At 47.8% G+C, this 571493-nt stretch overlaps 9 protein-coding genes and 3 long non-coding RNA genes across 43 annotated transcripts; 6 read left to right on the top strand and 6 right to left on the bottom strand.

Moving 5' to 3' along the window:
• Positions 1–6050: 6050 nt before the first annotated feature.
• On the bottom strand, positions 6051–338119 carry CSMD2 (CUB and Sushi multiple domains 2). 10 transcript variants are annotated; one of them, XM_040534772.1, is made up of 74 exons: positions 338002–338119; positions 336827–336944; positions 301922–302128; positions 299156–299414; positions 273039–273255; positions 256995–257107; positions 225284–225478; positions 218658–218865; positions 175198–175310; positions 168469–168546; positions 160740–160827; positions 159427–159551; positions 156637–156758; positions 150056–150159; positions 145487–145599; positions 136984–137166; positions 125461–125787; positions 123271–123465; positions 120491–120629; positions 119574–119761; positions 118958–119146; positions 118668–118784; positions 112700–112915; positions 110140–110328; positions 106002–106171; positions 103945–104101; positions 103365–103556; positions 101885–102011; positions 96070–96272; positions 93493–93684; positions 90874–91012; positions 90153–90340; positions 83423–83617; positions 82323–82439; positions 79929–80042; positions 79653–79748; positions 77056–77259; positions 76305–76429; positions 73034–73130; positions 71694–71798; positions 67913–68031; positions 67749–67818; positions 64917–65033; positions 63735–63944; positions 61942–62130; positions 58403–58580; positions 57773–57918; positions 53921–54001; positions 52876–52989; positions 50907–51095; positions 50238–50384; positions 49071–49259; positions 43700–43885; positions 43204–43398; positions 41566–41739; positions 41023–41196; positions 37533–37706; positions 36519–36707; positions 33572–33745; positions 30969–31151; positions 24078–24254; positions 23104–23283; positions 21704–21877; positions 20587–20760; positions 17345–17418; positions 15883–15994; positions 13588–13767; positions 12887–12952; positions 12134–12295; positions 11451–11563; positions 10625–10712; positions 9277–9415; positions 8535–8710; positions 6051–8142 (listed from the first exon to the last, which is right to left on the bottom strand). In XM_040534772.1, the coding sequence occupies exons 4-73, from the start codon at positions 299310–299312 to the stop codon at positions 8551–8553; spliced, it is 10794 nt and encodes a 3597-aa protein (XP_040390706.1). In that variant the 5' UTR covers positions 299313–299414; positions 301922–302128; positions 336827–336944; positions 338002–338119; the 3' UTR covers positions 6051–8142; positions 8535–8550. The 10 variants fall into 10 exon arrangements, with proteins under 10 accessions (XP_040390706.1, XP_040390709.1, XP_040390708.1 ...); XM_040534775.1 differs by lacking the exon at positions 338002–338119 and adding an exon at positions 337021–337375; XM_040534774.1 differs by lacking the exon at positions 301922–302128.
• C23H1orf94 (chromosome 23 C1orf94 homolog) lies at positions 303150–311705 on the top strand. Its single transcript, XM_040534783.1, has 6 exons — positions 303150–303461; positions 307286–307761; positions 308552–308721; positions 309791–309862; positions 310508–310689; positions 311325–311705. The coding sequence occupies exons 1-6, from the start codon at positions 303229–303231 to the stop codon at positions 311398–311400; spliced, it is 1209 nt and encodes a 402-aa protein (XP_040390717.1). The 5' UTR covers positions 303150–303228; the 3' UTR covers positions 311401–311705.
• LOC121058791 lies at positions 317531–319795 on the bottom strand. The gene is made up of 3 exons (XR_005814352.1): positions 319253–319795; positions 318049–318165; positions 317531–317719 (listed from the first exon to the last, which is right to left on the bottom strand). It is a non-coding gene; the product is annotated as an uncharacterized LOC121058791 (long non-coding RNA).
• LOC121058789 lies at positions 337635–371036 on the top strand. Of its 8 annotated transcripts, none has more exons than XR_005814349.1 (7): positions 337635–337929; positions 338353–338491; positions 341542–345099; positions 357609–357773; positions 366380–366527; positions 367121–367190; positions 369493–371036. It is a non-coding gene; the product is annotated as an uncharacterized LOC121058789 (long non-coding RNA). The 8 variants fall into 8 exon arrangements; XR_005814348.1 differs by lacking the exons at positions 337635–337929; positions 338353–338491 and adding exons at positions 338520–338716; positions 363460–363988 and having other exon boundaries at positions 343093–345099; XR_005814345.1 differs by lacking the exon at positions 337635–337929 and having other exon boundaries at positions 338147–338491.
• A 58667-nt stretch (positions 371037–429703) lies between these two features.
• LOC121058889 lies at positions 429704–435578 on the top strand. 2 transcript variants are annotated; one of them, XR_005814386.1, is made up of 4 exons: positions 429704–429840; positions 431562–431682; positions 433661–433748; positions 434769–435578. It is a non-coding gene; the product is annotated as an uncharacterized LOC121058889 (long non-coding RNA). The 2 variants fall into 2 exon arrangements; XR_005814385.1 differs by lacking the exon at positions 429704–429840 and adding an exon at positions 431085–431480.
• A 74572-nt stretch (positions 435579–510150) lies between these two features.
• Positions 510151–513094, top strand: LOC121059000 (gap junction beta-5 protein-like). Of its 3 annotated transcripts, none has more exons than XM_040535255.1 (3): positions 510154–510372; positions 510496–510635; positions 511441–513093. In XM_040535255.1, the coding sequence occupies exon 3, from the start codon at positions 511465–511467 to the stop codon at positions 512494–512496; it is 1032 nt and encodes a 343-aa protein (XP_040391189.1). In that variant the 5' UTR covers positions 510154–510372; positions 510496–510635; positions 511441–511464; the 3' UTR covers positions 512497–513093. The 3 variants fall into 3 exon arrangements, with proteins under 3 accessions (XP_040391191.1, XP_040391189.1, XP_040391190.1); XM_040535256.1 differs by having other exon boundaries at positions 510569–510635; XM_040535257.1 differs by lacking the exon at positions 510496–510635 and having other exon boundaries at positions 510151–510372; positions 511441–513094.
• A 2013-nt stretch (positions 513095–515107) lies between these two features.
• On the top strand, positions 515108–522082 carry GJB3 (gap junction protein beta 3). 5 transcript variants are annotated; one of them, XM_040535198.1, is made up of 5 exons: positions 515154–515261; positions 516948–517201; positions 518384–518547; positions 519982–520774; positions 521241–522082. In XM_040535198.1, the coding sequence occupies exons 4-5, from the start codon at positions 520017–520019 to the stop codon at positions 521254–521256; spliced, it is 774 nt and encodes a 257-aa protein (XP_040391132.1). In that variant the 5' UTR covers positions 515154–515261; positions 516948–517201; positions 518384–518547; positions 519982–520016; the 3' UTR covers positions 521257–522082. The 5 variants fall into 5 exon arrangements, with proteins under 5 accessions (XP_040391130.1, XP_040391128.1, XP_040391132.1 ...); XM_040535196.1 differs by having other exon boundaries at positions 515108–515261; positions 519967–522082; XM_040535194.1 differs by having other exon boundaries at positions 515116–515261; positions 519982–522082.
• Positions 522083–524044: 1962 nt separating this feature from the next.
• GJA4 (gap junction protein alpha 4) lies at positions 524045–527341 on the top strand. Of its 3 annotated transcripts, none has more exons than XM_040535178.1 (2): positions 524045–524176; positions 525273–527341. In XM_040535178.1, exon 2 carries the CDS (start codon positions 525294–525296, stop codon positions 526320–526322), a length of 1029 nt encoding a protein of 342 aa, XP_040391112.1. In that variant the 5' UTR covers positions 524045–524176; positions 525273–525293; the 3' UTR covers positions 526323–527341. The 3 variants fall into 3 exon arrangements, with proteins under 3 accessions (XP_040391112.1, XP_040391111.1, XP_040391113.1); XM_040535177.1 differs by having other exon boundaries at positions 524066–524168; XM_040535179.1 differs by having other exon boundaries at positions 524171–524550.
• Positions 527342–533157: 5816 nt separating this feature from the next.
• On the bottom strand, positions 533158–534433 carry SMIM12 (small integral membrane protein 12). The gene is given in 2 exon segments (XM_040535175.1): positions 533158–533953; positions 533955–534433. Coding segments are annotated over 2 exon segments (282 nt in total). The 5' UTR covers positions 534195–534433; the 3' UTR covers positions 533158–533911.
• Positions 534434–536649: 2216 nt separating this feature from the next.
• DLGAP3 (DLG associated protein 3) lies at positions 536650–564002 on the bottom strand. Of its 6 annotated transcripts, none has more exons than XM_040535070.1 (12): positions 563987–564002; positions 546635–547226; positions 543001–544081; positions 541950–542155; positions 541138–541252; positions 540769–541003; positions 539928–540268; positions 539594–539679; positions 538421–538845; positions 538092–538183; positions 537832–537975; positions 536650–537439 (listed from the first exon to the last, which is right to left on the bottom strand). In XM_040535070.1, exons 3-12 carry the CDS (start codon positions 544021–544023, stop codon positions 537221–537223), a joined length of 2886 nt encoding a protein of 961 aa, XP_040391004.1. In that variant the 5' UTR covers positions 544024–544081; positions 546635–547226; positions 563987–564002; the 3' UTR covers positions 536650–537220. The 6 variants fall into 6 exon arrangements, with proteins under 6 accessions (XP_040391004.1, XP_040391003.1, XP_040391002.1 ...); XM_040535069.1 differs by lacking the exon at positions 563987–564002 and adding an exon at positions 561723–561903 and having other exon boundaries at positions 546635–546714; XM_040535068.1 differs by lacking the exon at positions 563987–564002 and adding an exon at positions 557442–557763 and having other exon boundaries at positions 546635–546714.
• Positions 564003–564858: 856 nt separating this feature from the next.
• LOC121059054 (platelet-activating factor receptor-like) lies at positions 564859–566507 on the bottom strand. Its single transcript, XM_040535419.1, is given in 6 exon segments — positions 564859–564922; positions 564924–565324; positions 565327–565355; positions 565358–565600; positions 565603–565869; positions 566501–566507. Coding segments are annotated over 6 exon segments (1011 nt in total).
• A 1426-nt stretch (positions 566508–567933) lies between these two features.
• On the bottom strand, positions 567934–569097 carry TMEM35B (transmembrane protein 35B). Of its 2 annotated transcripts, none has more exons than XM_040535229.1 (3): positions 568945–569097; positions 568400–568580; positions 567934–568326 (listed from the first exon to the last, which is right to left on the bottom strand). In XM_040535229.1, the coding sequence occupies exons 1-3, from the start codon at positions 569050–569052 to the stop codon at positions 568196–568198; spliced, it is 420 nt and encodes a 139-aa protein (XP_040391163.1). In that variant the 5' UTR covers positions 569053–569097; the 3' UTR covers positions 567934–568195. The 2 variants fall into 2 exon arrangements, with proteins under 2 accessions (XP_040391163.1, XP_040391164.1); XM_040535230.1 differs by having other exon boundaries at positions 568400–568577; positions 568945–569091.
• Positions 569098–571493: the final 2396 nt, after the last annotated feature.

The following is a 571493-nucleotide window of genomic DNA, read 5'->3' on the forward strand; positions in this document are numbered from 1 at the left end:
GGGATAGCATCACTCTTCTCTCAGCTATGTAAGCCCTGACTGCAGCCTCTGAAGTTGAGACCGTTGTTGCATACGTGCTATGGTCAGGTCACCGCAGGACTGTGGTCATTTGGTCATTTTCTCATTTGCTTTCTGAGAATACTGAAGTTTTTCCCAGGCTGCGGGTTTCAAAGCTGCACACATGATCCGCCCCCACAGAAATTTGCAGGGGGTTTTACAGCAATTCAGTAAGGACATAAAAGCAGCACCCGACGAACAGCACAGAGCACTTTGTTAATGCAGAGCCACTAATGAAATTTAGCAGAGCACCAGACCTGATCATGACAAATATATTTGTCAACTCCTTTCAATAAGGAAGGAATTAAGCGAAATTGCAACCTGCTGCTAGATATTCTCTTCAAAGAGAAGGGGAGGGAAATCAGCTGTAAATTATTCCCTGTGAATTACCACTTACCTCTCCCGATGCCTGACGGGCAGGCCACGGGTGCTGTTGGGCAGGGCTGTGCCCAGGCTGGGCACAACAAGGTGCAGCTGCCCTAGGAGAAGCGGCAGCAGCGGATCACCAGCTCCACCAACCCAGAACAGTGGTGCTCACGCACTTTTTGCTGGGGTTCTGACACTCAGAACTGCTTTCACCTGGCCTGGTTGCCCACACAGTCCATCGAAATCACCTCCTCCATCCTCCGGTGTGCCCAAAATGCATGAGACAGCCCAGCTGCACCTGCATGTTTCTGACATCACCTCTCTGCAACAGTTCCTGCTGTTTGTTGGTTTTACTTTTTATGGAATAGGTTTAAGTTTCTCGTTTGTTGGAGACAGAGAGAGCAAGGCTGCAAAGAGCAATGTACGAAGTGGGAGCCTTATAATGGAATTTAAAAATTGATGAGGAAAACTGGAACAATCTAAACTAATGTTAACTGAGTAATTAGGCAACATCAGGGCTGCAGATTCTCTCACGCATAAGTGGCCATTAGGCAGCTACTACCCACACAACCTTTTTCCTCTCTCCTGGTCCTACAAGGACAGATCAAGCCTGGAGCCCAAGCATCCACGAGCCGTGTACAGGGTCAGAGTGAGGGCTTTGCACAGGGAGAAACCTCAGCTGCAGGGTCCCACAGAAATCCCCTTGATTTAAAGCTTTCCCTGGGCTTTACATTGCATTAGGGACACCCGGCAGTGTAAATGTGTTTCTCTGATGGTCGTGTGAGGATCTGAACTACACAAGGGGCCTGGCAGTGATGCTCCTAGGTACTTGCTGTGGGCAAATCCCACTTTGGACCCCCAAACTACCCAGCTTGTTGACGTAAGGGGTTTATCAGGTAAACCAGGGATTTCCCTTTCTCCCCCAGGTGGGTCCATGATATTTTATCCTTCCCATCTGAGAAACTGCAGGACAGGGCAACAGGCAGAGCCCCAGGGCCAGCACAACCCATGGCTCCCCCTGCACGCACGCACGGCCCTGCTCCCAGTGAATGCCTCCAGGGCGGCCGCAGCCCTGGCAGCTAGCACACGGAGCCATGCCCCGCTCCCCGCTGCCTTTCCTCCGTGGTTAATTATTCCAGCATTCATTATTCACCTCACTTGGTTTCTTCGTTTCTCCTCCAGTGACAAATGAATTTCCAGGTGCTCTGTCGAGTGCTGTAGAGCAGAACCAGCGCAGCCGCCGTGTGGCCGTAATTCGCTTGGACAGCTGCACGGCCACGGCTGCTGCCTCCTTCCTCCCTGCCACGTCCCCCTGCTGCAGCCGGGGTGCGAGGAGGAAGAACCTGCCCTGCCCAGCCGCCTGCCCTCCTCATCCTCACGTGCAATTGTATCACATTTGCACCCCAAAACACAGACCCCAGACACCGCGTGGCTTTAAGCACAACAGGGTTGGGCAGCACCAGCTTGGCAAAGTCCCACTGAGCAGGGTCTATGCAATCTGGGAGCCAGCAGCATGTGGGGGTAAAACAAAAAACATCCTGAGCTCCCTGAGTGGGGCCCAGCTAGACTAGACGAGGCAGGGTGGCTGCTTCATCTAATTCGAACAATTAATGGGGTGTTTTCTTTCGCCAGCCTAAGTTCTGTTGAAAAGCAAAGGGAACTGCAACCGTGGGTGGACTACTGTATGTATGGGGCACCCCCATGAGTTAATCAGTCATTTTAAAAATGCTGATATAAATTGCTGTTAATTAGCTCTGTAAATGCTTACTCTGCTGGCTAAATTAGAACCTGCTGGAAGGGGTCAGATGTGCCAGCACAGCTTAATGTTATTTATTGATTTCTAAGGGGACTCTGTGGATGTTTGGGGAGCCCTGAGAGACAGGTGAGCTCCACAGGCCTCACCCATTTTGTGATTTGGTTTTCCTCGCTTATTCCCTTTCTGTTGCTTCCTTCGTGCGTGGCTGATTTGGCACAGTTGGGCATCATGGCAGCATCCTCAGACCTGAAGACACAGTGTTGGCTGACCCAGTGAGGCAGGTTTTCTCCTCTCCAGCTTCCGTTTCCCTCTGCATGAGCTGGGTTTTGATTTGCAAACCCTGCTCCCAGAACCATCTCCTACTACACCTTCATGCCATGCCTGTTGCTACAGGACCCAGGGCAGCCCACAGCCCTTGTTCATACACTGACAGTGTCTGCCGGTGCCCGAGGGGAACATACTTTAAAGACACTAAAATCCCTTTGCAGAAGACTCCAGCACCAAAAGCAGGCAATGGCATGAAACTGAAGCACTACCACCTCTACCTTAAGAGCATCTAGCCCCCAAGAGCTCCCAGCTGGGCCTGCAGAGGGGGCCGGGTGGCCTTGCCCTGTGACACGGCCTGGCTGCAGGACCCCAGCCAAAATGGCGCCCTCATGAACCAAAAGGATGACCAGAGAGCTCCCAAAGGTGCTGACAATCCTTCCTCCGTCAGTGTCCTCCTAAATCAAACAGGAACAGTGCTGTTGCCCCAGAATTCAAAGTAAAAAAATGTCTGAGGTTCATCATGCCATGGCTAGGCTGTCCCCAGCTCCAGCACTGGCCAACAAGCGGCACAACGTGCTGCCTGCTCAAACCTCCCGCTGCCTTCCTGCCGACCTCATTTCAGGTAAACCAGCCGAGGCCAGCTGAGATAAGAATGAAACAAGAAAGATGAAGCATCTGGCTTAGAAATCAGACAAATAAATGGCAACAGGAAAGCCACAGAGAGCAGCAAACTCGCATCAGTGAAGCCAGCGTGGGCAGAGCAGAAGCAGGCAGCAGGACATCAAAGAGCGTGTAACACCCTTTTTATAAAACGAATTTTGTCAATCAGCGCTGAGACACAAGCTAATTGCAGTCAGTCACTGGCGAGGGGGAGAGAGGAGGCGTTCAGCAGAGAACACAGCCTAATTAAAGCAAATTGGGGCATCCTGGAGCAGACCCACTGGAGCCGACAGGCAGCCTGCAGAAGCTGGGGGCTCCGCAGACCCCGCTGTCCCACCACCCAGCAGGGCTCTGCTCACAGCCCTGTTTCTTCCTGCCTGCAGCGCTGAGTAGGCCTGATAAAAACCTGCTGGAAAAGCAAAATAATCAATTCAGCACACAGCCAGAGATTAACCCCGAGCTCTGGGATGGGGCAGTGACAAGTCGTTATTTCCAGCACCACGCTGAGGCTGCGACCTGGCCCTACAGCAGTGGCTGGGGAGGAACCACCACCCGCACGGATGGAGAGGAAAAGCAGGGATGTCTCACATTAGTGGTGCTGTAATTCGAAGAGAAGCTCTTTAACATGGTCCCAGGGACTGATGGAGTCCACCATTTTGGCAGGGGCATGGAGGTCTTTCTTCCAGGCTGCTCACTGCTGCAATTAAATGATTAATTTGTTGTCTGGCTCTACCTTTCTCTAGGGCTCAAAGAGATTAAAGTTCTGCCCCGTTCAGTTTCTAAGCTCCAAAATACTTCATTTGGTGTCTCAGCCAGAAGAAAGGGACAAGGGACTGGAAGGGGACAAGGGACTGGAAGGGGACAGGGGCCTGGGGGTTGTCACCCCAAGATTGCCCTCCAATGCTACAGCAGGAAAAGCATACCACTGGAGCAAGAACCCCTGAGATAAGGCTTAATATGGGTCAGAGCAAAAACATGTTGACAAACTCTGCTAGGGAAACCAGAAATGAAAACACGCCTATTTATCACTGAAAAATTCATCAACTTCAGACACACTCCGAAAGCACAACAGCAGACATGCAACAACATATTCAGTGTCCCTCTCCAACTAGAAAATTCTCTGCCAAATTAATTTCCAACTTGAAGCAATGCGAATTCAGCACCAGGCCTGGATCATGAGACATTAACAGCAGTTAGTCTCACTTTGGGGAGCTGTGCTCCCGCCTTCAGTAGTGAAGCTGAGATATAAATCACAGTTTCAAGGGTTTTGTTTGTTTCCTCGAGGATCTCAAGTACCTGTTTTCAAAGGGGCTCTGCTGATCTGCCGTGGCAGAGGACCCGTGAGCTCCCCAAGCCCTCCCAGCAGACCGAGCATCAGCTCCCTGCTGGGGGGCAAGGGAGGGGGGGGATGAGACCACAGCTGGAAAAACTTCACATCTGATTAGTGTAGAGCAAGTGAGAAGAGAGGAGGGCACCAAAAGGGCTGGCAGACAGATGTCGGTTTGGTTCAGCTCCTTACGGATAAGCCTGCTGCCGGCTGCGCAGCGCAGACCGTGTCCATATTGGAGCTGTCTGCCCGGGGCACGGGGAGGTGTGCCGCAGTGGTGATGGGGAAAGGGGCAAGGTCTGGCCTGAGTCCTCCGCCTTTTACTCCTGCTGTGCATTGGTGAGAGCAGGAATGTGCTTCTGAGCAGCTGTGGCACGAGGCCAGGATGTGAAGGTCAGGAGCCTCCCCCAGCCTCCAGCCCCGGGGGCACGGGCGCGTCCCTGCTGTCCTCATGCATGGGCACGTGTGTGCGTGCAGGTCAGCATCCAGAGGATCCTAGAAGAAAACTTTGGCAGCTCATGAAAAAGGCACCAGAAGAATGTAAGAAAAGCAATGCAAAAATTTATATTTTATTTTAATTCAAAAATTTAAAATAGCTTTCAAATTCAGTAAAGTATGCCTGGACACAATGAAAAGCCTCATATACAGAGACAGATAAATTAAATTGTATATATTGCAGACAAGCCAAGTGTATGTATAGATTACATATTTACACTTTTATGTAAACCATATTTATACATTTTATTACATTTACAAAAAAAAGCTGATCTTCCACTACTGTTTACTACAATAATGAAAAAACATTTACATTGTGTCTTTACTGTACAAACTTTTGCTTCATAAAAATATATCTCTGTACAAAAGAGGGATTTTTTTCTTTAATTTTTCTTTCTTTTTTTTCTTTTTTTTTCCCTTTTCTTTTTTAAACATAATGCAAGTCCTCTGGGCGCAAGAATGAAGAATGTCACGTATCAGGTCCCAGCCAGCTTGCAAAAAAATGGGACAAGACCCCCCTCCACTGCCTTTGTTGCTTGGGCAACAGTAGAAAATGGTACATAATAGGCTGAAAGCAGCAAGTCTCGTTTAAGTACAGCTCCCATTCTCCCTACCTTGCTGTTAAAACACCTCGGGCTTGTTTTACACACCTTGACACAAGCTTCTCCTTGCTATTACTTTGATTGAGTGGGATTTGGAAAGGTCTGAAAAGCAAATGTGGGACCTGTTGTTGTGTGCGTACATCGCTCCCTTCCTGCCGACAGCCTGAGCTGCTCGGTGTGTGCCAGGGGCTGGGCACTGCTGGCAGCCGGGAGAGGTTCTTTTGCAGCTCAGCAGCAGGAGCCCGGTGAGATCCAAGCTCTGCTGCTGCTGTTGGGGGATGCTGCAAGGTGCTGGAGTTGTGGGTACTGAGAGGGGAGCTGGGATGTTGCAATCAATGGCACCGGAGCACAGGGACTACACAAAAGGCCGCTGCCTTCAGGATTTGTTTGGTTTTAGGATCTGTTTGGTTTCAGGATCTAAGATTCTACCATTTGCCATGCAAGGGAGCCTGGTCTGTTCGCTGTGGTACGGCGACTAGGCAAAGGCAGGGAAGAATAGGCTGTAGGTTTGGCCAAGGGCATGTATAACATTAAAAATTAGGCTAGAAGGGGCCTTTGAAGTCAAATATGGGCCAGAAGAGCAGGTGTGAAGTCAGGAACCAGCTCTCTGTGCACATAGAAGCAGGAAGCTGGGGAATATCCAGATCTCGGTTACATCAGTGTGACTGAGAGGCAGCTCCTGACTTCACTGCAGCAGCTCGACTGAAGCAGACAAACTGCAGGGGATGTGTGCCCTGGCTCCAGGTCCCGAGTGCCACCTACTTGGGGTCCCCTCCTCTCACTTCCCCTTCAGCTTGCCCTGGGGTCCATGTCTTGCAAGCTGGAGGTGCTCAGGGAGGGGCAGGCGCCCTGCCAGCCTGTCCTGGCTACCTGAAGGAACGTAGTCCCACAGCCATGGAGGGCTGCAACTGCCTCCACCTGCATATTTCGTGAGCTGGCAGCATGGCTTGCTGCAGGACTCGCTCTGTCAAGGTCCAGCACTGGCCCTGAGCTACGTGTGCACCCACCTCTGTGCGGCAGTGCCTGACTTTCTTCCACGTTCCATCAGGGCTCTGGCTCGTACATGTGCTTCCACCCACCTCTGAGGAATAAATCAGAGTGCCTCTGCAATGCTTTGGGGAGCAAAGATGGCATTTTTTGGCAGGCTGGCTGGTGAGCAAATAGGCTGTAGAACGCTGCTTACTCTAAGAGTGCTGAATAAGAGACAGAAGTAAAAAAAAAAAAAAAAATATAGATTTATACATATACACACGCACACATGTGCACACACAGTAAACGAATAAACAAAGAAAAAAACTACCCTATGGTTTTCATTAGACAAAACCTCAGCTGACATTAGGTAGGGGAGAGCCAGTGTTTAAATGCAAGCATGGATGTAGACACCACCCCTTTTTTGTTTTAATTATTCTCCCAGCAAGTTTTCTGTAAGAAAAAGATGCTTCATTGACTTACTGCTCTAAGTCAACTGTATTTCAGAGAGGTGCTTGACGTAGTTTGGTAAAATGGCACTGTTGCCGCCTTTGACTCTTGTCTGGTGTAAGAAACAGTGACTCAAACCAAACAGACTAAACCCCTAAATCAACAAGAGCAGCTCTCCTCTTTATTAGAGGAGGAAAGCGTCATCACAAAAGCATCGTTCGTTTATAAGGGAAGAAAAATGTCAAGCCGCCTTATCTGTTCTCACGAAAGCCAAGCCAACCTTTCTGCTCCTGGGAAATAAAGGGAAGAGCTTTGGATAGAAATTAAAACTCTTATTGCATTGCCATTTGGAGGATCAATATGGAAAGGGCAAAGGCTTCTGAATGCTACTGGTGTGCGTGGGAGCACCGTTACTTGTTATAGTTATTTTTAAAGAGGTTTTTGTCCCTTCGTGTCCGTCAGCAATTTTCTTATTAGGGTGTTTGGGAATGGCTAAAATCTGCAGTCACCAGGAGAAGGCCAGAGGTGGAGGGAAGTTTCCTTATCAGCCCTGAAAGCAGCCTCAGGTTCAAAGAGACAATGTCGATGATGAAAACGGGGCCAGAAGAAACCCAACAAGAACGTACAAAGGAAAATTAAATACAGGAGAGAAAAGTTTGAAAAGGTCCCATTTGAAAACGTCTGCTTAGACAAACCGACAAATAACCCATACAACCAAATAAAGACAAATCAAGTATTCACCTTCTCCCCTACCGGTATTTCCCAGGAACCCCAAGCAGCACCTCATGCAGTGCAACCTGCATTCGTCCTTCCTGTCCACGCTCCTCCCAAAAGTGGAGGGAAGCCCACATACCCCTCTGCTCCCTGCAGCGTATCGATCCCACCACCTCACTTCCCAGGTCCTCCACTTCCCCAGGCCTTGACATTGGGCTGGAACCCACCGGGAGCGCAGGAGAGAGGAGCTGTGCTGGAGCAGACCTTTGGTTGGCTCCGTTATCCATGGCAGGATGCAGAGGGAGGACGAGGATGACAGAGGACAACCCAGTAGTCTCTCGGGAGTTAACACAAAGTCCAACAAGGTGTAGCAGCTTCTCCACAGCCTCAACATGGTTGGGAGGAGGGAGATGGGAGGGAATGGATGGAGGCTAGTGAGGTGAAACACAATCATCCGCTAGATACCAACCCGGAGGAGTCTGGACAATGGGAAAGGAAGAGCGAGAGAGAAGGAAACAGTTGGTTCTTACAAGCAGCAATGAAAGCCTGTATAGCTTTGCTATCTCAAACTAAGAACTTGCCAGTCTAGAAGTGCCCTTGAGGGCTGCTTGATGCTTTTAGAATCATAGGATTTTCTTTATAACAGCAAGTTATTCCTCTGTCCCTGTGCAGTAAAACTTTTAACCCCCTTGGTTTACCCTTGTCTGTACCGTTTGTACCACTGTACAAAATGCCCTGTCTGGAACCACACAGGGAACCACTCAGCAGCACACCAGTATTTTATTCATGACCAGTTCAGCCTAGCTGGGTTGAGGTGGGACAGAAAAGTGCTGGCACTGTCCCCCCTCATACTCCCTTTCTGCCCACTCACCGCATGGGGACGAGTGCTATACAGCTGTGCACACAGTGCTGACTGTGAACTCCGTCTCGTTGGCCATGATGTCTGTGGGCTGCAGGTTTCGGTCATACATAGGGTTTTCAAATGTTGCTCGGACGTTGGTGTTTTCATGGCCTGCATAGCCATTGAATGGGACTTTTGGTCTTCTCCTACAGAAAGCCAGAGAGAAAATCCAGAGAGATCACGGCTACTCCTGCTGTAGGCAGCACAACAGCACTGGCAAAGTCAGTGGAAAAGAAAGAGCTGGTTTTGAACAGGGTAAACACCTGGGGGAAAGGCAGCAGGGATCTATAACAAATCTTATTATAGACCTGTGGTAAAGGAAGCTCTCTGGGCTTTGCTATAGTCCTAAGCATGCTCCGTCTGCAGAGCAGCGAGTCCACACAATGCTTTGAAGTGCAACAACATTTCTACAGCAATGCACTGATCAGGAGAAATACGTGATTTATAACATATGCAAAGCCGAAGTATGAAATTTACTTTGCCTTATCCTACTTAATGTTGCCACAAATCTTATTGATGATCATAATAGCGCTCAGCACTCTCCTCTCCTAACACCCTTGTCCTTCCATGCATGCTTGCTCCATTACTTTTTTTACTTTCTACATTAAATGAGAAACCAGGTCTAGGGGGAGTGCTTCTAAGTCAAGCTCACAAATATTTCTGTCAGCCCCCTTATTTTGTTTCACTTACTGGCATCTTTCCTGAAACCTACCTGTGTTTGTACAGATAAAGCACGAACCCTGCAATAATCAGGGCTATGAAAGGCACAAGAATGGCAGCTGCCACAGAACTGCTGTTTGATGCAAAATGGTGTCCTATTGATTCTGGATCATTTTCCATCATGCTGATGTCTGAAACACAGCAAAAGTAACCAAATTTCAAAACACCGCTGCAGGAAATGGGGTTTGCTTGACTTACAGTCTACGTCTTCAAGGACAAAACAAGAGTTACAAGTGTTGCTGTAAAAGGTAACCAAAAGCTTCTGACTTTCATGAAGAAAGGTTTGGAGATCTAGCCTAGTTCAGGCATTATCATTTATTGAGGAGTGCAATTAAAGATAGATGTAAACAGATTAACCTTACTGAAACGCTCTTGCTTGGATACGTAAAGCCAGGCTTTAAGAGAGACTTCCAAAGGCCACAATAATGAGCATCTAATTCCCCATAAAGGTGATAAGACTCCAGGGTTAGATTCCAAAAATGCTAAGAGGCCTAAGAGCTTAAGCCACATTTTAAGAGAGATTTAGAGGCTTAGACCTTGGGTAGTCTAAGCTCTCAAGTGCCTCTGTGACTTCTGAAAGTGCGATGGAGATGCTTTTTGTGGCAGCAACGGGCCCTGGGCTCTTAGGTCAGACATCTGGCAAGATGGGGAAAAAATGTGCTCAGGTGCTCTTTTGTTCCTCTAAACTCTTTCTGTCTTTGAACAGAAACATGTTTATTTAAATGCCTCATTTTAGTTCACACATTAAAAATGTTCTTGTTGTGTTGTTTGTCTCCCCCAGATCTTGCATTATCCAAGTTGAGGAAGGGGGTTTAGTCCCCCTTGCCAGAATATCCAACATTTAAGGTATTCGGTGTTTGAACACCAGCTAGAGCAGAGTTGCTGCATCCACTGTGCAGGGAGGAACCAGAGGTGAGAACGGAGCAGCTTGCAGGGTGGAAATGCTTTCAGGGAACCGCGATCCCCTCCTTCCTGTGCAGCGTGGATGGCTTTGCCTCAAAAATGAAAAACCAGCTTCTGCTTCAGATGTAACTACCTCCATCCCCCTTGGCTACAGAGACCTGAGGGCACCCGACTTCTCTACCCCAGTGGCTGGTTTGGGTTTTGTCAGCTCTCTTGTAAACGATGGATGGTGGGGAGAAGTACAGGGGAGACAAGCTGGGCCTTCACTAGAAAGGGCTACATGAAACCTGACAGGTCAAAAACAACTGGGGGATCTGGCCCAGCAGGGTTGAAAGCTACTACCAGGGGCAGTAGGATTGTTTCCTGCTTGAAAATCTCCACTACCGCCAATATCGAGCCTTTGACAATTAAAGGAAGAAGTGTTAGAGGAAGGTTACCCAGTCTCTGAAGACCAAACTGCCCGAACCCTTTGCCACGCACAAAGCCCTGGTACACAAACGTGCCACTTGATGACTCTGATGAGACCTGCAATGACATGAGATCAGAGGTTAACAGATTTCTTCAACACTTCCCTGGGTTTTTAGCACCCATCTTGTCAGTCTTTTTCAACTTCACACACAGCATTAATTTAATTCAATTCCCCAGAAAAAAAGTGGCATTTTAAAAGAAGTTTAACTGCCCAACAACTTGTTAAGACTCTCACATCTCAAGGGGAGGGTGGTGGTGGAAATCTTGTTTGCAATAAACTACAGACCATGCTGCTGATTCAACAGGGATAGCAATGGCCCTGACCTACGACTGGCCATGGGTCAATCAGATGCACATTTCTTCTAAGCTCCAGTGGCTCTCTTATGGGCATGGGAAGCTACCTGACACAGAAACTGGGGTGAGAAGTTGACTCCATAAGGGAAGATTAGCTCTTCTAACTTGATGTTATAGAGATATAAGATGTTAACATGGAATTAATCATGTTGGTTTCTCCTCTAGTGTTATCTGGAAGACTTACAGATAACCAGAGGGCAGTAAGAAAACATACAGCTGCAAGGGAGTGTGGAAGAGCTGACTGCTCATGTAACATTATCTCATGTGCTGGAAGAATGCCCTATGTGCCCTTCAAGCAAGCAGGGCACTGGAGGATAACAGCCTCATATTGCTACCAGCTAGGGGAGTTATTTCACCAGCTGCAGTGAGAGGAAAGCTGGGGTTATGATAGCAGTGGGATGAATCGTGTGGACTTTGTATACGATGTGTCCGTGCACTTACATGTCCATCTAGAGCCCATTTATCATTTTTGAACTTGTTTAAAAAGATCTCCACTGGCCCCATTATCTGATAAACCTGGAGAAGCAGGTGCACATCTTCTTTCTTGTAAATGCCTGGAACACAAGTGACTTTGAATCATGAGATTGTAACAATTCAAATTTGAAGTAATTCACTTTCTACCTGTCAGAGTAGAGAAATCATCTCAGAGTGGGCAACAACTCCTCTTGTAAATCTATCAGTGGGATACACCAGGAAACACACCACAAAACCACAATCCCACATCTGCCCCCCAGGATATTAAAGACATTCTGCACATAGGAAGAGACTCAGCTGTTAATGTTTAGCTTATATTACCAGGTCAGTAACAGTGCTCCTTCGAGGGCAGGTACAAGGGGCACTTGTGCCATTTAATTGTTTGTATTACACTACAAGTCCACCACTCCAGCCCTATGGGAATGGAAAATGGACTAGGTTGTGCTGCCTTTTAGTTCAAGTCACAGCAAACCCAGGTACAGGACTTGTTCATCTTGGTCCAGGCAAAGAGTGGAGACTTCAAACCTGGGTGGTTCTGTCCAGCTCTATCACAAAATCCACACTGTTCAGGTAACAGAGCACACTGCCCCTTTCCCTGAGACAACACCATGAGTACAAGTTCCTACAAATGGCCACATCGGCTCCCTTACCAGACACCTGGAGCTCCACGCCGCTGTGGTCTATTAAAGTGGCATTGACTTTACTGGTGACAGGGTCAAAGCTGGTGACAGACAGCATCGCAGGCTGCTTCTTCCCCATGTATTCATAGGAGCCTTTCCAAAGGGAATTTCTTGCAAACACATCAGCAGGCACTAGAAACCACAGCAAACGGGGACACAAACACAGGAGCATTGCATTGCTGCTTATTTCCATTTTTCAGAAATCAAAATAAAGTGAATTTCTTTCTTTCCTCGAATTCAAAAATATGTATTTAAATATCTCAAATCCCACCCACTCTCTGTATTATCATCACTGAGTACAAAGCCAAAGAGAGGAGAACAAACAAGCTGATGACTTTAATTTTGTTGTTTTGACAAAAAAAGCCATGGAAGTTTTAAAAACAAACAAAACCCAAAAATGGATTCTTAGGAAAAGCTAACACACACACAAAAAAAATCCCAACATCCACCAAAGTTTTAAAAAAGCTCTGATGTAAAATATCCTAGAGGGCTTGAATCTCCAGGGAGTGCAGTGGATGTTGGTGCTCAACTCCCTCAAGGCTCCTGTCCGTTCTCCAGCCAAGCATGAAGGAACAGGATGGGGCGTGTGGGCTGCTTTCACCAGCCCGGCTGTTTTAGATGTTTTTTTTGGCTGCTCTGGGGACAGGGCAGGAAGGGATGGACCTCGCCCTTTGTCATAGGGCAGTGCTTTGCTTCCCACAAAGAGACAGCCCCGTCACGTACCTGACACCTTGGCAAGTGGCGGGTCCCGCACGGTGCCAACTGGCCTTCCGCTGGGGCGGATGTCAGCTGGAAGAGAGGGACAAACCCCAAACCAATGAATATTGGTGCATCCGACACTGTTGAGACACTTTTTTTCTGTTGTGGCAGTACTCATAAAGGACAGCCCTCACCTGACGTTGCTTGCACACGTAATGGGGCTAACCATCCTACAGGGGCTTTGCATGGGTTTCTGCCCATCTGCTGCAGACTGAAACAGCACAAGGCTTTCATCTACTGTCCTTGCCATCATTTATTTCTTTGCTTTCTGCTCCAAACCAGTGTACTGAGATAGCAACCATGCTCCTCAAGAGCCACGCAGCTGTATTTCAAGACTACATGTTCCTGACCTAAGACTTTAGCTTTGGGGCAAATAAAAGGTTGGTAAGGTACAGACCAAGGTTCATCTTGTGCAGATATTTCTAGGTCCAAACCACCTGGCAGAAAATCCCCCCCATCTTTTCCCTGCCTCTCTCCTGGGAGCTGGGCAAGACCCTGTGACAGCTGTGGTATCTGCAACCAGCTCAGCCACGCAAACCCACGACTCCCTCTAAAGAGCCAATGTAGCTCCAAGAGCAAAGCTGTTTTCTCTTGGGCTGCAGTGCTCCCCTCTGCAGAGATGGAAGGAAAAGCCAAGCTGGCATCATGCTGCTCAGAGCTTTTACCAAGGCAAATGGGTGGTTTTCCCGTCCAGCTGCCATCTGCTTTGCAGGTTCGATGCTCAGATCCTCCAGTGAGATAGTACCCGTTCTGACAGGAATAGATCAAGGTGTAGCCCAGGGATGGCAAATCCAGAGCCCCGACGTTGGCGTGGGAGGGGGTTTCTGGCTGCTTACAGTGGTGAGCTGAAAAGCACAAAACCAGAGGTGAGATTCCCCACCCAGAAAGGCAGAAGAGTGTCACCAGTGAGGTCAGCAGGGACACAACTCTCTTTGAAGAGCATTTTTCAGCAAAAGCTTTCTCTGATCACTGAGGGAGACAATGCCATGCCTGGATTTTTCCCAGCCAGATGAATTAATGAGACCATTTCCTGTGCTTCGCTGGCCAGGTTGCTCTTCCTGGCTGAAGCTCTCAGGGGATCCTTCACTCAGTTCCAGCTTCCATGAACTAAAAAAAAAAATCAGGCACCATTATCCCTCATCTTTTAAGGAAAAAAAAAGTCAAAACCAAATGATGCTAAAGACCTTGTGCCTGACACATGGAAGAAAAGAAAGCTCAGTTCACCCTCCTAGAGCTGAGCATGAGTTTGAGCTTCTTGGGGTTGGATGGGCACTGCTGCCTCCGAGCAGGGATGAAAGCATTTTTAATGCCTTCCCTTGTAGCTGCACTCAGAAAGGCTGGGAAAAGAAACTGAGCAGCCTCCTTCCTTCTTTCTTTTAGCTTACACCCCAGCAATGTGTCCCAGGAACATCTGCAGGCCAATACGTGCCTTCACAGGACATCAGGGCCCAGTAAGTCAAGCCAATGACTCTAGCGAGTGCATTCCAGATCTGTTTTTACATAACCTTTCTTCACAGGACCAGTGTCCTACTAATAATTTGCATCTACCTGTTCATAGGATCACACAGCAAGTCCTCAGAAGCGTGCAATAGCCATAAATTCCTATAATTGCTCAATAACTTCCAGGAGATGGCCTACAGAAACCTAAGCTGAGCTTGTCCAACTGCCTGCCACCAGAGAGAGCATGTGCGTGTGCCGCTCTATCAGGCCTTGTAGTAAACGTGTCACCACTTTCCTTGAGAAGTTACAGCACAAAGCTAATCCATCACAGCGCCAGGAAGCTCGCTCTCACCCACGCTGTAAATTTCCCCGTTCTGTCGTTCTCAAACCGCTCATGAATGAAAACAAATCCTCAGCAGCCTTCATGAGGTATTATCTTCATCCTCGTCTTAAAGAAGATGGAAAATAAAATTCGGAAAGGCTGAGAGACCAACCTGAACTCGCACAGCCATAAAGCCGCATCCAAGACCCCGGCTCCGAGCCCGCAGCCCTGCTCAGAGCCAGCAGCCCAGCACCACATGAGCAGTGACTGCATCAACTCCACGCTCCCGTGCTGAGAATGGAGAATGTTGTTCACAGAACCTAACAGCAACAACTCAGCAGCCCTTGCTGACGCAAGTCAAAAATAACTTCTATTTCAACACATCTAGCACCAGGAGCAAAATCCCACTTACAGTCACAGCTGCTGCCATCTTCCTGCCATCTTCCAATTCAGCAGAGGGAAGCCTGTGAATGTGGGGTCACGTTCCCCTCACCAAGGTGAGTAGTGGGGAAAGGCAGCTTCCAACAAAACTGCCCCCTCTCCCCTGATGCTACTTGTAGGAGTTTTTAAAAGGCAAGCACCCAGCTGGGTTACCTGCCTGGGCTGCTCGCAGTATGCGTCCCTGCAGGGTTTGTTAACTGAAAAATATCTCGCCAATAAACCATCTCACAAGAGAGAGGGAGAAGATTTGTAGTACTTATGATACAGAGGCCATGATGGATATTACAGCTTAAATACATTAACTCAAATTCCTTCTGGTGTAGCAGGGAAAAGGTGATGGACAGCTTAAAACAAAGAGCAACACATTATTAAAGACAAAGAGAAACACTGCTTTGCTGGAGAACCCTTCTGGCTAAATGTTAACCATGTCCCTGGAGTGCGAGCTCACATCTCGGCCCTCAAATGTGGTTTCAGAAGCACAACACAAAGCCTCACCTCAAACTACATCTCTGAGGAAGGAACAAGTTAAAAAAAAATCTTATCTAAAACCAGAAGTGGCTGCTGGTATAATCGTGTCAGCAGAGAAGTGATCATGCGAGCTCCCCTTTTCTTCAAGGACGTGTGTTTTCAGAGCCTTCCCCAAAAGATACCAGCTCTTCAGCACCAGCCATTTGCATGGTGAAACACACCACCAACAGAAGATAACAGCACGGTCAAAGGCACCAGATTCCCTTTGGCAAAACATCCCAACACTTACGGATGCAGTCCGGCTGCACGCCGCTCCATGTCAGGTTGGGGAGGCAGGTCCGGGTGGTTGAGCCCTGCAGCAGGTACCCCTTCTGGCACTTGAAGAAAATTACGCTTCCCACCTGTTTCAATAGCAGACAAAACACTGAACTTGCCACTGCTATGTACTTATAATACAAAAGCACTAATATAATTTTTCATCTTCTGTACGCTGAAAAGGTGATTTGCCTGCTTTCTGCACTCACCCCCCTGCCGGAGTCTAGTGCCAAGACGTCCCTCAGAGCCCCTGGAAACCTGCAGCCTTTAGCTGTGCTGAGAGTTACTTCGTTCAGTGATAAGGAAAGCTGCTACATCTTTTAAAAACACCCAGAGCTAGCATTGTATTTAGAAATGGCTAAAACTTCTGCCGAAAGGGACATTCAAAATAACTAGTATCGACAAACATTCCACAGCTACAGTGTAAGTGCCAAATTGGACTGTGAACAGCAAGAAGGATCACAAAAACTGAAAACTGACTCCTCAACGTTCCTGAGGTATGCCTACTTTTTGCAGATTATTGACTTTTGTATTTGGTTTCAAGGTGGCTAAGATCACCCCCTGCTTCAGACAGGTGGCAGTGTGACGCAGTTTGGCTGTGAGCCCCAATACTTCAACCGGATTTGCTTTCAGACCAGGATACGCTGGCATACGATCGCCACGAAGGGCTTTGAACATCTCTCCTGTCCCCCCCCCGGAAGGCCATACTATGCCGGCCGCTTTCTTGCTGGCTGTGGTTGTGTTTTATCACACAATTGCTCCTGCATTCTCGGTGGGCTGCTGAGGTCTCCAGGGCACCGCATCTGAAGGTGCAATTTCCCCAAATTTCCCTTCTCCCTCACCACCTCACCCCCAACGAGGCAACTCTGCTACGGCGTGCAGCTCACAGACCAGCAACCCTCACAAAAATCAGACTTAGGGTGTCTCAGGATTAATTAAATACTAGAATTAATTCATTAAAACCCAGGATTAAGATAACTAATTAGCAGCAGAACTGGCAGATCCATTCTGGCAGGGGTGGCTGCATGGAATTAAATATCCCGGCCCCGGCCCTGGCTCTGTTGCAGCCGGCAATGGGCGCCCATGGGGCCGGCAGCGGAGGCCGGAGGTGGAACGCCCCAGGGAATTGCTCTGCTGTTTTCTCTCCTTTCTGCTGATTTCACAGTGCATGGATTACGAAAACCACCTACAGGATTTAGTCTGAAAATGAATGGAAATTTCGCCTCCGATGTGAATACTAATTATGCTAATAACTATTAATTAGCACTGTAATTAATATTATAAATAATGCATTGCTAGTTAATCCCCTACAAATGCACTGAGGTGTAACGGAGCACGCCGTGACGTCCTGCCCACAGACGATTCATTAATCCACGTGAGGACTCGGACTGACCACAGCCAGTACCACCGAGGGGACCCCGCTGCTGTGACTGTACCTGGTAGCCCTGGGAGTTGTTCTGCATCCCAAAGAGAGGCACGCCAGGGTCCGCACATGTTGTGAGGCTCGGGTCTTAAAAGAAAAGAACAGGGATTGTTTTAAAGGAGCTCTTGTGAAAGCCATGCCGGAGCTTTGCCTTCCCCTGCTCTCCACGTAGCGCAACCGTCCTGTGCCTTTGCAACGTGAGCAAAATATTTTGCTACAGAAGGAATACATGGCAACAGGGAAAAATACATGGATATTTTTGTTCCTTAAATCCCTGACGGTTGCAACGCAACCTAACCAGAGGCACTCTATCACCCAGGAGAAAATGTAAGAACATAAATCTTGTCTCAGAGACGTTTCCCTTCCCTTCCCCTGTTCTATACTCCACGAGCAAAGCAGCTGGCTCCCAGCGCCGTGCCCTCCTTTCCTGCTGGCCATCCCCTGCTCCGAGGGAGCGATGTCCCTGTCCTCCCCTGTGCCCGGGGTCAGTGCGTTCGTCTCTCTGGGCAGGGCTCAGCCGGCCCTCTCACGCTCACCTCAGCACCTTGCTAGTTTGTGGTGATAGATGGGGGCTGGAAATTTTAATGCATCTCAGATACATAATCTCTCTTTATGCCTCGTTTGGTCTCGATCTATCAGAAGATGAATACACACAATTCAGTAGGAATACTTGCTCCTACTCTTTTAGCATTTATCTCTCCTTTTTTTTCCAGTGTGTCGACAGTAGCAGGACATCAATGGAATCGAGGCAGAGATTTATTACGTTATTATCAGCATCCCAAACGGAGCAAAGGAAACTGAAGTTTTGGGGTGAAAGGCAGCTGGGCAGCCTCAGGTTCCCTGCTCCTTGGGATCACAAGACTGAGCTACGCTGCAATGCCCACCTGCAGGGATGCTCCAGTACCCCGGTGAGGGGATAACTCTGTTAGCAGAGACCTGGAACATTGTGGAATCTCATTCAGATGAGATTCTGGTCTGGATTCCCAGCCTTTTTCTTCAACACACACACTTGATATTGCTATGAGAAGGAGCTTAATTCTTCCCCCACTTCCCTGCCCTGCCCAACCCCTCTCTATACTTAGTCAAAAAACTCCAATTAACAGGATTGGGCAAGGCAAGAAATAAACTCTCTAAGAAAAGTCTCCACAACCCAACACAGTGGGAGCAGAAGTGGCCTGTCGCTTCTTGCTGCAACAATAGCGAAATGGAGCACGACTTCGGTACCTAACAGCCTGGTTATTTATTTTTATGCCTTTATTCCTTATGATCTAACTAATCAGCCTCTTCACACCGAAGCATTACACACACCTGGTGTTCTCCCTGGGTCCTTGAAGCTGTGGCAAGTCACAAAACAAGGGGTACAAAATGTGGCCGATCTGGGGCTGCAGCACACAAGCTAATTCATTTTCCATCATCCAAATTTGCTGAGATTTTGCCATTCATCACTGACACACTTTTCATAGAAGCCCCCAGATAGGTCACATTAAAATAAATAAAGAGCTCCATCAGCTGGATGAGGTGGAAGGTGATGGATGGCACAGGGTGATGGAGGGCAGAGCCTCGGTCTCCTGGCTGCATCTGGGGGTCTGGCAGCGCTGACCATCTAACGTGTCTCAAAACTGGATGAGATCTGGCTAAACAGAGCACTTTGGGTTTGGCTGCCTGTGTTGGAAGCTGACGTTTCAGGTCAGGGATTTGTAGACACGTCTTTCCCTTCCCATGGTCTGTTTTACAGAGACAAATTCAAGGTACATTTCACCAGCAGCATGGAGAGCTGTTTGCTGTGCTCGAACACCACAGTTTCACACAAGGCTCGGGAGGGCTGGGTGCCACACATGTACAGCAGGATCCCTGATAAGGGATTGCAAGGAAGTGATGAAGCATCAGAGAGAAACCTGACACTATCATCTAAAGCCAAAATTTACAACAGTAGGCATGTGCTCCCAACTGCCTGTATGCGAGAGGCTCCTGGTGACATCAGCAGGAAACCAGAAGACTTTGACATTCAGGTCACAAATATTTTTACATAAACGTAACTTGCGATACATTTAACATGTAGTTAACAAGCCAGGATGATTGAGAACAGTGGAGAACAGGCTGAGCTCTGTTTCTGCCCCAGCTGGGGGCAGACAACGTGGTGATGATGCTGTTCTGGCAGACAGCTAAGGCACACAGCACAGAGCCTGTGCAGCTCAGCACCACGGGAGCCCCGGAACTCAAGACTGGAGCCAGAGTTTTAAATTGATGGAGAATGCTGTGACTAATTATGATTATACACATCCCTTAGGTCTCCAAGGGTTCTGGAAGCCCTAGAAAATAGTCACATGAAGACTGTGTGGGGATTTCAACCTGAATCCCAGCAATACAGCTAGGCAAAGCAATCTGTAGGATTTTGTTCTCTGTATACATCACCTTCACACTACAGGAGTTGCTATTCTGCCATTCTGGATATAATTCAGACACAGCAGAGAACATAAGAGCTCTCACGTGCACAGTTTGGGAAGAACTGGGTTTTCCTGCAGTTTCTGTGAACAGGACAGCCATGCTCAATGGCAACCCATGGCTGATCTTTGCGGCTGTGTTGCATTTCAGCCACATTACCAATAACGATACAGTGAGTTTCCACAGAGAGATGTGTTGGGCTGCAGGCCCCTAAGGAAGCCCGGAAGCAGCACGGAGACCACAGAGCGCAGGACTGCAAAGCCAACAGCCTGGATGTTGGCAGGGGGACGGCAGCATTAGCACAGTGCAGGGGACGAGTGCAGGCACAGCGCTGCGCTGATGCGCCGCCACCGTCCCCAGCTCCACAGGTAACTTGGGCAGCACCAGATTTTGGGGTCTTTGTGTGCTGCTTCCCTCCGCAGGCTCTCCCACAGCCCTCACATCCCACAGCCCTCACACCCCACAGCCCAAGTCGCCAACTTTAATCTGGAAGCTGTGCAGAGGAACTCCCTCCTTCCTCCCTCCTGCCTGCCACCACCAACAGTAGGGGCAGGAAGGATGGGGACAGGCACTGAGTCTAAGCCGCAGACTTCAAGACAAGGAGGTGGGTTGTTGATCACCAGCTAGTACGGTCAGAACAAAACAAAAGCATCATCTCTATACAACAGGAAAACGCTCTCATTTTCAGGGAAACAAAATGCTAATTTCTGCAAACCCAGAAAGGGAAAGAAAAAAACCCCACACTTTTCTACAAAGAAAACTGCAAAACGACAACTCTGCTTGTAGCTGCAAGACAGAGGAGTCTCCCCTTACCTATGCAGCTGGGCTGGGTCCCGCTCCACGTCCCATCAGACTGGCAGAACCTCCGGGCTGATCCCACCAGCACCAGGGGGGCCAAGCAGGAGAAGGAGACGGATGAGCGGTACGTGAAGCCTCTGTCCTCCCGCCTGCCTTGAGCGGGTATCCCAGGATCACCGCAGAACACAGCTGCAGCAGGCAGAGACCAGAAGATTGCAGTGAGCCTCCTCAGGAGCAGGCAATGTTAATAAGCTAAAGATGGGTCTATTGATGGCCCGGACCTTACTACTCACTGCCATCAAACTCAGTGATTGACTAGGGAATTACTAGTGGCAGGAGGCGTTGCTGGCTACTTCCCTTGTAATTTTCTTTTTTTTGCCAACTGCTGTTAATTAACTTCCACCTTCTCCCCATCTTTTCTTTTCTTTTTTTTTTTTTTTCCCTAGCAGCATGCTTAGCTTTAAAATGCATCTCTAATTGCATGATGTCAAATTGCTGTACGGTTCCATGTCACACAGAAAGCCCGCTAATTATACAAGATCCTGGGAAAGGTGCAAGGAACACAGTGAGGGCTTTGTATGATTTAATATGAAAATGGCTATTGTGCAGCTGCCAGCCATTCAGCCAAGAAAAGAAACTCAAATCTGCCTTTATCATTATGAGACACTTAACTAATTTTTTGCATTAGCTATTTTATCAAGCACAGAGGTTTCTGACCAGCCAAAGCTCTGCCTTCACAAAACATTGCTAACTTCTGCTACAACACCGCAGTGCCCTTTGCCAAGGGTTGGCAATGTTTCAGGAGCCCTGGCTTCAGAAGACTCAGTCTCTAAGGAGACACGCAGACAAGCAACTGGAGTTTTAAAGATGTCTCATGGACAGGAACATGCGAGGGGTTCAAACCCATTGCAGACCTGACCTCACACCTACATTAAAAGGGGCAAAGTGTCCAGATATCTAACTTCATGCATGCTGAAAATGGCCCCTCTGTGACATTGCCAGGCTGGACAAAGTTGACACTAAAATCAGTTGCATGGAGACCAGAGATGTTGGAGAAAGGGCATCAAACGCCTGGGTTTTAAGCCCAGCCCTCCTCCCAGCTCACACACGAAGACGCAAACGCTGTACTCACGGAAGCACTGGGGAATTTCCCCGCTCCACGTCCCGTTCCCCTCGCAGGTGAGCACAGCGGGCAGGGAGAGCTGGTACCCTTCCAGGCAGGTGTAGCTCACGCTGGAGCCCCAGCTGAAATCTGAGCCCACGACTTTGCCATTGGGGATGGCTTGCGGGGATTTACAGATGATAGCTGAATGAAAAACAAAGGCATAATGGGTTCTCTCGACTTCTCGGCATAGTTATTTTCATTAACAAGCAAATTCATGTAGGATCAATGTTATATGCTGCTCTCAAAGAGCATCTCCTGGGACTGGCCTAGTAGGGGGGGGTGTACAAACTTTTCCAGCTGTGTATGCAGTTCTAAACCCTAGGATTTTACTTTGAAGTTTGGAGTTAGCCAAATCCCAAATCTTGAAGTCAGATTTCTGAGTCCGTGTTCACTTCCAAGTGAAGGTAAGAATCCAGCCTAACTTAGTGTGAAAACTCATCTAAGACGACTCCCTGAAAGATTCATGGATTTTGGAAAACCTGGCTGAATCTCAGATTAGCAGCTGAATCAATAACCAGCCTGTATTTCATTCACTCTAGGGTGTTTTAATATGACATTTTTGCAGTGCTTTGCTTTTCAGCTCAGGGGAGCACTGGGAAAGATGCTAAGCTCATGCAAATCAACCTGGCCTCCCAATGAGACTCTGGCCACATTCCGTATTATTCCTGCAACATTAGCTCAGTGGTGAGAATGAAAGAGGAGTGTAAGAATTGCTCTTTACAGCCTCTGAAGGAACTAGAGTATATTTGGAAGTTTCTATGTGGTCTGCATTTCTATCAGAATCACGACAGGTAAATTTTCCAGATTGCAAAGGAAGTATACAGCTGCCGCTACAAGCCTTATCTACACTTGGTGGTGGAGTAAAACACTGGCAGAAGAGATCCAGCCTGTCCTGCAACTGTTCTATTATTTCCCTTTCCTATCTCTGAACTAGAGAGGCAATCTCAGAATGGAGAAATAATGAAAGGAGTTGGAAGAAACATTTTTCAGACTTCAAGATGATGGGAAGAGTGTGTGCCCGCAAAACAGAATGCTTCATTCAAGTTTGATCTGAGTTTTTGTGACGAGTAAGTCACTTAGCTCTCCGTGCTTCACTTTTCTTCTTCTACCCTAGGGATAATACCAATTCGCTCCCCCCCCCAAGCACGATGTGATGACTGATAGACCTAAAGACAGCAAGGTGTTCATGCTATGTTGAGTAATTTGGATAAGTGCTATAAACACAGTGGACAGACTGAACGATAGGACCAAGAAACCCCTAGGTGGGCTCTGGGCACTATGCAGTAGTTAGTGCCTAATACCTTGTGTCCCAAGTTACACCAACTTTGTGGCCCATAAAACTTACATCGTCCTATATTTACTCTTACCCTTGCAGGCAGGTTTGGTGCCATTCCAGGTTCGGTCTTTTGTGCATGTTAGAGAGGATGCCCTGTCTGACTCCATCATGTAGCCAGGCGTGCACTGGAACACCACTGTTTTATTGTAGGTAAAATCACCGCCCAGCCTAATGCCGTTGGCTGGGACACCGGGGTCACCACAATTGATCACTGCCAAAGGAAAAGAAAGAAGCACTTGTGGCTCACCGTCCCTCGTCTCACGCTTCTGGAGCTGCGATCACTAGAAACCCGGCAGTCCTGAACACTCTTCAGAGCAGGATGTAGCCCACTAGTCACAGAGAAGGGAGCTTTTGTAGCACAGAGGAGTTGGAGAGCTCTGCTAGCTAGCTGGAGCAGGCTGGGCTGTAACATGTGGGGGAAACTTTGCTTCTACTCGGTGGAGCAAGCAGTGATGTTAATGGCACATTAAGGCCTTGCAAGAATAAATATTAGCACATGTTAAACATCAAATAAAATCCGGGTCAGATCTGGGCTAGCTCCTCAGCCTAGTTACGGTCTCTTATGCAAAACCACATCTGCCAACATCTGTGCTCCTGATGGAGGCAGGAGAGAGGCACAGAGAGACCCAGCGCCTTCAACCAAGGGTCTCTGGGCACAGGCTCTGCCCACGCACGTGGTGGCTCCCGGCAGCAGGACCGCTCACGTTCCGGAAAGCCCCCGAGAGCCCCTCCAGAACACTTGACATCTACTCATGGAAGTTATTACAGAGCTCCCTTCACCCAGCTGGAAAAAGACAAACCCAGAGCAAGAGTTTTCCATTAGGCAGTCACAGAGCTTGCAGCCGGAGTGACTGGTGCTGGCAGCAGGCAGTTTAGCTGAATTTCTCAGCACAGAGCACTTGTGTGAGCATCCACAGCGAGCCTTCAACACGCTGACAATCTGCCCGCAGGGCCTGGCCAGCATAATTCAGAGCTCATCGTGCAGGAACCCGTCCCAGCACCCACCTGTACACTCTGGAGTGGTCCCGGTCCATGTCCCGTTCACAGTGCAGTGCCTGCTCAGCACCCCTGTGGAATAGTAGCCTTCCCGGCACTGGTAGATAACGGAGCTGGAGAAGATCAAGCCGTCATTAAATATAACCTTCGCGTTGCTGGGGGTCCCTGGGTTTCCACAGGATATAACTAGAAAGCAAAACGGCCAGGTGAAAAAAGCAATCCCTGCAAATAAAAAACAAGGCTTTTATCCTGCAGTTGACTGTTTGACATAAAAGGAAGATTAGCTGCAAAGCCACCGGATCAAATCGGACGGTGCAGACTATTCTGTGGGCAGCCAGCCACGTCAGTCTGACAGCACCACCACCACCGGGTACCCTCCGAGCAATGGGTCCTGCAGCATCCCTGCCTGGGGAGTGGGAAAACAGCGTCCCTGCAGGCAGTCGGTCCCAAAGCACCAGCACCTCTCTCCTGCCAGGTGGATCCCGCAGTTCAGAACCGCAGCCCGGCCTCTTGGCTGCTCCGCCAGGCTGAAAGAAGAAATGTTTTTGGTGTCTGCTTGTTGCGGAGGCCTTCTTCTAGCTCTCAGTCCACACCTGGTCCTCCAGCTTTGCCAAGCAGTGGTGCCCTGCCTGGGGTGCCTCCGTCCCCCAGCGGTCCAGGAGCCTGGATCTGAGCGTGCCACTTTGCTTCCTGCACCCTTGGGAAGCCGACAGCTTTGCAGACTTCAAAGGAGTGAAAGCAGCGAGGGACCCTGCTGCCCTCCCCCTGCAGTACCGCCACTGCCTGGTTATCTCCAGGTAGGCCTTCAGAGGAGGGAGAACGTTGTGGGAAGGCAATTACAGGTTTGTCAGCGCCCCAATTTTTTGTCTAATGCACCACAGCAGTAAAGGGGCGTTGGAGTGAGTGGTGATGCATGAAGCCCTGTCAGGACAAAATAAGCACCTGCAATAATTGCACCCAGCCCTCATTTACTCTGAAATTACAAGACATAAAAGAAAATCACAGGAATCAAGGAAAGGCTTAAGCTGCCTGGATCTTTGTCAAGGAAATCCATTGCTCCTTCCCCTCCCCAGCAACGTGCCATGGTCTCTGCAAGAGCACCAGTCTGGGCACACACGAGGTGAGCCCCCCCCCAGCAGGTGCACCCACCATGCCACTGCCAGCCCTTCTCCACTGGGAAACGCAACTTTGGGCCACAGCAGGAAAGCAGCGAGCACAAGCCACCAAGGCAAGGAGAGAAGTCTCCCTCTTCCTTGTCGCTAGGTTTGCTGACAGCCTGTTAACATATGAGCTTGTTGGAGGCATATCTGTTTGACAGGAGGAAACTAATAACCATTCTGGACTGTGCACACAGGAACTCTGCATGGCACTAACGCCATCCGAGGTGCTCTCTCGTTACGGATTTCTCATGCAGCCTGTGTCTCCGTGTCTCATTTCCAAGAGATGCTGGGATAAAAGTCAGATTCTATCAACCCAGAAAAAGCTTGAAATTACTATTTCACTGCTGGTCCATACATCAGCTGTTCTCTCCTGTCCAGCCTCCTCTACATACGCCTGTGGCCAAACGTGCACGGATGACCCCAAAATATTACTTTTGTGACTAAAAGGAGACTTATGGAAATTGATTAATCTCAGTGTACATCAGCTGCAGCCTCTGTGGTGCAGATATAAAAGAAGCCGTAAATGTAAGGATGAAAAGCCTTAAACTTAAAATCATAAATTATATATATGTAGGATCCAATCACTCAAGTGAGCAGTAAGTGGGTAAATAATTCCCTGTGGCTTCAGTGGGAGATGAAAAATGAATGAGACCCCAAAAGAAAACTGTTTTTGCACTGTTTTTAACAGAGTATAAATCGTAAATACCCTGGAAGTCCCATAGTCATATCCACTCACGTCTCCTGAAGAATCTCAAACCCAATTATCTTTAAGTCAAAATTCAAGAGAATAAGCTGAAAATCAGCTGCAATGGGGATTTCTTGCAGTTGCTGCTTCTTTACCAGGGAAATATTCCAGGAAATGACACTAACTTGAAATGACTGATATGACAAGGAAGGTTTGACTTTCAGCTGCTGCGAGGAGCACAGGAGGTACCGGCAGCCACTCATCTCACCCGAGTCTCAGTTTCTGCCACGCTCCAGAAGATGCAGCAGATGAGCCCAGGAGCCCTGACCCTCCGTGCCAAGACCCGAGCAGCACACATCTCCCTGCAGAAGCCCTGTGAGCCCTGGCTCCCAGTCGGCTCCCACCACACAGAGCATCCGTACCGAGAAAAACCTCTGCTGGGCTGCAGAGCACCATGGGGTGCACGCACAACACCAACCACGTGCACTGCTGAAAGGTCCCCATGCTGCTATGGAAACATTTCAGACATCTCTGGGACTTGTGGATTATTACAGAACTCCCCATCTCGGGGTTTCTGGGTTTGTTTCTTTATCAAAAGTAAATTTTGTTCCTGTAGTTATTTCTGTGAAGTTCTTTTTAGCAAACACCACTGAAAGGCTTGCTAAAAGCCATCAGTATCTCTGCCAAAGACAAGGAGAGTGCCCTGCACCACAAGGACGATGAGAACAGAGCATCACAATCAGCAAAAGCTGTCTGGTGAGTGCTCTAAAAACAAATGCTTTGAGCTGGTGGTGAGATTTGTCTGTGAAGTCAGCCGGGAGCCAGAAGGCAGCCAGAGAAACAACCCCCAGAGAGCCACCAGCCATGGAATGGAGTCAGTCCCAGCATGCTGGCAGAGGGATGAGCCTGGCTGGGCACCCTGGCAAAGCGTGTGGCACAGAGGTCCCAACTTCTGCCACTGCCAGGGATCAGAAACTCTTCCCTGTGGCAGGAAAAAGAATGGGGATCAGTTCCAGGATAACTCCATCCCCACCAAGTACATGCACACCTCTAACGCCCACCTGCAGACACAACTTTCCAAACAGCTTCAGGCGAAGCAGCATGGCAGGCTCCAAGCTCCTCTGAAAGTGTGACAGGAGATGGCACAGCAGGAACCAAACACCTGGAAATGTGTTCCCAAACCCTCCTGAAAACCCAGCTACTTGCCCTAGTCTAGGAGCTGTACACTATTTTCAACATTTCATTGCTTCCTTTGGTCTGCAGAACATGAAGTCAGGGGCATGCTGCCTCACCCCCCTTTGCTGCTCACTAACTTACCTGTGCAGATATCTGTCCTGGTTTCAGTTAGGACAGAGTTAATTTTCCTCCTAGTAGCTGGCAGGGTGCTATGTTTTGGATTAGGATGAGAAAAGCGCTGATAACATGCTGATGTTTTAATTGTTGTAGAGCAGTGCTTACACCAAGCCAAGGACTTTTCAGCTTCTCGCTCTGTCCTGAAGGAGCTGTCCCTCTGTCCCAGGAGCTGGGAGGGGACAGACCCAGGACAGCTGACCCAAACTGGCCAAAGGGGTATTCCATACCATCTGACGTCATGCTGAACAATATATAGGGGTGGCTAGCCGGGGTGGGGGGGGGGGGCGGCTGCTCGGGGATAGGCTGGGCATCGGTCAACGGGTGGTGAGCAATTGCATTGTGCATCACTTATTTCGTACACATTATTATTATTAATACTATTATTATTATTATTATTGTTGTTGTTGTTGTTATTATTTTTCCTGTCTTAATAAACTGTCTTTATCTCAACTCACAGACTTCACTTTCCCGTTTCTCTCCCCCATCCCGGAGAGGGAGGGGGGAGGGTGAGGAATGGCTATGTGGTGTTTGGCTGCCAGCCAGGCTAAACCACAACAGTATCGAACACCAGCAGCTACTAACTGGTGTGATTTCGAAGCAAGCCAACTGGCTGGGGCGAGCACAAGAGCAGGTTGCATGGGCTGTCGCTGTCGCACTCTCCCCCGGTTCCTCCTCCCAGAAGAAAAATTTTGGCTTCTGGGGATGCTTGCTCTGTGCTCATGCTGGGGCAGGGGGGACTTTTGTGTCTGCCTTGACTTCTGCTTACAGCTCGAGCTGCTTCCTGGGAGCTGGATGCTGCTGGGGGGCAGCTTCTCCCGTGCACTACAAAGTGGTTCTGCTATAAGAAACACTGCAAAGTCCAGAGGTGCTCCAGAGCTCAGCAATGACTAGTTTGTTTAATCCCAGTCCACACACCCTTTTTTCTGAAAAGCTTATTTGAATTGCTCCCTTGCCTTCCTTTGGGTCTTGCCTTGTCTTTTTAGTGCCTTCACCAGTGCCAAGAGAAAGGCACTCTCCTGCAAGGAACAGCGAGCCCTGCTCCTCTAACCTGCAGCGAGGAAAAGCTGAGGGCTGATAACTTCTCCCAGAGCACAAGTGCACATCTGACTGTGCTCAAGGTGGCATGTGAATACAGTGTCCTTTGTGCGTCCCCCACTGCCCTAATCTTTATAACCGTCGCTCCTTCTTTTGGACTTTGCTGCCACTTGACCGACCGGCTGAAACACTCCCCTAATGATGTCTGACACATCAGGCAAAACCTCCTGCTGGAATAAGACACAGCCGAGAGCCCTTGGAGTCTCACGGCCTTTGCTTCAGGGCTGGTAATTTCCATGCTGTTTAATTTAACCAGTAACCCACATTCCACCTAACTATGCAGAGAGAGAAAGAAAAAAGCAGCCTAAACCCAAATCCCAGCTCTGCCACCTCGCATGTCCTCGCTGGTCAGAAGGGGATGAGACAAATCTCAGTTCCTTCCCCCTGCATTATCACATTAAATAAACACGTTTCTGTCTACTGAAACTGCCAGAGCAGCCAGGGCCCCATCTCATTTTGGATGCAGTTTTAATTCATCTGGTGAAACAATAAACATTATAAAAGCAAATTTCTGCTCAGCTTCTGAGTGGAGGAGGGAGCACACAGCAGAGTATGACTGGTGAACCCCCTCCTGCACCGCTCCTCAGTGAGCACAAATGGGGCATCAGGAAGGAGAAAGAAGGAAAAACACATCTAAAATGTCATTTACATCTTAAAAACTTGCTGGAAATTAGTGTTAAAAGAGGTATGCCATTTTTAGAAAGGTAGGGAAGCTGCTTTTACTGGGGACAACAAAGCTGGAGCAATGTAAAACAGACTGAAAGCAGGAGTCCCAGGAGGAGCCTCTCCAATTAATTTAATTTCAAATAATTTGTACATTTTGGAGAAGTCAGTTGTGGTTTCTTCCTGCCTCCCTGTTCCTTTGGTTTTTATGGAAATATTCCAGCTGGTAAAAGGTAGCAGGACTGAAAGCTGGTGAGTTTGAAGGTCATCCTTTGTGAAGCCCAGCACTCTCACACACTTACATCCCCTCCATATGGCTGTACTGGTCCTGACGCAGGAAGCCACTGCCAGTCCAACAATCAGCTCCTTGACTTCAAAGACAAGCACAGGCTTTGTAATTGAACCTATTACGGCAGCTTGCTCTCTCTGAAATGGAAATAACAGCTCCTCTCCTCTTCCTTCTGCTTACACGGTAGGATTTGCATGGTGTCTGCGCGCTTGTGCGTTCATCTGCAGTGGGCCCACATCTCCTGCTGAACGGACCGAGACCTTCTGCGCTCATTTTGCAGTTTATCTGGAGAGCAATTTGCATTGAATTCCCTGGCCAGGTGAGCGCTGGTGACCTGTGAAGCCCCATCAGGCTTGATTTTGCTCAATTTGGTGGCTGAGAGCTGCGAACAAGTGGCTGAGTCACAGCTAATGCCCCGCAGAGGTGCCGAGTGGCTGCGCTGCCACGCTGGAGCTTTTCCACGTCAGCAGAGATGCCTGCTCCTTCCAAGCACCTGCCTGGGCACTCAGCCCTCATTTTCATTTGCTCAAAATTAATCTCTCCCCTCCGTCTCCTATAGCTACCTGTTCCATAAACTTGAATATAACACTCAAAAGTGCAGTCATAAGAACACCTTGTAGCGCTTGCAACTTGCCGTGCATACAAATGACAGAGACATAGCTTACTACTCATCACTGTAAATTACTTTCCTATATTGGCCAGTCAGCACTTAACATTAAATGACTACATTATAGGCCTAATGTTATTATTATTCATAAAGTATGAAAAAATCTGCCAGGGATCCTTATTTTGGTGCCTCTAGAACCCGATGGGTTATTTATCCTGAGATTAATGAACAGAGCCTTTCTACTGAAAAAAAAAAAAAAACAGAATGAAAAAAAAAAAAACAAGACCTGAGTGTATTAATAACACGATTCAATGTCTTTTCAATCAAGAGCTCCATCAATTTGGAATAAATTTCCAATCCATTTACAAACTGTCTCTGAGCTTTTGGCTTTCAAATCAGCTGGAGAGAAGCACTTGCCCAGGTCTCCTTGCATTTGGTATCCTGCCTCATTTTGGCTTTTGTTCTTTCCCCAATTGATTTTTAAACACTTTTATAAAACAGTAGCAGTAAGCAGCACAGCTCAGAGAATCTGGCTGGGGGTTTATTACATTGGATTATGGGGTCTCACTTGATTCCTTCAAATAGGAAAATAAGGGGTTTGGGTTTTTTTAAATACAAAATATGCTTACTGGATTATAATTTGCATTTTGCATTTCTGCTTAATGTAAATGACTCTAGCATGTGCCAGTGCCAGCTTTAACAGCGGTTTGAGTCTATTCACATTACTCATTCTGACGCATTTCTTTGATAAAGCAACAATTAATCAGTGGTACCAGACCTGCAGATCTGCAGCCAAAATGGACCATCTAGTTGGACGTGGGATGCAGAACAAGAAATTCACCCTGTGATTCTTGCAGTGAGCGACGCTCTCAGGAGGATGACAAAGTGAGGACCAGTGCCCAAAGGCTCTACCTGCTCTATACCTCAGTCCTGATGTTGGCAAGAACCTGAATGGCCTTGTAACCAAAACCGAGGGGCTGGGCTGGACAGGCAACCGACCCTGAGGCAGTACTGGTGTGGCACAGGAGGTGTGGGGTTGCAGAAGTACCTTCACATTCGGGCTGTGTGCCGCTCCAGGAGCCGTTGGCTTGGCAGGTCCTCTCAGATGAACCCCGGAGCGTGTACCCGGGCTCGCAGCTGAAGCGGACCATGCTGTCTACATCAAACTCATCTCCCAGCCCAATGCCGTGAGACGGGATCCCCGGGTCACCACACACGCCCTGGCTGCCTCCTGTTAAGAAGAGAGCACAATGCCATCAGGGTAAGTGAGCCTTGGGGCTTGGCCCTTCTCCCCCCTGCACAGCACACGTTCAGAGGACGAGCACAGAGATTTGGATCGTGTGGCTGACGCAGTTTAACTCTCTGGCTGGCTTCCAGCAGAGAGGGAAGGTTCCACAAGAAATGTCCCCCAACTTTGGGAGCACATTGTTTTTAAGCTGGTTGCAAAATATGGCCCTAGCTCCTGAATCTCAAGATGGAGTCCTCACCAGCTGCAGCTGCTTTTCGTGGCAGCTGTTCCAGCAGACAGCATCTTGGTTGCCAGCATCAGTCATGTGGATGGTTTCCCTCCAAGCAGAAATTACAACATGCTCCAAGCCACCTCAGCAAGCCCTACTGTATTTGCAGAACAAGAAGCTGTTGGGTTTGGAGTACGGAGGCGATAGGGATCCAGCTGAGAACCAGCCGCTTGTACAAGTTGTGAACACTTTGTGCTGCTGGCTCTAAGTTAGGGGGACAGGAGGAAGGGAGCAGCTGCAGCAGATGCCTCGTGGGGGTTCGCTGAAGCAGGCTGGAGAAATGCCCACCTCTTAACCGCCTGATGCAGGCTCACACCATGTATGCCTGTTCTTGGCTTCCTCTGCTAATGATCTGTGTAAACACATCCACCCCCAAGCCAGGAAAGACTACTCCACTCCTGCAGCTAGCAATGAAGCTCCCAGTTCCCGAGCCTTCTGTGCTTTGCTGCAGGTACAACCTTTGCAGTGTTACGTGCAATGTAAAATATAATGAACATATTCATCACCTGGGAAAAACAGTTGCTTTTAAAAAGAAGGGGGAGAACGCTGCAGGCTCAACAGTTTCTTTCATACCAACTTACATCAAAATCTTTCGTTTCATTGCGCAGGAGTTGCCATCAGACAGTAGGGATCTTTGGTGCACAACAGAGACAATCTGAGCTCCCAGCCTCCACCCTGGGTTGGGAAAGGGGCCTTGAAAAACCTCCCCTGAGCAAAAGGCAGAGAAGACATGAGTCTCTGCCCCTCCTGCTCCAGCTTCCAGCAAGGACTTGCACTGGGGAGACACTGAGGAACAAGGCTCTGGGGTAGAGTTTTGTGTTCTTGTTACAGTAAAATAGAGGAACATGACTAAAGGCTTCATTCTTCACTGCTTTGGTAATTGCACCACCTGAGTTTGGGGTAAAAGAGGGCTCCTTCCCCAGGCTGTTGGGTGGAGATCCTGGTTCTGAGGTGCTGGGCATTCACTGGGCCCTGGGTCAGAGAGGACCCGTCAGGCACAGTCAGCACTGGTCTGAAGCTGCCTCCACGAAGTTGTTCAGAAAAATCACACACAACAGACGTCAGCAGGAACTAGTCAGAGTAATGCTGAACATCCCAAAAATCCACCCAAAAAGATGACAGGAGTGACAGTGAAAAATGCACGGGGAAAAGGGACGAATTAGAGCAGAAAACCCTTCCAAGCAGCTACAGATCAGGAACTCTGCTCTGCAGATATGGCTTCTGAGTATGAGGATGACTCTGCCTCATTGCTTTTTCCCTTCCAAAGCAGAGGTTAAATTTGGTCAAGTGCAGCTGCTAAATCTAAGTGGTACAATTAAAAATTAACACTTGTCCCAACTGCTTTGCTCCAGCTAAGTTCTTATTTTGTCAGTATCTGTGCTCTCCAAGGAATGAGTGACAGGATGGCACGGAGAGGGCTTTGTACAGCATCCTGCCAATTATTCAGCATCTCTCCTTCCAGTGGAGGCCATCAGCTGAGATCCCAATGCCCTGATTTCAGGAAGGCTTGGCAAGCATATCTCTTTGTATCCCACACGACTTTGACCTGTCTCACCAGGGACATTTTTACTTATTGGGATGTTTGCAATGCAAGACCCTTTCTCACTGGCAAGGGAGCAAGGAGGGAGTTCTGAGGCCAAACTGCTCCCAGCTGAGGTACTGAGACCTGGGACAGCTACAGTGCCATAACAGCAGGTGTCAGGCCCTGGAAAGGGGCCACACATGCTCTTTTACTGGAACGCACGTGCAGAAGGGTCAGATGCTGGAGTTAGGATGCAGGGACCTGATTTTTCCTAAGACACGTTCACCCTGTACAGACTCGGCATGGAGAAAACCGTAACCAGCAGGCTGCAGCACACCTCCTGCCACAAACATTTGCTGCAGTGATTTATTCCTCCTCTTGCAAGCTTCGTGGTTTACTCTCTGCCAGTGCTTATCATCCAAGTTGCAGGAGACTGGATAGCTGAGACAGTGATTTTCAGTATTCCACGATCCAAAATCTCTGTAGCACACACATTTCTCCAGCTCAACAAAGCCCATCAGGCTGCCTCCTTGCAGGGCAAAGAGCAGTAGTGCTCTTTACCCTGCGAGGGACAGGACTGTGCCATCTCCTCCTGCCCCGAGTGCAGCTCACCTGAGCAGTGTGGCAGGGAGCCGCTCCAGCGCCCGTCAAGCTGGCACATGCGAGTGGAGTTGCCGATCAGAGTCCGCTTCCCGAGGCAGCTGTACCGGACCACGGAGCCAACGGTGTACTTGTCACCTGAGATCTGAGCGTGCGGCGGGGAGCCTGGGTGCCCGCAAGAGACCACTGCGAGAGACAGATGGGACAGCTTCAGCCACGGGGGAACTGCCTGTGGGACATGTTCAGAGGCGGACAGAGCAGGTACACAGCAAAGCCCTTCATGTTCGAGGTTGCTACCTGGGATCTTGGCAGCTCAGAGCCCACACATCTGCCCCAGAGTGGCCTGAGCCCACCAAATGGCTGTGCCCAGCCCCAGTGATGGGCTCACAGCAGGGTGCAGGTATGGCACAGCAGACCTTGTACTGCGTCCTTGTGGGGGACACGCTGCTCCTGCAAGAACTGCCACGGGTTTGTGCATAAATGCCTACTCCTAACACTGACAGGCATTTCGCAGGTTCCTTGGGGACCCATCCCTTCTTAAACATGAGGATCTCCATGCACACCCTCATCCCCATCCACACCTGGCAGAGCCACGTCCTGTTGACACAGAGCTGTAATCGATTACTCGATGCTATGTCACATCTGAGGAAATTATCCTGGCGGATACAGAGCACTGCTCGCTCAGCCATTACTAGTAAAAAAAAATAACAAACACAAACACACAAAAAACCAACCCCCGCCACTAACAATAATTAATAGGTTTACTTTAGCTTGGCAATCAAAGTGGAGACAGTGAGGGTGTTGACAAATATACCAACAGATCTAGGGACTACTAGACAGGCTTGGATGAGGATCCTCAGTGTAAAGATCATGCATCGTTTGGTTTCGGAAGGAAAGCATCCGTAACGGATATGTTCTCTCCCTCCGCTAGAGTCTAAAAATACAAATACTGGCATTAGGTAGAAAACATGATGTATGCTTCAATAAAAAGGAGAGCACACTTATGTTTGGGCATGTGGGCGTTGAAATATATTGGTGCAGAGCTGTGACTAAAACCAAGGACGCTTTGCAAAGAAATGGGTTTGATAGCTAATACTTAAACTCACACTGTAACTAACAATTTAATAACAGATACTCCAGCAGACTCAGCTAAGCTTAAAACCTGTGGCAGTTTTGAGGTTTTTAAAGGATTTATATACACAGCAGGAAGACTGTTTCTTCTGATGCATTAGGCTCTGCTCCCATGTACTTTCCTTACCAGGCTTGCTCTCCCACCCCTTGAAGGAGATCAGCTCTGTTTTACTTCCTCTTCAAAAACAGGTGAGACACAATTCTCAGCCCAAGCCTGTCAAGCTTCTTGGCTTATGTTTTAGAAAGTCCCTTGTAATTCTACATACCCAGCTATAAACACCTTTAAGGGGTATGGGTTTCAGCACTGAGCACATCCTAACGTTGACACAAAGAAAACAAAGACATGCAAGAATCTCTTACATTATTATTCTTATTTGTTTTAAACTATTGAGCCCACAAATCAGAGGATCATTTGTGAAACTGACTGGAATTTCCAAAGTTTTGAGAATGCCCACAAATCCTCCAAGTTAATGGATGTTCATCATTTTAAGAAAGGAGATCCCTTTTACTGAGCTGAACAGCTGTGGACTGGAGAAGCCCAAAATATCAAGCTCCCAGCTTTTAGAGGAAACTACTGCCTTGGAGTCCCTGCAGCTGTGTTAACACGTGGTTATCACTTGTCAATTCCCACAGCCCGTGCAGGGTGCTGTAAACGCAAGAAGGTGGCATGCTGCTAACAAATGCAAAGAAAAACGTACCGAAAACTACTTTTTATGACTAAAAAAAAACAGTTGTGGCTTTGGAACAGCTCAGCTGATTTTTGTACTTAAGGAGATCCATTTTCTGACTGCTTTACTGATTTGTTATGCCAGGTGACAGGAGATCCCAATTGCTTTAGTCTCCAAGAAGGAAATACTAACACAAAACCCAGGTCTCAGTCCTGGTGGCTTTTTTTTTTTTTTTTTTTAAATGTCCAGGGAAGACTCCTGAGATGCTGTGTCAAGACTCGGACTTGTGGGTGTCATCTCTGCACTGCTCTTTGGGCCAAGCCCCTGGCTGCTAATGCCAAGGGCATGACAGAGCCTCCTGCATGGAGCCAGCATGCTGTGCTGAGGGCAACACCACTGACATCTTTCATAAAATGCCTGAAGAGCTCCTAAACTAGGTATTACTACTACAGCACATGACCAGCAAGAGCATGTTGTGTCTTTCTACATAAGGTCTTCTATACTATTGGAAATATCCCTTAAGCCAAATCATTGCTCTGAACTTCCCAATTCTTTCTGCAAACCGCAATGTCAGAAAGGGCAAGGATACTCTAAGGAAGGGAGAAAAAATATAGAATGAGTCAAGAAGCAAATCCTCTTTACCACCTGCTTTGCAGCAGAATAAAGGCTGCGTGTATTTTACCACCACACCATCATTTCCCTCCTCTGAAGCCACGGGGATGAGTGGGTGTATGGAAACTCAGCCATGCCTGGCTGCTGCTAAATATGCTCTGTCCTTGGTCAGGCTAATTGATGCTGCTTCCTGTGAAAGCCTGTGGTGCAGAAGCCAGGCTTCTCTTCTCTACCTGCACTATTTCTGCTGGAGCCCCACAGAACCAGTAAAACTCGGAGGAAGTTGCCTTCCCCTGCAGAGGGAAACGATCCTTGTCTAATATGATTTCTCTCCTCTGATCACTTATTTTCCTTCTGTGGGCAGGATCCAGAGCCCAGTGAAACATACGGAAAGGTTCCCATGGATTACAAAGGACTTTGGGTCCAGACTTTTGACATAACCATTCAGCTTAAGCAACAAGAGAACTACACGGGAGGAAAACCCATGGTGGATTTGTGGAGTAGAACTTAATGCCCTGACCAAGCAGGTATTATTCTGGAGAACTTACAAAGACACTGTGGGAGGGCACGGTCCCAAGTGCCATCCCCCTGACAGGTCAGTACATGGGTACCCAATAAGTAATATCCATGGCTGCACTGATATGAGACAGTTGTTCCAAAGCTGAATCTGTGAGGACCACTTGGCTGCACTTGACGGATGCTGTTTTCCAGGTGCCCGGGGTCAGTACAGTTTATAACTGCAAACAAACAACAAAAAAATGAAAAACAAAAGGTGTAACAAAGAACAAAGGATTCTTCAAAAATGAGCAGGAAAAGGGGAAGAAACTGCAAATCACATATTCCACAGTTAGTGGTTTTTTTTTTTTTTTTTTTTTTTTTTTTTTAAGATTCTTTGGGGGCAGAGATAGAAAAAGTCTTTAGTAAAAGTAAGAAGAGAGGAGAGGCAATCCTGCAGGCTCCTGCCCTACCACACGAAGCTCAGCAGCAGAGCCTTCCTCTCTGGTCCCAAATCAGGGCTTGCATCAGCCAACTGGGAAGGGCTGATTTCTTGACCAACACAGCAACAGTATCGAGAGAGATACTGGATTAATGGAATACAGATGAAGGGAGTGCAGGGAGGGGAGGGAATTTGGTAAGTCAACTTGAGTGCTAATACCAGTGGAAGTAGGGCAGCCTGTAAGGAAAAGGGCTCTGCAGCAAAGACCAAAGTGTTTGCTTTGAGTAAACCGGTCTAGGGTTACCAGGAGGACCTCTACTAAGGGTCTGGCTTGATATTTTCTTTTGTATTCCCCACTTATAGCAAATAATTCAATGTCTTGGAGGATGTAGAGGCTGAGCAGGGCCCATTAAGAGCCTTAAGTTAAGCCCAAGGGAAAATCAGGTTTGTTACATGTAAACCGGCCCTCGCAGTTCAAGCATCACTTGCACATTCCTGAGGAGCGAGGATGTTTTACGGATGAATTTATGCCAGTGTCAGGCTGGATTTCAGGACCCAGAGTAACGAGGGAGGTGCACAGAGGATGAAGCCCGAACAGCCTAGGGGATGGCAGCAGATGACTTACCGCGGCAGGCGGGCAGGCTGCTGCTCCACTGCCCGTTGGCAAGGCACTGGGACTGCGATGCCCCTTCCAGGCGGTACCCAGTGTTGCACACAAACTTGGCCACATCGTTCAGATTGAACTGACTCCCTTGGGTCAAGCCATTGGCAGGGTTGCCAGGGTGGCCGCAGGTGATGGCTACAATCAGAAATTGGAGATGTTACTTCTCTGCCTGGAAGAAAGTGGATTATCCAGTGGGGGGGGGGAAAATAAAAAACAAACAAGAAGGGCAACCATGGAAAAAAACCCACATCAACTCTGAAACCCACACTGACTTCAAAGATCTGTGGCCTGCTCTGCTGAAATACTGAATCAAGTTGAGGACATGGTACCTTTGTTCATTTTACTGGCATAAGAAATTCTCTGAACCCCTCCCTAAGCAGCTGAGTGCCAGCATCTCACTGACTTATACTGTAAATCCCTAGAGCTCCTCTTCAAAAATCCTGGCTACTGCTATTAATCTATTGCCTTACATTACCCTGGGCATTGCACACGCAGCCATGAAACCTGACGTTTTCCTCCCCCTCCCTGGTGTAAGTCAGATGTATGCTTACTGCAGTATAAAGCTACACCTGGAGGGATAGTAAAAAGAGAGAAAAAACTGAGAAAAATCAGGTTTCTAGCATGTGGCCTAAAAAGCTCATATCTTCCTTCTCAAGTCTGAACAACTTCAGGGGGAAAACCTTTGTAACTAAATCCCTGTAATGAGGATTTTTGCATAGTTCTTTTTCCTGTGGCTGATGTCAGCTCAGGCCAGCGAGGAGGTGCAGAGCTAAAGGACCCTGCTCAGAGTCACTCCAAGTTCTCAGGGCAGCCGCAGGTAGGGAAGGTGCAGGGACTGGAGCAGCAGGAGCTGAGCAGCATTGAGCACTGGCAATGCTGAAGTTTAAAGTGCTTTTGCCTGGGCCACCCTGCTGGCTCCTTGTCAGAAGTGGGTCTGGAAGGGGGGACACAACCCTTGCTGCGAGTGAAGCCTGGAGACCTTTGCTTTGAGCACAGCAAAAGAAATGTCAGGATGCTCCATAAAAAGCTTTTTGGCTGCTTAAGGAATGCAACATCTTCTGACAGATGAAGACAAACCAATATTGATTATTGTCATGCTGAAACAGGGTAATGGTCCATCAGTAAAAGTCCAGCAGTTTAGCTGTACGGCTGCCAAAACTGGAAGCCGGAGGGGAAGATGAAATTCCCACAAAAGATCCATAACACATTTGACTGCCAGGGCTGGACTATACCACAGGGACAGGAATTTATTCCTTATGCAAGCTGGTGACAGGTACAGGTTTAAAAAAATATGAAGCAAGACAGCATTTTGGTGCTACAGGAAGCAGATGTCAGGTTCTCCGAGGTACTTCTGAATACAATTATGCAGGTTTTGAAATAGATGATGGAATCTTTCCCAGAAAAAAAGACTCCCTCCAGTTGGCATGGATCAAAAAGACCAGTTCACATAGAGCAAGCAACTGTAGCAGGTTTAAAGAGAAAATATCAGGACAGTAGGAAATTATAATGCGGTAACACACAGTATCCTGAGCTTATTCAGAAGCAATAAAGCCACAATCCATCTAATTTCAGAGCTCAAGAGTGGTCTGCTTTAATAACATTAAATTTATGTTATCCATAAGGCCTAATGTAGTGTAATAACTTCAAGGCCAGCTTCTTCATGAGATACCTTTATAGGTCTCTGCACAAAAGCTTGGTAGGCTTTTAGGTGCCAGAATCAGAAGCCAGCACAAAGCAGTGCTGAGCAAAGGCACTGCATACAAACGAGCTGAGTAGTGGAAAGATGGCTCAGTAGTCAGAAGACAGATACAGATGGGCTTTGTTCTAAAGGGTTTGGTCCATCCTGAAAGGAACAAGATGATCCAAGAAAATGGATGTTTAGAAAATCTTGTATTTCCATGAATCTGCCTGACAGCAGGAAGACCTCCATCAATATGATTTCCTGGTCCAAGGTTACTGTGTATGTACTTGGCAGGTAAAAGTGAATTAAAACTTTTTCAGCTGAGCATCCTCAGACACTGGAGTAATTCACACCTGCCTACAGAACCAGGGACAGCCTTCCCAATAATTCTTTTCCTAAAAGCCTTATGCAGAATCCTAGACATGAATGCCTCCAATTTTAGGAGCCCCTGCTAACCTTTACAGCTCGAGTCTGTTTCTTATTTTTAGGCTGGAATCTGCATATTCATTGATTTGGGGGTCATTCCTTACTTCGTATCTTGCTGTTACTATTGTGCCTCAGCAAATAAAACCCTAACCCAGACATGAGAGGTTGGAAGTAAACACCTGGAGAATCATGATATGAAATGCATGGAATGCACTGTCCACTGATAAGATGCTTAAACTTATTAACACCTTAGTTAGAGCTCTAGAGACTTACTTAATTAGCTTATTTACTGGAAAGATAAATGAGCAGGTTGTGCAAGGTGACTCATGAATGTGGATCAGAGGAAGAGAGAGAGGCTGACTTTCCTCTGGCACAGAGCATGGGTCTCAAAGAAGGGGATAATAGCGGTGTGCTTGGCGGGGATGATGTCTGCCTTTAACCTCCCCACACCCTAATAAACTCTCCCCAGAAACCACACCTTCAACTGGGCTCACCCATTAGAAATTCAGCACACAAAAAATAGCAAAAAAGATGGAATTTACAAAGCAGAGGCAAGAAGCAAAGCAGCCAAAACTGCAGAGTTGCCACTCCTGCCATGCTTCAGCTCTCTCTTACACAAACCCCAGGGATGCTTGTGCACTACACACACTCACTCTGGGCACGCAACCTTGTGCAGCCCAGCTGTGAAATGCTGCAAGAGAAGCAGAAAAATGAGCACAGGAACCTGAAAACCCACAAGTTGCTCCTCTACAAAACAAGGGTGGTTGCCTACAGGTCTTCCCACTCCAGATTTGTTCCCAGCACGAGAATTGGAACCCGTTTCATCTTTGGACTATCCTGAGAAATAACAGGCTCACTTCCAAGCAACGACACTTTTGGAAACCTAACTGCATTTCTCCAGCTTCTCCAGTGCCATTTTTGTAACTGCCTTTTGAGTATGTATTACCAGTGCCAGAGATTGCTGCTCAGTTATAGAGAGACCCAGTACGAACCCAGAGCTGCCAGCAACATGCCAGGCTGAATGGGAAGGGCCAGCTTTGCACAGAGCAGGGGCAGTCAGAGCGAACTCAGCTGATGCTGCCAACCTGATAGCACTCATTTAAATGAGGAATATTTCAGAGAAAGGAGCTACGAATAAAACTGAACTCTCCTCCCATCCACCCTTCTGTAGCAACAATCTAGGGGGCAAGCATTTCTTAGCTGGGTGAAAACCTGGGCTGGCTGGTCCCCCCAGTCTGGTTTTTCATTGCTTACAGTACTTTTTGTAAACTGAACAACGGCCTTTGCGCGTGCTCTTGTCCTCTGCCCATAACCAGGGCTAAATAAATCTGACCACATACTTACGCACACAGACAGGAGTCTTCCCAGACCAGCGGTGGTCCTGCTGGCAGATCCGCACAGACATCCCGATCAGGCGGAAGCCAGGGTTGCACTGATAAACCACGCTGCCGCGGTAGTTGTAGTTCTCCCCATTGATCTGCCCATTGACAATGGGACTGGGAACTCCGCAGTGCCCAGCTGCAGGAGGGAGACAATGAGAATCACTGAGGGCTCATGCCTGCCCCCTCCTGAAGTCATCACACACTGACCTGACTGTCTGGCTGGATACGAGTTTGAGTCTCTGCTGTAATAAATAAAACCAGAGCAGCAGCAAAAACAACATATCATTTTTAAAGCTCTCCTCTCCAATCTCAAAACATCTCACATCTACTGAGCAGTACGGAATCCAAGTCTGCTTCCTTTCTCTATTTACTGAAAACCCCAATGTTTCAGCAGCACTGAGTCCTCACTTGGGTTCCTTCTTTAATCAGCATCCAAAACTCCCGTTCCCTCCTGAAATACCATCAGGACTCTTTCACCACCACATCACGGATGCTCCACACGTACCCAGACATTTCACTTCAGCTCCACTCCAAAGTCCGTTGGCCATGCACTCCCGCACGCGGGACCCTACCAGGGTGTAGCCGGTATTGCACGAGAAGATGGCCGTGGCACCGTAGCTGGTCAGCGTGCCGATCTTGTTGCCGTTAGGAGGAGTTGGCAGATCTCCACAAGAGATAACTGAAAGAGATCCCAAATTACAGTAAGAGAGAATGGACAGGGAGATAGTTGGTTTTGTTGTCGTCTTTTGTTGTGTTTTTTTTTTTTTTTTTTTTTATAGAAATGCAGACACTTATCACCACAAGTCATTATTAAAGCCAAAATGAGTAGAAAAGATTATTAAATAGTGCAGAACATTATTAAACATGCAGAACAACAATTCAGTCATGTTACATGAGCTGACAAATATAAGCACTGCTAAAAATTATGCTTCAGGACACGAGTGAAGTCGTAAAGATAAGACTGGCTAGGAAGAAATTAGAGAAGCTTTTCACACAGGAAGTTTTTAATACGGGGATATTTCTATTATTAACCCATTGCCAGATACAGCTGTCAGGCAATGACTTTCAGAAAACCCACAAAATGGCACAAAATTAATGGGTGCTTTCAAACTAGAACGTGACACTCAGAGACCTCTGTGCTTTTTCTGGCACAGTGACTTCCAGGACAGGGCTGAAGTCTACAGATCAAAGCCACAGAAGACACCCAGTGGAAAGCCCAGGGATCCAACTCCCACAGGTACAGCTGGAGCTTGGCCAGGAGCCATTGCACATGCAGCTCCAGCCACAAAGTTCAGCTCTTTATTTTATCTACCTTAAAGATCTGCAAACCCTCTGGGAGCTTTCACACTCAGCAAGAAAACAGACTCATGCTGGGTTCTTCTGACCTTAGTGCATTGCCAAGTTCCTGTCATTTGAATTTATGTGGCAATAACGCTGAAGAAATAAAATGGGGTCAGGCTCACGCTCCTGGATCTGGCTGAAAAGCTAGCAGGGGTAAAACTACATCTGTCACTGAAGCTGGCAGTTGCATCTCTAGAAACAAAGAGAGCCAGCAGGGAAGGGAAAGCTGCCGTTCTGAAGGAGAAATTTTTCTGCCTCTATCCGCACTCTTGAGAGAAAAATCTCCACCTTTGACAAAAAAAAGATCCAAGGCACGGCAGTCATGTCAGAACGACTGAGAGCCGCTTGTTTGCCAAGGGTGCTTTTGATTTACAGGTGACACTGTTACCCTCGTAAACTTGGCATTTGCATTACATTGTAAGAGGTTAGGTCTTAAATCAGAATTTTTTATTTTCTTTCTTAAAAGCAAACTTCAGAGCATCTGGCACCAGTGACAGCGAAGCTGCTGGGACCTGACAGCAACAGATGAGCTAATGTGCTCGAGTTCTTGCGAAGTGTTTAGGTTAAGCCAAGAATCAGATCAACAGATGACCTCTCCCTGCCTCCAAACTCTCTTCTACCAGAGCAGTTCTGCAGCCATGCTCTCAGACACTGCCACGAGCAGCCAGGGTTGCGGCGTGCTTGCACGTACACAGCAGAGCTTGCACACCTGCCGAATGGCAAACAGAAAGCACGTTCCCTGCGCGACATCCCATGCATCTGGCTTGTCCCTAGCACACTTCCTGAGCTTCACTGCTCTTACTTTTACAGGTCGGCATCGGTTCGCCTATGCTCCACTTCCCATTGGCTTGGCACCTGATGACCCGCTGGCCTGTGTAGTAGTAGCCCGGGTCACAGATGAGCATGAGCTGGGCGTTGTAGTGGTACTGGATCTCGTAGGTCAGCCGCCACCGACCGTGCTCAACTGCGATGCTGTTGATGTCGGGACAGGTGACAGCTAAAAGCAGACAAATGTGGTGAGTCAGGGGAGAGAAAAGAGACAAAGCACTAAGAGGTGTCTAACTCTAGGGTACTTTGGGGCATTTCAGCGAGCGTGTTGGCTTTTTAACAAGGGGCCCAGTATTAGCATCTCCATTTTACAGGTGGGAAAACGAGGCACCACGAGAGGGGGCACCAGACAGAGGTTGCACAGGATTAGAAACCTGATGTCCTAAATATTGTACCTATGAGGCAGGAAAATACTACTGAAAGGACTTCCCAAATTCCCTGTGGCACAGCCCCGGGCTGCCACCACTCACCCACGCACTGCGGGGGCTGGTTGCTGTTACTCCACTGTCCTGCCTGCAGGCACTCGGTGCTGGACTCCTCCCCGGGCTGAAGCTGGAAGCCCTGGTTGCAGTGGTACATGGCTTTCGTACCCACCGTGTACTCCTTGCCAAAGACGACACCGTTCTTTGGTGCTCTGGGAACGCCGCAGGAAAGAGCTGGGAAGAAGGAAGGGAAAAAAAAAGCTGAGAAATCAGTCAGCTTCCAATATGATCATGGATTTGTGATAAGTGAGCTGAAACCCCAGCTACAAAGCTTGCCTATTTGCAAAAACTCCAGCACCCTGTTGAACCCCAGAAGCTGCAATGAATGCCCGCTTTCACAGAGGATCAGATTTTCACCTCCTTTGCATCACTGCGGTAACAGCAAAGCCAACACTGAATACCGATATCTGCTGGAAGAGACGCTGGCTCATATTTTCTCTATCATCTGTAACACAAACTGCATCAACACAGTATTCAGAAGTTTTCACACAGAGATAAAGGATTAGATAGCAATAATGTTTTGTATTTACATCCCACAGCAGTGACAACCTGAATCCCTTTTCCAACAGCACTTCTGGATTACAGAAGGCAGCAAATTCTATAATTATGCAGTGCCAGAAGGAGGGCTAAATTTAGCACTATGACTGAGAAGGTAAGGGGGAAATTCAGGGGGAAAACTCAAACAGGCACAATGCCAAACGGCTGCTCAAGACAGCAGCACTTAGAGAAGCTCTGCACCAGTCCTGCTGAGATCCTCGCTCTGTGGCCAAACAGGGCAGAAAGGGGCCAGCCAGGCCACAGAAATGCAAGCAACAGCCAGATACGGGCAGACCAGAATCACATTCATTTATACTTCAAGAGTTTCACGAGACACTGCGAGCCCCGCTGCCTTCTTCCCTACTGCTAGGAAAACCAGCACTGGGAGTCCGTCACTTGAACCTGTGCTCTTTTTATCAGCATTTGGAAGAGCTGGGAAGCCAAATCCAGACTCGCCTCCAAAACCAACACGCAGGTTCCCATCCCTCTCTTTGAGGCTTGGCGCTGGGGGAAGCCCATCTCGCTTGGGCTGGAGACCACAACCAACTCATCTGGACAGGCACAGAATGGCAAAGGCTGGGACATGTAAAGCTGTCCCTGCAAGAAAATCCCCCCATGGGGCTGCCAACAGCCTCTGCATGGCACAGAGATGAGCAGAGCCTGCTAGCAACCACTGATTTGGAAGCCAACAGCTAACCCAAACAATTGTCAATGCAGACAATTAAAAATGCTCGAAAAAAACGTTTCTTCCTGGAGAAGCCTGAGCTGCTCTCACCCAGCTAATACATGAACTAGAAGCTGAGCCTATGTCTCCTGAGCCACATGCTGATACCTGAACACACATTCACCTTCCTGTTATTCCCTCTGTACACAAACAAGGGTTAGAAAATCAGGAAAGTCACGTTCTGGTAATATGGACCCCCACTGAACACTGAAAGGAGAGACCAAAATTATTGAGTACAGCATCAGCACAACCACTGGAGCTTTCCACCACTCATGGTCCAAGGCACTTTTATCCCATTACTACTACATGAGTGGGCCAGAGCCCCAGCCTGGAGCACAATTACGCAGCACCTTGCAGATGCTGGTGTTGCTAATAGGTGTGAGTAATTCAGCAGGCTGGTATTAGCACGATCAGGCATATCCCTGGTTGAAATGATAATCACATGTATGTCACTTCATCGAGCTAAGGAGCTTGGCGAATCTCTCTACAAGGCTGGGTGTCTAGACAAGCAGCCACGCTGAATACCAATTTCGTTCTAAGGCAAAAGGAGACCTGGAAAGTCCTACCCTTTCACTTCCATCCTGCAGTTCTCTTACTATTACTTTTTGATGCTGCTTCCAGAGAGGCTGGTTAGAGAGCTGGCCCCTTCCCTTGTCACTGACCCCAGCAAAGCCTAATCCTTTCTCTACTCAACTCTCTTCTGCTCCTGGGAGCTGGAGAGAGGGGTCATGATGAGGAAGCTTCCACTGGCATCAAGAGTTTGGTTCAGAGGTCAGCAGAGAGCATGTGAAGTCAGCAAGACCCTGGTAATGACAGCAAGAAACATCTTACTCCTTTTCACCCGATCCCGAGGACAGGCCCAGTCTTCCCAGGCAGGACAGATAGAGCGAGGGGGCACAAGGCCTGAAAAGTCTTCGCCTCCAGCCTGACACCTCACCAAAATCGATCACCTGTGTTTGCTGCCAGGAGGCAGAGGCACAGACTGACACGGAGGGACACCAGGAGCAAATAGAGCCTGGGCCCAGCCTTGCTCCAGGCCAGTGAAGCTGAGCTGCCACTTGCCTTCGTTTCTCTTCATGATGCAGGGATTGCTACCGTAGGCTAGTCCTACCTCCTGCCTCTGAAGTGGTCTGCTTGATTAGTTAAGAGTTTTACCATTGCATAAGCCTTGCCCTGATACAAAAGATAGTTAGCAATAATACAGAGCTCGTGGGCCAGAGGCAGTTGACTCAAAAGTTCATTAGGCCACCAGAAATAACAACAAAGAAGTAACCTTCTCCTCCTCCTGCAGATGGTCAGGCTACAACGCGAAGATGTATTGGTCAGGATGAGCTCATTAGGCTGCAAACTCTGCTGCACTGAGCGGGCTGCGTGCTGCACCTGATGGCAGGATCCTGCCTTTCCTTGCAGTCGGGCATCCATGAGCAGAATGCAGCATGAGTAACTTCCTATTTACAGAGTCAGGCTTGATTTTTGGGGTGGCAATAACCTTGCTCCATTTCCGAAGCTCAAATTGTGGACAATGCACTCCACTGAAAACACAGATTAAAGAGTAGCTGTTCCTGGGGAAAAGCAAAAACAACGTTTGGCCAGGAGAGACCCACTGAGATCGTGACCTGGGGAGAGAGGAGCGCTTCTGGGGGTTCAGGGGTATGAAAGCTCAGTCTCCAGGAAGAAAATGTGCTAGGAAAAGGGACGGAGACTATGAAAGCAAATCTGCAGCTGGGATTCCAAAAACAAAGCAGCTTAAAAATAGGCAGCAGAGACAGAAAAGGCATATTAGATCATCTTGTGTTCTCCCCCATTGTGCCAACACAAGATTGTTCCCTGCAGAATATTCTCTGCTGCTTCCATAAATGTCAGCTAGGACAGAGCACGTAGTAAAGATTATTCAGAGGGGATCGGGAAGGGGAAGAGGATTATGTGCTGGCAGAGGGGAGCTATGGGAAATGTCATTTGTTAACTAGGCCATGTGTTTATGGGGACCCCAGTTCCTCTCCTCCTGACGCAGCTGACTGTGTGAGCAATTTATGCTGTGTTGTGGATCCAGTTCCCAAATCTCTGCCATGCAGTCCTAGCCACCAGAAAGGAGAAATTGAGTACAGCCCAAAACAAAAGGTTGCCAGTTGGCTTCGAGAACAGTGCGAAAAAAAGAGATGTGCTGGATTTTATGCTGCTGACCTGGGCAAGGAGAGCCGAGCCAGCCCTGGCTATCAGCTGCTTGAGGCCAGGGGGGGGAGCTGCTCTGCCATGAATCCTCCTACGGCTCGGGCTCGCTGCTGCTCCCCGCCTCCTGTGTCCATCTCCAGGCACTTGGTGACCATGGGCCAATATTGAGATGCCTGACACGAACATGGGCAAACAGAGCGAGGAGGTGACGTTCCCCAAGGGGTTATGGAAAGGAACCCGTGGGGCTGGGCCCGGGGCGAGCGATCCCACAGGCGCCCCCAGTTCCAGGCCAGGTGGGGGGCAATGGACAGGCCTGCTCTGACTCCTTCCCTGCTGGCCGAGGTACCGGTGCTCAGGGACTCATTTCTGCTTTAAATTCCTGCTGTTGGGTGCTATCTCAGCCACGTAAAACCCTCCCCACACATCCTCTCTGTCCACCCCATCCCAGCCTCTGTGCTTGAAATCAGCTCCCCACACACCACAGCACCCCATGGCAGTAAAGGGCTGAACCTGAGGCTCGGGTGGCATCCCCAGCACACCGAGGCAGCAAACACTTAGCAGTGTTGGTACAGATTTTTGATTACATGATTTGCCTTAAAAAAAGACCCAGTGTATATCGGAGAGATTCCTGTCGCTGGGTGAGGGCTTCGCGAGGCGCAGTTGCCATGACAGCCCCTGGCGCGTGCCGGGCCTGCTGCGCAGTTCATCTGCTGGTGTCAGCAGCCCCAGCCTGCCTCACTGCTGAGGTTAAATCATTATCTGAGCTTGTGCCCATTTTCCCAGCCCCCCCTTGCCAATGGCATCGCACTTTGGGTGACAGGGGCTTGCTTTACTGTTTTTTGCTCGCCTTTAAATAAATACAACCTTGAGAGGGCTCCGAATGGATTTAAGCACCCACATCACAGAGGACGCCTTCAGAGGCAGGACTGCACGCAGCCCATGCATCATCAAGAGGCACTAAGTGATTCAGGAGGACAGAGGGGAATTTTCAAGGCTCTTTGGTACCCTCCCCACTAAATAATCCTGCTTTTCCTTAAGGTTTGGACCGGGTGACGATGCAGACAGCACAACGAGATTTTGCCTCTCCTGTCTCCATTCTCTGGCCAGTTTCCGGGGAAGTCAATGTAATATTAATCCCCAGTGTTCAGTTCCCTTGGAACATGGATGAATGTTCAAAGACACTGAAAGGCTTCATCTGAATAAAGATGGGCATTTTATCAACACAAAGAAGCAGGGATGATTGGTGGATTGAGGAAAAGGTGCAATCAGAAAGTGCGCATAGAGAGACAAAATGGTGTGAAAGCAACCCCCCGGTGCACGCTGCCCTGGCCTCCCCTCCTCTCCCACACCTGCAAGGAGCCACGTCTTAAGTGTGATAGGTCATAACGATTACGGTTGATTAGGAGGTGATGTGGAAAGAACAACTATATGCCTAAATTTTATATGAAGCCGACAGAATCTGGGCACCATCTGAATCCCAAGAGATCTCATCCCACACAGAACTAAGAGTGGATTTCCAGAAATAATAAAGGAAATTCCAGTCACCAAATCCCAGTGGAACCCACAAACCTGCCAGCCTTTCCAGATTCTTCTAGACAAGAGCTTCTTTTGACCTTAGCAGAGGTTGTGGCTTTCCTGAGAATTCAAATGATTCTAAAATGGTAGCCTTTGCACAGACTGACTTTCTCTCACCTGCCCCAGGCTAGACAATGACCCTCTGCTCCTCAACAGTTAACTCCCTCCACTCCTTGCCCATCTGTTCCCAAGGACTTGGATATAAGAGGACCACCCCTCACTGCCTACCTGCAGCTCAAAGCCTGATCTCAAAGGGAATTAGGGAATTACAATAGCTTTTCATTTTTACTGCATTTTACTTGGTCCTCCCCAGAACCCCTGTATCTGTGTATGGATGCTACTGTCTGCTCTCACCTTGGCACAGAGGGATTGCTTCGTTCCAGTGGAAGTAGCCTTGGGGGTGCTGGGAGCAGGTGGTGGTGCTGTGGCCAACGAGGCGATAGCCTGTGTCACATCCGAAGCGAACTGTGCTGCCAGGGTGCAGACCCGTCTGGCTGAGAATCAGCCCGTGGGCTGGCGGCTGCGGGAGGCTACAGTACGGAGCTGGAGAGGAGGGCAGAGGAAAAATAAATAAATCACTGGACGGGCTCTATCAAGACAAATCCCCTTCCCCTTCTCAGGGATTACACAGTGCTTACCATAACCTAAGGCTGCACAAGGAACAGAACTTGTGATAGATAAATACAAAGTCAAAGTGGAAACGAGTGTAGAGCTACTATCCAAGTTTCACTCAGCTCTAGAAATAAAGACTAATTTCTGATAATTAAATATTACTTAATTCATTTACTGAGCAAAGTCATTACTTATTTATGACATGCTGGCAAGTTCTCAACCCAGTTTTATAACTTTCATTAATTAAGGCTTGCTAAGTTCCAAAAAATAGTAATTCATTTTAAGGAATTCTCAGCAAGCATTCAGTATCTGGCAGTGGTTTTGTGCTGAACGAGCAACCAGGACTCCCTGGTCCTGTTCCTCTGAGAGCAGTGGCAGTAGGCCTGACCGGGACACGATGTGTTTTAAACAGTTTGCTGCAAATGCTGTAACGCAGTGACACGTCAGTCGTGTCTCAGGCACCAGGAAGCTCCTAACACAAGTTTTTATGTTTTGTGATGGTAACCTTCAAACATCTCAAAATGGCCTCATCATTCCAGAGACACAACGGTTTTTCAACACAGGAACGTTCGCTGTGAATTGCATGGGATGGTTTCATGCATCCAGGGCCAAGTTGTCTATGGTCATATATTCTGGTTCTGAATCGTAGCAGTGATGGAGAAAGTCCAGCCAGAGCTGTGAGGTTTTTTTTTGCTGGAAATAAAGCCGCTTTCCCAAGTCTCACCAGTCCCTGCTGAGGCCTCAGAACAGGGCCAGCATTTTGTGCCCTCCCAGGCACAAGGCACCTCCCTTGGCACCTTCTGCCACCACAGATGGCCTCTGCCCCTCTGCAGCAATTTCGTGGAGATCCTTAGCTGAAGAGATGACCACGTTTTTGGCAGTGGCACGTAGTCTCTGCTGGGTACTTACCGAAGTAGCGGATTTTGAAGCCTTTTCTGTTGTAGGCATGATCGGAGGACCAACGGAGATAGACTTTGTTCCCACTGCTGGTAACAGTCAGAGGAGCAGAGTAGTTCCCACTCAGTGACAAGAGCAGCGGACTCTGGCCAGAGGGACCTGTAAGGAAAGAGGAAGGGAATGAATAGAAGTCAGGGCTGACACACGGAAATTGTCACTCACACCCTCATGTGCTAGGATGTGTTTCTGCAAGAAGAAACAGGTGCTTTTTGGAATCGGAGTGTGAGGGCTTCCGCTTCACCATGAGTCCAGGAATGACAGCTCATGCTCAGTGCTTGTTTTGTGAACATGAGCCCCAAAGAATACACCTGGCTCCCGGAAAAGCAACAGCAAATAAAAACCTGTTGACTGCAGTAAGACCAGGCTTCTGCTCCAGGTACTATGCCTTTAGCTCCAGTAAACGCAGGAGCTTCAGCAGAGAAAAAATACTTTACAGACATCTGAAATTCAAATCATTGATATTTTCTTATTCAGAGAATCAATGAGCTTAGGAGGAGCTTTCTTTAAGTCCAGTGGAAGATTACAGGTGGTGGTGGGAAATTCTCCTCACAGTGCCCTGGAAACAGAGATTAACAACTAACACCTCTGCTGCCAAGCAAGTCAAACTAGCGAATCTCTTACCATCAAAGATTTCAAACTCGTCATATTGCTTCTCACTGAGGAAGTACTCGATGGTGAGGGAGATGTTATATCCAGGCTCTACCTTGACCACCCAAGAACAGGTCTGAAAGTGGGGGTAACTTCCCAGGAAGCTCTGGCTGAGGATCACACCGGTGGAGTCTGTCATAACCTCGTTCATCGGGCAAGGCACTGCAGGGAGCGTGAAGGAGAGACCACAGAAAACAAATCTTTGTTTCTTGTGAAGTAAGGAAGGGAACACAAGTTACTATGGCTGAGAAGGTCTATCTTCATGAGCCACGTCGAGATAGAGCACAGGTCCCACCCACATCCTTTCACTGAACACCAAGATCCTTGTGGTTTACAGAGTCCCCAGAGGCTCTGACTGAAGCATGCCCTGCAAATTTGAGCAATTATCAAATTTAAAGGAAGGGGCAAAAAGCAACTACACAAACAAAAGCCTTCAACTGTCTTTGCATCATTTCACGTCTTTCAAAATGAATGGCACTGCAACCAAATAACTATCCTCAAGTTACAAAACGCTCCCTTGGCAGCTCCTGGAAACTTTATTACCTGGGGCAGAGCAAGGCGTGGGACTAGAGGCTTATCCCAGGTCACCCATGGAGTTGTCAGCTAGGACATAACAACTCCAACTCCTTTCTCTAATCACTAAAGCCCATTCAGTGGAATTCTGGAAATATTCAATCCAGCTGAAAACCCAATATAAAAAGGCCAGCAACAATACCCCAGGAGAGGAGGCTAACACACAACGTGAGCAGAAAGCATAAAAAGAAAGGGATCTTTATTTATCCATAATTGTCTCTAAAACTCGGTGCAAACGCTGTACTTGTATTAACAGAAAATAGTCAGAACTATCCAGAAAGAAGGGAGTATTCTTTCCAAATCCTTAATCCCATCAGTGATTTGTTGACCTCTGTAAATTGGTGGCCAGATGTAATTTAAGCAGTCCCTTTACCCCCAGGCTAACAACCATCAGTAAATAATTGAATGACCTCTGTTTCTCTCCTTCAGTTCATGCTATTTCACAGAGAATAAAGCTACAGAAAAATATCCCATTATATGGTAAAAATGTTCAGATAGGAGGGAATGAAGTAGATGAAATAATCACGGTTGGAGCGAACAAAAGTACCAGCAGGAATCCAAAGGATAAATAAGGTAACATGGCAGCACAGAAACATCTCTGGGAGCCCTCCTGAGCAGCAGCAAGGTGTACAATGCAGTGTGTGCTCGGGGCATTCATTTTTCTCCCATGTAATACATTCTGTGGCTCTAATAGAGAAGCTGTTCCTCGCGGGATCACCTCGCTGGAGGAGCGCACTTAGCTGCAGCCCGCTCTTCCTTGCTTTGGCTGTTCGTGTGTCTCTGGCAAGCTGTCAGCGCAGAATCCTCCTCCCCCTCCCACGGTAAGGACGTTTGGGTGGCTGTTTAACGACTTCGCAGTGTGTCAGCCCTCTGCTCAGCAAGATTTCACTCAGTCATCCTTCAGCAAGTATGAGCTTAAAGCACCTCCTGATTTCATGCCTTGGGGCGTAATTTGGGAGCACCCAACAAGAGGCAGAGCCCCCCCACATGCAGAGAGCCTGCAAATCCCCCATGAGCTGTCAGAGAGAGGAAGTCTCCCTGTTATTTATCACGGAGCTGTTGCAGTAAGCCACCCAGTGAATTTCTCACTGCTATTTGCTCGTTGCTGAGCCTAGCCAAGGTGCACGGTCCTGTGCTGCAGGGCAGGTAGGGAGAGGAGCCTTTCCCTGCACAGGGGTGCCTCGCTATCCTCCTCACCAGGCCCTGCTAGGTGGTTTTATAATAGTGGGACCCCAGAGGTCTGAAGATGTGGTATGTGCAAGGAAACCTCCCCCAGCTGCCATCCAGCTTGCTGCCTCCCATAGCAAACCTCTGCATTTTGCAGCGGGGAAGAAAGCTGTGGCTGCCCTGCTGGGACCCCAGGTTTTACCTTCACAGGTGGGTGGGGGTCCTTCAAACTGAAGATGCGTGCCTAGCTTGCAGGTCAGGATTTCATTTCCAATCAACGTAAAGCCAGGCAGACATCTGTACCTCACGATGTCACCTGCAGACAGAAAACATCTTGACCGAGCAGAAGGATCAATTCATTAAGGCCTGAGGAGAGGGCAGTACGGCGAGCAGGGACCTCTTGACCCAGCCTCTGCCATCAAGGCCACCTCAAGGCTATGTGGCTCAGTCTATGTATGTTCCACTTTGGATTTCTGGATGTTTTTAGAGAAACTCACAGACGTGCAGGTCAGGCCATCCCACCCGCACACCCTGCCCACTCGGGTGCTGCCAGCTCCTCCTGCCACACTGCCCCCAGCCCCGCAGCTGCGCTTGCTATGCGCCGACACAGACTGGGCAGAAACAGAAGGCAGGGAAAGGCACGCTGTGGCCTTGTTTGTGATAAACCACTGTCACGTCGCTAAGACTGTTTTGATTTGTGCTAGCTATTCAGGTGAAGACTTTCCTTAGAGCTGGCAGTGAGAAAAGCTGCTTTTAAAAAATCACGGCTACTTCACTGGTTGCAGACGTAACGTGGATGTAACCGTGAAAAGCAGCAAAACACAAAAGACAGTCGATATGGGTGAAAGGGTCTCAGAAAAAGAGTAGTGGCCTCTAAACTTCTACACAAGGCATTGCTTGAAACACCTGAAATGCATGAAGGCCAAAAACTACTATTGTGGCAAAGATCTCTGAGCATTTCCAAGCAAGCTCTGGGCTTTCACAAAAGACAAACCACTTCTGCACTGACCAAGAGGAAAAGTCTAGGGACAACGAGGTCAATTTGACTCCGTGGGGAGTCAGCTACTGAACAGGGTCATGCACACCTCCCCACGCCACACAATTACATGGCTGAAGAGGTTGCCTGGAGCCCCAGATTTGGGGTGCCACCCCCTGGACATGACGTGTGTCTGTGTGTCTTCCCCCAGGTATTCCCAGTGGCTGGGGAGAGGCAGGGATGGAGGGCTAAGGGGACCACGAGAGGCTACCTATGTTAAACTCTTCATTCTCAGTGATGACTTCTGCGTTGGGAACGATGGTTGGAGGCTGACATCTGAAGAGCTGGTAGGCTGAAAGACAGCAAAGGCAGAGCAGTAAATGTTAAGCTGGGGACGACTGTCTCGGTGCCAAGCACACCAGACATCAGAGCAAATCCTCTCTCAACAAGCAGAAGGCATTGGCAAAAATGTAACCAGCCCTTTCCCCCTCCAAACCCTACAGAGATGGCTCCAGTTGTTTGTGCCCCAGAGCAGCTTTCTCTATTTTTTTTTTTTACATCTAATAAGAAACAGATTTTCATCATTCTGGGGATATACAGTGCCCAGACACTGATAGTCTCTCTCAATGAGCACTGAATGATGAGTGACGGGTGCTGCCATGAAGCAACGGCACTGTCTTTTGGGATACTAAGAGAGAAGATCTTTGTGACCCTCAGCGGAATTAGGTCAATCATAGAAGAGTGCTGGACTGCTCCAGCATCAAATAAATTGCAATAATTATTCAGAGAATTTCATCTTCACCACCTGTCCTTGAACACAGAATGAAATACCCAATAATTTATTTTTAACCTGGAATTATTCATTAATTTCTTCTGCAAATAATTCCAGGAGTGCAAATGTTTTCAGCTGCAAATTCTGTATGTAGCTCAAAGTTCACAAAGTGACCTGGGCATAAAGCAAAGCAGCTCAGACACTGCACTCTCACCCAGTTAGGTGTTTCTTCAGGAGTACCGTGGGGCTAAATGGGAACAAGGATTCTAGTCAAGGAGCAGAAAATTTCCTATGACTCACGCACCTGCCCAAATACATTGCAAATACCAAATTTTCCATCAAAAATTAAAGATGAGCAAACACTGAGCAAAACAAATGTACTGCTTACGAGTATATGGGCGCATAAGGCTTGAGAACTGTGCTGCTTATGAAAATAAACACACGAGAGCTGTGAGCATGGTTAAATTGAAAAAAATGGTACTGGGATCTAAATGAATATTAATGAAAGACATTTTCTGCTATTTGCTCAGCACTTCTCTGAATCTTTGCTCCCCCCGCACCTGACCCTGGACAAGCATAACTTCCTCTGAAATTTATATCAGCCCTTTAATTTAAGATACTGGAGCTCAAGCTGCCACTGAATATTAATTCTTACTAACTCCACTATGTTGAACTCTTCACACAACAGCAAAGCTGGCAGCAACCTTAATGAGGCTTATGATAATGCTTAAACACACATGTAAAGAAGTACACTCCCATCCTCTCACCCCAATTTCCCTGCCCCCTAAGGTGGGGAAGAAGAGTATTTCCCCAAAAGCTGCATGGAAAAGTGACATTTGGAGGGTGTGGGAAAGGGCCAGGGGGAATGTAGCTGTTTTTGGGTTACTGCAAGGGACGGGGGCACACAGGCTGCATCCCAAGTGTGCGAAGGGGAGGAAAAACCACACTGCTACAGTGAGCTGAACTCTAGCAGGGGGAGCAAAGAGAAGGGCCAGCTCTGTTGTCATCAGCTTCTCTGTGGTGCAAAAATTAGTTCTCTGAATATTAACTTTAGTTTAAAAAAAAAAAAAAGGTGGGGTGGGGGAGGCCCAGATTGGGCAATAGGCCAAAATTTTCAAAACTGCCTGAAGAGGAGGAGATAGGGCAGTGGGGGAGAACCCTTCTGTTCCACAGCAAAGAGCCATCCCAGGAGGGGACGCAGTGGTTGGCAATCTTTTAAACAGATGTTTGACAGCGGGGGAAAGGGGAACCAGTAATAAAAATTTAGATTAAATGCTATTTAAAAAGTGCTTGACAGCATCTATTGAAACAGAAAGATAACCCAGTATTTACAGCATTAATCTCCTCTCCTTAATGGACCATATTTCAATAAAGAGGTGTGATTAAGACGGCTTCAGCATATGGGTGATACAGCACCAGTGAAGCTCCTTTCAACAACACCTCCATTTGTTCTAACCAGGACAAAACAAGAGCCCTGTCCTTGAAACCACTCTGGGACCCCCTGAGTTACTGTGCCATAAAACCCCTTCCCATCGCAGTCACACATCACTTCGAGCTGGCACCTGAACTAACCCGTTTAATAATGGGTGCAACAGCATCATTTTTCAAGGGATGCTACTGAATCTTCAAGCTCTCTGAATCATTGCTTTGTTTCCCTTCCTCCACCCTAAGAAAACATTTCTTTGCAGGCATTTAAAAGGGCAGCAGTTCTCTGACAGGGTGCTGCTGATCTCCACCGCATGGGGAAGGACAATTTAAAGCTGAAAGAGGATGTCTATGGCCTAGATCTGCCCATATGCAGATGCAGAAATGAAAATATACACTGCTATGGATCCCAAGGAAATTCCATTTCCTGCAGTTACACCCCAAAGAGCAAAGCCAAGGATGTAACTGACCACGCTGCCCGATCCCTGCGAACCCTTCTCCCAGGTCTCCGGGGTACAAGGCACCACACACAGGACGAAAGCCGAGAGAAGAATCTCACTGCAACAATCGCCACCAGTTAAATCTGTGGGGTTAGGCTTTATCCTGAAGTCCCGTGCATAAAGGGACCAATAAACCCTTAAGTGCTGCTTTAGTAAAAGGCCAAGCAGTTGTTGGAGTGCCCATCTGGTTAACGGGCTGGAAACGAGTGCTGGCTGTGCTGATCCCTACCAGCACAACCTCCAGGCCTCCCCTGCCTGGCGTGCCCACGAATGGCTTCAGATCCCAGATCAACCAACAGCTAAAAAAGCCTCACTACGAAGGGCTATCAAGGCTAGAGAACAGCGACATATGCTGATGGGCTCTAACCACAGCAATGACAGTATCTAATTCATATTACAGAAGGAAGCATTCACTGAACTGCAGCAGTGTTTACGTACTGCTCATTCCTGAGCCAAACTGCCTAACCCATATTTTTTTGCATAACTGTTATATACGCACCATTGTCTAGTAATATAAATCTTACAGTGTTTTGCAGCAGCAAAGCAATTCCCTCCGAAGCCTAGCAAGCATTCTTTAAATTCAGCCTATCTGTATAATACTCGCCTTTTGGAACTGAGCATAAGCTAAAACATTCTGCACAGATTCATCGTGTAATTCATGTTAGACTTTGTTGAAGTTGCTGCAAGAAAATTACCAAAGCACAAGGAGGTCTCCATTTGCACTTTCCAAAATCCCAGTACTGCTGTAGCAACTTGTCAGCTAATCCAATTTAAAATTGGGCTCTCGTTTAGTGGTGGAAAGCAAATGCTCTCATTTTGATGTTATACCCAACATCTCCCTGGTGTGAGCTGCACTCACACCAAAGAATCCCCAAATAATTCATGGATTTACAAGAATCATTTTCCTCCCCAGAGAATTAAAGTCACTTCTCAGCTGGAACACAGTTGTCATTTAAAATGGGACAGCAGGATGATCTAATTGGTTTAGCATGGCATTGGAAAGACAATACCGTATCCAGCGAAAATTGCAGAGAAGACTTTTAAGTAAGCAAAGTGGAGCTATCCCATAATGGGATCTGCCACGGAGAGGACAGTATTTACAGCATCACCTTGAGAGAGGCACAGGATTGGCATGGCTGTTAGTTTGCAGGCACTTGATCTGTGCTTGAATTATCGCAACGTTACGGATGGATTTCCACGTCTGCCCAGACTGTGGGACCACTTGCCAGCACTTGACTGCCTAAGAGACTTTCAAACTCAAACCTGTGAAAACCGCACCCCATTGCAGAAGACTTCAGGTAAAAGCATATTTTTTCCATATACTCTCTTCCTTAGAACAAGACCTCCCCACAACAAACCACAACTGATCCATGCCCCTCCATATCCCACAGGCAGGTATAATGCACGCTCAGGAATCAATACAGACCATAGAAATAAATGGCAAAAATCCCTCCATTGGCTGCATCGCTGTGGAATTTCATCAGGACCTGGTTGGAAGAGCTTTGGGCTGACTTCTTAGCAGAGCTGCCAGTGAACACACCAAGCTGTGGGGCTGTTTGCTGTGGACCATCCCTAAAATCGTAGGTCAGAAACACAAGAAAAAGCATTATTATGCACCTTTCATCCTAGGCAACAACCAACCTCCCACGCTGCACTTTCTGTTCTTCCCTCCTCATCCTCCTTTTTCTACATCTGTATTACTTTCTGCCTCAGCAGCTCCCTGGAGAGCTGACCTGGGTCCCCAGCCCCTCTCCCCACTCCTTTATGACAAGGACGATCTCCTCTGGCAGCACAGTGCTGGCCCAGCAGACATCTCCAAACACAAACTTTATTTTTAACCTCAGAACTTGAAGAATTAGGGCCAGTTTTCAAAAGAAGTTTTGCTCTGTTTGCACAGCGGACACTGAGATATTTTGAAAGTCAGCTATTGATCTAGTGCTACAAGCTCAAGAATCCCCACACTGCAGCAAGGGATGCTCTGTGTATCTGCCATTTCTTGCAGAAATGGAGCCTTGGTAGCAGCCCTGGTCAGTCCTCACGCCTCTGCTGTACTCACCAAATCGTGATGAAATCATTGTAGGGCTCTGTTTGCAGCAGAGTGAAGTTGAGATGGATCCCATAGCCCACAGGCACTGTAAGGAGCCAAGTGCAGTCCTGGGAATTGGGGTACTGGTTGGGGAAGCCAGGAGAGTAAACCGTACCGTTCTGGGTGGTGATGTTGCCCCCGCAAGGCACTGCAGGTAATCAGACAAACACAAACCTAATGAACAAATACCCCAAAACAGTAACTCACAAAGATCTCCTCCTTCCCATTTTCCTTTCCCCCCGCCTTTTTTTTTTTTTCTTTTGGGAGGAGGGATAAAAAGATAGCTCTTCTGAATACAGGTGGATCCAGCCACAGAACCTCAGCCGACCTTGCCATGAATAATTCGTATCTGTCACAACTACATCTAACCTTTTCAACTTAGTTCCATTAGAATAAATTTGTTAAGTGCTCCTGAGCTGAAAGGAGACTGTCAGGGTGTTTCGTACAGATGTGATAGCCAGGTGCACAAACAAACTCCATCTTATACCCTAGTAAAAGTCTTTGGGCTCCACCAGCTGTTTGCACCCATGCATGGAAGATACAGCTCCTGACCAGATCCCACCAGTGGGCAAATCTATTCACTCGCTCATGCAGCATGGCCTGGACCAGAACCACGTAGCAGCTGGCTGCTCACAGATCGCATCTAAGCAGGGGGAAAATGACGATTTATTTGTAAAACAGAAGCATCCAATTCATTAATCAGGACGACAGTTCTGTTGCACTAGGTATCTTCCAGGTCTAAACAAACTTGCAAACTAAAGAGACATAACTAGGAACAGCCTGGGCAGTGAAAAAGAGAGACGTAAAGCTGACATCCCGCTGGCGGTAGTGCAGGAGGGCCACAGCAAGTCCCTGGGTGAAGAAATCCCACGAACAAGCACTGGCCTCTGGACCTCCCCGGCGCAGTTGTGTAGGTGAACGATAACGTCTGCAGCGCATTGCTGACAGCCTGCAACAACCAAAGGCATGTGCACAGGGGTAAGTGCAGTGCCATCTGCCTCAGCCAGCTCCATTTTAGAAGCCACACTGCTGTGTTAACCCAGTCCTTGGCTTAGGTTAATGCATTCTTCCTCCCAGTACAACTTATAATTTGGGCTCAGTGTTACAGTAATATACAGCACCACACGCTCCTTTTCATACAGGAGTAGCCCCACAGACTTCCACCACCCTGGACACGACTCGATGTGCCAGATGTGAAGTTAGAGCCAGGCTCCAAATATTTACTGCCTAGTTCTGCTCTGCCTACTCATGTGGTCTGTCAAGCTGAGAAAAGCATGCGTATTTATATAAATCCACACGCTCATTTTCCTAAACAAACACCCAAGGAACCTTGGGGGCCGAGTTGCTTTCCACCCTGCACAGCAGGCAGCCTGCTGATCACTGGAAAAACTCCCTGGGGTGCTGCTGGAAACCTCAGCCTGTGTGCATTTATTTTAGAATTACAACTTCTCTTTTAATTGAAAGGGCTTTCAGCTGTGACCTGTGTGGGGAAGGTGAGATGGTTAGCCTAAGGCAGCGAGTCATTGCTGCTTGCTGCTATGCAAAAATGGACCGCCCAGCTTGGCTGCACCTCTGGAAGCAGCCAGAAAGTTCTGCATTGACTTCAACAGCACTTAACAGCCCAGCGGATGGGCACACAGAGAAAAAAAGCAAATGGCCCAAAGTGTGCCTAACCCCTCACCCCTTTGTTCTGTCAGGAGTGCTGCAGAACAAGGAAGCTACTTAAACACAGTAGTAAAAAATAAGGACTGGATGGTTGTAGCTGGCAGAGCTGATGGCAGAGGTAAATAAGGGCATAATAATCCTGCTACCGCCCACCCGCAAGCCCTACCAGCAGCACGCCAGGTACTCAGCCAGCAGGCTGAGCACCGAACAATTTCTCAACTCATGCACATCTCTGTTGCGTTGCTGCAGCCACTGAAGAGCAGCTGAGAATCCGGTTCTTTATGCTTTGCGTTGTCTGGAGTTCAAGGACTTAGGACTTGAAAGCAGCACGGTATCAGCCCTCCCCCTCTTTCCCCAGCACACAGTTCTTGCAGACCAAGTGCTGTAGGGAGGCCGGGATAAAGGTCAGTGCTCCTGGGAAGTGCAGTGGAAATCTTCAATAAGCAACCTTGAATTTCTTAAGGGTTCACATGAAACCTTTCTAAAGTAAACCACACAACACTCAGCCCACTGGTCCAAAGGATAAAAAGACTGAAACAACCCTTTTGGGGTTTGAAAAGAGAATCTGGACATTGGAGCTTCGATGCCTACAACATCGATTGGCTCCCTTTGGACAGCAGGGTCCTCCCAGCACACCCGGTCTTCAGGAAACAGTGTGCTCAAGACTACTGAAAACTGTTGGGTTGTTTTCCAAATATCATCACCACACTAAGGAGACAAGACAGGGGCACAGTCTTCCCACACTAGGAGTCCCCAAAGCTGCACGGGTCTTTTACCAGGGACCCAGCGTGGCAGCGAGTGCTAAGGGCGCTGCAGCCCAGCAGGAGAGGCTGTGCCCACAGACAGCAGGGCTGATCAAAGCCTCTCCTCTACCTGATTATTCAGGCACGCTGGCTCATCATAAAAATGTTGACTTTGATAGTTGTTTGAGTTGGCAAAAGGCAAGAACCTTAGTGAGGACAATAAAACACTGTTCTAACCATGCTCAATGTCAGCAGGAAACTGTGGGCTGGTTAACGAGGGGAAGTAAAAGGTAGAAAGAAAAACAGAAAGAGTCATTTCTACAAGCCGTACAAGCTATGCACAAGAACGGAGGAGCTCTCTGGGAAACATCTGTGAGGAGCTCACCACAGGACCTGCCGTACAATTTCCATGTTCCCCAAAGAAGTCTGCACATGTGGGAATGTGAAAACCAATGAAGCCTTGAATTTTTGTCTGGTCCTGAACTCCTAAGCAAACTTTGGCAACTTATTTGACTTTCCTGATTCAGTGTTTCTATCTCCAGAAAGACAATATTGACCTCTTGCATGAGGAAACTGCATCAGCTAGAGAATTAGGGCCTGCAAGGCTCTCTAGACCTCTAGTAAGCTCTGTGCATCAGCTGATCAAAAATACTAAACTAATGGAAATGGAACACTTGAAGAAATAAAGACAACAACAAATATTACTGCAATGACCCTGGGCTGCTTCCTTCTGGAAGCACAGCTCCCAGATACCAGCAGCAAGGCTGACAGCTGCAGACAGTCTTCGCCCATAACATGAGATTCAAACACACCACCTCAAAAGATGCACCTTGGTTTTGAACTGTTCAAAATGTTCACTTTGACTAGGCTGAAATATGTTGAGCATCAACTTACTGAGAACATGCTTCAACAACCCAGGGGTCGAAGCTTTATTCAAAGTGCTCGTTCCCAGCGTGTCTCCAACGATGTTTTTGTTTCCAGAGAAATTTTCAGCCCAGTCACAGAACAACGATTCAAAAGGAGGCCAAAACAAAATGCTGAGGCCTTTTCTTTCCCCAGAATGCCAGCCGAGGTGCTCTCAGGGTGAACCCAAAGCCATACCTTCACACCTGGGCAATGGGTGATCCCAGTTCCTGTTGGTGCCGTGCTGACATGTCAGGACAGGGTGCCCGATCAGCTGGTACCCAGGCAGACACTCAAAAGAGATGGACTGGCCAACGTTGTAACCAGCTCCTCTTACAACGCCGTTGGCAAAAGGTTCAGGGTCAGGGCATTCCTGCAGCTCGTAGGCTGAAAAAAAATAATAAAGTGGAATGTTTCATACTTATATTTTCTCATAAAAGCGTGAACAGTACACTCATCATGCTGCTTGGCTACTTCCCCCTTGTACAATGACTTAATTGAAGGAGATAAAACTTTAATGAACCATATACGCATCTGCATGGAGGATGAGGGACAATCCTGCTGCTGCCTCGTGCTAGCCTCGGACGTGAGTCTTGGGGCCCACCCTGGTCCTCCGGGGTCTCGGAGTCTGCATGCACAGGGTTACCCTGCACTTCACTTCTAATTGGGAAATCTGCCTTGTTTTTCAACAAAATGTGGACGATCCCGATGATGAATGCGAGTCAAACTGTTAGCATGTTCCACCTGGCATTACAAATTACTGGTCAGCCTTGCTGGAGCTCATTTGCATAGCAATTTCCATGAGATTACCCAGAGTGCCTCACCGAGCACATTCCTTCCAAAATTGTGCAGCAGCGCATGAATTATATGGTGCATGAACAGGACAGCCAAGGCAAAATTAATGTTTTCAATTAAGTATGAGTAGCGGCTTTTATTGCTATTTCTGGGGAGTCAGCCCTTTGTCAGTCCTTGGCTACAGCACATGGCTGGAGACACCCGCTCCATCTTCCCCACTCCTCAGCTCTCTCTCCCAGACAGAAGCTGGATCGTTTGGCTCCCCGCTGCTGCAGAGCAAAGCCTGCCCTGCTTATCTTCAGTATGGAGCACCCCATCTGCCCTTGGTATCCTTTGCCCATATTCCCAGGTGGACAAAGAGGACCGAAGGATTTTGCAGAGAGCCCGTTCAAGGTAGGGCTGTGGATCAAGCAGGATCACGTCCTCTTTCAGCAGGGGAAAGATCCAAAGGCAACCCCAATCCGGCACCTTCAAAGAGCAGCAAATCCAGTAAGAGGGGCACTTGCAGGGCCTTGCTCTGCTGGCTGCAGAGACTGCGGCAGCTGCAGCTTGGAGGACATCATGTTAAAACTGGGGAGCTGTCTGAGGACACATGCTGGGCAAGAACTTAAGCCCATCTCCATTTCCCCATCGTTTCCAAAAACTGTACTGAGCGCATCTTTTGATTTTAGTCATTTATTTCTCTACTTTCACTGCAGGTTTCCATGCCAGAGCCACTGTTCTATTATTTAGCTATTTACTCATTTGCTCATTTCCCTCCAGCAGCCTGCCTCAGCACAAAGTTAGGCTGCAGCTGAGGATGGGAAGGATGCGTTTGGGTGTGCCCAAACCGGACTTCAGCTGAGACTGAAAAGCAGCTGCAAAATTCCAGAGCAAACTCAGCTGCTGAGGACTCCTCTCGTTGCACATGACAGTCGACAGAGCCAAGATCTAAGTGAATCTAGCTGGAATTAATTCAAAGGCATTTCACTGTCACAAAGCACTCTAGGAACATTTGTTATTTGCCGTAGGCATAAGTCAGGGCGAATAGATCCCAGTTACAAGGATTAAGCATGGTCTTCTTGTAACACCTTTCCACTCATTTGGATTAAGTCCTTGTGGAATGAATTCAACAGAATACCCTCTCTCCCCCGCCCTCAGCATTAGCACCTGGGGACAGGATTGTCCCAGCGCTGCACGTTCACTGGCCTCCCTACCTTGGTATTCCAGCTTGAAGCCTGGCTTGTTCTGCGAGTGGTCGCTGTGGAAATACACAGTGGTTTCATGAGACGTGGACAGGAGGGAGCCTGGGATTTCGGTGCCACTGAACCGCCCTATGACGTTACTGGTGTCGTATGGCCCATTGCGGATTTCAACAAAGTCGTGGTTTGGCTCGGTGGAGAAGTTTAGGAACTGGATGTGAGCACCTGGGGAGGAAGAATGAACAGTTCACCTCTAAAGCTATCCACAAGCCTTAACACATCAGCACTGCTCACCCAGTGATGCCCAATACAGCCTAGTCAATCAGAAGGAGTGCATTTACTGTGTCAAAGGTAGAGGGTGCCTTGTCCTGCTAGTTTCAGACAAGATCAGGCTATTAATGCTGTGGATTCAGGCTGCTGGAGATCCCGTGCTCTCCTCTCCCTCTGCCTGACACCAGAGAAATTATGCAGGCAAACACAGAGCTACACGGATCCCCTTCTTGCCATGCTGCATCCAGCCAGCACAGCTGGCAGGCGGCTGAGCTGGGGTTTCCTTTCCTCAGCAGCACACAGCAGCCATGCAGCTACACCTGGAGGAGGAAAGTTAATTCAAGAAGTCCAGAGTCAGCATTTCTTCCAGGCATGCAATACTTCCAGCCCCTGGCAATTAGGCACCCTGCTGGGGCTGGCCTGGAGAGCAGCTGAGCTGGAGGTGTGCAAATCTCTCCTACTAATGGTTGGGGAGATCCTAATTTCTAACGTGACGATGGCTGCATGCAATCTACCTCATATAGGATACAGTCTGACAAGAGCTTTGGTCACCTTTCACATTTATAAAGGGAGGAACAGCTGGTGATATTTTTAGGCTGTTACAAACATAAGTAGTTCAAGATGGGGAGGTACACAAGGACAACATGGGAGGGTGTTACGGCTAATTCAGAGGTATACGTACAAATCTGTATCAAGCTGTTACACTCCACGGTGACCTGTGACCACCTTTTGAAAAAGTGTCAATCGTTTCACAGCACCATACAAATGCACCTTTAACGGAAAGTGGGATCAGGATGTCAAACACCAATTTCTGTAACTTATCTTGGCAAGCAGAGCATCCAGCACTTGCCAAGCACTACTGAACAGGGTTGGTATCTTCCTCTTGTCTCTTTTATGATAGCACCAAACCCAATCCCACTAACTCACCAAACCCCACTGGCAGCAATATCTTCCATGTGCAGTCCAGATTGCTGGGGTAGTTTCCTGGGAACCCTGGGCTCAGGAGCACTCCTTCCATCTCTTCAGCTGTTCCTCCACATTGGGCTGTAAAATCAACAGTGTTAATGGTCAGGACCACTTGCAGGTCTCTCTGTATGGCCATGGCCAGCCAGCGATATAGGAAATAAAGACATAAAAAAACCTAAGTAGTGAAAAAAGGACAGCCTGCTAAGGAGCTAGCATAGATTTTCCAGGCACTGAATGGCTGCATTACTAATGCATGCGCCTTTCTCCTGTCCTCAAGATAAAAGCCTCGACCCAGAGATACAGCGTTGGCGATTGCAGTGGGAAAGACAGATTTAAGCTGCAAGAGGAGAGATGGATGGTCTGCTCCCTCCGTAGACACCATAACAGTGCACATCATGCACACTGCGCTTGTTTGAATTTTTAACCACCACAAAAATTGCTGTGAAGAACCAGAGTCATCTTATTTTCACTCCAGTTACCTCTGCTTTCTCTGGTTAACTGACCTACCTCGACTGCTATACTTGTCAATCTCCAGGCAATTACTGATAAATACAGAACAGCGTGTTTGCACACTGACTGAAGTAAATTCCCTACCAAGAAGCAGTCCACAGATGACAGCACAAAATACGTTTACAAAAAGCATCACATGAAATTTAAGCATAGATAGCATCTTCTCAGGCTTATCTGGATGACCTCTACCTTGTTACGGTAACACCATCCAACAGAATACACCCAGGTGCTCTCCTAACACGTTCTGACAGCGGAGGTATGGATTCCCTTTGTCCAGTATCACATTATGTGTGCACTTGCTACTAACGAGGCTTTTCCCAGAAGTTCTTTCTTCTTCCTCTTAATGGCTCTTTAGTAGTACTGCTTCTGAATTATTTAGGAGTCAAGCATCTGGATGAAGTGGACAGAAAGAAAACCAGCACAATGCCAGGGAAGCAAGAAGTCCTCTGAGCAGGGGAATGATGAAGCCTGGGTTCCTGGGTGGCTGGTTGGCAGCCACTGGGGGTCTTGGCAGTGTTCAGACAAATTGGTGAATAATTAGCCCAGGACAACAAGCTTCACCACTGCTGGCACGGGGTGCTGCTGCATCCCCACAGCTCCCACAAAGATGCCGGATGCTCACGATCATCCGCACTTGGCTGCAGAGACATGGTTATGCATCTCCAAAGCTGGATGACCTTTTTCAGTCAAGTGTGATGCAGGCTAAGAGATAGGAACAGACAGGTGGACAGGCGTTTGTCCAGCTGCACTTAGTCGTGACTGGCCAAGAGCAGACAACCCGAATTAAATTGCACCCATGTTTACACGCTGCGACAGTGCCGAGCAGATGCAGCCCGGCCAGGCAAAATCCTACCGATCTAAACGACTGATGCTGACCAAAAGCAGAAAAAAGAAAACTCGAAACTGGCAGCTGCTCAGATAGTCATTGACCCTCGGTGCAATATCGGGATCTTCCTCCTCCCTGCTGGAGTCCCCTAACCTGGCGCTGAGCTGAAGGGCTTCTGGTTTCTTTTAGAGCAGCTCCCATGGGCACGAGTCCTTTAGCTCAGACATTCTGCTCTAACTGTCTCTGTACTTATTGCTGGCCTGCAGATCATCAGACGAGGAGCTGTTAGCTCTTATAATTACTTTAAAGCAAAATGATGTAAGCTAGAACAGCAGGAGCCTGAAATAACTGTTAACTAAAGCTATTAAATGCATAAACGTCTCTCTCAAAGCTGCAAAATGTGCAATATGAATATTAAACATCTAGATTTGCTAAAAGCAAAATACTGCTTGAAAATAATCCAAAAACTCCAACAAGTTCCCTTCACCTCTGCTGTCTCTTCTTCTGGGGCTTGCTTCTGCCACCGAGGAAATCAACTGCCCAGCCCTATTCTCCTGAGGCCTGAGATGCTCAGCAGGCTCAGCCCTTCTCCTCAGAGGCTGTCACAGGCAAATGGCTGTCTTGACAAGTGACCTGGCTCTTACTGGTCACACAGGACCTGTTAGACACCAAAGCAAGGACAGCGAGACACCAGGAGGTGCAGTTTGGAGATATTGGGAAGAGAACAATAAAAGATGCAGTTTCAATGATATCAAGATGCATTTAAAAACAAACAAACAAAACAAACAAATCAACAACAAACCAGTCTGCAGATCTTTGCTTAAGATGGGAAAAAAACCCTCAACCCATAGAGACTACCCGCTTCCAGTATAAAGAAGTCTCAGGTTTTCCCTTTAGAATGAGTTTTTGTTGAGGAAACCATTTTTTATATTTTAAATTTAATACTGTATCTACATTTTAAACAAAATAAAGCAATCTGGTTGGCCCACAGGGATGACTGCTGAAATTTCCCCTTGCAGCAAATGAAGCCTTCTCCATGCTCTGTCTCGCCTACAGAACAAACCTGCATTTCTCTGACTCAGACCTTCACAGAGCTCCTGTTCTCCTGCACCTCCAGCAGCCCTCTGCCAAAGGCTCCATCTGAAATAAAACTTAGTGTACTGTGCTCCTGGCTGCTGGGCTGCCCTACCACCATCAAGATGAAATCACCAGCATGCTCTGGTTTATACAGCCACTTTTAAAGCCCCTTTATACGATATGTATGGGAAAACAGGCTGAGAACTGGGGCACACCAGGAATGGGGAAGGTGAAGAAAGCTCCCAGAGGTCGTGCTGTAAGAGTACAACTGGCTCTGTCTGGGCAATGAACTTTTCCCCATTTCATCAGCAGCCAATTTACACAGTTTTTTAGAAAGATGCTATAAATATCAGCCAGATAAGAGCGAGCAAGAGTCCTACCGATGCAAAGTGGAGGGGGGTAATTCCAGCGCCGCACAGTGCCCGGCATGCACGAAATGTGAGAGTGTCCCTGACGGAGAGAAAAAGACAAAGTCTGAGGGTCTCTCTCTTTCCCAAACGTTTGTTGTCATCCTTTTTGTCGGAAAAAAAGCAGTCCTCAGTACCTGGAGGGCGTAGCCTGGTTCGCATTGGAAGGAGACGACGTCGTTCACTAAATAGCGCTCCCCGATCTTGAGGCCGTTCCCGGGAACTGGGGGCTCTGGGCAGCTGGACAGACCGACGGCTGGAAGGGAAGAGTGTGGGTAAGAGTAGTGAGTGCTGCAGGTAGTGGGGCTGGCTACAGCCTGAAGGCAGAAGGAATGAAGTGCACACCTTCACTTCATGCCAGCCCCCTGATTACCACCAACCTCCACCACGGACATGGGGTGGGAAAGTCCCGGGGTCCTTGGGTTCCCCACCAAGACAGCCCAATGTATCCCACGGTATTCCCCTGGGCTATGGGGTATGTCCAGGATCCCTAGTTCACATCCAGCGCCTCCATTTTATCTGGAACATGCTGTTCTTAACAAAGGTATCACTCATCATTATGTGATTCATGACCCCAAATGTTTTTGACTGAACCGTAATGGCTCGACCGAAGAGCTGCACCACGAATCAAACCTCCTGCCACCAGCCCTCCCCATCAGTCTGTGCGCATGTTATGTTCCATATTCCTTTACTGACCAGGCAGCATCTCATAGAAGACTGGAGAGGATGCAAGAGGGAATTATCTACCCGTGCTGTCCCTTGCTGGCTGAACTCTGTTTTGAGCCATGCTTGCAATATAAAGGACAAACTGTGTCTGTTGCATGCAATTTGTGCCTTCCTGGGCAGAAGCTGCCCAGTTTCATTCTCCTACCCCCTCCTCTCCCTGTGTTCATCTGCAGAATGAATTCATTGTGTGATACAAGCAGCAGCATGTGAGGCCAGACTTTGACAGAGCCTGTACAACAGCCCACAAAAATTTCACTCAATCCTGTTTCCATCTGAGCTACAATTACAACTGGGAAGCCCAATTAACAACTGCTGCAAGCCCAATTAGCAGTCCCAGCAGCCACGTGCCAGGTGATACGCTCTCCTTTCCGTGCGTGCCACCCCCTCGTCCTTCTGCAACACCAAAAGTAGATAAAAGGAAGGCAGGTGCCTGCAGTCACCTCCTCACCACCGCGGCTCCGCTGCCTGCCAGCGCCTCCCTCGCTCTCTGCTAGCAGCTGCCACTACCAGATAACCTCCTGCATCTCTGCAAGGGCTCGTGCTCTGCTTAGACTCAGTCTGGAGGCTGAGCCGAAAGCAGATGAAGAAACCAGAGAGGAGATGGTGACTCTGCTTCAGAAATCCAAGTCATGCTTTCCAACACGAAAATGTGCAGCCCCTCCCTGCACATGGCTGAAATGCCTGACCTTCAGAAAGACAGAAAGCAGCTTGAAATAACTTCCCATTCAGATCAGTGGCCACTGAATTTCACTCAGTCCTAAATTCTTCTTGCTCTGCTTTGACTCGCAAGCATGGAGAGATAAGAGCTTTGCTTGAGGAGTACAGTAAGGGAGAAAATAAACTCTGGTGTTTCTACCCATCTCTCAAAACTCTTTTGCGGCATCTAACTGAACAAAGGGACCAGACCAGAAATTCCATGGGGACCAGAGCCATGAAATTCCAGCCGTATGAGCAAAGCAAAAATGGTATTATTTCCACCTGCCCTGAAAATCAACACATATTAATTTTCTCAGCAAAGAAACCAAACAAACCTGGCAATCCCAAGCCTCAGGAAAACCTGAACTCGATTGTTGCACCTGGGTAATACAATCCTCAAAGAACTTATTGACTGAAACAGTAGTGGGGAAGAAAGGGATGCAGCAAGAGGATTTCTGTAGCACACACTTCCCAAGCTCCCAGGGAGCATTCTGGATCACACTCTCCCTCCCAAACCCTCTTGGTTGCTGTAATTTTGCTCGAGCCATTAATATGCAAGGTTTCCATCTGCAAACACGCCAAAACCTGGAAAGCTCAGTACTAGTTGGCCCTCTAAAAGCACACACAGTCCCTGCAGTCAAGCAGCTATGCCATTTCTGGGGATGTTTTACAAAACGAAATGCACTTTCAAATCTATTTGCTGCTTTGGAAAAAATAAACAGAACATTTGTTGGCTTCGGAGACGTGCACAAGATTTGTGATCAGAAGCAATTGGGAGAGCCCGTGTCCAGCAAGAAACAATTACGTTTGCATTGCCCTAAGGAAGATTGCAGGAACACAGACAGCAGTTCCAGCACATCGCTCCTCAGCTCAGCATCACTGCTACCAACGCAGGAACAGAGCCAGACCACCAGCACGTGTTAACCAGTCCTCTGAGAGTTGCATGCAGACCCAACTAGCTCCTGGCCCCGTCACACCCATATCTTTAGTACCCTGCGAGTGCATGAGCCTGCCTGCTTTCCTGACTGCTAGCTAAACATTCGATTTCGATGCGCTGAATAGAGCTGAGAGCTGCCATTCTGCACCTGCTTGCCTGCATGCTGTCTGTGCTGCTGCTGGACTACATGTAAATAATTCAGCCAGCCAAGAGATAACAGCTACCATCACTGTGAACCATTGTGACTTGGCTACATAACACCTTTCTTGAATGGACATCTGCTCCAACAGGAGGGATCAAACCACAGAACTGGGGGAAAACGAATTTTTAGCATCTAAATCCAAAGCTGGTAGACCTTTCCAAGGAGACTTTCTTCTCTGCCATGTCTTCCAATTTCAATCAGGTTTGTTCTCCTACCAACGAGGATTATTTTTTTAATATTGTTTCCATATATCAATGATGATCTCAGGTCAGGATCTGCAAGAACGCAGCCTTGTCTTAGACCTGCTGGAAGCAAAGTGCTGCCGTTCTGTTGGGATGTTGGCATAATCCCTTACAAATGAACCCACTGAACTGTCCAATGCAGAGAAGTCAGGACAATGCAGATGCAGGTTAAGAAGGGTAATTCCATACAGCAATGGGTATCATCAAAAGGCAACGTCTCCAACAATAATTGCTGCAGCTCGGAATGATGCCCTGGTAGCAGAGGCAGCTGACATTGTCCTCAGCTGTATGAACAGGAGCAGAGCCTGCAGATGGAGGGGGGTGATTACCCGCCTCTACATAGCACCCATTAGACAGCACCTCAAACATCGTACCAGTTTTGCTCCCTACAATGTAAGAAAAAGATCAATAAAGTGGAGCAAGCTCAGCAGGAGGAGGACCACGATGGCCAGGGGCTGCAGCGCTTATCCTGTGATGAAAGGCTGCCCGGGGTGTTTGTGCAGCCTCCATCCTTGGAGTTTCTCCAAAACAGACTGCATAAAGATGCAAGTAATCTAGTTTTATCTCATAGCTGACCCTGCTCTCAGCAGGAAGTTAGATGAGATTACCTCCCGAGGTCTCTTGAAGCCTGAATTATCCTATGAAGATCTGTCTAGCCCTGTATGCTGCCTCCAGCAATGACCAATATCGAATGCCTAGGAAGGACTGCAAAGAACAGGCAGTTCCTCCCAGTCTCTGGCAAGCATCATTTTAGACACTTCGCGAGCTAAGATTACAGCACTGTGTTGAGCAGGCCAACTCCCCATGAATTTTTAATACTTTGGCTTCCACAGCTCCTGCTGTACTACAAGACAGAAACCAAACAGCGCTGCCAAGTGCATCAGCAGCAAGGTGCGGGTCACTCTGTGACCCTGCACCTCCTCTGCTGCAGCTCTTCTCCATTTACACTCCCTGCCTCTTTGCGACTCGAAGACAGGGAACCACATATGCGTGGGCCCTAAAGCTCACTGCCCCTTCCCTGCGATACGCAGCTTCCACTTCTACAAGGCAACAGCTCTGTAACCATTTCCCCATTGCCCAGAGGAACTGAGAGATCAAGGCTGCATTGCTCTTACTTTTGTATTCCAGGTGAAAGCCAGCAGCAGAGACGCTGATATCCGAATAGAAATGCAGATAGAGCTGGTTTGAAGTGCTGTTCAGCAACGCAGGCACTGTAGTTCCTGGGAAAACAAGAGGTGCACAAAGATACTGAAGAGGATTCTTTTTTCCTCCTCCATATCCTTGGAGATTTGCTGCAGAAGAGGCTGAGAACAGAAAGTCCTTTAACTTAACAAGCTCTGCTGGTTTTGATCAGGTTCTAATGAGGCCAATTGAGAAATACCCAAGGCCTCTCTGCAATGGCCTTTTCAAAGTATAATGATGAATTTCATCATGTGAAGTTTTGCCATTCACAGACCAGACCTACTAAAAGCACCGAGAAGGGAACTGGTGAACAGAAACTGTGTGGGTGGAGCTCAGGTCCCCTGCTAGGTCCAGATTCCTTCTCCTGCCTTGTTTCCTAGAAGCTGTTGCAGCAGCGGTCAAAGCAATTCTATCCAAAACCCAACGCTGGGAGCAGTCTGCCGGTCTTTATGCATGATTGTCCTTACCATCCTCAAAGCACTTTTGAACCCATGTTCTTTCAACAAGAAAGAATTGGGGCCATCGTTCTGCAAGTGGCTCTGCTATCTGAAAGCTTCACAATGCTTTTGGGCTGCTTGTTACTCTCCGCTCTGCCAGAAGCTCCATTCCCCTTTGCTGGGCAGGAGAACGGTTGTTTTGTAGCCCTGATTCCATTTTGGTGCAATTCAACCAGGTCAGGTTAACCTGTCTGTGCAGTGTTCTGAGCTGAGAAAAGGCTCCCCCGCAGTACAATGTTTTCCAGCAAGGGTGAAAACAGTAAAGAAAAGCTTAGAGCAGGTTTTTGTAACAGAGAGCTAGAACCCTGAGAGCTACACACACTAGCATTCACCTCACTGCTGCTGCAAGAGCTTGAAAATGCTGGTGATTTCCACCATGTGTACACCAATGGAAAGGTTGACAAACCTCTCCAAGGTCACCAGCTTGCAAATCAAGCCTCATCCAGGGCTCTTATAGGCTGGTATCTAGCCTCATCTCTCTTTCCTTTAAGCAGCTGATTTCATAACTGCAGTATCCCACCCCCCCAAAAAAAAAAAACACAAACTAAGCCTTGTTTCTAAGGTTCTCTATCAATGTTTTCTGCTGGCAGACAATGGTCAAATTACCAGTCCAACAGAGCATATGATTCCCTTTAAGCACATGCTTAAATCTATTCTGAGTTTTCGAAGCTCTTAAGCATATGCTTAACTTTATGTATGTGCTGAAGTCCAGTTGGTGTTAACAGGAATGAAGTTTGCACTGATGGCTTTCACTGAACACGATGCTGAACACGTACCAGAGAAGCTTCCCAGCATGGTGGCTGTGTTATCTCCTCCATCAAACACTTCCAGGGAATCCCAGTTCTGCTCAGTGACAAAACTGATCACCTGTATCTGAAGTGATAACAGAAAGAGATGGAAAAAAATCTGCAAGTTCTAGATGAAAGTTTCAAACACTCAAACAAATTTTCTATGCCAACAACCTAAAAAAAAAAGAGGCCTTTAAAGACAAGACAGGAGCATAACTGGCTTGTACAACTTGGCCCCAAACAAAAGGCTTCATTTCCTGGCATGTGGCAGTGGCCACTGCTGCTTGGCACTGCTGCTGGTGGGTTTGGGGAGAAAGCTGCAGCTTTGGTAATTCTGGCAGGTAGATGTCTTTTTAGTTCCAGCCTTCACACATCTGCTTATTAGAGAGCCTCAACACTTCGAGGTCTCTTTGGATGAAGATTTCCTACCAAGCCTAATGCTTCTGATGTGCAGTGGTCCCGTTGAATTCAACAGAATTACTCCCTGAAGCACAGAGCTCAGCAGGACACACTTGCTGGACTGAACACTTTGAAAGGGACTTCAATACACTGCGGATCTGGGCTGCAAGCTCACACGTGTACACACACCCTCCCCTCTTCCCTCTGGAAATTCAGTGAAACCCACCCTTATTTCCTTATGTTCTTATGCTGTATTTATACATCTACTTCAAACATCTAGCTTGCTTTTGTCCCGCCAAACATAAAACACACATACACACTCACAAAAAAAATAATAATAAAAAAAATCAAACCCCATTATTTCTGCCATTTTAACTTTTTTCCTCCTTTATTTGTTCTGAATAATAAAGCAGGCTATAAAGTTCCTGCAAAGTTTTTTTTCCCCAAAAAAGGAAAAGTTCATCTAGCAGAAATTGTAGTGACCCCTGCAGAGCCATTACTGATCACACTGACCACATCAATATCTTTCAGCCTCCATAATTACACCCCTATTGTGATTTACATTATTGAAAGAGGACGTGGATTGGGAATGTGTGTTTTGTTTGCTCTTACATTTTTTAAATTATTTATCCCCCCCATGTACCCAACTTAACGGAATAAACATTTTTAAGGACCTAATTCTAGTCTGACATGTGGATTCACAAGGGATCTGCATCTATTTACTGCCATGTATATAAATTAATTCACTCAGGAAGGTTTGCTAGAGGAATGAATAATTCATGGTAGAAGTGCTAGCTCGTACACTGATTACATAAAAATCTTGCTAGTGACTCGCTGCTACTAAGAAAGCTTTAATTTCACCTCCTCCTCTGATTTACAGCTGTTTAACCTTTAATTGTTGTACAAAATGAGGGTAAACTGATGCTTAAATTAGTATTTAATAACTCGGAGCATGTTGCACACAGCAGCGGGTGACCAGGGATGCTGCGTGCAGGGCGAGCTGATCGCGGCAGGCCAGGGCTCGTGGCTGTGCCTGGCTGGGCTGAGGACACATGGTGGGTCTGGCTCCCAGCAGCTCTTGTCATGCCTCTGTCCCCACTAAAGACTTGCACTGGAAGTGCCAGATGGGGTTTGCTGCCAAGGGAGAATGTCCCCTCGTGTCCTGCCTGCTTCCCACAGTCCAGTCCTCCACCAAAACCTCTCCACTCTAGAACTGGAACGTGAACTTCAGCCTTTGATGTTAAAGCTCACCCATAGGACACCCTTTTTGTTGTTCTCTACTTGCTCTCTGTGTTACGCTCCGAAATATCTCTTTCTCTTGCAAGAGATCACATGTAGCAGGGGTGGGAGAGCCTTTAAAACACTTCTTTGACATTACATTCTGCACTTTTACATGTGAGAACTGCATCTGCACAAGCAAAGATGTGAGAAACATGTACTTAGGAATAAAGACATGCTTTTAGCAGCCTGCTGTAATACCTGCTTTCCTCTAAGCTCAGTAGACATATGCAAAAACAGCTCCACAGGCTGAGAAACTAGCAGCAAGGGTTTGAATTCAGAACACAGAGGTGCAAAATACAGACATCTATTTACTTCACTTTAAAAATTAAGTGAATTATCACCTCCTGATCCCAGGAGTCCTGAGCAACTTGCAAACTGCCTCAACTGCTCAGATGCTGGGCTGAGCTAAAAGGATCCTCCTGCCATCTGGGGGTTTGGAGAATGGCTGAAATTTCAGATGAGCAGGAACAAACTGACAACGAGCTCTGAGGCTTTTGAAAACACTGTGCTAAATGGCTTCAAAAACACAGAAAAGAAGACTTCTGGACTGGATGCAGTGCAAGCCCAGCGAAGGGCACGAGGTATTCCAGGCTGGTGCTGTTTTGCTGGGTGCCCGTGCAGCTCCCAGGGCCCCAGCACCGCTCCCACCAGCTCAGCCACCCTATGCCCAGGTTCAGATCTGAGTTACGATGATGACACCAGTAAGAAGCCCCCCATGGGGGAGCAGAACTGTAAGCCAGCAACACGAAGCTGACGTTTCAATAAAACTGTTCAGAGAAACCCAACTGCCGTGTGCCAACAGCTGCGAGCGCTGCAGAGAGGGAGGAACCCACCTACACACCTATTAGCCAAACACACAATGGAGAAATAAAAGCACTTAATGAACAAAGCCCTTGCAGACAAAGTGGTGTTAAGAAGAAAGAAACCCTCTGTTAATGAGGCGTGTGGAAGAATGGATCTATTAAAGAATCCATCTCCTCTGCGTCAACTGGTGTCAGAGTAGTGCATGGTGCAGGGCGAGGCATGCACGTGCTGAATGGGAGCGTTATCTAAGGTTTGGTTGCTGATGCTGGGCTTAATTCTCCACATCCTCTAGCTGGCAGGACTATTTCTGCAGAGAAATGATAAGGACCACAAAAAGCCTGGAGAAAGCGCATTTACCTGGAGACAATGAGCAGCAAAGCTGTAATTGTATAATCATACTGCTGCAACTCTGCTGGCATAACAAATCCACACAGGCACTCCGAGCAAGCAACTCTTCCTTGGTATAGCTTACAGTGCTTTCAACATCGCATAATTAAGCAGTATAAAGATATATGCCCAAAATATCACAATTATTTTGTTACACCAGAACAGCCACATGGCCCTGGTTATTTCCCATAGAGAGTGCCTCTAGGAGGCAAAAATCCATTGAAATATTATGCACTTATGGCAGCTGTAGTGTAAACGAATGGCTGATTCCAGAGAATTACACATTCAACCCATCTCAACTCCATAACGTGCAGCCTCTTTAAGTGCACAAGATGCTGTGTTTTCTCCTCTCTCTATCATGCTGCAGCGACAGCTGCTAACACCGTACCTGTATTCCTGCTCCTTCGGGGACTGTTATCTTCCAGACACAGTTGAGGCTATTCAGGTATGGCTCAGGAAAGCCAGGGGAGAGGATGGTGCCTTTGCGTTCAGTCAAATTTCCACCACATGGCACTGGAATAAGCAAAGAAACACTTGAACATGAAAGGCCTTGGCTTTATACTGGAACATTCTCCTTAAAATATCTGTCTGTTGACAAAAAAGCAAGCAGAACTGTCTCATGATTTAAAGATATGATTTGCAGGGATAATCTCTTTTCAATAACTCTCTCAAATAGCTTCTATCACGGGCAGCAAGCAGGCCATAACTGTGGGGAGCACTGAGCACATCAGCCCAAGGGACTCATTCTTTAGGCCTGCTCTCCTCCAAAGAAGGTGAAAGCAGTTTTCAGGCAGATCTTGTTTATATTAGCTGCTGTCCCCGATGCCAAAACCAAGTATCGGACCAAGAGGCTCCTTCCCTAACATTTGGGGTTCGCTGCCCTTATTCACAAACAGGTCTGGCTTTTGGATGTATGAGGTAAAAAATGTTTCTTGGGTTTTGTTTTAACCATCCCAAAGTCTCCTTCTCTGGAGATACTCAAGGCCTGTCTGGACGCCTAGCTGGGCAACCTGCTTTGACAGTGGGGTTGGACCCGATGATCTCTTGAGGTCCCTTCTAACCCCTACAATTCTGTGATTCTGTGATAGGACAAATTTTTGAGCACAAATTGCTGAACTGTATTGTCATTTGTCACCTACCCACACAGGTGGGCACAGAAACGTTCCACTGAGCCAGCGCGCCGGGCATGGTGAGGCACTCGATGCTGCGGGCGCCCTGCAGCGCGTAGCCAGCACTGCACTCGAAGCGCACCACGGCCCCCACCGCAAAGTCGCTGCCCAGCCGCCGGCCGTAGCGTGGCTCCGGGACTGAGCTGCACTGGGTGGCACTGGTCCGAGGAACCGCTTGCGGGAGAAACCAGCAGATGAGTGTGCAGTTGTAAAGCAAAGCAAAAAAAAAAAAAAAAAAAGACAAAACAGAAGAAAAAATTGTTAAAGCATACCTTTGGGAAACTTAAGTGCCCGGATTATAAGCACTCATGAGTACAGGAGGAAAACACAGGCTTCAGGCACTCTGGCCGTAAGCTCTGTGAGGACAGGGTCAGCTTTTGGTTCTGCACTTGCACAGCACGAGCTGTGCCAGGGCATGGCGAAGTCCACAGACAGGATGAGGGTGGGCAGGCTCCACAGCCAGGCAGGACGCCGGTACTGAATGAAGTTACTTTTCTCTCATCATGTTCCAATAAAAATAACACATGAACCTGATTACACTAAACCCCAGAGAGTGGCTGAGTCCAAACATGACCGGTGAGAAGAAAAAGAAATAGCAATTCTCTCAAACTTTTATCAATTCAAGTGTTACTTGAAATAAAAGCAGCTAGGACTTTACAGAACCATGCGTGTTTCTAAAGAGGAAACTGTATGCCTTCAAAAAGCTTACCACCATATCAGAAAGGTCATTTCTACATAGGGAAACCGAGGCATTCAGCAATGACTTTCTGAAAATTGGCTTGCCTATAATGCTAGAGTCTCAGCAGAAAACATTCTAAGGTTTCTCAGCTCGCTTGACCTCTTTACTACAAAGGATGGCAATTTTAAACAATCTTCTTCCTGACAGGAAGGGGAAGAGAAAGAAAAGGGGAATTTAAGTTGGGAAGCTGCATCACCAACTGTTGAAATTGCCTGCATTCCTGTTCAGTCCTGGAAACAACAGTTAAGGAAAGAAACAGAGTCTGACAGGTAAGTGAGAGGAAATACAAGTCAAAGAACTGTCTATTGCTGAGGAAGAAATTAATTCATATTTTTCTCTGAGTTGCTTTACAATTTATTAGTGTTTAATGCCTGAGTTGCTGGGATAGGGGAAAAGGTAGAGATGATGAGCACATTAGCTATATTGTTTGTTTGATTATCATTTGATTCAGAGAGATGAATGTCAAATCATGCTATGTTTTTATTTAACCCATGGTGCCTTTGACTCCTCCAGAAGCCACACACGCGATGGCTCTCCTACTAGTACGTGGACTGCCTAGGAAAGGGGACAGTGAGGTGCTGAGCTGTGAAATGTGTCAGTGGCCTTGGGAGGGGAACGGAGAGGTAGAAAGGATCCACTCATGACAATGCACTACTTTGGCCACATCCAAGATAGCCAGAATATTTATGGATCTGTGCCACTGCATGTGCTTGGCCTCTCTCCAAACCACCAAAACAATCTCAAATGTGTGCTTGACCCTTCAGCTCCACTCTCCAGTTGAGGCTGCTTTCAACATGCTGCTTCAGGCTTCCGATGCCTTCACCTCAGGGGAACCCGCAATACATCTGTATGGCTGGGTGGGGGAGGCTTTGGGAGAGACAGAACTCATTTGTATAAAAATGACAGGAAATGCCATTAGATCGTGGCAAGGTGAGTCAAAAATAGTCATGCCTCTTCCATTTACTACTGCAGCAATCACTGAAGAGTGTGTAGGAAGGAGGAGGTAATCTTTTCTGATTTCATAAAAATCCTTGTTTTGGTGAAATCTTTAACAATTACTATTAGAATTAGTTGTTTTACAATAATTAGGCAGAATTTTAAAGAGAACGAATCTCTGTATGCTATAAAATCCCAGACATGCCTTACTTCACCCTCAGAGAAGGTACAGGTTACCCCTGCTGCCTTTCCTCACTTTACAGTACAGTACATGTAAAAGTTTGGCTGAACCACAACTACACAAAGCATGTGGGTGAGAAAAACCCTTCTGTTTTCCCACTAGTCTGTACATCACTTTCTGTTTACTACTTTAAAATCTCTAAGTGGGACTCGCCCAATGCAATGCAAGCTGTTACTGGAAAGATCAAGGGGCCAAAGTATGACAGCAGGAGACCTAAGCCTATGACATGCAGAGAGGAAGGATTTTGCAGAGCTGCTAGACAAGTGTTCAGCTGCTTACACTGAGAAATGTGCTAAAATGCCAGTGGGAAAACCTGCTTGGGCACAAATCCCAAGAATTCACTGCGTACTCAGGGCATGACTCAATGAGATACTTCTGATACTAATCCTGGGATGTGTGAGGGCTGACGGCTGAGTGAAAGTGGAAGGTCTGAACATTTAGTACCTATGGGAACCAAAGAAACCTGCAAGTCCCTTGCTATCAAAATAATAATCTTAATCTCCTTTGGTATTTCCTGTTCAGATAGAAAGAGTGCAATGACCCACAGATGTTGAAAGCATTTAATGCTGTCCACAACACTTCAAGATGTACATTTGACTATTATCTCCTAACACCAGTCGAAAGACACCTCCAGAACACAACTATACTCACCTTGGTAGACAAAATGAAAACCTTTGGCTGTAGATTGACCCTTGGAACTAAATTTGATGAGAATCTGGTTGGTGGTAGCTAATGGTAGTGATTCACCTAGGTGAGGAGAAAGAAGAAAAACAGAGGAGAGAGAATACAGCATTAGCTATGCAAGTGGCTTGCTGAAGCCTCTCTAGGGCTTGCACACAAAACTGTTTTGCACCGAGCAAGGTGTTAAATGGCAGAGTGTGGTTTTTACCTTACTTTTTCCAGCAGCAACAGGGACAGGTCCCTTACCTGTATGAGATCCTGAGAGGGAGCTGAGGAGCCGGGAATGCTGGTTGGGGCCATCGTGAACTTCAATGACATCGTTGAGCGCCGTCTGGAAGAAGGCAAACTGCCCGAAGACCACTGCGAAGAGAAGGAGGGCCTGTCGGGGCGGGCAGCGCGGTGAGCAGTGCTGCAGCCCGTGCACTGCCAAGGCCTGGCACTGAGACATTTCAGCTTCTTTTATTTCAGGAGCTTGGCAAGGATAAAAAGGGCCTGACTGACAGCCCTGGAAGATGGGAGCCCTTTATTTATCCACAAAGTCGGCATAACAGAAGCAGCAACCAGCCTCCCCCATGTTCGCTTGCCAGTAGGCTTTAACACTGATTCATAGGCCAAAAGGAATTGTTTTATGAATCATCCTGTTTGCCTGCCTACATAACGCAAGGTATGTAATTTCACTAACAGATAATTATTATTTATTATTTGTATTAAACCTCTGTCATGAACTGGGCTCTTGTTGGGTTAGGTATTGTTCAAAACCTGAACAAAATAACAGTCCCTCTTCTGAAGAATCTAATTTCTAGATTGAGCCTCTCTGGTCAGGGAGGACCATTGCTAGGGATAGAGCACACCCACAATTTTATACACAGTCAGTCCTAGGCCTGTCTACAGAGACTGCTAATAAGTAAGCCATTCAGTGCTCCGGGTCTCACTGCATACATTGCAAATGCACTTTAGGAGCAAGCAGAATTTATAAAAAGGGAGAAAAAATAATGAGGGGATTAGAGGTGTGCTTTTTTTTTTTTTTTTTAATAAACTAGCGCAAAAATTCTTCAGTTATTTATTTTTCAGAATACAATAACTGCTTTTATTCCCCTTCCAAATCTGCCTTTCCCCCCGTCTCCTCTCCTAGCTTCACATTTTTAAGTTGTAAGTGCCCAGTTGCAGATTCGCAAGCTGAGAGATCTCTTGCTGTGAAATTCATCATCCACCAAGCTACAACATTTGTTTCCTGCACATTCAGGTTTCCAGCACAGCTTTGATGCTGGACACACTGAAAAAGTGACGATAGCACACCCTGACGCCTGCTGTCCACAGAATCAGAGAAGTGAAAGAGAAGGGAAATGCATAACATTTGCTACTAATGGTTTTCTGGTTGTTTTTAATGAAGCTATTGAAAGGTAGCGGGTGGAGAAGAGAAACTAATTTAGCTGTCATCCTACCGTAGGCAGAAGTCACACTTGCAGATCAAGCCTGTCTTGCCCACTAGGTATTTTGTTTCTTAAGACAATATCAAGAACAGCTAGAGTAAACCAGGTTAAAAAGTGTAAGAGAACAATGTTCTGTTTCATCAGTTAAATCCAGGAACTTGGACATAACCTAGATCCATACAGCCTGAAGGGCAATTTGAGCGAAAGGAGCTTTTAACTGAAGCCTGAACACAGTATCCTTATTTTGCACCTTGCAATAATCTTAGCAAAGGAAATCATAAACAACTGAAAAGGGCATAGGGACTGACTAGAGCTAGATTGATATAATGCACTGCGAAGCTGTACCAAATAACAGAATTTAGAGCCTGACCGGGCTGTCAGTGCAAGTGGTCTTAAGGAGCATTAAATTCCCTTCAAATAAGAAATATGTTAACCAATACTAATACCCATCCAGCTATCTGACTCAAAAGTTCCTAGAATGTCCATCGTTCTTTTATCCAACCTCTGACCAAAATGAAGTGGCATTGGAGTCTATAAAAGAACGATGGTTCACTGAAATGGGCCTGGCTTTAATGCACATTGAGGTCGCAATTCAGTAGACAGACTGCACGAGCAAATAGTTGCAGAGTATCAACTCATTCGAGCATGTTACCGAAACACAGATTTGGAGCTGTCAGAACTGCATCTACCAGCAGGCTCTCCCTCAGCTAAAAGGTGGTTTCCTGTGATCTGTAATTGCACTGTATTCATTTAAAAGTGTATCATGCACAGGTCTTGGTGAAATTACAGGACAAAATAACTTCGACAGAAAAAAACTTTACTTAGTTAATGTGTGTTTATAGCAAATACATTTTGTACTCTCTGTGGTCTTCTGAGTCTGCTGCTAGCATTAAGCAGCATAAATTATTTTTTTGCTGATTTTTCGACTCTGCACAACTGGATACAGTGCAGGAACTGGGAGGGGAATAATAAGACTATATTTTTTTTGTTAGTTTTGTGCTTTTCCTCATTTTCGATAATTTTGAAATTCAGAAAAATCTTTACTGACCACAACAAAGTATAAGTAGCATGCAACAGTGCCACTAAGTATTTTCCAATCTCCCTTATATTTATTTACATACGCACTTATTCTACTGCTTCATCTAAACAAACTCAAACAAGAGACAGTAAAACGGATTTTCAGGTGTCTGAAAATCTGACAAAAATATACCGTAGTCCTTTGGCACAACGATGAAGTACAAGCAGACTTGTCCACTGGTGTAATTCTGGGGGTAATTTGGAGAAAGGACTACGCCGTCTGAGCCTGTGTACTGACCACCACAGGGTGCTGCAAGAGAAAGTCGAGAAGAGATCACTGAGTGTACCCTTACCAAAGCCTGCCTTGAACCATCAGCCTTTTTTCCCACTGCTTTCAAATCCATCTCTGCCCACGTTTTGTAATTCCGTGCAGTGTCAGCTGCCCTGACCTATGATCGATTCCGTGCTTCAGGCATTACAGCTCTTGCTGCAAGTTCTTATTAAGAAAAATAAGGCTTATCCTAACCTGAGTTCATTCCTGCTTCACATTTAATTATTAAGACCATGCTGAGGCTAAGGGATGCCATGTGTGGTGTTGTAGCTAATGGGTGATTTGCACTGCTCTCCATCGGCTCTTGACGCTCAGGGCTTGACAGAACCGAGTCCTGCTCCTTTTGCCCTCTCTCAGCAGCAGGAGCCCGGCTGCAGTGGGAACAGCGCTCCCCCCGCCAGGGCCTTTCGAGCCAGAGATCTCATTCCTCCAGTCATCCCAGACTGACAGCTCTCTCTTCCGTCAATTCTTATGCTAAGAAGGCCTGGCTGCAAACCCGTCATTTAAACCATTTTCTCATTAAGCCAGAAAATGAAACAAAACAACAAAACCCCAACACAGAACCCCTAAGACAAAATTGTCTTTTCTCAGTAAATTATGACCCTGCTCGCGAAAGCACATGCTCAAGGGCTTTGATTAGCAGGGATTAAGTGGGACAGATGTTTAAGTTGTTGAATCCTGCCCTGCACTAGAGAAACAGGTTTTGCTACACACATAGCTGCTCTGTTCAGTTTTTTCTCTTTTTAAAACGAAGGTTCAAGAATCATCATATAAGTCAGCTTTTCCTGACCCTAGGGTGTTAAAAAATGGAAGGATTATGAAACACCGAGAAAAACCATCTCTGTCCCCTTGCAAGCAGTTCTATACAAAAGTAACAACAAGCTTTGCAACTGGATAAACTGCTGAAGTATTTCGTGCTAGGCAGATCATCCTCTCCTCGCCTTTTTCGCCATGGGCCTTACCTGTACAGGTAGGTCGAGGTCTGTTCCACGTGGGTTTTCCATCTTCTCCCATTATGCACATCAGCGTGGAGACCCCTTCAATATCATACCCGCCGTCACAGTAGTAGGTAATGGTGGATCCCAGTTTCAGGTCTGTTCCCACCCGTGTACCGTTCTTAATTGAGCCAGGATCAAAGCAGGACTCCCTGGGATTTTCTGTAAGATAAAATTGCCAAGATCTTTACTGGTCTGATAGAGCGATTTTCAAATTGTGGACAACAGCACATTTTTTGTGCTTTTCTTGTCTGGGAATCTCACTTAAGCGTATTACAAAGACTAGCACTGTTTGCAGGGTTTAGATTTCAAGCATTTTCTCATGCTGATGAATCTGGGAATTACACGGGTCAAATTCTGGTCCAGACCATTTGCTGATGCTCAGCTCCAGCACAAGCACAAGCAAGAAGGAAACCTTCAGTTCATACAAATTAACTGGTACCCAAAATCCAACCAACAAGGCAACTATCTACACTCGCTCTCCCTCTTCAACAGGAGGCAGGCTGCAAGGAACTTTGCAAATTAGGGCATATAAACACAGACTGAACATACAACATATTTCAGATGTGCTACATCTGCTCACATTATCTCCTTGGCACCTATCATACCAGTATCTAAGAGCTGTCTGCTCTCACCATGAAAATACATAGTGCCGCGTGTTAGCTGGTTGGCTCTCCAGATGTGCAGCGTGGCTGCAATTATTGGAAAATGATTACAAGCAGTTAGACAAAATGAAGACATTTTTCTCTCTGTTCACTATGCCCTGCAGAGTTAAAAACCCCATTTACATACGAAAATTCCAGTAAAGACTAAGAGCCGTCAGGACTTGGATATTTCTTTCCTTCTTCTGAAGGCTTTTTTCTTTTTTGCCTTTTTTTTTTTTTTTTTCCTGCATGAAATATAATTAGAGGCTTTGATTAATCCTGCTCTTTTGTCATTTGGAAATTGCTCATTAAAGATGAGGGCTTTTCTGAGAGCAGTGGGTCTGTGAACAATTATAATGTGTTTAAGCATTAAATCATGGGCTTTTCAGTATTTGGGGAGGGGTTGGAGGGGAGAAGGAGAAAACAGTCAAGCCCCCAGATCTTGCTTTTGTTTTCCCCTCTCCCCCCGCCTCGTTCCCAGTGAAAAAGAGGATTACCTTTATGGTTTTCTTTACACAATGGCTGTCCAACTAGCTAGTGATCCAGGTAAACAGGGCACAACAGGCTGTTTTTCCCTAGAACACCAGTTCCCAGTTCTGGGAGCCACATCCTGGTGAACCCTCAACGCTCCTCAGAGACCATCACACACCTGTATCATCAGACCTTAAATCATGACCAAGTGGCTCTGTGAAGCCACCTCACAAGCTGCCTGTGGCCTGGTTGTGGTCAGTGAGTGACCTGTAGGCAATGCCTCCGCTCTCAAAGGGACAGAGCCTAAGGGGCAGTGCTGGGGGGATGCTGGGACTCCCGGGCTCTCTTCCATGCTTGTGTATGGCTCCATGAAGTTTGGACAAGTCGCTCTTCCTTTGCTGTCCAACCAGAAAATAGGATGTTCCACTTTATCTGAGCCTGGGAAGATACACACATGTGCCTAGAAGCGTGATTCACACCATGCTCAAAAGAGAGCTTTGATACTGAGGACATTGCAGAGAAGAGTTGGGTTCTAAGACAAAAGAATTCAGTCTATGTTTTTATCCCATTATTGGCTGTGTGTGATTTGACGGAAGGTCCTGCTGAGACACCAGCTAGACACAAAACAGAAATCTTGATTGTGATGAGTAATATATGAGGACCAAAGAGCTTGTTTTAGTCACAGCACTGGAAAGCAAAGTCCTTAGTGTGCGGGTCAGCTGGATGAACACATTCTCTCCTCATTCTTCCTCATGCTCGTGACACATCAGCAGCAGTTGGAGAAGCGAGCAGGCAGCCCTTACCATTACTGCAAGTCCTAGGAATATTCTGGCACAGACTGGTCACCACAACCCACAGAGGTGAACAAATCGCTTTGGGCATCAGTCAGCCAGGGCACTGAAGATGAGTGGTGCAGTTGCAGAGCTCAGAGTTCACTTCAGCACACAAGCCATTTACAGAATCAATGCTTCATCTACATGTCCAAAATATTTCTTCATTCTGCAAGCCTTTACTTCTCAGAATTGTTAATGTTTTAGACCCTTTCATACAAAAGCTGCACCCAACGGCTTTCTTATGGCCACTTTCTGCCTCTCTTGTTATTTTGCACAGCCTCACTGCCTTTCTTCTAACGAGCTGATGCAGCTTCAACCTGCCAATCAGCCTCCCACCCAGCTGTCAGATGTCTCAGCCATGTGCTTGATCTCAGTCTCTGCTCTTGCTTTGAAAAATCGTGATGTTCAGCGCTCAAGTCACTCTGCTGGCTGCTGAAAAGGGGGTGGTGGCTGATTGTTGAGAGATGACCCCGCTGCTTTTGTTGTGTTTTCCTCATTCTTGACTGTTTCTGTTCCCTTGAGGGTCTGTGCCTTCAGGGACACCACTCACCTTGGATGACGATGCATCCTGACACCAGTCCTACACAATTCTCCAGCTGAACACTCCTCTGCTGATGAACTGCGCCAATGATCCTCAGCTGTAGGCTACAAAGGGAGGCAGGAGCTCAAACTTAAGGAAGTATTTGGTTGCATGGTGACAGCAAGAAACTCATAGAGGGATGTAGAAAAGCCACAGCTTCCACAGCCTTTGATTTATTGGGCTACAAAGTGCTTTCTCATTTAGAATTAAAGTTTTATGTTCAGTCACACCCTTCAGAAATCAAGGACTTCACCCTGATGTCCCAATTAACATAGAGTCAGGCTGCCAAATGTTTAGGAAAGAGTCGAGACAAAAATGCCATGAGAACTGGCTCATTAGTCCACAGAAAGAAGAAGTTTTCTGTGATTCCCCTCTCCTTTCCCAAGGAAAGCTCAAAGCCTGCAGGAGCTCCTAGACGAGGAGGTCAGGCTTTTATCCGCGTGTTCAAGAACAGCTCCATCAGAGAGCGCTGGTCTGCCCAGCACACCACAAGCTCCTTCTCTGTGAACATGTGCAAGCCTTTAATAAGCGTTAAGCCTTACAGCAACACCCAGAGAAATTGCCTAAAAGAGATTTTCACAGCAGTCATCATATACGGATGAAAGGACAGATTATGTGAGGATCTCCCACGTCAGGTGCAGCCTTGGCACCCCAAGCGGCGAGGCTGCTGCCACGCCAGGCACCAGGAGCACAGTCAGAACTCACCCCAGGAAACTGGACCGGCTTTCCCAAAGAACAGATCTGTGTTTTCAAATGCAAGTTGTTTCAGGGTCAAGCATCATTTCCTATTTCTGACCTTTTTAACAGCAAGCAGTACTAGATGATTTTAAACAGCTTGCCTTGCAACAGATTTTGCAGAATAGCGTTTCTGTGGGGAATTTCCACCTTAACTAACCCATAAGTAATGCTGAGTATACGTTTATATGCTCAGGATGGGCAAAATAGTTCTGGCAAAATAATAATGGGTTTGAAATAAGTTTTTTTTTTCCCCTTTTTTTCCCCACTCCTTTGGATGGGTGAGAAGTAATCGGTTTTGCTTCATTTGCTTTCAATTTCACGCCTCTTCACTTTTGGCCTCCAACAGAAACAGGAAGCACTAAGAAAGCATGAGAAAATCTACTGCCTTGGAGCATCCGACCTGGAAACTCCTTCCCGCTTTCTGCCCTAAGCATGAGGAGCCAAACCTGAATATGCAACTTGGGTCACATTCGGTACCAAAGCACCAGGATGTGTCGCTTGGATGGAGGCAGGGACTTAATGGAGTTTGACCCGCTTTTATGTCCATGACTGCAGATCCACAACACACACAGAATATCTTGGGGGGATAATCTGGGAAAGCTCTCCAAATGACCAGCCTGCCTTTTACATCACTCATAAAGTGTGGTCTTGGTTTAAAAATATCATTATGAATACGTAAAATGCCTCTCAAAATCTGTGGTTTGCAAGATAATGCAATGTGAACTGATTATTAGAATTCAGTTGATTTCCCAATGCGAAAAGATAATCCCTACCATACAGATTCATCCACAGTCAAATTTGAAAGGGTATCTAGGAGCATTTTCTGGCAACAGCAGCTTAATGGGAGACCCTCACACAAAGGGGTCTTGAAAATCAACTGGAGACAGTTAAATCTTAAGCAATAACTGGAACAAGAGACGCATTGTAGGTAGATCAGAAGCAATCTATTTCCTGTATTTATGCTCTTGTGTTGTAACTGTCTTTCCTATTTTGTAACAAAGAACTTATCATCCTTTTGCTTTGGTAGACCAAGAGTTGCTGGGCTCTAGTGAATCTGCTATGAACAAAGCACACTGCTTTCAAAAAACCAGCATTAACTAGTGTTGCAGACAAGCACTTTGTTAAGGACTGTGATCACTTCCCCAGACCTACAACAGGGTGCCTGAGGAAAGCATTTCTTCCTTTTCAGAAGCCAGCCTCAAGCCAAAATCTACTCGCTATTGCTAAGTCACCCCAAAGGATAAATTTCTCCCCAGCTGAAATCCCCCAAACTATTTAAGTTTCACCTTACCCTTTGAACCAATCCAAAGCTTTATGCAGACAGTAAACAATTTAAATGTAATAATTTAAGAGTGCATGGGGGAAGTGCATTTTTTTTTGCTAATAACCTTAGTTTGATTTTTCATTCTGTTGCCCAGCTGACAGCGCATCACAGGTACAAAGCAATGATATGTGCTCATCTATCAAAAATCTTGCTGGTGTAGTACATCAGTGTAGCTAAACTGGGAAATTGCCTAGCTGAAGATCTGCCCTCAAACACCTTCCTATGGCATTGCTGCAGTCCCACTTCACTCTCACCGTCATGCTCCATGCAAAAATCAGCATACTAAAAGACAAATTCATTCTTTTCTCACTGTTTTCTCCATTCCTACTGGCCCCAGAGGACAACTTTCTCTTGAAGAGCCGTTGCCCCTGAAACAATTTCAAATGAAGTGCTGAAGCTGTTTGAAATTCACCCAACACACCATAGCTCCAGGCTAGCGATACAGTCCCAGTCCCAGAGAAGATGCAGGATTTCAAGGAGGGACTGACAGATGGCTGGTTTGGTTTTTTTCCACCCAAACACCACCAAAAGGGGACTACAAAGCCCCTGGAATTAGCAGCATTTCACATACAACTGGCACAGGTGATACAGGGTATTTAGGGAGGTAAGGGCAGAAGCCTACTTGGGCTGCAACACTGACCGAACACAACGAGGAGGCTGAGAGGGACAGCGTCTTTCAACTGTACTTGGGATTCCCCGCTGGCAAGGAGCCGAGCTTGGCATTTGATTTTCCTTCACCCGTGCTCCCCCCAGCCTTGCTTTTCTTCTTCCTTCAATTCCCCGAAGTTCTATTTTCTGCTGCTTCTCAGACTTGAATCCTGGGCTCCTTTTAAAGTGCGGGGAAATTAATGAGCAAACTTAAAGACTCATTCTTTTCTCCCAGCAGTTTGGCTTTGTGGGAAGTATGTAGGCGCGATTAACACTGTAGGAGTATTTAGGAGAAAAACGCATCACACAACAACCCTAATTTAATGAGATTTCATTTGTTAACTACTTTATGGCTACCCAAAAGGAAAAGGGAAAAGAAGAAAAAACCCGAGACTTAATCTTCAGTAAAATTAATTCTAATGAGGGCAGAAAACTTTTAATCTCTTGAATCTTAAGCAGTACCAGTTGTCTTCATCTTATTATTTCATAATTTCACTGCAGGGAAATTAATCTGTTTGGTATACATAATAGGAATTGCCATTTCACTATCACTTAATATCTGGTCAGGTAAATTCAACAGCAGAAGCTACAGACTAAATATAGGGTACTGGAAAAGAGAATTGCCCAAGCACACGGAGAAAGCAGCAGCCCATCAGCCCTCTAGCACAAGCCATTACTGCTCCCGCAGCACACAGTTGGGCCAACAAGAGCCAACAGCCTGTTTCACAGTGTACACCATGGATGCAAAGCCATGTTTTATAGTGGCACACATCCAGGACATCTGAAGCTATCAATACTTTTTTTCCCATACTGCAAGCTAGTATATATAGGCCAGAGTAGGCTTGAAGAATCATTTCTTTGTAGACCTGTTTTTGCAGTTCTTAATCCTTTTCTGTGTTGCATAATCATGGCTCATCAGACCCAGCTTTTCAGAGCATATTTTTCACTAGAGTTTGTAACAACTCCATTCTTCTATCTATTCCGTGCACAAACAAGAAACATGCTCTGCCAAAGCCTTCCTTTTGCTCCCTGTCTCCCAGAGCAGCAGTGCCAGGTCTGTCACCTCTCAGCTTGCTCCATCAACAGAGAGGCAAAAGCATCCAGGGAAAATTCTAACCACTGCCCATGTCTCTCACCGTTAGAGCTGAAGCCACAAAAAAGTGATCCCTAGCCACATGACAGGCCTTTTATGCTGCTCTTATCTACCTTATGTCACTGTCTCTTCTGCCAGCCTGCAGAATCCCCTCTCTGCATCTCCTACTTTTGTCCACTGTGCATCTTCAGCAGCTTTGGTGATAGCAGGAGAGGCAGCAGGGTTACTGTCTGAAGAGAGCTTCCCATAGCTTCTAGAGCTTCTCCCACCTGGTTCAACTAGGTGGTCTAACCTGACAATAAATGCAGGCAAAATCCCAAATACTTTGAGTTAGCTGGGCCAGGCGCACCCCCGGGCAGCTCTTACCTGTGTAGTCAATGACAAATCCAGTGTTGCTGACAGATGCATCGCTTCGGAAAGCAAGGAAGAGGCTGTTACTGCTGCTCTCTATCCTCTCGGGTAGCTGGGAGCCATAAAAGCTTCCAATCAGGGGGCTGAGTGAATCGGGTCCATCATAAATATGAAGGAAATCATAGCCAGGCTCCAAACTGAAGCTGCAAAAACAGAGGAAGAGTGCTTGAAGCACGAGCATGCTACAGCAGCCCCTCGGAGAACAAGAGAGGCTGTGGTATTGATGGGCTGCACAACCACACAGCCGAGAGACTGTTTCTGCCCCCAAGGCAGCTCCTCTGCTAAGCACAGGACATTTTTATCTCCGTTCCTTATGTAAGGAATCGAGGACCAGTGATGCAGTCCAGAGCATGTAATCTTACGTCCTGTGAAGTCACGGGGGTTTCCTATCTTCTTCTAGTTACATGGACACGTTCTTTAAAAGCCATGCACATATCAAGGAGGAGCTGCAGTTGAAATATGTGCACATTCTCCCAGATTAAGGTAACATTTGAGAACAGACTACTGAGGACTATGGGCCCAGTCCTAGCAGGTTCGGTTTGGTTTCTCCAGGTAGATCATGACCCACAGGTGGGTCATGAACCCCCTGGCTCACCCAGGCAGTGCCCCACAGCTGGGACTCCCCATCCCCACATGCAGCCAGAGAAGGGGACCCAAACAGCTCTCAGGTACGTACATATTGAATACCAAGGCGATGACATAGTCAGGAGAGACGGTCAGCTTCCAGTCACACTCCTTCCCTGGCGGGTAGGGCTCTGGGTACTGCGGGGACAAGATCACTCCTGCTGGTCCTGTCAAGATACCTCCACAGGGAGCTGAAGGCAATCAAGCAAAGGGATGAGGCTTTGTCTTAGAGAAACTTTAAAAATAGCAGGAAGGAAGGGAAAAAAAGAGAAAGGTGGATAGATAAGGGGACAGAGAGGCAGTTCGCAAGTTTGTCAAATGTTAAAAGATACGTATTGGAAGAGCTTGTAGAGGCCCTAACAGAAATGAGGGTTCTGTTCTTCCAGACAGGGCACACAGAAAAGGACAACTAGGGATGCTATTACAATCCTCATGAGATATATGAGTAACCAGAAGGAGAGAGAGATGCTTTTGTTGCATTTATTTAGGCAACTCCTCGTCAAAGTCTGGACTGTTGCTAAGAAAGTGAAAACTTGTTGTCTGGTACTAATGATTTGTTCGCGTTTATTACAGTCGCCAACACGTTAAATGCCAAGCTGATTGAAAAATCAATTATTACTTATTTGAGGCTGAAACTGCCTGCATCTGTGTCCACTGTGGCGAATACTCATGATTGATTTATTACTGTCAGCCTTTCTGCAGTCTCTTCATGAGAGTCAATGCTCTAAAATTCCCCCTGTTGCTCAGATCAATCCTCCCAGATTTGGGATGGGGTAAGAGAAGGGAGCAGAGTCTGCATTGAACACAGGTGTTTGACACTAACCAGACTAAAACAATGCAAACACCAAGTGGGAAATGAACGAGTGTGGGACAGAACTAAGAGAACAAATGTTGGAAGGCTCTTCCATGGAGGAGTGAGAGTGTGCATCCTGTGGGCATTTTTAAAGCCCTCCTTGCAAATACACAAGAACCTCGAGGTAACATGCTGGGCTGTACTAGAAAGCTCACATCAGAGAGTAAACTAGAGATCCTTCTTCAAGGCCCAGAAGCAACTACTTCAGTCAAGGCCAGTTGCAGGGTACTGCAGGCACCAGGAACTTCCCTCTTGAATCACAGCATGGACCAGTGAAGATTTTACCTGAAGGTCATGCACAAATAACTTGGAAGAACAACAAGCGCATATTCTGTGTCCATTAGCCTTCAGGGAGCATTCTTCTTCCATACTAATGTCAGGGGAAAATTTTGAAGAAACTGAATACTCATTTTTGAAAAGCCTAAGGGAGATGACTGTTCAACACTCTGATTTCTTTGAAAATCCCACCCATAATCTCCAAAGGATTTGAACTAGAAGCTGGTTTCAAGTCAGCTATATGGAGTTGGGTCATGATCCTGATTTCAAATGCCCCAAAATCTCTGGTGGTTATTTCGACAGACATTTCAGTTAAGCCCACATTGTTTAGGGACTGCAGAAGTTGTACAAAAAAATTGTGAAAATATATCTGAAATGCTAAGTACAGCCATCTAATCCAAGCCTTTAGTTAAATCCCATTTTCCCAGTCAGCTCTAACTATGTGGCCTGTCTCTATACCAGTTACTATAAAACTAATATTATCTGGCTACTGATTATTTCTCCCAATCCTTTGCCACTGAAGGGAGGGAAGAAGCGAGACATCGCTTTCAGCTTTCCGCAGCCTATCGAAGAGATTACGTCTCCTAAAACAAGACTGCCAGGCCTCTGTTCCAAAAGGACCCAGCACGGTATCTCCAAGTCAAATTGCCTGCAGTAAGGATGACCCATGAGAATCCATCCCACACCTAGATTAAGGCACTAGCTATGCAGCTCTGAAAAGGACTGCGAGCCCAGCTTCTGGTGTGAAAGAAAGCTCAACAGGAGAATGACAAGATGGGCATGACATGCAACGATATGACTTAGATATAGCTCCGGGAAAACTAAAAGGACTGTCTCCATCAGGCTGAAGGGGTGCCACACTCGATCATTAGGCCAGTCACTCAGAAAACACCAAGTCATCCTGCAGGGGAATAAATCCTATGCATGCTGCAGAAACTTCCTAGCTGGCGTTAAATCAGATGTTAGAAACACAATTAACTAATTTTCATTGCTTGGGAAAAAAACATTGCACAAAAAGGGATGAAAGTTACAGGATAAATAACTGGTGGCTAGCATTTAAATGGACAGCAAATTTGATGTTTATTGCTCCTGTGTTTTTAGCGTGAATATTTTTGTGTTCTTGACATATGAAAAAGCACTTATGAGTTCCTTTTATTACTTTATGAGCTCAAGGAGAATGTCAGATAGTTCTTTCTTGTGAGAGAATTTGTTGTCTTCTCATGCAGAAATTATTAACCCATGACCCCAATCCTCTCTACCAACCTGAGTTTTAAAGAAGTCTTTAATTTTGACTTGTCGGGTTAAATAATACCACTTACATTGCAGGATGTCCTATGAGCTTCCAGCATGAACTAGATTCTTATTGTCCCAGACACTCCAGGGACAAACCCAAAAAGTAGTTCTGTGAGATGGCTGAGACATACGTACCCTGCTGCAAACCTCTTCAAACCAGGTGGGACTCATCCCCTTCGGATATAGAAGTTTTGCAATGAAACTGGACAGGGAAGCCAGTTCAATGGAAGGATGGATGCTTATTCATACCTGTGCAGGAGGGAGGGTCTGGCTGCCAGAAAAATCTGTTCTCAATCTGCACACAAGTGATTTTGGCCTCCCCTTGCAGAGCGTATCCTGGATTACACTGGAAGACGATGGAGTCGCCTGCCTCTTTGCTGTCACCACTCCGGCTCCCATTCTGAGGAATCCCTGGGTCATTACAGGAAGTGGCAGTGGAAACTGAAGAGCATTAAAAATACATATATTTAACACAGGCTTTCAGAATTTCCTCTCAGCTTATACCTTTCTTGCTTTGTCAAAAAATGAAGCATCTTATTTTCAGCCACTTTCAACATACTACATTTCATCCTAAAACTTCAAAGTTCCTTCCCTATTTGCCATAAACTTACCTGAAACACATCTGCTAGTTCTTTGAATACATAATAGCAAAATATTTTGCAGATGACTGATTACCAAGAACTTTATGAAGTTTCCATCCTCCCCACACTGGTCTCTCCAGCAAAGACCTTTCCTTTTTAAAGACATTGATTTCCAGAATGGATCAGATAGCCACAGCAGGGAAAGACTATTGCATTTGCTATAAACTATGGAGGAGATCTATGGCACACTGCCGTTTGGTTCCTGGCTGTTCCAAGTCCCAAGCTACCACCCCATCAAGAAAGCTCCATTTCCTCCTATTTCCATCTTGACTTATTTGCAGAGGACAGTAAGAGAGGAAAGGAGATAAACCGGAGATTCACGCTGCAGATGCCAAGCACTGGCTGTACTTAGGCTCTGTCCTTAAGCAATGACTTCATTCTGCATCCTTCCTCCTTTGGTATCTCTTAAAGTTGCCACATGCACAAAAACTGGCTTTTACTTTGCACTGAGCATCTGCCAGGCCAGCTGGTAAAGGCTCTGGGGAGCAGCAAGTTCAAGTGCACTACACAGAGTGCAAGTTTGATGTATAATTGTGCACAGGCATGTTTACTTAATAAGTCCAGGCATCCACTGATCTTACATGGCATTTTTATAGAATTCTTTGTCAGACACATGCTGCAAAATACACTAATATGCTAGCACTTTTCAATTCCCCTGAGTGGGAGGAGAATTTAGCCTTTAGGCCTGGGAAGCGTCAAGCCTGACCTTTCAGAAATACACATGTTGCCCTCCCAGCCTCACTGCCATGTCCCTTGGAGGTATTGAACGGCCCCCGTTGGTCTCCCAGCCTCTCTCCCCAAGCGCCTTCTCAGCGGGGGGCAGGCAGCACAGCTTCTCTGCTGGCTGAGCTCACGGCCTGTCAACACTACAGTTATTTAACAGCAGGGAAAGTCCTGGAGTAACAGAAGTTTTGCAAGCTTATATAGATCATTAAAGTTCACAAGATCCAAAACTGTATACTTCTGAGCTTAGGGCTGACTACTTAGCCACACCTTGTGAACAAAGGCTTTGAACAGAAGCATTCAATAAAGACCAGCTCTGTATCAGGCAGCCAAGCAGAGCTTATTCCCTGCTACGTTGATATGAGTCCATTACACCTAGCCAGTTTATAGCAAGCCCTTCTTAAAAGAGCCAGAGGAAATCCCTCTCTCTCTTTCTGTGCAACTGAAGATAAGGCAAGTTAGCAGCCCATCCTGGTCTTCGCTGGCAGGCTGCGACACAAGCCTGGCAAAGAGAGAGGAAGGCAGAGCTGTGCTCAGTAGCAAAGTTCTCCATCTGTCATGGTTATCCCAGAAGGTCTTGTGCCAGTGCAAACTCTTCCCAAAGAGCTGGCCTGCTCTCCAGGCCATGCAATGCACCCAGAAGAGAAATCTATAGGCAAAAACCTGGGAGACAGAGAATGGGCTCTGCTGCTTTGATATGTCTGAGTCACAGAAAAGTGGTATCATTGCTCACCCAGCAGTTCCCTGAGCTATTTCCTACCATCTCCAAAATGGGCATCTGCCTGGTTGGTTACTGGACACGTCAGTGAAGGCCTGCATCCTGGAAACCTCTGTGAGAACACTGAGATGTATCACCCTAATATAACTGCAATAAATGTGCTTGCAAGGCCAGGTCTTTGGTAATGACCACCAGGACTTAGGCAATGACAGACTGCAGGTGCATTACACGTAGTGCTGCTGCTTACCATGACATCCCTACAGCAGCTAGAGCTTTTGGGGATCTGCATCTAAGGGGATCCAATTTGAGGGATTTTAAATAGACTTGGTTTTCAGAGACCACTGACCAACTGCTCTCAGAAAGCCTGGGGAATGCTGCCTGTATGTTGGTGTCTCTAAGGGACCGGGTGGGAACATGGTGGAAAATATCTGTAATTCCTATTGAGTATTCCACAAAGAACTGCTTTACATCTTGCTGCCAAGTTCACCACTGTGAAGGTGACTGTGGCAGAGGGGAGCAGAGAATTTAACTGCATTGCAAGGACAAAATATGTGAGTTTTCTCTATTTGCAGAGACTCAAATGCAGCAAAACACAAATGGCTGGAAGACTGCACAGTTCCTGCTGTTGAGTCCAATACAATGTCATGAGCTTACCGCCAGTAGTACTTCATAGATGGACCCTTGAAATCACTTATCAGTAAAGCCAGGTTTGGACAACGCTGAGGAAAGAACGTTACCGCCTACCTGAAAACTGAATAGCGAAGCCCTGCTTGCTCGTGAAGAAATCCGTGTTGAACTGAAGGATGACAGAATTGAAAGTACTGTGGACATCGCTGGGTAAGCTGGACCCACTCATCTCCTTTAGGAGGATTCCGTTCTCCACCGGACCGTCCCAGATCCTCAGCACATCATGGAACTCCTCAGTGTGGAAAACCATGAAATGGAGCCTGTGCAGCAGAAAGAACTGGAGGTCACACCACAAACTAAGCTCTGCCTTCTTCCATGGGAGGGTTACAAAGGTGCTTGCTACCAACCCAAGGTACCTCATCCCACTGTGCGTGTTCTCTCCTGTTATCTGCCACTAACCTCAGACACAGTATTTTAGCCCTCTACCAAACATACTCAGTCTATAAAAAACAAGATCTCCTAGTGGGATACCTCCCTAGTAAAACACTCACATCCATAAACGGAGAACAACTGGGTCATGGATACTAATGCTTTCTGAAATTTGTGTCCTTTGTGCTGTTCCCTAAGCAAAAAAAAGTACTAATCTCTCCTAAAAATCTCGAGTAGCAAAGGTCCAAAAGCCAACCACGGCAGCAGAGAAATCCCCAGCTGGAAGATTACTGTTGGTTTTGCACTGAAGGTGCTCAGCCATTACAGTGAGTAGCTGTCACACAGACAAAAGGCTCAGTCAAGGACACGCCAGCAACCTGCAGCCAGGAGGCACAGAAGCTGTGAAGAGGAGGACGGGCTTTGTCCTTGGTTTTACGGGGCTCTATTACAGATAAACACGGAAGTATTGAGAAACTTATTCTAAAAGGAAAATTAGCAGTAAATGTGCTAAGGTCCCTTCAGACAACTGATGTATATTCATGCAATTCACACTTTGTCCCTATGTTGCACACAGCAATCACCTTGGCTGTCCCTTTGCTTTTTTGTGTATCCTACAAGGAACAGCTTTTTGTCAAGGGCCAGCATCTACTGATAAAATGCATCGATTTTTGTTACTTGCTTTCAGATCAAAGAATTTGCTCCTGGCACCAAGCTAATCTTGTATATCAGGGGAAAAAATGGAAAGGAAAACAACCAGCACCACTCTTATTTAAAATAGCATCATGCTGGAAAAGAAACTCTCACCAGGGTATTAGGTGCCTCAGAGGTTAATAGAAAAAGGGCAGAAAGGAGTGTGTGTTGGGGGGAGATGGTAAGCAGGCAAGTGCAAATTCTGAACGCTGGATTGAAGCATGTGAGAAGAGCAAAGTGGCTGACACCGGAAAGGATTTTTACACGTTTTACAAAGTTTTGGATGTTGAAAAACTCTATTCAGATCAGCTAACAGAATAACTTCGGTAAGAAATAAAGGAAAAGAGTCAGCATGAGCCAGCTCTCCAAAACACACAAAAGGAAGGGAAGGGAGAGAAAACAGAAACTAAGAAGCTGGTGGCTGGCGGTGAAATTACACTCTGCTCTCCATGAGGTGTTTATTACAATGCTCTGAATGCAGATTGTGTTTCCTTACCGTGTGTACTTTATAGTTTTGTCTGCCCTGGAGAGAGGGCTGCAAAGTCTTCAGCATTTGCATCAAATGCTCCTTGGTACACAACCGCCTGCAGCAAGTGCTACTCGGAGCTCTGCTTCTTCCTGCTTTTAAACTCAACCAGGGCTCTGCCTGCTTGACACTTCCACAGAAAATTCCCCAGAGAAAACGCAAGATGCTGCCAGGAGTCATCCTGGTGAGGAAACTCACTGCAGAGCCTGCACCAGTGATGGACCTGGCTGGGTGGGAGGAGGACAGAAGTGACCTGGTGGCACCCGGGACGGGACAAACTTGGTCCCAGCACAACCCCCAGTGGGATACTCCTCGCTTCCCACCCCAGGCTGGGGCAATGCCATGCTGCACTTCTCTCCAAAACAACCTCTGCTGTGGAAGGATGTAAAGCAGCTGCCACACAAATCCAGACTTCGCGAGGAGCCTTTGGATCTTCCAAGACGAGAAGTACCACCTAAGCATGAGATACCATCATTATTATTGTTACCCCCAAGGGAGTTACCAACTAAAGGCTGCTGCGATACATCAGGGCTCAGTCCTTTTCACTCCTGCACTTAATGTGTCAGCCGACAAGAAGCCATTCAGTCGTCTCTGTTTCTCATTGCCACATTAGCACTGGGGGAAATACCACCCGACACACTGCAATCAGGCTAACATGGGTAACTCCAGGCATGCCACTCCAAAACAGGGGCAGAGATCTACAAACTGTACTGAGAAAAGCTGCAAAAATAAAACAATCAGGTACTGGGCTTAAAACCCTGGCAGCCCTCAGAAGAGAACAAGAAAGCATTTGCTTGGCTGCTTTCCCATTTATCCAGGGCAAACAAATAAATAAGGTAGAACCATGAAAAGAAAAAAAAAAAAAGGAAAAAAAGCCAAACACTGCAATGCACTCAGCAACAAAATGATATCCATGGAATCCGACAGAAACCGAAAGAGCTGAATCATAAATCTAGCTAGCAGAGACCTTGCATTTAAAAAACAAATAAAAAAAACTCAAGGAAAATAAGAATGGATCATAGCACAGCTGCTCTCCACAGGTGCCTTGGCCTGATGGTTTGCTCTCAGGCTAGCCAGTGCTAGTTAGCCAGAATTGCCAGGAAAAACTCATTGCTGAAGATCTCAGAAACAGGGAGATGGCGGCAGAGACTGACCCAGGATGGGGGACACCTGGGAGCTCACCAACACCTCGCTGTGGGACCGAGGCTAACTGCTGCCTCCAGCAGCTCCCTTCCTTCATTTACTTCTAGTAAGCAACTTGCTCGCAGGCTTTATCAACGAGGAGAATGCCTTAGGAATATAACCAGATGACATAAGTTGCTCAACACCAGCTGGTTGAGGAGTCTGTTGGGACAGCTGATTTTATTAAGAAAACTGGTGATCTCTGGAGCAAATCAATCTATTCAAAAAGCACATCTGTAACCAAACAGCACAGTTTTTCTATCAGCCTGACTCCATTCCCAGCAGGGCTTAATTTAAGACAAGACAGAACAACTGACTTAGCAGACAATGGAGACACTCTGACAATCCCAATTACATGCAAGAAAATGCAGCAAAAAGCAAATTAGGAATATATATGCATATATATATAAGCTGCCCTCTATCATATAGAGAGAGATAGAGAGGGCAACTTCTCCCATCTTAGCAAGGCGGAGGAGAGGCCAGCTCTGCACTGATGATCTGCATGACCTGTACAAAACCACTCTGCCCCAGCCCTCCAGAAGTCACCCCACAAGCTGTCTGAGCAGCCTGGGGGTCCCTCCTGCTGCCACCTCCTGCCCAAGCCCCTTCCTCCCAGCTTGACTCCGTGCAAGCTGCTGAGCTCCCATCCGGAGAGGGCTGCAGCAGAAGGCAGCCTGACAGCACTGCGCTCTGATGTCCCCACCGTGCGGTAATGCCAAAGCTGCAGGTCCTTGATGCTACCAGCAGTCTGCAGGGCTCCCCACCGCCACCCTCTAGCCAGGAGAGGGTTCCCAAACGTAAAAGCTGCTAAATGTTACGCGCCTAGAAATATCCGTAGAGGAAAACTGCAACAGCCAGATGTTTTCACTCGTATTTCTTGATGAGACTGTGAAAAACGGAGCCTGTCCATACAGCACCATTCGTTAGGCTGGGGCTGGCAGCATCAATAAACCCTCTCGTGACACTGAGATCACCGCCACGCAACAGAACGCCACTGCCGCTCCTAACTGTATATTCACTGCTCTCAGCTCTGCAAGCAGGACTTGAAGGCAATGCCATTCATTTTCCAGCACACCCTCCTGCTTCTCCATCCTATTTCTCTCCCTAGTCTTGCAGGCAAGTCACTTCAGTTGCAATTTTGTGCGCGTGTGCATGCTTGTGTTTGCACATGCACGTGATTAATCCTCTCTCAAAGTACAACCCTTTAAGTTTCATGGCAATAATGGACAGACTGATTTTTCTGCCTCTCTCTCCTTCCTTTCCTTCCCCTCCTTCTGTGCAGATACAGCTTTATTCAAAAAGCTTTGGTGATTAATTTTAATGTAAGTTATAAATGAGGGCTTTATACAATTGCATCATGCGTGAAGAGGATTATTTTTCCAATGGATTACCATAAAAATGAACTTGCTGAAAATGTGCTCTCTCAACTACCCAGAGATCATCTGTTCTGTTTGAGCTGCCAAATAAAGGAAGAGAAGAAGAGAGCTTTCATCTCTAATGACAAAGGAAGGGTCACAAGGTGTATTACCATACTATTGCCTGGCATCGTTTCATTTCAGTCATGGCCCCCTCCAAGCCTCTGGCTGATCCTGCAAACATGAGCCTACAGTTCTGCTCATTTGTGTACTCTCAGAGAAGTGGCTAGGATTATGCATGTGAGTAAAGTGTGGGTAAAGTTCATTTGCTGAAGCAGTCTTTGGATGAGGCAATCTCCTACACTTTGGGGGAGGAACAGAGGACAGGGTTTTATGCCTACTTTGTCCTACAGAAATCTTCAGGATCTCCTAGAGAAGAATGAAAAAAAGAGGAGAATTCAACTGGAAGTCGCTTGTGCAGGAATTAAGCTGCACTGGCTATGCTCTTTCTTCTACGTCCATATCAGAAACCATCCATTATTGAACCGTACTGATAAGCAGACCTAAGGGAGCGAATTTCTGCTTTACAGAAAAATGAAAATATTGGACCAAGCCTATCCCCCACATAAATCCATCGACTAAAAGCACCGTAGAGCTCAACATGATTAACTGTCTCCAGTGAAGAGAAGATGGGTGCTGATGCAGCAAGGAATCTATGGTGGAGATGAATGAGTGCAGGACCAGAACAGCAACAGGGCTCAGGCCAGCACAGAAATAGGGCTCATGCACCAGGTAACAAGCATTAGAAAGGATGATGGGGAGATCCTGGGAGAAGAGGATTTTTGTTGAATAAACCTTAAAATCTACCCTTCTTCCCCCCAAGACCCATCAATTAGCAAAAACTTTACTTGCCAGTACAGTTGTTTTCTGTTGAAGATGGCTTTGGCTGGCCTGAAATACAAAGGTACATGCAGAGCAGTGCAGGAATGGCTTGGCAGGGCTCAGGGCACATTGCAGCGTGGGAACAGTGGCAAGCGGCAGGGATCACAGATGAAGCATCATGGAGTAGAAAACTGCTTGGATTCTGCTGGTGACTGCACTAACTTTACGAGCCAAATGTTCTCAGTACCATGCCTACCTAACTGCCAAACTCACATAACTTATAAACAAATTACCTTTCAAATTGCCATTTTCCAACAGGAAAGTAAAACCAGAACAACAGAAGTCAGAGGAGTGGGAAGAAAAAACAGTCTTGGGTCTCTGTACAGACCAGATGTTTAGAAACAATCTTGAGCTTTTCCTTCGGGAGAATAACTGCATTTTATCTTCTAAAATTCCCTTTTTAATATTATTTTTAATTCTAGATTTATTTTTATTACTAAAACCTACACAAAACAATAAAATTAGAAGATGAAAGCTAGGTGTTGTGGTCTCATTCTTCCAGCCGTTCACTTGCATCTGGGGACCCCCATGCCTGACAGTTCGCTCATTCTCACAAACAACTTGACAGAGCTCATCTGCTTTGGTGTTAATTCACTCTGGCAGCATGAATGAGAGATGAACCAAATCCATAATTGCCTTCCACTATCCTTTGTGGTACCTGAAGAATTTGGAAACCCAATGACAAGACATTACTAAACCTCTCTGACCTCAGGTCATGAAAGCACTGAGTAAACCATCACCACTCTGAAGAAGAAATGCAGAAACAAACAAAAACTGTAAAAACCAGGAGTGAAGACCTTCAACTCACCCTATTGTGCAGCCAGCTTCTGCCTCTATTGTCCAAATGCAATTCAGATTATGATCGTAGGGTGTGGGGTATCCAGGAGACAGTATCCGTCCTGACGACTCTCCTTTGATAGTACCCCCACACTCAGCTGAAAAACATATGGGTTGGTGAGAAGATTCATGACATATTATGGCTGGCTCTTGGCAACAATGCAACTGTCATCCTATCGATACAACAGAGAATTTCTTCCCATCTGAAGAGATTCTTAGAGCTTACTAGCCAAAGATAAGGAGAGTCTTTTAATTCAGCTAAAACAGTGAGTCAGCAGAATAACTGCACTTCTCTGCATGTTCCTAAAATCTGACATGTTGTCAAAGCTTCCCTCCACCTTTTTGGCTTCATAGTGAATAAAGACAGAGCCTGGCAGCATCCTGGCTTTCCCTGATTCATGCTTGGGGTGAAAGAGCTCAATTCTTCTCCTTGCATCTGCAAGAAGTCTTAACGATTCATGAATGTGATACAGGGAACAAGCCAATATATGTATGTCTGCTACATGAACCTCAGTGAGAGGATTTTTGAATATGTTTTCATAATATGTCCATTAAAATTCTGTAAGTTTCCACATGTTCACGCAGACTATGACTAGTATATGCAGACATGACTAGTCAACGTGTATATTCAGCTAATAGGGTAAAGGTTAGGAAGACGGATAAATCACAGAAATCTGTCTTTTCACCTCAACAAGCAAGGCTAAAATTCATCAGACTTGTGGCATAAAGGTTCTAACTTCTGGGAGAATTCAGAATGCCAATGTCTGAGCACACCACTTACGACAAAGAAAGCAGCTTGCTGGTTGCTGAGATCAGAGACGTAAGTCTCTAAGAACTTGAACATGCCCTGGGAAACACTAGCTAGGCATGTCGCTGTCATGTAACAAACCAACAGCATTTCATTTAGATATACAAAATTTAATAAAAGAATTTTCCATGCAAAAAGATAATCTGCTGGAGAGTTATAGGTAAAGGGGAACTCAGGACTTAACGAAGAGAAGACTAAGGGAATTAAAATGTCTGAGAAACTGGGATCAGATGTCATGTAGCTCTCAAATAAACATGACTTTGAACTGTCAAATGCCAGGACGCACGTTGAAGTCTGCCATTATCAGAAAGTGCCACTCTATTTAACATATACAAGTGAAAGGACATGGACTGAGAAAGCAGTAGTCTCCTTGCAGTGAAGCACAAAACCTTGTCAAATCTGTGCTCAGAGCACAGTGTTTCATGTTAAAACTGCTTGTAGAAGTTTTGCAGCTATCAGAGCTCTCAATCTGAAGATGCCTTACACAGGATCCTTATCAATATCTTTTTTGATGTAGATGGCTGCAATCAATACCAGAGATAACGTCACGTGTATTAGCTAAAGAGAAAGAAAGGGCACTCAGTGCAATGCCCACGAGCAAAGCACTTGTTAGAGGAGTTGTTAAAAGCAAGAGTTGTCTCACCTACACAGGTTGGCAGGGGCTGATCCCAAGCTCTCCGCTCTCCAGTCAGACAGACCAGCACCCTGCTGCCTCGCAGTGTATAGCCAGGGTCGCAATTAAAGGATACAGAGCTGCCAGCGAAGTGTCCTTCATCATGGACCTTGTAGCCAAACTGTGGGATGCCAGGGTCCTCGCATTTGATGAGTTCAAAACCTGGAGCAGGAGAAACAGCATCAGCTTTCCTCATGTATTTAACAGCCAGAAGCCATTAGCACAAGATTATATTAACTGTTTTCCTCTTAAGGAAAATGCTCTGTTGGAGAAAAGAAACACCATATGGAGAATTGTATTTTTTGATTGAGATTGGAAAGAGATCCCAGGGATCTGATATCTCAGCTGCAAGTAGAAGTTTCTGTATCACCACTGCCTCATTCACAACAGAACAGGCTTGCTGGCATAATTCATCTCCCCCACTCTGCTTCCTCTTTAGACCCCAAGATCTTTACAGAAAGGACCGTTTGCTCTACTCATGCAACTGTAACAAAAATACACAACTACACCTCAGATTCCCATCTCACAGGCATATGGGCCCAAGACTTACTAGAAAACTGCAGCTCAAAGCCTTTACTCGTGTTCTCGTTGTTGGTGATGAACTCAAGCCACATGCTGCTGGAAGTGCTGTTTATGCTGGTGCCAAGCATTTCAGAGCGACTAAAGGAACCCAGCAGGCGAGCAGAGCTATTGCTGCCATCATAGACCTGGGAGGAACAAGAAACACATACTGGAAAACATCCTTTATTTGCTACTTGAGGGGTCAATTCCTCCATGACTGAGAATAGGGACAGCTCATTTGGAGCCAGTGAAATTATTCCCATTAAGAGTCTGGCTCGATGAGAGTTGATGATGCTGTTTGTTTGAGGAGCAGGATTCATGCCCTGGAGGATACGCATCCCTCCCCTTACACCTGAGCTTATACCGCACTCAGGGCCATGTATTCTGAACTAAACTCTCTTTCCAAAGCTGCAACACAGCTACTGGGAAAAACACTTTGTTCCTAGAGTGACTCATGGATCTGTCTTGACCCCACTATTATTTAAAAAAAAATAGATTTTTTTCTTTTGGATAGGATGATTCTCTTATGAGGATAAAGGGCAACTTCTCACTAATAGAGATTGACAGTAACTTTCCTCAGGAGTAGAAGAGAAGTTGATGACAAACCTGTTAAGAGAAAATAATTTCTTTCACAAGTATATTCTTTGCATTAGCAGGAAATCTCTCTCTTTCTAGTCATCCTGTGAGTTGAAAATATGTGGATTACACCTATCTCACAGTGCAGAAGTATGGCACTTAAAGAAGGACGGAGGCATTCTCCGAGAAGATGGTTTAGCACAGCAGCACACATCTTGTAATATTAATGCTTCCTACAAAACTGTTTCTTTGTGATTAATAGAAACTCAGCCTGGATTTGTCTCCTTCCATATAGAGTCCTGAAACTTGTAAATGCAGATTAATCTGAGTACGGGAATGCTGAAGAGCTTGAATTTAAATGAACCCGCTTTGCAGGGGATTCAGGCTTGGTTCCTAGAAACACAAAAATAATGCTATAAACCTCCCACTCCCTCATGTGTCAACAGTTCCCACTGTACAACTGTGCAGATTAAAAACTGAAGTCTAGCTACAAGGGGAAGATCTCCGGCATTCCAGTAAATCTATTAAATTATTTACCCAAATTAATGCGTATTTCCACACAGTTGGTGTACTTTCTGTAGCTCTGTGTGGTATTTGAAGATGATGGGTTAAAGCCTGTCTTTGCCTATCTACTCACTCTCAGAGGCCAAGTATTTCTCTCTAAAAATAAAAGTAGCCTCTCTCAGTCCATATGGGCTCTTTCCACTACTTTTGCTGTTTAAGACAGATGCTTGGTAACCTAAACAATAAGGCACAATATGTGTAACAAAGACTGAAGCCTTCCCTGCATCTTAGGGAAGACGACAGCAGAAGGTATACCAATACAGCAAAGATATCCACATTTTTACAGCATACAGAATTTGTTTATACACTCATCAGCAGAGTGAAGCCTCAAACAATCACCTAGGCTGAAGAGCACAGGATGTTCACTACTGCCTTAGTGCTGCTGCCAGGGACTGACATGAGCACGTGAAGTTCAGAGGTGCTCATTCCCTGAAATTATAGAATATGTTTTAAACGCAGCCAACTAATGCCCAACAGTGACACATGCTGATCAGACAGTTTCCCTGGGCTAGAATATATCGTTTCACAGCTATATCAGCTTTCTACCTTGTTCTAGCACTAGAGGGAATACCCACAGATAATATCCTAGCTCAGCTGCCTAGCCTTAGGAACAGTCTGATCCAGGAAGTCTTGCTGCTGTCTTCAAAGCAGCCATGTCAGGCACTTAGTGACACAGCAGTGACTCCTGGCTACGAAAGCCATATGAAGGACTTTTGGGGGGATGTCAGTCCAATTCCTAGTATGAGACCCTTCCAGAGATTACCACTGCACTGCTGGCACTGCCTGGGTGGCATTTTCCAGAGATTAGTCACAGCTAGCTCTGTTAAAATTTTAGGACATCACCTCCCTTTCAGATCTTGCTCTCATCACAGCACTACCCTTCACTGGTAGAGACAAAAGAATTACCTTGAGGACATCTCCTGCTTCCAGTTCAAAAGTCCTGGCTTTCAGCTGGATCCCCTTTCCTGGCTGCGTCTGGATGGAGTAGATGCACTCGTGGTTGTTGTTATAGTTTATTGGATAGTTGGGGGACAACAGAACACCTTGGGTTCCAGTTACAGATGAGCCACATTCAGCTATATAAAGACACAAAACCACATTTTAATAACCACAGATGCTCACTCCTTTCTATACCCATCTGCTAACATATCCATGAACTCTATTTCCAAGTGTAGTTAGTGAAAAAAACAAAGAAACAAACCCCAGCACTTACTAGCACCTCTATCATGCTTAAGCCTCAGGTGTTTTACAACAGATTAACATCCTCTCCTTGTACAGATAGGGAAACTGCGTCACAGAAAGTCAAAATCCATGGAAAGCCACCACCTGCTCAAAAGCATGTGTGTTTGTGATCCTTTCTGATCCATGAACCAGAAGGAAATTAAAATAATATTATTAGACTGAAAAAGTCTTTTGCCATGCTGTTTAGACAAATACCTTTACAACTTTTACATTAACATGGGAAATAAAAATTGTAATGGCATTCTTTTAACAGTCAGCACAGCACACAGCTGGCTGCTGGTACCTGTATGTTTCAAGTGTAGATCTCTGTGCAGAAAGAAATGCTCAGTGAAACTCTAAAATAATTACAAACGATAAAGCTATGTGTGAATTTGAAAATCTTCCCCAAAACAATTTCCTGAAAACTAAAAGGGCAAAATTTGACATTTCCTTTTGTTTGTTGTTAATTCTGCCCTTGGCTCTTCAGTTCATCATCTGACAATATTTTAAAGGACCTCTTGCCCCTTGCTCCCTGCTTTTGTTTTTCTTCCCAGCTTTGCAGCTAACAATTACATCCATTCCCACTAGAAAAAGAGAGAAAACTGGAAATCCTTTTGCCCCTCTGTTTCAGAAACTAGCTCTAATTTACATGTTTGTTTCCTCCCAACATGTCACTCAAAATCCCACAATGGGCTTGGGTTTTTCTGTGGCATAGAAAGAATTGACCTTTCTTGTTCAAAATACTAGGGATTGGGGGACGGAGAAGGAGATGCTGCTGCAGGAATCCCTGTCAACCTCTTGCTCAGGGAACTGGAAGGGTAGGGGTAGTATATGTTACTGCAATTGTTTCTCTCATTTCTGAGGGGGAGTTTATGTTCCGTTACAGGTTATAAACTGCTATAGTTCTGAAAGAGGAAAAAAAAAAAGACTCCCTTCTCTCTGTTATTCACTACGATCTGTCCCTCGCCTGTCCCTATTCTATTACATTCCTCTAGTAAGGCTTCTCTGCTTTTCTGCTCTGGGTAGTGTGAACAACATTTGTTTTTGAGTCATTTGAAGTTGGAAGATTTGTAAGTCACAAAACTAGGCAGAGTGATCTTCCTTAGAGAAGGAGGAGAATGACAGCTTTGGAGATTCAATCGATCTCGAATCTCATGAGATCTGGGTTTAAGGCTTCCAGGAAATAGAAAGAACCAACATTCGCCTATTTTATGTACTTCAGTTGCAAGCTTTTAAAGACACTATCTCTTTCTCCTACGAACATGCCACAGTGAGTATAACAGGAATGCTTGTAGCGAGGACATGCAGTCCTCACTACATGATATAGCGAACAGATATTCAAGTGCATCTGATTGCAAGCAGCAGTAGTACTGTGATAGCACTGAGCTTTCCCAGAGCTCACGGGACAATATGAAAATTAGCTCTTACCTGCTGGTATCTAAGGGAGGAAGCAAAAGTTTGCAACACTCAGATACAGCTTGAGGGCCTACTTGCAAAATGGCATCCCAACGATGTGTGCCCTCCTTCGAGGACACCTCTTGCCAGCAGTGACTGTCTTGTCTGAGCATCTGAGCCCTGCTAGAGCCACCGCAGCCCGTTTGCTACATAGACATACAATCCCCTAGCATATACAAATATATCCTGCAACCACTCTACGTTTAGGATTTTTTGTTACTCCGTGATTAGCTCCCACATGAGCAAACCATGAGTCGTCATTTTCTTGGCCTATTTACCCTGAAAGATTTTCAGCTGTAAAACATTGGCTTGCTTCTCCTTTGAGTCCCAGTGTTTTGTATGCACAACTGGGCAGATTTGTTCCAACTTGCCCTGAAAACAGCTTTTCTGATTAGCTAGCTCTGCCTCATCTCCACGGGTCCTTCGCAGCATACAAAGCTGCTGGATCTCAGGGAAACCATCATGGTGCATGTGCAGCTTTCCGCACCGACTCTGCTACCTCTGCTGGTCCTCCCGATAAAAGATGAAGGCAAAATAAGGAGGCAGCAGCAGACGTGGGGAGAGGAGGTACTTCTGAGGCGACTTTCTCCTTCCCCTCTTGGCCTCTACGGAAAGGATGACTTTCCCTTTAGCGCAGATTACCCGGGATTATGCTGGGGACATCAGCACTTGGCACCTGGTCTGAAGCAGCAGTCAGCGGGGAGGCATTCCTGCCCTGGAGAGACGGGCTGGCCAAGGGACAGGATCACCCTTGCTGCTATACAGATCCATCTAGAACAGGAACTGAATATAAAGTGTCTCGGCTCTCTGGCAAAAACACATCTGTGATCTGAGGGGCTACGTCCCCAGTTTCCATCTGTATCCTTTTTAACAGGGCAAGCACACAGGCTTGAATGTGCACTGCGGGCATCATGGAAAAAGCTGTCACCCTGCTACCAGAGTTCTGTGCACATCACCAGACGGGAAATTCGATCCGTTATTATAAAACCCACATGCTAATTCAAAGCCATCTACAGTAGGGAACTGGGAAAATGGAAGCCATTGTGTCCATTTAGGGATGTCTGAGGATCAGATTTAAGCTATGTTATGATTCTTTTTGATTTCTATTCCCTTGATGAACTTTCTCTGCAACCTGATTATTATTCATGCCCTGAAGAGGCTGCTTGTCACAGCAGGATGATGCAACCCTGAGACCTAGGCATTAAACAGTGCTGGGAAATGCATTCAGCATGGCAGGAGTCAACAGCAAAGCTCAACAGACTGAGAAAGTAGCCTGGCTCTTGCTGGGATGCCTTCTTTGTGAAGGTTGCACATAAAGAAAATCTACCTAGCGGGCTCTGCCAGAGTGAAAACAGGTAAGAGATCTGGTCTATCTGGTCTGAATGAATCCTTCTGTGGGTGACCCAGGCAGCAGCAGAGTACTGAATATTTTCCCCCTTACTAAACATACAACAAAACCAGAAATACGTTAATCTTCCTTTTGCAAAGGCCTGAGGCAGTGGTGATTCTTCTTCCTTTCTGCTTTCTCACTGTGGCACACTGCTGCTTCTGCTCTTTTTTGTGAGCCGCTGTGCTTGGAGGGGTCTCTGCGGGCTGGGCAGGGGGCTGCCCTGCAGACCTCACCAGACAAGGCTGTCTGGAGCCCATCTGCATTAGGGATGACAGCCAGAAACTTGCTCAGTGTTGCAGATGACTTCTTCCTCTCCTGTATCTCTAGATTTATTTATTAGTATAAATAATTGCCAGAGCAATTGCAAAAAAGGTACAATGGTTAGGAGGAAGAGAAATGCAAGGTGTATCGTGCTGGAAACCTCTGCAGAATAAGGAAAAAGAAAGAGCTACAGGGAGTTTTCCAGGGACATCCGCACTAATGTGAAATTTGCATTCCTTAAGATCACCTACACAGAAGCAGCTTTCATCTCTGGACTATTAAGTTTTATAGCACATGGATTTGAAGGGAGGATGGCCCTAAAACCAGGCTGTTTTACAGAACCTATCCCCAAAAGGATGACGTATCTCCCATAGTTTGTGACTCATTCACTTGTATGACCACCCGGGCTCGACCACAGCGCTGTGAATGGGCTGCAGAGACAGGGGGCTTCTGCTGACATGGGACCCCAACTGCAGGGCTCTCCTCGTGCTCCAATGTGGGATAGGACTGCAGCCCCTCTGCCCATCCCTGCCCTCCCCACACTGAGCCAGGGGGGCTGAATTTGTGCCAGCTCCCCATCTCCTCACCACCCGGCCTGTAAACTGAAGGATGCTGCCCCCGAGGCATCCCCCTGGCGTGTGCCGCACATCCCTGCCTGACTAAACGATCCAGCACAGCGAAACCAACCAAGCAAAATGAAAGCACATGACCACCTACCAACACACCTTGGCAGAGGCGAACTCCACACACGCCGCCGCCCCCCGAGGCAGGTGATGCGCGACGCGCCCTCCAGCCGGTACCCGGGGAAGCAGGAGAAGGTGAGGACGTCGCCCACGCCGAACTGCAGGCCCTTCCTGATGCTGTAGGCCGGGACCTCTGGCTCATCGCAGGGCTCCAAGTCGTATTCTGCAGGGGGACAAAGACGCGTATGGCATGGCAGGGTGACACCTCACAGCCCTTTCTCCCCAGCCGTGAACTTAAGGACGAGGGGGGAGCTTTGAGTTTCAAGCCAGCTGCAGTGCAGGTCTGAAAAAGAAGCATCCATGTGAGATGTACGACCTCTTTGACCACAAAGACCAGCTTGAGTCTCATTCTCCATACACAACCCTTGGGATTTCCAGGATATTGATTTAAACCAGCTCAAAATACAACAGGCCTTGTTTTCTGTCACTGTTGTCAGCCAAACAAGAAAGTGACACCAGTGGTGGCCAAACACGATGGAAATTTGTCATCCTCTCCCTGGTTTAGTAAAATGAAGATGAATTGATCCGGATGGGATTTCTGGTTGCCTCTCCATTACTAATCCTGAAAATGAATGAACACAGCATCCTGCTTGGGGAATGCAAGAGAACATTTAAGCTGCTACTAAACGAAAGGTCATGGAGCGTTATGGAAAAGAGCCAAATGTATGTCTTTGGTCACAAACCATTTTAAATGAAACCTTTTTTGAGAGCTATTTTTTGAACAAATAACAGAAGTGCAGAATACGAAGTATGTGCTTATATATATAAAGGAAGCTAAAAATATAACAGACTCCCATTTTCATTTTCCAAGAAAGGAAAGAAGTCCCAAAATACATTGAAAATAGCAGCTATAATTAGATAATTTGAGGCAATTTGTTTTAGACAAAAAGGTATTTTTCCCCATCAAAATGGAAGTTAATTGGAAATTTTCTGTCTAGTTTCCACAGAGCATCATCTCTGAATCGCTGACTTCAGAGGCCAGACAAAGGTATTGGAAACCAGATCTGAGTGCAGCAGGTTTTATTTGCATCTATGGCAACAGCTCTGTCCCTCAAAGACAAATCAGACTGAGCTCCACAATAAAAATGGTCATTTCTCTTCCTTACCAGCAGGCCGAAATTGCAGCAGTTGCCCTCAGGACTAAAATGTATCCTGAGATATAGAAAAGAACAGTAACAATATGATAAGCTTTTGTCCGTTACCTGATTGTTTTACAGAATGGCTTGTCAGGGCACTCAGGCAGCAAAGATTACATTTTCTGAAACGTGTGCACAGGCAAACACTTCAGCAGTCATTTGTAGGACTTCGGGGTAAAGGACACAGTTCAACACCTCACAGCCTTCAACCAGAGATCACCCAAGCAAGGCATTTGCAAGCGTGATGATCTGTTTTGCATAAGCAACCGTGCCTTTATTTGATTCTCTCTCCTCATGCACACACTGCTCTTCATTGACAACTTCTGAGAATCCAGACTTTCGTTTGAAGAAACCAGTATTTTGTACAAACAAACAGTTGAAACCTGCTGTCATCAGACTGAGCTTTGGAGACCTTGCCTCCATTCTCACCTCTAGACCTGTGCTTCTCTCTCTCCCGTGTCTCCATCCCAAGCCTCTGACTTATTGGAAATGCTCATGGCAAAAGCTCTCTCTCTCAGGTGCTGGTGCACAGCCAGATCTTCATTGGCACAGCTGGGGCAAAAAGGGCTTCTGCCATCAACAAAAACCTGTATCGCTTGATGCCCTGCTATTTGCACCAGGAAGTCTGCTTTAATTTGCTATTAGGAGGTCAGTTAGAGAAGGCCCAGCAAGAAAATACTTTTTCCAGCTTCCCAGCAATGCCAGTGGGCTCGTGGAAACCTGGCCTGGGTTACACGTGGCACATGTTACATCTAGGACAGGCTGAAGCCACGTGCAGAGGCTGGGTCACTGGGTGAGCATCCAACAGGAACACAGAACCAAAGAAAAAAACATAAAACAGGACCAGACGTACAATGGAAGTGATCGGTTCTGCTTTGCTCCTTATCCAAGAAGTCCAGATTGCCCAAAGCTGCCTTCCAAAATTTCCCATCTGTCCCAGCTTCCCAGGTTGGAAATGGAAATGCTCTATCTGCTCTATTTTCCTCTGACATACAGAGAAGGCAGGAATCTGGAGCAAAGAGGGATGGCCTCTTGGAGATACCCCAAGGAAAGGAGAACTGAAGCTCTGTCCATAAACAGAGAAATAAAGAACACTGGGTGAGGAGGGAGAGGATAACACCTTTGTAACGGTATATAATTTCAGTGGGTCCAATCCAGCCATCTACTGGGGCTCAAGGCAGGCAAAATTGCTGCATCTGGAGATATGGGGCCTGGAAAGAGAGTATCTCCTGTGACAACACAGTGCTTTAATGCTGGCACAATTTACCGGTGTAACAAGAGGAGCAACCTTCAATGACCTGAATCACTTGCACTGCATCAACAGGGACATATTCCCAAGATTTGCATTAAAGTTGGAAGAAAAGGGAAAGCATCAAGTCTGTCTGCCTCTGTTCTTACCTGAGAAGGTGATGTTGAAACCCTCGTAGGACATGGAGAAGTCTGAGATGAAGCGAATTTGGGCAGAGAAGTTTCCAAAGAGCCCTGCATTTAGTGGGGCGGGCAGCCGAGAGCCTGTGAGCTGCTTCAGCGGCTGGGCAAAGCTGGTGTTCTCAGTGATCAGGAGGTAGTCATGGCCATTCTCCAGGTGAAAGGTATGAAAGGTGAAGAACACACCTGCAGGGGAGGAAAAACAGAGATGGATTCAGCCAGCAGCTCTCCTCTGGCACCCTGTGGTCCCAAAGCACCTCTCCTCTCCCTGAGATATCACCATCCTTTTTTTTCCCTTTTATTTTTTTCTCCTATTTCCCAGTAATAGCAGCCCAACTGAGAAGAAAAAACACACTGAAAAGCTTGGGCACATTTATGTGAGGAATGAAACATTAAAAAAGTAAAACAAGGCTACGGTACAGGGCCTGGAACAGAATAAGGCCGTTAAAGTCTTCGATTCCCGTGCCTTTGTAACACAGGAACAGAGACAACAGAGGCTCACCCGAGGGAGGGATCAGCAGCAGAAAGGACTGAGCCTGGCAGCTCAGGGAAGTATTTTATTTTAAAAGTGTTGACCTTTAGATGGGTAGCAAGAAGAGCAGAAAGCTGTAGTTGTGAGGACTTATAAACAAAACCAAGTACATTCTGGAAGGAATTCCTACCGAGAAAAATGGGACTTAAGCCAAGTGCGAAGGTCAGAGCGGCTTCTCCAGAAGACAAAGCATGCCAGCACTATTACTGCGGGGACTTCTACACAAAAGGATGGGACCCAGTGCTACGCCCTGGAGGCTGGAGGACAACAGGACACGGACAGACCCACGTTTCCTCAGCCATGTGGCTGGTAAACATTTCACATGCATCTCCCAAGGAGGGCTACGCCTTGTGACCACGCTCCCTTCTGGGCAGGTGGGTGCCCGCGCACTGCTCCTGAGCCCCCGCTGCCCTCCCCGAGGCACTGAAGATTTTGGCATAGCATGCAGAGCCCAGGTTCTTGCCAGCTGCAGCAAATCTCAGAGGCAAAGAAAACCCCATCCACATCATTCTGACAAAAATAAAGACCACAATAGATTAAGCCAGGAAAAGAAGCAGACAAACACGGGGAAACTATTTGGCTCTTTCTCTACATTCAATTTCAACAATTTGAAACGTTTTGTCAAGCAGGCTGTGACCTTGCTGCATTTGTAAATTAACAAGCAAGGAGTAACAGATTACTTAAACCATCCTTCGCACTTACAGGAATGAGATAGTAAGTACCTCAAGACTTTGTAAAAGCCTCCAGCAAGGCAGTTATCATGCAGGAATTCAAACGCAATTAGAAACACTTACTTTCTCTGGAAAATAGTTCCATCTTTGAAAAACAAAAAATAGCAGAAACAGCTTTCACAGGGAAAAGTGAGGCAGAACCCTTTATGGGAAACCCTGTCACATTACCTCCACACCAAGTCAGCAAGCTAAAGCAACGCCTAGCACTCCATAAAGCCTCTTTGCATTTATACAGCTTCTTTAATCCAAGGAGTTTAGCAGACTTCCTGAGCACCGAGGGGCAGGCTCCAGAGCCCCGGCTCATGCTGAATTGGGCTTTACACTCCTCATAACCCCATGAACTCAACAGGGCTGTTTGCAGAGGAAGACTCCTCCATGTGAGCACAAGTGCTGTAATCTGGTCTTCATTAGTCACAGTCAGATTGCTGCCTCCTCGCACACATCAGGAGCGCCCAGTGGCATGACCAAGTTATTTCATTTAAGCCAATGATTAACAGCACAGAGACTGCCAGCCTGGTGAGACCCAAGGGCTGTCTTGCTCTGCATCCCATCTCTGCCAAACTACAGCATCAGCTGCTTCAAAAGCATGGGAAATCTGTAAATAAGGAACAGAGGAATAATCTCCTCCTTGCTCCCCACTCCCCATCAATTTCTGGAGATCAGGATGAGACCAACTGCTTGAAGCTCCGCAGTGTGATATTTAATATCCATCCCAACCAAAAAAAGTATTTTTGTCAGCATCAAATTGTAACTCTGAATATTCCATTTATCCCCATGTCTATCCAATTTCTTTTTGAAGGTTTACTGTCACATACAAGCAGTTTCCTTCCAAGGAATGAAGGACACAAAGGTTGGAAAGCAACACAAAGCCCTTCCCATAGAAATTATTGTTCTGGGAAGGTGCAGGGCTCACAGGACTTCTCAACTGCATCACATCTCAATGGTAACACATGCTGGTCTTTCCCTCTCCATCCCTGCACAGCAGCTCCTTGCACCTTGCTACCCTGCAGTGCCCCAGGCAGAAGCATGTGTGCAACTGCCTAGTGATGACTAAAAGGGGCCTCGGCTTTGACAATTCCTTTTTCATCCCCAGGTAAGTGTTACCTGGGACCTGGCAGAAAATGTTTAATTCAACTGTTCCCCTCTGTGGAACTCCATGAAAGTAGGAAACTTCGAACGGTTTCCAAGTGTTTATTATTCTTACCAGCAGTGTACTTGATTGAAAATAGGTATGACCTGTTTTGGCACAAAAACTCGGTGAGATGCAGTGAATACAAAATGCTTTAAGTTTTTCTTGTTTATCAACTGACAGTAGATTTATACCCTTGCCTTTACAAAACCCAATCTAGGGAACAGAAATAATATCACTCCACCAAAATCAACACACCACCAGAGAAACACAAGCATAACTCAGTCCCCAGAACGGGGAGGACAGCTCCTGACTCCAGGTCTTTTCAGATAACAAATCCAATCTCACAGCACAAGGCCCTTCCAGCAGCAGAGCCAGTTAAGGGCTGTGTAACTGTAGCCATAAGTGCTAATTACAAACTCATTTTAAAGGATTTGCGACTCTGATTAAACCTTTGCTCTGGTCTGAAATTTACTGTGGCACAAAATGTCTCTGTAAAGGCAGTTTTTTTCATTCTCTGTTAAAGAAACAACAAAACAAATTATAGGGAAAAGAAATCACTTTGAAGTCCTCAAATTAAAAATAATAGTCTCTATTTAAGCATTTAAATACCTTTAAAATTAAGCTGCTTTTAAACTTGAATTATACAGCTCATGAGTCCATAAAATAAATCAGTGTCTGCAGTCACATAAAAACAACTATTATAACAATGAACTTGTTTCCATTAGGGGACTTGTGTGCTGCCCATGTGCAAGAAGTTCATAAAGATCTGGGAGTGAGTAGCTCAAGATCGGCTTTTATGATGCAGATCATTTCACTGCTTGGTCATCAGCTTGGCAAGGATGGTCCAAGCCAAAAGCCCTGATTTTTTTTTTTTTCAGCTGGGAGAACTGAAAGACTTTCCAGGCCTGAGACAAGTGCTGAAAGTCCAAGCAGCAAAGCATTAGAAGAAGTGGGGGCAGGAGGCTTAAAACTAGAACAAGAAAAATGAAGTACAATGGCAAACACCTAAGTGATGCAAATATCCCCCTGCCTACTAAAGCTGCTCATAGCAGAATTGTTAAAAATTCTGGGATTAAAAAGTACCAGATTTACCCAGTGATCTCCAAGAATAGGGAACTAAAAGGACAAAGCACACTCTATAAAGATTCTGCACTGCAAGTGCACTGTGGATGAAGCTAGACAAGAACGGGGTTCAGCTACGCTTCTTCTAAGCCTTCTGTTCTTCAAGGACTAAGTTCATTTCATTTCAGTGGCTATTGCTCTAACTTGGGATCGCTCTGTTTGACTGCACTTTACTGAAGGAATGAGCAGAGACATTGCAAGAATGCTGAAAAGGACCGGGAGAAGCAATGCATTACACAGCAGCTGAAAGCAGCAATCACTGGGAAAACATATCATTAAGGAAAACAGAAAACTGTTGCAAGAGGAAGAATGCGTACGTACATGCATGTGTATGCACACTCTGACCAAAACAGCCCAGCATCTAAATACAGTTCAACGTGTTTCACAAAACATCAGAGGAAAGGACATCTTTCTTTGTTGTGTCTATCTTCCACTGCACTGGTAGATAAACAACCTGCCTGAACTACAGGGACAAGGAAGGAGAGGTTTTCCTCACACAAAATTTGGCTACACACCAGCTTATTTTAAGTGTACAACTTCCTCCATATATCCTCTCCTCTCACCTTAACCTTTAAATGGATTTGAAGATTTCCTGCATCCAAGCAGCTGCCTTCATGAAGCTTGCCTGGCCCAGAAAGCCCAAAAATGCAAGAGGAGTGTTTCTGCTTGGGGGCAAGCACTGCTCCCGACAGCCACAGCCCTGTGCCCTGCTGAAGGGCATGCCTGCACGGAGTGGGATTCCACCATCTCCTGCAGCTTATTTCTAACCAGCTCCTGAACGACAACACTAAAGGAAGGATACCAGCAGCGAACACAGAGAGGTGTGAAAATTTCAAATGAAACACAATGATACGAACATGCTCCGCTCACTGGTATAGAAGAGTCTCTTACTTTAGACAGTTCACTTTTCTCAGAAACTTATCCTGGATACCTATCAATTTTCACTACAACTAGCCAGACTTACAGAGTAACTCATGGCTTGATTTTCTAATACTCATTACCGCCACTGGGGCTAAAGTTTCAGAAAAAACTCATACATAGCTAAAACTGGGATGAGCTTCTCAGAGAGCTCCACGTGTAGCTTCTCAGAGCCAAACGTGGTCCAGTTCTGGACAGTCAGGTCCAGGGCTGAATTCTCTGACTTACCCAGAACTGTGCCACACCAAACTGCTCTAAATGATGTGCAGTTTTGTGTACTACTGAGCAGGGGACAAAGAGCCCCTAGACTTACAGAGGCATACCATCGCTGTTTGAAAATGCATCGCTCTTCAAGCTTTGCTTAGCTTGGTCAGAAGATTTTCTTTTGATATTGGCAAAAAAAGTGCATGGGCCATCAGAGTTACACTTTCTCATCTAAAACAGTGACAGTTTGCTGCATTGTGCTTAGCTTAGCAACAGGATAATGCAGTGCCTCATTGGAGAGCTGAATCCAAGGCAGAGTGGATTAATGAAGAGTGGATTGCTGCTACTCAACAGAATACTTTTCACAGCATGCGATGGTTCCCTTAATGCACTGTGCTGTTCATTGACAAGTTTATTTGCTGTAATACAAATGGTATTGCAAAATTGGCTCATGATAGCTCCCGTCGTGCTGATATCCAGTACAAGACAGTTACATAACTATGCATATAGTTACATAAAGGGTTTATACCCTTTGTGCTTACCCCAAGCAGATACGGACTGGGTGAACAGAAAAATCCCCCCCATCCTTCTCCATAAAACTTGTTCTCTAATCATCAATGATACATTACCCTGAGATTTTCCTCCAAGACAAAACATTGGCTTGTGCTGCACAGGAGGCTGGACTAAATATACCTGTGCACTGCCTTTAGGCTGACAGTACTCCTAGCTAGGGGGGAAATGAGAGCTGCAGAACTAGGGCAGACCTGGAAACTGACAGCCTGAATTCTGTCCTATGTTTGGGCATGATTTACTACATGCTTCCGCTTCTTCATCTGTAAAACGTTATACAGATAACGACCGGGCACAATGAACAACACTATGGGCGAAAGCACTACCGAGTACCAAATAATACTGCAGCAGTGGCAGCTCTCCCTTCCTCTGTGTGGCATTACTGGCACCCAGATACTAGCTACCTTTTCAGAGGGTATTGCCACAAAGCTGTCTAAAACTGAAGACAGCTCCTGGCACAGGCTCTCTGATCTGGGGTTTGGTATAGGCCCACCTTTCCCTCTAAAAGTCCTCTCTGTTTTAAGGGGAATAAGAGACGTGATCACAAAAACCTTTGTCTTGTCCAGAGACAATATTTGAGTGGTGGCAGGAATGACAGCTGGCCAGACTACACGGGTACCCATCATCACTGCCTTGGAGACAAACACATGGAGCACTGGCCTCCCACTGACCACCCTCCTGCAGTGCCAAGTTCATCTCTAAAACCACTGAAAGCTAAAGATTTCTCACCTTTTCCATGTGAAGTTTCTATTGTCCATGTGCAGTTCAAGTTATTTGGATAAAAATCAGGAAAGCCTGGGGATAAGATGGTACCACTGGAACCACGAATGTAACCTCCACATAGAGCTGAAAAAAAAAACACACACAAAACAACCCATCAAAACCAGTCGAAACAAAGCCCAACCCATCAAAATAAAACAAAACACATACATCAAATGTCATTGTGAACTTCCTAATTGCTGCTCTGCTTTTGTAGCAGATCTGCAAATTAAGTGTTTGCCATCTTCTGCACTCCTTACCCTCACAGCTTGGCAGTGGCCTGCTCCACTGGAAGTTTGGCTCACACTCCAGGGCTTCGTTGTCGCTCAGAGTGTAGCCTGAATCACAGCTGAACGTCACCAGTGCTCCCACGTAGAAATCATTCCCATGGCGCTGTCCATTTACAGGGATCCCTGGATCCAAGCAGTGGTCTGACTGGAGCTTCACAGCTGTGACAAACAAACCCATTCCCATCAGACCACTCAGTGGCTGCAGACCCTGCTGCAAGGTGCAGTTATTAGTCTGGGGGAAAGTTTACTCCTCATATAAGCTCATTTGAAGTCCTATTGATTATCCCCAAGGAAAGAGGATGAAATGGGCAGAGAAACTCAACTTCGTTTCTTTCCAAAATATATTGTGTTCCTTCTAATAATATTCTGTAGATGCTAAAATAAAAATAGAAAAAAAAAAACACCTCTAAACAATCAAGATGGTCAAAAAAGCAGAAAGTGCTACTTGACTTGTAATAGCTTCACATTCTCAAATCACTAATAGTGCTAACTGCCTGGTGAAGGGGAGAAGCAAGTCCAACGGGTCTTTGATTGAGTCCATTGTGTGGCTGGAGAGGGTGTAATTACATGAAGAAGTTGCACTTACTTTCATATCGGATCTGAAAGCCTATATCAGAGTGGCTTTTGTCAGTGGTGAAGAGGAGGTAGAGGTAGTTGCTGGTGCTGATGAGGAACTGGGGCACCTGAGTCCCATCATAGACACCTATCAATGGGGAAGAATAGGACCGGCCATCTCGCACCTCCAGGGTGTCGTAATTCACCTCAGTCTTAAACCTGAAAGGGATGCAAAAATATGTCTGTGAAAAAAAACAGCACTGCTAATTTTTCTTTATTGTAATCCTGAATGTCCTCTAATGACTAGAAGGCAGCACGGGCTATGGGATAACATATGGGTGCATTACTACTGCTTGATCTTTGGCTGGCTGAGCATGTTACTAACAACTTATCATTCCCCTCCTGTGCATTTCAGTTTCTTTCTAATCTTTCCCCTGCTTTATCTACTGATTCGGTACAGTTTTTGCAGCAACAAGCATCACATGCTATGTGAACAATTACTTCTCAGACATATGGATGAGGGTTCAAGAAAGTGTAACCTCCTCAGAAAGTGAAATCTGGGGCAAGTCAAGAGACTCAGCACTCCTGAGTCAGGGCCAGATCCTCACCGCTGCCTCTTGCTGGCTGACTGAGCACACATGGGAGCTCAGCCTCTGAATATGTGTTCAACATGCATCTAAAACAGCACTGCAAATTAGCAGGAATTAGTCAAAACAAGAAGGGAAAATCACCATTTTCTACTTTTTCTTCTTGGCCGTTAATGAAAACTCCACATGTTGTCAAAAGTTAATAAAAAAACAGAAAGAGAGAACCTCACTGCCAAACTTAATGCCGAGCGGTTCATCCCCTTTCCCTCTGGGGACAACTACAACCCAGCTCTGCAAGAACCACCAAAACCACCCGCTAAATCTGCAGACAGGAAACTTCTGAGAAATCCGTGGTGAGCACCTGTCAAATGTGATCTTGATGGGGTAGCCCGGCTGGGCCTCTATCACCCAGGCGCAGCTCAGGGAGTCCTTGTAGAAGCCAGGCCAGCCAGGGGACAGGATCGTTCCGCTGGGGGATGTCAGGTGGCCCCCACACGGAGCTGGGGGAAAGCAAATGACAAAAATTCAGGTAAGAAGCTGCGGCATGACCAGATATACCTGTCCCTTCCAGGCAGCACTGTCCTGACGTACAATAGCTTTCATGCATTATTGTTTCTTATGTGTTAAAAATAATCAGAAGCAGATGAAATATCGCTAGATTGGAAGAAACTGCCTGTTTAGTTTAAATTTAACATGTAGCAGTCTGCTACTATATCTCTGGGAAAGTCAGCAGCCTGACCTTGTACAGCGGCTCTAAGCGGACAGGGTATAATAATAATAATTAGATATAAAACCAGAGAAAACTGCAAGGTCAGTTTGGATTTCAGTAGCTGCAGGTGCCAGAAAATCTTTCATATCTGAGGTAATTGAGTCATGTTTTTTCTACCATAAGGGACATCACAAGACTGTGGCATTTATTCCACGTTGCGGTCCCTTGCGCCATCAGCAGAAGCTGAAGGCAGAGTATTATCTTTTCTGGAAAAAGGACACCGGTTCTGAGGGACCAGAGATACAAAATCTTATCGTCCTAAATTGCAATGCATTGTCCTCTAAAAAAATCAGACAGGACAGAAAAGTGTGTGTGTTCCTGGGACTTTGTGGGCACCTCGCAGGCTTCATCCCCCAGGCATTCCTTCACAGCCGGCTGAGCTATCACTGCCGGAGGCGCTCATCTCCCCGCAGCAGCAGGACCCCATTACTATCACCACTCCAGGGAACTTCCATGGGGCAGACCAAGCCTGTCGGCCCCAAAAACTTACTTCCAGGTGAGCCCTCGCAGACCAGGGCAGCCCAGCTTCCCCAGAGCAGCTGCTGAAGCCTATCCTCAGGGGCAGCCATGGTGCAAGCCCTGCACAGGCTATGAAGTGCCATACTTGATATGATCTTAAATACCTACCTAAGTCTGGGCCTAAAATCTTCACTGCTGATCTGAAGGACGCCAAATAAAAGTCAATTGATCTCCAGTGGATCTTAACCAATTATTTTTGAATAAGATGCTCCTTTCTGCCCCAAAGCTATGTAATTTCCTGTCATGACTTCTATCCATCTTTCAGTTCTTCTTTTAGGTCTTTTTCTTTTCCACTAATTTTTTCAAGCAATGAACAGTATTTTAGATCCATATACTTCCTCTTACTTTAATAAGGCTAATCAAAACGTACACTGAATCCAGTGCACACTGAAGCGTGAGTCAAAGAGATCACCACTGTGAAAAAAAACCAAGTTAATGGCATAAGGCTATCTAAGGTTAAAGCTTTCAAATACAAAAGTTGAATAAAAGTATATTATTTAATGTATGTTTCCCTCTTACACTTGGAGATACATAAACTTAAATGCTCACACTTGTGAAAGGAACAGAAACCCTCAATCAAACCTACAGACATTTTATTGTCAGCTGCTTGCAAAAGAACAACTAGACAAGAAAATAAAAAGTCCAGCTTCTTTCTACTTAAAAGTTATTGAACACAATTGATGCCTCTTATTTCAATTTCAAAGACAATGGACTAGATTGTGTGCTTTCTGCTGCTCATCCATTTGAACAAAGCATGACCAATTACTGAAATTATTTCTCAGTATTACTTCTTTTATTCAAAGTGTTGTAAATACCAGTGCAGAGCATCACTTTTCTGAGAACAGAGGGTAGAGGAAGACTTTTCACCTCTAATGAGCTCTATTTTTTCCTTTCTTTTCTATAGCAGAAGCTTTAAAGGACTACGAAAAAGCTTTGAAATCTGCATTAATGTCTTTCATTCAACCATTTCAATTCATTTCCCCCATTTCTGTACTGGCTAGCACAGTTGTTGTGGCACGGAGATGTAGACAACATTTCTGGTTCTTGGTTGCTGGAATCAGAAGGGATTGATGTACCACACTGACAAAGACACGCTGAAGGTGTGTGTGTGTGCATGTGAATGTTTGCAGCAATGAGTTCTCTTTTCACAGTGAATATCTGTACCTTTTGCTGCTTTCATTATATAAATATTATATAACGTATTTTACATGCACCAAAAATCAGGACAGAAGACATATCTCCACCTATCTTCCATGCTCTGTTCTTTAATTCCTTTCATGACAGGAGTAGCAGGGAAGCTTTTAGCCATCAGTAAATCAAAGCCTTCTATTTATTGCCGTTATTAGAAAAATGCTTGTTTAACATGAGCTCTGTAAATAATTCTCATTGTTCCTTTTACAAAAAAAAAAAGAATTATAAATAAACTGAGTTCAGTGCTCAGTGTTTGTTGGACTAGCACTTCCTCCTCAGCAAACTCTTCTGTGCAGACAGTACCTTCCAGAGCTATACAAAATCCTGCCCATAACTGAGAAGCTGAGGGTTAGAACAAAAGCCCAATAGTCCTTCAGGTCTTAAAAACAAATGCCTCTCCCTGCATGATGGCAGAGGACTCCAGCAAAGCCATCATTGTATACCCTTGCTATGGAATTACACTTCAAATCTAACCAAGCACCCTTTCACATCAACAGAAATCTACCTCTTGGGCGATATTGAAACTAGAAGATTTGGATTATATGACTGGGACCTTGATAGGCAGAACTACTGACCCTTTTCCCCAAAGGCTGCAAATGTTAGGGGATGATTCTCTGTCCTGGGTGCACAAGCAGACTAGTAGGAAGGACACCAAAATTTACCTTCGCATCTGAGCACTGCATTGTTCCAGACCACGTTTCCCTCCTTCAAGATGCAGGTGATGGTTTCTGAGCCATGGGTCCTAATGAAGCCCTCATCACAAAGGAACGACACAGAGCTGCCAAGCTGGAGGCTGTCACCAAATCGCTTTCCGTTCACAGGCACGCCAGGGTCAGGGCACTCGTTATGCCTAAATGCTAAAAGGGAACGAGAAGAGGACAATAAATGATTTGTTTCCCTTAACTCTAATATAATAATCAGGCAGACCACAAGGTTAGGAATTAAACTACATTTTCACATCCTTTCTATGATGGCAATTAACACACGATCTTGCCCCCGGTCAGCCTACCCTTCTCACAGGGAAGACAAACCAACTCGAACTTGAATCTGACCCACTATCATCCCAGCAAGGCCACTGAGTTCCACACAGACAAGTCAGCCCATGGCAGAAATCACGTTACAACCTCTTGTCTAAGCTGCTAACCAAACCAATTTTAGCAGTCGTTCACATATGGAAAAACACAAATAGAAAATAGAGTCAGATTAAAAAGAACAACTCTAAAAACACCACGGTTCATGCATCTAGATAGAAGGACATAAGCTAACCATTAATGAGAAAAGCATGTTCTGTGATTGACTGCCATATAGTCCCCAACCTTACTTATCATCATTACTAGGATAAAACGAAGGACACAAAGCAATTACCTTTCTAGGTGTTCCAAAGTTAAATATGGAATTGAACAGATACATAGCTCTCCTTAAAGGACTGCCCTTTCCATGCAGTTAAAAACTAGGCCAGCCAACCAATCAGAAAATAAGTCTACAGACTTAATTTCCCATTAAGTGCATAATTAAGTACTACATCTTCATATGCTACAAGGTGGTCTTCCGAGATGAACAGCATATAAAAGATTAAAGCCTCCAGTTTAATTATACCCACATGCTTTTAGGTTCCTTAACGCACTTGACCAAACTCAGAAGAGTTCTGGATTTCCTACAAAGCATCCTTACTGGTACAATAACTTGTTACTAGACACTGCTAAAGGGGAAAACACAGGCTGAATCTGTTCCTTGTGCTCTTGGATCTTGTAGCAATGTGTTGTCTCCTGCCTCAAACCTAAACGAAATGAACGGCAAGGTGTCGGATAAAGAGTCAGGAGCTCCCTTTTGGCAGTTCAAACAGAACAGATTAACTCGTACACTTAAGAGTCATTTACAACAGTAAAATATAATAATAATTTAGCTTTAAAATGGCTTCGTACGAGGCCACAACTCCCAGGATAGGCATGAAGCATTCAGAAATGCCTACTGCACCACTGGCTTTCTGTATGAGCTATCTCCTAACTCAACAGCATCAAGGACTCAATCTTAGGTATGTGATACTGCCACACACGATACATCATCTGATGAGCTTGCCGTAGTGTGGCAAATGATTTCTTAAGAACTCCGATTTTTATTTTTTTTTAAATAGAGGATTTGCAATCATAGCTAGAAGGGCTATTAATTTAGCTGTGCCACTAAAGGCTATTGTAACAAAGTCATTTATCAGTTCTGCTGAATAGGTTTAATAATGCTCTTTAGAAAATTACAGGACAATACGAGGATAAAATTACCGTAGCATTCATTTGAGATTTGAAGACTGGACTTACGTGAAGCCAAATATATCCATGGAAGTTTCAATGCTTTGCATTATAAGACTTTGCAACATGTTTCCTTTGGTGTTTGAAGTCCTACATACCTACAGGAGTCAGCAAATGATGGTAGTATTGACTGATGAACACAGCTATCTGAGATCTAGCAGCTGCATCAGGCTGTCCACAAAGCATCGTCTCACCTCAGCGAGCAGAATGCAGACACAAAGAGGGAAGTTGAAGCCCACAGCAAGCTGGGGACTGATGGGTGGAACAAAACCCCTGGATGCTCCATGGACAGATAATCCAGGGCCAAACTGTTTCTTGCACCGCTGGGTAACGCTAAACTACATGGCCAGAAAGAACATCTGCATGCAACTCCACGCTTGAAAGCCAATCCTCTATTACCCAACTGCAAATCAGATGTATCCCATTTCCAATCCCCCAGTTTTCAGACTCACTCTGGATTTGCAATGACTTCAGTAAGATCACTCTTGCCAACAGGTACCCAACAAGAATTTGGAGCTTAAAATGAAAACAAGAAGGAAGGATTGATCTTACTAGTGAAGGTTATGTTGAAGCCTCTCTTCTCCATGGAGTGGTCAGTCTGGAACTCCAGCCTGGCTACGTGACCGCTGCTGGTCAGAGAGGAAGGGATCTGGTTTCCTGAGAAGGTCCCCAGCACCGGCGACTCAGCAGTCCCACCATCCTTCACGGCTAGGAAATCAAACTGAGGCTCCACATCAAAATCATTGAAAGCCAAGTGAATTCGGCTCTCTGGTTTAGCTATAATTAACCAAACACAGTGCAAGCTGCTTCCATATTCTTCAGGGTAATTTGGTGACAGCACAATCCCGGACGGGGTGGTGAAGTTGAAAAAGCAGGAAACTGCAATGAGAAATCACCATCAATCATGCAGCACAGTGCTCCTACAAGCTGCTGTCATGTTTCCCCCCCCCTCCTTGTCCCTTGAGCTGGGTGATTCCTGCAAATCCCCAAGTGCTTGGCTTCTCAGAAAAAATTAAAGAAAGGAAGGGCTCAGTGCTCCATTCACTGCTGGATGTCAGTGATTTATTTGCATGGGGAAGAAGTTGCTTCAAAGTGGTCTCCAGTCCCTACTTTTGGCTGACTTGCAATTCTCCAGTCTAGCACAATGCTGCCCCTCACGTTTGTACAGGCTTTGTGCCATGCACGATGGAATATGGCTTTCTTTTTCTGCAGGAAGAAAATGTCACTCAGCCAGGTGGGGATTCAGTATATCGCAGGTGAATTCTCCTGCATATCCCCATGAGAAATCCTGCAAGAGAATCCAATATGTAACTGCAGCCAGTACAAAATAAAAAAGTTAGCTTTAGAAGGAACAATGTCTTCCATTACAGCCACAACTCAGCACAACCTACAGGACCTGAGGATCTGAATTGAATCAGCTGTTAGCCCATGCTGAGCTCCAGGCTCCTCTGCTACCTGTACCCAAACATTTTAGTGTACTGCATGAACTGCAGATACACTTTTGAGTGCAGTACAGATTTCTCTGAGTTGCTTGAAAGCCTCTGCTTTATAGATATTATCTGAATACACCTTTCAGTTTGCTAAATGCAATTTTCATCCATGCTCCCCAACAGATGCAGCTGCACCCAGGCAGCCTCAGTGCACTCTGAATTCCTCGCCTTCAGACTATTCCCATCCTGGATTAAATATTTATACAATCTGGCAATAAACTGACAACTCCTTTCAGAAGTTTTACCTTTGTCCATCTCCGTGGGCAGCTGTTTCCACCTGTGCCAAAAGGAGCACTGAAAAATGAAGGCTGCTGTTTTGGTGGCAACTTTGCTGCATGGCACGAGGAAGAGCCCCAGACCCTTCCTGGTCCTCCCCAAGTGCCAGGAGCTTGGAAACCTCAAAGCAAGCACTGGCTAGCTGCAACCTACCATTCAGGTGTAGGGGCAGCTCCTCCCCTTCCCATTGCAAATAAATCACTGACTTCTGCTGGGCCAGCACGGCACCAAAACGAGGGATCAAACTGGACTGCCATTCCCATGGAAATAATTAAAAGCAGTCTTAAAATGAAGTTGTGGGGAAGAGTGCATATGAAACAAATTTTAGCTTTCAAGAGTTTTCAATATATACTGTATTTCAGCTGACAAGGTCCATTAATTTGGGAAAGCAAGGCTGCATTTTAAGTGGTACCTATTCAATGTTTTTGATACTTTATGTATGTATGCTTTACTCATCATCTTCCCCACCACACACCCTTGGGGTAAAATCTATTACTTAGAACATAGATCTCACTAATTCCTGGCAAAAGGACATCACACAGAGAATAAAACTGGTTTTAGTTTGGCATTTATACAATTATTTGGTTCAATGCTCACCCTCCCTCCATTATTTCCCCTCCATCTTCCTTCAACGCTTAATGGCTTCAGATCAAATAGGATGGACGTTACCATGACGTTATCAAGGCTAAGAGCTACACAATCCATTTCCTGCTCTCAGCAACAAAGAGAACAGATTAAAGAGAAAAACTGCAAAATATCCTCAGGATTTAGGTTCTTTACTAGTTGCTGAAATATCAAGGGATGCTGTCAAATATTTCTGTCAGCGTAAACTCGGTATAACCTGCCTACGAATCCTTATTGAAAATAAATGCATTCACACACAGAGAAACATCTTAGCAGTAGGAACTCCGCACAGGTGCTACATATCTCCTATAGTTTTTCAGATCCAAAGAGGTAAATTAGCATTCACACAAGACCTACAGCATTACATAGCCAGCAACAGAGAGGTACGGTTGCTGGCGCAGCTATTATGGCCCAGTGCTGGTGGCTCACTTCAGGAAATAACAACAACAAAGAACTTGCTGACAAAAGAGAGAAAAGCAGAGTGAGGGGAGAATATGAAATTAACCTTTGTTAGATAATTTAAAATGACAGATTAAATAACAGCCCAAACCCCCCAAAGTCTGCACTGCAGGGAACTATAACTTTGATTTTCCATGAAACAAAATAAAAGCGTAGGAGACAGCCAAGTCATGGGCTGCAGGATGGAGGCCACAGCTGTGGCAGGACACCAGCATACGAGCTCCCCATGGGGGGCACTCAGCTTTGCCTCCCCGAGGGTCACCATCCTGCTGGCAGGTCAGGGGCACGTCCACCCCGGGAAGCGACAACTGATGCACCAGGTTCGCTATCATGTCTGCAATATGAAGATTTTCTAGATTTATCTTTTTAAGCAAAACAGGTTTTTCTTCAGTTTGAGAGTTGTTTTTTTTGGCTGGGGCTGCTCTGGACAGAGCTGGCGCTGTGATCCCACTCCAAGCTCCCTGCCTTATCAGAAGCGCTTTGCCGGACGCTCAGATTGAAGCAGCAGCTGTTTAACAACACGTCAAGGACAGTGAAATGTGCTATCAGAACAAAGATGATAGTACCCAGGAAAGGTGGAAGACAGCTGAGCATTACCTGTCTCATGCTGTTTTGCGCATCCGAGACAGGCAGGAGCAAAGTGCCCCCAAGGAGCAAGCAGTCATCTCAACCAGCAGACAGACAGAGGGCAGCCCTGATGCCTGCAGCCCGTCCGTCAGGACCGCTGAATTAGGAATATCTGTGACTCCGAGGCCTTGAGCTAAGAGAGTTAAATTAATATTTATTATGGTTACACTTATGCTTTATGAGAGGACATTTCATTATGTGCATAGCAGAGGTTCAAATTTGTACTGACCTTTATCAATTATTACTGATGAAGTAATGCAAAAGCAATTAGAAAAATGCCTTTATTAGATACAGCAGAATAAGTCACAGCAAAACCTAGTAGAAACAGTAGAGTACCTGAGAAAGCCAATGAGACCCACGTCATTAACAGACGAGTAAAAGATGTTTATTCATCACAAACATTATCAATATTCTGCCTTCATTTAGGGTAGGAAGACAGGGGAGGAACAGCTCCTTGTTTCTTGTCTTAGAAAGCCAAGTGGGACACATGGCTGTGGCGAGAGGACGCTGCCCCATGCTCCCTGTGCGCAATGCTCATGGCTGAGCCGAACACAGAAGCTATCCGACAATTTATTCTCCAGCACAGCTGCTTGTTTCTGTGCTTTCAGCCTGGAGCAATTTCTGCATTTGTCTGGTCAGTGTAAGCACAGCTTGCTTCTCTTTGCCTTCCAAAGATCCTGCCTCCTCAGATCATCTCGCTTCTGCTTCGAGGCACACCCGATGGCCCCAGACACCTCATTCTCTGCTCATCCTGCACATGAGAATCCAGGGTGGATCCTAGGGAGAGCGCACACCTGCGGCAGGTGGAAACAGGAAAGGCACCAGATTCAGGAGCTGAAAACAAATTAGGGAATCACTGTATTAAGTTCAGTCTCCATGGAAACAACAAAAAATCGCGACTTCTCTCTCAGCTTTTGGATATCATTCCCACAGTCTCTGACCACTTGGGATGGAGCTTGGAGATGGTAACATACTTTCTGCCTTATTTTCCATTTTTAAGTAAATTCCTCCTCTAGGCATAGCTTGGTGATGGACTGGAAAAACAGGACCTCAGCAGGAGCCTGGTTAATAACTGACGCCTCACTCTGGGAACCATATGTCCCAAATAGCTAACAGAGCTGGAAGCTCAGGGCACTGGCTCCAGCTGCGAAGCAAAGTACTTTACATTTCGTATTTTCCTCTTTCTGTATCTGCTCTTTCAGTAAACATATCTGCATCACAATGCGTTTTCCTTCTTAAACCCTGAGGCACCAGCAGGGCAAGTGGGAGGTGAGAGAATAGTCTGGAGCAAACATTAACTGGGAGAACATTTTTGCATTACAGAGCAACAAACTCTTCAGCTCACTCTGATGGAGTAGCTGTCACTGCCAGCGTGCAGCTGACCGGGGGCGGGAGAGCAGGTATGTTAAAGAAAAGGAAAGAAAGTGGGTGGGGTTTCATAAATTTGAGGAAAATATCATCCGTGAACTTAACATAGGCTGAATAGAAGCCTCTGTGAATGTGGAAGCGAGCTACAATACCAAAGCAGGTTTCATTCCTACCCACTCAAAACAGGAGCAGTGACTGGGTTACCAGGAATAACGTAAGCTTCTTAAAACTTACTGGAAGATGCTGATCCCACTACAGCAGTGTTGGGCTGCTTGTCTGCCAGCGTTTCTGCAGCCATCTGTTATTCAGGAGGTGCTCCAAGGCTTCTGCATGATGACGAGATCTTTCTTGTATGCCCCTGATTATTTTAGAGGAACTCTCCCCCGCACTGCAGTTCAGATCTACTGTCTCTGTTGGGAATCAGTGGTGGTGTCCACAAGAAGATGAAGCTGAATTGGGACTTTTTGGCAAAACCCTCGAAGCAGTCTAGCACTAGGAGTGTTGGTAGCAGTCCTGTTACGCACCTTTTTCTTTTTGCTCCTTCACAGTTTAGCAGAGGATCCTTCCTCTGCTGCAGCACTAGAAGCTGCCAGACAACTGTTGCTACACATTTGTCTTCTGCAGGCTGGAAGCTGCTTGTGCAGCAGGCCAGGACTTGAGTCTCTCTCTCTCCAGAAGTCCCACTTCTCTGCACATCTGGTGCTGAAGGCTGACTGCTGTAAAACAACAAGTGCGAGGCTCCCACAAGCACGCGACTGCAAGAGGGGTGACAGTAGCTGCAATTAGGTGCAGCAGAGGGTGTGCAGGCAGGTTCAGCCACATGTGAAGCACTGGCTGTGGGAAGCAGTAGAAAGAGCCTCAAAGATAAACTTGCACACATCACCTCTGCCTGCAAATCAGAAATGTCCCACTGCAGCTTGATCAAACACCGATATTAACATAAAGCAAGTCAGGCATAAGGAAACTTCTCTGCAGACCAAATTAAAGACAGTAACATAATCCACGCCCCATTCCTGTTTTCTGGGTATAGAAAAAAAGGAAAGAGATAGAAACAGCCTCCTTGTCTGATAAAATCAGCAAGCAGCACTTCAGATTCGGCCTCACATGAAGAGTCAACGCATCGTGCTGAGCCACGGCAGCCAGGAATATGGACAGATGCCTTGGCACAGGACAGTTCATTTACACCAGCATGAAACCCTATCAGAGTAACAATTCAACTGATTCAAGCAGTAAAATAACAAGCATGGAGACAGCCCAGTAACGTGCAACCTCCTCATCAGCGCTGAGAGCGCAGCCGGGGGCACCGCTGGTGCCTGCGTGCTCAGTGCTGGGGCCTGACGCTTCTGCCAGGGGCCTGACGCCGGCGCTCACCACGCGCGGGCTCTCTGCAGCCGGAGCGTCCCTGCTGCAGCTGTGAGAGCTGCCCGTGTCTGCTGGAACACCTCCGTCCCAATGTGGCAACCCCACCTCGTACCTTCTGGTCTTTCTGCATCTTTCTCACTAAAGTAGAATGACTGCACAAGTACCTGGGCAGAACTCAGTGACCAAGTGAGGAGAAAGCAGGCTCCAGGCTGACCCAGGTGGACCTCAGTTTCCTTCAGTATCGACACAAGGGAAACAGAGCAACCGAACTGAGCAGTGTCGTGCTGGAAGACATGCAGCTTGTCTGGCACAACTTGCAAGGCAGAAAAATAGCAGCCCCCAGGTTAAAGTCACAGAAAAGGAAAACAAAAAGAAAATTCTCATATAGGCTACACCAAAAACATGGCTGGGGAGTATGGGGGCCAATCAGTATGTAATTCACTGTGATTAAGTGCATTCCTGCCCAGCACAGCACTTAAACATGTATGTCTCCTTAAGCAAACATTTACATCTCAACGCTCTGATAAACTGGAACTGCAGTGCAGAACTAGGACTTCAAGGGAAAATGCCCTGCTTAATTTTGAGAACGGAATGGTCTTACATGGCTGCAAACGTGAAACAAGGTTCTTAACAAAAGCTACAAATCCCACATGTATACAGAGATCATGGTAATCCTGCCTTCATTTAATTTGCTTCACCTACTGCTGGATAAAGAAAGGGTCTCAGTGGCTCAGGGGAACAGGCTGGAGATAAGGAGTATTTCACCACTGATTTGCTGCTTTGAACTCAACTCGGGTCAACGGTGAGCAGAAGGCGTTGCCAGGTCCTGAAGGACACATCTCTTGCACAAACGCACAAGCCACCTCAGCCCTGGAAGTGGCCTCAGCAGACTACAAGCCCTTTCCTGGGCAGGCTTCCAGCTGCGTAAGCCCAGAACGTGACCGGCTGCTTTGCTGAAGTGAGGGTGAACGTGTTTTGGTAGGGGAAGGTTGCCTACCCATTCCATATTCCAGTTTGCTTGGCAGAGATGATTAGAGCATCCCTCTGCCATAATTTCAGGAACTTTCTATCTTCATAAAAAGCATCAACTGAAAAAACAAACCAACAAAAAAAACCAACCAACAACAAAAACCACAAAACAGCTTGTAATTATAAATTAATACAGTTCCTGTATTTCTTTAAATTCCACTGGAAACATCTGCATCTACAAGAATATAGGAAAAGGAAATGGGAATAATGACCGACTAACGATTTAATTTTGAACTAAATGAAAAACTTGTCAAGAGATACAGAATTACATGGTTCTGTTCAGCACATTGCTGGGAAAACATCTACTGCATTTGCACTGCTGGCTACAAATCCCGAATGTTAGTACCAGACAGGGTGCACAACAGGCTAGCTACTCAGCTCAAAAGTAAGATCTGCAGTCTTTGCAAAGAGGAGCTAAGATTATTCAGCAGGTATAGCATGCAAATATGGGATTAACAAAAGAAGTAATTACTAGTAAGGAGGAGATAGATTTTATACTGCTGTTAAAGAAAATCAGATGTTCAGAAAGACTGGAAAAATGCAGAAAACCCCATTTTCTCTGAAGACGACTGTGTTAGTGCTGTACATCTGTGTGCAAGGACAGGGGATCCTGAGCTCTGCCAAACTGCTAGTGCAGGGAACTTGGAGACAACTCTCAACAACGAAGGATCGTGTTGGTGCTCAGTGGGGACAGGGTGAATGCAAGGCCCTCAACAAGGCACCGCAGACCTCCAGCACCAGCAGGCATGCTGATAGCGGGGTCACTGCAAGCCACAGCAACTGTGAGCAGCTCGGTGAGGAGAAAAGGGCTGTGGCTGAGGTTTCCAAGTGAACAAGAAGGGAAAGAAGCATAACATCTGCTCCAAAGCCAGAGGAGAAAACACACAAATTAATGTAATTTCAATTGGAAGTGCTTTGGGACATGCCTTCTGCCTCTGTACAACGGAGCACTATGCATGACTACTGCTTTAAGCGGGGCTGTAATACAAATAAAGTTAATGATCACGTAAACCCCTCCATAAACTAGTGGAGTACCCTGTAATGACAGTCAGAACAATGGACCAAGTCTCTGGAGGATTCCAAAATACCCTGAGACAGCACAACTCAGATTATGGCCCCTCCATTTGAACATACACACACACACACGCAAGCACATGCCCTTATTTATCGCCAGCCTTTGTGGAGTTCCAGTCAATCAATGCCAAACAAATACCCCTCAGTTCAGCACAGAAACCTCCACCCCCAGGTTTCCACAATGCGCTGTGATCAGAATCTAGGCACTGTTTTATTTCTCTAAGTGTTGTTTAACTCTAAACCACTTGACGGGTCCAGAAAACAAGTCTGGGATCAATCAGTTAAACTCGTATCAGGAAGTTAAGTTGTTTTCAGAAATTACTCTCCCAGAGCAACTGACAGAGGATAGTTAGGAGAAGGCAAAAACTTTGCCTTTATTCACTGAGATGGTTACAAAGGACATATATCCTATAGCAGTTTATGCCATAAATACCTATCACGAGACAACAGTATTGTTTGGCGCAAGGAACCATTCAGCTAAAGGTGCAGGGCTGAAACCTTGGGAGTTGTAGGTCCCAGACCCGTGGGAAGAGGGCTGCAGGGATGGGGAGGTGCTGGAGAGGGACAGCTGGGAACCTCGTTCCTTGACTTACTGAGCAGCTGCAGAAGCCCCCTGAGAACACTGTCCTCCTGCAGTGGGGATGTCAGCCCTTCCTTTCCTTAGCAAGGAAACAGGTTTTGGCCATATAAAGTGTTTCGTTACAGGGCTTTCCACTGCTGTATTTCACATAAAATTCAGATAATGTGTTTTTCCCTGCTATATATGAGTATGTTTAAACAGTAATTCCAACCATATGCTTGGAAGTTATAGCACTACTGAAATGCCCTGCTCCCCGACTACGTCTGTCCGGACATTTATCATCACTTTCACTGCAATATCTGAACAACTCACCAGCTCCCCGTGATAGCTGTAATTATGGGCTGGTTCCCCATTTGTAAACTTAATAATCTCCTCAGCCACAGGTAACTGTAGACTTCAGCTCGAATATTATACCTCTTACAAGTTCCTCCCATCAGAGCACAAACTTTATCTAAGTAGCACAATGGTTTCCCTTAGGTAGCATTTATCCACCTCACACCTCTTAAGCCCATTTTGCTGTCCTTTGAGACTTCAAGGAAACCAAATGTGGCTCTGAAAGAAAGCAATGGCTTGGGTTATATCGGGTTATGAGAGCTGCCTTAGCCTCTGACAGGTATCACAGTCCTGTAACTTTGAAAATGCAAAGTCAGGGAAGGATAGTAACTACAAACATGATTTGAGCACTACAAGGTGTGGCAGAAAAGACAGAAAGAGGTCTTCAGTATGCACTCATCACAGATACCCAGACAACCACACAGCGTGGAAGCAGACACCAAGTTCAGAGCATACACACAGACAGATGACTGTGCCACAGTTACCCATCCAGTTACAGTACTAGAGGTTCTCAGGCTCAAGAGCAATTGTTTTAAGTATCTCAGATCATCAGCAATAACCTAAACAAATAGAGCAAGGCCGAGGATACCTTGCTTAGGAAGGCTTTAGCTGAGAACACGCATCAAGAAGTCTTGCAAAGTTTCTCCAGTGACCTACGTGCTCACCCTGAACAATTGCTGGGATGCAATGACAACAAGGAGGATGAAGATGGTAGCTCTGTTATCATGAAGGCACAGTCACAAATTAAGAATCCATTGCAATAAGCAAATGCATGACTTAAATAGTTTGTGTTGCTTTGTCATCGAAGCCCCAGGAAATGAGTTCTCCACAATAAATTCTGTCTGCTCATAAATCATTTGCTTAAGACAGCAGGATGCACCGTAGCACACTGTTTAATCTCCTTCTGCATTTGTCATGCATTTGCAGCCAGTATCAGAAGCACCAAATTGTTTGCATATTCCCACTAGCAGCACATAAATCAGGTTACCTTATTTTCCCACCTGATACCCAACACATTTAATGGTCTCCCAGCATTTACAGAGAGTTGTCACTAATCCCACTACACATTTCATGCCAGGTTATACATTTTGTCACGTCACCTCTTCTGATTCACGCACACTAATATGATGCTGTCTAGAATAATCAAACCTGAAGGCAGGGGAGTGAAGGTGTAAGAAGGTTATGAAATACTTTTTGCACTATCTACCCGCTGACTTGCTGGCTCATAAGTATCCAAAACTGGAGGATCTCAGAAAACAGCATACAATGACATTATTTTAACTAAAAAATTCATGCCCATGCTACACATTGCATGGACTGCTGATTGTTGGAAGACTGGAGCTTGATTTGATGGTCCTGTTCACTATCTACCTACAAAAAAAAATAGTCTAACTTTGCTGGGAAGCCTCTGCTCTACTACTGTGAAAAAATCACCTGATAACAGCCACGAACAACAGGTTTAGTCTCCCTGCAAACTGTCAGCAAGAACCTCAACCAAACCATCAGCTGTTTTTATGAATTCATCTTCTGGGAAATGAGAAAAAACTTCTGAAGCTAAGCACAGAAATGGTCTAATGCTTCCCACTTCAGAGATAACCAGGGAAACTACATTTTCCTCATTAGCATCTTTAGCTGATTTGCTTATAGAGAAAACCAAGTAGGTAGAAAGTCATTGCAACTGGAAAAGGCAAAACTCAGAGATAATTGCTTCTTTTCTCCACATATACATACACAAATGCTCAGAGATTAAATCTCAGTTCGAAAAGAAAGGCACTTACTTGAAAATGGATTTCCACCTTCTCCCATAAAACGCCAGTATGGGGATGCTAAAGCCCCTGCTTCCCCTGCAACTCCTGGAGAGCCCAGATTCAACTCTAAAGCCACAGGGTTTGACCCACCGACCGCACCCCCCATCAGCTGCATAACGCCTTTGGCGCGGATCAAGTTCTGCCATGCCATAAATGACCATTTTATACTGGAGTATCTAACAGCAGTGTATGTATTTATCTGTATAGTGAATACACAGTTACCATTTGTTAACTCTCTATCCTTTTTCCTCTTATTTGTCCTCTGTCACTCAACTGTTGTTTTTTTTGTAGGTTCAGTCTCACTCCACTAGAGCACAGTATTTGTTCAAAGACACAGAATTTAGCATAGCTAACTAAGTAGAGATGGAACAGAAAGAAGAGTTTGTTTGTCACCAGTTGCAGAAAATATAGACACTTGTGTGAGTTTTAGTAATGCTCAAATACAACACTTTCTGAATGAAGGTTCAATCAATATAATAACACAGACTGCCCACTGCATCTTCAAAGGGCAGTGAGACCATTAAAAACCCAATGGGAACTGAGCGCATAACTCCCCATTTATATCCATTTAGAAAATCCCCATTTTAGAAAATTTTATCTTCAGTCACCACTTAGAGCAGAATATCCTATTCCTGCTGAGAACTCATACAACAAATTAAAAACTGAGGCCCAGCAGCAGGGAGCCTGAATACTGTCAGGTAATGAAAGAAAATGAAACAGCTGAAAACAGAATCAAATTCAATAGATTTAAATTTTGTTGTTGTTGTTGATGCCCCATCTTGGATACAAAAAATCCTACTTGCTCTGCAGCATTCACGTGAACCCAAAAGCCAGGAGGGCAGATGGGCAGAGCAGAGGGCACGCGGTGCCAGCACGGGGCCACATCTGGATTTGGATGCTGTCCCCCTCGCACTTCCCCTCCTGCTGAGAGCCAAACCAAACGCTCCCCACGGCTTCAGCTATCTGAGCAGAGCACACAGCCATACTATGTGACCACCTCAGCACACAGGGAAAATATTTTAGAGCCATCTCCTCACTGACTTACAAACACAGACTGGTTTCTGAGCAGACCACTGGCTACTCTTTTGGCAGGTAATTGTTTTCTGTCCCTTCAACTCAAAGGCAGGCTGGCACTCAAACTTCAAACTGTCCCCATGGCGGAACGTGGATCCTTCTCTTCTGCCGTAGGCCGGGATCCCAGGATCACCACAGCTCCCTTGGTCGATCTCTGAAAGAAAGTAAAACAAATATTGCTGGGGGCAGGCTCTGACATGGAGCTGGCGCAGTGCTGTCAACCCGCAGCTCTGGCAGAGCCATCACAGCCCCAGGAGAGCGCCTGTGCCCCTGCAGCACGCGGGGCAGCAGCGGTGCCAAGCACATCAGGACCCGACATAACACGAATTTCAGTGCTCTGACTCTGGAAGGCCTTCCCTCCTAACAGCCTCTCCTAGCTGCTCCCTCATCCTTAAAGTAATCATAGCCTAATGAAAAAGAGGGATATCCAAGGAGATCCAGTTCTGCATTTGCTTCAGGGATGTGGTTTAAAACAGACACACCATCATGTCACTTAGCGTGAGCAAACCTTCGATTCCTCCAGCCATGAGGATATGGGCACAGTGTGTTTGCTGGATTGCTGTGTTTGCTCTCTCCCTCCCTTACTACCCTGTTTTCATTTCCACGTGTGGTCCTGAAGGCGACAGCTGACACCTTCTTGCACGAAAACACGCAGTTAATCTCTTGCTGTGCATGTATTTTGACTTCAAGTAAATCGCAGACACAATTTTCTGTTATCTGCTGCTCCATACAATTTCATTTCAAAAGGGTCCCCTGCACTGTATCACTACTAGCTACAAAACTTCATTCCTTTACAGCCTTCTTAGTGCTCCCACAGTATTCATCTGCTTCACATTCATCTCGTCTTCCAGCCTTCTCTAGTTTTTTATCCCCATCATCTGTGATCAGTTTTGCTGTCTTTTCTCCCCGATTTCAATTTCTTACACCAAATTGGAAACTTCTTTTGTGACATTTTCTTTACAGAAGAAAATCGTATAATCCGAGATTTGCATTACTCCATCTAATATTCCAATTTGGTTTGAATAACAAGCACCACCTCATTATTATGCTGACTTCAGGCAACTTAGATACAGGTGTATTATGAATAGAAGTCATGAAAAGGCACCTAGCTTCTGCTACTGCTCTATGCATCTTGAACTAAAAAGTCACTGCCAGGTAATGAAGCATTCCCAAAATAATTTAACATAAATTAATATTAATAGAAAAGTTTTCATGAAATAGGTTTCTTTTTTTTGCCTGTCAGTGAAAACAGTTTGCCAGGATTTATGCCTCTTCCTGCAGGCTTTGAAAATCCATACGTTGAAGATTTGTACTTGCGTATGAGGGACAAAAACAAAACAGTTCATATCGCAAAGTAGAACTGAACTTACATTGCTCTACAAAAAAGAGACGGCGTGAATCACAGAAAGAAAACTGAGCTTCAAGACTCAAGAAACAGTAACAAGATCAAAGGGTGGAATGCATATTTTAAACTCGCATCATTGTGACCTGACAGAGACACAGGGAGCTGATAATTTTTCCTGCTAGAAGCCAACAGCCCTTAAAAAATTATTTTTTGTCATGTCATTCTTTCTCGCACATTGAAACACGATACTAGCAAGTCTTACTCATGGCAAGCTGTCCTGCAGGGTGCCTTTCGTCCAGTTGCTGCCTGTTCTGAAGCCTGCGACAGTGGGGGCTCCGAGTTGCAGGGAAGGGGTCTCTCTGCTATGTATCTGGGAAAAGCCTTTCAAGTTACGTGTCCTGACACCACTCTGGTTGCTGCTATTTGGTCAGAGTGCGATGGACGCTAACAAACATCACTCCAGCCATCTCTTAAAACAATGCTCTAAGCGTTAAGGGCCAGGGTGAGCAATCAGCTTTAAGTCTTCTTTGTACCCTGCACTGTGGGAACAGAAGTGCCAGCATTTCTTGGGCTACTGGGACAAACGCACCTCCATGTGCAGAGACTTCCACTGAGAAGCAACAAAGCTCTTTAAAAACAGCCATGAGATCCCTGGCTGCCTACGCCAGGCTCCAGAGAGGGAGAGCCCTGTCCTCCTAACGCCCCAAAGGGGCATTTGGCCATTAGGGTCCCCCCAGGGCTAAGATTTCACTGCAGACCCAAACACCTTCACTGTGCACATATCTGCAGCTCTGGAAGAACAGCGGCCAAGGGAACTCCACCGACAGATGTGCCAAGCAGCTCCAGCTACCGCAGAAGGCAGCACGAGCTACGAGTGTTCAGCATATTCTTTGCCTTTGTAAAATCAGGACATGCTCGGGCTACCAGGCACTCAGAAAAAACGCAGCCAAGCAATGAAAACAAATAACTCTCTTTTGACCCTCTGCTGAAAAAGAATAAAGGTAACACAGATGCTCTCGAGGTACTGATTGAATGCTCTCCTCCCTCCTAGGGCTCCCCCCACTTTCGAGCTTGTGCAGTCCTTTTCTGTCACGCCGCGTGAACCCAAGTGGAACATCTCTAGAGTGTGAAATCACAGGCTTAAGAATGGGAGAGAAACGAGGAATTAGAGCTCACGTTTTCCACCATGCACGTGATCTAATTGTTAGCAGCATTCAAACAAAGCTAACACATCTTATTACATTAGAGAAGTCATAAAATGGAATTTCTGTCCTGAGAAAATCCTCTGGTTCCTACACGTCTTTTGATGCATATTAAAATTCATGAGATATTTAGCAGAGCAGAAATTCCAAAAATGAGTGATTCAGAAATATCAAAACATGTTACTTCAATAAGATTGAAACATTTCACCTGAAGAATGTTTAAGTAAAATCACTTCCACATTAGAATAATAATAGTCAAAACTAAACAAGAACATCAAAATCAAGTGTTTTGACATTATTTAAATGAAACAAGTTGAAATGAATCTTTCAAAACTTCTCCATCAAATATTATATCACGCAGGTAAGTTTTTGACAAAACAGTATTTTCTAACAGAAAACGTTTCGCCAGAAATTTGTCACCAGCTATTTGTGCTGTTTGTCTCCTGGTGGTGGGTGGGGAAATCGGGTCCCTGTGCTCAGCGCGGAGGAGGCAGCCCCCGCTTCCGGAGCGCTGAGGAAGAGCAAGTCCCTCGGATTGCGTGGGCACAGACCTGCTTTGGGGAGAGCAAACGCTCACCGTCTCTGTTCCTTTACAGAGCTGCACAGAACCACTGCTGGCACCCAAAATTTAGGCTGCTGTTTTCCTGGGGCTACACGCCACTTCTGCTCCTTCCTGACTCAGCTCTACAAGAAACTGAGGATTTCAGAGCTGCAAGCAAACGAGCAAAATCCCACTCTCCGGAAAATATATCCATAACACGTGGGATTTGTGAGCACTTACAAGCCATACCTGAAGAAATCACACAAATATTAGCTCTAGTCAGAAAGACCCTTAAGAATACACTTAGCCTTACACACACAATTTCACACATATATTATCTTCGCTTAAACTAATGAAAGTTAATAGTGTTAGGTATGTATCCTTAATGAGCCACGACAAGGGAGTTCCTATTGTCTAGTTTTTCTAGTCGATTCCAGCAATGAGGAAACGAGATGAAGAAGAGGGAGGGATAAAGCAAGAAGAAAGCCCCTTTTTTTGGCAAGTCCCTCCCATCTAAGCCACTGTTGAAGGACGAATACAGGAACTGAATCTACCAGGCTCGTTAAAGCCCTGGGGCACGATGTCAAATCTCTCCCGCTCATGTTTAGATGAGATGTGCGTACAAGTAAGGTGCCCCGGAGAACAGTTCAGGTCAACACACCATAAGCTAAAAGCCTTCACGTCTGTTGGCTCAGCAGTATTGCAGCAGGAGTGTTTGATGACATGAGTCAGTACATTTCACGGAAAGGCAGAGCGGGAAACAAACACTGCATTTACTGACAGACTTCAACACCAAGACTATTGGGGGGGGATGTCAGGCAACGTAGAACCTAAGAAAAAGACACATGATCAATGAAAAACACCTGCAGACACTACTAAGCAGGAAGGAAGGAAGGAAAGAAGGCGGCCTTGGTGCTCATGAGCACAGGGGCAGCGTATCTGCCCAGGGCCTCTGCAGCTCCTGCCACTGGGATAGCTGAACGTCTACGTGTGGTCATGTTAGAGACCTGATGGCTCAAATAGCAATGGGATGAGCAAAGGAGGCATTGCCATAGGGCTGGCAGAGGAACACTCACATTTTTTTCACAGAGCAGCAAAGTTTTCTTGCAGAACAGCAGAAAGAAGAGGAGTGGGTTGGTTACCTGGGCTTCTCGGTGCGACCCGAGGGCATTTCAGCAGGAAGGGACCGTGCTGCAAGCCAGGGAGCACAGCCCGAGCTTCAAAGCTGACTGAACAGAGGCAGCAGAACCAGTCTCAGATACGTGCATTTTCCCCTAAGTCTCCCAGGATTAGGCAAATGGAGAGGTTATCGTTTGCTCTTGATCTGACACACATACATGTGTATGAACACCTTTATGTGCAGCTTTATCTGCTGGCATCCATACAGAGTTCTGTATTTACGTATAATGCACACAGGGAAACAAACGTGGAAACGCAGCGAGTTCATCTGGCCGAACGCCCCGGGCGGTACCGATCTGATTAAAACCAGGAAGGTCGGCAGCGGAAATCTTCAGACTTCAGCTTGGCAGAGCTTTTAAGCCTCTTAGCAGCATGGGGCTAAGTTTGAGCTCCAAAGCTAAGCTCTCCAGAGCCAAACACTTAGTCAGCATCTCAACACTAAATATTGTTTAATCATCCCCTGCCTGCAGCACGCTGGTTGTTCAGAACATAGACCTTAGTCAGCTCTACCCAGACTAACCCAATTCCAACAGAAATCCAAACACTATCAGTGTCTTTTTGTGTCTGAAAATGTGGTCTTAATTTGAACTTATTGTTACTGTATATTAAAACTATATATAAAGTTAAATATAAGATTAAAATCTGTTTCTGTTCTGCTTTTTCATGGTTTATTACTTCTCTTACCACAGAACTTTATATTATTGATTTTATTTTATGCTATCGCTTGTAATAACCTCAAGCTCATCAGTGACAAACACTTTTTTCCTTACATCTCCCCTGTGAGGAAAACCAAATATTTTCAGTCCATTGGGGAATATAACTGCAGAAGGATTACAGCTGAGATTTTCAAAAGTACCTAATCAATATAGGAGTCTGAATCCTGTTAAATGAACCCTAAATTTCTCAAGAACCTTTGAAAACATTATCGGAAGTAATTATTTATGGACAACCACTGTGAGGGGTTGACCTGGGGACTTTCAGAGAACCATTACGATGGCTGCAGAAACAGCAGCCTGCCCTAAGGGAAGGTATTCTCAGAAGAAGTTGTCTCAGATTAAAGAAAAGGGAGAAGACCCAGGGCCCCAGGAGGCTGTAAGCCTTCTCACAAGTCAAGCACTAAATTGCAGCATCAATCAGCTCGCTATAGTCGTGAAAAAGAAAAGACTTTTCCAGCGAAGCGGAGCTTAGTCCAGATTTCTTCTGACAAGCACTGGAAGTCCAAAAGCATTGCTCGCTATTATGAGGGAATGTCTGTTTAAAAGGATAAACGTGGCTGCAGTTGAGACATAGAAGATTTAGAAGTAATCTTCATGAACATTAATGAGCCAGATCCTCAGCTGGTAAAGACTGACACAGCTTAATTGAAAATCAATGCTGTCACACCAATTTGTACCAGCTGAACACTTGTTCCAAAAACATCCAGTCTTGCAGTGCAGACATGGAAAAACCCAAACCCACAAACCGTATGCTTTGTATCCTCTTCCTGGTGCAAATACGTTCTCTCTTCACCCACAATTGCAGCCAAACGACTAGGTTGGTTCCCCCTTCCCAGGAACTCTACACTAAAAATTTGATGGCATATTGTCCTCCTGAGCACATTCCTTCCAACAGGTCCTTAAATCTGTGCGTCAATAAGTCTCATAGGCATAACCACTTCAGCACTAGCAACAAGCTTTATGATTGCATTACACTTAAAAGGTACACTAAAACTTACATGTTTTAGGATGTATAGCTATTTAAACGTACTCTATAAACAATACTCTGTTCTTCTATTAAGCAGATTTTTGGTCTTGACTTTATATAGCTCCATTAGCTGTAATTTTCCTCTTGCAGTTAGGAAGAAGTGTGGCAATAAAACTGATACTGAAACTTGTTAGTAAGTTAGGTATAATTTCATAATGTATTTGGTAAGTACTAATTGCCTCTTACTTAAACAACTCTTGCTTTGCAAGTCAAAGGATTTGCAAAAACAAAAGATTTTTATGGACCAGTCTGATTTGAATTCAACATAACCTCAGGATAGGGCCAACACGGGCCTTAGGCACAGAACTGTACTTCTTTATTCATGCACAAACCCATCTTCCAAGGTCAAAAAGCTGCTGTACAAGAACTGCGAAGATGCTCAGAAGAGAAAAGAGGCTGCTCTCTGCCTGTTGCTCAGATGTGTTGGTCAAAGGACTGACATTCACCAGGGACAGGTCCCTCTCCTTTAGGGCTCGCTGGGGCACAACAGGTCCAGAACATGCCTTTTTCTCCTCTAGAAGGTTCTGGACATACACCACTACAGCAAAACCAGGCAGCAGCTGTGCAGATAAAGCTGATGAGTAGGGAAGGGAGAAGCACATTTGCCATTGGAAGCTCCATAAAACAGGATTCCAAAGCATGAACGACAACAGCGATCCCCAAAGCAACTGCTGAGGTCACAGGGACTAAGCGGGGCTCAGCCTTGCTAGAGATGAAGCTCCCACAACATCAAAGCAACTCAGAAGAGGAAAAAGTCAACTTCCTTATAGATCCAAAGCTCATAACAGCATGAGCTGAGTCTGTATATCATGTGTTTTGCAACTTTATGTGCTGTGCTATAGGATAAATACAAGATTTATCAAGAAAATAGAAGAATAACGTCCACAATGCCCTTTGGATGAGATTAACCAACCAGACAGGATCTCGTAGCAGAGCTGGAGAGTGTTTTCACCCATCCACAGCTGGCAGGCAGGGGTGCAACAGTCTGCCATGCCAGGCAGCCAACAATCAACCACTGACAAATGTGGCAGGAGACAGACCTCACAGCTACTGCAAAAAGCATGTTTTCAGGCTTGTACAGTGACTAAGACTGAAATAGTACCATTAAGATACTCCCAGGACAATCAGCCTGGATTTCCCTTTTCTTCTTCCATTTCCATTTCTTTTTATCTATGTCTCTAATGACTTTCCTGCTGACCTGGCCTTGCAATGCTCTAACTACTCTAGCATTGTGACCCAATCCCCCTTCAAGGTACTGTTCAGCTTGCCTGGACATGCTGGCATTTGGCCCAACTAGGTTTTCTAGTAGGTCAAGTCCCTTCAGGCTCCTAACTGTTGTTACTTTAGCGTCAATCAGCAGCACTGCCATGGTCAGGTCCTGGCCAGAACACAATATAGCACTTCCCTGAAACACAGTAAGTTCCAGGGAAACATTTTAAATATGAATGAACTCTAATGTGCATTTAGGGCCCTTGATAGAAACAGGTTTGATTTAAACATTAATGCTGATGTCAGTGGGAGTTGCTGTTCCTCAGACCTTCCACAATCAGCCCCCATGTCTAGATGAAGATTTGTGTGCCTAGTTTTAGGCATCAGAGCTGAAAGAGTAAGCTATTCCTTCTATCAGCAGGTTTTAGACAAAACTCAAAATGCTTTGAAAAGAGATTGAAGTTGACAACAAAAGCAAAATGACGACGGTGTGAGTGGAAGTGCTCCAGTGTGCCTGTGCTGGAGGTTGCATCCTGGAAACAAGCTCCCCCCTGCAGGTGTGTGGCTATCCGACAGCGGAAGGGGAGCACATTCTTCAGCCCAGTGCCTGCAGAGGAAGCTAGCAACCCGATGTGCTCACACTGAAAGACCACACAAGATAGGGATTTCTGGAAAACCTAGAAACATCTCAAAACAGGGATCTAAAAAACTCTTCAGCTAGAATCACCAATCCCTTACATGAGTTAGAAGTAAGGAATACTTTCCCATCACTTTCTCTAACTTTGCAAATACATATGACAGCAGTGAGGATAGAAGTTAATGGCAGAGTTCAGCATCCCCATCCTAATGCATTTCAAGAGTTTCTTTTGAAAAATCCCAAAATGAATTCTTATTGTATTTGTAATACTACAGATTAGTCAAAGTTTGAAGTAGTTCATACCACTGATCTACTGGAATGAACCTTTGATTACTTGATCTCATTTTCTTGCACAGTCTGTTGCAGATGCCATCACTTAACTGAAACTCACCAACTCTTTTTCCAACAAAGCAGATGAAACATTAGCTATCCAGTCTGCTTTCACAGAAAAGAAATCACAAAAGCTGTTCTTATTGAAGCAAAGCTTCAATTTTAAGGAAAAGTTTGCAGAGCTTCAGTATTTTGAGAAGCTCCTTTCTCACAAGCAACTAGGCCCATCTCATCTCATCTCTGATCTTTTTAAAAAGAGGTAAATTCTGAGAGAGACACTCGGATTACCTTCATACGTTGCTTTGAATCCCAGCAAGTTACTGACACTGTCCGTCTGGAAGAGGAGCCACATCTGGTGCTGTGTGCTGACAATGAGATCAGGGACTGTGGTGCCTGTCAAGCTGGAAAAATAAATAAAAACATGTAAATAGTTTGTATACCTCCAGAAACTTAGTATTCCACCAAAATACAGGCCACTTATACCTCTGTAAGAGTAAAAGCAGACAGAACAATGCCACCATGATTAAGACCAACCCCAAAACAAAACATTGTCCAGAATCCTGACAGATTTTTCAGGACAGATGAACCTCTCAGTGTACTCCCGATTACTACCTATAACAATGAGTCTTATCACAGTTGAGGGCCTGGAAGTTATTATCACCACTGCTATAAATAATTACAGTTTAGTACCATCGTTACAATATATTTATCCAGCATCAATACTAGTTATTTCCTTTCTCCCTGAAGCAAAACATAAGCAAACAAAGTCCCAGAAACCATACTGGTCACTGTATCCTCCTAACTTCTTTTACAGATATTTTCTGGTATTACAAAATTTACTTTCAACATGCTCTCTATGCTTATTTCGTAACAGAGAAGTTTCACAGGGACCTCAAAAAAAAAAAGGCAGCAAAAAAATCAACACCTTGAAGACAAGGCATGAACCTCAAACCTGCGGAATGTCCTAGGAGCCCTTGAAAAACACCAACTAATCCAGGCAGTATGGGATGCTCAGGGCATTGCCTACCCTGCAAGACTACTCCTAGGAAAGCTGAGGAGATTAAGAAAAATGTCACCAATCTATCTGTACTAATGAGGCATATGTGGCTCATTCAGCCTTTGGGATTAATCACCTCGCTGTGGTTCAGCACAGCTTCAGAGTTTTATCCCCACCCACACAGGCACCAGTGCAGGCACTTAGAGGCACAAATGCCCGCTCCGAGCACAGCTCCCTCCCTTCCCTCTGCTTCTGCAAACAGAGCACTGGTGCGTGGGAAGGGCTCATAACTAGAGGTGTACAAGTGTTATGTTGTCTGTCTCAGTGGCAGTGTTTAATGCTATTATACTATTTCTGATACGGTATCATCTGTGATAAATGGATAAATTACCCCAAGCTTAACTACTGCAAGTGGAGAGGTGGTTTTTTTTTTTTTTTTTTTCTTTTTTTCTGTAGTGTTTACTTAAGTTTAAACACATGGATATGTATAGACATGGCTTCTGCCTGGCATCATGCTCAAGTACAACAGCAGCACCTGAAAGACTTCCTGATAAAACTGAACCCCAAGCTCTCAAGGAAGATTTACTGCAAACCAGTACTGCAAGGGAACAATCCCGGCAGCTGTGTGTTGATAGCATCCTGTGAATAAACGTAACTTGCAACCTCCAGGCATAATTATTACAATTCCCACTTTCCTGGGTAATCGGAGACAGGATGGCTGATCTGCCAATTACAGTTTGTTTAGAGTGAAGCAAAACGACTGCTTAAAGGGTTGTGCTACTTATTCTATTTGCTTAACACTCTTAAAGCTGGCTACCTGCTGAGTGCCAGATTCTTTCAAATAGCCTTACAGGTATCGTCATAACCGGGACCAATCATGCCATACTAATAAATCTCCTCCCAATCCCCAAAATTGTCTTACCAGTCACACGTGCACTAGGGACTACTCTAACACCCGAAACTGGTCACCATTCAGGCTTTGGCCATGGGATCTGGAGCGTGTTTTCCCCTGAAATTGAATCCATGTCTCCCAAGCCCATCAAAACTCTCCTAGTTCTGCCCTCACCTTTGCTTGGTTATTCCTTTGACCTGCATCAGAAATTTTACTGATCCTACAATGTCGGTAGATTAGGAAGTAATCTTTTCTTAATAACTATTTTGCATCCAGAGAGTTTGATGGGGACTGGAAAAAATTCAGAAGTGTTATTGTTGGTTCTTCTCAAGTTATTTAAGCAGCAGACAAGAACAAGAATCATACCAAGAGAAAAACCTTCAGAAAAGGTGTTTCAAAGGTTTTTGCATGCTTTCACATTCTACTTTAACAAGCTGAATGATTGATCTGGATGCTTGTTACTTTAGGGAATAAAATCCTCCCTGCAAGTCAGAAAGCTCAGCCTAACAATCTGTTATGTTCTCTGAGATGTGTTTTACAGGGATGAGAGTGAGACTGGAAACAAATGGTCCTTTATATCTCAGTTTGGGATAACGTCTGGTGCTATGAAAGTTGATTCAAATTTATTTCTTGATTTCAAAGTCTGCAGGACTGAGTTCTTCTTGAATAGCCAAGAATAAATGAAGAGTAGTAAGAAAATTGGAACTCTTATCTTTAACAGGATTAGATTTCTGCATGCTGATTCCTCCAAAAAAGCTACAGCTTGTATCCAGTGGATACACCTAGTGCGTGAATTTAGCTGACCTTGGGTTAAGAGAATAGCAAATGCTAAAAGAAATCATCCATGGACTTTCAACCACATTCATTACTAATGGAATATTTCTGTGGTCCTCACACCTCTTTCACATTTCGTTAGTTTCCAACTTATCCTCCCAGATTAAAAAGAAAAATGAACAAATTGTGTCAGGATTAGCTTCAGCAATTTAATGGAAAGAGATCTCCTGCAGTTGGAAGAAGATACCACACACCTTGTGCAGGCAGTCATAGATATTCCGTATTTGTATTAGCAAGGTGTTGAGTCCCTAATACAGAGTGAGAAAACGTGGAATGATTAAAACAAAATCTATGAAATCTTCATAGGCCTCAGGCAAACAAAAAAGGAAGGGAGTGAGAAATCATTTCGGCAAGTTATTACAAACTATTCCCTTGGCTGTAATTTGCACATTTGGACCAATCAGCTGTGAAATGTTCTGTGACACTTTAATTACAAACACTTTCACAATAATCAGACCTTACATTTATATATATTGCAGGTTAGAGTTTCTGACTTAAGTATCACTGCTGTTCGTGTCCTGAGAAGCATAGTAAGATGAAACTCAGCAACAGAGATTTTGCAAAGACAAGCAAAAAAAGATAAGTGAAAATGGAGTGGGAGGCCAATTCGTGTGTTAAAACAAGTGAAAGGGAGAAATTAAAAGACACAGTATGAAACATGCTTTATCAATTGGAAAGAGTAAAACAGCTTTGCTAGAGTAGCTATTGGAGAGTTTTGTGTTACACTTAATTTTTTTTATTTTTTTTTTTAAATCAGAGAGAAAATCAGGGAGTCTTTCAAGTTAACACACTAAAGCTGGTTGCCGGTAGCCCTAGTTTCTTCCAACTGCCCCATTTACCACTTCTAATGCTCCTTCTGAAAGTCCCGGTGGTTTTTCCCTGCTTCCCTGCCCTTGCAAGTGCCCTCAAGACATTTAAGACTTCAACAAACACCACTGGCTTACAGCTGTACTCAACAGAGGCACACACTGATATGACAAGTGGTTGGCCCTGACCACAGACAAGGGGCATGAGCATAAAGCCACGCAATATTTCGCTTTGATGCTTCAGAAGAGGTATAGCAGTCATTGTTTCTTCAGTAAAGTGGATTTGAATGATACACAATTATCACAATTAGAGTTGAGCACACTGCGTATGTAAAAACTAAAATTCAGAGAGACGTGAAAGTCCGAGGGGGAATCTCTCTGCAGTATACACACTTCCACCCTATCAGATCCGTGAGGTCCTGACGCAGAGCAGAGGCTTTCCTCAGAGCAGCCAAGTGCTCTCACCAACCTCAACACTCTGCCTAAACAGCAGGTACCAGAAATTGATGCTGACACACTGCAAACATAGGGGTCAGGGAAAACCCTTGCCTTCAATCTATAAACCCACAAGCTGATTGGTATTAGTCTGACACGTTCCTTCCAACTGAAACCCAAACCCTCACCAGTTATTAAGCACTGAGCAAGCAGGATGGCAAATGTTGCCACAGAGCCTATTTCACTTTATTTCTCCATGTTACCCTTACTATAACAAAGAATTTGGTCTTCAAATCTAAAAAAATACACTGAAGATGTATCAATTTTTTATTCTAAAAACTGGCAACATCAGAAATTTCTTCTCATCCTTCAGTATGGCTGCAGTGGCCCTTTACTGGTCAATTTTCCCTTTGTAATTACATAAAATTGGGAAAACAACAACAACAAAATACACATGTAGATAGGAAACACAAAGATGTGAAGGCCTGGAAGGAAAGTAGGACCATCTACAATGTCTCATCTACTGAGGAAACCTCCACAAAACACCACATCTGCAAACTAAAGGATGTAAATTGAGGGTTTGCATATACACTATATCCAAATTTTAATCCTGTTCACTCAGCTCCCTGGACAGCCTCAGCCTCTAAGGGATCCTGACAAAGGCAAGTCAAGAAACAGAAACAAAGAAGTAAAAAGCCCTTCTGTCAGCTGAAGCCTAAGAGAACATGATGAGGGAAGAAAACACCGAGAACAGTCAGCTCCACCAAAAATGAGAAACTGCTTACAAAACAGAACCAGCAAGCAGACTGGGACTCCATCGAAGCAATAAATAAATCTCATCAGGCAGAACTTAGACGCGGATTTCTCACGGTGACAAAGGACATGCTACTTACACGTAAAGCACAGATTTCTGGTCTCCAACTTGTCCTCCATCACCAACTGTCAGAGTGTCATATCCTCTTTCTAGTTCAAATTCTTCAAAGGTGAGTTTGATAACCTGGCAAAGATGGAGCATGTTAATACGAATCAACTGCCAAGGCAGCCAGCAGAGCCTCCTGTCTTGTTCATTTACCTGCTTGCCTATTGAGGAGCAATTTGTACAAGCATTAGTATCTTCAGGACAGCACCAAAAGCGACCACCCTCCCTTTTTACAGCACTGTGACACTTCTTTTCAGATGATACTTACTGAAGTTACCTCTTACCTCTGCTTAACCTATTGATTTTTGAGATGACTTTATTGATAAAGATACGTGTGGTGGGATTTCAGCATGCTTTTTTCATCAGGTATTTCTACCATTTCTTTTACAAGCCTGAGATTATGGTGATACATTTGAACGTGCATATAAGCAGCACATTTGTTATGGTGTAATAAACACTTTCTTTTTGGTCTGCGTCGGTCAGAAAATTCCCCTGGTTCTCAGAAGCTTCTCACAGACCCAGAAAGATTTTATGGAGTGCCCAGGATCATGTCCAGGCAGCTTCTGAGTATCTCCGTGGTGGGAGTACCCACAATCTCCCCCTGGGCAGGCCGCTCCATCCTGTGTTTTTCTCCTGCTCCATCCCACCCTTCCACCCCCACTACGAGGCACTGACGGGGTTTACGTAGCCTTCACGCACCGTTTAGGAGCAGAGGTCCCACTGAAGTCAAGAGCTTTGTGTTCCAAGTCTCTTAGCTGCTTGTGAAATCTTTTATTTGCAAATAACTGAAAATCACATTTTGACTCAGGAGACCAAGGCCCTTAATCCAGCCTTGGACAGGGTAAACAAACAGAAAAGGAAGAGAGCTGAATTTACAGAATTGCTTTACATTCACAGTACCAACCGAAAGTAATGGGAGCTTTGTCTCAAAGCTTTTCAACTGCCCAGATCCAGGAAAGCGCATAAACACGTGAATGCATTCATCCCTTTGTACACGTGCCTGTAAATATATTAAATTACCTAACTCTCAACAGCTTATGTTACCAAATTTGGTTTAACAGTACTTTTTGCTATTTCACACATGAAATAGAAGTTACCAAAATTAACAAGGACACACAACATGTACCGAGCACCACAGACACCTGATGCAACTCTACACCTCTTGATTCGGGGTAAGAGACAGGAATTTCAGCTGCCATCAACCAGTTCAGCTGTTCCACCAAGAGACGCATCAGCGGCACAGCCAGCACCGGTGTGGGGTGATTCTCCCCAGGAAACTGCGACACACTGAGGTCAGAGACTCATGAGTGCACCCCGCCAGACTGATGGAGTCGGTCATTGTCACAAACTGAGTTCACGTTCAGGCACCAGCCGATGAAGCTGAGTTTCAAGTGGGATGGATCATACATTTAGACCCCAGTATTACTCATACTAACACCAGAATTAGCCTGTTAATTTGCTGTAATGCTAATAATAATAACAACACTCAGTTAAATAGACTGTAATAGCAAATCATTTAGCAATGGATATTAAAGAAAAGCTAAAATCTTTGTTTGGTAATTTCTTGCAGCATCTCCTGCAAACACTTGAGCACACGTGCAATCACAGGGGGATAAAAATCCCACCATGGACCAAAAGCAACAACTAACTGCAATCTGTTAAACATGAGGATGCCTCTGCAGTCTCTCCAAGGCCTGCATGTACTCTCTAGGAAGATGACAACCTTCTTCTGTCAAAAGCTACTCAATTTAAACCACAAAGTGGTCAGTCACGTGTTGAATGGCTTCAAAGTTCTTTAAAAATAATGGGTGCACATACAGCTCGGACTGAACTGTCACATGCTACCATGCTCTACATACAAATGCAATTATTTTTTAAGTGCATTAAAATAAAAAAAAGCAAGTTCAGTATTTTACTCATGACATTGTGAAAATAGGGCATTACCCAAAAGTACGAGGATCTTGAAACAGTAGCTGGTGAGATACTTCACAGAAGTTTGGAACCATTAATTTTAGTCAGTAGTACCAAAATATTAACCTGTGCAGATTATTATTAAACCATGTAATGATGGAATAATGTAATTAATACAAAGAACACACTGCTGTAAAACAGCACACGTCATTAGTTAAACCACTCGTTCAAGTAAACTGCATTCTAAGGAGTCTGACCCTAATTAAATAACTAATTACAGTCTAGTATATTGAAGACTGTAACCTTGTGGCACAGGAACAGGATGCTGAATACAATATTTATTCATCCATTTTCCTATTTTTCTATTTGGGCTATAGGCTGAAAATTATTTAATGATTCATTAAACAACAAGAGACCTACGAGCACATACAAATACACGAATGACACAAAACCTCAATTTTAAGCTATTGAAGTGACAGGAAGCAATTAGCAAAGTTGAGAAAATAGGCTTCAATATGACACCTCATTCTAAGGCTTCACACACTGCAAAGCGATTTGAAGTGCAGTCACATTCATAGGAAAAAAACACCCGTTCTCACCACGGAGAACGGCACCTCTTGCAGTTATATTCAGATGCTTTACAAGCAAACATTACTCATCTCCCTCCCGTTCTCCCCCGTCTCAAGCATCTATCTTCAGAGGGGATGAATCATCCCCCGGAGGGGCCCATCTCTCTCCACTGATGACACGGGAAGCTTGGACAGAGCTGTGTTTGGCTAGCTAGACTCCAGGTGAGAATAACCGCAGGAGAAATATCAACCAGTGACATCTGGTATGTCAAGAAGGTTCAGAAATAGTTTTGATGCAAATGCACCAATTACCATATGCATTTCTCAGTTCCCAAGTGACTTATTTTTCCAGCGTGGTTGAAATTAATTCCCGTGGCACCAGGGACCAGCAAAAAAAAGAAATCTATAAGCTCTCAATACTCCCCCAAATAGCTTTAATATGTCATCCTCTGTATAGGAAATAATTCCGAGTTGTCAACTGAAGAGCACTATGCCCTTAATACTGCTTATGTAGGTTTCTGAGCAAACTTCGAGGGGATTATGTACCTCAGTGAATCTGGCTCACAGTTCTTTTCCAAATATAGAACAGATGACTTGCAAATGAGTTCTAAATTCAGCTCAGTGGTTTTCCCATCGCTCATATTAAAAGCTTCATATAACAGGACCTGATCCAAAGATCACTCGAGTCAATGAAAAGATTACCACTGACTTCAGCAGGCTTCAGCCCAGGCCCATAATGCTTTAATCTTCAAAGTATTTTACAGGCATTTTAATTAATTAATCTTCAATTCCTCCCTCACCCATGCTGGGGAATGTGCAATGATGATATCATCCCCTTTGCACAAAAGCAACATGAGTCAGGGAGGTGAATTCTCTAATTTAGCAACATGTTTCTAACACGGGCCTTCATTTAAGGATTTTACATGCCCGGGTATGTTCCGGAGGCAGCGCTCGTTGACTTGCGGGTAGGAATAGCAGAGACTGATCTGGCATTAAAACTCAGATACCAGCAACTCCCAGTGTTGTACTGGAGCACGCACTTGTTGCAACACTGTGAGCGGCTGCGGTAGCACACACAGCCAACACTAGGGGCTGCTTTTTGGACAACAGGAACTGTCTGTGCCCATGAATCCACTTGCCATTTTGTACATTCATTACTCAGATGCTCTCCTGTCTGCACAGCTTTGGTTCCCGGAGCCTTAATGAATAGTAGAATATATTATATAGAAAATAGTAGAAAACTCTTAGGGCAATGGGTTCATTTTAATTGTTTCCCATCTTCCCGAGGGGTGCCAGAAGGAAGCCTGCACCTTGCCTCGGCTCCCACGACCATGCAGAGCCCTCCCTGCCATTCAGACAGAGGAAAGGTACTGGGCTGCAGTTTTGAACTACAGCTCAAAGTAATGCAGGCAGGCAACACACAGTGCAAAGAAATAAGCAAGCACAGCAGTGGCTTTCCCAAAACAATTAGTGCATTTCTCTCAGTCCTCTGTGCTTCAAAGAGATGCAGAGTTTTCCCCTACCTGTAAATTACACTTCCAGGATGAAACATTCAAAAAAGAGAAACTCTCCCAGAAACCCTTCATAAACTGATGTTGCTAATTAACTGTTTATCACTTCAAAGAAAAAGAAAATGGCAGCCTTTTTACAGACAGTGAGTATGAACTGCTGATTTGACCAGCCTATCTTTCTTACTTCAGTTGTGCTACAGCTCTACAGTATATGATGCTGCAGCCCATGTAGCATAACTACTATTTTGCTATTAAACCTCTGTTCTACACAAAGTATTGAAATTAATGGATTTTGCCAATTTCAATTCACTTCATAATTTATGAAAGCTAAGGATCAGGACTTGCAGATTTTGTTTTCTAATCAACCGTTTATGATAAAGGTTTAAAAGCTGAGGAGGAACCTAACCAGAGGAAGAAGAGAAAATTTCTCTAAGTAGGAATCCAGAAGACCAATTTTTTGAAAAATGAGAGAGTCTGCCCTGGAAGCTTACAAAAGCTTATCCTATCACACTGCTGAAGAAGCAGAAAAAGTTTGTTTCCTACCATCTAGGCTAGGCACAAGGCTAGCAGAAAGGCCAGAAAATAAACAGATATGAACATGAAAGTCCAATTATTCAACTCTAAAGCAACATGAAAAAGAGTCAATAATATAGTGGCCATGGCACATAAGCATCCAGATGTTTGATTGCCATCTCCTCCTTTCTAAACTGTAGTGGGATAAGTGTCAGCCTGCGTAAAGCCCAGGGCACATCCAAGGCCAGCTCATTACAGTTTCTTCTTAAAAACAGAGAACTATTTTATTTGCAAAACTGGGATTTTGCTGGTCTTTGAAAGACAAAGATGTACAAAAAGAAAGATATACATAATACATACCAGTGCCTAAGAAGCTGATGTATCCAACAGCCTGTCCATGTGCAGGCAGTGTACACCCGAGGGTCTGCAGGCCCCCAGCTGAGAAGCCCAGCTGACACTTGAGCAGTAATGGCTGTTGTTACATGTGGCGTGTTCTCTGCTCGCACATTACCCTGATGAAGGAGAACCTCCTGAGTCTGATTAACCAGTAAATCACTCCTAATAAATCAGCACTGAAAAAAATATCCTGATTCCACACTCCAGTTTCCCAGAATTTGGGTCATTACCAGGCTCCCATGCAGCCAAACCAAAATATCCGCTGGATGAAATGACCAGCTAATGACAGCCCTTTAAATACAAACCCATTCTGAAATTGGAATGTAGGAATACTCCTCATTAAAATCATAATCCACCAGTGATCTGTACTTACTAAAGGCTTGAATTGATGTCAATGGGGAGAGAGAAACAGAACTCAACAGGGCTCTTCAGCCAGCCCCAGCTTGAGCTGCCCCGCTGCAGCAGGTGCTCCAGAGGGAGGCGAAGCATGGGAGATAAGAGCACAAGATGCCATCTCATCAGAGGTAGCAAGCAGACTGCAACTGTGGATGGTTGCCAGAATTTCTACAGACTGGAACAATTTCTTGTGAAAGATGAGATGCTGGGATACTAACATGTTTGTGAAATGACTTCCTTGGACGAGCAGCAGAAGGCAGAGCGCCAAAATGCAAGGCTGTCTGGTGGCAAGGACCAAGAAATAATTGACTGGATAAGCATATGAGCTCAGTGCCTTGGAATGCAAGGTTTTCTCCCAAACTAATGAAGATTATATTAGTAGGAACCCAGGCACTGAAAAGAATGAAACCTGTCTTCAGCAGAAGCACTGAATGGTACCTCAGGGTATTTTGAGCTACAACATAGCAACGAAGTCATTTTTGTTCTTATGTTCCCATACAGGTCTGAAGAGGAACAGGCTGAGTTTGTAGGGCAGCGCTAAGAGGTAAGAGGCACTAAGGAGTGTTCTCCCTGTGACAGGAAAACGGGAAAGACTTCATCTTACAAAGACCAAGGCAGTTAGGACTTGTACTGATCAGTGACAAAGGATTTGAACCCTGCCAAACTGCACATGCAGACCAACGGAGACAAAAAATCATCCCCAACTTCCAGCGTTCTGAACATCAGTAAACACAAAAAGGACTTGTTTATAACGGAACGGAATGGAATGGAAAGGAAAACAGCATTGCAGAGAAATTCTCCCTCCCTCACTTGCTCTTGACCCTTTGTTGGGCTGAAATCCCTGTTGGTTAGGCGCCAGCTATCAGCCAAAAGGAAGTGAAAAATCAGAATTCCTGGCACAGCATTTCTGCCCCAACTGAGCACTGGCTTAGCAAGATGCTTTGCTACGCTGTTTGGCATTTCACCGCCATTCATGCCAAGGTATCAAAGAGGTTTCGATTAAAAATAATTACATTCACTTTTAATTACATCCTTTAATAAAATGAATTTTCAGCAGAGACAGAATGTGACAGGACACGGTCTTTAAAGACAGTCGAGAAATGTGTGAGAAGTCTCTGGGGAGAGAGAAGGGTGTGACTTCAGAAACAGAAACCTGAAGGGCTAAATATCAGAGACTAGTCCTGTGAAGGACCATAGCTACACACTATTTCAACTAAGACAATAAAATAGTGACATGAGAACGTATCTCTGAGACCTACCTTGGCTGGATTGAGTGCCGTGATGACCCACACGCAGTAAGCATTGTTATCGTATTGGACAGGGTAGTTGGGAGAAGTTATCACACCGCTGGGACCACGAAGGTACATATCACACATCCTTGCTGTGAAAAAGAAAATAAGACAGATGTGGGAATGAGGTCTGTTAGCTCTGGGATGAATACGGAGTTCTTTGTTTGGAGATGAGAGAGAAATAGTGATGCATACTGTATGAAGGCAGGGGAGAATTAAAAATTGCTGCCCTGTGTTGTTTTCACTAGCCAAAACACTCATCTTCCATGTAACATCAGAGACAAAGGATTTATCTGTGATGATTGGATGAGTGGGGTGTTTCCAGAGGCTATCAAACAGATGGACCGCCAGACCAACCAACAACCCATTTTCTAGCTCTCACACTGATTTAGTATTTGCTTACTGTGTTGAAGTACTCAAAGAAATACTTTCATGTCCAGGACATTGAAAGCAGCTACACGGAAGATGCCAGGTAAGACACAGATCCTTTTTAATGTCCCAGGAAGGTCATATTTCCTTTCTTCGTTGCAGATCTAAAAAAATACTGCACATCAAGTATTTATTAGGTGACGGCTGACTTCGTTCTGCTACGACTGTGGACTCAAAGAACGAAGATGGCAGCTCAACTTCACATCTTAAAAACATCTTAGGTACAGTAGAAGCTGAAAAGCACTTAAGGGGGAAATTTTTGCTTGGAGTATTCCTTTGATGTGATATTTAATCAGAAAATGTAAAGAACAGCATTCTTGTTTTGTAACTGCCTCTGCTGTTGTGATGGGTCCTCAAAATTAATCTATCTGAAATTTCAAAGGAGTCCTATTTGCAAATGTGGTTTCTGCAGGGCTTTTTTTGCCCCTGAACAGCAGTCAAGCATGGAAAATGGTCTCACGGCCAAACTGACCGTACAGCAGGGCTGCATTCCTGCTGCCCTGTGTGACCCCATTCCTGGGGCCTGCTACATGTACCCAGTCCCACCTGACAGTAAAAGTTAAGGCCTGCTATTCCCATCTTAAAAGTGGGCAACGGGGCCACAAAGGGACTAAGGGACTCTTCCTTGGACTCAGAGGGAGTCTGCTGCAGATAGGGAAGCTAAAATTCCCTCTGAACACAGTGACAAGATGTTTCATTACCAGGTGTTAGAAACTGCTCCAGTCCAGTGGCTTTAGAGCTGGCTGGTCAGGCACCCTGCAAGTTGAAAGAAACTCACCACACGATAACAAAATGGAAACAGAAAATGTGGTTTAAAACTGAGATAAAAAGCAAATGGAAAACTTTGAAAAGAAAAAAAATGGAAGTTAGTGGTAGAAATCTTTTTTAAGTTGATTCACAGAATTGCAATAATGCAGGCAAATCCTTTCTTATCTCTTGCAAGAGGACACCATAAATTTCCTTTATAGTGTCACATATTTATGCCAAATATCCTCTTACACTGATTCAATTTATTCTAGGCTTGTTCCAAGAATTAGATGGGATTCCAAAGCCTTGAAAACCTCTGCAGATGAAATTAAAGAGGAAAAGAACTGAAAAAAAATACCAATTTATGACTTTAAGAGCTTTAGAGGGATTTAATTAAAAATATTACAAGTTGTTCATTATTAGCATTACAAATAGCACAATTATGCATGCCACTTTTTATAGAGAGAGAGGATAGAGAGAAAGAAAACAAAATGGCCAAGGGCAAAATGGACATTAGTTTTCATTTTTACGCTGAAAGAAAACTCCATTTGCTGATATCTCATGGCTGGGCCACAAGATAATCAGGCTGCTGCTAGCTTCCAAACTTTCACCTCGTCCCCCCTCTCCTCCTTATCCCTTAAAAAGAAATATCTGGAGTGGAGAACAAAAAGGGACAAAGCATTGCTGAGAGGTGTGGACATAGTACACAGGTATGAAGGACACATATAATCCATCAGCTGCAGAGATAGTAGCTTATGAAGCTCCACAGTTAATAGTTTTATTAGTTTTATTGTGTACAGGAACAGGTGTTTGTCTTAAAACCTGAATTTCTGCTATCAAAAAGTTGCATGAGAATCAAGTGAAGGTTTCTTTCTCAGGCATGAGCTGAAAAGATTGAAAATTTGAAGCCGTGTTACTCTGCTTACCCAGAAAACAAGAACCCCCATTAGAAAAGAATAAAGATCCTATTGACTTTTGAGCACGAACGAGCAAGACCAAACTCCCATTTCCAAGAAAACAAACAAACCCAGTGCAGCACAGAAGAAATAGCAGCAACGAGCTGAATTTTTCCAACAGGCTGAGAGCACTGCGAGGTTGCTCTTCTAACTGCACCTGTTGCCTGAGTGAGGGTGCTGAAAACAGATCTGCATCATGGGCCACACAGCAGGCTGAGGGTAAGACCCAGCTGAGATCAAGAGAACCAACTTAATACAGCTTATAAACATCCAACACTCAGCAAGAGGCTTGAACCTGTTCTAGGACTGCATAACAATGTATTTGACTTTTAAAGAGAAGGAAAGACCGAACCAAAAAGAAGCGAAAGAACAAAGGGGCTGTAGCAAGGTGCCTCTGAGAGGAACCAGAGATGGTCTTCCACAGGGCAGGTGGGAGTTGCAAGCCTGGAAATATCCACTTTGAGTGCTCTGCTCCTTGGAACAGCATTTATCAAAAGACAAAGGCAACAGGCAGCAACCAAGTGCAGACAAACTTGAGGACGGAATGAGTGATGCATGAATGGGACATAAAGGAGATGGATTTTCTCATTAGTTCTACCAACTCGATAAAAAATGTTCCTCTTCTCACCTCTGCACACTGGTCTGTGGTCACTCCATGCAACAATCATGTCGCTCACTCTCTTACACGTGATGCTTTTGGACCCTTGTAAATCATAGCCCTCGTTACAGGTGAACTGGATGCTGGAGCCCAACCTAGCAGACAGAACAGAAAATGAAGTTAGCAACTGAGAAGCTTCTGCAGCAACATGTTTGTCACTTGCTTTTTTATTATCCCAGTGATTCTCCAAATTGTGAACAGACGGAGTTCACTGGCCCTCTAGGCAACAGCAGAAATGAATGAGGGGCAGGCTTTGCCTCATTCATTTGCTTATGCTGGGCACTGTTTGCCTGAGGTGGTGACAGTCCCCGAACAGATTCGAGTCTTTCAATGCAACTTCAGGGGGAATTTTTTTCAGTTCGGGAGCACAGACTCTGTCCCAAGAGATGACATACTCAGCATTCTTCTAAAGAAAAAAAAAAACTTTATCTACTACTGAAAGATTTCTTCTATATTCTATCACTTTGGACTCAGATCCTTTGCTGGTTAAAGCCAGTCCTATCTTATTCACTGAAGTGACACAATGCCGGTTTACAGCAGCTGAGAATTTATCCTATGGCATTCAGGGACTCTGTTGGGAATTGCCTTTCCTCCACCCTCACTCCCCCTCCTCCAATACATTTTCTGGACTTCAGGAGAATTGGATAGACTCAGGTTAAATTGAAAGACATTTTTAGTGAACAAAACAGCTATCGACAGCAAAATAAGATTAAATATTGATTCCCCATTGCTAACAGCAGGCTGATTCATTCCTACACTCTTTAAATGAACGCTAGCAAGTACAAGGGAATAACAGCATTGTTTTAAACTCTATAAGAAAACAATTATCCAGCACCACATTTACTTATTGACAAGGAACTGTACCAGTGCTTTGGGAAGACACCTGAAATTCACTGGGGGCAGGGGCATGCTGTGACTTAAGCTAACGTTAGAAGCGATGCTGTTGCTGTTTAAGACAGCTCTTTCTGCACTTCACTCCAAATGGGACTGACAACAAACACGGATTATACAAGCCTGGCCAGATGCCCATTTTGTGAAAGGAGAAATATTCCCAAAGAACTCATTACAGATCATCATCCAGGACACGGTCTCTCACACACACGTGCACTTCTATACACACTTGTTCTTCTACATCACTAGGCTCAGCAAGCTTTCAGACAGAGCACATTTAGATGTGTGCAGATGGTCTCTAAAAACAGACTACATAACGTCAAGGAGCACACATGATGGTTATAAACAATAGCTTTGCAGCATGCAGAAACACAAACATAAAAGGTTCTTACCTAAAATCGTTGCCTATTCTTTTGCCTCTCTCTGGAATCCCAGGGTCTGGACACATATTATGTCCCTGGGACACACCAACCTGAGTTACTACAAAGCAAAAACAGCACATACAGAGACAGAATAGCAAAAGAAACATTCTTTCATCAACTGTCTTGGTGGATGTGGAGAGAAAAATGGCAATTGGTAGCTTGAAAACCTGAATGTATTCCATTTTGCTCGGAAAAAACAGCTTTGGAAACAAGTATAACTGGAATCATTTCAGCTCAGTTTAGACACCAAAGTGGTTTCTAGGAAGTGCCAGCTAGGAACACAGTTTTCCCCCTGTTCTGCTATAGAAGCACCTCTAAAGAGAGATTTTTCATTCTGCAAAATTGCACCAATTAAACAGCCCATTTCCGAAGCCTGTGATTAAAACGGCCACCTGTGACACGACAAGGTGACTGTCTACCACCCTCCAAACCCATCTGAGCGCTGCCAGAGAAAGAAACAACTCGATGAGAAGGTAGGTGTATGATACCAGGGAAAAAAGCAAGCACAGAACAAAAGAGAGAGAGGAGAGGGAAATGTAAGTCTAGCATTTTAAAGCAAGTAATTTAGTTTGAATATGAAAAACTTTATGGAGCAACCTTAACGTAACTACCAACAAATAGGAAACCTCTCAAGTGGTGATCAGCACTGAATAAACATCTGCAAACCTGATTCTCTATCTCCCCACGTCCACCTTCCCCCTCCAGCCTGTCACACAGCACAAAGAAGCACTACCTAGGAATGGATTTAGCCAGGGTGGCTCCTGAAAGCATGAAATGAGATCTAGCAATATGCGGATTTCAGTTTGGAATTCCAGCAACTACAGAAACGCATAATAATATGGGACAAAGGGGTAACTTTGTCGCAGAGATGTAGAAGTTGATGTGATTCAGCTTTCTCGTATCATTGAGGGAAGGACTCAAGGAAAATGCAACACGTCTTGTCAGCAAGGCTGAAGCAGTGGAGCATGAATCCTAAGCGAGCACGTTCCCATTCTACCTCCGCCTACCACCAGGTCAAAGGAGAAACCTCAGCTACACCGCAGAAGGTACTGCGTTAGCACAGTGCCCAAGCCCACTGCCAAATGGGATGATGGTGGGGTGATAAAAGCACAGTTCTCACGCCGGACATGTCAGCTCCACAATGAGAGGTCTGCACAGCACTGAGCACGGGGGAAGACACAGAGGGTGGTGCATGTAAATATTTACATGGGGAGAAAAGCACGTGGAGCGTCTGCACAAACACAGGCTGCACAGCATGGACACACAGAAAGGCAAGACCATCGAATGTAGTAGTTATTCTCAGAGTAATTACACCTCGTGTAAGTCAGGCACTACAGCTGGAAGATCGAACCCTGTTTCTAAAGGGATGGAAGGATCACTCTGCTCCTGCTGGTACGGGGCTTTTGTCTGAGCATCTCCACCCAAGTGCTGGCTGCCTGCACTGAAAACATTTCAGCCCGTAACCTGCTGCTCTGCTCGAGGTGCTTCCCCTGTCCCAGCCCTTCCTGCCTGCGCTGCTGCCACCTTCCTTCCCCGCACCAAGTCCCACGTGCTCGGGACCAGGGACACGGGGCAGGGGCTGCCCAGCCCGGCTCCGGCACGGCCGCTGCACGCTGCCCGGTGTCCTGGCCTGCTGCTTGCTGCTCTGTGGGCTCCTCTGTGAATTTGAGGGCAAAAGAGGAAAAGAGACGTAGCTTTATGGGAAACCAGTCCCCTGATAGACTGTTTTCTCTTTTGCATATTCATAACCTCACGTTAAGCTCCATCACGTGGACAAGCAGACACGCTAGCGAGACAGAAGCATTACAGCAGCACACGGCAGCTATCTTTTGATGGCTGCGTTTTGCAGCTACAAAGCTTTGCTGCCACCTTTCACGGATTCTGACGATTCTGAATGTACACGAGTCAGAAGGAAGGGAGCCCTCCTCAGAGCAGGGATCCTTCTCTGCTCTTTTACCAATGCCCCGATAACCAAAGCAACCGTGGCAAAACCCTGCTCCATGAGGAGGTATCTCCAGCAGCCATCAGGGCTGCAGGATAATTCAGTGGGTTTGTTTCACTGAAACACATTATTTCAGTTTGATCTACTCTCCCTTCTTCCCTGCTAAATTTCATGCTTAGATACATGAGAAAATTGAACAGTTTTTAATTTGCTGTTAACTTTTTGCTAACTTGGCCAGTCTGCCTTAGGTCCTGGAGATCTCACGTGTGTTTACAAACTATACAAGTGGCTGTAAAGACCCAGCCACTGTCACAACATTGCAGGAGCTACAGGCGTATGTTGCAATGTTAGCCAAAATTCTGGCACAGAAAAGTTGGTCCAGCTCTGAGCTCTGTCTTAGCACCCGTTTGGGGCTATTGCCTGTAGTTTTGATCAAGCTGTTGAGTGTAATCTATGGAGCTAAATACTCCTCTGCTATGTACCTCCCAAGGCGTGGGACGTGCCTTAACAGTTCTGCTCTAATGATACACGAAGCAAATGGGAATTTAGAGAATGAAAACGCACAGAGGCTTCAGCAGTGAGCAGTGAATAGCCTCAGTCAGAGCAAGGAAATAAGGTCAGAATAAAACAGCCCCCGGTATTCTAGCACAACATTTTTGGTTGTTTCACTGCAGAACCGCTGCATAGAAACAACAGCAACAAGAAGACTCTCCCTGAAGTCGTGGGAGGGATATGGTCTCTTCAGAGACAGCAGTGGTCCTTCTGCAGATGAAATCACCACCTCCCCATGGCCCTTCTGCTAGGGCTCGAAATGATGCTTTGCTTCTGAGAAACCAAAGGTCAGCTGAGCAAAGAGCAAGGTGACACTGTCTTCCTTTGGCTTCCTTAAATCTCCACCTACCTACGCAAATATCCTGACTGCACATACAGGTACCTCCAAGGAAAGTAAAATTAACATTTAAGATAGAATATACAAACTAGGGTTGTATGTCACAAGTCTACAGGGTATGTAGGAGAAATACTAAGATTTCTCACTGTACTTCTATACCTTCTCCAAAGTAAAAATACACTAAACAAGGAGATATGCCTCTAATGTACATATTTACAAACACAGCTTCTACGTATGTCTGCATTGAAACACTCGCATGCCCTTCCCTGCTGAGCAGATTACCAGATTGCCTTTCCACATCAAATTCTTTCTCCCACAGTCAAAACACTATCCAGACATCATTTACACCCGTGTTGGTTACTCTGAGCTGGTGTCACATCCATTTATTACATCTCATATCAGACGAGAGCGAACCTAGAAGACTGATTCAAAGCTTTGAGAAGAGGCAAGGCTACAGATGACCAGCGGAACCCACAGGCACCAGAGAGCAGGTTGTCAATTATCAATCATACTTCTGAAGACTAAAATACTTCTTTCATTAGTATCTATATAACACATGTAAATAAACCAGTGAGCAGATTAGATACAAACAGAGCAAGGAGAGGTATCTTCGTATCATGATAGTGTGGACATTTTATTTTGTCAACTTTAAGAGTGAAAGAAAAGGAGAGGATGGATTAGATGGCCACTTACAGAAACTTCTGTTCTATCTTTTGCTTTAAACATACACACATGAACACAACTAAACCAAAGTTCATAAACCATATTTGTTATGCTGAGAACTTGTTGTCAGTACTGTGTTCATCTTCCTAAAGGTTTGACTGATTTATGCCAGGGCTGTAGCACTCCAAATGAATTCTTCAAGGTTACAAGGAAAACAATAGATCTTAAAAACTGTGATGAAGTGTTCCAGTTCTACATTACAAGCTCAAGGATTCTTTCTCCCAAACCATGGAACTTGTTTTCCTCCCCCTTCACTCTCCTATTTATTTTTTTTTTTCCAACAACTTCCTTCTCATCATGCATTCAGTAACAGCCAGTTATGATTGCTTTGTTTGCAACGGTAATTTACTCCATCTGTTAAAAGAACTAGGAACCTTCTTTAGCTCTCTGTATTTCTCCATGTTAATATAGTTCACTGATAGACTCCCAAGGGACAATTTTTATTGAATTTAGGAGTGTTAAATATGAGTTACAAGATAAAATGTAGTGCCTTTTTCTTTTTCCTAACAAAACCTTTATATTTCTCAGTATGAAAAATACAGTGACAAAAGTGAGCTCTTCTCCTGGCATGAGGGGGACAAAGGAGGACTTTAGCAGCTATCAGTTGTTTTAAAACGGTTAAGTTAATCTTCATGATCACTCTAAGGCTTACAGTTACTCCATACAACCTTCCGGTCAAATTTCAAAGACTGTTTGCAGCATGCCCTACTTCAACGCAACCTGGCTTGTTTGGAAGCTGTGCTGCCTACAGCCAGAAGCCCACAGCCTGCTCCTCTTTGCTCCATGCTCACTTTGTACCGTGGCAGTGCAACAGGGACCCACATGCAAACATTCATTCCTTGACACGTGCTGCAGAAAGCAGGCTTACTGCAATGCTCAATCCAGCAGCTTCCACACACTTGGCTGAGACTAAAATTGATCAACACCTCCAAAATGACTTTGCATTTGCAAATTTAAAATAGATTCTGACAAATGTGAAGATACACAGAGCTTGCACTACTTCATTTAATCCCTTTCAGTAATGTCCAGCAGTGTTTTCAGGTGTGCCTCATACAAATGTCAGAAAAACAACTCTGATGCTGTTTTATAAAAGCAAAGTACCATGTTTTTCACGCAGTGTGAGCATGGAATATACACATTTACATATTGCATGCAATATACTGACTTTCTCGCTGCTTTAGGATAACTGCAAATGCAGAAAGTGTCTTGGTTAATATCAGAAAAAAGTAATCCCCTAAATGCAATCTCAAATTTTAAAATGTGTTTCTTATAGCTTATTCTGCAGAGCTGTATTACTTTTCCTCTAAAACTGATTAAAGCAAGATGCCCAATTAATTTTAGGGATGGTGAACAGTATGAAGCACTTGATTTAAATTTCAAATAAACACGTTTGACTGCAACTGAACAAAATTAGCACGTCCCCCACCCAATTCCATGTTTTTTATATATTCTTTTTCTGAAAGAGTACAAACAGCTGCAATATGAATACATTTTGTCTCCATTCAGACATGTGAAACAGAGTTTAATCTGGCGAGGTAGGATCTGGCAGGTAACCACAGCATCCATCCAGCAAAACTGAAATCCTCTGAAAGACCTATCGGGTATTAAGCATGTAGCTGCAAGCTGCCTTATGTGACAACAGATTCTTCAAGGGAGAATTTTAGGAGAGATGCAAAGACCACTAGAAACCATTGCTGGCAGGAAAGGATTTGAAAACAAAGCATGGTATAGCTCTAGCTTTTACCAAGAGACACAGCCATTTCTAAATTTCTGATATTTGAGCCAGATGAAATGATGATAGCAATACGAGCAAACTTCAGAGGCCTTTAATCAGCCTATCCCACCTGTATAACCACTACTGAGGCATAGCTCACAAGCTCATGAAAGTTTCAGAGAAGAGAGGGCACGGCTAGCCAAGCAAATCAAAAAAGCAGGGGGGAAAAAAAAGATAACACTTCAGGCTCCATTTTCTGAAAATAAACCATTTTCTGGAGCCATCTTCTACAGAATCAGCATTCCTGAGGTTGAAAATTTACTGTAACAGAAGTGTGACAGCAGAAGGCTGTGCAGGATAGAGGTTAATCAGGGTTTACAATCCAGACATTGCTGAGAGCAGCGTACGTGGACAAATCTAAAGACACAAGGGTTGCACCAAACACCCTGCTGGTAACAGGAATTTGGGCCACAGTACTATCACTATATAGCGATATACACCTTAAGAGATTTCAGGCTAAGGTGCCCTCCTATCTCTCTTTTGCCTTATCAAATACAACATGAGGAGCACTGCAGAGGGTGCTGAACTGGCAGCTTTGAAGGCTGCAGTCTGCTCTCCACTGGGTGAGGACAGAGTGGGCAGTGGCACCGAGAGCTTCCTACAACTTCATCCTCAGAAGTGGGGCACGACTGCGACAGAGCGGGGTACGCTAAAAAGGAAAATTCAGTTGCAGTCTGTTACTCACCCCTCAGCACCCTCCCCAGGACCCCTGAAGGACTAGTGCTGACAATGGTCCTGACACACAAACCAGAAGCAGAGCAGACTGCTGCTACCTGGCCACAGAGAAAACAAACCATTCGGCTTCACGATGGGTGATTCTATACACTAATTTATTTAGAGTGCTGTTCTGGGTCCTTTGGTTCGGTGACTGTAACATTCAATAACAACTGATTAAACTGCTACTGGGAAGCATCCTAGGGTTTGCAAGAAGGCAAAATGGGAATCCTATGTATTCTTGACACAGAAGACTTATATACTGTAAACTAACGAGTCCAAAACAGGCTAAAACTCATCACTTGGTTACGACTCCCTTCCCCACAAACCCCAATATCCGAGATCATACAAACCCCACACCAAACACATCCTCACATCTTCTGGAGCTCCAGTGCCCACACAATCAAAGGCTGAGGTATTTTCCAACATAATTTCACCCTCAGTGAAGTCAACTGTTTATCATACCTCAAAAGGTTAAATTCTTCTTGGCAAGAATATTTCATAGGACCGAGAGCATCCTGGATACAGGGCTTTCCTTAAAAGTGAATTTGTTTTCTTCAAACACGCCCCAGCATTTTCTACTCTGGAGATGTTGGACAATTTACATCCTGCTATTTAGCTTGTTGGACCTTTCTCTTTGAATAACTGGAGACTACAAGCACTCGTGTGAACCTAAACGTGAGCCATTTTCATTTCAGACAGACAGTGAGTGATGTTTTAAATTCAGTTCATCCATTTTTCTTAACTGAATTTTGCATCTGAAGTTCAGGCGAGTGAAATGTCCAAACAGTACCTCTTTGATGGGTGCAATGGACTATGCAGAAAATGAACAATTATATGCTCCCCCCGAAAAACTATTTAAGAAATACTGCATTTTGCTCCTATTTAAATCTCTATAAAACATTACATGGAGTTAATTCAGATCCTTTCTGTTCAATCTTGAGTGCCCTTTAGAGTCCAGTCACCTGCCCAGAGACACGTGTGTAAAGAAACTCCGAGTCTCGCTCGGAAGGAACCTAATGCAAAGATGAATGACCTAACGGATTCACTTACTGCAGGAGGAAAACACACCAGTGACAAAGCGACGTTCTGAGCACACCTCTAACAGATATCAAACACTAGATATACTGAATGCAAGAAACTAATACAGGGACCACAGAAGTCAGTAGTATAAGCTTTCGCACACTGAAGTGGCATGATTTTTCTGCAGGAACGAATAATTACATAAAATGCAAAGAGAAAAACAGAGAGACTGCTACTGATTCTGTACATTTTCTAACACTTGTTTTTTGTGGTTCCTTAGCCCTTCTCCTAAATTTACGATAACATTAATTCAGTTTTCAACATTTTTTACATTTTGACACTTTCCAAACTAAAAGAAGACAAATAATGAACCCCAGTCTGTCACCAAACAGGATGCATACAGTATATATTAAATGCGCACACACCAATCCCCTGCGTTCCCACTTTAAGGGGTTAGTATATGCTTGTGAATAGAGCACTGGAAGGAAGTGATGCAGTAATGCAAAGGGAAGAGAGGGTAAGGCATTAAAACTTTCAAGAGTGACAAAGTTTTAGAGATTATTGGAAAGTCAAATGAAATGTTCAAGGAGATCATTATACAAAAGAGAGCATACGGAGGAGCCAGAAAACTTACACACTGATGTCTTCTGGTTATTGTCCTTGCTTGGCATTAGCTTCACCCCTCTGGACTTCAACTCCATTTGCTTTTTGACTAGAGACAGATTTAAAACAAAGCAAGAATACAAGGACAGTATTTAGCTAAGCATTAGTGGTTCTTTAAAATGAGAATACAGCAACAGTTGTACACTACCCAAACTCCAGGATATCATGCATCATAGCCAACTTTTCCCAACCCCTCAAAGCCATGAGGTTCCTCCATTCATTTACCTTTGTTAGATCTGGACCAGTGTCCTCACAGAACTGACCCAGTCCAGCTGACCCTGAACTTGAATATAAAATTGGGCAAGCAAGCCCCAACCCTCTGGAACCATGCCATTTTGCTTAATGTACTAAAAATGGGAAATGGGCGAGAGGGAAGATCTAAGAGACTTTAGGGATCTCAAGAGCAAAATGTTAAGTTCCACTTGGTTTTGCTGATGCAGTTACTACATTATAACACAGTGCACAGTAAGGCCATTCTCTACTTCTGTGGGAATACAGCTCTCAAAAGGGACACCCCATAACCTGAAAATTGTACATGAGAACTACAGAAGTATTAGATTCATAAAAAGGCAGTAAAATATCAAACAAAAAGGACCATATTAAAGCCGTATTACTGGCAAGGAGTAGTACAGATTTACAGACCCACTGTTAATAGCCTTAAGCATATCGATTACAAAATCTTCATGACTACTCCATCATAGGTCCTGACCTTCCTGCTTTAAACCTCATCTAGATGAGAAAACACACAAGGGTAGCAGCAAGATTTCAATCCATCCACTGCCAAGAGTCCCACCCTTCTAGGCAATAGGAAGCTTCCCAACATAACCGAGCAACTATTTGTTCCTATCCTCCAGTCTTGGCTGTTACCGAGGCTCTCTACACCAGAGGGTTTTGCACAAAACCCACGCCATCAAAACCCTCTGGATACCTGTAGAGAGGCACCATAGCTCCCTGCAACGTAAATACAGATATTTTTGACTAAGATGCAGCAGAATTTTTACTGGCATATTTGAAGTTAATGCAGCGAAAGAATAACTTCCCATCAGAAAGCATGATGCCCGTATCAGTTTATCCTTTTTCTGATGAGCCAGTTATCATCTGTGCAGAAAGGCAGTCCATCTCTCACTTCAAACTGTTCTTTTCTTGTTCTTTATCTCATCCTACTTTGATCTCTAAATTAGCACATTTTGAAGACAAAGTTGTCAAGAAAAATTACCAATATAACTAACGAGTTTTTTTTTTTTAATCATACTTTTTTTTTTGGCTTTAAAAAAATGTTAATAACATCTGTTTGCAGGAGCTTCAGATGCGGAGATGTCAAGCATTATTCCTTGAAGCTTACCTAAGGTAGCGCTTTACTCTGCTAGCTTGGAGCTTTTTGTTCATTATTTGGCTACAGCTTTTTGCCTTCTCTTTAAATAAAGCATAACTTCAAACTGAGGTCTGAATTAGCTTTAAAAATATTCATGAAGAAAAGCTTATGTTGTCTAGTATTAGTATCTTTAATCTGTTGGAGGTTTATTGCTTTTTTTTTTTTTAAATAAAGAGGGAAAAATAATTAACAGTATGCCAATTTCAAAGCAAATCTAAGACATGCCTGTTTCATTTTGACTGTAATCCATCTGCAAACGCTCCAAGAAAAAAGCAGCATGTCTCAGAACGTCCCAAACAGCAACATATCCCTCCAGGTCACGTTACGACAATTCTGGGACCTTTGTACTCTGAGCTCAAGGTTCTTAACATAACTCACTGTATCAAGGGCCTAAAAAAGAGAATATGAGGCTACGAAATCTAAAATTTCTGGGGAAATCTGGATCCTGCCTCAACTGGAACAGTGACAGCTTTAAAGCACAAATGAGAAATGAAAAGGCCCCAGGATTACAGGACTAACACACGCCTGCTGTGCAGGACAAACCCAGGCAGCACCATTCTGGCTCGGGGCAGCACCCAGGTGCACCCTGCGGCAAAACCGGGGTGGGAATTCCTCATGGGGTGCTGCCCGTGAGCACCCCCAGGGCCCCACTCAGCCCGGCTGCTCTCCCCAGGGACGCCGAGCTCCTGGCCCCGCGGTGCTGAGCCGAGGGCTGGAGCTGTCCGGCCTCTGCAGCACGGTGCTCCCACTGCCATGGGGATAACACACTGCCTTGCCCTCCGTAACGCCGCAGGTAACGAGGCTCTGTACCAAGCGAGTACACAGGGAAGCTCGCAGTCCTGGCCAGCATTCCCTCCCAGTCAATAAAACGCTGTCAGGCCCAAGTATCTACGGCTAAATTTGAGCTATTACAGGACGTAGCATGGCTCGTGACTTCGCAGTATCTAATTCATTGCTCTGTAAAATGCTTCGGAGCACCATCAGTAAGTGAGGAGCTTTATGAAAGTAATTCTCGTTTTTACTCTCTGCACCTTCCCATTGGAAGTTACTTCATGCAATTACCAGTAACTGTGTCTCCTGGTCACACCAGCAGAAGCACTGCTCTGTTGATTTCCACATGGTAATGCAAGCTTGGAGCCCTAAAGATCAAGCAAAGCTTTTCCATCACCAGCCCACTGGTTTTCAATCCCTGCGCCCACAGCCTTGATGCTGACACCGTAGCCACGATGCGTCTCGGCACATCTCGCCGGGCACGCTGGCCACTGAGCTACAGCAACCACATGGATTTCAGAGCTGCCCAACATCCCCAGCTCCAGCAGAAGGCAATCGGGAGGAAAGTTCACAACCCCAACACATCTGGGCCTTGCACACGACTGCACATTTTTAAAAGGACCCACTTAGTGACAAAAGGTTCAACCACATCCATGACCTGCCTTTAGAATCGGGCCCACAGAAGAAAACCCACTCCAGATTTGTGACTCTAATGGAAAACTTGGTTTAAAAGCACCCAACGGTAATGAAAACAAGCAGCAGAAAGCAGACTGTCACTACCAGGGATCAATCCTAAAATATGGAGGCCGAACTACATTACCCATGAAGCACGGACTGTGTTTACCCTCATTGCATTCCGTCTCTTTCAATGGTAATTGGTAAAGAGCTCACTGTATACTCCCTCTCCTTAATCCTTCATTTTGTTACATGGAGATGTAATGAAGAAGTCAAAGTTTACAAATGACTCAATTTAGATTAGAGCAAGTCAGAATACAATATATTGCTTTCTTTTTTTAAAAAAAAAATAAGAACAATTCCCCTAGCTATGCCCTCAAAAATCCAATATATGAAAATCTATATCGTTTATAAATTTGAATGTAGAACAGTACTACAAAGGATTGTGTCAGGCTAATTGGATGAACAGAAGTTACTTTGTTTTCCAGAGGGTTTTGCTGCTCACACGTACCTGATAGCTCTAATGGAATACTCAGTGTCCTGTCAAATTTGAAAGATGCCATTACAAAGCTTTTCCAGCAAGCAAGCAGTCTGGGATGTTTTTTTCTAAACTGTTTCATGTTGCTCTAAATAAGAATTTAAGGAGACATTTATTTATTTTTAATTTAAAAACAAAACCCACCACATTTCAGCAAAAATCTATTCCATGAAACTCTGTTTCCCTCGCTGGGGGGTTGCCATGATATATTGGCTTGCTTGAATCAGATTTCTACTTTATTTTCTTCCTGCTGGGGTGCTCTAGTATCATCTGTGATATTACTGCAGGCTGCTTACAGGGATTCTCACTTGAGCTGGACGTAAAGAGAAACCACCTTCCCTCACCTGCAACCATTTTCAGACACCCATGTGGCTGTATGCGCACCTAGCGAAATGACACCCTTATTTCATTTATGCCTGCCATTAGCTTGTATAAGAAACAGCTCTTTAGGAATCAGAGCCTGTAACAAGCACCAGAATTTTCCTCTTTTTGCCTTTTTCTCAGGATTGCTCAGGAGACTTAACAGGTTGCAGAGCATACGCTCTATCCCCTTTGCAGCCCACAGGCGCGATCCAAGATGAGGATTGGTAGATCTGCCAAAAATTAAGGATATATAGATATACACATATTTTTTAAAGCCTTTTAGGTGGTGCAATATGTGCAAAATAGTTCATCAGACCATTATTAAAGATGACAAGCCTGCCAGTATTCTGCATTGTGATACGGGCTGAAACTCACCCACATTTATCTTTCTACCTGAGAGTGCAGGACAGAAGGGGAAGGGAATGGGGAGGGTTAGATCAATAAAAGATGCAATTATGTGTTGGTAACAATCAGCTAAAAAGCAATTCAGGATCCTGTTTAAGTAATAAAACACGTGCTGGAGAGATGGACTACACCAGGCAGATCATTATTTAGATCTGTTTAGCATAATTTTAAATTCAACAGCTTTTTCATTACCTCATTTACAGTACCTCATCGCTACACTGATGACTGACAATACCTGGCTTCTAACCCCTACTGTCGCCTGTCCTGAGCAAGGTACATGGAGCTTATTTTCTTATCACCTGCAGGTACACAGCACGTATTCGGGAATGAAGACAGAGGGAGCAGGAGGACGAAAGAAAAAAGATCAATGCACCGATTCATCTGTGGCCCCTTTCATTTGCTTTCACGGGGTGTGGAACATGGTATTTGCAAGAATGCAAGATTCACCTTACATAAAAGCAACAGGGAAGGGAAAAATATTTCCACTCTCCCTGCAAAGGAATGAATTTAACTGTATTCAACATAAAGAGAACCTGTATATGGGCTGTTTATATCTAACCTTGATTTTACATTCATAAAGAGATGACAAACGAGGGCGTGGATTAGGAAGAGCTGAAATGGAACATACGAAGAACGCATTCTGCTAAAACTAAGTATCAATGTTAAAGAAGTTGGAAGGGAAATGACTTTCTTATAGATTATCAACAAAGCCAGATACTGTCTCGGAGGATACAGGATGTTAATAAATGGGGAACACATCTTTGGAAAACAGACAACGAATTAGATTCATCCTAACCCTCCCTTCCTTCCTGCTCTTGGACAATCCTGAGGTTCACTTACATCTCTACTGCTAAGAAACACATTTTAGTTGCTCTACTTTATATGGCATTACATGTCCTATTTTGTAGCTACTTATTTATTTATCTCCATTAAAATATTTATGTTCAAACAAGGTTGTGTTCCTCTGAAAGGGTTATGCTGAGTTTTCTGAAGTTTCATTGGCATCTTTAGTGTTCTGTAGACACAAATTCCGTTGACTGCAAAAAATCCTGCCTTTATCCCCAGGTTGTTTTGTTGTTGTTGTTTGTTGGTGCTTTTTTTTTCTTTAAAGCATTGAAATCTTTCTTAACAGATGGAAAGACCCTGACAAACTTCATAAAAACCAGCAAGTTACTGAAGAAAGGATTTCAGATTCCCTTTGCCACCTAGTTAGAGGTCCTCCTTAAAAATGTGCTGTTGAAATGGCGTTCAAGTTAATCTTTTAAATACTCAATACACAAAAGCACAGTTCATTATATCTAACAAAAGTTTCCAAGGAGCGTGCTAGATTAGAACCCCCTGACATTTATCTAATCAGAGGAAATTATAACATTAATCTTTATTTTTCTATTTAAGAAAAAAGGATGATTCACACAGGTGTTTTAATAGAAAGCAGCAATCATGACTGCAAAGGAAAATGCTGTATCAAGAGTCATCAGCTGCACGCAGTCATTTGTGTTATACAGACAAAAAAAACAAAAAGTGTTTTTAATTATAATTTAAAATAAAGAAATTTATACATTAAAGGAATATACGGAAAGTTAGGCAAAAACAGCGATTCATAAAAGCAAAGCCCATGCTGAGGCCGTGACAACATTGCTAAGACAAAACAAGGAACAAACAGAACCGGTTTATAGATCTATGAAAGGAAAATCATCTCCCTTCCACATTGTTCCTGTCAGTCTAGGGCTATGGCACTTTTTCCTCATCCATGTCCTGTTCCCTCCTTTTGAGGAAAGCTGTTGAACTACATGGACAAAGCTCTGGAGGGTGGACAAGGAGCTGGGTAGGTGTTCCTGCTCCTTCCCTGCTTCATTGCCCTGATTCCTGACCCCGCCTTTGGAGTTAGTTGCCTCAAGCAATGCTGCACCACTGCACCCACAACAACCTCCAAAATCCTTGGGGAGAAGGGTGTAAGCAGCCCTAAACAAGCTCCTCAAAGCCACCCGTTCTGGTGACCATTTGGTCGCACACAGGATGCGCTGAACTGCAGTGTCCCATGGTTGTTGGCAAGCCTCAGATGAGGAGCTTGTCTCTGCTCACTTTGTGTCCCAGAGCATTTCCTCTCACTCAACAGCATTCTTAGACCCCAATCCTGAACTTTTTCTTCTGGAGACAACCAGTAAATACAGGATAGTTTAGATCTCATTCAAAACAGACCCACCGACATCTCACTTAAGCACAGAGTAAAACGCAGACAGTCACTGTGGGACTCTGCGCTGCTTTTTGCCTCGTGGCACCCTGTCTGTGCTGCCATAACACACATGGCACCTCCTGCGAAACCGCAGGTAAAGGAACATCTGCTTCCTCTAACAAAGCATACATCGCAAATGAATCTTCCAGTAGCTCTCAAGTGTTTGTACCTCCAATACATTGCCAAGAGCAGCTCTCCATGCGACAACACCTGGATACCCAGCTAGAAAATTAAGGTTAACAACAGAATAATCATGCAGAAAGTTAATTGTGGATTCCTAGGGGAAAAAAAAGTTTGACTAAACGTGCACGCTGAATCAGCAAACAGGGCAGTAAGCATTTACCTTGATACTGGGCACTGAACCCCTTCTGCCTGTGGTTGCCATCTGATGTGAAGTGAAGCCGCAGCCAATTTTTACTGCTGATAACCGGGGCCGGCAGATTCATTCCAGTAAACCTGCAAGAAACCAACCAGTAACAGCCAAATGTTATTTGGACTGTGAATTGCACCAAACCCACCTGTCCTTCCACAGTCAATCCTCCTCCTACATGAATATCAGAGATCCTGAACGTGTTCCATGTGCTCAAAGCAAGCACCCCATACAAAAGAAAAATCAGATGAGAACACTCAATTTTCATTCATCCCCAAAGCCCAGTGGCGTGTGCGAGTCCTCCCAGCTGCAGCGAGCACCCGGGGGAGGGAGCTGAGGAAGATGCAGCCCTTCCCCAGACCCGGCTAACAGGGGAGTGGGGACGGGAAGCCCTTAAGCCCTTTCGGGAGGCATCTATAGCAGCACCCGCTGCAGCTGGACACTCCTGCACCACGAGGAAGAGCGGAAGGAACAGAACCCCACTGAACTAGAGGAGCTCTGCACGTTCCTCCAGAGTAGCACTGCTTTCATAACTGTCACCTTTTGTTATCTTATTGATATCCCACTGAAATCACAAAATCATCTCGGGGGCATACCACACCTAAAGCAAGCAAGGTGAGCTCGGCTCTCAAGCTCATTCAGTTCCTGTCTTCATGTCTGGGTAACTCTTCTTTAAAATAATAAAGTTTATTTTAACTGAGGGAGATAAAGCATTGCAAGAACAATTTTCTTTTACTGGGAACAGGTAGCAAGAAGCAATGATTTATGATCTATCCCAACCTGGAGAAGATTATAACCATCAAACATGAGGTGGAAAGCTCCACAGCCCTTTATCAGTCCTTCAACAACTTTCTTCTTCGTACCACTTTATACCTCTTTAAAAAAAATACTGTTTGCTTTATTAAACTTTAGGCCATAATTCCTGGTTGAGTTGTCACATGCCAAGCCTTAGTACAGAACGATGTTTACCTAAGTCACAGCACCCTTGAATTGAGCTACATAATGTTAACATTAACCATGGTAAGGTGAACAACACTACCATGGCAAAAGCTATTATGGAATCCTATTATTGTTAGCTAAAGCCCATTTGATTTTTTTAATCACAGACTGTCACTTATTTAAAAAAATATTAGCACTTCAATATCTGTGCTTTTTTTAGATGAAGGTAAAAGTATACCGTATATCTATTAGATTCAGAAGGATACTTGCATCTTTAATATAACTACCCAATTTCAAGAGTAGAACTGAAGCCTAGAAAATATTTTAAAAGTCCTTCACTCACCTAACACCTCCAGAGGTACTCTAAATTTTTTCTAAGGCAAACAGCAGGGAACCAGGCTGATACTTGGCAGCTTATTTATTAATGGCAGATGAACTGCAGCATAATCCTGCTCCGCTCGCTAATGAAGCGGCGGAGATGATTACGCTGCATAACTAATGCACCTCTGCCACCTACAGTACAGACTAAACCACGTATTATCTTGGAGAGTTAAGCTGAATTCTGCATAATTATGAAGCATGACTGAAAACATTCTTTACGCTATAAAATTGTTTAAGATTGTTGCTGAACATTTCTCTATTGATATTTTTGTGCCAATTCTGTCGACCCTTCTAAAATACCAGGTCTTCCAAAAATGATATTTATATGGCATTTTTCCATCCTTGCTTAACTCAAAGTTAGCTGAAACCATTTTAATTTGATACTTTTTCAAATAACTAAGTTCCAACAAACACGTTTTGGGCTGAGATCAAACATGGGATGTCTAAAACCAATTCTGAGAAAGTTACCACGGCTGGTTGTTATGACAACATCTTTAAACTTAATACTCTTACCCCCAAAGACTATTTTATTATTTGGAATCAATAGTCAAACTTCTCATAAAGAATCTTTAGGTATGCAGAGCCAAATTTTGCTTTCATAACTGTGCAGAGCGGAGTAATTCGACTGCCTGATGTAAGAACCAGAGAAGAATGAAGTTAACCTGCCTGAATGCTGCAGAATTTCACCCTCCTCTTCCCCCACCCATTTTTAACACGTATCCTTTTGAGAAGTGGATTCTGCAGCCTGCTGACTGTGGTTTACTTGCACATACACTTACTTTTACATACATCAATTGTCTGCTATTAACTTCCAAGAATCCTGCATACATAAAGTGAAATGCTAGAATTCAACCAGCTGAGTGAATAAACACATTGAAAACCAGTTCGAAAAATTAATATACAGTACTACTTGCTACCTTTGCAATACCATAAAAAAACAGTTTATGAAGGCAAAAGCAGAAGTATAGAAAAATAACCAGTCATAACCACAAGCGTTTTGCACTGCTGTAAAGTATTATAGAAGATTTAGGGTGAGGGACAATGACTCCCTGAATTTCCTGCGTGGAAGTTCATCAGCACCATATGTCATTTGCTTAAGACGTTGACAGCTTTTTGAAAGAACTAAATCAGCCCAGAAATCACTATCGGGTCCTCATTTCCATACACACCAGTGCTCAAACTCTCAGCACACAAAAAGACTGTATTCTCCAGGGCTCTAGCTGAACAGACTCCCTCTTCTCACTTTTATCTCCCTATTCCTTTTATTTCTGAAGTTAAGCAGCTCATTGTTAACGTCAGGTTGCACGATTTGGAGCTATTTTAGATCCCAAATGCTGCTGGCCATTGGCATCCAACTGGGATTTTGCACTGAAGCAGCACTGGAGCACCAGCTGAGACACACCAACAGTGATGGCAAGGAGGAACAAAGCAGCTGCTGCCTTTTTACACAGGTCTCAGGCTAAGAACAGAGCCCCAGCAAGGCTGTTTTGGCTGGGTACCCCATGGAAGTGTCCAGGATGGACGCATGGTACAGCACCATGCACCACAGGAAAAGCACCAACAGTGTTTTTTTTTTTTTTTTTGGCGGGGGGGAACCCTCCAAAAGAACAAAGCAAACAAACCACTGCGGTGGGCTGAACTGTGACTGCAGACGGCCACCCACCCAACATCAAATCCCCACCTCAGACACAGGTTGCTTCACCTGAGCAGCTCCATCTGGCACTCGGGGCTATGGAGGAGAAAAAAACACAGTGCTGCAGGAAGGAACATGCTGGAAGGTGCAAGCTGTAATCCCAGAGCTGCAGCTTCTCCTGCTTCACGTTATCCAGGCAGCAGGCAAGCCACCGTCACGCAGCCAGACCAAAAGCATCCCCATCTCCCACCTTTTCCTCAGCTGCTGCTGCTACTGAGTCTGCAGGTGCACAATGGCAGAAAGAAGGGCTCATTCCCAATGAAATCATGCTGCCCAGCACCAGACTGGATAGGTCAGGGATGAAATGTTGTGATGGGTAAGAAACCAAATGGCTACAGCTACGCTTTTAATAGAAAACATCGTGCTCACCTGCAGTTAACTACTACCTTTTCACTATAAGGCTCCCACAGGTTTGAAATAATCGCTAGGAAGAATTAATGGTTAATTGATAATGGAATATTTAATTACAGATAAACACAGTTGATCTGAAGCAGCTGCATGGTCCTTGAATGCAAATGCCCTGGCTGCTGTTGCTGAATCTCATATGAAATGGGAAGGATGCTCAGCAGGCAAGAGTCAACAGCAATCACTAAAAGCAGAGAAAACACCCCAAGTGTCCTGCATGAGCCACCACCAACTTTTCTGTGCATAGGGGTAATGCCAGTCAGCACCCATTAGCACTGCTAAACCAGCAGGCAAAGTGACAGCAACACAAAACAAAAAGGCACACGGTAAAGGCTAAAACAATCTCTTGGCGAGGATGCTGATTGCACTGTGACACAGAGCACATGATGTTTATACCTCCAACTTTTCAAGGTCACGTTATTTTTGTTTTATAAACCCAGCGCTGCCTTGTTGTCTTCAATAAGGAGGAAATACATCACAGAGAGTTTAAAATGCCCAGAGCTAATTAAAAGCTGAAACTTCTTTCCGCATTCCCCAACACACTTTTGTGCTACATTAAGCAGCTGAAGTTTCAACACCTACCATTAGCCCAATAAATGATTGGATTTCTAATAGAGGGGCTTTTATTCACATGACTCATTGGACTATTTTTGACCTCTGCTACTTCACTTTTCCGTATTCCAGGGTTTTGTGTCTGTTTTTTAAAAGTCTATTAGTAATTTGCAAAAACTTTTCAAGCCTCTCCATGTCCATTTCCTCTTCCTCCTCCCCTTCACTGCTGCCATTGTCAGGAGATATGAATCACTGGATTAAATATGCAGCTTCCTGAATATGACAACATGTTAACTGGAAATCTGGGCTCTGGGATGACTAACTAGCAATGTAAGAATTGGTGGTGGCTTGTTTTTTAAAGTAAAATCAATAACCATTACTCACTGATGGGAATTCAGTACCCATTCTATATTAAATATCGTCTCAATTCAGGAGTCACTTGGAGAAAGAAATGAACTGAGCTTGCCCCCAGAAGCAGCCTCCAGAGCCGTGCCTGAGCCTGCAAATACAAACAGCTCTCTGGAGGCAACCAGAGGCAAAGGAGGTTGGACAATGAACAAGCTCATTTCAGCCCTGGCTTCAGTCTCGTCCCCCACTGACCATGTTTTTGGACACTGGCTTGTGCTCTACCTATAGAAGGCCCCTGAAATCACAATTTGCCATTTGAACCACATGAATACTTCGCATGAGAAAGAATCTGTTAAGATATGCCTAAGATACCGTAAGATACTGAATAAAGCTGATCAAATTTGAAGGGTCCTCAACACCAATGTCAAGCAACCAGTGCAGAGAAACCAGTGCTCAGAAAGCACAGGAACTCCTGTAATTGCTTGAAGAGCATTTACCAGCCCCAGGAAAAACTCAATGGCAGTGAGGATTTAGAAATAATGTGTTTCTTCATAGCTAAGCCTGATTTTTTCTTCCCTCCCGCAGTTTAAGCTCATCCTATGCACAGCGCATAGAGAACAGATTTTAGCTTTTTATGTCACAGTCCTTTGTGATACAGGCAATGAAAGGCACGTTCCCAGCACACAGGGGGAGCTTTGAGGACAGCAGGCTCTGGGCTCCCCACAGGAGCTGATCTCACCAGGTAAATACCCAGAAGAGGGAGAACAGAGAGCTTCTGACCTGCTCCTGTGCAGACAGGAGGCTTTGAACACGAACAACCATTTTAATCTTAGCTCTTCTCTGAATAAGCAGGGAAAAAAGCTGCCCTAGGAGCACTTGGGTCATTCTGTGGTTGAACGAGGTCGGTGGAACAGTTTATTTACGCACATTTGTGATCAGGCTGCAAGTCCCAGCTGTTTGTTCCATCAGCATGGCAGAGGAGGACTACGGTAGGAGGGGCCCGGCAGAAGACAAGAGTTCATGTTGTGATCAAAGGTTTTAAATGAACTAGAGAGAAATATGGGCATGCCAAGCACTGCTCTCAGGTTCCAAGCAGATTAATCTGCTGCAGATACGTGCACGGTACACTACATGAAGCTTTCCTTCTGCTGTACCAGGTACTAGATCTGCTTAAATTTCAGACCATACTAAATTCTGGGGGGAAAAAGAACAAACAAAAAGCCAACACAGATACTCAGCAATAACTTCCAACATACTCCATAACCTTTTTTTTTTTTTCCCCCCCCAGCAGGTATTTGTGACTTCATTATTCCTTTTCAAAAGGAAACCCCTGCAGCATTTGCAGATTTTCCAAATTTCACTCTTCCCTTGTACTTTGTTGAGACAGCTCCTAATCCTCACCTTGTCCCTGGGCCCCCACCCTGCACGCTGGCTGCAAGTTTAGATGGCCTGTCAAAAAAGCACCTCTCAAGCACCAGGTTCTGAGACTTTTACCAATTTTATCCCAAAGGGCTTCCAACATTTTTAACGTAAGCTCTAAGGCATTTTATTCTTAAGTGAAATTGAAACCGCCAAGTTAAACGCAGCTCCTGCGATTCTCCTTTATTGCATAATGCAGGAAGGTTAACGGTATCAAAGCTCTTCTTTTGAGCAAAAGTAGTGAAGTGTGATTTTCTCAACTATTTTCTTATTTTCTTCTTTCACTCTTGTATTTCACATTGGAATCCAGCATTAAATATTTATACCACTCAGTCATCACTCAGTCATCCATTCCTCCCTTGGCACAATTAGTATTATTGTACATGGATGGCAATGATTAATCTGCATTCACGCACCATTATCTATTTACAATCCCAATTCCAGCTTTAATTTGGTTCCACATGGAGAGAAAGAAAGAAAAAGAAAAATCAATAAAATGTCAGAAAGTGAGTTAGAGCACTAGAATAGTAGGAGGAGATATTTGCAGGCAGAAGATCCAATTTGAACTACCCTGAAATTTTATAAGTATGAATTTGACCACAGTACTTCCTACAGAACCCAAACAGAGCGAGCAGTTCATTGTACAGATGCTATACAAACTGACTGTAAGAAAGCCTGAAGTCAAAGGTCACAACTGGAGTTAGGAACTCTACTTGAAATCCCATTACATCGAGTGCATTATTTGGAGAGAATGAATTTAAGCATGAACTTGAAGGCACACACAAGCCCTGGTGCTATTCAGAATCAGGATGTAGCCAGACACCATCTGAAATAAGCCCAAACAGATAAAAGACAAGGAAACAACTTTAGTGGCAGTAGTAGTACTGCCTTATGTTTTAGCAGGGACCAAGCTGAGCCTGAGAGGGGTGCTCGCATTTCCAAGGTCACACCAACATTATCACAGGATTGGGAGTTCAGCTCTGAGGTTTTAAGATTCAGAAAAAAAGCTTTTCTGACTGACGGGACATGGAATACCTGGCACCTCTGACACCTTCGTGGGACTTTGACTCAGCAACGGCCACGTCAGACACGAGCAATACACGACTGGGGAAGGCTCGGAGTCATTCTGCTGGTCTCCATGTCTCTCCTCTCCCAACCCCAAACCTCTGCATCTCAGAGGTACCTGGAATTAATCGTTCCAGCCGTTCAGGATCCCATCCAAGCGTTGCTGAGACACACCGTGTGTGCTCGGGGCACAGAGCTGGCACCAGCTGAGCCCCGGCCCCCAGTGCTGCTTGGCAGCCCCGCAGCGCGGCCTAGTCGCAGCCGGCAGCTTCCTCATAGCCACAGCCCCTGGGGCTCCATCGCACAGCAGCACTGGGACTCTGGGGATTGATTCTTCCTTTCAGTACGACTAGGGGACATATTGCTGAAGACATTCATAGCTGTGCATTATTATTCACTTCACCCGTATTTTTAACTTTTCATCCAAACCTCTGCTCATATTATCATGAGAGGTGAAGTACCATCAATTTTGAGCATCTTATTTAGCATGCCTGCTCTCTTAAAGTATACTTAAGCACCTCTACACCTCGTTTTTTGGTGGCAAGAGACATCTCAGCACAATGGACTTTTACAAGGAAAATGAATAATTAGATCAAGTTATTGTTCCTCACTAAATGCTCTAGGGGATGGAAAGAATACACCTGCATCTTAATGAAAGAAGCCTCCCGATTCGGATTCCACCTGATTCTTAGTTCCTGGATGCAGCTCTAGGGCTAAATTCCCCTCCTGATTTAACTGGGTCACAGCACTTTTGACCTCAAATACTCTGCCACCTGCCTGTTTTCTCTCAGCAGAGCTGCACAGATCTTTTAACAACAGAATTCAGATTCAGCTCCAAGAGCAACAAATTTCTCCCACAGCCTTCCAGTTGTGATATCTGCCTCTACCACCTCCAAAACCAGTAATGGAAATGAAATCTGATTAGTTTATCACTCAGCTTGCTTACTCTTTTTCCTCCCACCCCCACTCCATCTAAAGATGAAAGCATTTCCGTGCAGCAGCAAACCATCAGTCATTGACATCAACCTTAATTAATGCCTGCTCCCAGATAAATTTGCTGGCTAAAAGCAAATCAATACTTTTTTTTGCAGGAGCCTTTACACTGAAGTTTTCTTAATTCTTCATTTTTTTAAGTGACATTCCTCAGCTCATCTTTAAAAGAGCGTAAACCAAAACCTTGGCTGATACAAGTCAACGTGGCTCCATTGGAGACAACAGAGCCAAACTAATTTACACTGTGCAGGGGATCTGACAATCTAATTTCTCTGCTGTTTTCCTTAACCTATGAAATGCTTCAAAATTATTTCAGTCTCATTAGTCTGAATTCTCTTGGATCTCCATGCTAGATTAATTATGGTCACTTAATGAAAGAATCCATTAGTCCACATACATTTCTGAAGCTGTCACAATGGAGCAATTCAACAGATAAGATGGTCTCTGAGGAATTCTTATTAAGCAAACCAGTATTTATGCACACACCTCCCTACTACACATAATTGGTTTCTTACATTTACACAGAGAATTACATACATATATGTACACGTGCATGCATATATAAGCATGCATTAAATATAAAAAAGTAAACGGCTTATCTTGTAGGTAAATACTTAGTTTTCAAGGCATTAACAGAGTTTAGATTTGCATTTTTGGAATAAAATCCACTTCAACCCGAAGGCATAATTTGACATGTCACTTACGACAGCAATGAGCAAAACGCAGATGGTGCATAAAGGTAATTGTAAAGTAGTCAAGCTGGCCATGAACAGAGAGAGAGTCTGTCTTCATCGTAATGCAGATAAAGCCACATTCCTGCTTCAACTGCAAAGCACTGCCGAGTGGGACAGAGTCTGGACGTGGGCTTTTTGCCGTGCACCAACAACTGGGGAGCCGCAACCCAGGGCATGAAAAGCTCCCACTCTGTTGATACGGATCCTTCGGGGTAGGTCACTACCAAAAGCTATTAGAAAGGCTCTTCTTCCCACAGGGGACACGTTTCGGGGACTGAACAGCGCTGCTAACAGGGGGAGCTTGCAGACTTCTTGCAAAAGGAAAAAGAAGGGCCCATTTCCCCCCACTCAAGTAAAAGGGACCTCAATGCAGCCACCCTCACTACAAACTGATTCAGTAGAATGGAAGTCAACTGACAGAACAAATGTGTTTGTTTATGGCTCAGGAAAGCAAGACTGGAAGAGCACAAACCCATCAACTATGATGGCAGGTACCGGAATAGGAGACCATATTGCTGAAACGGATGCATTTTATTACGTGAAAGTACTTACCATAATACTTCTACTACAGAAACAGCATTTGGCTCCAGTCATACCAAAAGAAAGGTAACAAACATGATTATATTTATTCTATTCAGGAGAAAACAAACACTAACTCAACATAACAGAAGAACAGCTAATGCAATTGAAGCTTACTAATGCCGCATTGCAAATCCCCCAAAGAAATCTGCTACAGCTTTATTACAATTTCCTATAAACCCTTTCTGCCTTATTATCAGTGCTACAGAGATTGTTTTTCTCAGTGCAGTCAGAGTTAGATGTGTTGATAGCAAGAGACACTATTTATTACTTGATAAATAGCAACCGTTTCCATCACTGCAAGCACAGATATACTCACGTCTTTGTCAGTCTAACAATGCACTTAAGTTCCATTAAATTTGGACTCTTTATTGACAGATTAGGCTGGAAAGACATGGGGCATGTTTGCACAACAGTCAGCCCACAAAATTCTGAGGACTGAGCCCAAGAAGTTGAAAGATTATTCAAATTTCAGCCTCTTTGGTTTTCCAGCACACCAGCTGCAGAAATTGCTTCCTTTGGGAACTGGTGCACAATCGGGTCAAGTCACCTTTGCTTTTAAATTCATAAAACTCTGAACTGATACTGCCTTCCACTGCCTAACATTACGACGTCGCATTAAAAATTGAAGATGCCAAGCTTCAGATACAACTGGAGTCTAGGCTGGAGCTCAACCGCATTTGGACCAGACAAAAAATTGAGTTTGTTTCTTGTTTTTGTAGTTTCTACAAAGGCTCTTCTGCAACATAACAAAGAGTCCCGGAAACCAGGAGAAAACAAGACTTGCAAACTGAAGCTTCGGTAACTGACAGCTCTATGAAGACATGCTAGAATTACAGCAGTCATGGCTGTAGAAATTACAACAAAATGCAAAGCAGCCTCAGGATGAAGACAGTAATCAGAAATAGCAAGTTGTCTGAGCAAAGACTATTTTCTGGCTCCACATTTACCACAGTAGGATTTGAATGTGACTGGAGTTTCTACACAGGACTGCAACTTAATGCTGATAATAAATAATGGCACACAACCGTGCCAACTGCAGAAAATACATCTTTACAGGCACAGCACTTCCATTTCCCTTTTAAAGATGAAGGGAACTGATGGGTTGTGTAACAAGGTGAGATGGTAAAGCCTCCAGAGAAAGGTGTAAGCCAGGTCTAATGGCTCCTGCCTCCGGGCAAAAGTCTGAACTAATCAAGTGATGAACAGCTCCTGCAGCTGCTCAGGACCCCAGTCGCCCCTGGGGTACCGGCCCAATGGGCGCTGATTGATGGCAGCAGCACCAAAGCTTTGGGAACAGCGTGTCCTGTTCCCTTTTCCCCTCCTCCTCAAATCACAAGGGGCTGAAAGTTTCATTTATTTTTATTTTCATCATTTTGAAGTGTACATGAACTCGGAACGATGGCAACGTGCCTTGTGGCCAGAAGTCACAGCCTACGTAGGTTGTTTATAGGGTGCTTTTATAGGGTACTCAACTCTTACAGCCCCGTGCACTTGTGGCCCTTGCTTAGCCCCTGGAGGAGTGCTGCTCTGTTCCAGAAAGCATATAGAAAACTGGAACAGGGATCCATCATTACTGTACATCTGGGTGCTTACATAAAAGGGACTACATTTCCAGTCCTTTTAGCAGACAACAGTTTTGAACTATCACGGTCAAGACTGTTTTACTTTGTAACTTCCAACCGCAGTAGGGTGACAGTGAGACTACAATTTCTGTTGAAAAGGGCTTAGTGGAACCATCTGCTTATTTACTCTAGATATTAATTTAGCATGAAGTCCAAAACTGAAGAAAAGCTGCATAATGGCTTCAAGCCAAATCCACAGAAGCCACTTGGTCCTTAAATTCCAACCTCAAAGCTGCTCTAAATACTTCAAGCAAGAGCCTTCGTGCATCCTCCCTGTAGAGAGTACCAAGTGCAGAAGCATGGTGGGACAGGGCAGTGCTCTCAGCAAGTTCCAGCATTCAGCATCACCACCGAGTGCCAGCAACTGGCGACCTACTGGTAAACCATGGAATCTTGCTCAAAATCTAACCCCGGGATCTATTTTGCAATAATACCTAGACCTGCAATATAATTTGACTTTATAAAACATTTTAAGGTACCATTTCCATCAGCTTCAGCAGTTTTTTGACCAGACTGCAGATCTGTATTGCAAGCATTATGCTTTACAGTCCAGAGACAAAAACGAAATTTTATCCCTGCTCACGCACTATGGCACTGCAGAGCTGTCTGAGAACAAGCTGGAGTCTGTTCCGCCACGTAAATCAGCCGTGTCTCCGTGTGAAACAGCAGACCAAAACCCATCCCTCATTTACACTCGGCACCACAGGATTGCACACCAAGGCCAGGAAGTATGGATAGCATCCTCAGCCTCCTTCAAAGTGGCGTGCAATACATTTTTCTCTTGAACATCGCTGTTTGACAGTGATTCAACATGGCTGGTAAGCAGCCTCTTCCATTGCTTAAAAATTACCATGACAGGTATGGAATAGTTTCTTGTCGTACCCTACAGCTAACCACCAAGAGAAAGTAGTTTCCCTTCCTCCTTGGTAGAGCCATGCATGTTTATATAGTGACTGTGTCTGCCTTCATCATCTTTTACATTCATCTCCATGGCAATTTTCTTTTCTAGGCATTGTTAGCAGCCTTTCTGGGAATTTGTTTCCAATCTTATATTTATTCAGAACTGGCATTGCCCCTGCATGCAACAGCTGCTGGAAAATTATATATATCCCATTAACAAACAATACAACTGTGCTGAAAAATACGACCACAAAGCTTGAAGAGGTTTTCTGAAAAGTAAAATTTTATTTATTTTAAATGTAAACCCTCCAGTTCCTGGATACAAACTGATTCTAGATAGAAAAGGAAAAGGTTATGCCTGTTTTGTTTTTTTTTTTCAGAAAGGTACTTTGGTGGATGGACAAGGTAAAATCCAGGACACCTGCAAAGCTGCTGCACCACTTTCTCATATTGGTGCATTGCTCCTATCAAACCCTTCCATATGTGCTCAACTTTTGTTCAGAATGAGCAGAACCCTTCCCATTAAGCGTTGCTTCCACTCCCTCTTTCCTGAGCGTGCTCTCATGCCAGGACTAATGGGCAAGAGAGGAAGAAACCTTGGGACTCACCACCACCAGTTACACCACAGGACTTCCCATGCAGGCAGTGCCAGGCTCATTCACAGGGATTGAGGTTTGCTGTTATCCTTTAAACTGAAACCAAAAACCCCACTGCTTTATAGATCCATACAAGCAAACACGACTTTGGGATCCTGACAGCCATTTCCATCCGTCGGGAACCTGAGCCTTCCAGAATAGCAATTCTGAATTACAAAAGTCACTTCTGTGCTACCAGCTGCCAAACCTAAGCTTTAAAAATATTTAACTTGGTATTGGACCCTTGCATCAAACTCCGCTCAGTAAAAATACCTTCTACCAGATATCAAAAGAAGATATCTAGATAGACCAGACATCTAGAAGGCACAATCCAGATATCAAAAGAACAATGCCCTTGACATTAGGCACTACAAAGAGGTCAAATGAAAGCAGGTCCATGAACAGCAACAGTATTTCAGAGCTCAATCTTATCTTCGCCTCAATGTGCATGGCAGGCACGTTACAAGATGGTGTTGTTCTGGCATCTCAGTTAACAGATGTACAAGAGCAACTTTGCTCTACAGGATGGAATAAAGATGCACTTGCTTTGCTTCATGCTTAAGGCAGGATGAGAACATCCAGAGATGACTGTGTTGTGTGTGATGATTGTGTTATTTTCCTTCTTAAGTCTGGAAGGAATAAAAATATTCCATACTGCAGCCAACTTAAAAATCACTGGAGCTGGAAAAGAAGCGAGAATCTTCATCTTCCTCCCACTGAACCCACGACACCTTCCCCTGGCTGCCAGCACAGGCACTGGGCTGTGCAATTCCCTTGTTTCCTACTCCCAAATTGGGAAAACTATAGGATCAGGGAAAGGCACAGAGCTGGCAGAGCAAACACCTGGTCTGCTCCCCAGCCTCCTAAGTAAACCATGCAACTGTCTTCAAATCAAGGGCTTATCTGTTTAGTATCTAACAGGAACAGAAATGACTCCTGATCTTAGCCAACCATGGCAGCCTAAGCCATCACTGAACAGTGAGTTACCTACTTCAGGGTCCTATCTGCTCTGCGTTTCATACTCATCAGCAGGGTCCCTGGGACCTGAGAGAAGATGCTCTCATAGTTAGGCAAGACTCTGGGACTTACAGGGCCAGGACTCAGCTTTTCAGCCACAAGCACCCTGCAAAAATAGGGCAAATCCATTTAATTTATAAATTTAATGGAAAAATCCTTCCATAGCAGCATATCACTGCCAGACAAAGAACACAAAGTGCCCTCTCTACACAGCAAGAACACGCCACAGTTACAGCCAGAGCCACAGTTAACAGCAGCAACAACACACAAGTTCAACTACGGCCACAGGTAACCTCATCGGAACAGCATCGGTGTAACCCACGTGCTCTAGAAGGCACAATCCAATTAATAACCCTTTTCTCTCACGGAAACCTCTTTTGCACCTTCCTGCTAAAAGTGAAACTGCCTCTTGGTCTCTAGCATGAACCACTGTAATATTTTATGCCTGCAAGAAGGTTGCAGGGGCAGAGGGAGAAAAAGAATTGAATTACCCTCCAAGGTCATTCAAGCAGACTCTCAGTAAATGAGGTCTCCCTGAAGATTCATAAAACTAAAATATACACGTCTTGTATATTAAAGCTTAAAAAAAAAAAGAGATCAAATATTATTAAAGGTCTGAGTGAGAGCTATAAAAGGCACGGAAAAACAGTGTTGAGCCAAACACAGGATCAAATTCAAAAGGAGCAGAACGGAGGAGAAAAAGATACAGATAGGGATTGTTTCCAACGGCGAACATGTTTACCTCATTAATTTCTGATACTCCCATCCTCCGATCAAGGTGTTTGGAATAGGGCAAAAGTTAAACAAAAACTAGGCACAGTTCCCAGAACAGCAGCCTGGGAGCACTGTATCTTGCGCAGACAGCCCATCAGTAAATCCCTCAGCATTTCGCACAGAAGAGGTCACTGTATAATTATCGACAGCACCAACGGGGGAAGCGGGCAAGGTGACACAGGAGGCTGATGGCCGAGAGCCCAGCTCCCCCAGGCTGGTGCTCTTGTCTCACGTGCAGTCTGCTTAAAAGCCTGGATGTGCTGGGGATAAGACCTTATTCTGGAAGTCACATATACACGCCAGTTTATTTGTTCTCATACCCTTCCTGTATTTTACACAACAGGCAGAACATTCCTGTCCCACGTTTGTTCCAGGCCCAGAGCTGTAACTACCCACAGACCAGAGCCGGAGAACAGACCAAGTCAATGCGCTAATGCTGGGCGTTTCAGGAGCTCCTCACAGAAGTCACCAATGCCACCAACTGCATTAACCACTCTGTCCCCTCCATCAGAGCCCAGCACCCCCCTGGTCCAGGCACGAAGGGCTCTCAGCGGCTGCCCTCCAGATTCCTGGCCCCGTTTGCAGGGCAGCCAGCCCCTTCCAGGCCTCCCCCCTTCCCTTCGGAAGGGCAGCGCTGCTGTGGCTCAAGTAGGGCTAGTAAAAAGGCAGGCAACAAAAAAGATTTCTGTGGGATCACCGAGAGGAGGTTTTATGAGGGAGAGAAGATTCAGTAATGATGATGTTGAAGAAGCAGTACAGAGTGGCCCCCCGTGGTAATTTCTACAGTGACTACAGAAGTATAATATATAGGATTATTGCAAGGAAATCTCTCATAATGAAGCAGATTCTTAACTTGGTTTGACATTGTCATTTTACACTACGCTATTTAACGTGAGACCAGCAAAGTAATAAATACTTATTTTGCCAGGATATCAAAGCCCTGTGAGAGGTGCAATATACTAGTTACAGCAATGAATTGTTAAGCTAGATTCTCATTTTTGCACTGAATACTTCATTGTCCTCATTGCCTCTTTAGAGAGAAAAAGAGTTACCTGCTTAAACCACACGGGAAGGTTTGATATTGCATTCTCTGATAAGTTAATGTTTGAGCTTTACTGTATCTAGTGGCAGACACAAGGAAGCTTCTTCAGCAACATCCAGTCATTGAAGCTATGGAAAAAATAAGACTTGTTTTTCCCCTTTGCTCACCCAAACAGTTTCTTTCCCAGGTCATCATTAATGGCTTCAGCTTTTCCTGTCAAAGGAAAGGTTTTGAAGAGGTCCTTGCAAGGTCACGTATATTTACTTAGCAAGCAATTGAATAATTGGAGCAGAAGAGCATAAACCACCCTTAATGGTGAATTATTTAAAAAAATCCATTTTCAAGAGGCTAGTGTAACAAAATAGTTTGCTGTTGAGAGAATTCCAAGCATTCGATCCAAGTAAATAAATGATTGTTTCTGAGGATCAAGCGGTACATTCTCATCAGCAAAGTGCGGACTCCTGTGTCTGCCTTAGAGAGCCAGCACATCTGACAGCAGAGCAGCAACTCCACTTCAGAGATTCCCTCAGTGAAAGCTTTCAGAAAAGGAAAACACTCATTTAAACTTCTGCCTGCCTGTTTTCTCCCATCTCCTCCATACATTTGCAGTCAGGTTATAACAGGGCTATCAGCAATGCCCGCTGCCTCCTCCGACAAGAGCCCACAGCTCACTGGCTGTGCTCAAAGTCATGAGAAAGGTTTAAAGAAAAAAGCTGTTGATGGACTTGGGTACCATTTTATCATGCAAACCATAGCATTGTAAAAATAATCGCAGCCCTTGAAAATTTGATGTCTGCAGTATTTGATTTGTTGAATCAGCTGTATTTAAGAAAACAATGCAAAAATTACAAAAATCTCCACAATGTGAACAATTCCTATTACAATCTAGATAGTCCATAAGGATGGAGCCCATGGCTACAGGCAGTTAATGACTGCAGGGACACAACCTGTTATGTCCCCAAAGAACTTACATCTCCCAGAGAAAAAGCAAGAAAAGTAGAAGGGAATTACCCAAGGTCACAGAAGTGGACTACAGCAAGCTGTGTAGCAGGAGTAAGCCTATAAATTTTAGAAGTCATTTAACGTACAGAATATACGCTACAGCTACACAACAGTCGAGCAAAAAGCAGGGCACTTGTATAAAATACTTTGCTCAGACAAAAGTTTGGAGGAGGGAGAAGGATCGGTTAATTTGGGCTGTTTCCTGCTGTCTGCTTAATATCAATGGAGGTAGCTTGTGTCTGTTCTAGAGTTGGACAGCGAGAGTAACAGAGATTTAATTGGCATGAAGCCCACGACAGCCTCTGCCAGAACAGCTGCTGCCTGTCTGGGAGAAAAGCCATTCTTCTTGCCAGTGTCCTCCAGTACCAGCACACCAAAGACAAACAGTTACGTGGTGCGTTTCTTACCTTATAGGCTATCTGAGGACTTAAGGTTAGTAAAACACACGTATGTGTGCACATGGAGGTTAAAGAAGTTCGCTCTACACTTCAACACCTTTAGCATCAACTCTCCCAAGCGACCCCGGCATGGAAAGGGCAGCGGCGCCAAGCAGTGTGCTACTGGAGAGGCTCAGCCTTCACTGGGCAGAGCACAGCTGGAGAGGGAGGTGGGCATTGACTGGGGCTTGGTTACTGTGCTTTGGGTGACCTGCTTCTGCTCCAGCTTTGTTTTGTTTTAAATACATACGGTATTACTTCATGTAGCCCCGGATATCTGTAGGTGGAAGTACTAGAAAGAAGGCAGTTGTTATAAACAAAGGAAATATTGTTAGAGTTTGGGGGTCGAGGAATCATTACCAGAGAACTGGAAACACACACACTATTTTTGTAATTGTACATAAGATGCGCATAGTAAGAGCAACCTCCTCTACCTGTTGGTATACATCAAACTTCATTATGATAACTCTATTGAAGTGCAGGTGAGTCATTTAATATTTGCTGCGCCACTGTTAAATTACCAACGAGTACAACCGGGAATGGATTTTTACAGCCACGAGATTAAATTATACACCCTCACTTCACTCCCAGAGAGGACACTCTCTGATAAAAGGAAAAGTCTCCAGTAACAATGAATAACAGGTGCATTAAAATAAAAATCAGCTAACAGGGGGAGGCACATTGTCTGTTCTGTTGACAAACGTTACCAAAATACACAATTCAAACCACAGTAGGCATGAGAGGGAGGTGATCTCACTATCAAGGAAAAACAGGCAGCATGTTCAATTCAAACAAACGCTATCAAGAAATATTCCTGAGATCAGTACTCCCTGAACCTTTGTTATCTTACCCAACAGCATCTTATCTAGGGATTCGCAGCACTTCAGCATTTACATACAGCATTTAAAATAATTCCTCTAGAATAAACTGCTTATCATTTCCATGATGTCCCTTCTCCTCACTTACAAGATGGCTTTGCAGTTTGTCCTTTATTTTTCCCCACATGTAACGCATCTGAGCTGTACTCCATGCAAAGAGAAGCCGTGTCCCGGGTTAGATGAGCAAGAAGCTCACGACAAAGTACGAGCGGAGCGAGGCCCCCGGCTGACAAACCAGAAGCACAGGCAGCCCCAACATCAGGACAAAGTAAATGATCAGCCTCACATCTAAGCACAGCGCCTCACTAAATGATTTTGTTGGCAACCCAGAGAGACAACAAGGAACAGCCACAAACATTTATGATCCCAGTAACCTGTGGAGATGATGTCCTTGGCCGTGCCATCAAGACAATGAGCAGAGTAAAATGATCTTCCCACGAAGAAAAAGCTTCATAATACTTTCATCTGGGTATCAGCCAAAAATTCTTCCTCAGGGGACATGAATTCTAGTGGTGCAGGAGATGTTTAATTCCCATCGAAGCCAGCAATGCACAGCCTGTTTGATACCAGCCAGTCCATCAGATGAGGGATCTGAAACCAGCCCCGAGATCGTCCTCTGCCAGAGCAGGCAGAGGGCAGAGAAGCAGGAGAGTCCCTGCTACCCAGGCACCATAGGGTGGCCAAAACCCCAAAAATGCCCCTGCACTGCTTTTAGCCCAAAGCCCAGTTCTCTAGGCAGTATCATGCAGTTACTCTTTAATAGCATTTTTTTTTTATGGCATGGAAGAAGGAACTTAATATTGCAATTACTTCATTTAATACCATGTAATGGCTCAACAAGCTTGTCAGCTACCTGCAAAAGAGAAAAGGCAAAGTATGGTATAATTGCACTAAAGTGGAAAACATGAGTAACTACTCATATTAAAAAGAATCAGAAATAAAAAGGCAACATTGTGTGAATTAGAGAGAAAATAAAGCCTTTATGACATGCAGCTGAAGATCTGGCATGGTTTAGCAGCATCTTGAAAACCAGTTCAGCACAAGAGACCATTCTCCTCCCAGTGACCTTAGCTTGCCACAGTCAGGACAATAATGGGGAAACAAGAAAGGAGGAGAAAATATTGAAAGCATGCACTCTTCATAGGCATGCAAAGTGGATAAATCGCGCTTCTGTACAGAGTTAGTAGGTCAAGGACAAGGCACCTCCAGAGAGATGGTTTTCCTGCGACTGAGTAAGAGAGGTGGTACATGGCAGCGTCGGTGTCTGCTCTAAAACCAGCACTTGGCTTTTCAGTGGTCTGGCAGCCCAAGCTCCCAAAGCAGCGGTTAAACAGCCCCTCTGCAAGGTGCAACCAGACTTCACAGACCTCACAATTTTATGGCAGGAAGGAGGAGACAGGAAAAAAAGCCACCCTTGGTAATAACTTCCCTGATGACCCTCAGTAACATTAAAGGCAAGCATGCCAGCACACAGTTTGAGGTATTGCTAAGGGTAACTACTCCTTACTCCAGACTGGAAAGGCCCAGAATCAAATCTCCCAGGCTCTGGACTTGAGTCGTGATGACAATGGCTGGCTGCGCTGTCAGACCGGAGTGACAGCACTTTACCTTCACAGAAGGCAGCAGCAGCAGAAATGGCAAGGACGTGTCTTACTCCCATTTTCTTAGCTGGTTTCTGCCCAGGAAGAAAAGCAGCAGTGTTTGCCACCTCAAAAATAGCTTATGAAGAAGCATTTCACTAAAAGGACCCGTGTGTACACCTCTGCTAAAGAGAGAGCCATTCTGATTAAAATTAAGTCTTTGACCTTAGCTTTATGCAACTGAGATTACTTCTATCTCTACTAAAGGCAAAACATTCACCAAAATATCATCAGATTACTGATGATTACAACACACATTACTTCTATTTACCCTGTGGTTTTAAAGATAACATTTACCATGTTGGGTCCTTTTTTTTTTTTTTTTTTTTGCAATCACAAATCTGACTAAGAAAGACTACAAGAGAAGAAGCTTTCAAAAGTATCTTTAGATTCACACTGTATAATTATGAGAAGCGACAAAGATGACAGTGCTGAACCTTTTCCTTTCTTCTGCTCTTCTATAAATGGTAAGCTTACAGACATTACACAACTTTGCATCTCTCTACATCATACTTTACATAGATCCTATACGCCTTAGCGTGTCTGATCTTTTCAACTGAACTCTCAAATGTCAACATTCGTTTACCTTATAATTAACATCATCATGAGCGGTGACATTTTTCTCATCTTCCTGCTTTTTTTGTGTGTCTTGATAGGTTCTGTCAAGGGGCTGTTTTTACTTTCACTTTTTAAAAGAAATAGTAAAAAAATGTTTTTTTCAAATTAACAGCTAACATACATTGAAAAGATTGGTGCTGATGAGGCAGTAACTTCGAGCAGTGCCGACCTTTGCAGCTTTCTGGCAATGAATGGAAAGCCAGGGCTTCACATTTTTCAGTATACGATCCATGTAGTGTCTTCTGGATTTGTTAGTTTCCTGCATTACCTTTTACATTACTCCTTCCAGCATGAAATTTTCACTTACCAAGGCAAATTGGAACCAATTTCACACCTTCATCAACACTCATTAACTAATAGGCAGAAAGGTAAGGTCTTGGATGAGTGAGCCAGTCATCTAAGCTGGTGAGGTGTTCTTTCTGTTTTGTTTTTAATGAAGTGTCAGATACTAGAGAAACATTATTATGTATTATATATAAGCTTTATAGATTCTGCTTCTCACTAGCAATCTAAACAGGTCCACAACAAAGATTTTCTTCTGTCTGGACTGACGGCAAAATCTTTTCTCTATAATTAGGTGTCTGCAGTCTCAGGATGCATTTCCAACGACTGCACTGACTAGATAACGACACTAAGCAGGTATTTTAGAACAGCCACAGGACTTGATCAGATTCAGTTAAGAAAATGGACAAAACGCACTAACAATTTCAGGATACCCTTATGTATACCCAAATGATAAAACAAATAGCCCTATCCCAACCATTTTGCAGCCCGCCGACTGACCTAAACTCCACCACTCCACAAGGAGACAACACGCTGAATACTCAGCATCGGCACGAAGGGGCTCATTCCCTCATCTCCCATGAATTCTTCAGGAAACCTAAGCACAGGCAGGTAAGGACAGCAACGCTCGCCCCCCCCCCTTGCAGATGCTGCCGATTATTAGGCAAAGCACCTTTCACCGGAGACTGACTTCGCAGCCCAACGAAAGTGAGAGGCAGCTTGGAGCAGGTGGTTTACCTTTTAGGTAAACACTGTCTAATGAAAGACTGGAAGCATATTATGGCACAGAATATCTTGCCTATTCTGCAGTTGAATTTCCCTTAGCAAAACACCCAGCAAACTCGATGTACCTTAGTGCATTATCAGGACGAGAAAGTCATTTTTAAGTTATAGCTCCCTATAAACTCCTATCAGATAACTCTTTTTCCACTTTATTGAGATGTTCCTGACTCGTGTATGACAGCAGTGGCAAGAGGGTAGCAACAACCTCGCAGCCATTCCCAGCTGTAGCCACCTCCCAATGCGCTAAGACGAGTGTAAAACACTCTCCTCAGCGAGGACGGCGCGTGGAAGAGCAGATGCCTCATGGCAGGGTGTCAAGCTGACTGCTGCCTCTGACGGATAAACCTCTTGCAGGGGACAGGACCAAGGAATGTGAAATCGGGATGAGCACGAGCCTTCTCTGCTGGCTTTCGAAGGCACCACTCCAGCGTGAGGACAGCACATGTGCCCAAAAGGCTTCTGGCTCCACTGATGAACCACAACTCCAGTCCTGGTAGGCTCTAAGTTATTGAGCTCCTGTAGGTTTATAAATGCATGCTGTGTACGCCCAACTTGTGGCTAAGGAAAGGGTTTCCCCACTAGTCCCCGAAGAGAAGATTAAGGCAGTCACAGCCACAGGAAAGGCTTTGCCCAAACCCAGATGCAAGCGCATCAGAAGGTGGGCATCACTGGGCACTGCTGCCCTCAGATGATTTGTGCTCAACGATCACTGTTCTACCTGAGAAGCCTCCAGCACAGAGGAATTTACCGCAATAAAGCTGCTCTGTTACGGTGCCATACGGCCTGCCAAACCCCAGCACACCTCTCGGCACCGGGGAGGAGCGGGACAGCACCGGCTGGGGCCCCGCACCGGCACCAACGAGGTCGTTCCCGCGCTCCAGCCCCAGGATTCACTTAAACAGAGCCGGCCTGTTTTGATGAATTATGTAGGTAATTCAGGGACATAAGCAAACATTCTGCTGAGTTCAGATTAATGGCCTCAATTCAAAGTGAATTTTATAAATGACCTAAACCAAGTGGGACGCACGCTGTCTCGTGTGCATTTTAACACAATGCAGTCCTTAAGGCAATTTCACCGAATATTGTCAATTCCACATTTAAATGAAATTCCTGGGGAAGATCTGGAAAGAACACAGATAAATGAGGCTAAATAAACTAAATCAGGGAAAGAGCAAAAGACTTTTATTTGTAGCTCCTGAACTCTGGGAATTGGGGAATCTGGAAAGTCTCTTAGGCTGAATTATTGAGATAATAAAGCACCTGCTGAAGAGACCTCTAAATGCTATAATGAAATTATTTCATTGCCCCAGAATAATCACAAATGCAGGTTCTCTTTTGAGAGGAAAAAAAAGAAAACGGAAGGGAAAGCAGGATAGATAAATGGAATGCAAATCACCCTCTCTGCTCAGAGTAAGCAAAAAAAGCCATGACATGAAAGGAGGAAGCCTTATGGTCCTACAGAGTCTGTTCCTGTTATTTACTACTGCGGGGTCACTTGAAAAGGAGTGAGAGTAAACAGAAGGCGAACTGAGAAGCACAAAAGCACCACCACGTTCAAGTATTTTGTCTAGGCTTCATTTTTATCAACATCTAGACTGGAACCAGGGTTTTGCCACAAGCTTCTATGTAAACTATGACAGGTGATCCGACCCCAATCCTGACATAATTAAATGATGTCACAATTAAGCCATCTGACCCTCACTCTGACATAATTAAGCAACATAGCAATTACAGAAGCCCTATTAGTTGCAACAGAATCATATAATAAAAAAGTCATCTGTAATACAGGACCGACTCCCTACTTCCAGTCTTTTGTTCCCCCATCTTTACCTTTCAAAAAGACAAGTTCTACAGAAGTCGGGGCTGTTTCATAATTTAACACTTCTGCGATCCACTACATATGAATATTTAACGCTGCTGGGAACTTCAAGAAGTCATGTTGTACTTACAATGAATGGTCAAAATTTCAATTTGTTTTATTTATGCTCTTGTTCTTAGCCACAAAAACTCTGAGAGGAGCAGAAAAGCTAGTCATTTCCCAGGAACAACTGGTTTAACCTTTTGAAAACAAGCAGACAAAACATAGGAAATTTCTTTCTTAACGTTCCCACACAAACCTGCAGAACCTCGCTACATTTTCATTTACTAAAATGTAATTAATGAAGGCTTTTAAACCCTCAGAACCTTTCAAATTAATGAAAAGTCCACCCAAATAAATTAGACATGTAGTCCAAGAGCTGCAGATTTAAATTACAGTAGTTATCCTGACAGGAACCAAGAAACAGCTGTCACATACAATTATTTTTAGGGCTGCTACTAAACCATTTTCACATTATGAGCTGCCACCTCTCAGCAGCTAACAGCAGCTTCACATTTTATCATGACAAAAAATTAGAGGCACTCGGTTATCTCCTTGGGTATTACACACGCTCGTAGCGCACCGGGCGTTAAACGGAGATAAACCCCGCCGCCAGGGGAGGAAGGAGCCGCGTTGCATCACCACGGCTATGACATCACCCCAACCGCCCGGCCAATCGGGCTGCAGGGAGCACACCGGGCCCCAGGTGATTGGTTACGGGATCTCATAGGTCACAATCGCACTGTGAAGTCATCGCCGCCGCCAAGGGCAGCGGAGCTGAGGGCCCCGCAGCGCCATGGCCCCGCTGGCCGGCGCGCCCCGAGGGCCACAACGCGACCACCTCCTCTTCTACGTCTCCATCAAGAAGAAGGCCAAAGCCGGCCAGGAGCCTGCCGCTGGCGCACAGCTTTCACAGCAACGCTCCAAAACCTGGAAAGCCGTGGCCAGGGAGGAGAAAGAGGAGGCTGAAGACATGGTGGAGCAGCAAGAGGCAGCGCGCCTGAGCAAGGGGAGAGCGTCGGACCCTCTAAGAGGGGTGAGGAAGAGAAGGCGAAGGAAGCCAAGGAGCAGAGGTCGCTTCAGCGCAACAAAGCAGCCGCTCCCTGCTTTCTTTCTGTTCATGGCGCAGCATCGTCCAGAGCTTCGGAAATCGAATCCACACTGGACAGCAGCAGAAACTGCCATGAAGTTAGGGAAAATATGGCATGAGCAGCCAGAAAGAGAGAAAGAGATGTACAAACAGCAGGCTGCAAGGCTGAGGGGGCAAAAACAAGCGAGAAAAGCATAAAGGTGGGGTGTGAGCCAGGAAAGGAGCTCACGGCAGAAAAAATGAGCAGGAAGCGAAGACTGATGGCTTGCTTAGCTGATAAGGCTGTGACCCTCTGCAATTTCACCTCGTCACTGGTGCAGCTGTAGCTCCTTGCAAAGTTTTGTGCAGTTCATCACAAGGCTTAGTAAAAATAACTGCAAACACTAGATTACCCTGATTTTTTAGACGGGGCAATAATTCAGAATTAATATAGTTGGTTCCATACTTACAGCAGTGGAAGGGTTTGTGCACCCTAGGGATGGATGCTTCCTGCTTACCCACAAAGAAACTAGCAGTGAGTCTTCCCTCTCTCCTCTCCCCTCCAAACCCCAGGTTAAAACAGGCTCCTTCCATGTGGGAGGGATTCTGTCCCTCGAGCTCAGCAGGTCCTGGAGCCCGAGAGATCGTGCATGAATACTGCTGCCCCAGGGCAAACACAAGACACGCGGCTGATGCCAGGGCTCTCTGGCTGGCCACCTGCTTGGCCTGTCCACAGCACGCACAGTGCATGCCCTTGGAGGTGACGGGGTGGGTAGGACGGAGCACACGGCTCCAGTTTTCAACCTTCAACCCTCTGAACAGCAGTATCATTTGGAAGGGATGGCAGCTACCACTCTGAAGACAGAAATAATCAGTAATAACCTCTGCAGGTCAGGGAGCAGAGGAAAGCCTTGGGAAGGAGCACAAATTCAGACTCAAAACCAGGACAGGTACCAGCCCCCAGTGAAGGGCTGGAGGACAGGGAGGTTTCTACTTTGACCCCAGCCTCCCCCTGGGTTCCTAACGGAACAGACACAGCTTATTTTCACAGCAGGGCCAGCGCCCATGTCTCTTCTTTAAGCAACCCAGCCCCAACTTCTTTCCTTTGGCTCAAGCAAAGGGGTGCCTAAACTCGATCCAGAAGTCTACATCAGTTATAGAAAGGCTGACAGCCCATGCTATTTATCAACTAAAGCAAGATAACCTCTTGCCCAAGCAGTGCTTGCTGACTATCTGGCTCATAAGGACATCTTTGCAAAGCCTGCACTTTGGAGAGGAGGTCAATTGCTTTCCAGACTCTCTGAAGTCTTTGCTTGGTGCGTCTCAACCCCAGTGCTCTGCCAGCTTGTCTGGTCCATGAGTACAGCCTCTCTGTCCCTCTGCTCCCTGCTTATGTACTTTTCTTTTTTTAAAGGAAAAAAAAACAGCAGGATAGAGGACCAGGGAAAGCATTCATTCTTAAGTGCTGTCTGGGTATATGAGGCTGCTGTTATTTTTTCCCCCACATGCCCCCTGCCCCTAGCAGCCAGTTTTTTCTGAAGTTAAAACTCCAGGCTGGAATTTGTTAAGGTTTAACCAGTCTCCTCTCAACTCATGAAGATTCACATCCAGTTCCTTCACCTAACATGCTGCACACATACATAAGGAAACAGTGAAATTGTCAAAACACTTCCACGCTGCCCATGCTGGAGCACAGCCTCAGCATAATGCATGAGTGCTGTAGTCAAATGTTGTTTTCTTTCCTTCTATGTGCACCAAGGGAAATACTTCATCTCAGAAAATCACGAAAACTGGGCTCCGAAGATGTGTTTGTCACTTATTCCTCACACCAAATTTTCATGTTAGCACCATCTCCTACAGTACCTGGAAATGAAGTCAGCGGTCAGCAGCTCTCACTGCTGAGAAACTTAAAAACCCAGGACACGACCCCGGTGTGCTATCACTGCAAATGCTGACATACCCAGTAAAAAAATAATACTGTGCTGCGACTTGATAGCAGGGACAAGAAATATCACTTTAATGGCTCTCATGACTGCATGGCCGCTAACAGTTTAACAGGGTCCATCAATTAAAATCTATTCCCAGCTGCACTGGTGATGGCTACACCAGACTGTACAGCTATTTTTGTCACATTACAAATATGAAGTGGTTAAAAAAGATGCATCAGAAAGGCCTAAGATATCACCCATCCAATTATACTTTTAAGGGAATCTTCGTCTTCCATTTCTCAACTTGCATACTTCTTAAACAACTGGCATTCAGGCAAGATCACGCCCTGTGAAGTTGGTGCACAAGTTCCGCTCAATTTAGCTCATCACAATCTGCTTGTGAGCGATGTCTTCAAATACCTGCAGCACTGCCTCAAAACACACACTTCTTTGTAAACACACGCTCCAGTAAACTCCCAGCGTGGCTATTTCTACCAGCTTCTGCAGCTGAAATGCAGTCCGAGAGGCCAAAGGACACCTCTGCCTGGCAGCCCAGAATATGCGATGAAATTCCAGTTAGCTGCGGTGGGAGAGCTGCTGCTGAGAAGGAACAGGAGGGCCTGGAAAACAATGCACCTGGAGCTGGTCAAGTTTTTCCACCATTATCTGTTTTCACCCTATTGGCATATAGACTATAGATGCAAATAGACGTTAGAGCTAAGCATTACCAATGAAAAATAACACTTCTGGAGATGCCTTGCAAGGTAGCTACAGTCTTTGAAGAGCCCATGGATAACTGATGGAGAAAGGTGGGTAATGATTACTATGGCTGACATACGTATGGTATGTAGCTTGGAGTCTGGGTTAGGATCCTCCTCTGTCTTTCTACATCACAGCTAAAGCATGCACCAAAGCTCCCAGCTGAAGCCTATGGTTTCTTTCGGTACCAGAACGATACAGGCTCACTGCAAGCCTTTGCACGAAAGCTGCTGCGCTTACTTTTCATGTAGTCAAAACTAATGATAATGACATTATAATGGATCTAGTAATATCATTTTTAGAGAGCTTAATGCTGCCTGTGTTGTCACTGCTAAGGGACAGATGAGTAAAGAATACTTTGTAAATTCTGCGGGAGAAGATTAGCTGGACTACTTTCCCTTCAAGCCAGCTAAATGGATTCATCCAGATAGCTGGCAGAGAGACAGGCTTTGCTTTCCCTGCTGTCTTGATGCAGAGGTTTCTAATGGGCAGAGTTTTGGAGTAGAAAAGAATAGCCAGAAGTATTCTATCTTTATCCAAAGCCTTCAGAAACCCGCTTTCCTGTGCTCTGACCGGGGGGCACAACAGCTGTCACCACAGCCATAGTGGCACTCATACATGTTGGATCTCAGATACGTTGTGCACCTGGGTCAGACTTCAAAGCCTGGATAAACAAACCAACCCTCAAGCTAAAATTTTACACATTTCCCCACCTTTCTGAAAAGAAAAAAAAATGAAAAAAAGCCTGAGCACAGAAACATACACATCAGTAAGCTGACCTGAATGCTACTCTCAGGCTTCTACTGGCATTGAGAGAAGCGTATCGCTGCACATATTGCCTCTTCTGCTTGTTAAATGGGAACAACAGCACTTCATCCTGCCTCCTTCATTTAGCCTCCACTCTCCTTACAGTAGCAATTTCTTCCCATGTGTGTAGAAGACAGTCCAAGAGCTCTCCTATTACAGCAGCAGTACTAGAAACACTAGAATATTTCTGAATAGCAGATATATTTAACAGATGTTCTCTGCAGTAACGCTTCTAAGCTGTTGCTTCATCTTGTGCCTATGTAACACAGGCATGAGAAGTCCCGTTCAGAGAAGCCGACACACTGGGTGCCCCACCAGATTAGGACAAAAACCAAAACAAAGCCCACAAACAAAACACTGCCATTCTTTCTGGATGTTGCAGCAAGGAGTTGAGCCTTTCTACAGGACTTGCTTGGGTTTGAGTAAGCAGATGCACCACTGAAACTCAGGCATCTCTTGGCATATTAAAAGTTATTATTAGCCCTACTGGCATTTCAGAGAGCTAAAGGAAATATTAAAAGGGGAGCATAAAATTAAAAGGTTATAGCAAAAATCTACACCAACTACAGCACAGTTAAGTAAGCCACCGTTGGCATCTCTGTCCCCAGAGGGCTCTAAGTGATGGTCACGCAAGCCTCCGCAGCTGCAACCAGACAAGCCTGGCAGAGACCTCCCCCAAACTCAGCTTAGGCAGCAGCTGATTCCTTCTTCATGACTCAGGCTGGTATTTACACTGTACAGCCTTGTAGGAAGGGCCCTGCCATTAGTTAATTGAGATGTTACAACTTAAACGCTTACAAAAAGCGGAAACTGGAAGCGTTCTTTGCTCATTAACTGGCTGGCAAAGAACCTTTTTGTTTTAAAGAATCAATAACTTGCTTTTATTCACAGCTTGATTTTAATGTGACCAAAAAGATACCAAGTTGCTCAGAAGCTAAAAAGCTACCAGCGCTATCTGTGGTGAAGAGTGCAACAGCTTGCTTCTTTTAAGTCCATCTTGCAACAAAGCACAGACTGCGCGTTACAGAGCGCGTACCCATCTGTACGGATCTGAGAGAGGCAGTACATCCTGCCACCCTTGTTAACTCTGATTTATATCACAAATCACTGCAACAACAAACTCGTCGTCTGCGTGCCTGTACAACATTTAGCACAGGGCAGCCCTACTTCGAGGATGCTATACGCTAGGACAGCTTCATTAAGTGCTCCTCCATTTCCCTTTCTGTCCAAGGAGGTAGTGTGTTTAGCACAGATAATGCCCACTGCCCTTGCAGTTCTTGGTGAGAGGGCATCTTCATTCCAAATTTGAGTGAAGATAATGAAACAGGTCTTCAAAGGCGTGCCACTCCCACTGAACTGCAAACCCATCTGTTTCTTTTATTTTGTAATAGCTACCAACAAAAAACAGGTGTTATGTTATTAGAAGTGCAATTAGAACAGCAGTTTGACAGACCCAATTTTGTCTTTCCCCAAATTTATCATTTAGGTAGATAAAAGAAATATCTACTTGTGCTCTTGCCAACCTCACATGACAGGTATGTTCCATCAGGCAGACAGATAGCTGAGACTTGCAATTCCCTAGGGGGCGATACTATGCATAAAATGCCACAGAATATGAACAATAGGCATAAAATATTAATTTCTTTTCCACAGAAAAAAAAAATTTCATCAGACTACCGTTCAGGAGACCACAACTACCGGTTAAGATAATGTTAAATATACTTAAATCACTGCTTGACTCGCCGAAGTATGTTTTCCATCACATATTGCAAAAAAAAGTTTTATGCTTCCAAGAACAGCAAGTGACAAAAGAGGATTCACAGAAGTTTAAATAAATAAATAAATAGGTATCTGCTTGTGAATCTACAGGACATTGGAGAAATTACTCAACACCAACCGGAAATTAAGTGTCAGCTGCAGAGCCCCAGCGGCCACTCATGAAGCAGGACTTGGCTGAGACAGGGATGGTAAAGGCGGTAAAGGCATCTCCTGACTGCCCATTACTGTGCAGTAATTTATTTCCATGGTCTGCCATGTTGGCTAGATCATGCAGCTGAAGATATTAATTCCTCTTCTGGGTACCTGCACGTGGAAAACCACTGCTATTAGAGGACACTATTACATGTGCATGAGGAGAACAAAACCCGCTTTGTTTTACCAAGGCTTATTTTTTAAAAGCAGTAAAAACTCCTACAATGACCTCGTTCCTCTAGAAATCAATGAAGAGCTCGTGCTCGACTAAACCCTGGTGCTGAACACAACACAGCCTCGCATCAAACCAAACATACTAATCCTCCCTCGCTGCGTGCCAGGAGCTGTATCAGCTCGCAAGGGCTTGGCATGGGTCGAGCATCAGCACCTCGGGCTGAGCCACAGGTTGGTCGCAGGAGCGCAGGCGAGTCTCCTTCCAGCGAGTGTTACTCGGCATGCTTTCTGGGGAAGATTAAGAGGTACGTAACACCTGAGCACACATTAAAGTTGCCAAGACAGCAGAATGAGAACCGTGCAAGGGCAAAACCTCCCTCTTAAGAAGTCTGTGTGGATGACCTTAGCATAACCTGACAGCTTCCAACTGCAGAAACTGTTGACTACTTGAAAGCACTGCCAGAATGTCAAAAGCAGGTTGTACTTTTTAAGTTTCATTTTCTTTTAAACCTGCCTTCTGTGTGCTTTGCTGCTACAACAGTTTCTCCTCCCCTTCCAGGTTCAATCTGCATTTCTTCTGCTCAGCCTGACTGATGCGAATTGTGTCACCAGAGCTCCACGCTTGCCTATCATTACATATTTCCAAGTGTTTGATCAGATAAAAAACCCTGAAATAGATTCAGTCTGAAATTAAACAGACTGTAACAGCACTCAGAGAAAGGCAGATCTTACGAGCCTGCCTTTTTAAGAGGAGCTGAGCATCTCCCTCGCACAAGTTCAGTGCCAGACCTGAGCCAAGGCATCTGAAGGGCTGCCGCATCGAGGGGCCTTACAAGGGAACCTTGCAGCTTTACTGTTCAAAGCAACAGTGCACGTTACCAGTTTATTAGCATTGCTGCTTACAAGTCATTTCAAAGCTTGGTGTAGTGATTATAGCTACACAGAAGTCAAATTCACCAGGAAGTGATCAGAATTATCCATAGCTTGGAGGAACTTTCTACCCTTCCGATCAATAAAGCGCCATTAACAACCTATTCCGAGCTCCGCAGTGCTCCTAGCATTAGAGGCTTGGCACAGCCATGGTAGAGCCTGTTAAAGATCTTCTCACTCAACTGTATGAAACCTTATTTCCATATGAGTTTACTGGGCATAGCCTTACAAACTGCTAACTGCAGACCCCAGAGCCTGCACACCCAAGGAAGGTTTGACGCTCTGCCAGGGGCAGGGGCAGGTCCCAGATGTGTTAGGACTACCACACACTCAGCAGTATTTTCCAGTACTATTACTGATACCTATAAACACCTTAAGATAAGGTAAGGTCCCACCAAAAATATTCAAGGAGAGCAATAAACCTTAAATTTGTAATTACAACCATAAATGACCAGTTTACATTTCTGTTAAGGAAACATCAGACAGCCTACAGTCACCCAAGACTTTACAACCCCAAACCAGTTGCACATAGTCTTAACAGAATGTTCTTAGGGAAAATAAAACCAAAAAACAACAACAAAAAACCAATTCCAAATCTTCTGAGCAGCAAACACATTGAACTCGGGGGATGCAAGCAAGCATCGGGGTCTCTACCAAAGCCAGCTTGCAGTCCTGCACAGACTAAGGAAGATGGTTCCTGATAATTTGGCAGAAAAAGCAAAATAGTTACTTTTTTGGCAACTTACTAGAATCAGAACTTGCACAAGAAGAGGAAAAGCGCCAAAAGCAAAGTGAGCATTGGCATCACAACACATACAGAATATATTATTTTGTCCCTTTGGACTTAATTAGTTCAAATTTACAAAGAATGACACCCATAAAGATGTTAAACATTAACAAAACTTCTGTTAACTTGCATCAAAATTACATCTAATTGCAAGCTGTTTTATACACGTTCCAGGGTTGCGAAGTTTAATGAGTATTTTATTCTTTCCTCAAGACCTCTACTATATGAATTCCGTGCTAGAAAACCCTAGTTCCTTAAAAGGTTTAAGACAAAAATTAAAAATGAAATCTACGATATTGTCCTCTAATGAAGACGTCCTCCTACTTTTGAGGGTTTTTTTGTTTGTTTTTTGTTGTTTTTTTTTTTTTTTTTTTCCTGTGGAGCAATGGGGACAGATATTGAGCAGCAATACACAGACCCTACTGCTTAAATATTTCCTGTTTTAAAACTCATTTTACTTTTAGAGAGAAAACAATAATATAGAAGCTTATGAGCTTTTTCCTTTTTAAACTGAAGATGGGGCTCAAATCAGAGAGTGCATTACCTGGGTTTAAAAGACCGAAAGATTTTTTTACGAGGAGCTTTGCTCTACCTGCAACAACCACGCGCACCACGCAAAGCAGACAGAGCTGCCCAAGCTTTTCAGGCCAGATGTTCTTACAATCAGGAACCGCTTCCCACACCAAGTACAGCCCAGCAACCATGAAAAGGAACCAGTCAGCCCTTTAAAATACCTGTGTTTGCGCTGGGACGAGGCACATGAAATAAAACACCGGAACTTTGAGCTCTCCCATCCCAGCAGCACACTTTGAGCACAGGGTACCGCTCCAGGATCGATGGTGTTAACTTATGCTGTTACGTTACAAAGTGAACCACCTTATTTCAAAACTCCTTCATGCCAGCTTCCAGCCCGAAGCACTTTTATTTTTTCCCTTTTAAGAACAGCTGACTTATCAAAAGCAGGTTTTTCTAACAGAAAACCACAAGCTAAGCCACATTATTATAATTGAAGCAATTAATTACTTTTATGCCTCTCTTTTTAAGAGATCTTTAATGCAGGTAATTCTGACTAAGAGCTTGTTTCAACTGCTCCATCATTTAAAGGACGATTATAAAAATTAATTTATAAAGCGCAGAATGAAGACAAAGGGGAAAAAGGAAAGCGAGGACAGATGGGCATCTCCCCGAGCTCTGATCGGGAAGCGTCAAACCATCGCTTCCACCTTAAAAGTGTGTTGAAGGCAGATCAAGTTTTCAGGTCGCTGGTGGAAAATAAAGCAGCCCTGCTTGCAGTGTGCTGGCACAAAGCGGCCACGGCTCAGCACCACACACACAGAGCTGTCCCGGTCAGTGACCGAGCCCTGGTGGCTGTCCGTGCCCCGTGGGCTCTCAGGACTTTCCTCCCGCAGCCACCTGGCCCTGCCCTCAGCACAGAATTCAAAAGGGACTGGAAAAAACACATATAATAAATGAAGCTTGAGCTGATTTAAATGGGAATGAACTTATTTGTGTTAATTACACTGCAACGCAATGGCAGGGAGGCAGCTAATCACATTTTGTCTTTTTCAACTTGTACAAGGCAGCAATTGCCCTCTATGCAAAACCACATTGGTATAACACCGTAATGGGTCTGGTTTTCCAGAGACTTGGAAAATTCCAGCTTACTGCGGCCAGGAATACAGTCATTACGTGTTAGCTGTTGACAACATTTTGCCTATTACTAATGCTCTGATATTTACTGATGTCCTGGCATCTTCCTGATCTCTGCTATAAATCCAGCCACAAAAGAGGTCCCTGCAAGGAAGAATCAAAACATCCATGTTGTAAAACAGCCAAGACTGTCAAAAACAAACTCAGCATGAGCTAAAGAGATCATGACCTGCCATGACAAAAGAAAACGCCACCAAGGGGAAGAAGCAAAATACAATCGCCACATGAACCCAAAGCACATTATTTCCTTCCACCATCCGGGCTTTGAGAAGACTGATTAGGTCTTAGCATACAAAGCATCAGAGACATTAAGAGCAAAGATATTTATATGAAGCGTCTGCTTTTAATAACTAATATTACTAGACTTGCAGTCTATCCTTGAATCAAGGAAGCGTGAGACGGGAGACGTATCTGTGCCAAGATCCATCAGCGGCACCATCTCCCCGAGCAGGAAGAAACACACTGGATTTTTAAACGCAGAGAAACAGAGATGCCAAGGTGAAAGAAAACTCGCAGAATTCACTGTTTTGCTCCTACGTCCCATAACAGAAGCCGCTCACGTTTCTGCCTGTCAGCTCACTGAGCTCAGAGCCAGGTTTTGGACCAGCTCACCAGGGAAGCCCCAAGCCCTTCAAAAGTACGTCTCGCCCCAAGGATGCAGAGCTCAGGCTTACACTAAGATTTCAGACAGCGCTTCGCTGGGTGATACCGTATTAACCAATTCTGAACTGCTATTAGACCTTTCACTTTAATACTTAGTTTGCAACTCCCTCTCCGCTTAAGAATTCAGGAGTCCCCCTGTGAATAGCTCACTTCCAGAAACATCGCACAGATCTGGAATAGAAAACAGCCTGTGCGCTCTCCTGCTTATCCCATCCATTATTGATCCTTGCAAGGGCATCTTTATCTATTTTTTAAAGCAGCAGCAGCTCAGACCTGCAATAAGCAAACAACAGGAACAGAAGTCAATTTTTTCCACTGCAGGTGAAAGTTTGTTACTCAAAGACAAAAGGCCTCCAAGGCCTCTACTACAGCTATTACATTACAGATGTTTGGCTATGGTAAAAATGTAAATATATATATATACGTACACACATATATATTTTTGTATTCCACTGAATTTTTCAAGATGTATTATAGATATGTCAAGTTATAAATATACATAACTTGACAAATACAATGGGCTAGCTCTGAAAACACACTCTGTAATATTTAACGTGAATAGACCTTCCATTTCTGTGGCTGCAGCACTGGCTGTGGCAACGCTTCATTTAACCTCTCCTATCGAGAGAAGCTGTAACAGAAAGTGTTAGTGTTTCTCTAGTCTTCAAAATGCTGACATTTTCTTCCACTGTCTTCACATCTGCTCTCCATCTCAGAGGCTCTGTCCCTACGGATGCGTGGTGATGGTGAGGGGTGGTGGAGCTCTCCCTGTGCGAAGACCAGACCAGAAGCTTCCGCTAAATTAAAGCTCCTTACTGCTTCTGCGCACAGGGAGAGCCGGACCAGATGGCCCCCTGACGTCCCCTCCAACCTCAACCATTCTGTGAACTAGCATCAGCCTTAGAAGAACCTCAAAACCTTTTGCGATCAACAGTAATATATTTAAACCTTGTGCTAGCCAAATGTTCTATCATCCTAGGTGAAAGAGAGAACAGACCCTGCACCTAAAACCCAAAAGGCAGCAAGATGCTGTTGTGCTGGCTCTAGAATAATCAACGGAGAAAGTCCGCTACCTTAGAAATAAAAACGAGAGGAGAAACCCAGAAGTAAAATGATCTGACACGCTCACAACAGGTTAGAGCCAAGTTCAGTTCTGAAACCAATCTGGTATCTTATCTCATAAACCTGCAGTTTACAAACCCAAATCTCAGCTGCAAATAGGGCAAGGTTGGACTAAAGGGCCCGAACGTACAGCACAGGAGACAAAGTCGTGGTGATAAGTGATTTGCCACCATGACACAGTAACAGAAATAAATCCCAATGCACAAGAGCATCTTTCCTCCCCAGCCTGGCACTTGGTTTGCTGCCAACTTGCTACTTAGTGAGATACTGCTCCAGCTCCCAGCGGCAGGCTGACCTCAGAGCGCCTGCTACCAGGAGCATGCCAGGACCTCTCACGCAATCCGTGTTGATTTTTCTTGACTCTGGAAGGTGACGACCTGACACCTGTATCTTGCTAGAGGGCTACACTGGCTAAGGGGCACACATACTTCACCACGTCACCCCCAGCAGCAAACCTCTCCTAAAGAGGACTCTAGGATTTCTTCCCTGTATTTCATGCATTTCTGTATTTCCCGAGACAAGCGGAAAGATCAGGCTGGACAGATGTGTGTGACCTCAGAATTTCCAACATAAAAATAAATTACTTCTCCACGGCTTGAGCTTATGGAAAACCACCAAAAACACAATTCTTCCCCAACTTCAATGAATTAACATACAATGCAAATTAAAGGGAGATGAGCTTAATCACAGTACGTGGGATACATTACCATCAAATATCCAAAATCAATTTAAGAAGTAATATGAATTAAGCACCAAAATGAATCTGTATCATTGTGAATTTCACTTAAAGCACGTGACAAAAAGCTACAGAAACTGAACATGTGAATGAGTTTATGATTTCCTAGGAGAAGCAGCTGCAGAGAACCTAGGGAAGAAAAACCAGAAGCCAAAGATAATTTAAAATATATTTTGTGAAACAGGTGACATTTGAAAACAAAGTACTTACATTCTTTAATACAACTTGTAAATATATGAAAGCTTCTGTGAACAGGTCCACAAAGAAACCGCGGAAGAAAGATCTTTTGAAAGTAGTGGAACAGCTGCAGAGGTGTCTCTGCTCTTTCACTTTGAAGTTGTAGATAAGGGCAGGCAGTGTAAAACATGACTTATCAGCTCTGGCAGACACATTTTGACGTTCAAATCCAATTCCCTCACCATGGTGCATTTCTCTGCAAAGGGAGACCCCTCTGCATATGCACACCTTCAGCCGGCTTGAACAACAGCGGTGGAACCTTGCACAGAAAGGGACACAAATTGGCTTCTGATGAAGAAAAAAGTGAGCCAAAAATCACACGAACAGGGCCCCACCACCGGCCCCCAACAAAGAGTAACACAGAAGCATCTCCTGGAAGCACCACGAGGCAGAGCCAGCCATCTGTCCTACCAGCAGTTGGCCAAATGCTTGCTTAAACTGGGAACGCTCAATGTCCCACCACAGCAGAGGAGATCTGGTGTTCTAAAAAGATGCCCAACCATTTACAGCCTGTGACATCATCTGCACTTCGGTAAAGCGCCCTGTCTCCGCCCAATAAAGGTATTATTCACCAGTTTGCAACCTTTGTGGTCATTTACATGTTGGCTTACATCCGGGAGGTACTCTTGCAATTGCCACTGTATTTCTATGATTCTGTGATTCCCTAGCTTTCAGCCAGCTGCGTTAAACTAACTTGCATGAGCCCCCTCTTTCCAGTACCTCTCCTCAGCTTGCAGTTGAGTGTTTTTGCAAACAAACTTCTCTTTTCCCCCAACACGTGTTCACATCCTGGACAGAAATGGCAAAATGTTAATTTCTTCATGTTTAGGAACCTTCACAGATTTTTCCACTCTGCACCTTATCCCTTCAGGTGCAGTCCACAGAGCAGCCTTTGCACAGGGCTCGCTCTCAGCCTCAGAGGGGACCAAACAAAGGTCAATTTAGGATAAAAAAGACAATTAAGAGATAATTAGTGTAATTTTCAGCCTAAAAGCATCTTCTTCCTTGGTTTAAATAGCTAGCTTGAATATTCATGGAATGCTCTCTAGCACTACTATCTAGCAAATAGAATTAATCATATTAATGCATGGGAAAATAGGATTAGCTAGAGAGGGATATATGAAATCTAATCATGTCTTATTGAATGAAACATGAGTGGGAGAGGTCATGAGGCCCTTTCCTTGTAGTTTGTCACAAAAGTCGCTCTCCCTGCCATGCTCGGGGCAGAAGAGCTGCTCAGAGCACTCACCTCCCCAGAGGACAGGCAGCAAGGAGCAGCGGGAGTGGCTGGGTCCGCATTCGGCCCCATGGCAGCTTCAGGAAGGTGTTGCACAAATGGGTAACCAAGTCCTTCGCTGATGAGAGCTACCACAGCCTGCGTGTTATTTTTATCGGCTCAGCTGCTGTCTAAATCCTCCTTTCCTTACCAGCAATGTATGCTAAATTACGGAACCTCTTTAAATACCATCTTACCCTGAGCAGCTTCCTTCCAGAATTTCCCATTCAGTTATTCCTGCACTGCAACAGGCAGGGCGGCTTTAGGACAAGGTGCAATGTTACTCCACTGAAACTACTTTGTTACAAAGCGTTATCAATCCTTCAACTTCACTTAAAAACAGCAATCAAGAGGATCGCAAATCATTTGCGCCCACCAGGGACGCAATCAGCTCTACCTCTCAGCTACCACCAGGAAACAAATGCTCCCAATGCTGCACCATCAGGGAGAAATCGGATCACCGACCTACAACGCTCCTGTTCTCCCTATGGCAGGTTCATAGTAAGACCAGGACCAAAGTGAGGTACAGGAAGCTGCAAGACCTGGGCCAGCCCAGCGAGCTGATGCTCGCAACACCAGAGGCAGCGAGGGGCCACCAGCAGCAGCCTCAGCAGGGAGAGCTGCAGGCGTTCCAGACGTTGGCTGCGTGAGCGGGGCTGGTCTGCGGTTTCTTTATGGGCTTTTGTGCGCTTCTCCAAAATGTTATCTCCAGAGATTGCACGTTCTAAGAGACAGGGGGGTTTTTGCAAGAAAACTATTTCCCACTGAAACAATGTTTTAGATAGGACAGCTTTAAAGCCTTCACAGAATTTCCTTCTAATTAAAAGCACCATGAATTCTTTAACAGAAAAAGAATTAACCATACCAGTCAAATAAGGCAATCTATTTCCAGATCCTGATGAAGATGTAACTGACATTTAAACAGGGACTTTAAAAAGCCACTTCATACACTTTTTTTTTTCACTCATTCCCACTCCTGTGGAAAACATTACCATGGAAGATGAGCAGCTGAGTATTACAGATAAAGCATCCGTTTTTAACTTCCTATTACAACAAGGAAGCTCAATTCACTGCACAGGAAAAGAAAACTTTCACACTTGCATTATCTAGGCTTTAACTAGAAAAAAGTTATTTCAAGACAACCGTCTTCAATTCTTCAGCCTCACACATGCACGAGGGCAGGATACTGCTTGTCAACTTGCAAATAAAAGCAATTACCGACTGGAAAAAATCAAAAAGGAAGTGGCAACTGCGAGATCCCAATCGTTCTGAAGCAGCCGTCAGGCAATCTGTTCTCCAGAATCCCCGCGAAGAGAGGCAGCTGCCAGGGCGCAGGCGGGGGGGCGCGTGGAGAGGGCCGGTTCTCAGCTCCCCAGCGCTGGGCAGCTCCGCTCCGTACCGCAGCGCCTGCTCCCCTCCTGCAGGCACTGCCCCGGTTCCCGTGCTGGTGGCAGCAGCATTGCCAGGAGAAGCAACAGATGCAGACCCCACGCTCCAGAGCTGCGGCATGCTGGCAGAAGGAACGCGCTGTAGTAAGTGACAATACACCAGGGCCCAATTCACGAGTCCTTTGGAGCCAAAGCCTCTCCCCGTTGATTTCAGTAGATGTTGGCTGAGGCCTGAGATGAAAATTCATGCTGAAAGCTCTGAGGCAGCTATCTAAGGATCAGAAGCTGCTTTGATATAAAGAAAATAGGTTGGTTCATTAGAAGCACATACAGAGAACAGTTTTTACCAACTAACATACTCATCATCTGAAACAGTGACCTTCAAGAACAGGCACTCTAATTTCTTACCGGTAGAGCACAAGATGTGCAAATAGATGAGCCTGGCTAGTGGTACGAGACACCTGGCATCAAGAGGGAAGCTCAAAGCAGACCTCACATAGGAGATCTTTAATGACTATTAGAAGCAGATAGACAAGGGTGGTGGGGAGGGAAGGGTCAACTGCAGATAATGACAAGAAATAAAGCCAGCAATAGTCAAGAGGAGCTGCTAAAACATCAGGGATATTCCTCTAGTCATTCCTCCCTCGAAGTCAACTCTGCAGATACGTAGCATCACAAGAGACACTCTGCAATGCTTTTCCAGAAGACAGGGTTTAGTGGTGGCCCTGGTAATGAAAAAAATGTTTCCCAGGGGAAATGACAAGGTAAGGTTCAGAGAATGGAAGGGCAGCAGAGGGGCAACATGACAGATGATGCAACCCCCCTAAAATTAGACTTCTGTTTAATAAAAGAGCAATAAAGTCAAGAGGAGGATCACAGCGATGAAAGATAGCATAGACCAAGGCTCTGCATGAACGCAGCGATTCAGCATGTGCTTGTGTCCTCCTGGAACAAATATACAAGTGAGGCAACCAAGGAGAATGCAGTTTTGAAAGAACAATGAAATCACTGATTAAAAAAATAAAACTGAGTAGGTGGTATCTGCGAATTGTCAGACTCATTTCTTTTTCTTCTTAAACATTTGAATTTTCAAACACGTAGCCACATTCAGTGAGAGTTCAGAAATAAAGAGGCATAATTAAGCTCAAGAGGGAAATGCACCATGGTGGACTGTAATTGAGAAGGGCCAGCCCAGCCCTGATTGCCCAGAAGAAAAGGATGAGCAACCATAGCAGTTTCCATTCCCAAGTTACGGTGTGATTTCTATAGGTTGGGCTAAGCAGGCTCAAAACTTGGGAGCGAAAACCAGGACCTGGGGCAAACGAAGCAGTAATTTAGAAACAAATTGGTTTCCCAGGTCAACAAGCAACTTCTCAGCGTGATACTAGGAGGTGCTCTGCCAGGTAAGGCTCTGTTTCAGCCAAGCTCATGCAAAACGATGAAGTAAAATAAGGTTAGAGGCCAAGGGGGTTGCAGGCAGGAGGTAACTGCTGCACTAGGAGCTGACACAAGGCTAGGTTCCCACCTCTCCCATACCATCATTCCTTTGATCCGAAAGGCACCGCACCACGACCTGGCAGCAGGCACTGAGCACCCTTCCCAGCTACAGCCCAGGCCCTCCTACCAGCTGGGACTCTCAGCCTACCAAATACAGTCGTCAAATGCAACACCGCTACAAAACATATGAAAAGCTTCTTTATTAAAGAAGTTGTCTACATCTCAAAGTAGATTTCCCATCTGAAGATTAGAAACATCTAATGAACCTTCAAAACATGCCAGACAGACTGTCATACTCAGACAAATGAGATACTTGTTAGTTTCATCTCATGGAACTAATTCATTTGGCAGGAGCAGAGGTTTCTAAGTAGTTTCATCAGTGGAACAAATAGCCGTGGAGTGCCAAATAACACCGCTTTGGGGTGGAAAGGGCATCACTAGCTGCCTACCTGGTCAGCAGACAGGCTGGAGCTTACAGTGTCTCCCTTCTGCTTCTTCCCACTTAATGACTACAGCAAAAGGGAAGCTCTTGATAGCAAACGTTAGAATGTTTGTGTATTTCTACAACTTCCAGAATCCCTAGCCTAGAAGTGTTGTGCATGGCTCCACGCAGCCCGAGAACAAGGCTCCACCTTTTGTCTATCTTGCTGGCTTCAGCTGTATTGGAATAACTGCCCAGACCTCCTTTGCTATATACTTGATCTCAATATGTATGCATGTTTACATGAACCGAAGTCGGATTATTAGTCATTTCCTACACCGCCACCCCTTTGAAGGCAATAGCAGCCCAACACTTTAACACCACCCAGCAGGATGCTTGCCAGTGAGCGAAGCTTTGAGGCAGGTACCATGAAACCTCCGCAACCAGCAGAGGAATTTCACCCATCCTTTCGTGTCTCTCAGCTAGTACAAAAACGAGGGGGAGAAGAGAACCCCAGTCTTGAAAAGGAGACAAAACCTGGGGACGGTGACAGGAGGAAGCCCCCCACAGGCCACCCAGCTCTCCCGACAGCCCGCGCTGGCAGAGCCAGCCCTCCTCCCCAGCCCGCCAGGCCCAGCGCCGTCCTCTCTCACCTGACGGGCCCTTTTTCACACCGCTACTTACTTCCCCTCCTGCTCTCTGCTCAGTACAATTTTATTTCTCACCTGTCAAAATGCAGGCCCAAGGTCCCATGACAGAAGCTGCAATAGCTGTTATAAGAGCTGTAAACGTGTAATTTTATTAATATGTCTCAAATAGCTACTCAGCCCCTGTTGCTCCGCTTGACACAAGAATACTTAGACTCACAAAGCCCTTTCCTTTTCAAGGCCCATGGAGGGAGGAACCCGTGTCCGAGAGGTCAGGGCCCGAAGGAGTACCAGGACCCCAACCATGGGACCGCTGACAGCAGGGACAACGGAACCTGGCTCCTCAGGGAGCACCACAGCATCTGTCTTTGGAGAGGAGAGGGTGAATGACAGCACAGGACAGTCGCGGTAAGAGCAGGCCACAGGAAGCCTAACGTGCTGAGCTAGCACTCCTGTAAATACCATCATTAGCCCGTAGCTTGAAAATAGATATGAATTATACCTGAGATGAAATTTAATTTTGTTTATTTGTGTACATCTCTGGACCCGATTAAAACTATTTATAATGCTTAGGAAATGAAATATTTAGCTGCAAGATACTTCAATAGAACGGCTTGTTCGGCTGCAAGTCTATCTGCTGTATTACCAGTAATTAAAACTAGGTCTTCATAGAGGGGGGAAAAAAGGTTTTCAGCTATATTTTCAAGCTGAATTGTATCAACATGTTTAAAGACGAGATATGAGCTCAATTTATTCCCCCCTATGGGCAAAAATTATTAAAAATGGGAAAAATGAGTCATCTGAATTTAATTATCAGGCTCTGAGATGTGAAGGCCAGCTTTGAAAAATGAAATTTAAAATAAGACACTTTGTAATTCTGCTTATGGGACTGAAAAGTTTACTTCAAGAATACTAAATCAGGTCCCTTTGAATTGACTGGTGTGTTTATCTTGCCTGTGTGTATTTCACGATGCTATAAAAATGCAGGATGATTCTTGAAAAGTAGGAGCACCTTCACCTACAAGCCCTGGATGAAGCCCATGTTTGTGTGACCTGTTTCATTCATTAATGCCCTGCATCTCGCCTGGCCTGCTCCACCAGCTAATTCGAACAAGAGTCCACTGCTGTTACAGCTCAGAGTTCATCCAGCTCCCTGGGAGAATGCATTTGAAGAAAGGTGATCATTAAAGATGCAGCACGTTGGTGCTTGGGGTGGAGGCAAGGGAATGCATGCAACAAGGCCCCAAAGCTGATGTTTGTAAAATTTACTCCTGTAAAATAGTTCCCAATTCTCATTTTTAGAAGAGGTGGTAGTTTTTTTTGTTTGTTTGTTTAGTTCCCCCCCACACACACACACACTATTGAAATTCAAAGGGCTTAATTTTCTAAGACACGTTTGCAGTTTTTAAATTTCTACCACTGTATATTTATGGGTAGTTTATTAATTTTTTCCAGCAGGTTCCCTCTGACAGGCATTGTTTCATTTTTGATATGACAAGACACAGTGCTGCACTGGCAACACCTCCAGGCTGAATAATGTTTCTTAACTAGTTACATACATCTTTACCACATACCACAGATGACTGATCCTCCCTGCAGTACATAATGGCTAAAAAGTAATGGTGCCCAGAAACATTAATGCATGCTAATAAAAACATTTTTTTTCCCCCTCATGAAACACCAACATCTCATTTTCAAAGGGGTCCTGGGAACAGTAAAGAGTGAGTACATAGTAAATGGCAAGTTCCCTCACATTAATACATCCTGAACATTCAAATCCTATTCCTCCATAATTGTCAGGCGAGTATAAATTATTGAAATGAATGCTATTTGTGGTAGTGACAGAATCTTCATAAATAATCGTAATTTAACTTCGTGCTGATAATCCCAGGCAACACCTAATTATTTCAAATGCTTAAGTCTCCCCTTCTAGAGGGGTGCTGGGTCTAAGATTACTCTCTTCCATTTTGCTCTTCGTTAGGACTTTTAGCTGTTGGCTGCAGCCACAGTGCAGAAGACGGTAGTGTCCAGAAAAACTAGAGGCAGAGGTGTCCTTTGCTAAGCAACAGAAGCAACGTGCCAAATTCCCTCTGTGAGCCCTCACTTCAGATTTCATAGCACTGATCATTTGGACAGCCCTTGTATATTGAAAAAAAAAAAATCACTGCAGCATTTATTATACATAAAAGCAGTATTTCTGAAAGCAATGTTCAAGCCAACTTAATGGTATGCAAGGGGTATTGAAATTCCACACACACACTCATGTCTAAAGAACCAACTGATCTGCAGAAACATTTGCCACAGGTTCATTAACAGTAAAGTTAACTTGTCAGCAGCATATTTAGCAATAATCAGAGAACAATTCAGTAAAAAGATTGGAGCATGGCAATGTTTAAAGTAGGGTTTCTTGGGTGTGGATTTTGTGGTGCCCTTTTTAAAATTAATTTCTTATGTCATTTAACCAGCTACACTGTGAAATCTTGCTGCAGAGAATGATTTAAAGCAGAAAATAGTCGACAAAGTTTACCAAGCAAATTGAAGGCATCCTCATGAGTTTCATCAGAAGGCAGCGGCTAAAACCTGTAACTGGGAATCACCCCCATTCAAGCACAAACTCAGAACATCCTATCAAAGTTTGGATCTCTGCATACTAAAAAGAAGGCGCTACTGTATGACAATACAGACAACAACGAAGTATGACCAGAAACCTACCAGAGTGAAGATCCCTCTGTTCCAGCAACTTCTAAAACATCATATCCATCTTCCAGTTGAAAATCCATGAAAACCAGGGCAATAGTGTCTCCAGGTTCAGCGAGAATAGTCCACGTGCAGTCTGCGTTATTGCCGTACTCCAAAGGAAAATGAGGGCTTGAGATAATTCCGCTCTGTCCCCTTAAAGTCCCTCCGCAAGCATCATCAGCTGGAAACAGAGAATGCAAGTTATAAGATTTTGCTGAAACGCAAAGCACTATGTCAAAAAAAGAAAAAAGCCCAAAGCAAACCTTTGAAAGCACCAGTGTTTTTGTAGTGGGTTAGGACCTCTATTTGCTTGTTTGGAATATTATTTGTACACTACACCCTGAATAAACGAAAGCTGATTGATAACATCCTCTCTCTTCCCACTGTTTGGTTATTTTTGTTGTTTCTGAAATTTCAAGCAGCAACATTGATTGGTATGAAACAATGGTCAAATGGGATGGCAAAAAAATGGCAGAAGTCAAACAAGCAGCAGCCTACAAAGCCTAGCATCATAACAGCAGAAATTGGCATGGACTGGAAACATCTAAACCAACTCCAAAAGCTTTGGATCCTTACTGAGCAGTGCTCGAGTGGGTCCTGGAGGACCAGACTGTGCAGGATAAACCTCACACTCGTTTGCTGATTTGCACACCACCACTGCCTTGGGGAACAATACAGCATTCTCCAGAACAGCAACTTTGCACAGCATTTTTCAAGGGCAAGGGCAGCACTCAAGCTTGCTGTAAGATGACTATCTCAACTGATCAAAAGCCTATTTAAAAATGTTTTCCATGTAACTGATAAAATTCTGGATATTACCCACGTAACAAATACTTCACAGGTTGATAAGAAAATCTTTGCACTGAAAATTTAGATTCATCTTTTTCGAGTGGATTTTGGAGAAGCACTTTTTTTTTTTTTTAAACTAAACAGCATTAAAAGACAAAGATGTTGAGGGATGCAAAATCCCATTAGGCCAGCCAGTCTGTCTCCTTGCAAGTGCCAGCTTATTCCCCACCATATACTTACTGGTGATTTGTTGAGTCTAATTTTAAACACCCCAAGTGACAGAGCTTCTACCACTTCCCAGGGGAAGCAGTTCTCAGCCTAACACGACTCACTGCCAGGACACTATTTCCTCATATGCTGTTGCCTAAGTTTTTTTGTTCCATCCCTTACTCCTAATTGGGCTCCTAGGAGGTATTTTCTGCAGCTTTCCTCCCATCCACGTAGCTGGCAAAGCAGGAAGAAAACCACCAAGAACTCAAAGACTGAGAAGAAGGGTTTCACAGACATGAAAGCTTTTCTATCACAGCAGGGAGGTGGTTTTAAAGAGTTTCCAGCTCAACTCACATACATATCAGCACCTTCATCAGCAACAGAAACATCCCCAGGGGATGGGACAACAGGACTTGAGAGTACAAGCACTGTATTTAATAGAAATGTAATAGAAAGGAGTAAAATATCCCCCACACCTTCCTTACGTGTCTTGGTTTCTGTTTTCTTGAGGAAATGGATATTGCTACCAAAATCAGAGTGCTACAGACTGAACCATTTGTTCAGAAACCAAGCAGTGACATTCCCTGTTTACATACTGACGTCATTTGCTGCAGGTTCTTTCATTTTGACAACCTAAATTTCATCAACAGGAGCTATTAGAGCAATTAAAGGAGGGGGATCTAAAGAAAACATGGGCATGAAGATAAAGGAAACCAAGAATTAATTTGACTAGTATCAGGGCAGCTCCCTGCTCTCCCACCTACAGCATCAGCCTGGAGTTTATTTGGAACATTGCTAGGAAAAGCCTGTTAACCTTACAACACGCATTACAGAGCAGCGTTTCAATGCTTTAGTCAAGGAGCTTAGGGCTTTACAGTATAAACACTTCTTTTTATTACCAACTATTAAAAAACCCTTCCAAACTGCAATTTAATACAGGTGAGAATGTGTGTGTGAAGCGCAACGGGACATCAGCACCTGAGGAAAGGGCAGAAATCTGCTCAGGGGGATCGCCCAGCAGTGAGACCTTTCCAGCCTTGTGGCACCAGCGGGCTCTGTCAGCAGGGCTGGAACTTGCAGCCTCCACCTCCTGTAACTTGAAAGGCAACCTGAAACAAACCTCCCATACATGCCAGCTTCTCTTTCTCGTGGCCATCTGCTATCCCAGTGCAGCCAGCCAACCAACCAGCAGAAGGCACCAGCAGACACACGCTTCCCGGTGACATGGGGAGGCCCCAGGCCGTTAACCCCCCATTTGCGTGGCACTGACACCGCGTGCTGCACCAGCACCTCTAACCCCAGTGGGATCATGGCTCCTTGCAACTGCTTCTGTGTGCACACAGAGAACTGAAGAAGCCACTTTATTCCTGAGACATTTACCCCACCAGGGCAGTTATTGCCAAGACCACATGCTGCCTTAACCATTGCTGCCTTGCTGCTATCAGCCCAGGCACCATTCAAATACCTCTGCAAATAAGAGCGCGCACCTACCACCTGCAAGCAGTCCAGCCTCCACGAGCACCATGTTCCCAACAGCACGGGTGCTGCTGATCAAACACTTGTTCCTCACTATGATCCTGCATTCTCGCAGCTCAGGTCTACAGAGAACCCCCAAAACTTTGGATTTGGAAGAAGCTATTCCTACGGGCAAGTTCTCTGCCACATTTACTGCTGGGGTCTGACACTCTCTGGTACGTTAAGGATATTCCTGTGTAGAAGGAGGGATGCAGGGAGGAATGGAGAATATGCTAAAGAAATTTGACTCAGTGCTATGAGAGAAGTTTGTAGAGCTTGTTACTGCTAAAACATGTTCTATAATCTTCTAAAAATCTTCTTGAACAGCCATTCAATTATTTTGGGCACGGTGCAGTCTAAGCAGCTGTTTGAGTTATAAGAAGACAGACCACTTTAAATGAGATTATGCATATTTGATACGCTTAAAATGTAGCTTTGCAAATGTTCTCAACTTTTCAGCTGGCTTACTGAATTTTTACTCAGCCGCCTACCAGAATCATGAACCTATCAGTTCTACTTAAATTCAGCAAACAATCTGGGCAAGACTTCTCTCCGCATGCATGAAAGTGCTTCACAAAACAGACATGTGAGTATTCTTTTGGAGCTTCAAATTCACCATCACCTTACTTGAAATTAACTGATCCAGGTGAAGGTTGTTCCTTCTGTGGCTACAGCATTCCAGGTCTACTGGGGTTTTGCCTCCAGCATACCAACTGTCAAGATAAAAATAAAGCTAGACTTGTTGGATTCAGCTTAAGGCCCCATTTAGACTAAGTAACTAGGCCTCGTTTCATTCTGTGATTACAAAACAACTGTGTAGGATGTGTGTAAAAACATACACGGTGCAATGAGGAAACCACTCCACATAATATCCCGACACATTACAGATGGGATAAGTGTTAGCTCAGTCCAGAGTTTAGAGTCTGAACCAGCCTCACTGAGGACTTCGAGTCCTTGGGGCGAGTTTCCAAGTTGCACATGGTCTATGAGGCACAGCCAAGCTTCTCTACTGAGCAGCCCGAGCTGCCACCCAGTTCCACACGCTACTGCTTTGCAGATCAGCGTGGAGATGCCGTTCACTGCTGCTTTGGTGCTACCAGGATGAGATCACAGCAGTTTTAATCTTTCCTGCCACATACGCAAGGACCGTAACTCACCAGAGCAGAGCCTGTGCTGAGTGAATTTATAGTCTCTTTTAGCTCGGAGTCTGAGAATCAATTTTGCTATAACTGTGCTTTCAAAAGCACTGGCGAGCTGCAGCACTAGCTACTTCCACTAGTCTCTCCAAGGAAGTGCTTCATCAAGCCATTCTTTCTGCATCTGGGATTCCTCCCTACTTTCCCTTCTCATTAAGATTACACTTATCCTTTATAAAAACAGTACCTCTAAGCTGAGAGATGGGTAAGGGTAGTGCAGACTACTCGTGAAGGAAGAGCAGCTGAGCCACAGCACTCCTTCAAAGCACTGCTATCCTGGCACAGCCAAGTTCCAGCTTCTCAAACACTCATTTCTTATTCTTCTCTACCATGCATTTCTTTGCATCTTTGATCACGTCAACGCACAAAGACTGGAAAGGAGACAAAGCTACCAACATATAAAAAAGGATGTAACAAGAGGAAGACAAGAACGAAGACGAGCACAAAGGAACCAGACGAAGGTACAGATTAGCATGGTAGAAACTCGTGTGCTGATTTCAGCACTTGTCTTCTACCTCTGCCCTCATACTGGGCAAGGAGAAGGAGGAAATGGCAGTCCCCACACTGGACATTGTCCTTTGCAGTGACATTAGACAAGTCCATTCCCAAGATAGCTGCTCCTGAGATTATAACACCTGCTCAGCTAGAGGGCATCTTTCATCTTGATTTGTCTGACTCTGACCCAGCAGCATGACCTGACCCATCTCCAGCTTACATCAGAAAATGGAACACTTACAAATGCATTCAACAAACTTGCAGATGAAAGTTACCAGTAAGCCAATATTGATAGAATTAACTGTAAGCTATATAAGCCGCAACCATCTTTTCTCTCTCTCTCAAAAAAAAAAAAAAATATATATATATATACACACACACACGCTCCTCTTCAGGAAACAGTTTTGGAAGCATTATCATCCCTGCACAAGAAGGCAGTAAATCTGTTTGTCAGTATGTAAATCTTCATACCCCTTGCAACAACTGATATCTGTATTGCTGGTTTATCAGCCAAGCATGAATGTTTGCTGAAAACCCACTTAAGGTAGAAGGAGTGCAGCTGGGCAGATGGTTTTCAAATTCAGCCAGTCCACTTGCAGATTGTCTTTGCTACTTTCTACCCTCCTAAAACAAGATACAATGAGAAGACTTCCTAGTTCCTGCCTCAAAAAAAAAAAAAATGCCTTGGAAGTTTTACTGTTAGTCTTGAAGCAGCAGGGCCAAATCTATTAAAAAGGAGTGGTACCTCCAGGAGCCTGCAGGCACGCTGCTACACAAGTGTACCTGAACAAGTAAACATTTTTCTGTAATCGGAGCAATTCACACAGCACTGTCGCAAGTACCATAGAATTTAATAGTCCTTCGTTCTGAAGTACATCAGATGCCTCCATCATCATTGCTGCATTCAAGACTGGATACAGTGGTATCAAAATTAAAAGAGAGTTTGGCAGGGCAAGACAAAAATGTAAAGATGGTCTTTATTCCATCTGCAGCAGGGATCACAAAAATTACAATCATGCCAACTTTCATGTTTCAGTACTTTAGCACCTGCTGGGGGCAGAAGTTAATCCTTCCCTTATTGGAAACTACTACACAAATACCTGAATAATAGCAGGGCAAGCATCCTTCCTTTGGAGGAAGGCTGTATCAGAAAAATGCTGTCAGACTGGAGGAAATGCTGGTCCATACATGCACAAAATCTCTTATCTTCTAAAAAGGCTATTGCTTGGTGTGCTCTCAAAGCTGAATTTCACCGCATGTTCTCCCTGCACACACTTCATAATTTTCTTTTTAAAACCTCACCGTTTATTTGCTTGTTTGTTTTTTTAATGTTACAGTGAGTCCTGATACAGAGGAAAAGCAAAGACTCATAACTGATCGTGCTAAAATGGCAATGACAGTTGTCCCTCCGCACTATCTGTCTGGCTCTATGAACCACTCCTTCACTGTTACAATGCCCTTGGCTCCAGAACAGTAGGTAAGTGTACGAGAAACGTACTAAGCAGCACACATTACTGCTGTGTAACTCATTCAAGAAAGCATTAAAAGCACACCAAGCAAACAATATTTGTTCATTTTAAATTCAAGATTTATGCTACAGCTTAGAACTGCTAATTGATTGCACAGGCAGAGTCAATAAAAGGAATCAATATAAGATGCTCTGCTGAAGTACACAAGGAATTGAGGGGAAAAGACTTCAAAGCTGCAGCAACTGTTTTGGTAAAACAACACAGACACTTGTATATTTACGGACTCTCTAGTCCCTCGTGGCTCCAGAGGATTAGCAAACAGCTCTATACTGGTCAAGGAACCAAAGCTGGCCTACCCAAACAGGCCTGCACCCTTTCTGAACAAAGGAGGGATTTTACCTCCCATATAGCATCCCCCATCTGAGGCTGCAGGCCCCACTGCCAGCATCCCGCAGCCCAGCAGCACTCTGCACAGATTTGCTTTTCTTTACAGACAAAAGAGCAGCATCACCGTGGGAACTGCAGCAAGGGAAGCGAGCTTGACATGGATGGGAGAAAGCAGAAAAGCCAGCATAAGTGTTCTCATATTTAGCAAAAATGCATGGCCTTAAGAAGGTGCCTTATCTTGATGGATAATATACCTACTTTTCCTTTTTTCCTCCCCTTTAGACAAAGAAATTGGAGTTAAAGCAGCTGTGCAACATTTTTGAGTACTTTGAGCACTTCATAACCTTCCCATTAGTCACCCAAAGCCTGGCAGCTTTAGGGAATCCAATGAAAAGAAACCTCAATATTAAATACATCATGTTTAGTTTTCAAGTCTTTTAAATCAAACTTACAGCCCATGAAGTTTTTCCCAACCCCAAATTGCTCATTGAATCCTATTTCATTGTGGCTTGTTCCAGATGAAGAGAGGACACTTTACCTCTGCAGAAGGGAAGAGGAAAATCCCAGGAGGCACCATTTTCCGAATTGGCGTGACATGTGAGCAACGCGTGTCCTTCCAGAAAGAAGCCTGGATTACAGCTGTATCTCACTTTGTCCCCGATGCTGAACGTCGTCCCTTGCTGAATGCCGTTCTGCAGCCTTCCTGGGTTCCCACACGTATGACTTGGTAGAACTGCCAAAGAAATTTGGTTCTGGTTAGGGACAGCGTATTATTGTATAACAGAGCTGGCAGGTGAGGCATCCAGAACAGCTCACCTCAAAGGAAATTTAATCACTAAAAATGTAAGAGCAAATAACCATAAAACACACCATATTGAGATTGCATCAGAATTCATTAGGCCAGTTACAATTAACATTTAAGTACCATTTCTACTGAGTGCATGTGTGTACATATATATATATAAAAGGAAACACAATCACTCCCAAGCAATTGAGTCATAAACAAGACTCACTTTTTCCTGACCCATTTTTCCAGTTTCTAAACCAAAGCATTCCTCTTTCCTGAGCCCCCCTTTGCAGTTCTAGTAATTTGACATGACTACAATCAATCAAGACCTAGAGATTACGTTGTGCAAAACAACATTTTCCAACTGATCTTCACGAGACACCTCAAAGGCCCCTGCAATGTAAACAGGGTCGTGTTACACCTCAGAAACAAACAGAAGACAGCAAAACCTGCAATGAGCCAACTCTTGCCTGGACAAAAAGCACTGCAGAATTTCAGCCCACAAGGATTTATACTTCCCTGCACTGCACAGTTAATCTGGCTTTCACACAGAGGCATCAAACCAGACTGAGCAATGCAGATGGACCCAACTCCACCGAGGGCAAAACAGAGTTAACTGAAGGTTGCAACCAAAAGAACATGGGTACTTTATTATGAAATGAAGAAGTTGCAGCTAAAGTGCTACTATATTCTTAATCAATGCCTCTGTACAGCAGCTTCAGAGAGCTTAAATAAAACTCTACAGGTTCCCATAAACCACTCCAAGAAGATCCACTCAAATCTTTGTTTTAGAGCCCAATATAAAACCAAATGAAGGCAACCACAAGGCTGACAATGTCTTAATCAAATTTGAATCACGCCTTGTGCAGCATCTGCTATTACAGGGTTTTTAGTTCGCTTTTAGTTCTCGCTGCCATAGTCTCTTATCAATAGGTAATAAATTATATTAATGTCCCTTATGCTGAGCTATTTTGCCTCTGACAGTAACTGGCAAGTGATCTCCCTGTGGTTATCTCAACCCATAAGCTTATTTTCATCGTAATTTCTTCCCCGGTCTTTTGATGGGGAGCGAGAGCACAGCATGGTGGAGCTTAGCTACCTACCAGTGCGAAACCACCACACTCAAACATTAGAGGAAGGAAAACATGGTCATTTGGAGCTGAGTGATGGTTTACCATAGGAAACAATTTTGTCGGGGGACTGAACAAAAACAGATGAATTTCAATGAGCAGAGGGAAGTTTAATCTGCAGCTCTGCCAAGGAAAAGAGGAAGATTAAAAGGAAAATGATATGCTAACGTACACAGCACACAGCAGAATAAAATACAACCAAAACTGTGCGTGAGCACGTGAAATGAAGCACAGCTCTGGAACACTAACCAAAGAAAAAACACTGCCTCCCTGTCCTGCCACAGGACAGCATTTCGGGATCGGGAGCTGATGTTTCTCTGCTCTGCCTCCAGCACAGACCCGGCTGCCTCTGATCTGAGCCCAGGTACCTTCGGAGGGTTCTCTGCAGCAGACTGGGGACAGTACACCCCACAGGGAAGAAAATGAAAAACTAACCTGTAACGAATATAGGATTAACCTTCCTGCCTCCAGACATACCACCCTGCTTTCCAGTTAATCTGGAAGTGGGTTAACAGCAACCTTGCCACCTTAAACTTGATTAATTTTAATGGCACGTGCATCTGGACTCCTGCTCTGCTTCAGTTTCTTAGATTTTCCTGGTGAGACTGCGAGCTTTTGCTGCACATCTGTGTGCAGAGGATCCTCTTGTAAAGCCTGGGGCCAGAAGAGCGCATCCAGCACCCTGGGAGCTGGGCTTTAGTGGCCCCATGCCACAGCATAGTGTGGGGTCACACACAAGCCCTGGCAGACGGGATTTCTACCCTTTACTCCTTCCCCCAAAATACTACTCCCATCCTCCCACAGAGCACCTGGAGCTGGGCGGCTATATATTCGGCAACAACTTTCACATCAAAATATTAATGACCATGCAGCTTTTGTAATCGTGAGGGGGGTGCTATCAAATACATCAGACAGGCTGAAAAGCCGCGCAGAACTAACGTTTCATTTTCTGTAATGATACTCAAAACCCCAATTTAATTAAATTACCAATGTCACTTTAAAAAAAATGAACCCAACTCCTGCTTTTATGCTTCCTTCCTTTAAAATTAATGACTAGAACTTTGCTATAAATAAAAATCCATCATTTTTAAAAGTCACTCTCTAACACTAGCTGCTCTCTAGTTAATGAACTGTGAAGAATCAGACAACCCCGACCTGCATTGTATCTTAAAATCATACTTGAAAAACAGGATCTCATTTAAAAATTCTGCTTCATTTGGCTGCCTTAACTAATATTGTGTTATGGGACGGACAGCACACATGCTTTTAGGGGGAGGCAGCATTAACTCCTTGACTGCTTTGGGTTCAATGCAGTTGCTGAATAAGCTGGTGAGCACTTTTTTATTTTAGAGAACACTGATGCACATCTGCAGAAGACAAACACTTCAGCTGCTGCATCGTGGGCCAAAAAAAATGCTTCCCAAGAGGCTGATGCTGCTTCCAGAGCCAGGTTCAGTAGGAGCAGCAGATCCAGCTGCCCACACAGGATGGGCAGTCACACCCTGCGATCATTCTGGATGGCCCCAAACCTGAGCTGACGAAGTTCACCTTCTCCTACAGAGGGAAGGAGAAGAGTCAAAGGACACATCTGTGCTTCCTGAGAAAGCCCAGCTTCACAAAACCCCTGCAGCAGACCGCCAGGTCCAAGCAGCCGGGGCGCAGAGCTCGGCGTCGCCCTTGGGAGCCCCACAGGCGCTTTGCTCGGCAGGAAGGAGGTGCCTTTGTTTCACCACTCAGCCCGACGCCCTGAGCCACTGCCGCCACCGCCTTCACGGCGATGGATTTGCGATTCTACTCCAACATTCCTCAGAAGAGATAATATTATTGCTCATACTTGGCTGCCTCTAACAGCCAGACTCTGATTGCTTGAGAGATTAATAGAACTGTATTATTTACATCAGATGTCGCACAGAATAATATTATTAAAGCTTTGTCTTACCCATTTACCAATTCCACTGTAGATTAGTAGCATGGATTTTTTTTTTTTTACTCCCCATAAAAGCTTTGTTCCTGGCAATCAACATAATATTTTTCAGTGATTGTATGGAAATGAATGCAGCCACAGACCAGATTGGTAGAGATGAATAGGAGGTCCTGTTAGTCATTTTCTAGCAAAGTATTTCTTTCCATGATGAATATAGAACAGTTTATTTTATTTGTCTTGATTTGAACAGCTGCCAAACCGTTATCTTATTTTATGACAGAGGAAAGAAAATAGGATTATTCTGCTGCAGTTGCACCTGAAGAGCTCCTCGACGTACCTCAAACAGCACCGTTCAGATATACTGCGCTGGAGACCACACTCCCCAAGGGGACACAGCAAAGGAACCACGGTCATGGTGATAATTGCCAGCACAGGCCCAAACAGAAGCAGACCTTCACTCGATCCCACAGTTCAGTGATAATTGCAACTACACCTGCCACACGAGGCAACGTGAGGTAGGACGACAGGAGAGCAAGACAACAGCATCTCTTCAACAAGGGACTATAAAGTATCAGGACACTGAGAACATCAGCCAGGACTGGTGTCCAAAACCTAGAAAGAATTCTCCTACTTTCTGCAATTCTCAGCCTACCCGCCGAAGGCACTTATTCTTCAAAAATGAAAATTGTAGGCCCTGTGACCAACCTCCGCCCAACTTAACTCCTGCTTTAAACCTCTGCTCTTCTTCCTCCCCTCTTGCCTTTCAGTTTGGGCCCCTTTTATCCCACCCTTTGGGGCTTGCACATGTTCCACTGGCTTCATCCCAGTTCTTGTGTGCTACAAACAAGCAGTGAAGATGCATTTCCTTCATGAAGCCAGGCTTTGTAAGCTTTATATCCAGATCTATTGGTACAAGACGAAAGGTCTCACAGATTTCATATTGTGTTGCTTGAAAATGAGCTGCTAAACAAACTGGAAATGGAAACAACACATCTGAGAATTCTCCACCATCCATTCCTGTGAGCTGTTAAAGAGCAGCCAGAATCGGTGATCATCAGAAGCTTCCCACCATTCCCTGACTGGATTGTTAACCCCATTTAGTTTTGCCCTTCTCAAGAGGCTCACCAGGCTGTTCCCAAATTCTCTCGTCCCCTTGCCCAGGGATCACCACACTGGACGTTTTCAAAATCAGCAGCTTTCAAAACCTAGTACTTGTCAAGCCATGCCTCCTCATTCCAGTTCACTCGAAATTAATTAGTAGTTTTTTAAGTCACTAGATGCGACTCAACACATCCTTGGACAGCATCCCACCATCAAGACGCATTCAGGCTAATTACATCAGCCTTTCTCAAAACCCCACAGGCTCTTTGTTGGAAGGAAAAAAAAAAGCAAAAACCACAGAGATGCTTCTCATCCTGCTCATCACATTGATACGTCTGAGTTATGTTACCAATTCAGGTCCCTTCAAACAAAACAAAAACTCAAATCTATCTCTACCTTGCTCGCTATTCAGAAGAGAAATCTTCCCTGCTTCCTATTCAAATTAATCTCTGGCTTTATTTTCTCTCTACTGTTTGAATATAAAATAACCCCAGCATTTAATACATCTAGCTACTTCATTCCAGTCTATTACCCTATTTACATAGCTAAAAGAAACGTTTTTATTGCTTGAATTATCTGTGGTAGTTTACGACAGACACTTCAATGCTATCATTGTCATAACCTTGAAATCTTACCAAGGAGCCCAACTTTTATGATACGAGACCATACATTATCTCCTCATTCACAACTGATTTTCATTCCTAAAAAAAAAAAAAAAGCCATGCCAGAGTAGGCACTTATAGCTCCTGAGTACAGTTACTGCAGCAGGAATAATTCCCCATAAAAGGATGCTACAGAGACAAAGCAAAATAACAAAGCCATCGATCTAAACTTACTGGCTCAGGCATCTCTGCACATCCACATTTCCAGATTAATCACCAATATGTTTTTTCTAACGCTTTCCATTTTGTTGCACTTCCCGAACCTAGCAGGGTCTTGAAGTCAAGACACCCAAACAACTCAACACAAAGCTTTCTTCTGTTGGAGATCCAGGCTGGGCTAGGAAGAGCAGCATGTTGCTCAGAGGACAATGTGTTCTGTATTTATCTCACTAGAAATCCGAGGAGAGAAAGATTCTTAAAGGAGGAAGTACCTCAGATTTCCATCACATCCTGGAAAATCAACTGAAATACCTATGCATCATTAACAGTGCACCTTTGGCCAGCACAAATGTGAATTCCAACGGGTGGGGAGATCCATGCCAACCGACTTCCCCTCCCTCTCTGTCCATAACTTTCAGGCAAAGTACCGCAGGGACACTCTATGACTCTCTAATATCTTTCATCAGTGTTTCAGTGCAATCTGTTTTAGTTCAGAAGAGTTGTAACCTTCAGAATAAGTGTCCAGTGTGTGTTACAGAAAAGGAAATAAATGGTATCTTTTTCATTTCATTTTATCCTTTTTTATGTCATGATTCATTTCCAGTACAGCCAACAGAGATAAAGCTAAATGGAAACTATTTTTTCCCTTCTAATATTTCTTTGTTCACTAAAAACCAGCCAGATAGTTACTTCTGGATAATAACAGACCAGAACGGTTCATCATCCATCTTCTTTGTGGTAGTAGTTCTAGGGCTTTTTTGGAAATTCATTTTCCAGTTTTCAATTTACCTTCCTGGAATGTACTAGAGCAACTCCAGCGCGACTTCCGAGAGTACCCGTGAGCTGAGCCAGGAGGACTTCAGGTTTGATTTAATCGCCCCACTACAGAAACAGCAAAAATTCAAAAACATGAAAGTGACAAGCTCACGGGAGATGCGGCAATGAACAAGCCCACCCTGAAGCATTTACCCCATTTACATTGTGATCAGACGCCATCCCGTGCTAGCACCCTGTCACATCGGACAGACTCCTTACTTTCCTTTGCCCGTGACCAACCCACGCATTAAACGCTCACTCACGTTAATTGAAATCAACTCAATACCGCAGACAACCAAGTATTTCTGCAATTATCTTAACCTGTTCTGGGGAGAGCATATGCTTCCTACCCTCACTTGGCAGACAGACTGAAGACAGCTCCCCGTCACAGAAAGGCCGTGAATAGAAACCCTCAGTTCTGATGGCGCGATCCCTCCGAGACGAACAGGCTCAGGCAACCACGCTGCTCGATTCTGCTCTTCTGATGCTTATTGAATAGGTGAGGCTAACTGTAGAGGTGTTCCACGGGCTAACATATTGAAAGCTTTGTGAAAACAGAGTTGAGTAGAGGAATGCTGTTGCTTGCATCTCAGCTCTCTGCAACACGAAGCCAACATTTTTAAGATCAAGTTCACACAGGACCTCAGGAAACAAAATATAGGACTGATAGCAGGATAGGTCTAGCCTGTTTCTCGTGTGCATGTACACCTAGATAGAGAGAGTTTTATTATATATATATATATATATATATTATATATATATATATATATATATACATACATACATACATATATATAATATATATTATAGAGAGATTTATTTCCCAAAAGACAGTCACACTTCCTACCATCAGCTTGTTGTTACAAGCAAGATCAGGACAATCAGCTTTGTGAATCACCATTTTCTAAGAGGAGGCTTTTTCTGGAGGGATTGGAAAAGAAAGATCCTCAAAGGCAGCTGGAGGGATCAGAGGGAAATTACAGATCCATCAGGCTGTCTTCAGAGACGCAGTGAGCCCCGCTCCCTAACAGTTGGGACTTACTGCCACTCATTATTTATACTTTCAAACAAATGTCACTACTTGCTGAACATAGCCGAGGAAGCCTGGCTAGCATGAAAATACAGAGACTGAAGCCCGGGTACACAAATCTTTTGCTGGGTCTGGACCACCACCAGCATGCCGGCAGGTGCTGAGTCCCCAGGACCGGGGTCCTCCCCTGCTGCCCCAGCCCAGGACTCTCCTGCATCAGCATCCCAATCAGGCAGGCACTTGACAACCGCTCATCTTTGCGAACATGCTCTAGTCCTGCTGCTTCTCAGCGCAGCGATACTTGAACGCAAGCTTAATTTAAAGTATGCAGTTAAGTGTTTTGCTTAGCAGGAATGGATTTAAGTGCATGTTTAAAGGCTTCATTGAACTGGCATTTAACAGCTGCAGAGTAACCTGAAGAAACTTCCCCAGGGAGGAGGAGGGTGGTTTTACATTTGTTTCCTCTCTTCCTCCCTGAACTAAGGTTAACCACTCCTAGGCAAACAAAGAGATCTGCATCTTCTTGTAAGACAAACGGCAAGCCAAGAAAAGCAACGCTGCAGTAGTTCTCAGCACCAGAAGACAAGTGTAGGTACCAAACCAAAGCTGAATTAAAAGAGCAGCCCCAGGGAGTTCAGCTGTGTACCAGGCTGAGCACCTCACCCCTTTGCACACACCAGGACCCAAAGCCAGGGCATCAGCTTGAAAAAGGGGTGTCAGATTTGGAAACCCAGATTTGAGCCGATTCGATCTAGACACTGGGTGCCAGTGTTGATCCGCTCTGCATTTTGCTGGAGAGTGTCCCTGGACAAGGAAGGCTCTTTGTTCTGTTAAAAAAAAGCCTCTTCCAACTTTAGAGTCTCCATTGTTTATCTGCTTATTGATCTTCTCGAGCTATTGGCTGATTACCCAGAAACAGGAACTGGAGCCAACTACATCTGTTTTAATAAATATTTCACAGCAGAGGAAAGACATTCACCACAACTTATCACCCTGAGATTTTTTAGGCCAGTTCTCTGGACGCAGCCGGTATCAGGGCACGGGGCGGCAGCAGCCCCAGCAGGGAACCCAGCGGATTTGGGCTGCTCAGGTCTAACACAGCACCAGGCCCTAAGACACAGACCTGCGACGTCGTCACACCAGTGGCAGCTCCAATTCCTTTGTCTCCATTGGGTTCCACACATCTTTCCTTCCTCACTCCCAGCTTTCTGGAGCCTTTGGAGGAGCAGCCGTGCATCACACCATGCTCCTGCCTGGAGTGGCAGCCCACGCGTCTTCCCAAGCAAACCAAACCGAGTTAGTCTGCAACTACACTGAGGTTAAGCCACGAATAGCCCATTTCCCCCCAAGGGGGGCCAGAAACACCTGTAATTCACAGCTTCCAATTGCTTCAGCTTCCATTCAAACCACGTAAAGTCTGGCTCACCCCCTGAAGGAAACACAGAAACAACCTAGCCATGATTAAACTGCCTTCACAATTTATTTCTCCTAATTTATTCCCTTTACAGTCCGCTTTTCTGTGCTTTAGAAAGCTTGGCGACTCAATACCACACTAGGGCCAATACCACCGGCATAACTAACTAGGAGACGCCTTACAGCGCAGTACAAAGGCCAAGTAAGTGAAGTCACATAGTTCATGGGGAAATGCCCTTGAAAACAGGAAAGGTGAAGTATTACTACTGACTCTCCTACTCAACTGTAAGAGCAACCAGGAGTGCTGAGCTCCCAGCGCAGACACCTCCTATCGATGAGCAGAAAGCGCAGACGGTTCAGGATGGTGCCACAGGACTCCCCCTGAGCTGCGGTAGCCATTAGGAAGCCTTCTGCTTTCCGGCACCAGAGATATATTATTAATTTGCGGTCATAACTGATCAAAAAAAATCTAGAAAGTAATTTTATCCTCTTCACTGAAAACAAAGCTGAAGCGATCTAATTATGACATAAAAACACGCCTAGGGCTCAGTCCTGTTTCCTAAATTCACAGGTGCCTATCCTGCAAAATTTGCCACAAGCATAATTTTGCAAGCTATGCACTAACATGCACTTATCTCAGAGAACAAGTTTTTAGCCCCACATGGGATCTCCCCAGTGCCTGGATTTATTCAGAAGCATGAGCTTATTATGATTTCAAAACCTTATCCATCTGTTACACAAAGGTGGATGCTGTGGATCTGGGTGATCAGACCTGCCCTTTCCTCATGCGTACATCCCAACCTATTAAACGGACATTAAAAGAACACTTACGCAAGCTAAAGTTAAGGCAGATGGGAAGGTGAAAGTGGTAACGCCCTTAAGACTAGTTAAAAAAAAGGGGGAAAAAAAAGAACACCACCAGGCAAAAATCATAGCTGAAGAGTTCAAGGTGGATGTCAAGAAAAATTCCTCCAGTAGAGGGGAAGTACAGCACGACGGCAAGCAGAACTGCCACCCCTCTGACCGCCCGCATGTTGTGCTGTGCGCCTCTTACACGCTGCCAGGCCAGTTGTAAGACACGAGCCTGCCTGCCAGTTTTGGATACTAACATTCACTTTTGAGACTTCTGCATGGGCATACGTATCTGAGAGGGAAGGGGAAAGGTCCAGCCACCTGCCAAGCACTCCTCCAACCAGCGTGGTGGCTGAGCTGAGCCTGAGAAACAAAACCTAACAGCTCTTACTACAGCATTAGCATAGCCACACAACTTGTTAGCCCAAACAAACACCGCCCTCTAGTTAAAGAAAACAAGATTGAGGATGCAGGGAACTTGAGGAGGCCACCTATCACACAATCAATCTTCCTGTCCTTCCATTTTACTCAAGGAAACAGCACAAATGCATCTCCTTGGAACTGACAAGCTTAACTCCAAGGCTAGCCCTACATCCAGGCAGAGATGCTCATTTAAGGTCAATCTGGACTAGCATGATAGTCCAAACACTTCACTGAGACCTTGAATGTACCAGGAATTGATGCAAAGAGATATTACAAATGAAAAATCCATACAGATGTGCTACAAGAAAGGCATCTATTCTATAAACATTGTCATGGAAACGATTCAGATTTGCTTTAAAGGACACTCAGAGCACATTAATGAAAGAGAACGGACTGGGACTGAACCTGGGAAATAAGATACCGCGGGATCTCAGAATTGGCCTCAATCTTGTTCCATTAGAAGGAGCAAAGCTACCTGTTGTTTAAAGTTGACATCACTGATATTTGAAAGCTGAATGTTTTGGCCTTGGCGATACAAATCTACATGGAGAAAGATCACACTGAAAGAGCTCGAGGGTAACCATAAAAACACTATGTTAGCTACCAAAAAGCATATGCCAAGGAGGAAAAGATGAACACTTAACTGTGCATTCAGCAAAACAGCTCAAATGCAGGTCCTTCTACTTCCATTCTGCCTGTGTACATTTTAATTGTGCTGTTTAAACACAACACAAGCCTGTGCTCTCTGAGAGTAAAGATGCTCAATAACGAACCCTTCCTGAACTTCGGACGGGGAGCGTGGAAGTGGGCACTCACCCTCCCCACTCTACATTTTCTGCTGCAGATGCTACAGCTGCCAGGAGGAAGGTGAAAGAACAAAATCTGTTTATTACAGACATTTCCCCCAACCTCTCAGCCACAGGGGAGAATAATTCCCAGCTTCTCTGACTAACGGTTTAGACCTTGAATGTTTTCTATTAACAAAACACTAAAGCTTCGTCTGAACAGTCTCCAGCTCTTGAACCCTTCAAACGGCCAAAACAGATCCAGGCAAAGCACTTACAAATTCTCATACTGGAAAAGGAGAATTTACACAGCTCCTATCTGATATGTAATTCAATCTAAAAAAGAAAAACCCTTTTCTCTGGAGGTCTGCATCAGGCACTCAGAGGAAAAGCACTGGGAAGCCAAAGCAACACTAGAGTGGAAAAAACAGGGCCCATTGTAAAAGATAAACTAAAGAGGCTGATGCATCAGCCTCGTGCTCAGCAATAGCTCACTGGAACTTGTAAGGGATTCATGCAGTGGACTTCTCTGTGACTGCTGCCACTGTCTTCGCTACAGTAGCTGTGCTGAAACAGATATTTTTAGACTAAACCCCTTTATGAGCTGTTCATCTTATCATTGCTTCATTCCATTCATTACATTTTTAATCATGTCCAAACAACTGAACTATTAAATAAATTCCAAAGCAGCACAGCAGGCTGTGGCTCACACAAGCTAAGATCTGAGCAGTCGGAGAAAAAGGCTACTTTGGTTGAAGATTAAACCTTCCAATTCTCAAAAAACACAAAGCATCCGCTGGACTCAACTGCCACACATTCAGGATTACGGCCATTTCTCAGGCCTGTCTCCTGCTGGCATCTTAAAAGACATTTGGGACGTGATATACTTTCATAAAAGTTACAGGCATCCCACAAAGGAGGGAGAAAGTTATCTAAGTGTCTCTTCGTTAATGAACTCCACACGGCAAACGCCTTTGTTGGCCTCCATCAGAGCAACTTTTAAGTGTGGACTTGTACAGCACAACACTTGAACCAGATGCCAAGTTCAGACAGCTTCAGGACGCTGTGAATTGCCTTGAAGTGAGAAACCCCAAAGTGCTGTGACCACAAGACGCCGCGCAGCACTCCTCCCATTGCTTACACTGGAGTGATCCAAAGACTTGAGCGATGTTTAAAGACATCCACCCACCTGCTTCTGTAAACGCAGGAAGATTTGACTGAAAACAGGGAAGCCTTTGTGCAACAAGACAGAAGGGAACCATTAGAAGGCTGGAAAAAACTGTTATTGTCCTACAGCCCATTTATTTCTGGCGCTATCAGGCAGTTCCCACAGAGGCTGTGGAGCATCCTCCTCCCTACAAACCCTGGTACTGGGGTACCGTGGACCCCAAAGGGCGCACAGAGCTGGGAGTGGGATGCGGAGCCCCAGCAGGGCTCATCCCCATGAAGCTCCATCCCGCCAGGCTGCTCCCCAGTACGGCTGCAGCCATGACAAGAATTACCAGTGCTAGAAAGCTACCCGAGACCTGAGTTAAACTGAATATATTCTACAGCAGAGACAACAAAGCTTAACAACATGTGGCATTTATATAATATTTTACATGTTCAAAGCATTGTTTAGGTATTACCTGCAGCTCAGGGTCAGCTAGGCTGGAACTCTATTTAGAACTAGTTCTCCTGGGATTCCTGATAATGGATGCTTCACTTGTACCAGAAAAAAAAAAAAAAAAAGAGATCTGTTTAGGAGGCAGCACAGCCTGTATGCTTTCATTGCAACCTACAGTCTCAGAAGAATAACCGATTTTTTCCAACTCTCAAGTTTTCCTTTTAATTTGACTTCTACACAGAAGATCGTGACAATGCACATTGAGAGGTACAAACTCAGTTTAACTCACATTCCAGATCCCAGGTCAAGGAGAGCATCAACAGCCAGAAAAATCATCTTCTGATACATAAACTGAGCTACTGATTTGAGGCAGGATGAATAATACAACTTTCAGCTACCTTTCCCAGCTACAAGTGCACTTTAAACTCCTCATAAGCATAGACTGACGGTGTCAGTCTCTCATTTCAGAGAGCAGCTTCAAAGGGTGCGTGGCAGCAGGATCACGACCCTCTCAGAGCCGCGTGCCAGTGGCACAGGCGCCGCTTACTCAAATGCGAACTTCCTTTATCCAACTCGGGGAACCACAACTCAAGCAGCAGAGCACTCGTTCCTGACCTCTCCATTTCCATCAGGTCTCTTCTATGCCTTGAATTCGTGAGCAGGCTGCCAGCTCAGGGGGACACCGACGTCATGAGAATGAGAAGAGATGAAAATGCTGGAAAACAGCTTAGGCAGAACGCATCCAAAAAAGCATTTATGGACAACTGTGATACATTCACAACAGAACACAACTGCTAATGGCATTCCAATATGAAATATCCTTGCATAAACTCATTCCTCCTCCTACTGTTTCTGCAAGGCTGGTCTTAATTTTATAGGATGAGCGCTTACGTGGCAGGAACAGGGTAACAGTGAGATCAATGACTGCAAGAATTTTTCATTAGCATAAAGGTTCCTCTGCATTAGTTTACAGAATTGGGAAACGCTACAATGTCTGAAAGGTTAATTCTGAGAGACTCTGAGACCCAAATCTGCGTCTATGACACTGAAAAATGCATGTAATTTGTGACAGTGCAAAGAACGAACTGCTCTCTCTTCTGGAGAGCTACAGGAAAAATTTGGAATTACCATTATGCCACTTCTGTTAGGAAGTTCATGTTTCAAATACGTTGTTTTCTTACGAGTGAGTGAGGTTTATGAGATTTTTAATATTAAATTCACTTGATACCAAACTACAGGATATATAGTATTAAAATGCAGGGTGGTTCCCAATCGGTCTCCAAAGTGCAACCAAGATGTACTCTGCAGGAGGCAAAATTCCATGGAATTTAGTAACAGCACTGAAAAGAAAGCTCCAGCAACAAGCGGAACACAAAGTTAGTGGTCTAAGAGGGACAGAGAGTTAGAATCCTTACCACCCAGTCCAGCTGCCTGACCTCTTAGGGCTAACCAAAAGATGAAGCATGTTGATGAGGACATCATCCAAATGCCTCTTGAACACTCACAGAAGTCCGTTCCAGCACCTGACCACCCTCACATAACAAGTTTTGTCCTAACATCTGGTCCAGCCCTTTCCAGCACAGCCATGCCATTCTCACACATCCAGCCATCGGTCACTAGGGAGCAGCACCTACCTCTGCGCTTCCTCCCCTTCCCAAAATTAGGTGGTCCAGGTTTCCTCACCCTCTCCTCACAGGACGTGCCCTCCAGCCCTTTTACCAGCTTTGCTGCTCTCCTCTGGATGCTTTCATTTTCATACTGGGGAGCCCGGAACTGCACGCCAATAGTCAAGGTGAGGCTGCACCACCTCTAAATACAGCAGGGTCAGGGGAAGTTAATACTCCCGCAAATAGTTTTCCTTCATAAGGCTAAACAAAACCAGCTATGACATTAATGTCTTTCATTAAAAAAAAAAAAAAAAAAGTAGGGGATACCATCTTCACATACACAACTCAAACAGGGAACAGAAGAAAGTTACACATTTTGGAGGGGAAGAAGTATATTAGTTCTAGTTCAGGTGTAGCACTGCACATGAGTATTTGAAAGAGTAATCTAAAAAGCCATTGGACATAAGGAAAAATGCACAGAAAGTAGCCACTTCTTGCAGCAGTAAGCTCTAATGGATTAGTTAGAACGACATTGTAATGCTTTTTATAAAACCCTTTATCTTTTATAACCTCTTTATGAGCTTTTTTGTGCTAAGCTGGAAATATCCAGACATCCCTACTGTTTATGGAAGCAATGGCAGACCTGCCAAGTTCCCCGTCCTCCATTCTCAATTGCTGATTATCAAGAATGGAGGCCACAATATTGAAGAAGCAATGTGTGTTAATGTGTATTTATATCTCTTTGGCAGAAAGATCCATTCTGAATGAACTCTCATGTTTCCCAGTTAGAGATGGATGCAAAGAGGAGCTGAGGACCTTCAAGTTTTAAATACAAAGGAGACGAAAACTCAATTTAGTAATAAAGACAACTTTTCCCTGTTTTGGGACATCTAAATGGACTGAAGTGCCAGAAGATGATTTAGGGTGCTGGCAGGAGATTTCTTGGAAAGAAAATTTTGGCAGCACCTTCCAGACTGGAGTCTGTTCCAGTGAGGCTGCATGTACGTATGTGGCTGTCCAGGCACGTATGTTAAGGTGTGCACAGCACCCTGCTGGGCTGCGCACAGGACGACAAGGCTGCGACACACCAATGGCAGGTGACTGAGCATCTGGAGTCAGTAGCCCCCAAAACAATAACACCTGCACATGAAAACCTGACCCATCAGAGAAGACAGGCACCTGTATTTACGCTACAACTATATAACGCTACTCATAGCTGAAATCGTAAATTCCTTTATTAAGCTCAGCACAAGTTGTGCTTTGTGCAGCTTTCGTACGCTGTGCTTAGCACCAAGTTTTGCACAATCTTTGGCCTTGAAACTAGCTGGAAAATTAGGAAGAAATGGCTAGAACCTCTGGAGAAGAACAGCTCTCACTGAGCTCCTGTGCTTTTGCAACCTCCTTGGCATACATCCACCAGCCGACTCCCCACTTACCCAGGCCAAGACCAGCCAGAAGACGAAGCCTCCACCTGCAGCAGCCTGACAGCTCTGTCGCTGCAAGACAGCCAGAAATGCTGAAAGTCAAATAAGAAAACTGTACCGAAAGTTAATCCTTTGAGTGCAAGGCACTCTGAAAGACCTGGTCTGTCAATCAGCTGGGGCCAGGGTGGAAGAAGGCCCCGGTGAGAGAATAGAAATGGAGAAAAGCCACTGTTCAGTTACATCCTTACAGATGAGATCTCTCGCTGTGAAATTTCCAAGATAAAGCATAGCACAGCGCTTCCCTGGGGGCAGAAGGCAGTCACCGTGACTTTATCAAGTAACTAGTTATAATTTTCATGCAAATAACAAGAATAATCAAATGACTATCACAGCTGTGTCAGCCTGAAGAAAATAACATCAACGGGCTGATCAAAGCAAGCAGCTGACCTCACAGACAGCACGTTCAAGATGGTATCTGTCCTTTTGCAACTCGTTCGCTTTGGTGTGAGCTAAAAATAATAAAATAGTTACCTCTGAGGCTGCTTGTAACTGACTGAGCACAGCCGCCTTCCACAAGCACCCACCACAGTTACCGGTCAGCATCCAAGGGGTCACAGGCACGCGCACCCAGGTTTTGTTTATTTTCACTCGGTCTTTGCTGGCACAGAAGTACAAGCAGAATGCACTTGCGATTCCTCAAGGCAAAGCACCAGACAAGTCTGTGTGCTGAGGAATGGATGAAGCAGCTGAACAAATGAGGACAAGATCAAACAATCAGCAAGGCTTGTTTGGTTTTTGTGTGTTTGCTCCCACATACACACACTTTTTTTTTTAAAAAAAAAAAAAAAAAAAGCAGAGGTGTTCTCATCTCTTTTGTTAAGCCCCAGGATAGCATCACACAACTGAGGTTGCTGCCCTGGTTTATCACTGTTTTAGCTGTAAAAACTCCATCTTTCCAAACTGGCCATGGCTGGGGTGATTTTGTTGGATGTTGTGATTTTAACACAAAGCTCATAGGACATGAATCATCTTTTGCACTACTTAATATATATTCAATTTAGTTGAAATACTGGGTCAAAAATTATTGGTCCACATACAGGGAATAATTGCATGTTGCTTACTTCTTTGAGAAGCCAATCTAAAACCAACGTAATGAATTTGACGACAGGGAAATTCAGACACAGCTAATAAAAATTTACCCTTAAGGAAATAAGTGCCATAAGTAACACACACTTTGCTTTCCATCTATTGCATAAATTAAAGGTCACACACTTAACTCATACAAACTAAATGATTTTTTCTGATAATTAACTTTATACAGCATATGTTACAGCACTGGGGTGGGCCTGCAATGATAAAAATCAGGAACTTGAAATGAAATCACACATTTTTTCCAGCTACGGTTACATCATTGTGTCCATTGCCCAGAAGGAAAACATTTTCTAAAAGGGTCCTCTTCACTGGGAGCTAACTGGATTGCCAGTGATTTGCACATTAAAAGGTTCAGGATGAACAGAGATGTGCTTGTGAGTTCGTACTGGACAGTCCTCAGGGAAAGCCGTGTCTGCTGCCTCACTGGCTGTGTAAGGCCGTTTACTGCTAATGTGATTTAAACTCTCTACACTACATCTGGGCAAAAGATGCACAATACTTTTTTTTTATCAGAACTTGATGTAATCCTGTTGAAGAGAGATTCTATTTCATTCAAACAGGCACTGTTCATATCAGACCAACATATCTAACGATTAAACACTTAAGTTTTTGCACGAAAAGCAAAGGATTATTAGAAAATAATTAGGCATTAAATACTGCCAGTGCAGAAGAGAATGTGTGAAAAATCAGTATTCAGGAATGAATCAGAACTTGTTGCAATTTTCCATAAACGTGTTTCTGGGTGGGTGGCTGAAATCAAACTTTAATATTTTCGGTGACCTTTTCACTTCTTCATCAAAAGTATTATTCATTGACCAGAGTTACCTAGCCAAAGGAAACAGGTTGAATAAATTTTCCTAAATCTTTTACATCTCTATAGTATGTTTGACTTAGCTTTTTATTATTGTTATTGCTGGATTACTTGTTCTGTATTTTATACCAAGTTTCCTATCTTCTAGAGGAAGAATGGCTTGGTACAGCATTGCTGCAAAGCTACACGGGTCAGATCATCAGAACCTCTGCAAGGTGAGAGAAAGCCAGGTTGCATTTATTTTGCCCTACATTTCAAGGATTACTGATCGACAGGCCCAATGCTTACGAATAATAATAATGTCACTGAGCCTTCCTGTGCTTGACTAATCATTGTTTTCCCTGTCTAATAACAGGATGCAGTTGATATGGAAGACTTAATGGCATAAAACCAGAGTGACCTTCCCCACCTGAGAAGACGTTGCGGAAAGTGACAGCTGATAAACACAGAGCAACTGGGAGAATGCTCCAGCCATTTCATCTCCAGACACATCTGCCGTAATAATCAGGGTAACAACGAACTCGGACTTGACGACAATCCCCCGCTCCCAATTCTCCCCCTTTCTTCCGCAGCATTTCATCTCGCCATTCCTAATACTTGGGGAAAGAAGCAATTTGCACTTCCTGTCCTGGTGATGCACTCCGAGACTCCCTTAACACAGCCCCAAGCACCTCGACCACTGAATCATCTCAGATCTGGATGGTAAAGCAGATATCCATGTACAAGTACATTTTCATCTAGATGTTGACAGTGTTAGAGGCACTGTTTCCTGCCACCTCCCTAAAATTGCTGTTAATACTCTCCTCACACCGCAGCAGCTCATGCCCTGAATGAAGCACCGCTGCTTCTGCTCAGCCCTCAATAGCTGTACGTGGCATTTTCCAAACATGAGCTGCAAGCACGTTTAAGGAAATGCCTTTTCCCCTACCTGCTATTTCAGATACAGTAATCAATAACAAAAATTGTAAAGGCAACTGATACTTAGGACATGAAGAAACTACTAAATCTGAAGAAAATCCTGTAGTACATACATACATTACCCCTCTTTTTATTTATATGAAGCTGAACTGTTCTCAAAGTAGCTTATATCTGCATGAAGAGTTTATACAGGGAGACATAAAACACCTTGATTTGAGTCAAGGAACAGAAAGGGCATAAAACAAGCAAAGAGCTCCCTCCATGAACTTCTACAGCTGCTGGTGAGCCCTACAGTGGCTGAGAACAGTATTTCAAGGCAAAACCCAAAATATCTGCCCAAAATCCTTCAATGCAGGTAGTTTTGCTAGGGATAGACTTGTGGATCTGCATTTGACTTCGATTTAGGGACTCACTAAAAAAATTCAATCTAAGTAAATCAGCGTAAAGCAGAGCAGTACAGTGAAGGACATTTTTTGCCACAGAGAATAGTTTGGGCTGGATGGGACCTTAAAGCCCACCTAATTCCAACCCCTGCCATGGGCAGGGACCCCTCTCCACCAGCCCAGGTTGCTCCAAGCCCCATCCAGCCTGGCCCTGGGCACCTCCAAGGATAGGGCATCCACAGCTTCTCCGGGCAGCCAGTTCCAGTGCCTCGCCACCCTCTGATTAAAGAATTTCCTCCTAATAACTAATCTAAACCTCCCCTCTTTTAGTTTAAAGCCATTACATTTGTTTTGGGGGAAGAAAAGAAAGAGGTGCTCTTTTTTAAATCTCAAATGGCTAACAGCTAATCATTACTGCCTTCTGAATCAAAATATTTCTCATGGTGAGAACGTATGGTAATCAGACAGATCACCACATGGCACGCGCGTTCGCTTCTGGAAGTGGAGATAAGTTAATTCCATACGCATTTAATTTGAATTAAGATGGATTCAGGCTGAGCTGAGCAAAACCTAAACCAAAAGGTGTACTGCACACAGTCATAGCCTTTTGGTATTTAAGCTTTCCTGAAGATACGTTGTATAGCTGAATACATACATACAGGTCTTTTATTTATTTAATATATCATCTGCTTTAGCTCTCAATTTCTCTGCTCTGAAGGAGTAAAGCAGACAACTAAAGGATAGGAGACTCCTGCCCTGTTCTTCAGTGGAACTGATGGAGCAAACAAAACCCACCCACCACCAGGAGTCACAACAACTCCCGGCTTGAGCTACAGATAGAGCAGGGCTCTTCCAGTAAGATGGGCCCCAGCAAGCTGCTTGGAAGTTATTTACTTATTTATAGTCAGGTTCTACTTGGACAGATGACATTTTAATCTCAAAACTGGAAAGAAATACTACCAGGTAAAGAAAAGGGGAAGGAATTACCATCCACCGACTAGGTGGATTTGGACGGATTGAGAGGAGATGTCTCACAGGAGCTTAGATCCAATCAGCACGTCAGAGGATTTTGTGGGATAGGTTTTCTGTTACGCAGCCAAGCAGGCTTCCATTCAGTCTCTCTGCAAACTGCTTTCTACTTCCCAACCATTACTGCTACGAGCGATAAGTTCAGTTCAGGGCAAGCCACTAAAAGCAATGCTGGCCAGCCCAATCACCTTCTCTTTTTCTGCAGTAATTGCCTTACCTGCATAATCGAAAGTCAACTAGTCTCCTACTAATGGAGAAAGTGGAGCTTAGAGCTAATTTTTCGTATCTAAATCACTGCATATAGACAGTTTTAGGCTGGTTTTTCAGCAGTCCGCCCCATAGCTTCCTCTAAAGTCAGAATTTCAATGGTGGTCAATTTGGGAGAAAACGACCAAAAAACTACTCACACTGGCAATAATTAAAATTGGCCAATACATCTTCTAACGACAAAAGGAAAATCCACAGCTTCGGAGAATATCTAATTTTCATAGCCTTGATCCATTGACGAGGGAACTGGGAAACCAGCAGAGGTAAGTAAACCAAACAGAGCAGCAGCTGCATTAGCAGCAAGGAGGATTTGTTCAGAGACCTGAGACACCACCCTCAGCATCTCACCTTCCTTTTTATAGCCACCATGGCTGTACCTGCTTGAGCACATTGTGTGTGTAAGGATGAGATGATAATGAAGGACGGACAAGCCTTTTAACCAAATTGCCTTGGCAGCAAGTCTGTAATTTTCACACAGCTCATTAGTGGTGACTTTTTATGGAAATGTATGCTGAAACAAAACCAAACGCATCTAACAACTACATGTTCTGCAAATAGATTCCTTGATTGAAAAGAAATGGCTCTATTATATGCAAAAGAAAAAAGGAGCAAAAAGGGAGGAAAATGAAGGTCTGTCAGGAAAGAAACAAGATCAGAGTCCTTCACAAGGTACCTTCATGCTGCTGTGCTGAGACTTCAAGGTACCGACTCTCAACACCCGCCACCTGCACAGGCAGGTACAGCAACACAGAACTCGCAAGTGCATCTCAAGCACAAATAGCCCTCGAGTCTGAAATGCCAGGAAAGCAAAAGCAATACTAAATCTTCCAAATTATTTAGTGTTTTCTGCTCATCCAAACATCCATCTCTAAAATGGACTGATCCACAGAGCAGCTGCAGTGCGATGGGAGAAGCAGCGGGACCTCCTTGACAGCAAAGTGTCCCCGTATTGTAGCTGGGCAAGTGTCACTTGATGTTTGTTTAGATGCTTAATACTGGATCCTATTTGCAAAGCATTATTTCTGCTCTCCTGCGTCTGCACTGATTGATCTCGTTTGCATATGCAAATCTAATGCCAATATGAGACACTTAATATTCCCTCAACTTCATTTAGTGCTGCAGCAGCATGGGTCAATATCTCACTCCATCCTCCAGTACGTGGGGAGGGGAGGGCTCTCGCTGAGTCAGCAAATGCTAATAAGCTTTGCCGCTTTCAAGTCTTAAAATCAATTAGTAGTAAATTAAGGCAGACTTTCTGGGAGCTCATTTAAGTAATAAAAATCTTTTGTATAGCTAAAAAGAAAAGAACAGGAAGGTTGGTTTTTCCTTCCCCAGTTCCCTTGGGAGGTGTTTTAATCAGAAGTCATAATGGAAAGCAATGCATCTGCCGCAATGTTTATTGAGACGGGGATCTGCTCTACCATTTTTGCTGGCTGCAGAGGTAAAGCAGTAATGATATTCAGAAAACACCCAGTCCTTATTGCAAATTTTTATTACTGAGCTTGGACATAGTTAAACTCAATGAACGGGGTCATATCCTGCCCTTGAACAACATTAACGTACCCAGAAAGAGGAACTGAGAGGGGCACATCCACATCCAACCCTCTGCCCTGTATTCCAGACACCCAGCCCACACCGCAGCGGCACTCTGCTTGTGTTGATGCTTACAGAGCAGTCACTGGGCTGTCACAGCACCAAACATCCCACCGCGTCCCACAGGCTCTCTATTATTAACACCCCAAGTCTCCTGGAGCAAGCGCTGCATGGCAAGGTGCATCAGCAGCTTCAGCAGCCCCCAAAAGCCCCAGCCTGCAGCCTCCCGCTGCCTCAGACCTCATCTGCCCCAGCAGAGAGCCTGAGCCCCCCCCACCCAAGCCCCTGGCTCACCTCCCTGTGCTGACAGGTGCTCAGCACCACCAAGTCCAGAATTAAGGGACTGCACCAAGCAGACCCACTGAAATCAGAGCTAACCAGCTGAGGACCTGGCGCAGCACTGCTCCAGCACAGGCTCGCCCCAGCCTGCCAGCAGAGGAGGCGCAGGCAGGAGGCCCGACGGCACTGAGGCCGAAGGCACATCCTCTCCCTCCCATGCAGCTCCCGCAAGGCTCCAGGGCCCAGAGCTTGCTGCTCTGTTGAGCTGCCACTACAGACAGCACGGGCCACACAGGTACCTGACCTTGCAGCAACCACAAGAGACTCTCGTTATTCAGAGCTGAGCCGCACCTCAGCTGGCAGCAGAGCTGATTTCAGCTCTCCGCACCAGGAGGTATTCGCACCTGAACACTGCCCACGCCTAAAGAGAAGCGCCCCTTGTGACACTTCCCAGGGAAACGGTGGCTATCACAGCTGTTTACATTTATTTCTTCATTTTCCGATTGAGATTTTTTTGTTTGAGCACCTGACTACCTGATGTAGCACCGCACCCGAACACTGCAAGGGGCAAACTCCTGGCTTGTTGGTTTCATTGTACTTCAAATTTATTGGACATCATCCGCAAGCATCAGACTGAGCAGCACCTCCACAGGTTCCTGCCATGGCTGTGAAAAGTGACAGTCACCACTGTCATGCCAGGTCTCCGTTCACCTCCCTTTCAAGGCTGAAATGCCACTGATGACTCGAGTAAGTTTCTGACATGAGAACAGTTTCATCCACATAACAAAAAGGAGTAAATAGAAATTGGTAACTGGAAATAAATAGCAAAATTAGGGTTTACAAACCAGCTTGAGATTTCAGGTAGCTTTTTGCCCTTCGGAAGTTGTTTACAAAGTTCGTCTAAGGTACCAAATTCTGAAGTTTTTTGTGTGTTACCCAAAAAGAATAAATACCTGCCACGTCCTTCAGAGCTGGCGCAGGCCGGCTGCGAGGGGTGGCGAGAGGCAGGGGCAGGCACCGGGGGCACTCCAGGACAGGGCCCAGCCGACTGCCGCTGACCCGCTGGGCGTTTTGCTATTTCTCTCTCCAATTTTGCACTCCCCAATCCACCCACGTGACTGCGCAGAACAGCTGACTGTGCAAAAATCTATTGTTTCAAGATGCATATGGTCCATTAAGTGAAACAGGAGCTGCACGTTGTGAACAGCTGATGATAAACAGGGACATAGCTACGGAGTTGAGAAATTCTGGAAAAACTCCAAAAAGGAGCCATAAAAAAAAATCTGAAACCATATGATATGGAAACCCATTGCCAACCAAATTTTTTTTGCATAACACAGAAAACGCTTAATTGGAGACAAAAAAATCCAATGCTATGCTTTAAGTCTAATTATACAACTACTGCTCTTCCAGACGCTGGGCTGTGTAAAACAATGCTGTCACTCAATATTATTGACAACAACACATTGCCTTACTGCTTATTGGGTGTCTCGCTTTATCATGTAGTCCCGATATTAACACTTTGCAGGCAGGAAGCAAACCAGAACGCCCCGTGCTGCCTGAATAGCTGCACGGTTTGGCACAGCTCCGACAGCGCTCCCCGTATGCAAACCTAAGAGCAATGTTAGGAGCCCTACAAGGAGCACGGCGTCCTCCTGCTCCTCACCTTCCCACCGTGCTTCTTCCCAACCAAGCCGTGCCAGGCGCTCCGGCGCAGAGGAGCAGGCACGAAGCTGCTGCAGGACTCTGCTGCGCTTTAACCACTTAGCACCAAGCAGTGCCACTGCGTCACTGCCTCCTTCAGCAAGGCTCGAGCTTTTTCTGCTTCCTTCCAATTTATTGCTTCTTGACAAGCAGCAGTAACAAGGAAAGGAATAACACCTATTTTCTGTTCCTATCCTTTCTCTCTTGCATGATGTTCATTATGATCAATCACATTTTTTAAAGTGATTATTATCTATTATCTGTTGAGGTGGATTGGGACATTTCAGACAGGAATATCAACACCCGAATATGTTTTCTGGAATTTTTGCTTTGTTTTTAAGCAGTTCATTTACAGCCATTTGGAAACAGCAGCGTGACCCAAAACAACTTATCCATGAACCCACTAAGAATAAATATTGCTAAAAAGTGCATGGAGCCAGCACAGCCAATTTAGGATCTCAGCTGCTGATTTCTTGGCTGCCTTGAATGCTCTAAGCAAGTTACTGCAGCAAAATAAACTCTAATATAACAATTTTTGAATTAGAGTAAGATGAGAACTCCTGGGTCATCTGTTACTGTCCTCTGCTATTTCATTGCTTCTCCATATGGTGGGCTACACACAAAAATTAACACAAATTATTTTTAAAATGGATTAGCTGAACTGCATTCAAACCTTGGATAGGTACTTAATTCAGAATTAAAACACTAATTCCATTTAGTTTAATTCACTTTGGAAGAGAATTAGCTCTGGAGCTGCCTTTCCCCTCTGACGGCAGTCACCGCGTGCTGCAGCTGAAGCGCCCAGCCCTGCCCAAACCATGCAGCCTTCCTCTGCCAGCCCCGACCTGGGCTGTGCCTGGAGCAGGGGCCCTGTTGGGCTGCTGCTGCCCACTGGTCCTTCCAAAAGCAAAAATCACCACAAGCTACAGACATCTGGTCCCCAGAACCGGAAAAAGTACTGAATTTGTAACTGCATCTCTCATTCGTGGCACTTCCCTACAAATTTGCTGATGCGGTTTGCAGCAGTATTCAAGTAACAAATCCCATGGTCTCCTGGAATACACTTCGGAAGGGCCGGTCGGTCCTGGAGCCCCAGCCACACCTTCCCTACAGAAGCACTGCCAGTGCGCTCCTTCCACCTGCTCCTTACAGGGCTCCAAGACATGAACATTCAAGATTTAAACACTTTGGGAAGGTTTTTAGGTTCTGCAGTCCTACAATACAACAGTTGGGAAGTTTTCCAAAATTTAAATTAATTTTGAACAAATTAAAGAAATGATGTAATGAGTACTGCAATCCTCACTTTTTTAATCATCAAGGCGATATAACTAATTCCATCAGCATGTTTTCAGAAGAGCAGCAGCATTTGGTACCAGCATCACAGGAGATGCTGGTGTTCAAACGACTGCTCACGGACAGGAGGATGAAGTGTAGCCTGGTTTTCCTGTTTGCAAACTAGAGACAGCTGAAAGATGCCGGAAGGAACAACCCAGCTATGCATGTCTGCTGCAATCATCTGCCGTCAATTAGTTTAAAACAGTAACGAACATCTCAGAAACAGCGTTAAAACCTCTTAGAGACGAAGGGGCATTTTGAACCCGCTGTTTCAGTGTTGGCACCTTCAGTGAAACACCATTTTATGGCTTCCCACACTGTTCTTCTCCATAGCTTTATCTCTACAAACCATGAGGACTACAAACTTTTTTTTTTAATTAAAACTTTGATTCCAAAGCAAGCTCTTTAATAATGAAAAGTAATAGGGTGGATTCAGCATGGAAGCCTGGCTATGTACACATTTAGGAACCATTTCACCAGTTAAAGCCACCACTGAAGCAGTACATCAAGCACTACAGTCTAACACTGCTCCAATCTAAGAAAGCAGAGTGCTGTGCTAACCTGAAATATAGAAGACATTTCAAAACAACAAAATGCATCTGTCTGAATAGGAAAACAGCACAAATATGACACTATCAGTTTGCATTTAGCATCATCTTAGCACTCAAACTTCTTATACATCCTTTAACAGTCACAGGGTTGTACCTGAAGCTAAAGAAACCACCTACAAAGGAAGACAAGGCTTAACCTGTACTTTGCTGCAAGATTCATGTTCATTTGCCTTGGTCTGAAAAAAGAGAAAAGCATCAATCCAGTAAATTTACCACAAGCCCCGTATGTCTCAGACTATGATTTAGGTACTGAGAGAATTGGGACCCAGCTGGAGGTTTAAATGAACCCAATACAGTGTTCGCTCAGAAGGCAAATTAGCGTAAAAAGTACATTTAGTTATAGCTTTAAAGATTTTAGCCTATTCAGTACTAGCCTGGCAGTTCTGAAATTTATTTACCCAGATGGAGAACATGCTTTCAGCAGGCACCGGACAAGCATGAGTCACCCTGCCATCACCGCCCAGCCCACAAAGGCAGCGTGGCCACGCCATCTGTGGGCTGCTCCCCGCTGCTTTACCACCCCTTCCTTCGCTACCTCCAAGCCTTAAAGGCTCTCTAGTTCCCTGTAACTCTGACCCTTCCGTGCCATCTGCAAGCAAGCAGAACAGAAGTACCTAACCTGCTACTGAGGAACTTACTTGCAGCCGGTGAATCCTATCTGAACCATCTGAGCCCAAGTTCTACTTGAGGCACAAGCAAAGCGGAGCCAAATTTTTCAGAAACTCTTCCCAGAGTTTTGTGTTAAAGACTCGTTTTCTAAAGAAAGGATTTGCCTCCACCTCAGTCTTTGAAAAATGAGATCATTATTTCCCAGTTTATCAGAGGACTTCCAAAAACTGCACATTCCCCAAGACTCTAGGTAATGTAAGAAAAAAATTTGGATTTATATATTTATTAAGGACACTGCTGGTCTTAATCACAATCAGAAGCTATTTGGACAGCTATTTCTGCAAAAATCTTGAATATTCCTCTATTAATGGGGCAACTGTTACCGTAAAGTCAAATTACAGATGGGAAGATGGAGACATGAAGCAGTTTCACTTGTGCAGTGACAACACATCCACAGAGCAACACAGTCAGGAAACGTTCAGGTTGAGCAAAAGCAATGGGCAAAGATGGACAGGAACCAGTTTTTAATTGTATTATCTAAATATGTATGCATAATTCCACCAACAACCCTCTAAAGAATGAGATATTTGTGCTTGAGAAAGAGGAGGGTATTTATTATGAAGGAAAACAGTACCATTTACTTGGGGTTGTTTCTCTCTGTATTTAAACGCTTCTAATTTCTTAAAATAAGCAGTGTTCTTCTAGGCATAATTGTTTCTTTTCAATCAGGCACTTAGTGTTTGCAGCTATCAAATTTGTTGCAGCTGTAATCAAACACGATGTCTTGGGAAGGAAAATTTTCACCTACTGTTCAATCTTGGTGCATTACACAGCGCAGTTTTGTAGCCAAGGAGTCCGGAGATCTTCATGAACATTAGTTCATTCTATCTGGACCTGAATATCCTGAATTTCTAACTGAACTTTGCTTTTGGAAAAAAAAAAAAAAAAAGGTCTTAAAACAGCATCTATCCTCTTTTTTTTCCCCCTTGCCTGCTTGGTTTTGCTCACATCTACCAGGGCACCACATTCGGATGCCGGGCTCAGAGGTTGCTGCACTCTTCTCCTGCACCCAGCCCAGGACATCCAGCACTCACCCCACTGCGACCCGTGCTCCTGCCACATCTAACGCCTCCAACCTCTGCAGGTATTGTAATGCAGAGCATCAGTCAAAACAGAAAAGCTTACTGCAAGATATTCAGGCATTGAGTGCTTGCTTCGTGTTCAATAAACACCCCAAGAAGGACCTGTAGAGCCTTGAGGAGTACAAAGGTTCGTTAAGCTCATCTCAGTGTTTTACAGCATCGCTCCTGCACCATGTACGTTCAAGACTGGTTTGGGTATCTCTCCTTGAATCCCTTGCTATTTTTCAAACCCTCAGTACTAAAATGAGGCAGCCAAGGGGTAATGGCTTACAAATAATAATACAATTTTATTTTATACCTATATTAATAAGCTAAAAAAAACACCCTTTATTCATTATGAACTGTTATTAGTATTATTGAGGAAGTGATGCGGAATTTATATCAATTTCCTCATATTGTAAAAGACTTGCCCAATTTATTTTAAATGTCAACTTACTGTGTATTCATCAGGTGTGTGGCAGCAGTGATTGTAATTAATTTCACACTGTAATCTAGACATGTGCCTTAATATTAGCTTCGCACATCTTTCAGGGGTAGCAATAAATGGAAGCATTGGTCATTTTCGGTCACCAAGTCTCCAGGAATATTTTTCACAAGACAAGACAGGCAAGATTCACGTCCTAGTAAAATTCATACTCAGATTATTTATAGCTGCCTACTTTGAAATTCTCCTGCAGTTGAAATGAAATGCAAGACTCTCCACAACAGCTGGTTGGGAATTTTGAGAATAATTTAGTCACAAAAGGAAAAAAAAAAAATCACATAGACTAAGGGTGAACAAGGCTAATTGTGAAATCGTAGTGAATTCCAGGGGCAGTTTAGTAGGAAAAAAAACACAAATTTGTGACTGCTATAGGCATGAAAGCACTTAATTTAAATATTTTCTAAAACATATGTTTTGAAGTAGAGCTTAATAATAACTGCTTACGTTTTGTAAAAGAATCTCTGAAAATACTCTTCTAACCCAAGTATTTTCTTTAAATGGAAAAAAAAAATCTCTGCTTTCACTTCAGTGAGACAAATCTGACAATTTCTCATTCCCAGTCATCCTACAGTAGTTGCCCCCGCTCCTTTCCAGATGATCCACTACAGCTATTTCTGGCAACCTAGTCATGTCTCCTCTCCCTAAATGTGAGACTGCCGTAGCTTTTCCAACATTCACCACGCCACACAGAAGCTCCAGAATGCTGTCTGTGCATTCATGAATGCAAAGTCATAGCAGCGCGTATGACAAGGAGCCATTCTGGCCTTATTTTGCATGAGAACTGGGAACCCAGACCTCACGACTAACACGAGATCATGCAGAACATCTGCGTCAGAGCTGGAATGAGAAGTTAGGTCTCCAAAGCTGTGACCAAGTGCCTTTAACTCAGAGATTCTGCACACACACCCCAGAATTATACCTTCCGAAGCAGTTGTTTCCATTCATCATGAGATGGCTGTGCTGGGGAAAGATCACATCAGCCTTTCTGTTCACTGTCAGTACTGTCTTCCACAGCAGAATAAATGTATACAAGCCCCCTAATATTTACTGAGCTTTGAAACAATACTTGGCATCTACAGAAAAATCACACAAAAAAAAACAACTGCAGAACATGAAGAATCAGATGATGAAAATGGACAGAAACAAGCTGGCAACACATAGCAAGCTAAATAAAGGAAGACGAGGAAGTCAGAGGACAAGAGCATTAAGGAAGATCTAGCAGCAATGCACAAGCACCTATAAAAAAAGTCAGAAAACTGCACGCTCAAGAAGGAAGCATCCCAGCACAGCAGCCCTGGAGCTGGCTTTTCCCCAAATTCTAGTGCTCCTTTGGCATCAAACCTATGTGGGGCTTACAAAAAACGCCGCAGACTTCCAGAAACTCAATTTGCCTGTGTTCTTACAGCATCTCTAAATGTTTTCACTGCGGAAACGTTTTTAAAAGGATCTGCCACGAATGCATGAAAGTGTTCCTTTTCTAGTAAGTGAAATGTATACCTTAAGTGTATCCAGAAACAACCATACACGAATAAACGTACATAAATATGAGTAGGTATCTGTGTTTTTTTCAAGAAATTGCTTCTAAGTGGTTTTATCATGCATACCTCATACTAACTAGATAAGTTGGGAAGATCTTAGCTTAGGTAAAGCCAACCTCAATTTCTGTACTGCCCAGAGGACCAGGGTAGAGCAGACGTCAGTTTAAGTGCAATGGTTTCGTATCACTTTGGTGCCCTGATGTACGTATTTCCTTCCTGACTTCCTTTAAAAAGGTTTCGGAGATCTTTTGTTCCAATTTTAAAATTCCACTTCTTTTGGTGCATTTCCCAGTGATTGCTTAAGGGGAGGAGAATAATGAACCTGCTTTGATAGCAGATCATAAAGGAGCCATTTACCACAAGGACTCTGATGCATTGTTCTGTCTTTAAACATGAATTATCGAATCACAAGCTATTCACTGATTTGGAGATTACCAATGAACTGAAACAGCATTGCAGCAGCAGTATGTGCCTCTGATCAAAACCACACTTATCTCCTCCTTTACTCCGAGTTAACAAAATCCAAATAGCAAGTACCTTGTTTTGAGGAAGGTGCAGAGCTGCACTTTCAGCAAGCCTCCATCTCTGAAAGTAAAGCTTTAATTTACAACAGTGCTCTGTGTCACTCAGTGGTTATATATATATATATATATATATATATATATATATATATATTTTATTATTATTATTATTTTTTTTCCCTCTGGAAACGCACTTGGTTATCTGCTTTAAAGCCTCCTTACCATCAAACTTCAGATAATTTAAAACACGTGACTGAAGGGTAGCCCTGGAGCAAGCCTGTGTACGAGATTACCTTCTGAATCAAGGTGCTGCAGAAAGCCAGGGACTCAGCACGAAGGTACCAAAAGAAGAAAGGAGAACACAGCTCTACGAAAATTGAAATCATATACATTTATACCTCTGAAATGGCCAGGTAAATCTTAGAGCAATCTTATTGGTTCTCAACCACCAGTAACGTTCAAAGCATTAAGGGGAACAGGGATGTGACCCTCATTCTTCTGATGTTCCCAGCACATTTATTTTCATCAAATGTCTCTACCACAACCTCTAGAGTGACAGGGGGGCAAAAATACTTGTTACCGACTCCATAGCGAAGTGACCCATCCAACACTTTGTTTTTTTGCTAAAATTACACTCAGCCAATAAACATCACGAGACACGCAGAAGGGCCAGTATGTTGGGGAGGCAAGGAATTTATATTTGGCAAAAATGGAGTTTTCCATAGAACAGTTTTGCACAATTCTGACTTCATGTAAAAACTTTGGCACAGAAGCATGGCTGAAAATGCCTGGGCAACAAGGGATTGATCGGAGAAACCAGGCTAGTACAGCAGGGAGTCATACAAAGAAGTGTACAAAAAACTGTGTGCAACTAAATGCCAAAAAAATCAATTCTCAAAGTCAAGGAAGTACAAAAACAGCTCTGTGTCCTCTATCACACAGTTTGAGATCCATGTACTGTCATGTTTATCAGGCATAATGACTGACATTTCTAGCAGAGGTTCTGCAAATGGGATGGGATCCATTTGTCCTCGCTGTGCTGCTGTGCTCACCTAAGCTGACAGCTGCCACACACCACCAGCCAAGAGCATCCCCAGCAGACATTTGCCCTGTGAACAAACAGAGCTTGGTCTCCAATTGAGATGAACAACTTTAGCACCATTGCCTAGCCATAGCGAACACCTGCTAAAAACACCGATCACTTAAATAAAAACATCCTAGTGCCACTGCTGCCTCAAGGCAGAGCAGAGCTTTAAAATGCCCTCTAATTTCTGATTAAACAGAATTCTCCTGAACCTGAACAATTGTCAAGTGCAGAAAACTGAGAGACTACATCATCATCTAAATGAAGGCATCTACTTGGTTTAATGCATTGGGTAATTGGCCAGTAGGACTCATTACCAAAAGCTATCATTAAGACTAAGAACTTCTTAGGACTCCAAAGAAAAACTTTTACATGGATAGAGACAACATTCAAGGCTCAATAATTAACAGAAACGTAACTCAAATTTAAACATGGTTAATCTATCATTTGCCCAGCACTACCAGCTCATATCACAATCACCTTCTCTCTTCTAGTACAAACAGTTCTTTCGTGTATTTGAAAACTTCCAGTAGCAGAGGTCCAAAATTGTTTGGAGGTACCAAGCCTTCACCTCCACAACCACCAAACACTGCATATTATTTATTACAAGAGACACAGGCCGTGAATTTAAATACTATGAAAGGAAGGTGCAGGGAAAAAATGACAAGCAAGGAGAATGTTAAGAAAAACACAGCATCTCCGGGCTCCCTGTGCACCGCCCTGTACTCCCCATTAGCTCAGCTGTAAATTCCAGTGGCTACACAGGGTTCAGTGTTTGCTGTAACCTTGTGGATTCCATTGTCAAATTCCACACTACGCTCCTGTCTCAGTCACTCTAGCTGTTGGAGTAAGCTTTTACAGACATTTTGAGCACAGATGCTAAGGGGAAAAATACATTCACACCCTTGTAAGGGATCAGTGATTTGAATTCTGAAAAAAAGAGGATCAAACTGCATTTGAACCAGGCACTTCTGTCCTGGACTGAGTGTCTGCTTATCTCCATATATCACACCCTACCATAAAAGAGTGCAAATACGATTCAAGACAGTTACTGAACTGGGCAGACTTACCTTCATAGTTTGCCTGGAAGCCTTGAGCACTGACCGCATAATCACTCACAAGCCATAAGGACAGCACAACCCCTGTACTCACAATAGGAGCAGGCAGCTGGAAACCCGTTAACCTGAAAGAAATCAAGAGAAAGGTTACACTCACCATTGCTGCCTTTGATCTGCCAGCAAAACAACGAGTGTGGGGCAGCTGCCACTTTGGACAATGCACCACAGCCTAAAAGAGTTAGGGGCATCTTCAGAGCTGGAGAAACCAGACTGAGAATAGAATATCGAATAGTTCGCTTGGAAGGAACCTGCAAAAATCGAGTTCAACTATTAAAGAGCTGTTCAACAAATGCTGGGCAAACCCATCCTGGGCTTGTAATGCCTTCTGGCTTATCAGAGTATCTACTACATGCATTTCTTCATTGACCATATTTTTAGCCATTTTATCTGCTTCACACCTTGTTCATTTAATGTCTGTTTGGCAGTACCCAGCTGCAAACCCCTGCTCTGGTCTCAGAGCTGTCACTGAGCCCTTTGGAATAACAGGCCTTATCCATGAAGTGGGAGCAATGTTTAAGGCTGCCAAGTGAGCCCAAGACATCATTCAATAATGTCTAAAACACATTTTGAGAACCATGGAGTAAAGATTCTGCAGCATTGCACAAACTACATTAAAGCAAACAATCCAAAAAAGCAGAAGAGAGCAGACAATAAAACTGACGTTACTGATTTATTAAATCCCATCAGGGTGGCTGCTTTCATTGAGTATATGTTCTGTAGTTTTGCAATGTTTTGAATCATGTTTCTGGAAATCCTCCCTTCCCTGTCTGACACTACAAGAACAATCCCAGAGACGACACTTTTTCATCCAGTGACCTAATATCTAACAGGTACCACAGTAAAGATCATAATCCTTAACTCTCTTTAATCACTGAGGAAATCAAAGCCCAGAGAGATTAATTTATTTGCACAAGATGACCAAACAAAAAGAAGAACTGTAGAAAAAGGTGACAAGACTATTTACTAGACCAGAGACAGCACTGCACAAACACAGGCCACTTTTTTTTGGTCTCTCCCCCAGCCCCTTGCAGACTCACAGATAAATGGCAACTGTTAATTTTATTAAAAACATTACAAAAACATTTTTTTTTTTTTTTGTAAACTAGCCTTATTAGATCCCAGACACCAAATCCCTGTTACTATATTGACACAGCCAATGTACATTTCTCACAAACAATTACAGTTTCATAACTTATAATCCATCTCCTCATGCTTGGCTAAGGTGATTTACATAATAGGTTTACATAAGAAGCTTTTTTTTTTTTAAAGCAGTCTCGTTAAATTCTTGCCTGCTGTTATCAAGGACAGATTCACACCCAATCCCCAATGCCTGATAACCGTACTGAAACCAGGACTTTTACAAAAATGTAGAAGGAGCAGTGACTGATGGAACTCACTGCCACGTGGTACTGTTCGAGACCAGGAGTATTCACGTTGGATCATGACCAACACAAGAAGCATAGTAAAAATGGTTACTATAAGAGAGAAAGCTTAATGATTCTTACACACACATGCAGTTGCTCATCCCACTCTTCTTATACACCAGTTAGTCTTCCTTAAAGAGAAGGCAAAAGATCCCTAGTGATGGACTGCTCCTTAGGAAATACCTACAAATATGTATTTCATTTGAAGTTATCTCCTTACCTCCTGTATTATATGGAATGAAAAAAAAAAAAGCACTCAACAAAAACAACTCCTTAGTTTCTGGGGCCACCATCCTCTCTGCCCACAGGCCCAGGGACCAGGGACCAGCACACTGCAAGCTCCAGCCCAAGCACTTTCTCCTTAAGTTTGCCATCAGCCCCCTGGCAACTTCCAGAGACAGTAAGTGAACTTCCCTTCCTTCACTGTTCTAACTCTATTCCTAATTTCATAAACTTAAATATTATGTCAAATAGATTGAACTACCCGACTCATGAAAGCTGACATGCTCTGCCTGAGAACCTTATTAAAGCAAAATTTTCAGTTATCAGCAAAATTCATGCAGTTGCCAATGATGGCAGTCACGACTTAAATGTCAAGGAAGTACTTACCAGCTCTCAGCATAAAAGCCATTGTCTATACAAGTTGAAAGAACAATTGCTCCTGTTCATTAAAATAAAAGATTCCAAGATTCTTTTTTGCTAGGATTCACACAGTTTTACTGTGCACAGAACTGAGAAAGAGTGCCATAGTTTTCAATTTATTTTGCAATTTAATTAAAATGTCTTATTGAGACCCTCACATGCTCAAAAAAATCCAGGAAACACACGGACCAATTTTAATAAAAACATACAGGGACAACAAAATCTTTTTTTTTCCCCCAGCTTATCACCACGTACTGCTTTATCAGTATCCAAGAATTAGTTACCAGAAGTCTGTGCTTTTTATTTCCAAAGGAGATCTCTTCTCTGTGAACTAAGTTTTTGCATCAGAGATTCTGTTCGCAGGATGTACTAGTAAGACCCCACTTCACAGATGTTGATTTTAATTCAGGGCAACATTTACATGTCTGCTTATCTGAAAGCAAGTGCACATGTCCCATAGGAGTCAATAGGAATTATGTGCTACCTGAAACAAAATTGCCTGTAAGCATATATTCGTACTTTCTAGTTACAGGGCCTTGAAAGGGAAGCATGGCCTGTGCATAAGGGCATGAAATGATAGCAGAGGTTTGATCTCAGTCTTCTACAGATCCCACACTGACTGAACAAACAATTTTTACAGGAACCTCTGAGCTTCCAGAAACTCTAAAAATTAATAAACAAACCCAACCATCTCTCCAAGTCCTTAACTTCGCATGTGTGTTTGCATCCACGTAGTATCCCTGGAATGGCCAGCGGGAGATTGGCTGCCTGTTGGCACAGAAGGCGATCAAACACCATGTCTTGCCCTTCAAATCTAACAGCCTGCTGCCCACAAAATAAATGAAAATGCCCACATTAGTGCTAAAACTAAACTTATTCAGAAAGAAGCAAGGAATACTCAACAGTTAAGATATCTATATGGCAACGTCTACCTTCTCTGCTATGGATTTCCCTGTCTTCTGCACCACTCATGCCATGGAATTAATTCCACCCGTTCTCCACTAGAGCAGAGGTTTGGTCTCAGTCTTTCTACAGACTGCAGCAACTGCAGTCCAAATACAAGTTATGATTTTCCTCTTCTTAAACCTTCAACCAACACACACACAACTGCAGTTTCTCCTTTCTGATGTCCTCATCTTCTCCAAGCAAGAGAGCAGGCAATATTCTCTTGAGGAAACTGTAATTTAATTTAACAAGGCCAGTGCCTGTAAAACCTCAGCACGCCCGTTCCAAAGAGCCAGGAACAGCCAAGCATGGCAGGACACCCTGCCTCATTTTGACCTGGCTGCTAAACTGTCCTCAACGCCTTCCTCCCTAAATCTGCAGCCCAGGCAAATTTAAAGCATGGACATCAACATGATTGCTGAGAGAATATGAAATCATTCCCAAACAGCCTCATACATGAAACAGTAATTCTGATATCACTGTTATTTACTGTAGCAATAAAAAAAAGATGTATACGCTAATGAGAAAGAAAAGCAGCAAACTCCATTCCTTGTTTTTATTAAGGCCCATAACAAGAAGGTGAGGGCAGTAATAACAGCACGAATAATCATCTTCCATTTCTTCTGTACCTCTGGCCAAATGGATTATTGAGTGATTATCCCCTTAAGTTGCTTGGGGCCAACACTGATTGTGTGAGATTTTCAATGTGTTTTTCATTGGCTTAATTCTGTTCCTACTGTGAGGAACCAAACTAAACCAGTGCCAGAAATACCACTTCATAAGCTTGCCCTTGCATCACAGCACAGCAAAATCAATATACCAAAACAAATCAAAACAGAAATCACCCATCTCTAGGCACATCCTTCCTCACGCTTTGCCCCGGGTTTGCCCCAGACATTGCCAGACACTGCGGGTGTACCACTCGTACCGCTGCCTCACACAACAGCTGGGCTAGAAGCGAGATCAGGCCCAAGGCCTTGCAGTGCCGCTCGCCAGGAGCCCAGCAGCTTCCCCCACAGCACAGTGCCATCATGCCCCATGCCACCACAGCCTTCCCGATGCAAACTCATCCCATCTGCCCACCCAAGGAGGTGAACACCACACACAGGCCCCCCAACTGCTCTGCTCGGCAGGTTCGGCCTGAGGCCGAGCGCTCCTTCTGCCTCGAAGTCGCAGCCGGGACAGGCCACCTCAGCCCCTTTCCAGCCACTCTCCTCCACCCGCTGCACACTGCCGTCCCCCTCCATCAGGTACAATGCTATCACACACTGCGACGCAGGCTCCCATTTCGGAGTGCAGGTGCCGTAATTAAAACAGAGCACATTATTTTTCTGGTAGGATGCCCACCATCAGCTCAGACAGCAATCAAAATAGTTATTGCAGCTGGCAATCCAACAGCCTTTAAAGCATAAATGCTGGAGAAGTGTCTCAGAACATCTAATGAAAATGCATTGGATTGCATCATTTAACCCAGCATTAAATTACACTACACCATACTTCAGTGACTTTTTCCTGCATGTAATTTAAAGGCACCTATCAGCAAAAATTTCCCAAACAAACCACTCTTTTCACCACATACAGTCAAAAAGACCTGGTTCCATAAGGGCTGCTCTGGCAGCCCTTACTATGCCAGGGCAATTTTCAAGCAAAGTCAGGTGTAAGAGTGTTAAGGAAATACCACCTCAGAGTGCGAGCTGCTGTTTGGGAAACAAAGCCTGGAATCACCAGCCAAGTCCTCTCACACTATAATCCCTGCTAGCAAGGCAACAAACCGAAGCAGTCATTTGAAAGGTGCATTCATGAAGTGTTAGACCAATCCATTACCAGCTGGAGCCAACAGAAAGAGCCCAAAAGCTTACAATCAACTTTGAATCAAATTGTGTGTCTTACTCAGCTAGACAGTTGGCTGACATGCACACAGGAATAGGAGAGAGACTATCCATATGTTCAATCTCTCCTCTGAAAAAATGGGTAGAAGATGAGCAGTATTTAATTAATATTTGCAACTTTCTTAATCTTGATGAAAAGAATGTGCCAGCATTGTACTCCAGTTGCTACAAGAACACCTTCAGAATTGTATGCTTAAAAATTAAAATCTTAAGGGAACTGGAAACATAGCCCCATGTACTGGTGGTCATTAACAGAAGCCCTCCCCAAGGCTGCTTCATGGGCTATACGCTAAGACAGAAGAACAGATGCAAGAGATCAGGGAATTTATCCACTACAACCCTTCCGTCTCAGACCTCATTCTAAGTAGATTTTTTCTTTAGAAACAGTTGTGGCTGTGGAGGTGAAGTAATTGGGGTGGGGTGTGGGAATAAACAGCATCTTGTCATTTCTACTAATACCTGAGTTTTACAAACCATCTTTCATCCCTTAATTAATTTCCCCATATTTGTTGTCAATTTTTCTCCCTTCCTCTTCATATTTCTTTATTAAATAAAGCAGCAATTACATTAAGATGTTATTGTTTTAAATAATGTATGGACAGAATAACTGGTACCATGAATGTTTTAACTAATCACCAAGAAAACAAGCAGGGCATAATCCAAGCATACTTTCAGCTCTTGCATGCTGTGGACACACAGAAGTCCCTTCTCCAAGGCAGAATTCACTGGCATTACTTGGACAATTCTCAGCTCTGAAATGACGCGGTGAACCAAAAGGATCTCGGCTTAAAGTGATACTGTAATAACATACAACCAGTTTCAGTTCACACTTACTTATTCAAATTGTAGGAATGATTTATGCATAAAACCAAGCTGCTCTTCTTTTGGAGTCAAGCTCCAAAGAGGTCCTGAGCAAGTATCTCCAGAGGCATGCTGTGACCAGCAGTACCAGGAACTCTGCGTAAATTCTCTGTTCACATTTCACAAAGCAACTCCAAGGTACTTCGCTGCCAACCGACACATCCCATTTTATTCCATGCTATTTTCCAAACATCCTCTCTGCCCAGCTGGTTGATAATTAAGTTGCTTTTAAAATACTATCATCAGTTCACTCCGTCTGATACATTACTGTGTATTTTTCTTACCAAGCCAGTAACAATCACATCCCTTAAACTCATCCAGTGACACATGTTGTGCCTGGATTTTTTCAGAAAGTTTATTTACCCTTTGCTAACAGTCCTCAATCTAACATCATCCAATCAAGCCCACGTGCCAGTGTGACTTACGAATGAACTGCATTTTCTTCCCTTCTCCAAGCCAAGTATAATTCATCAAGCCACAAGAGTCCTTTGCTTACCTCTCTGACACTGACAAAGGCTTCATTAACTAACACAGTCTCTAGGGACAGTCACAGGGCTCATAAATTCCAGCCTAGATGGATTTCTTTGCTCATTTAAAATGGGTTTTGGGTCAATTCCCACTAGAAAAGTGTTATTTATAGGGCCTAAAGCCTCCACAGCCATCTCAAATATATGAGGCCTTCATGGCTCTCAAGCTGTGAACAGAAACTAAGCATCACATTTCAATACATTTCATTTTTCCATACAGTGGGACAGAGTAGGAAAAGCACAGACTTGGAATTTTCATCACATCCCTTCTGCGCTTATTTTGCCTGTACTTTCCCAGATAATAGTGAAATGCAAGCAGATCTCTGACAAACTTTGGCAGCTATATTTCTGGTCTTGTTATTACAAACCCAGAAGAAAAATCCTCAGAGTGGTTCACCAAATTTTAGCAACCTCTTGGCAAATCTGAGCTGATAATCTGAGTAAACAAAGACAAGACTGGATATAAACCAAGTAAAGCTCAGCAGTATCAATTCAAAACTTGGCAGTTTTAGATTATTTCTGACTTTCTTCAAAAAAAAGAGTCATTTTGGGTGTGAAATCCAGTAGATGGGGAAAAAAGCCTCGTACAGAGGCTACAGATGCTCTCGGAGCTTTCATGAGCTCCAGGAAGCAATTTGGGGACCTATTGTCTGCCTGACCAGACATTCAAAAAGTGATCCAGCAAAGGGAGAAAAGTGCCAAAATTTCACTGAAGTCTCGATAATTGCAGCCACGAAATGACAGTTCAATGGGACAGGATTTATGTTTCAGGGGAAAAAAAAAAAAAAAAAAAACACATTCCTCCTCCTCCAGACATGGTAAATCCGACACACATTCCACTGATAAGCAGCAAAACTGAGAGGCGTATGCTTATTGCGTACCTGAGCCCAGCAGAGAGCACGCACACAGGCCATTAACCGCAGAGGCACAATTGCGACCCCAGCTATAACAACAGCGATAAACAGAAGCCGGTAACAAACACTTAGAGGCAGCACAAATCTGCACAACAAACAAGGATTTCACCTGCTATTACAGGCTCTCTCCACAAATATTTGACTCGTGTGGGAGTAGCTCCATTTTCAAAGGATTCCCTTCTACCAGTAAACGTGTTTGCGTACAAGAAAGAGGAACACGATGAGGACACTGCAAATATCAGCCTGATAATGAAGCAACACACCATTGGCTGATGCCCAAGGAATATATACACCTTCTTGAGGAGCTTTACATACCCCCTCCCCCAGTAAACACAGGATTTCTCCCCAGGCAATCCTCAATTACCATTTCTAACCTCACAGTTTAATGGAGCCTTTGGGCTTTTTATCATAAATCCTCAATAGACAGAGGCAGGTTTTCTCCTGCTCAGTACCAACAGCTAACAAGGCTAACAAATTCTGAAAGAACTGGAAGTTTCCCATAAGCAGTAGTTGAACATACCTTAAGGCTAATCACTGTTCAGCCACATGAATAATCCCAGAACACGCTGGACATCCAAGATGGTGAACGTACGGACACATAATCAAGCAAAAACTTTAATTATGGCTCTGTTAGTATAGGTACTTACTCCACATGCACCCCTGTTCCTCCTGCTTTCTCCATTTGAATCTCAAGAAGCTGAAGCTACGCAACTGTAAAGAGCCAAAGCTGACATGCAGAGTGACTCCAGGTCTCATCTGCCAAGGGTGCACATCCCTTTTACTCTTTATGCATACAAAAATCAGGATTTGAACTAGACTTCGGACATCAGTCTCGAGGGAGAATCTTTACTTCCCCCAAGTGAATATTAAGTGGCAGCATAAGGCAAGCACTGTTCTGCCTAGGTGGTCCCAGGACAGGCAGCTCAGCTAGCTGGCTGTGATCTGTCTGGGGGATTTCCACATCAACTGCACTCCCACTGCTGACCAGAGCACAGCTATGCCTATGCTAATTCCTTAAATTTTTAGTTGTAATAACAAAATTTAATAGCAATATACAAGAAGGAAACGGAAATTCATTTTCTATAAACCTACAAGTTAAAAAGAAGCATCCAAAGGGCACAAAAACACAAGTTGTTCTTCATAACCGATACAGTCAAAAAACAGGTTAATAAGAAATTTGATTTTTAGATGTGTTATAAGATAAAAATAGCCTGAAACAAAAACCATTGCTCCTGCAGATGAAGATTTATCCAAAGACTGTAATATTGATTCATGTCATACCTACTTCTCTGTTCCCTTGCACCTTGTACAAGCAGTATCAAGCAGAGCTGGGATGAGAAATGCAGGTAACCGTGGATGTTTAGCAGGAGATCCCAGTAATGCACACTGCGCTAGAGGTGAAAAGCCTCAAATTCAAATCCAGCAGCACCAGAGCTACTCCTCGACCTTGCATTAGTCACTTTTTTCTGCTTCCATACTCCCCTCTGCCTCAAATCCAGGAGCTGTGAATAACTTCAGGGAGAGTCTGTCTTGCATACACCTGGTTAACTAAAGGTCCCGATTTCAATAGTAAAACTTCTACATAAATTCTTGAACAACAGCATTTCACACGTCAATTTACACATGGATCAGTGACAACATAAGCTACCAAACAATTCAAATGAAAATATTTGTCTCCTTCCTAAACCTTTTATTCCACTACAGCAGCACTAATCAGCTGTAGCCCTAAGTATTACAAAAACCCAATTATATTCTTTAAGAAAAAGGACCAGATGTCAGCAGCTGCTCTTGCACCACACCAAAATCCAATTCCAAGTAGTCCAAAAGGAGCCAGGCCACCCTCTGCCGCCCAACAGGAGCATAATGAATTAGAGTCAATAGGCACTGAAGATTTGTCAATTTTCTATTTCAGACTGCAAGTAATAGCACTCCACAATTTCATTGTATCTTCAGTGATCTAGTAAGACTGTATCATCTCCTGTAGTCTTTCATTAATTTTGATAAAAGGGAAATGCACACTGTCTAAAGAGGTGCTTTGCTTGAGAAACTCTCAAGGTCAGACGTTACAGTGAGATGAAAAAATTCCTTGACCTTGAGATTCACTGCATTCAAAAGATAATACGAAAACCCATGTGCTTTTTCTTCCTCCAGGAAGATGGCATTAGAAAGTATGGCTGTAAATTTTACATTTCATACTTTGATTCTTTCTTTACCCTAGCAAACAGGCCCTCCAAGCGGGGGCTTTTAAGCATTCTACAACTTTAACTTACAAAAATAAAAATATATCATTTTACAGATGGGAAAGGGGAGATTAGTAATTTGCCTAATGTCACAGAGCAGAGCAGCTGCTGGGCTCAGAACAGGACTAAGACATACGCCTGACTTCCCTGCTACACATAAAAAGATGATAAACTTTCTCTGTATAGGACATTTAGTAGTAAAACAGCAGCAGATATTGTCTTTATCACTAGCCATCTTCGATAAGGAAGAGGAGCAATCCCATGAAAGCTATTAGAGCTCTCACCTTGCAGATGTATTTTACGTGGAACACTAGATTTGGGCACTGCAGGGTCTACAGTGATCATAAATCAGATCACATTCAGACTTCATGATGCTCTACTTCTGTTGTCTAAAAGGCTTGTAATCATTGGACTAAAATGCAGCCTGAAGTAAAACCAAACATCAGCTAGAGGGATCTAGAGAATACTACCTGGTCCTGGCCTTCAGCAATTACTTCGCATCATCAACAAGGCCATGTATCGTCAGACTACAGCGGTAAACTGCAAAAGGAAAGCTTAAAGAGGGAAGGGTAATGCATTATGCCACACAAGGTTAACTGTAGGCCAGAAAAAGAAACCCCTCCTGACCTGCCCTCTCCATGCACGTTGGACTTCACTGGCGAAACACATCAGCGATGTCCTGCAGCAGGGCACTTTGTGGGCATCCCCCTTTCTTCCCTCCCACCGCTCAGCATCTAAGGGATAGGAGACTTTCATAACTTGTGCCAGCTTGGGCATGGAGAGCTATCTATCAGGACACCACGATCCTCCCCGGCATTTCTGCATGCCTTAAAACCCACCTCAATTACTAACGGCATTCAGTACTCCCAGATCTATCAGAAGCAGAATGCTCCAGCGCAGTCTTAATTACATCTATTAGATGTTGTCTAATTATAGAAAATCTTTCTACACTTAGCATACCTTAATATGAAGCAAGATGCATTGTCAACGTTTTCTAGTAGATTTTACCCATTAGCATGGTTAATCAACAGTTTAGGCGGAAAACAGAAGACAGAAAACAAAAACCAATCCTGAAAACAAAATATTGTTCGAGTAACAATAATGCCTTAAGGCCCAGTGACAGACAGCCCCTGTACTAAACACACAGCAGGGAATAGCTGGTCCCACAGACAAAATGCAGAACAGCCATCAGCTAGGAAACTACCTCCCCAGTCAGTATTTTATTCAGTGGCTATGAATAAAAGGCTCACATTTTCAACAAGGTCCTGTTTTTACCAGACATGGTACAGGCCACAACCCAACAGGAAGATCTGAGAGGGCAGATCCTTTAACCTTTAAAACAGGGCCAAGGATCCAGTATCGTGGCAGGAGAAAAAAAAACACACAACATCCCACCCTGATAGCAGCAGCAGCTTTTATCACTCATCACAACAAACACCGTCCTTGGAAAAAAACAGAAAATTTGAATACAGCCTCAGAATTGAACAGCCATAAACACAGTTGCATTCACTCCATTAGCTTTCCAGGACTTAGTTCCATCAAATATCTCAAAATCTGAAAGTTCAAATATTCTGCACTTCTTCGGAACAATACAATGGGGCTGCCAGCAAAAGGCCCTCGTGCTGCTGGAGCAGTTTAAACAAGCATCAGGAAAAAACTGCGTGCGTGTTACTCTGCAGAGAACTTGAAGTGTTTGGGTTGTTTTTTTTTTTTTCCTCCCCAGGGACTCAATATGAAGTGACAGAAAGACTCTGCTAAAGGGAAAGTGGAGATAGTATTCTGAAGTTGAGTAAGGATGACAGAAGGATTTATCTGGCCCTCTTTATTCTCGTTATCTTTACCCTTCGTAAAAAGAACTATGATCCCCTAGGAGACATGAGCTAACTATAAAGGACTATGTCACAGGACCAACGGTGACTCAACAAAATCCTAACACAAGTTTGTATATCACCAGACAGCAAACGTTAAAGAATTTTCTGGAAAATAGCAGTCTTGAACTCGGCCAGTCCAATACCTGAAGGCAGAACCCCAGAACCCTGCTGCAAGCAGGAGCACCCAGCACGTGGGGGGGGAATTCTCTCCTGCACTGCTCCCTTTATCTCTTCTCCTCCTCCCTTTTCATCATTTTTAAGATCAAAAGCTTTGTTCTCCTGATTTGTAATTAAGTACAAGACACCCAGTTCAATTTTTCAAAGAGTATTTAGGCAAGATACAGGTATTCCTGTTGTATCTGTAAAATAGGTCACGCTGGTGGATAATTCACCTCTTATCAGTAGCATCAAGTAATTTTAAGATCAAACAAAATACTTCATCTTTCAGTCAATTACATATGGCCAAAGAGATGGTTTCTAACCGCGCACACAGCACATTGATAGCAATCCTCCTCTCAACTCTTCAGTTATCTGCCAGGGAAAAAGAACAAGCATCTCCCTGGAATAAGCAACACAAACTTTAACAGAAAACGCTGACCAACAACCAAAACGTGAGCTAGAAGACAAGTTACAGCTCCACTGAGCCGAAGGCAGCAAAGATCTCTTTGCTTTATGTAGGAAGCTATTGTTTGGAAATTCCTACCTCATTTTCCCTAACACTCTGGAGGCATCAGAACAGGACAGCTCCTCCTGCTGTGTAAACACGTACCTCGTACCTCCCGGTAATGTCTGCAGAAACACACCAACTGCACCACCAAGATGCTGGCTGGAGCAAAGACTTGCCTTTTTTTTTTTTTTTTTTGATACATTGGCTCAAGCACTTTCCTAGCCAAATTCAGTGTTATTCAAAAATTCCCTGTTAGACCAGAAGACAATACAGTCACCTCCCCATGTCAGATGGGAAGCAAAGCCCACAGGTTGTTCGGTTATGAAAGCCTCCATTCACTGCTGACCCTGGCATGGTTCAGCATGTGTGCAACTGAACAGCATAACCTGGTAAAAAAGATTGCCCCTTCTTTCCTTTTGCCTTTCCAGAGCAATTTTAATTTAATTTTTTTAATTTTTTTTTTTAATTTTTTTTTTTTTTTTTTTAGGAAAAACTTCTGATTTCTTAAATTGACCAGTCCTATTCTGAGTGTACATTCAGTAGCTTCCTTCAGGAGAATAGGGTTATGCTTGTGAAATAACTTACTTTCCAAATCTATTGTAAATATACTTTCTCTGGATCTTTCTGCAGGCCTGAAACTTCAAAAAAGTAAATTAGCAACTAATTTAAGATTCCTACATTAAAAGCATCCTGCAAATTATCAGTATCAGATGAAGCTACTTGATGTCATGTGGTTTTCCTTAGCTACGTTTTTCTTCTTGTCAGCTGCTGTCTGGTTATGTCATGTAACAACACTCAGATATGAAAAGGTGTAAAGCATCTCCCAAATCCCACAGCAATCTTGGATCCATAAATAACTCCAAATATTCAAATTTCAGTCAGGTTTCTGCTGAGCTGCTAAGCCCAGCACGGTGGGAAACCAATCAGGAAACCAACCTGACTGGAGCATCCTCTTAACAATGACACAATCAGCAAAGCACAACGGGAATTTGCAAAAAGTATTCTTGAGCAACTGCAGTTCTCAGATCAGATCTCTACACACGCCCCTCTGATCCCACTGGCAACTCAGAATATTCAGGGACTTGAAGGATGGGCATTTAGGATAGCTTGGTCTGGTTTTATGAGCACAAACACTGATGAGAAGGAAAGCCACATGCAGGCACCAAAGTTACAAGTCTCTGAACTGTTGAATACACATAGCTCTCCGACTCAGGTCAAGGAGAAAAAAATCTGCAGCCATCTCTGTTCACAGGATCCAAAGAAGATTCTGCTACAGCGGTCCCTGCTCGTGGTGGTTTCACTGGCTGAAAGCCAGCGTATGGCACTGCAAAAAAGCAGAATTATCTGAGAGAGGCTGAAGAAGCAAGGACTGATTTTTATCACGAGAAACAAGGTCCGATTTTTATCGAACAAGGCAAAGTCACAGTGAAAGATTGCAACATCGCTGGATATCTAAATTAAGACACTGAAACAAATTTAATATTCACACACATCACGAACACACAAGGCAAATTCCCTAATATACAGTAAAGCAGTTTATTAGCAAACGTCTCATTGGATTAAGTCTGCTCTTATTCTATTAGGGAACTTTCACACCACATTAAATTGCAAGACAACAGGGTGTTTGCCAGCACAGGATGAACACAATTAGTAACCCTTTCCCAGAAAGGAACACAGGCACGACACTGAGACACCAGACTGGGGGGGGCTCTCAGCAATACATGGCTTACATGGAATATCAGGGTTTTGAGAAAACTAACCAGTCTCCATCCCTCTGCAAGAAAATATTAACAGGTAAGCCCATCATTTGTACTGAGATCATTCTGTTCTCCCAGACAAGCAGGCAAGACCTACTGAAATAAGTCCCTGGTGTCCAACAACATAAACTTGTCCGGGAGAAGCAGAGAGGTACAGTTCCTGTCTTTGTTAACTGTTTTGCTGGTAGGCCTTGAACAGCAGTCAAGAAAATAGTTACCTTCTCTACACAAACAGGTTTTCTTTCCTTCTTTTACGCTTTCTTACAGCTTATTTTGGCCCACCTCCTGGTAGTATGATGAATGACGCGTGGTCATCCATCTTCAAGCGCTGCACTTCGATGATGAATGGAGTACATTTCGAAAGCAGTCAGAAAAAACAAAATTGATGGCCAAAGGAAAAGAAACAGAGAAAGAAGAAAAAGGCCAATGTTGGGCAACAGCTACAGAGTTTAATGAGGTAAGATTGATGTACAAAAAAAATATTAGCCGAACAAAGCAGTTAGACAGCAAATAGCACAGAGGAGCAAGCTTCAGGTTTTGAAATCACTAACCTAGAAATGTCCAGGGGAAGAATGCTAGTGCCCATCATGCACAAGTCCATGTCTCATTAACTTCTGGAAGTCCTTTCAGACCTCCAGAAAGCTTCTCCAATACCTTTTTCTTTCCATTTATTTTACTTTTCCCCCACTGCACTAAATACAAACCACTACCCAAGCACCTTATCTACAACTCACATACACTTAGACACCCAAGTCATACAACACATTCACCAATGATGCAGGTCGAAGGACACTATTTGCCTTCCTGACCTTCCCCCAAACTGCAAGACTGCAAGATATGAGGATAGTAGCCAAGCTGCATCTCAGAAGTTTGTTGTACTGATGAACTGCATTAAGATGCCCTTGCTGGTACTTCTATCTGTAATCATATCATGATTATGAGTAGCTCAGAACAATACCTGGATGCAATTTATCTACAGTGTCTTACCGATTTACTCCACCATGACCCTACTTCTGAACTAATCTCATTCATGGATTTTGCTTCTTCAGCAGAACCTTCCACTGACATCCAGAGGGCAAAAGGAAACGTCTGGCACTGCTGATGAGCAGAGAAATTTGCTGGGGGCTTCTCAGGGCAAAAGCTGCATCAACTACTCACCATACAAAATCTCCTGAGCAGAATTTTGTATAAGACGTAGGCATCTTTTACATAATACCCAAAGCAAAGCACTACACTACCTTCTGATTAAATGATGAGGTCCTGTAATTAGGATGATTCTCAAGCACAGTTGCAAGATGAAGATATGATTTATTTACATAACTAAAATCATCTACATAAAGAGCTGATTTTCACCAGTGTTTTTAACTCAGATTTTACAGTTGTGTTAGACAAGACAGTGAGGTCAAATGACCCATTCGAAAATGGTTTGAAGTAAAATTAATTTCCAGAACTGTCCATGATTACAGCATCCCAACTGGAGATTTTAACACTCGAGGCTGCCATTGCTTCTTACTTTTTGCCTTTATCACAATCAGACACCAGTTGCAGTTAGACACCACATCAGAAAACAGCAGTCATATCACACATCACCAAGCAGATTTCATCTATGCTTCAGATCTAGGGGGCTATTATTCCTTCAAACGCAGAAATCTGGCATGTCGCGTAACAGTTGCTATCACAGCAATAAATTATTTTTCATAATCAGCCTCTCATTTAAGTTTATATTAACACCAAGATTATACCTGAAAGTCTTAGAGATCAGACTCCATGGAGAGTCTTCATACTAAGCTATTATACTTGGTAACTCCTTACCCCTGAAGGTCCAATAGTTTAGTCAGAGGTGAACAGAAAATACCATCCCAGCCCAGCTAGTGAGAAAACTACAAATTAGGGAATTACCCAAGTTGACCCACAAAGCATTTGGCAGAAATATAACCTGAAATCCATTATCCATCCTCCCACTCAGAGAATCTCTTTTGGATTGAAGGAAGCTCCTCTGCACATTGGCTTTGCTTTCCATTTACTCCATTTTCTAATTAACTTCTCTGGATGTCTGGAATGACTTTTGATAAATCATTACTGTCAGGCATTCAGAGAAACATTTCAAACCTTATCAGAGATAAGAAAGCAAAACAGCTATAAGAACTGCTCATGAAGAACTCCCAGTTTATTGCAGCATCAACCTGCAACCTAGATGCCTTAATCTGAGTGGAAGAAATGGGAGCATGTTTATAAACATTGTTGTTTCAGACAATATACCTTGTTCTCAAGTTCCCCTGCTGAGGCAGTCCATCGTAGATAGATAACACATCGAAATCTTCCTCTAACGCAAAAGACTGGAAAACAAGCTGTATCCGGTTCTGCTCCTCGGCAGTGATTGTCCACGTGCAGTTTGCATAATTTGGATATCCATATGGAAAGCCTGGACTCTGTATTGTCCCATTTGGGCCATGCAAAATGTAACTGCAGTTCTGGGCTGGCAAAAGAGAAGACAAAAGTAGAAGTCAAACAGTGCAGAATACAAATTTAACAATCTCCATCAAAACAGATCACACAGGATTCTTTCCAATGAATTTGTTCTTCCCCAGGAATTCCTGGTCCTGGGGAACAGATAAAGGTAGTCTCTGCGGATGTGTTTTTGTGCTCCCTGCAGGAAGTCAGACCCCAGATACCCATCTCCTGTGTAACACTCCCTCTAGCTTTAAATCTAATAGGCTAATAACAGCTAGATTACAGCAGCCACCAACTATAACTGGAAAACAGATACTTTCCCAAAGGCCCTTTCACAGCCCATGACCAAATCCAATACACTCTTCATTGTATGCTATGTGTTTTTGGATTTGCCCCACTTCAGGAGAATCTAGCCAAGAGTGGTGCCTCAAGCATGAAGGGTACAGAGGCCACAAAGCAGCAGAATGACAGTGACAAAGCTGACCATTCTTTTACTCTTAATTGCACTGGAATAAAAGAAGATTGAGCTAAGATCAGGGCTCAGCAGTGCGTACAGAGACTTGCACCACTTCCACCTTGGAAGGCCAAGAACTGCAACGGACGTAATAAATAAGTACACAGAGGAACTGAGTCACCAAATGAACAGTCTGCGTGAGATTGCATGAAAACGATGACCAAAATCAGAAATTAAAGGTGTCCTGCATCCAGAAAAAGCAGGACTCAGTTCAAAGGCTTAAACAAACCATTCTCAAACAGCGACTTGGAACTACTAAAAGAACCTACAACAAGAAAACCCAAATATTTGCAACTTCTAAGCCAGCAGTTTGTTCTTCTCCATCAGCCTTCTTTCAGGTACGTGTTGCTCGCTAGCCCTGAAACTATCTCCCAGGAGAGGGAAGAGCCAGCGTTTATTACAAAGGACCTTTTTTCCACGCAGACTGCCTTAAAAGAAAGGTATGTTCCCACTTGGTCTCCAGTTTGCATGCTCCAAACTGGCAACTGGACCACTGCAATGCAAAATGGGCTGTGGCCCTGAGCTGCCATCACCAGTCACATCACATACCTGTTAGACCTTATGAGGCCACACAGGAAAGAAACCGGTGGCTCGAGACAGCCTTCCCAGCCTGCTCTGTTTTTACTCACCCAGTTCTAAACCATTTCAGCTCCTCACGCAGGCCAAACACAAAGCAAACGTCTGCCCATCGGTATTCCTAAGGAGCTGCCCTGACTCTGTAGCTACATCTTCTGAGACAGAAGCCGAGTCCTGCACCCACCACCTAAATATCTAACACCTCCCTCAAATCAATTTTTCCTTCCCCAAAGCACTACCTGTGAACACTCCATCCCAAAGATAAAGATCAACTGCCATGATGTACAATTTCTGGATATATGAGGGTTTTCTTCTCTCTGGGCAAGCCAGTATATGTGCTGGGAACAGCCTAAATGACAAATTCTCCTTAGTGCTTTCCTCTCTTCACTGCTACTTTACTGGAATGTCTTTTGAGGCACGAAGACAAATTCACCCAAACAAACTTGTGTAACTCTTTGCTGTTTTAATGGAATAACTCCCACACACACCAAAATGAAATTCCAGTTTGCAAGGCAACTGCTGTGAAACCCAAAGCAGGATTTCACCTTTACCCCACGGCCAGCAGACTTCTGATCACTGCTGCTTGCATTTGGTCTGGCTCTTCTTATTGATGCTGGATTGTTTACCCCTGCTTATGCAGATAACCCAGTCTTTCAAGTTGAAATGAATCCAACTAGAAATTACTTCTTTGATTTCTCAATGCTTTTTTCAAAGGCAGCAATGGTATTTGCACTTCTGAGTGCCAACCAGCTACAGGTAAAGAACTGCAGAGTAGGGCTCATTAAAGCCAATTATAATTAGATTGACCTACTTTGGTGCAAAAACGCTTAGCGAAACTTGTCTCCGCGAGATGAAGCTCATACCTTCATGAATCCAAAGTGGTCAAACATATTTACTACCCAGGGACTCTTTTTGTATCATGTTTATTTTCGTATCATGTTTACTACATCAGCGAGAGTTAGGACAGCCCTGCCATCCCCGGGGACTAGAGCTGAGCTAGGCACGACTCATTAACAAGCCTCGAGTACTTCGCATTTCTGCGGCACCTGGCATCTGCCTCTCTCCATGCACTTTGTCAATACGCAATAAACATGAGAGTGGAATCCACCTCCCTCCTCTGCCTCAGTTCCATTCATTTGCAGAGCTCCCAGAAAGGATGCATTAGCTCGGTGCCAGCAAGCTGCACGGGACTGGGAATATTACTGTTACCACGGAGGGGTAAAATTAGGCCTGGGTTGGTTTAATAACTTGAAGACTGCCAAAGATCCATAAGCTTCAGTTCTCTAAAATTCAATCACATCCTCTTTTCTTCATCCAGACTGGCACTCAATAGGCAATGTGGGGATATTGAATCTGTCTCTGCTGCACATTTTTTATTTTAATCATAAGTAAATGTCATCAGAACAATTTAAGGAAGATTGGGAAATTAAAGAGGCTCTATCCTGCTATTTCCTGATGGTATAAAAGCTACTGATGCTGCATGAAGTTCAAAAAAATAAATTCAAGGTCAGAGATGCTGTGTTTCAACTACTCCCAAGGTCATATGAAAAACAAGATTTAAAATCAACGTAGGGTGATGCTGTCCTTGCATAATTAGTGATTAAAGCAAAGAATAAAAAGGCAGAAGAGTGTAAACCTAGCTGAATAAAAACAAATACATAATAGAAAATAGACACAGTTCTATGACATATCAAATCAATCTACTGAAATAATTGCATGTTCATGATTCTGACCAAGATGTGCTTTGAACACAGCTAACAGAAAATTGCTTATTGCAAACAAAAATTAGTTTTTCAAAAGCTGACAATCTGGAAAGCAATATATTGTTCATCAACTGTAATAGTAGGGAGCTTCATTTATGTTGAACGCTGCTGGAAAAAGTCAGCAGGCATGGGAAAGACATCCAGGAAGCCCCAGAGAATGTATGCATAGTCTATAATTTGTTTTCAGGTATGAGTTAGCTCAGACTTGACTGACAAAACCTTACCTGGAGTCTAAAGCACATGACAACGAAACATAACGTTTCTCCTCTGAAGACTTGCAAAAAAAAAAATTCTCTTTATCCCTTTGGCTCAGAAGCATGGACAGGTAGATATAAAGGACAATGACAGTCAGTGCTATAAAAGTTTAGATGAATTTGTATTTGATAGAGGATGATATTCTTCCAAAGTCTCTGGAGCACTCTTTCCAGCGCAGGAGTCTGACACGAGGCACCTCCACACACCTCACTCAGGTAATGGAAAAGCAGGAGCTTCTTTCCTGGGTCACATCAACAATCCACCTTGTCCTTCAGCTCATCGTGGCCAGGTGGCCACAAGACAAAGCACCAGTGACAGCACAAGCTCTAACCTGAAGCCACTGTTTTACACCCACTGCAGGTCAGCATCAGCCCTGCCATCAGAGGATTTACAAGCCTTCCAGAAGGGTTGCATTTACCCCTCTCGCTTTGCCACTCCTTATTCAAAAGCCACAACAATGAAAGAGAAAGGTGAATACATACAGCTAGCACATCTGATGTCATCTACCAGAAGGTCTGGCACAGCAACGTAAATATTTATGTAGGTATTCCACCTTTTAATGCTATTATTCATGGGCTTCTACTTTCTGAAGTTGCAACACCAACAAGAAACTCATCAGTGGATATGCATTTGTGGGCAAGTGTCCTATTTTGTGACAGAGATGAGTAGGCTGAGAATGGAGCTAATGCTAACTTGTACTCTGCCAATGCAACCTGTCATTTTCAATTCTGGAAAGTGGTTTATTATGAGAGTATATCTTTTTAATGAATGCATCAATGTAATTTTATTGCAGTAGCACTTAGTTTCCAGACAAGGACGAAGGCATTATCACGCTTGGCACTGTTCAGTGGACAGAGCTTTTCTTCAACAAGATCACATCTAGCAGGGAGGAAAAAACACAACCCAACAAACACATTAATAGAGGGCTTGGTGCTTAGCAGAAAAAACACATCTTTATCCAGGGGCACAACAACCATTTCCTCAATGATAGAGCATAAAACTCAGCTTTACCTGTCTCAACTCACACCACTTGTTTTGTGCAATATACGCTGCTTGAACGACGTACACAGACGAACCAGCTTCACTCCTGGACCATATGCACAAGGAAAATGAAATATTTACTTTGCAGTATGCTCACAAAAGAACCACATTCCTAACAAAAATACAGGCTGTCAGTGGCATTTTATAATACGCAGTTAATCCACACGCCACAGTTTCACAGGACTAGACACTTAAAGATAAGCCAAATACAGCTCTGTCTCCCGCTCGTTGAAGGGGGAAAAGCTGCACACCCCTCAATTCAGGGTATCGATCAGCCTCGTGCCGCGCAGAGGGCAGGGAGAATGCCCTTGTACACAACAACCGAGGCTGCTTCTGACAATAGAAGCTAAATTACTGGAGACAGAAGCTGGTGGGAGGTTTACTTGTGCTATCAATCTGAAGTTGTTTAGACACATGAGCGAGGGACCATTCTCGTATTAGTCACTCCTGCCTAAGAGTGGCCTCCAATGCAATATTGCAGCTTGAGGACTAGAGCGAAACAGTCCACGCACCAATGACTGCAGTGAGGGTGGCACAGAACTGGTTCTCACATCCTCCATGTCTCACGGCTGGCAGTCATGATGGCCACTGTACACTGCCCAAAAATCAGCTGACATATGAATGAGGAGACTCAACCATTAAAACCCATTCATAGTAACAGAACTTCGTTATTTCCTTCAAATAAACAACACTTGCATACAGGAGTGATCTGCCTTGGCTGCTGCACCCTTCAAGTCTCTTCACTTAGAATTTCAGCAGATCTCCAGACCCAGATAAACTTGTGCTTTCAAATACTGTTACTACAAATGCTCTTTGAAGGAGCTATTACAAAGGTGTTGTTGGCTAGTACAAAGGCAAAGAAAATAGGTACAAAATACAAAAATCCAAGATTGGTTAACCACCTTCCACCTACTTCCAATTCTTTAAGCTTTCCAGGCCAGATCCATGATGGTGTAAATCAAGGAAACGTTTTAACTATTCTGATTCACATCATATTAATCTCTCGGATACAATACTTTGGAGAGAGGAAAACAGAATTTACTTCTGAAGTGCTTCCTAAATTATAACGGTGCCCTTCATTTCTCAGCAGAAAAAAACTAATTTAGCGAACACTGATGTATGGTCATTGCACAATTCACAAGGAACAAATATCAAATCATATATACTGACTTGCTCTCAGCAGTATCGTCTATTAGTGATACATGGCTGTCTTCTCCTTAATGCAGCAGCGTTTGGTATTGTCATTTTCTTTAGTTATTGTTACTTAGGTACAAGTGTTTCTATTTTGCATTGTTCTAGCCTATTCACTGAAATAGATGAACATAAAAAACACTTTCCCCAGTGAAACTGAAATCCATATCCTGCAGACACAATGCAAGCACATTCCATTCTGACCTGAAATACCAGGGCCAGATTCTGCTACTTCATCAGTAACTTCTCAATTTTTTTCTATGTACATTACTGCCTCAAATCATTCACGTTCACTACATGAAGACCTTCAAACCAAGGCACTAGACCCCATCTCAGAACCAGAATGCAAATGCTATTTAGGTTTTCAGCATCCTCTGAGCACGCGTTTGGATGCCCTGAGCCTGGTAGTGCCCAAGGATGGAGACAGAGATAAGACAGCCAAACTCAGCACAGCAGCGCCCCGGTTTTCTTTGTGGAATGGCGCACGTGAAACCGCACAAGACTCGCACGACTCTTCACAAGGCTGCGTAGATGCCACAGCACAGGACCAGCACCTGAGGTCCCTACTGGACTTCCCTCTCCACGTGAAGGCACAGGCAAGCCCCTTTCCGAAGGGGCCTCAAAAGACTACAGTCATGAGTGGGTTGGGAAATGGCTGCAGCCAGCTCCTTCACACAGGTCTTTTCACAACCTTATGCCAAGAACACCACATTAAAAACTCACCCCCTGTATTAAACAGTCATTAAGAATTCCGTATTATTTTTTAAAACATTGTTTGATCTGCCATCTAAATTAGGAAAAAGTTTTTTTGCCCCAATGTTTACTCTTTTGAATCATTTATCAGCAACTAATCATGTTTTCTTACATAGCGGACCTAGATCTTCTCAATCACAATTCAGAACTAGTTTACCCATCGTCTAGCTTTGATTCTCCTGTTCATACAATTTAAGTGAACACACAGTGAAAGTACCTTCACACTTCATAAATCTAAGCCTTGTTTCCCTAAGTATTCACCTTTTCATAGTTTCAACTTAACCTACAGTCTTATATCAAAGCCTTCAGGGTAATAAATAATGCAGAGACATTCCATTAACTATAACTTTTAATCAAAAGCCACTGGATTGAAGAACATCATCAAGGGGATGATTTACACCTCAGATAGCTAGGGCCTTTTTCTTCTCTGAACGCATGGAATGAAGAATACAAGGGCAAAGAACAAGCATTTTATCTGAATCCAGCTCAAGCCCCTACTGCCAAGCCCAGGAAGAATTACAGCACCCACCTCAAATCAAGAGCAGTACGTGAGCTTTCAACCTACAGCAGGTTTGCACAATCCTGCGGGGTACTGCAAATCAAACGCACCGTTCTTGAAACCAACTTAGTCACTCCTCCAGTCCTCAGAGACATTTCTTCCCTTCCATCCCAGCAGTCCTTCACTCCAACTCTGCCATCACCTTAGGTGCCATTTAGTGCTGCCCATACCTGGGGAACAGAGCCCAGGTTTCTAGACAGCTATCAAAGACATCTGTTACCTTTAGGCGTCATTCCAACCTCAGCATAGCAATTCCGTTTTAAGGGATTCCCAAGCAGAGAAAGAAAGGGAGGAGAGGAGGTGATGGTGGAGTTAAGATGCAGCAATAACATATTTAGCTTTCCCCACGTGTCCATCTACTCTCTCCCAACCAAAACTTTTGCCTTAGAAGATTATGCAAATTCCCCACACCCACAGGGGATTTCTAAACACATTGCTATCCTTGCAGCTCTCCAGCAAAAGTTCCAACCAAGGCACCTTCCGGGTAGAAATTGCAAATACTTCCATAGCCCAGGAAAGGCAAGTCTGGAACCTCCAAGGGGCACTGCACTGCCACACAGATGTGTGATGATATGATGTTTCTAACATGTCTTGGAAGCGACACACACGCATTTTAGATTAGGAAAATCCTGGACAAAAGCATGGTAGTTCTTCCATTTCCCTAATGCCTGGCCAGATCCATCTTGGCACTGCTTTAGGCCAGCTCATTTTTTCCTACACAGACTGGACACAAAGAACAGTTTATTCCCCCCACCTGTCTCTTCCCAAGACAGATGATTTACAACCTGCACTTCTCTTGTCTGCAGGCACCTGTGAAAGGAAAAGAAACGTTTGCCTATTCTTTTAAGTTCTCTAGAAACAGAACGGGCACCTACATACTGTGATAATTAATTCACCAATTTATTTTTGCTTAACAAAAGTACCTAAACTGGAAATGCTGAGGTCAACAGACCCAAAATGTTGGAAAGTGCTACCAGAGGTAAACCCAACCTGCTCAGTGCTTCCTTGTTCAAGTGTGCTTCCAAACCGCTGGCCAGGTTCTGGCCTCCTCACAGCTGCTCCACATCTGTCTGCGGCATAAAGTCAAAGATCAGCCAAAACGCTGCAGCTAGGGCAAAGCCTGGGTGGAACACTGCCCCATTCCCATGGTTGAGATGCTGGCTGCACATTTCCTCCTCAACACCAAAAGCTAGCCTTCTCTTTAGAAAAGGAAAAAAAAAAGTATCTTCTGCTTTATTATACTTTGTTTTTATATTTCATGTGTGAACCTCGAAAGGGCATACACTTACAGTAGCAAGGTCAAAGAAGTTCTGGTGTGCTGCAGAGAAAAAAGGAAAATGCCTAATTTTAGGTACCATCAAAAGCCATTGCAGGGGAAAACTCAGACCACAAGAACATGACATCGCACATATGTCTGTCTTACCGCTGCACAGCAGCCCCCTGACGTGTTGAGAGGCCAGAGACTGCAACTGCTGGAAAGTAATGCCTTGTTTGGTTAAGACAGAAATTGCCTAACTGAGTACACGGGTCATAACAGCAGCTGCCAGATCTCCCCTTGAGGCTAAAATCTCTCTACTCTTAGCAGAGGGACAGAGTGCAGCGTGGCATGCTGACCTGACATGGGCTGTCTTCTGCAAGCTTGCTTCATCCCTACACTGGAATGACCTGGGAACAGAAGGGACTTGGTCTTCAAGACCCTTATCAGATTTTATTTATTTTAAAAACAGATCTCTGTCAAAGGGCGACCCAAAAATCACACTACCATGGTGTAGCTGGTAAGGACTTGAGCTGTTCCATGAGTATCACAACACGCACTCCTGGGGGCTATTGAAGAGACATCAAGGTGTCATGCTGGCTTTCCCCAGGTGCACGCTGTACCTTTCTCAGCTACTTTTACAGTGCTTACCCCTGCAGATTTAAGTACCACTTTACCATCTGAAATGCTTACAGCCTGAACAGAAGCAAAGCAAGCTAGGTAACAGGACAGGCATTTTGCAGTGAAGACTTGCTAAGCGAGGAGGGAAGTGGGATGGATTCCTTCTGCTTTTGTTGGTAGAAGCGAAGTAGAATAGCTCACACTAATAATAGAGAATAATAAAGATTACTTCAGCGTTATCACCAGAACAGTTTAAAGAAAGCTATATTTTCAGTTAAATATTTCAACTTAAACACGTATTTATTTCACTTTTTTTCCTCTTTGCTATTCCCTCCCCCATCCCTTCCACTGCAAAAGTTGGGAGAGGGAAGAGAAAAGCCAAAAAAGGGAGCTCAGATCTCTTCAATATTTTGCAAGAACATTTAGCAGGAACAGTTTTAAATGATTAATATCTGAAGTCCTGCACAATCACCAGGCTAAGGCACTCCTGTGGCAGAAAATCCTCTCTCAGCAGACAAGGGCCTAACCGTATTTTGTTGTGCCCTTGTGGGACTTGGTTCTGTTTAGGGCTGGAACAATCGCCTGGAGCCAAGTTCCTCACACTTTGTATTGTCCTTCTGCTGTAAGCCTCTCAATAGAGATTAACAACTTCAAGATTTTATACTTGATTTTCTTCAGCTTTAAGCACACTGCACAGCCCTCTCCGGACCCTTTTACAACTCCCAATGAGTGCTTTGTATGGGCTCAGGCAGGGAAAAGTCACCACCCCCTCCAATCCTTTCTGCTTTTATAAGGATGGAATAATGCTGCTTTCCTCGCCCTTCTCTGAGCGTGTGCGCAACGGTATGTAAAGACGACAAAACATAACCAGGCTTTAACACTCCCTTCAGCATACAGATGAGACAATTTGAAGAGCAGTGGGGAACTCTGACCTGCGCTGTGTGAATGGATCCTTTGGTGCTGGTGGCTGCAGCAAGAGCAGCACAGGATGCACCAGTCCCACTGATGGGACACGGCACTGTGCTGCTGAGGCAGTAACAGCCCTTACACCCTGTCCCCAGCAGGGAAGAAGCCGTGACACATGGGCTCTGTGCCCCTTCACAGGGGCAGATTTCAGCCAGGTTACAAGACAAAGGCTCTTGCCCTAAACACAAATGCAACTTGCAGGAAAATCTAAACGGGTAGTGGCACGTGGCATGAAAAGATCTACATCCAAACCACCCGTATTTCTTATTTGCCAAATGCTTACCAAAATCAAGTCTGCTGGCAGCTTTTTAGGCTGTCATTTTCTTATGACAGAGAGAGTCGTATAGAGAAAATGGAGCAGGCAAAGTTTGAGATGAGGAAAGAGGAAAAGGAGGGCTCCTGCTACTTGACTTCCAAGCATGCAGGATTACATAGGAAAACAGGATTCCATGGGAAAAGTACCAAGGGAGCAGATGGGAGAGGAGCAAGGATGCGAACAAGTGTGCTTGACCTTGGACTTGGGAGTTCAAGGTCAAGAGTGAACGCAGCCAGTGAACACACTACAGGCTACACATAACAAGTGGTTGGTATGCACAGCAAGCTTTAATATCAGGGATGGCACAACCAGCAAAGCTACATCTTGTTTTAAGGAGCTATTACATCAATGAATCAATGTAAGTAGATGGACAAGATGATGTAAACATGCACTGTTAAACACAGCAGGAACGTGTCTGACTTCAACAAGCATCTAAGAAAATCCCTGCTAATGTATGCTAGATAATCTAAGCAGTATCAAAGTAATCATTAGAGAAGTCTGTGTTCATCAAGATACATAAATGAATATATTTTGTGCTTAATATTTTGTATCAGCAGTCTTAAAAATATTGCCTTCTATTTGCGCTAGCTCAAGTTAGCAGCAGGAGGCACGGCACGAACGCCTGGCACACACCACTTGATCCAGTAGCCAGTGGACAGCAATGGACACAGTGTTAGAAAACATTTCAAATGTGAGTAACAAACAAGACTTGGCTTGGCCAATACTGATGAGGAATTTAAACAAATTACTCCACAACACAGAATGCCTCAGCACCTGTTAACCAAATTTCAGTTGTCACCATCTTCCATGAAAACATGGTGACAAAGACCACACACTGCTTCACCTGGAGAGCTCCCGAAATAGCACGCACAGAACAAAGAAACGGGCTCTGCCTGTTCAGACTATCACAAATGAAGAGATTGTTTCCACGCTCTGCTGACCTACAGAGATGGTGTTTAGCCAGGCAAGCAGAGTTTGTCAATGCAAGGAGCGTACACACAGAGAAAGAAAACCCTGAACCTTTTAGCAATGAACAAGGAGTAAGAATTTTGTCAGCAAGGCCAAAAATACCACAGCTCACTCTGCTTTAAGCAGGGTTCAGCTTCAGCATAGCACTAGACAAGATGCGCCACGCTGGTGTCTCTTTGTACTGGATTGAAACCAGAGTCAGGGACTCACGAGTAAGATTCCTTGTGTAAACTGCACGTCTGTGCTTCTTCTGACTCTACCCCATACAATAAACATCACACAGATCCAAATGCAGTGGTACAGCGACACGAAGCATTTGCATTTAGTACTGAATGGAAACACTACCAGGAACATCTTACGCACCCCACCTCCAGGCTGTGCTTTCTCTGCAAACGGATGATACTCGCTGCCAAGCCTATGCAGAACCTGCGTATTTTTCACTGCCTCAAATCCGAAAGAGAAGCACTTGGAAGAGGAGCTGCAATTATCTCGTGAAACACATGAAGTTCAATTGCTTTATCTGAGCCCCACTCAGCCACTGATGTTGAGTACAGGATGTGGAGTGGACTGGAGAGCCGAGCCTGTAACGCGTGCTAGGCTACTGCAACCAACGTGCTATGCAATCCCCCAACAGATGGTATAACAACAAAACACAACCCTGAGCTGCCACCAAGCCACTGAGCCTGGGAGGGGGTGATCTCTGATAGCAGGAGGGAAGCCAGGCAGAAGCCGTCCCTGCCTGTAGCCCACCCAGCCACGGGCAGGAAGGCGCAGGGAGCTTCCAACCCGTCCCATATTGGTGGGGTCGTTGTTCAGGGTGGTTACAGAGAGATCTCACACAGATCCCACAGATCACAGACTGATCCCACCCCAAGCACCAGGCAATGGGACTCGGCTGAACGACTGACGGAAGAGGTTTCAAAGCCCCACATACCAGATAAAGGTTTAACTACCAGGCAACTCTCAGCTGGTCTGAATTTTACAGGGCAGCGGCAGAAAGCTGCCTGGAAGTATTCAAGGGAGCCTGAAGGTCGAGAAATTAAGAGCAAGGCTTTGCAAGCCTCCTGAAGATCGGCGGCAGCATCTCTCACCCCAAATTACCATTCCGCCCAGCTCCCGGCAGCCAGCGGCTCCGTCCCGGCGTGGGGCTCGCGGCGATGCCGTGACGCTGGCAGGCAGTTGCTAAGCAGAGGCACACATCCAGCAGCCTAACCACAGGTCTGCTACAGGCTGCCTTTCAGAAAGGAGAAAGGGGGGGGGGGGGGGGGGGGGGGAAGGCTCAATTTTACATAGAACATTTGTAGAAATTTCTTTGAATGCTAAGCAACTAGTTGACAGAGTTTGGCAACTGCAACCTTCAGCTGTCTGCGTGGCTTCACAAGGAGTTGCAAAAAGCCTCTCCTCCTCCCTTTCCTACACGGGATTCGTGCCTGCAGTATTCGGCAACACCCAGATGCTTTTTCTGAACACTGGGCACCGCAGGAAGCCAAGTGGTCCGATCTGGAGGAAAAGTGCCATCCCCAGACCAAAGCCAGCAGGTGGGATTATTCTTAGCAGTGAGCTTTACATGCACAACTTAGACCTGAATTTTGGCATAGACCCTCCAGCCTCTAGGGCTTTGGATATGACGAGCCTAACAGTAGTGTTTTAAGCAAAGCCAGCAGCTCCAGATGTTTCTTAGACACAGGTGTGGCTTCTTCCCACTTGCACTAGACACAGAACAGAAAAGCTCTCAGCCGTCTGCCTGCAGTCAAGCGTTTGATCCAGGTGACTCAACTCTAGCCAGCTCCAGGACTAGAGGTATGGGATGCTTCGTAAACAGCAGTATTTAAGCTCAGAGTAAAGGTTAGAGCCTTGTGATAGAAGCAGACAATGCTTCTGCCACCCAGCACAGGGAAGTGACCACGTACACGCAGCGGCTCGGCCCCGTTCTCCCCAGCTACCCTGTGCTGCCCGGCTGAACAGACGTGAGGCGGCTCTCCCATCTGCTGTGCTCCTGGACCACTTAGAGCAGTGCGAAAGCAATCAAACAAGTGGCCCATCGGCAGGTTCACATTCACTTGGCTTGCAACAAGTCACCCTGAAGTCTGCTCTGCTATCCAGTCATTACGTGGATGCAACGTTCTGAAAACGGCCTGCCATCCGTGCAGACAAGACCCCGATTCATTCCTTACAAATTACTGGGTTAAACGTAGAAGTCACTGCATGTATTTCCATGGCCGACAGCATCCGGTATGCTAAACTCACACTTCTGTCTTATAAAATCACATCAGCTCTCACCACTACTGAAGTCAACTCCAGTGGGTTTTTCATTTATGAAGCTATTTAGATTCATAATCCAGAAACTCAGGGATTTTGTTTGCTCTCAGTGGAACTTGGATTCAAGAGTTAGGTTTCAACCTGAGGCACCAAGTGACGTTCCCACCCAAAACAAGCCAAAACTGGGTTTCCTGATGGTTGCAACAAGTCTAGCCCTCACAAGCAGCCACCCATTAGCAACCTGATAACAGTAATTATCTGCAGAAGTTCACAGCTGCACAATTCCTGATGAAACTGGGCAACTTGTGTGGACCATCCATTACTTGAAATCGTTCGCTCAGCTCTGCGAGCTAACACAGTTAGCCCAGTATTCACCCAGAATGGCCTCTTCTCAAGGGATATAATTTTCTCCCTTCAAAACTTTCTCTTTCAAAATAGTCTCTTAATCAATTTTGACTGTTCCCTTAGTGCCACGACTCTTCTACATAGCCATTGTCAGCATAATAATAATACCAAGCACTTATATAGCCATTTCCATCTTCAAAGCACTTCACAAGCATTAACCAATTAATGCATATTCTTCCCATGCTGTCTACCGCGACGAAGAGCCTCACCGGGTATTCCTGTGACTGCCCTTCACGGCTTTTCAGTGGACCAGACAGCCTTGAACTGCACACCACCATCAGCCTGCTCTGCAGTCGTTCTGCATCATGTTCTGACGTGGGCCTGAGAAGCTCCACATCCCATTCTGGTAACAGGAAAATGGCTTTGCAGACCACCATATGAGCTTGCATACACCCTTTATCTGAAACCAAGAGCTAGCCTAAGAAGATAACACTTAACAGATGGTTAAGGCACTAAACTGGAACATGGAAGGCCTGATGATGACCCTTGAATAATTAAAAACCTCCAACATGAGATGAGGTGACTACTTCGTGCAAGATTTCACAAAACCAAAGAGGAATTCAGCTAAGGACCACAAGTCCCCTTTCAAATGGAAATTCAGTGTTCAGGACTAGACTTACAAATATGTTTAGAAACTAAGAACTGCAGCCAGCCATCATGTAGCATTTACAAATGCACCTGAGTTTTGCAGCTAACATATCCTCTTACAAGCCAAGCGCATACTTACTTAGGCATCTAAACATCCTTGGAAAGATTGCCTCAAGAGTCCAAGACTCAATGAAAGTGTTCACAATAACTTGACAAGAGTCTCTTAAAATTTTACTCTTACTTTCTCTCTGCATCTGTAAAATGACCACAGTGGAAAAAAAAAAAGAAAGAAATTTACATGCTTAACTCTTCAAATGTCCATAGAGAGACCTGGTTATATTTTCATTCATTTATAGCTACATGGAAAGTGCAGGAGTTTTGGTAGCTGCAAGGTGGCCACTATCCCTTTTTAGCATCTGTGGTTCAGAGAAAAAAAAAGGCAGAAGTTCTGTAGAAGACAATGATACAGAAGAACTGGCTCCAAATACTCAGCTAATGCCATAACCAGCAAACTAGCTGTCAGTAATGACTAAAATCTTATACCTGCAGATAAAAACATGAAAAACCTCATCCTGAGTAAGCACATACTCCACTTATTAAAAAACTCTTCACTCTTCTATGGCAATTCTCATCTCCCCACGCTCAAAGAAATGCGATGTACATTGCTTTGAGATATTCCAACAAAACACACTCTGCCTGGCATTTGTATTATAACAGCTCGCTCTTCTATTATTATATTTGAATTACAAAAAGAGGCAAACAGAAGGCAATTTCTCATGAGAATTTTTGTTGGGATATAAATCCATTTTTTTATTTGATTCTGTTAACAGCACTTTCACATTCACTTCCTTTAAGTATTGCTGCACTTTATTACTAAATGCCTGCTTGTCACCTTGAGCAAAGAAAGTCCCCTGAAGTCCCTGTTGCACAGAAAAGTTAAACAATTGACTTTGCCCAATGAGATAAAGACAGTGACGTGGTCTAACCAACAAATAGCTACAAAAGGTTTCTAATGAATTCTATGCAGAAAAAAAGCAAAAAGAAAAACTGAAACCTTTCAATTATATCGGAAGTTTCAGTCCCTTCACATGTGAATTTCACATAAACAACAGTTTTCGCTGTCCAAACATAATACCATCAACCAGTGCATGCTCTGAAACCAGGAAACTGAACTTATTTTTATCCTGTTCTGATCCAATTTAGCAAAATTCTCACGCTAGGTACCAATCTGCTGAGACTCACACACAATTTTCCTACAAATTGAATCACAATCTACTCATATGCAAATCTAAAGCATGCAGTTTCTGTAGTCTATGGCCTCCAAGTATGCCTAGCTAACAGATTCTCAGAACTTATTCCCAGTATATTGCACGATTTTATTTTTCTTTCAGCTTGTCCATTCATTTAAAAACTCATTTTCGCCCTTAGACTTTCTATTTAATCTTAGTTTTCAATCCTAAAAGTAGATCAATACCTTTCTTCTTTAATCTACATAGCTCTCAATCAAAGAGTTAACAAGGGGTGAATTGAATCGACTTGTAGGTTCAAATTGGGTATTTTTTGTAAGAACTCTCATTTGCTAACTGCAGTCATGGAAAAGGAAAAAAACCTCCCCATAACAGAATGGCCCTCAGTGTTAGATTCCTAGGCAAAAAAAGGTTATAATTTGTTCTCTAGCTTAAGACTGTCACAGCACTTAGCAGGAACAAATGACAGACCCTCCCATAAAACATTATTTTCTGGAGTGTTTTAAATCCAGTGGAATTAACTTGCTGTTCCTAAGATAATTTCCTTCAGTTAGAACTGATTCAGCTATTTACAAAGATAAAACGACAGTGTGGGCCTTGCGGGATGGTTTCTCGTATCCTAAATCTTGCCAAGGTGAAGAAAGCAGCGCTCTGTCTAGTACAGAAGAAGATACCTCTGTCTGGGACTTCTGGGTTGAGGTACTGGATGATCTGCCTTCATGATCGAGGCCCAAGAACTTCATTCAAAAAAAAAAAAGAATAATAATGGTTTCACCAGGCTTTGCTCAAGGCTTTAAGCAAAGTAATATCAACAGTGTGGGGACCGTTTCACACGTTGTTCCCTCTGCATATGAGCACCGACAGTTTATTAAGTGTATTTTCATTCACACATCCTACTGAAGTAGAGAAGCTCCAACACTGCTGCTTTATCTGCTGCTGAAGAGCAGCAGCATTTGACCATTGTCACAGCACAGCCTCCACAAACGGAGCTGGAGCCCTCAGGACAGGGATGGCCATGCAGAGGCTTCAGCACACGTGTAACACCATCCCCCCCTCCTGCATCATACCAGGACTGGGTCCTTTGGAGACTGTGTGTTAAACTCAGCAGTAGGAATAAAATCCCAATAGTACCAGGGATAAATTCCCTACCCTTCAAATGCTCATTATTTCAGCGAGTGGACACTTTTTTTTTTTTTTTTACTATCAGCATACCGAGTCCTTTTCCAAGTATGCTTAACTTTAATGAAAACATCCCAGGATTGTTGCTGACAGATGTGCAGTGTCCACAATCAGCGCCTAACCTTTCCATAATGGAGACAAAAAAACAATAGAGGGTTATAAACAATATGCTGCATGATGCAAGTAGCATCTTTTAAAATGGCATTGGCTTTGGAAAAACTCCAGGCTTCATTATCCTTCCAAGGAAATAGATTTCCTTTCTGGAAGGAAATATATTTTTCTTGATATTATTATTCAGTGTATCAAATGGGAAAGGAGCATTGAATTGTGCCTTTGTTACAGAAGAAATGAGCTTCCATTTTCTATACCTCCAACTTGGCATTAACTGCTCACCGAACTTCAGATCAAGCATCCATCTAACAGAGGACCAGATCCTCCTTTGCCCTGCAGCAATTAGAGGAGGGAAGAATCCTGCTGAAGATAATGGAGTTACAGAAATGTGAAGGAGGCATGACCAGGGAACAGAATGAGACCCGGTGCATCCTTATGTCCTCAAACTGCAAGACTGGCTTCTATGCAAGATGCTCAAGATGCCAGCTAAGAATGGTCATTTTGGCTTAAAAAAAAAAAAAAAAAAAAGCAGTGAGTCCCCTGTACAAGCCTTTAGGTCCTGAGCTTGGGAATGCACCGGTAACAAAAGCAGAGCCAGGGCAGAACGGGAACAATATCCAAGTGATCACACAACTGTGTATCATTCCCCACTGTGAAGTTTTCTGGCAAACTCTGTGGAAAACCAAAACAACTCGAGCATTAAGGGAATCCACTCATCCTGCTCTTTCAGGCACTAAGTGCCACCAGCAGCCCTCTGACGGGCTCCAAAAGCAATGACAGATGCCGTTAAGGAGGAGGCACAATAACTACGAAACAAACTTCTGTTTCATCTCTGCAATCCCTGAAACATTTATCTTCCTCATACATAAGACAGTACTATTATTTATTTTTTCCACTCCGTTCAAGAAGCTGAAGCTCAGACAGTTTAAGCAACTGCTTCAAAGCCAAGGAGTCTACGACAGGTTAAAACCTGAAGGTCCAGACCACCCCTTCTGTCAACAGCCTGCTTTTGCTTACGACCAGTATTCAATTTCCTGATGCTTTTGGTGAATTCTTTGTCTGCTGCAAGTCTCCCACCTTCCCATCTATGCTGGAGTACGCTCTTCTTTTAAAAGCTGTGCCGCAGTCTTTCACTGCAAGGCACAAGCGTGGCTCTATACATAGAAGAAACTGTGGAAGTGGTATACCGCTAATTACAGACGGAGCTAAGCAACCTGAGTTGGAACAGAAACTGCATTTCATTATATTTCTGACTTTTTGCCATGAGTACTTTATTTCTTGAAGTTCAGCAGCAGACAGACAACTTTCACCTCAGAATGTCATTCACAATTAATCCCAAATTGTACATGAAATGGTTGAATTCACTCCATGCAATCAAGGGAGAGAACCAAGAGCATAAAACTTCTGTGGCTAATCAACACAGTGCAATTTGTATCTGCTGAAAGCTTATCACAACATACTGGGATCTCTCTGCAGAATAAATCTGTAAATCATTTCAGGGTTTTACAGATTCTACTTATCCCCATTTTACAGATAGGGAAGTGAAGCAAGGACAAAGGCTCATGCCCTCATGGACTTTTGAGAGCCAACTGCCATGGAAAACAGCAAGAATTGGGCTTTGATGCCTTCTCCAGTTGGGAGGGAGAGAGCAAGTGCACAAGTAACAGGAGAGCACTGAACCATAAAATCCCCACTTGTGGTTAATTCTCCAGCGGTGATTAATTCATCTTCCTTGTCTCTCTATTTCAGTGCTCTTGCACCTTCTAAAACAACTAGCTCTGGAGACACTGATGGGGCCAGGATAATCAAGTTAAGTGACTGTGGTTTGGTGCAGTGTCCTGTTGCTCTACATCTCGCTAAAGGAAAACAAAATGTAGCTGCTTCTCAAGTTAAGGGATACGTAGGTGGCACTAAGGCAAGTGTTGAAACCCAAATAAAGCTATTTCATCATGACAGAACAGAGTTAGCATTCCAGAGTGCTAGTGCAAGCCAGAGGCCAAAAGAACAAATCTTCTTTGTTTTTAAATGTTCTGGATAAAGACAACTTTATTTGATATTCCTCGTTGTTTTATCTGCCTTGAAATGGGAACTGCAGACATTTTGATAAATGTATTGAGAAATTGTTCTCTTTCAGTTTAACTACTGTAAAATGCCTTCACATCCGCGAGCGCAAAGGCAGCTCAGACCTCATCTGCAGCAAGAAAGCATCTCAAAAACACCTCCTCTCTCAGCAGCAGCAGAATGGCACTTCTGTGCTGCAGTCCCGCATGCAGTAGCATGGAGTAAGAAGACGGAGTCTATCCTCAGTTCTGCCAGTAACCTGCTGTGCGACCTCGGGCAAGTCTTTCTGTATCTGGTCCTACCTCGCCCCTGCCCTGCATTTACAGCAGAACGTCTCTGGACAAACAGTTTCTGCCCAGTGCCTTCTCTCACAGGGCTGATAATGGAGCAGGAGCAGCAAGGTCTTCTCACATGGAAGGTGGAGGGAAAGAAAACATGCTGGCAGGATATGAGACGCTGATGATTTCCTTCTGATTGCAGATGGAAAGACTTGCATGTTGAGGCCAGCAAGAATTACTAAGAAGGAAGCGCAAATGGCAGAGAACACTGAGGTACACCAGGCCTTTGTGAGAGGTTGGCAGCACTCCTATCAAGCCCAGCCTGATGTACACACGAGTATAAAGCTGTTTTCTGGTGGTGCTGGTTGCCTTTCCCATCTATTGTCTTTACACAAACTTGGCTGAAGAAGCAGACTTGGCAGTGTGGGCAGAGAACCCCCCTGTATTGTGGTCTCCCCCCAATCTTTGCACCCCCCAAACATTCAGGAATTACACCCAGTACTTGTTGATAGCTTGGACAGTACAATCTTCCAGGCAGAGGCTGCCTCCAACTGTGTATTTACACAGCACTGGACACAAAAGGGCCTTTGCTCATCCAAAAAGCTGCTGGGTTCACCATGCTACAAATACATTAACAAAACATGTTGGATGGGTGTTCCTTCAAGTCACATTCCCCTTCTTTCACTCTAAATACCTGCTTCCCCCTGAGCCAAGTCATCAGTTCAATTTCAAGTAGATTTTTCGCAGTCAATAACACAGGGAGAATTTTTTTTTTTAATTACTTCCTTATCACACATCTCCCTGGCAACCAGAGCTGCTCCAGGCCTCACAGTCGCAAAATCTTTCTGCACTTTGAGTGAAAGCCACAAATCACCAGATCTCCCTGCTTCACGATTATTTGGGCCTCACAGAAATTATTATTAGCAGCAGGACCAAGTCCCTGGTTCTCCCTCCATCCAGCAGACCACAGTGTGAGCACACAAACAGGCAGTTTATTATCACGGCAGCGATGCCCGCACCTCAGACAGAAAATTACTGCAACCGTTCCTGCAAGGCACTGCTGTACCTCAGCCTGGGAAGATGGAAAGAACACCATACTATGTCCACTGTGAAGTGACAAAAGCAAACAACAAACCAAAAAATCCTCTGTTCTGCTTTCACAAAAGGGAGGTATAAGAAAATTGCACACAAGCTCACTGCAACATACTATCTCCATTCTGGCTGTGTCCATGGCAGCAAAGAGACTAAAACAGAGTTAATTTGATTTCTTTAATCAATGGGATTTTCCCAATTACACATTAACCACTATCAGATCAGTCAGCCACTGCATAGCATGGCAGAAGCATATTTATTTTGGAGATTACTGCATTGCATCATGTTTATTGCAAGCAAAGTACATTGATTTCCATAATTGCACTGTACTTCACTCCTCCAGAAACACTCTGTAAACACAGAAACTATAGGGGCTACCATCACATTTTATTTATTTATTTTTTTAAAAATCTCCATCTTGATTTCGAGAACTGGACACTTGCATTGCTTTCAAGGTAGGCACTCACCTTGGGAAGCCTCAGAAACACCTCACAGTTGCGCAGGAAGCACCCCTCAATGAGGAGCTTCACTCACCTTTGCAGAGAATTAAGAAACGAAAAAGGAAAAGCAGTCTTGTGTTTAAGGCTCAGCCTGACATATTTACAGCTGCACCAAAAATTCCCTAAGTGACCTTGTGCAAGTCTCACAGTACAGAGAGCAGCTTGCGTCCCGTCGATAAGGGATGACCTGAGCTGCCCTGTGGGCACACGCGAGGGCACCACCACAGGGAGCTCCATTCTTATGGTCAGTCTTCCTGGGCGAAGCAAAAGCTTACCTGGTTTTAAAACCCATTAAAGCTTTATGCTGTTAACTGTCCCCTCAGTCATCTGCACCCACAGCGGCTACGCTTGCATGTTGGAGTCAACATACGTGATTACATTACCTCTGCCATGTTTGGTTCCTGGATATGTTAGACAGGCAACTTAGAGCTAGACCAATTCAAGCAGAACAGAACCTTGGTTACTCAACTTATTTCTTTTTATAGCCCTTAATAGTAAAGTCTCACCCCTCCCCTTCCACTTGAATTTGCTATGCTTTCTGTTGCACATATTTCAAATCTAGGCCTACTCACGGTGGTTTTGAACCTCTCAAAGCCTAGAAATATAAAAGATTATACAGAAGCATTTTAAAACCCACTCAGCCGAATACAGATTTGATGTAATTTCTCTAAAGCCCATGAAAAATGACTCCAGCACTGTGTCTTGGGACACTTTTGTTAAAAATTGAGTTAGCAAGGCTTTTCTTATAAGACGCACAAAGATGCGTCTATTGCAGCCTTCTCCTCAAAACCTTCGTACCAGCTACAGCTATGCTGTAAGCCTCAACTTATGTGATGCAGTGGAAGTGAATAGTCAAACGGTTACCTGCACAGTCAGGACAGAAAACTCAAGTCCAAATCCTATAATGCACTAGCCAGAATACTGTGCACCCTTCCCATCTCCAGTGAGGGTTTTGTTATTAGAGAAGTAGCAAAGGGCTTTGATACACCTGAAGGAAGCAGCTCAGAGAGGAGACATCCTTCAGCCAACCCTCCAGAAGCACTGAAGATACACAACTGATGTTACAAAGGTTAGGCTGCCTGACTTCCCCCCAAACCTGTCCGACCATTAACATTATAAGTTTCCTCTGGTCAAGATCCATGCCTGCAGCAGGAATAGAAACACAGCTGTGAAATTTGGCATCTCACAAAAAAAAAATGGCCTCTCAGGAAACAGAGCAAGGCAGCAAGTAGTACACAGTAATTGAGCAGTTGCAAATCCCTGGAGCACAGGTAGAAACAGTTAACAGCAAATGGAGTCAGGGGAAAGAATTATTCTTTGCTTGTCTCTAAAAACAGATTAATGAGGCAGTCACTCCCGTATCAGAAAATGTATTATCTACAGCAGGAATACTACACGTGACATCAACAGCTCAGCTGCACCCTGAACCCTAAACGACCTCAGCAAAAAGCACATCCACTGGGATCTATTGCAGACTGCCTGGACCACATTCTCTGTACCCATTTTGACATATGCCTTCTTCTGACAGACACTCCTAGACAATTGGAAGGCAGCCACCGAGGATCAGCTGAGCAGACATCCACCTCTGTTCCACTGCAGGCTGGCTCAGCTGGGGTCCATCAACCACCTGAATACAAAATTTCCCTAGGAGATATCTGACGTACAAAGGCTGGGCTCCATGGCAAGGAAAGCTTGAGCTTAGATGTTCTTCAGCAGCAGAGAAGCCATGACAGAAGTCAGAGAGACAGACAATGAACAATTATATGGCAAAGGAAAGCCTCCTGTATCCCGAGTGATGAACTCCACCAAAGACTGTGAAGACAGAAGTGAAATTGCTTCCCAAAGGTTACACAGCAAGGCAGAGCCACAGAATTGCGACCTAAACATCCCAGGCTTGACATAGAGTCCTGGCTACCACCCAACACTAAGGATGTTCCTACTAAAGGCTCCTTCCCCTGCCCTTCTCAACCCATCAATATGGGCACACTGGTACGGAGAAAACCATGATGAATTTGGATATTCTTCCCTGAGAGCTCACAAGTGTGCAAACCAATATGAAGAAGTAAGAAAGTAAGTTCACTACACTCCAGTCAGTCAAACCTGAGTGCCACACAGTTGTCCAGGCACATGGAGAGGGAAGGATTGTCTTGTAGTCCCATCCAGCTGAGGATCACCTGTATAACCCCACCGTGGAACACAAAAACCTACAGGCCAGGCAACATTACCTCCCCCAAGTCACCAGGGTGAGGATGGAGCACAGCAACACAAAGCCTTCTGCATTTTGCCATCCTCTCTAAGCACTATGAAGTCAGTCTGATCCCATGCAAAAAAGGCTGCACCCTCTACATGTTTGCCATAAACGCCTCCCTTCCTGTAACAAGAGACATTAGCAAGACATGAATGAGTAAGTAGGAATCATTCATTCCATTTAGCGCTGATATCCACACTGCTTCAGCACTGATAGTAGGACTCGGATCAAAATGATATACTCAGCTATTATCATAAAATACTGTAGTTTTATCATGTGCCACAATCAAATATAATCAAGCTGGTGACTATTCCCTTCCCTCCTACATAAAAACATCTATCCACCACTTCAGAGAGTTAGTATCTCACACCCTTACCCCTTTAAAAAACGCACTCAAATCACAGAGTACTTCACAGTTAAGTCACTTCCCTGGCAGATTAAGTACCTAAGTACCCCTGATTCACTCTTTGTCCTGTGGAGATTTAAGAAAACAGAACAAAATGGAAAGATGATTTATAATACAGATATGTACACATACGTCAAAATTCATAAACAGCTTCCTGCTCATCCACTCTTCAAAGGAAGAATCTGGCAAAAACTGTTTTCCATTAAGAAAAAAAGAAAATTGCAAGGGGTTTAAACTGATGAGACCATCTTTCAAGCCAGTGCATCTTCCCATTACCCAGTACCAAACAAGATGTTGACTAGTAAAGCAGTGTGAATAATAGCATCAAGACCTCCTTTATAATAGGCCTTCAAAAGAAATTGCACATATACCCGGCCAGCAGACATACCAAGTGCATGTCCCAGTGCCAATGCATAGCTAATTACCCAGAAAGGAACAGAAAAACATTGCTCTTATTCCTATTAAGAGTACCTGTTTTGACAACCAAGAAATAAAATATCAGAATCATTAAACGTGTTTGAGAGGCCACACATGAATCACAGTCAACTTAGAGCCAAATTCAGTGTCCTCCTCGAATCTTAAAATGCTGTCAAGCCACTGCACCACTGAAAAAAAGGGAAGCTGTGCACCCTTCCTCCCCCCCCAGCCCCCAGGTATACACCAAACTCTAGCACATCACGAAACCCCTTCCCTACAGCTGGGTCACTTTGCCCAAACAGAAGCTACCTTATCTTGCCTTCAGATGCAGTGGCATCAGAAGAAAGCACATGCAGTAACCAGCCGGTTTTTAAAAGGCCATCACTGGGCAACTGGACTGCTGACAGACACATCTGATACAATATGAGCAGGGATTTCTTTCCTTTATTTTTCAGATGGCCAGAACTACTAGCTGATAGTTTTATACATATATATGTTTATATATACACAGCTCTACTGCCACACTATGGGTACTCAGGGTTATTACTACCTACACAAACCCTAGGAAAAGGCGAGATCAGGAGTGAACCCTCTCAGGAACTTTGTTCCACAGAGGACCATGATTTGCTCAGCGAAGGTACCAGGAGTCCCTGCCAGACTAAACTTACTTTCTGGGATTAAACCCTAAAACTGCAATGGATTCTGGAGAAAGGTGGCTGTGTTCACTTGGTAGATATGTTCACTGTGTTCTGGATATCTTGGAGTAAGCCACTGGTTTCAAAATTGATCCCTTGCCTTAGCAAAAAGATCATTACCCGGATTTCTGAATTTGCTGAAAAGGAGTAGCTGGGAAACTCATTGACAAATACCACTATTCAGATGTAAATAAAAAACACTTTACATCTAAAAAACTTCTGCAGATTTACTTGCAGAGATGAAAACACAACAGAGCACCAACCCCTGGGTGCAGGAACCAGAACAGCACTCCAAATACAGAGAGAGAAGAGCCACGGGCCTGAGAAGAAAGCCTGAAATACTGAACAAGCAGTTACAGGAAGAAACCTGAAAAATTTAAGTATGAACAAGCTACAGATAACCTGAAAGAAGAAAAAAAAGCTGTAAAACCCTTACATAATAAATCACATTTAGGTATCTCTGCATCATTCTACTTATATCAGAAAAACACAACAGAAACTGCTGGAATGGCAAGTTCCTCTTGTGCATAGGCTAAATGTTCCTGCTGAAGAAGGGAAAAAATAATCACCAAAAATAAGTACTCATCCATAATTTCAACTTGTGGGTTGTTGGGTGGTTCTACCTCCTTCCCTAATAGATGATTCCAGTAGCAAAAGTCTTTGGGTCTACTGCAAGCATACTTGGGAGGAGCAGTTAATTATTCTGGATCTCTTCGGAGAAAGTCTGCCTTACATAATAAAAATCAGTGACGAGGTAACACAAGGTTTTCCAAAAAAAAACAAGCAGCTTTCCTACACATGAACACACACAAGCATACGTTGTCACAAGCATACATTCCTCTAGCCTAGCATGCAGCAGATAAGACAGACGTTACTCAAACTCTTGGAAATCGGGGCACAGCAGCGTTGAAAGAAGACACTGCCAAACGCTCAGCTCTCCCACTCTTCCCCCTCCCACACTCGCACACATAAGGACAGTCCCTAAATATTTGCTGTTTACACCAGAAATAAACTTATGTCCTTAGATATGCTTTTGCTACAAGGTCAATTACAGAAACCGGGGAGGAGACGTAAGCAAATTCCACCCGCCCCCCCCAGTTCAAGTCTCTATCTTCCAAGAAAATAAACATTTTTCACAAAAATCAAGATGCTGAGACTGAGAAGCTCATCTACAAGAGCATATCAACTTGAAATGCAGGAAGAATAAGAGGAGAGTGCTTCCATTTTCATGCAAGGAGTCCTAAACCTATTTTATCAGCTACAGTCAAATACCAGGGTAGTGAAATAATGAATTAAGATGCAAGGGAAAGACAGAAGGGGAACCGTAATGGCATTTTTTAGTCATCTTGCATATTGTCTGGCAACTGTGCACACATTATTTGACCCACCAGAAGGAGGAATAAAAACAAATAGAGCCACCTCTTATAACCGTATCGTTTAAAATTGTTGCTCCCAAAGGACTGAGGCAAACTATTTCACAGAAAGGTCTGAAGAAAATCCACTCCTTATTGAACACTACAGGGAAGCATGTGCTGACATACAAGTACACACACACACACACCTCAGAGTCCCCAGGAAAACAGATTAACAGTGGTCCCTGGATCTAAGCAGCAGGAAGACAAATACTCCTAAAGTTGCCAGCTTTCTCCATGACACTTACCGGTCGCTGAGACAGCCAGCAGCCCCACGGAGAGCAGCAGCACCCGGCTCCAGGAGCTCACTTCCACCGTCATGAGAGCAAAGATCCCCAATTTCCCCCAATTCCTTCCAAAGCTGCAGCTGCATCCCAGCTTGTCCCATCCCAAGGAAGGTTGCATGTCAAAGGGTGGCAGGAATGGGGTGTGCTGGGGGTTGCTTGTTGTTGTTGGGTTTTCCCCCTTTTTTCTCCCCCTTTGTGATTGGGATAGTCCTCAGCTCGGCTAGAAGAAGAGGAGAAAGGAAAGAGGGGGGAAAAAAAGCTGGTCAGGCTTGTGATTTTTTTTTATTCTAATTTTTTCAGCCCAGAAAAAAAATCCCACCGCATGGAAGGCTCTGAGCTTCTGCAGCTGGAATGAACCAAGTGTGGCAGCGGCTCGGGGAGAGGAGAGGCGAGGAGAGGCGGGCTGGCTCGTCCCTCCCGGTGGCTGTCTCTGAGCCAGCTCCCCGGCATTAGCAGCACACAGTCCCCAGGGATTTATACTTTTTTATTAGCCAGTTGATTAATCGCTCCCACATCTTTGTTCTCCTCTTCCCCTAAATCCTGGGGAGGGGGCACGGGCGTTGCGATGAGGGGCTGCCGTGCAGCCACAGACTGGCTCTGGCTCAGCTTCGCTTCCTGGACCCAGCACACACCTCCCACCAGCCCCCGCCCCACCAGAACCAACAAACCACAAATTATGCTTTAGCATTGTATTTATTGTTTTTAATGCACACCACAGGTTTCTTTCATCGCGGCAAGTGCCAGAGCCCCCCATTTGCCGTGGAGCACAGCACACACATGGACGCGCACGCAGCAGCTCTGCTATTAAGACATCTGCCAGAGCAATGCAGCCTCCTCCCGGGGCCCCCCCACCCGAGCCTCTGTAAACAACTTGATGATATTGACACAATTTGGGGGACGAAGCAAATTTCCTTACAAACATGAGTCATGGAAGAGACACCCCCTGTCTGTGACCTGCCCTAGCAGCGTGGATCCCAGCGATGGGGTGAGCCCCAGCCCCGGTGGGACCCTTCAGGACCGACGGTGTCCTGGGGGTGGCAAAGGCAGCACCGGGTGCCCCCTCTCCTGGGCCACCAGGCACGCCTGGCTGTGGTGCTGCGGCCCCTCTGCAGGGATGCTCCAAGTGGTATTTCTCCTCTAACCTCCTCTTTTTTTTTTTTTTTTTTTCCTTTTTTAAATGTCTGTTAGTACATTTGTCCCTATGGCTGCACACAAGATGGGGAAAAAACGCAGCCCCTTAAAGACACATCCAGGAACTTAATTATCTTGGCTGTGATGCTCAGACCCACGGAGAAGGGAAATAACTCCAGCTCACGCGTGATGCTCAAGCCTTAAAAACGGCAGAACCCCGGAAAATCCCCCCCCCCCCCCCCCCCGGCAAGAACCTACTTCTGCGTTCACCTCTGGGAGGGGGCAGCACCCATCCCGCTGCCTGCCGCCCCCCGACCCCCCCAGCCCCAGCTCCTGGCTCCCAGGGGGGCCCCGGCCCCGCCACCCATCCCCCTGCCTTGGCGCTTCGCATTTGCTGCAGTTTCTTGCTGCAAACCCCCCTTCTTCAGCCTTGTTCCGGTTGCCTTGAATGAGCTTATTTGACAGCTAAAAACAAATTATATCGAGGGCTTGAAAATCTGTCCCTCCGCCCTCAAATCAATCCTCTTTCTCACTCCCTTTCCCCTGTGTCCCCTCTGCATTTGAATCCTTCCACTGCCTACACTGTGAGCCAATGCCAAGAGCCAAGGCAACCAGGGCTGTTACATGAAAGAGTTGCTTTATGTCTGTTTAAACTGCAGCGTCCTATTCAAATAGACCTTATTGTTCAAAGGCATAGATCCAAATATAAAAGGAGCAGAGAAACAGGGTACCACACTTGACAGCTCTATACATTGCTTTTCCCTTATACAGCCATTCACCTCAAAGAGTTCCCCATCCCGAAACTGCATTCAGCCGAAGATGTGACTTGGTTGCTGCACACCAGCAGAGCATCAGCTGAGCCAAAGTCAGCTAGCCCTGCATCAAGAACAATCCACAGGCATAATAAAGTCATTGAGGAGATACAATGCCACTTTCTTCCTAGTAAATAAAACCATACCTATTTCAAATCAAGGATTTCCTCCCAAGGAAGCTTTCTGCTCAAAACCACTAGGTTTAGGGTCTTAATCTCTCAAAGAAAAAAAAAAAAGAAAAAAAAGCATTTAGTTGTTAAATGGGCAACACTGATGAATACAGCAGAAACCATCACTGCAGCCACCACCTTCGATCACAACCCAGTTTTGACAAGGAGGCGTTTGCAGGTCCTGGTTAACAGCCCCGCTGTAACCTGCGCCACTCACTGCACTTCTCACCTTGCAAAATTACCTCTCTACTAAAAGAGGAATCCTGCCTTCGGTGGAGGCACCCACCAGAAGCCGAGAAATTCTGCTCTGCACTGCCACCCACAGTCAGAGCCAGGGCTCAGATGAGTCTCCTGCCTTCAGACTTCGCAGCCTTTCGGTCTTTGCAGATATTTAGCCAACTTTTTCCAATTTCACTTAGCCCAGCGTACCTCACCCTCCCTGCCAAAACAGTATGAACTGTTTTGTGATTGCTCTGAATCAAATAAGAGCAATTGTAACATCCCCGATTCCTGGTTTAATCCACAGAGCTGAGAGCAATTCACAGCTACAAGCCACGTCCTCACAGTAGCTTCTTAGAGGAGAAGCTGAGACCTTGATACGGGCAAGGACTTACCAAACAAAACAAGTGTCAAAGCCACCTTCTCGCACTACTTTTAACACCAAGCGACATCCCTAGGGCTCTTCCTTCTCCCTTCTTCTCTCTCCTATGTGCATCAAGCTCCAGGGGACGCAGACACAGAGCTGGCTCACAAATGCTACCACTGGGTGATGAAACGAGGAACCACAGAAGGCGCTCACAGTAGGAGCATGATCGTGTGCACTAAAATTAAAAACACCACTATTAATAATTTCATATGGGAATACAAGCATCTCAGTAAACACCACACATTTACTCACTCTTAGCTGCATTACCACTATTGGGAGGAAAACAGCATTTATGTGGGCATAACCACGAGTTGACAGACAGCTGAAAATAATATCTCTATTAGCAAGAGGTTGCAGGCACTACTTAAGTTAGAGGACAAGTCCAGTTCTGGATTACCTAAACGGAGATAACTACAGAGCCAAGACCTTGGTGTACAATGTAATGACTTGGTAACGAAGAACTCCACGTGCAGTTGTTGTATCTGAAGGCATGTCTTTTATATTTAAAAATATTTCGCCTTTCTGTTTTCATACCTAGATCAATTTTATAGCCCAGCACGTAGCCAGCACACAAAATGCCACAGAGGATATTGAAAAGAAAAGGAACCCAAGATTCTGTAGCCCTAATTGCTTAAGAATATGCATGCTACAAAACCGAGGAGGAATCTTTTTTGCACAGCAGTGGAAGGTTTTACAAGGCATCTAGAGATATTCCCCCTATTTTTTTCATAGAAAAAACATTCAGCTATTGAAAGAGGTAAGCCAGAATTAGTCCTTCCTGCTTTTCCCTTGTAAGAGTAGACTTGCACGTGACTTTTTGTGGACGGGGGAAATCTAGAGTGGGCTGCAAAGAATTTCGGGGGACAAACTACTTGAGCAGGAATTAAATGTGTTCCTAGACGGGCCTCAAACAGGGACAGACAAGGAGGGGACTGATGGCAAGAGAACAGAAAAGGACCAGAGAGACGGTGCTCGGTGCTCTCCTTGGGGCGAGCAAAGCAGAGCTTTGGGAGAAGAGGGAAGGACAGTTAAATACCAAACCCAGGAAGACTGGAGTCTAATTATATAGGTTTATGCCAGGGAGCTCTAAGCTGTGTGAAGGGCACCAAGGCCGTTTCCATCCCCACTGCTGGAAGCCCAGGGGATGCTTCCAGTTACCCTCCCTGCCCGCTGCCCGGCCCCGCAGTTCCGCGGTTGCCACGGCTCCTCGTTCCGTTTGCTACCTGCACAAACATCCCCTTCACAAAGACCGTCTGAACGCAGAGAGGCTGAAAGATGCTCACTGGTGGGTTTCCACCAGCTCCACCAGTAAAATCGGAGGGGCCATTCCCGCTGGGCCCTTTCCCCAGGCACATCTGGATCCACGACAACACCCCCCAGGACAGCCTGGACCAGGCCTGCCACAAGATCTGGAAACGCGTTCAAGGCCTCTCAGAGGAGCTGCAGCCCGCGCTCTGCTCAGAGCCGTCAGAGACCCTTCGAAGAGAGAACGGCAACTCCCACCACGAGTGAGTGACCCCAGGGCCCAGGGGGACAGGCTGCTAGGCTTTCCTCAACAGGGCTTTATGAACCTGTGGAAGCGAAGAGCTGGGACACGGGGTGCCAGCACTGCTGACGGCCTCCCAGTTAGGCAGAGCATTCCCACTTTTTCCACTATAACCAATTTTCTTTGGAAAAGTGTGCCCCATGAAATCTAACTACTTCAGAATCTGAAGCACCATAAGCAGCTGCTGCATTCGCTTCCCCACAACATTTAAAGAAAAACAACTACACGCACATCAAAATATTTACAGAAAGTGAAAGCAGCATTCAAAAGAGCAAAATCGAAAATTAAAGTGTTATAAGGAAGCTACTGTAAACAGCTGATCTTTACAAAGAAAAGCTGAATTTAGCACAGAAAAAATTATGCCAAATCATGTTCCACAGGACAAATGATGATAAGGGAGGGAAATATGCTCTTCAGATTAATAGGATAATATTTACAGTATGCTCCTGAAGCAGAAAAAAAGTAAAATTTACAAATCCAGCTATCAACCAGCAAGTATTAGCACATGTCCAGTCCTTAAAACCTGAACAAAACATAATACAAACCTGGCCCATCCTACCTGATACAGTGGAAACAGTTATTGCAGCTTTTAAAAGCTAACTTTACAGACTGAGGAAGCAGACGATTTCAGCTAAGACATGGAGGCACAGAAGGGGCAGTGCCTACACTATGTCGGTGAGAAACCTAGGAACCCGACCTTTGAATCCTGGCTCCTTTCTTCTCTTCCATATCCTTAAAAAATTCTTAAAGAAACTAAAATAAATGCAGGAAGGTTGAAGCCAAGTAAGCCAAGAATAACCAGTGGCACCAATGGAGTTGCACTAGCCTACAATGGTTGGTCAAATTATACAGCTGAGGCATCCCTGCAATTAGCACATACTCAGCTGCATATTTTAGCCCAATCAGTCACTAAGAAGTCATAGGAAGGAGGTATCACACGAACCAGCGAAGAAGTATCAACTATTAGTAAGTTTTAAAAATATATTTTACAAAAACAAAATTACCTTTAAAGAAGTGTAGATCTAGGTTTTAGCAATGAGCCTAGTACAGCAGCAGCAGCAGCCAAACCAGCAGGGCTTCCAGCCCAGGCAACCTCCAAAGCCTGGGGCAGCTCAGCCTGCCGCTGGGGCCACAGCTCGGCACAGCCGCGGCTTTACTGCAGTGCTGGGGGATTGCGAACTGCAGGACAAGCGACGAAGGCTGTGGCAGGGACACCCAGCAAGGACCTGAGATTAATTCAACAACTGCAACTCAGATGAAATTAAAGAGACGGAGAAGGCCGATGGCTACAGTGCTTTCCCGGGGTTCAGAAACATGATTCACTGTTCACCTACTGCTCTGTTACCTTTGGCAGCTCATCTGACCATCTCTCTCCACAACGTTTTCCTGTAATTAGCTAGCAGGCTCCTCAGGAAAGCAGAGCCCTCTACATACACTCCTACAGGGCACCATGTTGATCATCAGTTGTTCAAAGACCCCAGAGTCACCGAACCTTCCCAAAATACCAAACCTGAAGTGCCAAAACCAAATTACTGCACAAACTTCATGGAACTTCCTTAAAATGAAAGTAATTCAAGTGAGGCAGCCCTAGGTCAGGTTTCTGCCTTTGACCCTGGAGGCAGAAGCTTCCGTAATCGTCATTTTCACTTCTTCACTGTGTGGGTGCCAGCACTGGCACAGGTTGCCCAGAGGGGCTGTGGGGTCTCCTTCTCTGGAGATATTCCAAACCCGCCTGGATGCCATCCTGGGCAACCCTGCTTAGCAGGGGTGCTGGACCAGGGGATCTCAGGAGGTCCCTTCCAACCTCAGCCATGCTGTGGTTCCGTGACACCCCACCTTCCATGCCCTAGGTACCTCTATTACTCCTGAAAGCCTTATTGTAAGATTTTTCTTAATCTTTCTACATGCCAGCTGTCAATAGAGGTGTTCCCCAATTCATCAGCTGCAATAACATCAACGGCCAAAGATTACGCCGTATGACCTTGCTCGATTTAGCAATCTTTAATTATTTTTAAAATATTGACTTATGCAAATTGCTGGTATGCTCATTTTTAAAAGTATCTGGAATCTTTTAAACAAACAGCAAGTTTCACCTTCCTAAACACTAAATCAACCTTCAGTGTTTCCGCAGTGAAGCCATCTGTGACCTCACTGCACAGCGTGAGGCTGCTGTAGCACACGAGGCCTTTGCCATGAGCTCATTCTGACCCCACAGAAGTTTGAGTGACCCATATTTCAAATCCAGTGAGCACACCTAACGCAGCACCACCGAATTTGCTTCCCTTCTATTGACTTTGCCAAGGAAACATCAGAAACTTATCCTTATCACTGCGATTCTTGATATCAATTAAACAGCTAAATTCCCACTTATCTCCAAGTCTCAGATACGTAAGCATTTCACAAGCAAATCAAAATCATTCTTAAATCATATAGACATGATGCTGATGGTACAAGACAAACCTTTTTGCACAGAAAACGTTTGCTGTGAATGCTGCAGTGTCACCCACATCAGAAAACTTGGTGCAATCTCTGCACCAAAGCTGCTCCTGGCTCAAAGCAACTTCTTTAAGTGAAGACACTTCAAAGATGACTGAAAGAGCCATTGCTTCTACATGGAATTCCACACAGCCAGCTACCCACACTTAAAACCCAGTGTTACTTTGCCTTCTAGGTAGAAAGCTGGTACTATCTTTCATAATTTTGCTACTTCCTTGATGTTTATTTTTTCCCCTTGAGTTGAGAGAAGAAAAAAAACAGACTATGAAAAAAAACATCCATTTGGAGCCAAGATGTAAACTTGTTTCTGCATCCCCAATAAAGGAACGGATGAAGTTCTCCCACCTCTCGTACTGCACCACAATACAAACGAGAGAACCAAACACCTGGGGACACACAGGCTGTGGGGTCCAGAGCCACGCACACATGAGCAGTTCCAATGAAAGATGGGGTGAAAAGATGTATGAGATAGGCTTTACTTTATAAAAATGGAAACAACCTATCAATTTTCTATCCACAGTATAAGCTTGTTGAGGTTTTTGTTACGAGATGTTTCTTTTCATTTTTTTTAAATAGAGGAAAAAGAAGCATCCTACTAATTATAGTGATCATACGATTAGAGATAATTAGATACGCTTACTATTTAGTTTTCTAATTTTTGTGATATTTGTATACCATATATGTACCTGCATAGTGCATGTACAGAGCAGTCTTTTCTCAGCTTCAGGGAGAGTAAATTGGTAATACATTAAGTTATTGAACATACTTGGCTGTGAAAGAGCAAACTGGAATTTAAAACAGTATTTTGAGTAGGTAACCATTACAGGCACTTAGGTGTGCCTCAGAGGAACACAAAATTGTTCAGCCCTGGCAGCAGCCCCATTGTCAGGTCCGAGGACTTCAGTGGGTTCCTATATGAAAGATGGTTAACGAGCTACAAATACTACTACACCCAGCTCCGTTAAATCCTTACAAGTGATAACAAAATTGTAAATGACAGGTAAGTCCCTGGAAATTTAGGTCCTCATCCTGCAAAGATTTGAAGATTCACCGAGCCTTGAAGGTTGAAACCATGCAAGGCTGGACTACTGAGAGCAAACAAGGTTTCTCCTATTAGGGACACCAGGGAAAGGCATGCAATCCCAAAATCCTTTCTTGTGTCCAGAATCACAGACTTAAACTAACATTATTTGACTGATGAAATAAAAATCATCACAGAGCTTAAGAGTCAAGAAGATTAGCTCAATTTTAAGTCAAACTGAAAAGAAGCCATATTCTACTTTCTTACAGAGATGGGTTGCTAGATGAAACAGAGGGACTTGAAAATATATACAGAGCAGTGATTGGAAACAGAGAAAGGGAGATGAAGTTACGAGCTCTCTGTGATGCTCAGCTTTCTGCTAAATCCACCATCACCAACCTCCTGTGTTCAGCGAAGTTGCACAAGGACTCCAAGGGGCTGGAGGACAGCAGCACAACGGGCGGTTGCAGCACAGGGGGCAGCAAGGCAGAGACACCATATCTGCAGAAGCACGCAGACACTGCCAAGGGCCCAGACAATCAGGCAATGGCTGAAGAACCCAAGGCAGTGAACAACTTCCTACAGAGTAACACGCTCAGCTCTGTGAAGAACAGCACACCTGCATCAGCTCCACCAACAGCAGCAGAAAGTCAAGCTGCAGCACAGAAGCAGCAGCTCCCAGCATTTGCCAAGACCTGCTCCAAAACCGATTGCAGTGCAGTCACAAAGGCACTGCAGAATCCAGGTATGGATCTGGCCATGGTGCTTGAACGGCATCTGGGAGCCTTGGGAAAATTAAAACTAACTAGAAGCTGTTGAAAAGCAGATGGCTTTTCCATTCACAAAGTCTCATTTCCTACTAGATGCTCGTATAGCTCTCCCACCTTACCAGCATCTCTCCAGTGTCCTTCTCACATCAATAAATGAGAAATACAGGAAGGTCATGACCACAGAGATTTATATATTTGCTCAATGTTTTCTATAAATTATTTTTTTCCCCAGATGGCGGGAGAGGGTGCTGCTGGGTATTTTGTTGTTGTTTTTTTGTTGTTGTTGTTTGGTTTTAAGTGTCATGATTTTTGGGGTTCCCAGAGAGATATTTAAGAGATCCAGAGTAACTTAAGAACAAACCAAACTAATGCTGCACGTCCAAATCTACCGTTTACATTTTTGGCCTAGATTGATCACAGTCTGGAGGCCTCAAACAATCAGTTTCTTCTGGGGTAATTTCCTAGTCTGAGAGTTTTGAACGCTGTAAGAATAGAGTAAGAACCTTTTGCCCCATTTCATTCATACTTATGGCTCAATTAAATTTACTCTGGGTCCTGCGGATCAGGGTTTAAACAGCCCTACAAGTGAATTTGAAGTGTTAATTGCTAAGTTTGGATCTCTGTGCTCCAGAAATATAGCCTGCAAAAGCAACTGGTATCTTCATATTTTGCTTGCAGGTAAAGCGTGTCCCTTTAATTGCAAGCGTTCCACACATTTATGTTAAGAGAATGCTGACTTACCTTTAACCTTGTTTTGTTTTACAGTAACTACCGCAACACCAGATAAAAAAAATGTTAAATATAGTGCAAGTACTTTTACTCCACGCTTTTCTACTACTACAACGACCACGGCATTAAATCAGCTGGTGTGGCCAAGTCTGACCTTCCCTCCACTCCCTGTCTTTCCAAACCCCTCGAGCTTTCCACAGTTTCAGGTAATATAAACTAAATCCAGACTCTGAGATAACATCCCCAGCTCCACGCTGACAAGCTCAGGGCACTAGCTACCATTGTTCTGAAAAGTGCTTTCTGATTTGTAGGGTAGAGTCTAAAAGAAACCAGACTGCTATCCCACAACGAATAATTACACCGAAGTGGCATTAGGTCACAAACAAAGCATTATCAGAGTATGTACTACGGTCCTCTGGGAAGTTTGTGATCGATAGATGATGTTTTATTGACACATATACTGAACGTTGACCTCTTAGCATTCATTACTTTCTATTTTTTGCTTGCATTTACAAATAGTTATCCTGTAATTACTAATATTTTGACCTAACAATTCATTGGGGATATTTTGTGTGGTTATTCTGTTTACAGACTTGGATACTGGTTTCTTAGCCTAGTGAAACAGGACCTCCTATCAAAGTAAAAAAAGCCAACTGAGGCTATTAAGGTGGCAAATGCTTAAGACAAAAGAAATAAAATAATACCGAGAATCCATGCATCCATGCCTTTCTACAGGCTATTCTCACCCTTTGATTTCCCTTTGATTCCACTGGGGGAAAAAAGAAAAAAAGAAAAAAGCTACATTCTCTAATAGAACCCAGATCATCGCAGATGTTGTCAAAAGTTTCCACCAGCCTGTTAGAAAGGAGAGAGAGCAGGAGACTACTATGGGCACACCTGCTGTGCCAAGCTAAGCTCCCTTGAAGGTTTACAGTCCAAGAATTTTGATTTTTCATTAAGTCAATGAGTACTTAGCAGAAAGCTACTTAGCACAGGACAAGCACATTGTCCTTCCACCTCCCAGCAGTCAAGAGGGAAGTGAGCTCTTCCCCAGGCAGAAGAGAAGGTAGAGAGCAGAAGGCAGACACCTATACTGGAGGTCTCAGACTTGGGGAGACAAAGAGAAGACTTTTTCTGAAAGCTAAGAAATGCATTTACTTCAACCTGGTTTCTTTGAACATAACGTTCCCTCTAAAATCTTATGCAAAAATAATTAGTAATTAATTGTTCAACTCAGACTGTTTTTAAAAGTCATGTCTTACATATACTTAACAGGGTCTGTATCAGCGAGCACGGTTCCCTTATCAGCAAGCTCTGCACCCTCCCTTTGGATGTTATTCGAGACAGGTGTGTTGAACTGGTTACAAATACACTTTAATTCACGGAATACAGATGCTAAGCACAATAGATTAGTCAGAATTGTTTGTCGTATGCCAAGACTGACACTGGTGCCGTCACAAGAATAGATTTGGGGGAAAAAGATGCCAAGCTGGGGGTAGGTTCATTTGGAGCAGTATTTGCTCCAAATAGCTCAAGAAATGTCCCTGAACCTCTAAAAACATCTATTGCATATACTCTAGTTTTGTATGAAATTATCTGTCTCCTCTATTTAGACTGGATTTATTTGTTCATTAAAGTCTGTATTTATATAAAAACGACCACCACCTTTTCCTAGTATCAAAAAGGCTGGGAGAATTTACAGGGTCAAATTCCCATGGCTGTACCAATTGCATAGCCACCCCAGCTTTTGCTCCAGAGACTTATCTGAAAGACACCTCCTAAAGAGAAGCAATCAGAGCCCAAATTGAATGGCAACAGAAGTCTCTGCACTGAAAAGAACAGCAGGTTAAAGGAGATACCAGAAGTGGGGAAAAAAAGTTCTTAAAAACAACAAAAATATTTCGGTCAACTCCAGTTTATATTTTGAGGGTCACTGCCTGTCATCATTATTGTCCCATTTATTCTTGTGCACTGTTTCTTTCTCCTCCCCAGGTAGCTCCGTACAACCCACAGCACATTTTCCGGTCACCTTACCCTCCTCTGTTGAACTACATCCCCCTTGTTCAGCCGGATTTTCCATACCAGCAGAGGACACTACCTAAACTACCCATCAACATCCAGGATCCACCAACAGCAGGCGATGGGACCCCGTATCCATTTTCTCCTTCCTACGGGTAATGGCCATGCAGATTCACATTCTAGTTTTGCGTCCCTTTGTCAGTTGCTGCAAATCTTCGCAAAGCCCACAATGTAATCAGCAATTGGGTTTCCCGGTTCCATTCTCACCAAATTCCATGTCAGAACAAAACTACAGTGCATAAATTACAAGAAAATTTTGATACAAGAACAAAGTAATTGATTTCAGGTGAATGAAGCCAAAAACTCTACACTGTAAGTTCACACCTAGAGCTTCTAATCAACATCGTGGCTAAAGAACAAACATTTCTTAACCTAGCAAAAGGCAAATGTTTCAGCATGAGGGAAACCAAGATATTTTGACACTGTCAGAATGTCATGAAAGGATTCATCTTAATATGTTTCTGTAACAACTGTAGATAAAAATCAGCTTATTTCAAGGGTCTGGTAACAATCGCTCTGGGTAAGTTCTGTGTATCATCTTTCATTACTTACAGGATAGATAACAATAGCATATGCTTCCCCTACGTCATCTTTCCAGAAACTGTATTACAAGTCTAAAAAAAAAAAAGTGCAGATAAATGCTTCTGAAAGCTCCTTTATAAGGAAGAAAATCATGTGGAGGTTAGATGTAATCTCCTGACACTAGAATAAATTTTATTTTTTGTTTTAGGTTTAGTTCTACACCCGGAGGAGCCACGAGGACTAACCTCAACTACTCTTCCAGTGGGAACTGTGTAAACTTTTAAGTGAACCCACTTCTCCTATCCTGATATTTACATATAAAAATTTAGTATCTATTAGAAGTCCAAGGATCCTGTAAGGACTTCAAGTTTCCCTAAAGTGAAGATTTCTATCTAGAATAATCCCGTGTGACTTCTGTGGTAAGAAACAGCTATATGACAACACATCAGAAATAATTTTCTTTAGGATGACAGAAAAAAGGACTTTTTTCCTTTTGGAAGATGAAGACATAATAAAAGTGTTTTAGTTATGACAGATGTCTGAGCTGCTCAAATTTCAATGTTGGTACAATGAAGATGGTTGACAAAAGAAGTCCACGAGTCTCAGAGATGGTAATTTTTGTCACACATTCAAAGTGAGATTAACACAAATTTGTTAATGACAAGTCCTTAACCAAATATATTATTGTTGTACCACAGTCTGGGAGAGAAAAATCTGTGTGATTCTTCAGTAGACTGAAAATTAGCCAAGATGCACAAAATGAGCTACCTCCAGGGTCCTGCGACAAATGAGGCCATAGGATCATTAAACACAAGTGACCCAAACCACAGCTATAACCACAGTCAATACGACCAGTGCACTAAGGCAAGATTGCATGCTTTTTGCTAAACACAATACTTGTCCTGTGTTTAGTACCGGATCAAAGGTACCTAATGAAGATGCTTGTCAATATTTCCTTTCTTAGCCATTATTCAATACGTGGCTGTGAGCCCCATTTATAGCTACATGAGTATTCCAGTTCTCAGGAGCTTTTTGCTCATGTTCAGTTCCACAGTTCCGTTTCACAACACGCTTGTCCCAAATCCCTCAGAGGTGGGAATAGGGAAGTCATCTCAATTTTACAATTTAAAAAGCTGAAATATGAGAGATGAGATCCAAAGTTTCATCCGGTTATGGGGCACTAACAGCAGGTGAAGTCAAATATTCTCAAGAGCACAAGTCAGTCTCTAGAGTGCACAAAATTCAAGTACACTTTTCCGCTGGCTTGACCCTTCTTGCCATTCCCTTCCAGTGCATCCCACTCTTACCTATGTCGCACACAGCTCCCTGGCCAAATTCTTACCTCTGCAGTTAGCAAGTACTGAATGTTTCCATGTTGCTCTCACAACAACTCTCTCCATGCATCGTCTATTTTGTCTGCCACAGGCTTCCTTTCCAGAAAGAGTTTTACAGAGTATGATTTTTTTACTTCTGTTTTTCAAAATCTAAAACTTGGATCGGAATTTGCTTTGGCTAAAGTCTGCTGTGTTCTGCCCCAGTAAATTCCCATTTTCTTTCAGCAGAATACAAGCTTGGATTTTCTGCTGTTAAATCCACTGGCTGTTTTCTCCAATATTCCTAATGCAATTAGCATAACAAGATAAAGGAACCAAGTCCTTTCCCATTTTTCCTCCTTTACAAAAGGACTGATGACAAACTGGGAATTAGAATCTGTATTGAATTACATTTGCCACAAAAGAGTTCATTAAGTAATAGTACATAATAAAAATCATCTGTCAACTTGAAGGATAGACCAAATTCACTTAACGAAACAGCTGGTTATTTTCTAGAGAGCTCCATAGCTCATAAGTGGTCAATATGAGCAAGGAGGGAGACAGAAAAAGGGAAGAACGGAACGGTTCAGATGTTAGCATGCCAAGTCGGTTTCAAGACTCTCGTCTTCTGCACAGTCACAGCACGACTGCAGGTGAGACTTTGTCCCCAGTACCTTGATTTCCCCCTCACTACAGCAGTAGTAATGACTCTTTTCTCACCAGGAAAGGGCACAACAGACAGAGATGCTTCAACAGCTGGAAATATCATGAAATACCAAACTTCCTACCCAGCTCCAACATACCAAATGGTCCTGACTGTGAGGGGAGTAGGGGCGTCACATTTCCCAGCCCCTAGCTTCCGTGCATAGGGCTGAGGCTGCTGCACCATGCCCTAGTGGAGAGGTTTCACTGCTCCCAACCTCCCCTGTTGGGAAACTCAAATGTAAAGGTGTTTGACTTGCAGAGTTCGTGCTCTCAGTAGCAAATCTAGGTCTCGAGAGCACAAAGTTGAGTACAAGTCATTTGCTTTAGCAAGCCATATCAGCGCCTGACAACGCTTACCTCTCCTTATGCATTCAGCTCACTGAATAACCCACATCTGTGCATACTGCACTGCTTTGGCTCCAGGGATTTGTTCCAAGATCCTCAGAGGGCCACGACATGCTGCTTACAGTAAAAGTACTACAGGTAACAGTCAGTACCACAGAGACAGCTTGCTGGGGATAAAGGTCACCCTCAACATGGTATCGCTACGAACCTCCCGCGCCCTTCTTGCATGTATTTAACACAATAGTCTCAGAAGAGCAACCCTTCTTAAAAAGGGTCAACTTCATTTTAATCTTGTTGACTCCTCACCATTTAAGGATTTACTGCAAGTCACATTCTCAGTGGCCCTATTCTTCCACCTACCTACAGAAGTTTCAGATTTGTTCAGTACTTTTAAAGGTCTCAAGAGAAGGGATGTAGCGGGCCTGTTGTGGCCGGTACTCGGCCGCACATGAGACCCTTCTCAGGCAATACCAAAACCAGTTATAGACACTGAAGCTCCTCCGTTCCCTTTCTGAGAATCTCGCACCATGACACAACCAGGGTGGAATCACCTGGGCTAGCACACCAGTGGTGGAATCAGGCCAACTGCATCTCTGATTTGGTTAGAACTTCACAGAGCGTTACAAAAATCTGAAAGCACAGTGAGCACATGTATGCCACCACCGTCCAAGCTCCTGCCTAGGCAATCAGAAACTGCCTGACTACTTTGGATCCAACCCCCCAGCACAACACATGCTTTTAGAGAATCCATGTACATAGATCAATATTGCCATTTAAATATATATATATATATATATATATATATATATATATAAAGACTGATCAAGCCTATATGAGTCAGAAACCCAGGAACCAGCTAAGCATGCTAATACTTCCCCTTCTTTCCCCTTTCTTCAACCTGTTTCTCCTCAGAAGTGTTTTCAAGTAGTCTAAGGTTACCTGACTTTCTTCAAAAATCAAGGTTCAAGTTCTATTGATCCCAATTCCTTACAGATGAATCACAGTAAAAACAGAAATTTTGTACCAGGGGCTGTAAAAACTTCTTGCCTGTCTCCTACTATTATCGTACATCTCAAAACACAATTCACCTCTTATCGTAGGTCCTCTTCCTTTACTAACACTATTCACCTCTTATCCTAGGTCATCTTCCTTCACTGTAAGAGAAGAAGAAATTTGTTTTCTTGCAATTGATGTTACCTTACAGAAGCTCTGTACAATGGCAGTATTTGTTTACATGTAAGAACTGCCAATTTTTAGCATACAAAACTACTCAGATTATCAAATTCTCTAGAACTGCTGTGTTTGTTATCTGCTAGAATGAGCCAAAAGCCATTGCAGTTACCGGCTTTAGGCACAGTCTTTCCCCTTTCAAATATTCCTTGATATTGTCCTGCTACTCAGATCTACGGAACTGGTCACCAAATAATAACAACTCTTTCTAAGGACCCCCCACCCCCAACATGGTAAAAATCCTACCCTTGCTGCTTCAGTAAAGAGAGGATAAACTGGAGGATGCAACAGACTTCTAAGAGTTGCAGTCACCTGGACTTGCAATACTCTGGAGACAGAACCACCTCCATCTGTGAGCACAGAGCAGCGCTTCTCTCCCTTCCCTCTAAAAGCCTCACACTGCTTGTGTTGCTACCACTGCAGTTTTTTTTCCCTAAGTCATTTAGTCCAGCTATCCAAACCAAATTTTTGGGAACCAAGCAAGCTAATTTTCTAAGTCCATTATACTTAACGTGTGTGGATAGGGGGATTGATTGGGTAGCTATTAATCAAAGGATAGGTTTTATTCTTGTGATGTCATAAACCACAGTAATGGAGCTCAAGCAGTTTATTAAATTAAAGGAATGCCAAGGAAAAATAGATAGCTTTAATAATACATTTTTGCCTATCTGTTATATTTTATATATAGCTTGCAGAGGAAAATTAAAGTTTTCTACAATACAAAATTACAACTTAAAAGAAAAAAATAGATTCTGATGCAGAATGCAATTATTCTAAGCAAAAAGTTTATTCTTTCACTAATGTGTGAGATTACTGCAGTTCAGAGCCTGGTGGAGAGAAGGAAGATCATTCTGAAGCATAAATACATTAGTAGAGGAAAGAATAACAAGCACAAAACATCTCATCCAAGCAGCCCCCCCTCTATGGAGGGATATAGATCCCTGGCTAGCACATCCTGCTAGCGTAGCTCTCTACCATCAGCCTCACAGGCTGGACCACCACCACAGCACCCAAAGGAACACTACAAGGTGCCTGCCTACGGACTGCAGCAGGGAGTCACAGCTGCCAGGTTGGCAGAAGAACCTAAAAGTCAGAGAACTTGGCCAGAAACCTTTGCTCTTCACTAAGATCCAGCCCAGCCCAGTTGGAGAACTGCTTCCACGAAGACCATCCTCTGCCCACTATTCCCAAGATTCTTCTTAAGCAGGAACAGTCTTTCTCTTAGCTACTACTTTGACCGGTTTACCTTCTAATTAAGGGTTTAAGAAGCATCCCTCCATACAGCCCCAAGCCCACCAAAATCTGACACTACCTCATTTTTGTTTTTCTCCCCCCATCCTCCTTCCTCTTGTCTACAGCATTTTCCTGTGATTCAGCATGAGCACACCCATCCAAACACCACTTGGAAACTGTGAACTGAGTCATTACCTGGATGGAAGGCTTCCAAGGAAAATGCCCAAGTGATGTTGATGAACTGAATTTCTTTCCTCTGCAAACAGGACTCACAGGAACATTACCAAGGAATGTTGTGCTGTGATTCAAGATGTGGTGGCATAATGAGCTAAATTTTGAACCCCATGCTCTTAAAAATTCTGACATAAAAATGTTACAACCGTAAGTCTTACAAGCTTGAGGTGGCTCACTTGTATTAGTCTCTTAATCATGCTTTTCACACTAACCTCCAAACACTATCTTGCAAAGACAGACATGTCTAAGCATATTGTAGTGTTACACCCTCTTAGGGAGTAGACTGAAGTGTGTATTTATCAGCAACTGCAATTGCATAAAGCACAGGGACAGGTAAATTCATCAACAGAACGTGACAGTTAGGGATAGCCCAAGGTTAGGAGAAAGAGACCCAGGAATGGCAGGAGATGTCAATCTCATTTTCATATTCACCTCTCAGGAACAAACCCCTGTTAATGTTTCACGGGTGCTTCTGCAAAAGCAGGGCTCAGAAATGACACATCTTAGTGAACACATACTCCCTTCTCACCTCTGAGAACAGATTTGGTCTCCTGGGATGAGGGAAGCATCCAGCTGAGGAAGAGAACAGCAGGCAGCAGAGTATACATTTGGATGTTTCGCACTGCTTTCCTGTTCCTCTTGGCACAATCTGTAGAGCACTTGGCTTCAACGCTCAGGCATGCGCATGGAAAATAAAGCTAGAAGGAAAGTAAAAAGGTCACCCAGTCCACCTCCTACCCTAAGGCAGGATCAACATCACATGAGACATCTGTCCAGATAAGGTGTACACGGCTCACACAGGTAGACCTGAGCCTGCCTTCAGCAGAGACTAGATGGTTTCTTGCACCAAAGTTAAAGTCTATGAACATATCTCCTCTTAAAAAGATCAACTGTTCCAAACATTCATTGCCAACACGCCTTGTCCCTACGCACACGGAGATTCATAAAACCAACTTCTGCCTTATCTGTGCAATTTCCCACACGGTTCCTGTAACCTGCCCATTTGTGGAACAGTTACTGGCTAGCCACATGTTCCGCCACATGCACTGTACCAAGGGATGAAACTGACTGATGAACATCGTGTTGTTTTTTATTTTTAAATTAAATCAAGACTGGGTAATTTTCTTAAAGACAATTCAGTTAGGAATTAATAGTTCAGCAGTTGTCCACTAACTTCCTATAGGATCTTTTCCAGTAGAAATAACAATTTTTTTCAATCCATGACCTGCTTTTCATGTAGAATTAGGTGCTGTAGATGTAACTAATGCACTGCCTCTATTTTCTCTGGTTCAACTATTCAAACTGAAACAAAGGAAAGAAGTGGAAAGCTTACTTACTCTCAGCCTGGCTTCCAAACTGTTGACCACCCATAAAGATTTTGATTACAGCTTCTTCCATTAGTGAGAAAATTGTTAAAGTTTGCTGCCACTGGTTATGAAGAAACTGACATAGCTTCCAGAAAAAGAGGAGAAGGTGTATTTTTGATCCTGGCAATTTAAGTGTTGCAGTTCTCTGAACATCTTCCTTCATATATCGGCACAGCCTAGGGACAGGGAGATGCAGTGCAACTTTTCAGTTGTCATTTTGTCAGAGGCCACTACAGGACTCTTCCCATGCCAGGAAAATGCTTTTGTCACTAAGTCTTTTCCAGGACTCCAGCTAGTGCACAGCACGTTAACTCAAACAACTTGGTGAAGTGACACAAACCTCATCAAGCTGCAGAGACTTGTTTGACCTCTGTGCATGGAAGGTTTCTCTCTAGAGCTCTGAATGATTTCTTCCCTTGCTAAAATTGCTTGTATGCAGGTTTACTCCAGGGGCTCGCCGTAACACCTGTGAGTTCTAACACGCTGTAAACAGACTGCATCGCACCTTGCTTAGCAGTGGGAGGCTGAAGGTCTGTGTTGCATTCTCCCCCCACCATGGTCAGTACAGGATCCGCACACCAGCTCTAAGACTTCCCTACCAGGCACAGCCTGCCATCAAATACTTGAAAAAAAACGTAGCTATACTTGTTTTGAAATGACTGCCTCAGACTAATAATTTTTAGCATATGCATGCAACAATAAAATATTAATTCTGCAACAAGGCATACCACAACCGGCACAAGGTTCAAGGAGTAAAACCTTCACATCACTGTAAACAACGAAACAGTGAGCTCAAAAACTGATCAACTGGCCCTTTTTTCAAGAAATAGATTTAAAAAAAAAAAATTCACCCACTTGTTCTTTTTCAAGAAGCTTTTTCTACCCTCATTTGCAATGCCTTAAAATCATGATCCGTGGCATGCATACGATTACTACCCTACCTTAATAAGATATCTTGCATATAACGCAAGTCACTGATAAATGCCTCCTTGCTGCTGTGCCTGTGCTTCACCATTTGTATGGTGCTGAATTAATCTTATTAGGAAGTATAATATTCAGAGCATTTATTCCTTACTTCCTTTCATTTGTATAAATATGTTGCTCTGCCATGTCCTAATTGCCTAACATCTGTTAGAAGGAAGAGAAAATAAACACATTATGGCAAGAACAAACTAATACCCTTTAAAAAGTGCAAATGTAGAAGTGTTTTGCAGAGTGGGCTGAGAGAACCAGGAACACCAAAGCCAAAAGTGAAAGTCATCCAGCCCACTGAGCAAGCAGCTTTTGTCATCAGTGCTACCAGTGGACTGAATCACTGCTACTAAGACAATTAAGTTCACTCGGTTCAGTTTTAGCTTTTGATTAAAGTGTTAATTTACTCAAAGTGGTGTTTGGCCAAAACACAGTGCATGTGAATGCGGGAAGGTCTGAAATAAATATCTTCTACTCAGGCACTGCTAGCAGCATCCTGGGCACATACTCAGCTTTTTGCATACAGGACCTCCTCAGGTCCCTGTGTCAGTACCCATTCGTTACGTTGAATGTTTCTGGGTATGCTGCCAGTTTATTGCCAACTGATGATATTAGCTTCCTATACAGTCACTACAGCCCCCTCAATTCACAGTGAATTTGAGATGCATTTAGGCCATTCCACAAAACGAAGGACAGAAGTGCTACAAGGGGAACATGAAAGCCTAAGTGTATCCTACCGACAGTGCAGTTGTCACGAAGTGTTAAAAAAATGACCTTCATGTTTCAGCTAGTTTTGGTCTATACTTTACAGGCTTGCTGAAGCAGCTTATTAGTATCTCCATTAGCTTAGTGGAAACAATTTGCAATAGTAAAAAAGAAATCAGAACAATTGAGTAGATCTTTCTGCCAAAAGGAAGAAGCTGAAGAGACGTGTAGCTCTTAATTTGATTTCACCTGCTCAAGAAATATCGCTTCAATCTTTCCTTTGCCCCGGCTTGTATTTTAACTCTCGTTTAAAAGAAAACAAAGCCTAATTCTAAATATTGTAAAGTCCCAAGGTGTAATCTCAGCCTGCTGTATGTTACTTGTACGCTTTAATGTCGTTCTGACACAGCAGACAGTTACATTTTATTGTGTGATTTCACGAGTGACTTAACCATAGCCACGGAGCCCTGTAAGGAGTTTCATCTTTGCAAGTTTTATGACTTCTCTGTTACTGCCATTCTTTGCCTTACTCTCAAAAATGCATCAGTTATCAAGCTAGAACTAAACTGTGTGCAAATAAGGAGTCAGACTTCAGCATTTCCCCCTCCATATTTTATAAGCTGAAGTCAAATCATTCACTGAGATAGCATCTTGTGAAAAGGGGAGATCACTTCCAAAAGATTTATCATTCAGAATACTACTTGGGGAGCCCAATACCCTCCTTGCTTCACATCTGAGCAAAACATATGGAAAAACGTAGGTATGGTGTAAGTCAGCCCACAGTGGCAGTTTTAGACTCTGTACATCCTACACTCTCAAGTCATGCATGAAACATTTTCAGACCCAACTTCAGGGATGAAATTAGGGCAGTCAGGACTTCAGGACAGCTAACATGATCTTTCCCTCCCCTGACCACAGCAGCAGAGACACCAAGAGTCATTTACCAGAGCACATTTAACCTGCCTGGGACCATCCCTCCACTAACACTGTCACTCAGGGACTCCTGTGCTCCGCATGCCAGATTTCGTACTTTCTCCACCCAACCCCTGGGTGCTGGCTATTAGTAGAGGCAGTCATGTTTTCAGTCCATTTATTCAGTATTTACAATAAGGAAGGTTTGTGAGGACTGAGACCTCTTGCTAATTATTCGGTACAAATTGCTAATGGTATGAGTAACGCTGCAGATAAGGAATGCATATACTTTAAGCGTCAATAGATCTGACAGCCTATTTTCAAACATGGCTTACTCTTAAATTACAAAAACAAGGCCATGTCTATGGAGAAAGGTGGCAAGAAACAGCACTGGATAAAGGAATACAAACCACATTTGTGTCATTTTGTTCTGCAAGTAATTCAGCTGAAAAATCTGTGTAAAAGAAAACAGGTTCTTACAGTGTAGTGAGCAACTGACTGCATCAGGGAGAACTGGCTTAGTGGTAAGAAAGCCAGTTTGAAGAATACTGTCATTCCTGATACTCTTGGAATTGCCACAGCAAGAAAACACAGCAAACATTTAGCAGTTCTATGCAGAAACAGGCCAAACTCTGAGCAGTGCCAGGTAGTGCCCAACACAGCACAGATGGGAAGAGCACAGGAGCTGCGAGAAGGCCTGAGGAGAGCCATCCCAGGCAGCAGGGATAACTCACGTGCTGCGATTAAGCTGACACCATTCTGCATGGACTCTGACGGGTGACAGTCACCGTGCACGTCTGGCCGAGCACACACACACACACAGGTCCTAGGTCCAGATCAAATAAGCTTGTGAGGCACAGGTCTTCTGGACCAAAGGGAAAATCCTAACAGTGCAAGTCTGTGAAATAGGTAAGATATGCAGCAGAAGCTGCACTACCAAGAGCTACTGGGCATTAAAAAATGACTAAGTCTTTACCCTGTATTTACATACGAGGAGTAAATCTTACCTATTAGTTATTAGAAGTAGGTGAATGAACTGCTGGAAATCAGGGCACATTTCCCCTCAGTTTCAGTTCACTGCCTTTTTTTTTTAAGAAGTAGATGAAATTCTTCATGTGTTTGGCCTTTACTCTCCACTCACAGCATACACAAATACTACAATGGTTTGGCTGATGGACAATTCAGTCCCCCACTCTCACTGAGGGCTCCCACAATAAACGCAATACAAAGTGAGATTTCTCAAGATCAAACTCATTATTCGCTCCCTGTGGCTATTTAAGCATTCAATCTGCTCTTTCCTGGTTATTTGCTCCAGAAACAAACTGCCACTTGAATTTTCACGAAAAAGCAAACTCATAAGGACCAGCTGAAGAGGAGACTGCAGAAGAATGACAGCTCTAGGTAGAAACAGTCCCTCTTAGCTTCTGGCCCATCTCAGTGTGTTACAGCACAGCCTGAAGTGACAGGACACTCCACAGATGGGCACTGACCGAGATCATGAAGAGCTTACCCTTTACAGACCACAGAGACAATTTTCCTCCCCTGTTCCTACAGGGGGACAAACTGACTCATTGAGAGACTACGTTGTTGACTGGAAATCATACAAGCTCTTTGCAGTAAAGCTGCTAAACAGATTTACTGGCACACTTACCTGGTAGCACAGAGCAGAGTGTATGGTAGCCAGTCACCAGGAAAGCTTTTTCCTCTTCTGATGACCCTTTTTCAAAAAAAAAGCCCATCTGACTAGGCCAGCCAGCAGCAGCAAAATCTAATATATACAAGATATTTTATCCATAAATAAGGTTTCAAACCTCCAGAAACACAAATAGATGACATAGTGTTGATGCCAAGCTAGGAGAGTCCTTAATTTGCTCGCTCTGGCAGGAAAAGTGGAAAAAACAAATGCACATTTGTTTTTTCCAGTGGGTTAGCATTTCCTTTCTCTCGGTGCTGGACAGACCATCTGAGCAGAGGGGAGGCATCACTGCTTTCAAACGTTTATTTTTAATGAGCAAAAACATTCTGCCTTCACTTTGCAGATGCAGCTACAGGGTAAGACACAGCCTCGCCTGTGTGGTTAATGGCTTTTTGTCAGGACAAGTTAATACGTTCCAAGAACACCGCGTTATCACAGCCTTTATGAAGAACCTATGAAGAGTGCATGCCTTAAAACTTCTGGATCCACAAATAAGAGAGGGTATTTACCCTTTTCTTGCTACCACGCAGAACGGCAGCTGCTGGGTACAGCCGAGTTACCCGGGACTTGCCCCAGCTCTGGCAGCGCTGCAGGAAGCTCTTGGCAATCTGAAGACTTAGTGGCCTTTCTAGCAAACCTCCCTGGGAACTGGAAACCCTCAAACTGCACTGGCTGTCATTACGCTCACCACAATCTGCGACTTGGCAGCGCTGCATGACTTTGGACAGTCTTTCTTGCCAAGGGACAAACCAATTCACACATGGAGTTATGGATGCAATCATCTCCCTTTTAAAGCCCATTTCTGTCTTTAATTGTATGCACACAAGGACCACCTATTCTCTTCAGCACGTCAGTGAATTCTTAACAATTTACAAATACAGAAATAACTCTAACCCTCCATCCACAAAGAAGGACATTTTGCCTTTAAATGTGGAGACACCATTTCAGCTTATCTTTGTAGAAAGTATTTGTTGAAATCCAACTCAATGTTGGTTTCCAATTTATTCTCCTTTGATAGATGTCCAGAGAAAAAAGTAAAGGCTTGAACATGACTCTTTTTAAATCCGTGATGAATGGAAAGCACTCTTCAGAATGCATGAAAGGTAAAAAACCATTTACACTTTAAAGCATGTCTGATTTGAAATGCTTATCTAATGTGGAAGTCCCTTTTTTTTAATAAGGAAATATTGATTATGACTAAACCACTCTACATACTTAAATTCAGCCAAAGACGTGCACGGCACAGCTGCTATTGCTCACATTATAAAAGAAAAAAAGTATTTACTTTTTGCAGTTCTAGACTCTGTACATGTTATAGTTTCAAGCAATACATGAAATACTTTCAGACCCAACTTCAGGCATGAATGAGTTAGGACATCCACCTCCAATTTCAGGACAGCGAACACGCTCTTTCCCTCTCCTGATGGCAGCAGCACGCATGGGCAGAGATTTACCAGGGGAACACTTAACCTGTCTGGGAACAGGGAAACAGCTCCCCAAACTCTACTTCTGAATGCAGCGATACATGCTCAACCACAAGCGTCAGAACAGGATTTGTAAAAGCCACTCCAACATCACAAATGTATCCAACAGGAAAGAAGTTTTCAAATTATCCTGAATATTTGTCCTCTTTGTGTGCCTGGGAGGAATACATTTTATAATTCACCTTCAGTTTACAAATGGACACACAACGGAAAAAAACAATAATGAAGCGTGAAATACAAAACCTGCATTTGGCCTCAACCATTAAACAGTAAAGGCAACACAGCTGGATCCAGTTCAAGTGTTCTTCCCCAGACTCAGAGTACGTAAGAGCCTGATTCAGAAGCTGGGGCCAAAGCACCCCACCCCAAAAATACAATCCTTCAGAAAAGGAAATGGATTTACCGTATAAAACACATGGGGCAACTTCTCTGACAGTTTCAGGGAGGAAGAGTTGCACTGAAGATACAAAGTAGAAAAAAAGCACTGGAACAGCAACAATTTGCACCAGATTAGAAGTTAACTCTTGGCAGCAACAGAGGAGCAATTACAGGCAGGAATTTTGAGCCAGCTTTAGCTCATTTGTTCCTGTGGAAATACAGAGCAACTTCAGGGAAATTACTAGGCTAATGCCGAGGAAAAATGCTAACAGCAGCCTCCAGTGTTCTTCAGAGCCTAGTCAGAGAAACATATAGCCTAATTTTGCATTGCTGTTCTTCTATAGTCACTTGCTAACTTGCAGAGGCTCACAGGAAACACTAACATTGCTCTGTTGAAGATCTGCATTTGATTTTCCTTTGTATACCACCACAAACACGAGCAAATACATTTCCAAGCATCCAAGTCCTGCAGCTAACGGGCAGCTTCTACCACCTGTATTTCCTGTGTAAGCAGCAAAACTTTGCTGGTGTGAGGCCTGTACATTCATCTACGCCCAAGCTACTCTCAGCTGCTGCACAGAAGCTCTGAAAAGACCGAAAGTCTCGGGACAGCTTTGTGCTAGTCGGGAAGTGTTCCTGCGTAACCACACCACTACAGAAGCTTTTTTGCTATTAGCAAAAAAGAGGAATGCCTCAGCAGGGTTGTTGGACAGGCCAACTCAGAAGAGCTGAACTACTGCTTCGAACCCCAGAGAAGCAGAGACTTTATCGGATGCTGCGGTCAAGTGAGGGCCAGGAAGAGCAGGTGTTTCTTCAGTCACTTCTATTTACTGTAACAGACACGGATTCAGTATGCAGGGAGGCCAATGAGACTATTTGGATCAAACCTGGCGAGAAGGCAATTGGCTCAGCCACCTGGCACACTGGGAACAGAAGCAACCTCCGGCAAGCAGCCAAACTCTTGGCAGAGCACAAGTGGGATTTTTTTTTTATTGCTAGCACGGATGGGATCAGGTTGGCAAATGGAGATAGCAAGGTTTACACAGGTACATAATCCATACGCTGTGGACAACAGTATTGTTCAAAGACTGTATTGCACAGAGCTCTGCACACATCATCTGTATTGCTCCCCAGTGCTTCAGACACTGGAGCCATTTTTACACCTGTGCTGCAAGTCATGCGGTCCCTGGAAGCACTCAGAAAAAGCTCTCATTTGGGTTAGGACTCCTTCCATCTCTGACTGCTAGTTGGAAACGGTACTTCTGAGCTACATGGTCATGCTGTCAGTGTCCCCTATTCCTGTGGTGAGGAGCAGGGCTGGCCCAAAGCCATCCTACTGGTACAAAGCAAGCCCAAGGTGAGATGATCCTGGGTAGCTACTGAGTCCAGAGCCATCTCGCAGGGCTGCAGATGCATAAAATGAGGTATAATGACCTGAAGAACCAGGTGCATGTTTTTATAAAAGCATATTGCTCATCTGAATTGGATCCAAAACTCTTCAACCACTTTATATTTAAAATGCAGCTTCCCATTTCTGTAGCAAATAGCATTGCCTGCCTTTTAGTACTGCCTGTTCTTGAAGGAGATCGGATATCAGCTATCAATTGCAGTAGCAAGCATCTAATTTGACTTTGGCAGCAAGATGACAGTGTCTTGAATGCTAAATTACATCTGCAAAAAGGTCAAACCCCACGGATACCTGAGCATTTACATAATTCAAACAGCTCATCAGTTGCCTCTGTTTTATTTTATTTTTTTTTAAAAGCTACTCCAAGGCAACAATTTTGACATGACTTTCGGGAAAGTGACTTTTAGTGGGTAATGTTCTTGGGTTTGACCTTGTTTCTACAGCGTTAATTACTGTCATTATCAACTGCTTGTACCTTCAGGAAAAAAAAAAAAAGGCAGTCAGTTGTAGGAATCGGCCCTCCCCTGCAATCATTGTAATAAACCAGAGACCCTTGCCCTGGAATGAATAGCGTTCTGTACCGTAGCATTGCCTCCCAGACCCTCCTCCCTTCATAAAATAACCTAGAGCTGCTCAATAGACTGCTACATGAAGTTGGCCAGCTTCTCAGCTGGTGCAAACTGATATGTACTGCTGAAAGCCAGGCTGGAATACGCTGCGGATCAGGCACCATTTCTCAGCACTGCCACTGATTTCCTCTGCCACTTTTAAAAAATTTAATGCAGGAAACAGTGTAATGAAAAAGGATTTCTTTCCCCCATTTACAGCAAGGAGCAAAATCAGGTCTTCCAGGTCCCATTCCCATCTGTCTGCTTTTCTGAATGTCAGACAAGGCACATTCCCCCTCCTTGCCTCAGTTTCTTTTCTTCTGCCTCTGCCAGAAAGCTCAGTCTACACAGCAGCACAGGCTGAATTCCTTTGGTTCGCAGCTCTCCTAAGCATACCTCATTACTGATAACCTATTCAAGCTTTCCTTGTGGTTTATATTCCGCAGATGAATTACAGCTTTGTAATTAATCTTCCTCCTTATAACTCTATATGTTAATTACCATGATTATTTCTGGTAATTCCATTTTATAAATGCTCCTAAAAGTATGAAGCACCGACTGCGCTATCTGAAATGAAATCTCTGTTCAGAAAATTCAAGGAGGGAACACAGTGTAGGGCACAGTCTTTAGAAACCAAGATGAAACTGTATTGAGTGCTGAGCAGTTGGTTCTTCCCTGGACTCCTCCTGCCCCACAGCTCCTTAGCCTAATTACCATCAGAGCAGGAACATTTTGATCTTCCTCACTCACAGGGCAAAGAACGCTCACTGAAGGACTATTCCCTTCCCCTCACATCTCTGGCAAAAAATAAAAAGCAGAAAGTTTGCTTTGAGCAAGTGAGTTTGTTCCCTTCTTTGGAAGGAAACAAAAAAAAATACACACCCCGATTTCCAAACACAGTGAACACACCTGTACCATGAAAAGAAACCCCATCAGCCAGCTGCCTACCTCGCTCCTCCTACATTACTGCTTGGCACGTTATGTAGCACTTGTTCCCGTGTCATCCAGCCAGCTTCAGTGGTCTGCCTTATTAGCCAGCTTGCTACTTCCCTCCCAGCTCATTTCTCCACTTGAATTCTGCCTCCCTCTATCTGAATTTCAAGGGATGATATTTTTGTTGTTTGAGACCTAAACCACAATAGAAAGACATGTTTAGGGTTAATAAGCATCTCTATCAATAGAATATCCAATCAGTATGAATAACCATCACATCTCTCCCCACCCTTCTGACTGATGATAGCTAAATTACTTCTAAATATAGCCCTTAAAATTTGCATTAATCCCGTCTGCCTCAAGCGTGTTGGGTTTATTGACAGCATGAAGATATAAGCCAAGCACCTGCATGGAACACAAGCTTATAAAATAGGAAATAAGAGCAATCCAGATGAAATGCAGTTTCCATTAACCTTGTCTTTTTGGTTTCACTTCTCCGAAAGCTAAGACTACCACCAAATGATAATCTCATTGTGGACAGCTCTGTACTTCAGCCTACCTAGAGAACTTCACAGCAGTACCACAGCCATTACCTTCCTGTGTGGAGATAAGAAGTAACCAGAATGAGAGCTTCTTCTTCATCCAGGAATACTAAGATCTTAAAAAGAATAATAATTTGATAGCACTTTGTGTCCATTTAAAAAAAAAATCTGTTTAAAAAAAAAGTTACTAGTTGGTGTATCCAAACACTGTAGCCCCCACAAGCGGTTCACATCACAGCAGAAAACAATCCTATTTATAAGCTTTGAAGATTTCTCAGAGTCAGTGGGCAAAAGTTGTCATTTGTTAACAGCCACGTTTGTTAGTTTCTGGCTTTCCCCAAGGAATGTGGCACCCCAATCGAGAGCGTGGTCTTACAGTTCTCTACGGTATGTACAATGAAGAACACTGAAGCATAGCTTTATCCTCCCTACGAGAAGTTGTTTTCCCTTGATGGATGGGGCCAGGAGAACATCCTCTTATGTCGCTTTGATGTTTTTCAAATGAAACTATATCATTGAGTTTGCTTCAAATGCAGTGGTGAAGCATGCTACATTCCCTGACATCAAGTGGAAAAGCCTCTTCTGCACAAGCCAAGGGAAGAATGGAGAACGAGAAAGACGCATTAACAACCTGACAGGAGAAAAAAACCCAACCTCTAAAACTACTTAATACTATATGAATCTAGCTGCTGACAGGACAGGGAGTCGGTGCTGTTATTATTGCTATCTTGCAGAATGATGATGCATCTGGCAGGAGTAAATTGTTCAGCGTCCATCCAAAAGAACTTGCCATCTAAACACAAGGCAGAAGCATTAGGGGAGCTATGAAAGACTAAGCAATTCAGTCAAGGTGACTCTGCTGGTCAGCTGGCTATAAAAATTCACACGGTATCAAATTCTTTTCCTGCCCACCTCTAAGGCGCCCTCAGGAAAAAGCCAAAGAATTTTACCGGCCGGATAAATTCTTCTAACAAGCCAGATGCAGAAGGCAGGCTTTAGTTTGGGCAGCTCTGCTTTTCTACTCTTTTGTTCTAACCACAGAGCTACAAAACCTGGTTTTATTCCTTTTGCGCCCCTGCTCTTGCTTTTACCATTCCCTTGCTACCATTTTATGGTCTGTAATATGTGCAATTCTGATTTAGTGCTAAAAATGTAAAGTCTGATTGATCCAAAGTTTCAACATCCATGAATCAGCTCTGTGTAAACCCATCCTATACATTTAAACAGAAGAATAAGCTGAATTGTCTCTTCTAGACTCAACACATATGAATCAATTCTCTTTATAAACCCACCCTATATATTTAAACAGCAGAATAAGCTGTTTCTTCCAGACAGAGAAGCCATCTCCAACTTACCAATGAGTAGGAGATATATAATATTGGTCCCTCGATGAAGCCACCAAAATACTGAGCTGTTAATATTCCTAAAATTCTTAATAAAGCATTATAGATTTATGAACTAGGTGAAGAACTTCAAGCAATCTGAAACCCAGCAGATTTCAGAGTGAAAAACTGTATCCACATCAAGCATGCTTAAGAATACCCACCTTGTGATCTGCCTGATATACAGCCCAAACTTCCCGAGATAGAGCAATGATTTTTAAATAGCCCCTGTTGTTGGATGCATTGATAGTCCTGCATGCCCAGAAAATAGTCCCTCTGTAGAATCATCAAATCCCTTTTTAAGATGTAACAGGGGAACCTCAGGTATCCAAATTACTTACCACCCCCACACCTCCCATGTGATTTCCCACATTTCAGAGACAGCACATTTCTCTCACGGCCACTGCCAGAAAAAAAAAAAATCCTATTTTGCTATGCCCAGTACAGTTTTCAGAATGATTTATAGTGCAGATAAAAGAGGGAATCTTCCATGGTAAAATGATTTGTTTAAAGCAAGGCTTCTGAAAGGTAACTGTAGGAACTGGTAAGACTGGAGCTGTCACCTTCTGGCCTTGGTACCATTTAGTCAATACTTTGTGCTTAAGTAAGTCTACAACAAGCCTCCAGATACACGTCCGGAGTCAATCCTGTTTTGCTCTGGTGTAAATTACAAATAACTCCATTAACTCCTGGAGTTACATCAAAGCAAGAGGTAAATAAGGCCCTGATCATATTCCCTCTAAGGACAGCCTGCCCATCACCGTTTGGGTTAATGCACTTTGCTGCTAGTTCTGGGCTGTTCGCCATCAGTAGTAATTGGATTGCAAGAAAGGCAGATATCTGGTTCCAAATGACATTTTTATCAATATCTGTCTGTTTACAGGTGCCTGTCATAACCTTCAAATACACTTAAATAACTCAATCATCCAAGCATTGAACATACGCTAGGAAGAAGATTCATCAGACAAATGCACAACTACTGCCCAAGTTTTTGCCTTCTAAAAATGCTAATGAAAGAACTCTTCCTTGCCCAAAACTGAGTGGCCATGTAGACCGCATGACCAAGTCATCACAACAGAACAAGTAAAGCAAATATTCGCCTCCAAAACAGCTGGGATTTTTCTTAATTTTCAGTAGAAATTGCTGTTTAAGGTTTTCAACCAAGAAAAAAAAAAATACTTTCCTGGGGAGTGCCTTTTTTTTTTTTTTTAAGAAGAAAGGTAATATTAAATCGGTGTTATTTTAGATTCAGACCTGCTACTCTAATACCCTGTGAAAGCTGTAGCACAGTTCCACCACATGCCCACCGTAATATGACTACATAGTTACCTCTACTCAATATACTGATATAGAAAGACAATCCTATCAAAATTCAAAGCCTAACCTTTTAGCCTCATTTGAACCAGAGACAAATGCTCCCTCTAATCCCCAGCTTGTTTAGAGATCGAGTGAACCCAAACGTACCTGCAACTGAACTTTCATTCTGAACTTCAGGTCGGAAAATAGACATTAGGACAGGACAACCTCCCCAGCAAGATCTTACTGTGTAAACTAAGCTGAAAATTACTTGTTACTCCTTATAACTACTCTGACTGCAAGAATGTCGCACGCTCCCTTAAAATACAAGGCAGGACTTTTTCCCCACCCTGTTCCAGCCTACAGGGAGTCATAGCAGGGGCTTACTTCCTCACATTACTTCCCTGCATTTAAAGGACAGACAGCAATACTTTGAATTTACACAAAGGTGGTCTTGTCCTTGCAATAAGACTTGAAGTCAGAAAGGTTCGAAGTTAACATACAGTCAAATACTTTCCTGACAGCTCACTTAATAACCTGAACCCTGTTGAGTATCTCTACCTTGAAGAATGTAGCTTATTCTTATGTCGCTGATGAAAAGAGAGCAATTCTGACCTCAGATTCTACAGTCCTTTATTTCTGAAAAGCCTCAGTACTATTTGGAATGGCTCTGGGAAGTGACTGACATGGTGACTACATAGGATGTGTGTAGGAGAGACACCTATTTCTACAGTTGACTTTTTTTTTTTTTAAATCCGAAGCTTCAGTTCTTGTAATCAAGTGATTACTGCTTTCATTGAGCAAAACAAGACAGACTAAAGCCTCACAATTACAGGCAAGAGATGCAGAGTTAAGGGGCTTAGAAAAAAAAAACACACAAGTTAAATTCAAATATGCATTACGAAAGTCTCACGACATTGGAAAGTAAACAGGGAACTCCAGCTCTTGGATGGACACTGCAAACTCCCAGAGCACAACCAAGTGCAACCACCGCATTTGGCACTCCTACATGCACTACTGCAAAAACACCAGGTTTAGACAACATAATACCGCCAAGCCCTCTCAGCAGGGCACATGCTAGCTTAAAAAAAAAAAAAAAAGAGAGCCCCATCCTCAAAATGCTGATCCCTCAAGCATTCTAGCCTCCACAAACTCATGTCTATTTATTTTGCCTTGCTCATGAAAGGGCATTAGAAGCTTAGATTAGAAAGAGCCTTACGCATGTCAGATTAAAGCTCTGTGATAATGTCTTTAATGTTCTACTTTAACAATAAATTTAATTAGGACAACAAGGAGGCAGGGAGGGCTGAAACCTGCAAAGTGTTGCCAGCAACTCCTTTTCAACATCTGAATTGGAATGGCTCTTAGCCAGATGAGCAATTACTCCAACAGCAGACGGACAACCCATGCATGTGAGGCCCATATGCTCCTGCCTAGCCCAGGCAAGGAGCTCCAGGATGTTCTGTCGCTTCCCACCCTGCTCTCCAAGCAGATCCAAGAGACACCCCCTGCTCACAACGCTGGCCCCTCAGAGGACAGGGATCTTGGGAAGCAGACAGCCTCGAATCTTTCCATCTCTCTAGCCTTCAAAATAACAGCCAACTGTCACCTGCAGTGGGAATCGGGGACAGAAAGCTGCAGGTCTGTGTGATCTCTCTCCTCCAGCTCAGCGTGGAGGATGTGCTCAGAGCTAAGCGCACAACCCTTGGAGCCAGCTTCCTTCAAAGACGGGCAGCAGCGCAGCCAGCCTCAGCTGGGATAAATAGGCCACCACGCTGGGGCGAAGTGACATGGCTTAACACCCCCCAGAAGACAGAGCAGATAAAAAGCAACCCTTAGAGCTTACAGTGCCTGAGCTGCTGCGAGGAGCTCTTCAGGTAGCACTGATGGCACTACAGAAAAGCTTCTTGCTGGAAAAGCCCCATGCCCCTGGGGTGTTTACACCAGCACTGACAGATCTGTGCCTGTGATCCAAACCATCGCGTGCAGACAGAGCTGCCAGCCAGGTTGGTAGCAGCTCACGTCCTTCACGTGAAGGCAGCACAAAGTGGTGCAGCGTTAAGTCTCTGCGACGTCCTCGCTCTTCTGAGGTACTCCAAGGTCCTGCCATGCAGGGCACTTACAGCCACACAGGGGCTCCTGTAACCAAACCCTGCCGGCGTCACCAGGGCAGGGGATGACAAAGCTGGGAGCGAACAATCCTCGATAAAATACAATCAGCTCAAATTTAACCATGTACATGCTGCTAGCCTGTTGCACCAGCAGGGTAAAACCACTCTTGTGGATTAAGCTAATACTTTTTATGAATCGATGCACATCAATGTGAATGACGGGTAGCTGAGGGGCTCTGGTCCCTGCAGTTTCTGTAATTAGGATAGACACATGCTGATTCCCAAGCAGCAGGGGAAAGAGGCTCAGAAGCCCAAGTCTCAGTAACATTCCCAAGAGGGAGACATCCTCAAGTCTCCCACCTTGACTGCAGCCACACCATGAGCCAGGTTCCCAATCTTTCCTTCTTAAGCATGAATCACCTGTGATTCTCTTTTAAAGCACTGCCTGTCCATAGTCTGTAGGGAACTGGAACTACTCGCATTAATAGTAGCTGTTGCATATTACATTTACGGAGCCCTTTGTCCAAGGATTACAGACTTTGCAAAACTTAATTAATTAAGCTGTAACCCCCCCACACCTCCATACAGCGCATTAAATTCTGTCAGCATTTTTAGGCTAAAGCACTATTTTATAGCTGTTACTAATTGGCTGTAGGCATCAAGTTCTCACCCAGGGAAAGATTTAATTCCTGCCTTTCAAGCACTAAGCTTAAAGTAGGAACTCTTGGGGCTTCTACGTTTGGGTTCTGCCACTGACTTGCTCTCCTGACACCAGACCTGTAATTACTGGTCATCTAGCCAGCCGCTCCCTTGGGGAAGCTGAGACATACAGTGGATACCCAAGGGATTAAAACAGGTACCTCAGAACAATTGGCAGTGTACCTGCTACAGCCTCCCATGCCTAAAATAAATGGCTCTGGACTAACTTTTCCTTTGGATGCTCTGATGTCATGTTGCGATTCCTTCCACCCACTCATTGTGCTGGCAAGCTTCAGCTTATCCTTCTTGTCTCCATCTGCAAGGCCATCGCATAAATGGGAAGTGATTTTTCCGTGTTCTGGGCTGGAAGACCTGAATACTACCAAGCCTCCTGAGGGACTCTGGTCCAATCTACTTCCTTGACTCCCTTTGACGCATTTCCAGGTGTTCAGCCTGACTCTCACTCTACACGACAGAGCACAGTGAGGGCCCAGCCAAGATGAGGCTCTCTGATGCCCCTATTACAACTTACACTCAAGTTTCCTACCTTGACTCCTACCTGAATCTTATGCTCTCTCCCCTCTCCATACCAAGAGCCATGATACCCATTCGTATTTCTAAATCTGAACTGAAAGCAAAGGCAGTCTGACCTCCTGTCACAGAAGAGACAAATTCAGATCATTAGAGGGATAGCCATAGCACAGCTCCCCACAGAATCCTTCATATTCTGCAGGACTATGGTGATGGGCCTCATAGCTCCAGCTACAAGCCAAAGACATTTCTGCATGCACAGCTGAGAGCTGATATTCCTCAGTCCCCCGACTCCTTAATGATTTACGGATTATGTTGACTAACTTTTCAAAATATTGCAAGATCCTCAGATGACAGGGTTGGTGTCTATGACCCGTGTCACAACAGAAGTATTCTTTATCTGTAGAAAGCACTGGGATTTTTATAGAGTACATGTATGAGAAATAGAGGTGTCTATTTTTGTCCCCACTGCAAGAGAAGCGATCAGAACATCCCATGTTGAGGCCTGATAAGGAAACCAAACAAAATTAGAATCCACGGCCCTCAGTGGGATCTTCCTATTCTGAAAAGACTGCAATGGAAAGAGGCACGAACAGAGAGAGCACATCTATCAGCACCTGGACATACCACGGACCAGCAAAAGACTTCCAAAAAGCTGGAAAGTGGACTGCCTGATAAAAAAGGAAAAATACACCAATTGCAATAAAGGGGACCTAAAGCAGAACAAGCCTCCCCCACCTTTAGTTTCAGATGCATTGCACCGGGCCCCACAGAGACAAGGTTTCCTGACAGAGCAATGCGACCAGGCTCTGCACAAATGGAAGCACAAAGAGAAACGTGCTGACGTGCAGAAGAATTGAGGTTCCTGCTTCCTCCTGACCCAGCCAAACAGCCCCTCTGCTTACTACATAACCTTTTGCTCCATTCTCCATAGCTTACTGCTGTGATGAAGAGATGCTACGTTGCTGGGAAGAAAAGGGTTATGAGCACAGGGTTTAAAAATAAATCAACCTTTGTTGTTTTGGAAGCAATCTATGAAAAGGATTTTGTTGTAAAAGGCATTGTATAAATGAAGGCACTATTATTGTTTGACAATAAAAAACAAACAGTTTTCTTATATTTGCTTGGAATAAAGCCATTTTGCAGATGTCTTCAGACAGACTTTTTAACTGCTTTCCACAGCTTAATTTTCTCTTTTAGGTTTTTATTACATTTAAATTAAAATTATGCCTGTAAGCAGTCAAGGGCAATTTTTAACAAGTCTATCATTGTTGAACTTTTCACTGCTCATATCACCTTTGCTCAGGAGCCTGTAAACAAACTTTACCCCTTTTCTGATACTAGTCATCCTCTCTGCTTAAGCAAGAGCATTCTTGTCTACTCTAACTTTGCACTTTCAAAATAACTGCTTTCCATGTTATATTACTGTACTAATTAAGCATAACAATTAGCATTAACGGAAGAGCCAAAAGCCCCTCCAGGTATCCAAGACTATGCTCTTTAGGAAACAGATTATCCCAAAGAAGTGGGTGCAAGGAATAACACAACAGAGAAATGTTTCCACAGAATGGCTCACAACAACGGACAGAGTCAGGAAAAGCAAAGCCAAAAAGCAACACCTCTTCCCAATGCAAAACTCTAACTTAAGCAAAAGCATTTTGCACCAGGAAAAGGTTTACTTTATTACAAAAGTATCTCAATAAGAGTGACTGGTTGTGAGGATCCAACAAGAGTTTCTCTGGTAGCTTTGGTTATGACCAGAAAGGAAGAGACACACCATCTTCTTACACCACCCTGCTAGAACAACTGATCTTTCTTCACTCAACAGCAATGCTTAAGCTCTTCAGCAATTTTCTACCAATTTACACTTTTAGAAAGTCAGAAATGAGGACTACAGTGTTGGACAACGTCCTTATGACAGTCAGTAAGTCAAAATAGAGATGCAGATGTTTTGACTGAGGTCTCCTAAGCTTAATTTGCTCAGACTCCCAACGTAGAACAGAAATCATCATGCATCACAGCAGCGCTAGCAGCAGCAGACACACACGGAGACATTCAGCTGTGTAGGCTGTGTTCACTGACTGAACAGCCTCTCCCCTACCTCCTCAGGGACATAAGAAGAAAGAAATTTTATTTTCTGAGTATTGCTTTGAAGTAGCCTGAGTACAACTGTTTGGCAATCCCTCTAAAAGGAAGGCTGCATCTAAATCACCAAAGCACACTATGAAATACCAATGGGAAATACCTCTATAGAGGTTGCCTTCTTGCTCTTGCACTTTTATATTTTCAAGCTTCTTCACTTCAGTAGAGGCAGCTGCAAATGCTGCAGGCCTAATTAATGCAGCACATTGAAGAGGAGATCAGCACACCTGCTCTCTAATAAAGATTTTACTTCTGTTGCTATATTTATTCTTGTTTCACTCAATCTAAAGTAAATGCTATGCAGACCCAAAGCTGCTCTTTTCATATGGAAAAACACAGCAAGAGACCCCCAGGTACACAGATTTAAGTAAACAATTAAGTTATCTCATATATAGTCTCAGTTAACTCCCATGTCTGGATTTAGTGCATATTTTCTGGGTTGAATAGGTCTTGTTAAATTTAGCTGTAACTATTAAAGTAATCTTCAGATTGTTTGGGAGGTTTCCTTCATTAGCGAAGGTTCCTGGGATGGATTCTCCCAGGACCAACGGGTACCAGGAAAGACGCGTTTATGTATTTAGCATTTTTTGCTTCCCACAAATGTACTGTCAGGTCTGTGGAGCCACAGACATCTCAGCCAGAAGGATAGCCTTTATCTATGAGAAGGAACAGCCCTGTGAGGGAAGCCAGCCTATTTCACTCAACACAGGCTGATCACCTGAAAATTTAGAAAGAGAGATGCTTCATAAAGCATGCAAGCCATCAAGCGTAGGGCAGTCTAGATTACAAAAGGCACTTGTCAGCCCTAAGAGCGAGGTAACCTCCAGCATTGTGCATTTTCAGGCTCACTAAAAGGTAAACTAACAAAACCATTTTCCTGCTATTCAAAAAGAGAGCCTACAGAGCTGTTTTCAACCATGCAGTCTATGGTACCTTGTTTTGCAATACCGAAAAAAATTGTTTCCCTATCCATACAAATCCTGATGCACGTAACATACAGAGATGGCTCATGGTTGGTACCAGCAGCAGTTTTCTTGTCCCAAAGATGAGGGGCCACACTAGGACAAAGCACTCCTGCAAAGGAGTGCTCTGCAAGCCCTAACAATAGCTTTCCTGTTTACACACTCAAGTCATCTTTAACAGCGATCCCTTCAGGACAATAACCTCGTGCCTAATTACACCCTAATAATCATTCACATTACAGAGACACCTACAATAAGGACATAAGAATCTAAGTTCCTTCTGAGTCTGACTTCTGTCAGCAAACGAATTAAATGCACTATATACAGAACAGCAAGAATTAGTAAACATACAGAAGATTCTACTCCAGTAACCTACAATTTTAGTCATAAGAAGTAAGCACCAAATACTAAGATGCAGATTGAGCAAAGTAAGATTCTACAAAGAGCTTCAAAAAATATCTTATTCACACATTCCTATGCAAACTGAAACACCCACGAGGGATTCTTCCAGATGCTTACAACCTTTTCCTCCCCAAGTCTCAGAGTTCAGTTGAACTGCACTGCTAGCTCCCTTTCCCATTTGAAGTGTAGCAGTTTTCTTTTCTCTTCCCATCTGAACCAGAATTCAGGCAAACAACACCTTAATGTGAACGATTATAAATACAATCAGTGTACAGCTGTTGATGCAAATCCAGACCCAATTTTAAAATTATTACCAAACAATAGCTGCATGACCCCATCTGTCTCATGCCCAACGGGCTGCAAGGGAGCTCTCTCCATAGGCACGGCTAAGAGACTTGCTCTATACTGGGTTTGATCAGCATTGATTCATAGACCACATCAATAATAAAACTTCCTACTAATTTTAATGGTGAGTGATTGTGCTCCCGGTTCAGGGCTCAGTCAAGATGTCCTCAATAAAACAAGAACGATCCCATCACACATCCAGAGGATCCTTAGAAGCTCTGTCTTTGTGCCTGCCTCTCCCTCCCACTCCCCAAGATTTGGCGATTCTATTGATCTTAAGTGTTAACTCTTGGTGAGCTATAGCCACTCACCTCACCATGAGGTTGCCATTTGCCCTGTAGGTTAAGAAAAGACTCTTAAAAAAAAGACAACATAATTAAAAAGATACTTTGACTTCATAAATACTAAATACTGTGAATGAACAGCATGGGAATATCAGCTTCAAGTAAATAACTACATCACCAGTTCATCAATTCCACTGGGAAAAAAAAAAAACACCAGCAGTAGTCAGCAAGTTGTTTTGATAGGAAATGTTAACTCTGAAAGGTTTTGGTTATTAAGAGTTGCAGCAGCTCAGTGTGGAGGCTTTTGCTATTCACTTTCCTTATTAACACTTGGGGTACATATTTGGAGAGGGTGCTATGGTGCACGCATACTTACAACTCCATAATCTACTTGAGCAAGGCATCCCTGGACACTTTCAAGAGCCACAGAGGAAAAAAAAAAAATAACTCCCAGCAGAGCCAGGATCCCTACTAGGGCTTTGTGCCTGGTAGACAGCCACTTGCTGAGCACACCCTGCAGCACACTGTGCTCCACAGAATCACCCATTGCTTGGTAATTGTTCCTAAAACACAAGCGCGCTTGAGGTGACGCAGGTAACTTTCATCGTTAAATTGCTGTTTTCCTAAGAAAAATGCACTACTTACATAAGTAATTGTTAAACTCACCACAGGCTGCAGCAGGCTTCAGTAAGGAGTCTAGCTCCTCGCGTTTTGGGAAGACGCATCTCCGTGAAGCGCTAACAGCCGGCACAGGAACCAGCACCACGTCCAGGAGAGGAAGGGAAAAAAAAAAAAAAAAAAAAAAAAAAGCTTAACCCCAAAGGAAAATTAGAGTACAAAACACACCTTTGCATTTCAAAAGAGCTATCAAGCTGATTCCTGCTAAGTCTTCAGCAACCCTCAGCACCTGATGCAAGGCTGCTGACAGCCTGGAATATTCTGGAAGCACCTCCCAGCCACCGAAGTATTTACTACAGGCGAGCAGAGCTTCTCTTTTTCTTCTCTTTTTTTAAATAGAACTACTGAAACTGAAACTCCTGAGACTACTCAAAAAAATGAAAACTACTGAAACCACTCAAGCACCTGAAACTACTCAAGCACCCCCCCGTGGTCCACCTGAGACGCACTAGCAGTAATGGCCACAAATGTACCTCAGGTAGGCTGCAGCAGAGAGAGGTCTTGCTGAAGGGCCACCGACCTTCACTCTTGCCCTCAAAAAATAATAATAAAAAAATAGAGGTGGGGGGTAGCAGGGAGGCTGGGCCGTGCTGGGCTTGGCCCTGAGCTCCTGGCAGGAACTTCATTTTCTTACTGGCCTGCCAGGGCCATGGGTCTTCTCACTTCGCTGAAGAAACAGACATTTCCTTGCACAAAGACAGAGGTAAGTCTTTTTTTGTTACTTTTTTTTGTTAATTAGTACTTCTTTTGTTAATTAGTTTTGTCTGGGTTCAGGTGATAGTTGCAGTGTCTGCTGATACCTGCTACAGTCTGTATGTGGGAGCTAAGAGTGCAAGGACTTGTATCTCCTTCAGGCTGTAAAAATATTTGTTTGTAAGTAGCCAGTGTTCAGCCCACAGATGGGAAGCTGTGAATTATGTGTTATTTACCAATGCAGAGTTGAATGGAGAATGTATTCAAGGTTTGGTTCCTTGTTTCAGGTCTGCTTATGCTCACAAAGTTCAGGTGTTACCCAGTGCTCCTGTGCCTCGCAGCTCCTTGCTGGCTGTGTCTGCACAGCCCCTGGGAGGAGCTCCCTGAGGGTCCCAGCAGCCTCCTTCTGGTGTCCTTCTACCAGGCCAGGGTGTGTGGCCTTGGGTGGGCTGCCTGCACACACAGGGTAATTGTCCAGCAAAAGTGGAGCTGAGCTGGCTGGCAAAGCCAGGATAGGCGAGCCTGCATCACTACTCCTCCGTGGTGAGACCTGAGGGGTTCTCTAAAAGAACGAGAAGTTCTGTCCTGTCATCTTATTCCTGTTCCTGCAGCGATAGTGGGGAGGCACTGAGCCAGAACTCAGGAGTCATTTTTCTGTTCCTGGCAAGTTCTCTGCCCAGAGGAGCAGTTGTAGGGTAATTCTGGAGTGAGGGTCTCTTTGTCTCAACTGTGGCAGTTGATGGTGTTGCAAACAAAGTGGTGGATGGCATACGAGAGCAGCCAATCCAAACTGGAATTTAGTGTGTGTTGTCCAGGTGTATGATGCTGAATTATCAGCCTCTCTACTTGAGATAAAGCCATGACTGAGAACATAACTGTAATAAGCAAGCCCCTGGTAATCCCCAGACAGTTGGCCATCCCATTTCTTGTTATGCTTCCAGGCTGATATTCCTGGTTCCAGGTGCGAGCCCCATTTATACCAGCACCATCACCACCAAAGTAATTCAGCATTATAAACTAAATGCTAAGAGTCCGTGTCAGACCTGCTGCCCTCAATTTTTTCCCTTTTACAGAATTTGTGTAGTTTCTCTCCTGAGTTTAACATGAATGAAAACATGAACAGCCTTATGAATAGGAAATGTGATGCTGCGTGGTACACTTTTAGCACTCTGCATCAAGAATTAGGTGTACAACTCCTGTTGCTATAGCTTTCATCCCTCTGAGACTTGCATGTGTCACATATTCTGAATGAGGTGCGGAACCAAAGCAGGGGGAGAGAGATGTACAACAAAGGAGGGAGCCACAAGCAAAGCGGGGATCCTTTCTCTTAATTCTGGCTTTATGATTCAACGCTTATGATGTCAATAACTTCAAGCTGTAAACAGCAAGCTAACAAAAGGCCTGTGTGGGAGGGAGTTAAATTTGTGCTCCGGATGACTGGCATTCCTTGCAATTGTTAGTCAAGCCTGTTTCAAAGACCTACATGTTCCTTATGAACTCTCATTAGCACTGATGGCCTTCCCAATGGAAATGCTAATACCAGAAAGACCAACAGTCCCATTTAGACTCTGCAGTGGAATATGCCAGAGTCTCAATAACAAAAGTAGGAAATTGTATCTATTTCACATAACTATTCAATCCCCTGTGCACCTTATATGCTACTAGAGGAGGTAACGATAAATGGGATGGGGTCTACAGGAGTTGGTTCATTTTGCTTACTGCTCTGTGGAAAGTAAAGGGAAAAAGTTATGCCTCAGCCAGCAAGGCTTCCTCAGGAGCTTTACATGAGTAACAAATTGTTCTGTTTGGCAGTCCAAACAGAGGTGCCAATCCACACTAGACCTGGAAAGTTAAGCAAGCATCTGTTCTGAGGTGGTGTCCTGCAGGGCTTTGGTTTTGTTTGGCATGAAGTCTTCCACAGAAAAAATGGAAGGAGGGGTAACAAAAAAAAAAAAAAGGTGACTGGGTAGGTGGAATAGCTGTGACAAAAAGGAAAGGTCAGAATTTACTTTTAATGTGCTGCTTGTGTCAGTCATTAGTTTTTAAACTTAAGTCAGATGTCCTTCAGTCTTTGAAATAGTCATTGGCCTCCTATAAAATTGTCCTCAACTTGTCTCATATACTTTTTTTGAGGAAAAAAAGTATATGAGGAAAGAGTTATTTCTTTTAATCTAAAAGAAGAGGCAAACATTTTAGTGTCATGTTTCCACTGCTCCTGGTATATTTCTCCCCAAATCAGTGTAATGCTTTTGTAGATACAGCTTCCCATCCTGAGTGGCTCAGCCCCAAGGCCAAGTATATTATGAAAGAACTTTCGGTGTTTTTACTTTTCCACACTGGTAAATGCAGAAGGCAGCGCGTCAGGAAGAAAATTGGCACAGCCCAAGTTTCTATTGTGACAGATCACCTGAATGTTCATTTTGTGGACTTTTTCCCTTACATGCAGAGATTTAGAGCCATGTCCAAAGGCCTGGTTTGGGTCCTGCTCCAGCTGACTCAGCTTGGGGGCTGAAGGGGATAAATAACAGGTGAAGGTCAGTAATATATGAACTATACATATCACTTGGCTATAAATACAGTCACTTCTTAATTAGATTAATTACCTGCATGGGTTGGCTTGAACATGCATGAATAGGCCTTGGATATACGTCAGTGCCATGCTCATGAATTAGAGAGGGAGTAAGGAAGACTTGGAGGGAGAGAGAAACAAGCAGAAAAACAAAGGTTGTGACAATGCTTCCGAGCACAGGCTTTCACGTGGGTAGGCACGTAGTTGTTGCTTTAGGAAATACAAAGAATCGAACAGTTCTGTAATCATAACGTCTACAATTGCAGAGCTTTGGAGATTATGGCCAGTTTGAAGCAGAGGCATTGCTGTTTTCTGGCACTGAACAAATCAAAGCCTATGTGAATAATGAATGCGCAAGTCAGCTTGAGCCTGATACAGCTGTCGATTGGATTCTGCAAGATTCTCTCCTGCTGTTGCCCTGCAGCAGACCTGGAAGCATTTGCAGCTGTTAAAATGAGCAGGAGATGTTTGCAGCTGTCCCCAGCACGTCAGGAGGCTGGGAGCTTGGAGTAGGGCACAGGAGAGAGCGAGTGCCTAAGGAGGGGTCTGTGTGCCCAGGTGTGTGAAAACAGACAAAATGCTGGATTGAGGAGGCAAGTCAGAGTTCTTTTCAGGGTAAATGCATGTTCTCCTGGTTGAACAGCAGTCGCCTGGATTCACTTCTCAGCTGTTGTACAAACTCAGACAAACCTTTCAGTTCATCACACAAATAGCTGGCATCCAGCCTGCCTCAGAGATGTTCATCTCCCCGGCTGCCGTGCAGGGTCAGTGGTGGTGTCTGATTCATTTCCTCTCCCTAGGAAAGAGAGGGTGCGTCTGAGACGGTGGTGGTGGAGCTCCAGGATTTGTTCCTCCCCTTCAGCAAAAGTCATGGCTGACCACTGTGTCAGCAGACGATGTTACGCAGAGGGGGATCTCTGGTGAGGACAGATTCGCTCATACCTTAGTAATAAAGAGAGCTGCCCAGAGGAGCAGCCAGCCAAGCTCCTGTGATCATCACTTGAATGAGTCTGTGATGCATTTTATTTGTATTTCTCGTGCAGTTTCCTAATTTGGCTCCCTGTAGCCTTGGGCTGGTCTCCCTATTACTGTATTTAATTGAAATAAAATATGTGCAACACCTGTTACATTTGGACTCTGAGTTCACCTGGGGTCTCTGCCACAATATAAATAATAATAGCTTCAAATTATATTTTGAATGATTTACTTTGTGCTTCTGTAGCACTGCATAATTGAGAAGGGCTGCGTTTAGATTGTTTTTCTGTTTCAAGGACTGACTCAGGACAAGAAACGGCAATGGTGCAGGCTAGTTCCATTTGAAGTAAAATGTTGGAAGGTTGCATGAGGGAGACGTCAGAGTGTTCACCTGCATATCAGACACTTGGACGTCTTAAGCAAATGGGCTCTGGTTTTCTGCTCTGGCTGGGAGGGAGTGTCCAGACCCCTGTGCTACCAGTGTCTGTTCTGTGGCTTCTTGTTCCTGTCTCCTGACTATAACGTGACAGATGTTTAAGATGCAGCTGGATCCCCTTGCTCAGATGTTTGTCATGCTCCAAGCTCTGAGGACCAGCATGTAGAGATCTCAGCCCTCCTTAGGAATTACAGCTCCTAAGCAGAGGTGCCCCCTCGCACATCTATCCTCCCTGCTGCTCCGGGCTTTCTAAATGCAGCTCTGGCTGTCCGAAGAGAAGGCTGGGAACGTACACCTAATTCCTGTCCCTGAGACAACAGGAGACACCTGCTTTTGGGCAGGCAGAGTCACCATTTGCTGTTCTAATTGAATATTTTGTTTTCCGATTGTGTTTCTTTATTTTCAGATACCAGCAACAAACAAACTGCAGCATGTACATATTTACCCCTTGTTCTGGTTTCAGCTTCCCTCCTGGTGCCTCTTGTGCCCAAAGTAAATGCAGGAAAGGAAGGTGATAATAGAGCTACCGATTAACCAGCCTGGTATGATTGACTGAGTACAGGCTGGGTGGAACAGCAATGCTGGAGAGAAGCTTTCCTCACTCCCCTCTTCCAAATCATATTTTTCAAGTTCACATCAATTACCTGCATTTCCAACTGGATAAATGTGAGTGAGAAGGCTTTCTGTGATCTGCTGACAAGACAGCGAAGCACTTTTTGCTAGCTTCCCTGATGCATTCTGTAGTGAGTGCTTGCACAAGCTGTGTGAGAGGCACTAACATTTTCGCCATGTAGAAGCTGTGTAAGATGCAAGTAGTTACCAGCTGCACTGCAAGCTTCTGCCACCTTATCCCACCCAGCAGAAGCCTCTGGGAGACCCATTCAAGTCCTGCTTTAGACTCTGTCGATGACTTAAGCGGCAATAAACATCTGTACCATCTCTACATGCTACATAGCTCCATAGCAAACAGTCTCCTACTTTGAGGGGCTTAGGAGTTTAATCAGTTTTTTGTAACCAGGCAGCTCTGTTTGTTTTTAATTTGCGGGTGCTTTACACAGAAAGCTGCTCCTTTTGCCACTCCAGCAGGATCAAACTTTGTGGGAGGTGTTCTGCACATAACCACTTCTGTTTTCCTTTGTGTTTGGTATTAAACACCCTGTGTCTGCTTCTGTGCTGGGGAATTCTGACTTGCACACTGGTGTGGAAGAAAGTCTGGCAGGAATGGGTAAATATTGTCTGGCTCACAGTTGTGATAGACCAACTGACAGCAGAGCTCCAGTTTCACTGGATCACGTATGTGTGCATTATTGCAACATGCAAAATAAAAGGTATTATCTTGCTGTAGACACGTTCTTAAATGTGATTGCTTTAAAATACAGGTAAAGATGAGCAGGCCAGTGATGCTACAGCACTGGGCTGGGTTTGAACAGAACCAAGGATCAGTTTCCACATCTGCTGCCACTTTTCTTGGGAAACAGTAGCTCGTATCTCTTACTGTATGTGCCCCAGCTTTCTGCTCTATAAAACAGGAACAAACCTTTGTGCCCTCCACATGTGTTCAGTATAGTGAATGACAGTCCGTGTAGCTTCATGGAAAATAGTTCTCGTCAAACTGACCCGGTTGAGTTGTTTGAGGCTGTAAATTTGGTTGACAGTAGGTGTTGGGATGTGTGCTGTGTGATATTCTGCTGAAGTTTGTTGAACACACAGTAAATGGCTAAGGGCTGGGGAAGGGGGATGGTTTTTCATAGTGCAACTGCATAGAAAAATGGTATGAAGGCTGAAACTTTAAGGACCATAGGGTAGTCCCGTGCTAGTTCAGTGTTCACGCTGCTCTTTACTCTCTGTGAAGGGGACAAAGCAGGGCTCTGCCTTGTCCTGGAGAGGGCAGGGAGCTGGAGCACCAGAAGCTGTGTTGAAAATGCTCCCCTGCGTTGAGAATATTTGTGTTAGGCTGCAGTGAATCTTGTGCTTCCTGGGTTTCTAGGCTTAGCATGGTTACACTTTGTAAACAATTTGCAGTCTTAGGAAATTCAGCATCAGCTTCTTTCTTGGCCTGAAACCTCTTAGAGTTCATACTTTGGTAAATCGCTAGCAAAGCAGGAAAGTGGTGCTCTGTTATCAACAGGATCTGTAGTAATGAAGCCTCTTCTTTGACCCTGAGATTGGATTACTTGTGTGCCTTTGCTGCTGATCCCAATTATCTCAAGGCATTTGTGCTGAAATAAAATGCTGTGAGAAGCAGGGCTGGGTGGTAATTTGAGGATCTCCTGTTCCTCCTGATAGGGATGAGGAAGCCTCTCTGAGGCTGAGAACGGTGGAGTTGCTCATGTAGAAAAGAGGATGGAGAGACTCCATGAGGAAACTTGCTGGTCTTTTCAAGTTAACAACTTGCAGCACTTCTTAGAGACAGGTATGTTGAGGGAAAAGGCTCAGGGATCTGTTTTACCTCTGTGGATTGATGCTGAACTGTTCTTTGCATAAGAAAAGCTTGGGGAAAAGGAGCTAAAATCAGAGTTGTGATAGATGCTCTGCTCTGCTTGGTAATCCTGTGTTCAGGCTTTTATCAAGGTAAAGGAACTGGGTAACAGGTGTCAAAAATATTGCCTTATATGCACACTTTTAACTTGGCTTTTAGGTTTAGTGCATGACGTTTTTAACTCAGTAATATAGTAATACATGTTTCTGGAGGTAATAAAGCTAATGCCTTTACATGAACCTTTCACCGAGTGTGAGTCAGGAGATACCACGGTGGAGCTACATCAGTTGTAAAAGTAATAAGAGGGCCAGAAAGAGCTGGCACTGAAGCCCCTGAAATTAGTGGGAGAGTCCAGGATTTAATCTAAATTTAGGTCCTGCTTGGGCATATTCAGAATGGGTCATCATTTTAATGTTTCTGCCTGAAAAGGACTTTGGCTTCTGTGAATGAGTTCCTTCCTGTGTGCCAAAGCAGAAACACTCTGGAAAAAGGCTTGTTGGAGCGCGTGTTCTGCAAGTGCTGCCTCTCCTTTGTCTTCTGCTGGCCCCATCAGTGCGGGATGAGAGCACGCACAGTGACAAGGTCACTGGTGCTGCTGGTACAGCAGCGTTGTCGGGAGCACTCCGTATTTTAAGAACTGCTGTGGTTCCCACAGTTCACACCTCAGCCTTGCCTTAAGGCGTTACTCTGGGCTATTAAACTTTCCGTTGAAGCCCTGAAAAGGCTTTGAGCCTGGGGAAGATTGGAGTGCTGTGGGTGCATCGATGCTTGGTGCAATGTCTCTATAATACTGCAAGCTCAGCATATGGGGGCGAAGCAGGTGCACCAAAGGTAGGAGGTTTCTAATGTCTTTTGCATGGGGAGAGGAAGAAACAGACAGGAAGGTGCATAGCTTTGTGCTCTTGGTATGAGCACCTGGTGCGAGGTAGGCTTCACAAGAACCCCGCATCATCTGGGTGCTATGTTCTTAGGTATACCGTGGTGGGGAGGGGTCCGTGAGGTTCAGAATTTCCTTGTTGTAACGTGGTTTTGGTCCTTCTTAAAATAAGATGCAAAACAGTGCCCGTAACAGATCAGTAATGCTGCAGGGAAGCAGGATAGGTGCTTAAAGCGAACACGAGAGCAAGGCTGGTATTTTACTGGAGCTCTGTTGATAACCTTGGCACAGGCTCCCTGCCTCTGACATCCCATTAAGCAGCTCCGTTATGGGAGGTGACAGGTTTGGGGATGGGAGAATAGAAAACAAGTGAAGTTAAAAGTTGACAAACTGTTGCTGCAACAACCTGTCTTTGCATGAGGGATTTGCTCTAACAATAAACTTTAACAAGTGGGATTTGGGGACTGGCGTGTTCTAGTAAATCCTCACAGATTGACAGGTGTTTACTGCCAAGGCTTTGGGAAGCGAGAGTGGTAGCAAGTCCCCCTTGGTCTCGTGTAGCAACTGGAGAGACCGTGTTAGTGCTGAGCAGACTTCAAAAGCCCAAATCCTGACTGTCTGGATTGGATGGGAAGTGCCTGCAATCATCGCCACCACCTCAGCCCTGACTCCTGCAGCCAACTCTGTGTAAGTTGTGCCTGGGACAAGAGTATTTGGGTAAAGCTTCCTGCCTGAACTCCTTTGTGTCTCTTCATCAGGTTCCGCGCTGCCTTTTCATCGCAACATCTCTTGTGCTCAGGGTTTTTAATAAGAGGAGAGCGCACAGTTCTAGGTACCTGGAGCTGGTGAAAATGCTTCTGTGTGCCCTTTCAGGGTTATGGGGTTGCTACTGTGCGACTGTGGCAAGCTGTGAAACGCCTGGTGAGGCACCCAGCCCATGCAGTTGAAAAATCTGAGCTGGGAAATGAGGTCTCTGTAGGTGTTTAACCAAGCTCTAGTGTTCCTGTGCAGAACTGAAAAGCTTCTCAGTGAAACCAATTAGACTTGTTAGGCCTGACCAAGTCACTTTTACAATGCTGAACAAATACTGGTGAGATTTTAATTTCCTCTCACAATTATTTGTTTATGGTAGTAGAAAACTTCATCCAGATTTGTTTATACTCGAGTAGCTCAAGTACAGCAAGAACATAGCAGCAATCAGAAAAGCAGCAGCAGGTTTAACTGAGAAAGTTTCTCTCCGATACCCTTCTGACTTTGCAGGAGCTAGATGCAAACCCCGGTAGGTGATATTCTTTGCAGTAGGATTTTGACTGGCCTCCAACAGCTGCAGCAAGATCACTTCTGGAGTACCACGGCTGATGTTTCCTATGCTGGTTTCGATACCGGCGCCAGTATGTGCCATGACCTCTGCCTTAAAAGCGAGTAATCAAACCTCTGATGTAGTATTGCTTTGTCTTCACTGAGAACAAGCCTGTGAGGTATGTAGTTCTCTCCCCAAAAGACAAATTCTGCTTCTGTTACTACTTCAAGCCTTTCCGTGCCCTCCCCATCGCTGGCAAGGCTGTTTGCTAGGGCGCAGTGAAGCAGCTGAAGCCAGGCTCTGAGGCCCATTGAGCTGCTGAGGAGCGCAGTCGTGTCACTGGGGCCTGATGCTAAATCCAACTGAGAACATCGGGCTCCACAGGTGAGAGCTTCCGTTTTGGCTCTCATTTTAATGCCTGAAAAGGTGTTTTCATCAAAAAGCGTGATCCCATTTTGCTTGTCAAACCTTGTCAACACGATTGTGAACTCTTCTGAAAACTGTTTTAATGCCTCTGCTTGCTTGTAGTTGTCTCACTTGCTGTTGCACTTTCCCCTGATAAAACAATTACGATGAGTCTTTGGCTCATCATAAGTTGAATGAGTTCTGAAAATCAAGGTTGTTCCAAATGTTTTGGGAGTTACTGCGAAAACCCATTTGCAGCTGGAAACTCAAACTGATGACTTCTTTAATGGATCAAAACTGTTTCTGAAAGAAATATTACTAAAGGTTTTAGAACAGTTTTTTCACTTTATCTGGAACTATGCAAGGCCTGCAAACTTATCTGGTGCCTGAAAGGAGGAGTGTTTTCTGCCACATGAGTCTCAACAACCTCTTGTAGAGCTTCCTTGTTGCTATTTGCAAGCTGGAGTGGGCTGAAGAAACTTTGCAGCAGTTGCATGCAAATCCATCCTCCGCTCTTCTCCCAGGGCTTATTGAAATAGCAGGGGAGTTGTCACACGTCCCAGTGGCAGAGGTGATCATCAGCGTTGATGTTTTGGGTGAGAAATACAAGGTGGGAATTCAGGAAGCCCTTTAAAAAGTTTGGATATCTCGTGGCTTTCCTTTCCTTTTGTTCTCTACACACAACTTCCCACCTTTTTTCATGTTTAATCTGAAAATCAGCAATCTATGGGAGCAGTTGCTTTTGCAGAAAGAAATAAAGTGCCAGGTGAATGCGGAAGGGACTGATTCCACGGCTGGTGCTGGCTGATGTCATTAGCATTATGCTAACTTACGCCACAACTGCACAGATGTCTCTAGGCCCAGGAAGGAAGAGAAACTTGGGTGATCATTAAGAGCCTCCGTTCAGGGAGAGGAGAAGAGGTGAGGCGTTGCAGATGTCGCTGTTTTTCCTTGGGCTGTGTTGCACGAGGTAGTTGTGCTGCTTGCAGGCGGGTGACTGCTGGTACCCGCTGCCTGCGTAGCTCATTGCGCTGCCTTCATTTGCTTCCTCCTACGCTTTTCGTGCAGTATGGGTAGGATGCCTTAAGGAGGGAAAACGTAAGATGAAAATCACACGAAAAATTCAAGGAATTTTTATTAATAATAAAAAAAAAAATCCCATATGTTTATGTTGCTGTTAGAACCAAGCAGTTCAGAGCTGTGAAGGAGAGGTAGAAGTGTGGTTTTTCAGTGTGAGATTGAACACTGTGTAATTCTAGATACTAAATGAAAGTCCCAATTGAAAGCAGTGCTTGTAGGGAGGGGCGAGGACGGAGTGGTACAGCCTCGTAGAGGCTTGGGGCTTTGTGCTTTGGGTCTCTTGCAGTGTGTGAAGTCCAGCACCTGGCCCGCTGGCTCTGCCTTGTGCGAGTCCTGTCGCAGCCTTCTGGTCTGAAGTGGATGAATCAACCCGTGGGCAGGTGAGACATAAAGCCTGCTGTGCGCCCCTGGCAGCGGCCCTTCCCTCGCCACATTGAGCTTGGTTCTCTCTTGCTCTTTGGATCTTTCTAAACAGCCAAGGTTTCTAGCACTTAGCTTGTTGCCTGTGCTGTCTGGACGTAGATGGGTCATTGCCTGCTGCAGGCAGGCACGGCGGTGGGATGGGAAGTTGCAGAGGCTGTGGTAAGCAGACGAGTGCCTCAAGTCTAACAGGCTCTTGGGGCTGTAGTTGCTCGTGCTGTCGGATGTGTGCTTTCCTTGTGAGCTGTGAGGTTTTTTTGTGTAGTCTGGGCCTTTGAATTTCATTCCTATGTCCTCTCCCACATTCATTTTTTAACTCTTTGCTTCAGCCTTGCATTCCGTTTACAAAGACAGGGAAACACCCTGTTCAAAACACCTTTGTTGCATCTGCTGAGCGTCTGTGCCAAAGGCAGAGCCATGGCTAGGGGCTGCACAAAAGTTTCTTGGCTGCTACAAAGCCGTGATGTGCCACTTGGGCTCCTGATGTGAGGGGCTGAGGAGATCACAAGGCGAGCAGTGTGCTGAAGGTGCACACGAGTCTGTCCTCACCGTATTTGAATGTTTTCATTCCGGCAATGAAAAAAACATTTAACTCCTTTGGATGTGAGATGCCTTGTCCAGGGTGGAGGCAATTTCTGTGGTACATCAGAGCGTTTGGACACTTGGCCCTGAAATGGAGTAATGGGAGAAGGTTGTCACAAAATCCACCAGACTTCTTCGCTTTGGTGTGGGAATTGATGTTCTGTAAGGAGCCAGATCCCCTGCTTGTAAATCAGTTCAGTTTGTAATATCTGTCAAGTGTTTGGGGACACCTGGGTATCTGATGCTGTATAAATGTCAGTTGTTATTACAGTTGCTTGCTCAGGTTATTGATTTCTCCCCTGCTGTTCTCACTGGGACGGAGTGATTTGAGGTCTTAGGTAGATCAGCTCTTCCTCCTCCAGCTTGTCTTGTATACACTGTACTTTGAACCCGCTTCTCCCAAACTGCAGTGTAGTTAGTGTGTGTTGTTGACTGTTCCAACTTCTCCCACTTCAGCTTTTATCCCTTCAGCCCAGTAGGTTAAACAGCGCCCAGCTCCTGCGTAAGTACTCTTGGGGGCGCAGGGTGTCTTCTGCGATCCTGTACTCCTGCTCTGTGGCTAAGCATGAAAGAGACTTCAGGTCCCAAAGAACTTGCAATCTGCAGTGTAATTAGAGGTGACTGCTGCTTGAATCTCATCTGCTGACATGAAGTGCAGCTTGGCTAATTGCCCTGAATATCACCCCGTAAGTCTTACAAGCAGGGCTTCCAAGCGGCAAGCTGCTAGCCGGGCTCAAGCCAGCTGATTTATAGCTTCTGTGGCATGTCAACTCCAGCTGCAGCTGCGGCATGTAGTGCTGCATCGAGCTGACCAGTCGCACTCGGAATTACAAATGCAGTTAGCTGACTTGACCAGGACAAAGAGCAGGTTAGTGTCAGAGACAGGAGCAGAAATAACATTTCACAGCTCTCAGGCTAGGTCCTGTCTGCCGCATCTACTTCATCTCCGCTTTCTGGCAGCGCATTACCAACGCTAAATGGTTCTAACGGAGCAGAAAGGGCATGGGGTTCCTTCGTGCTTGGCAGGGAATTCAATCCAAACGTGGGGAGGACAGGAAAGAGGACTCATTTTCACCTACATGTGAATGAGACACTTTTATGGGTTTCTTTTCCTTTGTGTGCACTGGGAGCAAGGGGCAATAAATTGGAGGATTTTTATATCTTGCACAAAAGCTGACATTGCTGAAATATCACATTATTGCAAGCTGCCATAAATGAGCTCTTCGAAGAGACACAGCTGGACTCCGTGAATATGGAGGCAGTGTGATTACTGGAAGCCATCAACCGGCACTGGAAGAACTGTAGGAAAGTCAATAACTTATTAACACTAGTTTCTGGATTATCTGGTTTCCTAAAGAGACTGCTCTCCCACTGCTCGAGTAAACGGTGTTTTTGTTATGCAAAGCTACAGATTATGTTGTCCCATTTTACACTCCCTGCTCAAAGTCCTGCAGTTTGAACGGGGTGAGAGCAGGTCCAAGAAATGCCAAAGGCAACGTGTTCTCAGCTCTGGGTTTGAGAGATGCTGCTGTGCTCCCTTTCTGTACTTCTGAGGAATTACGTCTCCTTCCACAGATGTCAGGGAAGGCCAAGAAGGCTGCGTAAAAGAGCTGCCAGTGGAGCTGTCCTCTGCAGTGCCTCTGAATTTCCCTGCTAATGACTCTTACAATGGTGAAATGCAGATTGAAATGCTGTGGTCCCCCCTCTCTGGGCCATTCTGCTGCTCCTAGCAGAGACTTGTATAACCAGACCTCGGGGCAAAGGACTTCTGACATTGTTACACTGAATGTTTATGCCTCGGATCTAGGCATGGGTGATGCTGGCCACAAGAATACCCTAACATGCCTTAAACTTACCTACATGGTCCAAGGAGTTGTTGCCCAATGCAAGGGAAAATGCAGACCCACCTCTTCGTGTCATTTGTGCTTTGGGTTGCAGTACGCTGTGCCCTTTCTGGTTTGGGACTTCTCAAGCCCCACTTCTGACTCCACCATCGAAAAGGGTTCTTGGCACCCTAACGTACTTTGCAAGGTGATGGTGAGAAATGGTTTGAGGAAGTGAACCAGTGAACCATCTCCGCAGTACAAATCCAAAGCAGGTGGAGATGATTCCTGTGCATTTAGAGCATGAGAAGAAAGCTTGTGTCCTGATGGTGAAACACCAGGGAGGAATGCAGTGTCTCTTTTTTTTGGGGTGGAGAAGACTTTAATTATGTCGGGTTGGGGCAGGTACCAGGTATGGATGGAAGAAAAACTGTTTGACCACTCAGACTTGTGAGGGAGAAAAGGTGCTTTCCCATCCTTCCAAGAGCCTTCTGAGCACTGCCATGTGGATGTTCTGCACACTCTAGAAAACTCTTAGAAGCTGTTCAGAGTAGTAGATTAGAAAAGAGGAGCTCGTTGGCTGGATACTGAGCTTCTCAAGGGGAATTCTCCTTCATTCCTGTCCTCCTCCTCCTCCACATGCACTAAATTAATTTACTCACTTGATGGACCATGTCCCTATCATCAGGAAAGCAGAACATATACTACTTTTTATATATGTATTTCTTGCACCATTGAACAATTCTGTCTATGACAAAACCTATGAATAAGTTACAAGAGGTAACCTAGACTGTTTTAGGACGTATTTCCGTAATAAATAAACGTACAGCTGCACTTGACAACTGCTTAGTATGCAACCCAGTAAAAACTGTAGCCTTGTAAATAACAGCAGTAATTAAGGGGAGCTTACATCTAAAGCTTCCTTTGTCACAGCCTGCCTTTGCGGTGGGATCAAGTGGTGCTCGGAGCCCTTTGGCCCTGGTTTTTGGGTCAGTGTGACGCATGGAACTTGAGGAATGAGGCTGACAGGCTCACGACTGGGAGGGAGGAAAGGTTTGTCCGAAGGCACAGTGCCTGCAGGAGCAGCTCTGCAGCGTTCCAGCTTGCTTTGAGTCCTGCTGCGCCGTCCTGACCAAGTTGGACAAAGGGACTCCGGTTTCTAAGCCCTTGCATTTCTACGGGGTTTATGGAAACGAGCAGTTCTCAGCGGGGTGTTCCACCTCCAAGCCCCGCATTACCCCACCTCCTTTGCAAATTGTGCCCGGGCTGTCTTCCTTCTCAGCCCGCTGTCTCCTGCCGCTCGGGTGTGCTTCCAGCAATGCAGGCTTCCCTCCTCCCCACCCTGCCACCAGCAGATGGGGGGGAAGTGGGCAGGAGGCTGAGGAAAAAAAAAAAAAAAAAGCTTGTTAACAAAATTTGTTTAAACATTTAGCATCTCTGCTGCTGTTCCTCTGCACTGAGCACACATGACAGGGGGTAATTTATGTCCCGAAATTACAATCCATATGAATTAGCCTGGCACAAATACATCATTTCCTAATAATATAGACAAGATGCTGCAAGGAGTGATGATGAGAACAGCCCTTTCCTATATATTCTGCTTTACCTGCTGAGTAATTATCTAATCATTTTCTTGCAGTGATATAAAAGGAATCTCACTTCCCCTACTCACACCCACCCTGTAATGCAACAAGTGCTGCGTGGAGGCTCCTGTGCAAAACAAACAGGGCTCTGAAATAACAGCAGGAGATCCACTTCGGTGCTGACACAAGCGTGCCCCCCAGGAGAGTGCCCCAGTCGAGGTTAGGCTTCAAGGGAACATCTGGGCAGGGAAGCCGCGGCGTTAGCTGGTGTGCTGTGGGGTTTGGGGAAGCTTCCTCCTTTCGTTTCAGGAGTGAGAAACTTTCATTTATTGCAGGATGAGGTCTTAGAGTGGCTACTGTGGGACCGCTAATATTCTGCATACTTGCACGTCTTGCTTAAGTTATCGTAGCTTGTGCTGCTTACCCATATCTTAAATAAATGGCTTTCAATTTTTGTGCTCTGTGGTTTATTCGCAGTCGTAATTCTTTAGCAAAGCCTTTTCCCTCCCCTCTCTTTTGTACAGCGCCCAGCCCAGGCATTCACTGAGAGGTGACTCGGGCTTCTGGATTCTTCTGCAATATTAATTCTTCAGTTACTAATTAGCAGAGAAGCCTTGGGCTGGGTTTTCCTTCCAGCGTTCCCCTTCCCTGGCTTACTCTGACATCCCGGTTAAGCTCAGAGGTGCTCTGTGACGGGAGGTCTCTCTCCCTCACCTGTGTGGGACCTTGCATAGGGTTGTTTATGGCTGCCTCGTGTTACCATAGCAATACAGAATGATTAAGAAATCCTCCTTAAATTTTGTGTAATAACGTGGAGTCCTTGCAGAGCTAGGGAACAGATGCGTCTTGGTGAGCGCGCCAACACCGGGGGCGCTTCCTTTGCTCACATCTCACAGGGCGCCAGAGCCCACCCGCGAGGCTTTGCAGGAGCTGCTGCTTTGTGGTGCCCGGGCTGTTGGCTGAGCACCAGGCTTGTGGTGTGCAGCTTATCGGTGTTTTAAAAGCACTTTGGAGAGGCCTGCTGAGGGGCTCTCTCCCATCGGCGAATAAAACAGAAGCTTCCAGCCCAGGACTGAGCCCAGTGCCTCTGGAAGCGGCGGTTGTGCACAGGGCTGAGGTGGTGCTTGGGTGCTTTCCAGTCCAAGAGCTCCTGGTGCTGCCGTGCTAGTTGGGTAAATTGTAGATGACTTGGTGTGAAGCCTGCTTTCTTTGCTTAGTGGCGATTCCACATAAATTTTCAGGAGCTTTTTTTTTTTTTTTTTTTAACTCCTCCTCCATTCTTCATAGCTGTCATGTAACAGCTGCATTCGCGCTGATGCAACTTGTACTGCCAATTTATTACCTCCCCGAGATGTAATAAACATTATACTAATAATCAGCTTGTAGGCAGGAGAGGAAACAGAATTCACAACTGTATGAAAGCCTGCAAGGGGAAAACAGCTCACAGCATTTTTCAGTTGTTTAACCTTGTGGCCTTCCAGCAATAGAGGACTGAGAAGCAACTGCTTTTGTCCTGCACTCCGTGGTGCAGTGACCTTGCTGGATAATTACCTTCAGGTCGTTGTCGCAGCCACCCCGAGCACCATAAGGGAGCAAAGAAAACCTCGTGCTTGTCAGATGCTGCTGAGGTGGGTGTCGTTGTACTGAGACAAAGCATGAGCCCTGAAATTATATCAAAATAACCTGTTGATGCAATCAGTAAAACCTCATAAGTAACAGAACAAGGTGATCAGTTTGTGTCCTTACATAGGCAAAACCTCCCCTTTACCTTTCCTTTTGGTATTAGTAGTTCAAGAGCTTATTGTTGTCCTCTGATATGAGGGTCCCATTATTATTATTATCCTAGCCCCGTATTCTGTGGCATCTTGCAGACAAAAGAGAAAAACTGAGCTAGAGGCAGAATGTAACTTTTCCAAAGGCGCGGAGCTGGAAAGTTAAGGGCAAGAACCCAGGGTTTGATACTGTGATGGTAGGAGTTGAGCTGTACGAGGTCTGGGCAGTAAATAATTAGTTCCCTGCTTAGGCTGCTCACTGCTGCTCTTTCTTCCTGCTAGGGAGATGAAAACTGTGTTTCTACAGCAGTTGTGATGGTGAGAGAAAGTCTGGAGATGTGTTGCTGGACCAAGGTGTTCTTAATTTATTTTTGATTTATAAAAGAAAAAAGGCCCTACCATCAGGCTCTGGCCATCATGCAATTGAAATATGGAATCTATAACAAAAGCAGGGGGAAAAGCAGTGAACCGGTGAAGTAATGTGAATTGATTTAACCAACCACTATGAAGCCTTTCAATGATGCAAAATGAGTAATTAAAAAAGTATATTGCCATGTGTTGAGTTAGCCTTCTTTGTGAGTCTAAGTACATTAACCCCTTTCCAGCCTCGGAATGAATTGTGTCTTGGCAGCGTGTGTTCCTAATTGAGATTTGAACTCCTAGATACTATTACCGTGCTAGATATTATTACCATGCAAATCAGAAATAGCAAGCATAGCAAGAAAAATGATCTTAACTACTGACCTCCAGTGACAATACAGCAGCTGGAAAAGAATGACCACGCAGCTGGGATGCCGGTTTGATTTCTGGAGGTGAGGATTAGTGGAGAACAGGAAAAATAGACCTGGCCAGTCTGTGTGGTCGTGGATGTGTTCTGAGCTATGGGAACAACTCTTGTTGCTGTGCCCCGGGGATGCCGTGCACAGCTGCCTCCCGCTGCAGCAGGTGTGGGAGACCGGCTAACCCCGTGCTGTCAGAAAGGCTCCAATTCAATGAGACGGCTGGGAAGTCAGGGCTCTCGCGGCTCTTTAGTTCTATGACAAAAGTAATTGGAAAAGAAGACTACTCCAGCTAATAACTTGTTTCATGGTATCTCAAAGCCTCTAGTACAACAGGATGAATTATCTCCAGTAGTCGTGAATTAGTGGTGAAATCATTTCAGTCCAACCTGCTGAACTCCGTGTCAGGAGTGAGGCCTTCCGTCTCAGCCACTGATGTGCTGCGTGGAGAGCTGCCTTGCTGAGACCTTCCTGTAAGCACCAGGCTCTGCCAACCCCGCCTGCCGTTCATCCCGTGAAGGACAGAGGGAAATAAGGTAAAAGATGCTCCATATTGAATGCTTAAGGCATGATGACAATTAAGAGCTTAATGTGTTTATCTGTTGCTTTCAAATGGGGCAGCCAGACTGAGCTGGCTCCAGTCAGGATCTTGCCGTCAGCCTTACACCATTAGCTCAGGTTTCTAATGACATCATGTCCATTCCTTTGCTTGAGTTGGTCCACTTCGGCCAGGGAAGAGTGTTATCATTCTTGTTTTATTACTGGTGACAGCAAGGTATTTTTCAGCTACCTGAAAACACTGTTTGGCTGATCACTTCGTAAGTTATTGGGTTATTGTGAATTATGAAGTTCTTTCATTCTGCTCCCAGCTGATAAAAATGCATTTCCTTGCAGCTAATCTCAATATAAAAATCAAATCCTGTCTCCATTTGCGTGCGTGGTATGATCTAAGCATGGGCTGACATAAGAGGCTTGATGAGAACAGCCATGAAAGCCAGGTTTGGGGTCTGAATCTTTTCTCTTTGGGGGCCTGAACTGAACACAGTCAAAACTTGCCCGTGAATTTGGGTCCAGTTATAGAGGCTTTTATAGAGGAGTTGAGTCTTAGAGTTACTTGGGGCATATCGGTTTGATAGCGTCAATACCAAGTCTGCTAATGGTGTCAGCCCAATAGAGAGCCTCTGCTCCGTGGAAGTCGCTGCCCATAATCGTTTTTTGTAGGGCTGAGGTACAGCTGCACAGAAGTATTTGCAAGGGAAGATCCACCAGTGGTGCGTAAGATGCTTGCTGCTAATGTACTGTGAATTTCTCAAATACCTGGACAATCATCTCTTGTTTTGCTTTCTTATTGATATTTAGTAGTAAGACTGGCAAATAAGAAACTTGCTTTCTCTTCTTCCCCTTGTTCGCTGCCATGCTTAGGTTAGTTTCTTTTAAAATAATAAAACTCTAAATTACATTTTATTTTCTTACCAGCTGCTAACTCTCTGAGACAGATTGGGAGATCAATTATCACAGCAGTGAATGAATCTGATTTTTTCAATATAATTTACAGTAATTCCATATTCTCTGCCCAAGAAGCAAATAGTGCTGGCTTTTTTCCAAGAAATGAGCTTAGAAAGAAGGACAAAATGCACAAAAACGGCAACACCACTCTAATACACCAGCAAGGACTCCTGGCCTTCCAGTGGTTGTAATACTGTACCAAAGGTGGGGAGCGTAGTCCTTCTGCGCTCTCCTAAAACTTCTGTGATAATTCTGGAGTTGACTTTTGGGGCCAGAGATCCCTGCAGCTGAAGTGAGTGTGTTTCTGTTTCCACAGAGGGTCACGGCTGCTGGGGTTACGCTGCCTGCGCTTCACCCAACCGCTGCTCAGAGCACCAGGAGGTTTTTGCTGGACTTCATCGACCTGTGGACCACAGTCCAAGAAGAAAATTCATCCCTGCTTCTGTTACCACTCGTTCCCCCTTGAGGATGTTTACAAGAGGTGGGTACAACCTGCATTTGCTGCTGCTGGTCTGTGACGTGGGGTCTGCCCTCTGGGATGGGGGCAGCCAAGGCGGTGGGGCCAGGCTGCGGGTGTTGGCAGAGAACAGGGGAGCTACACATATATCCAGGGGAGGCCAACACCAAAAGCAGTTTCTGAGAACTTGTGTCACGTATTGAGGATGTATGTTTAGCATGAGCGTCAAATGTGTTTAAATCGTTAACAGAAATGGCATGCAAAAGTTTGGGGGAAGGGGAACAAAACCAAAAAAGGCTGCAACGCTTGTTCTCTTCATTTAAAAGCTCAGTAACTAAATCTCACTTTAGCTCTACCAAGAATACAAATAGTGCAATTAATTGGCAGTAATTTAGAAGTCTTTCATTTCAAAAGCCCCAGGACATGGAGTTTGAAACAATGAATCTGTTGGTGTCATCGGTGGTTCTGCACATGGTCTAAGATGCAAGCAAGCAGGGAAAGGATTTTGCTTATTTTTCCCCTGTTATTTATGGCTTATCTTCACATAGTGAGAGAACATTTGTTTGTTGCATTAAAAATTCCTTCCCAAAGATGACCGGATTGATTTCTCCCCATTCCATTAATACACAAAACAAGAAATTATTATATTTCTCAGTGCAAAGTGGCTCCTGAATCTAGTAACTTTAGGCTGTAGCACAAACACTCAAAGCTCTCGGAGAATACAATAGCGTGAAAGAGGTCACTTGCTGGGTCACAGATGGTTGGCTTTTTTTCGCTTGTTCGGTGAATAACTGCAATTTCTGTCTCTTACGTTTGTACAATCACCATTGTCCTTTACCATGTCTGTGATTTTCCATATTAGAATTGAGACCTCTATTTCGCAAATGACAAGTTCGACTAAAGCAAACACCACACCCTGCATTTTCTTGCAATTTTGCAGGTGTGGTGTTTCAGTCCTGTGATAGATGGAAAGACCAATACTCGTGACTCCACATTACTCCCTCTGCAGAGGTAGAAAGTGCTTTTGAGCATGCATGAATTGCACACCATACTGCGTAACAAGAGAGACAGAACAATATTTCAGTAGCCAAAACGTCAGCAGAAGATTTAGTAGCTGACGTGTTATCAAATCTAAGTGTGTGTGTATGAAATGCTGTGACTGAGGCAAGACAGGTCCTTAGGTGGTTGAGGCTCTGATTCTGGGCAAGTCTCTTTGCCTTAGCAAATGTTAGAGTGAAGAAAGGCTGAGAGCAGGGATGTGCAGCCTGAAGAGAAGGCTCTGGGGAGACATTGCAGCTTTTCAGTACTTGAAAAGGGGCTTTTCAAAGATGGTGAGCAACTTTTTTACTTGGGCAGATAATGATAGGACAAGGGGGAATGGTTTGAAATTAAAAGAGGGGAGAGTTAGATGAGATGTTAGGAAATTCTGCACTCAGAGGGTGGTGAGGCTTTGGAACATGTTGCACAGAGAAGCTGTGAATGCTCCATCCTGGCTGATCTTTGAGGTCCCTTCCAACCGAAGCTGTTCTGTGACTCAGATGGAGCAGTGCTGCTGTTTGTACTTAGTCTGCAAGCCAGTTAGGGCAGAGACTTGTCTGCTAGGTGCGTCCAGTGCACAGCGGGGTTCTAGAAGTGCTTGTGTTCTTTTGTTGTTGCTCTTCTGTAAGTAACAGTGGTAGCTGGAGTGGCCAAAAGGCCTGGGAGAGATTGTTGCTTTGTTTGGAGTGGGAGCTTGGTTTATGCACTGACTTTCACACGCTCTGGGAAGTTGCAGTTAATGTTCTTTGTTTGCATTAGCAAAAGCAGGATCTGACTACATGGTGTGGCGTTTGGGGATCTGCCTAGACTATACCATGTTCTGTGACATTTGCAAAAGACTTGATTGTTTGCACCTCTGAGCATTTGGGCTTATAAATATTTATTAACCTTCTCTGGCATGTATTGCAACCAAGGCAGGAATGATCTTCCCTGCAGCTCTGACTGGGGAAGAGAGGACCCCCTCCATGAAACAGCTGTACGGGCACAGGATCCACCGCTTAGCAACATGTAATGTACTGCAGAGCAAAAGGGACCCAGAAGAAACGTCAGGGATCAGAAAATGGGAGACAAGGGACTGCTGGAGAGCAGGAACAGTCCTGAGCTCAGATGGCAGCACACCCAGACTGGAATTCACATGCAGAGCTCTGCCACTTCAGGGCTGCGTGGGCTTTGAATTGCTTTCCAGTGCCTCTTCATTAAGGTAGATTCTTTACAAGCCTCAGAGAGCAAGAGAAACTCTTCCCTTCACCTCTGTAAGAACTGCATTCGTTGGCACTAACTAATGGAGTTGTTTCCTAAGTTCCAGCTAGACAGTTCTAACACAAAGAGCCTGTTTTAAATGTCCTGCATGGCTACAAGGGGATTGTTTCTTTTGCCTGAAGTAGGCAGTTTTTGACAGTAAAATGAAAGGTTGGCAGGTGTTTCAGTGCCTCTAACAACTGGTGTTGCATGGATTATCAGGACAGGGACGGTGCAGATGCTGCATAAAGCACTTGCACAGGAAGCAATGTCCTGGCTGCTGGTGGCACCGAGGTGTGCAGCCGGTATAAAGGCAGTCGAGCTGCACGAGGGAGCTGTACTTAAACCAGACCTAGAGGATGCAAGTGAGTTAGTGGATTGAGCAGGGGAGGTGGAGGATGGGGTAGAAGAGATGCTCTTAATATGTAGAGGAAAGAGAAAGTGTGTCTGGAGAGAAATGTTTATTAACTACTCAACATAGCAGTCAGCATTCTTCCATCTGGTGTGTGCCAAGTTGAAACATCAGGGCCTGGAAGGGCACACTGGCATTTGCTAATTCAGTCTAAAAGAAGCATCCTCCCATGATTAGGGAAGCAAAGATCATGCAGAATTAGATGGAGGAAACAGGAAGCATTCTCATAAGGTAACTATTGATTATTTAATGAGCTGATAAATGCTAGGCTACAGAATAACTGCACATCTGAGCTGCTTTGGCCTGAGCAGAGGATTCTTTCTCAAAGCAGGCACAGGCCTTTGTGAGCAGGTTGTATGCAATCCCCAGTCACCCAACCTCTGTTCCCAGCAGAGCACCTTTGTGTCAGTTGCACTGCATCAGAGGGTGACCTGTCCCGGGGCAAATCAAAACCCTGTTGAGCTGTTCTCTAGCAGATTGCAGAATAAATAGCTATTTCTTTATCCCTATGTTGAACTATGGGTCTGTTTCTTCTGATAGTATTTCTAGGGCTCTGTAGTGACATTTATTCACCTCTCTCTGCTCTAACATTACCTGAACTGTACTCTGTGCTCCAGGGTTTCTGAGCACCAGTTTCAATGGTGCTAAATCATGGGCCCCAATTCTTTGTCTCCTCAAACAGCTCCCCTGTAGCCCTGCAGAATATAAGCAGCAGTTGATCCTGATTTATTGTGTTATTACAAAATGCAGAGGATTGCTGTCCTTTGCACAGAGAAGACCAAATGCTTTTTTGTTTTACTTCACTGAAATTTTTGGCTCACCTGTCTGGGCTCTTTGGGCACCGCGTGAACAAGGATGCCTTCACTCGTATGCCTCTGTCTCTTAAGGATGCTATAGATAGAGACCCGCTCAGAAACGTGAAGCATTATAATAGTTTGAGGGGGGGGAAAAAGGTGAAAGACCTTTATTGGATCTTCAAACATCAAGGCTAAAGAATATTTTTTGGACAAAAACCTAGACTTCATGCAAATTCTGGAATAGAAAAATAATTTTAAATGTGCATCTCCTAGGTCAAATATATTTTTAAATCTATAAAGAAGCAGCTGGTCTCACATCCTTTCCTTCCACCAATTTTGTTTCCTGTGCATGAGAATACTTTTTCCTAACCAAGGAGCCCCGATATTGTACAATAGCTTAGTTCTCTAAGAAATCTTGCTCTACCTCTTGTGGTCTATAATGCTGCTAACCAGAAGTCTGCACTGATAAAAGGACAAGGCAAAAACTGCCAAACTTCCCTACCCTCTCTTGTCGTCTTCTCTCCTTCCCTCCCTTGAAGGCAATTTATTAATGGTAAACCCTATCTGCTGTTGTGCAGCCCGAACACAAAGGATAACTGCAGGAAATTTGAGAGATTAACAAGATTGTTACACTCAAATGCTTTAAGATCGAGCAAAGCACAGACCGAAAGGAACGTTAATTTACTCGGTTCTCTATTGCAGTACACGTAAACGAAGATCACTTTGAATGTGGCCCCAACAAAAGTACATCTATCATTGGCTGGTGCTGTAGTGGTAGCAGGTAACTCTCATGTGCAATTCAGTAGGAGTTGATGCTGGTTGGGACTATTCACTGGAACAATTTCCTTGTCGTTGTTTATTTTAACCTTGGATTTTAGCTAAGGGGTAGGAATTGGAACAGAATTGGGGGATAAAAAAAAAGGAGTAGGAATCTGAAAAGATGTAGACAACACACAGCAAATGGAAATTGCAGAAACATTTTGATGTTCATATGCTAATTGCATCCCACTTCCTTGCAAACCGCAATCACTTCATTGTTTTTGTGCTGTGTGGTTTTTGAAAAGATTTCATTGAAGCCTCCTTAATGAGGCAGACACAGAGAATGAACGAGAGGTATGTTATGGATGGAAATTTCTTCTGGATGCTCCATGTTAATTCTCTTCTGATTTCTTCCTTAGTAAAGCTGTTCACTTAACAGGCAGAAACCAAATTGGTTTAACTGAGAGACCAGCCAAGTCCAAACCGGCATCCCAGAAACTAGCTGTGCTCCTTTTGCTGCGTGCTACTGCTAAGCAGACTTTTAGCTGTTTTACTTAGCAGGGGTTTGCAGCTCTGCTTCTGGGTTGGTATGAGGCTTCTTTGCCCAGAGTTCTCAGTTTTTGTTTTGAGTTTGAGACTTAAAGGAAAAAATAGTCAATCACCGTTTTCTTTTTCTTTCGTGATTTGACTTCTGGACTATGTGGTTTCATCCATTTCTTCTTCTACTTTATCCTTTTGTTGTCTGACTCTGTGTCTTTGGTATCTGTCATTCCAAAACCCTTTGCCGAATGTTTGGTAACTTCTTTGAGTTGTGATTGTTGTGATTTGCAGCTGGGTAAGGAAACCTGAAACAAGGTGAAGGAGTGGCAGCCTCTGCTCCTGTAGAGAGGTTGGCTGCAATGCTGCTGAAGTATCTAGCAGGAAAGAAGACAATTGGGATGCATTTGAGAAGAGCCTGAGGAAGATGCCCTGGGAAACCCAAAGCCTCTGGGGGGTGATGCGTGTCCTGTAGCGAGTAGTCACTGGGTGGTGGTGCTGGATGGCGTGGCTGTGCATCACTGCAATGAAGAGCTCCAGCCTGGCTTGTGGCTTATTGGTATAATCCTGATGTGCCTCAGCGTGGTGAGGGCTGCTGGAGCCCAGAGATGCGGCAAAAACAAGTGTGACTAGGTGTGTGCTGGAAGGAGTCCTCGGTGTCGTTAATTACAATATGTATAGGCGCAGGCAGTCAGTGAAAAGGGAGTGCAGACGGTGACCCTGTGGCAGCAGTAGAACTAGAGCTCAGCAGCAATATAAAAAGCCTTTTTTTCCCCTTCTAAATGCGGTACTGCAATAAAAGTGTTTAATAAATGAGGAGAGAAGCAAATGAGGTTGTTTCCAGGGAAGGATGCTTATCACTGAGGTAATTTCTATTTTGTGTCTGTCTTGGCTTTATTTATTTCTTCTCTTGTTTTGCTGCTATTAGGGGAGATGATTCAAATGAACGGTGGAAACAAATCCCACTCCATGTCTTTCTGAATCCCGCACAGGGAATGGTGCCATCTGAATAAGATAATGTGTCAGCTATAACTTCAATGAATACACTCAGGGGTTGAACTAAGGACCTTAAAATATTTGTGTATCTTACGTGCCTCTATGTATATTACATAGTGTAGCTTATGTGTGAAATACTACAGCTGGAACTAGCAAGGTGGAGCTCCTGGCTCAACGTCTTTGCCCAAGTATACTCCCTTCACACAAGTGTACCTTGTTAAAGATAATTTAGCTGGAATATGAGTAAACTTCAATCTCTAAATGAGGCTGGACGGGAACTCCAATACTTCCAAAATTGCTGTGGAGTTTGAACTGCTTCCCTGCTCCTACTGTTCTCTATCGTTTCTAACTACAGCTGATGAAATTGAAGGGGCAAGTCAGTATCTTTTTTTGTCCATACAGCAACAAAATGTATAAGAAATCTGGAATCCTGTAAAACTTCTGACCGCAATGTTTTCATGGTAAGTAGCTACAGTGTCTGAAATTAGCCTGCCATGAGGGAGAGCTCATGTCAGAACACCTCCTTCTGCTAATTTTAGCACACGCATCTTGGGAAATGATGCCACAGAGTCTGTGGGAGTCTGAGCCTTTAAGGCCAGAACCAACTGCAAGATCATCTCATCTGACAGCCAGCATAATGCAGCATTCAGCAATTGCTGCATCAGGATGGTGAGTCCAGGAAATATCTTACAGATACACGCAGTGATGCAGAGACTCCACATGAAGACAAGTCAACCAGGTTCCTAGCTGAGTTGTTTCCAGTAGCTTTTCCAAAGTCTTTAGGGTGCAGTTGTCCGCTGAGACGAAATGTAGGCTTTTTTGCTGTGTAATGGTCAGACAGAAGAGTGACAAGACATCCACAGGAAACCATCAGTTGAAGCAATAGCCATATGATGAGTTTAGGTACAGCTCCTGGTTCAGGATGATAGTCTGTGATGAATCTCAATTTTTGTCCTGCTTTAATATTAAAAAATCCTTGAAACATTCTGTTGTTCCCACATGAAAACAATGTATTTGAGTGTGACTTGGCTGAGTGGGATGTGATTTGTCAAAGTCTTCATACTCATTAGCTTTCTGCTTGTTTCACTCCTCTTGATGCACCTCACTTCCACCTCCACTCCTGCTAATGCACTTTGTGTTTTCCATTGTCGAAACACGTTTTTGGTCTGATCAGGCAGAGACAGGCATTGCCGTGTTTAAAGAATATGCACTCTTAATTTGATGGCATTATGATCAGCTGAAGACATGTTCCTTTTGTTCATGTTTCTTTGCTTAGACACTTGCCAAGATAAATCGAAATGTAAAAATAGCTGTCCTTGTTTAAGCAATTATATTTAATAAGGCTCAGAGGGAAGTGTGTTCTAGGAAATGCAAAGGGTGAGAACTGAAGGACTCTTGGGACTTTTGTCCTGGCTTTGCTACTGGTTTGGCACTTAGCTTTGATTTGATGGTAGAACAAAAAATGCCCCTGGTCTGCAGTGCAGTTGTGTGCTTACACTGCATGCGTGAGCTGTTGCAGCCACTGGTGCCAGTGGAGAGGACCCTAGAGGTCACCAGCACTCTTTTTAGTGACTCTCCCAACATAGGGGCATGTATCAGAGCTGAACTGTTAATATTAAAATGGCAAATTTAAGTGAAATGTAAGTTGCAGAGGCAACTCTTAATTTTGTTGGGCGTCATATAGTTGTGCTAGGATGAGACAAGTGGCAGGTTGTAGTTGTTGTAGTTCTCTAGCTGCTGAAGTTGGAGAACTTGAATTTTTTTTTCATCCTGTTGTGTTCTGTCTTACTTAGACTATAATATCCCAAGGGCGGGGATTTTCTGTTGCTTGAAGCCCAGCAGGACCTGATCTCAGTTGCATTCCCCTCATTACTGTAATGGGGAGGGGACTTGAGCCACCTGAGAGAGAATACTAGTCTGTAGAGATGAAAGTCAGGTCTTGGGTTAGCCTTTAAGAGCCTATTAGATAAATAATGTCCTATGAAATAAATAAGCACATGGCCTCATTCTTTACAGTCATGAGCTTTCCCAGCAGTGTTTCAAATCAAGTCCTAATTACTTCAGAAGCTTCTCTAGCACTAAGCTTCTGTGGAATTGTACACATATTCCCCTAGATGGTATGAAGAAAGTGACTGCTGTTTGCTACTCGTGCAACAAAAAAAGATGTTTCCACAGTTAAAGAGCTCAACTGAAACCAACAGCAGCAACTACATCAACAGACGCACACAAACAGCACCTGCTTCTGCTGTGGAAGCTGATCAATTGAAATTGATTCTTCCACTGTGATGGCAAATAAAACCCCCACATTTTCCAGGCTCTTGACACAAAACTTATTGTATGTCATGTAAAATATTTATGCTAAACTCATTTGGAAGCTGTAACTTATTATCCGCAAATGAGTTCAAAACCTTTTCAAAAGGCATTTTACTTCTGAGCAGAAAAGTGCCTTACTGTCTTCAGTGCTCTGGGGTTTGAATACACGCACACACACTTACTTTATCTACCCAGGAATAATTTGATTTTTGGAGAATGGTGTTAATTTTTTTATTTTGTTTGGGAAGGCTAATTCATTGTATATTTTTCTTTCTACGTGTGTTCTTCTGCACTAGTGAGTAAATTATTTCTTTTTTTAAGAGAGCAAAAATATTCCATTCTTGAACTGGGGAATGAGCTTTGAATTTCCTGCTCCTTTTGCCATGGATTCCCTGGGTTTCCTTGGACAGATTTAGCTGCTTATTGGAACTCAGCAGGATTTCATTATCAGCAGATGTGAATCTTTTAGAGTTCAATTAAATCATGCTCACTGTATGTCTCTCCTGTAGATGAAGACTCTTGTTATCTTTATTTTGCAGTTATAGGAACCAAGAGGTTTAAGGGCCCACCTACAAAAGAATATGAAATTATCCAAAGGCAAAGATGAAGATTTGTGGTTTCTCCTCTCTTTATGGGAACAGCTTGCTTTGAGTGAAAGTCTCCTGCCAGCCACAGATGTGCAGTTGAGTAATGTAGTTAACACTTGTCTGTCCTCTGTGATGCTTTATCTTCACAGAAACCCTTTTCAGGGGTCAAGGTGATGACAGTAATTTCCATCTATGTTAGTTTAAGACTGCTTTTGCTTTCTGGAAAGACCTCAGATTTTTGTTGTTGCTAGCACAGCTGCTTTATTGACCTGACCCACCCCTTCAGGAAACCTTTCCAAATTGCACAAAATAATGATCTGATTTGGTGGTGGAATTTCCTTTCCTTTCATTGGAAGGACGCCCTTCCATCAAAGAGGGCCCTTTGCTGCATCTCCAGAAACATCACTGGTAGGAGGATTCTGCAGCAGTGATAAATATGCTATTTTCTTGGTTTTAATAATTAAAAATGCACTTAAATCCTTCTGCACACACTATAGAAAGGTCTATTGCATTTATTCTAGCCTCTCACAGATCCTTAAGGTTTTATGGGTGCTTTAAAGCAGAAATAAAGATCCTTTTTTATATCCAAAAACCAGATGTCTCTCAAACTGCCATCCTATTCTCCACAACTGTAGTTATTTTCTCTTTAAGATGTTGCATCTGGACCATGGTCCTTTGCCTTTCCTTTTCTAGAGATGTGCAGGCTTACAGCAGAAGTCTCCTGCTCGCCTCACCCCAGAGGTCAGCACGGCGTTGAGCAGAGGTGAGTGGTGCTCTGTTCCAGAGAAGCACACGCAGCAGGGCTATGCCCGTACGCTCGCCAGGCTGAGCAGGGAGCTCCAAGGACTGGAACAGCTCCTCGGCTGGCCCCGTGGGCTCCTCGCTCTCACTGTCCCGTGCGGTTGTCCAGGCTGCAGTTCGCAGTGCAGAAGGACAGGCTGAGCCTAAAAGGGGTAGGGACACAGCCTGTCCCCCTGCCCCAAATGTTCACAATTCCTTGGCTCCGTCTTGGTCTGGTGGGATTTGCTGCCTTCCCATGCCTGCTGACCTTTTCTGAGGTACGTAAAAGCATCCATGGGAATCTTTTGTAAAGACAGACGCCCAGCTTGAAACAGAGATATTCAGAGAGGTCTGCCTCCATCTTCCTCCCCATGTCCTGCATAAAATGTACCTAGCTGACGTGATTGTGCTCTAGCTCAGAAGCAGGTTAAATTCTTAATACTTGCAATATGGCCGTGTCAAGTATCCCTTTGCTTCCATTTTCCATCTGTATAATGAAGATAATTCTGTCCTGCTCCCGAATGGCAGCACTAATAAAACTCACGGGTCCTGCAAGTATCCAGATCAGTGCGGTTTTGTTTCTGAAATTATTCTGGCACTGCAGGGAGAGGAGGTAGCTAAGAGCATTGAAGTAGCAGACATTACACCATTAGCTTTGAGTACTTGATTGGACTGCAGAATATCAAAGGATAAGAAAATCCAATGAATTCAAAGAAAAGTTCTGTTCTGCAGAATCATTATATCAGAACAATGTATATGCAGCTAGTTTTGAGCTCTACACAAGAAGTCTCCTGGAGAAATAGACCTGATGTATCTAGGCTGTTTGGAATATATATTTGTTTTCATTATCACTCTTTGGCAGAAAACGTCCTCCAAAGGAAATAAATACATGAAAGTATTAGATGGGAAAAACCGGTGATTTTTACAATCTGCTTTCCTCCCACCTTGCTTTTTTGTATTTGTGTTCTATCTTGTTTTAGAAGCTCTGTTTCATTTATAATGAAGTTTCTTGAAGCTTGATTGGCAGCTGAGGACAATTTACAATATACCAGCTGGAGTATAAAGGCACTGTGATGAATGGCTTAGGAAAACACAAGGAATGAAAAATACCAATTTCAGTAATGGGGTAGGTTTGTTGACAGAAGTCGCTTTGGTTCGATTTAAGTTCCCTCTGCTGTGAGCAGTCTTGGTGTGAGGGGCATCTGGTGGCGCAACCACAGTGTGCACATCACTGCTCCCAGCCTGGCCCCAGCTCCCCTGGGCGGTGGTGCTGTGCCACCACACACTTGTGACCCCCAAGTTAGTGCTTCTAACCTTGAGCTGCTTTATCCCCAAACTGCAGGCTGCCACCTACACGTCCAGTTCTCTTCCATGCCTGTTGAACTGATTCCCAAGCACAGGACATGCCTTTCTGGCATTCCCTGTTCAAACTGCTTCTGCCGTTTGACTTAAGTATAATGGAAAAATCTGTGAAGCCCAGCGTGTCAGGTAGTGGGAGTGCAGACAGGATGGTGGATGGTATACTGAATTGCGGGAGGAATCTAATATTAAAGCAGATAATTAAAATAGAAAATAAATTGAGAGACTTTACTAGAAAGTAGAAAGTTAGTTTTCAGCAACTGAATTGGGAATAAGGAACACAATATGCTATATCATTGCCCCTTAAGGGAAGGATGCAGATGAAATCCCCCCTGAGCAAAATAATGAGGTTAATTGGGGAGGCACAGCTATTCTTATTGGGGAACACAGGAGGCCAGCATGTTACTGTCTTGGCAAAAGAGACTTTGATGACCAGCTGGGACTGATGTTTTTTAAAAAAAAAAAAGTTATAAAAACTATCAAACTGTCTTAGTGCAGTAAATAAACATGCCAATGCATGGAGAGGAACACACAGGCAAACTGTTCAGTGCAAAATTACATCCTAAACGAAGCCGTTGCCTAAAAAGGACAAAACTGCAATCTGCAGCTGTGGCTCTTATGCTTCTCCAGAAACTTCGGATACTCCTTAGAACATGTCCAGGTGGTGAGGAACATTTTCTGATATGGATTTATAGGTCGTAATCTGGCAAAATGTCATGATTGACTTTGTTCACAAAGCTGTGAGGTGTGTGCTATGGCTGTAGTGTGAGGCAGCAATGAGAGCACGAAGCTTGGATTCAGAGCCTTCATGAACGCACCCTTGTCCTGCAATGCAGTGCAGATTGGGTAGAAGATGCTTTCTTCCCCCACCTGCTGTGCTGCACGGCTGTGCAGTGCTCCCAGCTCTCCCATCTCTCCCCTTGCAGAATGAAACCTGCTCACAGCTGTGTCGGTCCTGGCCTCGGCAGGAGCGCACGTGGGAGAACCTTTGGCAAGGAGAGAAGAGAGGATTTGCCCGAATACACTTCTGGCTGAGCAGCGACTCGTTCAAGTCCTTGAGGTAAGTCTCATTTATGGTGCTGGTGCAGAGGGGTGAGAACGGATCTTCGGCCCTGCTGGCTCTGTGCAGGCTGTTGCCTTTGGAGCAGAGACTTGGTCTGTATTTGTGGATGCAAAGTGGTTCACGTGCAACACTTAGGACATCTAAAGTAAAAGCGCATTTATGCTCGAGGGAAAAATGGACCATGCGAATGTCTTGAGTGACTAAAGGGAAGGGACAGCAAGCCAAGGAGAAGGGGTAGGAATGTATGGAGGAGGGAGAAAGCATCTTCACCATTCTTCGTGACAAGAGAAACAAAGCATGTTCTCTCCTCGCTCAAATTAGATGTATTTTTTTGTTTTAATACTTGCTAATATATGCTAAGCTACCACTGCTTTTCAGAAATTGACAGTTAGGTGCCTCTGCTGCCTTCAGTCACCCTGGAGTTAGGGGGAAGGTTTATTTTTATAACTTCAGCATGACATGACGGTGAGACGGTTTTATATTTATTTCACCTGGAGAGGAATAGCAGAGTAAGGCATGACTTGGTTAAGAGTGGAGCTGACTTTGCATTTCCTGAAGTCCAAAACAGGTTGAGATGTGTGTTTGAGAAGGGGGGAGTCCAGGCCTGCTTCTCCAGTGGGAACCGAGGGGCAGGAAATCAGCCAGGCAAGGAGAGCAGCTTTGCCTTGCTCCACTGTCCTTTAAGAGAGAAGGGGAGAAATAGCTTAATTGCATAAGCCTTGTGGTTCTCCATTAGTATAATCGCAGTAGTAGAAAGAAGAAGGGTGGTCGGGTCAAGCATTAAAAAGCCTGAAATGGTGAAAAGAGATAACTCAAGCTACAGCAGCTTTGGAAACAATTCTTCAGAAGTGGGTCGAAAGGGATAACCAACACATTGTGCCATGCTCTCTACTTTCACTGATAATAGTCTGAGGGATGAAAAATTGACCCGTCATAATACGGTACTGTTACACGACTCTTCTCATCTAGATTTCAAATGCTTTTAAAAAAAAAAAAAAAAAGTGCTGCATTAATCCCTTCCAAAGATGCAGAAAATAAAGCAAAGGAATTAATTGAAACTCACCCAGAGCCATCAGTGAGTGCGGTGGAGTTCAGAAGCCTGTCCCCCGCCCAGGCAGTCTGTCCTGGCACTGGCACGCCGTGTCTGCCTCGCAGGATTGTGGAGAGGAAGGAAATCTTTAAGGTGCTCTTTAGTTCAAAGTTATGTTACTGGTTTTGGGGTTTTGTTTGCTTTGGTTGCTTTTTTTGTTGTTTTTGTTTTTCACTTGCTGTGAAAACCTTTAATGGAAATAACTGATTTTTCCTGGTGTGGCAATAAAAGCCATCTTAAGGTTGTGGACATGACACACCAAAAAAAAAAAAAAGAGTTTTGTCTACCTTTCAGTGAGCAATTTCCATGGGGTCCATGCCCTGTATTGGGTCTCCCACTTGGCTGTGCACACATCCGTAATTAAGCTGATGTGACACTGCTGAAGACCCTCGCTGCCTTCACCTGGGAGGGCAGAAAACAGACTGAAGAAATGCTTGATGCCTATTGCAGTGCTGTTGGTAGCTTAGTAAATTATTTTTATTGGCGTGATCTGCACCTCTAAGAACATCTTGTAACCTTAATCTGCTTTAGGTGGTTGGTTTAAGATATTTACAGTATTTACTTCTGTTAGTTCTGTTTTTCTTGATCTTGTTAGCGTCTTGATTTTTAACAAAAGAGGATTCAATGTTTCACTTGTAGTGAATATGCTTAAAATAGTCTCCTGGAGAAGGAGGACAACTGTTCAAGCCCCGCCACATTGCACCCCGTAGCAAATAGTCACGGAAGGCAGAGGCAAGGAGCCACCGAAGTTGTATCAAAATTTAAAATGGGACATGCCTCAATTCTGGCAGATCTTCCTCTTGACACTTTTAATTTCAAAAAAGCACCAGAGGAGTTTGACTATTTTTTCCTTTGGCTTATTTTTCAGTTAAAAGCTAGAATTTTGCTGCTAGATTATTTTTAGCTGGTAGTGTTACAGGGAATAGCACGGTCTGATCTCAAGATGTTTGGCAGGCTTTCTTATTACCTTTGAAAAATCTGGGTAGGATGTGATCTTTGTTATGCTGGTATGAATTCAGGGGATGCAGACTCTGAGGTTTTTCTTTGCAATGAGAGACTTCCTTGCACTACAAGAAATGCAAATGCAATCATCCAGCTTTACCCCTCCCCTCCAAAACAATCAAAGTAGCTTTTAGAGATTGATGTACAAGAAAGGAAAAAAAAAAAAAGTAAATCAACCTTACCAAAGTAGTAACTAAGCCAAATCATATGAAAAGTAGCACTGACCCTAAATAAATAAATAAGCCACAGACAAAGAAATGGCATCTACCCTCCACTGCCGATGCTGACTGCTGGATGAAATAATATCAGTTTAATTTTGGTTTTATGATTTTGCATCTTGGTATGTGTGTCTTTAATGTTGTTTTTAAAAATGGTCTCTTTGTATGTGTTTATTGTGATGTGCTATAGAGCACCTTCAAAGCAGTTGCAAGGAACAAGGAGTCATTTTTGACTGAAGCATATACCGTAGGGTAAGGATTAGCTCAGTCTGTCCTTCCTCTCTTAGGACTTTAACACAAAGGGAAAACAAGATTTTAAGCTTTTGAACATTGATTCAGTGACAGTACATGTACATTTTTAAGGGACATTAAGGTCACTGAACATTCATTCTTAGAGAAAGTGTCATACTGACAAGGCAATTATTGATTTTTTTTCTAACCCAGAGGTGCTCTCTTCCTTCATATGTCTGTGTTTGTATATATTATGTTCTGGTTTTCCCTTTTCCTTGGGCTTCACCCCATTGCCATTTTTAGGTGATTTAAGTCATTAATCATATAATGGCCGGAAGGTGCATCGTGCAGTCCTGTGAATGAGAGCCTGTAGTGCCCAAGGATGCAGTTTCCTACACCCTTGGGGAACATGGCTCAGGCACATCAGTGAAGTGTCTGGAGGTGCGGACACAGCTGATCCCAGGAAGAAATTTGTGATCAGTGGTGGTCTGAGTCTTGGGGCTGGACTTTAACTGGTGATTTCAGTGAAGATGTAATGATTTAAACTGAAATAGAAGGTTTTGGAATATCAGCTCTGAGCAGGAGGTGATGAGCTAGAATGACTCTTGGAGGTGGAGAAAGCAAAGGCTTAGGCTGCAAAGGGCTGAGAACTGTGTTCCTCTGATGTTGCTGAGCTAGCAGTGGGTACGATGTTAACCATAATCAAATAATATTTCGCTAACTCTACATACAGGCGTTAGAGGGTCAGTCGGTGCAAGTGGGGTCCCCAGTATCTGCTGGAGATCTGAGCAAGCCACGTGTCAGCCCTGCCTCTGCATGCTTCCCTCTAGCTGACGGGCTCTAGCCACGTGCTTACTGTAGGCTTCTACTTTCAAAAAGCCAGTGTAGCACTTTATCTTCTCCTGCTGAGGCACCCAGTGTCTCTATTAGCTCGATAATTACTCACCAAAGTTCCTGTTTTCATAGCAGTGATAACAGTTGTTAATCACATGCTGTGCTAGGATTATACCTCCTCTGCCAATCCCATGCTTTATTCTGAACTTGACACATGACAGCCAGGGATGTAGATTAATGCAACTGCAGCAAGTCATTAAGTTTTATTAATTGTTAGTATTAAGCGTGTGAAGATGGAATCCATGGTCAAAGATGTCTAATGGGGAACCACAACACACTCTTAGGGTCCGGCAGGTTCATTCTCCAAAACTTTTTATCTGGGGAGAGGATCGCAGTCAGCATCAGAGAAACAGCATTAAGATGGGCATAAAGAGATCAGCAAGTAGCAGAGGAGCAAAAAGTCAATATGGGGTTGTTGATAAATCCCTGAAACTGGGAACTACTAGCGTTGGGTCATGAGAAGTAAAAATGCCATATAGGCTAGACGTGGTTTTCTGAACTGGGGGACTAAGTCAATGTGACTACTGAAATGGCAAGTGAGCTGAAGCCACAGGAAGCACTGCGTATTAGAAGAACGTCCTGTAAAAAAGCTCCATTTCAAGTCCTTTTGTGTCACGCAAAGTAGCAACGGAGTAACTCTGCATTCTGTCCATCTTAGTACCGGCAGAGAAAATAAAAGGAAGACCACACAGACAAATAGCTAGCATATCTTTTTATAGAAAGGATGAATTCATAGTAGGTTGTTTTGTATTTATAGGTGAAGCATCTTTCAGTTTCACCAGCATAAGATGGAGAACTGACTTCTGTCTGACTTGCATCTGCCTAGCCATAAAAGCAATTTAAAATATGTATCTGTCAGCAGAGTGATTGTATTGTATGAATATCTCATACTGCCCCTGAACATACACCTGCTGTGTGGCAGTCAATCATAAAACATCAAGTATGAGATGTTGTGTTATTGCTCAGTATTGTTTATTGCGAAGTACAATATAGTGGAAGCAGGGCTGAAGGGTCTGTAAAGTTCAAGTGATAAATGAGAAGAGTAACTTCAGAGTTTTTGGAAGAAAGATTTCAACAAAATCTGATGTGTAGAGAAAAATACTTCAATTCTCAACTTAATATTGATGGTGGTCCACGTCCGCGGTCCTTTTAGTGCCTAGTCCTTAACAACATTTGTCTAGGCAGGAAAATGCTAGCCAAAATGTAACGCAGGACCAGAAATTCTTCCTGTGAGAGTACAGAGCTAGTTTCACGGGTGGGAAATATTCAATAGACCTGAACTGATTATGGACCTAGTCCATATGTATATCTAGTCTAAACACAGATCGCTAAATTTCAGTTAGCTCTTGCCTTCACTCACCTAAAATATTCTGGAGGGTTTCTCATGCAGCCTGATGTTCTGTTCAGGTAGCAGGAATGTGGCATGGTGACAGGAAAACCTCCTGCTGAGCTTCCCGATCATGTGGGTGGTTTGGAGATGCAAACGAACAAGCAATTCAGGTGAATGTTTCAGTAACTGGGGAGAGTTGCTGGTGAGGAAAAGAGATTTTTTTCTTCTTTTCTGAACCTGTGAAAGAATGCCCTGAGCACATCATATCCAGCTTTAAAAATACAACATGCTCCGTTAGTTGAGCAGTGAAATATTATTCAGCAGCGAGCAGTATTCCCCCTTCAGTTTCCTGTGCTCATTGCCTTTTAAACATCAACAGCACTGCAAGCTCCCCAGTCCTACAAGGTGTCTTCCTCTGAAAACCAGGAAGAAAATCCTGGGGAAGACCGCTTTTGTCCAGTGCACAGGAGAGCAAGGCTTTGTTGCCTTTAGGTGGTCCATGAACTGCCCCAGTGAGCAAGGAGGGCAGTGAATGGGGAGCTGAGGTGATGGACTCTGCTGGGGGCCGCTGGCTGAACTTTCCTCCAAGGGTTTGTCCAAAGCAAAATGCAGAAGTGTTGAGAGGGGGAGGAAATAAAAAAAAAAAAAAAAAAAAAAAAAGCACAGCTCAACAACAAAATGATTGCTGCAGGGAGAGAAAAAGCAGCTTCTGTTGAATGATGCTGGCACAAATGAAAATAATTTTCTTTCCCTTTTGACTTAATTTTTCCTCTGCTTGCATTTTGCATAATAAGGCTATAGATGCGCTGGGGTTGCTGTTTTGGGCCAAACTATGGGGCAGTTTCTCCTTCTCCCTCTCCTGCTCTTGCCTAGCAGAAGAGCTTTTCAGGCCAATTCAGATGGACCTGGTTATGACATGGTGGACCCAGCCAGCACATTTTGGCTGCAGGAACTGGTCGGCTTTGAATGTTGTTTGGCAGCGCTGATTATAAATAGAGCCTAGGGTTGGTTCTTTGGCTCTGCAGCATACAAATATAGATTTGTTCACTATCCCTGGGTCATAAAAATCTCTTTAAGGCTGCTCTCCAAACAGAGAGGATCATTTTGAGAAACCTCTTTGTACTGTGCCTGTGTCTGCCTCCCTCGGATCAATGGCGAGGCATCCTGCTTTATTATTTCTCTTCACATGGCATAGGTGGGATGAGGGAAGGACTGCAGGGAGCACTTTGGGTTGCCAAGGATGGTATTGTCAAGTCTCTTTCTGTTTTCCCCTTTATCTCAGTGTATCATGAAGCCTTTTGCTGACCAGTGAAGGTGACCACCTGTCCCATTCTTACCTCTCCCAGGCCGTTTCTGTTCAGACCAGCATGAGGATGCTCAATTATGTCTTACCAGGAAGCCTTCTATAGCCAGGTCTGAGTTTCTCTCCTAAGGGTAGAAGTGATGCTTGGTGAAAAGGGCCGTAAAAGTGGCTCAGGTAGTCACAACTGGAGCTGAGAGATCTCCTTTCTTACAAAGAAGATTCTGGTGTGTAATAAGTCCACTGGAGATGTCTGTTCCTATGACAGGGTCAGGAGGGATTGCCAAGAAACCAGACCTGAAGGCTTTGATATCTTCCTTTTAACCTTTGCAGCAATAGCAGTCTGGAGAGAGGGGGGGGGCGAAAAAGAAAGGAGTAATCAGGTTGGGTGAAAACAGGCAGCAAGTCCACAGCTGTGGCCAGCCAGCTAAAAATCCTCAGATTTTGAAGATGAGACTTGTTGTCTCCTGGGTCTTTGAATGCAGCGTGCAGCGTGTCACTCACGGCAGCCTTTCCGAGGAGCCAGACCCACGTCCTTTCCTTGCAGCCAACTTTTTGTTGTCAGGCCCTTCTCAGTGTGAGAGGGAAGAGGTGTCCCTTTACAGCAGGGTGACCATATAAAGATGAAGAACTTTGTTATTAACCCTTTACACAAGGCCTACTATAAGCATCTGTGGAAAGAAATAGCCACTGGTTTTATGTAGTATTAAATATTCCACTTTACTCAACCTATTAGTGGTCCAAGTAGCATTCACTATTGCTACCTTATTCAGAATTTCTTTGACTTTTCACATTAAGATCCTCACCCCTAGCAAAGTAACACCCAGGGTAGCCCTATCTTACAGCTTCAAGGCAAAGAGATATGTCACTGCACATACTTTAAAGCAGGGACGAGTCTAATCAGAGGCAAAATCAACTCCTGTCTCGGTGCTGTGGTGATGTTGACTGTCAATTACTGCACAGGAATGCTGGCTGCCTTTCTCTTTACCCTGTAACCTTATTGCCCAGCATCTGCAAAGCAATGGTAATTTGCCAAATGTAGGAATTGGGATAAACAAATTTGTTACGTAACTTTTCAGTTGCCAGGAAACGTGATGATTTTTGACTTCTGCCTTCTGACTGGAGTAATGGATTCAGGACAGAGAAGGTGCCTACAGAAATGAGTGGCATTCACTTAGTTCGGGACGTAGCTGACATGGTAAATATACTTGAGGCCAAAATCTGCAGTTCTGGGCCAGAGCCAGTTATTTACCCTTAACATTGCTCATGTTTACCGTGATAACTTAATTTACTACAGCGAACTGCTTAATGATTGCCATCCACAATGCCCCGAGCTACCTGGCTGGGACAGACAGAAGCCACCCTGTTATTCACAGGTGTCCCTTAGGATCTATCTGAGAAATCTGTCACCCTGACACGTTCATTAGCAATGCATGAAGGTTCTGAGCAGGATTACTAGTGGCTCCTTTTTCTTTTGCATCCTGTGGCTGAATTCCTAGTCCTACATATGGACATAGGAGCTCCTGTTCAGCCCATGCTGGGACCAGATTTGCTAGAGAGCCTTGTCCAGGTTTTTGGATTTTCGCCTGCATGTGAGCCCTTACAGAAGGGTTCGTGGTGATGCTGCCAAATACCCAGCAGTGCTCCTGGGTCACCTGGAAATGTGAATATTTGCTACAAGGGTACACTTGTACTGTGCGATTCGGCACGCTGTGAGGACACTTAGCCTAGCTTTGAGGCTGAATTGTTTGAGGTGTGCATTTGGGCAGAATCTCACTGACATGGCAAAAGAGCTTCTGTCACCCAAAGCAGGTTGTTTAGAGCCAGTCCAGGTCTGTGTGTGACTGCCTGTGGCAGCTGGATGGCACTAGCTGGGAGTGGAGAGCTTGAAAGAATCTTGCCCTGAGCGATTGTGCTGCACTGGTCAGGCAGTCCCAGCACTTCGGTGTCTGGTGGCCGTTAAAGACTATTGTTGTACTTTGTGATCTAAAGGAATATTAGAGGAAGTTATTTCCATTTGTGAAGCACAGGGAGAGAGCAAGAAGATGCAATCGAGTGCAAAATTTTATTTTTAAAAGCTCCTTTTGCTTAAACAGTCTCATTTCAGGGGTAGCTTAAAGTACATAATAGTCCATAGAACAGTTGGGCAGACTCAATGCAGGATGATATTTTAATGTACTGTTTGAGAAATGACAAATAGAAAGGTTTACTTGCTTTAAAACACTTCCCATTTAAAAGGCCTACAGCTACATCTGGTACTAGATGACTTTGTAATGAACAACAGAAAACGGTAAGTGGTGTCACTTTGTCTCCAGGATGTTTTGAAGTCCAGGTATCCCAAAGCACTTATCAAAGCTATTATGAAATGCTTTGAATTAATGACGAAACAGACTCTAATGCAGTGATTGTGTTAAGCACACACTTGGATGTTATGGACCTGCTCGTGGGCTGAATTGTCTGTGCTGCTCTGATGTGGAGAGAGGGAAGGACTGAAAAGCATGAGCATTAGGAATTGTGCCAGTGCTGGTGCGGAATGCCCTAACAAAACCCTGAGAAGGCACCTGAGAGCAGCAGCGCGTGAGCTGCAGGTCTGGGACAAAAGGAATTGCTCAGACTGCGTTAAGGGAAGTTACCACAGTGCCTGACCAAATCAACTGATGCTTTTCTTGGCTTATTCTGTGAGGTGCTGAGTACCTTGTATTCCTGCCTGGCATCTGCAGGAGCCAAGGGCGGACAGTGTCCCTGCAGGGCCAGATGCTCATTTATTGTGGGCTGCTCAAATAATGCTTGGGAGAATCTTTAGAAAAAAACTGCCTTAAAGTGAAAGTTGGGCTGTTAATTGTAATTTATGTTGGGAAAGTTGAACAGAATCTTCGCTTTTCTAGAGTGTAATCAGTCATGTTTTGATATATACAAACAAAATAGCTTGGGGAAAATCAGAGGGAAAAACAATGACTAATGATCCTGTGCTCAGCCTGTGGATGCAGGTCTTCTAATTCCTCCCCTGCCACTCCAGGGTTACTTGCCCTTTTCTTTAAAGACCACGAGTCAGGAAGCTTCTTTTCCTGGGGACAAGGAAAATCTTATGACCTAGCGAAGGCGTTTTTCTCTAATGACCTGAGTATATTTTGGTGAGTTTGGGCGAAATGGATGCTGGGCTACCCTCTGTCCTGAGTTCTGCATAACTCTGATCTCTAGGACTGCACTTGGCCCCCACGAATGAGGTTTAGAGCCAGGCTGCTCGTTTGTTGGGGCACGTTAGCTCATTCCAGGTGAGGATTTAGCCTTTGTTACCTGTAGTGTTAGCAGCTCTTCCTTGGACTGTTTGTAGCAGAGCCAGCCTTCTCTCCGACTCATCAATGCCCACAGAAACACAGAAAATCAGTTCCTGATCACAATACCTGTTTAAGAAATCAGGAACTGCATTGCCCTCTTGATGTAAACTTGTGTTAAGGTCAGCATCAGGGACTTGCAACAAGCGGTGACGCGAGGTCAGAAAACCTGGGGCCAGGTTTGTAGTGGGTGACAGTGCTCTGTTCGCCTACTGGGGGCTTCAGACCAGACCCCAAATTCCACCTCATCTGCTCCCTGTGCTAGTGCAAACCTCAGCGTAGAAACTGTTTAAAAAAAATAATCCCATGCCAATGCAGTGCACGCTTCAGTACTGTGTAGCTCACTTCAGCAGCCTTCTGGCCTGATCTCTGAATGTGATTTATGCACGTGGCTGTGCCTGCTCAGCGCAGCCTCGTGCCTCTGGCTGGGAAGGTCTGTCTCCCCTTCTTGGTGTCGATCGCAATGACAGCTGTCGTGTGCTAGCTCCTTCCGCTGCTACACCTATGTGGTTACAGAAATCCTCAAATCTTGACGAGCTCCTAGAGCATCCACTTTGCGGTCTGTGGGCAAATGTTTGTGTGTGATGTGTACGTGTATGTTTGCACACACGTGTCCTTGCAATAGGTGATTTGCAAAGAAGGATGCTAGGCAACACAGACAACTTCAAGCATCATCTGCTAAGGAGCCCTAAACAGCTTGCATTTGTTTTGGAGTGAAAATCCTCCAATTGCTCTCCTACCAACCACGTAACATATTCTGAGATGCCGTGCTTCTGGAAGCTGAGGCTTGCAGCTGAAATGTCTGAGCGCAGGGCTAATGCGATTGCTGAGATAAAATGCAACATTCATAAAACCGCCATGTGCCAAGTAACTGCTGAGTGGCCTGGGCCAGATGCTGATGTCAGCTCCTCCAGCATATTTCCACTCCTTTGAATGGATTATTTTGGCTTTGCATTGGGGACTGGCTTCTGGCCAAAGAGTTTTGCCTTTGGTATATGACAAGTTGATTCTCTAGGACAGACGAGACCTTGCAGAATAGCTAGGGACTACTCCAACCCGCTATTTTCTCCATTGAGTGGGAAGACAGCGTGTGAGTGTGGCTGCTGTACTCTTACAAGAAGGCAAATCTGTGGTGAGAATGGAAGTGCTGTGTATCCATACCGTAGCTACCTTGGGACATTCAGTGCTGCTTGTGTTAGAAGGCTTCAGCGCGGGAAGGAAATGTCCTACTGAGGAACTGATGCTTCATTTCATATTTCATGGAGCCGTGTTACTTCCATGAATGTTTTTTTCTTTGCAGGAGCATGTTGCATTCATGTAGCTTGCTAACATGACAAGTGTTTGTGTTAGCTGAGGTCTCATGACAAAATGTGACTTCACTCACAAGATTTGGAGGTGTACACACCATGACTGGTTGTGGTGCCTCTTTGGGGAGCTTGGCCTCTTTGGGAGAGGGAAATACTAGGTCTTAGCAGTCCCTGCTGAGGTCTGTTTGCTGTGTGGGTGTTACAGGAGGCACACTGAGATGCAGAGCTGAAAGAGCTGCAAGTCTGAAGAAGCACGTGGTCATTCCTTGTCACTGAGAGCTGGTCGCTCTGGCTGTACATCTAATGCCTCTCTGACTTGTTTCTCAGCACTAATGAGGAGCAGAAAGATGCCTTATCAAAGATGCAGTTCCTATTATCATTTCTGGAGAGGCAGAGATGCTATACAATACAGAAGAAGGACTGGGAACACATGAAAGAACGAATGCAATTTGGGGGAGCTGTGTGGTGCCTGATAATAAAGCTGCAGTTGTCTCTCTCCTACCTTTATTTATTTAGAACTACCTTGTAGCTGGGCTCAAAGTTTAAATAATACTAAAGAAAGAAAACAAATCAAATACCATAAAAAGCAAAGTGCTTCAGTGCTTCCAATTTAACAGCTCGTGTGAGAACCTGAAAGGAATCACAGTCGATAATGAGTCATTTCATCTCAGTGACTGGTGATGAAGAGCTGCCCTTGTCACCTCTGCTCCTGAGGGAAGCCAGAGCAGCCGCCTGCTGGGTGCAGTCCCAGGATGGACAAACTGGTGGACTTGGGCTCCTCTGCAGTCAGCACAGCCTGCTGGCTCCTACAAAATCAGCCCTGGGCCATCCTTCGGTCCCAAAGGGCAGAGGGACGTGGGGCCTTGCAGCGCTGTTCAGCCACCAGGCCCCCCTCACAGGGCTCCCGTCTTCCAGCCTTCTTTCATTGATTGTGCCAGGCCTGCAGGGTGTCACCTTTCAAGGTGACAAGTTCAGAAACAGCAGTGACAAGCAGAGATTTTTCATCCCTAATTGGTTCCTCTCTTTTTTTTTCTGCCTTGCAGTGGTTCTGGGCCTTACAGTAGGGTTGTCAGAAGGCTGTGCTGTGCAGCAGACCTGAGAGAGGAGCAAACAAAGGTGAGGGTAGGGAGGAATTCCCAGATAGCTGTGGTCTGTGTAAGTTCTTCAGTTGGCAGAATAAAGCCATGCTTGAAAAGAGACTATGTCAATAAACTTTGCGTGTGGCTCAGAGAATGTCTACTTGTAGGGAGGTTTAAGAATTGTTTCCCTGTCCACAGCATTAACAAACACGTCGTAATCAAATCACAGGGCTGAGCAGGAAGATGAATGTGTACCGTCCAGCAAAATTCATGCAGAAAAGGCTGAATAAGTGATACCTTGTGACATTTGTGTAGCCAAAGGTGGTATTTGTCCAGCCGAAGGCAGTAGCTACACCCTCAGAGGACAGCAAGTCTGTACAAACCTGCTCTTGACAGATTAGAAAAAAAAAAAAAACTTCAAAGTTAAAAATTGGAAAATCTGGCCTGTATTTTCTTCTCAGACAGGCTTCTGAATCTGCACTGGGCAACTATACATTACAATTCATCCCTTCTGAGGTCTGCTTTGAAGAACTGAACAGGTTGTACATCTGCCTCTCAATGCATATTACTTACCCGGTAGGGTTTTCACAGCCAAGCTTCTTGAAAATTGTAAATCTGAAAGGAAAACCCCTTTTTCCCATTCATTAAAAGCATTACAAATGACCTTTACCTGCTGCAGCCGTAATCCATTACTAATGTGCCTTGTACTGGACAGATGATGGGGATCTTCTGCCCAGGGATTAAGGGACTGTGCATACTTAGAGCTGCTGATGTCCTCAGAAGATGCATACATCTTTTGAAATCGTGGGTGGGACCGTGTACCACTAACACCTGTACCAGGGCACGCTTCCACCGTGTGCCCATCCCAGTTTTAAAAGCTTAGCTCAATTGTCTGTTAGTAAGTTAGCCGAGAGTTTGACATCTCTGAGCAAGGGATAATGTAAAACTGTTTTTGTTAGTACCAGGCTGCATCAGAAGAGTATCTGGGGCTCTGAAGCAGGGGTTAGGTGAACTCTGCAGCTTCTCTTTACAGTGGACGTGAGCACCTTGTAGCTCTCGTCTAAACTAGGAACAGAGAAGCAGGCCTTGGGTGGTCTGGCTTTCTCTCGGGTGCCAGCCGGAGCAGTTTCTGTGCAGCCTTGCACTGACTTGTGTCAGCTGGGAATGTAGCCCTGAGCTCCCTGGAGGCACGGGGATGGCTGCGCTTTGGGAATTGTGAGGAGCATTTCTGGCGTAAGGCACGCATCTCCCATTGGGTGTGTTTCTGGTGTGATCCTGGAAGTGCTGCGCCGGGCTGTAATAGCAGACAGGATGGATTTCCCAGCTTTAAGTGAATGGGGAGAAGGCAGAGGATGTTAGCTTGTCACCCTCATCCATCTCAGCTTGCTCAAGTCACTATTGCAAATGGAAGTTAAATGTTGAGAATGTACCAAGCAGTGCAGACAAAACCTCGCACGATGCTATTCTTACCGCTGAGGCAGCTTCATGGAGGCTAGGACATGTCAGGTTGATTTATCACACAGCTTCTGGAGAAAATAAACAATTCTGTTGGCAGAAGAGAGCTTTCCTCATTGAAGAGCCATCAGATTTGCCAGGACAGTAATGGGCATGGGAGATAGCCCCAGGGGGTGGGTAGAGGCAGCAAGGAGAGCTGCCAGGTGAACTAGCAGCAAACAGTGCCTCTCATGGAGCGCTTGTTACTGCAGCAGGCTCGGGAGAAAAGTGATATGCTTGTTTTCCTCTGTCATGGCTGCCCTCCCACTCCTAAAATGAAAAGAAAACAAATGCTAACTACTCTGTAAATATAAGCCTCATTCGGAGGGCTGACATAGCGCGAGGCTTGCTTGAGCCCGTGACCCCTCGGTGCACAGCTGCCTTCCGCTTGGACTGTCTTTCCTCCTGTGCAGACCGGACCAAACCCATCTCATGTGAGCCCCTGCATCGGGTGCCAGTGACTTCATGTGACGTGGGGATAACTGGGGCACAAGTCCAAATGGCATCTGTCCATCGCACATATACCCCATAAGAGACACCTTTTGAAAGCCTTAGAAACCTGCAGCTTTTCTCATAAGCAGCTGTGATTTGTTCCAGCTCCAGTGCAATGCCAAGTCCAGCCTTGTGTCCTGAGCTATCCCTGTGCTGGATCCAGCAACCTGTGGTCTCTGGTCTTGTGCTTGCCAGCTCCACCTGCGTGCCCCCTGGCTCAGAGGCTGACCTAGCACAGGTATGCAGCTCTCCCTGCAGCCAGCCGGGAGCTGGGGTCGGGACTTGAGGCACTGTCGAGTGCCCCACAGAAAGATCTGGGGTCTCTGGATGCTGTTGCCTTTCCAGTAGTGACAGCAGTGAAAGTGTCCAGCTTTTATGTTGAGTGTCGCTAGGGAATCATCCTGATAATATTCATTAGACTTTTGAGATTAATCTTCACAGATTTATTTCATATTTCTTAACAAGACTTGTTCAAAAGGCGAGCCTTGTCATGATCCCCCCTCAAGGTGAAAGGAATTGAGACAGCCCTATAAAAAGGTGGAGGTGGCAGCGGAGTCTGTGACCAGGGTTGTCACAGACAAAGCTCTGTGTAGTCAATTAACACAGGGTTAACTCTCAAGCACAGCTGTATAATTATGTCTGCCTTTTCTCTTGATATTCATCTGGATTAATTATGTCTGTGTGGCTGAACAATTCCTTCTAACGCCAGACAAAGAGCATCCTGCTTACCCCAGGGAAGCCACCGAGCTGGGACAGGAGAGACCTTCACCCGGGGTGTGACGAGCGGAGCACAGGGCAGTGGGACGGCTGGCTTTCGAGCGTGGAAGAGGCTGGGGGGGAGCCTCCTGGGGGAGGAAGCCAAATCCTTTGAGGATAAGGGGAAGAATGTAATCCTCCAAGCAGCAGTTACTACATGTGATGTGATACTGTGTTTTGGTGCGTACCATCTATCGAACACGCTGTTTTCACTGTGATCAAAGGAGTGTGTTCTAGCAGGGAGGATGTCTGGTCTGTTTCTGTCTGACTCTTGCATGATGTCAGGTGAATTGTTTTTTTCTTCCTTTTGCCTTTCTTTATGCACTGATGTCCTCCAAGCAAGGGCTGGCTTTTGCTGTGCTCTAGTGCCCGACACCGCACGCTCTGTGGCCGGCGTTTCCAGCTGCGGTGCAGGCATGTCGATCCCTGGCTGACACTTGTTCTGTCCCCTGTTGAACATCTTCTTTCTGCTTGCTGGTGACGGCTTATAGTGCTCTCTAGGACCTAGCTAAGGCATTATTTCAATCACGCTGTGCTAATTCAGCTAAGGATTAGGCCCATGTTTTCTTCCCTTGGAAACTAATATTCTATAGGTTATCAGCTACTTAGAGATAGACAAGGTTTTGAACCTGCCAATATTAGAGGCTACTGTGCTGTGGAATTGTGCTTCCAGAGCCTGGACTGTTATCCTCATGGGAAAACTGGGTTAGAGCAGTGAAATAGTTCACCTGGTTCTCTGGTGAGCGGTGACCAAACGAAGGTAAATCCAAGAGCTTCAGTGGGGACTCAGGGAATTTCTGTTGCATTTAACAAGTCAGCACAATCGCTGGATGTGTGCAGGCAGTGGTGGCCTGGGAGGGAAGAGAGTATTTATTCACCTATGCTGCTTTTTCTAGTTTCCAAACATCCGTGCCACTGGGTACATATGAAACCCACAGTGCTTCTTATTGTCTGTATAGGGGTTTCCCGAGCAGCTTAAGTATTAAATCTCATTAAAATGTTGGAATTGAGCATCAAAATCTCATTTGTCTTAAAGTATAAGGCTGAATTTTTCAATTAAAGGAGTTTTTACCTGCTCTTCTTCTGGATGGCCTGGCTGCAGCACCTCGGACTCTGTGTACTACTTGCCTCTGCAGCTTCCGAGCTGCTCACAAGGTACAGCTGGGCTAACAAGTGATGCTTTAGCCCATTATCTAGGAAGTATGGTGCATGGATGGAGTCAGTTAAGTGATTATACTGGGAATGTATGGGGCAATAAATGTCTCCCTTGCTCATAACCCAGCAGCTAATGCAAAGAGATAGTGCTGGGCTGCTCTGTTTCTGCTGGGCTCTACTGCATTTTGATTGCAATTAGGTTGTATATTTAAAAAAAAAAAAAAAAAAGCATAGATAGCTGCTTTTTAATTCACTGAAGGTGAAATTCAGCCCTGTTCAGCAGTCCAGGGCAATACCTACATATTGTTAATTTTTTCCCCTATTTTTTTTCCTGGTCTTTGCAGCACTGGCACTCTCCTGCAGTCCCTTTGGTCTCCAGCTGTCTCAGGGTGAGCACTGCAAAACCATCAGATTTTGACTTCAGGGGTTGCGTGTCATCCAGACCCGCTGTGCCTGAAGGCAGTGGAGTCACGTTCTTTGTACTGCTGGAAGCACCTGGAAGGCCTGGATGCTGGTGTAGCTGGAGGGTATGCCCATACTGCGTGGTTACCCTCTGCATCTGAACATCTTAAACTAGAATCTAGACTTGACTTGGAGCTGGCAAGTTCCTTGAACCCCAAGAGCTTGGGTGAATTTAAATTCAGGCCTTTATGCACAGTAGGACTAGATTAGTCCCTAAATTTAAAGGTTGTCTCAGCAGCCAGGCAGCGCCCTTGCTTCACAATGCAGGTCATCCTGCCTCCAACAGTGCCCTCTCCCCTTTTAACTACTGAATTTAGAACGCTTACGCTAGTCACTCCTACAAGACTTATACAAAAGCCCAAGGACAGGAAGCTGAATTTTTGCTCTGTTCTTTTGAAGGCTGAGTTTCTCAAAAAGTAAGGTAATGCCAAGAACTAGAAGAAAAAATAAAAAGTGTATCATCATGCCTGGCACAGTCTGTTAGATTAGGAAAATGTTTGATTCTTATCTATAGCAGTGATCGCACTGCTCTGTCCTTAGAATCACACCCATATCTGAGAGCTTTGCTCTACCTGACTTTGTCTAATGTACGCTTGTAGCTTGTTGTAAAAGCAAAGCATTCTGCAGGTCTCTTTTTTAATGAGCAAGAAGTGGTTTGCCCAGGTGGGCAATCCAGGTAGGTACCAAACCCAAGGCAGATGCTAACAGCTGCCTTAAACGTCCCTGGACGCTGGCCTTCTGCACAGCCACAGGTAGCCTGCCCTTTGGCATGTCAGTCCCCCATCAGCCCTGCCGAGCTCCCAGGTGGATTCTTGCCCTGAAATCAAAAAGGAAAATTTAAATTAATATCTGATCATTTGGAATTCATAACTTTGAAATGATAGAACAATTACAGTGTCTGTGAAACCCACGAGCCATTAATGAGGCTGCCATAAAGTCATTAAAGATCAGCTCAGATAAGGAGCTCCGAGGTCTCTTCTTGCAGCTCACCAGAGGGTCGTCGGTGCCAGCCCCGCTGCAGCCTCCTCGCGTCGTGCTTGCAAACAGGATTGCCTTAGGAAACCTCGCCCCTTCATCTGTGAGATGGCTGTTTGTTAAAGCGGAGAAAAGGCCATGAAAAAGCTTCTTGTCATCTGTAAATAGCCAGTTCCTTCTAAAATTCACATTTCAGCCTGATGATTGATAGAGCAGTTCATAAACGCTGTAAATGTACGTAGCTAAATGGCAGCTGAATGCTTTGCTCTTTCTCTTTCGGAAAAAGGTTACTTCCCTGTTTAGCAGTAACTGGTTTTATTAGGGATGTCTTTGTGTGCGTTGTGTCTTCCTTCATCTTTCACCCAGGCGAGCAGGTCCTGTGGCTAGGACCTGGCCTGGATATTTTTGCTTAAGCTGTTTGTTAGGTACTTCCCACATCTTTGTCATGCTGCCAGCTGGTCTCTGGGGCATGCTCGACAGCACCAAGGAGAGGAAAAGGTTACGGAGAAAAAGTGGGATGTAAGAGAAGAGCAGGGGAAATGAAGGAGAAAAGAGATTTTACTCTTCTACAAGGAACAACGCATGAGCTGAGACGGTAAAGGAGACGGCTTGAGACAGAAGTACTGCGTGCATGAGGGTGAGCAGGAAGGAGAGAGGAAGGCAGGGGATGTGTGTGTGAACAAGAGGAGAGCGTGGAGGCTTTCCATGGTCAGCTCTGTGCTGCTTCTGCCTCTTAGCTGGAAGGGAAGGCTCTCCCTCCAGGATTTCAGCTGTCCTTTCAGAGCATCTAGAGTGTTGTGCTCCCTCTCCTGTATGGGGAGGGGAGATCGGCCTGGATCTGTGGAGTAGGTCTCCCGAAGGAAGCTGCACCGCAGAGGTTATGGCAGGGCTGCTCTGCAGGACCCTGGCACTTCTCGGCCTCCCACTCCTTCAGATAAGACCCGAAGGACTGGGAAGAGGGATCGAGCAGCTAAGCCAGAGTTCGTTACACAGGAACATTAAGCAAGGTGTGATAGCCCCAGCTACCCCACTGCAGAACAGCTGTTCAGGAGCAGGCTCGGGGAGCCGAAGGGCTGGCCAGGGGCGCTGGGAACGAGCTGCTAGGAATTAATAAAGACTGTGATTGCTTTCTGCGCTCTTAACCTGCCTTGAGCAGGACAATCTGTCTTGGATTAAGGCTGTAAAGGCTCTCTGGTGCAAATCGGAGGTTTTACACCACTGAGGTCAATGCGACTTGCTCTCCTTGCTCTCCTCTTCCTGGTGTAAAGCAACAATGATAGCTTTTGAAATGAGCAGGGCCAATTTTCCTTCTGCTTGGCCATTGTAATTCCAGTACCTCCACTTGGGCTGAGACTCTTCACTGGGGAAGGAGTTAAGATGAACTAAAATGAATTAAGGCCTCTTTAATTCTGAAGAGGGTTTGAGTCATGGTCTAACACAGTTTAACTAATCCACTTTAAAATTAATTTGGTTTAATTTTCCTTAGGGCCCCCATGTGGATATACCCTTAAATACCTAGAATAAATAACAGGTAACTCTGTTGTAAATCACCAGAAGTAATTGTGTACCTACTTACCTATCGTAAATCAGCAGTAACTCCAGTGGGGCTGATTCTCTTCTGGTATATCTGGAATAAATGAAGAGTAACTTGCTGTAAGTCAATAAAGCTAATTTTCCTTCTACTTTCCTGGGATAAAATAAGAGCAAGTCCAGGGGTAAGGAGCTCAGCTGCAAGAAATTCAAACCAAGGTACGTATTTTAACTTCTGATGATAATTACCTCCTGGAATAACTGACCAAGGACTACAATGGATTCTGTGTGAATGCCAACTTCCTATCAAGATCAGGTAATTGTCTAAGAGACTGCTCTTGTTCAAGCAGGCTTTAATAAGAGGAAGGTCTCTAGTCTGCAATAGGCAGGGTATCGTGCTAAGCGTGTGTATTTACCCCTTGGTTTGTTAACCCTGGAAGACGCTGTGAAAGTCAGAAGCACAACTCTGCTTTGAAAGCACCAGATGGGGCTCATTGTCGTGGCTGAGGAGTTATCTCGTCTCTTCTGGTTCCTGTGATTACCATGCTACCTTTCCCCTCTGAGCACAACCACAGCTACAGCAATCTCAGGAACCAGAAGAGACAAGATAGGGGAAGTTAATGGGTATTTGGACAATTAGCTGGGGCTGCTGGGGCCACCCATGCATGCACCCCTGCATGCGAGCTAACCCCAAGATGAAGCAGGTATGGTGGTGTGCTCACAGAATAGGGCCAGCTAAAAAGTCAAATTTAAAAAAAAAAAAAAAAAAAAAAAAGTAATAGTGTGGGGGAAATACTGCCAGGCTTTGTCAGTGAAGTTTCACTGTAATCCATCCATGGAGGGTTACCTTATGGTTCGTTGTTGCAACAAACCTGTTCTTCACTTTATGCTATTTGTCCATCTCTGTAAGCCCTGTGTGAGATTTAGGACTTATGGCTATGAAAAATAACTAATTATAGCAGTGATGGTGTATCATATGCAATATTTTCTTCCCCCTTCTGACAATACAGCCTCTGGCAAACTTTCCACTCAAGTCAAAGCAAATTCTCTGTTGCTTTCTGAGGCCAAGCTCCATCCTACTGATGCAGGTTGTGCCAATGTGAAATATGACACAAAGTGCAAACCAGCAGAAAGCATAATTGGCAAAGTGAATAGAAACCCCATCTAATGTTGTGCCATTTCACACCCTGCTCACACAGGAATTACCGAGTTGCACCAGCTGTTGAGCAAAGCCCCACCAGCATCATTCTCAGTCTGATGGCAGAGAAGGAACCGATGCAGTGGTGTACCCCAAATGACTCAGTTCCAGCCTATACTTGTTTAGGGCAGGGTAAAAGCAGCTCCCATGGCTCCTTCCCAGTCACCTGTCCCTGGGAGCAGAATAAAGCTACTGACGAGGGAGGGATTCCTCCAGCCTCTGGAGATCACGAGGCTGTGTGCTCCCCTATGGCCAAAGAACCCTCCTTGTCTGCCCCTATGGGAGAAGGTTGTGGCAAAGGGCATTGCGTGGCACTGATAAAACTGCATTTCCTTGTGCCTCAAACTCTCCTCTGAAGTTTGTTAGGTTGGATTATCTAGTTTTTTTGTTTTTTTTTTTTCTTTGTTTTTTTTTTTAGTAAAAATTTTCCCCACAAACTGTGGGGCTCCAGGTAACCAGAAAAGGGATTTCTGTCTACTTGCTTTCCCTTTTTTGCTTGGGACATTGTATTTCACTCAGGTAAGAAGGATTTGTCTCGACTAGAAAATTGGTTTAAAATCATGCACTCATCCTTCCAGTAGCACCTTGATGTGGGGGTGGGGTTCTCCTCTCTCCGTGGGTCTCACCACTCCAGTGCAGGAATAGTCTCCAGCCGAAATTTTCCCATTTTGGTTCAGCCTTGCCTTGGTCTATATCTATGGGTATGACTCAGAATTGAACTCCAGACTCTGAGGGATTTCTCTTATTGGTGTGGATAAACTCGGTGCTGCTCTCGTTTTCAAGACGACAATGCCAGATGCTATCCAGTCTGTACCCTTCCGGAGAGCGAATGCTTTCCCTTCGTAGCACAGTGATGGGAAGGCCCAAATTTAAATTGAAAAGTGAAAAGGGCTGGTTACTTTATTGTCAAATACTATTGATCAGAGCTTGGCTGGCCTTTGCTTGCACTGTGTTCATCATCTGGCCCTAAAGTTGTTAAAACTGGAACAAAGAAGTGGAACAAGGGAAAAGAGCTGGTTTTGTAAGGGCGAGCGGAGTTTTTTCTGCTAGGGATCTTTCACCTCCATGATGAGTCACGGCGGAAGATGGATAGAGGGGGATAAGAATGACTTCATGTGCAGGAATAGATCTCCCTTAGATGTGTCTCATTGTATCTGGGAAGCGAATTTGTGGGGTAAGGAAGATTTAAAGACATGAAGTACACGTTTTGTGTGTGCGCACGTGTACGTGTGTGTGCAAAACAAGCTTGTGTGGAATGGAAGAAAACAAGCTGGATGAGTGAGCAGAGAGGCTGTGTGCACAAAGAAGTATTGGAAAAATTTTAAAGCTTTCTATGCAAAATGGAAGAATATAGTCTGTGCTTTTTGTTGCTGATGTACCTAAGCCCCCCCGGAAAGCTCGTCTAAGCCATGCAAGCAGAATCACAAGGTGTGAGTTGGGGGCTGGCTCAGGGGAGCTCCCCTCTGCCCCGGCCGCCTCCTTTTCCTGGGTAGCAGAGGAGCTTCTGTTTGACAGGTCTGATCCTCGGAGTTAAAAGTTTATTCCTCCATCAGCACATTAATGAAAAGAGAAATGTAGCTCAGGGAGGAAAGCTTATGAAGAGAAAATCAAATCTATCAATTCCCTGTCCTGAATAAATGAATCCGGTAGCTCGTGTGTGTAGTTAGATGCCTGGCAGGTGGTGGGTGTTCCACATACAATCAGGAGGGGAAAAAAAAACAAACAAAAAAAACCAACATCCAGCCCTTTTCAAACTCAGCACTGAGTGCTAGGCTTGTATGTCTCTTGTGTGCTGTTATTCTTCCATCCGAGCTGCAATTTGCTAGTTACTGCCCATAAAGAGAATGCTTCTTGTCTGTGTACAGGTTAGCAAAACACAGGTAGGAAAAAATGCCAATAGGTGGCACTTAGGAATATATGGGGGTGCTTATAGGTTTGGTAGGAGTGATGGAGCCCTGTTGTCTCTGTGCACAGCAAACAGGCTCCGTTAGGAGCTCCTTACGTCTGCTCCTAGCAGCAGTGATGTAAATGTGTCTCCTCGAGGCCCTGCCTGCTGCGAGCAGACGCAGCCTCGCCTCTTGTTCCCCAATTGGTCTCATTTTGATTTTAAACAAGACAAAATCTTTGGAGATGAGATAAGCGAGGCTGGTAAAGCCAGGTCGCCGAGGAGCTGGCCTGGGTATATTGTGGGTAAATCGCTATGCTACCTGCTGTGACAGGAGTAATTTATCTCGGGCTGAAAAAAGCCGCTGCTTCCCATCCTGAGCAGTGAGGGTCATTCATCACTTTTTGTTATTTTTATAACAGAAGAGAGTGTGCTGGTTCCCTCCCCCCAGCCCCTCCAGCCAATCCCTGGGGACAAATTAGCTAGTCGGAAAATGGATGAGCTCAGGGACTCTTTTCATTTATATTTTTAATAGTGTAACAGAAACACCCTCAATTCTGCAGCAGGCCCTCCGGCACAGGTAGATGGAAGAAGGCTGAGAGAAACCTTGGCCAGGGAGAGGAGGTGGCCTTTGTCTTCTACTGCTGACTTGGCAGGTGGCAGCACTCCGAAGCCCCTGGGGGCCTCCGAATCCACCAGGAAACACAGCGTGAGCCTCGGGGCTCTTGCAGAGTGAATGGTCTGGGGCGAGAAAGCTTTTGGGGGGTTCTCAAGACTGGAAAGGGAGGAATCAGATCCTGCACTGGATTCAAAACTGTCCGTGTGTCATAGAAACACACAGCCCTGTTTTATGATGGTGATGACCTCTACAAAACCACGTGTGCTGTGTGTTTGTATATACACAAAGATATATATTTCATCTGTTACTTTAGTTAAAGGTATGACCATGTCCTCAGTAGATCGTGTTTATGATATATATCAGCTGAACATAATGTATATTTATAGCCCTGTGCATTACTGCCCAGGTCTGCCACGGGAAAGCAACTTGTGCTCCTGCCATGAAATGAGGCTTTAGCATTTTTGTTCTTCACTCATCTTCATATTTGGATGGTTTGGGCACTGAAGAGCTATATCCAGACAGCAAAAAAGAAGATTGAATAGCAGAGACCTTCAGGTTAATACAGATGCTACATGATCCCTTTATCACCGAAGGGACATTGCTTCAATTACTCTGCCAATCACCTGTCTCTCAGCCTGCCAGTCAATTATTCCACAATCGAGGGATTCGCTTCACAGAGTAGCCAAAAGTGGCAGATATCTGTATTTTGAAGAGCCAGTTTTGCATAATTCTGTACACAAGGGAACAGAGCTGGAAGGCTGGGTCCAGAGCACCACTTGTGTGGAAAATTTCAAGTGAGCAGGTGAGTTCTCTCTGGTGTATTAAGTTACTGGGACATTGGGGAGGATTTCATTTGTAATGGTAGAAATTGCTTTTGCATCTCATGCTTCACTCTAGTGAGTTTGTTCAGAGAAAGGGCAATGAGGAGAAAAGGATGGTGATTTCTTCTGCTTTCTACTTTCCTCTGCCTTCCCCCCACCTCTGAGGAAGCTGTTGGAGCTGCAGCGCGTCCTGTGATGGAGACGCAGCTGCAGCTGGGCGCTGTGCTGCTGGAAGGGAAGCTGATGCTCTCTGACAGTCCTGGTCCCTACACGGTAAAGACTGGAGGGCGTAGGTTAGGGCAACCGACCGGCAAGGTACATTTGGATTCTCTTTTTTGATCTCCTCCTTTTGATTGTGCAACATAAAGCAAACCATCTAACCTTCCTCTGCCCTGGTGCCCTGTCTGTGCTAGTGACAATTACTTGTCGCCATTTATAATGTCTTGAGGACAAGCAAAGACTATGTACAGCCACCAAAGGTTTTTCTGAAAAACTCAAGGGGCTAGGTCTTCTGGGGAAGCAAGCTGGCACTGCTCCTGTAGCTGCAGGGAGCACCATTGCTTTGTACTTGCTGTTGATACAGTTCAGGGCTTCTCCCATAGCCTCAGCAATAGTCATCTGTATCCCAAAACACTCAGTGGCTTCACTGAAGATTTGTGGGTTCTCTTCATTATTAGTATCATTAATTTTTATTTACACAGAATTTATGATCCTGTCCAATGAGGTCTATCCAAAGTGGTTTCTTGAAAATGCATTTAGTCTTGTGGGGATGGGTAGGCCGGTGGTTAGCATGCCATGCCCTGCTCCACACGGAGGGAAGAATCCTGAGGCTCACATTCTGATTTCTTTGTTTCCTGTGGGAAAGGTACTTGTGAGAACTCAAGTCAGCTAACAGAAAACACAGCATGAGCATGTGGGTAGAATTTAGGGTGCCTGAATATCACGGTGATGTGAATTTTTCTGTGTCAGTTTTCCTATCAATGTCTTCTTCCTTTAAGGGTGTTGTTAAATACTGTGCAGAATGTAGGATGCTCAGATTCAGCAGGGAAAGAACAATGCTGTCTTTGATTTTTACCCTCTTTTAAACATAGATCTTCCTCTGTAGGGCTAAGAGCAATGTTGCTCTTGCAGCAGTTCTTAAGCTGGGAGGGGACCTCTCCCTGCTGAGCCCAGCTGGGGCGAGAGCCTGCAGGCAGTTGGGTTGAGGGCAGGCACCTGCCTGTGCTCATGCTTCATCCTTCCTGTGCCAAAAACTTACTCTTCTACCTCCTCGCAAAGCTGAGGGATGTTAGAGGCAAGGGACAGGATATAGCTCTTACCTTTGCTTGGACCACAGCTCTGGAGGATGATTCAAAGTCCAGTGCCGCCTGAAGTTGAGTGGAGCTGGCTCTGTTGCTGGGAACCTTACTGCCTGGTGTTTGGTGGTTTTTTTGAATTCACTCTTCCATTTAGACTCTTCATTATCACTGCCACTTGCTGGGACCGACAGCTGCTAACAAACACCAAGGGATTCCAGACAGCTTTGCAGACTATCTTTGAGTGCCTTAGGCAAAGCCTGAAATACATACAACATGAAAATAACCCATTCTGCCCACTCACTGCATCACACCCTTCTTCCTCCCAGTAGGGAGAGGTGGTCCTGTGCTGAAATGTACTGGACTCGATATGGGGGGCTTTTTTTTATTCCTGCTCGTTAGGGAATCCTATAAGTGTAAGTTCAGGAGAGTGGCCTAATGCACAAAGTGTACTTCCATTTGTTCATGTACTTACTTTTCCTCGAAGGAAGCAAAGCTCATGTCATCCCGCACTATATATGTGTCCCTTGCACTAGTGAAGCATCACATGTGATGAAGAGACTGGGTCTTAAAAGTCCAAGGGAGTACACTGTCGGACAGCTTGTTCAGAAGAGGTCGACCCTGAATGATGGCACTTCTTTGGGACACAGCCTTTTTTTTCAGCTGTGTGCAGCACTCAACCCAGGGTTCCCTATTTCAGGTTGGGCCTCTCAGATTCAGGGAGGTGAGCTACCTCGTCCTGGTGCACCCTCAGCCTGGGAGCAGGGATGCCCGGACTCTGCTGGTGCTGGGCAAGCCTGGAGCTCACTGCAGTTCTTGGTCCGGGTCTGTGGCACTGAGATTAAGGGGTGCTGGTCAGGTTTGTCTTTGCTAATCCTGTTTTATTCAGATCGGCTGCTCTGTCTTTCATGTTAACCAAACAGACAAACAAAAAGCCTCAGGAAGAAAAATCCTGATTTGTTGATTAGCCCCAGCCCTGCTGGAATCTCATCCTCAAATCCATCTCAGTGCATCTGGTAGGCTCCCCCTGAGAACTAGATTATTTTGAGACTTGAAAAGCTGACTTAAAAAATATTTGCATTAAAGTACAGATCAAAATGACCTGCAAAAAAACAAGCACAGGTCAACTGTCTCTGAGGCATGAATTTGCTCTGAGTGCTAAGAGGTTGTAAAAGAGGTTTTCTTCCCTCCATTAATAGGCTTTATACAAAACAGTACATACGCTAGAGTATGGTTTTGCTGTGTGCTTATTAGCAGTTAAAACACTGATGTGCTCCTGACACTTGTTTGGCCAGGAATAAAAAGTAGTGTTATGACCTGAAGAAAAAAATGGAGTTTGGGAAAAAAGGGGATTTCTTCCTTGCGTAATCTGGAGATTGTGGAAAGAATGGCACCATCTTGATGGTTCTTCCTTTCTCACTGGCCTTGCTCTGCAGGTGTTCCCATGGGGAAGATGGTACAACATAAAACTTGGACCTCAGCTCTTGCTTACTTTGCTATCAGCTTGTGCTGTAACTTGAACATGTTTCAGTTTTAGCTAACTGAAGAGCTCCTAGTACCTTTTCTAAGCTCTGGGTTACAGGACTTTGCAATACTGCAAAAAGGAGTCCTCCTTTGACCTTGCATGGAGGTTCCTCCTTGTAGAGCTGGAGATTTCAGGTATGTGCTTCTGTGTCCCCAGTTCTCCGCATCTGGGGCTTCTGGAGTAAGATGAGGCAAAGGCTAGTTCTTGGTCCTCTATTGCAGCTCAGTTACCATGTGGTGTGCTTTTTGTCTTCTGTTTTCAAGCCTGGTTAAAGCTCTTCCAGACCTGGCTGTCATTTCATGATTTGTTTGCCTCTTACTCCTAGCAACTAGGTACACTGCACACATGTTTTTGGTCAGTATAAACCAGAAGGTCTCCTTATTTCTTTGCCTTCTTTCTCTTCAGTGAAAGATACGCTCCTATATTAGGTCCTGTAGGAGATGATTAAGAGCTATTGCACCCGTGGGGGATTGTTCACTTGCTGCTGTTGTCCTGCCCGGTTTAAAGTGATCCTTTTGCTGGCTCTCATCAGGCACCACCTAATGCGTGTGTATCCCTGCTCGGAGGTTTGGCCTGATGCTCAGCTTAATATATTCTGTACACGATTTTGTCCCATTATTCCTAGTTAAACTCTCTTGGATCACCCAGAACATGAGGAATGTGTGGCAGCTTCCCACAGCACAGCATAATTAGCTACTTCAGAAGCTACCTGCAAAGAGTGATGCCCTCATTATGCCGAGCAGAGGAGAATTTGGTGGGCTGAGATGTCTCCAGAAAGAAGATGCATTTCATTTCTGAGAAAGAACTAGAGGCAACCGTTGCCCTCCTGTGGTTAGCTTTATCACCGATTGCCGTGGGAGCTCGAAGGCACATGGCAGTGCCCCTTGATGAAAGCAAACACCTTTGAATATCCATTAGTTTATGGTGATTAAAATAAAGCCCTGTGGCTCGTAGGCTGCACTGTTACCAGGAAGCAACTGCAAATGTTTGGAAATGCTTTCTTTGCTGTTCCATGGAAGTCCGGTGTTTTCGTAGGAGCCCTCCACAACACACATGGGGCCCTGGTTTAATTGGCCTCTTGGTGCTGCAGCAGTGCAAGGAGCCCATCACGCCGGTCCTGGCTGGCTGGAACCCTTCCCCCACCCTCGTTAGAAGAAACCTTTTTCATTTGTTCCTTCACCGTTTTCATGATTTAAAACCTGAGAGCCCAAAGAAGCCAGCCTCGGATGGAGAGCTAGTCCTCAGTTTTCCCACTTAATTCCTGGAATCCTGAGCTGGCCAGGAACTTTTTAGTGCCTGCCAGTCTAATAACAATAATGCTTGATGTTTCCGTAGTATTGTTCATCTAGGATCTGAGTGCTTCGCAAACAAGAAATAATTAAGCTTACTATCAACCCTCTGGGGTAGGTATTATGACACTTACTTAACAGATGTGTAAACAGAGGCATAGAGAGCTCAAGTTTTTCTTGTTCAAAGCACTTTGCAAATACTACCTAATTAATCCTCACAGTGGCCTTGAGGTATTTATTAGTCCCCTTCAAGGGCAGAGCAAAGTCGCTGGCAGAGCCCTCCGAACCGCTGCACTGAGCGGGGCTGGGGGGTGCTCCCAGCGGTGTCAGGCCACGTGGCGGGGCAGCTGGCAGGCGGTGGCCCTGGGCTCCTGGAGGGGTCTGCGGGGAGAGACTTCACAACTAGGCCGGACTTGTATTGGGCTTGCTTAGTTCTGTTTTCTGTTGGCTGTTAATAGCGTTAGCTGGCTCCTTGAGGTTCGCACTGAGGGGAGCTTGTTGTGGTGCTGCTGTGCCTGGTGGCCTAGCTTCCACTGCAGCTCCTGTAAGGGACACCTCCTCTAGAGATGACACCTTCTCTAGAGACATTCCTGTGGGCCCTGGGGGATTTACTGCGCACAAGCCGATGGCAGATGCATCATTCTGCTTTGAAAGCGCTGCTTCACAAGTGCCCTCTCTAATTTTTCTGTCAGAACATAAATCAGATCGCAGCTTTGCTGGTGGCCTGCTGGACTGTGGTGCTAGCCTGAGGGGCTGATAGGAATCGCTGAGACAGCTCGGGAGATTAATTAGCTCGATGCATTGCACCTACGTGGGAGATGTAAATGTGAACCCTTCACAGATAGGTTCCTGACCATGGCAGCTCCTGGATGTTTATGCTAGTCTAGTATCTTAATAAATGCTTCATACTGGGTGCTGGCCATAGACGGTGCTTTCTGTTCTGTCCTGTGATCTGGGGAGAACATCCCAGCCTCTTAGATCTAAATGGGATGATAGTGATCTGAGGGACTCGCATTTTACTGCTATTCTGATGTTATTTGTTGCAGCTGGGGTTATTAGCATTACTAACCCTGTGAGTATTATGGGGGAAAGAAGATCACTGGCATTTGAAAAGTTCAGGGACAAATGGAGTATTTTTCTGCCCGTCAGTTCTTGTGAGCTTTGGAAATTATGCCACAGGCAGCTGTGAACGCTGGTTCTGCCTATTCAGTATCCAGCAATTAGTCAGCGAGCTGCTACTTACTCATCTGGGATTCAGGGCTCCCGATTGTACAGCTTGTTATGATGGCTGTTTTGGGGCAGCTTGACTCATTTGCCTGCAACTCCAGTTGATAAGAAGTTTCATAACTCCGCGTGCATTTCAGCACTGTGTTACAGTCTTTTGCAAATATTACGAGCTAGCTGGATGAAAACATACTTCGAAAATGAAGGGCTACGTACATGTACAATGAGTGGTGCATATCTGTGTGCAGGCTTACACGTGGGCTGTGGTCAGGGGATATTACAGTGTGGCTTCCTGCGGTGGCACATCAGCATCTCCTTGCTGAAGCTGCTGGAGCTGTGCAGATTTACCTTAGTGGATGGTCCAGTCCTGTGAGGTTTTTAAAGCACAGCTCCTGAAGAGCACTGAAATATTTTATTAGCCTTTAACAAGACAGAGTTACATCAAGTTTGTTCAGCATTAATTATATTTTCTGCAGTGTTCTGCCTACACCATCAATTATTAATTAATCTCACTATTTTTAGCTGTTACCTGTCCCTAATCACCTGGCTGCTATAGCTTTCTGGGCTTACGCCAGCATGTGTTGCCAAAATGCTCCAGACCAGTTGAAGATATTAGTACGATTATAATTATCTCTTTATTGCTTGTGTAATTCTCAATCCCCTATGTGCATTCCATCAGACACATTTCTTGGAGGAGGTAAATATTTTCCCCAGAGGAGAAAAGGGAGGAGAGCGACCCCTCGGTGTCATGCTGGCACGAACCCTCCTGTGTGCTGAGCCGGGTGCTGCCAGCCTGCTCGAAGGCAGCCGCCAAGTAGCTGTGTTAGCGTGGGGCTGTGCTGAATCAACCTGGCTGCAAGCAGGGTACGTGAGCGTGCCGGCACTGCCGCCTGACATCTCGACCCACGGCTGCAGCTCTGTGAGCTCCAGAGAGAAACGTTTGCCGTCTTTGGCCTTTGACATTTGTCTGTGCAGCCTTTGGCTCTCTGATTAATCAATGGTGCAGCGACATGATGTTTTCTTCAGGAAATTGCTGCTTGTGAGGTTCCTCTTTTGCCTGCTACTTCTGGAAGCTGTTGTTTTGTCCCGTAATGCTGACATGATCGTGTCGGAGTGAGAGAATGGGGGACAGAAGCAGCATGGTCTGTCCATAAGGGATTGAAGTTTATCACGTTTCCTCACTACATTCTTTTTGCCTCTCTCATCACAATTATCACATTGAGATGTTGCCATAAGCCTTCTCTCAAAGCTGCCCAGGCAAAAAAAAAAAAAAAAAAAGTTCCCTATTTGTGCATGTCAGATCTTCCCTCCCAACTGTGCTGCTTGCAGCTGCGGCTTCATTTGTGTGCTCAGGCATGTCCAGGACTGCAGGTTTCCAGGCACAAGATAAAACCCTGCCAGCCAGCTGACTTTTCGGCCAAGTCTGCCTTTCTTCTTCTTTCCAATGGCTGCTCCCCTACTGCTTGGCTGCTTGTCGTTTGCGTAGAAGAACAAATGTCTACACAGCTGGTTGCAGTGGTCATTGCTAGGAAAGAGACAGCTACAGAAGAGACTGGGGCTGAAGTTCTTCCCTTCTGCAGCTGAACACAGCTGTGTGTGTCAGATGGCGGTTGTGCCCCTGCCTTGCAGCAGTTGGTGTGCTTGGGATGGCAGAGCCAGCACCTCAGCCTGGTCTAGCTTCGTGAAGGTCAGGGGCTGGTCTGCAGCACCAAATCCTTTCTTTGTTCCTGCTGTGTTCTGACCCTGATCTGGAAGGTGGTGTAAGGCGGGAGGGTTGTTTCTCAGGTATAGGTGCAAGAGGAGAATGTTTTCCATGGACAGGAAGGTGGGAGGGTGCTGAGGTAATTCAGAGCAGGGTTAATAGAAAAGCAGTCAAACACCATAACTCCAGCCTGTGTTTTAATTCTGGAGTACTTATGTTCCTCAGAGCTCAGCAAATATTTGAAGAACTCTTTTCTTCTTGGATGCTCATCCTTCATTCTCCCTACCAGGTATTTCTATGAGCAGAGCTGCGTATCAGTCCAAAACTATGACTACCTTGATGCAGGTCTTTGAGCATCCAGTCTGTACACATCCACTTTGGTAAATTAAACGTTACCGGTGGTTTTGGTGAGTAATCAGGCAGCAGAAAGGTGGAAGAGCAAAGCTATTAATTGAGCATTACGGGAAATACTTTGGAGCAGATTACAAGGGGACGGTTGGACCAGATGATCTTAGAGGTTTTTCTAACCTTAATGATTTTATGATTCTGTGACTCTGGTTCTCATAAATCATCAGTGTAAAATTTCACCTAACCTCTTCCTGAGCCTTAAAAGTGTATTTTAAATGAAGTTAGACTAGTTAAACCAATGCTAGAAGTTAAACTACTGCTGCTGGCTGTGGGCATGCTCTTTGCAGTGCTCTTTGCAGTGCTGATGATGACCATTTCGGCATTTTAAGCAAGGCTTAAAATGGTTCAATTTATCTTGCATATAGGTAAAGCGCTTGTATGGACGGTTATTCTGGCTCACCTCATGGGTGGTAACTAGTTCAACTGCGATAATTTATTTCTTAACGAACCCTAATAAATTAGAGTGCAAGCATGAGTTTGTCATGCATTAACTATCTCGCTGGAAATGAGGCGTGCTGAGGAGGTTTTGATGTGTCTGGATCATGCCAACTGTGGCTGTGCTGTGGGTGACTGCAGGCACAACAGCTACGGGTAAGCAAAACATTTTATAAGTAACTCCTTCACAAATTAAAATCCAGCCAGAGCAATGGAAGATGTCAAACAGGTAGAGGGCAAACCTGGGAACATCCAGTCTTAGCATTTAGCTGTGGTGCTTGTGGCTCATCGTGTCTGTTGCCAGGATGCTCCAGGAGGGTTTGCTGTGGGTCACCCTGGCAGTTCAGCCTACCCCGTCCTTGCTGCTCACCATCAGGTGCTGGCAGGAGAGCTGGGGACAGAGAGGCAAAATAAACAACATGCAAAAAATGCAAAATGTGGGGAGTTAGATTTCAGCTGGCACAAACTGACATAGCGTTTTTGACATCAGTAGAATTATACCTTCCTCTGGATAAAATCTGGCCTGCTTTTTGCAGTGTTTTTGATTGCTAATTTAACTTTGGAGTTTAAGTGGTGCTGATGTGTTCATTTCATTATGGGGCTGGATTCTAGGCTGTGAATAGAGCTCAGCAGAAACTTTTCTACAAAGTGATGCTGTTCTGTTTTCCCTCAGAATCTGCCAATTTGTCAAATTTGTTTGCAGAAACAGTTTGATTTTGATTCTGGAGGAATCAAGGCAGCCACTGAATGCAGCCTGCTTGGCAGTTTTAGCCTACCTAGATCTGCTGTAGAGCTGGGGCGCTTGCCCAGCAGCTCAACTTGCTAAAAGCCTGGAAGCGCAGGAGTTCTGGCTCCCTCCTCCCGTGTCCCATATGGTGCTCCTCAGGATGGGAGCGCCTGCTCCATTTCACGCAGAAGCGAAAACATTTTCTCTGCGAAATGCGATAGTCATTCTCCATCCAGCTCTGATGTGAATTCCTTTGTGCTGTATAGGGTTCTGACTTTCAATTATTGTACAGCTCCAGCACCGCAGTGCTCAGCACAGCTCAAGTATTTGTGTGCTACTGGAAGAGATGTGTTAGGTGGGAATGTTGAATGAAGTGGCCAGATCTGAGAAGCCTCTGAGAATCCTAGGATGTTCAGTGCTGGTTTGAATTCTGCCAAGCTTACATCTCCTTGTGCCACATATCAAAATATTTCTTCCAAAATCCCCTTCTTTTTTTTTTTTTTTTTTCTTTCTTATGATCTTGTGATTGTGAAATGCCTGGAGCTGGGGACTTTCCAAAGAAGAGCCATTCCCACCCCGCTTCAATGCTTGTCATATTTACAGTGGAACATTAAGATCCCTTAAGTCCTAGCAGCCGCACTGCTATCTTTGTATTTTCTCTCTTGTCAGGAGTTAAAGTGGGAGGCCAAGAAGCACTCTAGTAAATGTGAAATGGTACAGGAGTCTTGAAGAATAAAGGAGAATAAGAACAGCATTTTCCCATGCTCCAGGGTTTAAATTGGCAAAGCCTGGTCACTCCCCACCTGCTTCCTCATACTAACCATTGTGCTCTCATTTCAGAGAGATCCGAGGGAAATGAGTTAAAAGCAACTAGAGCGAAATACCTTTTATGGAAGCGCTAGCAGGCAGTATGGATCTGTTATCCTCTAAAGACGTCCACACAAACTAATATAATTTGAACAGATACATTCTGTGCCTCTGATGCCTTCACTGGGCTTAACTGCTGAGTTTGATGGTAAATCCATGTGACAATGCATATGTTAAAAACTGTTAAGAAGTTAGTAAAGATTTACTGCCAGCCAGCACATGAAATGAAGAAGGAAGAGCTCGGAAGTAATTGTACCGTGTGGCCTTGTGAAGTGACCGTGATTTGTAGAAACGTTCATGACTTGGGCTGGAAAATGGCAGAGTTGGACCTCGGGGGTTTCCTCTTCCTTGTGGCCAAAGTGGTTGTTTAATATTAAGTGAGCGTGAGAGTATTAAGAGGATGAGACAACCTTAACTCCTCGAGAACAGAATAGAGAGACTCCGAGATGCAGATTTTCAAGCGTGCTTCTAAACAACATTTTCATTTTTTACTCAAGCTTGCTTCTAGTCTGACCCTGACAGTTGTAAATCTTGGAGCTGATTCAGAAGAGACAAGAACATTGAGGATAATTGCCCTGTAATTCAGAGAGCCTTGGTGGGGATGGAGAGGTATCAACACATGAGAGAGAGGAACGACTCCCTTTATTACACCGAGCAGCAGAAGCTCTATTTGTTATTAAGCTGAGTGACAGCCCTGTTTGAATTTCCTCATACCTCTGCCAGAGCTTATATATCTGAAGAAAATATGTGATCCTGCAATTAACAATCATATTCTGTAAGTAATAAAGTGAGAAAATTCACATGGTTCAGTTTGAGCACTGGGAGTTTTTAACTTAAGTGCTCATTTTTCTTGAACATTTTAGTTCTTATAGTTTGGGGTGAAAATGTTCTTTTTTCTTTTGCTAAAGCTTAACCTAGCTCACATCCATGGCTCATAACAATCCCCACAACTTTTGATGTCAGTGGGGAACGTGGGATAAGCCACCCTGTTGTCAATAAACTGATTCTCCCCTTGTTATATAACAATGCAAATGTAGTAATTTCCTCTCTGCTCCAGTTGTTACTCAGTCTCCAATTAATTCAAAAATGGGCCAGTAGTAAATATGCAACTGCTAGCACAGTTTAATGTGAAGTCTGGTTTATTGTCACATTGCTATTAACGTCTTCTGATTAGGCACCGACTTCTCCCTCAGCTGTTTAAATGTCACTGCTGGAATCAGAGGGGTGAAAGGAATCTAATCTGTTCTCCCCGACCCTCAACCTCCGTATCACAGGAACTTTGAAATGTGCATTTTTTCCTATTGTTCTCCAGTCTATTGTGGAAGTGCTGCAGTGACTAATTCTTGCATAAATCATTGCCATGATAACACCTGTAATATCTACTGTCAAAGAGTGCCGAGGCGCTGAGGTTCCTTTGGTGCAGCCAGAAGGCTGAGGAGGGATGACAGTGGAGGACGTAGCTGCACCAGCCTGTCCTCGCAGGGGCAGGGATGGAGTTTGGTAGTCTCCCCCCTGCCCTCCTTTCTCCCTCTCCCCTTGAAGCTGACCAAACCAGCTCTCGTGGACGAACCAGGAGGGCTGCTCTGCGTGCCGGTGGACACCCTGTGCTGGCCTCGGAAGGCCTGGCTCTGCCACTGGCTTCTTTAATAGCCCTTGGTGTTTTCCTCCACCTCTGGGGGAAGCAGGCTGAGCTTTGTGGCACCGTGCATCAGCTCTGTGCCCAGCACGGGGGGTCCTGACCTCGCCTGGGCTCGTTAGATCCTCTGTAATGTAGATAAGTGTGACAGCCCCCTGTGGTCAATTTACAGCAGCTGAGGATGGGGCTCTTCTCTTTTTGCTGGACAGCATTAATGATAAAGTATCGATTCCCATCTACTCGGAAGCAGACAAAGTTGGGCATTGTGTTTAATTAAGGACCTTACAACTGGGGCTTGTAAAGTGATCAATATTTATTAGGATGGGGTAATCTTGTTTTGACTTTTAAACCTGGTGGATTTGATACACATCATCAGCAGGACCATAAATGTGTGGCAGTGAGATGTACTTTTCACAGGGTAGCATCTTTTATGATAACCTGAAGCCTAGCTCTAGTTTAATGGCAAATATATCAACCCATTTTTCTCCTGTTCCTGCTAGCTTTTCTTTATTCATTCTAGAAAGGAGCCCTGTGAAGGAGAAATTTAGCAGAGAGGTTACTGATCGCTATCTGCAGTCTTGTTGCAAAGGAAAATTTACTGTCGAGGGGTAACGTAGGAACAACTCGCATTTAATGAATTTTGTCAGAAGTACTTTATAGGTAGGGTTGGATGACAAATGAGGAGTGCCCTTTAATGCCAATGTAGAATCCATCTGTCTAAGTCTGTCCACCATTTTTCTTCCACCTTATTCATCCCTATTGTAGGTGAAGTCTCCTGGGTATGTGAAGATCTCAGTTACACCTCACATTAAAGGCAAGGGAAGAAGGAAGGGTACCATGTACAGAATAACCGGTCCCTGTAGTGACAGCGCATTAGGTTTTCTTTGGAAGCTTCCTCCTGTAGAGAGACCTTCTTTTTATCCGGAGTCCCGGCTCCTGACCTGATTTTGTACTCGGCAGTATCTCCTGTGGTCACTGACATCTGAGCACGTGAAAGCATTGCTATTCTAGTTCCTCTGACTGGGTAGAAAGAGCAGTGTGTGGAGTAGTGGAGGATGTAGCTTCAGAATTGGAACTCGAGTTTAATGGAAATCGGCAGAGAGCTCACAGGTCACTTTGGATCCTTCCTTGTCTAACCCATTCTTAAAAACCTGTTGTGGAAAATTCAGGACCTCCTTATGCAGAGGTGAAGAAAACAAAACCTAACTAAAATACGGGCGCGCTTGAAGAAAAAAGGATTCGTATTGCCCAAGTGAGAAGCGTGGAGACTTTGTTACCTGCGTGGTTCTGAAAGCCCGGTTGTGCCTCAGTGATTTGTTTCAGTGCCGAAATATCCGGAGAGCTGCAATTTTACCCCCGGTCTCACTGCAAGTCTCCCGGCTGGAGCTCGTGGTACTGCACACCCTCACCTGGGCGGCACTCAGGAGATGTGCTGAAATGTAAATTGAGCTTTCTCTTCAGATTCAACATCTGTATTCTGGATTTCTGTTTCAATTCGTCCGCTAAGAAGGACTGAGGGGAAAGGATAGGTTTTTGTATGATACATCGGCTAAGTCACTCTCAGTAATCCTCAGGGAAGGAGAAGAAGCGCAAACCTTACACGCTCAGCTGAAACCAGCCCTCCGATGCCTAACAAGCAATGACTAAAAACGTTTCCTTCCTCCTCTCTATAGCTCCAAGAGAATTAATCCCAGACGAAAACCCTTTGTTTTGCCTAGCAAGAGCCGGCAGGCTGAACTCTCGCTTGGAACATGTGTTTGTGCAGCGTCACAGCAGACCTGGGCGATTGGTGTAACAAAGAGTTTACTCACAGAGAGATGCAGGTTCTGAGCAGGAGGAGGCAAAGCTGTTTGTGAATTTGGGTCAGATTCAGCAAACCATTTCTGCCAAAAAAAAAAAAAAAAAAAAAAAAAGAAGAAGAAGAAAAACCCACCAAAACAAATCCTCTGCCTTTATTGCTTTTCCAGATAATCAAAATTTCATTTTATACTTCCCAAGCAGCAGCAAAGTAAAACGTAATTCAGAATTAACATTTTCTTTTCACTTTGGAATATCCTCCACTGAAAAACACAGATGAGCAGTGCCATTTGCCCATGCAAAACATCATATTTAACAAAACCCCTTGTTTTTCACAGGAGAATACCTGCGTGATTCTGGCACAGTGGGCACTTGTTCGGGTTCCTCCCTCCTCAGAGTGGGCTGCCTGGTGCAAGGCTGGCTTACATCTACTCGTTAAAAGGAAAAAAAAAAAAAAGAAAAGCCAGCAGATGGTGCTCGAGAACACACGCCCTGGCTTCTGGCGGAGCAGGCCCAGCAAAACTCAGGTGTGTGCACCTCGGGGGGGCTGTGGGCCTTAGCTGGGGCAAGGATGTGGGGAGTGGGCACAGGAGGTGATGGGGCAGCTGCAGGCGTGCTCACCCGTGCCGGCTGAAGGCACGGTGCTGCCTGCTCTGCCTTCCCCTGCGGCTCCTCTCGTCCCAGCTCTGCTTTCAGCTCCCCCAGCGCGGCGCTGTCAGCCCCTGCTGGATGCTCGCCGCTTCGGGGGGCTAGCAGAGACGCGTGAGGTTGAACCGAGGTGATGCCAGGCTGGCTTTAACACTTGTTAGACTTTCAGTAAAGACTGCTGATTTTTGTGGGTTGTGAATAACTGAGATGAGCGGTGGAGGAGGGAGATGGCTGTAAGCCCTTTTTTTCATCTGCTGGGACTGAGAAGATTGCTTTTGTAGCAAAAGTAGAGGTGCCCATAGGCTTTCGTCAGTCCCTAACCTGGGGGTTAAGGGTGAAAACTTCTCTTAACTGCTCTGCAGATCATGGGGCTGTGCCCCGTGCTGCTACTGTTTCACAAGAGTCGTTCTAGACTCAGAGCAGCGGATCGGGGAGCAGAGCCTCCCCTTGTCCCCGTGCCACGGCTCGGTAAAGGCAGCCTGGCACCTGGTGACATTTTCCCTGCCTTGACAGCTCATCTCTCTAAGAGCTCCGTTGCCAGACTGACAAGTCTCTTCTTTCTCTCATTTCCAGCACACGAAGGGAGACGTAAGCCTCCTTCATCCGCTCCCTTAATGTGTGAATTAAGCACAGTGGGAAAGGAAAGCCGTACAAACATCTGTCCTGTTCCTCTGCCTTTGCTGCGGAGATGCTCAGGCTGTGAGACAGCATATTGATGCTGTAGCATTTTGAGTATGTGGGACACATGGGGCTGAAATCACTGTGCCTGCAAATAAAGCCTCTCATGTCATGTTGCAGGATGAAGCGACTACTCACGCGCTTTCTTTTCTTCCCATGTTCACCAGCTTTCCAGGCTGTCAACACTCACAGTTTCTGAAGGCTCTGTTTGAGAGGGTGAAGAAAATAAACCCCTGCTGGTACAGGAGGCTGCCCGGCCCTCGCTGCTGCTGCTGGGAGGTGGCGGTGCCGCCAGGGGACGCCTGGCGTGTGCCATCAGTTCACCCTGCCACCAGGGAGGTGCAGGGCGAGCGTGTATCTGTGCCTCTGAGCCTCTCGTTCAGCCTGTGCAGGTATAAATGCATGTGTAGGGGCTGTGAGTTGGAGTATAAAGCAGTGCTCGGAGGGTGTGCAAGGGCTTTTTGAGGCTTTGCACGTGGTTGTGAATGTCTGTGTGCAGAGGAAATTGGGGTGGTAGGAATCGAGACTACCTACCTTATAGGCAATGCTGCAGAAGAAAAGGGAACTCATCCCTTTGGAGACATTTTGCAGCAGAAGATGACTTGAGAGAGCGCTCTCAGAAAGCTATTTCTGGTATTTTGTGCTTTGATTTGCTGCCTTTGTAGAGATCAAGTCATTTAGGTGTGATAGTCTACCAGGCGGCAACTGCTTTGCTGAGTCCTTCCGGCCATTTTGGTTCACATCTTGCTAAACTCTGTTCTCTGAGGGGAAAAATTAACTTGGCTAGACCAAGGTACAGTGTATCGGCTAGTCCATCACCCAGGAGGGTTTGTACTTTCCATGGGCAGTGCTCAGAGATGGACATAGTGTGCATGTGGATTTGGCGAGGCTGTTAAAATTCATCTAGCAGGTTTCGTGCAGTCAGTGCCTTTAGCAATGAGCCAAAGAGGCACAGATTTGGAAATACCTGCTCCTACCAATTTTGTCTCCTCTAGACAGTGTGATTACCCACAGCACATTTCCCACGAGTGCACTGAAATACACTTAAAGTTGCCTTTTTACGTGCCGGATGGCTTATCTCTAGCTGTTGTACCAGAGTTCATTCTGGAAGCTGCTTGCACCTCTGCCCACCTCGTGTGCTCTCTCCTTGTCGTGTGTATTTATGGGATTTGTCCCCGTCCATCTCTCGTGAAGCAAAGAGTGTGGTGTGGTCTCCTCCTCTTACTAGAGCACAGCTTGTTCCCAGTGCTAGAGCCTCTGAGAGAGAAAATTACCGAATAATTTTAAGGGGGCTGAGATGGATGGGGAGAGAAGAAACGTCTCATTTAAAGAGAGATGTGAGTCAGTGTGCTTCATTTGGGGATTTTTCACATAAGGAAAAAAGATCAAAAATGAATTTTTATCAGTATGTATCAACTAGAGAAAAACACTTTCTCGACTGAAACAGATCAGTGCAGTGGAGAGCCAACGTTTCTCAGCTCAGGAGAGAGCAAGGCTGAACCCGGCTGGGATGCGTGGGCTGCTCCGTGCGAGCTCTGCTCCGAAGGAGAGCAGGTTGTTGACAAGGGTAAGAGCACTAAGTGGCTTCCCATATCGTGCATTCTCCTCTCCCACCCCCAAACACAGTTTGCTTTGGCCATTTCACCAGATTTTGGAACCAATCACGTCATTAAAGATCGTTGCCTCCGGTACAGCAGAGCAGTGCCCACCGCATGGAGAAGGGCTCAGCCATGTAGCTCGCAGCCCTGCTGTCTCTGCTGGTATGCTCTACTGCAGCAAAGCCTCTCGTCATTACTTTTATAGGAGGCTTTCAGTGGCCTCATTTGCTATTCATATACATCTGTTCCAGCAGTCTGTCATTAATCTCCTGGTAGGTTTAAGGTTTTCCTCTTATATTTGCTGCCTGGCTAGTCATCAGTAATGAATGTAACAAGTATGACAAGTAAATGAATACTGATACAAACAAATAGTGGGTTCTAGGGCTACCTGATAATTGTTTTCTTGCTAAAATATACGTGATGCATTTTTCTCTCGGTTAAAGGAAATAATAGACTGGCCGTGGGGGCAGGTCCCCCAGCTGCATCAGAGCGCAAAGCCTGGAGGCGAGCACATCCCATCCAGTTTGATAGTAAAGGCAGGAAAACTTGCTCCCCGTTTTAAGCCTGGGGGGTTGCTGGCCCCCTGCCCGACCTCCTGGCAGTGACAGCTGAGTCGGAAGCAGAGCTAATGGAGGGTTGAAGCAAGTTACCTGGCACCAGCGGCAGGCAGGGCTCTGCCAGGCTGAGCCGCCACGGGACTTGCGTTGCTAGCAAGGAAAACTGCTGTTCCATTAACGAGTGCTTGTCCCGAGCGTCTTCAGTGCCAGCTTAGCAAAGTTACAGTCCTCCACAGTCCTCTTACGCGTCAAGAAGGCTGCAGTGGGCGATGCTTCTAGAAAACAGACCGGCTCAGGGTTGCCGTGTTAGCCCCAGCTCTTCCAGTTATTGTTTCATCTTGAAGCACGCTACTCATCTTCTAGAAATGCGGTGGCTATTAGCCAGGGCTGCAAGCAAAGCTGTAAATGTTCTGCTGGGACTGCAGCATATGGTTAGAAAGGGGCATTTTTAAGGCTCTTCCTGAAGTAAGATGGAAATTAAAAAGATATTTTTGTCACAGAGCCAGACCCTGAGTAAGCGTAATTTGGCTCTGATGACTTCAGAGGAATTGTGCCAGTTTATACAGCTGAAGATCCATCTATGATATTAGAAAAAAAAACAAACCTCATTTATTCTGTGTCCTTGTTATCATCACAAATCCAACTATTAACAAAACAAAAACAAAACAGACCAGTCCTGCAATTATGAACCCAGCATCCATCAAGACATTTAGAATGAACAAAAGCGATCCTTTTTGCCTCCCCCCAGCCTTGAGGGTTCTGTTTCCATATTTCCTTTGTAAATGCAGGGGTGAGAGAGCCTTTCTACTGCAGGAGTCCAAAAGGAGGTGGAGAGGAAAGGCTCTCTGAAAAAGCATCATATCACGGGATTCATAACACTGTTTTAATAGGGAAAGCAGAATCAGAACTTTTCTAGAAGCTTCTTGGTTCTCCCCAGTCTGTCACATCCTAATCACAAACCTGCATTCCTGTAGTTTTGTTGTCGTGGGGTCGCTTACAGCTCACGGTGTTATGTTCACAAGGTCATTCACAAGAATTTCTGACTTGCAGTGTTAAGAAGAGCCCTGGCTACGCATCATGTGAAGCTGCTTATTGGAAATGACAGTCCGCTTGCTGTTGTGACCAGGCATGCAGGAGCGACGCGAGGGTTGGTCAGAGGCGCGCTGCTTTGTTCTGCCAGGGTGCCTGGTGAGGATGTGATGTTATGCTGTGGCAGAGTCATTTAGAAACTGTGTGTGCATCAAAACGAGATGTGGAGCTTTTGGTGCTGGTATTTCCAGCGGAACGCTCCGGTGAGAAGCACACGGGGCTTTGACTCATTTGTTCAGAGTCACACATGGAGCTTTTTGTGCTGGAGAGGTGCTCTAAAGTGGAGATCGTGCATGAAAAGCACAGGTGTGCTTTGGTGAAGAAAGCAGATAAAGGTTTGGGGTTCTGGCTCTAAACTTTCAGAATGATTTGTTTGGTGGGATTGTATTTTCACAGGTTGCTTCTTGCTCTAAGGTTTTTGTTCCTGCAGGACCTTCCATCGCTGGTAGTTGCCCCTGGGCCCTAACCCAGGGCCATCTGTGAGGTAGAAGAAATTCATTCTCCCCACTTTCACCAGGGGTTTCTGGCTTGGAATTAATTGTTATTTGCTAAGTGCTTTTAATATTTTCAGGTGAAACCTGCCAAAATATTATTCTCTGTTTTTCCCCTAATTCAACACAAGAGTGAGTGAGTCAAAGGCTTGTTAGACTTTAAGTGAGGATACAGGACTCAGCTGAGGGTATTTAGCCAAACACTGATAGAAAAAGCCATACACCCACACAGAAAACTTGCTTTTGCCCCCTGTCTGCTCAGTTAGTTAATTTACAGCTTACCCCTAAATGGTGATTTTAATACCATTTCTTTCAAAGTGTTACATTTAAATTCACCGTCCCCAGTGTAAAAGTTTCTGCAGGCATAGAAATCTTATTACTGGGCTGACTGCTAAAGACTGATACATTTAAAGAGAAAATATATATTCTCTCCAAAGTAGAAACCTCAGATTGTAAATTCAATTTGTCAATAATATGGAAATGGTTTCCATTTTCCTTTCCTCCTAGCCTGTGCTGCTGAGACTGGTTGTGATAGCACCATGTCACTAGTACGGCAAGAGAAATGACTGGCTCCTGTGTCTGATGGGCTCCTGGTGTCAAGAAAGATCTATTGTCACAGCCTCAGGTCAGTGAGTTAATTGTATATTCATCAGTGATAGCAACAATACGCATTCTTTAGGAACAGAGTCTGGAAGAAGGCAATTAGATTTAAGGAATTCAAAAAGACATTATGAACAACTTACCTTCCTAGAAATGTGCAATGGAGTAAGCAACACACAAACATATTGGGCTTTGGCGCACACAAGTGCTTATACCAAAGGTGAGCCTTAGGTGAAATTCCATATTCTGTTGTCCAGGAAGAAGTGTCCGTTTTAGCCCAAATGCACTCTGCCCCACCACTCCTGTGCTTCTGTCCCAAGGTAAAGTGAGTATACGTGAATGGTGTTACCCTCTGGGTTGCAAAGGTGTGATCTGAACTGGATGTAATGCAGGAAAGTATTGTCCTGCTTTTGGGTTCTCCTGTCTGCATATGGACACACAAAGCGTTCGTCTACCCCCTGGAGAGACGTCTTCCTTGCTTAGTCTGAACCAGCACAGTGACACTGGGTCTCCTTGGATCTATTATGCCTTCTTTCCTCTTATTGTTTGGAACATAAATGTCTCTTGGATTAAAGGTTTGGTTGTCAATGTTAGCAAGCCATTCTGTCCAGACACTACCTGCTGGTGTTGGAAGTTGGATTTAAAAGGGAAAGCAACTGAGAAATACAGGAGGAAGGCACACTCCTAAGATATAAAGCTTATGAGTAATAAGTTATGTCTTAGACCCTCAGGTCCTCCCAGGGGGACCAAACAAACTCAAAACTATCAAAATGTAATGAAAGCGCATCGCTTTGATAAATGGAAAAAATCTCCCCAGCATCAGAATAGAAATATCATTTCATTTTATTGCCCTGTGATCATTAGCCTGGAGAGCAGAGATCTGAGCTTGGGATGCCATTTGCCCTCTCTGGGAACTCACTGCAATCCCATCAATCCTGACAGAGGTGGTTTAATTTTTTACTTGTAGTGGAGTTGAGGCGATTTTTATTTCTTGGTTCATTAAAACACCCCTGTTTCTACCTGGCATAGCTGTCCTCCCTTTTAATACAAGCCTGCGTTTATTAAGGTAAGTGGTGGGTCTGTTCCCCTGTGGGATTCCATCATGTTTGCACAGTCTTTTTGTAAGCGGCAGGGCTTGGGGACTTTCCCCTCCCCAGCCACCTCGTACCTCCCCTGGGGGCTCTGGCTCGGCTGCCTCGCGTGTGGGAGTGGTGAGGCCAGAGCCTGCGGCAAGGGAGGGTGCTGGCAGTGGCTGCGTGACATGGGCACGGTGCTGCGGGGGCACAGGAGATGGTGAGGGCTTGTTTCTGCTGAGCTTCCCATCTGTCGGGGCCAGCTGGCAGCTGACATGGTGACAGACACTCTTCTTTTGTGGTTGCCACGCTCCTTTGCAGTGTGTGAGAGGTCGAGGAGCGGTGCAGAGACACTTCAGCATCGTTACCAGCTTTGGCTTTGTGGCTTTCAGGTTCATCCCTCTCCATACAGCTCTGTTTCCCACAGCTGTTCATCACTTTTGCAGTCTTTATCAAACCACTTTTACAGCTGACCCCAGCTGCTTGCTTTTGAGTCCTGTCCCGCCCCAAAACCCCCCCGTGCCCTGAGATGTGCTGCTCAGTGTGCCGGTGCCTCCTGCCAGCAGCTCCTGTCTCTGCCTCGCAGATCCAGCTCTTCCCTCCCTCCCGCTTTTCTGCAATTTGTTATTTTCTCTTGAGTTGAGGAACACAGTCTTATTTAGGGCCAGAGCCAAACCAACTTCAAGTCTCTGAAAGTCACTTCCTGACGTCAGAGAGGCCAAGTCAAATCAGCTGTGATGTCTCAGGTTAGTGGTGAACCTCTCTGGCCCTTGCAGTGCATAGTTTGGCGAATACTATGAAAGAACTCCAGGGAGAAAGAGAGCAGGTTCCTTGGGCAAACAGAAGCTGTTTCTTTTCCCCACCATGCTGCTGCTACCAGCCACAATCCCAGGTGTAAGCTGGGTTCCCTTTGCCTGCTTGAAAAGTTTTGTTTTTTTTCCTCTGCTTTCAAATGCACAGTTAGTTGTAAAATGCTGCGTGCTAAAAGTCCAGACTTTGGCAGAGAGTTAGACACCAAGATTTAAACCCAAGCCGTTGAGTTATAGATGGCTCTGCTTTATCAGAGAAGTGTCAGGCTTCCCCTCGCTGTGACTGCTATCAGTAATTAGCACACCCTACAGAGCCTGCTGCTGACAGTCCACATGCTAAATGCTGCTTTGTCATCAAAGTACAGTAGCTTGTAACTAATTACATCCCAGCTTTATCTGGACCAGTTCTTCCTTTTAAATACACTTAATAACTCTGCCTTTGAAGGTTCTAGGCATAAAATAACCACTTCAAATAATCTCCTAAAGACACATGCCACATTAGGTATAGAGTTGAAGTAGGCATCTTGGATTATCTGTGCAAAACAAGAGCTCAGGGCCCCTGCTGGGACATGGATGGAGAGCTGTAGTTGTGGTGTGTTGCTTGTGTGTTGGAAAGGAAGGCTGGAAAGCCAAAGTTCATGTTTTACAAGAGTCCTGTGCATATGCTGTCATTCAAGATGTGAGGAAGGAAAAGTGGACCATGCCAAAAAAGAGCTGGGATTTGACTCAGCAGTGACTGACCTAAATGAAACGACTAACAATGCAGGGCGAAAATTCAGTGTTAGTCCTGAGTCCTCCCTGACCTGAAGACCATCCATTTCTCTTCCTCAGTCGTCTTTAAACATTTCAACAGGGATCGCTTGCACTAGATTCATGACCCTGTCCTCTGTCATCATCTTCCTGACCCTGTCAAAAGAAAGACCAAAGAAAACATTTCATTTTCCTCATCTTGAAAGTTCCTGTGGGATGGGAAACACCTTTGCACAGAAGGAAGGGCTGTTGAGCGTGATGTGGGAACTGGTTTGGAAGTCAGTGATGAGACCAAGATTCATGGACCTGGTGCCTGTAAAAGCAGTCTTTGCTGGCTCATTTAGAGACCACTTGCCAGTCATTGAAGCCAGTGCTGTGAAATCTGGATAGCATAATTGGGCACTAAAACATCCAGTAGAGCAGGATGATTTTCATTATAGCTGAATATTTTTGGTGCATGTTTTTATTATTATTACTTTCTTTCCTGTTGCACAGTGAGACCATAAACACCAGTGATGCTTGGGATAGATGGGAATATGCCAGTCTCTAGCAGCAGTTTGCGTCTCTGTGAGTTGGGAAAAGAAAGGAAAATTCAGAAACAATCCTGGTGAGTACCTTGAGAGAAGGGAGGAAGAGGAGCCTGCGGCTCTTCATCCAAAAGCAAGCCAAACAAAAGTAGTAACTAGAGCAGTGAAAATGTCATGACTGCAAAGCACCAAGGAGGAAATCAACTTTAAGAGACAGCAGAAAGGGAATAGATTACAGTACTTTTAATTAAAGGTGTTAGGGGGATTCCTGGAGGGAAGAAGCTGGGAGTTAGAAAGGAATTCATTACGGAGAGAGTGACTGCACTTGTGAATCACCTGTATCGTCTGGGTCCATTAAACCCGTGTCTTACAACACCCTCAAAATGCAGACAGGATCATTCAGTGTCAGTTACAGCCTGTTTGCCTAATCTCAAATGACCTTTAGCAAAGGAGGCTCTGGAGGCAAGATGAATATTTACAGCTCCAGCATTTCTCCTGCCATCCCTCTAATTGCAGTTAAAGGTGTTTGTGTGGTCTTGTCTGGCATTCAGGCTGATTTTTGTGATGAGTGGCAGGTGGGTTTAATGCTGTCAAACTGACATAGGTGGGTTTTTTGCATTTGAAACAAAACACAAAGGAGAGGAGAGCTGTGCGCATGACGTAGAGAGAAAGCGTGCACAACTCCAGAAGACTTTGAGCTCAAGGGGACGGAACCTGTTTTCTATTCAGTGTCAGTGAATTCGAGAGTAGCCAGAACTGAAGCAAATCTCCAATTCAGTGAACTGAGAGCGCCCTTAATAGAGCTGCTGTGGATTTATGTCTGGCCTAGCCACGAAGAGTCAATCTGGATTTACATTCTAACTCAGCTCTGCTAGTCTGGAGCATCTCCAAGAGACTTCCTTGGCTTGCTGTATAGTATTTTTTTCAGCTATTTCAAGTGCACTTGTTAATGGATATCAATATGGAAAATACAACGAGTAAATTCAATGCTTGTGAAAAATCAGAGTGCCAACAGGAGGAAGGGCTAAACGTGCTTGCCCCTATGCATCTGTGCTGATATCTCTCTCTCCTTGCTGCAATTCCTCCTCTGCCAAGTTTGTGCCATCCCTGCCGGGCCACCAACCAAGTCCAGTCCCAAGGTTACTCTGCTATAGTTCTTCAAGACTGTTCATCTGTGGCCGTTTGGCCAGCAAACCTCTTCTGTCTTTCCTTCACGGCTGAAGGTGACAGCCTTTGCTACAGCCCAATGCTAAATGAGTAAGAGGGAGGTGGCCACGTCTCATGGGCTTTCCACAACAGCTTCCTCTGAAATGCTTCTTCAGTCATCTGAATTCTCACTTGCATCAAACCCCAAGTCCTCCAAAAAGCCATTTTTCAATGGCTGCAAACCCAGGCTGTCAGTCGGTCTGTTCCCTCCCTCCCCATAACCCATACCTTGCAGATCTGTCTTTCCTATCCCAAGAGCACAAGAAGTCTGTAGAAGGTGTCAGTTTTCATCTGTAGACATGGAGTTGATGACTTGCACAGTTTGCAACTTGCCACAAGAAAAAAAGGTTGTTTTGTCAACGCTCACATATGGTCGCTCGTTCGGCTATACTAGGACACCATTAATTATTTCAGTCTGCTGTCTATCTGTCAGACCACTGTAAAGAATAGTTTGGGGATGCGTTGTCTGTTTGTTTAATCTATTATAGAGGCTTTTGTTTGCTTCAGAACGGTCGATACTTTTTCTACACTTTTCCCTTTTCTTATCTTGCCCGTTTCTGAAGCTTTAATTCTTATAATCTGAATGAGCTCTTTTCTTCTTTCATTGCTGCTGATCAGTTATCCCCCAGAGATTAAATCATCTCCGATGGAAGGGCAGCAATAAACGGCCTGCAGCATCCGCGCTGGTGACTGCAGCAGCCGGCAGGGCTGGCGCAGCGCCTGTCGGGGAGGGAGAGCGCGGTGGTGCAGTGCCTTCGGCTTGGGCTCATCCCAGCGCTCCTTCCTTCCACATAGGAAGCTGCTGGCCTGAGTCAGTGAACAGAGGGCTCCCAGGTGTGATTCAGCTCCCAGTCACCGCCTGCCGCCTCTCTGTCTCTCCCCATCGATGACAGCCGTGGCCGAGGGTGACTGAGCACCCCGAGGTGCCTCAGGCAGGGACGTGGGCCCAGGCCTTGGTGCCACCAGGGAAAGGGCAGCATTGTGCCGGGGTAGGGCACCCCTGGGCCAAGCTGTGAGGCAAGTTGGGTGCCAGATGAGGTGCTGGCAGGTGGCAGGGCCTCAGGGTGCTGCGTCCGGCCCTCAAAGCACCTCCTGCAGCCCTGCCTGGCCTGCCCCGTGAGGTGGAGGCTGGCTGCAGCATGGGGCGCTGAGCACCTGCAGTGCCTCCTACTCCTACTCCGCTCCTGTCTGCAGACCGTGGGGAAAGCAGACGCGCGCCTTTCTCTAAAAGGAACATCTTTACGTGCTGGGGCTGTGGGGCCTCTGTGCTGTTTGCAGAGCACTTTAAAAGCTGCAGAAGTGCCAAGTATCCTTATGGCTGCTATTAGAAACAGCGCGGTTTCCACGGACAGGTAGCATTCAGGTCAGGAGAGCTTTGGCTGTATTCTCCAGGTGGCAGCTGCTATAAAGGAAACATGTTTTGTTACAATTTCTAAGGAACTCTAATAGTTTTGTTTAGATCTGGGGGAACAGGGGGCTAAGGTCAGCAGCAAGCTGCAATGGCCAGTGCTGCAGGACTGATTTTAACATGAGAAAGATGACTGTTTATTAGTGTTGGGAAGAGCTGGGGAAAATATTTCAGGGGGAAAAAAAATTGTGAGCGTTGGCTTGCTATAAAAGCCACATATGGATGTGGCTGGGTCTGTAGTTCCCTTTTAACAACTGCTTGTGAAGCCTGAGAAGAGCAGGTGTTTGTTTCCAGAGGCTTCTTAGAAAGAGACACACCCAGACTTGGCAGAGCAGGGATGGTGGGGCTGTGGGGTTGCTGGGGGCCATTTGGGAGCATCAGTGGGTGCCAGCCTTGTCGAATCTGCTCCCTGCCGCTGCAGGCACTGTGCTGTGGGAGTGCCGTGGGGGATTTTCACCTCCTCCTCCATCAGGAGTAGTTCCCCATCTTTTTGTCTTTGGAGCTTAGAAACTCAAGGACAGGTCACCCCTCGGTTACACCTGAGGTCCTGCGGTAAGCTGATGCTTTAAAATGGTAAGAGAACAGCAGGTAACAACACACAAGGTGCATATTCCAAAGGCTCCTCTGTTTCAGAGTCAGGCTCTCTACATGATTTCCAAATGTATTTCTTTCAAAACCTTTATGTTAAATCTTGGAAGTTTAACTAATCATTTGCATACAGATTTTGCTTAGCTCAGGTCTTTATTTTCTCCTTTGATTCAGAGTTTGCAGTACAGCCTTCTATACAGGATATTAATTTTGTTTTAAACCAGCTTCTTTTATCCTTGAGACTTGAATGCCAGGCACCTAGTGGCAAACTGGGTGGCCACAGGCTGGGAATAGTCAGCGAGTGAGTTCAAAGGGAGTGAAAACATTTCATCTGCTCAAAGACAGCTCTAGTCCCAACTACTGACAGTTTTTTAGTGGCTGTCATAAAGACTAATGATATTTAATAGTAAAAAATTAAAAAATAACTCTTGTATAACAGCATTTGTATAAAGCATTTGAAGGCTTTAGGCTCAGCTTGCTGAGGAGGCAAACTCTGTACCCCTTCCCTAGCAGTACTTGCTGGAAAACTCCATGGATGTGGTATTTCCTGTACTGGGTCAGAGCAGTGATCGTGGTGTTTTCTGTCTCTGTGGGACAATTGGTATCATTGCTGCAGAGGTAAGAAGTGGGACTTTTTTGGGAGAAACGTGCTCATCTGTTTGTATTCCCTCTGACTCAGCCTCAGCTACTCGCAGGGGGTATGGGAGCAATAATAGCAGAATAACCCACTCAAGCAGGTCTTGCTCTTAACCTTCATAATTAGTCTTTTCAGCACTGAAACATGAGGCTTATTATAATTTCTCAAATTTCCGTTTTCACTAAAAATAACTGTCTATTCTTCTTCTCTCTGCGTATATTTTAAACCATTTAATCTAATTGTGCTTGGAAAGGTCACACTCCATACTGGAAGGCAGGGCTTCGCATTGCAGAGCAGGCTGCTGCACAGGGTGGCTGATGTCTTTTGGGATGCCGTGACACAGCTAGTGTGGCAATGCAAGGATTTGGGCCAAGAGTTTCACACCATTTTAAAGGGCTTTGGGTTTTTTATTTCTATTCAGATACCTACTGAACACCTGAGTTAAGATACAGCTTTACAAGTGTGTGTGTTCTTAGTGGCTTTGTGTTTCACAAATTTCATCAAGTTGTTTTATGAGACTGTGAAAACTTTGCATCCATAGCATCCTATGGCTTGGAGAACCTCAGTATATCCTTTTTTATTTTTTTGTGGGGGAAAAGGCATCTTTTCTTCTTGGTTTCGAATCTGGATGAGGACTGAGCAGTGGAAGAAAAGCACCATCTGCTCCCTTCATGTTTCCAGGCTGCACAGACCAGGGAACAGCCCGCAAGCTCTCGGCAGTTTCCTCACCCGAGGTACCTGGGCTGGTTCAGCAGCATCCCAGCCCTCTGCTCCGTGCTGCACCCACCGTCGCAGCCCAGAGCTGCAGCTCTCTGGGGACGGATGCAGCAGTGAGTGAGTGCCCCCCCCGGTGAGAAAAGCAGCACATCTGCAGAGCAGCAGACGGAACTCGCCAGCTGTAGTCACAGCCAGGCTGATCTTTAAGATAAATGTTATTTAAATTGCTGTATCTCAGCTACTGTGGGAGCTGCACACCTCAGCTTAGTGTGCTAAATATACTTTATTAATTGCCTTGCTCTTTGCGTACACTGGAGGCTGGTGCATCGTTAAATATACCAGGAGCATTTATTCCTTGAGGTTTTGTTCATTATTGAAGTATTCCTGTTCTTAATGGCTCCCTTGGATGGGATCAGGTTGGACCTGGAATATTGCAACTTGTCCTGCTTTTCCTTTCCTCGCTGAAGCGCTACAGTACAATACAGTGCTTCACTATCTGTATTTAAGTACATCATGCCTGTACAAAGCAGTATCATTAGATTAGAGGGGTAAATACCTTCCAAGAGCGTTTAGTTCTGCTATTTGTCTGTATTGCTGTGTTATCTAAAGGCTACAGCTGAGACTGTTCTTTGCATTGCGCGAAGCCTCCCAAAGTGCAGTTTGCAATCTAAGTAGGCAATTAGGCAAGTGTCAGGGTATAGCCCATCCACAGGTCAGAAACTGAGCCCCTTTCGTTCAAGATGGTTCACAGCATGATTCATTTTAGAAAGTGCAAGGAATAGAACCAACATCCAATTTTTTGCTTATTGCCTCTACTGTTGAGTCTCAAGTAGCTGCGCTGAAGTTGCTGCTTTCCGACCAGCATATAATTGGCCCAAGAAGACAATTCAAGAATGGTGATCAGCCACTTCAGAAACCCACGCTGCATTGGCTTCTGAATGGAGTGTGTCTTTGAATTCTTTAACGTACTCTTTCTGGGCCTGCATGCATTGACAGGGGAGGGCTAGATGTGGTTTTCAAAGCGGAGAAGGGGGCTTCTTTTGCATTCTTTTAAAAACACCTGCCTCTAGCCTTGTTGCTGTAGAGAGGTAAAAGCTGAAAGCTTTTCTTTCAGATGGGAACAAACCTATCCTGGAAGATGTAACCTGGCTCCACTCCATATCACCAGCTAGAAGCGTTCTGGGGGGCTGGGCTTGCTTGACTTAGAGTAAGGAAAAACCCACCTCAGCTCCAAATAGTGTGTGTGGTTTTTTTTGTTTATGAGCCTCTTCTTTTTTTACAGCCCTATTTGTTTTTGTAGTAAAAGGTGGTGAAGCACCTTACCCAGCAGTGTTAGTTACACACACCGGATTACACCAAGACCCCTGTTCCTTTCCAGTGCCGCACTGCATGGGGAGACAAGCACCGCGTTTGCAGAGACGCTCTGCTGGGAGACCGGGCAGCGGGCTCTGAGTGCCTTAACAAACGTTCCTGGGACCCGTGATCAGCCTCTGGAGCATCTTGCATTTGCAGAACCCCAGCCCCTTGGTAGCCTTGTTTAAACAACCCTTTCCTTCAGGCAGTTTCTAGTCTGCTTCCTTCCCTGAATGCTTTTGTAAAGGAAAACACAACAGCAATCACCAGGCAACACGTTACTGTATTATTCATGCCCAGTAGTTGAGGATGATTGAGGTGGGGAAAAGGAGGAGAAAAACCCTGCAAAATTCATTACAGCTTCGGCACCACAGAACCTCACGGGATTTGGGATATTGCGGCTTTAATTGGAGCTAATGGGTCCCCGCTGCATAAGAGATGTCTTTGAGTCGATGGGCTGAGCGGCTGCGGTTCCCTGCCTGGAGTGCGCGCTGGTCAGAATCTGACCCGCCTGGTGCAGGTCTGTGAGGAGGGCAGCAGGAGGTGTCCTGGGTGAGCAACAGCAGTGACCCACTGCTGCTCTGATCCTCTTGGCCTCAGGATCTCTTTACACATGCTCTGCCTTCTCTGCTGAGGCCCTAGATTGCATGGGGCAGAGGCTTCCCTCAGTGTGGCCTTGTGCGATGCGTGCCACGTTTCATTTCTTGTGTCACTTCTCGTGCAGCTGGTTGCTGCAGTACTTCTGTTACTGTAATTCCTTTGCATTTCAGCCTATTGTAGTACAGATGTATTGTAAGCACAAGCACAAGTTCTCAATTCAAGGCAATGATTTAATTGTTGAATGCTATTAGGTATATTGCTTTCTTTTGCAAGCAGACAACTTTCATATTTCCCTAGTCCTTAGGTAGGGAAGGAGATTTCTATCTATCCAAGGTATTTATAGACCACATTATCTTAGTGTCTGCTATCTGATGTGTTTATCCTTGCAATGCCTATTAGTTATTAGGCATGGTTGTTTTTTCTGCTTTACAGGGAATGGGGAGAGGGGAAAGTAAATGTACACTGCTTAATGGCTTATTCAGCTAAGAGCTAAGGTAGACAAGGAACTCCACCCTGATACTTCGGGATTTTCTAGAACCCTCCCTCTTCTGTAGAGAAAACACTGAAGCTTCAGTCTGCTCCTGAATCTTCAAGAGCAAGTCCCGTGGCAGCAAAGAATAAAAATAGTTTTACCAGGGCCCCATTCCAGAAGTCCTGACCTTTAACTGAGAGGCTGCTGGATGGCTGCTTCCATCTTATTCTCCCATTTACTAGCCTGTCTGCTTCATGGCTCTGTCCAGCCTTGTTGCTGAATGCTACCGATTTCAGCATGACTCCCAGCAGACACAGAAGGTGGCAAGGGGTGGCTGAAAAGGGTTTTTAGTTTCCCCCTCAGGCGATGGCTGCTGGCTCTGCACTGCTGCTGTGCCAGGGTGGTGTAGAAGACGGCCCCGTAACCACTGGCAGAACCCTGGTTACCGATACTGCCTTTACAGCGCGACTGTTGGGGAGCAAACTGCTTCACACAGCCCATGAAGTTGGGCAGCAACTAGAGGATGGGCACGGCTGAGCTGGTACGGTCTAATTAACTTCCATTGCAGGCTGTGTTGTGTTCTATGCTCAAGCACAGTTTCAGCCAGGTTTAAATTGATTACAAGTATCAGCACAATGACAAAACACTGCTTTTGGAAGCAGATTTTTCACAATAAATGGTTATTTGTTTTTCTGCATAAAAATATTGGCTTGTCCAGGGTGAAACAATTCTCCTTCTCTCCCCTTCCACCTTCGTTACTGCCTGATTTGTGCGTGAAGTTTAATTAAAATCATACAGTATTTCCACAACTTGGTACGTCTCCGCTGCTAGCCATGTATTTGATTTATATACAACATTCCAGTGAAACTGCCTGGAAAAATTAAATAGACATGAATCGACTTGCCGCAGGCTTTTGAAATCAAACATTTCACAGCTAACTCCCCACGGACATCTCCTTTCAGCCTGATGCAGGATAAATGTTACTGTAAGCTGCTAAGCACAGGGCTACGTTAAAATGTAGTCATTAGGTTTGGGCTTTATAATTGTAGTTGTTTGCCAAATCATAGCTTAGGAGCCAGGGAGCACTTTGATTCATTACTTACGATTAGATTATTATTAAAAAAACACAAAACCTACTCGGGCTGTTAGACTTCTATTTTTTTGTCTTGGCCTTTGGAATGACTCTACACCTGTGGCAAATGTCAGATGTTTGTAAAAACAGTTTCAGTATAATGGTGTTTGATGAAGCTATTGTAAATGCTTTTTCTGTCTGTGTTTTATCTGGAGGTCTAAGCTGTTAGCTCTTGGATAGATGCTTATTCTTAGCTGAGCTGCAGCTCTTTTCAGAGGCTTAGTGCATCATAAACAAAGTTAACTCCCTGTCTGAATCTCAGCTTTAGTCTTTATCAGTGTGACTTGAAATAGACCAAGACAAGGTATATCATGCAGCAGGAAACCCAAAACATTAGCGTTGTTAGTCCACGTTCGTATATATGCCTTTCTTAAGAGCAAGAACAAACATCAAAAAGTGAAAGCCTGTCCTCTGCCTTTCAGCAAGGAGACCCAGACCCCTGCGCAGCCTCCGTCAGCAGCAGCCTTTTGAACTCAGCAATGCTGTGCAGAAGGCTGGCTTGGCCTCACCAACAGCTATGAGCTGTGTCTCGATTTTCCAAAAGTGCAAGCAGAAAGAGAAGAAACCTCCTTTGTGCTTCCTAAATCGTCTGCTGTGAGCCCACTGATTCCCATGCACAACTGTGCGTTCGTTCAGAGCTGAGCTCTTCTGGTGTCAGTCACACTGGAGCTTCCATGGTGCGTCTCATACTTCCTGCCTCATGCTAGATGGGGCTTAATCAAGAATTACTAGCATTATGGAAGGCAAAATAAGCCCATTGTGGGAATTGGGCCCAGCTGTGTCCTTTCATATAATTTATAATAAGTCTTGGGCTCTCATAACCTAATCACAAGGATTTGGGGAAGGAGAGAATGAATTTGTTTGTTTCCTCCCAGCCATAGGTGATATTAAAGTGAAGAAAGAAAAATTAATCTAGTTTTCTGATTTGCCTTATAAAAGATATGCAAATGGTATCAGGAGGTATGATCAAAATGCCAGTGATTACTGGATTACAAAGAGTGAATACTAAAGCAGTGCATCTGGAAAGCAGCATTGTTTTGGCTCCTAAGTGCCATTTGTGAGGACGCCTTCCACTGATAGATTGTAAAATGCTGAGGGTCTGAATTTTCTTTAAGGTCATCCATGAAAATACATTGGTCACACCAGGAGAACTGGTCTGAGGGATGCAGGGTGAGGCCTTGGTGAGGATAGCTGGACACCGTGCTCCGAGCTCAGCCATGGAGCTCGCTCCTCTGTGCTGGCTGCCCTGATGAGTCGGGGGCAGGAGAGCGTAGCCTGCATCGCCGTCACATTTTACAGGCAGGAGGCACAGCTCTGAGCTGGCAAGGGCAGAGCTTGGGAGCCCAAACCTCAGGCTCTGGTGGAAGAGGTTTCTGTGACCACAGGACCTCCGTCCTGTGCCGCAGACCAGTCCGTGTGGCACAGCCCTGCAGTTGCCAGCAAGGAGCTGCACGGAGCTCCACTGCAGAGCTGCGGGCTGCTCCGTACCTCAGTCATGCACAGAGACTAGTTAGGGCCCGAGAGACCTGAGAAAGGTCAAATGGCAGAGGAACGTGACAGCCTGGCATGGATGAGCAGAAGACAGGCAAAGGAGACGTGCACCACCAACACGTGGGGAGGGGGGCTGTAAGCTGGAGGAGCGCACAGCAAAGGTGTTAGTGCAAAGTGCATTGAACCGGGTCCTGGGTTCTTGTCTCTGCGCTTCCATGAAGCTTTTTGTCTTCGTCCTGCCCTCTGGCTGTGTTTTGTGTGGAGCTGGCGTGATTTGTGAGGCGGGTGTCAGCCTCCCACTGCCTTCTGACCTCCGGAAATCCTGCTGCGCGGGAGAGAACCTGTCATCTCGTGTTTGCAAGCACTTTTCAATTTAATACATTTTAATCAGAAAATTAATCAGGAAACACCAGTTCAGCAAGATAATTGAACAATGAAGAGACACGGTAATTACTGTTTAGTCTAATTAACTTTGTTAAGTCTTTATTGGGAACAGAGACTTCCTGAGTGAAACTTATTAAATGGTTCTCCCTGGAAAACAGAATCCCCATCAAGAAGCCTTTGTTACTCGTGCTGCTTGGTAGGAGTTGGGTGCCTGTCTTTAAATCACGATTAGGGAAGCCTACAGGTGGGTTTTGGGCAGGCTGTAAATTACTTTTCAGTCTGCTCTCCTCCATCTTCAGTTCACTTACATCTCTTATTCCTTGCTGTCCTCCTCTCTTCTTCCCAGGTCGGCAGGACTGGATTGCTGCCTCCGTGGCACCGCAGCAGGGTAGGCATGGTCGGAGCCGTGGTGGTTCTGCCGAGTGCTTGTACGGGCCAGAAGATGTAACCTCAGCTCACAGCCTTCAGGAACGGAGCCTGCCTGCCTCGTGGTCCTCAGCTCTGACCTCTGTCCTCACAGGCTCTTGGAGGCCTCAAGTAAGTAAGTTGTGTTCACTGAGGATATTAAGAGGCACGAGGAGCAGCAAGTACTTGGGTGCCAATTAGCGTGAAAGAGTTGGTTGGCCTGGCCCAGTCTCTCCTCCGGTTTTACTTTGCTTTCCTAGTCAGAGCATGGCATTAAACATTTATAATTTCAGAATGGAGGATTAAAAATAAATATTGAAATGAACTTGATTGGCTCCTGAGCTGCTGAGAGAGCTCTTTGGCCACAGTCCAGTAAGCAATGACCCACAGGTAGCTGTGCATTATTCATATTAGGTTAGCTTGGGAGGATGAGAGAGACTCGGGATATCAACCCTTTAGGAGGAGCATGAAGGAATGTGATTTAATAATCTGTAGCTTGTGGGGTCATCTCCTTGAGGCAGCCAGCTACAAACTAGGGGGAACTCAGGACTTTAGACCTTGCTCTCGGTTTCTGTCATGCCAAACCTAAAACATCTTTTAATAGCCAAGGGATTTACATCCATGGAGCTGGGCAGCATTTGGCCTCCCTGGGGAGACGGGTGCTTACAATGAGGTTCAATCCTGCTGCTGTGCTTGAGGTGAGGCTGTATTGTTTTCTGTCAATGCTGATGAGTATTCTAAACCACACAAATGCCTATACAGTAGAGCAGCTCTGTCTTTTCCAAAATCCAGGCATTTTTAATGAGCTCAGGAAAAACATTCTGAAAAAATTTTTTAATTACTTCCCTGTTTCTCCTCAGGGAGAAAATTCTCCCTGCCTTCTGCCCATGGACCCTGCCGTGGGCATGGGCATCAGCAGGCAGTAGCTGTAATCCCGTTTCCTCAACACCTGCTATATTTGAGGTCCTGAGGTGGAGGCATGTGCCTTAACAGGGGGATTATACAAATGTGGGTGGGTCGGTCCTTCCAAAATGCATACTTGGCCTCACTTCAACCTTAACATTTTCATTAAAACTAGGGTACAGGATTGCTCCCCACAAATCCTGTTATCTTCTACAGTTAATTTGTGCCACTAATAGCCTGAGTGTTTTGAACTGCTTGTCAGTGAATGGCATTGTAATTGAATTTCTAATTTATTTGGTCCGGTTTATAATTAAAATAAGTACTCTCTCACTTATCAGTTTTGTATGTTGCTCTTGGGTTTTTCTGCCTATGTCCTGCTTTTGAGGCTGCAAAGTAGTCTGTGTTGTGTTCAGCCCCGAAGCACAAGGAAGACAACTTCATTACTCGTCTCTTTTTCTGGGTCACCCAGTGGCGGTCGCTGTTTTGTTCAGCCACATGCTGAAGCACTACATATTTTCACGACTTGAAACATGGGTCTGTTGGGACCAAGCGTTCTTGGAGAATGCAGCCTAACAGCCTTGCATACTTTTTATTTTCTTCTTTCTCCTCACTTGCAGTTAATTATTTTGTAAACACTACCGGTTACTGTAGGATCAGTCTATGGATCTGGCAGCAGAATTTGCCTTTCACCAGGAAGAGGCGGCTAATGGTTTTTGTAGAGGGGCAACTCTTGACAACCTTTCTAATTTAATTTTTCCTTTCTGTCTTCTCCTGTGGTGTCATTTAGAAAATAAAACTGCTAGAGCTTTAAAACACTTCCCTGGTTGACGAAAGAGTTCACTATTATTTGAGATGGACAGCTAGGCAAGGTTAAAAGTTGTGAAATGAGAGAGAAAAGAAAACAAAACAGGAAATAAGTTGAAATTGCAAAGATGGGGGAATGGAAAGAAACAATACTTTTCTTCAATGAGGCATTTAAAAGGAGCAGTGCCTGCAGTTTCAAGGTGGAAGGAAAGTAGAATCCAATCCTTTTTTCATTCCTTTCCCTGCACCCCTTCCAGGAGTGGGGACAAGTAAATTGCTATTTTCTCCTTCAGAAGGAGAGACAGGAACTGGCGAACCCCCTGGTTTTGTTTTAGTGTGGGTTGATGGCCGTGCATGTGGCTGACTCACCATGCCTTGAAGATTTATACCGTTAACACTTGTGAAGCTGACTGTGATGTTACGCAAATCACATCTTAAAAAGTTCTTTACTGTGCTCCTCTGAAAAGCAACGTCCCCGTGGCAGGACTGCCTTCTGTCTGGTGCCTGTACAGCAAACAGCACAGTGCGGGATTCAAGAGCATGATGGAAAGGGCAGAGGATTCCCTAGGCACCAACACAAGGCAAGTAATTAGGAATATCATAAAGCCTTAACTGGGGCTGCAGACTGTTCTTCGGGGTAGTTTTGACTCTGTAGACAGCGATCATTTGGCTGTGCTTAGAAAACCCTAAAGACAAAGACAGCAGAGCTGTGTTGGGTCTGCTCCCCAGATCTCACACCCTCGCTACAGCTCTGCAGAGCTGAAGTTTTGTTTGGCCTTACTCTAGTGAAGAGCAGGGGAACATTTTCCCGCAAGAAAGCCATTCTTTCCTGAACTTGCCGAGCCTTTGTGTTTGTGCTGTGACATACGAGATTTGTCTCACCTTGCTGCTCAGAGCCACAAACACTTTTACTGCTCAATAGGCAGCAAGTCGCAGTCTGCTGAAAAACCTGCACCATGCTGCTCAGTTTTATCCTCTACCCTGCAGAACAGCTTTTTCACAGCTACTTGTGCAGCCTATTTCTTTTGTCATAAAACTTCTAGTGCTGTGCCTACAGCACTCACCTACATGTCTAATTTCGCTTCACTGTAACAGGCAGGCTACAGAATCTTAAATAAATGCTCCTTGGTCATTAAAGCCGTATTTACAGAGACTTAACTGCTCTGTAATGGATGTAGAACTTGCTCTGCAGAATTGTTACCTCATAAATATACCAGAATAAGCAGCTGGTACTTAAATGCTTTGTAATGCATGGAAAGCTGTAGTTTGCTGATTAACAATGGTTGATTGCAATTGTATTGCAATAACTATTTTGTATCATCATCAAAAACCTGACCCATCTTGAAAAATGAAAGCACTGTTAGGGGTGCAGGAGAGTGACCAAGAGCTGGAGGAGTTTTGCCCCCTCGTTTTGAAGTGTTTGCAGTGGAGATGGGTCTCGGCGGTGGCAGAAGCCAGCTGTGGCAGGACTGGGTTCTCAGGTGCTGTAGGTCAGCGTACATCTCCTGTCAGTGCAGCTTTGCACCAGCTGAAGATCTGCTTCTTTATCACTGAGAGTCCAATTCGTGGAAAGCCGACAAAAGCCCCATTTTCTTTTCTATTTTCACTCATTTTCCACTGGTAACTTGTTGGAGTTCCTCAGCAAGTCCCTTCACCACCATAAGTCTCTTCCTTCTGGGCTTTTCCTTTGAGGTTGCTGGCATTTCAGGATACCATTTGCTCAGAATGTGAAATGGTATTTTTTCTGAAGCTCTCATGCAGCTTTGCAGTGTAAATATATACTAGTAGTTAATGTACCAATGCTACTGAATTCTTGCTAATTGACAGGATGTCAGTAGGATGTAGGTTTACCTTTTGCATGGATTCCTCTCATCCAAAGGTGTATCCAGAGTCTTTTAGTCTTTATCTTAACTAACGTTGTATCCTTGCTTGAAAAAAAAAGGAGTCAAAAACATAAATTAAGTCTTCAAATGCATGTGCAGTTCTCTGTGACACAAACTTTGCTCTTGGGGTTTATGATGCTAATAAAATACTATTCACTGCTAACAGCTCTTTCCTTCCTAGCCTTACAAACTGAGACAAATAAGTGCATGTATTGAAGGAGTTCACATTTTATGTCTCTCTGCATTAATATGGCCCTGCTTTATTGACATTTTTAGGTAGAAACTGGCTAGTCATGCCTGGACTATATTAAATATTATTTATCGTTTGGACTGAGAATCCAAGCACTCCTTGTTCTAGGTGGTTGTACATATAAATCAAAACTGTTTGTCTCCCAAAGAGCCGCTAAAGATGATTAGAGAAAAAACTGAATGGGATAAAAAGACTTAAGAAGCAGTGTGTAGTATGTAACGTGGAACAGCATGCATGGTCTTTGTGATGGGTAAGTATTAGGGCAAGGTTTGCAGCCTTGGAGGCACAGAGATTCCTGCTGAAGAGCCTTACTGACAGGCATTAATAAGGAGACTGCCGTAAATGTGCCGCTGTGTCCCAGACTGCCCACTCAATTGAAGGGCTTGTGTCTCTTATGAGGATCTGGACCCTCCGTTACATGCTTTTAGATTTAAACTGCCAGGTGCTTAGAAAGATAGTTATTTTAAGAGATCAGCAATAATCATTTTTTGTCATCCTTAAAATAAATCATGTTAGGAACTGCCTGAGCAGGGCAGCATAAGTAATTAGAGTCAGGATCCTGGACACATGCCCTGGCTGGCTCTGGCACAAGCGTGAATTACAGAGCTGCTATTCCTGATGAGGCAGACGTACTGCTGTGGCAAAATCTGGAGCAGCCTGGTTGGGAGACCACTAATGGTGAGCTGATGGTGATGCTTTGGTACCTTGCTGAGGGCACTGGGGCAAGATCAGAGTGAGTCCCAGACGACTTGACCGTGAGAGGGAGCAGAGAGTCAAGCCCCGTGTCTTACAAGATACGGATTTAAAGATGAGTGATATTCGTTCAGATCTTGCAGTAGAATCTGTGATCTCTGTAATCCAAGTTCTCCAAACTTGTTAGATGACTTAATTTAATTTCCTGTCATGTATGTTACAATGCTTTCCTTTTGTTTTCCACCCAGCTTCTTGTTAACTTGAAATAATGACAGATGGCTGTGTCTCATCCAGAGGTTCGCATGTGAAGCCATTCAGGGAAACCGCAGTGGAAACCTAATGCCGAAATCAGCCCTCAAAATTGAATTAACCTTTAGGAAGATCTTACAAGTAAGTGGCTTGTACCCTTCAAGGTATTCTGTGAATCATTGGCAACATGACTGGGCTAATTTAAGCATTTGTCGCAAAGGTAAGTTAGAGTCAAATACAGTTCCCAATTAGACATGTGCAGGGGAAAGGGCAGGTAAACCTGCTCAGGTCTCTCCAGGGTGGCACTTCTGTGAGAGCCGGTTCTGGTCTGCCTTCCCATCTTTGATTTTCCTCTGTTGCAGCTGGGTGCTGCTCTGGTGGGTACAGCCCCAGCTCCGCTGAGACTGGGGATGTGGGTCTGGCCCCGCAGGGGTGTTTGAGTTGGCCTGCAGTGTGCCATTCCCCTTTGTCTAGAAAATCTTTGCGCTTAATTTGCTCTCTTTTTAGAACCTGGACTTGTTTCTAAAAATAGAGCTTTATTCTTCACTTTCACTTCCTAAAGGACAATGACAAAAGAGAGGGAGAGAGGGAAAAAATGCCATAAACTGGGACATTTTGTTACCACATTAAACGCACATCTGGGAGCTCTTTTGGTACATAATTGCTGCATAATGCTGTTCACAAGCTATAGCCTCATACACATCCTCTTGGAAGCTGTCATTGCAATGCTGTAGTCCCTGTTTTGGAAATTGAGTGTGACCTGTTGGTTGGGTGTATGACTCACAGAGTAGAAAAGTCTCTACTCTTCGCTCCATGAGATCTTGGTCAGGCCACTGCTGTGCAAGTTTTTGCAGCTCTGGAAGCCTCACTGCTCCCAAATCCACTGCTGAGCAGAGGGAAGTGGACAGTTTAAGTCCTAAAGATGCTTCCCTGCCTTTCCTTGGGATTATGTAGGTTTTAATCATCTAGTTAACTAATTCCAAAATGTTGGGGTCCTCATCCAAAAGGCACTAAAGTCACACCACGATACTGGGGATAACTTCATGTGGTGTCTGCTCTCCTTACCAGTGGCTGGAGATGCAGTGCATTTTGGACATCTGGTGTCTGATGATGGATGAATGCAAGTTTAAAGCAAAGATGAACTGGTAAACTTCTACCACTGTCTTAACTTGGAAGTCATGTCTGGCCATACCACATGGCAAAGATGATAAATTGCTCTGAATGTGTGATCTGGAGCTATCAAATTTCCTCCCTGTCTTTCTTAACCTTGGGACAAATTAAATCAAATTCCGCTGTGAAGCCTAAAGACGTAAAATTTGTTAGCTGTAACAGCATATTCTGCCAAGCAGTCAGAACTCCCCAGTATTAATTACTTTATTCAGTAAGTTAAACAAATGATGTGATATCTGGATTCAGGGGGAAGCCACCCAGGAGTATATAAAAGATGCAAAGATATTCCTGCCAGTGAACACCCAAACTCTAGTCGCTAATTTGATGCGGAAAGCAATAATCTGTTCTAAAGCTGCCTCCATTCCTGAGCAATATCAAACCAAGTGCGAGCGTCATTAATGGAACCGCTTGAACAGTGCGTGAAAGTAATAATCACTTGTGCGCTGAGGGGGGTGGCTGCTGGAGGTCCTTGTTTCTGTTAGCTCTCCTCAAGAGGGCAGCACCATCAGGAGGTGGTGCCCCCTCATCCCAGCCTGCACGCAGTTCACGTATGTTCCCCAGCTGCGATGAATATCCCCCAGCTCTGCAAACAGAGAATGTATGAGCTCCAGGTGGGTCCAAAGCACCCTAACGTGTAGGTTAAGGTAATCCTGGGAGTGGACTGGAAATTCTTTATCTGATTTCTTTCACAGGTGACGCTGTGAGCGTTGTTTTCTCCTGAAGAGAAAGCAGCTGGAGGAAGTAACGTCTGAAATTGCCACAACTGTTTGTGAAGGCAGCACCTTGCCATGGCAGTCTTTGGCATCAGCAGAGGTGAGCAGGATGAAACTCAGAAACATTAGACTTGTAGTTTTTAAGGCCAGAAGGGACCATTAGATCATATATTCTAACTGATGGAGTTTCTTTCACTTACCCTACTACTGGTACTAGTAACTTGCATCTCTAAAGCATATCTTTCAGAGAAGTACAGATCTAGGTTGGGAGGCTCCAAGTGATGAAGAGGCTACTGCTTCCAGTTTCTTTGAATATTTAATCGCCCCTAGTTTAAAGAAAATGCAAGTCTTATTTTGAATTCAAATTTGCTTGGCTTTAATTTCTATCAAGAGATCCTCTCTGTGCTCATGTCTGCTAGAAGAGAGAGCCCTTAGTATATTTTCTTCCTGTGAAAGTGCTTTACGCTACAATTAAATTATCTTTTGAATTTTTTCCTGATAAGTTAAGGAGATTAATCTTTCTGCATTCTTCACTCTGATGCATTTGTTTCCCAATGTCTGAGTCACTCACCTCTCAGCGCCCCCTCTCCAGATTTGTGTCTTGTAATAGCGTACGGATGCTGCAAATAGGTGTAGCATTGTTACATGGAGCTCGGAGGTAGCCCGCAGCCTTGGCTGTTGCTTCCAGTATCTGATTCTCCACGCTCACTGAGACAGGTCATGAACAAGCCTGGGACATCACACCAGTGCACAACTGGTCAGAGAACCCAACTGCCTGCATCCGGCTACTGGGGGAAAAACCTGCAAGAAGCCGTGTTTGAATCCAAATTTTGTTTGCAGCAACACCTTTCTGATGCAAAGCTATTATTAATGAACGTGGGGGAAAACAGCCAGAGAGCTCCCCATAAGTCTTGTTTTGAGATGATTTTTCACTGTTCCTGTATCTCAGTTCAGCTTTGATCTCTCATTTGTTTTCCTTCCCTATTTCTTTTCTTTCTGGTGGAAGATGGAGAGCAGCTACTGTGAAATAGGTGCTAAATAGGCACCTGATTTATTATCTTCTTTATTTTACTGAAGTAGTCATGCTTGTATTATCCTCTAGGCAGTCAAAGCATGTTTGTATTCAGTCCAGAGCTACAAGATCGGTCCTGCACCAGAAGCTGTGTGTTTCCATTCCCACTGTGCTCTTCAGCCTAGTTGCTGGGATAACTGTTTTGTCCAGCTTATTAAATCCGAAGTACAGCTTTCAAAGATCTTTTCTTTTAGAACTTTTTTTTCTAACGAAGGACATATTAATAGGTCTAAGAATTGTGGCTATTTTGGGAAAAGATAAAGCATTAAAATGCAAAAAAGGAAAGAGAGGCGGGATGGGCAGGGAGGTTGCTCTTGCAGTACAATGCTCAGTTCATTAGCTTGCTCTGCCCTGAATAACTTTGCACATTTGCTGTGGCATTAAACTTAATTTATACTGTAAAAAAGAGGTGGGAGAATTTAAAAAAAAAAAAAAAAAAAGAAAAAAAAAGCGAAAGATCAATCCTGCCAGATGCTGAGTGCTTTCTTGCGAAGCGCTGAGTTGGCAGAAGTCAGAGCCGCTGAGCACCTCTCAAAGTACTCCTCCTCCTCCTGCTTTATTGTCAGTCTGCAGAGCTGGCCATAAAACAACACAGGAGATTTCCAATAAAATGAAAGTCTTGTCCAAGTGTTAAGATACAGGCGCTTCACTGTACGGAGTCATTCCAGAGGGTGAAATGCTAATTTGTCATCAGTCCTACGGGGAGGGGAAAAGAGATGTTATGCAGAGCAATACAGGGCTCCTGCATCCAGAAAGTCGGAGATAAGAGATGGTGGAGGGAATAGCATTAGCCCAAGAGAAACACCCATGAAACTTGTCTTTGTTACTGCCCCAGCTCTGCTCTCGCTGACAGCAGCCCCATAAACACGCTGTCCGGTGGCTCGTGTCAGCGTCGGTCTGGGAAACAACAAGCACTGGAAGGAGCGTGTAGACCTTAAAGTCATCAGTTAAAATTGCTGCCATGCATTCTGTGGCCTGACAGTTCCTGGCTTTATTTTTGATACAGGGCAGCAGATGGCATCTCCTTAGAGGTTTTGAAGCTGAAAAACAGCTGTTAAGAAGCCTAGGCCCAGAGTGGTCCCAGCAAACCATAGGTAGGTGATGATGTGGCGTATGTAAGGCAATACCAAAGAGAGGGGGGTGGTCGCTGCCAGCTCCCTTGGTACCAGTGTAATGAGAGGCAGTCTTCTTCCAGGGGGTTAGTTGTGTCTCAGACAGTACCAAGAATATATAGAAAATGGTAAATAACTGCCCAGCTCTGTCAGAAACGGCACATGGCAGATGAAAGCTCTTTTGAGCAAAAAACTGCCTCCTACTCTGAATATGACCCAGGACTTGTATAACATGGCCCTGATTGTTGTCATAAGCTCAAATTCTATCGATAGTAGTAATTAGCAGTAACAAATGCAGAAGCAGAGATCAGAGCATTATGGTTATTTTACTTAGGTTTGTGGGTACGTGGCTACAAGACCTCGCAGTACTGGTACAATTTCATTGTCATGACTTACAGAAGCTGTTCATTTGGAGAACTATTGGCTCAGCCTCTCAGCTGGAGCATCACTGAATGCAATCATGACTGAGATGGGGTCTGATTCAGGAGAATAGTTTTCTTTTTAAACCAGAAACTTAGCAGTAAGTTGAGTTTTACAGAGTCCCACAGTCTTTCAGGAGGCACCACATGCCTATAAACAAGCACCCCCATTTCTCTAGTACACCATAAAATCTCTCAGTAATGATCATCATGACAACAATAAACCTGTTATTTCCACACTGTGATTTATTGAGCTGGTGGAAAAGGTGGGGCTGCTGTTTTATTGGGATGATCAAATGTTTGCAGAGGGAAAATACAATCTGCATTCCTCTAAGGCTACTTTTATACATTGAATAATGAATACATTTCCTTTCCCGTTAGCAATTTAACATTGTAGGACACAGAAACACCTCTTCAAAGTGATTTTTTTTATAGTAGTGTAAAGTTCTGGCTCCACAGGAGTGAATACAAGAGCCTGTGGAGCCATGGGAAAGATAGCACTAGAGCCTTCCCCAAATGGGGAATCCCTGGGTTTTATTTTTCTCAGACAGTTTTGATAACTTGAGTTTTCATTCCTAATTAGGATGAAACCACATTGCAGAGTGCCAGAACCCTCCACAGAGCAGCATTTTCCTTCACTAGACAGCTGTGATCTTCACCTGTCCTGCCCTCCTGAGATGATGACCACGTGCCCATGCTAACGCTGAATGGGGGTAAGCTGAGCAGCCACGATACACACAGGACAATTGAGGAGAGAGGACTTTGGTCCAGAGAGAACAGAGGATGAAGGAAAACAAGTCCTTTGTGTCTCATATTCACTGATCAGCCAGGCACACAAAGAGAGTAGGTAAATGATGGATGGGTCTAGCATGAATTTCAGCCTTGCATTATCTGGCCATTTCTCTGTGTTAAATACTTCTCATGGTTTTCTGCTGAGTTAAAGGTCTCTACAGGTACTCTAGAGATACCGTATTTAATAGTTGCAAATGTGTAATCAAATACAATTAATAATAATAATTGGAATAACCAGTACACTGTTACAATTGACTTAAATGTTCCTTACTAATTAGAATGACTACAGTTCAGAAATCGTTGACAAGTGTGTTATCCCAGGAAAAACAAGCTGGTCTGAATCTGTGGCACGTATCAGTGTTGTGTTAATATGGTGCTGTCCAAGAGTGGGTTTTATTTTATCTTATTTCTTTGCATTTTCTGGGAATACTAGAGCTGCACAGAAGGAAAATGTTTCACTGGTCGCAGCAAGGGGTTAACTGTGCTGTGATCTCACCTCAGGGCAGGAGGTGAGCTGAGCCTTGGGGGTGGTCACAGCGCTGGGTTTCAGAGGGGCTCTGGGAGGGGAGAGCAGCTGAGCTGGGAGCCTGCTGCATCATGCGTGCTATTTAGAGGGGCTTTGCTTTCAAAATGGTTTGAATGCTGGCACCTCCTCCATCACCACATGGTGCTGACTGCTCTGTGTGTTGTGTGTGTGCCTGCTGGCCAGACCTTCCTGCTTACCGTTCCCAAACCTTGTAGGTTTGTCTCTTTCATTTGAACATTCACCTCTCTCTTGGGTTATGAGGTACGTGACTTTTTTTTCAACACAGATGTCACCTGGTCTCACTCCCAGCCAAGATAATGTGCCAAGATCCATTTGGTTAAATGATCTGGGATCTGTCCCCTAAGGACACGCACAAAAGTTCCTCCCTCTTATGTCTTGCGTTGTCTTTTATACTGCTGCAAAATGAATATGAAACACTTCCATGAAAATTAAATGAGAATTTTTTTTGAGAGTTTAGTTCTGATTTATGTACTGATATAAATTCTTGTGCAATGTGCAGAGCAGGTTAAAATCAGGCCCAAAGCGTCCGTGGCTGTGAATCCCTGTGTTACAGACACCCTAGTCCTGTGGGGGCGAGAGCTCTGGTCCGGTGCTTCAGGACACGGGGGCAAGCGGCTCACTTAAGAACTATGAATTCTGTGATTGATGGCAGCCAGGATGTGTTTGATGTTAAATCCTGTTCAAGTGCTGTTCTGGACTGGAGCCAGGGAGCTGATTTTTGCAGCGTGGTTCACGTGGATGTAGCCCCACCGGACCCAGGCAGTCAGTCACCTGAGGTTGAGAGCGGCACCAGGAGCTGCAGCCTGTGTGTGCGAGGTCAACCTTCTCTCTTCTATTAGGTCAGAAATAGATATTGTGGGCCAGATCCTTAGCTGGCCCTTTCCTTGAGGGAGGAGAGCCTGGCTAAGGTGAGAGCATCACACGCTCACACACAAATCTCTGGGAGGGTAGGTGCTGTGGGTGGCAAGACACAAATCTCCAGGGAGGCAGAGGTTGACTTTGTAGGGACATCAAAAGAGAGCAGTTAAAGGCCTTGGCAGTTGGCTGCCCAAAGCGACCGCAGACATGTGTCTTGCCCTGGCAGGTCTCGTCTGCACAACTCAAATGTCATCTGATCCTGACAAGTGAGAGAGAGAACAAGTGGCCTTGCTGGAAAATAATGAGGGGAAGGGAGCAGAGGAGTCCCAGGCAGGTCATGTCCGACTGGTATTCCTCCTCTCACACTTTTTGTCCAATGATACTGATTTTGGGGGTTATATCAAGTGCCAGCTTTGCGGCAGCACCGGTACTCCTCTGTGCCAGGCACTGTAAGTGCGGGGGAGTGGAAAGTATCAGCCCCCAAAGCAGCGGCTGTGCAACCAGCAAAGGCTTGACACAAGCCACTAAGCACTGATCCTGGCAGGTTTTTAGGGGATAAAAGTTCAGTTCCTGTCTTTAACACATCCTCCTCCGTGTGATTTCTGGGTAGTTCTCTTAATCCATTTGTGCCTTAGTTCCCCAGGCTTAAAGCATATTAGAGGCGCTTTAGGTACAGCTGATCCCACGTGAGGGGATGGGGATGGGGATGTGCACGCCGCTGTGTGAGAGCAGCCGTGGCAGAGGCGGGCAGCCTGCCTGCAGCGGTACCCAGCTGAAAAGCCAGCGAGGTGCCCAAGACTCTTCCACCCTTGTGTGCAGCATTCGGCATAACAAGACTTCGTCTCTGCTGGCGCTGCCCCACCTCACGGAGCTGATCATTAGGCAGTGCCCCTGCATCGTCTCCCTGTGTCCAGGTTTGCTGCTGCCTGTTTGATTAAGCAGCAGGTCCGTTGCAGGCAGGCGTGCTGGGCTCCCCGAGTCTCCTTTCACCGCACAACCACACTTCTGTTTTTCACTTCCAATATATTTTCTAGGAGTTGCGCCGGGCTGAGGCTGAAGTGCAGATTTAAAGGGATGTGCACACAGGACAGCAGGTCGAGGCATAGGGCATCCTCTCTCTTCCAGCCCAGGGCTTTGTTAAATCCCCTTCACATCTCCACGCACAGCTGAATAATGGGTATCTCTGCCACAGAAATATGTACTGCTCTCTCACTGCATTAAGCATTGGCTTCAAGTGAATTTCTCTCACAAGCAGAACTAATAAAAGGACTAAAAAGTGCCAAATTCCACTTGACAAATGGCTCAAAGGAGAATGTCTTCTAAATGCTTTTAGCATTTGCAATGATTGATCAGGGCGGGCTTAGAAGCAGCTGACCTGTTGAGTTTTTTTCAGAAGGGAAATGATGGAAGGATGATAATGCTCCTTTCTTCTTGATCACTATAATTTTTGCTCTGCTGTAGATAATGTATCCAGTGTCCAGAAATCACCACCTGTGTTTTGGAACTAGCCCAGGAATACTATCTAAATCCGCGCATGCTAACTATGCATCTATCTGTCCATTCACTATTAATACAGCAGCGTGCTGGGAATGAGAGGACACATGCTGGGGCAGTTGTAGACATGTAGAGAGAGACAGTCTTGCCCCTAAGTGCTTTATGGTCCAGAATGAAGGTCACACAATAGCTAAGATTGGAGTCTGGCAACAGCCGCTGCAACATCTTCCAGCAAAGGTCTGTCTGCAGCCAGGCACTTATTCTTCATTTGCACTCTGTCAGTCTCTGCTGCAGAAGCTCTGCAAGCCCCTGCTCAAAGATGAATGAATTTGGGCTTAGCTGGAGCAGGTAGGGGAGGGAGCTCCGGGGCAGGGAGCCGTTCCTGCCTGGCACGTGCAGCGCCCATCTTCTGGTGATACACACCCCTGGGTGTTGCAAGGGCTGCTCAGCAGCAGCTTGCTAGAGCACTGCATGCATGGAACTGTAAAGGCCTAAGGCTAAGGGGACAGATCCACAAGGTCACTTGGGTAGTTCACCTCCTTTTAAGAAAGTCATGGTTTCTTTCTTTTAATAATAAAGAGGGCAAAAATACTGCAAGTGCTGAATGCTTTGAAATCCTGGAAAGTTGCTAACTTTCCAAATGATCTGTGCGAGCTTCTCTCAGCCGGACAAGATGAGGCAGGGATGGAGACTTGAGACGTGGCCTGCTAACTGCTGCAGTCATCCCTTGGATTTTTCTCATCAAACACATTTTCAAGCTGTGGTCACAGTTTTCTCTTTCACCAAATTTAGAAAGAAAAATAATTAATTAAAAGGAGACACACTGTGACCACATCAGGAAACCTGTCCTTTTCTTGCTGAGGGTTTCAGACACTTTATCCCTGGGGATCACAATAAGCCAGGCATGTGCTAATGGAGGCTGTGCTGTCAGGTGGAAGAATTGATGGCTCTTCCTTTAGCTGCTTGTGCAGGTGAGAGCTCTCTTGTTTAATTGATGTCTTACTTATTGTTGATGTGTTGCCCTCTTCTGTTTTTTCTTTTCTCCGTTTCTTGCTTCTGTGTCCAGGAAGCAAGGTTTGGTTCAACGATCGGTCACGAGATTAGCAAACAAGCTGAGAACAGGTGCTCTGGAAGATGTCGAAAATCAGGCAGCCCTTCCTGTCCCCCGACTCCTCTCCCACCCTCCCCAGCAGCTTTCCCTGAACGCGTTAGGACGCTTAGTGAGGACTTTCTGGAGGTGGATTTTCCCAGAGTCAGCAGCACCGCCACCTGATTTATCGTTGCGTGCAGTAGATAAGAGCAATTTCATGTTATACTGTTATACCCCTTGTCCATTTTATGAGTAACTCCAGTAAGTAACACTTCAGGAGCTAATCCAGCAAAGTGGAAAGGACACACAGGGGATGTCCAGAAGAAAAAGGAGACCAACCAAATTCTGTCTGCACGTTGGGTGCCTCGGGGAATTTGTGGAAACTCATCCAATTGGGCTGGTGCCAAGGGAAAGTAGAGCAGGCAGCAGAGCTGTGCCTGGCACAAAGCTGCATTTGTGGCTTCTCCAGTATCTCTGTAAAGCACGGAGGTATGGAATAAGGGCAGCAGCAGGACATTTTCCATTCCCAGCTGTTCTGCATCCTTGCAAAGCTCTGCAGGAGCTGTTAAGGTGAGATGTAACTGGAGTTCATTTGGCCTACGGCAAGCTTAGAGCAGCTGACGTGCAATCTGCCTCCTCTCAGGCTCTGAGAGACTGGCCCTGGGGTTCAGAGGCTTTGAATCCACATGGGTGGCAAGAAGCCATCACCAGGGCTGAACAGGAAGAGCTGGCCATGTTTAAAAACCCTCAGGGTAAAACCACTGGCCATCTGAGGGGAAGGTGGGGCTGCCGTTCCAGCCCAGGGCAGCAGGAAGGCGCAGATCCCTGCGGGGTTTGCAGGGGAGGCCTGTTAATGCCCAGGACCTGCAGCTGTAGGAGCAATGCCTGCACTCCCTGCTCCCACCACCATGCTTTGGGAAGCAGATTGTGGTCTGGGGAGGAGGAGGGAGCAGGGCTGAGCAGGTGGCTGCGTCCCAGGGGCCTCGTGCACAGGGCACCGTGTCCGCATTGCTTCCGTGCCGGCTCATTTCAGAGCAGCACATCAACACGTTACAGCTCGGGCCCCGGTTAATATTGGGAGCAATTAATATTGATGCATCCTCATTAAGGGGGAAGGACTCTGCTGCCTTCCACCCCCTCCTGCAGCCACCCCTCCCCACTAACAGAGCACACACCCGGGCGCAGGGACGCCCGCAGGCAGGCTGGGGCTGGCCATGCGATGCCGTCACTGCGCCGTGGTGGGACGGTTCCTGTCGCCAGCCGCTCGCTTACTGCCCAGAGCAGCTTATTCATGCTTGCAGATTCCTTCATTAAAATGCATGCGTTATGCTCGAGGATCCGTGCCTTCATGAAGTAAACCACAGCTCTTCCTGCTCTCTCATTTTTTAATTTTTATGGTAACCTCCCTCTCATGCCTTGCGGAGATGCGAAGCCTGCGCTGCCAGCTGGGGGCTTCCCACTGGTTTCTATGGATGTGGGGACTCATCCTGACTTCTGATCTGAACTGGAGAAAATGGTGATGTGTTTACTTGCAGTTGGTGTGAAGCAAATCTTGTAGAGAGCTCCCCTGGCCCTGTGTACTCACAGTAGCTGGTCACTGAAGCACGAGCAAAATTTCTTTTAAATTTTTTTTTGCACAATTAGGCTTAAGAATATGCCAAATCAGTTGAACTAGACTGAAATAAATATGTCCAGCTGGGCTTTGGCATTAGCTGAAAGCAATCTAAGCTGGTGCAATTGCTCAGTTCCCTCGTGCTGGGGAGGTCTGCCCTGTTCTCAGGCCCCAGGGCAGCTGGGGCTGGGGCCCCACGGGGTGTGTAGGGCAGCCCTTCCTGGGGCAGTGCTGTGGGGCTGGGCAGGCTGGAGGTGAGGTGCTGTGAGGTGAGCAGGGTAAGGAAAGGTGGTTGGTGAATTTGCTGAAAGACAATAAAAGGCCTGGATGGGAGACGGGGGGCTGTTTGCTGCACGCTTGGGGAAGAAGTTGTCCCTGTTGTGGGTGTTGGGGTGGGTGTGAGCACAGGGTCTGCTTGTGCTGTGCAGCTCCTTCAGATGGTGGAACGGATGGGTCCTCAGCCGATCGTCCTGCACATCACTGCCACGAGTCTCAAACCCATCTTGTTTTATAAAAGACCACAGCTTGTGAGTTAAACTCTTCGGTGCCTTCTCTGCGGGGTGCGCTGCAGCGAGGGGCTGTGGTGGGAGCGTGACGCACACCGGCGCTGCTCACAGAGCGCTGCTAGCATCGCCGTAACATGCCACCGACTTTAATAAGCAAGGGATTAATTACGCTTCCCATGACTGCTTGGCAGCTTCACCTTAGTGCTTGAGCATGTTAGCACATCATTAGTCAGAGGGCAGTAAAATAATGTCATTGTCCTCCCTCTCTCCCCCAGCTGCCGGCCCGTGCTCATTATATTGCTGCGTGCGGCGGCGCTGGGTGTGATTGGCGTGCCTTCCTCTGGAGGAGAGGGAGGCTGTGCTCTCGGGCAGAGGGGTGAGCTGTGCTCTGCAGGTCACCGGTCCTCTGCTCTAACAAGTGTAATTGAAGGGATTTACTCCATTATCCAATTTGATTGCAGGCGAACTGCTGGGTAAACAAGGAAAAGGGAAGGCCTGGCTGAAACCACACGGCTCAAGTGGCTCTTTGGAGCTGATCTTAGCAACCTTGTTTATGCAGATGCACTTGCCAGAGCCTCTCGGGCTCATCCTTTGAAGGTCTTCTGCTCGCTGCCAGTGAATCGTTCAGCCCGCTTTGCTGCGGTGAGCCGGGCTGCCAGGTTTCCTTTCCTGTTGTGGACAAAAGAGGCAAACTTGGGAGTGCCGGGTTTCCAGCCGCCTCTTCTAGTGGTCCTGTGTTTGTGACTTCTCCTGAGGACCTTTGTGTGACTTACCAGGCAGTTCCAGCTGAAAATTGCACTTGAGGTGTTTGCTCCTTGCCTGCCTAGCACACTGGTGGGTACAGGATGGATCCTGCTGCTTCCCGTCTGATGGGAATTAATTGTGCCTGTGCTGGAACAGAAGCAGGCTGAAGGCTGGCTGGCTTCTCGCACCATTGACGAGGGCTTAAGTCTCAGGAAAGTACAATTGAGCTGAACTTCTCAATACGCTTTGAGCCAAGAATGATTTATTGGTCAGGGGAAACTCCACCAAGCTCTCCCCCTTGGGCAGGAGCTGAGCGAGGGCTGAGCAGCTACACCTGCACTGCCGCCGCTGCAGTGCCTCCGTCGATGGCAGGGCAGCAGCAGTATGAGACTCAGTGAACCTGGCATTCACAGGTTAATTTACATCAAATCGATGATGACGTGTTTATCTTTGATGAGCCGAGTTGTTTGGCTTAGCGCTGGGACTTGGCAGCACGCACGGTTTGCGTCGTGTCTGGGCAACGTCTCCCCCAGGCCCCCCTTTGCACCACCACGGCACGGGGCCGTGCTTCTGCTCTGGGCTTTGGGTGGGGACCTCGAGCTGCGTGACCACGGCACCAAGGTGTCGCTGCTGGACAAGGAGCCTGCCCATCGTACGGGATTGCACGGCAGCGGGTGCCAGCGAGAGGGGAAGCTGCGCAGCGGCCGATGTGCCGAGGGCTGGGCTGCCTGAAGGGCCCTGCTCTGAGCCACTGCTGTCACTGGCAGGAGTCTAAAGAGCCGCGTTTAATCCGAGCAGAGAGAGTGATCCTTTAAAACCGGGAGTGATACCAGGGCTTGTTCAATGGCTTATTGACAGCGAGGCTCTCGCTGTGATGCTATGCCACAGGCAGCCGTCGGTGGGTGAAGCCGTCTGACGGAGCGTAGCGGGGCTGGAGCTGGGCCCTCACCTTCCCACGGCCCATTCATCAAACCCCTGCTTCGGCCGTGCAGACCTGCCCACAGCCCGGTTACTTATTGCTTAACGAGTGCATTAGTGTAAATCAAGGAGCAGGTTTCAATTATCTAATAGAAGAATTATTGATCCACGCTCTCGTTCTGAATGTTCAAATGTTCCAGAAGGAGAAACGATATTTGTATATGCTATAAAAAAAAATCTGAAGGGTGTTTTTATGTTTCAATTAGATTGTACTTGGAGAGCTGTTGCAAGATGCTTTTGTAGAAGCAGCTGTGGCTAAACTAACACACGTGGAGCCAGCTTTAGTCCGTGGTCTGGTTTCTGCTGACTGTGCTCCTGGTCAGCGGGTCTTGCAGCAGAGAGTGTCCAAATCAAGATGCCCAAATCTAATTCAGGCATATCAAATTGAAACAGTTTTCTCTTTCCACCCCCTTGCACTGCGGCTCTGAAAGCTGGGGAGGAGGGAGTGCTTCTGGAAGACGTGACACGAGTGTAAGGAGCCTTCTTCGGCATCTTGCTGATAAAACAAACACTGCAAGAGAGCTGATACAACGTGGAGTTATCCTAAACCTTCTGGCTTTTAGTCCATTGTCGTTTGGTAACTGTGCAAAATGCAATTGAAGGATGTTCCTATTTCCCTTTGGTATAAAACATGGGGCTATTGTAGAAACTTAAAACCCATTCCAGGCTCTTTTCAGCACTTCTTTTTAAAGCAGCACAGTTCAGCTGTCAGTCCCTAGCTCTGCTTTAATTAAAATAGGTTTGTAGCCTTTGCTGACAAGCAAATATCTACAGTAAGTTGCAAACTATAGAGCAATCCTTCTCAGCTGAAGGAGAATGCCAAATAAAATGTCTCTTGCCATCTCTCAAGGAGAGTGCTGTATATTTAAGAATAAATATACAAATAAGGTCACCTGGGAAGCTGTTGATAACCTTTTTCTGGGACAGGGAGCTTAGATTAGACATAATAGCAATTGTGCGTACATCACACAGCCCTGAAAGTGTTGCTGTAGATGTCACGGCCCTGACTTTTTCCTCTGCTCTGTATGGCCACGCGTTAGGTATGGTTTGTGAAATGGTGCCAGTCTGACTGGGGCAGCTGGGGGGTCCCGAGGCCCGGCGCTGTCTGTGCTCTGCTGCGGGCTCCTGGTGCAGCATTGCAGTGGGGGAAAGCTGCAGCCCACCCCAAACCCTCCCCACCTGGGGGCTGCACCCCCCAGGGGAAGCCCTCTGCCAGCCCCAGCACGAAAAGCCCCCCGAGAGGTGGAAGCAGCCCGATGCAGTCTGCACAGGCTGTTGTTGCAGCGGGGCTGTTGGAGTGTTTCGTTGACAGCCCAGGATTTCCCCGCCGGGCCCCCCCGAACCTGTCGCTGCTTTCACGTTTTGCTTATTGAATACCTGAAAAACACTCGGAAAGCAAATAAGATTAACTCAAATCAAGCATGTAGTGCAAAGCAGCAAATTCATTCCCCAGTTTTATTACTGGCACCGTTATTAACAAAGTTTGCCTCCTGGCCTGGCTGCTGCTTGTTCTATGTTTCAATGTTTAAAGCTTTCAAAGTGCCCCGAAGGCCTCAGGGTTGAGGAAGCCAGATCTCTTCTCACCCTTTTTTGGGGGTCAGGCTGGATTTGAGCAGGATTTCTTTAAGCAGGGTTGACTTCCAAATAAGCGGTGTGATCACTGAGCTCGGTACCAGGGCTATAAATGGTGCTGCAGCAGGACCGCCAGGTGTTTGAGGGAATTATTATGGGAGATGCTCGGCTTCGGCACTGGATTTGAGTGGGCTGTTGGCTAAATGTGCTCCAGCCTGGAATGGGAGAGCTTCCCCTGGGTGCCATGCATCAGCCGGGGCAGTTTTCCTCCCTGTGTTGGTACGGAGAGGTTGCTGTCCCTGTTTTCCAGGTGGGAAACTGGAGCCCAGCAGGTGAAACGTGGCTGCCCTGAGCCTCAGCCGCTTTCAAACGAACCTGTGCAGCGTGAGCCTGAGTCAAAGGCGCTGGCTCTCGGCCAACCCTAATACCATCTCGTGCCTTTGATTCATATTTGTGAGGGCTGCCCAACAGTAATTACACAGCTCCCTCCTTCTCCCACCCCTGCTTCGCGCTGCTCGCAGTTCATAACCCTGCAGGAGATTATTCTACACCCCTTTATTGAGCAGCACATCCTCTGCAGCCTCTCCTGAGCTGAGCGATGTTGTAAATCCATCTAAGTAGGAAGCATAAAGAGAGGACAGCAGTTATATTTTTTCCACTCTTCTGTTTGCATACAGTTTTATTTAGGAGGAAGTTTTTGATTAGCTTAAAAAAAAAAAAAGGAAGAAAGAGAAAACACTATCAATTGAAATTAATCTCTCTTTAAAATTGGCTTTTGTGAAAAGTTTTGGCGTTTTGTTCTGAACTGGAATGTGGGCAGTGGAGTGAGAGAAATCAATTTTCCTACCAGGCCTAATCATGACCAGTGTGAAATTAAGTTGTCGCGCAGCACCCCTAATATGCATGCCTAAGTACCGTCGGATTGTTTGCGGAGGCAATTTGCAGCACCCTGCTTCTTCTCCGTCCCCTTCGCTTGAACGAGGCTCGTGTTGCTGCGGAACACTTCGGGGCAAACGGCAGCGTGCCGTGTTGACACCAGGGACGCAGAGAAGTTTCAGAGGAGAGAAGTAGGGCATATAATAGCAATATAAGCTCTTAGGAATCGAGAAGCTATTTAGGAGCCATTTACTTACTTAGCCCTAAAAATAGCTAGGGCTGTATGAAAATAGGTCTGTGATTGAAATCAAGCCCTAGACATGATGTAATGGGGAAGGGGGGGGGTGGTGCAACGACAGAAGCAATCAGTTCTGCTATAAACAGACCCGCTGTCCTCCTGGCTGGGGGTAAGAGGCCGGACGGGGCTCCTGGAAGGGCGAGTGGGGCTGGGGAGTGCAGCGGGTGCTGAGACCGAAGGCCACGGCAATGACAGCTCCCACCGCGCCGATCCCTGGCACTCACCGCCCTGTCCCCTGACCCGTGCCGTGTGTTTCTGGCAGCGGTCTGCAGCCCGGGGCTGCGCGGAGGGACGGAGGGGTGCAGGAGGGCTGCCCTCCCCTGCTCCCTAGCCACCGTTAGGCTGCGCCTGTTGGGCGCTATTTGCTCCTGTTCGCAGAGAGCAGCAAGGTGAATTACCTGCGAGCCGAGCTCAGCCTAAACCAAGGAGTTTCAAACCCATCACGCCCGCAGTTGAAGTTGGTGCTGAGCACCCACGACTCGCCGCGCGGCGGTGCTCTTCTTTTTCGTGCCCGAGGGAGCTGCGCTGCCCTGCGATAACCTCTAGGCAGCTTTTAATAAGGCAGCGGTTGAGAATTTAGCAACCTGTCTGAGAAGCAGGAAAGTGGTCCGTGGCCTTGCTGGAATGGCCGCATCCTGAACATGATCGAGTACAACAAAGGCATCTAGGAGTCGAGATGGGAGGCTCGGGGGCTGCCAGAAGCAAGGCAGCCACCTTGGCGATGTGATCCGCTCCTGGTCAGTTCAGTGGCAGTGCTCTGGTGCAAGAGATATTGCTTTAGTGTTGGAGAAGGCGTTTCTTTGGGATCAGATGTTGCATACAGCTCCATCAGTAGTATTGAAGGTTTTTTTGCATTTTCTGCATGATTAAGTGTGGCTCTTGAACAGATCTTGCAATTTCTGCTGCTGCAACAACATCAGAAGGAATAAAGCTGAGCTGGTCCAAGAACCACGCTGGTGTTTCATTTCCCTAGGTATCTTCAAAGTGGGGGATTTTGAGATGTCTCATCCAAATTCTGAACAGGCAGTTGTTCCGTATTAGGAGGGCTGCTATGCGTTCGCAAGTTACAGGTCCCTCCTTACCCAGACCAAAGGTGATGAGTGACCCCTCCTGCCATTACACTTGCTGGGACCAGCAGCCTGCAGCACGGCCCCTTTGATCCCGTGCTTCCGTCTGCTGTTTTATTCCTCTTGCTCCATAGTTGCAATGTGTAATATTTTTTTTTTTGGTTAAACTTGAGAGGTGATTTTCTCCCTGTTGACCCTCTGTGGTCCTCTCGGGGCCCTGATGGTGGTGCGAGCACAGCGCCCTGGCTGGGTGGCCCTAAACAAGGTGTGCCTCCCTCTGTAATCAGGAGGAGCATTCGGGGGAGATGCAGTGAGAGAAGCAGCGGGATTTAACCTTGTACTCATTGCAGGTAGTTAATAAAGAAGGGTGTTCTGCCTGCAGACCAGGGAATTTGCCCAGTGGCACTTGAGCAGTTTTCTAGTCTCCTTTTAAAATGGATTGAGAAAGATAACCGTGCTCCTGCTACAGTGCAATTGAATAAATCCAGTACTACCAATAGAGCTTAAACCCCATAAAATACAGCTGTTCAGTATTGTGTATCTGGTTGGGAAAAAAAAGGTAAAACAGGAACGGGTCCAGGTGCGTGCATTTGTACCAGAATGGCTCATGAATGCTTGTTGGAAGGGCTGCTGAAATATTTTGGCAGATGTTCCTCTTGGTCTGGGGGATATTGCTGCAGGGAATGAAAGTCTTTGAGCAAGGTAATGCAGAACAGTATGGGCTGAGAGCTGCAGCGGAGAGGTCTGTTAGCAAGGTCTCTGGTAGCGACTCAGCTGGGCGAAGCAGCGTCCCCTGGGGGGGGACGTGCTGCTGCAGGATGGGCTCCAGAGGGAGGGGAGATGGTACTCCTGCCCCATCTGCTTTTCCTAGTCCTAAGCACAGCAAAAGCAGGGTGCTGCATACTGACACCAGCCTTTTTTCGTTCTGGTTTTCTTTTAAATGTGTTTGAAATTGGAGGAGCCCAACACCCAGGCACCTGGAGAGAGCGTGGAGACTTTGAGCCCAACTCTGTGACGCAAGATGGGATTTATGACTTGTGACCATTTTTCAAATTAAACTCATTGATTTTTTTTTTGTTGTTAGTTTCATCTCCTTGAAATGCAATAAATTGCCTGAAGCACCTGGTTTCACAGGGATCCAAGGCCATTCCCCTCTCGTGCTCTGAGCACTGAGGCTGCTGCGATGTGTGCTGTGAGCATTGCTGAGCACTTTCCAGCCAGAAGGAGCTGGAGATAGCTTAACGCTAGAGCTGCACGGAGGACAAAAGTGCCATTTTTACAAAGAGTCTTGAGATTTGGCTTTTCTTCTCCTGGCATTTCTATTCTCCCCCCAGTGTTTCACGATGTACAGGAAAGAAACCGGTTATTTGTTTCCAAGTTACTCAAAATGCCTGTCTGCGCCAATGTCAAAACAGTTCCTTTTATCCTGCATATTCCAATAGAAAATGAAATAAATTCTTTATAATGCAGAACTGCAGCATTTTGCCCTTGAAAGTGCTGTTTTGATAATTTTTGAAAAATTGCAGGAAGTTCTATAGGTAAGCACTAAACCCGTGGAGATCTCTGTGCCTCTGCACTGGAAATGAACAGTTGTGAACAATTCTGCTCCCTTTTGCCTCTGCAAAGTTTATGTGCCAGGCACAGCAATGAATTTGGGAGAGAGCACTTTGACACTGCGTATCCTTTACCCTCTTTAAATAATGGATGTTTGGGAGACTTGGTTCGGTCGCTAGCTCTCCAGCTAAGTCACATACCATCTGTGATTCCAGATATAAATGGGCCTAGCAACATTTTGTTTTATCTGTTCTGCAAAACAGGAGGTGAAGATTGATTAATACTTGCAAGCTGATCAGAGAGCTTATGAAATGCGCTGGGTGCATCCAGATATAGATGGTTAGAAAGCGGGCGCCTGCCTGTGGATGAGAGGATGCCTGTGGACCTCCCAAATTCATGCCTATCCAACAGGAGAGCACGTATCTGGGAACATCACTGGGCAATGTATGGGCAAAAGACAACTAAAAAAAAAATTAAAAACACAAACTAAAACTGCTAGTTCAAATTAGAAGGAGATAAATTCTAACCCTTCATATGTGAAGTAATGTAGGCTATTACTTCTCAGTACTTAAAGAAATAAAAATTACACTGTACTGAAATATAGACAGTAACTTTGGGTCTCCTTAAGAATATTCTTCTGCAATTACTCAGCTCTCTTACAGTTTTTCAAACACTTTAGATCCTACAAGGAAAATGCTGTTTATCACCTCAAATTTCCACAACTGGGTCTGGAAGCTAATTAGTAAAACAGACTGTACCATATGCTTCCTTGGTATGTTCTCATGATATAACTATTTATGTTTTAAGTTGTGTTTTTTTTTTCTTTCTAAAATTGCTTTTGCTTCTAAAATGGCTTGATTCTATCTATTGTTTTATTGTGGAGTCATATTCCTCTCCTTATGTATCTGCATCTTTTCTTGGCATAAAAATTACCTGAGAGGAAGGAAACATAAAAACAAAACTTAATCCTTGTCATTCTTTCTGCACAAACGTCTTTGTTTTATATTCCTGGGGCAACTATTTCTGGAAAATGTTTCAGAGCTTGCAGGTAAGAAAGCAAGGAGCCATTCACTTTTAAAAAAATGGGGAGATTAACTCTGTGCGTAGAGGAAACAGGGCAGTCTTGACATTTTTTAGGGCAGGACAAGCTGCCACGTTGGGGAGTGTTTTCCAGATCCGAGAGTGGCGGAGCTCAGCGCAGGTTCCGTGGTAGATACTCTCCCTAATAGTCTGCTTAAATTTTCCATTATTTGTTTTAATGTTATTATTCCTGCTATACTCCAAGTAACTCTTCTTCCCTGCTGTTTCATGTCCTCATTGTGTCTGCTTTCTGGAAGAATGACTCTACGTGAGAGCAAAATATTTTCCTTGAAATAAACTCAGAGGTGGAAACTTTTTATTCTTGGTTTTCATCTGCAGGACGGGCGATGCTTCCCTGAGCCGTGGCTCACAGTTGCGTTGAGTTTTAGTGTCTAAGCCATTGGGAAGGAATTATAGCACGGTGGACAAGTAAGTTAGTGCTGACTTTTCAGCAGTTAAGTGAGAACTTAACTTCCCTTCTGAAGTGGGTGACTGCAGCAAAGCTGTCAGCCCTCCCAGAGGTGGGACAAGATGATCAGAACTGGTAACTCAGGCTGCTCGTGTCAAAAATGGCAATCAGAAGAAGTGTCAGGCATTCTGGTGTGCGCCTTGCTGGTTTCTCTTTCGTCTGCAGAAGTATTGACTGTTAACAGGAAAGAAAATTGAAATGATGGTTGTGGGTTAGCTAAAAATCTATAGATGTGACGGATGCTCTTCCCACTTCCAGATGCCAAAGACCCTTAGACCCCAGGTTTCTTTCAAGCTCATGAGATTCCCATCAAGCTAACAAGGATTGTGCTTGCCAAGTACCGCATCTCGGATGAGAGGAGCAAGATTCCTACTCTGCATGAGTGGGGCTGGTTAGATCATGCCCTACTTTCATCTTTCTCTTTGAGATCTCCCAGGCTGGTGGCAGGGAAGCCGCTATCAAGGAGTTGTTCCTTTGCCTTGGCCTTGGGGATATAAATACCCATTTCTTGTTCCATTTTTCATGCATTACTTCTTTTCCTGCCCTCCTCAAAAGAACAAAAGGAGTTTTGAGCTTTCTGAGCTTGGAATTTAGAGGTTTATCTTGGTGGTGGTTTTGCTGATTTTTCTTCCCTTCCTTTTGCATCGAAAATAACTTTTCTTTACCTGCAGTCGTGAAGGGTGGGGGCAGAGGGGACGAAGTGAGATGATGGTGAAATCTGGAGGAGGTTTAACCTGCATGTGTGAAGCTGTAATTAAAGTGATTTTAATGTTTGGGCTTTCTGATGGTCATCCCAAATCATCAATAAGCTCGTGCTGTCTCTCTGCTTAGCATTCCTCGTTAGCTGCAGGTTTAGTGGAGTGCTGGGTTTCTGTTGCTGACTGTGAAATGGCTGTCTGCCTGGTTAATTCCCCTCTCCCCCCCAGCTCTCCAGCTGGCTTTCATTTCCATTCGGAATATATATGGGATGAGAGGCATACATGACTCGAGGGAGCAGGGAGGATTTATGGCCAGCAGACAGTATTTAGTACAGATGTGCCGAGCAGCGACTATCAGTTGCCAACAAAACCTCTGGAGGTATACATCATAGGAGAAAGTTGTCAGCAATTTATTTTCAGAGGGCTAAACTTCACCCATTTTTTAATAGAAGAGGAGTCTGAGGGACCACAAAGGGAATAAATCATTTGGACTCATGGGAGACCTTTAGCTACTTTCCAGAGCAAGTGTTACTACTTCTTTCCTCTTGCAACAGGTGAAACATTCATTTTCTAACTGCTGGAACAAATATTCTTAAATGAGAAAGACCTAGAAAATAAAATAAAAGACTTTTCTTTCAAAGGTTTCAAACATTCCCCAAAGAAAGATAGCAAGCACTTTCCAAACACGTAGATAAAGGTCTGGTTGATCTGGTAGGTGATGTCTGGGGGCTGGAACGAGGAGGGGCTGCACAGAGAAGAGCACCACACACACACACACACACACACAGGTGCAATTGGTGGCTATGAGAAGTTTGCTGATGGGATTGGGTCCCTTATAAAACTCGCTTTATGATCTTTTTTTCTTCCTCCATTTCCTTGCAGTGTAGTTGGTCTGCTAGCCACAGACTGCAGCGAGGAAATCCGGTCTCCTCGCAGCGGAGATGGAACACAGCGTAATCATGGGGCTGATTTATCGGTGGTTCGTGGTTGCAGCTGAATCGATAATGTTTTAATGAGTCTCCGTCAGGAAAGGATAGATGATATTCTTTCTGCAGAGTTTCAATTCATCAAAGCATTTCAGCATGTTGCTTACAGTTAAGCATATGTTTAAGTCCAGTGCTACTACGCATTCTTTAAATGGCATGTAAGCATCTAACACACGATCTGTGCTGCTAAGCAAGCACTAACGTTCAGTGCAGCGCCTTTTAATGCTAGTAAAGCTTTTCATTGCCTTCGAAGTTGGCAATTATCTTCCTAATATTAACAAAAAACCTTCTTATAATTAAACCCACAAATCTTCATGTATTCAGAGTAGTGCTGACAGCTTCCACCGTTTCTCCCTACTTTCTGTTGCTCTGCTTCTTAAATCCAAGATGTAAGGGGCAGTAAAAGCCTCTGAAAGTCAGAAGCAGAGCTTTTGCTCACAGAAGCAGGGGCTGCTGCCATCGGCAGGGCTGCCTTGCTCTCCCCAGGTGAGGCAGTGGTCTGTGTGCCTCAGGAGATAAAGAACTTGAGCAGAGTCATTGCAGAAAAATTCCACTCTGTCATATTTCTGTTTATTACTCTTTCCTCTGCAGCCATGATGGGATTAGTGATATTTCCATTTGTCTATTTTATGTATTTTGTTTTCCATTCCTCTGAAAAATGATTACAGAATGAAAAGTTTGTCAGGCCTTGGAGTTCAGCAAAACTCTCTGGAATTAATTTCATACTGCAGAGCGTGAGCAGGCATCTAGAAAAAAAGCTATTTGATTAAACTTTTGTTTTAATATAAGAAAATGGCTATTTTAGTTTGTTGGTGGGTGTAGGACATAGAGCTCTGTGGAAAAAGCAGTATTTTTATTTGTCAAATGCCTGAAGACTTAAAGAAGCAGTAATAAGTAGGAAGCTGAGGAAGCAGAAGTTTTGCTACAGCTGGTTGTTTTCTAAACGTTAGCAATTCTGTGGTGAAGAAGTAGAGCAATAGGAGGGAGTATGTCTTTGAATAAAGCACAAAACAAGTCGGATGAGCTGAGATCTGCCAGAGCTTGAGGCCCAGCAGAGCCAGATTCAGACAGATCTGGCACGAAACGGCTCGCCTGATTTTATCATCCTCTCTGTAGAGTCTCTCAAGGCCTTGATCTAATTGAAGGGGTTTGTTCTGACACCTGCTGCAATCATAGCTAAATACTTTCCATGTCAAATCAACGCCGATAATGAAGCCTGTGCTGTGCGCCCTTGTCTCAGCGCCGTTTCTCTAACTGTTTTCAACTTGTTCCCAGTGGTGAGACCCCTCTGCTCCGCATCTTCCTCCTCTAGCGACTCTTGGACCAAAATCTCGCTTTCCTTTCCTGCTCCCCATTCAGGGCTTCTCCATTCTGTTCCCTCATCTCACAACTTGTGTAATTGGATCGAGATACCCGCGACGGCTGCTGGCTCAGCACCGACAGGAGGGATCCCGTCAGGTCCCGCTGCTGCCATCGGCTGCCTGGCACAGTCGCGGTTTCATGCGGTGGCTTCCAGAGGCAGAGGTAGATAGTTGTCTCTTTCTGTGTTATCGATTGCTGATGGATCGTGCCCTCTTCATTTAAATTAAGTAAACTCTGCAGGGGTTGAGCCTGCCTTGAGTCTTAGTCCTCCCTGCGCCCTGGGTGTGCAGCAGGAAGCTAACAGATGACTCAAACTCTTAATGTGCATTTGTTATTTTGCAATTAAAAGAGCAGTGTAAGATTTGGCAGTTAAATGAGTGCACACCAAGGAGATCATAGCCACCGGCCAGCCCCTCGGAAACCCCGGGGACTGAAGAGGAGTCACAGGCCTGGAAATGCACCCTGGCACGTTCGTTAAAGGAGCTGGCAAAAAGCCTTTGTAAATGCTGATGTATCGGTGCTGTGGCCGTGCTTGGCGTTGAGTCAAAGGAGAAGGAAGAGCCACACAATGACGTGCAAATCCTACCTGAAGCTCTGGAATCTGGAGGTAAACCCAAGCAGCTCCCCTTGGATGGCAGCAAAGTGAAATATTCATCACACGGTTTCTTGGGAAAACAGCATCGTCTCAATCAGCTAAGCCACCTGGAGATCTTTGCTGCTGGTTAGAAGATCCTATAGGGGGACCTGAACGTGCTCCTGCCCAAGGGGCTCCTCTCAGAGGGTAGTGCTGGGGGGGGGGGGGGGCAGGTCCCCTGTCCTCCCCGGGGCCTGTGTCTCTTCTGCAGCTTTTAAACTTGCTGCTTTGGGGACAGTGTGGGACAACTGGCTTATTTCTGGGGCAAGAGCAAGAGAGAGAGTGGTGTTGTGCAGGGGCTTTTTGGTTGCAGGGATTTTTTTGGCCCTGGTCTTAATGGCAAGTGATAAAATAACTAAATCCACTCCTTTTATTTTCTTCTAAAAGAAGGAACTTGCGAATTCTTGGGGCTGCTGAGCACTGCAGGGCAGCTGCAGAATATGAGTAGAGTTACTGGGAAGCCTCCCCACCAGAACCAGTATATAGACCCATGGGCATAGTGTCGGCCTTTTGTCCAAAAGGATTCTGGACTCATCTGGTATTTTCAGTAGTCAAAGCTGAGACCCAGCACCCTGTCCGTGGAAAATGGGATCTCTGCTTTCATGCTCAGGCAGGTTTGTGGGTGTCTGCCGTAAAGGGGATTATCATCTTGTTTTCTCTAATGGCTCAAATATGCTTTGAGATCTTCCAATTGAGGGTTCACGTAGTATCTACACTCATCTGTCATTCCTGCTTATCATACCCTGCTTGGGCTTAGAGTGGAAGAATTGCACTTAAATACAGAGCTCTTACTTCTAATCAGCTGGAGAGACCACACACAAGTGCTGCGAGGTCTGTGTGGGGGATTATAGGGCTTTAAAATTTACAGGATTGTGGCAGTAGTTCTATGGGGCTTAATGGAGCCAATGCTTGTAAATTAGGATATTTTTAATTTCTGGAGGTAAGGCTCCCCTGGGAAAGTGCATTTGCTGTTGTGAGGCTTAGAGGTAATTATAATCTCCTTTTTGACACTGCACTGTTGGGAATGAATGCCAGCATTTCCATTTCAGGGTTTATTTGATTATTTTTCTCATTTTGCAGAACATTATTACATTAACCCGCCACTCCTGAATCCTTATCCTACCATGGCATTTATGCATGAGAGGGACTATGCTCTGAAAGGAACATCAAACTGAAGAATGCTCCATGATGATAGAAAGGCTTCTGTTTATCCTGTGGTTTTGGAATAAGAGCTTATTTTTTGGCTTTAGTAGCAAATGCAACCTCATTTGGATCCAAAACGTAATCTAATCCTTCATCTACAAATTTCAGTTCTTTATTGAGGGCTGAAAGTATTCAGATGGGGTCTGGGGGGTTATTTTATTTGTTTCTGTAGGAGTTGTTTTTACAGCACATAAGTATATAGAAAATGTGCTTCCAGTGCACCAAAAAAAAAAAAGTCATTCAGGAATTGGGGAATTGGGCAACTTCATTTCCTCCTGCTCATGCCCGTACTTTCTGACACAGCCTTTAACTGCACAAGCCTGTGCTGGGGTTGAAATTCCTCCCTCCTGAGTGGAAACACTGGCTGTGCTCCATCAGATGGAGCTAAAGCAGAGGGGCAGGAGTAGACTACTCCAGCCCAAAGGGGTACCGTGAGCTTTTCTGACCAGGCTTGCCAGATGATGCCCTCAGGCCATGGGAAAAATGTAACCTCACCAGGGCACCCTGTTCCTGTCTACCAGGGGATCTCAGAAACCCACCTTTATCCTTAGATGCGTCAGTTATCAGTGACCTGTGCATGGGTGGAACAACAAAAGATGCTTTTCTGCCTGCTTGGAAGAGGTCCAGACAATCCTGTTTCTACTTCTTTTTCTTTGTTTTTTCTTCCAGTCTCCTTGCACATCGACCTGACTGCAATTCAGTTTCTGGCTCATTCTTCTAGTCCGTACAATGATGTGTGATTTTGTTTGCTTGCTTGCTTTTAATTAAATCTCATCACTTGAAAAATCCCAAGGAAGAACTTGCAGATCTTTAATTTGATTTTTATTTTCATTAAGCTGAAGCTTATATGACAAGTTTCCAAAAGGTTTTGCTAAATGCACCTCATCTTTGTGCTGTGCTCTTCTGAATGGGATTCCTTTTCCTGCCCCGGGGCTGTGGACAGGATGGAGCCGTTCACCTGGCTTCTGTGACCCTGCAGACGAGTCTTTGTATTTGTTACTGAGACTGTGGCAAGCAGGAAAAGCAATGAAGTACTGTTACATGGAATCTGCATAGTGTGTTTGTTTGTTTTTAAACTCTAGTCATTATACGTGGTGTTGGCATAAAAAGCCGGGGGAAGAAGATTCTTCATACAGAGCAAGCAATTCTTCTTGGACCTTATGAAATTAATTATTTTATGTCCCATAACTGGAACTTGTAACTCAGTGTAATTGGCAGGAGAAGTCCCACAGTAACAATCACAAGGCCTGTTATTGTTTCTTCTAGTACTCCACTGTGGGAATGCTGGAAGAACAGCCTCCCATTCTGGTGTTTATTGGCAAATGTTCAAATAAATCATGCCAGCTTGTACAATAAGCTCAACGATAAATAATTTCTCCCAACGTTTAAAGTGTTGCAGGACTGAGTAAGGTTTTGTGCCACCTGTTTAGCAGGGATTATGGTTTACAGCTCACAAAAGCTGTAAGGATTTGGAAAACTTGGTTCTTTTCCCAGCTCTACCAGTACCTTGCTATGTGACCGTAACAGGTCTTGGCTCAATCTCATCTTGCCTCCCATATTCTGCTAAAGAAACCCATTAACTAATTGTTTCAGACACAGTTTGCAGGCTGATGGGGGCGACTCCTCCAGCGGCTCCCCCATCCCAGGCAGCGCTTCCCAGCGGCCCGAGGCTCTCGCCCTCCGCTCTCAGTCCATGAGCTGCAAACCTCGTGCTCTGCCAGGCCTGCTTCTGCCGGTCAGCTTCATGATCTTTGGTTCCCCCGTGTCCTGGAGGGGTTTGTGTAGCTATGCCAGAGCCCCAGCTGTCGCGACGCCTCCTCCAGCTGAGCGAAGCCCTCGTGGGCTCTTCACGGCACAGGAGCTGAGCACGGTGCTTACCCCAGGGCTGCTGCTGACGTTTGGTCTCGCAGGCCCTCTGAAGCTGCCTCCCTCCAGCAACTCAATATATAAAGATATTTTTTCCTATTTGCCTGTAATTTCTGACTGTGTATCTCCCGGATGGAGTCTGTGGCGACAAGCTCGGCAGAGTAATGCATCTGCGAACACTAACGGCGCCGCCGCCCTGACACGGTCCCACTCAGCACTGCCTCTAGCTGAGGCTGCAGCATAGTCAGGGGAGGGATAACAGAGCATTGCTTAATTTCAGCCCTCGGAGCTCAAACCTACAACAGTTAAAGTCAAGGGAAATGGCAAAGCAAGAGATCACTGCTGAATGCGGCATCTCCATCCTGCCACTGCTCCCAGGAAGAGCCCTGGTGCCAAAGGAGATCACTCCAGAGCGATGCTTCAGCAGAAAAACACAGGATGCGTCCTCAGCTGGAACAAGCCGGCCTCACTTTCAGGGGAAATACAGCTTAGGGAGGATGGGGATCTGACCTGTTAGTCATTAAGATCTTCAGGCTCATCTGTTATGTTCCACTTGAGTTTGCTGGCTGGTAATGCACAGCGAACGTGGAGCAGGAGTGGACTTGAGCACACACTTCAGACTTAGCATGTAAACGTTTTACAGAAATACATCTTAAATAGCTGTGTCAGCTTGGGCTTTTCCGTGCCCTTTTTTTTCCTGTAAGGAGAATAATTGTTCAATAAAATGGTCATCTTCATTGGAGAAATGCAGGCCTGATAAAAGGTCTGTGGTATGAAACCACAATAATCCTGGAGAGAATATAAAGAAAACTGTAATTTTTAGGAGGTTGCCGAATTTCTTTTTCTATCCCTCCTCCCAAGAGAAGAAAAATATCCTCATGACCTCTACAGGTAGTGGTTTCAATGCAGGAGAGCTCTTATTAAATTAGTCATTTAGGGACTATTAAGATTTACTTAATTACCTCAAAGTCACAACCTCCTAGACTTGTGTTTGGTTTCACGGGCAGGTTATCTTAGACAAAACAGGTCAGGAGGCAGTGTGGCAATTTGGGGTTGTGCGAGGGGGGACTTGAGGAGGTGAGCATCAGGGTGGATATGAGGAGGTCCTTCTGTGACGATGGCATGACAGCACCTCGTGCTGGGTTGTCGGAGGAGCTGTAGCACCTGGGGAGCCTGGTGGTGACGGCGCAGACGGACCAGCAGATGTGTCCGGTGGCGGCAGCCAGCTGCATCCTCGCAAGCAGATGTGCTCTGTGCTATTACAAGGGCCAAGGTCGCAGCCTGCTGGGGGGACATGCTGTTTAGAGCCCGGAAGCATCCCCAGAGACTGCTGCAAAACTGTATTTGTGTGAGTCCACGAGGGGGAAGGTACTTTAGCTGTAGCACATTTGGCCAGCATTAGATCAGAAGTTTTTATCCTCACCAGAAGCACATGCCTGTATCGCCCTCCTATCGCTCTTATGTCTGTTGGTATTGAACAGAACTTAGGTTTGAACCAGAACATCCTGTTTGGGGATTTGTTTGTACTTTGTTCAATCCAGCACGTGGGGATTCTTCCTCCCTTCGCATTCAAAGACCTGGTTTCACCTTCCACTTGACTCTGGGATGCCAATTAGGTAGCTTGAAGCAGGGAGGGCTGTGGATGGTATCGATTAGGGCTCTAATTGCTTACCTCTCCCTGCTGTCCGAGTGAAGCAGCCTGTGTGGAGATGCACCAAGCAAAATAGAGACGTGGCTGCCTGCCACTCGGATTGAAATGTACACAGCTCCTCCATGCAAGGGCCGCGGGGTTGGTTTTGAGCTGTTGTTTCTCAGTGGTGCCAGCTTTGTCTCGCTGCTGTCGTCTCTCCCAACCTCGCTGCTTGCAGTGAGGCCCCACGTCGTGATCAGCCCGAGGGTGCAGGGCCAGGAAAGGGCAGCGAGCTGCTGGTGCACCCCACTTGCTGCTGCGAGCACCTCTTCGACAGGCAGTGCTGCAGCAGGAGCCCGTGGGGGGTAAATTATTTGTTAATTAATTTCCTTCTGGCTCACAGCCAACGCTTAGCAATTTCAAGGCAGCGCAGGACAGCACATGGACCGAGGACTTTCAGAAAAAAACATCCCTCCCCCTGTAATCCTGGGCTATAGCTTGGCTGGGGATGCTTTGGGCTGTTGATACAGCCACAAGGCACTGAGAAAACAAGGTGAACGATTTGCTAGTCGCTGCGAGAAACTTCACCCCCCTGCGAGCAAGAGGATGACTCCAGAGTTGTCTAATTGAGCAGGCAAATGTTTACTGATGTTTGCAAAAGGATTTCACATCCATATTTGAGAGAGCTGGAATTGACCTGTGAAGTGAAGAGAAGGATGAATTTCGTTCACGGCCTCTGCACAAAACTGAGCAACCTGACTGTGCCCAAGAAGCTCCATGCTGGCTCTCTGCTTGGGGTGAAGTTCATTAGCATGGGATGATAATTGTGTTGTAAAGGCAGAGTCAAACAGGGTGAAGTTACCTTCAGTGCCTATGAAGGGCAAGATCAAGCCAACCTCAGACCAATATCAGACTTTTCTCTTCAAGACAAGGTTTTAGTGTGAACACCAAGAGCACGTCTCGAGTTGAGGGCGTCAGCCCTGCGGAGGTTGAAGATTTGCAGAGGTTTTGCAGACCAGGTTGATGCAGTGAAGGGGATTCACGTTCATCACCCTAACTTCAGGACATCTTTCAGGACTACAGCTGGGCCTGTGGTTCATTGAGTGTCTCTGCGTGTGCCTCTCTTCTCTTTTCCAAGGGAAAACGGCCTGCAACCAATGGAGCATGTTGTAATGTGGTTTAGGGTATTCTGTGGGAATATCCCACTGCTCGATCTGAGTGTTAGAGAAGCTCAGGGAGAGGTCGAACGTGCAGCTGAGTCACAAAATGCTTTGTCCCCGGGGAAGCTCCTCTCTCTGTCAGAGCAGCTCCCAGGGGGTGCCAGCGTTCCCTTCATCTGCTCACCTTGGGGACGGGCAGAAAGCTGCAGGGGCTGGCAGCCACGGGGCTGCAAGGGGATCCTCCGTGGGGGAGCCGGGGTGCAGGCAGGGTGGAGAGAAGAGCTGCGATCTTCACGGGAGCTACAAAAACTAGTGCAGGTATAGGAGGATTGAAGATGATAGAACAGTTTTCGGGAAAATTTTTGTTTTTCAGGTCAGATCTGCGTATTTATACCCTCTCTGCACATACAACATCTCCGGTTGCAGTCAGACACGAGGACTGCCTGTTACTGCAAGCTCTATCCCCGTGAAATGTCCTGTTCCTAATGCAGCTTCGTCCCTTGTCTCTATTCCAGTCAAATCGTGCCAGTTGTCTTTTCTGAGGTCATCGGTGCTGACTTCAAATCCCCCAACCTCTGTGTTCGTGAAGCTTTGAATAAAGAGCTCTCTCTAAGGAGCTGCTGAGCCAAGTTGCCACGGCCAAGTGAGCAGGGACCTGCAGGGGCATCTCCACCACTTGATGAACTGCCACTCCCGCAGCAGCTCTGAGCACAGACGTGCCTGGCTTCAGACGCATACCGTTGTGTAGTCCAACCTTATTTACCTCCTTTTCTTATCCCAGAAAACCCACTCAGGATAATGACGAGTTAAGCAAGTTTTTAGCATACCCAAAAAAACGAAAACCTGATTATTCTTTTGAAGCAGACGAAAGCTGGAAGCTCTTTGCAATAACAAGCACATTTTTGAGACTTTTCTTGTCACAACTTCTTACTTATATACTTTTCCTAAAATAATTTAAATTGCTTTTGGAAGCCTCTGTCAGTAAAAATGCCATGTTGATGTGATTTTTTTATTTTTTTGTAATTTCCTGAAGGGCTGTGAGCTGGGTGGAGGGCTCGCCTCAGCCAGCACGAGGCTTATGAAGTGCCACGAGTTGAACTCGCCTCATGTTTCTGGTGCTGAGTTTGGGCTTTTTTAGCCCTTCTCTTCCAGACCTGGCAGTGCAGGCAGGCTTCTATGCTCCGAGCTCTTGTATTGGCATCGGTGCCCCACCGGCAGCCCCAACGCGCTGAGCAGATCGTCCATCTGCCTCCCTGTCTGTGTCTGCGTCTCTCTGCCGCCTTGGTGGATCTGTAGGCATGGAAATATTTCTTCCTGAGCGGTGGTAGCATGTAGGAGCTGTAATAAAAGGCTAGGACTGAGGTGAGTGTTACATAAATTGACAAGCAAAACAACAACAAAAAATCCCAAGGGAAGCTTTCTTGGATAAATTAAAATTCAGATGGTGCTGGGCCAGTAGCTGAAGGAGCAAAATATCCAGCAAATCACTTGGCACCTTCTGTTCAAGTTTGTTCTGGTGCATGTGTCATTTTGGGGGTGACAGTGCTGTTAAGTTGCCCGCTCTGGACACTTGATTACATCCCAGAAATCACTCGTCAGTTCTGTCCCTTCCAGATGTGGGCTCTGGCAGCGGGTTCCAGCTGGAGCTCTGTTATTCACTGTGCTCGGAAATATCCCGTGAGTGTGAGCAAAGACCTGGTCAATGCTCTGTTTTCCTGTGTTTGCCAGCTGTGGCGTACTCCAGCAAGCAACAAATATTTCCTCGAGACAAAGGGAATGCTGAAAATTTCCTTGATGACATCACCTACAGGGAAATGCAGCAGCCAGCAGAGGGGTGCTGAAAGCTACAGAGGGGCTTTGGGAGCCAGAGAGAAAAATGGGATGCTTACCGTGGGTCCCTGTGGAAGATTGCTGTGAGTGAAGTCAAACACTGCAAGGCACGGTTTGTCGTGAGGGGAGCTTGTGAACTAAACCAGCCTGAGACTGAAGCCACCACAGGAATTCAGAATCAAATCAGTGAGAGGCCGGAGAGTTTGCTGGAGAGAGCGTTACAAAAAATCACCCTAATCCAGATTCATGCAAAGCTGGACATAAAAGCACGAATTGCAGAGATCCTGAGCTCCAGCACGGGCAGAAGCAGGATACGTGGCCCTTCCAACCCCACGAAGGTTCCCGAGCCCAGGCAGCCTGGTTTGCTGCAAGTGTGGGTCTAGGGATTGTGTTGCGAGAAGGTGACTGAATCCTGGTCGAGAAGGGCAGCCGTCTGCCTGGGACACCCGGGGCTGGCAGACAGGGTCAGGAGAGGCAGGGACAGGAGCAGACGTGGTGGGCACCCCCGTGCTGGCTGCTGGTGCACGTTCTCCATCTGAACCCAGTCTCTGCTTGCTGCTGGCAGTGCAGGTGGATTTCCTGGGCTCCTTTCAAGTGCCCTCTCAAGAAACTGTCCTGGAACTTGAACTGGATAGGAAGGGTCATAATCACAGCTTTGTCTAATGCTATTATCTGTGGTCTGGGGACAGGGTTAATTAGCAAAACCTGAGATGATTCTTCAGAGAAGGATTTTATCATTATTTTTCAAACACCGGTGTGTCACAGCTTCATCTCCTGCAGGATCTGTGCAAGGGGCTGTCGCCTGTGAAGCCTCTTGGCAGCGCTGGCAGCATGGGACAGGTCAGGGGGCTGCTGTGCTGGTGGCACAAACACACACACCCCCAAACCTCTGCCCCCAGGTGCAGGGGGACGGACTGGTGATCCCTGTCCCTTGTCCAGTTTCTGTTGGCTTCCCAAGACTTGCTCCTGTTTGGCAATGACCAGGTGCGTGGAGTCTTATTTGGAGGAGTGGGAGGTCTGTAAAGATCCTGTGGAAAGTGGGGGCAGGATGATTTGGTACTTAGTGCTTCGGGGATGCTTAAGAGGGCTGCCCTTGCCTCTCTGCGGGCTGTTCAGGCGAGGGGGGTGAGGCAAAGGGGGTGGGAGAGGTGGGGAACGGCTGCCTCGGTCAGGAGCTGCTGTGCCGTAACGCTGTGAGCATTGACCTTCCGGGAGCGCAGAGCTTGGGCTTGGAGAGCATGGGCTGATGGCAGCAAGAGAAACGACTCTTTGCTTTTCTTATAAGCAAGCACAATGTGGAGTGGCAGAGGTGGTTCGTTTCTGCAGAGCTGCTTCTCTGACAACAAACACGTCTAAGTGTCAGTGTGGGGAGCGCTGAGACGTGTTGTTGAATCTCTCTGATACGTAACAATTTATTGTGCTTCGTTTATGGTCAGAAGAAAAACATTACTCCTCTTGGCGCTTTGTAAAGTCTCCTTACTCCAGTTTTTCTGAGTCGGAAGCAGAGGGGAGGTCAGGCCTCCTGTGCTAGTGCTGCGGAGAGTCCAGGGAGCGTCCCTGGCCAGCTTAACCCAGCGGAGCGTGTCTGTGTCTGAATCCGCTGTAATAAATTAAGTTAAAATCGTTAAGTTACAATTCAGAATGAAGAAGTCTGTGCCACCTGGCAGCAAATGGGGTCCTGACCCTTCCCGAGGCCTGCAGCTCCTCTTGCAGCCCACAAGGCTGGAAGGAGCGGCCCCTTTCTGCATCTCTGCTCACAGAGCAAAATGATACTTCGCCGAGGAGTGGGTGACGTGTGTCATGCTGGGGAGGAGGCACCAACTCCCACTGCAGGCACAGGGCAGGGCAGTGGTTGGCGCAGACCGCTAAAAACTCAACTTCTTGCCAGGCTGTGCCCATCCTGAGCAGTGTCTGGGTGCCCTGAGCCTGGCTGGGGCGATAAGATGTCCTCGCCTCTCTGCCAGATTATTCTGAAGGTACATTTCATCCTGGGCAGGCTGCTGGCATATGCACACGCATGCAGCAGGCATTCGTCGAAACTGGCAAGATGGAAAAATAACAGTGTCCTCAGGGAAAATAGATACTCCCTTGTTGGTACCTTCCTTCCCTCTGCTGGCAGTTCCTCTGCACACATCACAGCTATCAGGCTGCTGCCCCTGAGAGCCAGAGAGGAAGATAAAACATTCTCATCACAGTGATGTTATTTTCCTTTCAAAGTTCTCTCTCACTTTCATATATGGCTGTTGATATAGAAAGCTGTAGATGTCACAGATCTGGATATATGGATAGAGACGTGCAGCTGAGTGTGACAGCTGGGTGTCTGACTCTTTTCCATCTCAGAAACTGATCCGTCTTCCCTGCCATCAGTTTGATTCCTGCCCCGTCTGACTCCTTTTTCAGGGGGGCTGGCAGTTGTGCCGGATTGAAAGCCTCCTTTCCAATGAGCTTTTGGGATCTCAGCCTGCAGCAGCGAGCTCGTTAGCAAAACCAACGCTGGCGAGCAGCTGGTGATTACAGAAGATGCCAGCACATGGCGTGTCTCGAGGACCGAGCTGCTCTTCTGCTGCAAACGCTTCTCTCTGTGTCAGTGCGGGATGCGCGTTGGGTTTGTCCCCCTGGTCTAGACCCCGCTGCTGACACCACAAGGCACTGGGGTGCTCCATGGGGTCATGCAGCGGGGACAGACCCCGGGGATCCAGCTCAACCCGTGAGCAATCCCATCCAGAGGCAGCTCGGCGTTCGTCTCTTGCACCAGTGTAAATCGGGAGTGAGGGGCTCGGTTTGCTGCCACCGTATTTTTGTGCTCGGTGCGATCGGAAATAACAGCACCCAGCTCACCAGGAGGGTTCTCGGCTTGGCACGGCAGAAGGAAGGTGCAGTGCTGGGGCTCCCTGCTCTCGCCTGGCTGCTGTTTTGGGCAGGTCTGTGCCAGGCCCGTGCCGTGGTTCCCTCCGCAGCACCGTCGGCACCGACGTTTTCCTGCTGCGAGGCCGAGGAAGCAGAGCTGCCGCACGTACAGCTGGAGCTGAGGGGGCTCAGCACCCCCCCTTCTCGTTTCATGTTTAATTAGCTGGCGTGGGAAGGATGGATTGGATAGAACAAGGAAGCAGGAGGGAGAAGGGAGGTTAATCTATCCTGTAGCCTTGCTATTCCTTCTTCCTTGTGATCTTGTGAAGCAAGGAGATGATGTGTCCTTTGAAGTGCAAAGTACTCCCCATCCCTCTCCCCGCAGTGGTCTGCCGCCTCCTCGCAGCCTCGGTCCAGCCGCTTTCTGCAAAACGCTGCTGATGGCTGGCGTGCTGGAGCCGTCCTTACGGGGGGCTGCGGGCGAGGGCTGAGGAGCTGCATTTCCAGGCTGCATTTGCTAAGCTCCAACAACTCGGGGATAGCGGGAACGGAAAGAGGGCTGTTGTGGCGTGGCGTAATGAACAGCCCTTTCCCCAGGACCCGTGTTCTCCCCAAGTCGTAGTAATTGAATTGTTTTAATATTAATGTCTTCTCTGGAGCTCTGCTGACGGGAGGAAGGGAGAGATGTTTCTTCCAAAATAGTCTTAAGCTAATGCAGGAAGTATGAATAAATCTCTCAGAGATTATAGCCCCTGGAAAGCTCCTGTGAATATCAGAAAGACATCCTCACTGCTATGGGAGGTTTGATTGAATTACAAATTTGAGGCAACTCCAAAGCAAAACTGATTAAGTCTTTTCTTTTTCACTCTCTCTTGTTGTGGCTTTTAAAGTACCAAAGCTTTTTTAGTAGTTAGAACCCTTCTGGTCCAATTTGTAAGTAGTTACTTTTGGCATCGCGTCCGCCTAGATAATTACGTACCAAAGCAGAGAACTTGCACAGACCAAGGCCATTATGAGAAGCGTTATCGTTCTTTCTCTCCCAGGGAAAGCCACGGTTGGTGTTAGGAGGGGATCGCAGTGGGGCTGGGGGAGGCACACGGCGTCCAGCAGATGAGCCCGCGGGCGCTGCAGTGGGCAGAGGCTCCGGATGCCACCACCTCACGCGGCTCCTGCTCCCCTCACCGCCTCTGGAAGCGGTGCTTTGGCCTCTTGAGTGGGACATCAGTGCCTGGCCTGGGGGCAGGAGGGGCTCAGGCTGCACCCAGCTGAACACGTGGGAGCGGAGGGGAAGGAGGACACAGGGAACTGCGAGGGGCACTGGGCTACAGCCTCCTCCGTCGTGTTTTGGAACGAGGATTTTCCTACATGGTGCGGAAATGGCAAAACCCTTTCCCAAGGCACAGAGCATTTCCAGAAGGGGAGAGGAGGGTCCTGCCCGGCGGGGCTGGCCGGGCGCTTCGCAGCATTTATGCGTGAGATACCTGCGCCCACGGCGCCGGTGGTGTTTGATTAATATTGTCACTGCGCCGCCGGTGTCTCACGCACTGCTTTGTAAAACATTGTCGCTGTATAGACGCTATAGAAATCGCCTTATTCAGTTCTCTTCCATTATACCGGAGAGAAAAAAAAAAGACAGAAATAAAAAGCATTGTAACACAGAAGCTTTGCATCTTTGGCAGTGCTGTCTGTGTGAAGAAGACAGCTGTGGTCTTTACCAGCCCTTGACAAGTGATTTTTCCAACAATCAGGTGGGAGAACATGCTCTGTTAGGCTTATAATTGATAATATACCACTGTTGAAATATGTCTGTCAGTTCTGCAGGTAGATAAAATTATATCATTGATACTTCATAACAGTTTTCACAGGCAGCATCTGAAGCCGCGTCCTCCCCCGGCAGATAAAAGGTGAGGCAGGAAGACGTGCCAGCAGGATGCGGCCCTCTGCCTCGGCGTAGGGAGAGGAGGGAGCCAGCTGCACACCTCCCGGTCCTGGGGCTCGGCTCTGTGATCACACGCGCGTTTGAAGCATCTCCTAGGGCCTGCCAGAGACGCTCAGCGCCGGGGGAATGCGGCTATAAGGGAAATGTCTGTATCACAGAGGGGTTGAAATAATGAATAGGGAAATTCGGATGATCTAACCCAAGTCATAATGCTGACTTTTTAAACAGAGAAGGCAATTAACCATTGGGCATTTCAGAGGGAGCTGTGATTGATCCCTTCCTCCCTGGGAAGGTTTGGAAGACGAGTGCGGGCTTTGTGGAGGATGCTGCAGTGAGCATCCAGGCTGCGAGCAAGGAGCAGGCGCCTCTGCCGGGTGCTCCTGAGCCCAAAACAGGGATGAGCCCATCCCGAGGCTGCAGAGGCTCCTGTGAGGCTCTTCCCCCGTCCTGCTCTCCCTGCGCTGTCCCACGGCCGCCTGCTCCCAGGGACCAGCAAAGCTCTGCGGCAGCGTGCGGGTGCTGCCGTGCTTCTGGGCTGGGCTCTGGCTGACTTTGGCTGACTGTTGCATCTGCTCAAGGAGATGTTGATTTGGACCAAGATTTCGTGAGCAGGGAAGGGGAGAAGACCCAGTGCATGTGCCAACTCGGTGTTCTGCAGAATGAAAATGGAAAAAATAAAAATAAAAAGACGAGGAAGAGGGGAAAAAGCAGGTCTGGAGCCACCACTTAGCCCCCGTTAGCACCTTGCGCAGAGGCACCGGGGCCTCCTGGCATTGGTGTTTGCTGTGCTGCAACTTCTTCGTGTTCGTTAGTGTTATTGACTAACATTTGGAGTCAATAAAGGCACGTAGCTGATATCTGAATTCTGAATTCTCTTCAGGGTTGGCTGCACTGAGTGAAATTAAAGTTCCTGACATCCCCGATCCCCTTCCCCCTTACTAATTAGCCCTCCCCAACTCTCAGAGGCTGACATTTAAAATGAACCCAGCTAAAATGAGTATTTTTGTAACCAGGGTTTTTCAGTGCTGATAATAGGAGAAAAGAGGGGAGGGGGAAAGCCCTGATGTAGAGGGCAGCCAGGGAAGACACGGTGCTCGCTCCGTCCCCGCTGCCCCGAGCCGGGAGGCATCGCTCCAGCGGCACCCACAGGCTGCGGTACCCTGGTGAGCACCACGGGTGCTGCGGGACTGTTACGGGGTGTATGGACTGGTCACTTCCCCAGCCTGGGCTGCCCAGAGCCAGCCGTCCCCCTCTGCCACCGGGACACCCAGCCCGATGGCCGTGCTGCCCCGGTGCATCTGCTGAAACCTGGGAGGGGGCCACGAAGGTCCCTTGAAACGGTGCGTTGATTTATGGTTTTTCTTCTGACTCCCTTTGTGAGAGATTTCTCCCTTCAGGATAAAAAAGCCCGTAAATTGTGGGCTAAGTCTGCAAATCCCCAGCTGACACTTGTGCCTTAACTCACTCCGCTGAGCAAAATGCAGGGTGGAAAGACGTGAGCTCTAGCAGCAGTGGGTGACCGGGCTGCCAGCCTCTTAAACCCCCAATTTCCTGCCTTTTCGTGGGTTTAAATAAGGATGTGTCCGATAATAACACCTGGTACTTATATGCCACTTTATCTACAAAGCACTGTACAAACACTAATTAATTATAGACACAGCGTCTGCAAACGTATGGCTGCAGTTGCTGTGGTTTGCTCTAGAGCCAGGCGCAGCTCTTGGCCAGGAGCCTCACGCCAGTTTGCTGCCCTCTCCCTGGCTGTGGGGAGGCTGGAGGCAGGTCGTGCTGTGACATAAAGCACCGGGCAGCACGTTTCGTCGTGCCCCAGCCTCTGTGTGGCAAAAAGGTGAGCTTGGCATCTGTGTTTCAGCCCTCGGCAGTAAAAGCTACCTGCGTCCTAATCCTGGCTAGAGAGGTGATGAGCTCTGGGGCTTTAGCTCCTGGTCTTGGGCAATTTGCTGTGGCTGAGCAATCCAGAGGACAAGTAACCAAGTCCTGCCTGGATTATCATCTTCCATATGTTTCTCTTTGTTCCTCTTCTGAGGGATGCTGTGGTCCCTAAAATTTACAGGTGATGCGGAGATGAAAACCGCCCATCTCCTGCTTCTCCAAATGAAACCGAGGGCCCCAGCTTGCTGTTTGCAGCTGGGTGCAGCAGCGCTCCCCTGCACAGAGGTGCTGCCTGTCTGGGATGCGGTGCTGTGAGCTGGGGATGCTCCGTGCCTGCCTGCGAGGAGCGGGGAGGGCGGCAGCAGCCATGCAGCAAGGCAGGCTCAGTCTTCACAACCTTTCCTCATCCCTGACCACATGCTGGACATGCAAAAGATCCCCGTTTCCTTGGAAACAGGTTCTTTCTGCATGTGCGGCAGTGAGTCAGGAAAGTTTGCCTTCATCAAACCCCCGTGGTGAAGAGAATAAGTTCCAGAGATGCTGTCCTAGGGCTGGCAGCCTGATTGCTGCTGCTCTCCTTATTCACATCCCCTTAAAAAAAGGAAAAGGAAAAAGAAAAACCTCCTTCCTGCTCCTCGCAGAAGACATCTCTCCTGATTCCTTGCGAGCTTTGTCAGTGTCTGAGGGCAGAGGAAATTACTTCAATCATTCACTTGTGCCACCTTCATTGCTCAGGACTCGCCTCCGATGCTTCGTGTGCCAGGCTGGACAGTTGCATCGCCGAGCAGCCAGAACCGCGTCCTCTCTGCAAAACTGGGGCTGTGAACGCTGCTCCCCTGTGCCAGGGCAGGCGGTGGGCACGTTGGGGACTTGTTGCCTCGCTTTGTTCCTCTGTCTCTGTATTCGCTTCCCAATAAATTCAGCGTTGGGTTAGACTTTGAGACAGAAAGCCAGAGGTGCTGGAAGCACGATATGCGTGGGTGTGCTTCTTCGCTTCCCGCTGCTTCAGCCACCTCGCCGAGCAGGGTGTTGTGGAGAGAGCCTCGATCTCCGCTCAGAGCAGGAGTGCATTCACCTCCCGCCTCACCAGGGTGCTGAGATAAAGTAGCCGTAGGTAACGGGGTCATTTGGAGCAGAAATAGACCAAAAAAACTCACCTACCTAAACCCCTTTCGTTCATTTTCCGACAAATATTTCCATCTTTTTTTTTTGGGGGGGGAGAAGGAAAATCAAGAGAAAAAGCCAAATGGTTCTAATGTAGGTTTTTTACTCCTACTGTTCAACTAGGATTTGCCAAACTAAAACAGCGAACAATGCCTTGAATTGAGATCCAAAAAGGGCGGGCAACTGTCATGGACAATTTTTGCCATTCTCCTTTATTTGTTTTGACTGCCTCTACCTCTGAAGTCTTGTTTAAATTTGAGAGAAAAATTTATTTTGATTTTTTTTTTACAGCCAGAAAGCAGTGAAGAATGAATAAATACTGTTTGCTGAACTTTTCATTTGAAAAATACACTAAAAGCCACTGAATAAATGATGCAGCGATTGAGGCTGTGAATTCTGGTTAATCATCGCTACACGGGCATAATTCTGCTCGCTGAGGAATGCCGTAAAATGCTTTAAATGTTTTGCTATCACGATTGCACAAGTGTGATGCTGTACAGATGCAGTTGTTCTGGTGCATGGGTGCACTACGCTGGTACCAGTCACTAAACCAGTGATAACACGACTGTACCTCGGGGCCAACATCCCACCAGCACCGCGGGGTGGTTTCGGTGGAGCCGTGCCAGAGCTGACCAGGGACGTGGCTTAGACGTCAGCCTGCATTTCCTCATTAATGCCAGGAATTAATTAGCTGGATCACTTTGGACCCCGCCCAAGGCAGCTCTCTAAACGTCTGTGACAAATTCAACAGCCACAAAAACCTCCTGATCCTTGGGTTTGGTGGAGGCAGGGATGCAGACCTGCTCCCTGAGGCTGCCGTGGGACTGCTGGAGTCGCCGGCAGCCTTTCCAGCAACCTGCTCAGTTCGCTGGCTGCATGCTGCTCTTGGGCTTATTTTGAAGTAAATCTGCTCCGTTTCTGAGCAGATGCGGATGCAGTTTATGGAACTGATTCTCAGCTGATTCCTTTGGTTTCGGTATAAATCCCAGGAGAGATCAGTGTTTTGCTCTAAAATCTTTGAGCAGCTCAAACAGAGGGATGGATAAAGAGAAATGTTTGCACGGTCCCTTTGCAAATCAAATCTCTAATGTCGTGCATTGCTCTGGAGAGGCACAAAGGAGACATAAGCCCACGTTCTGACTTTGGACTTCCAAGGCAAAGCTGTCCTTCGTTGTAAAATCAGTGGGAGCTTGTCCTGCGATGGAACCAGAGGATCTGGAGTCCTGAGACATCAAAACAAATCACACTGCGATCTCTTCCTCAGTCTGACTCCAGGAGGCTTCGCCTCGTGCCAGGCACACGCAGAGTGTGAGCGTTTTGACATGTTCTCCTAATCCTGGGATTTATAAAGCACTTAGCGACACACACAGAAGTGATTCATTACTGCAGCAGCGCGGCGGAGCCTCGTATGCAAAGCAGCGAGAGCGATCTGCCGCCGCCACGGCCCTCACCTGGCACACCCCAGCCTGTGCAAAGCCACCGCTTTTGTGGCTGTTTCTGGCGGGTGTTCAGGAGATTGCCTGGTGCAGAAGCTTCAGGAACATGAGTCCCTCCACGTTCAGGCTCATCACATCCCATTGCGCTCTCCTGCTGGGGAGAAGAATGAGCCAAGGCACCCAGGACAAGCCCTGGGATCCTGGCCTCGTCCATGGCCCGTGGGTCCTGCAGTGCCACGAGCACTGCACAGGAGCTCGGGCAGTGTTTCACATTTTCCTCTTTGAAAAATTCGTCGTTCTTCAACATACTGAAATCCCCCAAAATGTCTGTAAATTTGAAATACGGCCCCCTCCCTGGTGCTGCTGTCCTGAGCTGGAGGCTGACTGCAGAGGTAGTGAATAACCTGTGGGTTTTTATGACGTTGGGCTGAGGTTTGAAGGTACCGAGCCACTGCTCTGTATCTTTAGGGCCTTAAATGCCTCCACAAAGCTGGTGTTTGGTAACCAGCCAGTGAACTTCACCCAGCAGGTGGCTTGTAGCCAGCCCATGGTGCAGGGAACCAGTGGAACATGTGCTCATTATCTCTGCCTTGCTCAGAAAGGATATTGTGGTTTTAATAACTTCTTGGATCCGTTTTTTCCCTGGTAGCTCTTGTTGCCTTGGATACAGGCTCTGGAGAGGCTCAGCCCTGCTAAAGATGGTAGATCATTTAAATGGAATAGACGATGAGGTGAGGATTTGCAAACTGCTTTTGCTCGTAGAGAGCTGCCTGGGAGTCCTCCAACAAAAGTGAGTTTCCTCGGGAAATGGCAGCTTGCTAGGAAGGGAGCTGCTCATGGGAACGTGACACCAACCCTTCTGTAGGGATGACTGCACAAGGCTGGATGCGACGCCTGATGTGTCTGTGTGACGGTGCCAGTCTGGAAGGAGCAGAGCCCCGTGGCTTCGGCAGGCGGCACCGCAGCGATTCCCAGGGCAGTGGCGAGGAGCAGAGCTGGGCTTCGGCACCGTCGGTGCGGGGCTTCGAGGACTTCACGCTGCTGCCACTCTCCTCCGCTTAACAGCTGCCTTTGTCTTCGGTCTGGACCTGTCAAGGTCCAAGGACCTGCAGGGTAGGTTGAGGGCTGTCAGCATTTTCAGCATGTCTGTGGCACTCCTGTTCTTCTGGGGACACGTTTTAATTTGAAGTGTGTCCCATGTCCCATCCCGCACCCCCCCAGCCCCAGCCCCTTACACGTGCAGCTCATCTATCATGCAAACCTGAGCAATCCTCATTTCATGCCAAGAGGTTACCCATCCCTAAAGGTCACCAAAGCTATTAAAGGAAAACCCTCGTGCTCAGGGCTTTGGACACCTAATTTGGCTTGCTTTGGTCAAATTTCACGCTGCTGTAGTTTTTGATTTATGCACTTTGAAGGTCTTTTGCTGTGCTGGAGAAAGCCCGCTCGTGGTGCCTGTTGTAATCAAATAGCTCGAGCTTTGCTGAGATGCCTCCTCTTCTTTTAATGACTCTGGGGTGTCCAGGCCCATCCTGATGGTAAACAAACTAAATAAATTGCTTTTGCTTCCTGGTCCTCATCATAAACAGATTTGGATATGACGGCTGCCTGACAAATCATTAAGATCATTTGATCACTGTCAGAGTAAATCAGCTCAGCTTGAGACAACGCACTCAGGCTCTATTTGCTGCTGGGGTTACCAAGTACAAGATGCTAATGACACCGTGCTCTTGGAAATTATTTCTTAATTGCTTTATAGTAGCTGGCCGAGATCAGCACCGAGATTTCGGTGCTGGGTGACGTGGCAGAGCTGTTGCAGAGCTCACGGCCGGGTGCCGGTGATGCCTGGTGCCCACGGGCCAGCTCGGTGGCAGCCTGGCATCTCCTCCTCTGGATAGCAGCACGTAGGCACGACCAGCAGGGAAGCAGTTTTGCTGAGAGCTAACACGAGAGCTTCGGCTGTTTTGCCGTGAGCTCGGAGCCCGGGAGCTCCTGTCATTTCCTCCCAGCCCATTCCCACGTCTCTGCCTGCGGACGCCCTCGCGCTGGACCGAGCTGCTCGCCTCTGCGCCAGCCCTGCCTCCAGCCCGCCGCCTGCCATCCCCAGGGGCTGCGGCAGGTTTCACCCTCGTGCTGCCTCAGGGAGAGGGCAGCAGGGGCCCAGGAGAGAAAGGAGGAATCGTTTAAGATGTAGCCGCAGAATGAAGAAGAAAGAAATCTTTTTTTTTTTCTTTGCTTAAAAAGAAATCTCAGCCTTCCTGGAGAGAAGTAAAGAAGGGGAGGGAGGTAGATGCGCCACACAAAGAGAAGAAAATGTGCTGCGAAACCACAAGGCGTTTAAAAGCTAACGCAGGAAACCAACCTGACTTTGATATCCCCTCTCATTGGAAACGTTTGAGGACAGAATAATGCTGCCATGATTTATCGCATAAAGGGATGAGAAAGTGAGTGGATCCGCGAGCTCCTTTCTGGTTCTTAGGACAAAAGATGCTTTGTATTGAATTACAATGTATAAGCAAAAAGCCCTTAATAAAGTGTCCATTTGCAGGCATGTATTTGTTGAGCGGCGACGTGTGCCCTTCCATGAACAGGCAAGTGTGAAAACCAAGGCCATGGTGCCGGAGAGAAGCCACCTTCCCAAGCTTGTAAGAACATTTCTGCGCTGCTCAACACTCGTAACGCACGCCTGGACCGAGTGCTTCTGGGGTGGTGCTTCCCAGCTCAGCTGAACACACGGGAGTCTACGTGATGGGGTCCTGGGGATGCCTCTGGTCTGCCAAGAGCAGCATCGATCCAGGAGCTGTAATCATCTCAGAGGGCCTGGAGTGGGAAGCCTTGCTCTGTGTGCGCTGTGGGCTTGGGTTTGCAGAAGGTTTTTCTTGGCTAAGGGGAAACTGAGGCACAGTTGAGGAATTTTCCCACACCAGAAGCCTCTGAGCACAGTCACCCTTCTTCCACGTCAGAGCTGCACGACCCAAAGCCTTGTCCGTGCCTTAATTTCATCTCTCCTATTTGTCCAACAGCTCGGCTTGATAGCCTTTATTTTATGCTTGTTTAAGTTAATTTTATAATCGGTGGCCAGAAGAAGCACTTTTGCCTGATGGCCATTTGCAGCTGGGGACGATCGCAGCAGCTGTAAATTGAGTCTCGTTACCGAGCGGCGAGCAGATGAAGCAGTGCTGATGCTGAGCTGCTGGTGGCTGTTAGGAGGAGCATGCTCTGTGCCAAATGGGAGGTTTGCATGGAGGCAAATCTGTCCTGCATCTTTCCTAAATGCTGAGTGGATGTGACCCTTCATGAGAGTAGAAAAAACTCAGCGAACTATTTTTCCTGAAATGTTCATCCAAGTATATGGCAAAGCAGTTACTATTGAACAAACGTAATACAGAGCTGCATCAAAATAAACTTTTTTAACGGGGGAATATTTATTACATACTGTGCAATTTCTTTTTTTTCCCCTTTGGAAAGAAAAATGTTCAAAACGAACATTTTTAAAACTGATGAAAAATCAGTGTTACAAAAGTAAATGCTGAACTCATTTCACATGGCCTCATTTTTAATCTTCCAGGTTCCATTTTCAGTAATTTGACTTTTCTGCCTGTCACAAACAAGCCGTATCAGCCTGTCTCTGGCTGCGAAGCCTGTGCTGGTGTCTGTCTCTTGCTGTGCTGGGAGGAACGCAGCAGCTCCAGAGCAGGATATTTCCAACTTTCACCAGGAGACAGTAAATAAGAAAACCTCGGCCCTCGGCTGCAGCAGCCCCACATCTTCTCCCCACAAGGGAACCAGCCTTTTGTACAGAGCACCCCTGAATTTCCCTCGGGGGTCCATTCTCTATCTTTCCTCCTGAATTTGGGAAAGGGAAAGACATCCTCAAGACATTGTTTTTTAGGATATTCCAAGTCTGGCTGAAATGGAGGAAAAATGATTTAAACTTCAGAGGAGAGCAGGGATATGGCTCGTGACACAAGCATGGAAAGCGAGGCTAGGTTTGGAGTAAACCTGTTAACCCCAGGGGCACGTGGGCGCTGCCAGCCGGGCCCCCCAGGAATGGCCTGGTGGGGACAGGAGCAGCCCCCGAGCCCCATTGCTGTCCCCTGCAATGTCACCTGGAGGGCTGGCAGCAGTTTTCTGCTGGGATTTCGCAGCCGTCCTGGTGTTTTTGCGAGGCTGGGGACCTCGCTGGGTGCTCTGCGTGCCTGGGGGCAGCGGGGAGGAGGCTGAGCAGCTGGCTCGAGGTCCCCTTGAAGTCCAGCCGATCCCATGAAACCCTCTCCAAAGTAATTACAGGGGAAGAGAGGGAGGCAGAGGCCAATTTGCATTTTTAACGGTGCCTGGCTTTGAGGTCTCCCTGCAGCCCTTGAAGGTTAATGGGTTCCCAGCACGAGCTGCAGCCGCGTTTCAGCCCGCAGGCAGGCAGCTGCAGCTCCTGCCAGCACAACGGGGCGGCGGCACTGCAGCTGGCGAGCAGCGACCGGGCACCCGCTTTGCTTTTAGCACTCGGTGGAGTCGTGCTTCGTACCGAGGGACAGCTGCTCGAAGAGATGAGGGATGGCGAAGCCAGCGTCCGCTCCCCGCAACGGGGCTGGCAGCGGGGTCTCTGCAGGGTCTCGTGTTCAGGATCCGATTCAGGGGGAGCAGCTCCGTGCCCCAGCAGGCAGCGGCCCTGCAAGGAGCCCTCCCTCGGGCACAGGCCTCCAGCTAGGAGCAGCACCACGAGGAGCAGTGTGCCCTCACCTTGCCATCCCCTCCTGGTGAGGCTGCATTTTTGGCCAGGCCGGGAGCTTGCCACCTTCCCCCAGTGCAGGTGTTCACAGCCTGGGGGCTCGGCAGGAGGCTGCTCGGGATTGCTGCTGCACGGCTGCGTGCCAGCGCCCAGCGCTGCTCAGCCCAAGGCTTGGCACCGTTTATGTGGCCGTTGGAGAGGCACAGCCTGCTGAGCCTCCCCTCGCACCCACACGTGTCCAGCACGGGACCACAGACCCCGCTGAGACCCACCCAGCACACACAGGACGATCGGGGCTCAGCAGGTCCGCGGCAGCCACTGCTTTTCCCCTACATCTCACGTGCCCCCAGACCAAATCTCGTCCTCGTGAGGAGCAGAATCTGCCTCTCCCCAGTCCCCACCCCTGCGTGACAGTACGGTGTGTGAACACACGCGGTCTGATCTCTTTTAAATGGCTGCATTAATCCTGCCGTGGCAGCCTCAGCCGAGGCTGCGCTACTTGTAACCAGCGCCTAATTCTGCTCCCAGCCCGCGTGATTTGTGTTTATTCCCTGCATATGCAATGAGGTGTAAAGCAACCCCTGCCACCGTCAGCATCACCTGGGCTTGATTTGTTTCGGCGAGAGAGCGCTATTTTTTCTTTTATCCCAAGCAAAACGCACATTCGAACGGGATTAAATCTAAACCCTAATCTAAACATTTAATTCTGACTGGAATGCAAATAGTCCCTGCGGAGCTGCGGCGGCGGCTCCCGACAGCAGGGTGAGGATGGCAGTTGTGGTGTGCCTCAAAAATATTTTCAATTGCAAAACAAAAGTGGGAAGAGAGGCCTTAAATGATGTGAAAATAACGCTGTTTGAATTAATGTGTCAGCCCTGATAGATGCTTGTGCTACCCAGAGTTTTGAAAGGTCTCTGAAGGGTAAGATATTACCAGGTGAGATTTACCTACAGCCCATGACTACCAGTCAGCAAAATCGTGGAGGAAAACCTATCCTTCACTCTACACTGACTTCCCAGAGAATATTGAATCAAGATAAAGACCTATAGGGCCAGATATACAAAGGTATTTTTGGCATCTAACTCCCATTAATTTTGATGCAAGTTTAAGCATTTTCAGCTATTATCTTCACTTCGGTCTCTTCTGTTAACCCCTCTCACCCCTTTCTTTCCTCCTTCCCCCACTCCCTGCTCTGCACAAGCCCCGGGTTCGGCGCTGGTTTGTGGCTGCAGCCCAGCACCATAGGAAGGGTGTGAAAGGAAGGGAAAAGAGAAGCATCACAACCTACAAACGGGACAAAATCCTGTCTGCTGATCTCTGAAAGAGGCTGCCAGCCTGGGAATGCGAGGATCGATTCTTGCCTTCGGGGCCAGAGGAGAGATGATAAAGATGTGCCAGAGCTGCTCAGGACTGGCAGAGCAAGAGGAAAACCAGCCTTTGAGATCCTGAAGGGCTGTCTCAGAGCAAAAGGGGCTTTTATTTATCCTCCCTTTGACTCTCGAGGCGAAATGAACTTTCTTTCCTCTTTCTTCCTTTCTGGCACACTTAGAGAGGTGCATTGAAAAGAGGGTAAAAATAGAAGGAGCCGAGTGTGCTTCGGGGAGGGGAGCGGCTGCAGGTGAGCCTGCGAGGCTGGGACCTGGCTTCCAGGAGGTCCAGGCTGCCTTCCCCTCGCACCTTCAGTGCTGGCCTCAAAATTTGACAAGCCGTCAATGCCTGGATTCTCCTTGTACTCAGCGCTCGAGCTGGAAAGGAGATTGGTTTCTTAACCCCTATCATTTTATGGTAGTGTAATTTCTTTCTCCCCTGAACTCTTTGGGAAAATACAGCTCAGCGTTTTTGGTTCTTTTCAGAAAGAAAAATAGCAGATTTGCTGGGGACACAGCGACTGCTTCCTCCTTGGGACAGGGAAAGGACGCAGCCTGTCCCTGCGCTGCCCCACACATGGCCCCACCGGGCGCCCCAGCAGGGCTGATGCTTGTGGAGCCAGGGGACTTTGCTGGTCGGGGTCTGTAGGATTCGGTGCCTCAGCCTCCCCCTGCCTTAGAAAATGTCACCTTGGTGTGTTTGAAGCTAAATTCATGCTTTGCTGGTTCAAGGCCTGTAGGAATGCTGAAAATGCATTAAAAACAAATGGGGAAAAAAAAAAAAAACACAGCTTAACCACCTTCTCTTCCTACCCACTGGGCAATTACCGAGTGAATACGGAAATAAATAAAACATCCCCATAAATAGAGACATGCAGAAGAAATTAAGCACCTTCTGTTCACAGCTGTTGAGCTGCCGGGCCCGGCACAGAGCTGGCAGCTCCCCGCGCCCGCCTTGCTGCGGCTGGGACCTGCGGGGCCCTCGGTGTCCGACCTCTGCTGGATATGGACTGACCGCTTTGCAGGGCAGAATTATTTTACCTGCTCTCAGTGACCCCGTGGCTGATCCAGGAAGGCAAACTGGATCCCGTCCTTCAGCAGCCCACGCTTGCAGCACCCAGCAGTGCCCTCCTGCTCCCGTGTTAATCCCATCACTCCAGACCCCGGCCGTCCCCGGGGAGTGCCAGGACCAGCAGAGCCCACGTGGAGCAGTTGTGAGCGGCCGACGACGTTGCATTTAGCTGCACAAACAGAAGCACTCTTGCTTTTGCCCCCACGGACGGCAGTATCACAAGTCCCAGCCTCCCTGCTTCCCCAGCCCCAGCTGGCTCCGAAAGGGCAAAGCCTCGGCGAGCAGCACAGCTACCGAGGGGAGAGAAAGAGGAAAACCTGTGTGTACTTTAGGAGAAGAAAATCCTGAAAGACTATTGACAGTGGCTGCTTTTTTATTGCGAGGGGGAAAAACACCCTAAGAAAAAATGAGGCTGTGTTCTATATAAAGCTCTTTGGAGGCTAAGATGAATATTTGCTGTTTAAACACGTAGCGTTTAAAAGCCAGTGCTTTCTCCCCAGCAAGATAAGGAAGGTTTTTATTGGAAACTTGCTGTATCTACACTTGGCCAGCTGCAAGGAGCCGGGTCGCTCTGAGCCTGCAGTGGAGGAAGGCTCAGCCGCTACTGCAGACGCGCAGCTCGTCCTCGGCCTCTTCCCTGCTCCGCACAAAGAGGAACCAAAGGAGCCACAGGAAGCAGAACCCTGGGTCCGGGGCTTGTCTGAGGCCAAAATGAACCTCAAACAACTCCCACTCTGCTTGCTTTTGCTTGGGCCTTTGGGAAAGGTGGAAGGCTGCGGGGTCACGGTCTCCGTCTCTTATCTCAGTGTTTCATCCCGCTGCCCACCAGCAGCGTACCAGAGCATTTGCCACGTAAATCAATAGCAACAGAGGTTTCTTCATAGACTTCATGGCATCAAGGTTAAAACTCAGCTGTGTATTTCCAGATTTTTATTTCCTTTTTTTTTTTTTTTTTTTTTTTAGGATTTTTTAGGAGCTTTTTGATCGTTTATATTTAAGATCTGCGAATTACCTTTCTTATTGGCTGGAGTTTGCGATCAGGTGTCTTCAAAGCACTTACGCAATAGGTGCTAAATAGGAAAGGGGAGCAGGAAAGGAGAGGAAAGGAGGAAAGGAGAAGCACTGTGGCAAGGAGCCAGGTGCTGGCAGCAGAGGTGCAGCCCCACGGCCGGGCTCTGCAGCACTGCCCTGGTGCTGGGTGTGCTGGGGTCTGTCTGTCCCTCCCAGCCGATGACGTGCCCCTGCTTCCCACCCAAATCTGCAAGCAGCTGTGTTTGAAAATGCTTTTTGAGTGACTTGTGGAGCTGTGAGCTTCCCCTCGTAACACACCTAGAGCAGTGTAAGGATGGGGATTGGGATCGGTCCAGCCTGGAGCTGGTACCCCCGCAGCCAGACTGTGGGCTGGTGGCTGAGCACCACTCCAGGCTGCCTGTCTGTCCGTCCGTCCTGCCGGATGGAGAGGCACAGGGTCAGCTCCGTCTCACTGCACTGATGTTTGGAACAAGATGAAAGCAGCGATAGTTTTATTAAACCTGAAAGTGGCCAGGAATTTGCATTTATGCCTCCTTACTGGCCAGCAGAAGCCTGCACTTATGCAGAACATCAAATTCTTATCTCTGTTAGGGCAAATATTCGCTCTTGACCACAGAGGAAATGAAAAGTCTCTCCATTATGTATTTATCTGTTTTAAAATAACATTTTCTAAATACCAGAAGACAAGGAGAGGGGAGTTGGAGGTCTGCTCTGATGAACTAAGTCAGTGTTTTGAAGAGGCTGTTTCCTGCACGACCAAGTCCTTTTCCTGTGCTGATGTCTCCCTTTCTGCACCATAACCTCCAGGGAGTGTGGCACAGCTGCAGGACCAGCAGCCTTCACTGATTACAAGCCCTCCCATGCCCCCAAATAAATCAACAGCTTGAGTTGGAATTCATGAGATGATAAAGGAAATAGTGCTGTTCATGTTGGTCTTCTCCTTCTGGAGTCTTTCAGACTGTGCTGTCCAGCATTCACCCACACACAAAGCACCACGTAAAAACCAAAGCCAGGACGTCTGCACCACCTCCTCTTCAAAGGGTCCAGTTCCTCCGCAGGTAACTTTAAGCTCAGTCATGCCTGACTTTGCTTGCAAAGAAATCTTGCGATGCTTTGAAAGCCTGGTGCTGCCCCATTTGCTCTCTGTCACGCAGCCTCTCTGCTGCACAAACACACGGAGCCGTGCCGGCTCGCTCCTGCACACTTCCTGCCAAGCAGGGAAGGATTGAGCATGAAGAATGAGTGCGATTTGGGAGGAAGCCCAGCAGAACGTAACTTACCGGTGCCAGGATTTATGGTGCTCTTCTTGTGCAGCCTGTGTCTCAGCGCCCTCCTTTCGCCAGGCTCCGTCCCAGTGCAGGGGCTGAAACCTGGGCTCCAGCCTCTGGGGGTGGCAGCATCCCCTGCCCCATGCTCTGCGAGGATCGTCCGAAATCCCCTTTTTTTTTGCCCCATTTCTGAGCATCAGGATCTGGCCTCACCTTCCAGCCCCTCTCCCACCACTGAATTTGAGCCACATCAGACTTTTGGGGGCAAACCCTTTCTGTCTGGCGTCTGTTTTATGAAAATGGGGCCACGATTACTGATTAGACTTAACTGCTTGCAGAAATATCGAGCAAACATGAACAAAACTTAAAGCAAAAAAAAAAATATTTCAGGAAAGTCTAAGCTACAAAACAACCCCGTAATAATGTATTATTAATATTTTCATGTCAGCATTAATAGTAATGCAGTTTTGCAACTGTTTTAGTAATAACGCTACAGCTTTATGTATTAATAAGTGTAGTAATATTAATGCTGCTTTCCGCGATAAATAACATTGAAAATAGCACTGCTTTTCAGGGGTTGTTTCCAACTTCTGCTTTTTGCACGTTTTCTCAAGCCAATACCCCCCTCCAGGCTGCTAAGGGGTCTGTTTTTGTAGAGCATGCTCTGGTACAGCACGTCACTGCTCTCAGCACTGAATTTGTACTGTCCTGGGTAATTCCCATTCCTCCAGCTAGGGCTAAAGGTCCTCTATATGTTTGTAGGTTTTCCTTCTTTATTCCACATTCCTCTGCAGGAGCCTCCTGTTCCACCACCAACAGAGGCTCAAGGACAGAGAGGAGCTGATCTGCCACGGAGCCGGTACATGGGTTTCAGGCTGGTCAGGGGAACAGGTTGTGATTAAATCAGGAGCTCCATCTGGTTCGAGGCTCTAATCACAAGCAAATGAATCTTTCCACCTGGTGCTTAATGATGTTGCGGCTGCCAGGGGGCTCATAGGGCTGGTGGGCAGGGGGGAGCTGGCCACGAGCAGTGCTGGGATAGCCCAGGAGCGTGGGGATGCTGAGAGCAGAGTCCGACCGACCCAGAAACATGCAGACCCTGACCTGGGGGTTCCGTGGAGCTGTTGTGGTCCTAAGTTGCCGTAAGTATAAGGGGATGTACTCATTAAGGTACTCGTTAAGCTTGGTCAAGGGCTTGAATCCTGTTTTTTCAGGTCCTCACCGCTGGGAAGCGGCCATCAGAAGCCTCCTGGCTTGTTTGTGGTGGCTGTGCTGTGCAGCGAGGGGAGGTCAGCCTGGGCCTATTTTTTTGGGGGGGGGGGAAGAGCTTGTGAGCCTGCAGGCTCCTGGTTGCTGTTTTTCTTTCTTAATTGGCTTTGAGTGTGGATGTGTGGATGTGCATGTGCCTGCCTCCCTCATCAGCAGCACCCCTGGTATTCAGCAGAGTAATTAGAACATCTAAATCTTCCCTATATGTCATCCAGACTTTGTAAAATTAACTGTGATTACTGGCACCAGCCTGCAGACGTGCCGGATTCCACCCCAGCACTCCCGATAAGCATAATTGCTCCTCATTGTTCCTCTGGAAAGTCTTGTGCTCGCTGCCATGCGTGCTCTCCTTCCTGCTTGCTTTTATATTAGTGCCGAGTTAAATGCCTTCGCCTTTTGTTGACTCAGGGAGGATTTATGAGGAGCTGCACAAAACGGAAAGCAGAAGTGCTCCTTGATTGCCGAGCAAACAAAAGCCCTGGGTTTGGGGATGGCTCTTGCAATGAATCCTTCCCTGGCCCCTTGCTGGATCTGGGAGCAGGCAGAGCTCCTCAGTGCACAGCAGGTGACTTGGTCCCCACTTCCCAAACCCTGCAAAGCCACACAGAGCAGAGGGTCCCCTGCATTGTCACCGGTGCTGGTGGCACTGCTGTGCCCAGAGCCGGGGAACACCATCCTGTGGGGCTCGGGGGAAGCACCGCTGCTCCCTGCGGACTCCTGGGGCTGTGTGAGCGGCACCTCCAGCCGGTGTGCTTGCCCCTTTGAGCTTGAAAATGAAGCAAAAAGTTCGAGGCAGCAGGGGAGACCCCCGGTAGAGCGAGATGTTGCAGGAGCTTGGGTTTGGGAGCTGTAGCAGGAGTTGCAAATGTATCTGGCCATAAGAACGGGTGAATGCCGGGGGCAGAGCTGTGGGCATGCGTATGTGTGTGCTGAGGCTGTCTGGGGACCTGGCTCGTGGCTCGCCCTAAGGACAGCACTGTTACTACAGCCCAGAGGTGCTCGTTGAACACAAGCAGCCATCCGTGGCCTGGCCTCGTGGTGTGTGTGTGTGTGGTAAGGACCTGCCCTGGGAAGGTGCCGGCCCAGTAACTAAGTGGGGGCAGGCGAGGCTAAGGAGCGGGTATTGATCCTTATTAGTTTCTTGTTAAATGAGATGTGACATTGACCACTCGGCTGTCTGGTAATGAAACGGGCAGGTGGAGTGAAGAAGTACAGAATTTTTCTCTCTGTTTACTTTTTTTTTCCCCTTCTCTTTCTGCCACCCAGCCCAGCTGGCAGGCAGAGATCAGCACCGCACCCCAGCTTTTCAGCTCGAGAGCTGCCTTTGCAGAGAGGTGTCTTTGAAGTTTCTCTTACTTCCCTTGCAGATGCTGGGTCTCTTTCACACCATTCCCATTTTTAAAAAAAAAAAAAAAAAAAAGGGAACTCGCTTCACTAACGACTGTTAAAGACATCTCAGCATCGTGGTTGTTCTCTCTGCTTTCAGGAGCAATATGGATTGCTGTCTTTAATTTTTGTACTGGATACAATCCTTCATGTTTCTCCTCAGCACGGCCAGCAGTGGGAACAGTTTGATGTTTCTTGGTGGTTTCTTGGGCAATGCCAGGGGCTCGGAGCAGGCAGGGGGCTCACCTGGCTACTGGCAGTGGGTCGATGCTCACAGGGACCAAGAGCAAGGGATGTGGCTGGGATAAGGGAGGAGGACGCGTTGGGTTATGGTGATGGCGATTTCCCAAATTGGTTTTCTTTGGGCTTTTCGCAGCCCTGATGTGCAGTGGCACAGGAGCAGAAGGGTGGCAGACAGCTGCCCAAAGGGACCCCTCGCTGCAGCCACACGCCTGCAAGCACGGGTTTGCCCAGTGACTGGGAATCGTGAGGCTGCAACAGCAGCTCCCGGGTGATCTTGTCGGTGCGTCAGCGAGGGCAGACCGCAGGAGCCTGGAAACACTGCTAATTGTGGGAAAACTGCTTCAAAACTCAGCCGAAAGAAGGCAGAGTGGCATTTTCAGGGAGAAAGTCTAGTGCTCTGTGCCTCTCTCTGCTCTCATTATATACCTTGCAATTGCTGTTATATATGCTTCAAAGGTTAATATATGTTTATGACGAGTGTACTTTTTATAAATGTTAATTAGCCCTGGTGCTAATTCAAGGGATTATTTCCTCAGTAATAAATGCTTTTTCTGTATTTTTAGGCACCATTTTTATTAGTACCTGCTCCGTCGTTTGGCTAGGCAAGAACTGGAGGGACGTGGCTGGCAGGGGCTGCAGTTCCCCCCACACACAGCAGAAATTTGGGCATTTCAGGGGGCTCAGCATCATCCTGTGGCTGGGCTGGGACAGTGGGGAGGCACCGAGGGACCCCCCCTGAGGTGGCAGCTGGTAGTGGTGCAGGATGGTGCAGTGTCACGGTGGGATTTGGGCATCTGATGTGGGGAACAGGGATCCTGGTTTGTCCTCCCAGCCCGGGCTGGGGGTGCTCTGCCTGTTGGTGGGGGGCAATGGCCCTAAAACCATGCAGACCTGAGGTCTTTCTGTCCTTGATGCATGGCCCAGGTCCCCCCAGCTCTGTTTCTGCTCAGGCCTGTGGTGCACATGAAGTGCTCAGAGATGGGGAGACCTGAGACACAGACTTCATCTCTAATTTTCGTGGGTTACTCAGTGAATGCCCTTCCATTTACAATGTGGGGGGACAAAAATGGGATTTCAATCAGTGAAAAGGGAGCAGCAATTTCCCAGCTCCCATTAGCTGATAATAATTGCTTTGGGAGCAGAGGTTTAATCGCGGGATTTCATAGAGGAGCCACCCCCCTCTGTGAAATCTGAGCGAGTTTCCAGCGATGTCCAGGCAGTAAATGTCCTCGGCCACCCGGGTGCTGTGGTGGTGGCCCTACTGGGAGGGCTGCTCGTGCGCCCACGGCAGTGTCGTGGGGTCTCGGGGCAGGCTCCCCCCTCCTCGCCTCCGCCACTGTATCTTTGCCACACAAAGGTCAATTGAATTCATTACAGTGTAAAAATGAAGTTCTTGGATTGATTGAAGGTTCCTCTTTAACACTTCAAATAAATGTGTTGGTTTTACTTGATGGAATGCTTTAAAGGTCCATTATAAAGCACCCTTCTATATGAGAAGTAATTTCTTTACATCATTTTTCTCATCCTTAATTTTTGTGGAACATAATTATCCTTTCCCCCCCCCCCACTTCCTTTTCTTTTTAATCATTTTTTTTTTCTTTTCCCTCCCCAGTGGAGAGCAAGCAGCATTATTTAACAGCACATTGGGATAAAATACAATGGTATGATGGATACAACGGACGGAAAAGTAGATGGATCCATCCATCTTCAGTTTTCAATGGCTCCCATTACCATAACACTGGTAATATCCAAAAGCACCTTGGTCTTTAATCTCAGAGGCTCTGGGCTCCCCACCTGCTCGTGGAGATGTTCACATGAGCATCCTCTGGAAGGGACAGCAGCCTGGGCAAGACCACGGTAACTTTGATTTCAGATTTTAGGTTCGCTTTTAGGGTGAGCAAACCTGAAGGACAGTGGGACAGTTGGGTTCCCACGTGGCGTAGGATGTGCAGTGTCCCTGTCCCTGCTCCTGCTGGGGAAGGGGATGCCGGGGGGGGTCCTTGGAGCTGCCAGCCCCCATCTCCAAGGCAGCCCCTCCACCAGCAGCCTTCCCCCAACCAGCTCAGCTGTGTCCTGCTAAAGGCAGTGTGGTAATTCCTCGGGGCACGGTCGTGGTGCCCACCTGAATGGTGAGGAGTCGTCGTCACAATTAATTCCTCTGCCCTGATTTGCCTTGCAGAGAATCCTGCTGAAAGGAGATTTGCTGCCCGTTTGTGCAGCAATGCTGAGACGGGAAAATGGGGACAAAAGGGAGAATGATCCCATTTGGGACTCGGTGACTAACTGCTCCGTTCTCTGAGGGAGGCTGCAGCAGCGATTATAATTCATGACGGAGTCATGATAATGAATGGCTCCATCCAGCTCAGCCGAGACTAAATAGAAGCGCAATGCTGACACTTGAGGCATGGCCTCATGTGAAACCAGCGGTAAACAGGAGCTCGCTGCTGGCAGGGTTGCTCTCTCCTTTAAGGGCAGGTTACACTGACATTGCCCACATCTGAGAGCATCCAAATGCTGTGATTCTCTCCTTGTCCCTGGGATCTGGGCCAGCACGTGGGGGACACAAGCCCCTGCCCCCTGAGCAGGCAGCTGGGGTTGGCTTGGGTTTGGCTGAGCAGTGCTCCGTGCCCCTCGGGGGGTTAACGCCGGAGCCCTGGCGCTCCGTCCTGCTCCCTTTGCGCTTTTGGTGATATTTGGGTTGCGGTGACATTGCCAGCAGTAGTTTGGAGTGACTGTCACTGCACAGGGCTGAAATGCACCCGAGGCCTCCCCTCCTTGTCAGCCGTCGGGAGAGTCACTGAATAGCTCCAATAACAGTGAAATGAAGGGGAAAAAAAAAAATAGATGGACCACAAATGCTGTCTGAGCACGAAAAGCAGGGGTTAAGGCGTGCGGTCACTCTGGGGAAGAGATGATCTTTAAAGCTGGGCCTAAGAGACCAAACTGAGCACGCTCAATTAGCCGTTGATTGATTATAACATTAATCAACAGGAGTTACGCTGGGCACGACCAGCAGCCGAGCGGGCGTGCTGGTCGTGCCCAGCAGCAGGGATGGGGGCTGCGGTTCTGGGCAGCTCGGGGGGAGCATCGCTAATGTGGCCGGAGAAAATTGGGGTGGAAAGATTGCAGAAATTCATTGTCTTTGCCCCAAGATGGGATCAGGCTGCAGAGACAGGCTCTGCCTCCTCCCCGGGTGCCCAAGTCGGGTCTGTCGTTACACTCGGTGCTGGAAAACTTTGGGTGTGCTTTGGGAAGGTGCCCTGCCCCTCCTGGCCGTGCCCTCCCCTATGCTGGGATGGAGCCGGGGGTTCCCTGCTGGCTCCAGGGCCGGGCTCATCGCTCAGCAGCGCAGAGGGAACCAAAGCAGACGATGTGCTTAATTCCCATATTAAGGAAAAAAAAATCCCAGTGCCTGTTGGTGCCCCAGGGGATGGTCAGCATGGACCCGGTGGCTGCCAAGGTGCCAGTTGTGGCGCAGCGCGAGTAATGCTCCTTGTCAGCTCCCATAAAGCCTGAAATCCATCACCGGCCCTTTCCTCCAAAGGTTTTGTTACCGAAGAAAGTAATTACAATTTGTCCTTAATTCCAGAAGTGTGCCGAGGAAAAGGGTGGGGAGGGGGCTGCTGGAGGGCAGGGCTGGGGCAGAGCCACGGCGGCTGCCACCTCCCTCTGTCCTCAGCAGCCGCCTTGGTGCCAGGTGTCGTGTCGTCCCCCCCCCCCAAAATAACGGGGGGACGGGGCAGGGGTGGCCCTGGGGGCCCTGCGGTGCTGATACCACAGTACCCAGCCACCTGCCCATGCCAGGGGGGAATCGTCCCCCCGTGCCCGTCCCACAGGGTGCCCGTCCGGGGCTGGCCGGCCCGTCCCCGGTGCTGATGGATTGCACAGAATTTGTTTTTCAGCCCCAGTTGTTCCAGAGGAAGGGGAAAACCTCCCTCTGCCCGCGGATCTGATGCGATGAGACATCTGACACGGAAGATGAATTGAGGAGTGCATCTGAAGTGCCAGCTACATGATACATCCTAAATAGGCTTCATTAGTGGTAACAATTAAAGTTACCATTGTGGATTGGGTACGGTTTCTATTAACTTTGCCCTTGTCTCCAACTTGGACTCACCTCGCAGTAATGAGCGGTGTCACTTCTGATCTATTCCTCATAATAGTTCCTTTCTCCTCTAAATCTGGGCAAAATATGATTTATGGGCAGCGCCGTCATCGCTGTGCCAGCCTCACGGCTCCGCCGGTGGGACGGGGTGAACGCCGCGCGGAGCTTCCAGCCTCTGCTCCCCCCTGTGTTGGGGCAAAAGCTGCTCTGGGGCACGCTTTGGGGTGATGGGCACAGGCTCATCAGGGGCAGGAAGGTGCTGGTGGTTGTAGGGCAGGAGCAGGGCAGTGACCAGCCGTGCCCAGCAGGAGCCCAGGGCGGGTGGAAAGCTGTCCTCTTGGAAAAGCGACCCTCCTGCCGGGACAAAAGGAGCGAGACTGTCTGCGGGTGAAGTCTGGCTCTCTCCCACTGTCTTAGCGTTTCTTTTATCAAGGGGATTTATTGCTCGGCGGAATAAATTTTTAATTTCCTATTTTTCATTTGGGAAGCTGAACAGGAGCGGGGAGGGCAGCCCTGGTGCCAGGTTTCGGTCTCCTCTTGTGGCCGTGTTGGAGCAGGGCTCAGGGTGGGCAGGGGGTGGCAGCTGGGGGCAGAACTCCTGGGCTCGGGGTGCCCCCATCCTGCCTGAGGGCGTGCTCCTGAAAAACCCCAAATTGAGGCATAAAACCCCACAGTGCTCCCTGTGTACCTAGTAGACTTGCCCCTCGTCCATGTCCCCTCAGGGTACGGTCCCTGCACTCAGCAGGTGCTCCCCCAGCCGAGCGAAGTTTTCCAGCTGTTTTTCAGAGGTTTCTTTGCACCTTCCTCGCTCCAACCCTGAGGTTGCAAGTCCTGCTCTTCGTGGGCACGTTGCACACGTGTGCTGCCGGTGTGGCAGCATTGCTCCCACCACTTTGTGCTGCTTGTGGGTGCTTGGAAGCCTGCCCCTGCCTCCATCCCCATCACCTCGGGGCTGCATCCACCCAGAGCAGCCCCTAAGCCCCTGCCCAACAGAGAGCGAGCCCTGGGAGCAGCAGGAGCCCTCCTGACAAATACATCCCCCCCCTCCTTGCAAAGCTGGCTGTCATCTCATTATATCAATAGTGATTAAGAGAGGAAACTGGCAGTTAATCCCCTGCAAGGTATTTTGATGATTAAATTGAGAGTGCCTGGTGTAAAGCTGTGGCATATTAAATTTGACTCTGGGCAGATCAAAAGGGAGGCAGCAGCTGTATGACCCTCCCGTCCGGCACGGCGCCTTGCAGAGGAGCACTCAGCCTGGGCACCTTCTTGTTTAAATAATTGGATTGGGGTTTTTTATTATTATTATTTATTTATTTTGAATCCTTTGTTCAGTGCAGGTCGAGGCAAAGATGGGAGAGGTTCCCACCTGGCATTTTGTCACGTTGCCCAGCCGAGAACCTGCCTCGGTCCTGGCTCAGGGATGGGACCCGGACAGCAGATTTGCAGCCCCAGCACTGGTCCCATCCCTTGGGGACAGCGAGCCCAGGTTTCGCTGCAGCTGTAGCGCGGGGTGCCTCTCCTCGGGCTTGTCACGTCCCTGGAGCCAAACGGCTTCACAAGTGCTGGTGAGCAGGTCGTGTCCCCATCCCTCCCTGTCCCTGAGCCCAAGGAGGTTATCCCAGGGGGTCTCGGAGCAGCACCCTGCAGCCGCACGCCCTGTCCCCTTCCCCTCTGCCCCACATTGGTTTGTCTTTCCAGATGGTTTACTCTATATAAAAAAAAAAAAATAAACGCAGGAAAAAAAAGTAGAGCCGTGACAAATATGTTTCCATCAGCCTGAGTTAAACAGAATTTGATGCTTTGGGACCTTTCTCAATAATTAAAAGCCAAGTGATGGCTCCTTGCTGGTGAGAATTTATTCTGTCACTTGGCCGTAGAGAATCCCCCTTGCCAGGAAGCGTCAGGCGGTGGTGCCAGGGCCGTGCTCGGAGCTGCCGAGGTCGGACTGGGTGTCTGCCCCTGTCAAGCTGGGGGGACAAAACCCTCCCCTCGCCACTCAGAGCCTTGCAGGCAGCGAGTGTGGCTGCTGGCCCCCTGTGCCAGGGCTCGTTCCTGCCCCTGTCACCTCCTATCCTTGTCACCCTGTCCCTGTGTGCCAGCATGTCCCCGAGCAGCAGGAGCTGGGGCGTGGGGGACGGGGTGGGCTTTGGGGTTCTCCACAGGCTGCGGGTCACTGCTGCCTCCAGGGCAGCTCCTGCACGGAGAGCTTCAGCCCGGGGAGCCCATCGCTGCATCACCCAGTGCCTCTGACGTGGTCCTGGGCACGGGCAGGACGGATGGGGACAGCCCCGTGTCCCCTTGGGACAGCGGAAGTGGTGGCTTTTGGGGGAATTTCTCCAAAGCTGGGGAATTTCTCCGGTGCCCAGTGGAAGCGCTGGGGGGGGTGCAGAGCGCGGCTGGCACCGCACCGGGTGGTGGTGGTGGGGATCCGTCCCACCAGGATGAAGGCAGCATCGCTGCCAGCACGTGGTTGCCATGGCGATGCGTTTCTGCAGAGCCCCGAGCGGACGATTATTGTTATTTATTATTTTAATCCGGCCCTGGTCCCCGCTGCTGGAGGTGGACTGGGACGCTTTCCTATTCGGGAGGGCGGACATCCGCACCAGTTCTTCTTCGGTCTGACCACGCAGCCCAGGAAGGGGGGGTCCCAGATGGGGGTACCGCATGCTCTCACCTCCCAGGGATGGGGACCAGGCTGGGCTGGGACCTCGTGGTGCAGGATGCTGAGGTTGTCTCGCCCGTCCTCACATCGGTCGAGGAGCGCAGGGGAGCTGGCAGCTGCCCCCTCCCTGCTCCCACACAGCAGCGCGGGGGCTCTGCCGCCTGCACCATCCCTCTGCCTCCCTCCTGCCCTTCTCTTCCCATTTTCCTTTCCAAGAAGTTTTTAATTAATTGCTGCTGAACTTTATAGGACAAAAGCAAGTCCTGGGGACGGGGCTCTGGGCGGACGAGCTGCATTTTCCCCTCTGTAAAGCCAGGATGAGCTCCGTTCTCCTTCGGGCAGCACAAGGGCCCTGTGATGGAGAGCGGGGCTGTGATGCCAGCCTGGCCTCTGGGTGCTCTGGGGACCCCGCGTGCTGTGCCAGCACTGCCCAGCGTGGAGCGGTGCAGGAGGGAAGTCAGGACTGCCTCCATCAGTGATTCAGGCTATGAAATAGTTCGTCTGCGTGCGTGGTACTGCTGCTGCCTGCAGCTGCAGCTCGGTCAGCTCAGGAGCAGCACGCAGCTGGTGGAGCGCGTTGCTCCTCCTGCCGCTGTTCCTGCACGGGCAGCAGAGCACTCACAGGCAGTGCGGTGTGTTCGGAGGCACGGGCACACGGAGCCGTGGGTGCTTCAGTGGCCTTGCACGCTTTGATATCCGAGCACCTGGAGGACACCCCCGGATTTTTCCTCACATGGATGCCTGCAGGGCACGCGTGTGCCTGGTGGTAGGGTCCCAGCAAAGCCCACGGACTGCTCCCATGCTGAAAATCTCACCCAGTCCTGCGCGGGGATCGGAGACCCCGGTGACAGCCCAAGGCCACGGCGAAGGTCACAGCAGACCTTGGAATTGAGATTTCATCTTCTCGAGCCGTTCGATGCTTTGCTCTCAAAGCCATCCTTCATCCTTCCTAAGGGAAGGCGCCGCCTCGCCCAGCGGCGCGCGGAGCTTTCCATACACGCGGTATCAATCTCCGTGAGGGAAGCACTTTTATATTGAAGATCTGATGGAGGAATAAATTCCCATAGAAGTAGGAAGCAGAAGCTAATAGGCTCTTTCACAATAAAAGAATAGATCTGCTGACAAAGGCGTTTCCAGGGCATCAAAATAAACTGTATTTTTTGCAAAGGCAAGGGCTCCTCCAGGGCTCCTTCACCTCTGCAGGCAGCTCAATCACAGCCGGCCCCGGGAGGCTGGGACCTGGCTCCTGATCCCAACCAGGGGTTACCCCAAGCTGTCACCCACGCAAAGCCATCCCATGCATGGTGCATCTCGGCTCAGTTACCTTTGCTCCTAAGCTTTGGTCTGGTTTAATTTGTGATTTCTTTTATCCCGGCGCATTCCTCCGATTCCCTTTGCTGGCTCTCGCTTTGCTTTTTGGGGTGAGGTCATTGTTTGCCCTGACTCTTGATCCCCAACAGCACCCTTCTGCACTAGATGTGGGGTCCAGGTCCCGCTGCTGCAGGATCCAGCTGCCCCTGCCTGCCCCTTCCAGCTGGGGCTTTGCCTTGGGCACCCTGCCTGGGCTGTCCCAGCTCGAGTCTTGGCCCATGGCCCCTGTTCCCCTCCCTCTGCCCCAGGCGGCCCCTGCTGCCTGCACCCCTCTGCTCCCCAAACTCAGGACACTTCTGCCAGCACCTCCCGTGCACGGCGCTGCTGCAGCAGCGTCAGCATCGCCCCGGCGTGGGGAGGCGTCTGCCCGTGGGGCCGGTGCCTGGTGCCCAGCTCTCGTCTTCATTTCCCCTTTTGAAAAAATATGCGTTAATTTGTCTCTTCTATCAATTGATTTTCCAGTTAAAACTGCTCTCTGCCTGCCCTTGATTCACACCCTCCAGGAAAATAAGCCCTATAAAAGAAATGGATACCCCCATTGCTTAAGAGACTAAAATTTACCGAAGACTTATGCGCTCCAGTCCCCAAAGGGGGCGAGAGGAAATGATTTGTTCAATTAATTATAAATGTTTTAATTTAAATGGCTAATGTAGAAGATAGTCAGATATAAAACAGCAAACTACTGAAGTGTTTTATGGGTCCTTAAAGACCACTAAATGCTTGTTCTGATTCTGCTAAGATCACTCAAATGACTTTTCTTCTTGCATTCAGGGTAGGGTGCAGTGGGAGGCGCGAAGGGGAGAGATTTCCTCTTGTATTTTACATACCTCCAGGCAAGTTGTGATCAATGTTTGCCGATTCATTTTTTTGGAGCTGGAATTTGCCTTTGAAAAACAGAAACGTGTCCTGTACAGTGGAGAGGTGAAAAAAAAAAAAAATACAAAGCACAAGCAATCGTGCTGGGTCAAGGTCGGTGCCTTGCAGCAGGATCAGCCCCGCACCTGCTGCATCCCTGGCGTCCTCCCTGATGCCTCCCGTAGCCCCAGCTGCAGAGGACGGTGCTCCCATTAATTGCAAAGTGCAGATAATTCACTTGCCTTTGTCTGCTGCTCCTCCGCTGGTGTAAGCCAGCGAGGCCCTACGTGTCTCACCAGGAGTGTGCCGGTTTGTACAGGAAGCCTCCCCAACCTGCCTTCTGTCTTGTCAGAAACTATTGACTTCAGAAATGCGGAATTATGGGGCTTATTGTGGGAAGAAATACTGCACGGAAAGAAGGAATCCCCAAATGGGAGTTTTCTGAGTGCATGGGAAGGAGAAGGAGCGTGTCGGTGTGCACGTGTGTCTGTGTAGGCTCAGAGCAGGACAGGCATAGGGAACCTACGCGGTGCTGCCACTAATTCTCCTCCATGATTCTGATTTTGATGCAGAAAAGGAGCAGACATGGACTGGGAGGAAGTAAACTGGCTGCTCAGTAAGCACATTGTCTCAATTTGTTTCTCCTTTTTCCTTTCCTTCTTCAAACTGCCCTGCCCTGAAAAGCATTTTCCTGGAGTTCTCAGCGTGTTGACCCCTGAAGCTTTGGAGCTATTACCTAACTAAATGGCTTCGCTTTCCATACCTCAGCAAAATCCCCTGCATCCAGCACAACCCAGGCCGCACAAAAACAATTACAGCAGCAAAAGCTTTATACAGCCGTAATTGGGCGTCCTTGCCGTGCAACAGCAGGGTGTGCTCCGGGAAGGTCCGGGGCTTTGGCTGCTGCTTGTCAAGGGGGTCCTCAGCGAGGAGCGGCTCTGGGTGGGTGCTCATCCGAGTGGGCATCGAGCCCTCCCTGCCGTGCGCCTTGTGCAGCGCTGCCCCTGGCATTAAAGATTTAAGTGGTTGCATTCAGGGGCATCTAGAAGAGGGCTGGGCTGGGAAAAGTGACCTGTCCTTGAGCAGAGACCGCGGCATCGGGGGGAGCTGTGTGCTGGGGCTGAACGGTGGGAGAGATGAGAGGCGGCAGGAAAGCGAAGGGAAATTGAGCAGTTACGTTTTATTGAGTGAAATGCAAAAAGTGGGAACGAGCACTAAGAAAATGGGATTTGAGAAATTATTACTTTGGAGATTATTAAAATGGAAATATTTGTGGCAGAGCGCGGAAATTGGTCTCTAAAAGCGATGCTTCCTTGAACCCAAGTGTCCTTGCGGGTAAGGGACTGATCCCCCCTGGGCTTAAGCTGTGCGTGTAGATTTATTCACTCTTACATCGGTGTTTGGGGCCTTTCCATTAAAAGCACCCTGAAATCCTATTGAGGTGAAATATTTTTCTCTCACCAGGAGAGGAGCATTGAAATGAGCAGGGGGAACTGCCGGTGCCCTGCCGGAGCTGCCCAGTGCCAGGGGTGCCGGTGGGACCGCGTCACCTGCAGAGCGCGCAGTCAGGAGAGGGGGCGTGGGGCTGCTCAGAGCACGGGGGAGCTGCGACCCGTCTTGTTAGAAAGCAGAACGCCTCTCACAAATGGATTTCCAATTTCCCGTCCACCTGCTTAGCTGAGACAGATTTCTTGCTTTATAATTACTTTTTGGGTACTTACAGGATCTGGTATCCAGGCAACTTGATGCCTCCTAAATCCTCTCGCAAATCTGTTTGTTGGTTTGTTTGGTGTTTCGTTTTTTTGTGTTTTTTTTTTTTTTTTCCCTGCTGATTTTTAGGTGATGGAAAAACATCAGCCATATTCTTAAAGCTTTTTTCCCTGCCGCTTTCCTTCCCCAAGCCTCCTGGCTGGGCACAATGTCACGTCAACGTCTCAGGGCTGGGTCTTTTGGTGTGGCAGCCCCAGCAGGGCAGGGAGCTGAGCTTGTGCGTCTGCTCGGGAGCACTCAGCCACGTTTCCAATAAGGCACCAGCCAAACCCAGCTCACATTAGCAGTGCATCTTGGTGACCAAACAGCATCCCAAGGCAATGGCCTCTCCCTGCGGTGCAGCCACTGGGATTCGGCTCCTGGGGGCTCGGCAGCTCTGGGTGTGCAGAAACCTGGGTGAAAGCCACCTGGGAGCCCACGGCACGCTACCAGCGAGCCCAGGCAAAGCCCATGGCTAAGTCTGACCCTGCTCAGTAAACCATCTGGGCACATGCTCAAGGCTGCTTCATTTCAGGTTTTGGGGTTTTTTTTTCAATGCCCTTCTGGACCAGGGCCCCGTTGTAGGTGCTTTCGTTAAAACAGATGAATTTAATCGGGCAGGCAGGCTCCTCAGCACAGCTCCTCTTACCTTCCCGTGGGAGCTGGACACCGCTGGCTGTGCATGGGCTGTCCCGTGGGGCAGAGAGCTGCGGCCCCAGGAGCTGTCGGGCATCGGTTTGTAGCTTTGCTCAGTGCTTTTGGGGGGAAGCAGGAGGCGTCAGCAGCACTTTCCCGGAGCAGGGCTGGAGGTCACCCAGGCACCGCTCTCAGCAGATGCAGGGCTGCACAGAGACCAAGCATCTGACCTTCCCCTCCTTCTGTTTATTTAAATGTTCATGGACAAATGAAGGAGGAAGAGGGGAGGGGAGGAACAGCAGCGTTTGCTGTTGTTTACAGGCCCCAGCAGCCTCTTCATTAGCATGCAGAGAGCAGGGGCGAGTCTACACACCCCACAAAAGGTTACGCATCGAGATGCATTCGAAGGCTCTGACCTCTGTTGTGCAAAGTGTAATTTAATTAACTTTTGCCTGACTGTTCAAATGCTGGAATAATTTGGAAATCTGCATGTGGGTCACCTCCCAGGTGCTTGCTGGATGCCCCGTTCTGCCTGGCTCGGAGCCTCAGGGGCATTTTTCTCTTCCTCCCTCTCCCCTCCGGCAGGCCGGGTGTCCTGTGGCACAGCGCACCTGGGCTCCGAGCTCTCACTTGTGGCCGTGGTGGCAACAATTAGGCCATCAATCAATAAACTAATTCTCCCATTTACAGTCATTAGGGACTGCGGATCTAAGCATCTGCTTTTGCTAATGAGTTTAAAAGTTGGCTAAATATGGCAGACCTGCTCTCGTGGAGAGGGAACAACAGGAGCTCGATGCAGAATTGGACTCTGGTGAACACGACATCAATTTTAATTAGCGAGCTTCCACGGTTTCCCAACTAAGCCGACATACAGAGGGAAGGGGGCTGCGAGCGCTGCTGCAGGTGGGAGCCCAGCCCCTCTCCTGGACTGGCCCCCATGGTCTGGGGGCATCCACACTGTCCTGGCCCGGCTGCAGCCCTTTGCTGTCACATTCGTCCTGTTGTCTGGCGAGCAGTGGGTTATTTACACCTCCAGGCCTAACGCCTGCACTGCCACGGGGATGCTGAAGCTGGAAAAGCCCTGTCCTAGAGCTTAGAGGGAAGGGAGAAAGCTTTTCCTCCACCTGCCTCTACATGACCGTAAATATTTCTTAGAGACCTTGGCTCACTGGGGGACAGTATCTGCTGGGCTGGTGTTTGACCGATGGGCACCTCCATCTCCTGCCCTCGCTGGGCTCTGCAGGGGTTTGGGTGCTCTCAGCAGAGCCCAGACTTGGAGCTGGAGCCTGTGCAGGAGCTCCCCAGGTACCAGATTCCTCGCTGCACAGCTGCTCGGTGCTGGGATGCAGCAAGGCCGTCCTGGCTCTGACCCTGCTGCCCCACGGGTACCCCTGCTGCTGCGTGCCCACCTCCTTCTTAAGGCGAAGGAAAAAAGAGACGCGCGGAGCCGTGCACCTAAATCTTCTCATTTATGACTTATGCTCCTAACTTTGACAAGTCCTTATATAACGGAAATTAAGCTTCAGCTGTATTAAATCTTCAGTGAGTTAGGCCTGCAGTTATCCTATTCCCTTGAAGATTTAATGACCGTCCCCGTGCGCCTGAGCCGCCAGTGCCCCGGGCCCGCTCCTCGCAGCACCTCCCGGCCTGGGGTCAGCCCGCGATCCTTCAGGCTGGCCCTTCTCGGGTGGGAGCAAAAAGCAAAGGTGAAATCAAACTTCTCCTACGAAGTTCACTCGTTTTGTGCCTGTTTTGTATGATTTACCGGCTGCTGAGATGCCCCCAGGCAGCCCAGCTGGAGTGCCGGCAGCGCACGCAGCACAACGCGTCACGTTTCCACCGACGAGCGTTTTCTGGTGAGAAAGGTGCTGGGCGGCCGGAGGTCCTGGTGCTGGTGCTGGCTGCAGCCACACAGGCGTGCTCAGAGCTGAGCAGTGATATCTGCCTCAGCCAATGCTCTTCTTCCTCTGGGCAGGCTAACAGCATCTGTCATGAAAGCGAAGCTGGTTTGGAAATGCAATTATGCAAAGGCAAATGTGGTTTTAAGACAACGTGGAGCATTGTGAGCAGCAGCCCTGGCAGCTCACCCGCTCACAGCGATGCTTCTCCCCACAATTTGACAGTGTGAGCTGCTCGGTGCCCTGCCTGCGTGTGCCATCCCTGCACCGTGCCCTGGGCCCAGCCACGCCGCGCTCAGCCCGGGAATGTTCGCCAGGGTCTTGCCAGGCAGGGAATGAAATGTTGTTCCTTGCAGCGCCAAGCCCCTGGTCCTCTCAAAGCAGCGCTGTTAGTTTCTTGATAGATCTATTTCTGCAGCACACCAGACATCACGTTTTCAGGAATCTCATGTTTCTTGGCGCAGGTTAAAACAGCAGATAAAAGGAACCATTTGGAAAGTCCTTTCTCCTTTTCTTGTGCACTCTTCGGTGAGTCAGATGGAGGCATTACCAGCTGTCAGAGGTGTTTTAAGGCCTGGCCTTCTCCGGATAAAAGCAAAGTCCAGGCAGAGGCTTTGGCTTTCAGCAAAGATTTCTTTTCCTGAGCCGTTCCCCCAGCATGTTCCTGCGTCCGTGCCCCGTGTTGCGCGCCCTTGCAGAGCTGGCCGATGGGGACGAGGAGAAGGAACGGGCAGCCCGGTGCTGAGCGTGCTTTTATTTTAGCTCCTCCGAGGAAGTTTTGGCGAGTTGAAAAGGGCAAAAATCAGCCCTGTTTCATAAGGTGATTTTTTTTTCAGTACCTGTAGTAATTTGCTGAACCAGAAAGGTCTTGGCACGGCTGAGAATAATTGCTGCACGTAGGGCATGGCTCCTGGCGGCCGCTCCATGACAGATGTGTGCAGCTGGTGGGGAGAGCAGGATTCAGGAATTCGTGTTAATTGCCTGCAAAGGTCAGATCTGGTGGGGGGCTGGGGTTTCCAGGCTGGGACCCCCAGACAACAGCCTTGAAAGGGTGAACAAGCACGGCACGTGGGGAAGGCTGGGTGCTGGGTAGAGCTGCCGCAAGCCTCCTTAGCCAGCGCTCTTGATGCTCTTTTTAATACATATATTAAAAGGGTGATAATAAGCAAATCTGTCAGTTATGCAAATGAGTGGCAATTGCATCTTGAAGAGCATCCCACAGTTTAATTACATCATAATTGCAATGTAACACTTTAATTACCATATGCATTACAAAATCATGAGCACTGTTTTTAATCTCTTCACTAATATTTCAAACCAAACAGATTGCACGGGGCCCGCGCTGCAATCCTTCGAACAGCGGCACGGGCTCCATCCCCGTGCAGCGGCAGAAGCCGCACGGCGCCCTGGTGGTGGCCGGGAGGCTGCTGCCAGCAGGGCAGAGCTCTTTGCAGGTGGCTGGGTGTGTGCAGAGCCAGGCTGCATCCTCCTCGGCTGCTGTCCCCAGCTAAGGGAACCCGCTGGGGTCTGCAGGAGGCAGCGCTGGGGCTGCGTACACCGGTGCTGTCCTCCAGCCTGGGAGCCCAGCACGGCACCAGCTGCACTGGAGGAGCAAGGACAGATCCATGCCGGGCTCTGTGGTGGTAGGCAAGGCAGCAAATATGTGGTCACTCTTTAGAAAGCCAGAATATTTTAAAAATGCTGCAGGATATTCGCTGGAGCCATTCGGCTGGGCTCGCCCTGGAGCCACACGGGTCCCCCCCCGCCCAGGGATGGCCGGGTAAGGTGGCTGCTCAGGGAAAGGGTTGGGGGTTGAAAATGGACATTTTGGAAGAGGCGGTTTGATGAAATGCTGCCCTTGATCTTTGCTTCCCCTCGCAGCTCAGGAAAATGAATTTTGCATTCTCCTTCTCACCCCCGAGAGGGAAACAATAATGCTTTCTGGAACACAGCTTTAGCTGGAGATTTGTGAATTTGATTTAAACCAGATTATTTCATAAATATTCCAAGTCTGCATGTTTCACTTTTCCTCCCATCCAGCTCCTTTCTTTCCCCCATAAAGGGACATCTAGTAAGTGACTTAAGAAAAATAACTGGCGGGCTTAAACAACGGGCTGAAATTCATGCCTGGAGACGCCAGAGAGGACTGCTCGTACTCAGTGATGTGTGCGATCGAGTGGCCGATGGATGGAGAGGAGCAGACAGGAGAGGTGAAACCACTGCTGTCATTGTGGCCATGCCCTGGCTCCCTCCAGCCCCAGCATTCACCAGGCTGGGCAGCTCGGGGCTCCCCGTGCCCGGCCAAAATCCTGCTCCTTGGTACCACTGGCCCCATGCTGCCTGCAGGCAGCTGCAGCAGGGTCTGCAAAAGGACAGCACCGACCCCTTGTCCCCTTCCTCTGCAGAGGGGCTGTGATCCGGGCAGGTTCTGCAGCACCGACCCCGCTCCCTTCCCTGGCACACGGAACAGGGCTAAAGCCACCGCCGAGCCCTTCGCATCGCCACTGCTTTTACTACAGATCTCTGGTGTGCTTTGCCGTGAGCTGGCAGTGATTTAAAATCATCCTGTGCTAATCCATATAAATTCTTTTAATCGCGGATTTAATCTCTTAAGCACGCAGTAATTAAATTACACGCCAGCCAGAGCCACACCAACATAACGCGTGAGGTTCGCGGCCCCAGGGGCAGTGGGGAGAGCTTCGGGACGGAGCCCTGTGACATCTGCGTGCCTGCTCCTGAGGCCTCAACCACCATTTCCTTGTTATTGTTCCCCTGTTTGCTTTTCCCACCGCCTTGAGCTGCAGGGAGGGGTTGTGCTCCCGGACAGCCGACGGAGGGCTGGGCACCTGGCTCCAGCAGCATCGCCCTGGGCAGGAGCAGGGGCTGGCCAAGCTCCAGCGGGCTCCTTCCTCTGCGGGACACGGTGGAGGCACAGCTCTCACTTTCCATGTTCACAGACTCTGAAGGAAGAGGAGATGCAGGGGAGGAGAAGAAAAAGCCCCAGCACCAGCTAACGGCTGGGGCAGGACCTGGAGCACAGCCCCATGTCCTGCGCTACTCTCAGAAAACTGGAGCCAGAGAGCTGCCGAGCTCCTGGGCAACTTGTGATCATCTGTTCTTCTCCTTTGCTCCGCTGCAGCCGTCCTCTTTCACCCAGCTGGACAGAGCCGTGCGTTTTAATGGGCTGGCATTAACAGAGGGAAGCGCTGTGACACGAGCAGCACATTAAGAGATTAAACTTTGTGGTGGGAAGGGGGAAGCAGAGATGAACTGCTGGGTGGAGAGATGACTGGCTTCGGGATTGTGACAATTACCGTACTTAATATTTTTTAACATTAAGAGCCAAATAGGGGCATATATTTAATTCATTAAAACAGTATGAAGTAGCTCCCTCCATCCCAATGCAGTTAATCGGTGCTCTATAGAGAAGTATCAGGGAATAAGTGTCTCCTAATGAAAGGGTCCCTGTAAGGTCAGCCTGCCGCTTGTTAGCTAATCGGAGACTTATTTGTTTTGCAAATTGCTCTCCCATTTTGAACCGCTGTGCAGTAATTTCCATGGCGGGGAAGCAGGAGAGAGTTCACGGGGCTGTTCTTGAAGCCCTCAATCTGTCACTGGGAGGAGGATAAAAATAGCCTGGAAAAGAAAAGGAGCAGGCTGCTGGGGCCGTGCCAGGCGTCCAGCCCTGCGCTGCGCAGCCGGGGACGTCGGGTGGCGGCGGTGGCACCGTCCTGCACGTGCCCAGGTGCCCTGCTCCTGCCATCCCATTTCTACGATGAAAACCACATTAACTGCAGTTTTGTGGATGGAGGAAACCACAATGCTGAGAGCAGCAGGCTCTGATGGAGGCCACCACACGGGGAGGCCAGCGCACGCCTGGGGACAGCTCAGAGCTCGCAGTGGGTCGGAGTCATGCCATGTCTGGCATCATCTGTCCTATCCGTGTGTGTAAGGATGCAGTTATTTCACCCACATGCACGTGGGGATGAGCCAGATGTCACAGTGTCCCTTCACATCACCATCCCGAGCCGTCCCCTGGTGAATATAGCACCGTGCTCACTCCCCTCTCCTCGGACGTGGGTGTTGCTTTTGGGAAAGAGGGAAGAAACCCCACTTTTTCGAGCAAAAATACAGAGTGATGTGTAGATTGGGCTGTCATCCTTCCCTCAGCAGTCTGTCAGCTCCGGTTCAGCAGCCCACCCCTCTCCAGGCTGTGTGCGGTGGGGACCCAGCGGCTGCCACTGCTGCCCCTGCTCACGTCTCCAGAAATAAGGAGCAAGAGTGTGGCGCCCGAGCTCCCTGCACGTGTGTGGGCGATTGACACCATGCGAGGGCCAGGCCTCCTGCATGATGGTGACAGACCGCAGCACAGCTCTTTGGCTGCAAACTTCTGGCAGTGTTTCCCCTCCGGTTTCAAAGCAGAGTGACTGGGAGCACTGGGAGCTGCCCCTGGCTGCGCTGCTCTTTCCACTTGGCAGTTGCTTGCACGCAGCAGCACGGCAGTTAGGTGGCAGAAATGACCTTTATTTCCCAATATCGTAGATAAAAAATAGCCTTTGCTTTAATTTCCCCCTAAAGTAATGTAGAGTAAGGGAACCTTCCAATGAGGCAGATCTTTTTTTTTTTTTTTCTCATATGTCATGGAAATGGAAGAATTTCAACAACTGTATTTGTGTGCAGGAGAGATGGAAGCAGGTTAAGTGTCCAAGGCTGCACTGGTCACAGCGAGACGGGCAGCGAGCCACCCTGCTCGCCATGGGCCTGTTTCCCTTCAGCATCTCCCCCGGAGGCTGAACCCCAGCACACCACAAGCTGGATGTCCACAGGCTCTAAAATCCTGAAATGAAAGAGGCAAGTGAGAGAATGGAGCACACAGTCCCTGGTGCCGGGGCGAGATCGGCACCAGCTCCTCAAACACAGCACATCCATCAGCAGGAGAGCAGAGCCTCGCTCAGGGGTCAGCACTGAGAAGTTTCCAGGCAGTGAAGCCAGCAATGAACTTTTACTGAGTTTCTGTTTCTCTGCAGGAACCTTTGGGGCTGCTTCTGGGTTTGACTTCTGGGAAGAGCTCCTGGATCCTTCCAGATAATGAGGCTGATTTCCTGCAGCTGTATCGAACCAGCACGGCAAACATGCTAGGAAGGAGCCTGGGAATAACAATGCCTCTCCCAGCCAATTAATAACTCATGGCCTCCTGCTCGCATCCCTGGCCAACATAACCGGGGCTGGGCTGCCTGCCATGCGGGAGGCCAGCGGCCGGATCCTGCACCCGCCAACACGGCGGGGATTGGCGAAGAGCAGGCGGCAGGGCTGGAGGCTGCGCTCGCCTGGTTCTTCCTCCTCCCCGAAATTAGCAGTGGTCATGCTGGGTTTGTGCAGTGATGGGATTTGGTTAATTCCTGCAGGTTTGTGAGGACTGGAGACGGCCAAGCCTGAGACGGAGCCTTCTGGTCGCAGACGGGAGCTGTGAGCACCACCAGGTGAGGTTGCTGCTCCTTGGTCGCTCCCAGGCTTTCCTGGGTCCCAGGGTTGCTCTGCTCGCTTGGCTTCAGCGGTACAGACGGACGGCAGGCGGCAGCCCCAGGGGACATCGTGCCATCGTAACCCATGGGTTCTCGCTTCTCTCACAAGGACTAGAGTTTGGGGAAAAGTTGCCCAAGGACTAAAGAGACTCAGGCTCCCTCATGAGAACACGGGGGGATTTTTAAACCCCAACGACCAACATTTCCTACCAGAACCCCTCTTCCTAGAGCACAAACTCCGATGCCAACACAGACACAACACCTCCGCTGCCCGCAGCCATCTGAGGGGATCTGTGATTTCCAATCAAGCGTGAGCCAAGGCTGACCTTCCTTGGCGTGCAAGAGCTGCCTCAGCTCCACACCTGCACGTACAATTTCAGGCTCCCCGAGCCTGAAAGCCGCCGCGGCGGGGTCGTGCCCCGCAGCTGCCCCGGCCCTCAGCACGGCCGCTTCCCCGCCATGCCCGCCCGACGCCGGGGCTGCCGGCATCAAGGGCAGACGGAGGAAACGCTTCGCCTTGATCCAGAGGGATAAGAATAGCGAGCGGCAGGCGGTGGCCGGTGGGGTGCAGATGAAAGGCGGCCGGCTCGCATTCTTCCCACGGCCGGGGCGATCTGCCCCCGCTTTCTTCCAGCCGTAATTGCCTGCCACGCCGCAGATGAGTGTCGCACTCCACCAAAGCCCAGGGCACGGCGAGGCCAGGACTCCAGGCTCTCCGTCAATGAGCGGGGAGGCGGGGAGGATGCTTTGATCCCGCTCTTCTTCCTCTGCGGCACTGAGGAGTTGCGAGGCTGTGAGGAACGCGGCGCTTGGGCTCCGGCTTTTTGGGGACCGGCTGCTGCTCTGCCGTTTTGGGAGGGCTCTGGGCGGCGTGGTGCTGGGCAGTAGTGCTCAGCCAGGCACTCTCGCAGAAGACACTGCCCCAAATCACAAAGCCAACATCTCCGAGCACGTTGCAGCCCCCAGCCATGGGGACAGTGGGCGCTCGCGTGGCTCTTTGTGATGACAGTCACCGATAACATTGCGAGGGCTGAGCTACTCCGTGTCCAGGCGGTAATTAGATCAGTAATTAGGGATGGCTCGGAGCCAATGGCTCCGTATCTGCTTTGAACCCTTCTCCAGGCTGCTGGGCACCAGGAGGCAGGGCAGCAGGGCCGGTGGTGCAGACGGTGCTGGATGTTCTGGCTCTGGTGGTGCAAGTCCTCCAGGAGCTGGGGCACGGCACAGCCATCGCTGCTCACGCCTGCAGATGATCATGGTGGCATTTCTTGTGTTAAACCCAGCTTTTTAGAGGATTCTCGAAAGGGTGGAGTGGCTTTCGGTGGCTTCTCCTCGCAGACGTCCTGGATTATTGGGGCCCTCCGAGGCGTTGTGGTGCCCTAGCACCGAGATTTCCAAAGCCAGCAGCCGCGGCAGGGCGCCATGGCCTCTGACTTCCCTGTGGTTTTTCAGGTGCTTTTCTGTCTTTGCTTTCATTAATTTGCCACACACACACAGCATAAGGAGGCTCGAAGCTCCATCTCCAGCCGCGGCAATCCAATACTTCCCCAGCAGAACCTCCCTGGAGAGCGTGCTCTGACGGTCAGCAAATTGTGAAGAAATTCACTGCATCCTTCAGAGCAAGAAATTATCCTGGAGTGGAAGTTATGGCTCTGGCAGCCTTACACTTATAGAAAAAATCCGAAATATAAAGGGTGGTTAAGACTGGAGATTTAACAGGTGCACTAAAAACCTGTGAGCAGGAAACACCTCAATCTGGGAGAACTTCAGCCGTGCCTTTTCCCTTTACGTGAAGGTGACCTGGCAGCGCTGTCTGAAGGAGATGAAAGGCAAAACCTACAGCCACGGGGTTTGGAAGAGCCAACAAGTGCCAGAAAAGGCACCGTGCCTGGCAGGCACTGGATGGCCCCGTGCTGGGAGCAAGGAGAAGAGGCCTGAAATGTCGGGCAGAGGGTGGGAGCAGGCAGGGGGGGAGGTGGATGCTCGAGTCTTCTCCAAAGGACATTTCCCGGGGCGAAAATGCGTAAATGTTCCCCAGAAATGTCAGGCTGGGGAATGAGCTCTACAGGTCAGAGCCCAGCCTGGCTGGGCTGTGTGCTGGGCAGCATGGCAGAGGGATAAGCTGCCCCTTCTGAAACACCCAGGGCTCTGCACAGCCGCCCTGCTGCCTGCACCCCATTACCAAGCAGCTCTTGTCATCGGGGGAAGCAGAAAATCGCCCGCCCCAATGCTCCCGCCTGCCTCACGGGACAGCCGCTGCCCGTTGAGGATGCAGAAGGAGGCAGGAAATAGTGGGGAAGCCTCCTTGTCTCTTGTTTTCTCCTATTTTTAGGAAATGCCAATATGGAATGGGAATTTTGAGGGGGTCTCAGAGGCAAAAGGTCAGCTTGGACAAATTTCTCAGCCCGAACTAAAAATGGAAAGGGGCAAACCAGTTTGCTCGCTGATTTGCCAGGCAAAGCCGCTCCAGCTTCAGATGGCGGCTAATTAAAGTGCTGACATTTTAAGACACAACGATGCAAAATCTCTTGCTACAAGCCAAGTCTGGGCCCTTTTCAGAGAGCAGTTCATGAATTTGCTACCCAGAGGGCCCGGGAGTGGCATGAGCAAGCCAAGCAGGCTGAGAGAGATTTTTTGTCTGATATTTTTCTTAGGGTGTGAGCAAGCTTTTAGCCTTTGGAAGAATGCTGCAATGCTCCCCAGCACCTCTCACCTGTGCAAGCAGAGCAAGGTGAAGCCTGGCCATCCTGCTTTGAAGCAGCTGCTTTTCCAGAAGGCTGGGGGGGCTTTTGGGGGATCTGAAGGCAGCGGGGGGCTGCGAGCGGTGCCGTGCCATCTGCCTGCTGACACCGCGGAGGGGAGACGCGGGCTGCGAGCACGGGGCTGGCTGGAAGAGAGCGAGCTGCAATCAAGAGACATATTGTGGCTGTTTGACTTCCTGCGCGATGCATAATTTAGGAGACAAAATGCAAAAGTCAGCTCGGCTCAGCAGGGATTCGGGAGTTGATTTGGGGGAGTGTAGGAGAGGAGACGCCGTCCCTGTGATTGCTCGGTGCGGGAGGAGGCCGACAGGTGATGGGGAGCAGTTGGAAGAGGAACGATCCTGGCTGATCCTGGTGGTTGCAGATGGGCTCCAGCTCCGACTGGTGATGTTGGCTCATGGGGCACTGCTGCCAGCAGCTTTTTGGTGCTGGGATGTTAAGCATTTCCCCAGGCTGTTCCCAGGAGGGGCCCCTTCTGCGGCGGCCTCGGGGATGCTGCAGCGAGATGAATAAATGGTGCTGTGCTCGATAAACAGCCAGGCGAGGGGGAGAGGGAGGCGTAGGGGGGCACCTGGAGCTTGGCAGGCTGCTGTGGAGGGGGGATTGATTGGGGCAGGGGGGTCAACAGCCGGAATGAAACAGCGGGGTGGCTGCAAGCACTGCCCCATGGCAAAATGTGGCACTGGGATGCAGAGCACTGGGATGCCCTGGTGGGGGCATTTCAAAGCAAATCATCCCACGAGTAGCCCTTTGGGGCCAGAGGGATGGCATATGGCAGCAGGGATCTGCTCTGCTGGGGTTACCAGTGCCCTGAGACCCTGCATCGGATGCGCCCCTGCTCCCCTGTGTACCCATTATCTGCTGGTGGCTGGGGATGCACCTGTCCCAGCTGCAGTAGAAAAGCTTTCCTCTCCACGTGATGGAGCTGCAGCTTCTGGGGTCAGCAGGGCAGGGACGGGCCAGCAGCAGCTTTTGACTTTGAACTTGCTTTAAAGCCCTGCTCCTCCTCGCCATTGCTCATGCAGGGCAGCTGGGTTTACGTGAACCAAGCGGAGCCCGAGAGCAGCTATTTCCAAAAGGCCTCCTCCAAACCCAGCACCAGCTCTTCACCTTCCTGCTCCCCCCGCACAGCCCTGCAGCAGAAATCTGGGAGGTGAAAGGAGGCTCCCAGGGCAAGCCAGGCCTGACTTTGGGCTACGGTGCTCCTGGAGCAGAGATGTCGGGGTAAAATTCCCCCAGGATAGGCAGCTGCAGAGCTCCTGCTGCAGGCAGGGGCAGCTGAGCTCCAGGGAGCCGTGAGCGGCCGTGCAAGGTCCAGCCTGCAGCTTCTCGGAAAATAAATAACGCCACGCAAAGCACTGCATGAGCTCAGCTCGGAGGCCACACGCCGCGAGCTCCCGCAGCGCTGCCTCGCTGCCGCGCTCCCCCCGGGCAGCCACGCAAGGTTGGAGTGAGGGCTGAAGGTGAGCTCGCATCCTCACCCAGGCACAGACATTTTCTGCTCTGTCATCCTGAGTTTTCTGCTCTGCTTTGCCAGATTGTTCCAGGGGAAGCCGGGGAAGGTGCGGGCGCCGCACGGCGCGTTCTTCCAATGCCATCTAGTGTCTGGCAGCAGCCCCGGCCGGCTGCATTGTGGCACCAGCCTTTATTTATTGCAGAAGGATCTTTGAGGGCCAACAGGCTGCTCCGGCTGGTTATTAAAAGCAGTACCTGCAGCGTGGATAACTAACTGGTCGGTGCACAGGTTGGGCTTGATTATTTTTGCTATCGCTTCCGTTTTGCAATAAAAGCTCACCCCAGCAGGATGGATGGCGAGGATGCGATGGTGTGCCTGGGGTGATTAAAGTCTTCCAGCCTTCCACCGCTTGTCTTGTAGCCCCAACATCACCTGGGGCTTAATCACTCAGAAAAGTGCTGTCATGTCTTATTGTCACCATATTGGGAGCACGACCTCTTTCCCATTTAGCTGCCATTTCAAAATAATACGACTTGCCAGGGGACAGGCATGACTCAGGAGGCTGGTAATAGGATATAAAGACTTTGACCTGCGGGTTGGCCATTTGGATGCTGCCAAGGTCAGCAGCAAGGGCAAAGATGTTGCTCGCACGACGATTATTTTGCCAAACGACCCAATACAGAAATAACCCGGCCCCTTTGCGACAACCAGCAGGGTCTGAAGGCTGGGTTGTTCCCGTTTTGAAAGCACCCCTGGATGCCTACCCTTCTCTACCTGGGTATTAGGATCCGATAACTGCCTGTGGCCCTGAGCTTTGCTTGCCGTTATTGCAGGGACCTGTCTAGACAGACTGGGAGCTCGTAGTTCTGCCCTGGCAGGGGCGATGTGCCGCAGCAGCATCCCCCTCTGTGCCCCTGAGTTGCTTCCAGCGCACAGCAAGCTTCCACAGGACAGCATTCCTGAGCACCCTGCTGGCCTCGCGCCCTTCTCTCCATCAGCTGCAATGATTTAGGGCAGCACTGACCTCGCTTCCATCCTCGGCCACCAGTGATCATGCGAATTTATCTCCTCGGTAGCAAACCATCTCATCCAGCCCGTTTGATTCCGTGATTAATTAAGCTCTCACTAGAGATGAGGTTGCTCCCTCCAGCCACGCTTATAAATATTAGCAGACAAAGGGGTCCTGGCTGTGTGAGATGGCCGCTACCAGGCCGTGCTGTGGAGAGATTGCCAGGGCAGAACTGCAGCAGAAATGGGGCCGCTGGGAACCCTCTGCTTACCGAACCTCAGCACTTTCGTGCTGCAGCCCCCTCCTCATTACTACACTACCCTCACCCCGCTGCTGCTCCAGCCAGGTCTTTAATTGCTGTCGGCCTCATTAGCAGTGACACCTTCTCACCATCTTCCCCTTAATCATGGGCTGCCTCCTTCCCCAGCCCCAGGAGCGCTGCATGGAGCGTGTTGGGTGAGAACCTCCCCAGGGCCCTCTGGGACCTGTTAAAACGGGGCTGAAGCCCTATTGCCACTCCTGTAGGATTCCCACTGAGCCCTAGGCTGTGGGGCTGTGGCCATGCGGGCTTTTTCCATGAGCACCAAGCGATGGGGGTCAGCCCCATGGCTTGTGCCCTGAGCCCCCAGCAGCTGCAGGGCCTCCTGCTGCAGCTTGCATTAAATGGGTGAGCCTGCAGTGATGGCAACCCCAGGAAGCCCTGGGCTTTTTGCAAGGCTCCTAAGGTGTATTCAGTGCTCAGAGGTGGTGCCCATGGGAGCCCCATGTAGGTGAAAGCCTCCTGTGGGGCAGCAACGGGAGCAGCAGCAGCAGGGCTGGCCTAAGCACCGAGCGCCTCGCCGCTCGCTTCGGCTGCAACAGCTCTGGATGCTCACCGGCTTTCCCAGGGGTTTAGGCAACATTCAGCCAGCTCCGCGTGTTTGCCTTTCACTAATCTGTTTGTTTTTTTTTAATTGTCTGCAAACAAGGTGCCGTCTTCTTTGCATAACAAACGTGTCGGGTGAAACCAGCAGTGGGTGGCCGCGCTGTGCGCCCAGCAGCCCTGCGTGCAGGCTGGCGTGGGGCCGTGCCCCTTTCTGCTCTCGGCACCCGGGTTTCCTTGGGAAGCCCCCGTTTTTCCATCACCGCTCCCCACCTGCCTCTCCCCACCGTGCTGACTGATGGCCGCCAGGGTCCAGAGAGCACCACGAGCTCGGAGCCTGATGCTGCTTACACTCCGTAATTTCACCCCGAGCCTGTTTTGCTGTATTTATCCAGCATTAATAATGGGAGTCTGCCCTACTAAAAAGCATCTGCGTGCAACAGCACTGAAAGCAGAAGCGATTCCTGCTGAGTTGGTGTGTAAAAGCCTTTGCAATCATCTCGTGCTGCAGACCTGAAGGACAGTTTAAATACAAGGCTCTTTAATAAGATGAAAACAACCTTTCCCCACTGGTATTCTGCCTGCTTTTTCATGCTGTGGGAACCCTCTGGTCAATACCAGGCCGGCTGCCCATGTGCTGAGGGGTTTCCCTGGTGCTCCACCGCATCCCTTCCCTGCTGCCCCTTTCCTGCACCATCAGCACAGCACCAGGGAGGGGGCAGCGGCTCCGTGCCAGCCCCCAGCCTGCCCAGGAGCAGCTGCTGGCTGTGGGTACTTGGGCTGTAGCCCCCCCCAAAACTTCCCTAGCTTGGCTTCTTAAAAAACAAAAAGTAAAAAAAAAAAATAAAAAACCGAATTTTTCAGACAAAAATAACAGCCATCACAGGTGGTTTCAGATGGGTGAAAGTGAAGCAGGGCCCTCAGGACACACCTTTGCTGGGTGCCCTGTGGAGTCCCTGGGGTTGGGGAGCCCAGCAGCTGGTCCTGGGGAAGGGCTGCCAGAATGGGGGGGGCCTTGCCCAACGAGAGGAGCCAGGCAGCTTGCTCTTCACAGCACCAGCACCAAATGCATTTCCTTCCTTGAATATTATTTCTAATCCAGGTAAATAGCTCCCAAAACTGTGCTGGCAGCACTGATGCTGCTTGCTTAGGGGGAAAGGAGCTCTGGTGGCCTCACCTATGGCAGGCAGAGGACAACGCCGTGCCTCGGTGCGTGCAGCAGGAAGATGGGCAGAACCGCCCACCCACCGCCTTGCAGAGTTTCCTCCGCCGTGTGATTCATGTCAGGAGCTTGTTGGGTGACTCCGGGATGAATGACGCTATATAAATGCAAAGCGTTATTAATATTTCATGCGGTAGTGAAAGTGCACAACTGGGGCTCATTCCTGCAAGACGAAGTGCACCTCCCTGGCCCCGAGCTGCTTTCCTCCAGCAGAGGGTGCAGCCTGGGGCAGCTCCCTGCCCCTGGAAAACAAATCTGCAGCAAACTGAAGTGGGAGAAGCAGCTGTGGGATGCCACCATCCCTTACGGGCATCCGTCCGTCCCGTTCGGGAGACGACGCAAATGCCCCGTCCCTGCCCTGCTTCCTCAGGAGGACATCCACTCGATGTGACTGCCCAAAAGAGAGGGTTTTAACCTAGAAAGCAGCAAGCCATGAGAGCCTCTTTCGATATCTGCAAGCCTGGGGCAGGGGGCTCCCTGCCGGGTGCTGTGGGACGAGGGGGCTGCCCTGGGATCCTGCTCCCAGGGGGGCTGGGAGCCCCCTTCCCATCACAGCCACTGCACCGGCGGGTTAAAAATAAATAAAATTAGAAAAAAAGGGCTTGTTTGATTTCAAACTGCAGAACTCTTCCCTGGAGCCATCAGCAAACAGTGGTAATTTACTTTACAGCTGTTTAGATTTGTTTCTCTCCATTTTTTTTAAAACCCAGCGGAATTGCAAATGAAACGTGTATTTGCTCCTCAGATGACTCGGGCTCTACGTGAGCTCTCGTACCCCACGCAGCAGCACCCGCTCCCCGGCCCCTCACCCACCCGATCCCTGCGCCGTGGTGCCCTGGGGGGGGGGCCAGGCCTCAGAAAGAGGCTTCTGTGGGAGGGGGTCCCCATCCTGGGAGGGTCCTGGGCTCTGGGATGGGGGGGGGGCAACGGGAAGGGGACTTGCACCAGCTTGCAGCACAGGTATGGGGAGCCTGGAAAAGGTGGTTAATTAATTCGCAGCAAAATAGTCAGCTGCCTCCTACTCATCAGAAGGCAAGGAGGGAAAAATGCTCTTATTAAAGCATTGGCACGGTGCAAAGTCTGAGTAAAAGGGAATTATGAAGGGTGGGGTTTGGCTCCCAGGGCTTTGGCCACGTCAGCCCCCTGGGGGTACAAGAGAGAGAAGATGGGGAGGGGGCAGCAACACCCAGGCTGCCACCGTGCTGGGAGACCCTGGTGTCCCCAGGGCAGCCAGGGACAGGCAGCCCCGAGCCCCTGCCCTTCCCCACGGTGGTGCAGCCGGTGCTGCCCGGGGGCAGGATTGGGCCCCACGCAGGGGGGCAGGATTGGGCCCCACGCAGCGGGGCAGTGCTTGGCGTGATGGGGCATGCAGGGATCTGCCTCGAAGCCTGTCCCTTCCCCCGGGAATCTCCTCCTCGCTCCCAGGAGCCCCAGGATGACTCACGCGGCACCTCGGCACCGGGCGATGCGCTCCTGCCGCAGGCGAGCACCGACCGAGCGGCGGCCTGGCCTCTGCTGGGACGTCCCCAGGTAAGGGACAGCCCCGGGGGCTGGGGAATGTCCCCCTGAAACAGCACCCAGCTCTGGCAGGCAGGGTGGGCTGGGGGGGGTCTCCCACCGTGGGTGCACACAGCTGAGCTCGACCTGCCGCAGGGCGACCGGCACTCCTCGGGCTGCTGCTGCGAGCTTGCACGGGAAAGGTGAAAGCTGGATTTTGTGTCCCCAGTCCTGAGTCCGAGCCTCCCTGGCTCCGTCCGACCCCACGGATCAAGGCAGCGAGAAGGGAGCTCCAGGTACACGCATGGGATCGTGTTGGGGGGGTCCCCAACTTACGGGCCAGCCCCACAGGTGGGTTTGGGCAGCACGGGCTGCGCAGAGCAGCAGGATCTGTATGGCGCTGCCAGCGAGGGTGAATCCTGTTATTTTATTGATAGAGAAGTTGTTTAAGGAGAGTTGGTGCCAAACAGCCCCAGGAGTCCTGCTTGGCCATAGACCCGCTCCATGTGCAGCGGGTTTATCAGGGTCAAACAAGCCGCTCGGGGTCCTGGGGCTGCTATGGGCTGAGATTAACCTGACCTGATGAAATTTGGTTATAGTGGGCACCCAGCCCCAGAGCACCGCCTCTGCAGTGTTGGTGCTGAGCTGGTGCTGGGCACCTGCTGTGCTGTGGGGCGGGGGGAGCAGAGGAGCTGTCAGATTCCAGCGATGGGAGAGGACGACGTGGCGGCGGCGGAGCTGCCGGGTGAGTCAACGCCCTGGCCTGCTCCTGTTTGTTGTGCCAAGCCCGGCAACGTAAGAAAAAGAAATAACAAATAGCTGGGCAGCCAGGCGAGAGATGGGGAGGATGGCACGGGACGGGGGAAGGCTGAGCTGGGCATGGACCACGGTGGGCTGTGGCTGAAGGACTTCGCTGGGTCCCTGAGTCCCCGCAGATGGGGACGGAGCCCTGCAGGGGCACACCTCGGCCTTAGGTCAGTGCTGGGCACGTTTTGGTGGCTTGGGGCACGTTTTGTTGCCTTGGGGGAGGCAGCTGCTCGGATGGGGACATCCTGCTGGTTTTAGGGACAGTCGCTGTCACCGTGTCTCCTCGCTTCCTAGGTTAGCTAACAGGACCAGGGGACCATGAACTGGGGGGTATTTGAGGGGCTCCTCAGCGGGGTCAACAAGTACTCCACGGCCTTCGGCCGCATCTGGCTCTCCCTCGTCTTCATCTTCCGCCTGCTGGTCTACGTGGTGGCGGCCGAGCGCGTCTGGAGCGACGACCACAAAGACTTTGACTGCAACACGCGGCAGCCGGGCTGCACCAACGTCTGCTTCGACCACTTCTTCCCCGTCTCGCACATCCGCCTGTGGGCCCTGCAGCTCATCCTGGTGACCTGTCCCTCCCTGCTGGTCATCATGCACGTGGCCTACCGCGAGGCCAAGGAGCAGAGGCGCCACGCCACTGCGGGGAGCGACTACCGCTGCCTCTACCCCAACCCCGGCAAGAAGCGGGGTGGGCTGTGGTGGACCTACCTGCTCAGCCTCATCTTCAAGGCTGCCGTGGACATAATCTTCCTCTACATCTTCTACCGCTTGTACAGGAACTACACCCTGCCCTCCGTGGTGAAGTGCGAGCTGCCCCCGTGCCCCAACATCGTGGACTGCTTCATCTCCCGGCCCACCGAGAAGAACATCTTCACCATCTTCATGGTGGTCACCACCTGCATCTGCATCGCACTCAGCCTGGTCGAGGCCACCTACCTGATCGGCAAGCGGTGCTGCGAGTGCCTCCAGGCCCGCAGCGGGGAGAGCTGCCAGCACAGCCGGGACTGCACGCTCTCCTGCGCCGAGCCTGAGGACACAGGGGGGCAGGGTTTCCCCCCGGGGGACTGCAAGCCCCCCACGACCTCTATCCCCAAAACCTCCGTCCCCACAGCTTCCATCTCCAGAGCCTCCATCTCCACAACCTCCATCCCCACAGCCTCCATCTCCACGGCCTCCATCTCCACAACCTCCATCCCCACGGCCTCCGTCCCCACGGCCTCCATCTCCACAACCTCCATCCCCACGGCCTCCGTCCCCACGGCCTCCGTCCTCACGGCCTCTGTCCCCACGGCCTCCGTCCCCACGGCCTCCGTCCCCGTGCCCGAGCAGGAGCAGGTTCCTCCGTAGGGCTGCCCGTAGCCGCCTGCCTGCCCCAGCCCCTGCTCCTCCAGGTGGGACCCTTCAAAGTCCTGGTCATGGGAGTGCCGGGGGGGGCTGCACCGTTGAGGTGGGGTCAGCCTCTCCCCTCCATAGGGGCAAGGCACTTTGTGTTATTCTGATGAATTTAGGATAAAAAGAGGTGCTGCAGGACGTGTGGGTGCTCTCTGAGAGCCAGCAGGTGCTGCAAGGTGAGGGACGAGCAGCTCCATGGCAGCTGGGAGCCAGCACTGAGCGCTGAGTGCGAGCCTGTCCCAGCTGGGGCTGGCTTAGCCGATCCTGAGTATATCCCTGCAGTGAATAAAACTTTCTGTCTCTACGATGTGACAGACAAATTAGTGGTTTTCCTGCTTTTGGGGCACAAAACTTCATGGGAGCTCTTGTGCCGAGAGGGGTGCAAGAACCGTGTCACACACACCCCCCCCCCCCCAAAACACATTGTCCCCACCACCAGCAAAGGGCTCGTGCTTGTGTCCAGGACCCAGATGTGGGCCACAGCACTGAGCAAGGTGGACAGCTTCTTTACCCCCCTGTAACCACAGGCTCTATAAAAATTTAATAAATTCTTGATGACCAACTGGGACAAGAGCGTGTGCTTGGCAAGGAAGCACAGGGGCAAGGAGCTGGGCGGGCAGAGCCCACTGTGGGCTGCAGGCTCTTCCTGCAAAGCCAGAGAAAAACACACGAGCGAAACAGGCAAATAAAGGAGAGGAAAAACACCCCAGCCATTGATTAAACAATAACATTAAATGGCAGAATATGATCTCGTTTATTGCTGTAATATGTCGCGTTCTGCCGTGACTCAGGCTGCTCTGCAATTTCTAAGGCCATCAACAGTAACTGAACATTAGCTGGAATGAATAATTAACAATAATTTCATGGCGAATGCACTCGTAAGTAACATTAACACTGAACAAGCAGCTCGATCTGTTACTGGTTTCGCTGTATTTAGAGGGTGCAATTATTATTTTTTTTCATGTGCACAGAAAGCCCCAGTGCTTGCCGCGTCTGCTGCCGAGAAAAGGCACGGGGGGGGGATGCCGGCACCCGGCCCTTCAGAGCAGGTCTTTGCTTGGCAGCCCCTCATGGGAGCTCCTGCAGTTTGCAGCACCTCTGAGCCCCTAAACCTGGTCTCGTGTGAGCCCCTGAAACTGATCTCACCTGAGCCCCTGCCTCTGCAAAGCGGTGTGCAGAGGTGGAGGGACCCCCATGGCCAGAAGCCACAGGGGGCTACCAGGCAGGAGCCAGCCTGACCAAACACCAGGGTGGGGAAGCATGGCGGGGGGGCTCTGCCACCAGCCCGGGACCCCCTGAGCACCCAGCAGCGCCTTGCACCAACACCGGTGAGTTTGGAGACCCTTGGGGTAATGAATACAGTGAATACAGGCTGGTTTCTTCCACCTCTTTTAAAGGAAGGTGTGTTGATCTCTGGCTTCCCTCTGTCCTCTCTCCTTGCTGGATCATCCACCGGAAAATTTTCCTTGCCGAGACGTTCAGCGTCAGCGGACTGAAGTTGTTCTTTGTGTGAGCCCTCGCCTCTCGTTTGAAGAGCTGGGGCTGGGCTGTTTGTTTTCACGCAGGGCTGACTGCTGCTGATCGAGGCCGTCGTCCAACAGCAAAACCCAGAGGTGTTCCCCAGCTGGAAGCGATAATCGCTGCAGGAATGGGACGCATCCAGCTCAGCCCAGCTCCAAACACCCCTGCCCCACTTCCACACATCACAGACGAGACCTGACCGTCCGGGTGCCACTTGCTGGGCCGCGTTATCTTGCCCCGAGCAAGCGTTGCGGCAGCTCTGCAAAGCTCCGGGTGCCTTGCGCCATCCAGAATTAGGCTCAGCAGTGGCTGGCATCAGCCAGGGTACCAGCACAGTCACTTGTCTTGTTATCGCAGGTGTGTTTCTGCACCAAAGGGAGCCGAGATCACGCCGGTCAGTGCTGCAGGAGCTGGGGCCTGTGGCACCTTGGTGGGGCACAGGGCACGTGGCGATGGGCAGGACCCGTGTTGGTGGCACGGTAAATAAGCTGGGGGATGTTACAATAAAAGCTGAATGTTTTCTACTCTTTGCATCATCATCCGGGGGACTGGTTTTGCTTGGAAGGGTTGCCCAGAAGCCCCCTGAATTTTTGGGAGGGTGGATTTAAAACAAAAGCATGGCTAACTCCAGCCTAATCAGAGACACAGAGGGGCTCACATGCCCTGCAGTGCCGGGCAGGGCAGCCCATCCTTCCCAGCAGGGTCGTGTTTCTTCACAGTCTGATATCCGCCTGCTTGCTGGGAATTGAGGAGAAAACGTCTGATTCATGGCCAAATTGCTTGAGCGAGCTGCTGCCCCGCTCCCACGCTCCTGGTGACTCCCGCGCCCCCAGCGCCTGCGGGGATGGTCAGGGCCCCAGGGACGCAGCAGGGGCACGGATCAAAAACCGGGCCAGGTCCCAGCCCTGGCAGGCGACCGAACGCCTCCGTCTCTCAATGCCCCATTCAAGACCCTTTTAAAAAGACTTTGAGGTTTTTTTCCGACGGCGTTCGGAGGCTGCGTGCTCCGCCGCTCGATTATTTCCTTTATGGAGGACCCGAGGTCAGGCCACGGGAAGTCACTGCGGGTTTTCAGCATTCACGTGTGGCACCAATGGGGACGCGCAGGCAGGACGGGGCGCTCGGGGACCCTCCCAGGGATGCCAATGATCTGGGCAGACTCCAAGGGTCCTGCTCCAGCTTGGGCATGAATTCAAGGGGTGAGCTCAGGCATATAGCGGAAAAGGGAACCCTCCTGCAGGGACTAGGAGCAATCCTGCTGCTCAGACCACGGCAAAGCCTGGCCACGGATGGGAGACTTGCTCACAGCAGGGCCGCCCAAATACCCAGCTGAGTGCTGCAAAACACGGGGTGTTTTCCTTCCCCACCCAATTGCCGTGGGGGAAATCTTCTGTCTGTGTCAAAAGGCGCTGAACTTTCTCACCGTGGCAGCATCGCCGGCCAGGCTGGGAGCCTCGGGGCATGTGGCCCCTCCTGAAATGCCCAAATTGCAGCCGAGGGGTCTATGGGGTTTGGGGGAAGGGAGGCAGGTGCTGCCCCAGGAAGGCATCAGACCTGCTGGGTGGCTCTCAGCTCCTTGCTTCTTCCTTCTCTCAGGCCACAGCCCCCAAATTCCTGCCCTGGCTTGTGGCTTGCTACAAAATAGCTCAAATTCCTGATCCTGCCGATAGGTGCCCAGGGCTGGGTGGGTTCCTGGCTGCTCCGGGAAATGTGGGGAAATGGGCGCCTGCGCCTGCCCCTCTGGGCTGCGCACCCCCAGACTCCCATGTCAGCGCCCCGGTGCCATTTCCCCTCTGCCTTTGGGAGAAGAGGGAAAAAGCCAGGAAGGGCTCAGGGTTGCGGATTTGGCACAGGGACTGCAGCCAGGTGCCATGGTGCTGCGGTTGTACAGGCACAGGAGTAAGCCACCAAGACAGGGAGAGGTGCCCTGGAACCCCACTGGGGTTTCCTTGGGGCTCCCCGGCCCCCTGCTCCCCACCGTGCCCCCAGCCTGCCCTCCCCCAGCTTTGTTTGACCTCCTGGCGCAAAAAAAATGCTGCAGGGCTCCAGCATCTCAGGGAGCAGCTCCTTGTCTGTCACGAGTGCCCTGAGCAAACCTCTCAGAGCATCAAGCACCCACAGGGCTCTGCAGCTGGGAGGGGACCTAGCACGGTGCCGCGGGGCTCCAAAGCCACGGGGTGCTCAGCCTGGGGCGTGCCGGAGCGATGCCAGCCTCGGGCCAGCCGCAAGGCCAGGTAAAACGCAGGCAAGCGGAAACACATTCCTGCCTGGGCCACCATATTCCTGCCTGGGCCACCACATTCCTGCCCAAGCCACGTCCAGAGGCATGAAATGGGGCTGCTCAGCGGGGAGAAGCAGAGTGGGGGACATTTGGTACCACTTGGCTGCCTGGGCAGGAGGGTCTGACCTCCTGGGAGCCCCCGGTGCTCTGGGAGAGGGGTGTTCCCCTTAGGGACATGTCCCAGGTCCCCAAAGGACGGGATGGGACATGGTCAGCAAGGCTGGGTCGCTCTGCAGCCGGTCACTGTCATCGGGTTTGTGCCAGCCTTTGGGAAAGGCCCTGGCCGGTAGCGCAGGGCGGTGGCCGTAGGATGCCGTAGGTGGGAGATACCGATGTTCTCGGTATTAGTAAGGCAAAAGCGTTTTAAAAATAGGTTAGAGTTGCATAATTTGTGATTCTTAGCAACCGGTGCTGTTGCCCCACTCGCAGCGGGTGCGGCTGGGGCTGAGGTACGGTGAGAGCCCGGTGCTGGCTCCCAGCCCCCTGCTCCCTGCGGGTCTGCTGCGGGTTCACTGTGCTCAGAGCCCCCGGGCACGGGGCATCGCCTGGCGGGAGCCGCGGGTGTCACCGGGGGAGGAATCCAGCTCTGTCGCTCTCTCTGCAGGATTTGACCTGCCTTTATTATTCAACCTGAGCGTGTGCGTGCATGTGCGCAGACAATAACCTCCGCGGAGCTGTTTGCCAGACTCACCCAGGTGCTAGGAGCAGAACAACTCACCCGCCTGCTCCCGACACACACGCTCAGCTCTGCGGACGAGACCCGAGCACGCAGGGAGGCTGCAGAACACGCAACCAGGAAAGGGTTTCCCCGCTCCAAAAGGAAGTCCTGCTCCCTCTGGCCACATACCCACAGGGCAGGTACATCTACCATGGCTGGGGCGGAGGTTTTGGGGGGACATGAACCCATCAATGCTAAGGGGGTGCAGGTGGGAGGTGTGTTACAGCCGTAGCTGGGGATGTGGTGCTGCAGTGGCTGAAGCTGGGGACTTTGAGCGATGCCAAGACCCCAAAGGTGGTGCTGGGGACTCTGCCCCACGGGGCTGTGCATGGTGGTGCACCCACAGCCGAGCACATGCACCCAGGGAGGCGATGCAAGGGGCACGGCACCCTAAGGAACAGCAAAGGCCACCCCATCTCTGCTTCTCCATCCTGCCGCCTACTCCGGGGACCAAAAGATGCAGAGCCCCGCTCTGTTGCACTCACACCCCGGGCAGAAGCCAGGCACTTTCAGGCCCAACGCCCTGCACCCACGCGGGGCAGCACCCGGCGGTGACGCAGCGGGCCGGCACGCAGCGGCGCTGGGTGCTGCCGAGGGAGCTGGGCTCTGGGGGAGGCAAACCGGCGCTGGGGGCAGAGCCCAGCACACCTGGAGAGCAGCCTCTGCTCTGCCTGGCCCCCAGCCAGCACCGGCCGGGCCGTGGGGCTTGCACAACGCTCAGCACCACGCCCCGCGGGGCTCAGCTCCCTCCCCTCTCCCTCCTGCCCCGCTGCGGACCCATGGCTGGAGCTGGCACCGGGCTGAGCTGGGCAGGTGGGTGCTGGGTGGATTGGTGCCAGGTAGGTGGGTGCTGGGTGGGTGGGTGCTGGGTAGTGTCACCCATGGAGCCCCAGGAATTTGGGGAATTTGCAGATGGCCATCTGGGGGGCTGGTGAGAGGGCTCTGGTCCTTGCGGGGTGTGCAGGGGTGACGGGCTCCAGCCTTCGCTCGGCAGCTTTTGGGTGCGGAGGGGAAAGTGGCGGCTCCCTGCTCCTGGTCTTAGAGCTGATGTGGAGGAAGGGCTGGGCTTTCTCCCACCCTGGTGTGTGCTGCTGGGGGTGGAGGCTCTGCGGGGCTCAGACGTGGTGCAGAGGTATGCAGGGATGAGCAGAAGCACTGCCCTGGTGCAGGACCCCCGGGCACGGCACCGTGTACTCGAGGCTGTGCTCCTTGGGGCATCCCAGCACCAGCAGCACAGGCTGGCCACGCACACCCTCAGGGCTGGGCTCTCAGCAGCCCCACAGGCTCCGGGCAGCGCTCGAGGCTCTGATCCTTCCCCACAGCCCCGGGACACCATGCTATACTGCACAGCCCTGCCCAGATGTAAGAGAGCTGCGAGGGGACCCTGAGCACCCGGCTGTGATCGCGCCACCAGCCATGCCCCGAGCCGGGCACTTCCCCACCCCCAACCCCCGGTAAGCGGGGAAGGAGCCGGATTCTCTTGCAGGTATGTCTTGGAGGGTGCTGGGTTGGCAAGGGCAGCACTTCTTTGGGGTGTGGAGTGTAGAAATGTTGGGCTGGTGATACTGGGAAGCGTCTCCACTGGAGCCATGGCTCCCACAGGGAGCCTCACCCCTGTGCAGCCGTGCAGGCACCGGCCGTTGCCAGTCCTTGGGAGGCTGCTGTGGCTCGCAGCAGTGGGGCTGACCCCTGGCAGGGCTGGCAGGGGACCCGGGGCAGCCCCAGGCTCTGCCACAGAGCCATTTCAGCCAGCACAGAGCCTCGGGGCTGCCGGCAGTGCCGTTAGGCCCCTGCCTGTCCCAGGAGCGGGGTGACAGCCGGGGTGACAGCCGGGCTGACGTATGTAGGCTCTCACTTTCAGCAGCTTTGCTCCCACCCAGGCTTGGGTTCCCTTGCACATCGCCTACAAGAGAGAAAACTCGCGTGTCCTGCCGTCCCCAGCTCTGCTGCAGCTGCTTCCCCTTGGGGCTCTCAGCTTTAGCAGGGCGCAGCAGCCATTTAGCCCAATTCCCCCAGGTGGAAACTGGCCTGAGTGGGGCTGAGACCGGCAGGGTCAGAGTCTGACATCCCATGGGAAGAGCTGTGCCTCCCTGCTGTGTCCCATGGGGAGCCCTGCCAGCTCAGCCCAGCTCCTGCCAGGGAGCTTCCCCCGCTAAGTGACTAACGGCACCCGTGGGGCTCCCCGAAGCCTCCCCTCCTTCATACCAGGGCTCTGATGTGTCTCAGGCACATGCAGCGACGTGCCCTGAGTGATCACACGTCAGTCGGTGTCTGGGTGTCCCACAGCCAGGACAGGGGCTGGCAAGGCTCTGCAGGGCTGGTGCTGGTGGCCTTCAGCACTTGCCCCTTTGGGCAGCGAAGGAGGACGCGGTTGGGGGATGGAAATGCAGGGTCCCCTCCTGCCCCCATCCTGAGGGGCCTGCCAGCTCACGGGGCTGCTTTAAATGCCTTAAAGCTGGCAAAAGCTTTTTAAAGCTCACGGGGCAGCTTTAAATGCCTTAAGGCTTTACTCTGCTGAAACACCCAGCACCACACGCAGCCCTGTCATCCTCCCAGGGCACGGCCTCTCCTTATTTATCCTGGCCCATTCCGGGGAGTTTTGTTGCCAATTTATACCAACATACGCAATCGGGGACAGCGGGTGGCAGGGACTTTGCCAGGCTGAGCATCTCTTACGGCAAAGCCTCTATCAGAGGGAAGTGCAGAGAGGTTGAGTCACATCTGAGCGTCACCGTGGGAGCGCGGGGTTGGCCACGTCCCCATCAGCCCAGGCTCTGCGTACACGAGTGGGGTTGTGCCCCGCCCCCAGTAACGGATGGGGGAGAATTTGGGAGGTCAGTGGGGTTACGAGGGTCCGGGCCCTGCTGGAGCACAGCAGAGGAGCTGCCCCACTGCTGTCCTCCAGCTGCTCTTTCTCCTGGTTCCTGACTCTGGCTGCCGCCAGCGCCGGTCCCCATGGATTGGAAAACGCTGCAGGCGCTGCTCAGCGGGGTCAACAAGTACTCCACGGCCTTCGGCCGCATCTGGCTCTCAGTGGTCTTTGTCTTCCGCGTGCTGGTCTACGTGGTGGCAGCCGAGCGCGTCTGGGGGGATGAGCAGAAGGATTTTGACTGCAACACGCGGCAGCCGGGCTGCACCAACGTCTGCTACGACCACTTCTTCCCCATCTCCCACATCCGCCTGTGGGCCCTGCAGCTCATCTTCGTCACTTGTCCTTCTCTGCTGGTCATCATGCACGTGGCCTACCGGGAGGACCGGGAGAAGAAGAACCGGGAGAAGAACGGGGAGAACTGCCCCAAGCTTTACAGCAACACGGGCAAGAAGCATGGCGGGCTGTGGTGGACCTACCTGCTCAGCCTCTTCTTCAAGCTTGTCATAGAGATCCTCTTCCTCTACCTCCTCCACAAGATGTGGGACAGCTTCGACCTGCCACGGCTGGTCAAGTGCTCCAATCTGGTGCCCTGCCCCAACATTGTGGACTGCTACATCGCTCGGCCTACAGAGAAAAGAGTCTTCACCTATTTCATGGTCGGGGCCTCCTCCATCTGCATTGTCCTCACTGTCTGTGAGATCTTCTACCTCATCTTCAAGCGGGTTGTGCAGAGGGTGCGCAAGTGGAAGAAGGCCACCAAGCGCTCCGTCAGCTACAGCAAGGCCTCCACCTGCCAGTGCCACCTCAAGATGGAGGAGAAGGAAAACAAGTCCCTAAATAGGTGTGTGGCAGCCCTGCGGGCCTCGGCTCCCAACCTGACTTCGCTCTGAGGGGGTCGTGGAAGGGGAAGAGGGAGGGAGAAGTGTCCTGACGTGAGCCGGGGGTGACGGGCCCTGCGGGTGGCCACCAGCAATGCCAGCACCAGACTTTTCAGCTTGGTGGCTCTATAGGGGAGGGTGACACGTCAACAGGAACTCTCCTGCTTGGTGGCCCCATGGGAACAGGACTGGCGTGAGGCCATCAGGGGCACAGGGCAGGTACTCAGATGGGCGCAGGCTGAGCTGGGACACGCAGTGACACGGGCAGCGGATGAGGGGGTCCCTGTCCCCCACCGGACAGGATGGACACCACCAGGTCTCATGACCGTGGGCATGTTCACGGGGTGCCCCAGCAGCAAGGGCACGCGTGATGGTGGCAGGGTGCCTGCTGCCCGCGGGCACGCCTGAGAGTGTCTGTTCTTTCCACAGAGGAGAGGAGCTGTGATCTCCCTTGCCCCACCCAGCTCGCCTTCCCCTTGGACCATGAGTTTTTCAAGCCTACACATTTCCCAAACCCTGGAGATTTGACCCTTTATGAGAAATGACTGACCCCAGGAAGGTTCCCCAAGAGAGGAGCATGGGGTGCCCGAGAAGATGCAGGTAAGGCGAGGGCAGCTTCTGAGCTCTGCTGGCTGCACATGGCGGTGCTGCAGGGCTGGGACACCACGCCGACACATGGACACGGGCCACGAGCTCCAAAAAGCAGCCCCCAAGCTGTCCCCAGTGGGGTGAAGCCTTTGCACTGGGAGGACACAGGGGACTGGGGCCAGCATGGGGGAGCAGCCAGGGGCTCCAATGTCCAAGAGCTTCTCTTGGGTCCTCCCATGGTGACAGTCATGGTTTGCTGTGCCTCGCATACACACAGTCCCAAGTGCTGTTCCATCCATCCTCCTTTTTTTTTTGTACCAAGAAACAAAGAATATCCTGGGTGCAGCTCCACGGCCAGAGCCTGCATCGCTGCCTCCTTCGTGCTGCCAGCGTGAAGGTGCGAGCCTTGGTGTGAGCTCTCGGCACACCCGAAGAAATCCCCGACAGGCAGGGTTCCGGGCTGCTGCCAACTGATTGTTCGTCCCCATTTGCCAGTACCGGGGCAGGAGCAGCTTCCCTCTCTCTGCTCATGCAAGCACCTTGCTGACGTCCTGCCCAAGTGGCTTTTCTGGCTCTGCTGCTTCCCTCGGTGCCTTTGTACCCACCCCTCGGCTCGATAGATGTGTCACCCACAGCATTAGCTGTGAATCCAAGGGGCCAATAAATGTTATGCTGTTTGTGGACATTGGGATCTGCTCTGCGTGCTGGAGGTTGCAGGGGTGGGGAGAGGTGAGGGCTGAAGAAATGCATTTGCAGAGGTTCCCCAGGAGCCCGTGGCCAGGGCTGGCAGGTCGAGCCCTGGGCCGCTGCCTGGCGGCCGCCTGCTCCCCCAGATCCTCTTGTCACACGTCGTTACACTCGAATTCACCAGAACTGCATGCCACCCCCCCCCCCCAAGGAAATCAAGGAGGGATCAGCATCAATCATTTACTAAACCTCGATAAATATTAAAATAAATAGAAATGATTTTCACTTAATCTCTCCTTAAACAGCTCTGTGCGGAGGGGCTGTTGGTGTTTCTCAGCCCCAGCTCCACAAATGTCTTGCAGCGTGTGTTACCATGGCTGGGGCTCGTGCTGCTGGCAGGGGGACGTGTCACTGTGCTGGGACATGGGGTAAGTGCTCCCAGCACAGGCTGCTCAGTGCCGTGCCACTTGTGGCATTGTGGTGCCACGGGGCACCACATACCAGAGGAAGGATGCTTCGGAATGATGATCATCATGGGGTGTCTGACTGGGAAGCACCTCTGGAACCAGTGTGGGGTCTGTTTTGGGGTGTCCTCCCTGTGGCTGGCGTGGGTGAAGCACGTGCTGGTCACGGTCCTGCCGGTGGGTAAAGCAACGTGGGAGCCGGTGCACCCAGAGGTGGGGGCAGCTCCATTTCCTTTGTGGTTCTGAAGCAACCAGAGGTGATCGTTTCCTCCCACTGGGGGCTGGCAGGGTGCGGAGTGTCCCCGAGGACAGGTGCCAAGCAGGGACAGGTCACGGCAGGGGTGGTGGGAAGGGGTTAGCGGTAAACCTGGTGGGCTGGCTGGGAGACGGCGCTGGGCTTCAAAGCACCCTGGTGCCTCTGCACGGGGTGTTACCCGAGGCACGGCAATTATGTTCTATTAAACATAACGATGCTGTTCCGGCTCCACCACCCTCTGCTCAGACCTGTCTGCAGGAGGAAATGCCACATCTCGCTGCAGGACAGGCAGCAGCTCCCTGGCCTAGTTTCTGCTGACATTGCCCAAGCCCAAATCCTGCCACCCCCAGCCGGCCCCGTAAAGCCTGTGGTGACCACACCAGCCCATCGCCGCTGCTGCGGGGGCACAAATGGAGTCCCCCTGACCAGCAGGACTTCAGTCAGTGCATAAAATACCAGCTTCCACTCACTGCTTTCCTGAAGCAGAGGCTCTCTGCCAGCCCCACTCAGGTCCCCTTGCTCGGAACAAAGTCCCCACTGCCACCCCAGGGGCTCCCCGGCCACCTGCTGTCCCCATCCCCACGCCGGTGCCACCACGTCCCCTGACTCCAGCCCCATTCTGCACCCTGCACACCCCGTCCCAAAGCCTCCATCGAGCCCAACCTTTGCCTAAAACCCGACGGCGGGGTGCAGCCCCCCTGAGTTTGCTCAGCATCGGGCAGGAGCTCGCTGAGCCTCGGGGCTGGAGCTGCGGCGTGGCTCCAGCACCACCCAGTGCCCACGCAGAGCACGGCCCCGCTGCCCCACGGAGCGAAATCCCTCGGACACGGCCCCCCTGGACACCCCCCGGGCTGGAGCATCCCCAGGGGTCCCACGGTCCCGAGCGCTGCGCCCTCCGCCGCCTCCCGGTGCTGCCCCCCCGCGGGATGCTCAGACTCCAGCCGAGCACAGGGAACTCGGCCCCCCCGCTCCCCCCGCAGGATTTTGGGGGCACAACGGGGCTGGGGACACCCGGGCACGGCCGATCCCACCGCCCACCTATCCCTCTGCCCCCGCTGGAGCAGCCGGACCCCCTCTTTGCCCCCCTCAGGTTTTGTCTCCCCATGACCACGGGGGGGTTTTCGGTCCCCCCCCCCCAACCTCTCTCCCCCCCGGCAGCCCCCCCGGGAGGTGCTGGCCGTCCCCCCCCCTCCTGCTCCCCCGTCCCGGCCCCGCTGCCCACACCTGCGGCGCTCTGCTAAGCCCCGGCCCCCGGTTTCCTGCCCGCGCTCCTCCTCCGGCTCCCCCCGGCCCCCCCCCCGGCCCTACACGGCCACAGCCGCCCGGTCCCGGGACAGGCGGGACGAGCGCGGAGCTGCGAGGGTGAGCGGGTGGGTGCCTGGGGGGTGCGTGGGTGAGCGGCCCCCCCGAGCCCCCGGTCCCCCCTGGGAACTGCACCCCCCTTGGGGTCACCCCTCCCTTGCCACCCACTCCCTGCTTTGGGGTCACCCCTTCTCTGCTTGCAGCCCCCTTTCTGCTTCGCGTCCCCGTGCCGCCGGTGGGATGTCCCTTTAACTGCCCAGCTGCCACCTCTGGGTGCTTAATTGGCAGGGGTTAATTAGGAGCCAGCACTGGGGCATCTTCCTCTCTCCCAGCTGGGCTGCAGGGCTGGGTTCCTGTGGGGCGATGCAGGACGGGCTGGCTGGTGGCAGGGGGTGACACTGGGACAACTGGGGGTCCCAGAGCAGGTCTGGGTCCGTGCACGGTGAGTGGCTTTGGGGTGGTCGGGCTGGTGGGTATGGGGGAGCGATCTGGGACTGGGATGCTATCACCCCCCAGCAAGGGCGCTGGCTGGAGGCTGTCCCCTTGGTCTGGGGGGCAGCCCCCCGGGTGGTGGGGTGGCTGCTGTACCCGAGGGGTTCGTGTTCCTGTCCCTGTGGCTGTGCTGCTTGCTGCCTTTTAGCGGAAGGCTGTAGGGCAGGGGGATTTGGGCAGCCCCTGGCCAGCGAGACCTCTGCCAGGGCAGCCCCGAGCTGTGGGTGCTGTGGGCTGGGTGCTGCTGATGAATGGTGAACTTCTATGGGGTTTCTTCTCCCCCAGCCCCATATTTCCATGCTGGGCAGTGGGGTGGCTCCTTCCTGGGCACCCCGGGAGCTGGGCAAGCTCTTGCCATGGGCACAGCTTTGCTGCTCCCTTGTACAGCGGGGGAGGTGAAATTAGGGACACCGAGGCTGGTGCAGCCCCGTGGAGGTGTCTCACCGGCCAGTGCTGCCTACTGCAAAAGAAATTCAGCAAAGAAATCCTGCCGGGCTCCCTCCCTGTGGTGTGCCCCATGGGATGCTCTGCGGTGGGCTGGCTGTGACGCTGCGGAGTGGCTGCATCCCGAGAAAGCCTTGGGTTTGTGCAGCCCTGGCTGCCCTGAGCTCCCCAGTGTGAAAAAGGAGATTTTTAACTTTTTTTCCCCCCTCCTGTCCCTTCTTCTGCCAGAAGCACGAGGCTCCCTAGAAGATGGGTGACTGGGGGTTCCTGGAGAAACTTCTGGACCAAGTCCAGGAGCACTCGACGGTGATCGGGAAGATCTGGCTCACCGTGCTCTTCATCTTCCGCATCCTCATCCTGGGCTTGGCCGGCGAGTCCGTGTGGGGGGACGAGCAGTCGGATTTCGTGTGTAACACCAAGCAGCCCGGCTGCACCAACGTCTGCTACGACAAAGCCTTCCCCATCTCCCACATCCGCTACTGGGTGCTCCAGTTCCTCTTCGTCAGCACCCCAACCCTCATCTACCTCGGCCACGTCGTCTATCTGTCCCGGAAGGAGGAGAAGCTGAAGCAGCAGGAGAGCGAGCTGCGGGCTATCCACAGCAAGGACCCGAAGATCGAGCAGGCCCTGGCAGCCGTGGAGAAGAAGATGTCCAAGATCTACGTGACAGAGGACGGGCGGCTCAAGATCCAAGGGGCGCTGATGTGGACGTACATCGTCAGCGTCATCTGCAAGAGCATTTTTGAGGCTGGCTTCCTTGTCGGGCAGTGGTACCTCTACGGCTTCTCCATGGTGCCCCGCTATGTGTGCAAGAGGGACCCCTGCCCGCACCAGGTCGACTGCTTCATCTCCCGCCCCACCGAGAAGAGCATCTTCATCATCTTCATGTTGGTGATGGGCCTGATCTCCCTGGTCCTGAACCTCCTGGAGCTCTTCCACCTGTGCTGCAAGCACCTCTTCAGCACCATCAAGAAGGTATCGGTGCCAGCTGGCCCCAGCCGGGACACCTTTGCCGACGACCTGGCGTCAGGTCCGTACCCACCCAAGCACTACCCGTTCCTGCCCATGGCCGGCAGCCACACGCCGCCCTTCCAGGCCTACAACAAGCTCTCCAGCGAGCAGAACTGGGCCAACTTCCACAACGAGGAGAACCTGGCGCTCAGCAGCCCCAGGGCCCTCTCGGACCCCTACACCCCCAAGGCTCCCGAAGCCCCAGCCCTGGAGGAGAAGCTGTGCAGCCGGCCTGGGAGCTCAGCCTCCAAAAAGCAGTACGTTTAGTGCCGGGCTGGCCCTGGCGGGTTGGGGACTACCTGTGGTCCCCAGCTGAGCCCTGCTCCGGAGGATGTGGCTGCCCACCTTTGGGACCCGATGCTCGTGAACTCGGCTGGGTGCTCCCCGGCCCCTGAGCAGAGCCTCTGCTCTCTGTTTTCCCCATGTACGCTGCGAGGAAGGAAACCACGCGGAAACTTCGGGCTGTGCTGGGACGGCGTGTCCCCGGTGGAGGGCTAGCTCCTGCCGTGGGAAAGGGAGCAAATCCCTGGGGATGGGATGGGATGGGGGCCACGGACTGTCCCCAGGGCTGTGCCTGGGGGTCTCCTTCCCCCAAACTGCCCCACGGGACTCAACAGACCCCCCTGGCAGTGCAGGAGTGAGTGCACAGCCGTGGGAAGCCGCTCGTGCTGGCCATCAGCCGTGTCCTCTTCCTGTGACCCCTGGCAGAAACCCAGAGCTGCCAGCGTCTCGTGGGGGGGTTTTGCTGCAGGAGCTGCCCCCATCCCCATGGACCGTGGTGGGGTTAACCCTGTGCAGCTCCATGTTGTCACCCTGAGCACCCCAGGATTGTGAACCCCCCCCATGTCCTGTCCCCGGACCCTTTCCCACGTGATGTCTCTAAGTTATTTTTAACCCGCTGGCCCCAGCACGGAGCTCTCTGCCTTACGGGTGCAGCCGTGCAGGGGAGTTGTGTCCAGCCCGGTGGTTCTGGGGGAGGAATAATTAGCCTGGCAGTCTCTGGTTTGGGGGGTTCCTGTTTTAATTACTTTGCACTAGTTATCTCCTGCTGTGGGCTGGCGGGGGCAGAGGGACTGACCGCTGCCATGTGAGCGCTTGTCCCGGCTCTCCCAGCCCAGCAAAGCTGTGACATGAGCAGGTGCTGCAGGCTCCTGCCCCTCCTGGTGCTCAGGACCAGGGTGTGAGCACAGGATAAGGGCATCGCTCCTCTGTTCTCTTTCCTTTCCCCCCCTGCCCGGCTTGGAGTGTTGCGTCTTGCTGAATAAAGTTGGATGAATGAAAACGTGGAGAGTGCTGTGCCTGTGCTTTGTGGCTGGGGCAGGGATGCCGACATCCCCAGGACGATGGGATGGGGGTGAGGATGTGCCATGTGAGCTCTGGTTATTGCTCATCACCAAAAGCCAAAACCTCCCTGCTATAGTACCCTGTCCCCCTGAGCCTCTTCGTGGTTTATCATGGGGCATTGTAGTGCAGGTTCTGGGTGAAACAAAAGGGTTTTGAGTGGCCCAACGCAGAGCTCGGCCCCATAGCAAGGGCCTCTCGCCCTCCTGCCCTAGCTCTGCTGCAGATAAACCTCGCTGAGGCTGCGGAGCTGCTTGCTGCTGAATAATAGGTGGAAATGAGCTGCAGATAAAGGCACGCAACGCGCGCTGGGGCTGTGTTTAGTTTCCCTGGCCAAGTAAGCCCAGGGCAGAGCCTGCTTTCTGCTGAGGGCCTCTTCAGAGAGGGTGGGACAGACTAAAAATACCCTGGAGAAAATGAAATATGGGTGATACGGGGCGATATCGCTGCCATCGGCCACCAGAGGAAGCGGAGAGGGAGGCACCCTGCCGTGCTGCGCCCAGCTGGGGCTGTGCCCAAGCCTCTCCCTGGCTTCCCACCCCACACTGGGATGGGGACACATCTCTGGAGGGTGCCAAAACCCCGGGCACGCTGCTCCCTGCAACCTCCATCACGACACCAGGGCAGACCCCTCCACGGGGACCTTCCCACGTGGAGACCCCCAGGACTGGACCTGGGCTGGCTCCCACCAGGCATCAGCAGAGCCACGAAACCCCGCAGCTCCCCACGCTCAGCCAGGAGGAAATGCCAGTGTGAAAGGTAACGGCGCAGCCATGCTGTGGCCCCGCAGCCTGTTTACCCGCCGGGCAGCCGCTGTTTTCTCCCCTCGCCTGTCCCAGGCTGATATTTTTGTTGGCACCGGGAGCGCATCACGCTTTTCCAAACAACCCTGCAAGGTGGAAAACAAGACGGCCACGAGCCCCCTTGTCTAGAGGCAGCAGCCAGCAGGGTCATGCGTGCCCGGCCATGGGGGCTGCAACAACACGGCCCCGCACGCTGCTATTGTTCCCGTGTTGGGACAGGGGCAGCCGCAGTGACCCTGCGCCGCCGGGACCTGCCCTCGGCGCACGCCAACAACAACAGCCAGGGCTCACCTGCATCATGGGGCTGGGGCGGCCGTGGGGCCGGGGTGGGCACGAGACCCCCCTCCCCCCCCGAAGGTGGGCAGGCGGCCCTAAGGCAAATAAAAGTTTGGAGCTGATAAGAGCGCTGGCTGGCCCGGAGAAGCCCTTTCGCAGAGCCCAGGGACAGATAGCGGCGGGACGGACGCGTGCGGCCTTTCTCACACCTCCGCACTGCCTCCTGAGTAAACAGGCTTCTCCGGTCCCTTTCTGGGAACTGCACTCACTGGCCCAAAGCCCGGTCCTGTGCCATGGTGCTGAGCCCTGCAGGGGCAAGGGCAGGCAGGGGGCAGCGGGTGAGCAGCTCCCCATGGGCAGCTGTGGCGTGGCCGCTTTTTTAGGGTGCTCACACACACCACCACCCCCCCCGGGGCTGCTGCCGCTAGGACAGGCACTGCTTTCACCAAGCTGCTCTTGTACCCCCACCTAGGAGCCTGGGGGGTTTATCCCAATCTGAGGCTGAAGGGATTTTCAGAGGTGCAGCCCCCAAAAATTAACCCAGAGGGAGACCTCCCCGTGCCGTGCCCAACGTGCACGCTTTGCTCCATGGGTGCAGGCAGCAGTGTGGGGCTGTTTCTGCACACACTACAAGAAAAGCGAGTGCCCAGAGAGCGATGGGATGTGTTCAAGGGCAGCAGAGAGGGGGAGAGGGCACTGTCAGCAGGACGTGCACCTGAACTGACCTCCAACAACCTGAAGCTCGGGATGCGCAGACATGGGTATCCCTTGGGCACGTAGCCATGCACCCCCAGTGCCATGCTGGCAGTTTTTGGGTGGCCACTCAGAGCACCTCCTAATCCAGGAAGAATTTGGGGGCAGCTTTCCAGCCCTGGAGAGGCTGTGCACTTCCCAGGATCCCAGTTCCTGTTGGGGCCATTGCTCCAATGCCAGCCCCAGCCCCCAAAAACACTGTACCTGCGACAGCCCCAGGACCACGGGTTTGCAGGGAGCATCCTGCCCTCTGCTTGGGGCCAGGCTGGGTCCCCCACACAGCCCAGCCCCGGACCGGGGAGAGGAGCAGTGCGAGGGCTGCCACAGCACGTCCCGCTGCAAGGATCTGCCTGAGGAGCTGGCTGAGCACCAAGGAGTTTATTTTTAAGCTTTCCCAGCATAGAGAAAAGAGCAAGCTTCTAAATCCGACTTGCTCACAGGAAGAGCGGCGGCGACGGGAGCAAAATTGCAGCTGGGAAGGGAGGAAGGGCAGAGGCTGGGCAAGGTGATGCCAACTGGGGCCACAGCACGGCCCTCCTGGCCCATGGGGACCCGGAGATGGCCAGGGCAGGAGCAGTCGGGCCCCTGGGTGCTCAGTGTGGGCTCAGCTCTGCCTGCAGCCCCCCCCCCCCGCCAGCCAGCAGCACCCTCCTGAAGCACCCCGGAGCCCCAGCACCCACCACGGAGGCAGCACCAAAGCAGGGCACAATCCTGCCCTTGTCGGCCCCGCCACCAACAATGCACAATGAAAGCAAAGCAGCCCCCAGACCCACTCCCTTCCTTCCCCCGGTGCAGGGCTATATTTAGCCCTCCACGCATGGGCACGGCAGACAATGCGGCCCCCTCGCCCCGTGTGAGAACCGCGGGCGAGAGGAAACGCATTCGACAGCCCCAGCGAGTTCAGGCATCCTGACATTGTCCATTCCCTCTGGCCACCTCTGTGTGAGCAAGCAGCAGCACCAGCACTGCCAGCAGCACCCGCAGCCCGTGCCCACCCCGGGATGGGGGTCTGGGATCCAGCCCCGAGCTGTGGCCACACAAAGAGGTGACACCGAGCGGGACGTGTCCACCAGAGCTGTCCCAGGCCAGGGCTTTGGGGAGGCAGCTTGATTTAAACCAGAGCTGCGCCTCTCTAAAAGCACTTCAGAGCTTTTGCTGGCTGTAGGAAAGGAGCCGGCAGCAGCGATTTGTGGGACCGTGGGCCCTGCAGCGAGGCTGGGATGCTGGGAAAGGACAAAACCGGAGCCTGGGAACACAGCCTGGGCTTACTGGGACAGAGAGCAGCGGTCCCCAGGGGCTGTGGGGACACGCCGGGGAGGGACATGCCGTTTGCTAGCCAATGCCCCTGGGGTGAGCACACCTCTGTGTCTCGGGGCTGCCGGCACGTCCCGGGTGCCCTAGGGTGACAGTGCTGCTCCAGGACAGGGCACAGCAGTGAGAGTCCCTGCAGGCCCCCTCTTGTCCAGTCTCGTCCCACAAAGCCACACCGCTCACTCAGGGCCTTGCTGGACGGGGAGCTGAGGTGCTGAGCATCCCCCGTGCCACCGCACGGTCACAACATCCCCAGCTCCGTGCAGCTGGCGCATCCCCACGCTGATCTAAGCGGACATCCGCTGCGGCTGCCCAGGTGTGCTGAGCCGTGCCGAGCAGCTGGGGGGGAGGCTCTGGGGTCCCCGTTCTCCCCCCCCCCCCGCCTGCACACACAGCAGCTGGTGGGCTGGGGAGCAGCGTGCGGAGGGCAGGAGAGCTGCCTGGCTCCCCGTCTGCATCCTGCCTCCGGAAAACACAACCTGCTCCTTGCGTGCTGCTGGTGATGGACCCCCGGGAGCAAACACAGCCCTGGCCAAGGCAGAGGCTCAGCTGCTCTCGGAGCTGGTGGGGAGGAAAAATGTGGACGAGGCAGGGACAGAGAGCCCTGAAACAGCCGGTGGCCCCAGTGCCATTCCTGCCCTTTGAGCTGGGCACCAGCCCCTGCCCTGCAGCACGTGGGGACACTGGCTGACACCGAGTGCTAAGCCTGGGGGGGGGAACCTTGCTGGGGAAGAAGGGCTGTGAAGTCCGTGCAATTTTGTCTCAGGAGTCGAGCGCTGGCTGCGTGGTGCTGTGCGCAGACCCAGCCGCACCACCAGGGCTGTGTCCCAGGCACGGTGGCATTTTGGCAGCTGCTGGCTTTACTCCCTGCTCTGCAGCACGCTGCGAGGTGCAGCCAGCCTGCTGCCACACAACTCCTTGAATTCAGACTCCTGGTCTGACGACAGGAGAGCATCCTCCTGCAAAGCTCCAGCCTCCGCACTGGACCACAGCAGCGCCTTGCACGTGAGCGGCTGTGCACGAGCTCCCGTAGCCAACTTTTGCCATAATAGTTTATTCAACAACGCTTCCGCTCGCTCCTAGAGAGCCCCTGTGTCTGCCTGCCCCGTCCCTCGGTGCTCGCCGGCTCCTATTCTTGTCCAGCGAGCGCTTCCCGGGCAGCACATTGTTGGGATTCAATGGGAGGAAGGGTGGGTGTGCGGTACCGAGAATTTAGGAGAGCTGGGGCACCTTCCCAAACTGTGGCTGCTCTTGGGGAAGCTCCAGCACCTAAGGGGATGCTGTGGCTTGTCCCCACTGCAGAAACCAGCTGGAAATGTGGAAGCACTGGCAAGGCAGCACAGTGGGCGCAGGGAGCAGCAGAGGCTGGGGCTGCCCAGCCTCGGTACCTGTAGAGCTGCTGTCCGGGGGGCCCCGTCCTTCCCCAGCATTGTTTCAGCGAGCCGAGTGGGCTCGGGAAAGGAAATGGGCCAGCGAGGCCCCAACAAAGCTCGATTGTGCCCTGCGGAGCCGAGCCTGAGAACGGGCAGATCAATCGGCTATAAACAGCCAAGGGAGCCGCGCTGTCGCGGGGTGAACAAAGGGATTTCGGAAGAAGTTTCCGAGCTGGGTCCGGCTGGTCCCAGCTGGGGGAGGGGGGTGAGGGGACCGTTCCCACCCCTGAGCACAGCGGGGACCAGCATCACCCCAGCCAGGCTGGGAAAGGCAGAGGCCAAGTGTAGGTGCGGGGAACGGGGTAGCAGCAGGGCATGGGTCAGCCCTTTCAATGCCCCGATTCCTCCTGCACCTTCTGGTCTGGGTAGCACTGAGCGCTTGTCGAACAGGCAGCAGACACACAGCTCCTCCCGGCTCTGCCTGCCTCAGCTCCCTTGCAAACAGCTCCGGCCGTGAGTTCCTGGCGGCGAGCTCGGCCAGAGGGCAGAGAGCCAGCCCCGAGGAGAGCAGGTCCGGAGGTAAACAGCCGGGGAGCGCAGGCAGTAAAGCTGTCAGCGGGGCAGGCCATAGCACGGCAAAATGCTGAACTGGCTGCTGACATCAGGGCTTTGCGCGAGACACAACAGATTTATCGGCCTCGGGAGCGGAAGGCCAGGCTGGGGCAGCAAGCAAGGCCTCGCTGCGGGACCAGGGAAAAACAAAGCCGGGAGGGAGCGATAACCCCAGTGAGGGCCCGGCACGCTGCAGGCAGAGCACAGCAGCAGCACGGAGGGACAGGCTGGGGGCTTGGTGCCACCGTGCTGGGAACGCTCCCGAGGCTCGAGGGGACACCACCAGCCCCGTGCTGGCTGCAGGTCCCCAGTGCTCGCTCCCCAGCACAGAACGTTCCTCCCCCTTGTCCCTCGGGCCCCCACCCAGCGCTGCCACCACCCTTCTGGTCTAGATAAGGAGGCTGAGGGGAAGCAGTGACGTGACCGGGGGAGCCAGGAGGGAGGCACAGCAGCAGCGTGGGCTGGTATTTTGGTGCTCCAGCTCCTTCCTGACCACCACTCCTCCCTGGCTGTGCCAGGCACAGCCCAGCTACAGCCAGGACACCACTCTTTGTAGAAGGGGGGCTTCCTGAAAACACCTGGATCTGAGGCAGGGTTTTGGCCAGGTGGCGATGCAGAAGAAGACACAGAGGCCCAGGACTCACAGAAGTTTAATCTGGCTGTTCCTGTACAGGGCAAGGGAGCTCCTCGTTCTCTATACATCTGAGCTTCATGTTGGATGCAGCGCCAGGACGCCCACCTCCCCTGTCCCCCTTTCCTGCTGCAAAGCCCTGGGACGATGCAGAGAAGAGCTCCCAGATTTCCCTCGATGCTCAGGCTCGTGGTGACAGTTCGGTGCTGCGGTGCTGCGGTCTCTAGCAAGCCAGTCTGGGTTCACAAAGAGCACAGAAAGCTGGAGGCAGGATGGCAGGCCCTCCTCGCCCCCACAGTCAGCCCCCAACCCCACGTCACTCAGGTCCAAGCGCACTTCGGAGAGCAAATCCCTTCTGTTTTCATGCCCACGAAGAAACCGAACCTAAAGCGACGTGGGTGGAACCAGGCCAGGAGGGTTTTATGTATCAGGGGCCAGGACAGGCTGAGGGCTGCCAACTTCCACATCTCCTAAGCATCCTCCCCATCCCCGTACGTTATGTGGGATGGGGTCTGGCTGCCGTCTGTAACACATCCACAGGGTGTGCAAACCCCGAGCCCTGCGGGGAGCCCAGGGAGGGTGAAGTGCAGCAATGGGGGCAGCATGTGGCCCAAGCACAGCCAGGTGCACGGGGGTCTGGTTGAAGACGTGCAGGTGACAGAGGAACACCCCCAGCACCACGCTGAGGGACACGGCCCCCATCCAGCTGGGGGTCCTCGTCCTCACCGAGCCCCCCTGGCGGGACGAACACCTTCATTAGCTCTTTTCGGGGCGGTTCCTGTTCAGCACCGCCCGGGGGGGCGAACTCCAGCTTCTCCTTGAGGCTCACCACCTTGGTCAGGTCCTTGCCCGCGATCTCCTGCAGCTTGCGGTCCTCGCGCCGCTCCGAGATGCTCTTCTCCTCCTCCTCGGGGGGCGGCGGGGGGCGGCCGCGGAGGAACCACTCGAGGTGGTAGCCCACGGCGCCCACCACGAAGGCCACCGGGAAGGTGACGTAGGGCGCGTGGGTGCGCACGGCCGTCCACAGCACGGACCACATGGCGACAAAGGGGACAGCGCCTGGCACGACGGGCACGGACACGAAGCTCACCACCGAGACCCCCCCAAGCCCGGGGCTGGCCCCCGTGGTACCCCCCGGGGCCTCCCGTTTAGACCGCACCGAGCTCCGGCCGGGTCTGGCCGCGGCCAGCGGGAACCGGGAGCCCCGGGGACCCCCCAAACCGGTGTCCCCCGGGGTCGGGCAACCGGTACCGGGCCCCTGCGGCCCCTGCGGCCCTTGCTCACCTGGGCCCGGCCGCAGCCGCCGCCGCCACCGCCCCTTCCGCTGCCGGCGGCCGGGCGAGGAGGCGCGGGGCCCGGCGGGGCGGTGCTGCCCCCCGGCGGCCTCGGAGGGAGCCGCGGCGTTGGAGGAGCGGCCGGGCTGGGGCTGGCACCGGGGGAGGGACGCGGAGGGGAGGCCCACGGGGAGGTCGTGTGGAGAGGAGGCCCCGGGGGTACCCGTGGCAGGCCCACGGGGGGAGACCCATGGGCACCCCTGCGCTGCTCTCCCAAACACAGGGGGACCCGCGCCTGCCCCAGGCAGAGCCCGTCTCCCGCCCCACAGACCCCTATCCTGCCCCACGGACCCCTCTTCCACCCCATGGACCCCTCTCCTACTCCACAGACTCCTCTTGTACTCCACAAAACCCTCTCCCACCCTATAGAGCCCTCTCCCACTCCATGGACCCCTCTCCCACCCTACAGACCCTTCTCATACCCCACAAACCCCTCTCCCACCCTACAGGCCCCTCTCCCACTCCATGGACCCCTCTCCTTCCCCACAGACCCCTCTTGCACCCTACGGACCCCTCTCACACCCCACAAACCCCTCTCCCACCCCATAAGCCCCTCTCCCACTCCGTGGACCCCTCTCCTTCCCCACAGACCCCTCTCACACCCCACAGACCCCTCTCCCACCCCACAGACCACTCTCCCATTCCACGGACCCCACTCCCACCCCACAGACCCCCCCATAGCCACCCCACAGACACGACAGGCACACAGACCAGGGAAAGGCGAGCTGGGCACCAGCCACGTCCCCGCTGGGAGGTGGCCGCTGGCCCCAGAGTAACCAAAGTCGTCTTTATTAATTCCGGCGGTTTTGTTACAATAAAAACGGAGCCACGTGTCACGGTCACTGTACAGTGCTGGCAGGGCCGGGGGGCTCGGGGGGGCTTGGGGCATCCCTTTGCAGGCACATCGCTAAAGCTACGGCGTGGAGGCGGCAGGGCTGGGCTGGGGGTGGTGGCTGCTGGCTGGGGGGCTCCGTCCCGGGGCAGACCCCCCCTCCTGTCACCAGTGTGTCCTTTGCAAGCAGCGGCCTGGCTCCCGCTGCCCATGGTGTGGCTTCTGTGCCCCCCCCCCCCCCCCAGTAAGTGACACCCAGGTCTTTAGCACCGTCTTCTCCCCAGGGTACAAAGCAGCCTCCCCAAAAGCATCGCCCTGCCGCTGAGCCACCCACACCCCCTGCTGCAGGGGGGCACAAGCTGAGCCCACCCGCCCCAAAATCCTGCAGGGTTGCCCCGGGCCAGGGCTGGCCATGGGTTTGGGGAGGTGCCCAGCACCCATGGGAGCTCGTGGGCAGGGTGCTGGCGTGGATGGCGTCCTCCCCTCCTGCCACCCACCAGGACAGCCTGTGGGGAGAAGGGGGCTTGGGGAGGGCAGCCCTTGAAGGGGTCACAGTGCAGGCAGGCGTCCCTTTGGGGCAGGGGCTATGGGAGTGGGCAGCTGGGGCTGTTCCCTTTGGCAGCTGCTCTCCGAGGGCTGGCAGCATGGATACACCACACCCCTGCCCTATGTGGGCTGTGCTCAGGGTGGGGACACCATGAACGTGCTCAGGGATGGGGACAGATGCAGCATCATCCCTGAATTCCCCAGGGAAGCACCCGTCGGGGATCTCCTGGCTCTGTGCACAGAGGCAATGGAGCTGGAGCATGAGGGCTGTATCCCGGGATGTCCCCTGTCCCCACAGGGCACCAGGGACATGACAACCCCATCTGGGGTGTCCCATCCCCGCGGAACACCGGCAGCTTGGGGAGAAGGGGGGAACCCTGCAGGGAATTTCCATCAGCCCCACACTGACAGCCCTGTCCCCGTGTGCAGGGGATGCCGAGGCCAGCCCCGGCCAGCAGCTCCGTGCCCGGCGTGCCCGCTCTGCTGTCCCCACACCAGGGCACTGCATGAGCCCGGCACTGTGGGGTCCTGCATGAGCCTGGGGAAGTCTCCCCAACACTGCCGCCTCGCTCGCACGCCCTGCACCAGGTCAGAGAGTCAAGGGGGAACCGTCTGCCCTGTCCGCAAGGTGCTCCAAGCATGTGGACAGACAGATGGACAGAAAGATGGGAGAAGGGGGCAGAACGGGTGCAGGACGCCAGTGCTGATACTTGGTGCGAGGGAAGCGGGGCTGGGGGTTTCTGCTGCTCTGGTCCATCCCGCCCGCCAGAACACAGCTCTGGTCGTGTGTAGTTTCTGTTTTATTCCTTAGGTTATATTTATATATGTGTATAGGTCAGGGACCCCTGGGTTCCCCACGCACCGGGGCAGGAGGCGGGGAGTGGAGCGGGGCTCCGGCTGGGCACGGGACTGGGGGGCTCAGGGGGCGCCCGTCCCCATGGCCGCGGGATTGCACTGAGTTACAGAGAGGCGGGGGGGGGGCCTGCCTGCAGCCCCCTCCCCTCCCACCCAGCAGGGCTGGTGGCTGGGGTCACCTCTCCTTCGGACGGGACAGGGACCGAGGGGGGCCAAGGGACAGAAGATCTGAGACACGGCCCCAAAGAGGGCAGGGGGAAGGAAGAGCCCTGGACCCTGGCAGAGGCGGGCAGGGGCATGCGGGCGGGGGGGCGACGGGACGGGGCAGAACCGGGTTGGTGTTCATTCACCGTCGGATCCATGAAACGTCTACGATAGAAAAAGAGAGAAGCTGTGAGTGGGCCAAGCGCTGCCCCCAGGGTGTCCCCGCGGCCCCCGATCACAGTGAGCGATGGACGCGCCGTCCAGTCCGGGTAGAAAAGCCGAGGCCCCCCCCCGTCACAGCCGGGTCTGCGCCTCGGGGATGTAGATCTCGATGCTGTCTGCGCTCTCGGTGGCCGAGTTCTGGCGGAAGGAGGCGGCGCGCTTGGCTGCCAGGAGCCGCTTGCGAGCCTCCTGCCGCTGCCGGTCCACCGAGTCCAGGGAGCGCTCCTTCACCGGGTGCACCTTGGAGCGCGGCGGCTTCTTTGGTATCGGGGGAGGCACCTTCTTCTCCTCCTGTACGGACAACGGGGGAGCCTCAGGGTGGGCACGGGGCCGGCCCCTCGTCCCCCTTAGCCCCCCCTGCATGTGATGGAGAGCTGAGATGAGGCCGCGTGTCCCTTCAAACATCTGCGCGGGGCTGTGCGCTCGCAGCGTGCACGTGCGTGGGATCGTGCCTGGCCCTTTGCAGACAGTGCTGCCCAGAATCCGGCTGCAATATCACAGCAGAGGAATGGCCTCGTTTTTTTCCTGTTCTTTGTTTTTCAAGTGGTTGCTGAAAGCACCCGCTGGTTCTGCCGGCGGTAGCTTGGCAGCAGCAGTTTGGCCACAGATGTGTTTGGGGACGAAGAAGGGAGGGATGCGCACAAGCACCAGCCCTGTGCTCCCCTACCGAGCCCTGCCCTTACCTTGGGCTCGATGATCTTCCACCCGTTGGCCTTGAGCTGCTGGAGCTCCGCGAACTTCATGCTGACGTCCTCGATGGAGAGCTGCAGCAGGTCCCAGAAGCCAGCCAGGTCTTGGAAGGTGGGCACTGGGAAGGCATTGGGATCCTGCGGGGACAAAAGGGGCCACATCATCCCACAGAGCATCGGCTCTGCTGCCCCCAGCCCACCAGGCTGAGCTGCAGCCCCGCTCACCAGCCTCAGGATGTTGGACAGGCACTCACCATGTTCTGCTGGCAGAGTCGGTAAAACTGCTGCACCTTCTGGGACATGAGGAGCTGGGCGCTGCCCACGGCGCTCCGGATCTTCTCCAGGACTGGCAGGGCCCAGGAGAAAGCAGGCGGTCAGTTCTCCCATGGGGACACGAGCATCCCTTCCCCATCGCTTGGCAAGGACCCTGCTCCATCATTTGGGGTCCCCAAGGTAACAATCCTGACCCCAACCTCTTGAGCCAAATGGCTTCACAGGGGGGATGCTCCAAGGCACTCCGCAGGTGGGAACCGTGCCAATGCAGCCCCAGGGGAGCCCGGCCCCGCAGCCCAGCCCCACTCACTCTCCTCCGGCAGGTCGTAGTCCTCGGCCTCCCGCTCCATCTGCTGGCACCAGCCCTCCATCTTCTCCACCTCCGCCTGCAGCAGTTTGATGAACCACTCGCCGTCGCGGTGGCACGGGGAGGCACGGCCGGAGTCGGGGAGGCTACGGGAGCCCCGCTCCACCCAGGCGTCGCGGCGGGGCACCTCCACCGTGTCGTACTGCATCTGGTAGTCCTCCCGGTACGCCCACTGGCCTTGCGTGTGCACCGTCTTGTACACTGCATACTGCCGGCCGGACTCGGGCTCCGAGGAGTGCCGCTGGAAGGGGCGCCCGAACTGCAGGGCTTTGTCCTCGGTGGCCACGGCCAGGCCGGCGAAGCCCTCCAGCTCCAGGTCCGCCTGCACGCCCGCCGTCACGCTGTTGGAGCGCTTGAAGCGAGCTCGCCTGGGGAGAGAGAGAGCATTTGGGGACCCTTGTGGTGGCTGCACCAGGGATGCCAAGGGTCCCGAGCCAGCCATGACGTTTCTGCCACCCCTGTCCCCCCACTAGTGCCATCGTGGGCATATGTGGGGTGAGGGAGGCTCGCAGGTGAGGCTGGGGATGCACGGTGTCTGCAGGGACAGCCCTGAGCAGCTGCATCTTGCCAGTCCTTCATTTCCTGTGCTCTTAGCCCGTTTCCATGGCTACCAGTGCTGGACGGTGTTGGAGGATGCCGAAGAGCGTGCACCGGGGTGGGTGGGCACGGACCCAGAGCTCGCTTCCTGCGGGCTGTGCAGGTTCACAGGCTGTGAGGCTCACAGCACTCCCATCCCAGGCAAAAAAATCACATTTTTTTGCAGAAAAACGCAGAGGTTTTACCTGGGCCTGGGCCAGGTTCCGAGCCCAGGGCTGAACCCAGCAAATGAGCCCCCAGCACAGTGTGGGAGCAGGAGAGCCCCTTCCCCGGGCTGTCCCTTTGCAGCAATCGGGTGCGAGTGCGAAGGCCAGATCCTGCCCCATACGGGGGCAGCCAGCCTAGGATGAGGATGGTGCTGAGCTCTGGGGGCATCAGCTGGGAGGAGAGAGGGAGAAGATGCTGCGGGCAGGAACCAGGGGGACGCGAAGCTTTGTAACCAGGGAAAGCCACAGCCAGGAGAGCTTGGCAGGGCTCGGCGCAGTGCTCGGGGCACGGCACGGCCTGGCCCCTCGGTACCTTTTGTCTTCCTCCACCTGCACCCCGATGGAGTGGAACTCCCTCTGGCTCCGGCTCTCCGTGTCCGAGTCGGAGATGGCCTCAACCTGCCGGGGACAGAGGGAGAGTGAGCTGGGCAGCCCCACACCTCGGGCGCTTCGGTGTGCAGCACCAGGAGGAGAAGGGTGCACCCTTGGGAGAGCAAGGGCAAGCTGGCGGGCACAGGGGTGGCATTAGGGTCACCGTGGGGACACACCAGCAGCCAGGGGACATGCAGCAGCCGCTCAGCATCAGCCACACAGCTTGGGCAGACTGGGATTTGGGGCTCAAACCCAGGCAGAGGAGCGAAGCCCACCTGGACGCCGATGGAGGGACGCCATTTCCTCTGCCGAGCCAAGCTCTGCAGCTCCTCCCGGCCGGGGATGGCCTTGATGATGAGCGTGGAGGGCTTGGGGGCGGCGCGGGGCTGGACGGGCGGCAGGTCGAGGGACGCGGCCGTCACCTTGGAGCTCTCCAGGCTCTCGGCCGAGTTGCAGCGGGCCGCGGCGTCTTTGGACCAGGCGGGGCTGCGGGCGACCTCGCCGGGCAGGTAGCTCTCGTGGGCAGACTCGGTGCTGCTCTGCGCCGTGACGGAGATGAGGGGCTTGGCTTTGGTTCCTGGAGGGATGGGAGGTGGAGCTTTTCTGTAACTGAAAGCTGTTGTGGGAGAGGCGCAGGATGAAAAGGCGCGTGAAAACACAGACACTTTCTCATTTCCTACCGCGAGCGAGGGCCCCGGGGAGCGGCGCCCACCTCCTCCCGCAGCGAAGGGCCCACAGCCTGGCTGGGTTTGCACCTCGGCTGGCGCAGACCAGCAGGGCCACAGACACCAGCTTGGGTTAGCCCTGCAGGACCCCAAGTGGCCATTTGGCCAGCTTATCCCCAGAAAGGGACAGGAACCTGCCCCGGCCCATGCTGGATAAATTGCCACAGCATGCAGCAAGAAAGGGGAAAGAAGCAGGGGGAAGGACAGAAAATGGATGCTGGGGACACACAGTAGACCCCAAATGAGGGGCTCATTGAGGAGCAGGATGCTCACACCCCATGCCGGGGGCTGCAGGGGGCTGGGGCTTGAGGGGGGCAGCAGCCCTGGGTGAGCAGGTGGGGAGACGCGGGGACCCTCGCGCTGCCGATGCCCTGCCACCCCCAGGACTCACAGGTGCTGGGCTTCAGGATGCTGCTGGTGATGGGTGGCCCGGGGGGGGCCGACATGGAGAAGAGCGAGAGGCAGTCGTCGTCCTGGGAGCAGCCCGCCTGGATGGCCCGCAGGTAGCTGTGGCTCCGCATGCGGAAGCAGCCGGGCAGATCCAGCGCCTCCACTGCCTGCGACTCCACCTCGCCGAAAACGGACTCGCACACAGCCTCGAACTGGTGGTTGAGCTCGTCGTTGATCTGGGGAGAGCGGTGGGTGATGCTTGGGGTGGCGAGCGGGGGACGGAGCCCAGTGGGGCAGGAGATGCTCAGGGGAGCATCTGCCCTCGGTCCCCACCTTGGGGACACGTCCCAGCTGGGACAGGAGGCCCTACCTGGCCGGTGGTGAAGGAGCGCCCATAGCCCTGTCCCCGAGGGAGCATTCGAGGTGGCGTGCCGCAGCTGGGACAGTTACAGATATATGAATCAGAATAGTGCCTACTTGCAAACCTAATGAGAGACAGTGGGAATAGAAGGGATCGCACCAAAAGCAACACATTCCAGCCGAGCGTTTGGAAATGCAGCCGCAGCAATGCTCCCGCAGGCCATCACTTGCCCCTGAGCTCTTGTGAAGACCCCTTCCCACCTCCCCAACCTCCCAGGGGCCCGGGGGCTTCCTGGCACCTGCCAGAGGTGGAGGCTGGATGCAGGTCTCCAAAATCGTGCTGCACCACGCCTGCCTGGTGCTTTGCTCTCTGCCTGGGTCCGGCACAGAGATGCTCAGAGTGGGGTCCCCATGGCAGCCCCCCTGAGGTGGAGCTGCCCCTGGCACGGTGTCGTTGTGCGTGGCTGTGGGCTCTGGGCACAAGCGGTGGCAGCAGCACATGCAAGGTCCCCACTGCAGCTCTGCACCCATGCACGCAGCGAGAAGCTGCAGCCAGCGCTCCTGGCAGCCTTGCAAAGATGGGGGGATCCCCAGCAGGGCATCCTCACCACCCCAAAAAGCCATCCGGGTCCCCACTGGTACAGAGCCATCAGGAGAGGGGCAATGCACATGACGGGCAGCAGGGACAGGGACAAGGACCAAGCCCGTTTTCCCCCTGGATCTGGGTATTTTGCCGCCATCTTGCAGTTTCACCTCTTCTCCCAGCCTTCGCACGTGGCTGCGGCCCAGGATCCCTCCCCAGAGCCCAGCACCAGCCCTTACTTGCTCCTGGCCTGGTCGGCGCTGGAGGAGCGGCGGTAGCTGTCCCGCCGCGTGGCTGCCCGGGGCGATATTTTGGCGCTGGCGTCTGAGTCGGCGCTGTCCTCGTCGCCCATGGCCTTGATGTAGCTGCCGCTGCGCATCCGCCGGCAGGGGATCTCCCCATCCTTGCCCACCGCCGGGTACCCGCTCCACTCATCCTGCGGCACCTGGGGCAGGAGGCGAGCATGGGCGCGCGCGATGCCACGAGCCAGCCCGAGCCCGGCGTGCGCGCCCAGCCCGAACCCAGAGTGCGTGCGGCACCGCTCCTCTGCCCTCCCTGCCCCAAATCCCGGAGGGCTGCTCCTTCCTGGCAGCCTCGGCTGCGTTCCCTGCTTGCCCCATATGGGGTTGTTTCCCAAAACCCGCTCCCACCTCGCAGCCCCCCCAGCAGGCGCGGCTGGGCCAAATCCCACCCATGCCAGCGCGGCCACCCGGCTGGTGGCCGTGCCGCCGGCACCACGGGGTCCTTACCAGGCTGCGGTGGCAGGATGGCGTCCCTGGGCCATGCGGGGAGGGCGATGGGGCCGGCACCCTGCCCCGATCCCCCCACTGCCGCCCGCCCTCGGATTGCCACTCACTGTCTCCTTCCCCCGGGAAAGGGAGCGAAGAGTTAATTAGCTTTTAATTGGAAGGGGGGGTGACCTAGAAGGGAGCCTGGTGACGTGACGGGCCAGGCGGTGGCACTGGGCCAGGCACTAGAGGGATAAAAGCCCAGATGAGGGAGAGGGCACAGGGCTGTGAGGAGCCTGTGCAGGCAGCACTGCTTCGACCCCAACCCACAGGACTACGGGGCAAGAGATTGCAGAGGGGCTTTGTGCTGCTGCGAGGAGACCCACAAGGAGAGGAGACAGCAGCAGCACAGGATGGGGCTGTGCTGGGGACAGGGAGCAGAGCTGGCATTGCATGGCCCCCACACCGCCAGGGATGGCCAGGATGGAGGGACCCAGCCCCAGCTCGTCCCACAGCATCGCCGGCCGTGGTCCTGTGGGGCAGCCCTGCCCGGCCCCCTCACCTGCAGGTACTGGTAGGCTCTGTCTTTGGCCTTTGCCTCCTGAAGCATCAAGGTTTTCTCTGTGCCGCCGGCGCTGGGGTAGGCTTCGCGGGCTTGGCTGACAGTCATGGTGTGCCAGGCACTCCTCTTGAGCGTCTGGCCGTCCAGAGACATGGACATGCCGGCGCAGGCCAGGCATTTTCCTTCCCCACCGCTCTTTAGACTCTTCAAGGTCAAGTCTCTGAAGGCACTTTCGGGAGCGTCCACGCAGTACTGGGTGCCCTGGTCCACGGCGTGCCGGCCGGACACCATGTAGCTGCTGTCGCTGTCCAGGTTGTCGTCGGAGCTCCACCAGCCCATCATCTTGGACCGGTGCCGGGAGTCCACCTTGCGGTCCTTGCTCTTGCTGCGCTTGCCGTGGCGGGACTGGTGGTGGTGGTGGTGGTGGTGGTGGTGGTGGTGGTGGTAGCCGTCCCCGCGGCCGTCCATCTTGGTGCCGTTGTAGTCCCGCTTGGCCGGCGCCTCCAGGGAGTGCGACTTGGCGAAGAGCTTCTGGACGGAGTGGACGAGGTGGCGGATGCGGCTGGGGCTCTCGCTGCGCGGCTCGGCGCCGCCGGCCCGCGGGTACTGCAGCGTGTGGAAGCCGTCGTGGTGCAGCGGCAGCTGCTTCTCGAACTGGTCCAGCAGCGTCGGCGGCAGGCGGTTGATCTTGCTGGCGGGGTGGGCGGTCGCCATGCATTCGTCGCAGGAGTCGTAGGGCTGCTGCTGCGCGTGGTGCATCCTCGGGAAGGTGCTGCTGGCGCTGCCGGAGGGCGGCTCGCTCAGGGGCCCGCCCGGGCACTCGCCGGCCGCGCCGGGGCTCCGCGCCGGGCAGAAGGGATGCTCCAGGGAACACGGCTCGCTGGGGCTGAGGAGGTACGGCTGCCGGCCCTCGGGGCCGTGCGCGACGTAGTCCGCGGGATGCTCGCAGTCCTCTGGGATGCAGCGGCAGCGGTGGCCGGAGGAGTGCTGTGCCTGGCTACGCTCCCCATGGTAGCCCTTCATGGTGTCAGCACCCGCCCCGTAGCCTCGGCATCCTGCAGGGCTGTCCCTGCGGGCTCACCTGCGGGGACAGGCAGGGGCACACCGTCACACTCCCCTCCGCCATCCCAAAACCCCAATCCTGCACGGGTAAAGTGTTTGGGCTGTGCTGTGTGAACAAACCGAGGGGGCCAGGAAGCTCCTGGGGCAGGATCTGGCCCCGGCTGAGCCCCTGAAACCCCACCTGGCATGCTGGGGACCTGGCCAAACCGGGGCACGGACAGGCAGCGGTGCCAAGCACGCGTGGGGCTGCAGGGCTGCCTCTCACTTGGCTGCCCGGGTAGATGCCGAAACGTGGGGATTTCTAAGGAGAAGCAGCAGCCAGCTACGAAGCATTCAAAGCAGATAGCTTGCAGACGGTGAGGGAGGACATTTCAACATCATCAGAAACTTGTTTTCTTCCCCGACACCAAATATTATGAAGTGTTTTTCCATTAGGAAAACGGTTCTGGCTGAGTTTTCCAGCCGTCGCGATTCACAGAGCCGCTAATGAGCTGGAGCGGGGAGCAGGACCGGGGGGGCTGCCGCGGCGCTGACATCTCCATCCAGCCCGTCCTCCCTCCCAGCCGCCGTGCTGCCTGAGCACCGCCGCCACCCCGCATTTACAGCAGCTCCCTCGACACCTCGCGTTCCCCCAGTGCCTCCATCCTGTGCCACCACGTGCCCGGGCAGCGCCACCACGCTCTTTTCGCTCTTGTTTAACCATTTCCTTAAGCAAAAGCGAGAACATCGCATCAGCCCTGCTCCAACAGAAGTGCCTCTGCCTGGTGGCTCCGGGACTGGCTCTGTCCTCGCCACGTCCCCAGCTGCACCACGGGGCCGTGGGGATGCCCAGTGCCATACGCACCCCTGGGGGATTCGTCTTCCTACAGCCCCTCCAAGGCCCTGCCTTGGGTACAACTATAAATGAGGAAAGTGCTTATTCTCCAGTGTAGCTTGGCTAATTAACAGGCATCAATTAATGCTCGTTATCATATTTAGCGAGGGTGACTTGGGCACCTTGTCTCTGGAATCAGATTCAGGCGAGGTGGCTTTGCACGAAGCCGGGTCAGCCTCCAGCCGCGGTGACATGTCTGGGGACAGCCCCCAGGGGACACAGTGGGGACGAGGAGCCCTGGGGGCCACAGCCAGCCCAGCCAGAGCATGGGAACAGAGCTGTTGGATGGGGAGCTGGGGGGAGGATGGACAAGGGGCCCCCCAGGATGTACAGGGATGGAGAGGGAGAGCTCTGGGAGGGGACAGGGACTTGACACGGTCTGGTGGAGCTGCGAGCATTGTCAGCAGCCAGGGAGTGTGCTCCCCCCCCCGGCAAGCGTCTCCCCTCGCCTTTCTTCCCAGCTTCAAGGCTGGATCACTCGGTCCCGCTCGTCTCCCCCCTGCCCTCGTAATCTTGCTCCTGCTCTAACGAGGCTTGCTAATTGCTGCCTCTTAAGATGAAGGAAGCTGCAGCCTGCTACAAAAAAGAAAGGCCTCTGCCCTCCCGGGGGAGCTGCGGCGACACAGGCAGTCAGAAGCAGGATGGATGGACGGACGGACGGACGGACAGACAGACGGATGGATGGATGGATGGATGGAGAGATGGGTGGTGACCACAGGCTGCCTCCCAGCCCCAGCTCTGCCTCCGCGGGCTGAGCTATCATCTCACGCTCACGGAGGGAAGTGCTCAGCTGATCCAAATATTGCCACCACATCAGGAAGAAGGAGTCACAACAGCCGAGCAGCCCGTTATTAGGAGCCGGGCGGGCTTTGTGCTCGGGAATGGGAGGAATTAAACAAAGCCAGCGCTCCAGCAAGGCAGCGCCACGGCTCCCCCACAGCTGCTGGCAGCGGGAAGGGGACGGGAGCACTCCTGGGGGGCTCTGCATGGGCAGCATGGTTGGGGGTCCCATGCAGAGACCCCTGGGAGCCCTCCTGTCCCCACATCCCACAAAATCACAGTCTCAAGATGGGGGAAAAAACCCAGCACCGGCTGAATTCTGTGCCATTTAACACCAGGGTAATTACCACCATTGGGAACCTACCACCCACACAATTATGTGCTAGGATAAACTGGAAGAGCATAATTACCATTACAAATAACTCACTTCTTGCCTTTATTGCATCCAAAGCCCCGAGAAACTCCCAGCAGCAATTCCCTCACCACCAACTTCCTCCTGACTTTTGCTTCTGCGGCTTTCCTGCCCACCCCAGGGTCCGGGGGAAGAACCGGGGCTCGTAACCCCCGGGGTGCTGCAGGGTTCACCCAAACTCAGCTCCCCGCTTCACTTCCCACAGGGGCCCTTAGTAGAGGCAATTCTGCTTCCTTACACCGCCTGGAGAGATCTCAGCCTCGGCAGCAGCGCCATGCTGCTTCCCCCAGCTGCAGGTACCTGGTGCAGCCCCCATGGAGCCCGGACCCCCGGCACCCCTCCGACACCCCAGTCCCACCCAGCACCCCTGGACACGCGATGGGGAGGGGACAGGATTGCAAACCCCGCTGCAACACCTAGGTCTGGCAAAGCGTTGCAGTGCAAAAGGAGGCTTTGCAAGGTTTCCAGGTCACATCCAGAGAGGCAGGACCCGGCTGTGCACTCACCGCCCGGCGCTCAGGGGGATGCTGTCCTCATGGCCCGGCCGCTGGCTCCTCCACACGGGGTGTCCTGGGGGCACCAAGGTCTGCAGGGAGAGGAAGCACAGGGAGGAAGAGCAAGAGCGGTTGTCCCCAAAAAAGAGCCTGACCCAAATCCCCCGGGATTTTTAGCAGTGCCTCCTTCCCTCCTCTGACCGAGGCAGTCCCATGGCCAGCGCAGCCCCGCACGTGTTTCGCCCGGCTACGCCCCAAAACCATCCCCAGCCACATCCTCTTATGCAATTCCCTGCCAGCGGGCGCCGGAGCCGGCCCAGCGGCTGCCTCGCCGTTGACTTTGATTTGCTCTGGATCCGGCCATATGCTCCACAAAGGCTCCTCCTGCCACCTCGGCTTTCCAGCGCGAGCAAAGTGATTTTTTACAGCCGCTCGCCCGGCAGAGGCGCGCAGCGAGGATGGCGCGAGCCCGGTCCATTCTGCTTTGCAAATTAGCGACAAGTTTGGCAGCGCGGTTCCTGCTGGGGATCTTTATGGCTCGTGATGAAAGCAAGAGAGAACAAACACGCAGCTTGAGCTCCCGGCACCGCGTGCGAGCTGGAGTCTGAAAAAAAAAAAAAAAAAATGGTCTTCCCACTTAGGAGCTGAGCAAATTTGATCTACAGTCGCTGGATGAAAATAAATACGGAATACCGCCAGGTCGGTTCCACCGTGCTTTTAATCTATTTACTTTTTCCCAACTAGTTGTAAGCGAGAAGGATTGCAGAAAGCAAACATTTATTTTATTACTAATTACTCTGTTATTTATTAGGCTGTATTAGTAGAATTTACTCAGCCTGAAAAAAAAAAAGGGGGCTTAGTAAAGGAATCACCTAATTTAGTACATAATTCTGCGTCGAGTAATTATTTCTTAAAAGTTGAATTAGCTGAAAGCAGCTCATGGATATTTCATTAGTTGTGTCAGGCAGGAAAGAGATAGTGTAATTAGTCAGAAGTTGTCATTCCTGTAAGTAATTACTTTACAGGGAAGGGTGAGGGCAGCCCCCTTTGGCTGCGCTCGCTCGATGGAGCCCATCACGGTCCGGGGGATCCTCCTCCAAACCACAGGGGGGATGAGTGGAAGCACCATGCTCCCCTGGAGGAGCCAGCTACGGGATCATCCCCTTCCCAAAGCGAACCCTGGTGCCGTCCCCCCACCCCGACCCTCCTGGGGTCCCTCTCCCCAGGGACCCCCTGGCTCCCACAAGCCCAGCCTCAGCCCCGTTTGCGCAGAGGATGCCGTGCCCAGCGCCGTGCCCAGCGCCAGCGCTCCGAGAGCACGCTCCTGTGCAATATTTATGATGCAGCAGGCACGGATGGAGCACAGCCGTGAGCAGGGAAGGTAGGTCAGGAGCTCCGGAGCAGCTGAACACCGCGGCACCGAGCTCATCCAGGAGCAGAGAATTCAGGGAGAACGAAGGCAGCTTCGCCCTGAGCAGGGCACGGAGCGGTGCGCAGCCCTCTGCTTCCAGCGGCGCTAGCGCAGAGGGACGGGACCCAGCCCACGTGCTGCCCCGCCAGGCCCTCGGACAGGCAGCCGAAGGAGCCCCAGGAGAAGGCAAGCTGGGACACCAAGCGAGCAGGATGCAAAGATCACAGCCAGCGTGCTCGGTGTGCTCAGGAAATCAAAGGCAGTTACCGGGACCGAAACAAAAATAGAGGGCTGAGACGGGCCCTGCCTGGGAAGAAACCAAGCAGAAACAAGGGGCAGAACCCAAGCAGAGGCAGCTTGGGATAAATAAGGGATGAGGATATTTTTTAAAAAGTCACGAAGGACAAATGCCAGCTGAAAAATTCCAAATGCGGGCAGAGCAAGCGAGAGTCACCGAGCCTGCTGAGAGGGGCCAGGGCAGCAGAGCTGAGAGCACCAGGGCCGGACACCCTGAGCCAGCTCCCGCTGCCTTCGTGCAGCCCCAGCCCAGCTGCAGGCAGCAGAGCCTGAATTATTCCCCTTTACTGATGCCATTAATCACAGGAGCTGCTCCGGCCCTGTGTGCAGGGAAGGGACCATTCCAGCTCCTCGGCCACAAGCAGGACCCAGCAGGGCTCAGCACCGCTGGGGTGACCCCAGCTGGGGACAGCAAGACCCCGCTGTCCCCGGGGAAGGACACCGAGCGTCGCTCTTCCCATCTGCCCAGCTCCGCACGAGGGGACTCCGAGGACAGGTTGTTTGATGGGAGTAGTTTATTAAGCACATGATTAATTTTGGCACCGGCACCGGCTGCCTGACAGCTCCTTCTCCCAGAGCTGGGGAGAGCGAGCGCGCGAGAGGTACTGCCTCTGCTGATGCAGCGGTTGGTGGGATGAAAAATCCTGCAATGCAGCACTGCTTCTTAATGAGCCATTTGTCTTTGAGTCTTCTTGACTCATTACCCATGCCGGGAGAGGGATGGGAGTTGCCCCCAAGTCCCCATCTGAGCAATTACTCCTCGAGCAGAGCGAGGAAATACTGCCACACCATGCCCCAGCTGCTGGGGATCCCGCACGGCCGCCAGCACCGGGACTCCCCGCCGCAGCGCCGCTGCCTCCGGCTGCCGCTGCCACCGGTGCCGGGGGGAGCAGGGCCGGGGCCCCCGCTGCTGCCACGGCCTTGTGCCAGCGCTGGAGCTGATCCCCGGGGACAGCAGCCAGGCTCTGTCCCGAGCTGGAGCATCCCGGTGCTGCAGAGGCAAAGCCAGTGGAGAGGGGACTCCAGCGCCCCGTCCCCGTGGAGCCCCAGCACGTGGAAGAGCTGCTTCACAGCAGCAAAACCCTTCACAAATGGGAGGGGATGGGCCAGCAGTCAGAACCCAGGAATAAATTGGGTGGGAAGAAAGGGGTAAGAGAAAGGGGCTGGTGCGAGCATCCTGCAGTGGGCACGGGGGAGGGACGGGCAGGGCCACGGGGCCACCTCCTGCTCCCCAACGGGGCAGTCAGGGAAGCTCAGAGATGGATAAATGCACAGCACCAGCGGCCTCAGGGTGCTGGGAGGAGCAAGTAATTAGGGATGAGTGAATAATTAGGACGGGGCGGCTGGGAAGGAAACGCACCTGGACAGCAAAGCAGTGCATGCCGGCATCCCCCCAGCTCGCCCTCCCCAGCCTCCCTGCCACCGCTGCCCGAGCACTGTATGGCAGCAGGATTTGTGTCCCCATGGGGCTGCCACCCGCCCTCCGGTGTCACCGCCGAGCAGCTGGCGCGGGGCTCAGTGCGCTCCGACGCGTGCCCATCGCCGGTGATGCCACGGGCAGCTCCCCTCGCACGCACACCCAGCACTGCCAGCACTGCCCAGGGCAGCAGCAGCCGGCACGCTGCCCCGCTGCCCCCCCCGGCACCTCGGTGAAGGTGACACTGGGGTCCCAGCGGGATGGAGAGCCAACAGTACCTCTGGAAGTCCATGCCTCACGGACCCTTTCCAGGCACCTGGGATGTGGCAGCCCCAGCAGGGACCGCACGGCTGCTGCCAGCTGTGCCACAGCCCCCGAGCTTGCTAGCGGTGCCGGACAAACCCCCTGTCCCCACCCCCAGCCCTCGGCGTTTCCATTTTCACCCTCCACATCCCCACCGCAGCCCGCTCCGTTCCCACCACGGGGAAGTGCTGCGTCTGCTCCGAAAGCCACTTAGCTCCCGGCCCCGCGGTGTAATGACTTAAGCTGGGATCGTTTCAAAGCTGCTTTCGCGAGCTCAGGGCACGCGGCCATGCCAAAAGGCTCTGAACGGCCACCAGTGCTGCTCTGCGCCCTGAATTCCCCCCCACGTGCCACCCCCTGCCCCGACCTCAGATGCCGCCCAGTAAAACCAGTTTCCTTCGCAGCACCAGCCCCGTTCTGCGTCTCTCCCTGCAGCAGGCCACCTTCTAGCAAGCAGGCTCTGGGCACGGTGCAGCAGCAGAGCCCAAGGTCCCCACCAGGAGGGATGTCCCAGGCCACCGAGCCCCCCTGCCAGGCTGCAGCCCCCCCTTGGGGCCAAGGGCTGGGACGGGCACCGCGAGCCCATCGAGCAGAGCTCACCAGTGGAGGACCCAAACTGCCGCTTTAATCGATGGGCTTAATTTGCAAAGCTGATGAAAAGCTAAATAAACTACATAATTCTGCACGGTGCTCTCGGCGCGGGCCCAGCGTGGGGGAAGAGCGTGCAGGTGAGGGGGACGCGAGGGCAGGGCGCAGAGCAGCAAGGAGCAGGGTCACGGCGGGGATGGGGGACACTGTTGGGACCATATCGGCACCGGTGTCCCCATCACACAGGGCACGGGGGTAGCACAGCCCCTTGCCCCCGGGCTGGGCAGTGCCATGGGTGTTCTGCTGCAGGCATCCCGTGTCCTGCTCCCCACCTGCCTCCCAAGCATCCCACGGGAGCCATGCGGGAAGGGGAGCGCGGCCCAAGACAGGGAGCTGCAAAGGGCAGCAGGACGGGCCCCCGCGGAGATTACACCCCTGATATTCCTGCTACAAGAGCTTAGAGATAAAAGAGATTTACAGGATTTACCAGCAATACAAATTGAATATTAATTTTAGCTGCAGGGGACGAGCCAGGGCTCAGCCCCAGCAGCACACGGAGGGACGCAGGCGGCAGGCGCGGGGCCTCCCGGCCTCCTGGGGACTCGTCTCCAGCGCTCAGGAAAAACCAACGTCACTGGGAGCCGGAGGGTGGGCAGCCCTGTGCTGGTGGGGCCAGGCACCCCCTGCCCCAGCCTGCTCCAAATCCCAGCAGCCACTTGCTGACTGCACGGCACAGCCTGGGGATCCCTGGGGACCATTCCCAGTGCCGTCCATGCACGGCCCCAGTGCCAGGAATACTCTGGGGGTGCTCAGGAGGGTCCCTGGACCCCACTTTCCATCCTGGAGCTGACACTTGCCTGCCTCCTGCTTTGCCACAGGAGCACAGGCTGATGGGCTGGGGACAGCAGGAAGGGACAACCAGAGCTGAGCACCCTCCAGAATGGGATGGAGAAACCCCAAAGGGGACCTGCCCCCCTCCTGCCCTGGGGACAGCGCTGCACAGGGGTCCCCACGGTGCCACCCAGCCGGGACCCATCCTGCCTCACCTCTCCTCGGGTGCACAGCACCGGCACAGGTCCCGCCGGGGCGGGCAGGGGGAGGACAGCGCAAGATGAATGAGGGAGTCGAGAGGCTAATGGCATTGTCTGGAAAGTAGGTCGTGTGCTGTGCAAAAAGATATTTATATCAAAGCTCGGTCCCCCGCAGAAGCTCCCGAGCAGGGCGCAGGCAGCGCCACGAGCCCACGGCCACGGCCTCAGCCCCGTGCAGGCAGCACGGCCCCAGCACCCTGCGGCACCCCATACCCCGACCCCACTGCCCTAGCCAGGGGTCGGCACCCGCTGTGGCCCCGGCTGGGCTCTCACAGTGCCCCGGCTGTGCCACTCTCAGGGTGGAAATTAGAGATGTAAAATTATCCTGACCGCAAGAGAGTCACGGCGGCTCCGTGCCTCTCACCGACCTGGCTGATGGCTGCGGGCACCACGCGAGGAACCGCACCGGGTTATTTGTAATGTAGCTTTTGTTAATGTGTAAAAGGTCCCTGATGCTCCCCAGATGGGCAGCCAGCGCAGGGAAGGTCGTGGTGGGATCTCACAGACCGTACACCCCTCCTGAGGTCTCAGCCTTGTTGCCATCCCCACCCACGTCCCTTCCTGGGGGGGAAGATGCCCCGCACACAAAGCGTTGTCCCCAAGGTCACCGCAGCTCTGCTGTGGGTGACCCGGGTACCAACCCTGCTCCACACCATGTCCTTCGTTCACACCTGTGTGCTTCCCATAAACCAAGGAAACCATCCCCGAGCACCTGGCTGGAGCCTGCCCAGAGGTTTTTACCCTTTTCCCCTGAATTTCCCCCACCCTGAGGGCTGCAGGTGCCCCCCAGCCCACGCTCGCCTGTCCCCATCCCACACCCGGGCAGCCTTCGACGCACCGGGCCGGCGCGGGAGCAGGTTGGTTTCCCATAATAGCTGTGTCGGCTGAATTTACAGCCTCGCTCCAAGTTATTAATAATAATGGCCTCACTCTTAAGTAGGGCTTTTCATCTGTCTCAAAGCCCTTTCCAGAGGACGTCTGCGGCATTATCACCATTTATTAGCGTTTCGGCGGGCAGGAGAGCGAGACACGGAGGGAAGGATGGCCGTGCCCCACCACCCGGCTGCAACAGGGGCCCATGGGGAACGGGGACCCGGAGCCCCCCCATGGCGCAGCCCCATGAGATGCGTGGCCAAATGGGGACCGAACGGCCCTCGGTGCCGTGCTGGAGGCACTGCGGTGATTTACACGGGCGGCGAGCCCAGGCCCTGCCGCGCAGATAAATCCACTTGAGGCAGCGATAAAACAGTGTCACCTCACCGGTAATCCGCAGCGCTCCCAGCACGCTGAAAAATCGCGGGGCACGGCACCACCCGGCTGCTCCGGGCTCTGCATCGATAAACGCCGGCCCCACACCAGCCGGGGCTTGGGAGAAACCCGGGGTGTAAATCCTCTGCCCTGGCAGAGCTATGGCAGGAGAGCACCCTGGGCGAGCACCCCTGGGCAAGGGCGAGCAAGCACAGCGGGTGCCCGACCACATCCTGACCCTTGAGGTTTAGGATTTGCAGCAGCCAGGTGGGACCAGGGCCGTCCCCAAGCCACCCCCGCGCCCCCATCCCCGGGCAGCAGCGATCCTGCGCTCCTCTGCTCCTCTCCCCGCCGATCGCAGGGGCTCCGCGGGCAGATTTATTTCCCTCTAAAAGTGCTTTGATCTGAAGTTATTTTTTGTTTACTAGCAACAAGGTATTGTAAATACATCTTTGCCGATAATTATAGAGTCGGGTGCACACCTTAATCTCCATAAAATATCAGATGCTACAATTTGCCTGATTTAATGAGATTGGAGGCCGATACGCCGCTGAGGTGAGCTGTAAACTTGGGGAGGGGGAGGAAAATGATTGAAAATGCAATGAAAAAAACGTTTCCCCCACCTCCTCCTCCTCCTCCTCTTGGGGTGCAGCACCCGGACCCCACAATCCCCAGTGGCACCCCCCCCCCGCGCCAGCTCCCTGGGTGGGCCCAGGCTGCGCAGCAGCAGCTTCACGCAGGGATGGGCATTTAGGGCAAACGGTGCTTTTATACCATTTACCTCATTAAAAACCTCCAAAAGCTCAGAGGGACGCCGAGGCCACGCCGTGCACCACGTGCCGGTGGAGGTGCGAGGACAGGGCACGGGGGGGGGGGGGGGGGCTACTGTTGGCCCCATGCACCCAGCGGGTCCGGGTTATGGGGTGGGTAGGGACAGGGCAGAGCCACGCGTGGCAGGGCTGTGGGGTCCCACACCAACACCAAGGGCAAGCTGGGGGTCTGGGGGGGCCGTGCTGGAGCAGATGGGGATGGGGCCCAGCCCGCAAGAGCTCAGCCCCCTGCCACGGCCGTGCCATCACCCCCCTGCCGTGCCCCTCTCCGGAAGGGGACCCCCGGGCAGGGGGCTCAGCATGTCCGGACGGGGGTCCCCTCCCCGCAGCAGGGGGGGGCAGCCTAGGAAGCAGCAGGCTCCTCGCCGTACCGAACACCGCCGTTTCCACAGCAACCTTAAAGGCCTACAGCTTCCGCCTCGCTAACGAACCCGCGCCGGTGACGTTCCCGGGGGACGCCGAGCCCATCACCCTAGCCTCGGGTCACGGCACCCTCTCCCTGCACCCACCCCAAACCCGTCCCCCCCACAGCCCCCGCACCCAGACCCCAGAGACGCAGGGGCTGGGGAGCCTTGCACCCAGCGGGATGGGCACCCCAAAACGCCCCCGCTGCCATCCAGAGGGCACCGTGACCTACAAACGTCAGGCTGATGGGTTAATTAATTTCCTCCTTCCTCAGGCCGTTATCAGCTGGAAGAGAACATCACCTGAGACTGTTAATTGGGCTAATTATTCCAGGTTCAGATTTTGAATAATTAGTTACTGTTGTCTCCAGCCTTACTTCCACAGTTCTCTAAAAAGGGCAGGCGCTTTCCAGGCTCCCAGAACAAGGCAGGTGACAGAGAGGGCAGGGGGCTGCGGTGGGGTCCCAGAGGGTGACAGCCCTCACTGGGGACAGGAGGAAAGGAGGAGAGAGGGGACAAGAGGAGAGCAGAGGGAAAACACCCCCAAATCCCACAGGCACCTAGGCTTGGGACCAGGCTGCTGGCACTGCCTGCTCTATCCTACACCATACAGAGGTGGCTGCCCCAGGCCGAGCTCCCCGCTTTAGGAGCTGCCCACTCACAAACCACTCACAGCAAATTCCCCCGAGGCCTCGCACCGGTCCCCTCCAGGCATCCGACTGCTCCTTGGCTTGGGTCGGGCTCTCCCTGGTAAAATCTCAGCCCCGTGCTTTCAGGAATCGGGATTTCCCGTTGGGTTTCCCACTGTTCGGCGTGGAAACACATCTGTCTGGGCAGGAGGGCAGGCACCCACCCTAAAAAGGGCCACAGCCATACTGGTGCCAGCCAGTAGGTACTGGTGCCTGTGGGAATGCAGGGACCTCCTTCCACCCCTCCTGGGACATGGGTGGCGGGTGTCACCGGGTGGCCCAGGCAGGACAGAGGGGCGAGCTGAGGCAGCGCAGCCCAGCCTCCCCTACCCCAGGAACACCGTGCTTCCTTGCAGCCTCGTCCCCCGCTATTAATAGCCTTCGCTAGCCTCCCTGGGAGCCATTTGCATATTTGATTGCAACCGAGGCGGGGCAGGGCCCTTCAATCAGCCGCTCCTGCAGCCTCATTTGCATGGGTTGACATTTTGTGCCGGGAGCGCTGACACCGCCACCGGGCGATGGGGACGTGGTTCCGGGGGTCCCAGCTCCCCAGCTTGTGGTGCAGCCCCCAGCACCCCCTGTCATCTGCTCTGCACCCACCTGGGGGGGCAGGCACCGGGCAGAGCCCCCAGCACCCCTCCAGCCTCCCTAAAACCCGTGGAGATGAGGGAGCGTTGGGTGGCCCGTGTCCCCAGGTGGCCTGCGTCGTCACTTTCCAGCCCGACCCGCGCCCCGGCCCCGTCCAACCTGCCCAGCGGGGTAATTACCTGCCCGGCGGGGTAATTAGCAGCGCCGGCAGCAGGGCAGGGTGTGGGGTGTCAGGCACATCGGCGGGTTGGTTGCTCGTCCTGCCAGCCTGTCTGGAGCTGCTGCACATCAAAGGCCGGTGGCAGGCTGGGATGTGAGGGCCGGGATGTCCCCAAGGAGATGGGGGGGGGCTCCTAAACCTCAGTGAATCCATTTGCATCCTCAGGAGGCACCGAGGGGACACAGGGACACGCCACAGGTTGGCCACATGGAGCTGGAGCAGCAGTTGGAGCAGCTGGACCCAGCACGGCCACGTGGTGCCGGGCTGCACAGCACCGGGGCAGCTTCTGGCCACCACCAGGCACCACCACAGCCACAACTAAGCCACCACCAAGCCACCACCAAGGCCACCACCACGCCACCACAGCCCCGCTGCCAGCCCCTCTCGCAGCCCGGGGCCAGGGAGGCAGCTGCAGGAGGAGCCAGGCAGCCCCAAAGCCCCAGGCACACGGCTGGGAGCCGGTGCCAGCGCTGCCCCAGGCCACGTCCCAGGACGCCCTCGCCTCCCCCTGGCTCTTGGCATCACAAGGTGCGCGCTCGGCAAGACAAAACAACCCGGGGCGAGGCGTGGGACCGAGCCTGAGGACGGTGAGGATTAAGGGGGAGTTCTGCCACGTCCCTCTCTGCTGCCTCAGTTTCCCCTCCCAGAACACACTGGCGATGCCGGCTCATTGAAGGGTTTTGGTGGCAGGGGAAAGCCACACGGAGGCACGGAGGGACCTGAGTGCCCCAACCAGGCTGCCACCAGCACCGTGCCGAGGAGCGAAGCGGAGACAGGCTGGGCTGGAAGCACAGATGTCGGCACCGGCTGTGCTGCTCCCCAGCAGCGGGGCCGTCTGGCAGGCAGACAGCCCTGGTGCTCTCCGGCTCCAGCAGGGGCTGGGAGCAGGTCCCAGGGGGCCCCCATCCCTGGCACACACACTGGGGTGCAGCCCTGCCCTCCCGTGCCACCACGGCACACTCGCTCCATCCACACTGGGAATCTGCTCGTTGCTCTGCCATGGAGCAGGAAAATCCCTCCGGAACGCAACGGTTGGGCAAACAAACGCCCACCCCAACCCACCCCATCCCATGGAGGACTTGGGGAAGGTTCCCCCGGCTCCCCAGCCCCTGCTCTCACAGCCCCAAGCCCTGGGCTCTGATCTCTCCGGTGCTGGGCCACCGCTCCCCCTGCACCCCTGAGCACAGGACGAAACCTCCGGTGTGCGCACAGCCCCGCTCCCTCCTGCCCCTCCACCACAACAGGGACACCCGGCACTATGTGCCACAGTGCAGGGCGGCCTGGAGCAGGGGGCACTCACCTGCATCCTAACCGAATGCCCTCACAGAGACCACCACATCCACAGGGGTGAGCGCAGCTTGTCCCCAAGGGCGAGCCCAGCTCGGGCGCAGCACCGGCTGCTGCCGCGCACAGCCCCGGTGTGTGCAGCCCCCGGCCCCAGCACGCACAGCACGGGGCTGCGGGGAAGGGAGGAGAGACCTCGGGGCTGGGCTGGGAGCTCCCCATCCCGGCCGGGCGAGCTCCAAGCTGCGCCGGGGCTTGTCTGGGCAAGGGCTGGCCGGGAGCCACACGCTGCACACCGAGACGAGGAGGTGGCTGCCAGCGAGGAGGGCTCGGCCGGGAAAGGGTTAGGAATGGCTCCGCAGGGGTGCGGGGAACAGCCCGGAGGGGGTCCCGCTCAGCCGCCCCCACCCCGCCCGGCACCCCTTTCTCCTTCCCTGCGCCCCACTCACCCTTCCCCAGCCCTAATCCGTGCGGTCGCCCATCCACGCCCGCCGGGAGCCGGAGGACGTCCGAGCGGCGGCGGCCAGGTTCGCTCTTCCCTGCCAAATCCCCACGGGCTGCCCATGCCACGGCGGTGTCCCCAGGGTCACGGCCACCTGAGGCAGCGCGGCGGCCACTCTCCCGGCCAACACCGGCACCTTCCAAGCCGGCGAGAGGCAGCGGCGGAGCCGGCGTCCCCGCTCTCGAGACACACCCCCGCGTCCCCACGCGCTCCAGCCGCCCCCGCGCGGGAAGGGGCTGCCCACGCCGAGCAGCGCCCGCACGCCCCCGCGCCGTGCATGGCTGCGCGCGGACGGACACGCGGCCCCGTCGTGCGCACGCACGGCTGCACAAGGCACGCGGGCACCGCTGCTGCAGCGCTCTGCACCTGGACGGCCACGCAGCCGCTCCCGCACCGCTCTGCGCCCCCCGCGCGCCCCGCACAGCAGCACCCCGCGCACGCCCCAGCGCTGCTACCCCGCTCCTCCTGCACGCAGCCTTCGCCCCCGCCGGCCCCACCGCGCGCCCACGGCTCCCCAATCCACCCGCACACACCGGGGGCTGGCTCCCCTCTCCCCCAGCCCCCGGGGTCCCAGGGAGCTCGGAGCAGAAGCGAGCCGGGGAGCGCCGACCCTGCCTGCTGCCCGCTGCGCCGATGCCGGCAGCACGCTGGGGCGCGTCAGGCAGCCCCACCACGGGGCCTCATCCTGCCCCACCATCATACAACCACGGTGAGGACAGCCACAGCCAAGACACGCAGCGTTTCCCCATCGTGCCCCCAAACAGAGGGGTCCCCAGCCCCAGCAGAGCCCCGACAGCCCCCTACAGCTGCAGCAGCGGGGCCGGGGCAGCGGCAGGTCCCCCGCCAGGCATCACGCCGGCATTCGGTACCTTTCAGTTTTCCGACGCGGCACCCCCGCACTCCCACGGACAGGCTGTTCTCCAGCTCCGCTCTGCCCACCGCAAACTTCAGCTGATTCCAGCCCAAATGGCTCCTGGCCCCACCAGGAGAGGGGCCAGGCGGGGAGCGCAGCCCCTACCCTCGGCTCCCCGAGCTGCCTTTTAGGGCCGGGCAGACCCGGGTGAAACGCCGAGCACTGGCACCCGCGCCGCAAACATCTGCTCTTCCAGCGGCCTCATGATTCACAGGTTATTAATTGGGGCTTGGCAGCGCTGGGATTTGTGTTTGCATCCCCTGGCTTCGCTCGGAGCCACAACTCGCTGCCGACAAGCTTCGGGTGCCAGAGAAGGAGCCAAAAGCAGCAATGCACCGGCCGCAGAGGAGCCGAGCCAGGACGGGCATGCGGGCCGGGTGCCCAGGAGAGCGGGTGCGGGGAGCAGCGCAGAGCCAGAGCCAGCGCGACGCCCGCAGCAGCACCCGGGGCTCGCCAGGAGCCCAGCACCACCGGCGGCGGTCCCCAGGGGGGCTGCGGCCCCCGGGTTGTGGTGGGGAGGCTGCTGCCTTGGCTCCCACCCGGCTGCTCTTGGCAGCAGCCCTGGGTGCTGTTGGTGCAGCCTCGCGAGTTCCCTGCCACGAAGAGCGCTTTGTTTGGGTAGGGTCTCCCGGCTGCTCCCGCGAGCAGCGCCGAGCTGCTCGGGCACCGGCTGCTAGCAAGGCTTCGAGGGAGAACTGCAGAGCAGCTCTCTGCTCGGGCAGCATCAGACAAAGGCTTTGAAAAGCCTCCTCCGAAGAGAGCCAAGAGAAATATGAATTCAGAAGCTGATTAGAAACCATGTCATGGCTCGTTCCAACTCCAGCATTTGGGGAGGAGTGAGCTGGCGGGGGGGGGGGGAAAACGTGAGAAATTGAATTAGGATTTAGGGAAGGTTTTAGAGGCACTGACACAGGGAGAGGCTGGAGCACATCTGCTCGTGGGGTGGGGGACACCAGGTGCCTGGAGCGCCCCCGGCCCTGCGGAAAGGTGGAAAGTACAGATTAATTCTCCTTAATCTGACGGGCACTGGCTCTGCTGCCACGTGCTGCCGCCGCAGCTGGCAGCGAGCAGCCCGACCCCCTGAGGCTGAGCCCCCTCAGCACCCATGGCTGCCACCATACAGCCCCAGGTTTCGGGGACCGCAGAGCCCTGAGGCCACGCTGATGGGCACTATGTAGGTCCATGAGACCGGGCACTGCTCTGTGTGTCCCCATCCCTTGCCTTCCTTGCCGTGCCTGCGCCACGGCGTGTACGAGGGATGCAGGCAGCCGCTTCCATCCACACATCACCGGGATCCATCCGACCACGGCTGCATGCCCAGGCTCCCCCGGCCCCCCCAGCCCCCGGCACGGCTCGGTGCTATTCTTAGCTGCCCGGCTCTGCGCTCTCCCAGGCAATGGCCCCGTGTATTACTATATTGCTCGCTGCCAAAGTCTCGAAGCAGGCAGCCAGGATCGTGGTGGGGCTTCCACACCCCTGTTGACCTGTCATTCGGTCCCTGTTGGGGTTTGGTCTTCAACAGGCTATTTCAGGAAATCCAATTTATGGTCAGGAGGAGCGCAAGGCATGCATTCTGCCCCTGAGCCGGATCCAGGCTCTTCGCATCGCTCACAACCAGATTTTAGCTTCGCCCATGATGGAAAAGAGGGCCAAGAGTCACCTTTGGCTCCAGATCCCAATTTCTGGCTCGGTGGGATCCAGGGTTTCAGTTCAGCTGATGGGAGAGAAGCGAGCGCCTGCAAAACCTGGAGCTGGAGCCCGCCGCCGCCGCAGCACCTGGGCACTGAACCCGAGCGTGGGGCCTGATCCTGCCCACGCTGCCGGGCAGAGCCGTGAGGACCCCGCAGCAGCACAGGCGCTGGCCTCATGGCTCCTGCAGGGGCTCCGTGCCCGCTGGCCCAGCATGGCTCTGCCCCGAGCTGGCGATGGGATGCAGAGCGGACCCCCGTGCACCAGCCTGGCACCCCCCTGCCCTCTCCTCCAAGCATTGCCAGGGCTCAGTGGGGTAACGCAGCCCGAAATGCAGCTCACGCCTGTGCTTCCCCCTTGCCGGCGCTCTCACTGCCCCCCAGCTGGGATGCTCCACACTTTGATGGCTATTTTTTCCCTCCTCCGCCCCGAGCGTGGCTGTGCCCGGCTCGGTGCCCCGGCTCGAGGCCGTGGAGCTTCCTCACGGCCGGGTGTCCTCGAGGGCCGGGGACTGCGGACGTGTGCAGGAGGATGCTCGGAGCAGGGAGGCGAGGGACTGCGATGGACAGGAAATGACATCCATTTCCTAAAGGAGAACCTGCGCTGCCGGCCGCATCCTGCCCCGATTTACACCAAGGGAGGCCTCCTGCTCTCAGCCCAAGCTCCCGCGGGGGCTGCTGGTGCCGTGCCCGGCTCTGTCCTTCCTGCGCGCTCGGGCCTTCGAGCTCGGCCCCGGCAGAGAGGTGACGTGCGGGGCGTCACGGGATGGAGAGCGGCGAGCGGTCCCGGCGCCAACTCGCTCTGCAGGATTGGCACCGGGTGGAGGAACAAAATCCCATCATCCAAGGGGAAAGAAGGAGATGAGAAGAGCGTGGCACCCGGACCCCGTGCGCCCAAAATCTCCCGGTCCTTGTCGGCGGGGCCGGCTTGCACCACGAAGCCTGGGAGCGCGGTGAGAGCCACGGCGCGGCTCGCACCCCACGGCACCCCGGCATCTGCTGGCACCCACCCGGCTGGGACCCGGCTCCATCACCCCGCACCGCACCCCTCCCACCCCACAGCACCAGAGGCTGCCGAGAAGGGAGACCAAGGAGCTGGGGGGGCCCTGGGCCTGCCCAACCCATCCCCGAGCCCTCTGCAGCGGGGCGAGCAGCGGGATGGCCGGCGTCGCCCTGCTGAAGCGCTGCCAAATCCTGCCTGCCCGGGGGGCCCGGGAGGTGGGAGATGCCGGGTGCCCCCTGCCCCCACGGTGCCAGCAAATGCCCCCCCCCCCCCCCCCCCGCACCCCACAGCTCCCTTCCAGCGCGGTGGGGCCGAGCGGGGACCCTGCGGGGCCGGACACCTCGCGTGGAACCGTCCCGCGTGGACCAGCCCGGGGACCGGCAGGGAGGGCACGGAGCGCCCAGCGGGGGCGGCAGACGATCGCGGCTTCCCGGGGAGAGGCACGGGGGAACCGTGAAGACCGTGAGGACCGTGAGCATCCCAATGGCCGTACCCCAAAACCAAGCACCATCCCCGAGCACCCCCCCCCCCCCCCCCCCACCCCCCACCCCCCCCCCCCCCCCCCCCCCCCCCCCCCCGCCGGTGCCCGCTGCCCCCCGCAGTGCTCCGCGCTGCGGTTCTTACCCGGTGCCTACATCCTCCGGCCGGGACCGGGGCCGGTGCCGGTGCCCGGCGGCTCCCCGGCGGCCCCCCGCAGCTCGTTCGGGCACGGCTGGGCACGGCTCGGCCCGGGCCGGTGCCCCACGCGTGGGAGCGCGGCGGGCGGCAGCATGCGAGTGGCGGCGGCCCCGCAGTGCAGCGCCGAGCGGCGCAGCCACAAGACGCGGCGATGGATTTTCCCCGGGAGGCAGAGCGGGAGGCGGCGGCGGCGCAAAATGGCTCCGGTGCGGCTCTGCCGCCGCCTCCCGGCGCCCGAGACCCCCTGCTCCCCGCCCGCCGGGGCTCGGCAGGGCGGGGGGAGGAGGTGGGGAAGCCGCGGTGCCACGCGTGGGGACGGGGGGATGCCGGACGAGGGGTATCCCCAGACCGTGGGCATCCCCCCAGACCCTGGGCATCCCCCCAGACCACGGGCATCCTCCCAGACCGTGAGCATCCCCCCAAGCCCGTGAGCATCCCCCAGCCCCTTGGCATCCCCCCAGCCCATGGGCATCCTCCCAAGCCTGTGAGCATCCCCCCAGACCAAGGGCATCCCCCCAGCCCCTTGGCATCCCCCCAGCCCGTGGGCATCCCCCTAGACCGTGAGCATCTCCCCCAGCCCATGCGCACACCCCAGTCCATAGGCATCCCTCCATCCCATCGGCATCCCCCCCCAGCCGTGGGCATCCCCCCAGCCTATAGGCATCCCCCAGACCATGGGCATCCCCCCAGACTGTGAACATCCCCCCAGCCTATAGGCACCCCCCCCCAGACCATGGGCATCCCACCCCCAACATCTCCCCGGGACCCCGCTTGCCTGCCCGGGTAGCGCTCCGGGGTCTTGGGGCTGCCACGAGGGGCTCAGCCTCCCCGGGCAGCCGCGGGGCCGTCAGCAGCCGCCCGCCCGCAGAGCCCCTCGCACCGGGCGGTGTAATTTGCTAATAATAATAATTAAGGCGCGTGCGGGTTACAAGTGCAGCGGAACAATGAGCCGGTTAACGCCTCGCTGCGCGCGGTGGCGGCAGCGACACGGCGGCACGTGCCCGGCCCTGGCATCGTGCCCTCCCGAAGCCACCCGCTGTGCGGGGCAAGAACATGGCCCAGAGGAGCTCCTGCAGCTCGGTTTGAAGCAGCCGTGTCCCAGCGCTTCATGTCCGTGTCCCAGGACGGCCGTGTCACCAGGCAGGTCGGCACAACATCTCGGCACTCAGCAGCCCCGTGGTCCCCATCGCTGTCCCACCCCGCTGAGCAAACCCTTGGGGGTCACCAGAGCCCGAGCTGGGCTGCCCAGCCCCTGGCACACAAGGACACCCCCCGGTAACCCATTACACCCGGGCTGGTGAGCCCCAGCCCTCACCCGGCCCCGCAGCGCAGGTGCTTCCACCTGGCACGGCAGCTCCTGCGTGCACGCGGGGAGCAGAGCTCTGCCCACCTCGCTGAGAAGTTACATAAAAAGGATTAATATTTATAACGCGTGCTCCAAAAGGAGAAGAACGGGGAGGAGGGGGGTCGAGCGTGACTGGGACAGCCCTTACTCCAGAAGGAGAATAACGGGGTGGGCTCAGCGTGCAGCACCAGCGTGGCTCTGCTGAGACAGGGCACCGCAACACGTGGAGACCTGCTCCATCCAGCCTGGCCATGGGGCTCGGCTGTGCCGAGCCAGAGCTGAGCACCCAGGTGCTGTGGGCATCCCAGCACCCTGAGAATATCCATGTCTGGGTCTCCCAGCTTCAAGGTTGCACGTATTTCTCTTCAGCACGTGGAGACCCTCTCCCCCAGCTTTGCTGTCCTGCAGCCTTTAATAAATCACCGCTGAGCTGTGTCTCTCAAGCGCAGCCGTCACCAGCAGCACCCATGGGACAGAGCCCCCACCTGGGTGCCCACGTGTTTGGGGTGCAGCAGCTCTGCCCAGGGGAGCACACCCATAGGGGTGCATCCGTCCCTCAGCGGGAGCAGCACAGCCAGTGAGCACGGCTCCGTGCAGACACAGTGACCAGGACACGGGATTTGGGGTGCTGGGGGCGCTGGGGTTGGTCTGAGGCCATGCGGTGCCAGCAGGACCCCTGGCCCCTTTGCCCCTGCCTGATGCCTCCCCTTTCCTTCCAAAGCACTGAGCACACCGAGAGCCCTGTGCTGGGGGTGACACCCCAGGAGGGGGGCACCTGAAGCCCCCGTGTCCCCCCCATCCCACCACCAGCCCCTGCCCCTCGCCGCCCTGAATCCCACCCGGCTGCGCAGCGCCCACCGCTCACCTTCGCACCGTGCCGGGGAAGCAGAGCTGAGGCAGCAGCAGGAATGAGACAGGGCTGGGAAAACACCATCTTCCGCCCCTGCAGACGCCCACGGCCCTGCGCCGGCTCCGCCGCCCCCGCTGAGCACGAGGGCTCTCCGGGGAGGCAGCGGCGGCGTGAGCGGGGCTGGGGCTGCGCTGCCCACGGGCAGGGCACCGGCACCCCGGGAGGCCTGCACCCAGCAGGAGTGGGGGATCGGGGGGCTGCTGGGCCCCCCGTGGGTCCCGGTGCAGGAACTGAGTGCATGGGGATGGGGGTGCCGGGGGGGTCCCCCTGCCCGGCTCTGTCCCGTCTGCAGGAGCAGCCAGTGCTGCTTGGCGTGCAGCGCGGCACCCCCCGGCAAAGAGACTCGGCAGCCGTTGGCTCGTTCATTTTTAATCCTGGCAGGGAGCAGGCAGGATGCGGGCGTGAGGATGGGAACGCCGCGGGACGGGGCCCCAAACTGCCCCCCAGGCAGCCCAGCTCAAAGCGTCGGTGTCTTCATGCATATCCCTGCAGGATGGCCCCCCGGGAGGACCCGCACGTCACCCCCCGTCCTGTCCCGCCGCAGCTCAGCCTCTCCCCACCCTCGCCGGGGAAGGCGCCCTCCTGGTGCATGCAAACGCTGGGTGCAGGATCCATGCGAGAGCGGAAACCGTGGGCCGTGAGCGCGTGGGGATGCGAGAGAGCAGGGCGGGGGTGGACGGAGTGGGGGCGTGCAAGGCAACAGCTCCCCCCTCGCCTTTCCCTGCTGCTGGAGCTGGTCCCAGCCGTGCCCATCGCCCTGCTGGGGACCCCAACCCTCTGGGACCGCAGCAGCGGGAGGGGGGCAGGACCCCAGCACCCCCCAACCGCTACGAGGAGGTGAAGGAGGATGCGCGGACGCCGGGCACGGGCACGTCGGGGGCCGGAGGGGAGAGGGAGGCACCGGGCGGCTTTGCGCAGGGTCCGGCCCAGGTCGGCCCTGAAGCGCCGGATGCAGAAGCAGTAGACGAGGGGGTCGAGGCAGCTGTTGAGGCTGAGCAGGGCCACGCTCAGCGCGTGCAGCACGTCCAGGGCGGCGGGGGGCCCGCAGGGCGGCACGGGGGGCCGGCTGCCCACCCAGGGGGCCAGCGTCAGGTGGTAGGGGGCCACGCACACCGCAAACACCAGCAGCATCCCCAGCACCATGGCGCGCGCCTGCTGCCGGTGCGAGCCCGGCGAGGCGGCGGCGGGCGCCGACAGCGAGCGGGCGACGGAGGCGTAGGTGCCCAGCACCACCAGGAAGGCGGCGGCGAAGAAACCCACCATGGCGTAGGCGTAGGCTCGGTGCCGCGCGTGTGCTGCTCGAAGCAGGTGGTGGCCCCGGGCAGGCCGGGAAGGTTTGCCGGGTGGCCAGGGTGGGCACGGCACAGCCCAGCCCCAGTAGCCAAGCCAGGGCGCAGGCCAGCGCGGCCCCACGGCGCCCGGTCAGCGGCAGCACCGGCCGTGCAGCCCTCACGGCGCAGTACCGGTTGAAGCTGATGAGCGCCATGAAGGTGACGGCGCTGTAGGTGGCCACGTAGTAGGCGGCCCCGGCCAGGCGGCAAGCGGCCTCCGAGAGCAGCCAGTCCCCCCGGCCAGGTAGTAGGGGATCCAGAGGGGCAGGGTGAGGTTGAAGAGGATGTCGGCCAGCGTGAGGTTGATGAGGTAGATGCGGATGGCCTTCCTCACCTTGCCGCTCTGCAGGAACACCAGCAAGGCCACCAGGTTGCCCGGCAGCCCCACGCACAGCACCAGGCAGTAGACGGCCGGCACCAGCACGAACTGCACCGGGTCGCGGGGCACGCACTCGCCGGGGAGCTCCGCCGGCAGCAGCCCGATGCTGAGCCATTCATCCCGGGCTCCTGCAAAGACGGGAGGACAGTCAGGGACCTGCAGCACATGGCGGGGGCATTGGACCGGGTGGGACAACTCCAGCTGGTGCCTACAATTGCTCAGCACCGGACACAGAGCTGCCTTGTGGGGTTGCTATCAAACACGATCAGCTCTTCCCCACCCCGAGGGAGCTGACGGGCTCCGAGAACCATCCCAGCCCCCCCAGCCGCATGTCCCCATGCCGCCAGGCAGCCGGGGGCTCCGCCAGCCGGCGCTCCCCGGGGACCGGCAGGCGCAGCTGCACCACGGCCCAGGGGCAGAGCCGCAGACGGCGGCACGGAGGTGCTGAGCTGGCTCCAGCTCGCAGCTGCGGGGCTTAACGCCGCCTAACGCCGCCCTCGCAGCCGTGAGCTTGCTGGGGGCTGCACGAACCCCTCCAACCCTGCTGCTGCTGCAGCTCCCGCTTCTTCCTGCTCCCAGCGCCCCAAAATCCCCGTGGGGAAAGTCACCCAGCGGCTCTGGGTGCATCGGAGCACAGAGATGACGGTGATGGGGAGGGGGGCACCAGCACGGGGCAGGCACCCCTTGTTCCCCAGTCCTGGACACGGGAAAACCTCTCTCTGTTGCAATTCCTGTAGCCCAGGGCTGCAGCAATTTCACCTCTCATCACGGCCTGCCACACCTTGCCGACGGCTCTGAGTCACCGAGCAGGCGTCTTCCAGCACAGCAGGGCCAGATCCGGTGCACGCAGCACCCAACGCCGCGCCAAGGCACGGCGGGCTCGGGCTGCTGAGCAGGTGCCATGCAGGGCTCATCCCAGTGAGCTTGAGTTATTTCACAGAGCCAGTGCAGACCCCTAAAGATCCCCCAGCTCCCTCAACACTCCCCTCTTCCCTTTCCTTTTTCCACCCTCATTGGCACAGGGACGCATCTGCCCATGCTGCACCCCATAACCAGGGGGTCGCCCCACGCTCTCCCATCCCCGGCTCAGCACCACGCTGCGGACACGTCAAGGCGCTCGCTTACCCCGTGTTCCCTCCGGCTGCTCCTCGCTGCCTGGCCGAGCTGGGCTGCTGGAAGCTTTAAATGCTCAGGGCGGGCTGGGGGAGGCAGGGGACGCCTCATTCCAGCCCCCCCCCCGGGCCCATGTGGGGGTGAGAGTGTGCGGGAGGGCAGCTGGAGCAGGGAGGCACCTGCGTGTGTATGTAATGGGGGTGGCCACGCTGGAGCCATGCTAAGACCCTCGCACCAGTGCTGGCTGGGGGCACGGGGGTGGTGGTGCCTGTGCCCCCCCCAGTGCCCCCGTCCCCTTTCCAGGGCCATTTCCCAGGCCCCACATGAAAGCAGCGGAGGTCAAGTTTCTGCACTCAGCAGCTGGGAGAAGTGGGGCAACCAGAAAGGGATCAAAGCAGGAATCTGCCTCCTTGTGCTTTTGTTTGCTTCAAAGGGGGATTCAGCAGGAGCAGAGCCCCAGGGCCCCCCCAGCCCAGCAAAGAGGACGCTCACCGCTCCCTGCTGCCTTGGGACAGGGACCCTGTCCCCTTGGTTAGTGGCTCAGATCCTGGTGGTGGCACTGGGGGGTGCTGCACCTCTCTGAGAGCCTCATCTCACCCCAAATCTGTCCCAGCTGCTTTGCCGGAAGATGCACAGGGTTCAGATGTGGTACTGGGCTTCTGCCAAGCTGCCACACACACAGTGCCCATCCCCAGGGGACTCAGTCTGTCCTGGAGAACAGATGGGTCCCTGCAGACCCTGCCCCACTGGAGCAAGACCCCAGAAGCACCTGCCTGAGCCCGTCCAGGCACAGGGCTTGAGGGACCTTGGGGCTGCTCTCAGCCCACTGGGTGCGCAGCAAATGGCCTTGCACATTGCAGGGTGGCTCCAGACAGCCGCAGGGCTCCTGCCCCACACAGGCTCTCGTTGCTGGCTCTCTACCCCGGTGTGCTGCCCACATATTTCCCAGTCCTCATCCCCAGGTGCTGCTCCGGGATCCCACCAGCCTCCCCTCCCAGGACTCAGGGACCTCCCAGCCTCACAGTGTCCCCGGCAGCTCAGCACCGGGGGAGGCAGAAACAAACAGTGGAGGCAAAACATGAAAAAACAGAAGCTTTATTCCAAAATATGAAAGCCCCCACGAGAGCCAGCGCCAGCCCGGCATGGGAGGACCCGACCACCTCATGCCGGTTCAGCACTGGAGCTGCAGCGGTGCCATGGTGGAGCCACGGCTTCCATCCTGCAGCGCCCTGCTAGCAGCAGGGCCGCACCACCCAGCAGCGCCACGTTACCTCGCAGCCCCCCAAAACACCACAGGGGTCTCGCCTCCCTCCATCCATCTGTTGTCCTTCCTTCCTCCGGTCACTCGAATTTGGGCTTGGCGGGGGCTCCGTGGCCGCGGATGTTGAGCAGCAGCAGGAGGCCGAGGCAGAGCGTGGCGGGGGCACACATGGCCAGGGGTTCCCGCAGCACCAGCAGCGTGTAGATGGCACCTGGAAGAAGGGGTGCAGGAGGCGTCAAGGGGGGTGCTGGGGGCCACGAGCCCCCCGCCCTGCCGTTTCTCACCCATCATCACGATGCTGAGCACGAAGTTGCTGATCTCCTGCAGCAGCTGGGGGCCGATGGCCAGCAGCAGCCCGGCCACCGCCTCCACCCAGCCGACGGCCGCCAGGTATGGGTCGGGCTCGGGGGCGAAGCCAAAGTCCTTGAGGGGAAAGACCTCGGCGAAGCGGACGAACTGCGCCTGCTGGGGATGGCGAGCGGGGCCCAGCTCCAGCTCCGAAGCCCCCCTCAGGCTCCAAAGCCCCCCTTACGGCTCCAAAGCCCCCTCAGACTCTGAAGCCCCCCTTGGGCTCTGAAGCTCCCCACAAACTCCAAAACCCCCCCTAGGACTCTGAAGCCCCCCTCAAGCTCCAAAGCCCCCTCGAGTCCTGAAGCCCCCCTCAGGCTGTCCACGAAGCCCCTTTCAGGCTCCAAAGCCCCCTCAGGCTTTGAAGCCCCCGCTATGGCTCCTAAGCCCCCTTCGAGTTCCAACCCCCCCCCCATGGCTCCGAAGCCCCCCTCAGGCCGCCCCCAAAGCTCCCAACCCCCGGGGGCCGGCTCCCCCTCACCATGTGCCGGTGAACGTCGGCCGAGAGCCGGTCCGTGAGCTTCACGGCGCCGGCCAGGAGGAAGAAGAGCCCGAGGAGGACGCGCAGGGCGGCGAACACCGCCGCCATGGCGGGCACGGGGCGGGGACGGCGACGGGGGCGGCGCGGCTCGGCCCGGCCCGGCCCGGCCCCGGGAGCCGCCTCACGGCCTCGACCCCGGGGCTCGGCTCCGCGCAGCGACCGGAGCAGGGCTGGGGGTTGTGGGGGGCCCGGAGCAGGGCTAGGGGTTGTGGGGGCCCGGCCCCGCAGCACCCCCCCCCGGCAGAGTCCCCCCCGTACCCCGGGGCCATGCTGCTGCGCGGTGCCGTTGTGGTAAACCACAAATTATTTAATTTTCAAAGGCCGTAAACCAAACGTGTTAAAAGTCGGCGAGGGGAAGCAGCGAGATGGCAGGGGGCATCGCCTGCCCTGACCCCACGCTCTCGCTCGGCTCCCTTGGGGTGCAGCAGATGTCGGTGCGGAGCTGCGCCCTGCGCTGCTGGAGCACGAGCAGGCAGCCCTATTGTCTAGGAGAGCCTCTTGGGGGAAAAAGAGAAAAAAAAAGAGCCCAGACCCTGACTGAATAATGGATTGAGGTGCTGAGGGCCATAGCACATGGTGTGCAGGGTTGTGTCGTTGCTGCACGAAGCCCTCATCGTTTCTCCAGGCCCATTGTTAGTACGTGGGGGGAGAGGAGCGCAGCGAGGCAGCTCCTGAAGAAACCATTTTCTGTTAGCTTCAGGAGAATTTGCTCTTTTCCTGCGACAGCAAGGTCTCACCCGCCCCCGAGGCAGAGCAGAGCCCGCTCAGACACAGGCCAGAGCTAGTTGTAGTTTCTGTGCAAAAGTGCAGCACCATTGCATCATCTGTTTGCTTCCCCTCCCGGACCCCCACGTTTGCCTTCCCCAGGCAGCCAGCACCAAGCACGGGGCACCCACGTCATGGTCCGGCTCTGGGGGGGGGTCACAGCAGCCATAGGACGGGGCAGGGTGGCACCACAGCTACACTGTGCTGGTGGGCACGGCCCCCGCCTGCAGGGACACCCGTCCTACACCCAGGGGTGCTGGAAGAGCCGGGCCTGGCTCACAGACCTGGAGCAGTCGGTGCCCCCAGGGACACCCGTCCTGCACCCAGCAGCGGCGGAAGAGCCAGGGTTGGCTCGCAGACCAGGAGCAGCCGGTGCCCCAGGAGCCCTCTGATGCACGTCACAGCAGCAAGTGACTCAGAGCCGGCTGCTGCTCACCCAGCTCTCTGTGCAGGAGGGAGAGGAATAAATAACTCGCCCTGCCTTGGTGCAATCCTACCCCAACGGGAAACATCTGCAGACAAAATATAGTTCCCTCTTTCCCCAGACCCTCCAGCCCCAGCTGGGACTCTGCTATCTTTAGATTTATGAGCCCAAGCTCCTCCTATGAGTCATTCATCATTTGTCCGTAATAAAACATCCTTCTGCATGGCAAAAACTGTCCCCCCACCACGTAAGGCTGGAATACAGTGATCTGCCACAGGTTCACTCATTTGTTTCATAAATTCAGCAGGACAATGCCATGCTTTCTGTCCATCCCAGCTCTAAACCAGCCCCACACTTGACCCCTGGGGTACTCACACACACACAAGCTTTATTCCCCTCCTTGTATCCCCAGGAATCGCAGCCCTGGTGCCGCTCTGAGGCATCTGGGGCTGAATTGCAAAGCAGATAAATACAGTGGCTGTGACAGGGCTCCACCACCATCCGTGCCATGCATACCGGCTCTCAGCCTCTGATGTTTATTACAGGAGCTCCTTAGACTAATGAAACATGCAGTAGAACCAGGTAATCAGCTTCACCAGCCAGCAAACAATAACCTGCTGGCATGCTGCCCAGATGTTAAGGGAAAAAAAAAATGCTCTATGCTAGTCATCTATCAGGTGATGATACAATGGCCTACACACTGATGAAAAAAGCAAGGGCTTTCTGCAATTCACCAAAACATGTGCAATTTCAATACAAAAAGCAGAACACGGTTTGCTTATAAAAGGAGTTGTAGGAGGTGAAGTTCATTTAGAGTGCTGGTACCACTTTTAGGCTTAAAGTTTCACATAAGAAGCTGCTGCAACAGAGGGAACTAAACCAGGACAAGTTACTGGAAAATAACAGAATTTGAGGAAAAAAAGGCTGCATATGGCTGCAGTAGCTGTGGAGACAAGACAGTGAAACCCACCCACGTTCCTGCCACTACGGGCCTCCACTGCTTTGAGGCAGCACTTCCCTCACCAGCGAGACACCTCCTAAAGGCACAGAATGCAGGGGGCTCCTGCTTTCCAAGTCCATCCTCAAAGCACTGTTCCCAAGAGCATTGCAGTGCTTGATTCCCAGCACGAGGTCAGAGGGCTGCTCAGCCTCTGCAGCAGCTTCAGCACTGCACACATCACAGCGCATCATTTCTACAGGTAACTGACCACACAGCTCTTCAATTCCTTCCCTCAAGGCTCTTCCTCAGTCAAAACTAAGGTCTGAATTAACAGGCGAATAACTTAATCTTTGAACTGTG

The sequence above is a fragment of the Cygnus olor genome, chromosome 23, assembly GCF_009769625.2.
Source record: "Cygnus olor isolate bCygOlo1 chromosome 23, bCygOlo1.pri.v2, whole genome shotgun sequence".
In the NCBI taxonomy this organism is placed as follows: Eukaryota; Metazoa; Chordata; class Aves; order Anseriformes; family Anatidae; genus Cygnus; species Cygnus olor.

Coding starts and splice junctions, on each gene's coding strand:
- CSMD2 (XM_040534773.1), bottom strand. CDS start 299,312: ATGCAACCTTCCTTGGGATGGGACAAGCTGGGATGCAGCTGCAGCTTT. Junction 218,866..225,283: donor TCCTCTTCCCTTCTGCAGAG/GTAAAGTGTCCT, acceptor CTCTGTTTCCAG/CTGATGATGCTTGCGGAGGG. Junction 80,043..82,322: donor CGTTGTGCCAAAGGACTACG/GTATATTTTTGT, acceptor TTCTCTTCGCAG/TGGTCTTCGGGCAGTTTGCC.
- C23H1orf94 (XM_040534783.1), top strand. CDS start 303,229: ATGCTCACTGGTGGGTTTCCACCAGCTCCACCAGTAAAATCGGAGGGG. Junction 308,722..309,790: donor CGAGCTTTCCACAGTTTCAG/GTAATATAAACT, acceptor TATACTTAACAG/GGTCTGTATCAGCGAGCACG. Junction 309,863..310,507: donor TTGGATGTTATTCGAGACAG/GTGTGTTGAACT, acceptor TCTCCTCCCCAG/GTAGCTCCGTACAACCCACA.
- LOC121059000 (XM_040535257.1), top strand. CDS start 511,465: ATGAACTGGGGGGTATTTGAGGGGCTCCTCAGCGGGGTCAACAAGTAC.
- GJB3 (XM_040535196.1), top strand. CDS start 520,017: ATGGATTGGAAAACGCTGCAGGCGCTGCTCAGCGGGGTCAACAAGTAC.
- GJA4 (XM_040535178.1), top strand. CDS start 525,294: ATGGGTGACTGGGGGTTCCTGGAGAAACTTCTGGACCAAGTCCAGGAG.
- DLGAP3 (XM_040535070.1), bottom strand. CDS start 544,023: ATGAAGGGCTACCATGGGGAGCGTAGCCAGGCACAGCACTCCTCCGGC. Junction 541,253..541,949: donor GCCGACCAGGCCAGGAGCAA/GTAAGGGCTGGT, acceptor GTCTCTCATTAG/GTTTGCAAGTAGGCACTATT. Junction 541,004..541,137: donor GCTCCTTCACCACCGGCCAG/GTAGGGCCTCCT, acceptor CGCTCTCCCCAG/ATCAACGACGAGCTCAACCA.
- TMEM35B (XM_040535229.1), bottom strand. CDS start 569,052: ATGGCGGCGGTGTTCGCCGCCCTGCGCGTCCTCCTCGGGCTCTTCTTC. Junction 568,581..568,944: donor CCGACGTTCACCGGCACATG/GTGAGGGGGAGC, acceptor CGCCATCCCCAG/CAGGCGCAGTTCGTCCGCTT. Junction 568,327..568,399: donor GCTCAGCATCGTGATGATGG/GTGAGAAACGGC, acceptor CCCTTCTTCCAG/GTGCCATCTACACGCTGCTG.